General features: G+C 36.1%; 1 pseudogene; it reads right to left on the reverse strand.

Annotated features, from left to right (window-relative positions):
* Positions 1-251092: 251092 nt before the first annotated feature.
* LOC101715935 (DCN1-like protein 1 pseudogene) lies at positions 251093-251863 on the reverse strand (annotated as a pseudogene).
* Between the last annotated feature and the right edge of the window lie 324853 nt (positions 251864-576716).

Here is a 576716-nt window from a genome sequence, read left to right on the forward strand (position 1 = left end):
AGAAAGACTTATTTTGCTTTAGAGTTTTGGAACTTGCAATCCATGAACCATTTAGCTCCATAGCTTTGGGTCTGTGGTTGTACCATGTATCAGAGTAGAGGCACAGGTGCAGAGCCCTGTACATCTCAGGGACAAGGAGAGAGAGGGAGGGGGAGGGAAAGGGGGAGGGGAGGGGGAAGGGAGGAAGGGGCCCATACCCGCCATCCCACTAGACATTATATCTCAAGTGATCTAAACTCCCTACCAGGTTTCACCACCCTGGAGCCAAGCCTTTAACTCCTGGAACACTGCAGCCACATTCCAGATCCAAATGTAGCAATGCATTCAAAGTCTTACTGTTCCATGAGGTATTAAAATGCAAATATTTGCACATAGCGAATTTGTATTCTTACCAAAGCTAGATGTTTCTGTAGAGGACAGAGCAGAAGGAAACCCCAAGTAGTGTTCCCTTCTGTGTTCTCCTCTTCCTTGCCCACTTCTCCCCCTGGGCCCCTCAGAGTATTTCTGAACTGAGCTTCTCTTTTGTGCCACAAACAGAATCACCGAAATGCCCAAAGCCAATGTATGATGAGATGTGCATAACTGGTCAGGGCATACGTTACTCTTCAACTCTGTCTTCTCTTCCTCCTCTAAGAACATATATCGGGATTTAGATTGAATGTTTGCTATTTATCCTCACCAGAAATGCATGTGCATGACCTAAATATCTTAGCATCTTTTTGTCTCTTTTCAGTTCTTTATATCCACTGTTCTGAAAAAAGATTCTATGTAAAATATCCAATCATAACATTTTAACATTAATTTTTATTCTGAGGAAAGTGTAATTGTGCTTATGTTTACAGTTATTGCCATCATTCCCCCAGGTAATTTCTAGAACAAACTGACTTTTACATTTCTTAGCATGATTTTAAAAATGCCACTTATCCTCCCCAATATTTCTTTAAATATAGATTCATTTCTTTGCTGCACCAAATATGACCCCAGGCCACCGGGAAAATAGAAATACTTATTTCCTTATAGTTCTGTTCAACTCTTGTTCCTCCTCCTCTTTCATTTATCAACTGACCATCAAGTCGGCCTCTGAGAAGACAGAAATGTGCTGTGCTCTACATTCACAGTGGACCCGACCAGGTGAGGTGAGCACTGAAATTAAAGCAGGTATCAGAAGAGGTATTTACTTTGCTCCATAAAAATAGAAGTGATGTTCCAATTAACTTTCAGAAATGGAGCCTCAGATTTACTGTAAGCCTCAAGCTGTAGAAAATACGATGATAGAGCACCGACAGTTCTATTCGTCACTGTTGTTCACCTAAAGAAGGTGGAAGCCCTGAATTAAAGAGCTATCACCTCCAACATTTTGCCAGCTGGCTGGGAAAAATGATATGCAACCTCGACAGCCAACAGCCTGTTCACAGAACTTCCATTCCAAAGCAAGCCTTCTTCCGCTGTTTCCCTGCATGGAAGGCGTTCTACAGCCCCTAGCCACCTTCCATTCCAAAGCGAGCCTTCTTCTGCTGTTTCCCTGCATGGAAGGTGTTCTACAGCCCCCAGCCCCCAGGACAGGTCAGTGGGACAGAGTGAGAAGTGAACAGCAGCAGCCTCTACACCTAACAGTGCCCGTCAAGCTGTGTCTTAGAAAGATGCTTTCACGTTTTGATTAAATGCAACTTTCTAAACACTCTGTCTTTGAATATCTTCCAGTAAAATCATAACTAATACATTCTAGGGATTTTAGTTTTTTCTACTACTAAGTCCACAAAGTTTGGAAGGGTAAATTTCCACTTAGAGTGGCAAGATGGGGCACTCTCAGTTCAGGAGTGGGGCAGAGGAGTTCTCATTTCCTCATTGTAAGCAATAAATTTAAGGAGAAATTCTTAAAGAGAAACATGCTTCGATAACACATGGGAAGATGAATGAAGTACTGTATTTTATTTATATTTGCTCTTCCATTGCAATTACCTGCTATCTAAGTTCATGTTCCTATCATAAATCACACTGTTCTGTGCTCTGGCCCCTGCCTCTACCCTTTATATCCATTTGCTTCTCTTACTCCATTCTTATTTGGACACTGTTGTTTGTCCCATTATAAAATAAAGTCTGTCCACTAGCCAAGGCTCTCCAGAGAAATGCCACCATATGAATATATAAAAAATTACTTAAGGAATTCATGCAGTGTTTAACGAGGTGACCAAACCCAAAATTTGAAAAGCTTTTGTTCCATTTTGAGTTCAAAGTCTGAAAGCTGCTATACAACTAGGAAGAGCTAATGTCTCAGTTCGATGGCATTCAGAAGCCAATTCTCTCTTGGTGTGGAAGGGGTGGCTTCTGAAATACTCAGATTTTCATTTTTTGGATGATGACCATCCACACATTAGAGGCCAAACCTTCTTTCCTGGCTCTGCCATTTAAAATGATATCTTACTTGAAAACCATAGAAAGACCTAAAATAATGTTTGAACTAATACCCAGGTATGCCAGGACCTATTTGAGTGACATAAAAGTAGTCATCACACTTCATAAGCCAAGAGTCAGCATACTTTTCTGCAAAGATCATGATCATAAATATTGAAGGTTTTTCTGGCAATGTGAAATTATTCAGCTTTAGAACTGAGAGCAACTATACAGGATACGTAAATAAAAATGCAAGATTGTGTTCCAAGAAAACTCTGTTTATAAAAATAAGCTACAGACTGGATTTGAGAAGACAGCTATATTTTTTGATAACAGATTTTTTTCTATATGCCTTCAGTTTTCCGATTCCTGATGTAAATCATGTACTAATTACCTTGTAATTCATCCGTTTGGAAACTGTGTTTGATCTTCGATACCTGTAAACACTCAAGTTCTTTAGACTCGATTTAGACGTGTTTTTAATTTCCCATGTTCAGTCTACATTCCATTCCCACTTAACACTTAATCTGTGACTTTTAAGACCCAAGTCCTAAATTCATTCTGTTTTCTCAGCTAGGAATGTTTAGTGAATGCTGAAATAAATTTGCAGGTAAAACCCATCTTTGAAGCCAGTAGGTTAAAATTCTGTCTAGGTGGGGATGTGATTCCTTGGTAATCCAGTTCAATTGTGCAGCAGCTGCTACTGGCCCATCTGAACAGCTACAGGAGAGTCCACTTCAATTTTAGATGGTGCATATCGAGGCCATACTCTTAAGTGAAATAAATAGGACACATATGTGTAAATACTGAATAGTTTCTCTGGTGTGAGAAACTGAAAGTGTAAATAAGGATTAAAATGATTAAAATGAATAATTGATAATCTGAAATAGGAAAAAGGTCCAAAGACAAAGGGGTAAAGGGAAGGGAAGGGGAAAGGAAAAGAGGGAAAGGAAAAACTATGAGAAAAGAAAAAAATGGAAATGATGTCTATGTAAATAGGGAAGGGTGGAGGGGGTGAAGGGCGCACAGGTAATGGGGAAAAAATAAGAACCAAGATACGTCATGTACAGGTACAAATACCCAATGATAAATGTAAACAAATTGTATACCTAAAATGTACCAATAAAAGCTCATTAGTTGAAAAAAAAATTTTAGTTGGTGTGATTTTTTAGTCAGCTTTCTGTCACTGTGGCAAAATACCTGAGATTGTAGGCTAAAAGGGAAGAAAATTTGATTTTAGATCACAGTTTAAGAGATTTCTGTGTAAGGCAGGGCATGATGGCTGAAAGTGTGTTTTGGAATAAGCTGCTCATTGGATGGTGGCTGGGAGTAAAGAGAGAAAGCAGAAGGTCTGAGATCTCAGTATCCTTCAGGAGGTCTTGCTCCCAATGACCTAACATTCTCCCCCTAGTCCCCGCCTCGTCAAAGTTCCAGGCCTCTCCATAGTGCCATGGCTTGGAGAGCAGCCTTTAACTCTTGGGCCTGTAGAGGATAAATTAATTAATTCAATACTTGCAATAACTTTTTAAATTCCATTTTTGTCTTCATTTAATGAGTTAAACAGTAACCAAAAAAGAGAGCTTCTGTATTTTGACAGATATTTCAAAACTGATAATTCACACACAGATTCTGTTTTTAGCCACCATGCAGGGTTTTTTCTTTTCCTTTTGTGTTTAAAGGTAGAACAATAATTGATAATTATATTTTTGCTTAACATTTAAACTGAATCTTGGATACACAAAATATCCTGAACATTACAAATATGGAATGCATATATAAGTAAGTTACAAGTTGGCATAGAAACTGTGGTCTGCTATTATTTTTTTTGGTTTTTTTGCTTAAATTCTTTTATTGGTATATTTTAGGTAAACAATACATTTACATTTATCATTGGGTGCTTGTACCTATACATGAAGTATCTCAGTTATTTTTTCCCCGTTATCTTTTCAGTCTTCCCCCCCCTCCACCCTTCCCTATTTACAGAGACTTTGTTTCCATTTTTTTCTTTTTTCCTAATTTTTTCTTTCCTTTCTTTCCTTTCCCCTTCCCCTCCCACTTCCCCTACCCCTTTGGACCTGTGGTCTGCTATTGTTATGTAAAGAACCTCTTCTTAATTCAATTATTGAGAACACCATTTCCCCAAAAGAAGTATTTATTATGTCTTTCATATCTAACACATGACACAAAAACTGTAGGCTTTGAAAAAATGTTTTTTTAAATGTAGATATGAGTAAAAATGTCTGTATGTAGACTCTGTGTGTAAATGTCCACAAGTTTGGGTGACATTTCCTTGGAGGATGTCTCCAGAGAGGATGTGGTTCTAGGTGACCAGATGACTCAGCTTATTTACTTGTTTCTGCTCAGGTTTGGGTTACAAGAATTAAATTATTTTTTTTGACCCTTTGCAGAGAAAGGTTGTAATTTTTGTCTAACTAACAATTAAAAGCAGCAAAAATATGAGCTATTGGCCATGCGTTATCTCTCCTGCCTATTAATTAGCAGCTCACAGGCTATGAACACTACACCCTCTTCAGTTTAAGATCTGTAGCCATTAGGTAGTAGATCTAAAGTAGTCATTTTATAGAACACTAGCAGTGGTACTTCATGATTTGCTAGAGCCCTTCACAGAAAGACTTCAGTGAGTAAAACTTCCAGGTACTATTTAAACCTTTTTGGGTTAAATTTCTTTTTTAACATGTTTAGAGGATTTTATGATACCATTATATCTCATACTATATTTGAGATGTCCAAATGATTCTTGAAAATTATTTAATCTTTACTTATTTTAGAAAATTGAAAGCTCCATAATGACCTAAATATATTTATTACCTTTCTAAAATTGTCTTTCATATCTAGTATTCAAATTTTTAAGAATTGGCCAGAAGTAAATATCCATTTTACTTCTTTAGTAAATTACTATTTTAAGTTTTAAGTCTCAGGTATTATTTTCTTTTCTATTGTTTCTTTCACCATGAGCCTTTGTAGGGCATTTCAATTTATATTGGTTATCACTTTATTTTTTCTCACTCAAATTTTACTTGAAACATATTACATGTATGAGAAATCTTCTCCAAGGTCATTTTTTAGCAATGTTCCACACTCAGAAACCTTATTTGTTCTCATGTTCAAACATAAAATAATATTCTTTTTTTTTTTTAATTCCATATCCATAGATAAAAATGAGACCAAACATTTTTGGATTATTTAATTTTAATTTAAGTATCTTCTAAATCTGCTTTGTATAGTTATAGAGAACATTGGAGGAGATGCTGAATTGAGTTATCCCAAACAACCATGTTAACTGCTCATTAAATAGTGGTAATAGGAAGTTAGTTGAAATTATCTTCTGTCCCATGCCAAGAGTAGCATGATTGACACATCAGCAATTTAACGATATTATATATAAGTTCACTTGACACATCAGCAATTTAACGATAATATACATAAGTTCATTATAAAAATAAACTTTCAAGAGAAAACTTTTAGTTATTTTAACGATTTAGTGTTGATAATGTGAGCATAAAAATGACAATCAATGAGTGATGATGTTTTTAAAAAGGGGGACATTTAGAATGAGCAGAAGAGAAAATGGCTTCATAGTACTCAGGTTTCTAGGAGTACATGAGAGGCTGCTTTCTTCTGCATGTGTGCACACCATTCGTGTAGGCATTCGAGGAAGAGTCAGCTTCATTTCATGACAGCCATGAGTCTCATATGAAACGTGCTCACCCACATGTTATCATTACCTCATGTGTGCTGTGGATGTCAGTTTCCAACGTGATAAGAGCTCTTGGCAGATTATGCTAGATTTGTATACAAGAAACGTGGATTTCGGGTACTGACCATGTGTTCCAGGATTAGGGCACATGACCTTGTGACTCTTGAGACAAAATATGAACACCACAAGCAATGAATAAAGGACTACCATGAAAAGAGAGTGCCTTCTCATGGGCAGCGATTGCCCTCATACTCAGGTTACCTGAAGCTGCTCTGCCAAGTCTACATCTTGTCCTAGTGGCACAGACCTTGTGCAAAGGCACAGCTAGTAATGAGGTCACTAAAAATGCACACCCTGTCCCATCCTTGCCCTCCTATTGTTTTACAGGGCGAGATTTGTCAGTGGATATCTCATTTGCATAATGGCCCATTTTCTCTCTCAACAGAACATGGTAAACATAGAACACATTTCAGGAATCTTCCTCTCACAAGCAGGGCATTGACACCAAGGGCTCTGTGTAAAGTGGAGTTAGTCTGTATGTTTACTCCCAGGTGCAAAGTTCCTGACCGGCTTCCTCCCCACAGTAGTGACCATCTGTATTCCCAGGTGCTTTCTTACTTTCATAGATTAGTGTTTGAATTTCCTATTGGTATTTAATGTGCATCTGCTTCACTGAAAACTTGAGAAGCGATACTGCTTCTCCAGCCTTCTCCCCTGGGGAAGATGAAGTACCCATGCCTCTTATATCCTCCCTCTCCCTGACTTCAATAATCAGCTAAAGTGACAATATGTCCATTGACCTCTCTCTGTTACTGATGAGGACAGTTCCACCTGCCCGATTTCACCACCTTTCTTCCAACTTTCTCAAAAAGTGGCAGAATAGAGAAAAAACTAGCCATTGTTAGACACTATCAACCGTGGACCCGCAGCTAGAGCAGATCTTCACAGCTGAAAGTCTGATCCACAGATACATGGAGTTTCGTTCTCTTCTCAGCCCTTCTATTCATGCTGCACACCTCCAGTGCAGCCCATTAAAGTCTCAGAATTTATTAAGCCCTACGAGGAAGTCATGCACAACATCTTGCTTTCATTACCTGAGTGATATAGAAAATCAGAAGTTCTCCATTTCCTTTATATTTTTAATATTCTGTTGGTTCAAAGTAAAAAACACACTTTAACTTCCTACCTTAGCAAAATATGAAAATATATATGTTATTACTACTTGTTGTAATTCAGGTTTTAGCTCTTCAAGATAAAATTAATATTTTAACATTTATTTTACAGTACCAATAATTGTCTTATGTTCCTGATCATAAAACATAGCAGCAATATCAAATTTTAATGGCTTACTCCATATTACACAATTAATATTTGTCATGAATATTACTATTATATAATAATTAATATAACAATAACATAATAATTAATATTTGCCATTAATATTTTGTAAGACTTTAAGAGTCGTATAAAAGCTAATGATATTTAACATTTCCTTTTTATATAAGTACTATGCAAAATGTTACCTACTTACTTGTCCTTTCAAAACTTATATACAGTAGAAATTATGATTTTCATTTTACCTATAGATATTTAAACACAATGAAATTCAACAATTTAGAGTGTATAGCTTCTTACAATGTAATGAAAGATAACTCACATTCTATTGACATTTCTACAAAATTTTTAAAACTCCCATATTATACAGTAGCATAGCTATAACATAATAGAATTAGGTATTTTTGTACTTATGAAAAGGTTTCCAAAATTTTTCTACTTTAATGAAAGTCAGACATCTCCTCTCACTGGGTTCTTTTTTAAGAAACAGTCTCATTTGTCTAAGTCCTCTTTCCTTCTTCATTGATCTCCTTTAGTCAATAGCAATTATATAGTGCCTTAAACACACATCGTAGGTGATCAATAACCATTCACTAAATGAATGATTAACCACTGCATTATTGAAGATAGAGTTTTCTCAGGCACAAGTTTAAAGGTGAGAGTATGCTTCCCTAAACTAACTTGGGAGGTTTCCAGTGGGTGTCACAGGGAGTAGAACTCTGAGCAGAATGGTAAATTCATCTGACTCAATTTAAACAAGTCTTCAAGCATCTTCATCCAAAAATTTTCCACCATGTAATTCGAGGCCTCATGACTTCTTAGGATATCTACAAATGCCCGCTGTGCTGACAACAGCCTGTGCAAAGCAGAGACTCCCCCAGCAAGGGAGATCGATACTCTCAAAGCCAGTGTATTTTCCGATGACGTGTGTATATGCAAGGATAAATGAATAAAGACTCCTCAAGCGAGAAGAGCTCCAAATTGCCTTAATATGATGTGTGCACGTAGAATAATGTAAAGAAAGAACTTTTATTTTGCAGGCACGTTAACAAACTTTGCGGTTTGTCTGATAGCAATTTTCTGAGCTATATGTGAAAAGAATGTGTAAGAAATGATTATCCTCACTTGCCACTGTGAAATAAAGATATGATTACTCCCCTCTTAGGTTTTCTTAAAATGTTTTCCTCCAAAATTCTAGCTACCTCTGTCTTCAGATACCACATTTATAGAAACTAAATATGAGAGTTTTAGAGCAGAACTCCATTTTTCTCTATTTAAATAAATATTCTTTACTGCAGATCTATGCAATTTTGTTATGTCAAACTTACAAGAATATCTTTATGTTGTAGTTTCTCAAAAGTTCTGTTCAAGGTGTAGGTATATATAACAACCTACAGATTCTGTAATTCTCACCCATGGCAGCATCACTTTGAAATTTAATCATCTGCAAATGTTACCTTTGAACTTCTCAGGTTTTCCTCCCAGGTATATTAACTCATTACAAGAATTTGTACTGTAGGTTTATTTTTGAAGCCCTTTACTAAGCAGTGCATATCATGAGAGCCTGTCAAGTAGATAATTTTTCTTGAGGTCAGATATTTTTAACACCTCAAATTATTTTTCTACCCTGAGTTTCATTTTACACTATTTAAAGTGCCAAACAAATGTAGTATGTTTGAAATAAAAACTCTACTTCTGGATACATTACCCTTATGAGTATTTTCAAAAATAATCCGAGGACTTTTGAATTATTCTATCATGAAATGCTACCATTACCATACAATGTTATTTGTAGAGTTCAAAGACAAACTAGCAAAATAATGAATAGGAAAAACAGGATAAATACTCAGTTTATGCATCTTAACTCCAATTTTTCTACTCATCAGCTGGGCATTTTGGTTAAATTCATATCTTGGCTATTGTGGAGAGGGCTACAATGCACATGAGTCAGGTGTCTCTGACATGTAGTGCTAACTTCACATTTTTAAGATATATACCTGCAGTGGGATTGAGGGGTCATATGATAAGTCTATTTTTAGTTTTTCTAATGAGCCTTCATACTGTTTCCATAATGGTTAGACTCATTTACATTCCCACCTCCAACACCCACATTTTCCCTCCTCCCCATCTCCTTGCAAATATTCAGCTTTCATCATTTCAGTAAGAGCCATTCTAGCAGTTTAGTGCTAGAATGATCAGTGATGCTGAAGATCTTTCTGTTTTTCCCATTGGCTATTTGGATGCATTCTTTTAAGAAATGTTCAGTTAGATCCTTTGTTCACTTTTTAAAAAATGGTGTTGTTTTTTCACTTTTGAGCAAAACTGATTGATAAAGCTTAGAATTTTGCAAACCATTTTTCCAGTGGAAATGAATTGCTACACTCCTTCCTGGAAGTTCTATAGGGAGTGATACACATAATTTAAAAACAAAAAAATCACTTAAAGTATGGATTTGTTCTATTAATTTTTTTTTTTTTTTGGTACTGAGGATTGAACTTGAAACCTTGTGCTTGCAAGGCAGGCACCAGAACCGTTAAGCTAAATCCCTAGCCCTCTATTAAATTTTTTACAACTTTCATTTTGGAATTCAGTATTGTTATTGGTTAAAAAGAAAAAGAGAAGTTAGAGTGACTATTATTACATACATTTAATTTAAGGGAAGTTACTTAAATTCTCTGGTCCAATATCCTTATCTTAAATTTGTGATATTATTATGAATTGTGATGTAATTTATACAATTTGGATATAATTTCTAGTATAATAAGAACTCTTCAGTTGTAATTAACATTATTATATCCTTAATTTGCTCCAAAAAGAAACTCAGTTTTTATTAGTCTACACATTTAAATTGGCAAAAGTCTTTTGACTCCAAGTTAACCCCATTTTTCATTTTTTGACATACTCATTTGTTCTCTGTTCCAATGGTGCCTGCAGTTGGGCCTCATCTGACAGAGCAAACACAAACACATTCATGTGTAAGATTATTAAATAGTGTAAATTATTTAAATAATCTAAAATACTGCAAACAATAATTTAGTTACAAATTTTGCATTAAGTAATCACTTCTCAGACTCATTTTGATAAAAACAATGATTTATTTCAGTAAAAATTAACAAATGTCTATTAATTATGTAGTGTTATGTTTTATATCCACATGTTCCCTCAAAGTCTCATGCACTCATAAATGGGGCTTTTGGGAGTGACTGGATTGAGTGTGTGATACTTACTGAAGGTGATAGTCTTACTGAAGAGGTAAGACCCACGCTGTGTGAGTTGCACCAACCAATAGGCTTGCAGCATGTATCAAATGAAAAGAGAAAGAAGAAGGAAGAATTGTTGCCTCCTGCCTATCCCTCCATGGATTGTTTCTCCTCTGCTATGACCCTCTGTCATTCTACCCTACCTTGGAAACAGCCAACTAATGGACTGAAACATCTACAGACTGTGAGCTAAAAAAACCTTTCCTACTTTAAGTTGTGGGCTTGGGCTATTCTGTCCCAGCAATGAGAAAGTAATAAGACATGTATAGCCTTTAATTCAGTTCTGTACAGAAACATTAATGTTTACTATACCTTTAAAACATTAATATCCTATTTTTAGTCATACGGGGTCATTTCTCCTTGAATATATATCATGTTATATTGCCAGTTGTGGACAAACAACTGAAGTAATGGCTTAAATTCTGAAAAAAAAATATTAAAGTGAATACACATTGCCATTAATCCCATTCACAATACTCCTCCTCGCTCAAGCACACTTATCCCATCATTCTTGTCACTTTCTGAAGCAGTTTTGAAAGTCCTATTTCATAAGTGTCTTTAGCTGTGTGTCCCAGCTGCTTCAGTGTCCTGAATTGATTCAGATTCTTTCTCTTCCATGGTCATGTTGACTCTGGTGAAGAAGCAGAAGTCACAAGGGGCTAGATCTGTTGAATAAGGTGGATGAGGACACACCACAATGTTTTAACAAGCCTGGCTTTCTGTTGGCTGGGACTCCCAAAAGAAGACCTCCAGAGCTGCTACAGAAATTTCAAGAATGGTAGGATAAATCTGTTTGAAGCCCAGGGGAATATTTTGAGGGGAATAATGGCAATGGATCTTTTACTTTGCAGAAGACATACCTGAAAAGGATCAATTTTCAAGAAATAATCTTCATGGAGATAATGTCTAATGGGCCCCAAACTTTATAGTTATTTTTTCCTTTCCTAACAATGATCCTGACATGTGTTCTTAAGCCCATTTGACTGCATGGAGAACAGACTCAGAGAAGGAATATGAATTACAGGGGATCCCCTTTTCTCTGCTAAACTGGAATTAGAACTTGAGTTTCTCTGACTTCCAAGTCCATTTTCCTTCCTCAAGGTTAGGCCTTATTCTGGAATTAATTCATCAGACCTAATAGGATTCTTTTCAAATAATGTGAAGTCGTTTCTAGAAGAGGTCTATTTGAAGGTTATGATGTTGAATGCAGTACTTCAGCCACATATTTAAAGTTAAAACATAATGTTTCATGCTTCAGTGGCCACATCGGTGTAGTGATGCACAACTCTTATTGTTAAAATCACTTTGTGCACATACATCTCTTAAGTGAAGTGGCTGAGGTAACTTTAGAGTTAATACACAGGCTAGCAAGTTAGAGCGATCTGTTAGAGTAGCACTAGAGAAACTCCCAGCCAACTTTTGGAGGAAAGAAATTGGCTCTGTCATTTCTTTTCTTCTGTTCTTTTTACACATAAATAATTCATTCAGGCTCTCTTATTATCTTCCCTTTTAAGTAGCAAGTTCAGCATTCCACACACATGAAGAACAAAGAACCTTATATTATGGGTATATATTACTTCTCTTTGACTTTCAAATAAAAAAACCCAGACTATTTCATCAAATACACATTTTTATGAGAAAATAAAATAAGCATGAAAGGGGAGAAATATCTAGCAATCAAATAAATACTCAATATATATATATATATAATATCTGTTCCTATGTACATACATTATAACTAGAAAATATTTTACGTGTGTTGTCCATCTATCCATCCGGGTGACACTCCTATCATTCTTTGAGCTTTTGAGCTGGGTTAGTAACCTTCTTGTGCTTCCCAGTGTAAATTTCCATCCCAGCACTCACTCTGTTTTCTCAGCTTTTGTTACTAGCTTCAGAAATATGCTTCTCTGCTTATAAATAATGAACTTCATTTGGACCAACCTAAAAGTGCAGGTAGCTTATTGACAGAGCAGCAGGAGTTCATGAGATCAAAAGAGACAGTGAGAGGGGGAAAAAAATGCTTGGGAGTGCACTAGACCACAGTAACCCCACCTACAAGCCCAGGACAGGTGAGAATAGCACTGACTTTGTAGCAGAGAAGCCAGTTTAGGTGAAGGTGTTCAACCACTTGAATCACAATATTAGTTCACAATTCAAGTTCCATGCAGAGAGACTCCAGCACGACTGGCTTGGGCCCCTGTCCATGTTTTGAATAGGGCAGTGCACAAGAAGCACCAAGTTATACATGGGAAGCTGGGTTTTGCATCCTATGAAGAACAGACTGTGTAGGAGTCAATCATGCACTGGCATGGAAGGAGAAGTGGTAAAGAGAAGGGTTGTCCATTTCCTGGCTGTGTGAGCTCCTAAAGCCCGGTAATTAATGTGTTTGATTTTGCCTAGGATTCCAGATTCACCACACAATATTGTCCCAGAGTGGAGGATTAATGTATTCAATAATTTACTATATGGCAATGAGTAAAAATCATTGGATAACATGAACATGAAAACATTCCCTTCCTCCCTGATTGTTTTTCATTCTCCTAAGAACTATTTCCTAAAAATGTTCAGAAATGAAAAACACAATTTCTCGAAAGATAATTGGGTGCAAAACAGGCATTATATTCAGTAAATGCAATGGTGAGAAGAAAAATATCAGCCTAAAGTAACTTCCAGTCTATTCAGTGTGGCAGCTGTGTAGAACAAAGACAATGGTGATACAATTACCACAAGGACTGGCACCACGATTGTCATAGGTCACAACATTAACCCAAACAAACCCAAAGTGAAGACCAACCAAGTTTCCCATACAGACGGGGTTATTTTATAAGAATTAAAGTGCAGTCCATGGAGTATTACACAGGTCCTAAAACAATATAAATATAAAATTTCTAAGGCAACCTGAAAAACATTTTTAAAATATAAATTTATATGGACTCTATATGATTGTGGCTATGAAAATACAAACTGACGTGACAATGAAAAAGACTTTGAAAGCACAGAGAAAAATGAAAACCGTTATTACTTGAAAAATAGGTGAGTTTTTCCAATTGCCTTTAATGTTGTGACAGTATGTTGGCATAATAAATGAAATTTATAGAGGAAAGTTGGGAATATTTATTCAATTTTCTCATTCAACAACGAATTACAGCAGAATTGCTCCCTTGCTCAGTAATGGGATTTGGTACTATTCTTTAACTTACAGCTGTGATTTCTGCTCCAAAAGCCTGGGGAACTTTTCATTCTGTGTTAATCTTTATTCCTCATGAATTCTCCCTGGCTTTGCTCTCTGGAAGTATCTGTACTTTGGGGCATGTGAAGAAATGTGGTTGGGACTTCAACAGATTTTAGTTAGAATAAAATGGCTGCTATTGATTCTTCCTAAAGTGGGTTTTATTATTATTGTATTTCATTGCTCTCCAGTGGTACATTTCTGTGTAGGAATCCCAACGGCTTTCGATCCTACCTATCCAAACTGATAAACTTCCTCACTGAAAACCTTCAGTGTCTCCTAGGTATTTTATTTCTGTGGAATCCCCCAGGTGAATAGACGCCAACAATTTCTAAAGACTTAAAGACCAGTTTCTGTGGATTGTAATATCCCCATGTCAGACACATTGGTTCTGGCCTTTACTATCACTTACTTCAACATTTTTATAAAAAGTGCATTACTCCTATTTTCAGCCTTTTATTTACTGTTCTCATTTTGCCTACACACTGCTGCCACATCGAACCGGCAGGAGTCAAAGAGCTCTGCCGGTCAGCTTTCAACCCTCAAAAATCTCCCGTGCAGCTAAAATACAAATTGTAGCTCACAGCCCTACCTACTTTTGTGGGAGTATTATCTGTGATTGCCCTGCCTCTATTCTATAAACTGCATAGTAAAACAAACTCAGAACTCGCTTCTCCTCCTGGACTCTTACAGCACAATGCTTCTATGATCTCAAAATGTGCAGAAGTTCTCCTCACCTTTCAGCGAACAATCAGACAGCAGCTGTTTCCTCCAACTGAATTCTAAGCTGATCATCTCTCCCTCGGTGGGCATCAGGTCCACAAAACTGCTCCTTGCATCACAGGTCGGCTGCAAGTCTGGGTCTCTGGAATTTTTGATTGACTATAGAAAAATTGAAGTTCCCTATACCCCATCCTTGGGTTCAACTAATTTCCTAGAGGAGCCATAGATCTACAGGGAATATTAGTGTTTATTAGCGTACTATAAAGGGTACTGGAAAGGATGCCAGTCAGCACCTGCTGGAGAGACAGATTGGAAGAAGTCTGGGGAAGAGGTCAGAGCACCCCCACCCCCATTGCTGATGCTGCCCCCCAATAGGCTGTGTGTTTCGCTTTCTTAAAGCTCTCTGAACTCTGAACATTTGCGTTCTTTTTATTTACTTATTGCTCTTTCTTTTTTTCTTTCTTTCTTTCTTTCTTTCTTTCTTTCTTTCTTTCTTTCTTTCTTTCTTTCTTTCTTCCTTTCTTTCTTTCCTTCTTTCTCTTTCTGTCTTTCTTTTTTTCTCTCTCTGTTTTTATTAGCACTTGTCTGCACAGCACAGTGAACACACCATGACTGCGGGGAGTAGGTACACGTACGAAGCACATATTGACACTTTTTAAGTGCTCCCCTCCCTGCATCACTTGGTCCCCTTCCCATCTCCTTGTTTCCTATTCTCCATCTCATAATTTGCTCACTCTTAATTTTTGCACCGGGTTTCTCATGTAAAAGAAACCTTATGATTTTCAAGCTTTTTTTCTGACTTATTTCCCTAAACATTAGGATTCAAGGCTCATCTGTTTTCCTAAAAATGACTCAGTTTATCCTTCTTTACAGCAAAGTAGTACTCCATTCATTTGCATTCTTATGGAAGCATCTTTACAGTGATATGGCTGAACATCACTGACCATTAGCATCAACTTCACCTTCTTTCCTTCCAAAATTTGGAGTGTCGGGGTAGAAGTCCCAAACCTCTAATCTCACCTTGGTCTTTCTGGTAATCAGCTCAAACTTGAATCTACCTGTGAGCTTTCAGTCAGTGTCAGCACATCAATGCATTTAAAATGCTCTTGTCACTTTGACTATTCAAAGGAGTTTTGGAGCTGCATAGTGAGAAATGAGATGAGGAACATATATTACACCTAGCACTCTCATTAAATGACTGAATTTCTGTGCCTACATCTCACGCCTGATTCACCCATTTCCATGTTTTTTGCTCATGTATTTCCCTATACTTGGCATGGTTTCCCCCATTTGCATTCCAATCATTCAAATTGACATGTGTCCTATTGGAATTATTACAACAAATATTTGTACTACTTGCTTCTTATTTTTCCATGTAGGTTTAGTTACCTTCTTTGCAATCCAAATGCTTCTGCAGATGTCTCTTTCTGCATACCCTTTCTCCCATTTCCTCCTTTTTTCTGAATCCAGGTACATGACAAATTATAGAATGAGCTTGTAAAATTCATCAAAATGCTGAGGTGTGATAAAACTCTTTGTATACATTTGCCATGATAATCATTACTTATTAATAGGCCAATGGTGTGAAAAACAAGATGAAGTTTGGGGTGAGAATGGTACTTTCAACATGGGAGTCATGGCTTTGAGTATATTTTTAATTTTTAAGTTTATTTTTAATGGATATATAATATCAAAATTGAACATATTAATTAAGTCCCATATTATGTTTTAATATATGAAATATTTAAATTAGATTAAATATATTTGTGCCTCAGACATTTATTATTGCTTTAAGATGGGAACTTCCAAAATCCTTTCTTCTACATTTTTGTATGTGCAATATATTATAGTTTTCTGTAGCTGTTCCTTTTCTTTTGTATAAATTCCAACAAAACAATATATTTATCTCTTTAACTCAATAAGAAACATATAAAGAGAAGCCACAGGCATTTGTGATGAGGTGAAAATATCTGGTAGTTTGTAAATGTCCATGTATTTCTGGTCATTTTACTAGAAAGATCATACAAGCCCTTCTAATATAATGAGAAATCTAGATATTATTTTATATTTTATGCATGGAAAGTCATATGCAAAGTGGTTGAGCAACGTGTCCATTAATTATCTATTAGTTCTCTATCTGTGACACACATTATCTATAGCAAGCTTCTTCAATCTGAGAGGCTTCTAAGAATACACATGGTCATTATCTGTTGGTCAAGAATGTGGAAATGAGAATCCAACTTAAAGCCACAATAAGTTGGGCTGGGCATTTAGCGCAGCAGTGCTGTGCCTCCCTCACAGTCGCAAGGTCTTGAGTTTGATCCCCAGTACAAAAAAAAAAAGCCATAATAAGTTATCTTCTCTTCCCAGTTAGAACGGTTATCAAAAAAGATAAAAAAAACAAACAAATACTGTTTAGGATATATGTGGAGAAAGGTGAATTCTCATAATCTTGGTGGGAATAAAAATTAGTATAGTCATTGTGGAAAACATTTTTAAAATTTCTCATTAGAGTAGAAACAGAACCACCATATTACCAGCAATCCACGCTTGAGTATATAGTCAAAGGAAGTGAAATAAACTGTGGGCAAATCACATATTCATTATTGTGTTTATTTGCAGCACTATTCACAATGGCTAAGATATGAAATCAACCCAGGTGTTCAATGATGGATGAAGAAATCAAGAAATATAGAAAAAAAATCCCATATGATGGAATAAGAGCCATAAAAATAAGGGAATTCTATCATTGTTACTAACATGGTAGAACTAGAGAAGTTTAAGTGAAACAAGTCAGACACAGAAAAACACATACCGCATGTTCTTATTTACACGTGGAGGCTAAAATATTGATTTCATAAAGTAGAGAGCAGATTAGTGGTTACAAGAGGCTTGGAAGAGGCTGACAGAAAGGAAAGGAGAGAGAATTGTTAATTGATAAAGCTCTGCCACTGGAAAAGAGGAACAATTTGTATTTTTTTTTTAACATGGTAAGATAACCATAGTGGGCAATAATTATTGCCTATTTCAAAACAGCTAGAGGATTTTAAACATTCCTAACACAAAGAAATGAGAACTGATGAGTGTGTCAGTTATCTTGACCTGATCCTTATGTGTCATATTTGCACATGTCAGTGAGAAATATGACCCAGTTCAAAAATGGGCATCTGAAATGAACAGACATTTCTCAGACAATGAAGTAAAAGCAGCAAATAAGCATATGAAAAAATGTTCACCATCACTGATCATTTGAGAGATGCAGATGAAAACAACACTGAGATTCTACCTCACCCCAAAAAGAATGGCTGCTATCAAGAAATCAACCAATAGCAAATACTGGCGGGGTTGTGCGGAGAAAGGAACTCTTCTCCATTGTTGGTGGGAGTGCAGACTGGTGCAACCACTGTGGAAATCAGTATGGCGATACCTCAAAGAACTAGGGCTAGAGGTTCCATTTGACACAGCTATTCCCCTGCTGTGTATCTTCCCAAAAGAATTAAAAGAATGATACCACAGTGATATATGCACACCCATGTTTATAGTGGCAGAGTTTGTGATAGCTAAAACTTGGAAACAGCCCAAGTGCCCATCAACTGGAGACTGGATAAAGAAGAAGTGTTTTTTTTTTTTTAAATGGAGTACTACTGAGCCATAAAGAATGAGAAATTAGAGACATTTATAGCTAAATGGGTACATATAGAGGCCATATTTTTAAGTGAAATAAATAGGACACACATGTGTAAATACCGAATAGTTTCTCTAGTATGAGAAACTGAAAGCATAAAGATTAAAATGATTAAAACAAATAATTGATAATTTGAAATAGGAAGAAAAGGTCCAAAGGGGTATGGGAGGTGGGAGGGGAAGGGGAAAGGAAAAGGAAAAAATTATGAGAAAAGAAAAAAATGGAAACGAAGTCTATGTAAATAGGGAAGGGTGGAGGGGGTGAAGGGTGCACAGGTAATGGGGAAAAATAAGAACCAAGATACATCATGTACAGGTACAAGCACCCAGTGATAAATGTAAAGGTACTGTGCACCTAAAATGTACCAATAAAATAATTTAAGCAAAAAAAATTAAAGAGAATGTACACCTTATATAGGTCATTCTGCTTCTGGATTTTCTACAAAGCTGTAATTAAAGTGTCAACTGCTGTGTCATGATGTTATGTTATGTGTGACAGGCTCTGCAGAACCTCCTGCCACTGTGTATTGTGGCTAGTGGTGGACTATTTCATTCCTTTGACAGGTGTCCCGAAGGAGTTGCTTTATAGTTCAGAATAGAACATCTCACAGAATTCCCATGGGTTCAGAAATCAGACTTTTGGAAGGTAATCGGATCATGATGGTGTCATGGTCGTCAGTGGATTAATCCATTAATGTGCTCTTAGGGTGGAGACACTGCATGGAGAAGCTAAAATAACCTACAGTCACCAGAACCTACAAGTTTTATTCTTGTTCACATCTCCTTCCTCTTTTCCTTATTTCCTTGTTGCCAAAGATTGAGGAGCTTTCTTTTGCTAGGCTTTTCCAGGATGCCTTTTCTTCCTTGCAGGCAGCCAAATGTGGAATGAAAACTTGAGAAAAATATACCCCTCCTCCTTTAAGTCACAGGTGTCGGGTATTTTGTCCAGGGAGGCAAAATGGTTAATACACATGGTCTATCTGGAATGGGACATCCAAGGCAGAAGGTGCACAACCAGGTTAGAACAGTATTTTTATAACTTCATCGGGGAAGGAAAATAAAAGTCTTTTCTGCCATTATCTACTGATAGAAAGAAAGTTTAGTCCATATTAAGAGGAGAGAATTTAAACTTCCAAGTTTTAATGGGGACTATAAAAGAAAGTGTGGATATGTGTCCACAAGTTTAAATTATACTTCTCAGAAGAAATACCAATGGCCAATAAGTACATGGAAAAGTATTCAGCATTGATGGCATTAGAGAAATGCCAATTAAAACAACACTAAGAGATTCCATCTTACTCCAGAAAGCATGGCCATCACGAAGAAATCACACAAGGGCAAATGCTGCTGAGGCTGCGGGGGAAAAGGAATCCTTCTACACAGTTACTGAGTGTGTAAACTGGTACAACAACTGTGGAAATCAGTTTGGAGATTCCTCAAAAAATCAAAGCTAGAAATTCCATTCAACTCATCTAATTAAGTTCTAGGGATCTTCTTGAAAGAATTAAAGACAACATATTATAGTGATACATACATATCCATGTATATAGCTGCATAATTCGTAACAGCTAAATCATGAAAGTGGCCTATATGTCCATAAACAAATGAATGGATAAAGGAAATTTGGTTTTTATATACAATGGAGTACTACTGTGCTATAAAGAAGGCAAAACTTGAGTCATTTGTAGGAAAATGGATGCATCTTGAGTCCATAATGTTAAGTGAGATAAATCAGACACACAGCTTAATAACATGTAATTTTTCTTGTATGAGAAACCCAAAGTATAAATAAATTGAAAAACAAAATAAAAGATGAGCAATAAGAAATGGAGAAGACAGGTCTTTTGCAAATGGGAAACAGACTAAGAGATGGTGCATGGGCCTGGGATTTAGCTCAGTGGCCACTGCCTGCCTTGCAAGTGTAAGGTCCCCAGTTGGATCCCAGTACCAAAAAAAAAAAAAAAAAAGAAAGAGAGAGGCAGAGATGGGAGAGATGGCTTGAGGGGGTGGGGGAAGAGTAAAGGAACAGATAAAAACATTAAGATACATCATATGCATATACCAGCTACTTGTGATGAATATATTCATTATATACTGCAAAAACGTACTAATAAAAAAGAAAACATTAAATTATTAGTACAAAGAGCCAATAGAATAATTATGAACTGAGAGTGGATTGTCCAAAAAGTCTTTACTCTTCCTTCTAAGATAACATTAAACTACTAAACTCTAATGAGGTTGTTTGGGGAATAGAAGCATTATATGAGTTAATAATTAGCAGTGGACACAATCTGTTCATTGAGCATAATTATCTGGAATTATGTATAATGAAGAGTGCTGAGTTCTGGGGATACAGTGTAGTAGAGAAGATGCATGTCAAGTCTGCTGCTCTATGAGGCAGCAGTCGCATCACAGGCACAGTCAGGGCTCAGGAGACTTGCTTGGTGCTGATGGATGGGGAGAACTTGAGGATGGGCAGGAAAGCCATCCTAGGGGAAGCACTTACACTGACTACTGGGATTTGCAAGCAGAATGCATTTTAATACAAGTGCATTTTCAAAAGGAGGGCAAGTACAGCACAGCAAGAAGGAGATTTCCAAACAAGGGAACAGCATTCCAGGGATAGGACATAGCTATCAAAAATTAGCCAAATGGACATAAAATGGTAATCAGGTCAACAGATCTCCTAGAAAAGCAACAGGGTTGTAGATTACAGAGGGCAGACAAAAGGGTTCTAAAAAGATGTCAGAAAGATAGGAAAACAAATGGAAAATATTGCTGTCTATGAAGTTATCTGGATTTTTAGATTGATAATTTTATTGTTAGTAGGCTATCTCCTAGAGTCATAAATTTTGCCAAGTCCCTGGTTTACCTGAAGTACCATTTCTGTAGTGTTTTAAAACAACCTCATTTGCAAATGAATATATTTACTGAAATACAAGCTTGAGTTGGTCATGTTATTATTTTTAATACTACACATTAAACGCAAAATATGTATTGAATATTAACTGGAATGATTAGAGACTCTGTGGTGTTTTCAGCAAATGAACAGCATGACAAGATTTGTGTGTCACCCCAGGGCTATGTGGAGGGTTCATACACACGGGGCACAACTTACACTGGCATGTGATGTCGTGGGTGTAAGTGTTTTCCCTGAGCAGAGCCTCAGTTAAGCAATTCCCAGCCTGCTTAGTAAGGATCATCATAGTTCCAAATTCTGCAGCCCTGGAAACATGGACTTCTCCCTTCTAGAAATCCTCAGGTGAGAGAACCAAACTATCCTGCTTTCTTTCTGTTAATTGAGGAACAGAAAAACTCATGATAAAGACTTTTGCTTCCTAGTTTGTCTAAATTCATCCAGGATACTTAGATTTGTAATAAATATTGGGAAGTGTAATGATTTCTTTCAAAACATAATGAAAATATTGTGATTGATATTTATTATTATCAGGATCTCTAACGTAATTTTGCTTAACAATTTTGATGGGTAAGCTTGCTAGGTTGGTATTAGGGACAAGCTTAGTGTTTGTATATTCATGAATTTCACATATTGCCTGTACCTTCTGGAAGCCAGGCATGGCCATTTAGAAAATAATCTTGACTATGATTCTTTTTAATAGCTGGAGAAAACTTGAAAGGGAACAGAGACTTAAGGGAACATTTAGTTGCAGTTTGAGATATGATCAAATTACTTTACATTGGGTGGAGACTCCAAGGAATATTGCTTAAATAACAGCACTGAAGTGAGATGTAGGAACAAACAATGTGCCTGCTCCAACACTCTTTACCAGAGCTCATAAATGTGTCTCATCTTGTTGAATAGTACAGAGAGAAGTAAACTTAGGGATTGAGAGACTTATTCCTCAGTTTAAATGGGTTTTGCAACTCTTAGAGGTAAACATAGTTCTTTGTGTAATGTACTGAGGAAATGAAATGCAACAAAACATTTTAATTAGCACTGGGACATCATGCTCAGTTTCCTGTGTTATACTTGCTTACACATTTCTGACCATGGAGAGTTCATTTAACAGCATGGCCTTATCTGGGGACAATGAAAAGGGAAAATGAGTAAGAAAATAATTCCAAAGCAGAGAAGAGAATGCCTGCCAACTTTTTCAAAGTAAACTTGAATTTGGCAATAATTTGTGAAATGCTTGTTAGCTCTTATTCAATGTTCAACTTTGTGGCATTTGCAGGCTCAGAAGAATTGTTGGCACATATTTATTTTAATTAATATGCTGTACAATCTCTTCCTACTGTGTTATTCATAGGGAACACATGCCATCTCTGATCTGCATACACGAACATCATTGCATCAAGCCATCCAACAAGGGTGTCTTTATGCATAGTATTCTACTTCTGTGGTATCTTTCAAGAAAAAGGGGTTCTTTCCTCCAGATGTGGCAGACCTGATGAATATTTATGAGGTTTGTAGATCACCTGGGTATTTTCTAACAAAATTTCAATCCTCACCTCTACCATCCTGTGACGTATGAATTTACAGCATGCACTGATGTTAATATCATTTTGTCATCTTAGTGGGAATCTTATTGAAATCTTTAAAATAATATCCATATTCACTGTAAGAAATAAAAACCAAACAAAATATAGGTGATACTAAAGATGATTTTGAGATGTTCAAGTGTGTAAATGCAGAGACTAATCTATACATAATTGTGTGTCCAATCACATTTTGGCTTCTTCCTCCCTGATATCATGGTACTTGATTCATCCAAGTAACACAGATGATATCATCATCTGCATTATTTCCTATTGTGTGATACTGGGAGTAAGGGTGTGTGGTACTAAATCGGTCCACTGATTAATTTAGCATATTTCTGAGTGTGGAAAATGGGAAGGCCCACCCTGGGTGTACAAGCTGATAGGCTTGTGCCCTGGATAGAAAATAAAGGGAAGAGGAGGAAGGCAGGCTTGCTGCTGCTGCTTGCTGATGCTGTCTTCTGCCTGCCATGCCATGGACTGTTTCTCCTCTGTGATGCCCCTCTGCCATGCCTTGGAGCCAGTCAACTATGGACTGAAACCTCTACAAACTGTGAGCTGAAATAAATCTTCCCTACTTGAACTTGTGGGCATCTGAGATTTTGTCCCAGCAAGGAGAAAGCAACTAAGACAGGAGGTGAAGGAGGAGGAGCCTGGAGAGGCAGGGCACTGGGTGTGGCCTAGAAGAGTTTATCTCCCATCCTCTTTTGATCTTTCTCTGATTCCTGTCACCATGCCTTAAAATTTTTCTGCTCTACATGCCCTCCTGCCACTCTGTCCTGCCTTGGAATCAGCCAAGTATAGGTTGAAACCTCTACAAAGTGTGAGCCAAAATAAACCTATCCTCCTCAGAGCTATATGTATTGTGTGTTGTGTCTCAGCAAGAGAAAATAACTAAGACAAGTGCCTACCAATAAACTCCTTTTCCTTACAATATATTCAATGATATATGATGAATAGACTTCCAAAATTTTCAAGCTGGAGATATCTTAGATTTCAACAATCTGAGGTCTTTTTCTTGACAGATGAGAGTATCCAGAGAGGTAGTGTGGCTTTCTTGCAGTTACCTGGTCAGTCGTGGAGAGTCTTTATCACAACTTCATGTCAGCCTTCCAGTCTGACATTCATCCTATTGATTCCAAGTGGCATCAACATCCTTGCTATGATTCAGTATCTTATTTTCTACCTAGGAAATTTTTTCTTCCTCGCTATTATCTTCCAAATTCTGACTTTCTCTTGATCATTCACAATAATAAAATACTACTTTTAATAAATGTTTAAACATGGTACAGTATTGTAAAAAGAATGATTCAACATGCAAATGTACTTCTAGGGAATATGGTTCTTAATTCCAATTCTTATTTTTCCTTCAAAATACATTGTGCTTACTTTTATCATCCACTCTTTTCCATTTCTCAAACAAATAAGCAAGGAAAACAGGACAGTCTTTTACTTTTTTTTTTTTTTTTTAACCCTGAGATAGTTTTGTTAGAATTTCTCCTTTGTTTATTTTGCATTTTTAAAGTTTTTTTTTTAAGTCCCAGGATGATATCATCATCCATGTAAGTGGTTTTTCTTACATGTGGAATATAGTGATTCATATCCATACTGGGTTAAGGCAATGAAGAACCCGAGTCCAAACAGAGATGCTAATGAATAACTACTAACCCACAACTTCCACTTTATTTCTAAGAGCTGCTAATTCAGCTGCAGGACCCTTCAATACAGGTCTTCTAATTATAAGTTTCATTCTGTTGAAATGCACCCAGCCTTTGTGGTGACTCTACAGGCTGGGGTGGAATGGTGTGATGATAGTGATATCTCAGGAGACCGTGGTTTGTCGTGTCTTTTTATAGGAATGTATAAATAAGCAACAAGCTACAGGAACTGTGGTTGTGTTTATCTTGCAACCAGACTACAGCTCATTCTGTCGACCAAATAAAAATGGTAAACTCTGTGAGCTCCTTTCAGGTGAAACAGATCTCATTTTAGATAATTGTCCATGAGAAAACACAGGAAGCTGGCGGGTAGTGTCGGGGCAGGGTCCCGGTGTGTCGTCCTCAGCAGGTTCAGGCTACCGGGAAAGGGTCTTGGGTCAAATGGGGCACTTCTCGATGGGCCGTCCCAACTGAAGCCAGAGAAATGGGATCCTGAACACCTTCCAGCCATGTTCAGTGAAGATGATCTTCATTTATTATCCTCCCTACCTCCTTTTTCGTTCCTCTCTTTAAACCAAAACAAGAGAGTCCATTCAATTATCCAAAAAAGCTTGTTTTATTTTCCTGTGTGTATACGTTATTAGAAATAGAGCTTATTTTTTCCCAGCGCGGGGCGCCAAACATCTGCGATCAGTGTTACTGGGCTGAAAAAGAGACCCTGAGGGTACCAGCGCTCCAGTCTCCAAGGCTGCCCTTTCCAAATCGCTGCCACGTTCGTCTTCACATTGCTCTTCTGAGTGTACCATAAATCCTCCCCTCACACTTGAAAGCACTCGTGATCTTGTCTAGAACCTACCCGGCTCATCCACAGCCAGCTCCACAACTCAGGAGCCTCAGACTATCATAGCCACTTTTCCTCCTATAAGATATTCATAGGCTTCAGGCAGTAGGGCCTGTCCTACCTATTATAGGCTCTTACTTGCCCTAATTTATACAGCTAATAAGGAGTAAAGCAATTCTAACTCAAGATATATTCTTTTTTCTCCTTTACTATGTCTATTCAAGAAAGGGATCAAGAAATTAATTCAGATTTTTGAAGGAACCACTACAGTCTTAACAGAGGTCAGTTATATCCATCTCATTTTACTTCAATGGTAAGACAGCAATGAATAGAATTCCAATTTTACAGATGGAGAAGAAAAGGAATCTCAAATTTGTCTTCATGGATACTGATCTACAATCAATCTGCTTCTCTTCCTCTCTTCAATTCAAAGGAGGATCAATTGTTTTGAAATAAAGTCCTTCCAGTATTTTGGATGTTAAAATATGCTTTGTTTCCTGAAGTAATGTTAAAATGTAAGACTGTTTTGCTTGCATCTTTATTTGTTGAAATTCTAAAATTTTATGTTGCTATCAAGATTTTTGTTTTTACTGCTTAATTTGAGCCTTCCATAAAATATCACCGCCCAGGGAACGTAATGAATAGTAACGTACCACAATTGTCATAGCTAGCATGTGGTGACATTGCAACTCAAAGATATTTGCATGGCCCTAAAAAGTGTTTTAGGGGTATAGTGAAAGAGTCTTGTTGATTATGAAGGAAAAACACAGTATTATGCTAACCTTGTTCCTGCTGACATGTTATTGTGAGTTGTTTACATGCAAGGAGGTAGGTGATTACTGGGGTGTAACTAAGCAATAATTTTGTCATTCTCATGTTTCATACATTTTCACATTTTGCAAACGTTAGTTTATTATCAGAAAGAACAGAAATAGACTGATTATTCCCGTGGTTTGGTGGACATCTGTATGTAGAGGACTGGATGTGTAATTATCTTAATAAAGATGTAATTGTGGCTCGTCCTATTTCATAATTCACAGACCCAGCTGTGCCCCTCCCAGGGTCTCCTGTGTAATTGGGTGGGTGAGCTGCATTCTGAATCAGCTGAGTTTGTGCTTGATTTCCTCATCAAACTGCATACTATTCTCTTACTCACATTTTCAGGTACAAGTAGTTTGCTAATGAAGTTGAAATTTTATATAATCAAGATGATGAAAGTAGTTTGAGGAACCGTGTCTATTTTCAGATGGTTCATCCTTTGCACAACTCACAAGCTAAAGTATTTTAGGGTTTTCCTTCTTTTAAGGTAGAATATAGCTCCTTTGTGGTATTAGTTATCCACACAACAAACTATAGGTTTATACCAACACATTGCAAAGGAGAATTTTATTGTTCATCCAAGATAAATGAAAAGAAGTGGGAAAATGAAAATTGCCTTTCTGTTAGGAAGTTGAGTGGGAATTCAATTTCACAAAATATGGAAGAAGACCTACACTGCTAGGTACTGTTCTGGTTGAAAAACCGAAATTCCCATTTATGAAGTTAAGCATTCCACTACAGCTTATTTATAAAGATAAGTAGTTATTTTATTTCTTCTGGTCTATGTATTTGGTAAAGTGATGAATCAGGTATATCCTTCCATTTTTTGTTGAAAAAGAAAAAGTATAGCATTCATTTAATGTTCAGTCATTGAGAATTACTATATTTTAGAACTAAAAATGCCTCTACAAACTGAATGCTATGAATGTAGCATTGCTCCCAACAGGTTAATATTGTAATACATGAGTTATCTTGGGGTAAACACTGGAGTCACAAACAATGCAGATGAATGTTCTGGGGCAAATGGGAAATTGGTTCAAATGGGAAAGTAACAAATAGGCACAGTGACGTACTCATGTATATTCATGTTATTTCTAAAATTCAGCTGACCTGGGGATTTAGCTCAGTGGCACCATGTCCGCCTCACAAGCAGAAAGTTCTGAGTTCAATCCCTGGTACCCCACCAAAAGGAATTCAGTTCAAGTGTCAAAACACAAAACAAAAACTTCTTTGTTGTTTAAAGCACAAGTGTGCGTGGTTTCTTATGGCAATTCCAGTACATTAATAAACATGTTTTAATGTTACTAAACTATCGGATTTGTAACTATAGTGAGTATACATATCGATTGCTGCAAATTTAGAAAATATTGAAGGTATGGAAATAAGTGAAAATATCACTTATTATCTAATTTCACAACCCAGAGATCTCTGTCATTGTATCATGAACAGACTGACACCTCGACTTTTATTCTCAGTCTCCCATCCCTTTCTCGATTTTCCTAGGGTATGCACATTAGGGAGATTTATTTTCTTTAATTTTAAATTAGTCTGTGGTGAGTGATGTAATAGCAAATACTGAGCAAGCGTTGTCCTAAAGGGATGCTTCCTTTGTCTTTTAAAGAGCGTTTGCTGAACATAGCTTCTGCAGTCCTTCTCCGGCATTCACACACTGGCCCCTTTTCCAGATGTTCACAAACCTGTTATCCACTATTTAAACACTCGCAACTGGGGAGCTGATATTGAGAATGACTGGAACTGATTGCTGCTTGGTATCCTAGGCATAACAAAACAACAACAACAGCAACATGGTAAACAGGGCTTCCTGCCTAATACTACCTCTAATTTCATTTCCCAGAGAAATGAGAATTCTATATGAACAGCTTGGTATATGTATCATCAATTGTTTACGTGCACCACTACCTGTCTTCCATGGTAGTAATAATATTTTCTACAAATTTCAATATACTTTTAGCATAAGGATTTTCCATGACCAAATGTTAAGATATTATATGTATGACAAAAAACTATTTCACCTGACTATTGAAATAGTAATTAGCCATAAAATTTTGTTTGATCATTGATTTGTTTTCTTACACTTTTAAAATATTTTTTGTTTTACAAATCATGCTAATAAACATTTTATAGTACAAGGTTGGTTTCTACTTACAAGAGAAAGCATCTCAACAGAAAATTATTAGATCATAAGGATATTAATGAACCTGTACCTTTTTTAAAATTTAGTTTCCAAAGTTGGAATATAAATTTATTCTCACGACATCTCTGGTAGAGAGAACACATTTATGATACCTAGCCATGGGTGAACACAGTGGATGTTTGTTTGCTTATTGTGAAAAACGTGCAGTCATTGTTTTAGTGACTATTGATCATTAGATTTCTGTGGGAGTTAAATTAAATGAGGATGGCATTGGCATAGACTGCTGTGGTTTACTGGAACAGTGTGGATTTGTCCTGAATGTCTGGGCTTATCTTCACCTTACACTTCAGAAGCCTCGTCTTCCTGTGATCTTCTTGGACCCTGTCCCTACCACTTCAATAATCTGCTGTTGCTTGTTATCTGAAGCCTTAACTTGGTAGTAGATCGTTGTTGAGAAGAATGAGGTTTCTGGTATTCTGACTAGGATTCAGTTGTAGTTATACACCAAGCCCCTGGTCTTTGATTTGCATGCTTTAGGATCCCTTGAACCTAGTTGCGATTGTTTTCTTTTTTTTCTTTACCTCTTCCTCCATCCTCCTCCTCCTGTTCCTGCTTCCCTTCCTCCTCTTCTTTTACGTTTAATGTTGCATCACTAGGGTTTGATCTCAGAGCCTCTTGCAGGATACAGAACATGCTCTACTGCTGAGCCACATGCTCAGCCCTATGCAAATGTTTCTGTATCACCTAATATTTCCCCCATGCTGAGTTGTTTTCTGTATCAGAGGGATCGGATTACCCTGTCTCCCACCTTGGCTGTCCCTCGGCCTACACTCAGCCTCCCAGTCTGTCAGCAGCACTGGCTGCATTCTGTTTCCACCTGCCTCATCATATCTGCACCAGGCAGTGCCTGTTTATGGTTTCTCTGTTGAAAGGCATTATTTCTCCTTAGATTTTCAGCCAATTATTTGCTTTATTTAAAGTCCCTGAAAGACTTTCAAAAAGTCTTGCCTTTCAAGTTAGTCATCATTGTTTTCACTGTGAGGTTGGGAGTGTGGGAGTGATTCTCATTTCACCTCTCTACATCTCTTGATAGATGTCAGCCTTATGCATCATTAATTTTTATAAGCTGTTTTCCAAAATTCACAACAGGGAGAAAGAGAGGAGAGGCCCAGGGATGGGATTAAGTGGAGATTATTACTGTGCCCAAAAGAGTCATATTCCTAAGGTGTTTCTGTTTCTTGTGAGAAATTCCTCATATCTGAAGAGACATCTGTCAAGGGCAAGTGAGGACATTTACCCTTGTGATGTCATTTACACTTTGTGCTAATTTGGGTTCCTAAATATTTTGAATACCAATAATGGTGTGAGCCATTTTAATTGTTATGTGAATTACTGATGAGTAAAAATGTAAAGGAAAATGGTATTTTCTTCCTTTTCCTACACTTAGGGAAAATCCAGGATACCTGGTGATAGGGAAATAGTGCAAGTAATAGCTGCTGACGGGTAGCTAAATTGTAGTTGAATATCTCCAATAAATAAAGCAGACAAAATGTTGTGCTACCACATGGATATTGCTTATCTAGGGAAAGTAAACGAAGTGGGCAAGAAGAGAGAGAAAAAGAGTGAGAGAGAGAAAGAGAGAGAGAGAGAGGAGAGACTCTAAGCAAGGAGGTTAATTTATGGAGATATATGGCATTAAAGCAAGCCCTTGGTTCTTTCTGTAAAGAAGACTGAACTTTTCACTTAGGATTCTGTTTGGAAAACTGAAGGCAGCTATTACCAAGAGGAAGTCTAATGCTGTCTGATGGAGCTGGAGTTCATGCTTTAAACATCACTTAGATTTTCCAAAATCTAGGCCAAATACCAACACGACAAACTCTGTAATCTAGAGAAACTTGCTCTTTCATATTTGTCACTATAAATTTGTGAGTGTACAGATTTATCTAAAGAGTTGCAAAACCAAATTCTTTGGGAATATATTAGCTGGAAAACTGAGCTCATTTATTCCTTTTAAACCCCCTCAGTCTTTTGAAATAATACATAGAACACAGATATTTTGCATGTAGTTTTCTAATCTATACTGCTATTATAAACACTCTAATGTGGTCCTTGATATATCAGAATAAAACAATAACTTTACATTTTTTAATTCATTTTCCAATAACTTACTAGATAATATTACCAATACATCTTGTTTTCTTTTTTGGAACTGGGGATCGAAGCTGGGAATTTCTGCTTTCGAGGCAGATGGCAGAAGCACTGAGCTAAACCCTCGGCCCTTACCAGTGCGTCTTTTATAAAAGGGAAGGGGATAAGAGGCGGCAGGAGCGGAGGAGGACCGGAGAGGAAGAAGGTGAGAAGTGGATTAGCTTCTGCTCTGTACTTTCGCCTACTGCCCATTACGGATGTCATCATTAAGTTCTGCAGACATGTTCTAATAAAATGTGACTATGAAGATAAGTTTTGCCATTCAATGTTGAAAATAACTCTTCCCATCAATATCCAAATACATGGAAAGTTCTCAGTTTTTGAAATGACTAATAAAATAAAATTGTCAAACATTCAAACATTTTTTCTTTGATATATATCTAACTTAGCTTTGTGGCAAGTTATGTAATTGTACAGATCACTTTAGCTATTGCTTGAAACTTCCAGTTATCAGGTATGCAAAAGGCACTGTCCTTGAGAAAAAGAAGATAAAAATTGGACTCAGAACAATCCCTGGTCAGCTAGATGACTTCTCTGGATATCACTGTCCCTGTCTTTAAATGATGATATGAAGCTTTACAGGGTTGCAGTAAAGATTAATGGCAATGTTTCTTAAAATATTTAATAAAATTATAAAATACTGTAGAAATTTTAAAGAAAATGTGTTTATTTACTCCAATTTTCAATGCTTAGTAGAAAATATACATTTTGCACTTTTTATGACTTTCTCTGCTCAGTTGGAAGGAGATGGGTAGGATAAATACTGCAATCTATTCTTACTCTTGAGAGGCCAGGAAGGGAAACCAACTTGGCTAAATATCCTTGTATGCATAAAACCAACAGACTTTACAAAACACTAATGATATAAGCCCTGGACTGTCCTGAATTATGGAATGCTTTTTTGAGGATATACCTGATCTGTCTGAAAGATTGTGTTAAATAACCTAGAATCCTGAGTTCATGACCATTGCTTCCTTTTGTTGAAAAATACACATTTATTTAAAACTTTATTTTCAACATGAGCAATAAATTTCCTAGTGCAAAATAGAAGGTGGGTACATAATTAGAAGACCATGCTTTCACTATTTTACCTGTACTTTTATCTCTTCAAGTAAACGTTGATATGGAGTAAAACTTTCATTCTTATCAATCTTATTTGGTAATATTTTATTTTATAAGGATATGACTAAGTGCTTTTCATAACAACGATCACTTAAGGTGATCTCTCATCATCATATTGAATTAGTTAGCCTATCCTACCAGTTTTACTTCTAAGTTTGCTTTGGATATTATTGTTTCTCCATTCCCACTGTAATAGCTTCAGCTTTTCTAAGCCACTTTCATGTTTTCAATGGTTCTCCCAGCATCCTTTCAATACATCCCCTCTTCCTTTTAGTGTCCTCCTTCAACTTTCCACACCAAGAGTTCTTTATCAGGAAACTCTCAGTGTTTTGCTGTGGCTTTTCACTAAAAGCCAATGCTGGTCATTAGCATGGCTGCAGTGTTCCCTGCCTGCCCTGACTCCCCCTCTATTCAAACAGCAGAGTCACAACACAGAAATAACCTGGCCTCTCAGTACAATTTCTGATCTCAAGTCTCTCAGGCTTCTGCTCCTCGCACGATCTTCACACACGTTGTTCTTTCTGCCTGACGCTCTTTCCCTTAGCAAAACCACACCTCATATGTCTCTAAATTTTACTTGCTCCAAGAATATCCTTTGACCCCAGATGCCAGATATTATTATGCAACCTCCTGTTCATTCCACTTCCTCATACAGTTTACTGAATTTGTAACTTAATAATTATTTACTCTGTAAGTTATCTATCTGTCAAATCTCTGTATTCTTTTGTTGCTGTTCAGATTTTTTAAGGGCAGAAATTACTTCTCTGTTGTTTATAGTCTATCTCAGTGGAAAGACAGCATTTGTCAAGTACAAAGCATTTTTTTTTTGTTCTTTTTGGTACTGAGGATCAAACTCAGGACCTTGCGCTTGCAAGGCAGGCGCTAGAACCACTGAACTAAATCTCTGGCCCAAAAGCATTATTTTTAAAAAGTAACAATTAACATATGAAGTCATTTCCAGATGAATAAAAAACAATGAGTAAATATATATGTTATTAGACATTTAAAATAGAATTAGCTGCAGGCTTTCTCCTTAATTCTTGCTTTGAAAAAATGTTAAAATAGGAACAATCCTACTTTAAGGTAAAGAAATGGCAGAGAAGTCAGAATCTGATCAATAAAGATTGCCACACTGTTTCCACCAAAATCAAGGAGCTCCTTTTCATCACAGAGAATAATAAAACTAATGAGTGAATCCCTTCTGGAGAAGTACAAGCTCGCAGATATACGGATGACAGGCATTCAACGCTTCAGACTGTCATGCAAAGCATGTGTTTTCAGTGTTCAATTTGCTTAGGGCACAGACTCTGTTTGCTTGTTTTTCCATCTCCTTATTCTTTGCCTTCTCTGTATACAAATTGTTGTGTCTGGTTCTAGATGTCCCCCAAAGTGTCATGTGATCATAAGTGGGGCTTCTCAGAGGCAGCTGGATCTAGGGTGTGTGATGGTGGATGAAGGGTGGGTGATTACTAAATGAGTCCACTGAATGGTTTGGCATAGCTCTGGGTGTGCATAATGGGAAGGCCCACCCTTGGTATGAGTGGCACCACCCAAAGGTCAGATAGCTTGGGAGGGATAAAGGGAAAAGTCAAGCCCCTGCTGCTGCTGCCTGATTTGGCTTTTGCCACTACTGTTGGTTGCTGCTTGCTGCCTTCTGCTTGCCCTGCCACATCATGGACTCTTTCTCCTCTGCAATGCCTGTCTGCCATGCTATCCTGTCTCGGAGCCAGCCAATTAGGGACTGAAGCCTCTACAAACTGTAAGCTCTACAATCAACCTTTCCTCCTTTAACTTTGGGAGTCAGGTATTTTGTCTCCACAACAAAAAAGTAACTAAGACATAAATGCAATGTTTCTATGCCAGTCTCTCGGGCTATTGTTTATCAGTATGGAAATGAGTAAGACTCTGAAGAGATTGCCAACAATTGGTCATTAAATTTCTTGTATAAGGGAGCAGGGTCTGATTGCTCTCAAAGTTGCTGCTGCCTTTAAGGAACAACAAAACAGATCACAGACAACCCTAAGAAAGTTAGAAGAGATCATTCATCTGATTCTACTATGTCACTGCCAGTATGAAGGAGTGAGCTTGAATTTTGACAACCCACGTATGTCCCTAGAAATGGCTCAGTGGATTGGTAGATTGCCTATCTGAATACTCAATCTTTTTGAAATCTCTTGGTCCAGTGGTCTGATATAATGTTATCAATGAGATATGTCACTGAGTTCTGGCTCTTACCTTCAATAGTTTAGTGGCTTCTTCAATATAGGTGACTATTGCAATATTTTCAACTCCGTAGAAAACTGATAATATTAGGATTGCAATTACATCCATTTTGATACAGAGTCTCTGTCATCAAAAATGAGTTTAGAGGGCCAGGGATTTAGCTCAGTGGTTCCGCCACCTGCTTCGCAAGCGCAAGGACCCAAGTTCGATCCCAGGTACCAAAAAAAAAAAAATGAGTTTAGAGAAGTGTTATTCTGTTTTGGGAGCTAAAAACATAATACCACAGATACGATAGCATATAAACATCAGATATTTGTTTCTCACAATTTGAGGACAGGAAATTCGATGTAAAGTTGTTGCAAGGGCTAGGTTGTAGCTCAGTGGCATGGCATCTGATTTGAAATTGCAAGGTCCTGAGTTCAATCCCTAGTACCGGACAAAAAAAGCTAATGAAAAAAGTTAACAGAAGAACCCTACTACCACCCTTAGGCCAGGGATTTAGCTCAGCGGTTCCACCTCCTGCCTTGCAAGCACAGGGTCCCTAGTTCAATCCCCAGTACCAAAATAAATAAATAAATACAAAAAAAAAGTTGTTGCAGATTTCGTGTTTTGTAACAGCATGTTTTCTGGTTCATCAGTGGAGTCTTCCTGCTGTGCCCTGTAGATCAGAATGGACTAATCTGGGTGGACTTTTACTGAGGAACTTAGGACTTTTACTAATTCCATTCATTAGGGCCTCACCCTCACAACTGATCAGCTCCCAAGGTTTATGACTTGATGTTTTTGTTTTTATTTTTTAGCTTTTTCTTTATCATTATTGGTAGTTGAACTGCTTGGTGCCTTTACACTGAACTACATTCCTAGCCATTTTTATATTTCACTTGAGTCAGGACATCACTAAGTCATTAAATTGCCCAAACTGGCCTCGAAATAGCAGCCCTCCTGTTTCAGCTTCCAAGCGTGCTGGGATTAAAGGCCTAGACTCCTCACACCCACCTAAAAGACCCTAGTTGACAGTGGGGAGCAAGGACAAAAAGGGAAGTGAATACAGAGTCAAATTTTATAAATTTTCCAATAAAAATCATGAGTACATGTAGATGTGTACTCCACTTATTTAATTCCACATCAAGTTGTGAATACCACATATGAAATGTCTCCAGCTTGCTTAATTCTTTTACAAGTTTAAGAAAATATTTTTCCCAGTTATTTTTGATCTCTTCTTGATAACATAGGATCGATTAATAGTAATTTAGATATATAACAGTGAGGGCCCAGATGAGAAGGTTTTCAGCTAGGATTCCTTCCAGCAGCTGAGAACTAAAACATTTAAGAGTAGAGAAAGCAGTTTCTTTACTCCTGGTCTGCTCTTTGCACTCCGATGCTCAAGGGTAGTCTCAGCTGGAACTCTTGGAAACGACCTCTTGGAGGTCTTGGGAACTACTTGAGCACTTTCTAAGATGTTTGCAATCATTACAGCCAATTGGCTGGATTCTGAGAGGGTTCATCAGCAGCCTGGGAACTGTGGGATCTAAACCAGAGCCCCATGCATGCCAGTCAGTCACTTTCCCAATAAATTACATCCCCACACTCCAAAATAATTTTTGTATAATTTAAAAAGAATTATGAAAAACATTCAGAGTGTTTAATAATTGTGGTTTGGAAGCCACATAGCATTATTTTCAACTCAGTGCACTGTCTGAAGAAATCCCAGGCATAGCTAAATTCAAAGGACAAATCATAGACCATACTTCTTAGTTAGGAAAATGTCAAACAATGCTAAAACTACACTGTAAAATTCTACAATTCTCATTCCACAAGTTATTTATTTATTTATTTATTTATTTATTTATTTATTTATTTAATTTTGGTACTAGGGATCTAACTCAGGACCTTGCACTTGCAAGGCAGGTGCTGTGCCGCTGAGCTAAATCCCCGTACCTCCACAAGGTGTTTATATCACTTCTATAATTCAGGTCTAGTGCCCTGGAGGAAAGCCCTGCATAGGATCTAGGTTTGCTCTTTGGCTTATCTTAGTCTGTTCCTGTGAATTAGAACATGGGGGTGAGCAGCCTTCCCACTGTCTCCTTGTGCTAGAGTCCCAGTGCTATGAACTCCCAGGTTCACACTGTCCTTTCCAGGCAGGCAGCATTTGTGAGCACTTTACAAATGGTATTGAGATGAGAGACAAGCTCACATCCACTTAAGAGATAAGCCCGTCTTTGTTTTGAGACCCCTGTGAGACTGCTTAGAAGAGTTTTAAAAGGCATTTGTTCAACAGAGAGCCTTTTCCTAGCAAGGTCTTGGTCTTTGGAAGGGAATTTATTTTGGGGGAAGGGTCTGTGGGACACAGTTTATCGCTTTCTGAGGCCTTAGGAAAGAAAGGTATGATCGTATCCCTTCCATCATCTTTACCTCGGAACCAACTACACTTCCTTATCTCTACTCAGTTTAACCTTTACTTTCTTACCTTGTATTCCTTTGTTCCTCAGAGAGCTACAGAGTCTGGCAAGAAATGTGTACAGCAGGAAAAGAAAAGCTGGCATTAATGTTTTAACACTGATTTTACTGAGACATCATGAAATTAATACCAGTTGCCTTTGGCCTCTACAGTCTCAAGAGGGGCTCCACATGGTGGTCATGAGCTTCCAGGCATTTACTAGTCAGGTCAGCAGCGGAAGTGTGTACATATTTTTTGGAAGGTACTGTATTTTCCCACTGGCATTACCGACTTTAGCTCTTTTTTATTTTTCACTAGTTCTGCTTAGAGTTAAACAGATTATTTTTAATTTAACTTCGTTCTTATCCTCTATCTTAGGTGGTTGGAAGAAGCTACAGGATACTTTGAACACTGCCCCAGATATCCTCAGTGATGATCAAATTCATTAGGGACATTAACTTCCCTTCACTATAGTTTCCAGTACTGTTTTTCTCATGAACTTTCACAAGACTCTTCAGATTTTTGTTCTGCAAATCAATGTTGTGTAGTTTAGGATTTTTTTTCTACTGGTATCAACTTCTTTGCATCAAAATTTGTATCAGCAATTTCTGCACCATAAAAATTTCAAAATATCATATAAAAAAACAGATAAAAGGAGTTTGTTACTTTCCAAAATGCTATGGGTCAGAAACATGGACTTTATGGAAAGTCACGAGTCCATTATCTCCATGAGGAGGGCTCCTTGGGTGTATATGGTTTGGATGCAAATACAGCTAGAAGGCTAGGAATGGAGGAGAGAATCCACTCTTTACTCGTATGTATCCACTCAGACAGGGGAGGCTGAAGCTCAGGTTCATCTAGGTTTTCCTATACTGGTAGCTATGCCATGACGTCTTCATGTGTTTTAAACACAATATAGAATAACACCTCCATTCCAAAAGGTGGATGTGTTCAGTGAGAGCGCTAGGATTTACCATTCCTGAAGGACTGCATGGGAGCTGCACCTCTGTATTATTTTATCATAAAACTGCAAGTCATATAGAATCTACTCGATGGTGTTTTTTGGCCGAATCATCATATGCATTTCTCATGTTTCAAGATGGAATAAATATCTTAAGATCCTACCTCTTAGTGAGAGGGAAATCAAAGAACCTGGAGGCCAAATTTTGAACTTCCATAAGCATGAGTTCTTACTTAACATTTAATATGCCTAGTATGGTTAATATATATCTTATTTATTCTATAGCACATTCTTAATCACCTAGTATAAGTCAAATACAATATTAGAGATTGAATGTAGCCTTCATCTTTAAGGAATAGAATATTAAGTATGGATTCTGATACAAATAATTATTTTTAAAGTGGTAGTCTTAACAGAAAAAAATTGTATATAGGAAGTGGAAATGCATTAAGAGAAGTAAATATTCCTGAGGAAAGTATATAAAGGAAGGTGGCATCTTGAAATAAAATTGATTTATCTAAGTAAAACATAAGAACTATTTCAAGAAAGGAAAGGAAAACATTCGTAAGCCTACAGGCATGAGCATAGATCTCTACAAATCAATAGGTATTCCCATGGTATCACAGGGAAAATGTGAGACAATTTGAAAAGTATTACTATCATCCTTACATAGATCAATATTAATCCACGGGCAATGGGAAAACCAACCATTGTAGTTAGCCCAGCTAGATGTCCACCTCTGTGTCAGTTAAGTTTTAAAGAGTACAGATGAACCATTAAAAGAACAATGAGATGCAAGTTACAGGTCTCATTGTGGGACAGTCTTAGGATGTGGACATCACAAAGGTAAAATGGAATATTGGAGAATCCTGAATCGAGTGGGCTTGAGTGGACAATTCTCATCTCAAAGGGAAACTGCAGATATCAAACATTTCCAGTTGTCAGAGTGGGGTCCTTATGGCTGTACTCAGAGAATGATTGAGAGGAATCGGTTTTCTCTGCCTGAAATGTCTCTGTTTCAATTGGAACTTAGGAAAAAATGAATTCCGGAAATGGAAGTTTGTCAGCCTGAATAATCTGGTAAAAACACACTTTGCCAAATGACTGCATACTTCTTCAGACCATTGTGGATCCCAAACAGTATCTGCCTCAGAGTCTTAATTGTCACTGTGTAACAGATGATATTTGGAGAGAAATAGTGACAGATAAAGAAAAACATTAAACTACTTTAATTCTTTAATATCATTGATACAGTTATAATATGCATTCAAATACTAGATTTGAGCCAGAGTCATCATCCCTGACATCAAATGCTTCTGGGAATGAGAAAGAACTTGTTGAAATATGACCCAAAACCTGACAGCATTCACCTGTCTTCAAAATACTCTCTCAACTCCTAATCTGTAATTATATCCTAGTACAGCCACATTTTCCTTCATGAATTCTTTGTGGTGGTAATTTCTTGGCTCAAGTGTGCACCTTGATGGATGGTAAGCCAATGGCATTTCCCTACCTGGAGCATTAAATAAGTGCTGAGGCCGAGATGAATACTGCTTTCCTTAAGGAGAAATAGAGTCATGATGACCTACGCCATGGTCTTTCTCCTCTTTTCTAGAAAAGCAAAGAGAATCTATTCAATTTGGAATTGACAAAGAAAGATAATAGACATGGTCTTTCCAAGAGATGTAAAGATTAGCTCAAATATCAACAAGGTATCAGTTGATAGCTACCTTATTTTTTATTTATCTTTAATTTCTTTTTGAGGTCAATTTCTTCTTTGACTTCTGTGAAGATTATCTTCATAAGACAATTCTCCAGTTTGACTCAGGTGACTTGGCTTCTACTATAAATCTCTTAAATAATATATGTCTGATATAAGTCTCCTACGTAATCTCTCCACATTTTAAATTCCTCAAAGCAGCAATATAGCGGAAGCAGCAACTGGAAAGTCATTTATCAAGTCCGTTCCACTGTCACGGACAGCTGAGCTGCCCAAAAGTGCAGACTGCATGTCTAATGCACTTCCTTTAAGATGAGAAAGAAATGTTACTGTATTTACAAAGAAAAATGTAAATTCTCTCCAACGGTTCTAATATAGTGGCCGTGAGAAGCAAATTTGGATACAGAATGCCTAGGTTCAAGTCCTTATGATTTTTGTTTGTTTATTTGGGCTTCTTGGACAATTTATTGTATCTGTGTCCCTCAAATCCTTTATCTTTAAAATAAGAGTAACAAGGACACCTGTCCTATAGAATAGTTAAAATAATTAAATGGGACAATACACATAATACTCATAGAAAAAGTGCACTGCGTTTATTCCATACACAAGTTATCATTTAATAAATATTAAATATTTTATATAGGCTCTCCACACCCACAATGTGATATGAGAGTTTATTGTCCCTATTTTGCACTACGGATTTTCCAGGTTAAGGATATTAAGGAAGAGAAGCATGTGTATATATACACATGCCCAGCTGTTCCCCCATGATGCCTGCAGGACGAGACTGAAGAGACCACTCATAGGATTGCAGCTGCTGACAGCTGATCACACAGAACTCTGTGCTGCTCACACCTGGTTTCCAAAAGTTGGAGAGAAAATTATTCTCCATCTGCACAGGAGATTTTTAAACTTGAGTTTCTAATATGATTGAAATACTACGTGCCGTGCCAACTTTTGTGTTCCAAGGCGGTCAATTTCTCTCCACTGGTCAAGCTTTCAAGGAAGCTCAAAATGAGAATTTGAGTTATTCAGTCAGCAGTCAGCTGCATTTCTTGAGCTGACAAAGGTTCTCTGAAATCAGCCCTTGGGAGTTGAAATTTTCATTATAGATTAGAAAAGAAAGGTCCCATCCTGGGTGCCAGTGGTGTAATCATTGCCTCATTGAACAGTTATCTCTCCCTCGCATCTATGACCTCTGGATCTGTTCACTATGCTGTGTACATTTTAGTGTGATTTGCAAATATTTGACAAGAGAAGAACTTCTCAGAGCCAGTAAGGAGATTAAATATGAATCATTTAAAATATATCATTATCATGTAATCAGTGAATGAATGAGTTTATGAACTTGTCCTTGGTGAGGCAAAACAAAGATTAGTTAATCCGCAACCACACACAAACAGATATATTCATTTGCAAGATTGATGATTAATTATTTAATTGAGCTATAATTCCCAAGCCATACATTTCACCTAGTTTAAATGAATACTGCAATTATTCTTCATATAATGACAAATACGGACAAATATCATAATGTACTCTGGAACATTTTCAGAGCCTCTGAAACAAACCCTGTTCATATCCTTTTCTCTTTTTGCATTCACAACCACAAATCTGATGATGGCTGCATAGTCTTTCTTGTTCTTAGCATTTCATAAAAATAGAACCATACATTATGTTGTCTTCTTTGACTGGCTGTTTTCCTTTAGTATATCATTTCTCAATGTTTTGACATGTATCATCAATTTGTACTTCTTAATGCTAAAAAATGTCATTATAGAGATATGCTTTGTTTATGCATTTGTCTGTTAGCTGACAATTGGGTTGTTTCTATTTTCTCTGTTAAAAATAAGATTGTCATGAACATTTTTATACAAGTCTTTGTGTACATGTTTCCCTTTCACTTCAGCTGATATCTAAGAATAGAGTTATTGGCTGATATTCTAATGTTTTGAAAAACTGCCAAACTATTCAAGGTGACTACACCATTTCACATTTCTGCCTACTTACCATTATATTGGCATACCAGAAACAAATGAAGGTCCAATTTCTTCAAATTGTCTACAATTATTTTCCTTTGTCTTTTTTGGTACAGCTATCCTACAGATAGTAAGCAATACATCATTGTGGTTTAATTTGCATTTCCTCAATGAATAACACTGTTAAACATCTTGTAGTATGCTTCACATTCATTTGTATATATAATTTTAAGAAATATTTATTCACATCCATTGCCTATTTTTAATTAAGTTTATTTTCATTTCATTATTGAGGTGTACATGTTCTAAATATTTTCTCCCAGTCTGTTGGTGTATTTAAACTTTATTGATAAAGTCATTTGCAACACAAGCTTTGACTTTGATGAAAATAAATAGATGTATATTTATTTTGCTAATGTCCAATAAGCATATTGTTCAACTTTAATACACAACAGAGAAATCTAAATTCCGCTCATGAGTGTATCAGCTTAGCTTCAATTTTAGAGACTGGTACTCAATTCTAATGAACAGCACAACTGAAATTTTCATGCATTTCTTGGGAAGGGTGTGAATGCTCCAGTTATTCTATAAAAATCATCTGTCTTTTTGGAACAAACTGAACCATGAACTTACTGTATGAAACAATAATTCCAAAGATGAAAAATGAAAATTTACAGCTGCACAAGGACATCAATATAATATTTATATTAGCTTTATCGGTAGTCCATATGCCTACAAATTGGTGAAACAACTGTCATATGTGTATTCTACATGTACATAATGCAATCTTATCCCAAAATACAAATAAATTTAAAAAACTACATTCTGTCAATTTTTATTTTTATATTTTGAAATTGTTATTAGGTCCACAGATGATTATGATTATACTTTTATAAGAATAAACTGACTTTTTGCCATTATGAAATGTATTTATCTTATAATACTATTATCTTAAAAGGTATTTTCAATAATTTTATTTTTCATATGTTCATATATTTTGTTGTGTTCAAACTATGTCTTTATGGTCAAAGTTTGTCTTCATTTCATTTGTTTATTTTTGTTTGATTTATTCACTTTTTTACACTGTGTTCTTATATTTACAAATAATATAAAAAAGTCTGGTCAGATATATGTCATTTTTTGAATTTTCTCTTTAGGCTTTAATACTTTGTTTTCCTTTTCTTATACTTTTGTGTTATCTTTCTAATTTTTTGAACCACACTGTAATATTATCATTTCCCTTTAAACCATACATTTATAACCTTTTTTGTACATCTTTTTATTGGTACATTTTAGGTGTACAATATAATGATATTCATCATTGGAGATATGAACCTTTACATACTCTCTCGGTTCTTATTTTTTCCCCCTTCCCCTGCCCTCCCGTCAACCTCATCCCTCCCTATTTACAAAGATTTTGTTCCTTTTTTCCATTTTCTCATATTAATTCCATTCCCTTCTTTCCTTTCCCCTATCCCTCCCACTTCCCCTTCCCCTTTGCCCCCTTTCTTCCTATTTCACATTATCTATTATACCTTTTAGTCCTTATTTACACTTTCAGTTTCTCACACTAGAGAAATTATTTGGTATTTACACATGTGTGTCCTATTTATTTCACTTAAGAGTAGCGCATCAATGTTGCATCCATTTAACAATAAATGTCTCTAATTTCTTGGGGTTTTTTAATTTATATATTAATTGGTACATTTTAAGTATACAATACATTTACATTTATCATTGGGTGTTTGTACCTGAACATGATGTATCTTAGTTCTTATTTTTTTCCCGATTTCCTATGCGCCCTTCACCCCCATCACCCTTCCCTATTTACACAAACTTTGTTTCCAATTCTTTTTCTTTCTCACCATTTTTCCTTTCCTTTCTTCCTTTTCCCATTCCCCTCCCTCCACCCCTACACCTTTGGACCTTTTCCTATTTCAAATTATCAATTATTTGTTTTAATCATTTTCATCCTTATTTACACTTTCAGTTTCTTACACTAGAGATACTATTTGGTATTTACACATGTGTGTCCTATTTATTTCACTGAAGAGTATGGCTTCAATATACATCCATTTAGCTATAAATGACTCTAGTTTCTCATCCTTTATGGCTGAGTAGTACTCCATTTTATTAAAAAAAACACACCTTCTTTATCCCGTTTCCAGTTGATGGGCACTTGGGCTGTTTCCAAACCTTAGCTATTACAAACTGTGTTGTTATGAACATGGGTGCACATATATCGCTGTGGGATGATTCTTTTAATTCTTTGGGGAAGATATCCAGTAGGGGAATATCTGGGTCAAATGTGACCTTCAGCCCTAGTTCTTTGAGGTATCTCCATACTGATTTCCACAGTGGTTGCACCAGTCTACACTCCCACCAACAATGGAGAAGGGTTCCTTTCTCCCCACACCCTTGCCAGCATTTGTTATTGGTTGATTTCTTGATAGCAGCCATTCTTTCTGGGGTGAGGTGGAATCTCAGTGTTGTTTTCATCTGCATCTCTCGAATGACCAGTGATGTTGAACATTTTTTCATATATTTGTTTGCTGCTTTTACCTCTTTGTGTGAGAAATGTCTGTTCATTTGAATGCCCATTTATGAATTGGGTCTTTGAATTTGGGGGGTCTGATTTTCTTCAATTCTTTATATATTCTAGATAGTAGACCTTTGTCTGAGGTACAGCTGCTAAAAATTTCTTCCCATATTGTAGGTTGTGTCTTAGCTCTGTTGGTAGTTTCTCTTGCAGTGAAAAACCTTTTTAATAAGATGAGATCACAGTTGTTGATTCTTTGTGTTAGTTCCTGTGCTACTGAAGTTTTGTTCATAAAGTCTTTGCCTATGCCAATGTCATTGAGAGTTCTACCTAACTTATCTTTCAGCAAGTTTACTGTTGATGTCTTGATGTCTAGCTCTTTAATCCACTGTGATCTTAGTTTAGTGCATGGTGATAGGTATGGGTCTAGTTTTAATCTTTGGCAGGTTGAAATCCAGTTTTTCCAACACCATTTATTGAACAGGCTATCTTTTCTCCAATGAGGGAGATTGGCTCCTTTGTCAAAGATGAGGTGGCTGAGTATGTCTGGAGTTGTTTCTGCATCTTCTAATCTATTCCACTGATCTTCGGGTCTGTTTCTTTGCCAGTACCATGCTGTTTTTAACACAGTAGCTTTGTAGTATAGTTTCAAGTTGGGGGCTGTGATACCTCCAGCCATGTCTCTGTTGCCCAAAAATGCTTTTGATATTCTAGGTTTCTTCTGCTTACAAATGAATTTTTGGATAGTTTTCTCTAGTTCTGTGAAGTATATTGTTGCAATTTCAATTGGTATTGTGTTAAATCTATGTAGTAGTTTTGAAAGTATGGCCATTTCCACTATATTGATTCTTCCTATCCAGGAACAAGAGATATCTTTCCATTTTCTTATATCCTTTTCGATCTCCTTCAGAGTGCTGTAGTTTGCAGTGTAGAGGTCTTTTGCTCCCTTTGTTAGGTTGATTCCATTTTTTTAGATGCTATTGTAAAAGGAATTATTTCCCGAATTTCTGTCTCAATGGGTCTGCTATTTGCATATAAGAAGGCTATTGATTTTTGAGTGTTGACCTTATATCCAGCTGTTCTACTGAATCTGTCAATTAGGTCTAGAAGCTTTTGACCAAGTTTTTTGTGTCTTCTATGTAAAGTATCATATCATCAACAAATAATGACAGTTTCACTTCTTCCTTTCCTATATTTATTCCTTTTATTTATTTCTCTTGTCTAATTGCTATGGCTAATGTTTCCAGAACAATATTGAACAGGAGTGGTGATAGTGGGCATCCTTGTCTTGTTCCTGATTTTAGCATGAAAGTTTTCAGTTTTTGACAATTTAGTATGATGTTGGCTGTTGGTTTTTCATAAATAGCCTTTATCAGGTTGAGATAAAGACCTTCTATTCCAATTTTCTGTAACATTTTTATCGTGAATGGGTGCTGGATTTTGTCAAATGCCTTTTCTGCATCTATTGAGATGATCATATGGTTTTTGTCCTTGACTCTGTTAATATAGTGTATTACATTTATTGATTTACAGATGTTGAACCATCCTTGCATCCCTGGGATAAATCCGACTTGGCCAGTGTGTATGATCTTCTTGATGACCCTATGTAATCTGTTTGCCAGTATCTTGTTGAAGATTTTTGCATCTATGTTCATTATGGAGACTGGCCTGTAGTTCTCTTTTTGGGTTGGGTCTTTCCCTGGTTTTGGAATCAAAGTAACACTTGCTTCCAGGGAAGAATTTGGAAGCTTTGCTTCCCTTTCAATTTCCTTGATGAGTTTAAAAAGTAATGGTGATAGTTCTTCTTTAAACATCTTGTAGAATTCAGCAGTGAAGCCATCAGGACCTGGGCTTTTCTTTGTTGGTAAATTTTTTATTACATTTTCAATTTCACTCATTGTTATTGGGGTGTTCAGAATTTCTACATCTTCTTCATTTAACTTTGGCAATTTGTATGTGTCTAGGAATCTCTCCATTTCTTCTATGTTTTCCATTTTATTAGAGTATAGGTTCTCAAAGCAGGTATCAATGATCCTCTCTGAATTTCTGCTGGATCTGTTGTGGCTTCATCTTTTTCATTCGTAATTGCATGGATTTGAGCCTTTGCTTTCCTTTTTTTTGATAAGGTTGGCTAAAGGTTTACCAATTTTATTTATTCTTTCAAAAAACCCACTCTTCAATTCCTTGATTTTTTGTATCATTCTCTTAGTCTCCATTGCATTAATTTCTGCTCGGATCTTTATAATTTCCTTTCTTGTGTGAGCTCTGGGTTTGTTATGCTCTTCTTTTTCTAGGAGCTTGAGGTTCTGCATTAAGTTATTTAACTGGGTTCTCTCTGTTGTCCTAATATGGGCATTCACTGCTATGAATTTCCCATGTAGAACTGCTTTCATTGTGTCCCACAGATTCCTGTATGTTGTACTGGCATTATAATTTACTTGTAGAAACTGTCTAATTTCTTCTTTAATTTCCTCTGTGACCCATTGGTTGTTCAGGAGAGTGTTATTCAATTTCCACATATTTGTGGGTGTTTTGCAGTTTCTTATGTTATTGATCTCCAATTTTATAGCACTATGGCCTGATAATATACAGGGGATAAATTGAATTCTTTTACATTTACTTAGATTTGCCCTATGAGCTAGCATGTGGTCTATTTTGGAGAATGACCCATGTGCAGCTGAAAAGAATGTGTATTCTGATTTTGTGGGGTGGAACACTCTATAAATATTTAAGTCATTTTGTTCAATACTTGGTTCAGTTCTAGAATTTCATTGTTAATTTTTTTCCTAGATAATCTATTTGTGATAGAAGGGTGTTGAGATCTCCCACTACAATTGTGTTATTGTTTATTTGGTTTTTCATGTCCATTAATATTTGTTTTGTATAGTTGTGGACATACGTATTTGGTCCATAAATATTTAAGATTGTTATCTCTTCCTCTTGGATTGTTCCCTTCACAAGGATGTAGTGACCATCTTTGTCTCTCTTAATTAGTTTTGGTTTGAAATCTACTTTGTCTGCACATAAGATTGCTAAGCCTGCTTTTCTCTGGGTTCCTGTCACGTGGAGAACTGTTTTCCATCCTTTTACTTTCAGTCTATGAATTTCCTTTTGAGTTAGATGCATTTCTCGTATACAGCATATTGCTGGGTTTTGCTTCTTAATCCAATTCTGTCAGTCTGTTTCTTTTAATTGGTGAATTGAAGTCATTAACATTGATAGCTATAATTGAGAGATATTGACTCATTCTTGCCATGATGTTTTATTGTTGTTGGCTCTTTTCTTATTTTTCCCCCTTTCCCTTTAGTGCCTTACCTTGTGTGGTGTCTTCTCTCTGTTGGGCCTCATGGAATTGTGACCTTCATTGTCTTTTTCTAGAATACTGCATAAAATTGTTTGGAGTTCTGGTTTGGTGTTCATGAAATTTCTCAGGTGTTCTTTGTCTTGAAAGTGTCTAGTTTCCCCATCGATTTTGAAAGATAATTTTGCCAGATACAACAGTCTAGGTTGGAAGTTATTTTCTTTTAGGGCTTGAAGTACTTCACTCCAGGCTCTCCTTGATTTCAGGGTTTGTGTTGAGAAATCTGCTGTGATTCTGATGGGCTTTCCTTTGTAGGTGATTTGTTTCTTTTCTCTAACTGCCTGTAGAATTTTGTTCTTCTGTTAAGTTTCTGGGATCTTGACTATTATATTTCTAGGTATAGATTTTTTTTATCATGGCTGGGTGGAGTTCTATATGCCTCACTTATCTGTGTGTCCAGTTTTCCACCTCGTCTGGAAGTTTTCTAGTATTACTTCTGTGAACAGGTTTTTTTATGTCAATTGTAACTTTCTCCTGTTTTTTCATGGACTCCTATCAGTCTTATGTTATTCTTCTTTTCATCATCTAGCAGCTGTTGGATTGATTTCTCATGGTCCCTTACTATCTTTAAGAAATCTCTGTTTTCATGGCCCTTAACTGCAATCCTGTCTTCTATATCTGATATTCTGTCTTCAGATTCTCTTAGTCTGCTCTGCATGCTTTCAATGGAGTTTTTAATCTCCTGAATATCTGTTTGAATCTGTTTCATTGATTCCATTTCTTTCTTATGTTGGGAGATCATGGTTTCCATTTCTTTCTTATGCTGGGCATTTATGGCTTCAAGCATGTTTCTGATTTCGTCTATTTTCTTGTCTGTTTCTGCTCTAGAGCCTCTAATGGTGCCTTTCACTCTACTCACCATCTCTGTATTTATCTGGGAGATTATTTCTGCTTTGAATTTTTCTAGAGCCTTATGTATCTGCTTTGTTACTTCCTGTGCTGTCAGTTCAGGGTATCCAGGTGCTTGATTATCTGACTTTTCCACCTCATTTCCCCCAGAATTTCCTTTTTGTGGCAGGGAAGCCTGTGTTTGTGCCTTGTTTAAGTATCTTCTCATTTTTGTTTTTGATACTGTCCTTGATTTAATTCCTGGGTTGATATTTCAAAATTGCTTGATGCAGGTATCTTTGTTGTTTGTGTTTAAAACCCTTGTGGAATGATTGCTTTTCAGAAGTGTCTTCCAGATATGACTTGCTTTTAGGTTTTGAGGCTCTATTGACTCTGAGGCTATTTTATTTACCTTATACCAGGAAGGAACACTGATTAGATCAATGACAACATGTTAGGGCAAATGTTACAATCAGCAATACCATAGCATCAAACGCAGCTTAGAAAATGACAATTTGTGGTAGTTATTAATCTATCACATTTAACTATGTGAAGTATGATCCCCTGTGCCTCTGTAATGAGGGACCAGGTAGCAGAAGAGCCAGAAGGTGGGTGGGCGGGGAGGGATGGAATTGGGCCTTGCAGGTGCCCATGTGGCTAAGTGGAGCACCGGATGAAGGCAGGGCTCCAAGCCTCTCCCAAGACCTCACCATGCCTTGGGCAGGAACTGGAACATAGCCGAGGAGCCTCAGGCTGCTTGGCTGACCTGTGGAGAGAACCACCAGATGAAGGCCTAATTTCTTGTTTTTGATGGGTTAGTAGTTCTCCGTGTAATAAAAAAACAAAAAACAAAAAACACCAAAACAGATTTTCTTTATCCAGTCTCCAGTTGATGGGCACTTGGGCTGTTTCCAAGCTTTAGCTATTACAAACTGTCCCACTATAAACATGGGGGCACATATATCCCTGTGGTATGATTCTTTTAATTCTTTGGGGAACATACCCAGCAGCAGAATAGCTGGGTCAAAAGGAACTTCCAGTACTAGTTCTTTGAGGTATCTCCATACTGATTTCCATAGTGGTTGCACCAGTCAGCACTCCCACCAGCAGTGGAGCAGGGTTCCTCTTTCCCCACTGCCCCACCAGTATTTGTTATTGGTTGATTTCATGATAGCAGCCATTCTTTGTGGGGTGAGATGGAATCTCAGAATTGTTTTCATTTGCATCTCTCGAATGACCAGTGATGTTGAACATTTTTTGATGTATTTATTTGCCATTTCTACTTCTTTGTGTGAGAAATATCTGTTCATTTCAGATGCCTATTTTTGGATTGGGTCTTTAAATTTGGGAGGTTTGATTTTTTAAAGTTCTTTGTAGATTTGAGATAGTAGACCTTTGTCTGAGGAACAGCTGGTGAAAAGTTTTTCCTGCACTGTGGATTGTCCCTTCACACTGCTGGTGGTTTCTCTTGCTGTGCAGAAGCTTTTTAGTAAAAAGAGATCCCACTTGTTGATTGTTTGTGCTAGTTCACAGGCAACTGAGGTTTTGTTCATAAAGTCTTTTCCTACCCCATTGTCTTCAAGAGCTCTATCTAACCTCTGTTCCAGCTGGTTCAGTGTTTCTGTTTTAATATTCACATCTTTTCATCTTTTAGATTTTAGTTTAGTGCATGGTGAGAGATATAGGTCTACTTTTAGCCTTTGGCAAGTTGAAACCCAATTTCTCCAGCAGCATTTATTAAAGAGGCTATCTTTCCTCTAGTGAGGGTGTTTGGATGCTTTGTCAAAGGTGAGATGGCTAAGTGTGTCTGGAGTTGTTTCTGCATCTTCTAATCTCTTCCACTGGGCTTCAGGTCTGTTTTTTTGCCAGTACCATGCTGTTTTTATCACAGTAGCTTTGTAGTATAGTTTCAAGTAGTGGGTTATGATAGTCCCTGCCATGTCTCTGTTACCTAGAATTGCTTTTGCTGTTCTAGGTCTCTTCTTGTTCCAAATGAATTTTTGGATTGTTTTCTCAAGGTCCATGAAGTATGGTTCTGGGATTTCAATTGGGATTGCATTGAATCTCTATAGCAGTTTTGGAAGTTTGGCCATTTTCACTATATTGATCCTTCCTACCCAGGAGCAAGGAATGTCTTTCCATTTTCTGATATCCTCTTCAATCTTTTGTTTTCAAAGTGCTATAGTTTTCAGAGAAGAGGTCCTTGATTTCTTTTGTTAGATTGATTCCTAAGTATTTCAGTTTTTTGGATGCTATTGTGAAAGAAATTGTTTGCCCTGTTTCTCTCTCAGTGACTCTGTTGTTCATGTACAGAAAAGCTATTAATTTTTGTTTGTTGACCTTGTATCCAGCTAATTTAATGAATTTGGTTATTAAGTCTAGAAGACTTTTGGTGGAGTTCTTGGGGCCTTTGATATAGAGTATCATGTCATCAGCAAATAATGACAATTTGACTTCTTCATTTTTTATCTTTATTGCTTTTATTTCTTTCTCTTTTCTAATTGCTGTGGCCAATGTTTCCAAAACTATATTGAACAGGAGTGGTGATAGTGGACATCCTTGTCTTGTTCCTGATTTTAGTATGAAGGATTTCAGTTTTTGACCATTTAGTATGATATTGGCTGTTGGTTTTTCATAGATGGCTTTTATCAGATTGAGGTAGAGACTGTCTATTCCAAATTTTGTAGTGTTTTTACCATAAATTCTTGTTGGATTTGAACCACACTGTAATATTATCATTGCCTTTAAACCATACATTTATAATTTTTAATTGATTGCTCTCAGGACAATTAAATACAACCTTAATCTTTCACATCTGATTACAATGAATATTGTTTCACTTCATATAAGGAACAGAAACCCTTCTGTTATCTCTCCATCATTCATCCTTTAAATTCAGTTTTTTGCATTATATCTATCAAATTTTTAATTGCCCAAAGATGTTATAATCAGATTTAGTTAGGTTGGTTTATCCACATATAGATATAAATACTGAATTGTGAAGAAATGAAAGAAAGTAAAAAAAAATATTATACTGAGCCTGCTATTTAATTTCTCATTCTTTTCACTTTCTCCTGAATTTTCAGGATATACCATCGTCCTGAGCCTGAGGAGCTTTCTTCAGAACTTTTGTGTATCCAGTCTCCTTACACAAGACAATAAGGGAAATTGAAACAACTTTATGCTCAGAAGATGACAAAAATTCTTTGAAGTCTCTAGGTACTAAATTGTGAAATTCAGCCTGGCATGGTGACACATTCCTGTAATCCCAGCACTCCGAAGGTTGGAACAGGATTGCAGCACATTCAAGTACTACATAGTGAGGCTACATAGTGAGTTTAAGTCCACCCTGAACTACAGAACGAGACTGTCTAAAAAAAACTATAAAATTCACTCCAAAAATAAAATTATCAGAATAGTCAGATCTAATTGAATTTAGGAATCAAGGCAAATAAATTTTTATCAATCATTTGACCAAATATGTAAAGAGTAAATTAAACCTGCCCTTCACAATTTTTCCAGTAAATAGAAGAAAACAGATGTCCTAATTGATTTTATTATCCCCACATTCCCTTAATTCCCAAATCAAAGGAGGATATTCCAAGAAATAAAAGTATAGAATATCCCCTATTAAGAAAGATATATATGTTCAAGAAATATTAGCACATTTAGTCCAGTAATTTTACAAACATAAAAGGTATTATATCAAATATATAGATATAGATATAGATATAGATATAGATATAGATATAGATATAGATATAGATAGATAGATTTTTAAAGGAATTTAAATCTGGTCCAGGACTGAGGACAGATGTATCTCAGCATTAGTGCACTAGACCTGATGATCCAGGCCCTGGGTTCAATCTCCAGCATGAGAAAAAAGGAAGGAAGGGAGGTAGGGAGGGAGGGAGGAAAATTGGTTTGACTAAAAAAAAAGAAATAAAGAAGCAATCAATACAGTTTGGCATAGCTCCTAGAACAAAAACAGAAACAGAAAATCCCAAAATACAAAACAAAACAAAGTACTGATCCTATTGAATTCACAGGTGAAGAATTCACCATATACAATTCAATTTTACTTCTAAAAAAGAGCAAAGAGTAACTAGATTTTGAGATACAACAGTCTTAGTAAAACTCATTAGGAGGTCTCATTTCTTTTATGAGAAGCCAGTAGAAGTTTTGGCATAAAATCAAAATCAAGAATTCTGAATATGAATTCATGAATTAAATTTAGTTTTCCATTGTTCTTAGAACCAGCACACTTGATACACTTTTAACAGGCTCTTTCCCGTGCAGCTGCTTGTCTTAAAAACATCTAATAACACTTCTAACGGAAAGGCTGGATACCCGCGTGCAAAGGACCAGAGATTCTAAACACTTAAATAATAGAAGACAAGACAGTGTCTAAGATCCTTCCCAAGCATGAGAGTCCATGGTTCAGAGTATCTGACTCTGTCTTTACCAAGCTCTTAACTGAATTGATGAAAGCTTGTACGTAGATAACTGATCTTCAGAAGGGCACAGGAGAAGTGTTGGCACAGATGACAACTACACTGCATTTGATCCTCACCCCCAAACCAAGCATTGCATAAAACATAGATTAAAGCCTTCTTGGATTGTTGGTCTGGATTTGATTAAAGGAATCACCTTTTCCCAAAAGTATGAGTTTCTCTCTGAAATTTTAGTCTTCTACATTATTTTGCTATGATATACATTTAGAAAACAAATGTATATCATAGAAGAAATAAAAATTAAAGCCATTTAATTAATATTCTCATATGAAAATCATGTTCATGTATCCATAATTGGCTTTGGAGGTTCACTTTTTCCAGAAATTCTACCCTCTTAGCTCCAGTAGTGAAATGTATTTTAAACATGCAGAGAAGATGTTCTGTTTTGTATTTGTCTCATTTTCAAGCTTTCAACTGTAATGTTTGGTGAAATGTTTGTGGTTATTTTTTCAGAGAAAACACAGGAAAAAATCAAATGTATCATAGCTGGGGAAGAGAGATTAATCCAAATAATCTACATGCAGGACAAAGATTGAAAAAAAATTCTGACCAAATAATTATTGGAATTTCCATGTATTTTTCTCAGTTGAATTCTAAAATGATAGGCCTGAAGATCATCTTGTCTTCAAGATGACTTTTTAATCTCTTTATATTATTTGTCTTCTGCTTTGTAAAAATAATCTCATCAGTTTACTAATTAGCCCCAATACATTGAGTTTTATGTGTTAAAAAAAGTTGTGCCTAAATTTGTAATGTAATTGACCTAGGTTTACATAGGACAATGTTTAAGAACTGTTGTATATTTGTTTGCATATTTTAATACCAAAAACTTAGCTTCCCACCTCCCAGGTGAGAGCTTTCTTAGTTTTTAAAATATGCTCTACTTCATGTTTGTTTTCCCTTAAATTTAAACATAAGAAGGATTTTTTTCACTTGGTAAAAAGGTAGTAAATATCTATAATATAGTGAGGACCATTCTAGGTAAATGGGATATATTGAATATATGAAGGAAAACTGGACATTCTAGTAAATATCCCACCTCACAGTCACCTAACCATTCATCTTTCTCAATGTAAAGTTAAACTTACTTTCTTTCTTTCTTTCTTTCTGTATCAAATATTTTCATGCAACATTTTAAAAAAATATATTGTAACAGCTCATGTCTTATTTATGGAGACACCTGGATGTCTTTCTGGGAACTCTCTCAGTGTCTCAGTAGCTACCCTGCAAGTGAGCTACCAGTGTTCGTAGGTCACACATCACAGGGGGAACACTGGGGACTGCTCACCAAGGTGACTGCTGTTTGGGTATATTCATAGGTCAACACAGATGGGAAAATGTATTTTAAAGCAAAGTGCAACAGCGAACTCCCAGACACTAAGAATGGATTATCTGAAATCAGAGATCATTCTGTCTTGAACGCGCATGGGTCTCTGGATTTTCTTGGCACTTTAGCAAGCTTTGACTTTGGAGTTGCTGAAAACTTCAAGTCGGTTTGGAAGAAATTTTGGAAAAAGTTTCCAACCTCCTTCTACTCTAATATGGACATACTATTTTATTTTTTACTTTTATAAAAGAAAGCTTTCAAAGAATTTAATTTCAATTTAAGTGTTCTTCTGTCTAGTGCCTCTGTGGACATCATTTACACAATAAAACATTCACATCAAATTATAACTTAAAATACTAACAGAAAAGAAAATTCAGAGCTAGGTGAACTTTCAAAGGGAAACCTATGAAAATTTTCAGACTTTGATTTACTTTTGTTAATAAAATTTTGGAATTTTTCTAACTCACCATTGAAGGTGGAAGTTCTTGAAATTTTTATGTATATTTTTTGAACTTTAAAAATTAACACAATCCCCAAATTTTCAAGAACTCGAGAATTTCAAAACTGAAGACATATTGAAAGTTATAATTTTAAACATTTTTTAAGAAGAAAAAATACACAAATTATATTAAAATGTTTTGGACACATGATCGCAGCTGAATGAATGGTATAAATCCCTGGAGGTGAGAAGACAGGGTTAACTAGTTTTGCATTGCAGGCAAGCTCCATGAAGGAACTCCAAGAATGATTTCTGCTCCCTGAGTTTCACTGTCAATGTTCTTCTAATTTCAAAATGTGATTATAAATGTTATGCTAACCAAAAAAAGTTCCCTTTAAAAAATTTTTCCAGAATTAGTTCCCAAAGTTGATCCTGGAAATTTAGAACAACAGTGGTAAAAAACACAACCAGGTTAAGTAGGAATAGTGATCATTTCCTGAGACTTATTAATACTATTCAAAGTATATCTTGTCCATCTTCCCTGATGTAAGCATTTTTATTCTGTTGTAGTTGCATAATTTGAGCTCCAAGTGTGAATACTTCAGAAATGTTTGGTGCATACAACTTATTTAGAAAAAAAATGTCAAAAAATGTATATAAAGACAAAACCCCCTCAAGTTTCATTTATGCATTAGAGAAATGTTAATAAACAAACAAGTCTTGACAAAAATGTAATTTGGTGCTACCAATAGTGCTGTTAAGGCCAGCGAGGCCTGTTTTCCCAGGAGCTCTCACTGCTGTATGTGTCACTTTCATTCCTGGAATCTCTTAGAAGAAACTGACAGCAGCACAATGCTATTAGTTAATTACATGCACCTTTATGAAATCTCGATTGTAATGCCATTCACCTTCCCCGACACTTTGTGGTTGTTCCCCACTGCTCATATTTCTTCTTGCTTCAATTGATGCACTATTAACTTCTGCAGGTTTGTAGGTAGTAGTCGTGGAAAAGGATGGCCACATTTCTCCATGTTGTTGCTTTACTGAAGAGAATGGAGACTTTTTGTACCATTCAAAGTAAGTTCATTAAATGAAAGAGAAAATGACTTATGTTGTTTGACATTAGACATGATGAAAAACAATCCCCACCAGCACAGCTAGGTCACTCTTTCCGGTTTATATGAACATGTTCAGAGACAGATTCATGGAAACATTGCATATAACATGGGATAAGATTTGACTCAAATTTTTATATATTTTCTAGATCTGGATCTGATCTACATAAAATATTACTAAAGGAAGTTTGATGAACTATTAACAAAAAGTTGCCTCATAAGTATGAAAAGTTCTACGTTTTTAACATTATTAAAATAATAGTTCTTGGACAGTGTACTTATTGATTTGAACACAAATTTATGTTTTCCGCCATTTGTATCTAAATTTCTCTGCAAATGTTTAGAATGACACGATAAGGTTGGAGTGAGATATTTGAATGCAATTTATATAATGAAAGTAAAATAAAACAATATTCAAATTATGTGGGGATTATAATCTTCCATATTCTTGCTGATACAATTATTTCCATTAGGTGTTATAGTAAACCATGGCCTCTCAGGAGTCATGGGTATCATGTTAATAGCCAATATTAACTGCATATATAATGTTTGCAGAACACTGAGAGAAAAATATCTGTTTTTACTCTTCCTTTCATAAATCACAACAAAGCAATAGGACAGAGTTTGCCACTATCTCTATTTTATTAATTACTGACTATTTTTGCAGAGATTAATTTGTTCAAGGTCACACATCAAATCAGGTTCATATTCAATTTTGTCAGTTCTTATCCTGGGCTTTAAAATTAATGCACGATGTCAAATTATACCCAGTTTTTGTTTTTCATAGTAAATTAGATAAGCTCTTTCTATATGGTGACTTGAGAACCAATTGAAGCTGACTTAATGGTATTAGTATTGCTTTTATTTTGGAATAAGGAGTTACCAATAAGAAAAATGCTACATAGTAAGTCAAAGTCAATGAGAAACTAAATTCAGCAAAATGTAAATACCTTCCATGTTTCTTGAGTCAACTTACTATTATACTCCATTTCAGAAAAATATTATATATTTTTGATTGTTAGTTTTTGTTACATATGAACCATGCCAAAATACACTGGTGGTCAAAAAACAACACAATTCCTTTCATGGCCTAACGGGATAAAATTATGTAGCACTTTTTATGGTGAATTTGTGTGGAGGCAGGGAAACTTATCAGGAAGACTATAGAGAAATCTGTGAAAGACAGAAAGTTTGTTGTGCAACTGTATTTGTTGTGCTTCTCTGCAGGAAGAAAGTCAATAGGAACTATAGGTACAATTGTGTAATAGCACTGACTGTGTCCTTTACAGGATGGGGGCTGGAGAGTCCACAGTGGCCAGCTGTGTGCTAGACATCCAGAGAGTTCATCAGCTGCTCAGCCCTAGTATGGTAGCCTGAGAACAAGAGGGATCCAGGACAGGAAACCAGTAAGGCCGGGACCCTCACTGGAGCACTGTGGTGTGTCCCTGTTGGAAGTCTGAAAAAATGAGTGACTTGAAAACCGATGTCCAAGGATGATGGCAGCAAAGGAGGGGCCCACTCAGAAAGATGAGAGCTAACATGGACACGTGTGTTTTCTTCTTTCCCTTTTTATTCCACGTAGGCTACAAGCCAATTGGTTGGTGCCAGCCACTTCAGGGATGGGTCTTCCCCCTTCAGTTGGCTGACTTATGTGTCAGTCATTCACATACAAATGAGGAACTGGATGTTCTTAATCTTCTAGGTATTTCTTGATCCATTCAAGTTGACATCTCCTGATTAGTGATGATAAGTGTCACTGTCACAACTTTCCATCTCATGGGAGACTGAAAATGCAGTATTCCAGTGTGAAAGTGGGGAGCAGGAACACACACAAACTGTGTGCATCGCCCCCTTTTGCTCACATGCTCCCTCGTCCATCTGACTTCACTTTAGGGGCAACAGTAGGAGTTTCAGGGCAGAAATCGCAGAACACTAAGCCAAACACAGAATCCCTGTCTGTGGGACTAATTGGGGCTGCACAAATCTCCTCCCATACAATGTGCCCTGTTTCTCAATAGGTAAAATACTAAGGTTGAAACTGCCCTTGGGTCTTCCACTGTGTTCTTTGATCTCAGCAGTGCATTTCTGGGAATCCTGAACCTTGGTGCCAGGAGCCATAGTTAGTCCCAGGGTGGCTCCTTATGACAAGGGTGTCACCATGACCTGCTTCATTCTGAGCTGTGTCCCTCGGAATCTTTCTCAGCACTCTGCTGGGTGGGTTCCACATGTTTCTCTCCTCAATGCTAACTCCTGGTCACAGAGCAAAGTACAACATCTAGGAAGCTAAGTCAGAAAATCTTTGTCAACTTCACAAAATTCACTGTGAAAAAAATAGAATCCAAATCTCATTTCTAATTTTAATTTATAATCGGTTCTTGGGAGCCTTTGCAAAATAAGCATGGGGAAGAAAACAAAGCAATGAAATGAAGTGAAAGTATGTTTTCAAAGGAAATAAAGAAAAGAAAATTGAAATAACACTATGGTGAGATGGCTCACTCATGGGATAGCTACACTCATTCAAGAACTGAAATTTACTTGGTTTTTCTTTACATTTGTAAATTATTCCTTTGAATTGCTAGAAAATACTATAACAAATCCAATGATAACAATTCACTGGGAAAGAGGATTTCCAAAATCCTCTTTCAAGAAGAAAGATAGAAAGCTCATGCTATGTTCAATGAAGAACTGTGCTTGCTTTTCTTCACATTTGAAATCAGGTTATACATAATTTGGTGCACAACAGAGGGCAGCAGTGGCTGGACCCTGTGAAATAGAAAGTTAGTAAGTGATTGTTCTCCCCAGTTGAATCACTTTTGTAAATTAGGGAACCAAATTTCCCTCACTGTTGCTACAAACGTAACCTGGTTTTCTTGGGTGGGCAATGCGCAGCTGCTCAATAAATAGAAAGGTTGTTTGGAAGTGCAGGGAGGGGCTGTGTGTACAATGACTGTTCATCAATAGCACAGATGTCCTCTAAAGCCCTGGCTCATTCGTGTATTTGTATTACTTACAGTATGTTAAAGTTGTAGCCAGAAAAATATAAAAATGTACATGTGAAATACGGGATTATTATGCTATTATAGCCCCCCCCGAGTCCAGACATAATAATAAATTAAAACAGCTTCAGATCTGGAAGATAATTTATACAAACATTAAAGAAATGAGGGGATTAGAAGCAGAATTCCCTGGCTCTGAGTGCTGATTCATGTAGCTAATATAAGAAGCTACACAGGTAAACACATTTTCATTTGTGTTTTAATGTTTTAAAAGGACTGGAGGAGTGTGGGGCATGGTGGCACACATCTGTAATCCCGGCAGTCCTGAGGCTGAGGCAGGAGGATCACTGGAAGTTGGATTCCACCTGGGCTATGCAGTGTGTTCAGGGCCAGTCTGAACTGCGTAGAGAGATTCTGTCTCAAAAAATAAATACAGATACAGATATAGTAAAGAGTCATTGGGTAAGTTGGATCATGTAACAGTAACAACTACTCCTTTCAAATAAATGTTAATCTGTGTATTAGTTCACAAAAATATAGTGAAAATCATTAAAGGAGATATGAATCTTTCACATGTTTCACTTGAGATGGAAAGAGGGAAATGAAAAATTTCATTTAATGGTACTGTATTTATCAAAAGAAAAAATACCTTGATTTTATAGAAAGAATATGTATTCCATACAGTATTTGAGATATAAAAAAAGATTTATTATTTATCTGAATTCCAAGTTTAACTTGATAGTTTTTATTTTAACTGACAATCATACTTTCATAGAAAAGTGAGTTTTGATCTATGAAGGAATAAATACAAACAGAGAAAGATGTATCATTATTAAACATTCATGTTCATTCTCACACCAGGAGCCCTCTGATCCTGAGATACCTGGCACCTTCAGTTTCCCCACAGTAAACGGGCAAAGAGCACTCAAAATAAGCTCCCAGCCATTCAAGGATGGAGTCTGCTATTTGGTCATTAGGTTTTAAGAGTCACGACATTCTGTATTTCACAGCAGGAAGTCAGACCTCACTGAGAAAGAAGATTCACACGTGGGTGTATGGAAGACTGGAGAAAAGAAGAAAATGCAAGTAAATATTATGTTCTCATTACTCCTGGATTCCTAAAAGAAATCCTGATGATGTCATGGCAAGGTCAGGACAGGGACTTAGAGAATCAGTTGTTGTCTTGGGTTTGAGGAACAGGTCAGTGACACAGGCACTATTTTTCCTCCCATTTCTACACCTATTTCCAGAGCCTACTCATGCATAGCTTTGGAACCTTTCCATACACATTTTTTAAAAGTATAAACATGTTAAAGTCTATGATGTATTTGCTTTAGGAAAGGAAAATAGGAGGTGTCCTCTAGATATGCTTTATCATCCTCACTGGTGTTCACAGCAGGTATCAGTTGTGACCCTTGTGTCTCACAGACAACCTCGCAGGTAAAACCTTTGTACTGCCCTCAGGAACTTTGCTATCTGTGGATCTTCTACTGCAAATCTTGCCTTACACGTATTTCTTGTTTGGTAAACAGTAACAACAAAAATGGAAAATGTCCATGAACTCTGAGAAAGGCATATGTAGAATGTTGTGAAGATTGGAAATATGACTGGTGACTCTTTGGCATACAGTCTTAGCTAAAAATATTTGATGTGCTCATTTTCATTCAAAATAATAAGCAAATTTAGGTTTTATTCAAATCAATGTAAAAGAAACTCACATTTACAAATATATATGAATACACATATATAAAACAAACAAAAACTATGTGGCATTGTGAATAAAAGTACAAAAGGTAAGGATGCTACTTGCTTTTTCAAATAAATAACATTTAATGTGAGCTGAAGAATGAGCAGTTATTATTTGAGGAGAGTAGAGAAGATACTGAAAAGGGGAAGAAAGTGCTTTAGGAAATAGTTATTCCTCATGCAAATGCTCTGTATTAGCCTAAAGGTGCTTTTATTTCTTTTAAAAGTAAAACTTCCCTGCTTCAAACATAGTATGGAAGAGAAACGAATGTGAGAGATGGCTGGTGCTATAGCAAAGCGAAGATTAAAAAGCATCCTATTGCGTACCATGGGATTTCCTTTCCTTAAAAGACTGAATAATATCTCTTTTTATGCATATGTCACTTTTAAAAATCTATGGATCACTTTGTTGACTTTTAGTTTGCATTCATAACTTATGAAATGCTTTATAAATAAAGGATTAAAATACCTTTTCAATATGCTAATCTCAAATCCTTTGGATAAATACCTGGCAATGGGATTGGTGTATCACAGGATTATACTGTATTTAACTTTTTGATGAAACTTCATACTGTTTTCTTGAACAGCTGCACTGTTTTCCATTCCCACCTATGTAGTACAAATACTCCAGATTTTCACCAACCCTTGTTTTTTGTGTGTTTTTGATGATTGTTACTCTAACACGAGTAAACCCCGAAGGCATTGTTAAGGGAAATAAACTTGACACTAATGGGAAAATATTCCATGGTTTGATTTTTAGGAAGTATTTAAAGTAATCCAACTCAGAGAAGTAGAAAACAAGAATAATGGCTATCAAGGAAAGAGGCAGGGAGGAAAGAGATGGTATCCAAGGTGGATAAGATGAAAAAGGTCGAGGTCCTTGCTTTACAGCATTCTGCTCAAAGTTAACAGCACTGTATCGCCACTTAGCCACTTTTAGGTGAAAAACACAGGTCTTTTTCACTAGATGAACAACAACAGAACCAGTAAGAAGGGAATGACCAGGCAGGGAGCTGAGGCTCCAGTTCTCACAGGAACAGCACATGATTCAGAGATATTATCCAGTACCGAGCTTGACTGATCATTTCAGGGCTGAAGGCCCAGACAGGGCAGAGAAACACCCAAGGCTCAGCGACTGCTTCCAAGCCCTTCTTTATTTCAGTTCATGCACACCCTCCGGGGCCACACAGTGGATGCTTCTGTGAGACTGTTGGGTTACCTTGCAGAGTGAGCTGGTAAATGGTGAGGATCCTCCATATTCTAGAAGATGTCTTTGTGACCTTCCTAGTTACAAAGACACTGTGCCCAACATCTGTGATTTAAAGAGGAGCAGTTTATTGTGGCTCACATTTTAGTCCATGGTCAGCTGGTTGCAGGCAGTGTGGCCTGATAGGGAGGCACCGTGGGCTGGAAGCAGAGAGAGTCAAGGATGGATCCAAGAAGGGAGACAAGCAACCTCACAGGGAGAGCTTCTCCCAACAGGTCTTTCTGGCTGACAAACGTTTGGCTGCAGTTTGTCTACAACCACTGTCCCAAGGTCCCAACTATTGGTTTCTCCATGTCTGCCCTAGGGAATGTGAAATTTGGGGCTGGGGAAGAACTTCCTCACAGCACAACCTCTGTTCCTCTCTTTCCTGGAAGCAGGAGGTCCTTGAAAGCCTAAGGCAGTGGATCCTGCTGACTCTGAGTTATGTAACCTGGAGTGGAGTGACTCTTGGGTTTCCTCAGCAAGTGGAAAAGTCATGGTCCCAATTCCCTCATCCCGGCAGCTTTGTTTGAGCTTTGATGGGCAGTTTGCAAAGGATCCCGGGTTTCTTTTGTTCTTGATGTCCACCTATGACTGACAGGCCCACTTCATGTAGCTCACTGTTTATACATATGTTCTCTCACTGGACTCAGATAAGTTAGTAAACAATGCACAGTGAACTTGTGTAATGTTAATCATACTATTTAAGGAAATATGTCTAGTTCTGTAATTCTGCATTTCTGCACATGGAAAAAAATTCTTAGGAAAATAGAACACAAGAGAAAATCTGACTTTTAAAATTCCTCATATTTTACATTTTATAACCAAATTAGAAAAGATAGAACTCAGATTGTCAAACTATGAATAAAGTAGATTTTCTACTTATTAGTGCAGAATTCTTATTTAAATATATACCTTGTGCTTACAGAAGTACTCTGACAACTGTTCAATATTCAGCTGATTTAAGATGAAAAAAGCCAATTACAGATGAATATATAAAAATGCAGATGCATTCAAAATAAGTATTGGATATTGCACACTACTGAAGCAATGTCACTTGAAATTATTTTGCTCATTACAGTGTCCTTGTATTAAGAAAATTGGCCTTACAGTCAGCATGGATATAGTATTGATCAGCAGCTCTGAATGTAATGATCCAATTATGTAAATTGGACACAAATAACCATGCTGTATAAGTAAATGGGACATGTATTTTCACATTGACCTCTACTGAGAATATAATTTCTTTAAAATAAGATTTCTATGGAGAGATCCCTTTCTTATTTGTGAAAATGCTTTGTAACACGCATAACAAAGCATTATCTTGATTGCTGAGGTTCTCCAAGGTCTCCAGTTTATTTAGAGCCCATGGGATAATTACAATGATCTAGAATCTCTATTCATTCTGTGTAAATTCCTAATTTGTATTGACCATCTTTTGGTATGAAACCTTGATTTTAAAGTAGTTGATTGTTCAAGGGAGATTGATTGGGTGAGGTACAAGTAAAACACACGACATAAATTGAAGATGATGGGTATTGTGCTGACTTGTATGGATTTGACATTTCCAATCAGGAAAGAAAAATGATCTTGGAATTAGATACATCTAAGTTCTATTCCTGGGTTTGGCAAGTACTTCTGTGATTTTAGCACATTTCTACCTTTCATGCTCAATTTCTTTGTCTAGAAACTGAGGACAATATTCTTGAATGAAAGAATATTCTAAGAACAAATAGATGTTATTTTATCACATAACATAGTACACAATAGGCATTTTCTAATGTAATATTTTTGTGTGGAATGAAAATGTTTCCCTCCCTCAAGACACTTTCCTGCTACCTGTTAGCTATATATTCATGCACACATATTTTATGTTACAAATATAATACAAAACATGTAATGACTGCAGAAGGAATAGTACCCTATGCCTGTTGCATCACAACAAGAATGTATGCAGTACACTAAGTTTCTTGCACAAGCTAAGTGCTAGCTGGTTGTTATGAATCTCTGTAGGCAAGCCACAGAGAGATCTCGGGAAGAGATCATTCAGTCTCTAACACTAGACACTTACACTGACCTATTTTCAGAGGAAATGGATAAATTCCTAGATACATATTAATTACCAAAGCTGAACCAAAAATGTATAAAAGTCCTGAATAAACCAAAATCAATCAGTGAAACTGAAGAAGTAAAAATCTACCAACTTGGGCCGGGGATTTAGCTCAGTGGTTTCGCCGCCTGCTGCACAAGTGCAAGGACCCTAGTTCGATCCCCAGTACCCAAAACAAACAAACAAACAAACAAACAAACAAAAAAATCTACCAACTATGAAAAGCCCAGGTCCCAAGGTATTCACTGCTAGGTTCTGCAAAAGCTTTGGAGAAATCTAATGGTAGTGCTCCTCAAACTCTTTAAGGAAATTGAAAGGGAAGCAGTATCCTACAGTCATTCCTGGAAGCAAGTATTACCCTGATTCCAAAACCAGAAAAAAATATCCACCCAAAAAAGAAAATTACAGGCTACTGTTTTTAATGAATTTAAATGCAAAAATCCTCAATGTGATACTGGCAAACAGAATGCAGCAAATCATCAAAAAGATCATACATCATGACTAAGTAGGATTCATTCCAAGGATACAGGGATGGCTCAACATACAAAAAAATGAATAAATGCAATGTACCTCATAAGCAGAAGCAAGGACAAAAGTTATATGATCATCTCTATAGTGGCAGAGAAAAACATTTGACAAAGTCCAATATCCATTCATAACAAAAAACCTGAAGAAAATAGGAAGAGAGGGTCTTTATCTCAATATAATAAAAGCCATCTTTGACAAATCAACAGCTAACATCATACTAAGTGGAGAAAAGCTGAAAGCTTTTTCTCTAAAATCAGCAAGAAGACAAAGATGTCTGTTGTCACCACTTCTGCTTAATATAGTTCTTGAAACATGAGCTAGACTGATAAGACAAGAGAAAGAAATGAAAGGGACGTGGATAGGGAAGGGAGAAGTTAAATTGTCATTATTTGCTGAGGACATGATCCCCTACATAGAAGAACCCAAAATCTTCAACCAAAGCACTCCTAGAACTAATATCCAAATTCATCAGTGTAGCAGGATACAAAGTCAGTACTCAACCAATACTGTTCCAGTACATCAATAACAAACTCAGGGAGATGGAAATGAGAGAAAAAATACCCTTCACAATAGCATGAAGAAAAATGAAATACTTAGGAATTAACTTAACCATTGAAATGAAGACTTCTACAAATCTATAGTACTGTGAAGAAGGAGATTGCAGAAGATACCAGAAAATGGAAAGATATCCCCTCTTTCTGGATAGGTAGAACTCATATAGTCAAAATGGGAATTTTCTACTTTTTTATGAATGGAGTGTCCCTAGTTAAACCATGTTTATTTTTCAGGAGTTTTTAACTCCCTACTAATTTTTTCTAGCTTTTCCACTGCCAGAAAATTGAAGTTTATCTACCTGCTTGGCATGTGGTGTTAGCCTGTCACCTGGAAAGGGTCTGGTCCACCTCTACCCTCGCTATTAGTTCAGTTTCCAATCTTTCTGTTAAACTTTTCTCCCTTCCAGACTGTGTCTTTTTGTTTTATGTATGGTTTTGTAAGCTGCTCAAATTGTTTTCATTGGGATAAAGTGGTGTATAAATATAAGGTAAATATATTTATAAAGACTAACTGTATTTGCAATGGGAAATGGATAAAGCTTTTTGTTTTCTGAAATTACTAAGCTGGATTCTTAGTGAATTGTGAGGCTATTGAGAAGGGAAATCCTAATGAGAAATGAAGAGATTTACTAGTGAGATTTATCCCACGGCATTTTTGGAGTGGTATTCAAGGAAAATGAAAATGTTTTCCACTGAATGTTATGAAGTAAGTGAATTAATCTTTAATATAATTATGCATGACTTTTGCAAGGGTACCAGATGAAAAGAAAATATTTAACAAAACAAAATGCAATTCAAGAAAAGAGTCAAGACTGATTTCTCTGCTCTTCACCTTTGATTGATGTTTAGATTTATTTACAAAGTTTCTTTTAAAATTAACTATTATATAAGCATAATTCACATATAGTAATTTATCTCAATGTATAAATAATTAGCCACATCATTCATATTGTTCTTTTGGAAGTTATACATCTCCTACTGAAATTAAGTTGATTAATTAAAATGATTAATTCATTGTTTTACATTTTAATAACAAGTTGTTATAATACCATAGGATTTCTGCATAAGTTATAATCAATATAAATTGAAACTATTAATCAGTTTGACCTTAATGTCACTGATAAGGCTATAATTAGATAAAATTATGTAGTAAATAAATTAGAAATTGTTTTTAACAAAAATAATTCAGTGCTAGAAAAAATAAATCTATTTTATTATAGATATAAAGAATTTTCTATTTAATCAGACAAAAGTATTGGAAAGATTATATGAAAAATATTAAACTATCAGACAAGCTGTTATGGCTTTGATCTTAAATGTCCCTCAAAATTCACTCATTTGGAGGTGGGACCTGTCAGAATGGATGAGTGTTAGAGGCATAACCTGGAGAGGGATGCCAGCTTCCCCAGCTGGCTCTACCTTTCCCTCTCTTCTTCCTGGCCACCATGTAATAAATCATGTTTCTCTGCCATGCCCTGTGATCATACTATTTCTGCCTTGAAGCTACCTGACCATGAACTGAACCCACTGAAACTGTGAGTTACAAAAAAACCTCTCATATTTTAAGTTGTGGCAGTTGGGCTTTGTGCCCTAGAAACAGAAAAGTGAGTAGCACACATTAATTTACATCTATTTTCATTAAATTTAACAAGAACCATGTGAGGTAGGGATTGTTACCTTCTTCAATTTATAAATGAATGAACATGGGCAAAAGCAACATGTCAATCTTCAGAATTCCCCGAGATAGAATGTGGCAAAGTCTGGATTCTTCAACTAGGCCTTGACATCAAACCTTCTTTCATAGCACCGCACTGTATCATCCAGAGGGTAATAGGTCATTAACATGAGGAAGGAGCCGTCCACAAGTTTATGGATCAGAACAAAGAAACTTAATCTTCCATGGAGCAGAACTATTTCACTTGAATTATATTATACTTTTGTAAATGCCAGAAATATAAAATAAAAAGGAGTAAAAACTTACCCAAATGTATGTTCCCTTAACCACAAAGAATCTAAGACTTTTCTCCTTATTTACATTAGGTTCAAGGTGCAAAATTAATGAGTGCAAGTGAGCCCTAGTCTTGGAGAATTATTAGAATACTTCTCATAGATGAGACAGTGTTTTCTAATATTCTAGACTCTGCCTATCTCCGCTAGTAATTAGGTGAGATGCTTGAAGCCCTGGAAAGAGGAATGGAGAGCCAAACCAAAATGGTAGCACTGGTTTTGGAAGTCACACAGGGGAGTGAGTTGGAATTCCTTGGCAGGTCAGATGAGTGCTACTGTTTCCACATTTGATCAGGTGTGTACTGAAAGGAACAGCCGAGGTGGGATGAGTCGACAGAGCAGCACTCTTCAATGGCTGTTCCCTAGAGGTCCTAGAATGGTGATGATAATGGTGGGCAGCAATGTGGGTTGAGACCTTCGACTATAAGAGCAACTACATATTGTGAAGCCAAATAGCTAGGAGGTAATGCTAGTCAGATTTTTTCTACTAAAACTTGTTACCTTTAAATTTTCTAATTCTTACATCTGTTTTCCTTGAAAAAGCTGGGGGGTTTTTTGGCCCTGAAACTTTTAACTGGAGCTATTTTTTTGTCTACAGATCATAGTATGTGTATCATGTTAATTTATTCTGGGTCATATGAGATAGTGTGCACCTTTCTGTAAAGCTGAAATTTTGGAGAAATTTCTCCAAAGCTGTCCACAGGGTATTTGTGAGAAGTACTTAACATGAGCACTGGCCTGGCATGCATTCATGATGCTCTGGGTTCCATCCAATTCCCCCAAACCATCAGGTGCACCCCAAAAAACACCCCTAAAAGAGTTGCATGGAGTGCTTTGGTTGAAGCTCCCCATTATCAGAATCACAAAAAATGAAAACTTGTAGCATGAATACCGCAGGACCTTACAATGTACAGAAATAATTGTTCCAATAACATTGGATACTGCAGTACAATCACTCTTTACTGATGAAATAAAATAGCCCGTGATTTCTGTAATAAACATCTCTTTTATACTCTTATGCAAAATAAAATTTGCAAATCTTTTCTGCTATTTTTATGGTTTCTGTTAAACATGTTGCTATGCAATGTGCTCCTTTGTACAGTCACACATGCACCACGATGACATACTAAAAGTGTTTGATTAAGGTCATGTGATCATTACATTATTATTTTTAATTGCTACATGGCACTGGGAGTCACTTATTTCCTCAAGAGAAATTTCTGGTAGTCATGGTTTAGTGATTGTTTAGTAAGATCTTGTAAACCTGGGAAGATGTAGATGACTGGACCTAAGAGATGAGATTTCCTTGCATGAACCAGGTCATTCATGAAACTTGCCGTTGTAACAATCCAAGGGACTTTTCAATGTTTAATGACATGGAAAAATGAAGCTTCACTTATGTTATAAAAAGATAAAATGAAATGTTTGCTTATACACATTTGGACAGGTCCATTCACCTTCTTGCTGAACAATGTTTTCGTGTACACAAAAATTTAAATCTCATCAAAGTATATCACTTGTTGGTGAGGCTGGAGAAAGGAGAAATATAATCATCAGTATCCATTGATTTTTTTTACTAAAAAAAAGCCCAACATCTAGGAAGGTAAAATGGTTTAATTTACACACGTAATAACTATAACTACAAGCATTGGATGAAAAGGGACAATATATCATTGAAGCATAGCATAAGGTGAAGATTCACTGTTATAATCCACAAAAAGTGCTCAGAAAAGGGCTTGTAATAAACTTCTATAGAGGTAATCATCATATAATTACATTATCTGATAATTTTATAACTTTTTGAACTTGATGTTTTATTCTAGATGGCATTTTTACAACTGATGATCAGTTGTAACATACAATTCAATCGATTTTGTCCATTCCAGTTAATTCATGTATTTTTCTTCTCCTTTAAGGATCATGCATTCATGAAAATTCTTCTGCATGACATATTTTTGTATTCCATTGAGATAACTATACAATCACTTCCATGGGGGAGTATATTCATGACTATTGTCATGTAGAATCTTTTTACTCTTTCAAAAGTTTACAAAAATTGCCAATATCAGCTTAATGTTACTGTTACTCATTCAATGACCATTAAGGAGATAATCTCACTAATTTCTCAGTGTAACACTGATGACCTCATTTTATGTTAATAAACATCTATTTGAGAGTATAAAAGGGGAAATATTTTATTATTATTTACTTTCAATATTATTAGACTTTTGCTTCTTTAGATATTTTAAAACTTAAATACAAATATGTGTATTTAGGTATTTAGTTCAGAATAAAAATGAATAAAACACTTTAATTTGCCATTTTAACTGAACTTTAACTTTAAATTTGAGGGGTCTGATTTTTTGAATTCTTTATATATTCTCAATATTAGTCCTTTGTCCTATTAACAGCTGGCAAAAAAATTTGTTTCCCACATTGTGAGTTGTCTTTTCACTCTGTTGGTGGTTTTTTTGCTGTGCAGAAGTTTTTAATAAGATGAGATCCCAGTTTTCAATTCTTTGTGATAGTTCCCGTGTGATCAGGGTTCATGAAGTCTTTGCCGAGATCTATGTCTTCAAGAATTCTACCTTCTATCTTCGAGCAGATTTAGTGTTTCTGTTTTAAAATTTAGATCTTTGACCCATTTTGATTTTAGTTTAGTGCATGTTGAGAGTTATGGGTCTCGCTTTAGTCTTCAGTATGTGGAAAGCTTTTTTTTCCAGGAGCGCTTATTAAAGAGGCTATCTTTCTTCCAGTGAATGTGTCTGTTGAAGATGAGGTAGCTGAGTGTGCCTGGAATTGTTTCTGCATCTTCTAATCTCTTCCACTGATTATTGGGATCTTTTTTCCAGTATACTGGTTATTTTTAAAATTTCTTGTTGTATTAATGAGAGAGAGAGAGATTCATTAACAGAAATTGGCTCATGTGAATATAGCAACTGAAAATTGGATTATATGATTGACTTTGGAGGTGCACATGTCTCAAGACCTGCTTCTGCAAAATGGAGATGCAGGAAAAATGGTAGCTTTATTCAGTTCAACAATGACACCCGGCAAACTAGAGGAGTCCAAGGTGAAAATGCAAGTCCAAGACAGGTGAAGATGAAATGAGATGTTCTAGCTCAAAGAGGAAGGCAAGAAACAGAACAATGTCTTTCTCTCCTCATGCTCTATTCATGCTCTCAGTAGGATCCATGTTGATCATTCACACTGGGGAAGACAATTTACAGAATCCCACTGATTCAAATGCTAATCTCATCGAGAATGAACACGAAAGACTAACCCAGAAATAACATTTAATCCTACTTGCCCAGTCAATCTGCCATATAAAAATAATTATCCTATCAGTTGTTTTCCAAGTCAGGTGATTGCAGAAGTCATGAGACATTAGTACCGGAGTTGATAGAATTCTTAATTCAGGCGAAAGTCTTTGTCTTGACTTGCTCAGTAGTAGTTACACATGGTTCCCTCGTGCTTGTAATGTAAGGTAATAAATAGGTACTGATCATGTGTTAAGAAGCCATGGAAAATGTCTGTAGATTGTCCCCACTCTGGCTGATAAACACTCACTGTGGTCTACAGTCCCACCCTTATGTTGAAGTGAAAGCATGCACACTGTCCTTACAGCTGTGGAGCAGGGTGGTTCAGTGTCACTTGTCATTGGTCTAAGGTGGTTTAATGCCTTTTCTGCCTCAAGGTCTGTCAAATTAGTACCACTTTTTTGATTGATGTAAAACTGAGAAGGACATTGATGAGCCCGAATAGGAGTTTTGCCCATAAACGAAACTGTTTTCTGTGCTGTGACTGAGCAGAGTTTCTGAGGGAGGAGGTAACAGTGGGATGTCCACTCTAGGTCCTGCCACACACAGTCGTTCCCTGCCTTGTCCTCAGCCTATCCAACTTCAATTCTCAGCACCATCATCTTTGCTGTGTGTTTCATCAATTCTTCTAGTTCTCATGATTTTTTCTTCATGTACAATACAAGGAAAAATGTAGCATGGGATCATTGGGAGGATTAATATTTGTTCCTTTATGAAAATCTTTCAGTGAAAATCCTGGTCTCCAGTAAGGAAAGGAAACTCTAAAATGCAAAATCTCCTTGCTTTTCATGTCTACTCTAAAAGACAGATGGTGAGAGAATATGGCAGAGCCGTCTCTAGGTATCTTAAGGGCAGTGACTTGTGTTACTGAAAAGCCCCAAAGTATGGGCAATTTTTTTTCTTAGTGTGGAACATGCAGATTGGCCTTATCAGGTCATAGAGAAAGAAGCAGTAGGCTAGAGAGAGAACTGATGACAACAGAGAGTCTTTGAGCTGTAGATCCTCTAATGTTAACATCTTGAAGAAATCTTTTCTGTCTAGGGAGAATCTCTAATATTCCCACTATTTTGGATCCGTGTATTTAGTCCCAGATATACCATTTCCTTTTACTACTTAAAATTTAATTTACTTTGATTATGAACATACATTTAAATTTGGTAAAATAAATATTATATTTGTGTGCCATATGGGTATATGTAAAATACTATGTATTTTCATATTGTTTAAAGATTCAAATACATCTGGCTCAATACTGTTAAAGAATTGCTGAACAATTAACCCCAGGATTCTTATAGTCAGCTAGAATTTGGATATAACTCAGTACGCTTCAGAAACAAGGATTAAATTCAGCAAGAAATTTCCTTGTTGGGCTACATAAAATAAAAATAAATTCTTTCTTTTCTCTTGTTCAATTAAATAACAATCTTCATTTCACTGTGGCATTTCCATGATTTAATAGTTTAGAAAGAGTAATATTCCCATATTCAATATTTTCTACCTTTAAAAAAGATATATACTGCAAAATGACTGAACCACAGCATTTGAAAATTTCCATTTGACATTTATTAAATCTCTAGTTTTGAATGATACTGCTATGTTTAACAATAAAACCTTACAGAGAAAATAGCTGGATTAAAACAATATTAAATATATTAAATTTTATTTTAAAGGTCAAGCAACTTTTATTTGCCATGAAGTTAGTTGGAACAGAAAAACAGTAGTTCATGCACTTTGCTGTAGTATAAATATTCTTTTTGTGATATGGTCAGGTCAGAATCAACATCAAGAAAGTTGTAGAAAAAAGTATAATGTCATAATGTTGAGACTCATGTAAATAAATTTATTGTTTGGGGATTTTTTTTCAATAGAAAGTAATGTACTCTTATTTAAGAATATAAATAAAATTCTAAAAATATAAATCATTATTCTGAAATATGTATTAAAATAATATTGTGACATATTCATTGCAACATATTTTGATGAGTTAAAAATATTGTGTTGCAATGCATGTGTGTCTTAGTCTACTTGCTGTTACTATAACTGAATGCAGTAGACTAAGTGATTTATGAAGAATAAAGCTTTATTTGGACAGCGGTTTGGGTGGCTAGGAAGCTTGAGGCTGGAGGATCATGTCTGGTGAGAGCTTTCATCCCAGTGGTACCTTCTGGAGAGTCCCAAGGCGACCAGAGGACTACATGTGGAGAAGAGACTTCCTAACTCAGTTCCCGCTGTTTTTCTCATAAAGCCACAGTCCCATTGGAGGAAGGCTGCACCCTCCCTGTGGCTTTATGTCACCTAATCACCCCCCCAGAAGTCCTACAGAAATGACATAATCAGTGTTCTTACTAGACATACTCTACTGGGTCATAAGCATTGAAGAGTTGTACTAAGAACAAAGCAATTTACCAAGCAAAGCACTGTGTCATGCACAGACGTACACTGGTATATTAATTGACATGTAGAGAGAATATGATACAGGTAATAGTGTGAGCACACACTTCTACACAGGAGCGTGCATATCTGTATGTACTATACAGGTTACATGCATACATACATATAAAGAAAAAGTTATGAACCTTCCCAATCAGTTAGTCAAAACTTCAGTGTTTTGATGTCACATGCATGGTAACATGCCATGTTTCTAGTGTGCATGGCAGGACACATTGTAGAGATAATTGGAAAACAATAAAAATCTCACAGGTTCGTTTGGTAATCAATTCATACACTTTCTGTAAGAAAATCCCTTTCCTTCCATCTTTTCATGCTGATTATCCACCTTCAGATATCCACTCCATCAATAAAAATTATGTATCGCTAAATAATTTGTCATTTACACAATTGTTTTACCTTTCACAGTTTAAAAAAAAAAACACATGAATAGAATACAGCTGATCCATCTGCTTAGGATATTGCATTTTATTTATTTATTTATTTATTTATCTATCTATCTGTCTATCTATTTATTTGTTGGTACTGGAGATCGAACTCAGGACCTTGCGCTTGCATGGCAGGCGCCAGAACCACTGAGCTAAATCCCCAGCCCGGACATTGCATTTTAAATTACTTAAATCTCGTTTTACTTAAACAACTCAATAGCAAATGAACAACTTCATTAAAAAACAGAGAATGAAATAGACATTTCTCAAAAGGAGACATAGAGTTGCCCAGGTATTAGGAAGGATAGCCCACATCACTAATCATGAAGAAAGTGAAAAGTAACACCACATTAAAATATATGAGATGGGCTGGGATTTAACTCAGTGGAGCCATGCCTGACTTGCAAATGCAAGGTCATGAGTTTGTTCCCTGGTACCACAAAATAAGAACAAACAAACAAACAAATAAATAAAATATATAAGACTCCCATGTGTTCAAATTATTACCCAAAACATAGACATTAAGTGTTGGTGAGGATGTGGAGCAAAGGTAAACGTTGTATTCCAAGGATGGGGATGTGTGTTAATGTAGTCATTATGGAAAACAATATGGAGATTTTTTCAAAAAATTAGAAATAGAGCTGTCATAAGATTTAGCATTCCCAGCTTTGGATATATATGTAAATGAAATCAATTAATATGTAGTAGAGTTACCCATAATCTCATTCATTTTAGAATTGGTCACATTAGTCAAGACATGAAGTGAACTTCTTTCCAACAGTGGACGAATAGATAAAATGTTGATATATAAACACAAGAAAATGTTTTCAGCTCAAAAAAGAAATTTTTATCATCTAAGGCAACACAGATAAACCTGGAGGGAACCAGGCTAAATAATGTAAGCTAGGCACAGAAAGACAAACTCACTTGATTTACATGTGGAACCTAAAGGAGTGGAAATCAAGGAAACTGATTCCAGAATGGTGGTTTATAGCATTAGAGGATGGGGTGCAGGGGCAGACAGAACTTTGTCAAAAGGTAAACAAATCAGTTAGACAGGGGGAAAACGATATGGACATCTACTGTATAGCATGGTGATGACAGTACATCGAGTACTTGAAAACTACGATGAGTATACTGGGTCATATATATATATATATATATATATATACACACACACACACACACATGTATGTATATATGTCAAAATGTAAGGTTGGACACTGTAAAACTATACAATATTTAGTTGTCATTTAGGAAATAAATTTAAAAATAAACTTTTGAGCACCAAAGAGCAGAAATAAAGAGAAAGAATTATGACACATACTGATACATGAGGAGCCACATTGAGGGGCCTCACATGGCACCAAGAGCTAGGACTTCCTGCCTCTAAAATGGTGAGACAATAAATTTCTGTCATTTACTCTCCCTTTAAAACATCATTTAAGTTTGTGTGTTTTAGTTAAATTCCTCATGTATCTAAAATAGAAAAGCAGTATTTATATACACTTTAAAGGTAGCTACATTAAAAATGTAGTGTGAAATAGCACAGAACACAGCAACAAGAATTCAAAGTGATGGTGTCACTGGGAAACATACCTGGACTCTGCGTGTTTGAGGAAAGACTTCAGACATGACACAGAGGCTGTCATATAGACTGTGGAAAACTTGTTGCAATAGGATAGCTATTCGGGGTTGGGGAGGGAGAGAGAAAGGACCCCTTCAAGCACACTGAAGGTGGGCCAGCACCAAGATGGCAGCCACACGGAGGTCTTACTTAACATTTCCATGAGCAATGGCATCTTTTGAGGAATATCCTTACCTCCTTGGAGGTCATTGTTCTTTTACAAGAAAAAAATAGGTTGTGTTGACTCCCTAGGTCCCTGTTTATTACCTCAGTAAATATTTTTCCTTTAGTTTGTTTCAAGACCCTGTTTTTCCAACCCTTCACTCATGGTCTGTATGTTGTATGAGCCCTGGGCCGGCCTGGTCAGTGTGTTCAGAGGTTGTTGCATTTTCTTCAGGTAATGTTTAAACCTGTAAGCGTGTGTGGATTTTAACTATAACTAATGGTTATAGTCTCTCTGGTGTGAGAAACTGAAAGTATAAATAAGGACTGAAAGGTATCAAAGATAATGTGAAAAAGGAAGAAAAGGGGAAAAGGGGAAGTGGAAGGGGTAGGGGAAAAGAAAGAAGGGAATTGAATTAATATGAGAAAAGGAAAAGATGGAAACAAAGTCTTTGTAAATAGGGAGGGGTGGAGGGGTTGAAGGGAGGGCAGGAGAATGGGGAAAAATTAAGAACCACGATAGATTAAGTAAAGGTTCAAATTTCCAATGATGAATGTCATTATATTGTATACCTTAAATGTACCAATAAAATTAATTTTTTATAAAAAGGACTGAAAGGATCTTTGCTTTTCCAGGAGCCCCAGCCACCTGTCTTCAGGCTTGCTATGTCCATATTTTTGTCCAGCATTGATTCTGTCAAATGGAGTGGGACAGGAACTGCTATTTATAATGATAAGTTATGATTGTTTTAATATGCATGCACTGATTTGATTTAAATAAGTTTTTAAAGTTAGGCTAACAATTCCCTGGTTTAGTTGAGTTCTCAGTAGGACAGGACTGGGGCTGTTGGCCAGGACAGCTACGTTGTGGGGAGGAATTCAGGTTCTAGTATTTTGTTTTAATTCTTGAGCTGGATGGTAGTTACGCTGATATTCATTTTACAATTACTAATTGAAACAAGTATGTCTTATGATTTTTCCTCATAATGATAATTTGTAATATATTATTTTGAATGAGAACAATCCTTTACTTACTGACATGCAGAGGAGGATGAGCAAGAAGCAGCGGTTCTGAATTACAGATCTGCCCGGTCTGGGAAGAACCTCAGCCATCATCTTCTGAACATCATTTGTCCCTATTCCCACTTGTCTTCTCATTTCATCTGGGTCCTAACCTCAGGCAACTAATCCACACTTCTCAGCAATTTTGTTTCAGCAAATCCTTTTTTATCACACTCTTTTTGCTCAATCACATGTTAGATGTTTCACAGCTTCCCTTTAGCTGTCGTCTTCAGGATACAAGCTACTGGGTTTCTGTGGATGACCATTTAACATTTCTGTGCTTTCAGAGTTTCATGAACTTGTGATGTTAAAAAATGACTGCTTAGGGGCCGGGGATTTAGCTCAGTGGTTCCAGTGCCTGCCTCGCAAGCGCAAGATCCCGAGTTCGATCCCCAGTACCAAAAAAAAATAAAATAAAATGACTACTTCATCTTGGGAAGTGATCATTTTGTGATCCTTAGTTATATAAATGTCACTATCCTGTATGTCTTTTAGTTTTAGTCTATTTTTTTGTTATGGGGATTTGGGAAGACTCTTCTAAGCAGTGCTGCTTAGAGATGCTAGAGAATCTCCATGCTTATGACTTGCATTGCAAGTTCTTGGATATAGGAGTTGGAGAAGGAGGTTATGACAGATATTGATTAAATTGGATTTATATCTTTTAAAGGTAATTCTCTGGTAATAGTATTTGATTACTATTTGTAAATCTGAAAAGAGTTAATAATTGGAAATATTGGAACTTGTTGATGCATAGAGCTTGAAAATTTATGAAGCCATAGGATAACCAAGACAAAGATGGTTTCCTTTATAATTTATTCAATTTCCTGCAATATACATACTCTGTAGGAATATTCTGTAACCTTTATTCTAATTATTGTCTTCAGCAAGTTATTTGTAATAATCACTGACTTGAGAATGAACTTACATTCCTGGGAAGTGTTTCAAACATAAAGACTCCACATCCTTCTCATAAACTTTAAAAGAGATCAAGCCTTTGTAGATGTTAGTTAAAGATTCCCTTTCTTTTGCTTGTCATAACTTCTAAAGGTACATTTTATATAATTAGCTCATGTCATTAAGGAGTCAGATAGTATTAGCAAGATTTTTTTTAAAGATTTTTCAAATAAAAATATGATCTACAGAATATTTCAATTTTTAAACACGGTGGAATTATTTTAAATATTTATAATTCCTATCACTAGAATGTTCAAGTAACATTCTACATAAGGCAAACTCAAGTTCAGTGTGTCTGTGTGATATTGGTATTCTGGATCTATACACTATGTATATAAGATATGAGTGGGCAAGTTCACAGGGACTATGTATAGACAGGTAAACTGAAAAATTTACAATGAACATTGTGCTTTATCCTTTAGGCAGCAAAAATAAAGAATGTATTTTGTAGTTTTAGGGAATGATCATTCTTTTAGATTATGTCATTATGGTATACCAGTTAAAACTCTACTGAAGCTGCTCTAAACTTGAACCAATCATTCATTTTAACTGATTTCTGTTGCATTCCTCTTCTCTATTCCTTGAGAATATGCCAGGTGGAGCACACAGTTTCGCCTGCATTTTGCTGCATTAAACTCTCGAACTTCAATCTCATTGTGAAATTAGGACTCATCTGTCTAACACTGCTCTTTGCTCTCAGGTTTTAGGGACTGAAGGGATGGAAGTGCTCTTCCTTCCTTGCTCTCACTCTTATCCTTTGGATTAAAGCAATAGACATGTGCAGAGCCTGGAGCTGAAGCAGTGCCCCTCCTGTTTTGCAAAAGACTTTCAATGGTTAGGGAAGAAAGAGGACTAAGGATTTAGGTACTGAGGGCAGGGTGTGTTTTGCAATGCTCCCTGTGCCTGGAGGGCTCCAGAATCCCTGCTGCCGTCTGAGTCTGTGCAGGTGAGGTGGGCAATGAGCTGATAGGTGTGCTTTTTATTTTACAATCTAATTTTTGTACTTTTCAGTATGTAATGTTTGCATCTGACATGGGGAGTCAGTACATGTACATAATACGTCTTAATTCCTTTCTTCATCCGCTTTTCCTCCCCTCACCCTCCATATCTTGGTTCTCCTCCCCTTTGAGAAAGATTTATCTCCCGACTTCTTATTAGTTATCTTTCATTTTGTTCTTTTTTTATCATTTGAGCATATTTTTTGCAGGAGATTGGCACTTGGAATTTAGCTGGTCCCTGCCACAGTGTATAATCCATCCCAGACAGAGAGCTACTTCTGCCTTCCACCCTCCCAGAAGCACAAAGTAATTCTCAGTGTAATGTTACACTTTCAGTTTCCTCTAACATTTGTGCTTCCCAGTGAAAAACTATGAAAATCTCTAAGGATTACAGAATTAGGCTGATGCTCACAGTGACACTTCTCTCTGATGCACTGCACCTTATATTTTTGTTGTATTGAATTACTGTGAGTTGCCAATCTCCAGAGGTTGCTCACTGAAGAGTAGATAGCAGTCCTTCTGTTTATGTTGAATAGCACAATGTAAAAGTACATCATATTCGCCTGAGATTTCTATCATCGGGATCTGCTTTCCTTTGGTGTCTTGCAGTGTGACTTCAAGTTATTAGGTCAAAATGGTAACAAGAGGCAATGAGCTCACAGTATCCCTTCTTAGGATTTTGTTCACTAGAGTTGTTATAACAATGACCACAGACTAAGTGGTTGAGACAACTGAAACTTATTTCTTAGTGGCTCTTAAGGCTCTGAAGTAAAAGTGTTGACAGGATTAATTTATTTTTCTTGAGGTCTCTATCCTTGACTTAGAGATGATCATAGTCTCCTGCATCCACATCATTTTCCCTCTCTGGGTGTTTGTGTTCTTCTTTCCTCTTCTTATAGGGATATTTGTCATATTGGATTGTTCTGGAATTGCAGAAAGAAATACACGGAGACACAGAATTTTAGTAAAATAATAAAAGTTTACTTGCAAGTTGGCAGGAGTGCCAGAAACTGGTCTGGTCAGAGTCTGTGCTGTCCTTTGTTTTAACATTTTCTTTTATATCTTCTTTTAGCCATAATCTCAGTCCTGATGGTCTTAGTCATTAAAATTTCTGTTTCCCTTTTACAACTAGTTCCTCTTAATGGTTATAGCCACAAACATATAACAAATAGATAGCACTTAAAACATATACATTGTAAACTACCCAAACATTTCTACTTTGTTTTTCTCCAGGTTAAATATTATCTACAGCTGCGTTACAGATCAAAGGGTCAGTTAGCCATCACCTTAAACAACAAGAGTTATGGGAAAGGTAAATCTTAAAGGAATGCATTACTTATCCTACTTCAGCTACCTTGATAACTAACCTATAGTTTAAATTTTCTCTATCAGGATAAGCACTTACCAAATTACCTCATTCGCAATGAATTTTCTTTGTCAAGACCTATATCCAAGTATTCTGAGGTGCAGGGATTAGGGTTGTATTGTACCACTTTGGAGGGGGGGGCACAAGTGAGCCCATAAGGCAGAGCACCGATGTGTATTATTGATTCTCTTTAAGTATACTTTTGTGTGGCTTTGTGATGTTGAAAGGACAACAGAGAATGTCAAAAAGATCTTTGAGATGACACTTGATATATGCAAAGATCAAAGACACTACTATTTTTAAAAGATGTTCTTATTTTCAACTTTCCAAAAGTATAAGACATACGTACTAGAATTTAGTTGATCATAAAATAACTCACACTTTAGTAAGAGCAGAGAGAGATGTATAATACCAAATGTTGGCACTTGTCTTCATAATTTATGCTTCCTATGGACTTTTTATGTTCAGAAGTTTGCCTTGATTGCCAAACCAGAGGGAAAAATTTCCATATCACACTCTTAATGCACTAGCTATAAAGACAAATTTTTGGCAAGATAACATATGCAAATGTAGTTTATTGCAAGGATTTGGGACCTTAAAGTACCCACGAAAAGGCTGGAAAAACTAACTGGAGCTAACTAATTTTCAGGATCCTAGGAAACAGAAATCACAGAAGTGGTTGGATAGAAGAAATTATCTAGCTGCAATAATTTAGCTGAATATACAGATTCTAAGTATTCCTTCTACAATTGAGTACCTCCAATTTAAGATTTTAATTTCAGAAAGGGGATACATAGTGAGCAGGATTAGGTAGGAGTTCATTTTCTTTTGGTCAAGGCAATAAGATGAAGAAATTAGATTCTCATCTTGTGCCATGAGAACCAAGGAGGACTCCAGGATATGGTGGGGACTAGTGATGACTCTAACCATCAAAGAAGAGTTCTACATAACTATTAGAGGTGAACTGGAAGAAGTAAATAAACTTTTCTCTTTGATCCATGTTGTAATGATACTTCAGATGTCATAACTCATGGAAAGGGACAGAGACACAACTAGCCAGGAGAGGATGTCCCAGCAGATTTAATTGCCCTGTAGGTGGTGAGCTCTCCTTCATTTATATGACTTTCAGAGACTTTCAAATAGTTCTGTAGAACAGAAGTAGTTCTATAGAAATAGTTCTGAAGTAGTTCTGTAGAAATCTTAAGCTGGATTGAAAAACCATGGCCCACATAAGTATGCCTGCAAGCCAAGATCAAGTAATTGAAAACATCTACCACAACGTGAGAATGCATTTGTAAGTGAATCACCAAAATATATATTCAACTAAAAATTTGAATCTTTCAAAACTCTATCCCTAGTTTATTAATACAAAACTGTTTATATTGGTAAAGATGAGATTCATAGAGTTTTTTTTTTTTAAAATAGCCTAGAGGATATGGAAAATCTGGCCAAAAGTGTTATCCTATTCTGGTAAACACAAAATTTCAAGTCTGGGGTCATGTGAACAACATTAGAAGAATCTCTTGCATAATATTTTTGCTCTGAGGACATTCCAATATTGCCCTGGAGCTTTTCCTCTTTTAAAATTCATTTTTGCCAGGGATTTAGCTCAGTGGTTCTGCCACCTGCCTCGCAAGTACAAGGTCCCGATTTCGGTCCCCAGTACAAAAAAAAAAGTTCATTTTGCCGTGCATGTGCGTTAGCATAATGTTACCATGACAGTGAAGATTTAAGTAATCTGTCATTCTCAGAAACACCTCTGGGACTTCCCAGTAGCTGTTGTCATATATAAATTGTGATTATTCTCCCTGGGTTTGCATTGCCAATTCCTCCAGAGTTTTACAGACATGATAAATTATAGTCTAAAGAAACTGTGATTTGTGATTAATTTCATGTACAAAGTGATTTCTCAAATCATCTTCAAATGTTCAAAATAAATTCCTGCCAGGTTCAGAAGAAGGACGTAGAGTTGATCTTTCCAAGAAACAAAATCATTTTACCAAAAAATCATTAAACTGAAAAAATACCTGAGCTGAAACCAAAATATTTTTCAGAGCATTGAACTCTCCACAAAGAATCATTTCATGTCTGCCTGGAAGGATGTCATTAGGCATGGTCAGTGCAGAATACAGAGTTCAGAGTTACAGCCTATGTGGTGGATCATATAGACATAGACGCTTCTCATTCAGATAGTAATGGGTCATTGTCCCTCCCAGACATCACCACCCCTGCAGGAAACAAGGGAAATTGTATAATAATTAGTGTTTGGTCCTAATTGGCTTGTTCAATTAGACTTTTTAATGAACATGTAGTAGGCCGGCAAAGGAATGATTTTCCAAAGATCTGATACAATGTCCTTGGTTTTACAGGGAGAAGACTGCGGCACCTTTGGTGATAAATATGTATCAGTCCTCAATTGCTTGCTCATTAATGTGACAGGAAAAGGAGCTAATTGGAAATGTGTGGTGATTGATGATATTTGTTCTACATTATAGCATTGATATATCCCAGAATTACTTGATGGATATAAAAGGAGGACCTTGTATATGAAGTTCAGTCTACAGAAACATGTCATAAAACTTTGAATATGTAGGGAAGAACCATTATTGGTGTAAATCACAGGAGATGGTGGTGTCAACTCCAAAACAAGAGAAAGAGTACTTATGTAGCTACTCGGTAAAACTATTTCTGCCTTTGGATGAAATTTTGGAAAGATATTTTTCTCTTCTGGTGTATTGTTTTTATTTCAGGAAAAAATCAGCACAAATAGTACTCTCCTTTTATAACCATTCTCTTCTCACATAATGCAAAATATGCCAAACATTCTAATAATTAAGTTGTATAATCAGTTACCTCTGTTGAAGGACTCATGGTGCTTGATGTTATCTATACCTTTAATTGATAGGGCTCTTTACATATGAAGATTGTAAGGAATGTTTTTTATTATGTGAAACTTGGGGCCTCATTTTAGACTGCTCATGAGGTACCCAGCACAACTTCAATAAACAAAGCTAGTGAACAAGTTTGTATCAATTTTCAGACACTAAGAAAGTAGCATTTGGAAAAGGTACAGTTGATTGGAGTGAGCCAGGATGAAACATACATAATTTGCAAATAGATTGGCTAATTCTTCATCTCTAGTGTTTCTAAATGGACAAATGGAGTCAGGTTTTCTTCAATATATGATACAATTATTGTACTTTCGTGAGATTCATTAAAGATAAAATTTTTTTCTGATGAAAGTTTTCTTTTTGGGTAAAATCTCTGTGGATATTTGTAACCAATTTAAATTTGCAAATATCAGAAATGCAATAAAATTCTCATTTTTCTTTAATGGTGAAACTTATTCTCATGTTTGCCAGGTAGATTTAACTTGCAGTTCCATTTGTTAAAATGTTGGATTTTATTTTAATAAAAGATTGGTAATAGGAAGTAGGATGAAAGATCTTTCTCAAACTGGAAAAGGATCAAGAAGTGGAGGAAGGGAAAGGGAAGAGCAGTGAAAGGGTTGAAAAATAATTAAGATATAGTATGTACATTCACCAACTCCCCACAAGAAATGTAATTATTGTATACTGAGAAGAGGCCTAGTAAAAATGTTATATAAGAAGCTCTAATGCTAAAGAGTAGGGTTGCATGTAAGATTAAAATAGACACTTGTAGGATATTTTTTAATGCAAAGCTGATTTTCTTCCTTTACCAGAATTACATGTGTTGATTTTATTAGCAAGTATATTTTTGATAGTAATCAATAATAAGGATAATAATTATGGCTACCTCTTTTGGGTGTTTTTGAAAGGCTGCACTATAGTAAGTGGTTTATACTGGTTAATAGTTTTATAGATGTATCACTAATATCCTAGATAAATCAAATGCAGAAATGAGAAAGCAATTTTTCAAAGTTTGTATTTTTGACAGCAAAATTTTTTTATAAAAGTTCTATTAATAATGCATTATGGAAAAAGTTCCAACCAATGGAATTGGGCATATGTAGTCAATTAGGTCTGATCCCCTTAATTTTTCTTTCTTTCCAGAGTGAATATCACTAAAGCAAGAAACAACCTGAGTTCCTCTATCCAAAACAAATGTTTTGTGGTACTGCAGTGAAAATTGATCATATGTTCTTCAGAACTTTTGATTTTCTGTTTTTCCATCGGTAAAGCAAATCTCTTTATAATTTTGTTTCATTAATCATGTTTAAATATTCAAATACAAACAGATATTTTGCTCTTTGAAACACTGTCATCCTTCAAATGACTCTGGACACCGAAACACTGACACCTTGTGTGTTGATTCATATGCAGAATATAGCTCTGTCTTTTATAAGAATAAATCTCAGAGCATCCTTAGAGAATTCTAGCATTTGACAGTAGAAGTGGGGAGAACCTCACTTTAGAAATGTAGTTCATCTCCTAAATATTGCTCCCTGGATATGTCTTTTAGAGAGCTACACCTACATAGAAATTCAGTGGGTGAGTAAATAGATATAAATAGACAGACAAATGTGTACTCTTTGAATGACTGGTTCTCAGTATATATAATTGTGATCTGTTTCTAGAAATAAATTAAAAACTTTTAACCTTCTTTTAACCTGTGAGATATGTCTTATGAAATCCACAAAAGGTAGGATAAAAGGGATATTTGATATTTTAAATAATTCATGAAAATGAATAAAATGAGAGCTGCTTTTTTCATAAAAGCTGAGGTTTAGTGTAATGCACAAATCATTTCAGGGCACAAATTTGGCAGAGAAATGTAATAAAGATTTTCAAGTCATAATAGAGCCTGGAGTAGACTTGATCAAAACCTCACATAGGCCCAGAGAGGAGCTGCACAGGCATGCTGACTCCTGCCAGAGGCCCACCATTAAATCTCTAAGTGTGGGCAGATCCCAGGGAGCAGCTGTGAGGCTCAGACCAGCACTGCTGCAGGAGGATCCAGGCTGAGGGTCCAACCAGACACCAGAAGCTCAGGCACACCCTCCCAAAGCAAAGGTCCCCCCAGCAAGGGGCTGCATGGGCACACGGGCTTCAGGCAGAGGCTCACCATAGCATCAGCCACAGCCAGGGGCCTGCCAGGAGAAGAGCAGTACAGGCACATAAGAAATACTCAGAGGCTCACTCCGATACCATTGATAAGTGTGTGGCAACCCTAGCCAAAGCCTGTGCAGACAACAGAAACTGGGATGCACAGCCCCCAGCCAAAGCTCCTCCCAGACAATAGCTACATAGGGCCCCCTTTGAGAGGCATGCCCCGATACCATCCCAAGTGCTCAGGCCCCAGCCAGAATCCCACCCAGACAACAAGTCACCTAAGAGATCTAGAAGGCCACCACTCTGAACCCAGAAATTAGTGTACAGGTGAGCAGCAGAGAAAAGGCCACGTGGTGGCTTGCTGAGAATTCAAGACCACTGGGTGAGCAAAAAGTCACCTCAACAAAGACACAGCAGACTGCATCTGTTGAAATGAGAAGACACATAAATAAGTCCCCAAACCAGACTTCCAGATCACCTAAGGGAACCCTAAAGGGCAATGAGATGGAACAATCTGATACTCAACCACCTGGACTCCCTGAACAGCCAATGAAAGGGGACCTGGAAAAATGAAATCAGAAATAATTTCTCAGATAACAGCAGAGATTGTATCCATAGTACAACACATGATTAATAAATTTAGAGTGGACACAGATAAAAAAATATAGGAGCTGAGGAATATGATGGAATCCCAACATAGGAAACAAATGGAATCCATAAAACAGATGAAAATAGATTTCCAGGAGATTAAAAACTCCACTGAATGTTTATGCACCAGAATGAGCCAATGGGAAGATACAATTTCAGATGTAGAAGATAGGATGGAAATTAGTAACCAGGAAAAAAAAATTTCTTAAAAATAGTAAGGAACCATGAGAAATCAATCCAGCAGCTGCTGGACAATGCAAAGCAGAATAGCATCAGAATGATTGGAGTCAAGGAAGAAACAGGAGAGAGTGCAGATGACATTTAAAAAAAAAAAGGTTCACAGAAATAATGGCAGAAAATGTTCCAAATGGGGGAAAAGAACTTGACATAGAGATAAATGAGGCATATAAGACTCCAACTAGCCTTAATAAACACACACACACACACACACACACACACACACACACACACACACAGGCATATAATAGGTAAGATTCCAGAAACCCAGCAGAAGAACAAAATTCTACAAGCAGTTAGGGAAAAGAAACAAATCACATACAAGAGAAAGCACATCAGAATCACAGCAGACTTCTCAACACAAACCATCAAGGCAAGAAGAGCTTGGAATGACATATTCCAAGCCCTAAAAGAAAACAGCCTCCAACCCAGAATGATGTACCCTGCAAAACTATCTTTCAAAATTGATGGAGAAATAAGAGACTTTCATGACAAAGAGCACCTTAGGAACTTAACGAAAAAGAAATTAGCATTCCAAAAAATTTTAAACAATGTCATAGGAAAACATAATGAGGATCACAACCCCAGGAAACCCTGCAGAATGAATCCATCAGGCATGACAAGAAATTAAATGCAAAGGAGGAGAATCCAACAAAAACAAAAAGTCAAGACAAGGATAAGTCAATATGTATCAGTTATAACCATCAGTGTTAATGGTCTCAATTCCCCAATCAAAAGAAATAGACTGGCAGAATGGGTCAAGAAGCAAGACCCAACAGTATGCTGCATACAAGAAACACACTTAATTCGAAAACAAACTCATAGACTGAAAGTTAAAGGGTGGAAAACAATACTCCAGGTGACAGAAACCTGAAAAGCAGCTGGAGTAGCTATCCTCTTTGCAGATCAAGTAGATTTCAAACCAACACTGATTAAGATAGACAAAGAAGAACGCTACATCCTTGTAAATGGAACAGTCCAAGAGGAAGAGATGACAATCATTAATATATATGCACCAAACACTACTCTGACCAATTATATAAAACAAATACTAACTTACATGAAAAATCATATAAGCACTAGTACAATAGTAGTGGGAGACTTTAATACCCCACTGTCACGAATACATAGATCAACTAGACAAAAATAAACAATGAAATCCTAGAACTCAATCAAATTCTTGAACAAATAAACTTAACAGATGTTTACAGAGTGTTTCACCCCACAAAATCAGAATATACATTCTTTTCAGGTGCACATGGGTTGTTCTCTAAAATAGACCACATACTCACTCATAGAACATGTTTAAGTAAGTGCAAAGAAATTGAAGTTATCTCCTCTATATTGTCAGACCATAGTGCAATGAAATTGAAGATAAATAGCAAAAGAAACCACAAAAATTACATAAGCATATGGAAATAGAACAACACACTTTTGAATAACCAATGGGTCACAGAGGAAACTAAAGAAGAAAACAGACAGTTCCTTCAATTAAATGACAATGCCAATACAACATATAGGAATCTATGGGACACAATCAAAGCAGTCTTATGAGGGAAATTCATAGCAGTGAATACTCATATTAGGAAAACAGCGAGCTCAATTACACGATCTGATGCTGAACCTAAAGCTTCTAAAAAGAGAAGAGCAGGACCAACCCAAAGCCCATAGGAGGGAGAAAATTATAAAGATCAGGGTAGAAAACAATGCAATGGAGACTAAGAATGATACAAAAAAATCAATGAAGCCAAGAGTTGGTTCCTCAAAAGAATAAACAAAATAGACAAACCCTTACCCAACCTTATCAAAAATAGGAAAGAAAAGGCCCAAATCCATACTGTTAGGAACTAAAAGGGTGAAATTTACAGCAGATTGAGAAGAAATCCAGAGGATCATCAATACCTACTTTGAAAACCTACAGGATAATAAGATAGAAAATATAGAAGAAGTGGAGAGATTCCTAGATATGTATTAATTACCAAAGTTGAACAAAGATGACCTAAAAATTCTAAAGGACCCAATAACAATCAATGAAGTTGAAAATGTAATTAAAAACTTATCAACTAAGAAGACCCCAAGTCCTGTTAGCTACACTGCTGATATCTACAAGACATTTAGAGAGGAACTACAGCCACTACTGTTCAAACTTTTCAATGAAATTGAAAGGGAAGCAATATTCCCAAATTCATTCCTGGAAGCAAGCATCATCTTGATCCCCAAAGCAGAGAACAACCCAACCTAAAAAGAGAACTATAGGCCAATCTCACTAATGAACATAGGCCTAAAAATCCTTAATAATTAAGTATTTTAATTCTTAAGATACTGGCAAATAGGATGCAAAAGGTCATCAAGAAGATCAAATATGTTGACCAAGTGGGATACATCCCAGTGATGCAGGGATTATTCAACATACACAAATAAATAAATATACTGCCCTATACTAATAGAACCAAGGACAAAAACCATATGATCATTTCAATAGATGCAGAAAAAGCATTCAACAAAATCCAACATTCATTTATGATAAAAACCCTACAACAAATCTGAATAGATGGACTCTACCTCAATCTGATAAAAGCCATCTATGAAAAACCAACAGCCAACATCATACAAAATGGTCAAAAACTGAAATCCTTCACACTAAAATCAGGAACAAGACAAGGATGTCCACTATCACTACTCCTGTTCAATGTAGTTTTGGAAACATTAGCCACAGCAATTAGACAAGAGAAAGAAATTAAAGGAATAAAGATGGGAAATGAAGAAGTCAAATTGCCATTATTTGCAGATGACATGATACCCTATATTGAAGACCCTAAGAATTCCAGCAAAAGTCTTCTAAACTTAATAACAAAATTCAGGAAAGTGGCTGGATACAAAGTCAACACACAAAAATCAACAGCTTTTCTATACACAAAAAACAGACTCATTGAGAGAGAAATGGAGCAATCAATTCCTTTCACAATAACATCCCAAAAATTGAAATACATTGGCATCAACCTAACAAAAGAAATAAAAAGTCTCTACTCTGAAAACTACAGTGCTCTGAAAAAAGAGATTGAAGAAGATATCAGAAAATGGAAAGACATCCTTTGCTCCTCCTTAGGAAGAATCAGCCTAGTGAAAATGGCCATACTTCCAAAAGTGCTATAGAGATTCAATGCAATCCCAATTGAAATCTCAGCAGCATACTTCACAGAACTGGATAAAACAATCCAAAAATTCATTTGCAACAAGAAGAGACCTAGAATAACAAAAGTAATACTAGGCATTAAAGACAAGGTAGGTGGTATCACAACACCCAACTTGAAACTATACTACAAAGCTACTGTGATAAAAACAGCATGGTACTGGCAAAGAAACAGACCTCAGGACCAGTGGAACAGATTAGAAGATGCAGAAACAACTCCAGACACACTCAGTCACCTCATTTTTGACAAAGTAGCCAACCACCCTCACTTGAGAAAAGATAGCCTCTTTAATAAATGGTGCTGAAAAAATTGAGTTTCAACTGGACAAATATTAAAACTAGACCTATATCTCTCATTATGCACTAAACTAAAATCAAAATGGATTAATGATCTAAATATTAAAACAATAACAAACACTAAACCAGCTGGAAGAAAGTTTAGGAAGAAGTCTTGAAGATACTGGTGTAGGAAAAGATTTTATGAACAAAACCTCAGTTGCCTGTGAACTAGCACAAACAATCAACAAATGGGATCTCCTTGTTCTAAAAAGCTTTGGCAAGCAAGAGAAACCACCAACAGTGTGAAGAGACAACCCACAGTGTGGGAAAAATTTTTACCAACTTTCCTGCAGACAAAGGTCTACTATCTAAAATCTATAAAGAACTTAAAAATATCAGACCTCCCAAATTTAAAGACCCAGTCCAAAAATGGGCATCTGAAATGAACAGACATTTCTCAGACAAAGAAGTAGAAATAGCAAATAAATATAGGAAAAAATCTTCAACATTACTGGTCATTCCAGAGATGCACATGAAAACAACACTGAGATTCCACCTCACTCCAGAAAGAATGGCTGCTATCATGAAATCAAATCAACCAATAACAAATGCTGGCAGGGCTGTGGTGAAAGAGGAACCTTACTCCAATGCCAATCAGTGGGAGTGTATACTGGTGCAACCACTGTGGAAATCAGTGTGGAGATACCTCAAAGAACTAGGACTAGAAGTTCCATTTAACCCAGCTATTCCCCAGTTGGGTATCTTCCCCAAAGAATGGAAAAAAAATCATAGCACAGTGATATATGTGCACCCATGTTCATAGCAGCATAATTCGTGAAACCTAAAACTTGGAAACAACACAATTGCCCATCAACTGGAGACTGGATAAGGAAAATGTGGGTTTTTTAAAAAATAAAATGGAGCACTACTCAGCCATAAATAGCAACAAACTAGAGACATTTATAGCTCAATGGATGGACACTGAGGTGACACTCTTAAGTGAAATAAATAGGACACACATGTAAATACCAAATAGTTTCTCTTGCATGAAAACCTGAAAGTGTAAATAATGACTAAAAGGTATAATAGATAATGTGAAATAGGAAGAAAAGGGGCAAGGAGGAAGGGGAAGTGGGAGGGGTAGGGGGAAGGAAAGAAGGGAATGGAATTAATATGAGCAAAAGAAAACATGGAAACAAAGCCTTTGTAGAAAGGGAGGGATGGAGGGGTTGAAGGGAGGGCAGGGGAAGGGGGAAAAATAAGAACCAAGATGGATTATGCAAAGGTGCAAATTTCCAATGATGAATTCCATTATATTGTATACCTAAATGTGCCAATATAATTAATAATCAAAAGGTCACATAAACATTTTATTATTATGTAAACTTTAAAAGTCTTCACCTGGTCGACCTTTTCAGAAATGTGATCTAACATTGCTGAAAAGTGAATGTGTTGTCTTTTAGCTTCACAAATCCTGATTGTGAACTCATTGCATTTGGCCCTTCATATTCATTTCTGCCTTGAAATCCCACTGTCAGGGCTCAATCTCATACAGTATTTTCTTCTGGAACTCTGTCGCTTGTCAACTACATCTATAGGGGTTAACTGTGTTTGTCATACTTTGCAGGAATATTTGAACGTTTAATGTTTGTAATTAAACCTCAGATGTGACAAAAAAAAGAAATAAACATTTTTCCCCCCGGGGACCTTACTTTCCTTTGATGTTATGGGAAAAATAATCTCACAGGTGGAATGAAAATTTAGAATCTTTATGTATAAAACAGACAATGTTTGCCTCATTCTATCTCTTTGGAGAAAATTCTTAATTAATTCAAAACCCTACTCTAATGGAGTACTGCTCAGCCATAAAGAATGAGAAATTAGAGACATTTATAGCTAAATAGATGCATATTGAGGCCATACTCTTAAGTGAAATGAATAGGACACACATGTAAATACTGAATAGTTTCTCTAGTGTGAGAAACTGAAAGCCTAAATAAGGATTAAAATGATTAAAATGAATAATTGATAATTTGAAATAGGAAGAAAATGTCCAAAAGGGTAGGGGAGGTGGGAGGGGAAGGAGAAAGGAAAGAAAGGAAGGGAAAAATTATGAGAAAAGGAAAAAATGGAAACAAAGTCAATGTAAATAGGGAAGGGTGGAGGGGTGAAGGGTTCACAGGTAACGGGGAAAAAATAAGAACAAAGATACATCATGTACAGGTACAAGCACCCAATGATAAATGTAAACGTATTGTATACCTACAATGCACCAATAAAAGAATTTAAGAAATAAAAAACCTACTCTGTAATCTAGGTTTTATTCCCCCCATCCCCGAAAGCTTTGTGTTGCTTCCTCTTCTTTATCAAAATGGCTCTAAGAAGATCATGTTCTTTCATGGAGAAGAATGTGTAGACTTTATTCTGACTGCTGTCCTATGGGTCTCCACATTCTCATGGGAAAGAGCTTGATGTGGCTTCATTTCATGGTCCAGGGTTGGAGCATGTCCAGTTCTATTCTACCCATTATCGATCCGGGTATCATGGTGGCCCCGATATGATATAGATTATGATCCTTCTTATTATCCTCTGCTTCTCAGGTGCCTGTCTCCTACTTTTTCATATCCTGCACCCACAACATATCTCTCCAGTGCTCTACATCTTATCATCACTCACTGTTCATCAAGGAGGGCTCTATTGTGCGCCATGACTGGATCGTATGATCATCTTTCAAGACGAACATTTTTACATTTGAGGCTCTAGGAATACTGACCTGGGCAGAAAGCAGCACTATCTGGATGGTTTCTGAGTCTAAACACATCTACAGAAACAGTTTGGGGCTCCATAATCCTAATCCACATTTAGCAAGTTTACAGTGATGACTATGTTAGATTTATTCCAAATATGTCAGCTCCCCCAAATAAAACTTTCTCTCCTTTCTGTGATATTTCTACCTCTCGAATTTTCTTTCCCTGCCTGATGGAAACATCCTTTATCAAAATCCCTTGTATTCTTGTTAGCATTTAAAATAAAATTCTATCATTTAAAAAGCCTTTAATAGAGAAAGAATTTTAAACATTTTAGATTTACATGACAGTCTTAACAATACTGTAATTTCAGTACTCTTGTATCTGTTTAAAACATTTGTATCTGTTTGCCATGCATAATTATGTTCATCTAGAGGAACTGAGACATAAACATATCACATCTTAATCATTTTTATTCCCCTTCCCTCCTATATCTCACCCTTGCCAGATCCACTTCACATCTCCACAGGCAACCACCTGATTCTTATCATCTATCTTTGGTTTTGCTCTCTAAATTATTCATATTTTAAGTTTGTCACATATGAGAGACCATGCAATATTTAACCTTCTATGTCTGATTTACTATAGTTAGCATTACGGCTTTGATGTGCATCCGTTTTCTTGTAATGACACAATTTTATCCTTTGTGGTTAAGAACTCTCATCTCTTTACAGATATTTTCTTTTTCCTTTTGGTGTTGATACTTTAAGTTTAGTAACATTTTTCTTGTGATTATCTTGAATTAATAATTGAAATCCCCAGTCTATAAATTATCTTGGCTGAAAGTGGAATATTCTATACATTGATTTAGAAAAAATGATGATGATTTCTTTTTTAAAAAGAAATTTTATCTGATCCTTTCATGATATTGTATGTTGTTTTCCAGGAGGTACTTAACCATCACTTATTTATCACCAAATATAAACTGAAAAACTTGTATATCACATTTTGTACCAGGCAATGAGTTGAAATGATAAGGGTAAATATGATAATTTTGGGGAAGCTCTTTTATATGTCCTTCTATGATTATCTCTACATAATATTAACTTTTATTCCTTTGGTCTTCATATGTGTGCATATATATTTATATGTATTTATTTCCATTTATTTATATATATATATTTATTTCCATGTATATGTATACATGAAAACATGCCTTAGAAAATTAATTTCATCAGCTCCTAACTAATGTTATGAAATTTATTTTATCCTGAAACTATTCTGTGTAGATCACACAGAATATTTTTAAATGATTTTAGAATTTATCATGTCACTTTCTTTCTTGCAACCTGTTCACATTTTTCATTGCCATCTGTTTTAGTTAATTCTTCAGTGCTGAGACAAAATATCGGATACCTACAACTTAAGGAAGAAGACTTTTATTGTGGCTGCTTCAGGAACTAATAGCTGGCTACAAGGAAGAAATGCTTGGCAGAGGGACTTGGCAGACAGGAAGCCCAGAGGGAACAGAGGGACCTGGGAGAGAGAGACTAACCCTGGCCACACCTCCAGTGCCTGCCTCTGCCAACTAGATCACTCCTCCCAACAGCAGACAGCAAGCCAGCTCTAACCTCCTAATCCATTACCTCTCCAACCCTGCCCAAGAATCCATAATGCTCTTGGAGGACATCTCGATGTAAAGCATCACATTCTTTCCCTGGCCTTCAAAATACTCATGCTCATCCCTTTATGCAAAGTGCATTTAGCCCCTTTCTAAGAGTTGCCACTGTCCTGATACTTTCAGCACTGCTGAAAAGTCTAATTCCAAAGTTGTTTCTGAGATTTAAGGCAAACTCCTAGCAGTGACTCCCTGTGAAAAATCAAAAAGAATGTTAAATACTGCCAGCCTGCAAGAGGACAAGGCAAGCATTTCTGGGGCAAAAGGGAAGATGAGGGGGATAGAAACCAATGGGAGAAAAGGAAGATCTAAGCACAACAGAAGAAACATTTAATCTTGTGGCCCTGTTTCAAGCAAGTGCTGGCAAGATGTGAACCCCAAATGCCTTAGGTGGTCCTCCTACCCCTATGACATTACCCATGGTTGTAGCTTTCATGGATTCTCTCTTGGGCTGGTTTTAGTCACTTTCTTTTCACTTTCATCAGTTGTCCCATGTTTCAGCCATTTCCACCTTTCTGGGTTCTCCACAGCACTTTGTACTTCACACTCACAACTTCACACACTTGTCTCTCAGAAGCACACTGCCTTACCTCTCAGGCCTTCTTCTGAAATATGAGGAGAATCCTTATTAACCCCACAACTCTTGAATTTTGCATGCCTGCAAAAACAGTGGCATGTGGATAATACCAAGGTCTGCTACCAACCTGAGCAGTAGCTGGGCCCATTTGGGGCATGGCTCCAGAGGCCCCCAAATGCTTGGATGGTGAAGCACTATGAACTGAATCTTAGTTGAAGACTATCCTAAGCTGCTGATTTTGATTGCAGTACCCAAGGGCTGTCATCTCAAAACAAAATTTTTCACTTCTGCAATTTGAACCTATGAAGGATAGGGCTAATTCCTGGCATGCTTTAAGGCATATTTTCCATTATCTTGATCCAAAGCACTTGTCTTCTTTTTTAAGCTAATATTTTCACTAAGCAAGCTCCCCTTTGCTCCATTTCTGTGGGTTCTTTCTAGGAAAATTGAAAACTTTTAAAATGGGCTTTTTGCTGTTGATTTTCAGTATGAACTTTGCTAAAAGCCATATCCAATATGGCTTTAAAACAATATCCCTAAAACAATATCCGTGCCATAGCCTCAACATGGGCCTGCCTTGGCATTTCTTCTACCAGATTAATTCACCACATTAATTATCCGATGTCCTTAATCTAAGCTTTTTGCAAAGTCTCAGGACATTGGAAAACGTTGACACATTTTCTGCCACAATATAACTAACACCCATGGCCTAAAATCCAGCTACCAATGGAGTCCTTGTTCTCAGATGGAAACTTCTGAGCCTGGACTTTATCATCTGAATTTTTACCAGCATTCTTATCCCTGAGCTCTGACCAGAATCTCATATCAACCTCAGCTTACAGTATTCCAGGATTGGTCTAGCTGGCAACTCCAAACTCCTCCTGAAAGGAAGTTCCAAAGGATTCTGAACCACATAGTCTCAGCTACTACCCTATTTTCCTGTTACAAAAATCTGTCTTAGTTACTTTCTTATTGCTGGGACAAAATACTTGACACCAACAACTTAATGAAGAAGAGGATTACTTTGGCTCATGTTTTAATCCATACAGGGTTGGGTCCAAGAAAGAATAGCCTGACAAAGGGGCATGGCAGATAGGAAACAGAGAGGAAAGAGCAGAGTTGGGAAGAGAGAGATACTCTTCCAGGCCACAGCCACAGTGACCCTGATTCGGACCATTCCCTACCCTCCTGTCAGCAAGTCAGCTTTAAGTCCCTATGATATAATCACCTTCCAAAACTCCTGCTTATGAGTATATGAGGCTTTTGGTGCAATCTATATAAACCACAGCAATATAATAGTTAAATCAAAATCTTTACCATGGCCTACAAGACTCAGTTTAATGATATTGGTCTTATGAAAGTGGCAATAATTTAAACATGCAAATGACCTATATGTTATTTTTCAATCACTGATATGTCCATAAGATTACCTAGCTCATTATAGTTTAAGAAAATCAAATTTTGAAAAAAAAACTAAATTAAGATAACACAACTGCTGGGATTCAGATTCATCTTGTTCATACTCAAATTACTGGATAATTTCACAATGGGAATTTATAGATAGAATATCTACTCAGAAATATACTTGCAATCCCAAACACCCTCCTTGAAACAATTAAGGAAAATCTACCTTATCCACCACAGCACTCGCTACCACAACCACAGAGCATAGGTTAGGGTTCTCTAGAGGAAGAGGAATAGACCTGATAGAACACATACATTGTAGAAGGGATTTTTTATGTAGGCTTATAGATCAGAGGCTGTGGAATGCATAATGGCCATCTGTGTGCTGGAGAACTGGAGAACATCCTAGCTGCTCAGACCTGGCACATGGAAGCCACTGGACAGAATAGACATTAAAAATGCAGTACCAATCTGAGATTGAAGAGCCTGAAGCTCCCTGGAGAGGTGCTGGTGTGTCTACAAGAAAGGCTGAGAAACTGCAGTCTGATGTCACCCACACAAAAAGAAAGAAACTACTCAAAACACACCAGCTACCTGCTTTGCTTCACATTCTATAGAGACTTCTGGCCTGTTGGGTGGTGTCACCCACATCTGGGTAGTTCCTACCCCTCAGGTCTCTGGCCTATGTGTCAATTATTTCTGGAAACAACTCAAAGACCCACCAAGAAATGTGCTTCCCTAATCTGCTAGGCACTTCTTAACTCAGTCCATCAACACAACACGATTAACTGTCACGCATACTATGTGCTCCTTACATTAGGAACTTCAACAGTTGACAATTTTAAACTTAACCAAGATTAGAATTTTTCTTCTTTCTTCAAAATATGCTCTAGCATCCCACTTTCTTTTCCATGTAATTCATTTTACCAGAGAAAGATAATTCAATCATGTCCATATTCAGTGGCCCACCCTTCCCTTTCTCTGATGTGTGCACAGGTGTACACACACATTTGTGTCTTTCTTCTTCTAAGCACAGTGCAAGTCCTAGATCCACTTCCCAGATTCTCCTTCCCCTGACTTCTCAGTCTGGCAACCTTTTCAATTTATTTTGTCTATTGAGGCCGTAAAACAATTTAAAAATGCACTTTCTACTCTCAAATATGCTATAATTGCTGAGAATAAGATGTAAGTTTAAAGACAATTAGAAGTTGCAAGCAAGAACCCAAAATAGTAGACACAATAGAGGTACAATTTAAGAATGTTTGTGATGCTAAGATTTGTTGAGCATTCATAAGTGGGATAATCAATTTTTTTATGTATATTATTTTTTACATGAAAATCTCATGGCAACCATCTATGAAAGCCTTTGATGACCAAGTTTCCTGGTGAAGAAACTGATGTGTAAGATTGAAAATTTTTCTCAAGTCTCACAGCTAGTAATGGATGAAGTTAAATTTTCAGTCCGGGATAGTTTGGCTCCTGATGATAGTTGAATGAATCAGGATGGAGGTAATTCAGCCAATTTTAAAATAACATTATTTCTGCTGGAAGCTACCCTGGAGGAGGTAGAACTTGAGATGATCCTGTACATTATTTAGAATTTGGAATGATGGAGAGAAAGGAAGATTTAATGAGCAAATAACTGAGTCACTATTTCATCTCAGCAGTGATCAGTCTTCCTTTCATCAGGATTTTCATATATTTGTGGAGGATCTGAGATGAAAACTGATTGTAAATTTTTTCTTCATATTCACTATTGCTAAACACATTTTGGAGTGAGAGCAGAATGGATTTTAAAGATGTTTCCTTTTCCAGTTGATCCTGAACAGATCTGAAAAAGCCTGGGGAGAACAGAAGAAATCTGAGGGCTTTCCTTTTTCATTTCAGTGAATAATAGAAAAAAAAAAAGAAATAGTTCCATTCTAGTGAAATACAGCTGGTCTCATTTCAGGGACTGAAAGATTAATCACTATGTCCGAGAAGGTGCACTTCCAAACCTTGATTCCAATCCCACCCTGTGAAGACAGAAACGTTTGTGGCAAATGGTAGAAATAACCAAAATTACTGAGAGATATAGTGACTTGCTCACAATATAATACAGCAATAAGTGTCAAGGCATGTGTAATAAAACAGCTTGTGAATGACTAGAAGTGAAAGCTTTGGAACCAGACCTTGGCATTCGACACATCAGTGATTTGTTTCCATTAGTAATAGAGTGGAGGAAGTCGCCAGATAAATATCTCAGGAAGGAATGCTGCAACAAGCTACATTGGCCTGGGGTCTGTTTAGTAGCAGAGGATCAATCACTTCTGCTTCTTTCTCACAAAATAAGCCTTTTTTTTTTTTCAAGGTGGCTGCTTTCCATTACCAAAGATAGAGATCTTCTTCTAAAAAATAACTAAGAAAAAAATAAAGAAAAGGAAATTAGAAAAACCAAATGCTGTTTTTTACAGAAAAAGAAAAGTCAGTTTGTTTTCTAAAACAAGTCACAATGACAATTCTGTATGTGTGTACACTCCCTCTCTCACCTGCTTGACTTCACCTACAGTGGTGCCGCTTTTAGTAATTTTAGCAGTGCATCTTGATAATGATATGTACGAAGATTCATGCAGAGAAAATTTGATGGTGATGACAAGTGTAGTTGTTTCAAATTCTACTCCAAATTTTAAAAACGGGACAATAAGAGTGGTCTTTATTCTTTCTAGTCAATTAAACGTTCCTTGCCATAAAGCTTTTTAAACTTTACAATTATCACTGCCTATTAAGTTTGAAAGCTAGCATGGTATTCATGCATTTATGTCTCATATTCTTATCTTGTTGGCTTATGTATAACAAATGTGTCTTTCGTTTTTGATAAACAATAAGGAATTTTTTGACACTCATAATTTAACACAGTTTGCTGGATTTTCCATTTGAGATGTAGAGATATTCTCATATCAGCCAGAGGGAAGTCTGACCTTAATTCAAGTATCTTTTAAGAAATGGGTATGCTAATTTTAAGCCTCTTTTTCCTTCTTTCTTTTTCCCCCTCCCACACCATACCCCACCAAGACAAAGAATGGAAGTAAAAAAAATGGAAATAAAGCTCTTGTAAGTGGGGAGAAGAAGAAGGGTTGAAGGAAGGGGAGAAATGAGAAAAAAAATTAAGATATATTCTGTATGGGCACAAATTCCCAATGATGAATGTGATCATTATGTGCAGCAAACGTACTAATAAAATAAATGCATACAATAAAAAACTGGATATGCTAGACTACTCTGCAACAACCACACATTCACTATTGAATTGCCACTCATATTCCATCCATGTGACTAACATATTTTCCTGTACTATTTGTTTGAATATAGTAAATTCTAGATTAGATTGTGTTCTGGTTGCTTACTTTATTTACTGTCATATAATTTAAAGTAATCAAAATTGAAAAAGGTATTCAAAATTTGGGAATGAATATAGAGAAAGGTGAATTTGGATAGCAACACTACAGCATATAATTTGGAAGAGGATTTGGAAATGGGGTGTGTAGAGAGTGGAAGGGTAGGTAAGAAAAATGAAATACATTGTCCCAGAGAATCAGGAACTGAAAGGTTCATGACTTTGGGAGGAGAGCAAGTGGGTTCATGGCTGGGGAACTTGCCTCAGAGACTGGAAATCTTCACTGTCTACAGACATGGCTTCTGGGGATTCTTCCCAAACAATGAAAGAATCTGGGGCTCCTGTATCACCACACCCAGGTGCAGAGGAGGAGAGGCCCCCAGAAACAAGCAGCTGAGCCTTTTGGGCTGCCATACCACTACCCCCAACACTGAGGAGGGGAGGTGAGCAGTGTGGGCACCAGCAGCACCCCCCCCCATTAAAATGAAAAGACACAAAAACAAGCCTCAAAATCAGAACACCTAAAGCAACCACAAAGGGAAACAAAATGGAAAAATCATACTCAGCCACCTGGACTCCCTGAACTGGCAACAAAAGAGGATCTGGAAAAAATGAAATCAGAAATAATTTCTCAGGTAACAGCACAGATTGTGCCCATAGTGCAAGACATGATTAATAAATCTAGAGAGGACACAGATAAAAATATAGAGGAGCTAAAGAAGATGATGGAATTCCAACATAGGAAACAAATGGAATCCAGAAAACAGATGCAAACAGATTTCTAGAAGATTAAAAATTCCTTTGAAAGTTTATGCAGAAGAATGAGCTAATGTGATGACAGAATTACAGATACAGACAATAAGATATCAATTAGTGACCAGGAAAGGAAAAAATTCTTTAAAATAGTAATGGACCATGAGAAACCAATCCAGCAGCTGCTAGATGATGCAAAGAAGAATAACATCAGAGTGATTGGAGTCAAGGAAGAAACAGGAGAGAATGCAGTTGACATAAAAAAAAAAAAACAAAAAACTGTTCACATAGGAGTGAAGGCAGAACACTCCGCAAACAGGGCAAAAGAACTTGACATACAGATAAGTGAGGCATATAGGACTCCAACTAGCATTTATGAAAAAAAAAATCAACACATCAGCATATAGTAGTTAAGATACCAACAGAAGAACAAAATTCTACAAGCAGTTAGGGAAAAGAAACAAATCACAGGAATCCCATTGCAGACAGGCAGGTCTGAGGATATTGTACCAAGGTCACAAGTCACAAGGAACACACCGATTCCAAAACCAGGGAAAGATCCAACCCAAAAAGAGAACTACAGGCCAATCTCCCTAATGAACATAGATGTAAAAATCCTCAACAAGATACTGGCAAACAGAATACAGAGGGTCATAAAGAAAATCATACACCCTGACCAAGTCGGATTTAAACCCAGGGATGCAAGGATGGTTCAACATTCGTAAATCAATAAATGTAATACACCATATTAACAGAGTTAAGGAAAAAAACATATGATCATCTCAATAGATGCTGAAAAAGCATTTGACAAAATCCAGCACCCATTCATTATAAAAACTCTACAGAAAATTGGAATAGAAGGTCTTTATCTTAAACTGATTAAGGCTATCTATGAAAAATCAACAGCCAACATCATACAAAATGGTCAAAAACTGAAAACTTTCATGCTAAAATCAGGAACAAGACAAGGATGCCCACTACCACCACTCCTGTTCAATATAGTTCTGGAAACATTAGCCACAGCAATTAGAAAAAAGAAAGAAATAAAAGGAATAAAGATAGGAAAAGAAGAAGTCAAACTATCATTATTTGCTGATGATATGATACTTTATATAGAAGACCCAAAAACTCCACCAGAAGACTTCTAGATTTAATTGGCAGATTCAGTAGAGTAACTGGATGCAAGATCAACACTCAAAAAACAATATCCTTCTTGTACACAAATAGCAGACTCACTGAGAGAGAAATTAGGGAAACAATTCCTTTTACAATAGCACCCAAACAAATGAAATATCTAGGAATCAATTTACAAAGGAAGGAAAATACCTCTACACTGAAAACTACAGCACCCTGAAAAAAGAGATCAAAGAGGATACAAGAAAATGGAAAGATATCCCTTGTTCCTGGGTAGGAAGAACCAATATAGTGAAAATGGCCATACTTCCAAAACTGCTATATAGATTCAATGCAATGCCAATTGAAATTCCAACAATATAATTCACAGAATTAGAGAAAACAATCCAAAAATTCATTTGGAACCATAATAGACCTAGAATAGCTAAAGCAATTCTAAGCAACAGAGACATGGTTGGGGGTATCACAATTTCCAACTTGAAACTATACTACAAAGCTACTGTGATAAAATTAGCATGGCACTGGCAAACTAACAGACCTGAGGATCAGTGAAATAGATTAGAAGATGCAGAAACAACTCCAGACATACTCAGCCACCTCATCTTTGACAAAGGAGCCAATCACCATCATTGGAGGAAAGATAGTCTATTTAATAAATGGTGCTAAAAGGACTAGATTTCAACCTGCCAAAGATTAAAACTAGACCCATACCTATCACCATCCACTAAACTAAGATTGAAGTGGATTAAAGATATAAATATTAAGATGGAAACACTACTGCTGGAAGATAAGTTAGGTAGAACTCTTGAAGACGTTGGCATAGGGAAAGACTTCATGAACAAAACCTCAGCAGTATGGGAACTAGTAAAAAGAATCAACAACTGGGATCTCATGTTATTAAAAAGCTTCTGCACTGCAAAAGAAACCACCTGCAGAGCTAACAAACAACCTACAATATGGGCAAAAATTTTTAGCAGCTGTACCTCAGACAAAGGACTACTATCTAGAATATATAAAGAATTGAAAAAACTCAGGCCCTCCAAATCCAAAGACCCAATTAAAAAAATGGGCATCTGAAATGAACAGACGTTTCTCAGACAGAGGTAAAAGCAGCAAACAAATATATGAAAAAATGTTCAACATCACTCGTCATTCAAGAGATGCAGATGAAAACAACACTGAGATTCAACCTCACCTCAGAAAGAATGGCTACTATCAAGAAATCAACCAATAACAAATCCTGGCAGAGTTGTGGAGAGAAAGGAACCCTTCTCCGTTGTTGGTGGAGTGCACACTGGTGCAACCACTGTGGAAATCTGTATGGAGATACCTAAAAGAACTAGGACTAGAGGTCTCATTTGACCCAGCTATTCCCTTGCTGGCTATCTTCCCAAAAGAATTAAAAGAATCATACCACAGTGGTATATGTGCACCCATGTTCATAGTAGCATAATTAGTGAAAGCTAAAACTTGGAAACAACCCAATTGCCCTTCAACTGGAAGCCGGATAAAGAAAATGTGGTTTATTTTATAAAATGGAGTACTACTCAGCCATAAAGAATGAAAAACTAGAGCCATTTATACCTAAATTGATGCATATTGAAGACATACTCTTAAGTGAAATAAATAGGACACACATGTGTAAATACTGAATAGTTTCTCTAGTGTGAGAAACTGATAGTGTAAACAAGGGTTAAAATGATTAAAATGAGTAATTGATAATTTGAAATAAGAAAAAAAGGTCCAAAGACGAAGGAGTGAAGGGAGGGGAAGGGAAAAGAAAAAGAGAGAAAGGAAAAACTATGAGAAAAGAAAAAAAATGTAAATGAAATCTATGTAAATAGGGAAGGGGGGAGGGGGCGAAGGACGCACAGGAAATGGGGAAAAAAATAAGAACCAAGATATATCATGTACATGTATAAACACCCAATGATAAATATTAAAAAACTGTATACCTAAAATGTACCAATGAAAGAACTAAAAAATATAAAATTAAATTTAAAAAAGAAACAAATCACATACAAAGGAAAGTCCATCAGAATCACAGAAAACTTCTCAACCCAAACTCTCAAAGCAAGAAAAGTTTGCAGTGACATATTACAAGCCCTAAAGGAAAAAATCCTCCAAAGCAAATTGATGTACCCTGAAAAACTATCTTTCAAATTTGATGGGAGAAATAAGATACTTTTGTGACAAAGAGCACCTTAGGAATTTTATGAATAACAAACAAGCACTCAAAAAAATTTTAGACAATATCATAGGAAAAGACATCAAGGATAATAACTCCAGTAAGAACAGGAGAAGGAATCAATCAATAATAACAAGAAATTAAATGCAAAGGGGGAGGATCCAACAAAAAGAAAACATCATGACAAGGATAACTCAAAACATATGAGTTATAACCATCAATGTTCATGGTCTCAATTGACCAGTCAAAAGAAGTAGACTGGAAAAAAGGGTTAAGAAGCAAGATCCAACAATATGATGCATACAAGAAACAAACTTAATTCAAAAACAAACTCATAGGCTGAAAGTTAAAGGATGGAGAACAATACTCCATGCAACAGGAACCCAAAAAACAGCAGGAGTAGCTATCCTCTTTGCAGATCAAGTAGATTTCAAACCAACACTGATTAAGAGAGACAAAGAAGGACACTACATCCTTGTAAAGGGAACAACCCAAGAGGAAGAGGTGACAATCATTAATATATATGCACCAAACACTACTCTGCCCAATTATATAAAACAAATACTGACTTACATGAAAAATCATATAAGCACTAGTACATTAGTAGTGGGGGGAGCTCAATACCCGACTTTCTCAAGTAGATAGATCAACTAGACAAAAATAAACAATGAAATCCTAGAACTCAATCAAATTCTTGAACAAATGAACTTAACAGATGTTTACAGAGTGTTCCACCCAAAAAAATCAGAATACACATTCTTTTCAGCTGAACATGGGTCATTCTCTAAAATAGAATACATACTCACTCATGGAACATGTTTAAGTAAGTGCAAAGGAATTGAAGTTATCCCCTGTATATTATCAGACCATAGTGCGATGAAATTGGAGATAAATAGCAAAAGAAACTGCAAAAATTACATAAACATATGGAAATTGAAGAACACACTTCTGAATAACCAATGGGTCACAGAGGAAATTAAATAAGATATCAAAAAGTTCCTACAATTAAATGACAATGCCAATACAACATATCAGAATCTATGGGAAACAATGAAAGCAGTTTTATGAGGGAAATTCATAGCAGTGAATATGCATATTAGGAAAACAGAGCAAGCTCAACTACATAACCTGATGCTGAACCTCAATCTTCTAAAAAAAGAAGAGCAAGACAAACCCAAAACTCATATAAGACAGGGAATTATAAAGATCAGAGCATAAATCAATGCAATGAAGACTAAGCAAATGACACAAAAAAATTAATGAAGCTAAGAGTTAGTTCTTCGAAAGAATAAACAAAATTGACAAACCCTTAGCCAACTTTATCAGAAAAAGGAAACAAAAGGCCCAAATCCATGCAATTAGGAATGAAAAGGATGAAATTACAACAGACCCTGAAGAAATCCAGAGGTTCACCAATACCTACTTGAAGAACCTATACACAAATAAGGTGGAAAACACCAAATAAATGGACAAATTGCTGATACATATGAATTACCAAAGTTGAACGAAGAAGACCTAAAAATTATGAACAACCCAGTATCAATGAATGAAATTGAAAAATGTATTTAAAAACTTACCAACTAAGTAAAGCCCGGGTGCTGATGGCTTCACTGCTGAATTCTACGAGACATTTAGAGAGGAACTATTGCCACTACTGTTTAAAATCTTCAATGAAATTGAAAGGGAAGCAATAGTCCCAAATTCATTCCTGGAAGCAAGCATCACCTTGATCCCCAAAGTAGAGAAAGACCCAACCAAAAAAGAGAACTATAAGGCAATCTCACTAATGAACATACACCCAAAAATCCTTAATATGATACTGGCAAATAGAATGCAGAAAATCGTCAAAAAGATCATACACCCTGACCAAGTAGGATTCATCCCAGGAATGCAAGGATGGTTTAGCATATGAAAATCAATAAATATAATACACTATATCAATACAGCCAAGGACAAAAATCATATGATTATCTCAATAGATGTATAAAAATCATTTGACAAAATCCAACATGCATTTATGATAAAAGCCCTACAAAAAATTGGAGTAGATATATTCTACCTCAATCTGATAAAAGCCATCTATGAAAAACCAACAGCCAGTATCATACTAAATGGTCAAAAACTGAACTCCTTCACACTAAAACCAGGAGCAAGAAAAGGATGTCCACTATCACCACTCTTGTTCAACACAGTTTTGGAAACATTAGCCAACCAATTAGACAAGAGAAAGAAATTAAAGGAATAAAGATAGGAAATGAAGAATTCAAATTGTCATTATTTGAAGATGACATGATACTCTATATATCAAAAGACTTCTAGACTTAATAATCAAATTCAGTAAAGTAGCTAGGTACAAGGCCAACACACAAAAATCAACAGCTTTTCTGTACAGGAACAACAGACTCACTGAGAGAGCATTAGGGAAAACAATTCCTTTCACAATTGTATCCAAATTACTGAAATACCTAGGAATCAACCTAACAAAAGAAATCAAAGAGCTCTTCTCTGAAAGCTATAGCATTATGAAATGAGAGATCGAAGGGGATATCAGAAAATGGAAAGACATCCTTTGCTCCTGGTTAGGAAGAATCAACATAGTGAAAATGGCCATACTTCCAAAATTGCTATATAGCTTCAATGCAATCCCAATTGAAATTCCAGCAGCATACTTCATGGACCTTTAAAAAACAACCCAAACATCCATTTGGAACAAGAAGAGACCTAGAATAGCAAAAGGAATTCTAGGCAACACAGACAAGGCAGGAAGTATCACAACCCCCAACTTGGAACTATACTACAAAGCTATGGTGATAAAAACAGCATGGTACAGGCAAAAAAAAACAGACCTGAGGATCAGTGGAGGAGATTAGAAGATGCAGAAACAACTCCAGACACAATCAGCCACCTCATCTTCGACAAAGGAGCCAAACACCCTCACTGGAGGAAAGACAGCCTCTTTAATAAGTGGTGCTGGAAAAATTGGGTTTCAACTTGCCAAAGATTAAAACTAGACCTGTATCTCTCACCATGCACTAAACTAAAATCAAAGTGGATTAAAAATCTAGATATTAAAAGAAAAACACTGGGTGGGGATTTACCTCAGTGATTCCTGTGCCTGCCTTGCAAGCACAAGGTCCTGAGTTCGATCATGGGTACCAAAAAACAATAACATCAACAACAACAACAACAACAAAAACAGAAACACTGAACTGGCTGGAACAGAGGTTAGGCAGAACTCTTGAAGAAGTTGGTATAGGAAAATATTTTATGAACAAAGCCTCAGTTGCCCATGAACTAGCACAAACAATCAACAAGTGGAATCTCCTTTGTCTAAAAAGCTTCTGCAAGCAAGAGAAACCACCAGCAGTGTGAGGAGACAACCCACAGTGTGGGAAAAAATCTTCACCTGGTGTTCCTCAGACAAAGGACTACTATCTATTTTGGTCTTGAAATTATTTATACTTTGGTTTTTTCATATAAGAGAAATCATGAGCTTTGGAAGTTTTGGTTCTGGTTTTATTTCACTTTACATTTGAGACAGTAATAGTAAGGGAGATTTGAATTTTTATATAACAAGTATAATTCATTATTTTTAGTAAAAACAGTTCTTTTTACTCATTTCACACATGAGGACTAGGTAACAGGAGCAGAGTGATTTGCATTTTTATTTAACCAGGTCTTAAGACCCAGGAATGAAGAGAAAGGACGTTAAAAGTGATAAGGCAGGACTTTGATATTCACTTTCACAGGCATCTTGACATATACTCAGAGTGCGTATAATTTTTTCCCGTTTGTCTAATAGACAGGAAAATAGGTTCAGAAAAGAATTAATGCCTTGGGCTAAGTCACAGAGAGATAAGGAAATTCTTAATGTAAATTTCAAGATATTAAATTGTTCACGAAGATAACACTTAGTGTCTGTGAAGTGTCATATCTTGTCCTGGAGGCTCAGCACATGACACTAGTAAGGCAAACAAAGCTCTTCATTCCACAGAATTTAATTCATTCAGAGAACATCGGCAGCAAGGAAGTCAGCCAATAGCTACCACGCATTTTAGCCTGATGAGTGCTATGCCATAAATGGACCCAGAAGAGGAGATAAATCATCATGAGGAAAGGCATTTTTGATAGTTATGAAAAACCTTTTTGAAATGTGAAATTTCAGCATTATCCAAAGGACATGAAGGAGAACTTTTAGCTGCAGCTATTCTTGACTGAGGCTCTTACTAGGAATGAACTTAGCATGTTCCAAGGGTTTCAAGATCAGTTTAGTGGAACCACAGTGAGCAAGAAAAGGAGTGGGATTAACCAAGGTCAAAGAAAGAAGGGATGACTCATACATAGTCTTACAGAGATTTTGAACAATTCTAGCCAAAAAGTAAAATAATCTGAACTTTTCTAAGAATAAACTTAATACCTGATATCATAATCAATACCCCTTAGATTTCAATATTTCTTCAATTGCTCATTGTATAACTTTTGTTCCCTTTAAAAAAAATGACATATCCTTAAAAGAGAGTTTAATGAATAGAAATTATGCAGAGGTATAAACAATTTGTAAAGAAAAAGAATTAAGGGATGGCCAGCCCTTACCATTGTTAATATGAGCCTCTGATGGTCCTACCTGTAGTTAGGCAAATAGCTTTCTCCTAATTCTAGTGTCAAGAGAGCAGGAAGAGGCTCCGCAGTGTAGTTAGTGGGCTTCGGATATCACTTCACTCACAAATCTGTTCAGTGCTGTGTAATCACATGAACCACTTGGCATAAGATAGTGACTCCCTGCTCTTTTCCTTGGTTTAATACACGGAGAGACTCAGATAGGCTTGAGAATGTGCCTTGGGTGTATTCTCAGATTGATGCTGTCTTCCCTTTGGGTGCAAGTCCTGTACATTTACTGAACCAAAACATGAAGGAACAGGGGACAAAGGTTTCTCAACTGACTTATTAGGTAGAATAATGACAAGGACTACTTCTATTTCTATGCTGGATGTATATCTTGTGCACTTCACCTTATATTTGCCATTTGTCCAAGGCTTATACTACTTACCAGACATCAGAATCAGACATTTGCAGGGTGTTTTCACTTAGCCATAAGCTTGCAACATGCTATTCCATGGTCTTAGCAAAATAACATTTCAGTGGCGATGGAATTGAGGTTAGAATTTTAATGAAACTGCAGTGTATCTATGTTGGTACATTTAAAATGTGCTATTTCATGCATGTACTCATGATCTTTCTGGGATAAACAGACGGGCTCTCTTAACTTTTTGTTGTATAGCAGGATCCTGTTGCCTCTGATCTTCTCTGTGCCTCCATTGATATCAGTTAGCTCTCAATATAGGCTCAGAGGTCATGAGGGTGGTGTGGATAAGATTACTGTGTTTTTGGTTGTATGCGTTGGTTGCCTCTATGTTAGGCAGAATTATGAACTTGTTATTGTCTTTATTTGGACATTAAGTGTCCTTTAAGAAAATGTGTTTGACTGTGAAGTTGACAGGAGGTGGACTGTGATCATTAATTCTGATATGTCAACTTGAGTGGATTAAGAAACACCTGGCAGATTAGTAAACATGCTTGTGGGCATGTGTGGGTGGTCACTGAGGAGTGACTTTGGGTACTACATCCGGTCCCTCCCCCTTTCTTCTCTGGCACTGCTTCTCCAGTTCCTGGATGCCATGAACTAAGCAGCTTGCTCCACCATGGCCTCACTCCATGATGTTTCTGCCTCAGTGCCGGCCAACCATGGATTGAATCCTCTGAAATCATGAACCTAATTAAGACTCTCCTCATTTAAATTGTGAGTGTTGGGGGTCCTGTTCCAGTGATGAGAAAGCTGACTAACACATGTGGATTATATTATGTACTCTTTAGTAAGCAAGTACAATAGGATTTCTATATTCAAATATTTTTGCTTTGTGTGTGTCAGCTCAAATATCTCTGTTTCTGTATCCCACTTCCGGTTTTTCTTCTACGCTGTTGAGATTATCAGTGGAGTTTAACACTTAATTTATGCTGCAACTCTACAACCCTCCTATTCAGACCCAGAGACTGATCCAGGATTGGAATTAGCAGTCTATTCTTTCCTGGGCTAAATTTGTCATTAAAAGCTGCTGATTTGTCCATTTCTCTGTGTCACCTCTAACTTCCTCACAAACAGCATGATGATACACAGTTCCTCTTTCCTCAGTGCTCACCTTAGTGAATAAACCACCAAAGTTGTGGTGACCCCCACAGCTTGTCCTCCTATTACACTATTTTCATGCTGCTCTCATTGCATCACAGGTGTCTTTCCATATCCTATACTACCAGGGTCCCATTTATCCTTCGAAGGATAACAATACACTTGTGAAATGTAAGATCAACCCAATTCCATATTCTTATTTTGAAGAATCTGTGTTTTAGGGAACTCTGGATATCAATGCCTCAGGCTTCCAAGGGTGAAATAAATGCATACTCAAGAGGACGATTCAAAGGAGTTTTATGGGAACGTGAGCACAGTTAGAGGAAGCCAGTGAGGGTTCCTGAAGCAGCCTGGGGGTAGCAGCATAGTGAAGCAATCACTACCTTTGATTTGAACAGAACGAGAAGTGAGAACCTTTCCTGGACCCTAAGGGGACACAAGCTACATGGAGAAATCACCAGGTAAGCATTTTGGCTTGGAGAAACCTTCCAAGGCTACAGACCAGAAAAGAGCAAAAGTGATTTTATCTCACCCTTTACTCTCCCAAGGGGGCTATCATTGATCAAAGTCAGACAGAAAAATGATGCCATGAATTTAACATCTCTGAAACACTCTTGGGATCCTGAGGAAAGTTGAGAGTGGAAAGTAGATTAAGAAGAATTAAAACTATATATACTACAGTCATCTTTCCCTTTTGTGCATCCTACTGTATGGCAAAATCCACAAAGAGAACTGTGCTTCTGTGTGAAGCATTACTTATCAAGAACTAAGAATCTCTTGTGCTCAAGCTCCTAAACGTAAAGTGTAGGTGGCTTCACATAGGGCACCTCACTTCACAGACACCCGGTAGGCGACATTCTGCAGTACAACATGGAGGTGTTAGAGGCATTTGTCAGAAACACCATTTAGTGATTGATTTCTCAGAAAACAATCAGGCAAGATGGGCATTAAAATTACATCAATTCAGTGCAATGGCAGTGGCGTTGGATAGCCTACAATTTGAAATGAACTGACAGACATAATAACACACAGAATCCCTTATTATGCCAATCTTTTTTCTTGCTGTCTATAATATGAAAGAATAAAGCTAAAATGAGCAGATTTGGGTGTAATTCATTTTATCAAGTTTATTTTTTTAAATCTTATTATAGATCATTATTGCCTAGTTAGAAATTTAAATATGATTCTCAGAAGACATTCCAAGAAAGTTTATGGAATCTAGCAATGGAATAAAGACAAACCCAAAACATTTATTCAATATCTGTGGTGTGATTAACACTGTTACACACAATATTAAAAAACTGGGAAACTGTTCTATATTTCTCTTGAAACATTAGTTAACTGAACATACACACACACTCACACACACACAATGCAACACCACAGTTCTCAGCAATGTTTTCTGTATAATGGGTTTTCATGGATTTTAAAATAATGGTCACGTACTTTGTATTTTCTATTCAATGGGCATTTATGGTTAGACTGTACTCTCCTCACACACAAAAAGAGTTCAAAATCTCTGTACCCATCATTTTGCAGGCAAAATGAAAATATTTTAGAAAACAGTGAGAGCACGGAAACAGATATTTTGCTGAGGCAGGAAAAAAGGTTGTGTACAGCATTTCAAAGGGAAAAATAAGCCTTCCAAACACCGAAAAATAATGACTCAGGATCTAAAGTGTTGACTTTGAACCAGGGCAGAAGTCCTGCATTATACTCAGCTGTGAGAGACCCAAACAAGAACAAAATCTTGAGTCCAAACATCAAAGAATCAAACAGCATGCTACAAACATAAAAAGACCTAAAGGGGACCACGACTGCCCTCCAACACCCAAGTTCAGGGTAACTGCCTTTTCTGCAAGGGAGAGAAAGTGGCGGCTGGTATGGAGAGTCATTGGGAATGCTCGTATTCCACTGTCTACCTTATGATGATGTTAATTGAATGCAAATAGTGTATGTTAACAAAGTATGGGCCCTACAGCAAAAATGGAAGTATGAGGGTTTAATTTAAACACGATTAGTGCTTTAAAATCACGAAGTCATGCACAGCGTCCTCTAATCATGGGGCCCTGGCACAAGCGCATGAAGTTGTGTCCAGGGCTCAATCATTCCAAAAGCCCTTTTGCAATTCTCACACAGCCTAAAGTTAAAGATTTATAGTAGCTACTGAATTTGCTGTCTATATCACAACCCCTAAAATATGTTTATTTTTCCTTCCATGTTGCACTGGCTTGTCTTCCACAAGTGCGTTGGACGAAGCTCTGCGAATGAGCATCCTTGGCTTATTTCAGATGTCAGAGGAAAACCATTTAGGTTTGCTTCACTGCCTGTGTTGTTAAGGTTGGGTTTCTCTATTTTTGTTGGTCCATTTCTTTATCCAAAAAGAGTATTGAACCTTGTCAGAGGCTCTCTATGAATGCACTGAGATGATTGGGTAGTATTTTATCTTTTGTTCTGTTAATCTCATGCCTTGTACTGATTGATTGTGTGAACACATTCCTTTGATTTTATCATTATTTGTAGAAATGACCACATTTATGGTGGCACACTGGTACGTTTATGTGATATATCTTAATTCCTTTTGTTTCCCCTTCTCTTCCCTCTTCTTTTCCTCTTCCTCCATCTCTAAATTCTCTTTCCATTTGCCAAAGATCGCTATCTCTGTTTCTTAGTGTGTATCTTCTATTTTGATCTTTAAATCACTTAGACTTTGGGTTTTTCATATGAGAGAAGCCATGTGATATCTAAACATGAATGCTATTTACCTCACTTAACATTATGGTCTCAAGGTGCATTCATTTTTTTATAATAACTCAAAATTGTCTTCTTTGTGGCAGAGCAGTAATCCATTGTGTCCAAATACTGCCTTTCCTTTATCCATTCATCTCTTGAAGGACATACAGGCTTCTTAGGAGATTACTCTCATGACCTGTACTGCTATAAATTGGGTTGCTATGAACCATTTTTGAATCCCGGGGGTCAACCCTACATGAAGTACGATTATTTTAATATACTGTTGACCTTGGCTTGCTTGTATTTAGCTGAGAATGTTCTCCATTCATCTACATCAAAGATGTTGGCCCGTTAACTTCCTTTTCTTGTTCTGCTTTTCTCTGGCTTTGGAGGAGGGTGAGGCTGTTTTCATAAAATGAGTTTGGAAATGTCACCTCTTCTGATTTTTGGAGGAAGAGTTTAAGAAGGATTAATATTAATGTTTTTAAATAGTTTATAGAATTCAAATAATCTGACTCTGAATTTTTCCTGTTGTGGCTAATTTTGATTTCTACTTCAGTCTCTTCCTTTGTTGCTCACCTGTTCGAGTTTTCCATTTCTTTCTTTTTTTTTTTTTTGGTACTGGGGATTGAACTCGGGTCCTTGTGCTTGCACAGCAGGTGTCAAAAACACGGAGCTAAATTCCAGGCCCTCCATTTCTTTTTGATTGAATCTTGATACAGTGTGTGTTTCTAGGATTCATTCATTTCTTCTAAGCTGTTTAATTTTTTGTATAATGATTGCGATAATAGTCCATAACTGACATATATTCATGTCAGTTATGAATTTTGTATTATGAACCTGTTACATTAATCAAACAATATGGAACTGGCATAAAAACAGACATCTAGACCCATCTAATGGAACAGAGAGCTCAGAATTGGATCCGTACATACATGAATATCTGATCTTCAGCGAATATACCACGAGGACAAAATGGGAAAACTCTAGTCTCTTCAGTAAATGCTATTGGAAAAACTGGATGTCCACATGCAAAGAATAAAAAAAAATCATTTATTTGATACTCAAAAATCAAGTCAAATTAGATTAATGACTTCAGTATAAAATCTGAAACCCCCAAAGTCCCTGGAGACAATAGAGAAAAAAAATTTTGACATTGGCCTTGGGAATGATTTGTTGTACATGAAACCAAAAGCACAGGAAACAGAAGGAACATGAACAAATGTTACTACATCAAACCAAGAAGCAGCAGAGCAGAAGGAAAATGGAGAGGGCGCTTGTGAAGTGAGTAACAATATTTGTAAATTCTTCTCAAGAGTTCTTCTCTAAAACATACAAGGACTTCTTCAAGAAATTAGCAACAGCAATGATAACAGTGGTAACCTGATTTAAAAATGAGCAAAGATTCTAAATGGAAACGTCTCCAAAAAAGTACACAGAAGATCAACAGATAAATATAAAGATACACAATGTCACTCATCATTATGTTGACAGAATTTAAAGCCACAATGAATATCATCTCATATCTGTTAATTTTGTAGTGACCAAACATAAAAAAACACAAACAAACAAATCAACAAAAATGACCCAGTTGTGACGATTTGGAGGAAAAAGAATCCATTCGTTGGAATGTAAATCAGTGGTAATTCTATGGAAAACAGTATGAAAGACCCCTAAAACATTAAAAACCAACCATCACAGTGTCCATTAATATAATTTACAGGTACATATCCAAAGGAATGGAAATCAGGATTTTGAAGAGTACTCCCATGTTTATAGCTGCATTATTCACAACAGCTAAGAAAACGAAGCTAGGTAAATGTTACCCACTAGATGAGAAGATAAACCAATGTGCACACATACAACAGAACATTGTTGAGTCTTAGGGAGATGCTGCCCTTTGTGATAATTTAGAGGAACATAGAAGACTTTATGCAAAATAAAATAGGCCAAAGGCAGATAAGTAACATCATCTTAGTAGGCATCTAATCTTATTTCTATGAGGCATCCAGAAAAGTCAACTCAAGGGGGCAGATAGTAGAGTGGCAACTGCCAGTGAGATGTGGGAAACTGAGAAATGTTTCTAAGGGTATCAAAGTTCCAGTCATACAAGGAGAACAAGTCCTGGCAATTTACTGTGCAGCTTAGGGTCTCCAGTTAAGAACAATGTACTATTCGTTTAAACACTTGCCAAGAACATGCATCTTTGCCTATCACAAATAGGAAATAAAACAATACAGGACGGGAAATTTGGAGTTGAAGGATATGTTTGTACCATGAATTTTAATGCTATTTTATGGATGTATACTATATTTAAAATCAAAAGAATATCGATTAAATACGTACAGCATTTTATGCATCGTACTTCACTAAAGTCTCTGAAAATAAAATTAAGTTGTTGAACTGCAACTTTGTTCCATAGCAAAATGCAGTAGAATTTGAACACTAAGATATTCAGACTTACAATGCAGAGGAAGACTCTACAGCATTAAACACAATAGAACTGAACAATAATCTTTGGCATGGTAGTAATTAACCTTATAGCTATTACATATTGAAGACTTATAAATTCCAGGGATGGAACTAATTTTTTTGTCGGTGTTGTTTGTTTTTTTGGTACCGGGGATCGAACTCAGGACCTGGCGCTTGCGAGGCAGGTGGTGGAACCACTGAGCTAAATCCCCAGTCCTGAACTAATTTTTAAAAATATCTATCTCCACACCTCAAATAAGTTTCATTTTTCTCTTTATACAGGTAAAAAAACTGAAACTCAGTCTAGGTAATTTTCTTTTGAGCACATATATTAGCCTTTACAAGCAGGTCTGCTTTCATCTAACACTCATATTATTTATTATTCCTGGTGCCTGCTTGCTTTCTTTCCTTTAAGACAAAGAGAAAAATAGCTGTTCTAGTTATAAAAGTTGGTAGGGCCTCCCAGCTTGGAGGAGAGAGCTGGGCTGGGGTAGAGATGAGAGAGAATATGCATGCTTCTCACATTTTTGTAACTTTGTGCACTATTTGAAGGGAAGATATTCTATTGCATGGCAGCTACTTTCTCAAAACCTCTTAGGTTCTGGTTGGTTGATGACTGATCCCCATCAGAATACTGTGGAATGTCCCAAGGACTACTAGGGTAACATTAAGTTAGAACAAAACAAAATAAAACAAAAGAGCTGACATCAATTAAGGTCTTGTTGACTCACGGCTCTCTGGAGTGGGCTTGAATACCATCTGCATTCTGCAGATGAGGAAACAGTGGTGCAGCGAGGTGCATGATATTTCAGGGTCATTGGCCAAATTGATGCTGCACACCGAGGATGTCCAGCCCAGGCCTGAGTGACACTGGGCTAAAGTATTAGCAATGCAAATATTCTTCCCCTGTCAGTTACACATCACAGCAGTGCAGACACTTGGTGTGCCTATTTTCAGTGACAGACCAAACTTCCTGTCCAGAAACCTATGTGATTTTTTTTTAAGCTTCTTTTTAGCAAATTGCAGAGGTTTGTCCTGGGGGGCATCATGAGAGACAGCGACCCTTCCCACCTCACCTGGACTCGGTGCACGACTGGCTTCCGGTGGTCATGGGAGTAGCAGGCAAGGACTCAGCTCTCGTGCTAGTCATGCTATGACACGTGCTTGTTTCTGGCCCAGGTGACTTCACTCCTAGATCTCTTTATTCAGGGCCATCCGCTGTGCTCTCTGCTTTAGGCATCTCTGCCCAAGCCTCTTCCTGGAGAAGAGACCGGTTTCCTGCCTCATTCTTGGGACTTGGTGTTTTTGTGCTCTTAGCTCCCTGCTTCCTCACCCTAGCACTCTGTGTCCTTCACACATGTAGGGACAATTTGTTCAGTGTCCCTTGGCAGGGGAATGACTCACTCACCAGTCTGTGAGACCCAAATGACCCCTGATGAATGGGCTGGCTCTGAGCTGCAGTGGGCGGCTGGAGCTGGATTCCGTCCTGGTGCCATGCTTGTTCACACTCTCAGGATTTCATGCAACGCTTTACCCAGTCACCCTGAAACCTTACAGTTCAGCTCGCTCTCCAGCTCTGTTGGTTCCCAACAAGGGACTTTGCAATATTTTCCATCATTGGGACCAGCTTTTACAATGGGTTAGAACAGATTTTGGCTGAGCTCAGGGTTTTCCCCTCGGATAGCTGCCACCCTCTTGGGAGGAGCTACAGTCTTGGGCTTTGCCTGGGATCTCCACGTGGATTCTTTGGCTTTCAGCATCGGCCTTTCAGCCTCAGGTGCCCAGTCTTGTCCATCTGGACTCCTCAACCTCCTGATGTGGACTTGCACTGGGCCTTGCCCTGGGCTCCAGGCCCTCAGCTGGATTCCTGGGATCTCTAGCCTGAGGACAGGTCTCCTCCACTCTTCTACATTTGACTCTGTGGGCGGACACTGTAAGCTACTCTTGAACATTTCCATGTCCTATGCTGAATCTCTTCTCCTGCAAACACTGACTAACACAGACAGAGAAGCCCGCTCTTGATTTTTATTCTTATCCTCCTAGTTCAAACAAGGCAAATAAGCTTTAATAGTAAAAATAAATCACCAGAACTGATGTCCACAGGGTCTCCACCAAGCAACCCTTGAAAATAAAAAATCAGAATGGGAAATCTGAAAGCAGAGGCTGTTGATCCTTGGGAAACGAGCTATCAGGAAAGTTGAATTAAGTGCCTTTAAAGATTGTTTACAAGCTCTTATGTATACAAAGATGTGTATATAACAGAAATACAGGCTGTAGATTGTGTCCTAATGACCATAAGTGGCCAGCAGATAGACTGAGAACAAGATAGACAAATCTAATGACCATATTGGTTGTTTCCAAGATTTAGCTATTACAAACTGTGCTGCTATAAACATGGGTGCACATATATTGCTGTGGTATGATGGTTTTAATTCTTTTGGGAAAATACCCATAAGGGGAATAGCTGGGTCTAACAATCTGAATGGCCCTCAACTGAAGAATGGATAAAAAATATTTTTTTAATATAATGGAGTACTAGTCAGCCATAAAGAAGGATAAACTTGAGACATTTTTGAGTAAATGGATGCACCCTGAGAACATACTCTTAAGTGAAATAAATTGAGCACATGTTTAAATATTGTATTGTCTCTCTGGTGTGAGAAACTGAAAGTGTAAATGAGGACCAAAAAGAATAATAGATATTGTAAAATAGGAAGAAATTGTTCAAAATGATACCAACGTTCTATACTTTGTTAATAATTAAAATGCTTTATGCAAAAAAGAGAAGGTACAATATTATTAGCAAATGAGCTGAGAGACAGATTAGCAAATGAAAATATATTCTTTTAAGATCATGATACACAGTGTATTTACCATTGCTATTCTCTAATAATTTTTGTTATGAAAAATGATTTTTTCATAGACTGGCTTTTATGTTTTCTTTTTTAGTATCTTCTTGTATTATATTAAAATAATTAAAAATGTAATAACCAATCCTCAGTCCAAAATTGCAACCAACGTGTACATAATAAAATAAATTGTATTAACATTGATATGTGCTGATCATTTTAATGGGCTGACAATTAAAAAATAAGCCTTATGTGATGTATTTCCTGCCCTTTTTCCTTTCCTTTGACTTTGAGGTTTTTGGTTCTTCAGCAAGGCCTCAAAGTGTGAAACTGAGACAGAGTTTTCATTTCTTTGTGTGTTTTCAAAGATAGGAAAGGAATTTTACCAAGTATGAAGTATTTTATTTATTGGTTCTGAATAGAATGAAGAGGGAAGTGAACAACAAATTTGAGAACAAAGGTAAATGCTCCTTCCACTCCTTCCTTTCTGTCATTTTCTGTTGCTTTTAGGATCTTGTTTCTCAGAATAGCACAGAGTAGAAGCTAAGCACCATTTCCAAGGAAATAAGCAAACAGAGTTGACCAAAACAAAATCCCTGGAGACTTGTTGCTTCCAATTCTTGTTAAAGTCCATATAGAATCATTTTTCAGACTTCAAAATTGTTTTATCAAATCTCATCTGTTCCATAGAAGATCAGAGCAAACGGGATTCATTTAAGCCCTGGTTTTCCCTTCTGCAATGGGTAGATAGCTGCATTGGCTGGGTTAATAGTTTTCTTAGAAGATTATTTGAAAGTATTTTTAAAAAATTTCAGTAGAACTGGATAATTTTAGATGCTAAGACAGTATACTTCAGTTAAGTTCTGCTATGACCCAAACTATTATACACTTGTATGGTTTCCTGGGTCTAACCCATCTGAACTTTAGAGACTTTCAAAACTGTAATCAGATATAAAATTTTATATCAGTCTCTGTTTTTCCTTTGTTTTTGTCTGTGTTTATGTTTTTTCCATGAGTTGTGTGTAAAATTAATGAGTCTCAAGATTTTGAAAAATTTAGCCTCACTTAAGAGGTAATTAAATTTTAAATTGAATGTTTTTGCACAAAAGAGTAGGGAAAGTTTTTAAATTTGAACAAAGTGGGGATTTCAAGGTGATCAAGCCTGGCTTTATGTGTTTTTGACCTAATTTGAGGAGTTTCAGCAATTCAGTTTTTAAAATTTTCTCCTTTGAGTCATTTACATGTTTTGCTGGGAGTCATTGTGAGCCGCGGGTACTTTTTTGAGTATGAAACAGTTGTGGGACATTGCCTTTAAACTTTGCTCCACACTTATCCTCTGTATAGAAGACCTGAAGATTTGCCTTCTTTCAGAGATTCTAATAACATTTTATATTAAAAAACCCCTTGGCCCTACGCTTATGGCAAGGGTAGTTCTTACTGTGACATTTTTATTCCCATCAAGAAAAATCACATGAACCTTCTCCATTCACTCTAGTTTTTTTTTTTTTTTCTGAAAATAGATTTTTAAAAATGGATTGCTTTCATAATGACTTATCCTATGCAGCTGAACAAGACCAACCGGGACTCTTGACATTCTGCCTGGGCATTGTCTTCCTGGTGTGGAAGTTCGCAAGGTGTTGTTTACCTCTCCCCAGAGCCACTAGTGGCAGATTCCTCGCTCTTCCTCAAGCTTCTAACATCACTCACTCTCTTCTTGCCTCGTCTCAATTCCACCAGAAGTTATCACCAAAGTTCAGGTTTCAGATACAGCCGAACCTCACTTCTGATTTCTGACTCAGTTGTAAATAAAGCTCTCTAAAATGTACCATCTCACAACCACAACAAGAATATAATGACTCCTAAAGGTAGTGTTTACCACGCTATGCAATTCTTTGTACTCTTGTGTCCTGATCTTACAAACAGTAGGTGATGTGACTTGAGTTAGAAAGTTCAATATAGCTCCACATTTAAATTCTGAGACATCAGTCCGTTTTATTCCTGATTGCATCTTGCACTTTTTCTGACAAAAAAGTTATAATCGATCTGCTCTTGACTTACTTCAATGCTACATATACCCACTCCAGGCATCCTAAACCTTTTCTCCTTCTCTGTGGTGGATGCGGAAGCCAGGGCCTACCGCATCCTAGGCACGTGCTCTGCCAGTGAGCTGCATCCTTAGCCCCAGATCAGCACTCTTTAAATTGCTCCTTTATTGATGGTTTCCCAAAATTTGAATCTGACATGCCCTCTGTCCATGTGTGGGTGTGTTCCATACTTCTCGTCCCTCCCCAACTTCTTGGATCTGGGTGTTTAGTTTTCATAAAATCTGAAAAATTATGAATCACGATTCCTTCAAATATTGTTTTTGCTACTCTTGTGTTCCTTCGGTATGATGCATTAATTTTATTTTCAGTCATGTTGTGCACATTCCAGTCTTATAAATTCTATTGGCATTCCTTGAAGCTCATTGATTTTTATTTATGTAATGTCTAATATTTTGATCATTTCCATTTGCACTTTTATTTCAGATATTGTACTTTCCAGGTATAGGTGTGTGTGTGTGTGTGTGTGTGTGTGTGTGTGAATTTCCAGTATCTTACATGGCCCATTTCAATATCTGGGCTGTGTTTTAAGCCCTGCAATATATTTTTGCAAGCTATTTTAATATCTCTGGTTCTTTACTCTGTGCCATTTATTTGCCATATGAACTTTTTCTGATGCCGATGCAGGATCCTATTCCTTATTTTTTGGATTGGGTAAAAATTTTGTATTAGACGCTGAAACATATGCTATCTGGAATTTGTTATTACCCCCAAAGACTATATGCTACGTCCAAACACTGTTTTATGTGGAATTAGCTTCACTTTTCCATTTGTTTTAATGCTTTAGAACAAACAATCAGAGATGATTTAGTCCAGGAAGATCTCCAAATGCTCTATCTTCTTGCTTTTCTTGCTTTTTAGAGTAAACCTTCTCTCTACCACCTGAGAGCTCTGGGAATTCTTTTGACTGCTTTTGCTTAGATTCACTGGACCCTTTTATACTACATACTCACACTCACTCAGTGAGATCATTCCAGAATGTCCTAATCAATTCTCTGGAATTCTGATCTTCTCTTCATCTCAGAGAAACCACACGTATTTGTGAATTTCTGACCTTACACCTCTGAAGAGGAAATGGCCTCAAGAAAGAAGGCCTCAACCTGTGTCAAGAGGATTTTGGGTAGTAGATTTTGTCCCCTTTCCAGCTGTTCACAGCAAAAAGGTAATCTAGTCATTATTCCACCTCCAGAAGCATATGACTATTAGTCATAGCATATTTAAACTTTCCTCTTCTACCTACACAATAGTCATCTACATTTGTGTTAAAATCTGAAATGCACAAGACAAGCTAACTATGAGAAACAGAGTGACTGAGCTCCCTGTTTTGAAGGGGCAAAGTTAGAGACTGAGTGGGTCCCATGGCTCTGATGAGGGTGGTGGATGGATTCACATCATGAGAACATAATAGGAAGTGCTCCTATCTTGAACAAAGGAGGAGGGAGGGAGGGCAGGAGGGACGGAGCAGGGGGGAGATCAAGGTGGAGAAGAAGAGGTGAGGAGGGGCAAAGGGAGAGGAGAAGAGCTATCTCCTCCTTTTACAATAACTCTCCAGAGCCCCCAGTGACCTAAGGACCTCATAGAAGTCCCCACCTCTCAGCAATCCCACCATTGCCCAATACTTTTACCCTGGAACCAAGCCTCTTTTCACATGGACCCTTGAGAGACAATGAAACCAAATCCAAAACCATACTGTACACACACACACACGTGCACACAGATGCATTCATAAACTAGAGAAAGCTGAAACTGCGTTATTCTTTATCATTACTGTTATTTTATGCAGGTCATTTTTAGTCCCAGAGAATATTTTAGTATTCATAATTTAGTTTTAAAACTGCACTTTGTTTCACGAAATTTAAGATAGTCCATCTTTGGTGGAAAGGTAATGACATGTAGCCTTTTGCCTTCTAATAAATTTCAAATATGGTTATGAAAAAAGTTTCAAATTCTAGGGGACAATGTCCATTTATATCCCTCTCTCAATGATCTTTGTTTTAGTCATCAGAGAGTGTCATAATTTTATTGATATCCACTTCATAGTAGACCTTCGTCAGAGAAATAGACATTTAAAAATACGGCTGATTATGTTCTTCTCCTCTTTCTCTTACTTTAATATTCTTTTCTACTTTTAAAAACATCCCTTCTTACTGAAAAAATTATTCATTTTTGTAAACTCAGAAGTGCAGACTGGATGTCACATTGTGCTTCTGGAATCTGATACATGTTCTCCCAAATCCCTGCATGCTACTTTTTCTCATTTATCATACACAATAGAAAATAATGATCATCACACTAGGGTCAGAATTCCTAAACAACAATTTTAGTCTCTTGAAATTCAAGAAATGTCAGATATGTCAGCCAGTACTCCCCTTACAAAGAGTAGTTTTTGATATTAAAGGAATAACTTGTGAAGTGGAAGATAACTTTTCTGTTGGCCTAAGAATGCCAAGGCAATTTCTAACAAGGACAATATTATAGGCATCTGTGAAGGAAGGATGAATTTCATACCTATCATGTAATCCGTGATCAGGTTTTGTTCTGCAGCTTTTAGGTGTCAGGCAGGCTTTATATTATTTTGAAGTTATAGAGTGTCAATTATACCATTTATTTGTATAGAATGTAGTGCTATTATTCTTATATTTTATAAGGAACCCTGAGATATATAGACAATAAAGAAATTATACAAACTGAAAACATTATAAATAGAAGAAATGAGATGTGGGAGCAGAACTTCTTTTTCCTATTACCTATTTCTTTAAGTACAAAATAAAGTGGCTTAGTTGTCATAAGCTGGTGTTCTAGATTTGGCACCTAATACAACTTCATGTGTTTGAGTAAAATTTGAGAAAAATGCTTTCTTCTATTTCTATACTGATTCGAAAAGTTAGAGCACAATCTCTAGGCTAATGAACTTTTTTCCAATATGAGAGCTCAAGACTGAAAGAAGTCACTAATCGCTATAATTCGACACAGAGAAGCCTGAAATTGCCAGAGAGGGAAAGCTTGATGAGTATGAGATGCTCCAAATGTCACTCTAGGTGTGAGCCAGTAAGCAGGCAGGGAAGGGGAAGGACTCATCAGAGTATTTTAAAAACTGTATGTAGTTGATTTCTAAGAAATCCACTAATTCATTTTCAGAATGAATTTTTATAAAATTCATTGTTTTGAAAATTGCAGCTGAAAAATGCTATGTGTGGTATTACTTCATCCGATTTTAATCAGAGATTATAAATTGAATGTTACTTGGAATAAAAGACATTTAGAGAAAAGTCTTCTTCAGAATAATTTCAGCCTGCATTTGATAAGTAATTGAAGGACTGTTTGCATGAATCAAGAAAAACAAGATTAAAATTTTATTTCTTTGGTTTCCAAACACTTTTTTCTTCTTATGCATAAAAAATAAAGAAGAAAGGGAGGGACTTCTTTCCCAGGTCTTGTAGATTAAATATGACACTGTCTGAAGAAGTGTAGGGGAAGGCACATTGATGATCTCTCATGATTAGAAGTTTTGTTCTATATAACAGGAGAGATTAATGTTGCAATGATGGCCTGTAGCACATTTAATTCTGTTTCTTCATTTCCTTGTCTGAAAAACTAAGCAATTGTAAAGATGATATAGTAAGATCCTACCTAGCCCTGAGTCGTTGCATCCATATAGACACTCATTTTTAGAGGCAAGTAGATTTCTTGTTAGCAAAATCACTATCAGTTGGTAAAATATTGATCCTGACATTATACTTCTTGTTGACATAAACAACTTTCCTCATAGAGAATAAATAAGTATACTTTGTGCTAAAAATATTCTAATTGGATACTTCACAAAAATGCTTTTAAAATTAATTATTCCTCAAGGGACCTCTGTGAATGTCAAGTAGGTTCATTTAAAATAGTAGTTACATTTGTCTACTTTTTTTCTGCAAGATGCTAAATTTTCTAAGTCTCTTTGGTCAGTAGCTCATATACTACAAACGGAATAATTAAATGGAATAAAGAATATCACTAACTCCAATCTTAAGGAATATTTCTGTTACACAATTTTCATACTTCTCTATCAAGTAGCTGTAGTTTTATAGTTCAGATAATAACATTTATATGTCTGATAAATATGTTTTTGATCTATCCTGTCACAACAAACACAAGATGAATGTTTCATTTAAATGGTACCATCCAAAATTATTTTGTCCTTTTCTCCAAGTACTCAATAATTTTAACATAATGAATCTGACAACGTATTTCCATGTAAGTCAAGAATAATGCATACATCTATTTCTATATTGTAAAGGTAGTTTTACTCGACACAACTGTCTCTCTAATCTGTCTTTTTAGCTTTTCCTTGTTTTTTCTTTTCCTAGGTTGACAAAATGTATCACATGTTTTTATCATGCACCAGATGTGTTGTAGTATATTATCTACATGTGAAATGGTTAAATCTGTTGATGGGCATTTGGGCTGTCTCCAAGTTTTAGCTATCACAAACTGTGCTGCTATGAACATGGGTGCACATATATCACTGTGGTATGATTCTTTTAATTCTTTGGGGAGGATCCCCAGCAGTGGAATAGCGGGGTCAAATGGGACTTCCAGTCCTAGTTCTTTGAGGTATCTCCATACTGATTTCCACAGTGGTTGCACCTATCTACACTCCCACCAGCAGTGGAGCAGGGTTCCTCTTCCCCCACAGCCCTACCAGCATTTGTTATTGGTTGATTTCATGATAGCACCCATTCTTTCTGGAGTGAGGTGGAATCTCAGTGTTGTTTTCATTTGCATCTCTCAAATGAACAGTGATGGGAGACTGGATAAAGAAAATGTGTTTTTTTTAATAAAATGGAGTACTACTCAGCCATAAAAAATGAGAAATTAGAGACATTTATAGCTAAGTGGATGCACATTGAGGCCATACTCTTAAGTGAAATAAATAGGACACACATGTAGAAATACTGAATAGTTTCTCTGGTGTGAGAAACTGAAAGTGTGAATAAGGACTAAAATGTATAATAGATTATGTGAAATAGGAAGAAAAGGGGCAAAGGGGAAGGAAGTGGGAGGGCTAGGGGAAAGGATAGAAGGGAATGGGATTAATATGATAAAATGGAAAAGTAGGAACAAAATCTTTGTAAATAGGGAGGATTCTAGGGGCCGAAGGGAGGGCTGGGCAGGGGTGAAAAATAAGAACCAAGAGAGATTATGTAAAGGTGCAAATGTCCAATGATGAATGTCATTATATTGTATACCTAAAATGTAGCAATGATTAGAATGAATAATTGATAATGTAAAATAGGAAGAAAAGGTCCAAAGGGGTAGGGGTAGTGGGAGGGGCAGGGGAAAGGAAAGAAGGGAAAGGAAAAATGCTGAGAAACAGAAAAAATGGAAATAAAGTCTTTGTAAATAGGGAAGAGTGGAGGGGGTGAAGGGAGGGCTAGGAATGGGGAAAAAATAAGAACCAAGATGCATTATGTAAAAGTACAATTCCCAATGAGAAACATAATTGTGTTGTATACCTACAATGTACCAATAAAAGAATCTAACAACAAAAAACAAAAGAAATGGTTAAATCTGGACAATTGAAAATCACACTGACTCACACAATTCTCATTGGTTTGATGAACTGCACATGACATCCAGTCTACTATAGCCATCTTGCAGCATAGTAGGTAGATATTTGAAATGTATTCCTCTGATCTAACTATAATTATGCATCTTTTCACCAACACTTCCCACCACTGCCTTCCCTTCAGCTATCTTAGCCTCATGTGGAATGATTAATCCCCTTTCCAAATTTCTAAAGACCAATTTCCCTTTAGTGAGAAAGCGCAAATCAAACATTTTATATTTAAAAAATGGAAAATTACTGGATTCATTAGTGAGATCATTTGCTGAGATTGAAATTAGTGAAATCTGTTCTAGGAGTAAAATATGTAGATTTTATCGAGCACAGTTTTATAGAGAACGTCTTCAAAATTAGAGCTTAGAAGTTAATGTAGACGAGAAACTCAGGACTTTGAAATTTCATAGCTGAACGGGTATTAGGTGAAATTAATCAGACACACAAACTTAAATTCATCATGGGCCCACTTGTGTGAGAAACCAAAAATAAAAATAAAGAGCAAAGTGAAAGACAGATACTAGGAATTAGGGAAATAGATCTTCCTTAAAGGGTAAGGGGATCGAGAGGTGGAAGAGAGGACAGGCCAGAGAGGGCGAGGGGGTGAAGTGAAGAATTGCGATGTGTTGCGTACATGTAGCACCTCCTCACGAGGAACTTGATCGTAAGTCCCCAATAAAAACAGAGAAGAAAAGAAAAATACTGGCACTCCTTGTTTAACGACTGAGTTCCAGTCCTACAACTAGGTCATTAAAGGAACTGGTCCCTAAATCAGGAATTGTATATAGGGTGTACATTACAATAATCAGAATTAAAAAATGGTCTAAGGAAACCCCAAGTTGATGACTGCTTATATTTGCCTAACACTTATAAGCAATACCGAAATGTGTAACAGAACATAAAAATGCACTGCTGCTCAGTACAACAGTAACATTCCAGTGCCGCACTGTAGAAGAAGCCACCATAAGGCTGCACCGCAGCTCACGTTTCCATCTGGCAAGTCCAACTCTGGGTTAGAAATCTGAGCAGCGGGTTCCAAATGTGAACAGCGCACCACTGTCCTAAGCCCAAGCAGTCACTCAACAGGTACTGTAGGTTGTTAAGCGAGGAATCCCCATACTCGCGTTAGCGTGAGCAGTCCTTGCCAACACAGAGCACTACTTGGCACTCTGTGGCCTCCTCCATTGTTTTATCATCTGGAGTCTTTTCAGATTTTTCCAGCAAACAAACAGGTTTTCAATGATGCACTCAGGATTAAATATCTGTTTTTCACTTGGATAAGATGCATTTCTAATTACATATAACTATATAAGGTTTGGTGTCTCCTACTTTCAGATTAGCCCGGCCCTGGGGTGGACTCTGATCTGTCCACAGTGTTCACTGATCAGAGCTTCCTGTGGGCTCCGGGGCAGAGTTAGGGCCGATGCCAGCTGGGATTTCAAGCTGGATCCAGAAGGACGTTTCTGGAAACCTCTTTCTGAACGGGTCTCAAAGCCTAGCGATGACACTGCCTAGCCCGCAGCACTCACGGATAAATAAATGCATGCTCTGTTTTTGAAAAAGTGAATAATTTAGAGAAACAAGCTCCCTAATTCTACTCCATGCCCTCCAAATTTCACTCTGCCTCTCCCTTCCTCCTCTCTGGTTTTCCTCCTTGCTTGTTTAATCTCAGAGTGAGCAGGCCTCAGGGACTAAGAGTTTTATTTAGCTGCTAACTTGATTTGTTTCTTTCATGTAAACATATTTCCCTATTTCTTCCTATTGCTGTGTAGAAATTGACTGAGTCAGAATTTCAGAATTTTTACGAATAAAATCTTCATTACTCTGGATTTTGCACCTGATGCAAATGGATGTTCTTACTCCGTTCTAAAAGTTTTAAGGATTTTTTTTATTTGTAACTATCTTTTTATTCATCTGTTCTTTCTAACGCTGTTCATTTTACTCCATAAATGGATGTCTGAACTTAAGAAGAGAAAGTCAATGTTTAAATTATCTGGGTCTTATTTCCTCACCTATTCAAATAAATATAAAACATAATATTAGAATAAAATTAACATATAGTGTTTGGGGATGTATTCGCTTTATGAGAAGAAAATATTAGAGAAATTTTCTTACGTTTTCTGGTACTTTTTTTGTGTTGTTGGATTTTGAGGCAGATTTTTTTTTTGTGGCTTATTTTCCTCCTGCTTCTTGTCATTGCTTGAATCCATGGGCTTGTGCTGACCACTCAGCACGGCTCTCTAGGACACTGACCTCATTTGCTTTTAGCAGCCCAAACCTCACTCCACACTTCAGTCTTGGGAATGCCAACATGGGTCCCAAATCCAGCTCTGCTTCGTAATTTGTATGAGGGCTTTGATGGCTGGACAATACTCGATCCACCAAATCTCATGAATACAGCCAAGGCTGTTCCAAAGGAAATACTAGAGCTTTATTTGTTCTGTCCTAAGTATGTATGTCTTACTGCTGTCATTTATAATTAGAGCATGTAACTAAACAAACAAACAAATAACAAAAAACAAAAAACTTGGGGCATGGTCCATAGGCACATAACACTGGAAGAAGGGGAGATGAAAATGAATTCAGTATACAGGTTATTCCTCAATCTTAAAACTATTGTTCACAACTGGAGAAGCACAAACTAATGAGATTACAATTATATCTCGGTTAAATTTTCCATCTTAAAGAAAGACTTGAGAAATTCATATTTCTATGAGACTTCTAAAGTAATTATTATTGTTTTACAACTCTTATGCTTATTATGTAATGACATTTTATAGTTTTGCTTTGTTTATTTTTGTTTTATTTTTTATTTCATAGGCCAATGTGTTTCCTGTCTTTTAAAGTTTAGGCAATCCGGTAAATATGTTTTTGTTTATAAACATACAACTAATGCTATAATGTTTCCTGTCATAATCTAAGTTCTGCCCAGAATGAAGGCCCTAAATGTTGAGGACATCTACTGAAAAACATATGTGATGGTTCAGAAAAGCCAGAGAACTAATTCACTAAATGTGAGGTAAAAGGTTTGCTTTCTTCTCTATGAAAATGACCTTTCATTAGATTCGCAAGTAATTTCAGAACCTAGTGCTCACTTGTGACTGAAAAATCTTGCTCAGCAGACGGCAGGGTCATCCTTTCTACTGGTGTTAAGTGCTGATTTAGGCACAACAGGGAAAGACATAATGAGCTGCTCTTGAAGGTGGCTGATACTTTTTGTCAAGTCATAAAATGAATTAGACTACCCTGCAGAATTATACTCCCTTCAGATAGTGAGAGGACTATTTCATTTAGTTTATGGTGCTGCTAGAGTATATCTCTAAATTCTACTGTTTTATCTATGTATAACACATTAGTTATTTGGATTAAAATATACCTTTTGGACTAAAAACATGGAATTTAAAAAACCATTCAAAAATATGAAGTCAAAGAAAAACATAAATAACATTGGACATCAGGGTGAGTATGGTACAATTTCTTAATGGAATTCCTTGAGGAATTTTATTTAAAACTTACACGTACAACACAATCATACAAGATTAATTATTTAAAAATAAAATCACATTTACAGGCCTTAATATCAAATACCTCCTTCATAGGCCTAATTTCATCTAGGGTGGTTCCCAAGAGTATGTTTTAATAGTTATATTTTTCTGAGATTATTTTGATGTTAATTTTTTCCCAAAATAAATACACTTGATGATAAAGATCAGCACCAAAATACTAAAATTAAGAATATGCTTATATACTGTAAGTAAAATGACTAAAAACCTTTTTGGTTATTGCAAAAAGGTATTGAATGGATCAAGTTTCAGAATATGAATAGACTCAGAGTTATTTCTACTAAGATACTAACTTTATTATAAAATCATGACCTTTTAAAATCTTTTGTGTTATTTTATAACATAAAAAGGTAATTTAGACTTTTTAACTGACTTTCAATTTCAATAATATGCACAATTTATTAATGAAGCAACTTCCATCTGTAAACCACACAAAGCAAATCACCTACCAGAGACACTTTGAAGGTCATAAGCTACTACATTACACTGTAACATTATCCACGGTTTCTGTGTCCATTGGTTAAAAATTTATTCTCATAATTATGAACGACTTTATGTTTCATATTATTTTTCGCCATTAAGTTTATTGGTACATTTTTAGGTATAAAATACAGTTACATATATCGAGATCTTGTACCATTACATGAGTATCTTGGTTCTTATTTTTTTCCCCTTCCCCTGCCCTCCCTTCACCCCCCTCCACCCTCCCTATTTGCAAAGATTTTGTTTGTTTCCATTTTTTTCCTTTTCTCATATTTTTTCTTTTCCCTTCTTTCCTTTCCCCTACCCCTCACAATTCCCCTGCTCCTTTAGACCTTTACTTCCTATTACACAATATCAATTATACATTTTTTAAACTACAGTATCAAATCTAGGAGACATTACCACAGATTTTACAGAATTTAAAGGGATATAGAAAGCATATTACAAAAATCTGTTTTGAAATAAATTTGACAACTTCTAAGAAGTACTGTGGAAGACAAATTAATGAAACTGACTCTGGAGGAAATATCAAATTTGAGTAGCACCTATTAAAGAAAGTATATTCCTAGCTTCAAGACCTACCTATATGACAACAAAAGGCTTGTATACATTTTAACTGATAAATTATATCAAACACTTAAAGCAAAAAAATAAAGGAACACTTCTCCCCTCATTTTATGAAATCAACATTTTGCTAATACTAAAACTGGATAAAGATAATAGAAGAAAAATATGAAAATAGATAGAAATTTATTTAACAAAACAATTAGAAGTCAGATCTGGCAGTATGTAGAAAGTGGTTTTGTTATAGGGATGGCAGTGTTGGTTCAGCATTGGAAAATCCACCCCTAAAAGTCAACATTATAACACAGGAAAGGAAAAAACCATATGATCCTGTCACTAGTTGGAGAAAAAGTATTAGACTAAATTCTACTACTGTTCATGGTAAAAGCTATCATGAGACTAGAAGTAGAACAGAACCTTCTCAACTGATTAAAGACATGTACTCCATATTTCCAGGAAAAATTCCTTATATGAATGGAGAAGATACAATGCTTTCTCCCTAAGGTAGGGAAAAAGGGCAGATATGCCTACTCTTCATCTTTCCATTAAACTTTGAAACATAGGCCTAAATCAAAATAGTCTGGCAAAAAATGACACAATTAGGATAGGATTGGCAAGGTAGAAGCAAAATCTTTATATGTAGATGAAATGATCATCTACAGAGAAAATATTAAGAAATCTCTAGGAGCCCCTTGAACTTGTATTTGAGTTTAGCAGGATTAGAAAACACAAGATATATATAAAAATTCAGGTCTATATATACTTGCTATAAAGGAAGAATTGGATATTGAAATTTAAAAGTTATGTAGGAGTACAAAGGACCTAGAAAAGTAAAAAGAAAAAGAAAAAAAGTTAGAAGATTTTTAGTACCTAATTTTAAGACTTTCTCTAAAGCTACAGTAATCAAGGGAGTGTTGGTGTAAGGAAAGACATATAGATCATTGGAATAAAACAGAGAATCTAGAAATAGAACCACACATATATGGTTCACTGATTTTTGAAAGATTATTTAACATTAACATTTTATAGAACATAAATGCAATTCAAGAGCCGAGGAAAAGACAGTGTTTTCAGCAAATGGCACTAGAACACCTAGTATCTATATATAAAAAAATAACCTGAACCCTTTATTTCCATACATAAAAATAACTTGAAAGGATCTATGAACCTAAATACGAAAGCCTAAAAGTATAAAACTTTAAGAAGAAATTATAAGGGAAAATGTTTATGAATTCAGGGTAGGCAAGAACTTCTTAGGATACAAAAACAATGATGTACAAAAGAAAAAATTGAGGGCCGGATATTTAGCCCATTGGTTTTGCTGCTTGCTGCGCAAGTGCAAAGACCTGAGTTTGATCGCCACTACCAAAAAAAAAAAAAAAGAAAAAAATTGATAAATGAGATTCCATCAAAATTTGGAACTTTAAATGCCATAATTAAAATGAAAAGTACTCCTTAAACAGACCATATTTACAATGCATATAACCTATGACCAGAATATATAAAGAACTCTTACAACTCATTAATAGACAACCCAATTAAAAAGTAGACACAAGACGATAAATAGCCAGTACAGTACAAGGAAAGGTGTGCAAAACTAGAATCAGAAAAATACTAATCAGTACAGTGACAAGATTGAATTATATACTCATTAGGGAGATGAAGTTGAAAGTTTTAAAAGCCTTGTCACAATTTTTTCTTTTTGTTGGATTCTCCCCCTTTGTGTTTAATTTGTTACACCCAACAGGTTCATTCTGCCCGGCTTCCTGGAGTTGTGATCCTCATTGTCTGTTCCTAGGATATTTTCTAAAATTTTTTAGAGTGTTGCTTTATTATTCATGAAGTTCCTAAGGTTCTCTTTATCATGAAAGTACCTTATTTCTTCATCAATTTTGAAAGATAGTTTTGCAGGGTACATCAATCTGGGTTGGAGGCTGTTTTCCTTCAGGGTTTGAAATACATCATTCAAAGCTCTTCTTGCCTTTAGGGTTTGCATTGAGAAGTCTGCTGTGATTCTGATATATCTCCTTTGTATGTGAATTGTTTCTTTTCTCTCACTGCTTGTAGAATTTTGTTCTTCTGTTAGGATTCTGGAAACCTAATAATTATATGCCTATGTGTAGATTTTTTTTTGATCAAGACTATTTGGAGTTCTATATGCCTCACTTATCTGTATGTCAAGATCTTTTCCCCTCCTTGGGAAGTTTTCTGCCATCAATTCTGTGAACAGTTTTTTATGTCATCTACATTCTCTCCTATTTCTTCATTGACTCCAATCAGTCTTATGTTATTCATCTTTGCATTGTCTAGCAGCTGCTGGATTGCTTTCTCGTGGTCCCTAACAATTTTAAAGCAATTTTTCTTTTCTTGGTCACAAATTGCAATCTTATCTTCTATATCTGAAATTCTGTCTTCACATTGGCTCATTCTGTTGCATAAAAATTCAATGGAGTTTTTAATCTCCTGGAAATCTGTTTGCATCTGTTTCATGGATTCCATTTGTTTCCTATGTTGGGATTCCATCATGTTCCTCAGATACTCTATTTTTTTTATCTGTGTCTTCTCTAGATTTATTAATCATGTCTTGCACTATGGGCACAATCTTTGCTGTTATCTGAGAAATTATTTCTGATTTCATTTTTTCCAGATCCTCTTTTGTTGCCATTTCAGGGAGTCCAGGTGGTTGAGTATCAAATCATTCCATCTCGTTTCCCTCTGGGTTGCTGTAGGTGATCTGGAAGTCTGTTTTTGATGCTTGTTTATGTGTCTTCTCATTTCCTTTGAGGGGAGAGGGTGTATGGTGATGGCGCTCATGGGCTCACCTCCTCTGCCCTAGGAGCGGTGGAATGGTGGTGGGGGCACTGGGATTGGCTCACCTTCTCTGCCTTAGGAGGGGTCTCATATTGTATTTTTAATTAAACTAAATCAATATCTAACCAAGATGATATTTAAATGTGTGCATAATTATAATCAAAAGAAAGAAAATTACTATTTCTCTGAAGGCTAACATGACAAATGAAAACAAATTTTTAAAGATAATTGTTTCTGACTAGCTGTAGAGAGAAACCATAAAAAGTTGGGAAGATTAATAAAAGGTTAGAAATACTTTGTACTTCGTCTAAAGTTTTTTAAATGATTTCCTTCTGTAGAGGAAGTTCTGATGCATTATAGACGTAATTTGTGCAAGAAAAGATTTAATTTGAAATTAAATAAGCAGAACACAAAACTCTACATCAAAAGTTAAAATATCTACAGGATACTCGGGCTGAGATTAATGGTTCTTTGCTTTCTTCTAAATTGCTCACTACTTCGCCATTGGATTAAAGTATCCTGGCCACATCAAAGTATGAATCTTCATCATGGGGAAGGAGCAGGGTATCCAACATCAAATATTGAAAATCAGAAAAGGGAAAAATAAACTTACTGTTAAGTATATTGCTGTCCTGATTTCTCAGTTACATAAATTGAAATACAAACTCACTGGTATGGTGAAAAAAAGAGAGAGAGAAAAAAATCCACCCTGTAAATTTAACATGTCTAAATTAATCATGAGAGAAATATTTGAATGTTAGAGATTTTGCTTTGCTTTTAGCAAAGTTTCATTGCCAGAGACCTCAGTGGTAGTTTATATTTCAATATACAAGAAAATGAAAACAAAGCCATGTGTACTAAAATATTAAAAATTATACTGTCTGGAGTATTTTAAATATTAGCTTATTCTTATACTGAATCTTCAAGTAGCAGGATCCAGTGAGACATAAATTAGTAAAAATATGTTTATTATATGGAGCCTATTAAAAATCAAAATATTAAAAAGGTTTAGTTGGATTAATATCCTAGAATAAATCTGGAATACTTAGATGCCCCTCAAGTTTTACACTTTTTTCTAATCAACTTCTACAGATATAATTTCATGAGTATGACATCAATATTTTAGCTGATACCCAAAGCCTTCAACCTACATTTCACGATAAAAATCTAGCATTCTGCAGGTGAAACTACATTTTCACACAACCTCTACTGAGTAAAATAATTATATGTGTAATTATATCTCACTTCTAAGATGAAGTCTTCATAGTGTAAGCTCTCACCAATTTAAAACTTTCATGAGTATAAAACATAAAAATGTAAAAACATATTTAAATGCCTAATCTATTGCTTAGTTCACAGTAGGGCTTTAAAACTGTAGTATCCCTTTCTCCTTTTCACTTTCCACCACCCATTCCTGAAAACTGAAAGAATTAGAATAGCAATCTCTGTTTGTTTCTTGTGGCCATGAAAACAGTTTGAGATGTGTGTTTGAAGGACAATTTGTGATTCATGATGAAATACTTTGTAGCTTTTTTTTCTGACTTTCCAGAAGAAACCTGTCAGCCAGCAGGAGTTTGATGACTAGCTCCTTGGTTTTTAAATCAAGACAGAATTTCCAAAATGGTTTCTGCTTTTAAGTAATTGAGTCATTAACATTTTGTACAAAATTAATTGCCGCACAGTGATTCTGTTCTTTGGCTTCTGTCTGTGCTAAATTCCCCACAAAATGTTATTGGAGCTATGTTATTCTGAACTGCTTATTTCAGGATTTATTTAGAGATTGTGTGCCTGGATTTTTTTAATGTATGTGGTTATCTCCACTCCAACCATTCACCAACAATTATTGAGATTTGTTGACCATATTGAGTTTTCATTTAAGTACAATTATATTTAGAATACACATTTTTAAACCTCCTGATAAAGATTATATAGATCCAAAGCAAGATTATCAGATCCCTGTTTAGCCATCCAGATATTTTCAGGAAACTTGAAAGTATCTTTCTCTATTAGAGCAGCATTAAAAAATCATGGTAAAAATTCATCACAATTGTATTTTCTCATGCTAAATGAAAGATCATTTAGAAAGAGGAAAAGGTAGTTTTGTATAACTTCATTTAATATTTAAAAGAAGTTGTGTTTGAGAGTTAGCTTTGTACATCCTCCTGTGGCCTTGATGAATGTTATTTGACCCCGATATGGAGATCTCTTGAGTTATGGATAAAATTTGAAAGATTATGAGGCTGACTCAAAAGCAATGAAATCATTGGAGTGATCCCTTTTGGAACACAGTAATTATCTTCTCCCCTCTGACTTTAGCTTTGAATGTTATTTATAGATTTCATAATTTTGTGATTTCTTTGTATTCTCATGAACTAGACAGAGATATGCTTAGAGTAGGCACTTGGTTGAATGTAGAAATACCACTTAGAGCAATGGCTTGCAGTTTTCTTCAAGAGAAAAATTTTATCTCATTTTAGAAATATGCACGCTTAGTGAGTCAGTGCAGACTGAAGAGATGCTATGATTACCCTGTGGGTAGCAAAGCAGAGTCTGTAGGTAAGCGTTGTGCAACTAGAAGATCCAGAGTTAGTGTGCACCAGGTTGGTTACATGGAAGTCAGCATAGCTTTCTTGAACTTCTCTTTCCTTCATGTATAAAATCAAAATGGTGCTTCTGAGCTCATGTGGTTATTTGTAGACTAAGGCATATAGTAATAATATGGATGACTAATGCTTATGGAGTACCTGTGTTATTGGAATTGGGGTCTGCCTGGTGGCATCGATGACCTGTGTTCTGTGACACTCCAGAAGATTTGGGAAGAGGTCCACAATGGGACTCAGAGTCAAAAATAGTAGCTTTTTTATTAGTAGTACATCTGTGTAGTAGGTAATGTTCACATTCCTTGTAGAAAGATGGTATGTGTGTATAACACATCTTAATTCCTTTCTTTGTCTGCTTTCCCTTTTCTCTCTCCCTCTTCCACTCATCCCTTTATTTTTGAAAAACGGTACTTTTAGGTAGCTCTTTACTGTAAACAGAAGATGGACATTCAAGCGACGATAAGTTTATGGAAATGATAGTACATCTGAGAGAGTTCCAGCTGGACAGAATTGGAGATGCCAACTGCATTTCTTTGGTTTTTCTAGAATTTGGAGAAAGGTCGAGGGTGGTAGCTAATGAGACATCTTTCTAATCGCCTGTAAGACTTTACTTTTATATAGGGAACATACATGGTGTCCATGGCTGCAAGCTTGGTGGCTCAAGCCATGGGAGAATCAAAACTACAATGCAAACATGTGTTCATGGGCCCAAAGAGTCAGTGTTGGTCAGTGTGAGGCCTGGATCTTTGGGTGTGCCTTGCAAGCCCCAGAATCCTAACAGGGTAAGTGAGGGAAACCTGGAAGGGACTTGGGAGCCAGTCTTTGGCAACTTGGAGACCACAAGCTCAAAAAACATGGATAAATGTCTGCCTGCAGGTACAGAAATTCTGCCTTTAGCTCAGCTACTCTTTCCCCAGGTCTAGGTCAAATCTAGCTAGCTACATACTCTAACACAGAATTTGCCAGACACCACGATAAACATAGTCATCCAAATCCTGCCAGGAAGGAACAGATACCAGAAACTGAAATGAACAGAGTGGAAATAAGTTCACCAAGAACAGTCCTGGTAAGTCAGACGTCAGAACCTGTGTTATTCACCAGAGTACAAAACACTGGGGCCAAAATATGTGTTCGATAAATAATATGTTTGCTTTTTTCCACTTTATCAGTTCGCACAGCAGTTTGTCAATGAGTTATTTCACTGCAAGTTAAAAATGCACAATCCACCGAGGCTTGGTGAATTTGAGGCTGCTTATTTTTGGCAGTGGAATAATTCCTTCTTAGTATTTCCCTTTATATTAACTTTTATCTTGTGTTCGGAATGCACTACCAATCCTACTTGGCAGTTGCTGGTACTTTTTCTTAATAGATTTAAGTGTTTAATTGTAATTTAGACCTTTACTTATTTTGGTAATATGGCTTTATCTTGGCTTCCATGGCAAAACCTTTTATTAGTTTTCCATATTTTGGGCACTTCCCCCTCTACCTTTTGACCTCCCCTCATTCTCTGCCTCAGCCTTGTAGGTGTTGGAGTGCTCCTTCAGACTTGTCTCTCCCATCCTTCTCTCTTCTATACATCTGCAAATATTTATTCTCATCAAAATCTCTCATGATCTGAAACACCATCAAGCTGAATGTGGGTGGATCCATTGACAACTTAGATATGTCATTTCTGTCCTTCCTAACGAGAAGTAGAGTTCGTGATGACTTTAATTTGCATGAGCGCCCAGTCTCTTCCCCTCTCCTTCCTGATTGGCTTCTGCTTACTGATGTTTGGTTCAGGATAACAGCTTTCTGCTGGTTAATCTTAAGGTCAACTTGACCGGATGAGGTGAGTCCTGGAGAGGTGGTTGGACTGTAAGGTGGACACGTTGAGGAGTTCATAGCTGAATGGGCCAGGAGGAGGTCAGTCCCAGTTGGAGGCTTTGTGTGAGGGTGCATGACCTGGGGACTATATCTGGGGCCTGGACCTTTCCTCTGGAGCTCTTTCCCTGTGCTCTGCTTCTCAGCTCCCATGTAGGGAGCATCTTTGCATCACCAATCCCTTCCACTGTTCTTTCTGCCTTGGAGCCAGGCTACCATAGGCTGAAATCTCTGAAACTGTGAGCAGAAACAAACCTTTTCTTAAAGTGAGGATGTCAAATATTTTAGCTCAGCAACAGGAAAACTGAACATTACAGTCACTATAGAGGAACTTTTTAATCTCCGGTCCCACTACTATGGATCCATTATTTTATTATTGCCTCTTTCAGATTCCCCATAAATACCTTTTTAATGAGGCATACTTACTGCAGGGGTAACAGACAGCATAAACCAGGATGGTCTCAGAGGACTTTATTGCCATATTGTAGCCATCTTAGTTTGTATAAGTAATTTCTCATAATTTTTCTTGTAGGTAAGCAGTGGACTGCTGCATTATGTTCTGACTTCTGTCTCAGTGTCTTCCTTCACTTCGACCATGTGCTCTCAAGGAGATTATATACAGCAGCATCTACTTACATTCCCTAACTGAAGCCGGCTCACCTTAGCCCTATGTCAGGGTACTTGCTGCTCTCTAGCTAGAGTGTCCTTTGGAGTTCGTGCCCAACTGGCTTTCTCATGTATCAGGGCTGGGTTCAAACACTAATTCTGAAGACTGCCTCCCCAACTTCATGACCTAAAATTAACTCTTCCATTCATCCTCAGTAGCATCCTTCTCCTTTATTTATAACACTTGGCATTTTCAAAACATTTTACTGGTTTATTTAGTTGTTTCTTTATTAATAGACACTAATTCAATAAAGAAGAATAGGAAATGGAAAATAATTCATCTCCAGGATCTTGTAATACAGCATTCAATCCACAAGAAGGAATTATATTATTTATTCTTGAAAGATGATCAGTAATTATTTTTCAAGAAAAACATGTATTTTAGAGTGGTCATACAGCATTTTGGAGATTTATATGTGACATATATATATAATTTATATCTATATGAACTATATTAGTGAAGCTTTTTCATAATGGTTTAAATTCCACCAGTTACTTTAAGTCCTATGTCTTTTATTAGTACTTAATGAACTTTCATTACTCAAGCTGTGACTAATTTTGGAACAAGATTGTAAAATGGGGCTATGTGAAAAATAATGTATTTGTTCACATTTTTATCACTGACTGTATCATTGAATGATATTATTTAAAGTTCTTACAATAAAATGATAGAATTATCTGAAATGTACTTTATCATGATTAAAAATAGAATATTACTGCCTAATCATTGTTTTCCAGGAGAAAGAAATAGGCATATTAATTTAATATGTATTGACTGTACTTATTTAAAAATATGAAACATTATTTCAGTAATGTACCATGATAATGTAGGAAAGAAATAATTGCAAAATGTTATACATATGCATATTTTAATTGCTTTTACAATTTTATTTCTCTCCAGTACATTAATTCTATAAATAATGATACGCATTTGTATAATTTAGATTACAAAGATTTTTCTTTAGTTGAAGGAAGTGCTAGTCTCCATGACAATAATATAAAAATATGTATAAATGTTTAAATACCCCAAATGGGGGAATTTTCTAGTGTTAAGTGTTCTGACAGCTGTTTAGCACCTGTCTTTTTTTGTCATGTCAAGTAAGAGCACTTTAATGCACGTGTGCATTGATAGAGACAGCATGATGAGTAGAAAGCCATTCTCTCAAATGAAATGATGAGCATGAAGTGCTGATACTGACTTCATATAATGCTGTGTGAGGTCCTGCCATAGGTGAGTAAGTGCTGCACAGCCAGTGGGAGGCAAGGGCTGAGAGCAGAATACACAATGTCTTTCACATCACACTGCAGTAGAGTAGATATCTGGCATCTGTCAAAGCCAGGATTAATTAATGAATCACAGGGAATGAATTCCCTAGACATCACTTGTGGAGCAAAGGACCCAGGTGCTCCCTTCTCAAAGTTGTTTTGGATCTTTGGACCCTTAATCTTACAATGACTAGAATCTTTCTGATTTGTGAGATACTCTTAGGTATCTTTCTTTTTGTCCTTGCTCAAAATGTCTAATGTCTTCTTAATCGTGCTAATCTCTTCAACAACCACTCCTATTTTGAACCCAGCTTTACATATGGCTCCTTTTGGATTACAATTTAAGTTTCCAAACTTTTTCCACTCTGCATTTTGGCTACTGATTCTCATTGAAAATTTGTCTATAAGCAGCCAGATATACCTCTGCCACAGCCTGAATGCTGAGATGCCTTGAAATTTTCACCCCCAAATTAATTAATCCACTGCTTTTAATTTCAGCCACCTACAAATTCAGGACATGAGCAAAACTAGACACTGTAGAATTCTTTTCTTTGCCAGAGTATAACATTCATGGTCTCTAGTCCAAATCTCAATGTAGACCTTAATTGAAACATGATTCTTACCATCCACATTCTTATCAGCATCGTGTTTTCTGAGCTGTCACCAAAATTCCCCATCAACTTCTGTTGAAAGCCTTTTATGGCTTCTCTTCTCCATATCTCCAACCCTTTTCGAACTCTTTCAACTGACTTGTTTCCTAGTTTCTACACAACATTGTCAGGTACAATCACAAGGACCCCATTTTTCCTCTACCAATTTTCTGTGTTATTCAGATTTTCATTGTTGGGATGCAATCCTACCCACACTTAATAAGAGAGAAGTGTACTCGGCTCACAGTTTCAAAAGGTTCAGTCCATGATGGGCAGGCTGCAAGGCAGGAACATCTTGGTGCAAGGGGATGGTGGAGAATGGCACTCACCTCACTGTGGTGGCAACAGTGGTTGTAGATAAGCAAGGAGTAGATCAAGAACACAGAGTCACTCCTCCACACCCACTCAGACACACCTAGATGTGGGTTTTACTAATCTCCTGGGTGGATCCCAAACAAAGTTGCAGATTAATTTTAAGTGTCACACCATTTTTCATGTGTATGATGTAGTGGCACAGTGTTGTGCAGTTGTCATCTCCATCTGTCCCTAGAGCTCTTTATATCTACCCTAATCACATCTCTATTTCCTTTAAATGCTCACTCTTCATCCCTTCCTCCCCTCAGCCCCAGGTAACCAACATTCTACTTATGTCTTTATGAATTAGACTATTTTAGTTGCTCCACACATTTCAAATTGTTCAATATTTGTCCTTTTGTGGTTGCCTTATATTACTTAGCATAATTGCCTTGATTCATCCATGTTGTAACAGCTGGTAGATTTCTCTTCACTTATAAGACTGAATAACATTCTGTTGCTATGGATATATCAACGTTTTATATCCACTCATCTGTCAATATGTACTTGATTTGATTCAACTTTTTGCTACTGTAAACATGTTACCATAAACGTGAGTAGGCAATTATATCTTTAAATTCTTGATTTCAATACTTTTGGGTATATACCTAGAAAGGGAATTGATGGGACATATAATAATTTTGTTTTTAATTATTTTGAGGTGAGTGTTGTGTATATAGCACAGTGGTAGAACATGTGCTTAGCATGCACAAAGCTCTGGGTTCTATACCCAGGAGCAAGATAAATAAATACATAATTTTACACTCCTCTAACAGTGGATGGAAGTTCAAATTTTTCCACATCATTTTCCATATTAATCTTCCCATCCCTGGGACACAATAGCAAATATCTACAACTAAAAGGTGGAAAGACTGAATTTGGCTCATAGTTTTGAGGGATTCAGTCGCTTCCTGGCTAAAACAATTTGGGGGAAAGGCATGGCTTAGCAAGGCTGATTAATTCAGGGTGGGTGGGAAACGGAGCAGGGGAGCAATAGCACAGAGGAGGGAGAGGACAGGGATCAGTGACTCACCGGGACACACTCAGAAGGGTATCCCAGCAATGCCCTGGGTGGCTCCTAAGCAAATTAGGTTGACAATTAAGCTTAATTATCACAAGTTTTTTATGACCTCCTGTAAGTAGTTTAATCAGAGACATAGACTCTATCTATCTATCTATCTATCTATCTATCTATCTACCTATTTGCCTGTCTAATTCTAAATATCTACTGTGGCTGAGGAATATCATTCCTCTTATGCTAGTCTGGAGTCATCCTTGGGAAATTCAAGCTTCAGGATATATATTTTTTAACTTAGCTACATATTCTCTCACAATCCATTGGAATATGTTTTTCTTATATCAGGGCTCGGTCCTCTTTCCAGCAAATTAAATAACTTATTCTTGTTTCCCTACAAACACTATAATTATCTCTGATGTTTGTAAGATTTGTATTTCCTTGGCACATTCCGATAAATTTTGGATGACCTCTGCCATTAGCTGTTGCATAAGATTTGGTTATAAACTGCATGTTCTATTCTCTTCCCATTCATTATGTTTTTTGTAAACTGCAAAAGTTTATTTCACACTCCTATTGAAATAAAGAGCAACTTCCTAAGTGAATTCTGACCCCAGTACAAGTCACTGCCCTCTCCGGAAAGCAACTATGCATTTACTTGGATGGGATAGGTTCTCTCCTATAATGACATATAATTCCCTTATATAACAGAAATGGATTTTGGTCCCTCAAAACCCTATACTTCATTACACTAAATAATAATATCTATCAGGGATATTCTATAAAGACTGATAAGGTAAACATGAACTTTAAAGGGAAAGAAAGGCAATTGTGTAATAGGTTAGACAATTAGAAAAACATAATTACTTAACGGAGGGTATCTGGCTTGTCCTCTTTTGTTGTTCACCAGTTTGTCTTGGAATGCATGTCATGAAAAGGCATTTAAAGATCTCATATGGAAATGACCAGAGGTCAAGGATACTTACAACACAGCCCAGGAAAACATTGTCACTTGCTTCTACCAGGTGATTTCCATCATGGGCAATGTAAAATAACTTTATTTAAATTTCAAAAATTGAGCTATTCTGGGCAGACCACGAGTCTCAATTTTGGAATGCATCTCTTGAAAGGCCTCTGAAGACTTGTATTAATGTGTCCTCTTGTCTCACACATTCATGGCCACTGCCTTTGATGTTTCATTGATATGCATTTTCACTGATGTGCACTTATTTCATGTTTGTGTCTTTGTGAATATCTGACCAGTGCAGAATAAACAGATGCAAAGTGCTTATACATAAACTTTGGGTGAGTATCTCTCAGGCACTGGAGGGAGAATTAAGCATTTCATTGAAGGCAGATGAGACATACACTACAGTTTATGATTCAGTGATTGTCTGTACACCAGTGAGCTAGATTTTAAAGCCCAGAGGTGTTTTTTCTTTTCTGTTCAATAAGGGATTTATGACTTCATCAATAATTACTTTATTTCCTTAACTGGTATTTTAAAATTATCTGCCTGTTTATCAGGCCCTTTTTGGGTAGTGACAGTTTTACTATTTAAATTTAGGATGTAAAAATACCAAGCTTGTTTATACTAGAGTAAACATGACTATTCTGAGCTACCTTCAGTACATATCCCAGGAACATAAAGGTTCATGGAGGGAAGAGCAATGCCTTGAATTTAGAGTCTATCTGGGTTCATTTGAAGGCCATAAGTCACATGAATTCATAGATATAAAATCTTCTGTCTTATTTCTTGATTAGTTTTTAACTACAGCCAGTGGAATAATTAACAACTAGAAGGACAAATTTATTTTTAAACTCATTGAAATAAATTCAGTGTCATGAAGGGAAGTATATTTCTCTGTGTAAGTATACAACAGGGACATGTGACCCACAGTTGAACACTCCAGCACTTCATAAAACAGTAGAAGTAGGAGGACCACTCTTGTCTTTCGTTTGCTCTTCTTTCTTAAGCAAATCTACAAATCTTGCAGGTTCACTCTCTCACTCTCTACCTGTCTTTCCTTCTAAAGAAGTTCATGACAGATGCCCCTACTGATAATCAGAGGGAAGGGGACTAACAAAAGAACAGGAAGAGAAATGTGAAGAAACAAACCTGGCTGGTTTGTATATCACCATAATAACATACCCTTGTTGTCTGATCACACTTCTGCATTACTGTCCACACACAAATTTATTCAGGCCTTCATGTCCTCATGAAGTTTCCCAGGCCACATGAAACTTCTTACATAAATATTTATGGTTTCCGCTTCTTAATCTGCATTTTTTGTTATAAAGATTTCAATCATGAACCCCTGAGACAACTGAAGAAAATATTTTACTTTTTCTTTTTTATGGTTATGGTATTCATACTACAAACAGAAAAGATTTTATCAAGTGTTTTTCTTATAGAATTTTTCCACCTTTGGGGTTAATTCTAAGATTCAAATGTGACCCAACTAAGAGAGGTACGGATTTTCAAATAACACTGGACCCAAACTTTCAAGCACAGTATTTGTACAGATGTCCAGTGGCTTATTTTTCAAGGAAGTCAAATATAGAATTCAAGCATATCATGGAGACTGATATTCTAAGCAATTTCTAAGGCAGTTTGAAGTATGAGAATTGCTAATGCAATAATTATCTGAAATCTCATATTTTCTCTCATTCATTTTGAATTGATGCCTCTGGGGCTTACTACTTCTCAAGGAGAGTGTTAAATTTCTTTATATTTTATGTCTGCTACCTTAAATGATATTTGTCAATTCATTCATCAACATTTTCCACCTTTTGTAATTATAAGAAATGCATCTAAATTTGTTATGTTCTATTGGAATTGACTAAGTTTAATTCTAAGTACATGTGCGGGGGTTTTAACCAAATACTTTTACAGAAATACTATTGGAAATTTTTCCACATTGCTGAATATCTGCAAGAGACAGTATTTATTTAGGCTTATGAACTGAGGGTGCATATTTGGAGACTGAAAAATAAAAACCTTTAAAAGCAGAGATTTCTTGGTTGTGTGCATACTTGTGTTTACTTATTATTAAGCATGATTGAAATTTCACTTATCCATTCAAAAAAACATATTGCACACCTATTTGTCACATACTTTTCCTGTTAGATGACTTTCAGGAGTAAAGACTCAAGGGTCCATGAAATTCCTGTCCTAGTTATTGTTATGGATTGTAGACTGAAAGACATTTAAAAGACATTTAAAAGTCACTTAAAAGTATGTAAGCTTTTAGTAAGAATTGTGTTCTCTATAAGGATCAATGTGCTGTCTTGTAGGGACATGGAATTCTGTGGGACATTTTATTTGGTTTGAGATATTTTAATTTCAAAATTTCTGCACTGAAGTGATATCCCTCTTATAATCGGGGGACGTGGGGAGACAGGCAGGATTGGAAGTCTGTAGTTAAGCTGAGTAATTTAGTAACATATCAAGACTACATCTCAAAATAGGAAAATGAAAAAGGGCTGGAGGTGTAGCTCATTTCAAAGGCCCTGGGTTCAATCCTTATAACTTTGCAAAAACTCAATATCATCTATGGTCTATATATTAATAAAATAAGTAGAGAATGGTCAACCTTAAATTGTATAAAGCAATTAAACAATTTATAACACTATTGCAATCCACATTTTTTTATTTAGACATATGTAGATCATGCATTTCAAAGAATATGCAATGAACTCACTACCATTATACCAGGCAGTGGGGTCTACCTTTTGCCTCCAGTTATCTTAACTGCTATGGATGAAGAATTAATTTCAGTTAAATCCACGCCTGATACAGAGCTTATGTCTGATGAAGTCTGGTCTTTGCATTCTGCTCGATAGCTGAGGGCCAACTTCTTAGCTAGACTTGGTTCCTCATGAAGGTACTTCCTGGCACTGAGGATCTTTGGTCTATTGCCCTGCTGCTGCCACCGCTGCTGCTGCTGCCCTGTATGTGAAAAGCAAGCTATTTGACCTACAGGGCCCGTCTAAAATTTCCCTTGTTGCTCACTGCTATATCTGAAAATAAACACTATTTTTCTAATGTGAACAATGTCTTCCAGGATGCATTATCTCCAGACAGATTTAACATGCCAATGTTCTCCAAGACCTGTTCTAAACATTAGCCCTGTCCAATATCATTTTCAACAGGAGTTCTTTGACAGGTTGATTTTGGGTTCAACTGGAAGCCTTTCAATTCCTGTGGAGACCACAGATATTAATATATTAATGTTTCTAGGAGGCATAGGAAAAGAAAAAACTCAAAATAAAAACCTCTGAAATGTCGGCTCAACAAGCTTTTCTCAGAATTCAATCACCAAAATACACTTTAATGGTCTTTGTATAATATTGCAAGCATTTTTAGTGTAATGGATTTTTTAAAATGCTCATATTTTAAAATTTCTTTTTGTTTTATAAAATCATTTGCCCCTATTGTTTCTTGTAGTTTCTCTTTCAATTCAGACACTTCTCATTATTAAATTTCATTTCAGGAAAATTATGATTTAACTTATGTCTTGTTTGGAGGATTTATTATTGATGAAGATAATTTAAATTGTGCTAATATTTACATAGTTGAAGATACTACAAGTCACTCTAATTTTTGATTCACTACTCTGCATCTGTATCAGATAAAGGATAATTTGTTCTTTATTTAACAATGTCAGGAAGATGATACGAAGATGCTATTAGAAGAATGGACTCCAATATCTAAGTATTATTACCAAAGCCAGAAACAGTGGTTCCATGTACTCAAAGATTTATTGTGTAACCCAGTTTTGCCAAGTATCTCTGATTGGCCCTAACATGTGAATGGTAGCATACCTAACATTTTGATCAAATAGTACCTTAGGATTGATAACTTGGAAAGTAAATTGATAAAGGGCTTTTTAGTTGCAGGTTTCGTTAAGCTTACAGTCTGAGTGCTTTTAACCAAATATCAAGCAACAGTGATGCACAGTTATGACCGCAGAAATTAAAGTCTCATGTGCACATTTTTTATTTCTGAAAATTTTCCTTCTATGTTCAGTATTTTCGGTAATGTGTCAATTTATTTGAATTTGTGTGTTCAGAGAGTAATTAATACCCTAATATATACAAAAATACAGCTGATACATAACTTCACTAATATAGAATTAATATTAACATTAATTGAGGAACGGCGTTTAAGTACATTGTCAATGGATCCTCATCCTGACTCTCCCCTGTCTGTGAAGGGCTACTAACCTGTGCTGATGCTCATTCTTCCAGTTTGCCCAGTCCTGCAGCAATCAGTCAAAGTCAATCAAGGCACATTTTCTGCAACACCTGAGCCTTTCTTGGAGCCAGAGGCTGAACACTAGTGGTTCGAGTGGAGTTTCCACTTGATGGGGTTTGGGATCTGCCCTGGGGGTGGTGGAATGTGATTCTAGAGCTGCCTCAGTGATTCATGGAGGGGTCTATTGCGGGCCTTTCCCCTTTCTTTTTAGACCTCTTTTCTGCTCTACTTTCCTGCCACCATGAACTAAGCAGCTTTGTTCCTCCAAGTTTTTCTTCCGTGATGTTCCTGCCTTGGAGCCAGATGACCATGTACTGAATCTCCCCAAACCATGAGCTAAATTAAGCATACCTTTCTTTAAGCTGTGGATGTAGGGTCTTATGTCACAGCCATGGAAGAGTTGACTCATATACAACATGTATGAATTTTCAGCTGTGATAGCCAAGAGAAAATTCTTGGTGTAAAGGTGAACTTGGCAAAACTTTTGATTTCCTAATAATATAAACCAAGAGACAAACCTGATAGTAACTCTATTCTTCTTCATGCTAAGAACCCTAATAATATATGTGAAGTAGCAGAAGCCTAACAAATATTAGGATCAAATTCACCATAGTAGGAGGAATGGCAACACAAAAAACAGTTTGAACCTCCGCTTGCACAACTGCAAACACATTTAAAAGAAGTTGCCTAGGCAATTGTGATAAACTGCTTTGGTATTTCTGCTGAGAAAAATTGACCTCTGTTGGTCAGTGATTGGTTTTGTTGGTCTTGCTATATGTATGTAACTGGACGTGTTAATATATTGATGCACATATATGAAAATCATATATTATAGTTTGATACTTTTATATAGAATGAAACTGGAACTAGAGACAGCAACAGATTCAAGTTCACACCAGAGCAAGGGAGCTGAGATGTAAGCTGACGAATCTGTACTAATCCTACTGCATTTATGTATCATTAATAGTCTAGTGCAAAAATTCACCCAGGGATTAAGAGGGATTTTCAGAAATAGAGTGATAAGCTCATGACACACTGCTAATATTGAGCAATTTTACTGAAAGTACTGAGAAAATTATTGTAATTAGAAGACATTTACTGAGATCTAGTCTTAATAAACTATCAAACTAAAAAAAATGCTAAAGATTAGGAAAGAAAGAACTAAATGCCAGTTGTGGGCATACATCTAGGTTTTAAAATTTATTGCCAAAATTAATCTTTCTTTTTCTAGTAAAAATTCCTACCCACAACTGAATCAATGATGGATACAAAATTAACCCTTATCCTCGAAGAGCACTGGAGACCTCAAGGATACTCTCCATCCAATTCTCTAGAATCAAGCAGTGATTTGTGACTAACTTGCAGGGCGTCCTAAGCATCTGCCTAGCAGGGCTAAGCTCCTGTGTGTAGTCCACTTATGTTCTCGGAAGGCCATTTTGTGCTGTGTCTGTTCATATCACGTGTTGTGGTAAACCAGATATCCAAAATAAATGGCAAAGCCAAGTAAAACACAATCTTGTATAAGTAAAGAATTGTTTGGTTAAGACTGGTTAACCACAGAGGTTACACTTCATGAATATGTGTGGATTTGTGATTTTTCTTTGAGTCTCAGTGGAATAAGTTGATGTAATTGTTGAAAGCCATATCTTGTATGCATGAGTTTTCTAGAATTTTAAACCAGCTTTTTAAGATTTCTTACTTCCATTCTAACAAGACTATTTATTTTCTTTAATTTTAGTTACCTTATGTGAATGGGATTATCTTCTCATATTTTATCATTTGAAATTGTTTAAGGATTTGAATAAATTTATTTATTTTCTAGTCAATATTGTGTTTATGTCCATTGTTCTTACAGTAAATCATTGATGGCTGGTTTTAATTCAATTAAACAATGTAAAGAAAAAAATTTAAGAGTGTAATATTCAGAGCTTTGAAGTTTAGAGTAGAAATGAAAGACTTTTGAGTAGATAGGACATGAGTTTGTAGGTCATGTAATCTTACATAGTTATGAAATGTTTTCAAACGCTGCGATATATTGGTTCTATACATATGTCAAAAAATTCATTGTTCCCCTACCCTGGGTTCAGCCAACATGACGAGGCCCATGTAAGAGATGAATTATCAGCCACTTGCTGCCTTAGCACAGATATAAGCATAAAAGTCTTACCACAACTGATGTGATTCTCACAACAATATTTTTGTTTCAAACTAATCATGATTTTGGTCACTTTAGATATCCTTCTTCACATTAATCAAGTTGCTTGAACTCTGAGTTGATTAAAACACAAGGTACCTGTCCGAGACATTAATGTAAATATATATGCATACAGACTTTACACAAGCCCATAGCCTCTTTTGTTAAAAGTAGATACATTTTTAGCTGTTTTTTCCTGGTTCACAGCCTTGTCTTTTCAATATGTGATCATGTTCTTCTGAATGTCTCATGATTCTTTTAAATCAGCTGTGAAGATTTCGAGATGTTCTTATTTATATTCCCACTTTTGCAAATGCACAGAATTCACTTTCAACAGTTGTGATCAATTAATTTCTGAAAAGGCCTTACTCTTCTATACAGTATTTAACAAAAGGCTAGCTTTTCTGTTCACTGAGGGATGCATCTCTTATTCTCCTGATCTGGCCTTTGGGGGGCCTCTGCTCTCTTCTCAGTTCCTTTTCCTATTTCTAAGGACTTTTTCTGGAAAAGTGGGCCGCCTCCTGTCATAATCAAGAGAGGCACATCTGGCGTGGTACTGAGGCTAGAAATAAAAATATTACTCCTATTGGCTATTGTCATGACTTATTCTGTGTGACACCATTCCATTGCTAGTTATTAAGTAGAAATTCAGTAGTACTACTTTCAACCATTCATGTCAAGCTTCTTTTGTTGCAATGAGGAAATATTTAGTTTGACAGAGATCTAGAAGCAAAATTTTAATACCAGCAATTATAGGAAGCACAATAAAGTAGTTTGAGCTTTTTTTGTTGCTTGAAGTGTGTGCTGAGTATCAGATGTGAGCATTATACGCTGTGATTTCTAGCACACATTAACTGTACAGAGAAGCCCGCACCTGACCTGTAGTGTTGCCAAATGGGTTCTCCATGTTCCCAGAAAACTGAACTTTATGAACCGAAAGGCAGTAAGTTAGCGTTACCGTACTTCAACATAGCAACGTTACTCACAGTATCCTGATTCGCAGCCTGAATAACACTCCCTTGCTTCAAAAGATTTGGAGAAGCCATGCCAACAAATTGGAAACAAATTACACAAACACTAAAGGACAGTGCAGAAACTAAGAAATGAGCGAGTCATCTTTAGGAGCTATGGTCTATGTGTGATTTCCCTGAGTCAAAATATGAAATTACTCCTTCTAAACCAAACTTGTTTCTTCACCTTTAGGATTAAAACGTTTTGTTGTTTTTAGTGAGCACAAACTATTTCGAATCAAGGGAAATTTTAAATGGGAGAACAAAAATTGAAGTTTTACCTTTTCAATATCTGAAATGTTTCGCTTTCCTTGAAGGAATTACTTCTTCAAGGATTTAGCCCTCTGTAAGTCCACTAGCGACCAGACTGCTGTTTTCAAATCTAACACAGGCATTCGGAAAGCTCCGCCTCTTTCTGTGCGCGTACCTCCTAAAAAGCTGCCCTATTCCGATTGCGTAAGTTAATGAGACGTGCTCTCCCACGCTGATCCCTGCTGAAGATGATCATTTCTGAATGAATAATATGAGGCTCACACTCTATTTCCGTTAAGAGCTACGTTGTTGGAGTTGCCATGCCACAGGTCTCCGTTACTAATGCTTCCTTCAATTTTCCATGTGTCTTTGTGCCCGTCCCCGGATACAATATAAATATCACATTTACCTTTCATTCACACTAAAATTTCAAATATTAGAGATTCATCTGGTAAGTGTAGCAGAGTGATTAAAAAGTAATAACACGGAGGCTCCAGAAAGACTAGACCTATAAATGGGGACAATAATAGCAGAAGGAAGATAATTTTTGAAATGAATGTGTCCACATGAGAGAGCAGAGTACTTCTGTGTTTAATTTATGTACATTGTAACTTTTCAGAGTAAAGAAAATGCCTCCCTCTCTCCTTCGACCTCTACCTTTCCTTCTGTCTTTCCCTGCTTTCTCCCTCTCTCTGTCCTGGGCCTCCCTCCCACCCTCCTGTGTAAATCTTTGTTCAAAGCCTAGCTCTGCAAATGCCTAGCTTTGTGATCTTAAATGGTTCAGTCATGATGTAGCTCAACATCATCTGAAAGACTAAGAAAATAATACCCCCTAAAGGACTGTTGAAGGACAAAATCACCAGTATATGCAACACCCTGAGAACGGTGTAAAGCTGCAATCTGAGCAATATGGTGTTTTTTTGAGCAAACATATTTTAATATTTCTCTTTCTCAAGACCTTTCTTTGCCATTTTCCAGAAAAATATCAAAATGAATATACAAGTTTACAATGACTTCCTGGAGAAAGATGCCATCAGTCATGGGGTACACACACTGTCAAACTGTGGACTGGCCATCTGGTGGGATGAAAGTGCAAATACAGTGGAGTCCTGAAGAGCTCCAGCTGCTACAGCTGCAGAGGCTGCGACCCTCCAGCCCCAGTGCTGGCCAGGAGCCTGGAGGAGCCTGGAGTCACAAGCATGCACTTGCTTCCCCAGAGGCAATCAAACCAAGACTTTCTGTGTCCCAAACATTCCTAAGGAGGCCATATTTACTTGACACAAATAAAAACAATACACCACATCCCCTGCCAGGAAGCTGTGCATAAAGTCTCAGTGCCAACCAAGAGGGATGCAGGCTGCTGCAGCTCACTCCCCTGGGTTCCATCAGGCTCTTTTCCATAACTCTTATTTTGCATTATGCACCTTACAAGCTGCTTCAAATAGTATTAATTTAGAGAAAATATGATATAAATCCTAGGTAAATGCATGCATAAATACAAATTACACTTGAAGTGAAAAGTGGGTGAGGTTTCACATTTCCTGGAATTGCTGAGCAGGGACACATTTTTGTGAACTTCAAGGCCCCTTTGAGTAACAAATGCTAATGAGGTGGCTGGATTCCAGGAGGCATTCCACTTCCCTCCCACAGTTTCCATGGGTTCCTTTGCCTTGGGAGCTGAGATTCAAAGAGAAGCAGATGTAGTTTACTCTAGGGAAGATGAATAACACCTGGCTTGATAGTATCATTCCTCTTTTTATCTCTACAAACAACAAGTAATATTTTAGCAAAATTCAAAAATGAAAAGATGAGACTATTTTGTGATTCAGCACTTTTCGACTCTAAGATCCCTTCAGAAAATAGTTGGTAGCTACTTTTCTCAACAAACTTTATCTAAATTCTTATCTTTACAGTGGTAAAACAGTTTACTTTTAATAACTTATTATAAAAGTTAATTTCTTATATGTCAATCAAGATTAATTCATGTGATTAATACATTGTTTTGCATTTCATTAACACATTTTAAAGGTGATCATTTTTAAATGGTGCTGTAAAAATGTCTTTATTGATTGTAATCACTATAAATATATTTTATTATCTACCTCATTCTTAATACCATTAATATAGACTAAATTAGATGCAATAATTACATAAAGAAAAAAGCTGCATGAATACATTATCAGGGAATTCAATGTAAGAAAATAAATCTTTTTTTATTGCACATATAACAAGTTTTTGATTTTGTTAAATGAAATAATAGCAAAAACATATTTGAATAAAACTTAAGGGTACTAATATAACCAACCAGTAATGACATGGATTATCTCATTTTATCTGTCATTGTCCTGTGAGGCTGACATTTTATTATTCCTAATTTACATGTGATGGAGCAAGGACACAAAGAGGCCAAGTAACTGTCATTCATGCCACATAGTTATTAAGTAGGAAGATACAATAATGCATCTATTTGAGATACATGGACCATCTGGATATCGTGCAGAACAGAATATTGATCCATTACATTGATTATATCATGCTAAATGTGTCAGATAAACAAGAACTGTCTAGAACACCACAGACGGTGAATGGATGTGTATGTATTAAAAAGACTCGGTGTGCTGCACTAGAAGTGAAAATAAATCCTTAGGATCCAGGGCTCAGGAACACATGAAAACAAACTCAATAATGAGACCCTTATTGAAACTTACACTTCCCACCATCCAACCAGAAGCATTATCCTTGGTAAACTTATTCAAGTGTTTGAAGAAGCTGGAGTTAGGGCTACTTTTCTGGTGATGAGCTAAGTGACACAAAAAGGCTGTTACTGGAATGGAACCCAGAGCAAATCAAATCTCCATGACAGTCCCATGGTAGAGTGCATGCAATTCTTCTGGAATCATACAGCCCAGGAGAGTCTATGTATTTAAAGGTACTGGTGGTAGGAAAGCATGTTGTTGAAAATGTGCTGGAGTCCAGTAAGAGAATCAAATTGCAGAATCATTGGTTTCTAGCCAAGACTATGCCATCTGAAACATGGGCTTTGAAAAAAATCCTGTAATAAAATTGAAATCTAATACAAATGAGCCATATATGTGACACAGAGTGACTATGAATCTTGAAATTCCCACAATGGGACAGAATCAATCTAGCCACCAAGAATAGATTTAACACGTTCAGATGCAATCATAAGTGAGATGGATATGTAAACCTGGGATGCACTATGAACGAGACCAAAGGCATAAGCAACCTGAATAGGCATGGGACTCAGAGACTTTAAATCATTCACAACTGTTACACTACCTCACTCTCTCAAATGCACACCTGTATCTATATACAATAGCATTTATGACAAGCTGAAGAACAATCAGCCCTGCCTTCTTTTGTGTATAATTCTGTTTGATTTGTGGATGCGAGCTGAAAATAGATGGCAGCTTTACTGCAGTGACAGTGAGAATTAGTGATGACAAAAAATTCTACCAATCAGTCGAACATGGGAGAGTGCAAAAAGCTCCTCCTATTTTATGAAAGACAAGTGATAGACTAATGACCTGGATCTGCAAAGAATAATACTGTGAGGTCAGAGATGAGAAGGTCCAATATACATATGAAAATATAAAGTGAAGAAAGCTTTTTCATCACCCTGCTATGTGTACTGAGTCTGTGAAGGGAGAGCCGCTCAGTTGCACATAGGCATAAAGATCCTACTAGTAGGCATTATTCACCTTCAGTGCTAGTTTAACAGTCATGTTTAAGCAGTGGCCATGATGGAAAAGATGGAGGGTGTGCATGGACGTGTCACCATGACTTCTCACTTACCAAGAATTTTGCAGTTACTGCTATTATCAAATGCTCGATGTAGCAACAATGACAAAAAACAAAATTGCATATAGCGTTATTCATTGAGAAGAATAACCGAAGCTTTGGTATCAAGTTGATCTGACTGGACAATGTGAGGAGAAAGCACTCTACACAGAGTTTTCCCTTCTGCGAGCAGACATTAGCTAACGTCAATACAGGTGGGTCTACAGAGCATATTCATCACCATGAGGTCTCAGGAAGCATGACATCAGAGCTGGAAACCCACTTTGCAGCAAGAGAGGTGTGGCAGTAGGCCCATGGTCACAGATAACTAGTCCTGTTCCTGGTGCACCACCCAGAAGCCTTTGCATAGGACAAGGGGGTTCTTAATGTTAACATAATCCTCCAAAGCACAGAATACACACTGGATAGAAGATCTTCATATGCCACTGAATCCAAAAGAGGGAAAAGGGGCCCACGTAGAAGACATGGAAGCAGAAGTGGCTCTTTTGGCTTCACTCCCAGTGGCTCATTCAGGAACAATCTATTTCAGTCTCTACACTCAAGGATCTGCAGTGTTGGAGGAGCTCATCATGAGATGGATTTCAGCTTTGCCAGAGGAAGGAAGAATGAAGTTTCTGAATCTTGGCAAGGGCAGGTTTTTGTTTTTTTTTTTTTGCACTTGGTTAAATTCTTTTATTGGTACATTGTAGGTATATAACACAATTACATTTCTCATTGGCAATTGTACCCTTACATAATGCATCTTGGTTCTCATTTTTTCCCCATTCCTAGCTCTCCCTTCAACCCCTCCATTCCTCCCTATTTACAAAGATTTTGTTCCTACTTTTCCATTTTATCATATTAATCCCATTCCCTTCTATCCTTTCCCCTAGCCCTCCCACTTCCTTCCCCTTTGCCCCTTTTCTTCCTATTTCACATTATCTATTATATATTTTAGTCCTTATTTACACTTTCAGTTTCTCACACCAGAGAAATTATTCAGTATTTATACATGTGTGTCCTATTTATTTCACTTAAGAGTATCGCCTCAATGTGCATCCACTTAGCTATAAATGTCTCTAATTTCTCATTTTTTATGGCTGAGTAGTACTTCATTTTATTAAAAAACCACATTTTCTTTATCCAGTCTCCAGTTGATGGGCATTTAGGTTGTTTCCAAGTTTTAGCTATTACAAACTGTGCTTCTATGAACATGGGCGCAAATATATCACTGTGGTATGATTCTTGTAATTCTTTGGGGAAGATCCCCAGGAGTGGAATAGCGGGGTCAAATGGGACTTCCAGTCCTAGTTCTTTGAGGTATCTCCATACTGATTTCCACAGTGGTTGCACCAGTCTACACTCCCACCAGCAGTGGAGCAGGGTTCCTCTTTCCTCACAGCCCTGGGCAAGGGCAGTTTTTTAATAGGATGAGTTAGGGCTTCTCTCCCACTTAGCAGAAAAGATATGTTCAGCCCCTACAAGAGTCACCCATGTGCTTTTCTTATAGTCTGGATGGCAGTTTATCCATGCTGGCCTAAAAGGGCTATAGGGTCTGGAACTATGGATGTCTCAGCAATGAGACACTGGCATGCCACCTTTTAAGAATCCTGAAAGGCATGATAGCTGAGGACAAGAGAAATCTAGAATGGAGAGGAAAGAGGGAACAAATGACTCTAGATTCTCGCCCAGAGACTAGGTGCAGTTCTGGAGGCTGTAGCTCATGATAATAACTTTCCTCTTCCAGAGTAGTCCAGAAGAATAGCTCTCTACAACTTGGAAGTGCTATTCCCAAAACAGATATGGAAAAGTGGATGTGAATCACTCATTGGATTAAATACAGTGGGAATGGAGAGGTGCTGCTGAAATCATCCACAAAGGACTTGCTACCCTAGCTAACTGACGACAGCTTCCAGATAATCCAAAGCCACTTGTATTCACCTCAGCTGTGAAGAGCTACCTCCCTTCTGTATACACCCTTTCCTGTAAGGGCTGCTGTACCCAATGGCTGATACACATGGGCTTCAATATTGGCACAGTGTAAGGCTTTGATGAAACATGTATGGGGAATGGACAGCTGGGCATTTTTGCAAGCGTTTTGCAGTTCAACTCTCTTTACCCAATCTTGCTTCTTTATGTTTTCGATACACAGATGCTGATCTCGAATGCATTCCTTGCATATCTACCATTTAAATGTCTCCTTCTGAGAGTCTGGCTTATGGCATATGCATATGGATATACAAATGTATGTATGTGTGTGCATTTTCTATCATTGTATATATCCAGCATTATGACTTGGAGTAACATATCAAAAGCTTTTACAAATTCAATGAGTATATAGTTGCTGGTTGTAATATGATGCAATTACTATAGCGCTGGGCAATGTGGTTATTTCTAGTAAGCATCATTTTTAATAGAACTTGTTACTATATTTTGTAGAGTCTGTGAGTTGTAATCTGACTAAATTCCCTGGAGTCTTATTACTAGGACAGAGTATTTAAATATCTTTATAGTTATCATGTCATATCACCTCTTTGCTTTTTAAAGTGTTTATATCAATTTACAATATGAAGAATGTATTCATTATAACTTTGCTAGGAATAGACATTATAATTATAATTTTTGGCAATTTATTTAACATAAAAATATTGCCTTGAGCTTATTTTCATATAAATTTCTTTGATCCTTCAAATTGGTGAATGTGTCCCTGGGAATTTTTGTTGTTATTGTTAATTGCCTCTCCTATGTATAATGATTCAAAATTCAGCAACAAATGAAAAAGGGTGGGCATTTTTCCTGTTTGATGATCTCCAATTACTTTCAATAATGAAAGAAAAATAAAAATATGTTTCTTTTTTGGCATTTATAGTAGGAAAGATAGTACAAATATTAAGACAAATGGTATGTCATGACATAATAATACGATATGTTACACAAGTGAGAAAGTTGAAGAAAAAAATTCTCTACAGTATATTTAACATTTCTTTACAACAGATGCTATTTCGGCTAACTCCAATGTATTGACTATGCTTAAATGGCCCAAGGCGAAGTCAAATTGGAAAATATTATGATACAGTAGTGTTTGAAAGACAAAGCAATGAAATGAAACAAGTTATATGTTGAAACTATTCTTTAAAAATCAGACTATCATTTTTTTGATGTTCAATATTCAAATAAAGTCACATTAGCTTTCAAGGATAATTGATTCCACTGTTTAAGAAAAATATAAATCAACAGAAGAACAGAAGAAGAAAGAAAATGAGAAAATAGAAAAAAAGGATCTACTAGGATAATGATAAAGACAAATATAGGATCATTAAGAAAATTATTTAATTTTCCAATTGTTTTATAAAGACAGTGATGTTTAAAGTTATGAAATACTAGTAGAGTGGACTTTCAAGTTATAATCAGCCTGACATACCAACAACATGGGTTAATTCGGTTAGATTAGCCTGCCTCTTGTTGTCTACACTGTATACCCAGGGAAGCAACCAGATCTCAGCTGTATTGACTTACAACCAACCAGCCCTCAGGAACCAATCAAGTTTGTAAGTCAAGGGTCCACTGTACTGTGATTAACAAACAGCATTCCTGCTTCCTTCTTCCTCTCTTCCCTAGGCTAGCTACCCTTTTGGCTTCCTCCAACCTCCCTGGCAAACTCATGACTCAGAGTGATCTATTCAGCCTCTCTCGGCTGGAAGTTCTTCAAAGTTACTTCTTTAGCTTCCAGAAGACTTGACTTAAATCTCTTCATCTCAGAGAGACATACTCTGACCATTCTGCAAAGACAATGATTTGAGTCTCTCTCCTTTTACCAATGGATGCCCATTTAATTTATTTTAGTTTGTTTTCTATGCTCAAATATTAATTGGTGCATGTCTGAGATATGTATTTGATTGAGCATAAGATCCAAGAGATAAGGAACATTTATCCTTCTTTCTTTCTTTTCACTGATTGCTCTGTAAACTGCCCATGGACCTGACAGGAGAGGAATGGGATTAAATGATTAACTCTTTCTCACTTTTGGGTCCCTCACAGGATGCCTTCATGTTCTCCACCCTCCTCATCATTTTAGACTTGTCTGGATCTTATCCTCATTTTCCACCCAGTATGTCTCCCCTCCCTTCATTTCTCAGCAGTAGTGATGACCATCAGAAATCTCTCCTCTTCTTTAGACTTTGTTACAGTGTTTTTCTACCGATAAGTCTATTTGGCCCTTAGGGGAAAAAAATGTCCTCTTTTAGTATAGATGGGTTTTTATCAGAAACAGTACTTCTGTTTTACTTCATTGCCTACTGATGGTTCTTAAGAAATGCCATTTTATTTTATAAAACACAAGTAGGCCAAAGTAAGGTTCTGAATGACAAGAATTTAAGATCATGATTAGAATTTGAACCAGACTCACTGCAATGTTTATCTGTAGTATGAACACTGAACTATTCGCTATGGAGAGAACTTTAATGGTTGTGATGCAGAAGGAGACAAAAGAAAGCAGGATAAGGATGAAGCTGGGAGTGTGGGCACTGCATGCAGACCCAGCCCTGATGATGGGTCTGGAGGATCAAAAGTTTGAGCCCAGCCTGGACAACTTAATGCCTTAGTGAGGCTGTCTCAAAATAAAAATGAAGAAGGGGCTAGGGACATAGCTCAGTGTGAAGGCCATGGATTCAATCACTAGTTGCAAAGAAATGATCAAATAAGAGAAACAGGAGGGAAGGAGAGGAAGGAGAGGCTCCTCTGTGATCTATAATCTCCACCCTGTGGGAAATACTCTCCCGACCTACACTTCAGTCCTCCTAAATTTTCCTTCCCAGCCCAGCTCTAAAAACAGATGTGTCCTCAATGATTCACATTCAGGCTCCTCCCCACATTGCTTTTCTTTTCTGTTTTTTTTTAATTAATTTTATTAGTACATTTTAGGGATACAATATAATGACATTCATCATTGGAAATTTGCACCTTTACATAATCTCTCTTGGTTCTTATTTTTCCCCCTTCCCCAGCCCTCCCTTCAACCCCTCCACCCTTCCCTATTTACAAAGACTTTGTTTCCATTTTTCCATTTTCTCATATTAATCCCACTTCTTTATTTCCTTTCCCCTACCCCTCCCACTTCCCCTTCCCCTTTGCCCCTTTTCTTCCTATTTCACATTATCTATTACTCCGTTTAGTCCTTATTTACACTTTCAGTTTCTCACAGTAGAGAAGCTAAGTTTGGACTTTTGGCATAAGGAAGAAAAAGAATGCATCTCAGTGGTATATAAATGTGCAAGGACCTGGTTTTGAGCCTAAATTTTAAAAAAATGTTAAAATACAAAATACGTGCCTTTTAAAGTTTAACCAGCTTTGTCAAGAAAACCTCCAAAAGTCAGTAATAATATCAGTTCCTTCAGTATGTGTTTGTCCCACTTTTCTCACCTTGCAATATTTTATCTTTGTACATATTATTTTTCAAACATTTCATAAAACTCTATTACAAATTAAATATGTATTAGGGTAACTTCAGAGTTGTTTCTATTTTAATGTGATTTCAAAAGTATAAGAGGCCCAGTGCTCAGTGGTAGCGTGCCTGCCTTGCAAGCACAAGGTCCTAAGTTTTGTCCCCAGTACCTCAAACAAAAAAGTATAAGAAAGCTGTGCAAATAAAGCACTTCCATACACATGTGAGTGTCCTCAGAAGTTAACATGACTACCGTTGCTCACTGTCTCTCTGTCTCGTCTCTCTCCTTTTCTCAGTGTTAAATGTATATACATGTGAGTATGCACATATATACACATATATCCTAGATGCATCTATGTGTGTGTGTGTATAATCCTTTTCATCTGATTCTCTAATTAAAGAATTTACAAACCTCCAAATTTAAAGCCCTCCACATAAAAGGACCAAGTGGAAAAAATGTGAATGCTTTGCCTACCTAGATTGATGTTGGTGCCACCCAGAAGCTACTTGGTTTTTGCCAGTCTCTGACCCAATTAGTCTCCAAGAAAAGGTAAAGATCATTCACCATAAACCGTGAAAAAGCATGAGACATTACAATACCTGACTTCAAGATTCAGGTTGTGAACTTCCACAGATAGAACTGAACCTGGCATTACAAACATGCGTAGATGTGAACAAATTGTGGAAGCAGCCCATGTGTCCATCTTAAGGTAACCATAAAAGTAAAAGTAGTTTATTTACAGTGTTTTTGTGTGTGTTTGGTTTTTTATGCTTTCCATTGTATATTTGGGTCAAAGGTAAGACTCACTTTCTTGGACTTATGAACAAATCTGACTTAGAAACATCCTCACAGAATGGAACCCATTTACTAACTGAGAACTTATGTACTACAAAGCAACAGGAATAAAAGTTGAATGGAAATGAAACAAAAACAAACACCTGGATCAATGGAACAGGATAGAGGATATAGAAACATCCCCAGACAGATTATTCTACGTGATTTTGACAAAGGAGCCAAAAGCATATGTTGGAGGAAAGATAGCCCATTCAGCAAATGTTGTTGGGAAAATTGGATAGCTATTTGCAGAAGATCTAAACTGATCCATATTTAAACGAAACTAAACTAAATCAAATGGATCAAAGAGCTAAACCCTAAAACAGAAACACTGAATATGCTGGATGATAAAATAAACCATAGGTGTAGGAAAGGATTTTTTTAAACAGAACCTCAATTGCACAAGAAATAACAGCAAGGATCAACAAATGGGATTACATCAAATTAAAAAGCTTCTGTAGAGCAAAAGAACAAATTGGTAAAGTGAAGAGGCAACCTACAGAAAGGAATAAAATCTTGCCAGCCAGTCCTCTGACAGAGGACTAATATCTAGAATATATGAAGAATTAAAAAAATTATACCACCTAAAATAAAAGACCCAATCAAGATATGGGCATGGGAAATCAACAGACACTTCATAGAGGAAGGAGTACAAATGGTCAACAGATAGGTGAAAAAGTGTTCAATATCACCAACCATTAGAGAAATGCCAGTTAAAACAACAGCAAGTTTCTGTCTTATACCAGAAGGAATGGTAATAATCAAGAAATCAAAAAATAACAAATGCTGGTGAGGCTGTGGGGAAAAAGGAACCTTCCTACATTGTTGGTGGGAATGTAAAGAAGAACAACAATTATTGAAATCAATAGAGCTTTCTCAAAGAACTAAAATTAGAAATTCTATATGACCCAAGTATTTCCTGCAGAGGACCATAATACTGATTATCTCCAAAGCAGGCTGTGAAGAGCTAACCCCACAGTTGGCTTGTTTATAGAAGTGAGTCTGACTGAAGCCTATCTGCTGAGGTCAGAGTAACACACACAAATTCCCTTCCCACAGCTAAAACCTTCTGAATAGGAGGACAATGTTCTAATTGCAACCATATATTTTGTCTATTCTGTTCCTAATTCGAGAATTCTTTGCCTTGTTCTTATGAGCCTTATTTACATTAATTTCCATTGAAACTGCACATAGCTTGCCTTTACACCAGTTGATTGCCAGTAAAAGTCAGTGCCTGGGATTGGCCAGCGCCTTAGTCATTGGCACTGGAATTGGTAGTCCTGGCACCCCATTTTCTCTCTCCTAGTTCTGCCTCTTAGTGTATTTTTTCTCTTAGACCTGCATCATATACTGGGCAGGACAGTGGAACCTATCTTCAGGGGTCTCCAGTAATTTTCCTTCTAGGAATTTCCTGAAAGAGCTAAAGACATCATGGTACAGTGATACATCATAGTCATGTTAATAGCACAATTTATAGTAGCTAAATTCTGGAAGCAGCTTGCATACCCATCAACAAATGATTGGATGAAGAAATTGTGGTGTCTGTACATAATAGAATACTACTCATCTGTAAAGGACAAATTTGAGACATTTGTAGGAAAATGAATACATCTAGAAAATATAATGTTAAATGAAATAAACCAGACACACAGGTTAAATATCACATAGTATTCCTCATTTGAGTAAGGTAAAGTATCAACAAAGAGAATAATAAAAGATGGATAGAAGGAGGCAAAGGGATAGATCTTTTACAAATGAGAATGGGTCCAAGGGACAAGGAGAAGAGGGGGAGAGCTAGGGGACATAAGTAGAACAAAGACACACTGTGTACGGGAACCTAATAACCTCTATGACTGTACACATTGCATGCCATAAACAAATGCTAAGATTAATAATATCAACAAGAATGAAACAAGTATTATGAACATGTACGCCCTCCCCAAGGTAATAATAACATGCATGTAGGACAAATGTGTACTAATAAAAAAAATAGAACTGGGAGAAAAGAAGAGCCACTCAAGAAACAGGCCCAGGGTAAATGACAATTCAATAATCCATGAAGGTGGGATTGAAAAAAGAGAATTAAATGGTAGTCCTCTGCCAGTATGTTAGAAAGCACATATCTTAATTAATTTGTACTGCTCTTTCAAAATCCGCACACTGGGTAATACATAAAGAACAGAATTTCATTTCCAACATCTGTAGAGGCTGGGGAGTCTACGATTAGTGCTTTAGATTTGGTGTCTGGTGGAGCCCTAATCCTATTCCTCTTCTCATGGGTCTCCTCAAGTGGCAGAAGACAGAAGGGGAAAAAAACGAACTACACTAGTGAAGCACTTTTATGAAGACAGTTAAGCCCACTCACAAGGGTGGAGTCCCAATGACTTGATTCTTTCCTAAAGGCCATGTCTCTTACGCTATTGCATTAAATTGCCACATGAATTCTGAAGGGGACAAAAGCATTCAAACTATAGTAGTGTAATATTACATGGTAATCTTGCAAACCTCCATGATGTAAACAGGTTTGAGAGTTTCCTTTCTTCCAATTGGTCAAGATAATATGTGCATTAAAAGGGATCCTGTGGATTCCAGAAGTCTAAATACCCATTGCAGCCATTTACATGAACCCAAAATATCCCAAACCCAAAATAGGCTACAGCAGTTTATTGCAGATATTACCCTGTCCTTCACAGCCTGCTAATTGGCCTATTTCCTTTTATGTAGCCAATTTGATTAGACCCTATCAAATATGAAGCAAGATTCCATTCTTAATAAATCTATTATATCTGATCTATCCTTTGAAGGCACTAGAGTATCCAAAAGTTCTAACAGAGCATGCATAATCTGCACTTTAAAGCAATGAATACCAGCACCAGAAGAGGTTGTGACATTCCTTCTGACCAAAAAAATTCTTAGGAAGAAAACTCTAATACTTTGGAAATAAATCTGAAAGATTTGACCGCTCCAATGACCACAAGTGGATAACCTTGGAACTATGGCTGCTGCTATGTAGACCTCTCAGTTCACTAGAATCCCCTTATATCCCATGCTTTACTCTACAAAATAACCAGGATGGTGGGCAGTATTTCAGAAATCACCATCATTGTGTTAGTTACTTTTCTCCCATTGCTGAGACAGAATGCCTAACATCCAAAGTGAAAGGTGAAAGGGTTTATTTGGGTCAGAGTTCATAGAGTCTTCAGTTCATGATCGGCTGGATCAAAGGGAAGTGGGCCTGACAGACAGGGCTTCCAGAGGAGAAATGGTTCATGAAGGGAAGAAGGCAGCAAAGCAACAAGGACCCTCGGGCCTAACCCAATCATGAGTCAATCACACACTCTATGAAAGACCATGAGGCTTTGGGGGGACATCTAGTCACAAGCCATAACAAGCATCATCACCAGAGGATATGGAAATGCCAATGAGTGGCCTTCTTCAATTCCTCAACATTAGTCTTTATTCTGGATTCCACAGGGAAATTTGTGAGATAATCACTGCCTCCTTGACCATACCATCTAAGAGTGACTGGGCTCACTGCCATGTAATCTTCATTATAAACTCTATTAAGCCTCTAACTGTGGTTTTACTGCTGTGTTAAATAATTAATAAGCATTCTATTTATAATATCTCTGAGTAAAGCTCTTACCAAGTACCTGGTATGGAACACCATTCAACAGTTGTCAGTTGGAGAACATGCCTAACAGAGATAAAAGTTCTACCATTAACAGTGCTTGAGTTAGTCAGTTTTCCTGTTGCAACATAATACCCAGCACCCACAGTTAAAGGAGGAGAAGTTTAATTTGGCTCATGGTTTCACAGAGATTCACATCATGGTCAGCTGATTCTAAGGCAGAAATTCGTGATGGAAGTTTGTGGAGAAATAAAGTTAATCTGTTTAATGCAGGAAGGAAGTACAATGGGAGAACAGTGCCAGAGACTAAGGATCAGGGACTAGAAAATGACCCCAGATATGCCCAGATTTGTGGACTACCCAACCCTGGGACAGATCCCAAAGTCAATCAAGTTGATGATTCATACTAAACATTATGATGTTTAAAGATAGCTCATGAGAGTCCCCAGTTCAATGTGCGTGCGTTGGAAAGTTAAGGAAATCAGAGACCAAGTGTCCAAGGTTACAGCAACAACAGACACACCCACTCAACCAGACTGGAGCTGGGACCACGTGTGAGCTTCCTTCTTCTGCTTTCTTTTTTTCATTCCATACAGAATTGTGGTTTATTGATCTGCCCTTCATCCAGTCATGTTGATTGTTATGATTGAAGGTCACACAATTGTATCCCAAAGGTTTTCATGAGTTTTTTATCAAAAACATATAGAATAGAACTAATATAATACCAATAAAATTCATTGACAATGATAATTTATATACATAATATATATACTCAAAATATATGTTTGTGTTTTTTGTTATACACTGCCTTGAAAATGACTAACACTAAATTTTTCCCACTTCTATCATGATCACAAACTTTCAGTAAAGTATACAATCCAGAAATCTTTTGAGCTCCTAAAAATTATTAAAGGAAATTGGTATTCATATTGAGGCAGAGAAAACAAAACATATCAGGAATAAAGAAAAAATAATTCCCATTTCAAAAATCGTATAAAATTGAAGTGATCTTCATCCAATAAATCCTCTTTGGAAGTTAAGAAATCTTGGAAATGAACTGGAATTAATTTCAAATTTAAAAGCCATTCATTACAATTTTATTTTATCCAAAAAATAAAGAAAAAAAGTTTATCTCAAAATAATGAAGGGTTTGAGTATAGGAATACTGGGGTTATATAATTTTAAGGATTAATTAATTAAAAATCAGGAATTTACTGAAAATTTATATGAAGAATTTAGTGAAATATCAAAAAGCATTTTATAAACTAACATTTTCAATACTGGAATGTATAATCCAATAATTGGTAACCAGAAGGAATATGGCTAGTCATCTTATTTTCTACATTTGGTCAGTTAGAAAAATAATATAAGGTAATTGACTCTTGTTTTACACTTACACACACATATGCATCCACACACACACACACACACACACACACACTTTTTTTCATGCTGGGGGATGAACCCAGAGCTCTATCTTCATTTCCACATATTTTTGATATTAGTGATGCTATTGACATGGACTTCCAGAATAATCTTTGTATTCTGATTTTACAGATGAGAAAAATAACTGTAAGATGGCATACTCAAAGATTGTGTTTAAGATACAAGTTACCAAAATAATTAGAAGGGCGTACCTCATCCATAGATTATCCCCCCAAAAAGCATGTTTTGAAAATGTCCCTTGGTGTTATGTTAATGCCAGAGGAATGTCTGTCCCCAGGAACTCTTGAGTGGTCTCTAGATGTTGTCAGCATTTTTGTTTTAAAGAAAGGGCTTGACATTGTACAGCAGCAACTCCTTTGGGAAGCATATGAATGCTTTGTAAAAATCTGAAATGCAGTGCACTTAATGGTTCTGGTGTTCTGGGACTACTCCAAACTCTTTGTCTATATATCTGCCTGTCTCAATCAATACTCTATTAAGTGCAGCAGCTCTGTAGCTCTCAGCCGTGAAATGGTATGCCTGATTTTCCCATCCTGTTCCCCTACTGAAGGACAAGACACTTCTATGTCATGCTACCAGAAGACTATAGGTAATAAAGTTCATTTAATGATGGTGAATAAAAGCCATCTTATCTGATATTAAACTTAATGAAAAGCAATTTCCACCATTACAAGTAGATCAACTGGGACTTCTTACTTGATAAGTTGAATTTGTAGAAGGGCCTATCGGTTCCATGGAGTGCTCCATTGACTTTTTACACTGTTTCAAATGGCTCAAGATTCAAAGTGTGAGGGTGGACAAGGTGCTTGGATCAGCTGCATAAAGGTACAGAAATTATTAGTTATTCATGTTCCTGAGCTATCTGTACAGAATTCCCCTCGCCTTCATGAAGAATGTATCCTTGAAATTTACATGATTCAGAGAGTTATGAAAGCTCTAATGTTTTGATTTCAAGGCTTACCACAAATCCAGTAAATACCCCAAGTTATCATTAGTAGTAGTAATGTCAATCTCAGTGGACAAAATCATTGCCCATGAAGTCAAAACTAATGGTATGTTTTCGTATGATGATTTCTTACCAATGTTATATCAAATGGCTTTTTAAAAGGCCTGGGGAGTGGGACTGATGAGATGGAACTAAATTAAAAAATCATATGTGATATTCAGTTACTGTTCTAAGGCTACTGAAACGAGATGATAATCATAGCTTGGCCTTATGCTGACCTGTGCCGAGCTTCAGTCAAGACAGTTATGCAGGGAGATCACTGTTATTTGCTCATTTAACTCGTAGTTGCTGACATTATTTGGATGTTTAATTTTGTCTGGACTTTTAAGGAATCACCCTCTCACATGATTTTCAAAACAAACTTCTGAGATGTGAAATGTTCATATTTTTTATGTACAGAGAAGAAAACACAGATTTATATGGTTTATGTAACTTATCCAAGGTAATCAGTCTTGGTATGTTCAAAGCAGGTTACAAATACAGATTTATTGTCATGAGTTTTTCCCTTTTGTCCAATGTGGATTGCATTACATGGATACATTATATAAGAACAGCAAACCATATAAAAACAAAGTGTACAATTCTATTTCTATGATTATTTCTTTGGGGTGAGGAAGAGTCACAGAAAGCTATTGGTAAAAAAATTCATTTTTCTTTTTATTAATTTGTTACCTTTTTCAAGTTACAACTATGAATCAAATCAAAATTCATAAAACTATCTTGATTGATAATAAATTTAATGAAAAGCAGTTCCCCCCATTGCTGGTAGATCATTTTATTACTCATGTTATTCAGTTTGGTCAAAGAGGATTTACCAGCATTGAATGCATTACTGACTTTTTACATAGTTCCAAAGTTACCAAGAAGGTAACTAACTATACAAGTTCGATTTTACATTTGGGGGAGACCATACATAAAAATATCTTAGTGCAGTGCCTAAGTACTGTAACATTTAATAAATAATTTTCTGTTCACAGTTTCTTTATAATTCTATGAAAAGAGGAATCTATATGTAAAAATAATGTCCATATGTACTCACTGAAAATCACAGATCTTTAAATCATTTACAATAACTTTACTGATATAGCATTTTGATTAGTGTTTCTTGGCCCTGAAAAGTTACATTGAATTGATGTTGTGATGGGTTACACCACGTCCATTTGAGAAGTTGGGGACTATAGTTCTAGAATCATCTTTGCTGTATAGTTCCTAGTAAGGATACTCAAAGAAGAGAAGCTATAGTCCTGAGTGTGGAAAATCATTGCTATTAAATAGTGGGGGATCAGGAGCAAGAATTCTCATTGGGTTCCATTTGAAATAATGGGTCTCGACAATGAATCCAGCTTTTTCCCTTTCCTAGGAGTAGCAGGCTGAGGAGTGTCACCAGGTGCTTGACTTCAGGAGACCCACACAAGCAGTACAGTCACAGAGGCAGCTGCTTCCCAGGATTGTACAAAAAATCTTTCTTCATGATCCATTTTACTCAATTTATATAGCTCTGCTTTACAGATTTCCTTGTATAGTCCAACAGGTCCGTCCAAGTAACAGCTTCAGAAAAACAGATTAACGACTCCTTCAAAAGTCTGCCAATCCCGGCTTTCAATTCTTCAATTTTCTCTTATTTGTCACTTGTTTGTAAGATTTATGTCTTAAAAATGATTTATTTTAATTGACAAAAATTCTATACATATATCATGTACAATGATGTCTTAAAATGTGCATACATTCTTTAATGTCTAAATCAAGCTAGTTAATCTATGTATTTGATTCTCTATATATTATTTTTTAGTAGGAAATTTCATGTTGTATTCTTTGAGCAATTTTTAACTGTTACTTCTCACATATATGAGGTGGAATCTCACTGTGTTTTTAATTTTTATTTTTGTGGTTATTTGTAATGAAATTTCTTTCATATATATAGTGAGCATTTGTATATTTTCTTTTGAGGACTGTTTGTTTACATCCTTTTTCCATTTTTCAATTGAGTTAGTTTACTCACTATTAAGTTATTTGTATTCCATTTATAGTTTGGATACTAACCTATTATCAGATGTATAGTTTGCAAATATCTTTTATTGCTATGGGCTGTCTCTTCTTATTTGATAGTTTTCTTACTGTATAGAAATTTTTTAGTTTGATATAATGCCCTATTTTTTTTCTTTTGTTGCCTGTGCTATTGGATTCATGTCCAAACAAAACAAAACAAAACAAAACAAAACAAAAATAGTTAAGATCAAATTCTTGCATAAATCCCTTATTGTGAATGAACCTGACATTGCCTCTGTTTTCTTAGTAAACCTTAAGTACCATAAAAGTCCAACATATATAAACTCAGCAATTTATAAATGTTTTTAAATTTTGATCAGTAATTATTTCTTCTCCTCTGATGCATAGTTACTTTTGATATATATTATAAGTGTTATCATACAGTGCATTTTTACTTTCTGCTTTGTAATTACTCTACTTTCCCTTACTTATTTACTTAAACCTAGACTTAGATTTATTTTCTTGAGGTTTGTGTTCTAGAGGAAGGTAGGATGCAAATTTTCAGGTTCTTTCTGCCTCTTTTGACTTTCAAAAATCTAAAGAGGAGAAAGCTGTCTAAACTTTTAATTTCAGCCATAAGAGTCACTGTACTTGAAAGAAAAAAAGTGTGCTTAGCTTGCAAAAAGGAGTCTAATTTATATGTTAAGACTGGATTACTTAAATGGAATATTTGGTAAAGTGAAATGTTCTAAAGCTACATTGTGATACTAAGTACACCATTAAATACTATTATAAATATACCTTATAAATTGCTTGTAAAGCAAAACTTTTATATATAATTTCTCTCTTTCAAATAGTCAATGTTTGTTCAGCTCTGGAAAGAGGAAATATAAAATGCTTTTGCCTAGTGTTCTGTCTAGTTTCAGTACCTCATCCTTTTTAGATAATAGGTTGGTTAACCATTTTTAGAAACAATTTTGATGCCTGGGGGATATATATTGCATGAGAAATACTTTTCTAGTGTAAAGTAACCTGCATTTCTAGAGTACAGAGAAAGTGTCTTTCAGATATTTTGTTGCAGCTTAACTATAAATGTTTTCACAGTAGTTTTTTCTAATCCATTCTGGAAAGTATTTGGAGGAAAAAATTCATTATTTGGTTCAGGATGATAAAATAACAATTATTATGAAAGGTTACCAGAGATCTATGTGAGTACAGCCTCACCGATTCCAACATGAGATGTAGAAGACTGTCTACAAAATACCCTGTTTTGTCTAGAAAAAAATGGAAGAGGCCGAAACCAGGGTAAAAGTTAAGGTCTGTGGCTAGGAGCAAAAGCTACATGGATCTGATAAGAAATTTACACTGAAGCAGAGATGAGGACAACAGAAAATAATATGATGAATCAATATATACTTACCAGGTCCAACAGTACTCAAGGAATTTAAATTATGAATGAGACATGATTGGAACTTCCAAAAGCTTGAGTCTGCACTGGAGGCTGAATTTTGTTGGACTAATGATGCATCTCCTGGTCAGTCTTTGCCAATAGACTTTCTCCGCTTCTCAGGAAATGCACTGTTCAAGTCTTCATCTCATTAATTTTAGTTAGAAAGTGTCTATGAACACCAGTTCCAAATCTCTGACTATTTTGTGCCTTGTATCTAGGAGCCATCTGATCACATGCTGCTTTGGAGCACAGTTACAAATTCGAAAGCTCTTCACTTGGAAAGAGATTCTCAGGGACGAAAATGACACTAACTCTGCAAATGTTCAGAAATGTCTATCGCAGGAATATGCAGTAGGATTTATTTGAATTATAACACTCAGTGCTCTCAGTAAGTATTCAGAGTAAACCAGCCAGGCAACTAAAGCACTGTGAAATTATGCAGTTGCTCAGGGTGCCAATCCAAACTTATAATTTCCCCTCCCCAAACCCTTCCACAGTACCTCTGTGAGGGTGGATGTATACTCAAATACACTTTGAGTACAAATGATCAGTTCTTCTGATTGTGTTGTTATATTGGAAAATTTAATCTGGTAGATAGAATTAGGGTTTCTAATTAGTTGAGTTATTGAAATGTGAAATTATCCCTGACCTAGTCAGGTTAGTTCTTAAAATGAGGTTTAAGGAGTCAGACAGTTCTCCCCTGCTGGTCATGAAGACACTGAGTCCATGAATCCTACAGCTGACAGGAAAAAATTTCTTACCACAAGAGGGTAGAAGCATATCTTTTTTGTTTGTTTGTTTGTTTGTTTTGGTACTGGGAATCGAACTCAAGTCATTGCAATTGTGCAGCAGGCTCCGAAACCACTGAGCTAAATCTCCACCCAAGTAGAAGCATATCTTGAATGTCAGGTGAGACCTTGGCACTCACTGATACCTTAATTTCAACTTTGTGAGACCCTGAGCAGAGAATCAAGTGATGTCTACACTTGTTATAAATGGAAAATGCAAGGTAACAAATGGGTTTATTTTAAATCTCTGTTTATGGTGATTCCTGGCACAGTGAATAAAACCAGGTTGACAAAGTGGATTACCAGGTCTAAAATTGGAATCCAGTCCACTCTAAGGTTAAAGCTTGATTAGACAGTCTTCATAACACAGAGATGGATCATTGGAATTTGGTATTTATGATGGGGTGGTAGAGAGAGAGAGGAAAAGAGAGAGGGGGAGAGAGAAATAAGAGAAGAGGAGAAGAGAAGAGAAAAAGAGGAGGTAGTGGAGGAGGAAATGCAATGAGAGGAGGAAGAGGAGAAGGGAGGAGAGAGAGCAAGAAGAAGATGGATGAGGAGGTTGAAGAGAGGAAGGAGAAGAAGGAAAGGAAGAAAAAAGAACAAGAAGGAAAGGGGCAAGGAGAAGAAGGGGGAAACAATACACTGACAGCAGAGGAAATGGCGGAGGGGTGGAGCAAAGAAAACAAAAGAAAGGAAGTAGCAAACGAGGAAAACAGTGCTAACTATATTGACTTAAACATTTTCTACAAGAGGATTTGTTCTTCAAGATGTTGCAATAACCATGAAAGAATTTCCATTAATGCAGTAAACCTGTACTGAAACTTAAATGATTTCTGTATTTACCAGGAAATGAAGAAAATAAATCACAATTTTGCTCTTGGAGAGAAATTAATAAATTTCTGTTTTAAGAAAAAGGAGATGAAATGCTATGCTCAACAAGGAACTCAGTTTACTTTCCCACAAGCAGTTAGATTTGAAGAGACTGGGTGTGACACTGAATGTAGGTACACAGTGTGATACCACATGTTGGTATGTTCTGGGAGTGTGTTCTACATATTCTACTGAAACATTGTCCCAGTGTTATCATAAGATGCAGAGTTAGAGGCTTGGGAAAGCAGGTTGATGTGGCTGTAGGGATCCACTCACACACAGGTCTGTGAGACTCTTCTTTAGTACCATTGCTTCTAGTTCATGCAGCACACACTCTTCATATCAGGTTCATTTCAATATAGACATCATATAGCAAAAAACTACAAATGTTTAAGGTCAAAGGAAAGAATGGAGGGGGAAAAAGTGGAATTTTTCAGTAAAAAATGTAGTTATGTCTCAGGATCATATACCTGGAATATTTTATCTTGAGAAAGTGAAAAGTAGTCAGAATTCCTCACATGTAAAAGTGCACTCTAAAGGAATGGTAATAATAATGTTTTAAAAACATTTATTTGTGTCTTAAAATATGTAACTAGGTTAACTAACCAAGAAAGTTTTAGTGGTTAAAACACAGTTTTAAACAAAAATCTTTAAAATAATGTGACGTGAAGGGCTTTGGAGGACCCAGTCTTCATTTAGGATGGGCATTTTTTGGTGGAAAATGGGAAATTTTGAGACTGAAACTTCTGTATGCAAATTATGCAGTGAGGAAGGGGAGAAAGAGGAGAGACCTAGTGGAGGAACAGGTCTGTTTGTTTGGGTATGCGATGTCACAGTGGATGCTGAATCCACAATCCAGTGCCTTTTCTAAATGCTGCCTTCTACAAGCCCAGGACAAAATAGAGGACAGAATCCCATGGGTGAGTGGTTGGGGTTGGTTTGTGAAGTAGTGATTGTTAGGTGAAAATCACAAATGCCAGTTTAGGGTACTATTCCTTAAATGATTGCTTATTAAAAGTATTAGTTCATGATCAAACATCGGGGAAAGTGGCTTGGGAATTTAAATTTCAAATAACTCTGGAGGAAATTCTAAGATGATTAAGGGTGTGGCTATGGAGATAGAGATATTATTTTTATTCAGTAGATTATAAGAAAACATATACTCTTATGACCTACAGGAATTATGTAATTAAAGCAATGTTTTCCAAAGAATAACTAATTGGCCATGTTTATGAGTTGGAGATCATCATTTTAGAAGAATCTTATTGATTGGGGTTGGTAATACTGATTATGCCTAAAGCAGACTTTGAAGAGTTAATCCCACAGTTGGCTTGTTTGTAGGAGTGAGTCTAGCTGAAACCTGCATGCTGAGGTCAGAGTAACTCACACCCAAATACTGTTTCCACAGCTAAAATTTTCTTAACTAGAAGGACAACATTCTAATTACAACCATATATTTTGTCTATTCTCCTCCTAATTCGAGAATGCGTTGTCTTGTCCTTTAAGAGTCTTGTTTACATTAATTTCCATAGAAACCACACAACTGCACATGTTTGCATGTAGTCCTGCCCTTGCGCATAGCTCGCCTTTACCCTAATTTGATTACCAATAAAAAGCAGTGGCTTGGCCTGGCCAGCACCTTTGTTGGTTGCACTGGCATTGGTCATCCTGGTGTTCCAATTTCTGTCTCTCTTAGTTCTGTCTTTTAGTTTTTTTTCTCAGGCTTGGGTCATACACTGAGTAGGAGACTGGAGCCTTTACTTGGAGTAGAGGTTTCAGGGCTTTACAGTAATGGGAAAAGATGAAACAACAGATACATTTCAGACCTCATTTACATATGATTTGATAACTTATCAAAAGAAAAATGTAATGGGAAGCATATATGAACACACATATAATGATTAATACTCAGTGCTTGAAAGTGATGGAGGGGAAGCTATTTGTTGATTCCAACTCTTTGTAGCTTTGAGGCCTTAAATATGTTAATGCCTGCCTTTCTCTTTTTTCTTTATCAGTAAACTGTTAATGACTACTGTGTTCAACTGAGGTTTATTGTGACATTTAAAGGAATTCTGATAGAACATATAGTATATTTAATTGGCATGTTGGAAATTATTCTACTTAGCTATATTGTAAAATTTTATTACTTATATTTTTAATTTCTTATGAGTCATCATGACTGTGACCTTCATCTCTGTGTTGAAAAAGCCATTGGATAATTAATATGAGAGATAAATGTGTTGTTCTGGAAGCCATAATTATACTACATTATGCAGCTGAATCAACATAACTGAGAGTTAGATATTAAAACTCCACACAAAATGATCTGAATATTCTAGAAAATATTTTGTTGTATTCAATATACCCTTTATGCTTACAGAAGCTTTTTTGAAATATGAAATCTTAAAAGTGAAGGAGTCAGTGGAATTTATAGGAAAATAGTCAGTTACAGATACAAGAAGTGAAAATGCAGATGTATTCAAAAATAAACTTTGCAAACTATGAGCTAGTAACAGCAAAAGTCAATCAAAATCATTGTCCCCAATAGCCACTGTAGTTATTCCATTTATCATACAGGGTTTTGGATTGACCTGTGCTTATAGGTTGAGAAAAATAACATTAGATAAGCAAATGTAACGTGCATTCACTCACTTCTCGCATGAGTTAGCTAGAATGGGTGACAAGTTCTACCAAGTTGTTCCTCCCGGTGTCGCCAACCCTCCTCGTGGGAGTCTTCTGTTTCATGCTTGAGGAAGGTCCATCTGTCAATGCTTGTGATGCTGCCTGCATCCCGGGCATTTTGCTAACACTAAGCTGAGATTTGATATTCACGCCTTTAGAGTAGAAATTTGATGACAAAATAGGCCTTGGAGTTACTTCGTCCCGCTTTCAAATCTTAGCTCTATCAATAACCAGCTGTGATCTTGGGCAAATTTCTATCTTTCTTGGTTTTCTTTTTATATCCAACAATGTAATTTAACAGTTTTCACTGTAAGAGCGTCTGAAAGGTAATACAACAGTAGGTACAAGGTTTAGCACGGCTCTGGGCTTAGCTGGTCCATAGGATGTCTTCACATGAATCAGAGGAAGTCTCCTTGTCTTCACTTTACTCTCCGGCCATCTATGGGAAGATGGTGTAGTAATAATTCCTGTGATTGCCAACAAATGGTGCACTCCTAGATTTGGGCAACCTGGCCAATAATCACCTATCTCCAAATGAGTGGCAGAAAATGCTTGTGGAATGCATGATTATAAGTATCATTCCCCACTTAGAAAGACTTAGGGAATGGGAAAAGCATGCCCTGGAGATTCAGAGAATTCTGTGCAAGGTGAAGGAGCTGAGATGACCAGAGCATCCATGTCCTTCAGGCTGAATCCATGCTGAGTAGTTTTCCTGATTTTCTGCATCCAAAACTATTCAGTTTGACAACATTAGATAAGCATTAATAACAACTTACTGTAACTCTACCTCCCTTACTGCGAGGAAACTTAACCCGTCCCCTGTGCCCAGCTATAAAACCAAGCAGCCCATGAGTACAGGCTGTGGCTTCGTAGCTTCTCCTCCTGCCTGTCCGGCCTCCCTGCAGTCATGTCTGTGGACTTACATTCCGAATCACTGCATTTGGAATTTGTTTGCCTTATGGTTCAAATTAGCTTGATTTGAAGTAAATGAGGCATAAATCTTAAATATGTGTAAGTGATAAGTGGATGTTATATTCAAAATGGAAAATGATTTTAGCGTCCCACTTTTTACCACTGATGAATATATGCCTCTTTTATGGATTATGAGATTGCACGACAAATAATAAAGTAATGAGTTTTGGAAATTTTGTTTAATCTTCCCTGTACAATTTTTTTTGCCCTAGTTATCTTAAATTGAGATTCAAGTTAGCAGAAGTGCCTTCTGTTAAATGCTACAAAATGGTTGACTGTGTTTAATATTATCACATGTCTGCTTTGAAAATGAATTAACTAAAGGTACAAATTTTAAAATATTCAAATTTTAAAATATTTAAAAGAGATTTACAAATATAGCTTCATTTTTCACAATAGAACACAGACTTACATTTTAGAAATTATTTTAAATGTGCAGTTTACACATAGCACTAGAAAATGACATTTATTTTATGTAAATAAATCCCTTACTTTTGATGACATATACCTGAATGTAAATATATTCCAATGACATAAATTTAGGTGAAATAAAATTCTTAAATTACTGTTTAAATTTTACCAAGAGTGAGTGATGGTTATATTTAATAAAGTACCCAGTAACATTTCTGACTAAACTACGTACCAAATAAGTTGAGGTTGTTAGTAAGTGATGACTTTATCTTATATTTATGAAAGAGCATATAGTGTATTTTTAACACAAATTACTAATACTAAAATTTTCAATGTATTTAATGCACATATGTCCTGCTTCAGTTCAGTCAAATAAATAATTATATGGTTATTTTTCACCAAGGTAATATAGTGGTACCTCAGTTCACAAACTTAATTCATTGCATGATTCTGGAAAAGATGACCACATTCGTGTTCGTGTGGGAAAGACCTTTATTGCCATGTTCATCACTCAATGTGGAGCTTCTGAAAGAAAACAAAATTTTTCCAAATGCTTCTATTCATGGTCCAAATTGTTTGAAAAGTATTCATGAACTGAATTATTTTATACCAAATAATTCAGAGATGTTGTGTCATTTAATCTTGAAGACAAATTTAGAGGCTAGATATTAGTATTTTGCTCAAATTAAAGATGAGGAAACTCTGACAACATTAATATAATATTGCTGCTTTTGATGGACAATAAATTAAATATATGTTTACCATAAAGAAACAATGCCAATATTTATGAAAAGAATAGAGCCTCAACCAGTTGCTACCTACACCTTTAGATTTTCTAACATATCATAATTTTATATTGTGTTTAGACATTTAGATTTTCATGATGTTGTAATAAAATTGCTACTCTTTTCCACTGAAGCATCAACATTAATTGTAAGGGCACTTTACTTGTTCTGTGGCATTAGGTTACGAAGGGTCTGTATTGCCTATTTATTTTGATATGTGCAGCTTTACTGGTTAGCGCTGTGTATGTTTAATAAATCATAATCTTAGGACATTGTGTTCCTCAAAAATGACTGTCACATCCAGTGCCACTCAGCATCCCTGGGGGAGAAAGCAGGGCTGTTTCTTAGCAGACAGATCTAGTATAAATAGAATTATCTCTGGAAAGTGGCCTTAATCTGTGGAGAAACTATGGACACCGTTACATTATGTATTTTAATGTCAAATCTCTCACGCTTCTAATTGGACTAGCAAAGGATTTTGTTGTACATTTACCAATGCTACACTTTTCTGTGAAAGAAGATTGTCAATAATAATTGTGCTTGTTGTAGAACCCACAATGTGCTTCATTTCATTTAAGCAATGTAAAACACTTAGATGTGTTCACTGTACATATCATTGTCTCTGGATTGGGTAGACTTTGCTAGCCTTGTCATCAAATCTGCACTTTTAGGGTGGCTGTATTACAAATGTATTGTTGTGGTTATATAGTCTTTGATTGACAGTGTTAGTTACTACAATTAATGAAAAGTAGTTACACACTGGTGAAATAAATGATTTTGAGATGAGTGGATTACTTGAAAATATTGTACTCACTACTCTGATATTATTTAGAATATAAAGTTTGGATGGGTTTTACCAGCCAATTCCCCCAAGTGGAGCTGTCAGCCTATAACTCAGATTTGGTCCCCTGTTCTATTACCTAAAATTATACAGTCCATTTAGCCAGATAAACCATTTATAAATGTACTCTACCAAAAATTAATAATTTTGTATACATCATACTACCGGCATTTCAGGTGCTGAAAGCACACACATAACTAGCAGCTATAGCATTGGACAGCAGAGATATTAACTATTTCCTTCATTTCCTGAAGTTCTATTGGGGAGGATTGAACAAGAAAAATCATATTGCCCAATTTACCATACAATTAACTAAACTGGCTGTTAGAATATTGTTGCATCTGTCACAATAGTGTTTTTCATGCAAAGCTTTGTTTGATCCCCCTAAATCCTGAGAACTAAAGCTTGTTCAAATATAAAGAAAGGGTTGTGTAACTCTTGTGGTGTGTGTGAGTGTGTGTGTGTGTGCGTGTGTGGACATTCTTGTCAATGAAAAAATCTTTGTAGTCAGGATTCAAGTTTTGATGTGATTTCATTTAAACACATTACATACAGAGCAGTCCCCATATTCATGGCATGGGGGACAGGTTTTCTGGAAGACAAGTTTTCCAGAGACCACGGGAGGGAGGGTTATATTGGGATAATTCAAATGCATTATACTTATAGTGAACCTTATTTCCATTCTTATTACATTGTGATATATAAAGAAATAATAGCATTCTCACAATAATGCACAAACATTGGGTACCTTGACTTTATTTTCTTGCCACTAAACAGTCTCATCCTTTGTGATGCGGGACAAAGACACTTAATGTGTTACTAGGTATGGCCTACTCTGGGATCTTGTTTTGGTTGCTGTCACTGCAGAAAACTCTGCTTCACAAAGACAGGAATAGAAGATTGGAAGTGGAAGCTGCCTTTTCAGTGCTTTGGTAGCAATCTCAGGATATTTTTCCTTAACTTTAGTCCTGAACACTATATGGAGATTTGAAGTTGTCGCAAACACACTTTCAAGACCATCATTTGTACTCTCAAAGAGTTGTTCCTCTTCTATTACTGACAGTTGCTTTCCTGGCTTATTCACAGATGGGTTGTGGATTCATTACTTCCCAGTTTGGGGGTCCTATGCGGTTGGGAAGTAATGCTCAAACTTTTTTGAAACCTGAAATAAATGATCACCAACCAGTTGGAGAAAGAAGAGCCAGGCTCAGTCTCTTTCAAAATCTCTGCTAGTGTTTGAAACATTTCAAACACCCTAAATTTTACTGCTCATCTACATAATTCCAATGTGGATTTGAGTGCATCCACTTTATCTGCTGACTTGAACACAGTTGACAACTGTCTCTGAAGTAAGAGACAAAAGTTCAAAGAACAAGTTGAACACGTCACAGAGTCAGCAAGTTTTGCAACCCATGCTGTGTCACTGAAATGTACTGGTAGTGGTAACTGTTGTACTAAATCTAAACTAAATCTCTGGAGTAGCTCTTGTAACTAGGAAATTCTGCCAGTGCAATACCTTTAGAAAGTCATTTCAATTCTGTGTATGAGAGATGGTGCTCTGCTGCACAAACAGACACATCTGAAAGGCATTCGTAGGGGGCTGGTCATTTCAATCACATTCTGTAGAACGTAGTTCATTTCAGGTCACATTTTTTTGGCCAGTTCATATTTCTTTATGGATGACATAGAGCATAGAATCCTATTTGAAAAGAACCCTTTCATCTCAGTAATATCACCAGAAATCTGTCCAGTCATGACTCCTGCTCTGTGTGGAATATACTGACAAAACGACCAATATCCCTGCTATGTTAACATTCAATTGCTGAGTAGTTATGCAGCTGAAGTGTTTACTGAAAACAAAAGTGCCTGTGTCATTTTCTCATGGACATCATCTTGAAAATAGCAAACAAAAATAAGCACTGCTACCTATTGTCAGTATCAGTAGACTCATCAACCTGGATTGCATACTTTGCTGATTCATTAATGCTATCTAAGAGTGGTGCCTGAAAATTCTTTGCTATTTCATCAATTCAACTGATTAAGGTGCTAGCCAAAAGAGGCACATGTGCCATCTTTTGAATTGGAACCTCCTATAAGTTCACAACAAATGCTCTTCATGGTAGGCAGGATCAGCTCTTCACCAATACTTCAGGGCTCATTATCCTTAACCTTGTGTTTAGGCACTAAGAATGATGCTCTCAGAGCAATCTGATGGTTTGCTGACCTTTGATACTTGCTTCTGTTCTTTGTGTTCACATTAAAAAAAAATACTTACCAGGCCTTTCTTTTACTGCAGGATATTTTGTTGTGCTTTTCTTTTAATGGGAGGTGTGATGCACTAGTTTTTGAGGTTCTGTGTCATCACTGGCTAGGTAGTACACTACAAAGTGTGCTCAGAGAATGTGAATTACCTGTTTTTGCAATTTTGCAATCAACCCGAAATTTAAGTAGGACTCTTGGTATTTTCTTTAAATGTAGCTTTCCTTTTATTGGCATTTTAGTCTTCCAACATCTTGCTTTTAGTCTTTCCACATTTTCTAAGAAGTTCTCCAGTGGCATTTAATTTTTACTCATTTTTTCTAGTAGTTTGTGGGCATTCCAAAACTGTGACAAAACCAAGCATGCAGTGTGGGAAAGAGCTGTGGACAGAAGTGGAAAATAAAATAATGTGCACTGACTAAAATAAATACTGACTTCAACTTAAAGCTGGCCACCAGATAGAGCTGTACAATTGAAATACATCGACTCACTCAGTACCATAATACTTGGCATGCTATGCAGCACACTTTTCAACTGCCACTCACTGGTATGGATTTGATTTGAATCTGCAAGCAATTGATTCATTGTAATCTCTGTGCGGTCAATCCCACATACTAATGCTAATCTGTATTTGCAGTCACATCCCAGTGCTATCATCATTGCCTCAGCTCCATCTCATATCTTCAGACACTAGATTCTCACCAGGAGCATGCAACCATTCTCACACATGTGCAGTTCACAGTAGGGTTCACACACTGAAGAGGATCTACTGTCCTGCTGATCTGACAGGGAGCAGAGGTCAGGCAGCAAAGCAAGCAATAATGAGCAGCTTTAAATGCAGATACAGCTTCACTCCCTCACCAGCCACACGTGGTCTGCCTGGCAGCCCAGTACATAATAGCCCATAGCCTGGCACTGTTCAGCTTCTTGCCATGTGGACCTCTCCATGGTGATGCTCATGTGTTCTACCCGTAAAAGTGATAACAGATAAGAAAGAAATGAGAAAGGAAAGAACTGTGGAAGTCACAGTGGTTTTATAACACAGTCTCTAAAGTAATATTTCAACACAGCTCTGGTATCAGAAGTGAGTCACTAGGCACAAAACATGCTCACAAGGAGGGTTCCAGCATGGCCTGGATGTTAAGAGATGGGATCCCTGTAGGTCACTGTAGAGATTATCTGCTAACTCTACCAAAAATAATGCACAGACAGAGCTTGAATTGTCTCATTTTGGCATACAATAAATAATAACGTATATCCATAGAAGCCTTACTATGTTCAAGACGCTGTTCTAAGCACTTTATTATTGCTTTGTCACATTTTGTTTTTACAAATATTATGAAGTAGATAGTATTTTCTGTCCATAATTCTGAAGGGGAAGATTTGAAAATATGTATAGGTGCATATAATTGTAATTAGTATGTAAATATGACTCTCTTGTGATTTCACATAACATGAAAAGTTTTATCACATGGTTCTCTTTACTGTTTGTAACATTTATAATTTAACAGATATGCAATGTGATTATATTAGTGTATTATTTTAATGTTATATAATATAGTTTTTTATTTCTTTTTACTAATTAATGATGCACTAGTGAGCCTTTCTTCACATGAACTTTCTGTTTCTGTTGAATAAATTTCCTAAGGGTAGATTATAAGCTAATTAGAACTATTGCTACATATGACTTTTTTGTATATTTTTTAAATGCCTATACCACTTTACAATCTGAAAATGTTATACTTTTTATTATATGTTAATATCAAAGTGTTCCATACACCTTTATACATATATAGTTGATATCAAATTTGTATTTATAAACAATGTCAATTTCAGTGGTGGGTAGTTTAACTTTTGCATGTAACTATTTTCTTTATTGAACTTTTAAATTTAGCACCAAAGGTAAGAGAATGTATGTAGGCATTCTCTCATATTTGGTAATTGTGAATTGCTTGTGAGTTAAAAACAAAGATTGCTTGATATTTCCTTTTGCAAAGTTATTGATCCATTACAATGAGTGACACATAATGTCAGAATCTCAGATAATGGCAAGATCTCTGGAAGTAAAAATTCCCAAAGGTTGTCGAGTATTTCCAAGATCCTAGAAGCTATTGGGAGAAAACTTTGTTGTTGACTTCGCTTAAAATAATTGAAAAGTGGAATTCAGTTGGAAAGACAGTTACACAACTAGCATTTAAAAGGCAAAGTCAAATAACACAGAAGTTTCATTTCCCTGAATATCCATTTTTAAAGACGGGTTATAATTCTCCTGAGTAAATATTGCAAATCACATACAGAGTAGATTTAAAGTGTAATTGATTGGAATGTTTGTGGGAAAACATCAATCAAGAGACTAACAAAAGAATAATGAGACTTAGAACAAAGAATAAGAGAAAGAGATTTTAACCTAAGAATAACAAAGAGAGATTGTGAATTATTAAAGAAATAATGGACCCTCCATTTATATTACCCATTGTCTCACTTCTGGTAGTGCCTCAAATAAAAACCGGTCAAGAATCCCCCAAAAGTTAGCTCCTCCATAGTATAATTTTATTTTGTGATAAATAAACATCCCTCTTTGTCATCTGTAATATAAGAAACTGGTAAGAGTTGAACAAATGCTTGAATGAATATAAAATCTTTCCTAAGCCTTTATTTCCTGCTCTGGCTAGGAAAATACCCCCCTCACAGTTTGAGCCCTCCGTAGAAACTGCAGTAGATATAGCTCAAATAGCTTCTGTAAGTAATGTGGTTAAGTACCTTCCTTCTTTCCCTAAATCTGTCAGATCACCTCTAATATGCTTTGGGATAGCTGGAGAAACCAGGTCTTCATGTAAATAAATGTGTACTCTCAACTTTTTGAGTTGGTTTTTAAGGCAGAATACCGACCTATAATTTGAGATCTCAATTGTTCTGATTGACACAACAGATTTTTCGCAGGACCAACGTCATACAAACACAAGTTTGATCCTAATTCTGCTGTTTAGAGGTAAGCTTCTTAAGGTACTGTTTCCCCTCTACATAGAAAATAAAGAGAAAATAATCGCACAAGATGTTGTCAAGATCGAATGTATTTCATTGCAGAAAATCTTTTTTAAAGAAGACACTATCAGGGAGAAAAAACAAGATGCTGTAAAATGCAATCTTCTTTCATTTTCTTTATGTAGAAGTTGATGGTGAGGTGGGGGAAGCAGTGCTAGTGTGTATCCTCAGCCCTGTTGTCGGTGACTAAGGAATCTAATATCCAAGATACTGTCTTCAGTGTGAGATTGATAGGAAGCTCAGGAGGGAGTCATACAGATGTCTCCCTTCTTATCACCGATGAACAGATTCAGAACCTTGGAGGAAAATCGGTTTACTCAATTAGAATACATCAAAATGGAGTCCAAGTCAACTTCTGAAATCCTGGGAGTTGTAATGGGATGCATTTGCATAATTACCATAACTATTTCTCTGTGTTTCTTGGATAACTGTGTAGTGTTTTAATCCACTTATATCATGAAAACACATCTATTGCGGCATGGATGTTTATCAAATGTAACTTGGAGCAGTTACCTGCAGATCGAAAGTATTTAAACAGAAGAAAGAAAGAAACATCAAAGCCAAAGGTCAGTTTCTCATCACTGATTGATCTATGAATGTTAAACTAAGATTTAACAAAATGTGGGTAATTCTCTTTTTATGTTAAATTTAAGAAATGCTATATTTGATCTATCATTTTTAGTTTGCTATTCTTTCTAAAAATGAAAAATCAGTAACTTTCTGTTAAATATGTGACACTAAAACATCTAACTAAAAGGCTTGTGAGAAAATTTACTAAAATCCTTTCGCATTACTCAGGGAAGGAAAGGGTTTAGGACAACAGTACATAGAGCCACTGGGCCCTGAGTATGTGGTTCGGTGGTAGAGTGCTTGTCTAGCATGCATGTGGCCCTGGGTTAGATTCTCATACTGCAAAAGCAAACAAACAAGGAAACAAATACACACCAAAACGCACAAATAAAGACAAAGAGCCCAGAGGGAAAAAGTATTTTGCATATATGAAATTAAAATCTTTATATTTTAGCCTGATAATCCCCACTAAAAGAAAATTAGCCTTCAGATATATTCACAAGCAGTTACAGATACATAAATATAAGGATTTCATTGTAGCAATCTTTGTTTCAGTAAATAATTAAAAGAAATAAAATGTCTATCAACATGGAACACGTTAAATTAATTATATTTTTCTAATGAAAGGATATCCATTGTTTAAAAGTGATGAGAATATTCTGTATTTGTATAAAATGCATTATAAGAGGTACTGAGTTGAAGAAACAGGATATAAAGTACACAATGTATCATCTATTTTTACACAATGCAAAGTATCTATTTTCACAAAAGAGAAAAATGCAAAGATATGTATGCAAGTGCATATGTATGTTTTGTGTATAAATATCATATATACACACACATAAATGCTTCTGAAGGAAACACAGTAACAGTTAATTGGAGATCCCTTTGGAAATAGACACTAATGTTGGATAGAAGGGCTTTAACATACTTTTCAAAGGAAAATTTGCAACTTTTTTTAAATATTCAAATCACCAACATTACAAATTTTTCTAGAAAGTAAGATTAGCCTACTTTTAAAATTAGTTTCTAATATTTCTAAATTGAAATACTCACATAATCAAAATCATTAATCCTTTTTGGGGGGTAGCCAGCTTTTCATTTAAAAATTACAGTATTCACTTCTAAACATTTTCTTTATAGCTTAAGCCTTTAAAATACTTCAAGCAGCAATTGTTTATGAGGAAGTGAAAGAACTGGAAACTTCTTATAATTCACTGCCTTCTATTTGATTGTAAAGTGGTGCTGTTATACTGTAAAACCCCTGGCTGCTTGTGAGATGATTAAGGATACATTACTAAATCTCCATGGGCAGGTAATACCTAATTATATGGCCAGGATAATTTAAATTTTCCTATATATCGACTCAAAATAAATGAAAATATAGGCCTCTGCACAAACACAAATTGGAATATTCAACATACCAATACTTATAGTAGCCCCAAAAAGAAAAAGACCTGTAACCATTAGCTGACATACAGATAAATGTAATGTGATATTGCCATACAATAATAAAGGTATTTGAATAGAAAAGGGAATAGGATACTGATGAATTTTAAAGTGCATGACAGTTGAAAACTCTATGTCAAGTGAAAAAAAGCAGTCAAGAATGATCAAATATTAACAATTCATTTTGATGAAATATCCTTAAGAGACAAATCTATAAAGAATAAAAGTAAAATAGAGGTTGCCAAATTATGTACGGTGCTTGTAATTCTTTGAGAACAGTATTTTGCTGTCATTTTTTTTCCACCTTTATATTTCTGACTTATTATTTTAAGATCTGGGTGAATATTACCTTTCTATAGCAAAAAATAATTCACTGTAAATAGTTTATTCAATTTTGTGTTTGTTGGAAAATTTTTCAAAATTATGTTTAGAAATTTGAAATTAATTGAATTACTATGGTTATTACAGCACAATGGCAAGTAGGAGAGTTTGACTAACTCCTCCGAGGAGCTATTTGTCTTCTGCGTTGAATTTTGTGTGAGAGTTGATTACAAATTCTTCACCAATGCACAGTCAACAATGTGGAATTTATATGATGTAGACGAAATTCAACCAGCACATAAAACCTGAACCAATATGACCTTTAAAAGGCTTTGTATGTCTTAGAATTTATGATTCTGTCTGTTCACTTTTTATTGCTTGCAAAGTTTTATAATGCTGACAATGAGGAGGGAAAGTGACAGACAACCTTGAAAATCAGTGGAGGCTGAATGCTGTACTGTTTCTGTAAGATCAAAGTTTTAAGAATTTGGAAAGCAGCATATGTAGTCCCAGATTTCAAACCTCATAAAAAAGATCTTTTGTGTTGCACTCTTCTATTCTGAATGTATAATAACCTTTTTGTCTGAAGAATAAATACACTCTATAAATGTCTTAATTAGTAAAAATATGTGGGTGATTTCACCAACCTAGATTTTGTCATAGTTTAAGTGCTTTCTTTGATTGTCACGTGAAGCTAAAAAGTCATGAATTTCTACACTTTCTCCCACAAAACTCTGGCAATGTAATTAAGGGCCCTAAGGATGTGATGAAGCAGACCTTACCTTGATGTATCCCGTGGGTTGAAGGTTAAGCCAAGATTAGTAAAAAGTATGAAGCAAGGGCTAAGTATGAAAGGAAGAAAATAATAACTAACCATCAAGTTGCTTGGGACAGCAGTGGCATCTGACATATTTATAGGGCACACAGTAAAGCTCAGGGCTGGTACTGTGTAGTAAGAACTTCAGGGGATGCTACAAGGAAGTATGAAGCTCTGTGTCTCACTGAGGTACAAAAATGTAGGAAAGGTGACACATAACAACTGAAGAACCCACAGCCCATAAAGTGCATGAGAAAGAGACAGAAATGAAGCAGATTTTTTTTTTTTATACTGGGAATCAAACTCAAGACCTTGCCCTTGCAAGGCAAGCTCGGTGCCACTGAGCTAAATCCCTGACCTCTGATGTGTAGATTTTGAAATAGGCACAAAAGATCAGACAGATACTTAGAAATGACTTTTGCAATGTGCTTTGTTTTAAGTACTTTATTTTTTAAAGTAATTTCCAGTTTACTACATAGTTTACTATAGTCCAAGAAGTGTATGTAAGGTGTGCTATACATTGCCATGTGTTCTCAAAAACATGAATTGTCTTAATGGCCTAATAAAAAGCATGTTGAGGGAATTCTGTTAGTGTGAGGAGCAGGAATTGGACAATAATAATAATCCTGTCAAGACAAGGATTTAATGTAGGTCTAACTGCTTTAAATCATATTACTTTTTATGACGGGAATTAAAATGAGTAGAAATATCTTTCTAGAAGGCTAGAAATTGAGGAGGTCTTCAAAAATCATTAAACTTTAGATTGTCAGAGAGGACAGGAGGAAAAAATACTACTCTCTGCCTCAATGATAGTAAATGTTCCGCTTCTATAAGGCAACGTGCAGTATTCATGATCATACAGCCTTCCTGTGGCTGTTTCCCATGTTTCAGTCAGCTTCAAGAATTCTCCCCAAGGAAGTATTCTCTCCTCAAAGAAATAAGTATTTGAGATGTTTAATATGTTAATTAGCCTTATTTGATTATTTTACCACATATATACATTAAATACCACATTGCACTCTATAAATAGGAGAAATTAATATTTGTCAATTAAGATAATTCTTTTTAATATGCATATATGAAAACTGTAATGGTAAAAGATTACAAAATATTGATGAAAGAAATCAGAAGACCTAAATACCAGGCAATTTAAAATTCAAATGGCACAACTGTACAACTTGTCTGCTGTATATCCTCCTGTCTCAAAGTGAAGAAGGCTCTGCTCTTACTGGTTTTTGTCAGGTGACAGCTGGTTCTCATTATTGGTGTTTACCCAGAGCAATTGTTTTACAGGATTTTCGTTTTCAAATTTCTCCAACTTTTATATGTCCAGTTGTTAAAATGTCACAGAATTTCCTGAATTATTCACTCAGATCATTATTTAATATAATATCCTTGGTCAGCTGAGCAACTAATTGGTCCTAAAATCAAAAAAATCATATTTGGATTTTGAGACTAATGCTCAACCATATCTGACTCATAGCTACAGAGGGGAAGGGAATTTAATAAATGCAATGAGTCTGTTAAGATTTTTTGTTCTCTGAGTTAGGGATTCAAGATTTTGTTCTTTCCCTTTTGTTCCATTTTCTGTCTAGGTTTATCAGAAGCAGACTGGATGCCACTATTTATTTAAACACTAATGTGTGATTTATAAGAGCAATCCATACTGTGTCCCAAATTCTCTCCCTTCTTTCCATGCAACACTCAGTGATCATGTGAGTAACTGCATTGGCACCACAAGCCATAGATGATGATATTTCTCTATTTTTCTTGCAATTATCCAAAATTCTTCAGTCGTGTTCACAAAACAAACCTAGATTTTCAATGTCAGATTTCTGTTTCCTTGGGCCACTGCTAGAGCCAATTACTGTATCATTCAAAGTCCTAGCAGAAACACTGATGACACGATTAGTGGAAATAACTGAACAGTGTTTAATGAAAGTAATTTTTACAAAGGTTGGGAAGACCAACAACCTATGGTGGAACAACCCTAGCAGCAGTGGAAAATAAGTCCTAGGCCTTGAGCAACACAGACGGAGCTACTCCTAGGACATAAAAATGCAGTTGTAGGGGACAGTTATTGTAACCTTCGGCAGAAGGAATCATGGATTACCAACCCCGGATCAGGACAAGTATGGGTGGAACAAGTATTTCTAACTCCCCTCCTCCCTCTAATCCCCCGCTCCCACCCCCCATGGCCTAACAGAATCACAGCTGAACGCAAAGCTCTCTCCCAGGATGTGATTGGAAGCAGATACCTTGGACAATAGAATTTTAATTCCTAATTTCCTTATTTGCCTTTGCTCTATTTAATATTTCAAGATGTTAACTTCGCTTTGATAAATTCTGTCGTCTATTATTTGGTAAAATCTTTTATTCTTTGTTGAGTTTTGGTTTAATTTTCTCATAATCTTGACTTTTCTTTACAAATGTGCAGGGAATATTGTTTACTCTGTTTAATTCTAATCCTGGTCCAGGATATAATATTGTTTTGGATGACATAAACACTGATGAAAATACAATGACCAACATTTACAACATCAGGAAATTGAAACATTTGCCATCTGTAATGTCCAACTTCTGCTTTTTTTCATTATAATGTATAGCCAAAGTCAACCAAGTTTGCCACTTGGAACAAATCTTCCTCATGATTTACGTTTCCCATTGCTAAAGAAGTGTGGAATTCTGCATGGTATTGCTTCTTAGTAATGCTGCAAAAAATTGACAAAAGTAGTTTTATTTGAGTACTAGAAATTTAAAAATAACTATTTTTCCATGCATTGTTTCCATGTGTTGTTTTCCATACCTTGTAACAAATAGCAGTTTATTCATGGCCCAAGCCAATTACATGCTAAGAGGAAGCAATTATTAGAATATCATGTCAGCCACACTTGCAAAACTTGATGGTTGTCAGCAAACTATGTACAAATTATCAGCAGGCTAAAATTAGCAGACTTGTTGGAAAAATTGCGGTAATTCCTACAAGGGTCAAAAATCTCGCTAAATGAAAAACACAGATTTAGATTTTTCCATCTTTGGGAAACAAGCCCATGAGTATATTTCTTCATTTTAAGTTAATCTGTTTCACCCACGCAATTACTGGCCGAAGGTAGTCACATCTTGTGTTTACATGCTTAGAGTTTGTAAAGTAATTAGCTTTTCTCCAGGCTTACACTAGTTTCAAATTATGTTTTTGCCCTTTGCAAGTTACTTTGACTTTGAGCTTAGAGGCTTCAGTATAAAATGTTATATTTCTGTTCTAACTTAGTTTTCCTTTTGACTGAAAACTCAGATTAAGTTCCTGTAAATTCTACAATTTTGTTTTTTCACAGAAATATAATGTAGGATTGACTATTCAAAAGTGTAAAGCTCACGCAGATGTTTAGAGCTTGTACCTTGGAATAGTGATTTCTATCTACAAAAGACAAAGCCATATGGAATTTGACAGAACTCGAGATCTGTAATTCCCCTGTTGTCCTGACCTCATCCTGTCCTTCATTTTTTCATTCTCCATCTCTCTCATTTATGTTAGAGTAGAATGCAAGGTTTGAAACACATGCTAAGCCAAATGGTTAATATGTATCAAATGAACCTTGTCAATATCCCAGCAACAAAAAAGTGGGTATCCCAGACCATTCCTTACCTGAGGATCTAGATAAAATGCGGATGTGCACTCAACTCACCAGTGATATGGCCCACAATTTTGCATTTATGTCACATTTCCAGTGAATAATAATGTTGGGCAGGGCTGATCCAAGAATTATGCAGTGAAGAAGTGAGAAAAAATACATGAAATAAAGGATTTTTCAAAAAGTTTTAAATGTTATGGAGGAAAATAAGCCAGGGAATGATTATAGAATTTCACAGTAGGGTTCCGACTTTTAAAAATAACTTTATTATCAAACACACACATATACAGAAAAAAAAACCATTCAAAGAAAAACAATGCAAGGGAAAAAACTACAATGATATTCAAATACAGTAGAACTCAACCAAAACAAAAGTGAAGAGCACTTAAGCATTTTTCCATATAACTTAATAAAACATCTCAAGCACCAACAAGACACCAGAGGATGTGATTTGTTTCAGAAAGATCCCCAAAACCAACACTGAACAAATAGTGGTCTGGAAAAAAACTCCAGTTAGTTAGCAGACTCCACATAAGCCAAGCTTCTCCCTAATTCAAATTTCGATGCAGTCGTATGACATGTGATGGAAACACAATCCAAGAAATATGTTATTAGGCAATTTCATCCATGTGTATCCTTAATTACACTATCAGTTTCTCACACTAGAGAAACTATTCAGTATTTACACATATGTGTCCTATTTATTTCACTTAAGAGGATGGCCTCAATATGCATCCATTTATCTATAAATGTCTCCAGTTTCTGGTTCTTTATCGCTGAGTAGTATTCCATTTATAAAAAAACCACGTCTTCTTTATCCAGTTTCCAGTTGATGGGCACTTGGGCTGTTTCCAAGCTTTAGCTATTACAAACTGTCCCACTATAAACATGGAGGCACATATATCCCTGTGGTATGATTCTTTTAATTCTTTGGGGAAGATACCCAGCAGCAGAATAGCTGGGTCAAATGGGACCTGTAGTCCTAGTTCTTTGAGGTATCTCCATACTGATTTCCACAGTGGTTGCACCAGTCTGCACTCCCACCAACAATGGAGAAGGGTTCCTTTCTCCCTACAGCCCCGCCAGCATTTGTTATTGGTTGATTTCTTGATAGCGGCCATTCTTTCTGGGGTGAAGTGGAATTTCAGTGTTGTTTTCATCTACATCTCTCAAATGACCAGTAATGTTGAACATTTTTCATATGTTTATTTGCTATTTCTACTTCTTTGTCTGAGAAATGTCTGTTCATTTCAGATGCCCATTATTGAATTGGGTCTTTGAATGTGGGAGGTCTGATTTTTTTCAGTTCTTTATATATACTAGACAGTAGTCCTTTGTTCAAGGTACAGCTGCTGAAAATTTTTCCCACATTGTAGGTTGTCTCTTAGCTCTGTTGGTGGTTTCTCTAGGGTTCCGACCTTTAAAAGGTCAATTAGGAAAGGCTTTACTGAGCAAGTGTTATCTGAGTAGAAGATGAAAGCGTATGAAGTAAGGCAAGCTGAGCTCTGGGGAAGAGCATTCCAGGCAGAGAACGTGAACACTGCCAGGGGAAGCATCATGAGTGATGGATTGAGACATGGAAAAGAGGAAGAGGTGGCTCAGGCAAAATAAGCACGGGAAGAAGTCTAGGAAAACGTGTGAAAGTGTTCGCATGGAGCCATGCATCAGTGCTCTGTAAGCCCCTCAGCAAGGACTGTGACTTTACTCTGATATGGATGGGGAGGTTAGCACAGAATATGATAGAATAACAGGATCACTATTATCATTGTGTTAAGAACAAATGTGTACATGTCCACCTAAAGCTTAAATGCAAAGGAAGTGAGCTCAATGGAGAGACTACATCGTTGGGGTACATGATGGTAGTTTGGACAACTGTGTTAGCATTAAATGTAATGAGTGATAGACAACAACTGATGGAAGACATGCTACTGATGGCCAGGTGCAGTAATTGAGGGAAGGGTGATATTTAAAAATGATTTGAAATACATGGCCCTGAACATTAAGTGAGATGGGAAGAGCAAATGAACAACAGAATCAAGACCGAGATTAAGAGCTCAGTTCTGGACGTATTAAGATTGAAGTAACTATTAGACCACAATGTCAAGATATTGTGTAAGTAATCAGAGAGATGAGTCTGAAGTTCAGGCTGGAGGTATGATTTGAGGGTCAACATGATGTAAAATTTCAAGGGAAAAGCAGGCATGAGATAAAAACCTAGCTGTATAGCTTGACGCATTTTATTAATTACATCTCAAACAATTCCATTTCTCAGACATCGGAAAGACGAGGAAGGACAAGGAAAACAATGAACAGAAACAAAAGGAAAGAAGGAATAGAATGGGCAGGAGGAGGAGAAAGGAGAAAGGGGAGGAAAACAAGCTGACTTAGAAGCCAGGAAGGTAATGTAAGGAGGATGGAACTGGAGGCCTTTATGAATGACGAAGTTATGATGGAAGGTAGGATGCCAGACACACCGAGCATTTCCACATTTGTTACTTTGGAAGATTGGAAGGCTGCTTGAAATGAGTTCAAGAAGGAATAGGAAAAGAGCGTAGACAGCTACTTGAGGGAAGATTTTGTTGTTGTTTTATTTTACCCTAAAGGGAAAAATATAACACGATAGGGAATTCATTTCAGGTGTAAGAAACAAATTCTAGCTTGTGTTCAGAACAAATAATACATAGAGTAACACTGATGATGCAGGTAATGAGAGTGTAATCAGTAGGGGAACCATTTCCCTTAGGGAAGAGGACGTGATGACTCGCTGTTGGAACAGATACGGTTTATCCCCAAAACTAGAGACTAAACAGAAATAATGGTCAAAAGTGTAAGTCTATGGACGGGGAGCAAGGTAACAATAGGGGTGAGGAATTACAGGGATTCTGGAGATTACAAGGAATGAAGGATACATAAAAGTAATTACAAGATTCGTGGAAATTAAAAAATCAAGAACATACAAGGGTGATGTTAGAAGAAGGTACAGACCTGGAGATCAAGAATATAACCTGAAACCAGAAACATCCTTGCGTGTTTTCCCCAGTATACTTCGTTGATTATACATGCTTTGATTTTGTCTTGACTTCAATTTGAAGGATGACAAGGTGTCATAAGCTCAAGGAAAAATGACGGTAATGAAACAGTGCCTCAGTCATCTTATTATTGCATAGGCCTTGCTCTGTAAATAACACTGCCAAACCTCCCAGCAGTCCAGATTTGATCCTGCTTGAAATTCCAGGTGCATCCCTCACTGGATGAAACCTATGTCCAAAGATTAATAACTCATTATGTTTTGATTGTTAATCTGTGCAGGCCATGAGGCAACTGATGCTTTCACGTTGAGTGTGTCATATGAAGAGAAAAATAAAGGAGTGGGCTTAAATAGAGAGAAATACATAGTTCAATTTATGATGTCAATCCAGATGGGAAGAATTTTAGGAAGAGAAAAATCTAACAAAGATGCTTCTCATACTTGAAAATGTTAAGGGGCATCTCATTAATAAAACGTAATGAAAGAAACAAATAAATAACAAAGATTCAACCTGTTGTGTGGACACAAGGTCTTGTTTTTATTCTTTATGCTTATTTTCATACCACTCCAGATATAGAGAAGGTGGAAACTATGCTTAATATTTTTTTCACTTTTTCATGATGTTTTACTGTATACCACAGAATGTCTAAGGAATATTGCAGACAGATGGATGCCTGAACAATGTGACAATCACTCACCTCACCCAGCATCACTGATCTTTCTGCCTTAACATGTCCCTATTTTTCCACCTTATGGAGGTAAGATTGACAAAAATTCTGTACATATACAAATAGTAAAAATGTACAGCATGATTTGCTATAGGTATATGTTGTAGAATGATCACCCTAGTCAAATAATTAGCATACCCATTACTTCATATAATCACTGTTTTGTTTGTGTGTCAGCGGTGAATGCATGAGATCTATCCTCTTAGTACTTTCATGTATGTAATAGATAATTATTAAGCACGTTTACTGCACTGCACAGTCGTTCTTCAGAATTTGCTACTTTACACACTGAAGCTCTGTACCCTTGGATGTACACCCCTTCTTTGTCACTACAGTGCAGCCCTGGGCAGCCACTACTGCACTCCCAGTTACTATGAATTCAACTTTTTCAGGTTGGAAATATAAGTGAGATTGTGCAGTACTTATCTCTTTGTGTCTTGCTTGTATCACTAAGCATAATGTCTTTCAGATTCGTTTAGATTTACCACAAATGACAGAATTTCTTTCTTTTTAAGGATGCATAATAATATACCCTATAGATACACTACATTTTCTGTATCTACTATCCTGTTGATTGGATTTAATTTGTTTTCCTATGTTGCTGATTGTGAATGACAGTACAACAAATAGGGGAGTGCAAATATCTTTTCAGGGTAATGGTTTTCTTTCTTTTAAATATATAGCTTTCATAGAAACTCTGTATTATTTTCTATCATGCCAAATTTAAATTTTCTAAGTGTTATGATAAACAGGTTATTCCAAAAAATAAAGTCTAAAGTCCAACATTTTTAGAAGAAAATAGTCAATATTTTTTAATGATTTTTAGTCCCAATACAAATACTTTGAAATATAAAATCTACAAAAAGATAAATTGTACTTCAAAAAATAAGTGTTTGCTCTTGTAAAAGACACTATTTTGAGACTATGATGGTAAGTGATGTAAATCAGACACACAAGCTTAATATATGGTTTCTCTTACAGGTGTGCGATTGTCCAAATTCACCAAAGAGTACATTTGAGAAGTGCCCATTTCATTGCATGTAGATAACTAAATGTACTTAAAATAATAACAATAATAAAAACAATCATCATTCTCATACTGTTCAGTTTTAAAAAGCTAGGGAATGCAAAAAGAAATGTATTTAGGGTTAATATTAAAACTGGTATTCTGGTGGTTAATTTGATTGGATTTCAGAGTCAATTTTCATTTGTCCTGCTGTGTTGGTTCAAAGGTGTCCCAATCAAAGAGTCTGACCCCAGTCCCTCCTCGCTTGCATCCTCCACTGACTCCCCATACATTGTTCTTGGCAGGCTCAGCCTTAGCAGAAGCTGGGGTCTTGCCTCCCTGCAAACAGGTGTCCATGCATGACACAAGGTGAAGCTATGTGTTCTTTCCTAAGTTCATGGTGACTTTCAACTCTGCACATCAAAACCTGCATCTTCCTTTAAAAAGCATCAGCTCTCACATCTGTATTTCCATACCACCTCTTCATTCTCTAAACATAGAACTTTCTGCTGTTTATTTTTCCCCTCAGATCATTAAAAATATCTAGCTCCTAATACAGTGTGTAAACATACCTGTTCCTCTTTGGTTGAACTTTCTTCTCCACTAGCTGTGTATCTATGTCTATAGTCTGATAAAGGCTACAGATATTGACCTGTTTCCAGGGTGCTGACTTTTTGTGTTTGTTTGTTTGTCATGTGGTGACAATATACTTGAGCTCTTTAATAAAGTGTTCTTAAAGAAAATCCAGTAGTCTAGGTTGGAACTCTGGGCACGAGAATCCTTACACAATGTAAATGTGACCTGTTCAAATATATACATTAAATTATACTTAGAAACATTCCTAATATTTGACATTATACAAAAATCACTGAATACAATACTGGCATAAAACTGCACTCAAATTATTAAAGATGACAAATGTGACCTCTACGAAGACTACACAGAAGGGATCTGGAAGATGTCATATGTCTTTGTCAGATCCTAGTGGATCCCCTCTGCAGCCTTGATGAATGAATTCTATCACAGTAGTTGCAAGTTCTCTTTTCTCTGCATTATCCTGGCCCACCTGACTTCCTTTTACAAGTGTATCCCATGAATTCTTACATATGCTGATTCAACACTGAGATTTTTTATTTTTCATTTTAGGACCATTTAAAATGTTATTGAAACTGCACAAACTTTCTTTTTAAAAAACTGGGTCTTGAATGAATGATGCAGGAATGCTAGATCCTGCTAGCAAGTGCTCTAATGGGTGGATGCTCTTTTCCTCCTTTCATCTGTGAGGAGAGTGATCCAGACCCATTATGGTTTATATCTAGATGTCAGCCCAAAGCCTCACACACTCATCAGAGGGATGTTTAGAAGGTGATTGAATTGTGGATACTAATAACTGACTTGCTGTTAGGAGGTGGGTATGGTCAGAAGAGGAGGTACAGGGGCTGGCCTGAAAGGGTCTGTCTCCCTCCTGGTCTCCCTCCACTCTCAGATTCCAGGTTGCCATGAGGCGAGCAGCTTTCCTCTGCTGCACCCTCCCATTGCACCATTTCTTCCTGGGAGCCAATTGTCCATGAACTGAACCCTTCAAGAACTGTGAGCTGAAATAATCCTCTCTTCTTTAAAGTCAGGTATTGTGACTCGGGGACTAAGACAGTGATTGAGACAATCTCTTATGCAAACTCTTTTGCTAGGAGACTTCTCTGTTGCCTAGAACCTTTTTACCATCTTGATTATCCTGCCTCAGGGAAAGGGCCAAAACTATTGAACATCTGTGTTGTCTCTTTGCTACCAGCAAGATTCCTATGGCTTTTCCTCAGTGTAAAAATTGATCACAGACATTTTTGTCTGGGGAAATATTTATACATTGTCTTTTATCATTTCATCTGGTATTTTCCTTAATTTAAAGCTGACATCTTCGTCCAAAGTTATCATGGTTTAGACTTCCCAGGGACATGTAAGTCAGATATTAACTACGTCATGGCTATTATCTGGATGTCCAACAAAGCCTCATTTGGTTGTAGATGGGGCTTTCTCAGAAGTGGCTGGATCTACAGTGTTTGATGCTAGGATTAAGGGGACAGATTGCTAAATCGGTCCAGTGACTTGATTGGCATAGTTCTGGGTGTGAGTGCTACCTGCCCTATTGATAGGTAGTCTAGACAGAAAGACACTGCTATTGCCATTTGTTGCTTGTCTCTTGCTTGACGCTTGCTGCCTTCTGCCTGCTTTGCTTTGCCGTGGATGGTTTCCCCTCTGCCATGCCCCTCTGCCATGCCACCCTGCCTTGGAGCCAGCTGACTTTGAACTGAAACCTCTACAAACTGTGAGCCAAATAAACTTTTCCTCCTTTAACTTCAGGTGTTGGGTATTTTGTCTTAGCAACAGAAAGAGTAAGTGAGACGAATTAGAAGGACCATTTACTATCCTTGAACAATTTTTTGTTTGTTTTATTTAAAACTCTTTGGAAATCTGAGCTAACAATCTTCTGTGTACAGACATAGTCAGTGCATATTTATATATTTGTGATCTCTCCAAACCCTAATTCTCTAAGATTTTTATCTTTTCAATAATAGTGTGTATATATATATATATATATATATATATATATCCATTTAAATTCAGAATTTATATTTTTTAAAAAATTCTTTTTATATCATGAATTTCAATTTGAGATTCAAAAAATGCAGTCTTCATATATAGAAGACATGTTTTACAGTATCTTATACAACAAAATGAGATTTGTTTTCTTGATCCCATACTTTCTGATGAAAACATAGCTTCTCAATTACTCTTGAATTGTAGGAATAATGTGATCACTTGGATATAGTAGATCATTCATACTCTAAGCATAAAGACATTGTATGTGTGCTAACTGAAATCAAAATGGAAAGATTACTGTTCTTCATGTATCAGAAGATCAAGCAAGAATCATCCAAATGACACTGTGCAGACAGCATTGACTAATACAGAGGTTTAAGGATAGTAATTTATGATTTTAATTAGTTTAGTGGATGGTTATAAAATAACTTTAGCATTTATGACTTTAATTTCATTTGTCAACTCATTCTTGAGAAACAATTTCAAAACAAATACTTTTCAAAAGAATTCCCATAAGAGATGGCAGAAAACTATATCTATCTACATTTCCAACACAAAACAGTGAACATTCTTAGTTAATTCCCTATGAAGAGATTCCTAAATTAAAATAATAATACCAAAGTAAAAACTGAAGGTATTTTAAAATATATTTTTACTGCAAATGAATGACAAAATATCATTTTTTATTTCCATCCCAGAATTATTTATCAGCAGTATATAACTTTTAATTGGCTTCATGCGTTTACTATGACATTTCTCCAATCCAGGTACCACTTCAACTAGCTTGAAGCTAAAACCCAAAGTACCAATGAATCCCTCTAAACAGGGCCTCCTGTTGACTTTTACATACCCAACAGGTACATCATAAACAATGTGATCCTTCCCATAAGCGTTTTTTAGAGGAAGTCAATTTGGCTTTTTGAAATAATTAATTGAAATAATATCATAATGGAAAATATGTCCAGTATTGACCTACATCCACCAATTGTGCTGCTCGTATTCCTCATGACATAGTGAGTGGTCCTTTCTTTAAAATTAAAACCAGGTCACCTTTTGAACATTTTAAGATAACTTTTAAATATATATCTGCATTTGTTTTCCAGGAAATATAAAGGGCAATTCTGTTTTTAAAAGCCTGTGATTATAACTAAAACTCGTTGAATATTAATCAGTATTTTATGAAGAATGAAATGTACTAGGAGCTTGGGGACAAAAGGAAAGCATAGGGATGGATGTTTAAAACTCAACTCATGGAACTTTCCACATAGGATTATGCAGAATAATCAGAGAGGGACTCCAGTAAGCTTTACTTCAATTTACAAAGTAAGTTTGAGGTACGTATTGGGAGAGGGACTGTGGACGTCAGTTCAAAGTCTTTCTTCTCTGTTCTAGTAAGCATTGGTTTGTTCATTCTCTGAAAAGAAAAGAGAGTGGGTAAATGTCTAATTTTAGCAGTTGTAATACCATAAAATGTATTTAAATGAGGCTGTGTAAGCATTAGTATTTCCTCTGAAATGATAAAAGTGAGATCATACTCCAGAATACATGATGTATTTTTCATAGCTTGGAATGATTATTTCTAGTCCCAAAGCATTTACTCTGGAGTCAGGAACATGAAGTAAGGAATTTGTACAAACTTCATTTCCTTATCTCTGTCAGTTTCCTTGAATATAAGCAAATATCCTACAGAGCAGTGAGGTGTTTTATGCAACCTGCAATTAAAATGCATGTGCTTCATATTAATGGTGGAGAGGAAGAACAGATAATCACAAGTCCTACCCCTGTTTTCACAAGATGATTTTGAACATTTTATGTGATCCTAGGGCTCTAGAAAGCCAATATCATAAAGATTGAACAGTGTTTAGAATTTAGAGTTATTTACTATAGTTTAAAATCCAAAAAGACTGTTAAATCTATGTGTAAAATATTATATGTCCTCAGCACACCATGTTGGGAGAACCTCTCAGAATATATATCAAAGGAGAGCACATGTTGCCAAAATAAATTATCTGGTTTCAAATACGATGATGAAATTGGGGAAAATGGTAGAGAAGTGGGACCTAGTGAAATCAACTGGAATCTGTCACAAGTTATTGTCTGTACAGTTGACTGCACCTTATTCCAACTCATCACTTAAAGTGCTAGAAATTTACTTTGAGACCACAGTGCTTTAGTGGCATGGAAAAGATGAAGTTATATTATTTACATGAATTGTTTATGATATTGTTTGCAGCACTCAAATTCTGGCACAGTTGGACTGTTTGTCACACCCTTCCTTTTTGTTTTTGTCCCCCGCCACATTGCTAAACACCTTTCGCTGTCAACCCCCTGCCTTGGGTAAATGCTGTCCTCTCATCTGAAAATAGGGTCTGTGTGTTCTGTGACCTGGAAGATTTTGCATGAAAACTACAAAACAGATACTGATGTGACTGTAACATTAAGAAATTTCATCCAACGATTGCACTTTCTTAAGCACTTAGACAAAGCCATGCTGCAGAAAATTAATTAAAGGTATGTTTTTCCTTAGAGGAGAGATTGGGAAAACATGCTATACAAACACGTAAAATACATCTCAGTGAAAATAAAAGTAGAAGTGGAGTCTTGGAGCAGGTCTGGGATCAACTCGCTCAAAAATACCTCATTTGGTATTTAAAATAAAAATAGTATACTTTATACAAAAAATAAAGAAGACTTTCCAAATGAATGGGTTTCCATAAGCAAAAACCTTTCTATGACTCATACATAGTTAGGAGTTGGATGGCGGAGACAGGGACCTGTGTAGGAGAGCACTCAGCAGACACTGTTATTGTACAGGCAGTGATGCAATAAACCAGGAGAAGGCACCAGAAGCAAAGTCAGGGAGGGGAGGAACAGGAAGGTAGGTAACCATTTATTCCATTTCAGGATTAAACAAAGCAAAGATTATGGGTTGAATCACTCACTATTATGTCAAGAAACAATTCCACAATCTATTTAGGGATTTCAGGACAGCTTATAGTAAAGGAGCAATTTAGACTGGGGGATTTTAGATAATCAAGTGACAGTGAAGTTGCCAAAGGGTCTAAACAGCAGGACAGACAGCAGTTATCTTAGCATAGATACGGATCTTTATGGGAGGAGGTCTGAATGATGCTGTAAACTTTTTTAAAGAAATGATCAAGATTTGATGAAGTTTTCCCAGACAACTGGGTTAAAAAAAAAAAAAAAAAGCTGGGGAAACAAATACTTTTGTCTTTTTTCTAATCATTTTTACGTAATACTGGTGCTCTCTATTGGTCAAACCCAAACATAATTCAGAAGCCAGGGATTCATCTGTGTTTTGTAAGGGTCAGCTACCTCAGGCCCAAAATGAAGCAAAAGTAGTGTTTATTCGGAGAGGTCAAGAGAAGACTGTCAATGTGTGACTCAAATTCCACTTTCAAAATTACTGATGAAAATAGTTGAAGATAAGAATTGACCATTTTCCCCCAAAATATGTGTACAATAAAATGTAATTTTATTATTTTAAATAATGCTGACAGTAGATTATTACTGTAACTTTATGTTATGAATAACCATAACCTTAAACATGCTTTGTTCACAGGTTTAGGAGTGATTTCTTGATAATTTCCTTGTGTCTCAGGGACTCAATTTAGGTTCAGGCTATTCTCTTTCTGAGTAAAATTCCCTCCCTTTGTTCTATCTGTTCCAGGCTCCAAGGTGCCTAATTTGCCATGAAAACTCCACTTACTGTGACTTGGTAAACTAATTATTATTGACATGGTTTTAATTTTCCATGGCATATTAAAAATAAAATACCAATAAATAATGAACTGATATCATTAGGAACAGATTCAGGCAAAACACCAACAGGGCAGCTTTGTATGATACAAATTCAAGGGTATGAAAATCATTTCCAGATATTGCCAGCTGCTCAGCACCAGGGCTTCTGTGCCTGGGACCCCGCACGGAGGAGGGGGCTCCCACGGATCTCAGGGGGTGGCCTAAGCTGTCCGCTCTCAGCGCCTGGATGGACCCGGCACAACACGGCAGACCCACTACAGCCCTGGGGAACCGCGGCATAGTAAGCAGTGTGCATTATTTTGCTTGTCATTAAACAAGAAGTTAATTTTTTTTAATATAAACAAAAAATATAGAGTACACCAGAATCAATGTTTCTTGTAGAACAAACTATTTTTGAAAATTATATATATATAAGTATATAATATGTAAATTATACAGTATACATTATATGGAGATCAATGAATATATGTGTAAAATACATAGAAATAGAACATACACCTTTATATTTACTTTTGAAAATATATATAAATATAAAATATGTAAATCATATAGTATACATTACATATATCAATGAATATATATATAAATTGCATAGAAATATAACACACATTTAGATTTACTTTTGAAGATTATATATAAATATATAATATGTAAATCATATAGTATACATTATATATCAATTATATAAGTATAAAATACATAGAAATATAACATACACATTTATAAGAGTAACTATATGAAATGTTTACATATGTTGTATAATATATTTACAGTATAATTATAATATATAACTAAATGTATAAGTACGTGAATTACATAAAGTGTGATTTTCTCGCCCCATTTCCTGGGGTGCTGAGATTACATGCATGCTCCACCATGCCGAGCCGCGTGACCTCTATTTCTTACAAATGTTGCTGTCACCCCTCTTGTCAGCGCTGCGGCCACGGTGACAGTGCAGGGCTCCTCCTAACCAAGGCCACTGCGCTGGCAGCGAGACCAAGAGGGGAAGGAAAGAAGAAAATAGATCCCTTCTGACTCATGAGAAAACTGAGACTCTATGGCAAACCAATTACAGTATGCAAAGATAATTGTATCTTCCATGCCGTGTTAATTATAATAAACGTGATGAATTTGTTGACAACATAAGGATGCAGCTACAGTTTCTTAAAACACTATAGAGCTACATCAAGCATGCAGTTCCCTACAGCAATGGAGTTTTTACTAGCGTTGGGTCCTAAAAGCCTTGAGATATATTTTACACTTTATAGGCCAAGGGAAAAATAAAACTTCACTTAGAGTCAACTCAATTTGCTGTTTCTTTCTAAGAGCTGTCAATATTATTTCTCTTTTTTCTGAATGTCTGTCATTCTAACTGCAATGTAACCCCAAGAGATAATTTTCCAGTGAGGCCTATTTGGGTCTCATTATGTCTCCTTGTCCTGGGCATTTATTGCATTCCCCAGATTTGAGAAATTTTCTGCAATGCTTTAAATGAAAAGACTTGTCATGTCATTAAACTGTACTTTAACATTCTTTTCGCCACTCTAAGATTTTTCTCTTTTAAAGTTGTCTAGAAGTTCTTGAATAATCTTTTCATTATTTTTTTCTCTTTTCATGATCATTAACAATGATCTCATATGTTCACTGTATTTTCAAGTCTTGATATCCTTTATTTGGATTTGCCTATTGATAATTGGGTTTTTTAATTGGCTTACTGAGATTTTCATTTCTGAGATTTTTGTTTGATTCTATTTCACAACCACGTCTCTTTGATGAAATAGTTTTCTCATATCCTGCATTGTTTCCAAAAATTAGTTCAGCTTCTTATTTGTGTTTTCTTTGAGCTCATTTATCATTTTAGAGATTTATTCTCTTAGTTCCTTATTTGTCTCTTCTTTGATCACCGTGATAACACTATCAGGTTTTAAAACTTTATTTATTTGGAATTTCATCCACATCAGTATCTATGGGAGCTGCTTTTGAGGAGTTATGAATCTTTGCAGATACATTTTTCATTTGTTTTTCGTGGTGTGAAGCCTGTACAATAGAGGAATCGAAATTTCTACAACTATGGTGCACAGCTGTCTCTGTGCTTAGCTTTCTCTCTGTGATATGTCCTTGGCTCTACTGATTCACTAACTGAGGAGAATAATGGAATAGTTATAATATAGTAATTATGTAGAGTAGGCAGGAAAACAAAAGTTTATCTAGAAAAGATAAAATTAAGAAAATAAGAAAAGAGAAAGAAAAAGACTTAGTGATAATATGTATTTAGTAGGAAGGAAGAAGGAAGAAGAGGTTTAAGAGTTCATGTGAGGGGATTGAAAGAAAGAAGAATAGGGCAGAAAATAAAAATGAAAAGTGAGAAAAGATATAGGGACATTGAATCCAAGTAAACAGCTAGGAAAAACACCAAGTCAGAAGACCTATAAACTAACTGGTGCAATGGGAGAATATGATCAAACAAGTTAATACACTGCAGAAGAAAACAGTATCTAACACTTATGCACAGTGACACATGCACATAGGAAAGAGAATAAAAGAGAGACACAAAAGAATAGGATCTAATGATAACAGGTACATACAAGAGAAGATAGGAGAGGGAGTGTATGAGGGGGAAGGAGAGAAAGGAGAGGTGGAAAGAAAATATAAATGGAAAGCGAGGGAAGACATGGAGACTGAATCCAATGAATGAAGTAAGAGAAACTCAAATTCAGCAAACCCTGTTGTACAACACAGTGAGTGGGAGAACATGACCACATGGCGAGACACTGTGGAGGCAAAAGCAGTGACTTGTACATCAATGTCTCAGTCCATGAACACTTCTGTTTGCAAACAACTCAGTAAACTTTTGCTTCTGATTGGGAACTGCACGTGGGCTGCCTGACATGACCGAGGCCATCTTCCCTACAAAAAAAACACCATAGCATCTTCCCCAGAGTCTTGGAACAAATTAAGTTCAGGAACCAAAGTACCACAGTTGCTGCAAATATTGACATTCCCAGGTTTGTGGTCCAGGCACATAGATAAAGAAAACACACATAGCCAAAAACAAGGTCCTTTTTCGCTCCATGTGACAGAATCAGTACTGGTGTCTGTTCTTGGAAGAGACGGGGGTAAAGATATTTAAGTGTACATGTACCAAATAACCACAATAAATACTCACCAACATGAATTAAAGTAATAGTGAAAATGAGGAAAGTGGATTTTAGGAAGGAGGAAAGGAAGTAGATGTGAAAGGGAAAGATTAAAACAAAATCAAGATGCGTTATGTACATGTACGTACTTGCTAAGATGAATTTAAACTTCTTGAACTGTAAACATGTACTGATAGAATAATAAAAAGAGGGGTGTGAAAATCGTTTCTAGTCCAGAGTTCTCCCCCACTTCTGTCCAACTAAGAGAGGCCAGGTAGAACAGTGGGAGGTGAGCTCTACTTTCCTGGTTGTGGCTGGGTATTTGATCAGGTCAGCAGCAGTGAGACTGCTTTTGCTCATGGACTTCATCCCTTCTGAATGTGAGAGTGGGGAAGGTGGAATATTCCACCTGCGTGATCAATCTTCAGTACCACAGCATGTGCCGAAACTCTGGGCTCGTTCTGACTGTGGTTCATAGGCATCATTAGCCACGGTCTGCATGCTCCTGTTTTGGCCCTGAATGCTGCTGTATTAGTAGGTCCTAGGGAGATGAGTATGCAGGGCTTGTCTTTGTTGTAGGGGTCAGGAGGACCCAGCCTTTTTCTGGTCCCTACAGGAACACTCAGACTCAGACCTCCGCCCATTGCAAAACCCCACCATGCTGAACTCATTCCTGCCACTGTACTCAAACCACCTCTGTCCTGCTGTGTCCAACCACCCACTAAGGGACTCAAGGACCAGAGTCTGTTGTCCCAGGAGTCAGAAGCTGAGGTCTTTCTCCTGATCTCATGATTAGTTTTACTGTCACAGTCACCATTTCCCTGAGCCCAAGCACTATGTGGGTGGCTACTCCTACCCGTAGTGTGTTACTGTGGTTCTAATAGTTGCAGAAAATGTAGGAGTTTTCGGAGCCCAAGCGGAGATGGTTATTCAAGATGGCTTCCCTCTCATTTTGCCCAAGTTCTATCTAGCCAGGGGGTTCTACGATGGTTTCTCAGTCCAGCCTTGTCTGACTCTGAGGAGAAAACTTGGGACTGAGTACCCCATCACTGTTCACTTGGTTCTGCTCAGCTCTCCCTCACCTCGGTCTGTATCTCTGTCCAGTAGTAATGTCAGTGCTCACAGAAGGTCAGAGTTTTACATTTCACCATTACACAGGTGGGGAATCCCCAATGAGCCACTGTCCAATGAGTGCCAGACTGTATTGCTTCTGTTCATCTTCTTAACTTTCTAAATACAAATACCTCAGAGTTTCTTTCAAACTGCAGTCCTGTAATTTCTCCCAGCACCTCTGTCTCCTTACTGAGCTGCATAACACTTCTTAGGAAGGCAAATTCTAGAAGGCTTTGAGAGTGGAGGCTCCCTCTGGCCCACCACCCTCCAACCAGCCTAGACTTAAAAAACAGAAAAACCCAAAACAAACAAACAAACAAACAAAAAAACCCAAATAAACAAAACAGACTTTAACATTTATGAGGTTCATCAAGATACAGTTTAAGAGATAAGATATTGTAGTTAGAGCATGAATCCTCTTTATGCCTTTTCAGTTATTTCCTAGAAACAACTGGCACTCTGAAGGAAAAGTGCATCTTTCTCATCCTTTGGTCCATGCATATGTGTTCACAAACCTGTATTGTTTTGTGCACATCACAGAACTGGACATAGATCTTTCTGCACCTCACAGTGGCCCTTGGTATCTTCCTCAAGTATTTCTCCACCTGTCCACATTGATTTCATCTAGTTGGTTAATGTTTCCATCTATATGGAGGTCCATGATAATCTTTTAAGTTTGTATTGTTTTGAAGCTTGTGTAAGAGGCTGTGATGTGATGTTGAATTTATCTCCATTCAGAACACAGAACAAAAATACTGAAGTAGATGAGTGCTTGTTAGCTTCTCATTGTTCTTATATACATCATTTTAGGAGAAAAGAGAGTTCAGAGAAATAAAGTTCATGAGATAATATGTTATCCACAAGTGAAGTCTTGTAGCCACAAAGGAGGTGGAGATTTCTCTCATTGGTCTTGCAAATCTCTGAGACTGGGCTGAGTTGAATGACTTTTTCACCACATTACCTTTAATTTGCAAACAGGAACTTACTTCTACACTCAGATGTTAACATTAAACCAACCTTCTCTTCTGCTTTCTTATTTCGTTCTGTGTGCATTCAACTTTCTCTTCAAACAGTATGCCTCTCCTATCTTCCCAACAAAAGCTAAGGACCCCACCCCCATGCCTGGGGCAGCAGAGCGCATTCCAAGTCAGCCTGGGCACTGGGGTCAGTCTGACCCTCCACCATCTGGCTGGGGATGTTTTCTGTGCTGCTCACCTAATAAGAACACAATACTGTTAACATATTCATTTCCTTGCTGATGTAGTATGAAGAGGACATGAGGGAAAACAACATTAATTTTAGGTGAAATTTTGAAAATGAGAATCTGAGAACATTTGCACACAAAATTTGATGTCATGAGTACTTTATGTTGAATTATACAGAAAACCCTTGCCAAAGGAGAACTATGCAAGCTGATGAGTGTCTGATCCACTGCTTGGATTACATTTTACCAGGGAGTTATAATTTTATGTCTCAGAAGGAGAGGATTCCAGCCAACAGTCTTTGGTCTGTGCAAGGTATTTGATGTTCCCAGCTGGCCCTAAGTTTGGGCTCAGGAAAACTTGCTCTCTGTATTCCTTCCCTTCTCACATTTGGTAAACCACAGGAAATGATGCTCCGGCTTTAATCTCCTTGTCTATGTTGCCACCCAAGTCGTGTTTTCAGGGCTTTTCTGCTGAATCTAAGACAGAAATGCTTTTTGTGTTCTTAAATCTCACTCCAAGGCGGGTTTCTTGAGTTGGGTCTTGGGCAACCACATAGGAACCCTCTTTCTTAGAGGATTTCTATGAGTGGTTTAGTAGTTTGGTGCCAGTATCTGAAGGTCATAATAATTTTATGTCTGAGCTTCTGTTTTTTAACACATGTCTGAACCTTAGTTATAGGCAGATGGATTAGGGCACAGTCCTTGTACCCTGAAGCTCTGACTCTCAGACACTTACACTTGGAGATACGTTGACAAGGAGTGTAAATGGGTATTCTGAATTGTAAAAAAAAACTGTTAATTCACTGCTGCTTCCTTGTAGAACCTCCAGGAGCTGTGAGAAATTTTAGAAGAGATATTAAAATCTCATTGTGAAAACTTTAATTAAATTCAAGCATAAAAGCAACTGATTTGCATCCAGCATAGTTTTTGAAAAAGTAATTCATGAGAACAAAACTGTAATTGCATAAAATTTACATTTTGAATATTAGAGTGGAAATTTATTCCAATGTTGTCATAGTTTATGAAAATTTGTTACAGCTGTACTAAAATTCCCATTGCCAGAAACATCCCTCTAAAAATTTGAGATTAATACAAAAATTATTTATGATCTTGCATTTGTCAAGAATAACTGATTCTACTTGCAGATAAATCAAATGAAATAAAATATTGATTCAAAAAATAATTTTACAAAATTACAGGCTAAAGAATCTTGTAGTCAAACCATCACATTAGTAAAGCACTATTATTTATTTCATAATATAAAAATGTGACACCAAACTATTTTTATGTAATTTGCAAGTTTATCTTATTATTCATATATCAACTTGTTTTATAATGAATAAACTATTGATAAAAATCTGTATATATTAGTAGCTTCAATGTTATGCATTCTTTCTTTTTAATAAGAGGCTCTGCCTTTTTATTTTATACTAGACCTCCAAATTATGTAGCTAAGGCTGGGGATTTAGCTCAGTGGCACTGTGCCTGCCTTGAAAGCATAAGGTCCTGAGTTCGAACCCCAGTACTGAAAAAAAAAATTATGTAGCCAGTCCTTCCTGAGTCTAAATCTGTGTCACTGTAATTGAACCCTGAGAGGATTTACTAGGCAGAAATGATTTGCATTTCTTTCCTATTCTGTCACTACTCTGTTTTGAGATTTCACAAAGTAAGATATTAATCATAACTACAATTCAAATTCCAAAATCTTACCTTTCTATTATCATTAATATATCATAGGCTAAAGTGAGATTAAGCTTGAATGAAAGTGAATCAGAATGAGAGAAATTTTGCAAAGAATTTTGCAGAAATATTTAGAACACTGAGCAGCAACATTCTATTTTTCTGAGCTCAGAGATCAGGAAATTTATGGATGATAATCTTCCCTTCTGAATCCTAGTCACCTTCACAAATTAGAGCATAGACATGTGGAGAACTGGTTTCCAATTCTAAAGTTTCTTTCTTTTATTAATTTGCCACACACAGGACTACCACTCTGTAGGAAAAGACTGACTGACCCTGAGTGGGTGGACAGTTCAGCAGGAAGGAGAGGAGAGAAGCAGGACGCAGAGAGAGAAAGGCTCTGTCACACCAAGGCCACAGTCACGGGGGCAATAGTAGGTCCCACTCCACGCGGGGATTCAGAGAAGTCCTCTGTGAAACAGTATGCCAGTTACAACTTACGCCATTACGACTTGATTTCATTGCCAAAGAGGGTATAGGGGAGCAGGAAGACAATTCCATGGGTAGAAGGGCATGAACATGTGAAAGGTCACAGTGTACAGAGAGATTTATTAGTAGCGCTGTCACAGGCATCGGTTAGGACCGAGCTCTGAGGAAGAGAGTGGACTGCCTGCTAGGAGAGTCAAATGCAGATGTACTCACTTTCTCATTATTGGGCTTCACATAGGTTTTCTGGAGACCCAATTCCTAAATTTATCCTGGCCTCAAGGGGTTCCAATGATGCTGTGGCTTTGTTTCTGGTTTGAAGAATCCTTGATTTATATTTAGAGCTAATTACTACCTACTGATGATGGCAGGCTGTCAAGCCAACTTATTTCTTACTTACCAGAGTTTAATTTTCTTTCCAATATTCTTCACCCAGACAATCCCCATGGACTTTGTGAGAAAAGTTTTGGCTAAAACCATCAGAAATTAAAACTAGTTAATAAACTTTCTTTAGTTATTCGGCTATTTCATTTACTTGTTTTTGAATCTCAGGACAAGGAACCTGAACTAATGTTTTCAGCTTCAAGACACCCTTTCAACATTGATCTGTCACGGTCTACTTTATTCAATTATTGAACTGTGTTTGTAATTAGAATGAAAATTAGATCTGAAAGCAGTTCATTTTGAAGAAATAAGATTTGGTGTGACACACTCATGGCAAAAAATTAGACACAGTAGTATGCTGTGTTACACATATTTAAATAAATAAACACATTCACAGTACATACATTTGACTAGACCATATTAAAGTGACCTTTTGACGTAATCTGCTGTAACTATTAGTACTATGGTGAGTGTATCGTAAAAGTAAAGACATTCTCATACTTCTTCCTAACACCATTTCTCAGATCCAAGAAAAATCTTGTATTGCATAACAGCCAATTTACAGCAGATTTTTCTAATTCTCTCCAAATTGTCTCGCATACATATATAACATTAACATACATATGTATAAACCCATTCTTCTGGTTACATAGCCCACGGGATCTAGTTCATCCCGGCAATGGAGTTCTGCTCCAGGAAGCCATCGCATTTGCTGTGACCCAGAGCCTATGTCTGATGTCCTTGGAAGGTACCACAGCTTCCACTTTGACCTTCCATGAAATTAAATTGTAGAGAGCTAGGCCATGGGCTTAGGGAACTCTGGGTTTTTTCCATCTGAGCAGATGGGATTCCAAAGCAAAGGGTGAGTTTCAAGAGGATCTTCTCCTTCAATAAAAACAATATACATTGCATCAAATAATGTCTACTGAGCCGGGGATTTAGCTCAGTGGTTTTGCCACCTGCTGCGAAAGCAACAAGGACCCAAGTTCTATCCCTGGTACCAAATAATGCCTACTGTTCTCAAGGGCATATATAAAATATGTCTTTAATGTATGTATAACTAACATATAAATGTATATTTTTTATATATATATATATAAGTCTATATATACTATTAAGTTTTTCATCTTTCCAAATAGGACATATCTTAAAATAAACTAGTTATTTTTTATTAGAAAACACAAAATTCAGTTATAAAACTGAATTGAAGCAAATTACTGATTTTATAAAAAGAAAGAGTATAAGGTAAAAATCATCATTACACTGTTACTGCTGAATGAGTTTTATTACACTTCTTTAATATCCATGTGCAAGATAATTTTTTTTTAAATATACCTCGCTCGTTAAATACTTGACTGTGGTAGGAGAGAATTCCCATCAGAAAGGAATGTGTTGTCTGACTAATGGGGCTGAAAAAGAATGGGAAATTGGAGGTGAATGTCACTTACACAGAGCGGTGTCTTCGTTTATCCACTTAAAAACATCCACCAGGTGAAGCCCTAACCAAGGATGTCGGTAAATGCTTTAATTTCATCTTGAATCACTGCAGTCAAATTGCTTCTCCTGTTCCCCCTGCGCCCTCTACAGATTATTACTCTTCTGCCACACTTCACTAACTTTTTTTCAAGGTTAGGCACTTCACAGAGGTCTGAGACGGGTCACCAAGGAGCGCTGGACAAATGGTCGGAGTCGCTCGAATTCTTCAAGCAGAAAAGATGCCCAGTGGCCAGGGGTGTAGGCTCCGCTATTTGCACGCATTCTCCAGAAGAGAGAACTCATTTCACAGTGTAAGGATGACAGTGCTTTGATGTGTTTTATATTATGAGGGATTTATTCAGTATAAGAATTCACGTGCTATAAATACCAGTTCTTTGGTTCTTTTCTTTCAGAAAATCACATTTTTTAAAGAAAAATCACATTTTTTCCACCTCACAAGTTCTCTCAGACACAAAAGGGGTGTGGTCAAAAAGCTGTACAATGTGTCTCTTTTTGAAAGTGACGTAATGCCTCCTTAACTTCTTAGCCGTCAGGGCACCCAAACACATTTCTAAGGATCTATCAAATGATTTAATCATTTGCTTTGCCTGGACAGGGCACAGTGTTTCTACTTAAGTGTCCGGAAAGAGTAGTGATGTATTGCGCTGAAGGAGAGTCATCCATCACCATGCTTTCTAAATCAGTTCCTTTGTCAGACAAAGGAACTAAAAGGAAAGTATTTGGTGGAGGAGATATAACTATTAATTGTGAAATTCACAGCTCTCTGTTGTAAAAAGGCTACTTTTACTGGAGGTGCGCAATAGAATTTGTTAACTGTCATGTTTTATTTTATTTGGCTTTTTTGAAACAGTTCTTTAGCCAATAAATTCAGGCCACATATTTTGCTCCTAGTCATTCCTAAGGTGAATAAAAGGAAGGGAAGATACGAGAGTAACTACTTAGGGTTATTCTCAGAATCAGTTCATTCTGCATGAAACCAAAGATAGGAAATCCCGATATTTATACACCATACAAAGAGAGCAGTGAGACATCAAATCCAAAGACTTGGGAGGTGATTCACTGCAAAGATACTAATGAGTGCAGGAATGATTCTTTGAAACATATTCAGTGCTCTTTCTTGCCTGGCATAGTAATTAATTTCCCTTGCTATTATTACTATAATGACATTAACTTCTTTTCCAAAGCTTGCAGAACATCCCAAATTTGAGCACAATGTAACAAAATCTTTCTCAGAATGAACCCATCTCCTATACACTGCCTCATTAGTACTGTAATTCATCAGAACATTTTTCAGCATCTGCTCCTTTAAGCCATGGGAGATAATTTCTGCATAGCAACCGAGACTTGGAATCCATACATTGGAACATTGATCTGTGACATCTGGGGCAACAGATTGCTTTAAACATTACCACCATGAAATATAGCAATAGAAACCTCACTTAAAAAGAAGCCAAAGTAAAAACAAGCTTTCTCACAATATCAATAAGATATTGGAGATTACCTTCCAAATCAGGGAAGAGATAAAGACACTTGGCTATGTCTTCTCAGCTCGATCCGAAAGGCGTTGTCTTCTAGCATCTAAGGTCAATGAATAAAGAGATTTTTCCACTCTAAGCATCAGTCTGTCGGGATAAAGATTTGTATGGCTGTTTTTCCCCTTTTCACTGCTATCACTTTTACTATTGGAATTTTTTAACAGATTTATTAGAATCAGTTTTTAAAGCACACAACTCTGTGTACTTGACAAATTAGAAAATTGCTTGTTTGCATGTGTAATTTAGTTATTCAAAGAAAGACAGCTTTCAGCCTGTGACCACAGGAGATAGTCTCATTTGCTGTGTCTGCCTACTTTGGAATAGTGTTATGAGGGTGCTGTGTCAACCAAGCCTTTCTTTTAAGTGCACTAGTCTGCAAACTGACACTTTGGGCCTTAGGCAAACTGAGCCAACTAGTCCGTGTACCTGTGCCTGTCAGCGGGCTGTCCTGGAGTGTAGAGAGTGCAGCTACGGGTTTTGTGTTCTGGAATGTTTGTGTGACCTGCAAAGGGATGAGCAATGAGACCTCTCTGCTGCTTTATCTGCTAGGGCTGTGGAGTCGTTTTTCTCTGAATGTTAGTTGGGAATGAGTCTATTTCCCGTCTCAGTAGCGTGTTGACTTTTGCGTGTGAGAAATTATTCCCAACTTTCATGTTGCACAGCATGGGGAAGGAGCCGCCGCTCAGTTCGGATGACCACACTCCCTCACTGTCCTGTGAAGAAAGGGAACCCCGTCCTAATGCTGGCCGTGGACAGGCTCCGTACACAGGGGCGTCCGAGCACACTGCCCGTGACTGGGCTCGGGCACCGCAGCCGGTCCCTTTCCATACAACACTGCACAATGCACACTTCCCTTCTCAGGTCTCAGGAAGGCCCACTTCACCTGCAAATAATTCAGCTCAGGTACTGTGCAATGCAACTGGTGATGAAATTTAAATATTTCAAATATAGAGAGACTATTCTAGAGAGAAGAAGCTTATGGTGATACACATCTTGTCACTGATTCTGCTAGGAAGCAGGTTCCAAGATCTCCGAGGAGAGTCACACCCCTCATCTGCCTGGGTTGCTAAGACACCCAGCGGACTTCGGAAACTGTCTACCATGCTGTCCCTATGGGCCCCGACATTTTCCTGTACATTCATGCTTATGCTATAGTTCACTGTATAAATGAGGCACAGTAAACAATCAGTAACAATAGCTAGTAATAAACTGAAATAATTATAATACACTGAGGTAAAATTTACTTAAACATATGCATTGTTTATTTTTTTTTAATTTCTTTATTTTTTTGGTACCAGGGATCGAACTCCAGACCTTGCACTCGCAAGGCAGGTGGCAGAACCATTGAGCTAAATCCCCAGCCCTATTTCTAGAATTTTTATATTTAATATTTTTAGACATTATTTGATATCAGGTAACAGAAAACATGGAAAGCAAAATTCTGAATATTTGCATTCTACCCTTTATTATAGTTTTCATATGCTAAATCCAAAACCAAAGACTACCTAAGGCCTTGGTTCATCAATACCTGATGTGACCCTCCACATACTTCCATTTTCTTCCCTGCAAAGCCTCTACCCTGTTGTTCAGTTTATCACATATTTAACACACTATTTGCCATTGAGTATTGACAACAGAACCAATGTGTACATTCCTATTGTTCTACACATCAACACCTAATTTTGTTTTCTAAATGTTATTGATTTAGACAAATGTGTATAAGTATAATACTGTTTCAACTTAGATTTTCCTGATAATTAATGATCTAAATATCTTTTCATGTGCTTATTCACCACTGAGACGTTTTTGTCTGTGTATAAATTTTTGTTTTATATTTAATAACTTTTTAAATCAACAAATAAGAAACAATTTGAGTTCACAGCAGTGGAGAATAGAATGGTGACTAACAGGGGCTGGGAGTGGAAACAGAATGGGAAGATGTTGCTCTACATCTTGTTGGCATAAAGTTTCAGTTAGACAGAAGGAATATACTTTTTGAGACCTATCATTGTGCAGCATGGATACAATAATTAATACATATTAATTAATATGTTTTCTACATATCATATTTACCAAGTGAATACATTTTAAATATTTACATCATACAACTATACATATGTGAGGTGAGATATGTTGATTAGCTTCATTCATTTATTCCACTTTCCTGGACACCAAGCAGGGACTGGGAGCTGATTCCAGATTTATCTTTACCTGGTCTAATGCTGGACAAATTCATGACCATGCTGAGGATCAGTTTCCTACACAGAGCTCTGTGTTCAGATTCCTACTTTATTTCTATCACTATGATGGGCATGAGAAAAAACATGAGGTAAGGCATCTGCACGTACATAGATAGAAAACTGTAAGGCAATCTAAAAATAAAAAGATTATTATTATTTTCTTTTAGTTTTTTGAGACAAGGTTTCACTGTATAGTCCAGGCTGGTCTGGAACTCACTATGTGGCCCAGGCTCTTCTCGAATTTATAGCAATCCTCCTGCATCAACCTCCTGGGTGCAGGGATTACAGGTGTGTGCTACCATGCCCTTACAGATTTTTAAGATTATAACATGTTCTAAAATATTTTACTTGACACATAAAATGGTTGTTATTGTCATAGTTATACTGTCTGCTCTGAAAAAAGTAAGCAGTGAGGAAAATGAATATTTGTTTACAAAAAGTAAGTTTGTTTCTATTAAAAGTAAAATTTTTATCTTTGTGATATGAATTCCTACTTTTATGAATTCACTTTTCCTTGACATTTGACATGTTGAATTACTTTTACCAGTCAAAGAAATAAGCTAAGTGGGAAACTCATTTCTTATGTAAAGAGCAAACTAATATATTCAAGAGCAAAAGTCTACACTTTCTGACAATTCTTGATCCTTTGGTTAACTAATTAAAATAAATCAGTGGCAGGAGTATATACTTAATGTTAAATTAAATTTAACTTTGTTAATTAGATCACACCTTTATTCCTTGCATTCTCAGGAGAAATTCAATATGTAATCCTACTTGGCCAATATTCAGTAATATTATACGAGGAGAGTTGGAAAATACCTTCTGTCTCAGCTTGGGTCTTCCTGACATTTCGCACTGGGTCAGTGGAGAGGCATTGTGAGAGTCACATAGACGGCCACTTCGGAGCGGGGTAGATCACTGCAGAGTCTGAAACACTCACCAGTCTCCAAGTGCTCTGGTCAGTGATTTTACACAAGAGGGCGGGCCTTCTGACAGGCAGTCTCTTGAGGTTTTGGAAACCCGTAATGACGGATAGCACCTGTGTCTAGACATGAGGATGAATTGTGAGGCCTTCTTTCTGCTCAATAAATTTCATTTCCGTCTGATGGCAACTCTGTCAGGTCAACTGAACATTGTTGAAGAAAATATTTTAACTTGGATCATCTAGAATTGTATCTACTCTGATTTGAAAGACATATATTGTATCCCAGAAAAACATAGCTCCTCTGAAGAAACAGCTCAGAACTTAGAGCATAGCGAATGACGTGGGAACTTGCCAGGTGCTGGGCATGGGCTCTCTTCCCTTTTCCATTCATTCAAAAATCGCTGTCAAGAGCCTGCTCCCTGACAGACATAGTACAACAGCAAACAAATTGTCCCTTACTCTACTAAAATAATTAGATAATGAATGCCTGTTCTGAAAGGAAGAGAGCCAGATGGACTGGAGCACAGAAGGGGGAACTAAACGAATGAGGCAGATACAAAGGAAAAACTTGATGAAATACAGAGATTTGCAGAAGGTGTCGGAATCATCCTGCTGCAGGAGAATTTAAAGCCCTGATCTTGGAAGAAATGACGTGTGCAGAGACTGTGGGAAGAGTGTCACTGGGGGAAAACCTGACACTTCAGCTATTCCATATTGAGCACAAAGAAACCAAATATCAATTGTCAAATCTGGTATCTCAGTGGATCCTGGATGCCCATGCACAGGGTCAGCGTGAAGGATCTTTACTGGTCTCCATGTAAACACAACATGCTGTACATTTAATCATCTGCCAGTCAGTACTTAAATGGTGAGTGCATTTGTACATCATATATTGTTCTATGTGGGAGAAGAAGTCTTGGGCCATCCTGACAGAGACCCTGCCAACTGGAGCTTCCAATGCGGCAGTGGCAGACACACAATGGAAAAGCAAACTCACAGCCGGCACTGACAGATTGCAGGTGATGGTGCAGATTCTTTAAGATAAGGACCCCAGAGATAATTTTGGCTAAGAATTAAAACTTAGTTTTCTGTTTCCAACTTGTTTTCTTATCAAATGTGAAGAACAGAGTATTGAAAGTTTTGGCAAGACTCATTTTTAAATATAAAAGAAAAAGATACATGAGTACAATTGAATCATAAAAACTAGCCATTATCCTATCTCTTAAATAATCTTATTTTGAAAGATGGAGGGAGAGGGAAGAAGGGGAGGGGAAAAGTTAAGAAAAGATTCAAGATGAGTTATGCACAGTGCTAACTTCCCAGGAGAAATTTTTTTATGTACAAATAAAAATTTGAAAAAAATCTTATTGTGGAAGAGAAAAGGAATAAATAAATTTACATTATTGGAATAATAAAATGGTACAATTATACAATGTAAAGTGAAAAAAATTCCTAGCATATTTTAAGCTTTCTTGATAAATGCAACTGATTTTAAATTACTTTTAAAAAACATATTCATACTTATATCCACATGCACACTTCTCTCATTCACATGGGAACACGTGCATTACCCTTAAATTATTTCAAGGAAATAAAACATAGTTCACATACCCTTTTCCTCCTTTTGCACTTTTTTTTTTACTGAAAAGTGTACATGTATGGAACATATTCTATATAAAAACAACAAGAAAATAATGAAAATTTCTTAAACACAGAATTACCATATGATACAGTGTTTTAGTTTCTACCCAAAAGAATTGAAAACAGGTATTGAAAAGATATTTATGCACTATTTTCCATAGCAGAGTTATTCCTCACAGCTCTCCAGTGAAAACAACCTAAACCTCTACCACTAATGAATGAAAACACAGTGTGTTATATAGATACAAGGGAACATTTTTAGTTCTAAGGATCAATGAAGTTCCATTATGAGATACAACATGAGTGGGCCATGAAGATATTGTTGTACTGAATGAAGTAAATCAGACACTGCAAGACACATGCTGTTTGAGCTCACTATGTGGGAAACCGAAACAGGCCAGTTCCCAGGTCAGAAGGTAAAGTAGTGGTGCCTCGTACTATAGTGAGTAGGGAATTGGGGAATTATCCTTTTATTAGTGGAGAATTTCAGTTTGTGATGATGAACAAATTCTAAATATAAATAGTGACAGTTACAGCACATTGTGAGTGTAACTAGCACCACTGAATCATGCACTTAAATATTGTAAAATCATACATTTTGTTATGGATATTTGTTATGTATATTTTAAAAAGGAAATGTGCAGCTCTGCCTTATTAATTTTAACAATTACGCAGTGTTTTATTGTGAGGATGCAGCACACTTTATTAAACTGCACCTTCAAATCAGTATTTTTATTTCTTTTTAGTGATAGCGAAGTAAGAAAGCTGCAATTTACATTTTTTGCATACATGTTCTTATCAGTATCTGGGAATATATCCATGGTCAAGTCCATCTGTGAGGATATAAACAGGTTAGTAAATGTGAATGATTTAGAGTTTGATATAGTCAACTAAATTGACATCTAGATAGATTATACTGAATTAAGTATGGTACTGTTAATTTTCTGCATATCCTTCTCTATACAAATTACCGTCAATATAATTTATTTGTTTTATTAAAAACCTGAGAGAGAGAGGGAGAGAAGGAGAGAGATTGATTCTGCCAGGAACAGTCATGGCAGAGTACCACTGTCTAGGTAAACACACAGGAGTCAATTCACTCCTCCTGCAGGAGGCTGGGGTTCTGAGATGGGGGTGTCAGCCTTCCTGGCTCTCACCTGACTGCCCTGTCACTGTGCCCTCATTTGCCTGACAAAAGCAAGCTTCTTAGAAGGACAGAAATTCCATCAAGAGGGCCTCATTCTCATGATCTCATCTAACTTCCTTTTCAAAGCCCTCACTGCCAAATTTCATTCCTGTGAGTAGGGGGTAGTCATGTGACTCACAAAGTGACATCAATTTTAAGTCTGCCTGCTGAACGACATGGATAATATAATGTAGCCTTTAGACCCTGATGCAATGAATTTACTTCCAGAGATAACTGGTAATAATACCAGTATGTACACAGTACTCATTGCTTTTGAAGGTTATTCTGAGCTTATGTGTTCATGTAAGTATCTATGTGTGTTTGTAATTTGAGAATAAAAATGTAGTGTTTCATTCTAACTTCTTATTGGCTGTTGCTCTTACACAGACTAGATATCTCTGTTCCTCCTCTTATGTACTATAAGCTCACGTGTGTTCTTGTTGTTTTTGACCAATTTGTCATAGTTCATGATGCATGGTCTCATTTTTAGATGATTGCTTAACACCCACTGCTGTCCATGCTAGACACAATCAGAAGGGATAAACATAGCAGTAGAAATGTAAGCCTTGTGAGAGTCATTACTTTAATTATAGATGGAAATACAACATTGAAATTGTTAAGTGTATTATTTTTATCCTGGATGCTGGAAAATGAATTGACCATAAAGACATGTTCCTCTCAAATAAACCTGTAATTTGATTTACAGCAAAGACAAAACCTCCACCAAATGACTTAGAAAGTAAAAAGCAATTTACAAATTTATCTGGAAAAGTGGAAAATGAGGTCAGGAAATCAAGAAAATCGCGTCATTCATATGTACAGTATTCATTTAACAATTTCTGAGTAGAGCTTTCGTTGGAAAAAAGCAGCCACCTCCTCATACGGAATATACTTTTGAAGAGCAAGGTGTTGAGTATACAATAATGAAGCCATAGAGTTGGAACTCACATCGGCTGAGAAAGAGGGAAAGCTGGTGCTGTACAGAGTAATTAAAGGCACTTTCACATAGGCAAGTCAAGGAACAGCTGTCTATGCTGCTGACATTTTAATCGGTGGTGACATTTCGGCTAACTTCAGAATAATGAGACCAAATGTTAAATTCATCACACAGGTCCAAGCAGGTGCGATGGCCCAGGGAGAGGAGATGATTCTGCAGGAACTCTGGTAAAAGCCAGGGAGTGAAGGGGAGGGTGACCAGAGATCCCATTAGAGAGGCAAGGAAGGCAGCTTCTCAGGGTTATGTGCACCACAGTTACAATGCTGAGAGCTCAGCAATTCACAAAAAGAGTTTAGGTCAGTATTGCATGATGCAAGTTACGTCTTACAGCTGGCGCTCTGACACCTGTATTCAGAATGGATTAATCAAAAAGTTATGGACAAGGATTCCCACCATCTGTATCAATGTTCTTAGAACTATTGTGATCCACAGAGGGGAGGACAGCATTTCATAAATCTCCTAAGACATTCAGAGAGTTACATGACTGCATATTCTTGAAAACTTTTTCTGCACATACATTTTTGTAATAGTACAAATAAATTATCTAACAATAGCAGAGAGAATGGAGATATTATGCATCTGAAAAGCAAAATATTAGAAAGTCTTTACAAAGAATATTTTCAATATATATTTAAAGGTACAAGAACACATTAATGAACATGTCTGAACACCTATTTCTGTCTGTCCTACACTTTAGCTACATAGAAACACAGGGATCCACATTGGGATATCATTGAAAACATTTTTCACCATTTTCAGAATAAATCATGTTTTCTGGCTAATCAGTTAATATAAGGAAGTACTATTTTCATTTATTTAGTATATTATACTTAATTTTCTCATTTCTTCAAATATTTAATATTTTCAAATAAGAGAACCTATTATTTTCTTAAGAGACAAACAATTTAAAACTTCAAATTCATAATAGTCTGATAAGATTTCACCCTTGCATCACTGTTGTACTCTTCTATGTCTGCCATTGAATGCTAGTTGTCTATTGAAGTACAAGAGAATATTTGCTTTATTTTGTAAGTTATAGCTAGTGGAATTAAAAACAAATCTGAGCTTAACTGTGTCACTGCCAGTTTATTTGAGTTTAAGAACATGTGTTTAATATAATGTTAATCCATAATGATTGTACTCTGTAGACCTTGCCTATGAAATCTTCTTAAGGAAGCAGTAATTGAGAGTAGAGAGTTTAATGAATCCCAAAAATATACTTGTACAAACTATCTTTCTATCAAATCGATGGACAAGGTTGTGGCCATTTATAGATTGGAACACATTGCACAGGAAAATACTGGTGTTTCTATCACTTTTGAAACAAGAATATAATATACAATAACAAAGTTGAGTGAAGACTTCTATTAATTTCAACAAGGGAAACATGAAGAATTTCAAATTTTCTTTGAATTTTTTGGCCCTATAGTCCTATGTGTGATTTATCCTCTACCTGGTTTCTTATTTCTGCCCTTAATTCAGTCATGTTCAATTTCTATTTGAATAGCATATTTCAGAACCAGCCAAATGGCAAGAGATAAGTATGTTTTATCATCAATGTTGGTCTAAGGGTGGTAAATTGTCACTCATTCCAAAGGAGTAGTGAAATTAAAAGAGATTAAAAGTTCTTTACCTTTATATACAGAGAAGACAAGGATTTTCAAAAGTGTTAGATGAGTGAGGAGAACTGAACTTGAGGTCTCCATTTAAGTCGTGATTCTCTGTAACCTTTGCCGTTGCTCCCATTCCCGAGTCTCCCTTTCTCACCGGGCATGTGAAAGGACAGATGTCCATAAAGCCTCCTTTGCAGTGAGGCCCAACATAAGAATGTTTGAGCTCCTGAAACCTAAAGAAGAGCTCTTTATTTAGCCAGTATGTAAGTTTAGCGATTAGGTATACAGTGGTACCTTGGTTGATGAAATGAATTCGTTTCATGATTCTAGGGATGATGGAAGATGCTGCAGTAGTATCCGTCACCAGATGTGGAGCTTGAAAATTTTTGAATTGAAGTGTTTGTGAACAGAGGTATTATTGTATCTCAATGAATACTTTATAACTTATTTAATAATCAAGATTTTCACTTCATTATTTGTATGACACTTTTTTTGCTGTTTCTTTTTATGTGTGCTATTCCTCTTTTGCTACACAGCTTATTTACATTTCCTTATTATATATTAAAACCAAAATAGTATTATTTGCATCATACACCATTAGACACATGTAACCAAATCTTTTTCAAAAGTGATCTGAAGTAATTTAAACTGCTTATTTACTTTTAAATGTCCCTTTAAAGATGTTTTACTTTTAATTTGTATTTTACCCTTTACCATTTTAAGCTAAGACAGACAACTGTTACCATGGAAACTCCAAGCTCCAAGCATATGCTGATGAAACACTTTTATTTATCTGTTTTTCCTTTTTTTTTTTTAACTCTTGAAGACAACTAACTATGAAACATAGAAATGCCGTTTAATGGAAGCCTACCCTCTCTGACTTTAAGTTTGAAAAAGTATATGAATAAAACTAGGCAATTAACATGAGAAGAGTCAATTACCCTTGTAATTGATCAAAGAAATATATATCAACACAACCAACACTAGTTTTATTCTAATAAAGCAACTGTAACACCTCTTGGATCACAGATATATTATTGTTGCCATGGTAAATTGGTATGTTCACTTCAAGAGGCAAGGTCATATATAATAAAACATATATATATTAATATTTATGTAACCTAATTTAGAAAAGTGATGCTAGGAATTTACTTATGATTACTACTCAATGGAAGCCCAACAATTCAATATGAAGAAATTTTTATTATATTAATTGATTTAAAATATTAAAAATAAATAAATTGCTAAATATTATAAAAATGTAAAACTACCTTTTATAAACCCATTAATTGTTTAATTATTATGAAGGAAAAGTAGAATCATAAGAATGAGCTTTTCAAAGGCTATGTAAAATCATAAATGCATGTATAATAAAATTATACTTAAAATTATGTATTATTTCTAGGTTTATTATTAGGATTTAAATTGTTAATACATGTAACATACATGAAGTAGTGTCTAGCTCAGAGCAAGCCTTCAATGAACAATGGCAATAAATGTTATTATTATTGTAAACTGACTTAAGTCTATTTGACCATCAATGATTTGAGATTTTTTTATGGTAGATATGTTCAGCATCTTATAATAACTAATGGAAAATTTGTTCCAGTACAAAACCTGCTCAAAAATGTGTGGTAAGACTGAATTGACTTCACATGGTAAGTACTGAATATATTTTTCTAAATATTAATTATATTCACATAGCAGCATAGAAGAACTCTAGGAAGCTGGGACCATAATTTTATTACCAAGTCGTTTTATTTTAATTAAATCAAGATTCACCTTAAATTCTGATGTAAATACTAATATTTATTACCAAGAGGTGGTACACATATATGCATGTATTTGTCTAATTTCTTACGTCTTGCTGAAATCTCAATTTTTTCTCTCCAGGAATTCCACAAGTATACTGTTCATTAAAGTTTCTCTTGAGGCACAATTTTTATCATAGCACCTTGAGCAAATCTTTCTGCTTAGATTAGGCAAGGTATTCTCTCTTAGAGAGAGTGCACTATGTCCTCATCATTAGCTCCAAGAGCTACTCTCAGAATCTATGCTACTAAACTCAACAAATTTTCATATCATTGGCACTATTATAATGTATATGTATGTAATTTCAATTTAATCTGTACAATTTACTACCAGTAAAGATACCAAAGAGAAAACACACTACTAACATCTCTATGTTGTTTGGCAAACATTCTCAGAAAGCTTCATCCTCACAGCACATATTATTAGAGAGCTTTGTCTGTTTGCTAACTACCCCTAGGGTAGAGATGAGAACTAATTAACACACACAGAATTATTGTACTGCCTATGCTGAAACGCTTTAAAACAAGTTTCGGATTATAATATATATATGTCATGATGATCGTTATTAGTGAATATTATTGAAATTATTGTATTGATGAAAACACATTAGCGATGGGGAGGCCTTATAGTATGATGCATGCATGAGGTCATTAAATCACGGTTAATAGATATACACTCAAGAGTATTAATTTTACTTACATATGGGCTAAAATTTCACATCTGCTAACAACCCTAATACTAATGAGCTACAGGAGACATGGTCCAAAGAACAACTGCAGGTATTTTTTGAAGAAAACTCTTCTATATTCAGCTTTACTTGAATTCATCAGTAACTGGTGGGAATCAGAACAGCCAAAATAATTTGTCATTTAAGATGGTACAGACAGAGACCCTGAGATGTTCTTATTAATAGTGTAAAAGCCCCAATGCACACCCCCATGCCACCAAAAAAAAAAAATCTCCCACTTTAAAGCAAACATCATGGGAAGATTCAGAAGTTACCAGTCATCCCATGGAATTAGGATAAGTTGAGAAAAGAAGCCTGGCCAGAATTAACTTCGTGCTATTTTCTTTAACCACATCCACTCAGTGGCTCACTGCTTCTCTTAGATTGGATCCCAGGGATTCATATAATTAAGCTAAAACTTATTACTGTTTGTTTTTATTTATGGACCTATTTATTGGGTTCCAAGAACTGCACCCAGGGTCTTGTGAATGTTAGGCACATTCCCTACAATTGAGCTACATAGCCAGCCCCTTAAATATTGATTTTAAGCTTTAGCATCCATTTACCTGCTTAAGTAACATGGGTTTATTGTAGCGCTATGGAACAAATTCAGTCATTCTCATGGTGTTTTCTAGTACAATGATTGGAATTCTTGGGGGAGTTTTTGCCATTACATGTCTTGGTTTCTCCATCATAGGTGAAAATGTCAATATTGCTCATTTCATAGGATTATTCTTAAATTAAAAATATGCATATTATTGCATTGAACACAGTAATTGTTTGGAAGATGGTTGTCTTTACTGATATCTTATTTGACTGGTTAGGAGCATGTTTCATGTGAAATATAATTTTTATGGCCAAGTATTTGTGCTGAAATAAAGTCTTTTTATATTTCTTAACATAAATATTGTACAGAGTTATAGTACTTACCTGAGACCATAAGATGAAGGTGATGAATGATTTCAATTTATACTGATGACAGACTTATGTGAAACCCTTAGGGAATATGGTAGCAAGAGCTAATGTCATTAATCATTTTATTTATCACAATAAATTTCAATGGGGAGTTATCTGTTGACAAGAACAAATGTTAGGAAGGGTGAAATTAATTTATGAATACAAATAAATGGCTGTACCTAAAGTTATGCTATGCAGATATCTATTATAAATAAATTAGTTTCTACATGGGTCTGAGTGTCAATAAAATCGGAAGGTGGCAGTAATCACGTATATTCCAGTATCAGCATTTCACGTTGATGTACAACGTGTAACTCTGATTGGTCCATTCCAAGCACAGAGAGGACGTACCAATCTTAATGTCATTCATTTTACGACAGTCTGTGGGAACCACTTCTGACGTCCTTTGATCTCAATTTCTGTTATTAGAAGAGGAACACGGAGTACAGAGTGCTGAGCCTGCAGGGCTCATTACTATTCTGCTCCTCCACACATAAAATCTTCACAATGCATAAAATCTATTTCAGCTCAGATATTCACTGCTTTCTAATGGAATTTGTATGTATTATGTGTTTCAGATGGAATTTGTCTCTACCACTCTGGTCATCAAAGTGTCCCATTTTCTCTAAATTGTACCATTTTGAAGCAGTTTGCAATGCACATTTAATGGAGGATATGGAATGAGGAATCAAATCCGAAAGGAAACTCTGCAAGGTGGTCCGAGAGGACCGCACAGAGACTCAGTGCCTGGGGCTGTTAGAGCCTGGGTTGAGAGGTCAGGGTCAGGCATCAGCTGGTTCCCTTAGGGCAGCATTGGCTGGGTGCTTGGACAGAGCTCTAGAATATCGCCTCTGCTATTGACTTACAAATATGGTTTAACCAAGGCACATTTTGATACAGGAAACCAGAAAATTGACCAAGTAGTCAGTGGGTGTCTTATTCACTTTCCCGTCACTGGACAAACAAGTTAAAAGAGTTAAGGATTGTTTTGGCTCACGGTTTGAGTTCAAGGTAGCCTGGCTCCAAGCCAAAAACAGCAGGGTAGGAGGGCATGGCTGAGGCAAGAACTCAACTGCAGGACAAGCAGAAAACAGAGAAGGGAGGGCCTTGGCCAGGCAGCCCAGTGACCCAACCCTCAGGCTGCACCTCAGAGAGGGAGACGCTGGGGACACTTTTTAGGTCTGAACTATAAGAGTGGGGTGTGGGTGTTGATAAGCATAGCGTCCTCTCCTGAGCCCCAGTCAATGAGCAATTCCAAGGCCCGCTCATGCCATTTTTGTATAGCTTTGAAAACAGAGAGCACTTATAACAGCAAAAACAGGCAGACGGACAGACAGACAGATGATAGAATTTTGTGACAATGCTGCTGCACACATGGAGCATGACATTAATGCACAACACTGGTGCATGATTTACACTGAATTTAGACAAGTTAATTTATTTAATATTGGAAATGTTAATAAGATGTCCTGAAAAAGCAAAACTGCATGATTAACACAAAGATATCACGTGCGTAAATGAAAGCCCTGACATGTGCTTAGCGGTGGAAGTCAATATTTTATTCTTTATAAATTTCTTTTTCATGGGACAGTCTCTAACTTAGATGAAGAAACTGAGACTGGAAAACATTTTGACCTGTCTAAGATCACAAAGCTTACCCCTGACAAACCAGGGACCTGAGCTGTTTCTTTTAATTCTAAAGTCCATTATATATGTTATATATAAACTGTGTACACACTTCAGAAACAGAAAAACTGCATGATGTTTGTTCAACAGATGGTGTTACCTTTGTATGGGGGAACATAGAAGATGTCGTATATCACAGAAAACCCACTCCACTGCTGAACCTTAGAGAAGAAACTGAAAATGCATGGGCAGCAGTCTCAGTGCCAAGGTTACCCGAGCAGCAGTTTGTCGTACTAATAAATGTCCGAATGTCCGGAAGCTCAAGGCTGCCACTTTTCGCATCTCTTATTGTTGTAGAGGTCAAAGGTTACTTGTATCAATCTCATGATATCTCATTAAATTTAGTATTAAAATATTTATATAAGTTTTCCTTTTCCGAAGTGTGTATACATTTTTGGTGGACTCTGTATATTGCTTTTATACTTTAGAAATTCCAAATGCATCCAATGCAGACACAAAGTATATGGAGTATTGTACACATCAGCTTCTTGTACACAGCTTCTATAGCTGTGAATAGTTTATCATTCATGTTTCACTTATCTGTTCATCTATTCTATATTCACACAATTATTTTTAACCAGTTTGATGCCAAGAAAGTAAACTATGAACCTGTCATTTCTTCTTCTACATGATAAGAATACTTTAACAGGGTGTCTGGAAGTACTTGAAGCCTTGGAGAGTTTAAGGGAGCCTGAGCAATGCCGAGGTCTGGTGGTTGGTCACAGACATGTGGCCCTGGGTTCACAGGGTCCTGCAAGAGGACAGTACTCCCCGCAGTAGAAAACAGTTGTTCCATACTGTTAATTCCAAAGAGGCCATATTCTCAGTAGAGGTCTTTGTGAAAATGCATGTCACACTTAGATATCAAATTTGATTCTTTATTCAAAATCTGCAAATGTGTACTATTAAAGTAGGATTTTCATAAATACAATAATCACCGAGGCTATAAAATCAAATTACCTTAATCCGGAAACATGGTGGTTGGGAAATTAACTTCAATGAATTGATATTGCCAGCCTAATGATTGCAGTGTTCATTTGCATTTTCATATCTGTATATATAATTGACAATTTTCACTCGAATTCAGCAGTACTGAGCAAATGATGACTTGATTTACCACCTGCTTCTCTAAGCACAAAGTGTATATATAAAAGCCATGGATACTGTCCTAATTGAAATGAGTGTCTACTGTATGAAGATGTAACTCTCAGCCTTCCAGAACATACTGTATAGTCAACTTTGTGTTACAACAGGAAAATGTTGGAGGCAATTTATTTATAGAGAAAAAAAGTCTGCTCAGCTTATGATTCTGCAGACGTCAGCCCGTGATTGGGCAGCCCCACGATTTGGGACTTTATTCAGGAAGTCAGACGGCAAAGGTGGGGGGCATGTTACAGAGTACAGTACTCACAACCCGAGCCAGGAAGCACAGAGAGAGGCAGGACTAGGGCTTGCTAAATCCTCAGCAATGCAGCCCAGCATCTAAGGGTGCCACTTGGGCCGCAGCTCAAAGATCCACAACCCCTCGCAGTAGCACAATGCCGAAGATCAATCCTTCCCTATGTGGCCTCTTGCTGGGTACTTCCCACATTCCAAAAATAGCCACACTATAAACATCAAAACAATGTAGTTTTTTGCTAATATGACCCATTGCTATTTGACTATTTTTGTTCATGAGGGAATTAAGAATTTTATGACTGGCAACATTACATAAAATGTGATTAATCCCATTTGAATCCTTGTGTCGCTCAGTTTTATTATACACTTAAATAAACTTGCATTAACTGCAACCCTTTTATAATTCATTTAAATAACACAGCCAATGTGGCAGTTAAATATTTTGTATACATTTTGTTGATCAGTAATCTGAAGGGTGTGACAAGCACATAATTTTCCCAAGGTCATATAGCCAGTAAGTGTTAGAGCTAGAAAACTTACCAAGGATTTCTAAAACCAGATCCCTTGATAGGATGTTGATATTTCTTCATATTTTTTCATCATTTACTCCCTCCAGGAAAGTATGGAGAATTATCTTCTAAAATATATGTTGCATCTTTGTTTACCCAACAAAACCGTCATACTCTGGTACTTGAGTGCTTTGAAACTTGTCAAATTTGGTACACAGTGAATTTTGCCAAGAAAAGTTTGTCTTTGTCCTTGTCGTTTTTTTTGGTACTCCATGCATAAGCCACAAATTGTTGGTGTTGATTGCCTGGTGGTTCGCTACCCTTTCCAGATGAAACAGCTTGGTTGGTATTCATCCTCTTTGATACTCATCAGGACTCCTAGACTCAATTAACATGAGTACCTGGGTATCACTGTCCTCTAGTAGCAGCAGCTGTAGTGCAGCCTTTTCTATTCAGAAACACCATCTACCAGCCCCCCGGGAATCCCAGTCAAAATGACATCTAAAATTAGTCCTCATACTTAGACTGATTCCAGGTGGAGCAGATCTCTAAATAAATACAAAGTGATACTAAGAGAAATATACATTTTCCATTGTACTCTCCTAGCAAGATGTCTTGGACTAACACATTATTTATGGTAATTAAGCCCACATTCTACAGCCATGACTTTAGATAGACTATCTTGCAAGTTACATAATCCTCAAGGGCCAAAGCAGAACTTACACAATCTGAGCATTCTACACTGTGCAAGATAACCTGAAAATGTCACACATATGCACACGCACACACACACACACACACAGTCATTATTGTAGAGACACAAGTACTACACTGGAAGGAGGGTGCTGGAGAGTCACCTGCATGTCCCTAAACTCTGTCCTCTGGTTATGCCTCTTGAATTTCCACATCCTTCAAACGGCTCCTGAAGAATCCTGAGGGCTGGGGATTTAGCTCAGTGGTTCTGCCACCTGCCTTGCAAGTGCAAGGTCCTGAGTTTGATCCCCTGTACCAAAAAAAAGAAAAAAAATCTTGGATTCCAGTCATTTTAATTTTATCATGTGATCCTATATGTTGGCTCAATGTTCTTTGAATGGTTCTTTTTGATTCCACACTATTCCAAGAACAATTTTTATTTTATTGACACTCAGAATTGCCCATTGTAAAAACAACTGATTCATGTATAACATCTGACTGTGCACATTTATGGTCCTGGGCTTTCCTGTCTCAAGTGGCTTTTCTTTTAGTGACACCGTAGTTAGGTCTTCTTTATTTTAGTAACTATTATTCTCAAACCAGAATTCTATCAGTCTATTAAACATGATAAATCAGTTGAATTTCTTGCCAGAAATGTTTTCTTAATCAAACTCAGCTGCCACCATTCTAGTCAAACCACCTCAGTTCCCACGGTGGAAAAGGTTTTCAATTTGTGTCCTTTCAATCCTGGGCCTATCTTCATAGATTTGCCAACTTTCCTCATGTGTTATGCATAGATATGTACAGAAAAAAATAAATGCATGATAGCTAATTCTTAGAAATAATCATACCGACCTTTGTTTTTAAGCTTTTAATAACTATGGTTGAACTGCAGTAAATCTCAAAACTTTTACTCTATCTTTTGTAATCCTATTACCACTGATGAAAATGTAAATCATACCACTCTTTATCTCCTGTAATAATTTCAAATACACAGACTTGTTTCTCACCACATGACTGTTTTTTTTTTCTTCACATAACTGTTATATATGCTATTTTCTTGACTACATCATTGTTTTCTCCCAGGGACTTCTACTATATGCTATTTCCTCTGAAAGAAATTAAGAACTCCTTGGGCTAAATTTAGGCACTTCTGGCACATGTTCGCAGTGAACTCAGTAGATTCATAATATCTGGAACATATTTTTATCCTATCCCACATACTAGCCATAAGTCTTAAATGATATAAGGAGAGTGATGAATTCAAAATTCAAGCACTGCTCCATGCGCCATTATAGAACAAGGTTTGCACATAGTATGTATAAGACGTATTTGTTGTTTCAATTAATTCATAATAATTTTTTTAACATAGAGTACTATTTGTTTCAGAATCTCATCATTGCCAATTTTACTCTGGTCCAATTCCATTGTAGTTAGGTTTTCTTTTACAGCATTCATTTAGGCCATGATTGCAATTTCTTTCAACTCTCTCAAGCACGCTTCTGTATTGTGTGCTTCTGAAGGAAGGAGGGAGGGACATCATTTTTGGTGCTAGTGGAGCATAATGTTGAATATAACCCTGGTCTTCATAGTATACTTATCCTTAGGTGTTTGAAAACTCTTACAATTCTTTAATAAAATTCACTATTTTATATATCTTGCTGTTTATCAGAGAATTATGAGAAAATATTTTGGGAACATTATGATGTTTCAAGACCTCTACCCTCCATCAAAAAAAAATGAAATTTAAATGACTATGTATTTCAAAAGATGTATTATTTCATATATTCCATACTCACATAAAAGTTTCCCTGATATAGTTGAGATGGGCTCATTCAGAAAGACATGTTCTTGGGCCACTTACAGTCTGTGGGAATCAAATCTTTCTTGTGGAAAATTTTCTGAAAATAACATCCACTTTTTTTTTGGTATTGAATCCAGGTCTTCAATCATGCTAGGACTGTCCTCTGCTACTGAACTAAACTCCCACCTCTGTCCACGTTTTAAAGTATAGATGTTATTGCATCTGCACTGTGTACAAAAAACTAACTATGATCTCTAATATTTGCCAAATTCACAAGCTAAAAGTAGTTTTTGGTGTAGATCCATGATGTCATTTCTCATTGCTGTTCTTGCTACCGGTCAGAAAACTTCGTTACTATTAAAGTAATAATGAGGTTGTTGCTGTTGTGGGACCACTTTCCAGTCAGAATGAAATGCTGGTGTCTCCCTCAAAAGCTGGACACTGAATGGAAACAGTGCATTTACTCTCTTCTATTGAATATGTAAACAGAAGATCTTAGTGCAAATGTTAATGACAATTTTAGTGACATTCCCTAAGCTATCATTGTACTACATGGCAAATTTATATTCCTTCAATTTCACAAATGGTGGGATCATGGAGAATTGGTATGATAATCATAACATTATTATTTCTTACTACCATGTTTACTTATTCCTCACTGGAGTCTATCTTCTTAGTTGTTTTAGAACATTCAAACCATAAATCTGCTTGGTCTTTTTCTGAGCAGACTATGTATTTAAATTTACTATGTACTTCAAGACACACATACAGGAATTTTACATTCTTAGCAATTTTTTTGTTAAATTCTTTTATTGGTACATTTTAGGTATACAACACAATTACATTTCTCTTTGGGAATTGTACCTTTACATAATGGATCTTGGTTCTTATTTTTTCCCCATTCCTAGCCCTCCCTTCACGCCCTCCACCCTTCCCTATTTACAAAGACTTTATTTCCATTTTTTCCATTTCTCATCATTTTTCCTTTCCCTTCTTTCCTTTCCCCTGCCCCTCCCACTACCCCTACCCATTTGGACATTTTCTTCCTATTTTGCATTATTGATTATTCATTCTAATCATTGGTACATTTTAGGTATACAATATAATGACATTCATCATTAGAAATTTGCACCTTTACATAATCTCTCTTTGTTCTTATTTTTCAACGTTGCCCAGTCCTCCCTTCAACCTCTCCATTCCTTCCTATTTACAAAGATTTTGTTCCTACTTTTCCATTTTTACATATTAATCCTTTTCCCTTCTATCCTTTCACCTAGCCTTCCCAATTCCTTCCCCTTTGCCCCTTTTCTTCCTATTTCACATTATCTATTATACATTTAAGTCCTTATTTACACTTTCAGTTTCTCACATCAGAGAAACTATTCGGTATTTATACATGTGTGTCCTATTTATTTCACTTAAGAGTATTGCCTCAATGTGCGTCCACTTAGCTATAAATGTCTCTAATTTCTCATTTTTTATGGCTGAGTAGTACTCCATTTTATTTTAAAAACCCCACATTTTCTTTATCCAGTCTCCAGTTGATGGTCATTTGGGCTGTTTCCAAGTTTTAGCTATCACAAACTGTGCTGCTATGAACATGGGTGCACATATATCACTGTGGTATGATTCTTGTAATTCTTTGGGGAAGATCTCCAGCAGTGGAATAACAGGGTCAAATGGGACTTCCAGTCCTAGTTCTTTGAGGTATCTCCATACTGATTTCCACAGTGGTTGCACCTGTCTACACTCCCACCGGCAGTGGAGTAAGGTTCCTCTTTCCCCACAGCCCCGCCAGCATTTCTTATTGGTTGATTTCATGATAGCAGCCATTCTTTCTGGAGTGAGGTGGAATCTCAGCATTGTTTTCATTTGCATCTCTCAAACGACCAGTGATGTTGAACATTTTTTCATGTATTTATTTGCCATTTCTACTTCTTTGTTGGAGAAATGTCTGTTCATTTCAGATGCCCATTTTTTGGGTTGGGTCTTTAAATTTGGGAGGTCTGATCTTTTTAAGTTCTTTATAGATTTGAGACGGTAGACCTTTGTCTGAGGAACAGCAGGTGAAGATTTTTTCCCATATTGTAGGTTGTCTCTTCACACTGCTGGTGGTTTCTCTTGCTGTGCAGAAGCCTTTTAATAAGAAGAGATCCCACTTGTTGATTGTTTGTGCTAGTTCACGGGCAACTGAGGTTCTGTTCATAAAATCTTTTCCTACACCAATGCCTTTAAGAGTTCTACCTAACCTCTGTTCCAACTTGTTCAGAGTTTCTATTTTAGTATTTAGATCTTTAATCCACTTTGATTTTAGTTTAGTGCATGGTGAGAGATATAGGTCTAGTTTTAATCTTTGGCAAGTTGAAGCCCAATTTTTCCAGCACCATTTATTAAAGAGGCTATCTTTCCTCCAGTGAGAGTGTTTGGCTCCTTCATTGAAGATGAGATGGCTCAGTGTGTCTGACGTTGTTTCTGCATCTTCTAATCTGTTCCACTGCTCCTCAGGTCTGTTTCTTTACCAGTACCATGCTGCTTTTATCACAGTAGCTTTGTAGTATAGTTGCAGGTTGGGGATTGTGATACTCCCTACCATGTCTCTGTTACCTAGAATTGCTTTTGCTATTCTGGGTCTCTTCTTGTTCCAAATGAATTTTTGGATTGTTTTCTCAAGTTCTATGAAGTATGCTGCTGAGATCTCAATTGGAATTGCATTAAATCTATATAGCAGTTTTGGAAGTATGGCCATTTTCACTATATTAATCCTTCCTACCCAGGAGCAGGGGATGTCTGTCTATTTTCTGATATCATATTCAATCTCTATTATCAGAGTGCTGTAGTTTTCAGAGAAGAGGTCTTTGATTTCTTTTGTTAGGTTGATTCCTAGGTATTTCAGTTTTTTGGATGTTATTGTGAAAGGAATTATTGGCCCTATTTCTCTCTCAGTGATCCTGCCATTCATGTAGAGGAAAGCTATTCATTTTTGTGTGTTGATCTTGTAACCAGCTACATGACTGAATTTGGCTATTAAGTCTAGAAGACTTTTGGTGGAGTTCTTGGGGTCTTCTATATAGAGTATCATGTCATCTGCAAATAATGACAATTGGACTTCTTCATTTCTTATCTTTATTCCTTTTATTTCTTTCTCTTGTCTAATTGCTGTGGCCAGTGTTTCTAGAACTATGTTGAACAAGAGTGGTGATAGTGGACATCCTTGTCTTGTTCCTGATTTTAGTGTGAAGTATTTCAGTTTTTGACCATTTAGTATGATATTGGCTGTTGGTTTTTCATAGATGGCTTTTATCAGTTTGAGGTAGAAACCATCTATTAAAATTTTTTGTAGGGTTTTTATCTAAATGCATGTTGGATTTTGTCAAATGCTTTTTCTGCATCTATGGAGATAATCATATGTTTTTTGTCCTTGGTTCTATTGATATAGTGTATTACATTGATTTGTGTATATTGAACCATCCCTGCATCCCTGGAATGAATCCCACTTGATCAGGGGGTATGATCTTCTTGATAATCTTCTGCATTCTGTTTGCCAGTATCTTATTAAGGATTTTTGCATCTATGTTCATTAGTGAGAATGGTCTATAGTTCTCTTCTTTGGTTGAGTCTTTCTCTGCTTTTGGGATCAAGGTGATGCTTGCTTCCAGGAATGAATTTGGGAGTATTGCTTCCCTTTCAATTTCATTGAAGAGTTTAAAGAGTAGCGGCAGCAGCTCCTCTCTAAATGTCTTGTAGAATTCAGCAGTGAAGCTATCAGCACCTGGGCTTTACTTAGTTGGTAAGTTTTTAAATACATTTTCAATTTCATTGGTTGATATTGGGTTGTTCAGAATTTTTAGGTCTTCTTCGTTCAACTTTGGTAATTCATATGTATCTTGGAATCTGTCCATTTCTTCTGTGTTGTACACCTTATTGGCTGATAGGTTCTGGAAGTAGGTATTGATGATACTCTGGATTTCTACTGGGTCAGTGTAATTTCACCCTTTTCATTCCTAATTGCATGGATTTGGGCCTTTTCTTTCCGTTTTCTGATAAGGTTGGCTAAGAGTTTGTCAATTTTGTTGATTCTTACGAAGAACTAACTCTTGGATTCATTGATTTTTGTATCAGTCTCTTAGTCTCCTTTGCATTGATTTCTCCTCTGATCTTTATAATTTCCTCCCTTGTATGAGCTCTGAGGTTGTTCTGCTCTTCTTTTTCTAGAAGCTTGAGGTGCAGCAACAGTTTGTTTAATTGGGCTTGTTCTGTGTTCCTAATATGCATATTCACTGCTGTGAATTTCCCTCATAAGACTGCTTTCACTGTGTCCCATAGATTCCAATATGTTGTATTGTCATTGTCATTTAGTTGAAGGAACTATCTGATTTCTTCTTTAATTTCCTCTGTGACCCATTGGTAATTCAGAAGTGTGTTGTTCAATTTCCATGTGTTTATGAAATTTTTTGAGTTTGTTTTGCTATGGATCTCCAATTTCATTGCACTATGGTCTGATAATATATAGGGGGTAACTTCAATGCCTTTGCACTTACTTAAACGTGTTCTATGTGTGAGTATGTGGTCTATTTTGGAGAATGACCCATGTGCAGCTGAGAAGAATGTGTATTCTTATTTTGTGGGGTGGAAGACTCTGTAAACATCTGTTAAGTTCATTTGTTCAAGAGTTCTAATTTGTTCAATTGCATTCTAGTATTTCATTACTTATTTTTAGTCTAGTTGATCTATTTGTGACAGTGGGGTGTTGAGGTCCCCCACTACAATTGTGTTAGTGCATATATGACTTTTCATGTCCATTAGTATTTGTTTTATATAGTTGAGTGCACTAGTGTTTGGTGCATAGATATTTATGATTGTCATCTCTATCTCTTGGATTGTTCCCTTTACAAGGATGTGGTGTCCTTCTTCATCTCTCTTAATCAGTGTTGATTTGAAATCTACTTGATCTGCAAGGAGGATAGCTACTCCTGCTTTTTTTCATGTTCCTGTTGCATGGAGTACTGTTTTCCACCCTTTAGCTTTCAGTCTATGAGTTTCATTTTGAATGAAGTGTGTTTCTTGTATGCATCATGTTGTTGGATTTTGCTTCTTGACCCATTCTGCCACTCTATTTCTTTTGATTGGTGAATTGAGACCATTAACTTTGATGGTTATAATGGAAATGTATTGACTTGTCATTGCCATGACTTTTTCTTTTTGTTGGGTTCTCCCCCTTTACATTTAATTTCTTGTCATGCCAGATGGGTTCATTTTGCTTTGCTTCCTGGGGTTGTGATCCTCAATGTCTGTTCCTAGGATAGTGTGTAAAATTATTTGGAGTGCTGGTTTGGTATTTACGAAGTTCCTAAGGAGCTCTTTGTCATGAAAGTATCTTATTTCTCCATCCATTTTGAAAGATAGTTTTGCAAGGTACATCAATCTGGATTGGAGGCTGTTTTCTTTTAGGGCTTGGAATATGTCCCTCCAAGCTCTTCTTGCCTTGGGAGTTTGTGTTGAGAAGTCTGCTGTGATTCTGATGGGCTTTCCTTTGTATGTGATTTGTTTCTTTTCTCTGACTGCTTGGAGAACTTTGTTCTTCTGTTGTGTTTCTGGAATCTTAACAATTATATGCCTATGTGTAGATTTTTTTTGAACAAGGCTATTTGGAGTCCTATATGCCTCACTTATCTGTATGTCTAGCTCTTTTCCCCTGCTTGGGAAGTTTTCTGCCATTATTTCTGTGAAGAGATTTTTTTATGTCATCTGTACTCTCTCTTGTGTCTTCATTGAACCCAGTCTTATGTTATTCTTCTTTGTATCATTTAGCAGCTGCTGGATTGATTTCTCATGTTCCTTTATAATTTTGAAGCAATTTTTCTTTTCCTGGTCACTAATTTCAATCTTATCTTCTATATCTGAAATTCTGTCCTCACATTGGCTCATTCTGTTGTGTAGACTTTCAATGGAGTTTTTCATGTCCTGGAAATCTATTTGCATCTGTTTTATGGATTCTATTTGTTTCTTATGTTGGGATTCCATCATGTTCCTCAGCTCCTCTCTAGATTTATTAATCATGTCTTGCACTAAGAGCACAATCTCTCCTGTGACCTGAGAGATTATTTCTGATTTCATTTTTTCCAGATCCCCTTTTGTTGCCAGTTCAGTGGGTCCAGGAAGTTGAGTATCAGAGTGTTCCATCTCATTTCCCTTTGGGGTTGCTGTAGGTGATCTGGAAGTCTGGTTTTGAGACTTATTTATTTGTTTTCTCATTTCACCTGGGGCAGGGGGCTGTTAGCTCCTGCACAGATTACCTCCTCTGAGCTGGGAGAGGTGGGACAGGGGCTGGGAGCAGCGGTAGGGATGGTGACCCAAAAGCCCTTTCCTGTATGCTGGGAGCAGCAGGAGGGATGGTGGCCAGGAAGCCCCTTTCTCTGGACCAGGAGCAGTGGGATGGCAGCTCAGAAGCCCCTACCTCTGGGCCAGGAGTGGTGGGAGGGATGGTGGCCCAGAGGTCCCTTCCTCTGGGCCAGGAGCAGTGGGACAGAAGGTTGCCCAAAAGCCCTTTCCTCTGGGCTGGGAACAGCAGGAGGGATGATGACTGGGAAGCCCCTTTCTCTGGACCAGGAGCAGTGGCATGGTGGCTCAGAGGCCCCTGCCTCTGGGCCAGGAGCAGCAGGACTCAGTATCTTGGTCTGGTGGTCTGGTGTCCTCTGCATCTTTGTAGTGTGGAACCAGGTGGCTGTACAGAGGAGTGGCATGGGGCAGAGGGTGTCCAGTGGATTGTTTCCAGGGTGCAGTCTGATTCGGTGTGTTCTGCTTGACTCGCTACATTGGTAGGGCATATGCAGACCTGCCTGTCTGCAGGGGGCTGATTCCCATTCTTAGCAATTTTACCTTTCTTTGATTTTGAAGGCTATCACTTATGAATGGCATCTTCCATTTGAAACCGACTGCAGCATAGTATCTTATTTATGTGAGCCACGGAGATGGTCAATGTTGTGTGTTACAAATAGAATTACCTTTTATTTTTCAGCTCTTTCTATTGCATCTTTTCATATATAGTTTATATTTGAGTGACTCGGTTTAAAATGAGGAGAGCGGAAAAGCCAGCCCAGGGATTTATGCTATGAATAAATAATCACACGGGGAGATGGAATTGTTACTCCCTCTACAGATAAATTTAACAATTACAGAGCATTTCACATATGCTTTGCAAAGCCACACACAAATTATGTTTTGTGACAGGCCTGAGGGTATGTGGCTCCCTAGCACACAAGAGTGGATCACTGCTATAACAACCAGCAGTTGTCTGTGAAACTCCAACCCAGAGGATGCAGTGTTCCTTAGCTTTATGATGTTCTTTATTTGAACATAATTCCATCAAGCCTGAGATCAAAGTAAGGAGAAGATAATCAACCCTGAACCTCTGTTTAAATGTATTCCAATTTTTCAATTTGAAATAGAAATTTAGGACTTCTCTCACCCAATAGCACAATATTTATTTGTTTTCATAGAAAAATCAACAGCAATAATTGCGCATTAGCTTCTATTGGATATTGGTGGAATCACTTATATATCAAAGTAAAAGTGAACAGAGTTAAACAGGGTTTTGCAATAAAAGAAAGGTCAGACTCAATCTGAGCAAAACCTGAATGAAATAAAGAGTGAGGCTAGGAGGATCATAGGAGTCCATGTTTACTAGTTCGCCTTACTGTAAGGAAAGTAAATTTTCTCATATTTCATGACAAAAGTAGTTTAACAACTTGAAGCGAATCTCTTCAAAGTTTGGCTGTCCCTTAGAGACAGGGAGACAGGGAGGCACTCTTCTTTGAAGATCAGATTTCTATGAGAACTCCTGGGCTTTCACTGAAAGACACTCCTGAGCCATGAAAACTACAAGTTTTTTAAAGATTTACACCTCAAAGGGGAACAGACAAAGAACAGTTACAATTCCAAATGCTTTTAGGATAAATGGTTCAACAGAAAGGTGATGAACATGCCTCTAAAATTTAGTCAAGATGAGAACTTTAGGCCTCTCTCCCCCCATCCTCCTTTCTTCTCTCCTCTTCTCTTGCCCTTCTGTGTTCTCTTCATCCCATATTTCCCTCCTCTCCTTTCTCTTCCCTTCTCATTATCTAGATTTCTATGTCTATTTATCCACATTGCTTCTTTTTAAAGAGCAATTTGGGGGCTCTGGCCTTCTTCACTTAGTGAGCTTGCTGGTTTTGTTGTGAAATTATGACAAACTAAATTCAAATTCATGGCCAGATAGTAAGCTTGACAAACTGTGTACAAACTTCTGCTTTACCTTCGAAGCTGCTGTCCCAAATCATGCCTGCCAGGATAGACTAAGGCCACACATGTCAGAAGGCAGCAATAGACATCTGTCAGAGTTGTAGCAAGCATAGAATGCTTCCCTTTCTCTGCAGCCCTACACGAGCAACAGTATCCTCAATCCAATGACCCTGTACCCAGAGCAACACCTGCTTGCTGCTGGTGGACACAGGGCCCAGATCTCCTAGAGATATGTAGCTATGATCGAAGCCATCTTGGGACCTAAGAAATGTGAATTTGTGTTGGAGAAGAAACACATAAACAATGATGCAGCTCTAGACTCGAAGAGTTTAGAAATGCAGAAATTGTGCTCTTGGGTTTCTTGAATCATTTGCAGCTTCTCATTTCTGTTATTCATTAATCTGGCCATATGTCATTCTTGAACCACCTCAGTGTCTACCTGGGCACAGTGGTGCAGCTGTTTAATGCCAGTCATTGAGAAGACTGAAGCAGCAGGATGGATAATTCCAGGCCAGCCTCAGCAACAGAGTGAAACCCTGTCTCAAAAACAAACTCACAAACAAAATGTCCTTGTTTTCCAGTAAATTTCTCTATTTTGTTGAAGGACATGTGATTATTTTCTGTTATGAAAACCATAATAGCTTTGGCAGAGTGAATGTAGATGAAAGTGGTACTCAGCATTCTAGCATCTTCAGCACCTGCTACCCTAAGATGTAGTTCTAGAGCTAGATAGCTTTCAACTATATCATTCAGAAGAAATGATTTTTATTGTTTTAAATATCTGTTCAGCTCAAAGATTTCCCAAAAGTCACAAAAAATCTTTATTCTGGTTTTTTAATGGCTGTTCCTGTTAATAATCTCATATTTAGGTTGTTTATAGCACCAGACACAAGATAAAGGTCACATTCTTTGACTGCATTTCTTTTTAAATTTTAAACATTTGTGTGAGTAGAAACACAGGAGTTTTTTTATCTTGCTAGTGTGAACATTAATGATTTTAATCCATAAAATTAATGATAAAATCAGTGTCACTCATTTTTCAATTAAAAGTAGTTTAGATCTCCAGACCCTGTTGGAGTTTGAGGTGATGTAGTCACATCATGTTTAAATGTAGCTCATGTGTAACCCTCCTGATCCAAGCTCTCTGTGTAGGTATTTGTTTCCTGGGAGAATTCTCATCTTCATAATACTCTGGAGTTCTTTGCATCCATTTATCTTTTCCTTGGACCTCAGTGTCATTGCTTTACCATGAACGATGTTGTTATTATTCCATGCACCTCTCATAGACACTTTGGAAACTTCAAATGCTCCTCTTACTCCTCATAACTCTTTGAGGATCTATATCCACATTCATCTGCCTAGGGCTCTTACATTCATCATAGAGTATTGGATATTTTTATATACTTTATCTCCCCCAACCAGAACAAACACTTTGGGAATGAGGTTGATGATGCCTGGTGCTTACATTGTGTAACTAGAATTATACAGAATCATCTCTGGAAACCAGGGTCTCTCTAACAATGTTTGTTGATGAAATGTTCATTCCCCACACATATTAACTCCAGTTGTTATTAATACCAGCAGCAGTTTTAAGCCTGAAAAAGTTTGAGAAAATGTATTTCTCAGAATATCTAAGTTGTACTCCGAAATTTTCTCCAAACCTCATATCTAATTATTGTAACAATTAAAGAGATAAAGCATTCTAACATTATCTGGCATTTGCTTTAAAATCCATAGTCTCAGAATATATTAAATTTATAATCTTTTACAATATATTGGCTTTTAATTGTATATGCAGATTTTAATTCCATATGCACCCTTATCTTCGAGTGCCTGGCTCAAGTATTTAAAAAATATCTGTCAACAATTTTATTACCTCTACAGATTTTTTAAAACTTAAGGTTGATTGATTGAGAAATGGTAAAAAAAACCAAACAAACAAAAAACAACTCCTCCTCCCAAGGACTGCCAGTTTCTGCTCTATATATGAGAAGCTAGAAATTACTATTCCATCCTAAGAATGAAAAAAGCTGAAAAATGAAAAATCAACTTGCCCTAGATCTTCAGGTTGGGGTTACAGGGTAACCACTTTTTCCCAAATTAAAGAAACACAAAAAATAGAGGCAGAGAATCCCTGCTTTCTGAACTGAAAAATTTTAAGTATAAACTTTTGTGGAATCCACTACCAGCTTAAGAATAATTGAAGTATAATTGATGAATTGCTAGAAACTCAGTTGTGTTACTTACTTTTTTCTCATTGCTGAGACAAAATATCTGACTCCAAAATTTAAACGGGGAAGGGGTTTATTTCACTTACAGTTCATAGAGGTTTCACTCCATAGTCCATAATTGGCTGGCTCCAAGACAGGAATGGCAAACAGATATTGCAGAGGAGAAACAACATGGAGTGCACAAAGTAGCAAAGGCAACAAGAGAGATTAACAGCATCTTTCTGTCCCTTTTATCTTATTGAGACTACTGGGATTAGGGCAGTGCCAAACTAATCACTCAAGTGTAGTGGTTTAGTAATCACACGCCCTTAGCCCCAGAATCACACATTCCAGATTCAAGTACCTCTGAAAAAGAAAGTCCCACTTCATCCACATGAGGCTTTGGGGAGACATCTAAACACACACCATAATGTCAATGGAGAAAAATAATTTTCATTGAAAGTTCTATAGGCTGAAACCTCTATAAATTATGAGTGAAAATATACCTCTCCTCCTTTAACTTGTAAGTATCATGTATTGTGTCCCAGGAGAAAGAGAGGACCTAAGACAATGGCTTTAATAGCTCTTTGTTTCAGGTAAACACAATTTCATGGATCTCACAGAGGCAAGGAAAATTTGTTATGAATCTCTCAGTTAAGTGCTTCAGCAATTCTTGTCAGTCTGCATTTCAGAAAGCTTGTCCATGTCAAAATATTAACTCAAAGAAAAGTGAAGAAGGAAAAGGAAGAGGAAGGGAAAAGGTGGTAGTGGTGGTAGTAGAGGAGGAGGAGGAGGTAGAGGAGGAAGAGAAAAGAAGGCAATAAGAGAAGTTATTGTCGGTTTATGGAATAATAGGGGCCTTCAACTGAGTGAATTCAATTAAACCAAAAATAGATCAAAATGACTGACCAGTAAAGGAGAATTTTTTTCCTATTACATTAAATATCAGGCAATATTAGGTTTATTTGTTATGAAACAGGCTTCTATATTTATATATATTTTTTCTTAATAATTTGTATTGATACCTTTTATAGACAACAGAGTGTAAAACCTATCCATATTATTTCATTATCAAATGGAGGGAACTCTTGAACCTAAGATGGTGTTGACTCTGGCAACAGAATTGTAGAGAAACAGAAGGAACATTTCCAGGACATCAATGGAAATCAATGACATTATATTTCTGGCTTAGCTAAGTAAGCATGCTCTTTCCTAAAGACTTGTCATCACTTCACTGAAAGCTGTTCCTGTTGAAAGAAAATGTTATTGACAACTCGTAATCAGACAAGAGTCCCTGAGAGCAGCAGCTCACAGCACCATTAGGAACTCACAGAATTCATGCTTTGGACAGGACTGGCTGTTTTTCCCATTTTGGGTAATCAATGAAAAAAATTATCAATGTGTTTCAGATACTTTTTTTTTTTGAAATTTTGTCTGTTTCAATAGATCTCTCATTTATTTATTAACATACAGAAATTGTATGTAATTAATTCATCCAACTTCATGTTTTGGACTGTAAGAATAAACCAGTGAAACCATCATCAAAAGCTATGACATAAAACATCACTTCTAAAAGCTTATAGCCACATTTTTATTTATAATAATGGTAATGTTTATATGTAATACGAACACTTTCAATAAAATCTACCAGCTTTTTAGTAAAATTTTAAGTATAAAATAAAAAATGTGACCAAAATATGTGGTGAAAGTTTAAGTTTTATAAACAATGATTACAGTAAAAGACACATTGCCATTGATCCCCTTTAAAAACTCCCTGTTGCAAAAAAAACCAAACCAAAACAAAAACTCCCTGTTGCTTCAAACATACTTATGTTATCATTTTTTCTACTTTTTGAAGCAATTATGGAAATCCTCATTCATAAATACCTTTACAAAACTATAATGAATGCTGATCAGTGCCATTCAACAGAAAATCAGATTTCTAAACACACTATGATGTGTTCCGTCTTGCTGACCATGTCTGGCACTTTTCTTTTTTTTCTTTTTTTTCTTTTTGGTACCAGGGATCGAACTTGGGACCCTACACTTGCGAGGCAGCAGCACCACTGAGCTAAATCCCCGGCCCCTTGTCTGTCATTTTTTGACATTTGGCTCTGCCTCAAAGTCAAAATGAATATTAAAAGTAAATAGTTTACATTGATTCAGGATATTAAGTCATCTAGGACAGTGTAACTAAATGCGTTCATGAAAGGGGACTTCTAGAAATGCTGTAAAAAGGGGCAAGAAACATGGGGTAAGTGTGTTTAAAATGAAAGGGAGTATTTCAAGAGACACTCATGGTCATCCATCTTTTCATGGAAGAATTTTTAAAATTTAAATATCTACTGTAATTTTTTATCTTATCCCAAGCAATATTACCAACCCTAAACACCATGCTATATGGTAGTTCTCTTAGGTATATTTAAAAAAACATTGTAAAACAATCCCTGTTATTTCTCATACCAATTCTTCATCAGTCACCAGTTCACTATCAGCTTCTATGAGATTGACTATTTTCAGTTTATCATACAAGTGGCATAAGTATTTATCCTTCTGTGTGGCTCAGTGTTCAGTGAATTTCTCGTGTTTGAGAGATGATTAGATCATGGCCCACTATCCTCCCCTTCAGCGATTCATTGATTAATGAGCTAACTGTGGTGCTATGTGGTGGATCCTCATGGAGGTGGGTAACTGTGAGTGTGACCTGGAAGGGGTATTCTCGTCTCAAGCTCCTCCCTTCTCTTTCTGCTTCCTGGCTGCTGTGGGTTGAGGACTTGCTTCTCTGCAATGCCTTTTTGTCATCTACTTTCTGCCTGGGATTCACCTGACCGTGGCCCCACACTGTGAGTCAAGATAAAAATCTCCTCCTTTAATTTATATATGACAGGTATTTTGTCTCAGCAATGGGAAACAAACTAAGATTTTGATATTGAGAAGAGAATGGTTGAACTGACTGTATCTGACTGTGCTTCAGAAGCCACTGGAATTTGTTTTTTTTGAAGGAGTTGGGAAAGATTTGGAGATGCCAGCTAGAACAGTTGAAGAATACTGTAAATGAAGCCTAATGGTAGTTTCAGGTCAGTTATTAGATGACCAGAATGCTGATAGAAATACAAAAATGTAAGGGTATGCTAAAGAAGTTTCAGTTAAAAACAAGGACTCCATTGGCAGTTAGACTAAAAGCACATGCATTACTGTGTAGAGGAAATTTTTTCTTCATTTTTTCCATATCCCAAGACTTTGTGAGAAACTGTGACTATGGTTTGTGGAGTTCCTTGCTATACCCAGTGGTTCAATGTCTACTTGGGTTGACTCAGGAGGGAGAAGATTGCTAATTCTATGGAGCCAAAATGTCTTGAAGACAAGATATTTTTCCAAGTCTCACAGAGATGAATCTTATGGGGAAAGCAAAGAAGCTGTCAAGAGGACAATCAGATAAAAGTTCATTATTTAGCCAATATGTCATCATGCCTTGCTTGCCTGCCTTGTTACCGTAAAGAAACATCTGCATCAAGCAGAATTCTATGCCTTCATTGTTCCTCAATGAATCTGGGAGTTTGAGTCAGTTCAGGGCTTCTCTCCATTCCAGTGAAGTTCCCTAGCCCTGGACAAAGATTTTCTCTGTCTCTTTCATCTTCATTCATCTTTTTAACAGGGTTTTCTGACCTGAACTGACAAGTTTAGTGAAGTAATTTATCTGGTGCAGAATATTTCAATGTAGCACAAAATGTAGGCTGTGGAACAAGTAGTGCGGGCTGACTTTCTACATATCTATGATAAAAATCATGAGTAAAATATAAACATAAATAATCTGCAGTTTCAACAGAAAGAAAGTGGCTGCAGAGTTAGGGCCATAGAAAATGTAGTTGGTGAAAGCATTCCCATTCAAAAGAAACCAAGTACTTTGCATCAGGACAAAAACACAACTTAGAAATATCTTAGAAATCAGTCATACCCCATCCTTCAAAAGCTCAATGATACAAAACTGTAAATTTTTAATTTGATTAGATATTCCTGTGGTTTTCTGCTCATTCATGGACACAGAGTGAAATGTTCCTCCAAGTTCATCCATCCAGGCACTCAGAGAATGCTACAGTCATGATCCACAGGTCTTCACTACTGATTGAGCGGGTGGTTCTTCTAGGTATCAACCACTTGATGCACATTTACAGGCATGAGGAATGCCATAGTTATGGATCTTTACCCAGATTTCAAAAGGTCTAGACAGCCAGGCAGGTTGCACTTGAGCCTAAGCAGCTTGATTGCTCAGTGTGTGAAGCTAAAAGAGCAGTGGAGACCCCAGGAAGTTGATGATACCAGGAATGTGGAACATCTGCTGAAGAAAACTTCAGGCAGTGAGAGAAGCCATCCCCAAAGAGAGATCAGGAAGATGCTAACTGATAATGGTTCATGGGAAGAAGCTTCTCCATCAGTTTGAAACTCACATCTTGTCACAACTCTCCCCAGGTGCAGGACATGGAGCTACAGGACTTAATGTTTGCCCTGCTATGTTTAAGTCTTGCTTTGGTCTCATACTTATCACTATGTCTCTCCTTTTTGAAAAAGGAATATTTACCCTGTACCATTGTGTGTTGCCATTGCTTAACTTTCTCTTTGATTTTTACAGGTGATTACAGCTAACACTTTGCCTTGAGTCTCCAGAGAGATTTTGGACTTGAACTTATCAGCAATTCTGGGAGGTAAAATTTTGGAAATCCTTAAAGATGGACTAAATTCATTGTACATAATGAGATGAGTGTGAGTCTTTTGGAAGTGAGAGGATGAATGATGTGGTTTAGATCTAAAATTATGCAAAAAAGCTTCATGTGGTTGGGAGGTGATTACATGTGTGGTTCTCTGCTCATTGGTGGAGTTATCCATTGGTGATTTCAGTAGCTAAATGTGCTCTTAAATTGTGGGGCCTGTTTAGAGGCAGGAACCAGCAGTATGACCTAGAATGGCATATATCCTTCTCTAGTTTCTCTGTTACCTCTCTGCTTCCTGGGTGCTGTGGGATAAGCAGCTGTTCTCTACCCTTCCACTTTACATTATTTTCTCCAGGCCCTTCTGCAATGCTCTCTGTCATCCTGTTTATGGCTAGAAATTAACCACAGAGTCAAATTCTGAGCCAATGTCAATCTTTCCTTATTTATGTATTGGCTATTTTGTCCCAGGATGAAAAAGTGACTAAGACACTCAAGATAGTGTTATACAGGTTCATCTCTGTTATCAGGAAGGAAATAGTCTCCTCATTGTATGGCTTAATATCACTCTAGAATGTGTACATACCAAAATTGCTTTGACATCTTGGTTAATATGAATAGTAATGCTAAGATGAACATTGCGGTTCAAATATCTTTTCAGATTTTTGATTTTCAATACATATATATATATATATATATATATACACTAAGAAAGAGATTATTGGATTATATGGAAGATATATTTTTATTGTTTGAAGACTATTCTTCGAGTTTTTCATAGTGCAGTTGTTTATTCTAGGTAACAGTGTACAAGGATAAATTTTTCTCTACTTTTTTATCAATGTTTGTTTCCTTTTTTTAATGAAAGCCATCCTGACAGATATTAGTCAATAGCTACAGAAAGTAAAGTACTTGCTGCAAGTGTACCTTTCATAAGTAAACCAACTGATCTAAAGACCATACCCCACTACTCATTTACTTCCTTTTTAAAGGTTATGTTAAAGAATTATATTAATGTATGTTATTATTATATGATGATGGGGTTTATTTTGGGAAGTTTGTACACACATTAATATATATTAATCCAGTGCAATCCCATTACCCCTCTCCTTTTCTTACCTGTTTTCACTTAATCCTTTCTCCTTCTCCAAAAGTCTACCTTTTGCTTTCCTGTGCTCTCTCTTTTATTTCAATTATTTGTTTATTAAATTTCATAGTTTTTTATTCTTGATAATAGCCCTTCTGCCTACGGTGAGATGGAATTGTAGGATAATTTTAATTTGCATTTCTCCCATGAATAGAAATGGTGAACTTTTTTTTATACTTACATATATGTTTTAATGTAATATGGGGCATGTTTGTGTATAGGCCAGTGTGTACGTGTGTGTGTTTGTGTGTGCAAGTGTGTGTGTTCATGTTGTTGGGATAATACAGTTGGAGAATAGACTGTCTGACTATCACAAACACTAAATAAGAGGTAGTTTTAGAAATCATATTATAGCTTAATCTTACATAATCTAGAATGATCTAGCCTGAGTAAATTTGTTATATGCATCTCCTAGTGTGTTTATTGAAATCCACTTTTCCCAAGCTTCTAATTTTATAATATAAAAATGTAATTAAAATGTGCATTGAGTTATAAACTACTTCTTGTTTGAGGTTTTTTTGATTGTTTGTTTGTTTTTGGTACCGAGGATTGAACTTGCATCCTTGCACTTGCAGGGCAGGCAGCAAAATCACTGAGCTAAATCCCTGGCCCTTCTTGTTGTATTCATAAAAGAGAAATATATGAACACGTGCATGAGATATTTAGAAGATAAATTAAACAAAACTGATCTATTTGACTGTTTCATAGGAAGGAAGATTAAAAAAACATTCTTAACCTCAACATCAGATAGATATATTCTTAGTAGAAAGAGATAAAAGGGATTTGAAAGGCTTCTTTATATTTCTGGAACATGGGCTGTAACCACATGAGGCTTCCAGCAGCTCGATTATCAGAGAAGATGTAAACTCAAAGAAAAATCACATAACCACACACAGTCAAGTTGAGAATGTCCTCAGAGGTCATGCAGTCTTTTCTTTATCTGTTAGAAAATTTTGCTTGATTTGCTTTACAATATATTCACCTATGTACTTTAAATGTTGGACAGTGTGAATCAATAGGCTATATAGACATTGTAACAGCTTATCATAAAAGCTTTATCAGTGAATACTCCACCTCTTTGCTATCTTAGGTCACACTTCTTCTGAGAAGTCAGTATTGGTGTCCTCAGTGATATCTTCATGGGTAGGAAACACTCTTTCATCTCTAATAACAAAAAATAGATTCAGAGTATTAAATAAGTAAAAAACATTCAATTATGACCAATGTAATCCTAGTAGTATATAAATATGCACATGTATGGATTTTATGCCGACTTTGCAATCTCCCTCTCTCCCTCTCTCCCTCTCTCTCTCTCTCTCTCTCTCTCTATATATATATATATATATATATATATATATATATATAATGTTTTTTCTCTGCCTCTTGCCCAAAATTTAAGAACTTTCTTTGCTTTATTCTGTTTTAATTTCCAGGCCCTCTGTCAAGATTATAATGCTCACATTTGCCACAGACTTTCTGGAAAATAACAGTGCAGTTTTCCCCTACAGGTTCTATCCTACTTTTTCCAAGTAACCTTCTTTGTTTCCATGAGTAGTTATATCATATATCATGTATGCCTCAGTGTGGTTGGATTTTAGAATCTGCTCCAGTCTCAACACCCTTACACAGTCCTCATGAGTGACACCAAATACTCCCTTCTAACCCACAGGAGAAAGCATTAGAATATATTTTGCAAATATATTTAACAGAAAATGTCTGGTTTTCAGAATATTTAGGAGATAGTGTGATTTACAGTTTCTTTAAATAATTAGAAGCAAATGTCATTATTTTCTAATATGTTGGTAAAAAAGATCAAGTGCATCTTTACTTTCAGATATTGTACTTTTCTATTACATTTGTTAATATTCTAACGTTTTCCTACTTCTGTTCATGTATTTCTTAGTATATTGACACAAATATTGAGAAATGATATTTTATTTCATCATTTCTATATGTTTTGGTTTTTTTCTAATGATTTATTTTTCTTCTAGTTTTAAGTTGTCCTGCTTCTGTATATCTTTAGAAAATTGTGACTAAATATTCAATATTTTGAATTTATATTGTGAAGTGTCAGATTTTACTGACATATTTAAAAATATATATTCCTTTAAATCCAGAGGGTGATTTTTTTAAAAGTCTGACGTTTAGTAATTTGCAGTTAGGTAAATACTTTTATACTTACTTTAAAGACTTTTCAGTACGGATGCAGGAATCCTTTACTCTAAAGATATTTTAAATTTATAATTATGATATTACCTTCCTAGCTACAAAGAAAGTGGCTAAGATTTTGGGACCAAGAGTAGGATCATTGTTGTGGTTCCGAATGCTCTAGAACTAGATCACAGGTAGTGTATGGGAATGTTTTTAAGATGCTAGCTGCAGAAATCCTAGAATGCTATGAGCAGAGCTTGATGGGAGATTCTAGTTGTAGCTCAGGAGATCAGAATTCTGATGAAAACATAGGCAGTAAAGATTAACCTTGGGGGATTTCAGTTAAAAACAGACTCCAGTGTCAATTGGAATCAAGACTATCTGCATTATGCTCTGGAAAATGTCTTCATTTTGCCTATGTTCTGCCACTTTGCATGAGACTGAAATTAATGCTGATTAACTAATTAATCTGGCAGATGAAATTTCAAGGTGGTCCAATGTTTATGCCATGACATGTATACTGCTGGTGACTTTTAGCTAGATTTATACTGAGAAAAAGGAGCAAAATCGCCATTCAAAACTTGGAGATTGATTGAAAAGTATGTGCCTACAAAATCAGGGCCTTAATGTACAGGGTTGTTAAAAAGATTAATATTTACAAAAGGAAACTACTTATATCAGATATCTGGAGGACAACTGAAGAATCGATAAGACCTTATGTTTTCCAGGCTTAAGGTTATAAAAGTGCAAGGTAAACTCCATTAAAATACTCTGCTTTGAGGAAGAATCTCAGGAAACTTTCCTCAAAAAAGCTGTATGAGAAATTGGTTCCATGAGATTCAGTTTACAATGATCAGCCATCTGGTCACTCAAAGACCTCTGTAACCATGATTTAAGCGACCCCAGTTACTGCTGCTGTCAGCAGTAGACCTTGATGTCATCCATAAGATGCTGGTTTTTAGCCATGGAAAATACATGAGTTGCGGAGTTAGGGAGGATACCACTCAGATTTCAGGAGAAGGTCTGACAAGCCAGGAAGTAACCTCACCCTGGAGATGTCAGAGCATGAAACTGTGAGATTGAAGGTAAACATGCAGTGGAAATGAAATTGGAAATGCCAGGAATGTGGAAAGCCTGAGAAATCCAAATGCAGTGAGCAAAGCCAATTCAAGAGAGAGACCACAAGGGCTACAACTAGCAACACTAGTTGAACTGCTCAAGTTCTTTGGGGCTCTCACCTTGCCACAGCTTCCTCCTAGTGCTGGACATGTAGCTACAGGATTTAATGTTTGCCCTAGTGAGCTTCAGTCTTTTTTTTGTCTCCCTTCTTCCTATCCCAGTATTTTTCTTTTTGGGAATAGGAATGTTACTCTGTACCATTGTATGTTGGTAATGTTGACAATTATTTTTAATTTTTACTTGGCTCATAGCTAAATGTTTGCCTTGAGTGTCAGGGGGGAATTTGGGTTTAGATTTTTCAACAATACTAAAATGTAATACTTTGGTGTTCCTTAGAGAAAAGCTAAACACATTTTAGAGAAAAAGATGAGCATGATTCCTTTGGGGTCCATTTATGAGATACTAGGTTTGAGGTATGGCATATCCCCCAAAAGACTCCTGAAACTATAAGGCAGTTGGAGTCTGGTAATGCTATATTTGTAAGTGGATCAGCCCACTTAGGAGTGAGTTTCTGGCTGGCTTAGTAAGAGGTGGGGCCATGCTAGAGAGGTATTATTTCCCTGCCTGGATCCTCCCTTCTCTCTCTGCATCCTGGCTGGTGAGTCCTATCACCATCTGGTTTCTGCATTTGAACCAGCTGACAATGGAGTAAAACTTCTAAAAATAAGTCAACACGAACCTCTCTTCCTTTAAGTCATGAGTGTCTGTCAGGTACTGTGTTCGAGTCACAAGAAGGTGATGAAGATATTTTGCATTGTAATATTTGTAAAACCAGCCATAAAGTCCACTAAGAAAATCAAACACTAGGACAATTTGGAGTAGCCTAAATTATGTAATGAATAAAATTTGTGCTGTAGCTTCAACTTGTTATTATTATAAAAAAAATTAGTCTCTGATATTTACAAACATGGACAATGAAGTTTGATTTATTTTTTTATTTTTATTTATTTAATTTTTTTTGGCAATTTCACTGAAGCTTCATTGCCTCTGTGGGGAGGATGACAGGGAGTATAAGGAACACAACTGATCTTACAGACACACGCAAATGATATTCACTAAAAAGAACCTTGATCTCAAGTAGTTTTTTATATGTGGGCACTTCTCATTTTACATTTTAGTATTTAAAAAACATTACATTTTAAAATGTATACCTGTTCTGACATTTAGCAAAAAGGAAACTGTGGTTCAACTTGAAACAAAGAATCAGCATGGGGAGTGGACCGGAATGGAGACTGTAATGCTTAGAAATTAAAGCAATTAAAGTTATGTGTATGTGTGTGTGTGTTTTCCTCTCACAGACAGACTCGTGTTCTCTTACACACACATACACATGCACACATACAGCAGCCATGTGTAAGCATTTTTAGTACAAAATATTCCCTATATCAGATATTTATCTTTAAAATAAACACAACACATTCAATCAGTTCTCTTTTCAACCCTAGTAATAGCTTTGTTTAATTCTAAGATGCCATCATAGTGAACAACCTTAACTTTTATGCTACATAATCATATTCAGAGCTTTAGGTATTTTTGTTTATAATTACACAGTAATTATAAATGTTTTGTACCAAACTGATGACAAACACTATTTTGTTGAAAAGATCTTGCATTTAAAAAAAATTCTGTAAAACCCAAGGCACTAGGCCACGACCAATATCAGAATTTTATGAAAACAATTTATAATGGGAAAAAAATGGGATCTCATTTCAAAACACAGCATGCTTGAAATAATCTGAAAATAATATTGTAACTCAAAATCTTCAAGACAATAAATAAAAGTACATTTATTTTTATATCTTTCTAAAATTTTTCATAATTGAAATTCCTCTTCATATGTACAAAAATGAAATCAGGAAACACTGAAAACAGCAGGATTCTTCTCCTTTGTTTTCTTTTAATAACTAATTCCAATAACCTGAATAGAAATTTTTAAATTTTTCTTTTGGTAAAATTACATTCTTGAATTAATAGTTATGATAGGAATATTAATAAAATATCTCCTCAATTTCAAAATTATGTAAATAAAAAGCAATTTTAATAAGTCATTGTTTCTTGAAATCACTTCTGCATCAGCATAAAATGTACTGCTATTCTGAAGTGCATTCTTTTATTGACATCAATACTAAGCCCTAAGGAGTACTTGGATATACCAGGCAAAATCTGTTCCTAGTAAAGACCATGGTCATCCAAAATTTGAAGTTCAGCATTTTTAAATTTGCCTTACAAAAATGTTTAAGAAAACAATTAACCCTTCTTCACCTGACAGTAAGTAAACGAAAATGAGCAATTTAGGCAAGAAAGCTATTTATGCATTTCCTAACTAAAAAAATAAAACCAAAACACCAAAAACAGTGGGGGAGGTGTTCCATACAAGATAGCATTCTGCTTTGATGTGAAAATGGAGCTAATGTGAGTAAAACAAAAACAGTAGAAACTAAATAATTTACAAAAATAGAAGCCAGATTGGTATTTTTTATCAAGTATATGCTTGTTTGAAAATCATTGTTCCTGAAGTAAATATTTGATAACTACAGTGATTAGCAGTTAAAGCAATTTTAACAAAATATGAAGTCATCAAAAATGGACTACTTGTCTGAAAGAGCAGTACCTATATTATATAGATTGAACTTCATGGCTCATCACAACCATTTCCAAAATTTAATTCATACTATCCTTTCATAAATTAAGAGAATTTCATTTGTGTTCCATAGCGGGATGACCAAAAAGGAAAAATAAATAAATAAATAAATAATAAACCCTCATGCCTAAATTTAGGATATTGTATTGTATAGCAATTAAAAACATTCAAAACAAATTAAATAGTTTAACTTATTTAATAGGCATGAGTATTTCAAAAGCATAATGAAATCCAATTACGTGGTGCATAATGTAGACAAGAGAAGACTAACATTCCACAGACATATGCTAAATAAAAGCTCCCTGTAGTACCATTGGTGAGTGCAGACTATTTCTGTGGAACCTTTTTGAAACTGAGGGTCTAAAACACAATACACTTTTTAAGTAGGCACCAAGTTATCCTAAAAAATTTCCACAATGGTTGTTTTGACATTTCTCTCATCAGATATTCTACTTACGTCAACAATACATGTGATTTGCCAGGAAAAAAAAAATCCTTCCAAACCAAAACACCATTCCAGATCCCACACACTTATATATCGCCCTCATTGGAAGTACTATCAGCATAGTCTTTGCAACTTGCCCAAAGCATATATTGAAGAAGTTTTTATAAATTGTTTGTGACGTTCATTATGTTTAGTTATTATGTCAAACTGTTTTCTGATGAAGACAGCATTGTGCTTTATGCAAGAATGGAAACCTCAAAATAATCACCAGAAAGCTTCTAAGACTTATGGTAGGATAAACTAGGATGGTCCACAGATATTAAGATGAAATCCACAATGTTGGAATTATAAATGTTTAGAGCAGCCCAGACTAGAAGACAAGCCCAAACCACCATTAGAAGAATGAAATATGATGTGGTCCAAAATGTGTCCTTAAGGTTTTGTCTCAACTCTTAGTCTGAATAGTGAGGATTGATCTTCAGTTCAGTCCAGCCAGCAGTAACTGACTGTGTAGTTTTCCAGTGTGTTTATTGTAGAGACTATGTACATTCTAGAAGGTTCTTTTAGTGCTACACTATTGTACATTTTGCCCCAGTAATTTGGGGGTGTGCAAATTCCACAAAGTCATCAATGAGAACAGGCCATGATCCTCCATCACGATTAGACACATGATCTGCTCCACTGAAGTCTAAAGAAGATTCCAACTATCTTTTGGTATTGACCATTTATGATGTTCCAACAAAAATTTACTCCATAAGTCTAAGAATTTAAATCTTCCATGAACCACTAAGTTCCAGTAGGGGATGGCCATTTCTAGATCTAATTCTTTTTGTCCTGGATTCTTTGCAAAATCAAAAGTAAACTGGTAAAAAATCCTTAAATCATCCTGGTTCTTTCAATTCTTTTTCCATCTTGGTTATTTGAGCCTTTAGCTTTGCTATGCTGTCACATCCTAATTCTGTCATGCTGTCCATGAACTCCTGCTTGGAGAACTCACACTGTGTTGCTGCTCTGAACTTCCATGCAATGATCAAAACACTAATGCTGGCCGGATCAAGTGCCAGGTCATCACAGAATTGCTGTATACCATCTACCCCAATTTTATTTTCATCGTGAGGATCTTTGTATCTATTGTATAGTTGTTCTAAATTCTTCCTGTCTAATGATCCTTTTAAACTCTCTCGCACATACAGTTTAGGATTTTGGAAAAAATTATCTGTTGCAACATCTAACTTCCAGTCATTTTGAAAAAGACAACTTACTGCAGTTTTTTCACTAGATTGTGTGAAGATCATAAACTGTTGAACTTTATCCTTCTGTGATGATTTCAATTTGTTCATGTTGGTGTCCTCCAGGGCTCTCCCCTCCTCCTCTGGCTCTGCAGCAAATATGAGGCTTGATTTCTTAAGGTAGCCAATTCGGTTTGACCAATCTTTATAATGAATAATTTTTCCATTTTTTATTGGTAATGATATATACTGAATAATAGTGTATATAGATTATAAAAATCCATTTAGCAAGAAATTCTCTAGTAGAAGATACAGAAGGTAGATTGTCCATTCATGGATGATAAACTCACCTCTACTGCATGATTTTCATTTCCTACTTCATACTTGTACAAAGAGCCTATTGAATAAAATTATCATTGGTTGAGTTAAAAATCTAAATAAACCAAACAACTAATTACACTAGCCTCTATGAATTCTGGAAATAATTTTATAACTAAAATTATGGTAAAGAAACTTTCACTATATAAGACAGCTATTAAAATTTTATAGCCTCATATTCAAATCTTTGTCAATCTCATGAAAACTATGAATTTTGACATGAGAAAACACACATCTGCACAAATATCATTTGCTTTCTATTTCAGGGAATTCCAAGTAGACCTTTCTACAGTTATGTGGGAAGTAACCTTTCAAGTTTATATGACAATATTGACAGGCAAAATTGGTATTTGTTAAGTACAAGGAGCCTAACACAGTAGTAAAACTTTCGACCTCACTAGAATATTTGTCTTAGTAATTAAAGATATACGGTTTTTAGGCTTTGAGAAAATATGTATGTATTTAAAAATAATAAAGCATAAGCATGTTGGTATGAAGAAATTTTCCTGTTTAATCCATTCAATAAATATTTAGTAGAGTTCTATTATATGCTAGACACTCCAGTATTGATTCAGGATAGCCATGAGAGAAAGTTAATTGGTTTTGCTTTCTTGATTTCTAAATTCTATTTTGTGGAGGTAAATATGAACAGTTGAGCAAATAAGGATATATGTCTTTTTATTATGAGTAATATAAATAAAATATTGCATTATGATAGAAAGCTGGCCAGAATCATGAAGGGTATGAATATGAGAATTAAATTATATATAAGAGAAGAGCACTAGGACCAGGAAATCAATAGGATGCAAGTTTTGATGAAGTCTGACCCAACCTGGGAGCAGCAATGAGCATGACACTCTCCACACTGTTCATAATGAGGTCAGATATTGAGGCGGGAAACAGATCAGAAAGCAGCATATGTCATGATAAAAGGATTCCTGTATTCAGAATCAAATATGAAACTCAGAGAAGGAAGCTCATTGCAATGAGAGCTTAAGCTATAAATTCCTACTAAAGAATTCAGTGATAATGAGTCATGTATGGACACAAGTTAGTGGAGAACAAATGAGAACATTAAGAGCACAATGTGAGTAGTAATGACTTTTTAAAGGAGAAGCCATATGGTATGGAGGTTAAGTAGTGTGTTTCTGCCACATATCTAGTACAGATAGGAAAAAAACCAGGTGAGTTTTTATGGAAGCTTTAAAATATGTTCAAAGCTCAAAGGATATCAGATAAAATGTCAAAAGCTGCAAGGATTTCTAACATAGATGAAATAAAAATATAATTATCAATCAAAAATGAATGATAGCCAGACAACAAACCAATAGCCACCACAGAATGTTGAGTGTCTTCAATAAAAGACAACTTATTGTAATATGGAGACAAGAACCTATATACACATCTTAAGTCTAAATCTGTTTATTGGCATTTGATCACAGGCAAGATAAAATAGAATCTGGTATTCACTGATCATATACACTAATCTTGGTATGTGGGATCACTCAGTGATGAAGGGCAGAATACAACAGTCAGAACGCCAGGGTTCAACCCTCACAGATGCCATTTCTTGGCTCTGTGAATTCAGCAATTTATTTTTCTGAGCTTCAATCGACTCCCTGTAAAGTTGGAATAATTTTATGTGCCTACATTGCCATCTGCAAGTTTTAAATATGCTTAGGATAATGTCGAGCATACTGTATTAGAATTCATATTGCTACTCTTATTATGACTAGTATGTGAAGAGAATAGTATCTCCATTTTAATAATGAGTATTAGGAAATTCAGAAATTTAAGCTGGTCCTAACAAAACTATGATTTACTGATGCCAAAAACACACAAATCAAATTCAGGTTCTCAAGACCCAAAGAATTTTATCTTCTCAGGATCCCTTGCTGTGGGCGGGGGATGTGCAGGTTTTCCTCAGCCTATTAAAACTCAATGTGTGGATGGATAAACAAGATTAGATAACTTTTTCTTTCTTATAAAACTATCAAAATACTGCTAGAGGAGCAGGTTAAATGTATCAAGTGAATATCCTGCCAAATAGAGCAGTAAGGGTAGCTCCATCTCAGAATCCATGTGAGAGAAGTACAAAGAGAAAATTGAAATGGGATCCCTGTAGATTAAATTTTAAATCTAATCTGTTTTTCATAGTAATTGTGAAGAGCATTGCTCTTTTCTGAAACTATTACTGTATTGAATTCTTTGTAGGCTATGGCCTGCCTGACAGTAGCTCAGAGTTCAGAAGTCAGATTTTGCAGCATCTAAAATATAAATGTGGCTCTCATACCTGGAGTAACTGATAACCAAGACATGGAGACACTGGAAATTGATATCAAAACTCCAGGGAAACTTTAAATATACTGTCAATGAATTGTTCCTCTTTTCTTTAGCAAAGATAAGGAAGAGAATGCATGACTATAAATTGTACTTTGTGTCCAGGAATGTGTTAATTTAAATGAAAGAAGATGTTTTCAAGTTTTTATGAAAGAATTGGTATGAAGTCTTCATATTTCATCTTTTTGTCTATATTTACATAGCAGACTGCAAGACAAATCTCTTCCCAAAAATATCCAGAGATCAATTTCACAATTTCACATGTCTCTCTAAAAACTCAACATGATATGCTAATCTGAGAAATCTTTTAAAAGATTCCTGAGATGTGCAGGGAGATACTAGCCTTATGAAAATTTAAACATTGATCCAATTAATATGCTCTAAAATGAAGACAGTCAGAAATCACATTGCTGTAGTGCTATTTGATTGGAAATTTAGTATAAAAATTTGCAATACAAGACAATATAAAAGCAATTAATTTTGTATTAAATGGTAATGACCCTATTTGTTTACATGTACAAACCACTTTGAAAATATTCATATCATCAAAAGAAAGGCCCCCCCAAGAGAACATAGACTCATATGGATGCTTCACCAGCTATCATTAACATATTTGCACACACACAAACACACACACACAGACATATAGATTGAACAGCATTACTGCAACTGAAATTACTATTTTTTGTTGGAAAGGTGGTGGAGAGAACAAATAATGATGTCATTATCTTTTAGATAGTGTATTTAACCAGGGCCTCTGCTAGCACAGTGCATTTAAAAATGTTACCAAGTGTGATATGTTGTCCATAAGACAGTTTCCATGACAGGAAATGGCATATTGACTTTTTTATGACACAAGATAGACAATTACTTGAAATTATTTGCATTTGGTACAGGTAGTACAATAACTTAAGACCTGAGCATGAAGTGATGGTCTTTTATTTTGAAATCCTAAAATTTCATTTCTAATGGATGTAAAAGCAAGAAAAAAATGCATGGGAAATTTACAGATTAAAGAGTCCTAAAAATGGTTCAGTATCTTCCTAAAAATCAATATTTTTAGCATTATAATGTGGTTTTAATACATGACAAGATAAAATTGTTTTTCCAAATTTTTTACCTATTTCATTGGAATTTCTGTATCAAAGGCTAGAAGGAAAGATGTCTCAAATTTCCCCACTTAATGCTTTTGCACATTTTTATTCTGCATTGATTTAGTTAATATAATTGCTTCCTTCTTTTGAAGAAATAATTTGCTAGGGCTCAATTATGTCACATAAAACACTTTCTATCCAAGATAAGAGCTGAAGTACATCAAAATTCTGTTAGGTTGCCTGCTATTTAGTCACTACAAAAATGATATTCCTTTAACTATTTTCCGATATTTTAGAGTTCATACATATCAGTTCCTGGAACAGGGCAGTGAAGAAATTTATCTTGTTTCTCACTCATTTTCACCAATTCCCTCTTTTTTTTTTCGTGTTTCTGATATGCAATGTTATCTTCACAATGAAAGACTTCATTGGTCTGATAAAAACTTCCACTTCATATCCTACAGTAGGCTTTTTAATCAATGAGGTCAGATTGGAAATAGCTCAGTTGAGAAAGAACTCAGTTAAAACTAGCAAAACACACATATGCACATTTACATAATGCGACTCTTTCCTTTTCAGGTCAATGATGTAATTTGTACATTTAATTGGAATGCACATCAAAGTTTTGGATCATCTTTCCTCCATAACCGCACCCTAATATGTAGAAAAGTAAACTTGATTTTACAAATTTACTGCTCTGCTATAAAGAAAAATAGATTTCAGGCATTTGTAGCAAAATAGACAATTTAGAAAATAGAATAGAAAGTGAAATAAATCAGACACACAAGTTTAAATAACACATATTTCCTATTATATGAGAAACCCAAGATATGAAGAAAGAGCAAAATAAAGTAAAATAGATCTGAAACTGGGAAGGGGATCAAAAATGGAGGGGAAGAGGGAGCGGAAAGAGATGTGAGTAGAATTAAGTCCGGTCATGTGCATGAACCACGTGTTCACAATGAAGGACTCATTTTGTAGCAAACACACACTAAGGGACAAAATGTTGCTCACTGTGCTGCTGAAAAGTTTGAATGTCAATATATATTTGGCAAAATGAACATTCTGTTAAGACTTAAGGTACATATAGCATCAACATAATATTTAACCTCAAATCAGGAAGGAAACTCAAATTATTTGCTTTTCATAATATAAGGGATTATCAACATATATGGTACATGTTTAAATAAGAAAGAAATTATTCCAGTGAAAGCCATCTGGCCATTAATCACCCTTAAAGTATTCCCCCTCACTTCAAACACACTTATCATATTGCTCTTGGCACTTTCTGAAGTAGTTCTGGAAGTGCCTTTTGAGGGTGGCTTTCTAAGATGTGATTAAAAAAAATATGGTGAAGGTTGTTGCCACATGCCATCTAAGGGAAATCAGGCTTGCATAATCATTGTGATGTGTCTTGTCCATTTTACTCACTTCTGGCATCCTGTGACTTCTGAATCTTTCCCAAACTCAAAATGACCATAAAAGGTAAATGCTTTCAATTGATTCAGGACATTGAGATGGAAAGGATTACACAGCTAGAGAGAGTTGTACATGAAATAAGCACAGTAATATAACTTTGAGTGCCCTGTGATACATTGGTAATATTAATAATTTGCACCATTTACATGTATATTGTAGTACAGAGAAAAAAAATCACAGATTTCCAACCAGATAGAATATTTTCTCTTAGTTTATATGTTTAACACATAAGTTATTACATAAGGATGGACTCCAGAAAGGAAAAATAGTCATTAAAGAAGTGAGTCTCTCATCTTGTTATTGGACAAACTCAAAGTGAAGGACCAAGCCTAGATACCCACAGAAAGAGAGATAACATAGCCATGAGCTCATATCATCAGTGATACATACAAAATAAGTGCATTTATGCATAAATATACACTAATGGTAGAGATCACTGTGTCAAATGGTAGATGAAGCATGAAGTTCAATGTGCTGGAGAGAATTCATTTTTATAATTTTTCTTTATATGTTTAATTTTTTTTAAACAAAAAATATTCTGGAAGGGCCCAGGTTATTAGAAGAGGGCTGGGTTACCACTGCATTCCTTTATCCTGACAAGATCAGCATTTAATTTCCCACAGTTTACTCTGGGAGAAGAGAGGAAGGCAGAGGGAGAGAGAGAGAGAGGGGAAAGGAGAGAGAGAGAAAAGGAGAGAGAGAGAGGAAGGGAGAGAGAGAGGAAGAAGGAAGGAGGAGGAGGAGAAGGAGTGGGAGAAGAAGAGAAGAGAAGAAAATGAAAAAGGCTTAAGATTCACTTAAACTCACATAGTGTAGCTTACAGAGATTCAGTTTGTCTTCAATACACATATTTTCAAATTCTCTCTCTCCATCTTTCAATCTCTGCCCTCCTATCTATCTCTAGTTCTGTCTTCATTCTGTTTGTTGTTTCCTATGCTGTGCAGAAGACTGTTCTTAAGTACTTTACATTATTGTTTTTTAACTTTTATTTTCAATAGTACATGTTCCTAATATATAATGATTACATTCATCATGGAGAGTTGGTACATGTCAATAAAATATCTTAATTCTTTTTTCATTATTTTCACCTCCACTCTTCCCCACTCCCTCCATCACTTGTTCCCTTTTCTTTTGCCAAAAATCTATCACCCTGTTACCTATATCTTTTTCTTGTTTTCAATTTATTTGCATTTTAGTTGATATAACTCAATTCACTGATTCATGATATAATTTTTTGTGCAACTCAAAAAATGCTGACAATGTTGTGCTGGAAAAAGAAACCCTCCTATATTTTTCATGGGACTGTGAATTAGTACAGCCACTACGGAAATTAAGATGGAGATTCTTTGATAATTAAAAATAGAAAATCTATTTGATGATTATATACCCCTTCTGGGCATATTTCTAAAAAATTTAAAGCAAACACATTATAGTGCAATGCATACCAATGCAGAGTCACATTACAGCAGCACAAATTAATAATAGCTAAATTATCGATGAGGTATGCTCACCAACAGATGAATGGATGAAGAAAATGTAAAATGTAGATAGAGATGTAGATATTCCAGCCATTAAGAAGGATAAATTTGAGGATTTTTTTTAATGAAAATGCATGGATCTTGAGACCATAAGGGTATGCCAAATAAATCAAATATAGAAGATTAAATATTGCATGGTTTCTCTTATATGAAAAACCCAAATGTAAATAATTTAAAGAGCAAAATAAAAAGAACTATGATAAGAAAAAGGGAAGTAGTCTTTGCGGAGATGAGAAAGGGATCTTGGGAAGAGGAGAGAAAGAGATGTAAAATGATCAAGATGCAGTATGTATATGTATTAATTTCTCAGAATCCATATAATTCTGTATTACAAGCAAATACTACTACTACTACTACTACTACTACTACTACTACCACCACCAATAATAATAATAATAAGATAAATAAATTTAGACCCAGGAAAAGATCTCTGTTTCCTTTCCAGCTATTAGGGAGACTCCCATTGCCTGCCTTTCTGATCAGACTTCTTCCCTCACCTCTGAACCAGCAGATGTGCAGTGTCTTCTTATACTTTGAATCTCCAAGGCTTCTCCTCCTGAATCATCTCTTTTGCCTCTGCAGGAGAAAAATAATTGCTGTTACGAGATCATGTGATTGGAACGGAGCCATCCAGAAATCCTAGAATCACCTGTTATGCACATCACCAACTCCCCACGAGACTGTCATTGTGAACTGCCATCAAATACCAATGAAAACAATTAGAAAAAATTAAAAATAACCTGACATGTATCTCCAAAGTCCCTTTGCCTTGTAACAAATCATGTTCACCAGCTACAGAGATGAAGCTGTGACTATGGGCATCTTCAAAAGGCCATTCCACCTCACTCAGTAGTTTTCCAGAACATTCTAGTAAATGGTGTGATTATTTGGAAAAAGAAGAACATATTTTTTCAATCAGGATTACTTACTAAAGGTATTTGTTTATCAGTCACAAAGGAAAACGTTTTAACCCACAAATCCCAAAAGTTGAGTATTCTAATTATGTACTTGAAGAACTGTTACATAAGATCAAAATATCTAAATCTTACTCTTTAGCACCATTATTATAACACATCATAGTTTTAAAAAATAACATTAGGAGAAATGATAAATTCAAAAATGGCCAAAATCCTAATCTTAATCATGTCTTTTCACATAGGTGACAATCACAATGTAATAATATAAAGAAATGAAGAGAAGAAAAATAGTTAACAGTAACGGCTCACAACTTAAGGAGTAGAAAATAACCAGAATTCTAGAGATCTCTAAACTCAGTATGAGTTCACCATATGCTAGTATCTCTGTCCTTCCTGCAGGAAGACAATGACAGTGTTACGTTAGGCTTTCTGAGTAGAAGACTCCCTACAGTAGCTGCCAAGGTGATCTTTCTCAGTTATGCTTAAGATAGACGATAGCTAGAAAATTGTATTGCATTCTGAAAATCAAACAGTAATGAGAGTAAACAGTGTTGATTTTACAGCCAACATGTTCAGGGACTTTACATGTTATGACATAAGAGGAATGGTTCAGGTAATAGAACAGACATAAGAAGATGCAAGAGGTCTATTTGCTGTTATCTGAAAGACTTTGCTGACAGAGTATAAGATTGTATTTATTCTGAGCAACTTTAAAGAGAGCGTTCTTCAGTAGTTTGGAGAAAGTAACAGTGCAGCAGATTTTTTTGCCTTAAGTAATGAAAGAGATGAGTCTGTTATTGTGAATGCTGTTGAAAACTGAAAAAACTTCTCCAGAGATTGATTTTTAGTAACTGGAGAAATTTAAATATGTGCAGCTCATGATTAGAAGGTGATATCAGAGAGCAGCAGTGCTTCTCAAACATGACTGCCCTTTCAGTCAGCTAGGGATACAGGTATCAGTGTGGTTCTGATCATGAAGGCAGGCTGAAGAATGTGCTGTTCAGCTAGGCACGGTGTGCTTGGCCCTCAGCGCACTCTGGAAGTGAGGCAGGTACATCGAACATTTGAACCCAGCCAGAGCAATTTTGTGAATTAGCAAGAAATTAAATGAAATCATGCAATCTAACAAATCAACTAAACTTTACAAGGCAGAGTTCTCAGAAAAGTGAGGCTGTCTTGCCCCCAAAGCAGACCCCTAGGACTCCATGCTGTTCTCAACTCCCCATGTACTTCACACTTCTTTTCCTTTAATTTTTATTTTTTCATCATTTATTGGTACATTTATACAATACAGTTACATTCATCTTTGGGATCTTTCACCTGATGTATCTTGGTTCTTATTTTTCCCCATTCCCCTGCCCTCCCTCCACCCCTTCCATTCCTCCCTATTTACAAAGACTTTGTTTCCATTTTTTTCCTTTTCTTGTATTTTTTCTCTTCTCTTTTCTTTCCCCTACCTCTCCCATTTCCCCTACTCCTTTAGACCCTTTTTTCCCCCTATTTTACAGTATCAATTATAAATTTTGGTCCTTATTTACACTTTAAGGTTTTCACACTTTACATTTCTTATAAGGAGGTTTTGACAATGAATGGTGGCCAGAAAGTGTCCTGGTTCCATTAGTAGTATCATTTCGTTTCATACATTTACTTTTTAAGGTTCCTTTCATATGAACAAAAATCTTTACTGAAGTGTTTATATTGGGATCATGATTAAATGCCAACAGAATCTTAGCAATTCACATCTGGTAGTCAAAACAATTAAATATCATTGAATTTGTGAGCTCTTTGTTGCTATCTTTTTATTTTATGGTCCATCTGTTAATATAGACCATATTCCAGCATGGGTTGCATTGTATAAATCTTCTAGACGTATGGTTTCACTGCCTGCCTCATAAGCACAAGGTCCTGAGTTCGATCCCCAGTACCAAAAAAAAAAATCTTCTAGGTAGTAATCTTTGAGCACTATGTTTTCATAAACATATAGATTATAAGCCAAATTTATTTTGACTTCAATTAAATTTTTAGTACAAAAATGTAATGCAGTTTCTGCTACATTGAGGCAGTCCCCCTTAAATCAGATGTTTTATTCTGGCAAGTGTTTTAGCATTCTGTAGAAAATATCAAGACATAAAAAAACGACACTTTTCAAGTAATTTTCATACCTATTACATAACAATAAATAAATGATCGATCTTTCTACTTTACACTGTGATTTGAAGTTGTGATTTGAATTATACTAATAATTGTTATTAGTATAGTTCAATTTTCAGCTCCTAATGAAAATACAGAAATTGCACCGATTAGGTTCAGAAAGCTTACAGTAAAATGAATTTTTAAAAAAAGAAAAGAAAGAAGAAGAGAAACAATAACACGACCAAAGAACCTTCTAGTTGTTGGCTTTTGTGTTCAATGAATTTTCAACTAATCATTAGGGAGTGAAAAAATGGTAAAATGTAATGAGCTTCTTCCCAGTTTTATAGAAAACCATGATGAATTGGTGCAAGGAGTCAAGCTTCACGCGTTGTAGTCTGATTAATGGCAAGCATTTTCTTCCTTTAAGATGATGAAAGGCATCATCACAGAGTTAGGCGAATTTAGGTTGACAGACCCGATTTACCATATTGGTAGAAAATGAAACCAAAGCTGCTAGCCTTTAGGTGTCAATCATGGAAAAATCAATCCCTGTGTACAGTTTCTTGCTATCTCATCTATCTTCCTGTCTGCTGTGAAGGGAGATTGTCACAAAACAATTTTAGAAGAATAATTTTGTACAGGTCCAAGTCTCAGCTGCCAAAGATCATCCATCAAAAGAGAATTTTGAAGTAGAAGATATTTAAGTTTTAAACAGTTTAGGAAATAAAATTTCCACAGAAACAAAATATGGAGATAGATGAGTTGACTTGGAGCCATATACAGTAATTATCTTTCCACAGATACCCATGCTGTTTGTTTGAGGGTATCTTTAATATGCAAATCTTACCTTGCAGAATTGAATCTGATAACAAGAAAGCTTATTGAGCAATATTATTTCCAGGAAAAAACAGATCAGACTACACAGATAGAAAGAGGTTTGAATAAGATGATTAAAAGAAGTAGATCAAATGGGGAGTAGGGAATAAGGACAAGAAGAAAAGAAAACTAAAAATTTATAATATGTCCAAAGAAAATACTCAACGTTAATGCCACCTTTATTCTACTTCATTTAAAGTATGTCTTAGGGAAGAAAGAAAAATAAGGCCAATATGAATGTCACTTTTATAAAAACCAGTTCCATTTCTTTTATCAAGTTCTATCACCTGCCAGACCCAGTGGGACATGTCTATGTTTGAAGCTATTCGTGAACTGAGGCAGAAGGACCACAAGTTCAAGGCCTGGGTGAATGATTTGGTTGGACTCTATCTCAAAAAATGAAATAGAGGGCCAGGGATTTAGCTTAGTGGGTTTTCTGCCTGCTGCACAAGCACAAGGACCCAAGTTTGATCCTCAGTACCCAAAAAAAAAAAAAAAAAAGAGCCAAGGATTTAGCTCAGTGGTTCTGGCGCCTGCCTTGCAAGCTCAAGGTCCCGAGTTTGATCCCTGGTACCCCCCTCCCCACCAAAATAAAAGAAAAAAAAAAAAGAAATAGAAAGGATGTAGCATGGTGGTAGAGTGCTTTCTGGCTTGGGCAAGTACCTGATTTCAATCCTCCTACTACACAAACAGTGTATTACCATGTGAAAGAAATATATATTTACTTTAATATAAGTCAATTTACTTTGGTCAAATGGTATTTGTATACATCCCTCAATCCCCAATATTACACGGTATATTTCTGTATTCTATATTACATTTCATGTATATTTTTCCTGTTGCTACCTTAATGCTATAGACATTTACTTAATTTTTGTTTGTTTACCAAAGTTAACTAAATTGGGTCATAGCTATCTATCTATAGACACTGCAAATTTTAAAGCTATTTGAATGGAAAATATAAATTGATTTGTAAAAATTTATAGAAATTCTAGTTGGGAGGGGATTAAAACTGCAATGAAATAGTAGATAATGTAACTCCTAGATCATTCAATCTAATTCAATTTTGATTGTCTAGCAACTAAACTTTTCCAGTTACTTGGAACTCTTATTTAGTTCTAAATATAATTTAAAAGAACATAAAATTTCTTCACAATTCTTCTTAAAATACATTCAGCTTTATATGCCCTTTGAATCCTTTCTACACAATTTCTTCATTTTTCTTTCAGAAACAGTAGTAAATTCTATTTTTTTGTCTCCTTGAAATTTCTAATCATGTTGTTTTATAAAGCCCTTTGTGGTTCTATCCTTGGTAATTAGGAGAAAATCTGCCAAAGGCATTGAGAAAATGAAAGTGGCAATTATTTGGATAGGTAGAAAAAATTCAAATTGAATGTATTATCTAAAAAATAAATCAGATCCAAAATTTTCTCCTGAATTGATGTCCGTGGCTAATTAGAAATGTCACAAAAACTGAAAATATATCTGAAAACTTTTCTTTCAGAAGTGATTGTATTCATCTAGTACATTAGTTTGCTTTCCATTGGTGCCACAAACTTCATGAGATGTTAATTTAAAGTGGGAAAGGTTTTTGGCTTATGGCTTTAGAGGGTTCAATACATGGTGCTTGGGCCCATCCACTGTGCTTGTGAAGAGGTGCAGAGAACCCAGGGAACAGACTTGGTCACCCCATGGAAGCAAGAAAAGAGCAAGAGGAGAAGCTAGGCTCCAATACCCCTTGAAGGCCACGCCTCTCTTAGCCAACATTCTCCCACCAGGGTCCCCCTAAAAATGTTCCACCATATCCCAGTAGCATGGAAATGGAAAGGCAAACTATTAGACTCTTCACAGAAATAAATAAAAATGATGTGGGAATTGAAATAGAAAATTCTGTGAGGGTCAAGTTAAAGGAGAATAAAGGGCAAAAGAGTAGAAAATACAATATGGTAGGTATATACCACCTCCAGTGGCCACTTAGGCCTATGGATCAAAGCTGTTGCTTTTTGGTTGTTTTAATTAACGAATGTCACCTCAGTGATCCTACCAATCTGCTGAGTTCTTTTTTGCAAGGGGCCTGAGTGATAGACCCCGCTTAAGACTTGCTCACTCCTCTGGCAGCGAAGGAGGAGACAGAATCCTGTGAATTAGTTCCTTTCCTTGCTCATAACTATCCATACCATATTTTGCATGTTAAATGCCAGAGATGTCTTTGAGAACAGCAGCTGTTCACGTCTTTCAACAGAAATAATTGCTCCTATGTCAATTCATTCAGTTTTTTTTTTTCAATTCCTCTTCCAGGAATGGCTCATTATTAGTAGAATTCCAAAGTAATAAGTAGAGCAGCAGACAATTGCAAGAAATACAATTTTGGTTTATTTGAATAGAATAATGATAACAGAATTATTGAGTGTCTACTCATGTTATCTGGCCTAATTGGCCTCAGTAAATGTAAATTTGAAATGTTGAGTGTTTATCCTGCATTTACTCACACACTTTTGTCTTAACTTCTTCCTCTAAAGAAGACATTTATTAACTGCCTCAATAAACATTATATATTACATTCACAATAGAAGATATGTCAATAAGTGTCAGCAAACTTTCAGAAGAAAACCTCTCTGCCTTTGTTTAAACCCAGGTGCTGTTCTCAAAAGATCTCCCTCTTTATTCGCTTATTACCGAAGGGGTACTGTTTCTATAGAATTTGTATAAAACGCTTCCAAGATTCATTCAGTTATATTACGGCATGCATGCTATTCAGATAGATTTGGGAATAATGGCCTCATTCCAATCAAAGACTCACTTCAGTCAGGCTTATTTATTAGGTAATAATTTATCTAGCTCTAATATTGTCTTGTTCCTAGGTTAGTATACCTAAGAACTTTTCAACAAATATATGATTTAGTCTCTTCAGCATCAAATGATTATAAAAATGTCTTTTTTATGTTCACATAATTACTTCATAGGTTTTATACAGTCACCGTATGAAGTTTCATAATACAGGAAATGTTCTAAAAGGGAAGCACTATTTGAAGACTATTTTTATTTTTTCAATTTCCTTGCACATCAAGAACAGCATAAATTTTAAATGATATAATTTGTCACAATAATAGAAATATCAACTATCTGTGACAAAATTTAACATGATATGAGAACGAATGCATTGGAAAGTAATTTGACATTTTGTCCAAAGATATGAAAAAAAGACCAAAATGAAGTGAGAGAAATCCTTACAGATAGAAAATGTCAATATGCTTTGAATATAAATCCAAGAAAATAGATCTATGGATTAATTATATACCATTTTAAATCCAAATAAATATTATATCAAATGGGAAAGCTTCTGCTGGATCCAGAGAGGTTTAAAGTCTAATTTCATAATAATTTCTATGTGAAGATTAAAAAGTCATGGAAAATAAGAAAACAGTAGAGGAGTTTATTCTTTCATATTTCAAGATTTTCTGAAACAATTCCATTGCCTTCCACTTCTTTGCTGAAAGAAACAACTGGAGCCAAAGCTGTGTTCTCGCTAACTGGTATTTGATTCCCCTCTAGTCACTGCACTCTCAGTAGCTTGGGTTTTACCCTTACTTTATATCTCATTGATACGGTAAAGTTATTGTGACGTTGCTCAAACCATACAGTTTCATGATGAATGCTCTGTCTGTGTTTCCATATAAAATCCAAATGTATCCAATACAATGAACTTAATATTTGTCCAGATAGTTCAAATACTTCATGACTAGAGTCATTTAGAAGTTTTAGTCATAAAAATGATATGAAATAAAAATGGTGATTTATTTGTCAAACTTGGAAAGAAACTAGGCAAATTACCTACAAAAATCTTAGCACATTTTAATCTAGAGTGAAAGACTGAAGGAGTATATCAAAATATTTTGGCACTGTCACATCTGAAATAGCACAAATTATATTGTCCAATCCGACAAATGAGAATCAGAAATATTACCACATATTCAACTTTTCTTAAAATTTCAGGACATGGGATTGTGAGGAGCAAGTGAAGATGGGACCTACCTTCTCCTCCTTCACATATTTTTTCTTGCCACATTAGAATGTGTTTGACTTTGACTTAACATGTGAAATCCTCAAGTAATACACAAGCATCAAGTATTCTTGCAGGAGACCACAATATTAATTGTGCCCAAGGCAGGCTGTGAAGAGTTAACCCCACAGTTGGCTTGTTTATAGAAGTGAGTCCAGCGAAAGCCTACATCCCGAGGTCAGAGTACCTCACACAAATTCCATTCTCACAATTTTAATTCCCACAGTTAAAACCTTGTTACTAGAAGGACAATGTTCTAATTACAACCATATATTTTGTCTATTCTGTTCCTAATTGGAGAATGATTTGTCTTGTCTTTTAGGAGCCTTGCTTACATTAATTTCCATATAAATCACACAACTGTGTATCCTTGCACTTAGTTCTGCCCTTATATGAGCTCACCATTACATTATCCCAATTGATTACCAACAAAAATCAGTGGCTTGGCTACCAGGGCCTTTGTCAGTTGCACCAGCAGTGGTCATCCTGGCCTCCACTTTCTGTCTCTCTTACTTCTATCTTTTAGATTTTTTTTTTTCCCCTCAGGCCTGCGTAGTACTCTGGGCCAGAGAATGGAGCCTACTGCAGAGGTTTCTGGTAACATAGCAGGGGTCCCCATTAATTCTTTTAGGGAAGCTGAGGCATTGGATTCACTTGAGCCCATGAGTTTGAGACCCACCTAGGTAAGAAATTAGTGAACAGAGGAATGAAAGAAAGAAGGAAGGGAGAAAGAAAGGAAGTAGAGAAGAGAGCAAGGAAGGAATGAAGACAAAAGAAAAAAGAAAGAAAGAAAGAAAGAGAAAGGGAGGGAGAGGGAGAGGGACAGAAGGCACAAAGGACTGCTTGTGCTTCACACATGGTTGTCACACACTATGTTATACAATAGTGAGCCCAGCTTCCCTTGTCCATTTGCACAAATTCTCCATACAAGGGTAGTTACTCCCCCCAAGCATGCTGATTCCTTGAGTAAAGGTGTGCACATCCCCCAGAGAGTGCCCACAGAATTCTCATTTGAGGAATCTGTCCTGTGTTTCCTCCATATCCTCCAAGCAGCCAAGTTTACAAGGATGAAAAGGATCACTTTGTTCACCCAGTCACTGGGAATGACAGAGTGCAAAACCAGCCTCTGCTGGTTCCATTCTTTGTTCTTCCTACCATCTGCATTGCACCATGTATATGCTTCCTAATCCATCACATGTAAACACTGTGAGACTGGCTGCTTCTGTGTGTCTCAATGCATAATGTCACCAGTGGACCATATGGTGTGGGCTTGCTTTTGTACTTTATTTTCTATTAAGTTAGTGTCTTGGTCAAATGCTATGTTGTGTGATATTACACGATTGATGATCCATTATTTGAAGCGGTGTGCAGGGTGGGGTTGTCTGAGACGCTCATGTAAGGAAAGGAAGACCTAAAAAGCAAATGAGTGTCATTTACTTTAAACTGAATACCTGTTTTGTCTAGGATTTTCAAAATGTAAATCAGATAGTAGAGTTGACTTTTCATCCAGCAGCTATTTGGATTCTTCCAGAGAGAATATGTATTATGTAACTGAAATTGATCTCTGTTGCTGCTGGATCTAAAAACATGAGTAGCTACTTTTGGCTTCATAAGAAGGGTGCCATAGGTTCGAAGTATTTGTGGCTTCCAGCTGTGACAAGTTTGTCACATGAGCTCGTGGTCTCTGTCATGATGTATCTGGGTAACATCAAATGGCAGAGACCTTTGTCTCTTTGTCTGTGACTTTTCTACCGCGAATGTTTTCTGATAGGATTAATAAATAACATAAATATCTTCATATCTTGTCCCAAGACCATATATAAATTTCCATGTTTCTGTCAATGACTTTCATGTTGCTGACCTTTCATCCTCTTCTTTAAGATTCCTGAATACATTGTCAGCCAATTTACTACACCAATGAATTTCTGTACAATTTAAAATTGGGCAAATCCTTTAGGATGTTGCACTTGTATCTCCTTTAATTATGAATATTTTCCATTGCCAACATCTTTCAAGGCCCCTGCCATATGCCAACTACTCATAAATGAAGGTCTGGACATTTTCTGCTCTTTTCTATGGGGACTGCAGGACTTCACTGCAACTGGGTAACCACTACTTGTGGGCTTTGTGGCGATCTTGTGCCACCTCCCTGTGCAGCTTATTTAATCCCCTACATCTACTTGGATTTGGTCCTGATATACAATTTCCAATGCAAAATAAACTACTGTATTTCTAGGCATATTTCACCTAGTGACTTTGACAGATAATTTGGATTTGTGTTCATTTGGTTTCTAATAATCAAGCATTTAATTTCTTTCAATGTCTGGTGGAGCATCAAGAGCTGTTTGGAGAAAAAATATTTCTCTGCAGAAAATGGAATGATTTTGTTCATAGAGGATTTTATTTTCATTGTCATTCTTGGGCTTTTTATAAACTAGATCAGCTACTCCTGATGAAGTCCATAAGGCTCCAAGATTACATAGCATAAGTGATAAGGTTGGGTTTTTCCTAGGCTAACCCTACAGCAGAGCCTTTTCATACTCCAGGTCCCACTCAGAGTTGAAAATTTTTTGAATCATCAAGATTGCAGGCTCCAACAATAGGCCTGCATATGGAATATAGCATCTGTGGAACCTTACCTGTTATTCTTTTTTTGGGTGTGGTAGAGAAAGGAAGATGCAAAAATTCATTTTTTACATCAGAGTGGGTGCCCTGGCATGCTACTTGCCAATGAATTAAAAATGTGTCCCAACGCAATAAGAACTGGCATCTCTGCAGAATTTAGCACATATGTTAGCAATTCCTTTAGGGTGCTCATAATTTCTTTCTCTTTCTGCTGATCAGCAAGTTGCCATCTATCTGGTGGATTAATATGACTCCATGACATATCCAGTCTATATTATTTCCAACTGTGTATGGCAGAGATCTGGAGGGTTATTATAGCCTCAGGGGAAAAGATAAACATGTATACTTTTGCAGTCTTTGTAAATGTGAAGTATTTGTTAGCTACATAGTTTTTTGTTAGGAAAACTAAGGTGTTTGCAAATCAATGCTCGTATATAATATTTTTTACTAATATAGGTATTACATCAGTACATAAGCTGGTGATGCCCATCACTTGACTTAGCTAACAAGAAGCCTACAGTAATTTTCAAGGAGAAATTGTATGTCTGTAGAGACAAGCTTGGTGCATTACATGGACCACTTCACCTACATACCAGATGTCTTTAATGATAGCACTCACATCTGCCATTCTAGTCCAGGAGAAGATACTGTTATTGATTTACTTATAGATGGAAGGGGGATGCTTTGGTGACTTAAATTCCTTTCCTTTATAATTCTAACTCTTACTACATAGGGCAAGGTCCTCATAGGGAAATTTTTCTGAACTCAATATATATCAAACTCAAGTACACATTCACCACAAAAAGAGGAATTGTCGGATGGTGCGGCACTCTAAGAAGGTCTTCTGCCTGAGACCTGTTATAAGTGGACTCCTAAATCTTCTAGCACAATAGAATGATTCTGAGGATATGTGCAGGTCTCTGGATTTCAGTATCAATGCATACTTTGTGTCCAATGGGGTGATAGGAGGAGCTATTTAATTACCAAAGAAGCATCTCAACTAAAGCCAGTTCATGACCAAAATGAAATTTACAGTCTAATAACTAAGCAATATAGGGATTCATATGTTTTATCCAACAGCATCCTGAAGGCAAAGTGGTAGTATATTTGAATTTGATAATTTAGAAAAATATCAAGAAAGAGGAATTTACCAATGTATAGGCAGAATTTAATGACACTAGTAAGAACTGTGGCAGGAAATGATTTCATATACTGTGGAAGTTATCAATTAAGACTGCCCTTCGCTGGAGCTGTGAACTTTAATAAATGGCCCTGAGTAATCCAGGAGAGAAAGAACTAATGGAAAAACTAGTCTCACCTCACGCCTCCAGCTTCCTGTCTTCTGTCCATGGCTTGCTTCACTGAGTGCAATTAAAAGCCCCGGGAAAAGGTAGTCCATTGATGCAGCATGCACAGGTCAATCTCCTGGTTCAGAGAGCCAAAAGGTGGCATGGTGAGAAATGGGGAGAGCTAGCAGACAAAATCCGAGCCTTCTAATTTCAGGTCCATTAGATCTAGGAACTCAATTGCTCTTAGGATTTTTCACCTTCTTATCTTATTTTCCTTCTGACTTCCTCTAAATGGTGATTAAAACATTCCGAGGTTTCCTCCTTGAGGCTGTGTTAGAGGAATATGAATAGTTTCCACTTAGAATATACTGATAGCTCATAACTCTAGAAAAGAGTGAGACCCTTTCCATCCTAGCTTCTGAATATCAGACACCAGTGTTGACTGCCATCTCGGTTCACCTGTGCATCCTTAGTGTTGTCACCGAGACTACAGAGCGAGGCAACAAGTGGGAGAAAAAGCCCACTCATTTTATGAGTTAGAAGGCATTTGTCATGATGGACTTTTTTTATAAGAATAACAAAGTATTTTAAATTAGTTCTCCAAGGTTAATTCTAGAGGTATGTTCAGATAAAGAAGCACAAAATTGAACAAATGAAAAGATACCTATTATAATCATTTTTCTGAATAGTTTAATCCATAGAATTGCTTTACTATAAACCATCCTTTTGAGTACAATTTTAGAAATAACACGTGTATGTTTATATGTGCTGAAATGCCGATGTGTGTTTACATGTGCTAGAATCCCAGTTATAGTTTAGAAGGACGTATACCATGAAAGGATATATCAATTGTATCATCATCTATCATTAATTATTATTCTCTATTTTGCTAAGGTAATATCTGACATATATTAAAAACAGTATCTTACTGTCCATATTTTGAATATTTTATTCTTAGTATGAGTGATCTCTGCTTTATATATTTATTTTGTTATTAAATCTTGTATAAATTGTTTACTTATGCCATTTATTTGTAGGTTTTGTTATATTTCATATTCTTTCAACATATTAATAACAACACACTTTTTTGCAATGAAATGAATCATTTCTCCTTCTTAATTACCTTGTTTATTTAATCACTTTGATTAATTCACTTTGGGTCAAGTAATTATTAATTGACTTTGTGCCAAGTATTTTTAGGGAAGAAAAGGTTGTGGCTATTATGTACCTGAATTTTATTACATAGTTAAGGTATTTTACATTCCCCAACTTTGATATGCATTACATTCAAGTATGCTAAACACTGCTATGATTTTTCAATAGCTGATTCTTCTAGTCAAGTACTTTCGAGCATTGTTCCCCTTGATGCTTGTGACAAAACAAGACAAATTAGGCCCTAGAAGTGTAGCTCAGTGGTAGAGGACTTGCTTGGCATATGAACGCCCAGAATTCAACCCCCAGAACTGCGAAACAGAGGGGGGGGATTAAATATAACCAGAAGATTTTTATATAGAGATTCATTGGTGAATGTTAATAACAATAAGTATTTTGCTTGCACTTTTATTTCTCACTTATTTAGCCTGCTACACGCTACTGTGAATCTCTTGAGAGTATTTTCAAGTGTATTTCTAAAGAATGTTTGCAAGGTGTTTCTTCCCTTAAAAACAGCAGTGTTAGAAGTCAGTGAGATTCAAATTTTTAAAATTCGGGTGTAAAATATCTCTATATCCGTCTCCTTACCTCTAATATGCATATTGATTATCTATCTATCTATATATCAAACATATTTATTCTGCAGCATACTTATGGACTCTTTTGACGTGGCATACACCACATGGTATACACCATATGGCTGCACTATAGGTCTAAACTACTTTCCCCAGTTTATCCAGATAAGTTAATAAAATGATTAAATATTTTTGAAATTTCTATTATTTTTATTCATTCTACTCATTTATTTTCCATATAGATTTGAACATTTTAAAGAGTCTGTACTCTAATCCGTATATCCATGTATTTTTTTAATATCATTTACTAATTTTGTTATTTCTTCTTCTCTATTGTTTAACTGAAATTGCATTGGGGCTTGTCTTCCATTTAATATTTTTTATTTTGTTTTCCTTTCTCCTGAGTTTTTGACAACTTGATTTCAAATCAATTTTTCATATTTTTGTTATTCAATTAAAGATACCTTATTCTGCTGGGATTCATGGATTAGCCTTGATTTCAATTGGTTGAGGAGCTGGATGTGGTGGTGCACGCTATGGCAGGGGTTGGAGCCAGCAGGGCAACGCCTAAAACAGGACCGTCCTTGTCTCAAGAGAAAAAGTTTGTGAAATAACCTGAAAAAATGCCAAACTTTATAGGAAACCATCTCTTCAAGGAACATGATTTACATTCCCATACCTTTAAACCTCTAATAATAGTTGCATTTTACTTGATATTGCTGATGTTCTATCTACTATTTAATAATCATATATAATATATATATATATATATATATATACATATTTTTTTTTTTTAGAAAAGTCTTCACTATGTAGTTCAGGCTGGCCTTGAACTCACTATGTAGCCCAGGCTGGCCTAGATCTCTCAGTGATCCTCTTGCTTCAGCTTCCCAAGTGCTGGGATTACAGGAGTGTGTCACCATGGCTGGATCAATTTGATAATATTTTATTTATTTAACATTTCTGCATTAACACACATAGATGAGAAAACAATGCAAAAATAATACAAATATCTCCAATTTTCTACAAAGTAGTTTCTATAAAATACTAAGCAAGATTTAATCATTTTAAAGCATCATTTCACAAAAAAGAAATTTTAATTAAATGAGACTAAAGTGTTTTATTTTTTATGACAAAATGAGAAGTGCATATAATTACAAGAGATAAAAGCCATTTTGGTACAAACTTATGTTCGTGATTCTTGACTATGATTATAAATATTTTTACTTTTTAAGTAAATATTGCTAACATTATGTACACATAAACTCGGTGATCTGAAACAAATCACTTCAATATTACGAGTCTCCACTTTCTTGTTTATAAAATTAAGATGCCCAGGACTTTAAATTTGTAGCACATGAAGCATTGGTTTGAAGGTCCTTTCCCTCATTCTCAGTATATTTGGTTTGGTTGAGTGTGAACCTCTAGTCTTTCCCTTGATGTTAAAGTTGATGCAGACGTGGACAATAAGAATCTCATCTCTATAGTCAAAACTGTTTATTCAGTAACAATTATGACCTAAACTATGCCAATCCAAAGTGATCCCGCAATTTTTCTGGAAATATCAAAGGAGATGTGTACACTTTCTTCACAGGTAAAAAAGGTATTAAGAAATAAAGGCAGTGAGGACCCCTGGAGCAACTCCGGCTAAGTCTGGGAATGAAGCCAACCAAGAGAAAAGCAATGCAGAGAAACATGCACAAAATGTTTAAAATAAAAATCTTGTGTCACTCTGAATTTAGCAGAGCTCAAGCTTGTTATATCATCTCTGGAAATTTCTATTACATGTGACAATATTGCAGCTTTTTCTGTAGAAAACAATTTGTGATGAGCTACTGTCCCATATAACATGTTCCAAAATCAAATGTAGTGAATTAGATAAATTTTAGAAACCAGAACTACAATAATGTTGCTATATTCAAAAGTCATTTTTAAAAATAAAATAATGTCAAAACTCTCTTGAGGAATCACACTATTCACCTATTACATTTACTTCTTAGTTAGCTTTTTTTTGGAAAAATAGGTTTTGAAGTTTCATGTGATAAAATAAGTGACCAAAATTATCTCATATTTTCACTTCAAATCTTGATTCTTATTGTACCAAATAACCATTATATAACTAAAATAAAATTTTTAAACATTTAAATTATCCTTTTGGGGGTAAATTTCCATAATCTCAACTCCAAGATCTTTCTGGCTTCAAATACTACATTTTTTCCTCTGTATAACTTCACATAAAGTATTACTTGATTTTCAGCAAATCCATTAAATGTACTCTTCTCTTAAGAGAGTTCATCATTCTCTTTGCAAATATCACCATGTTTTTTTCCCCTCATCTCCACTGGGTTCTGCACAAATATCAGTTTCTCTGGAAAATTTTATGACTAATGAATTTGATGTAGCAAAATCTCTTGTACTTTTAATCTCTTTTCCCTGCTTTTCTTTTTGTAGAGATCATCTAATAAATATTTTATTTAATCATATCATCTCCATCTTTTAACCCCAATTTCTGTCAGAATATTAGCCTCTTGTGGTCAGTGGAAAAAGGTTTTCTAATAACTATTTCATTCATCACTCAATGTTCAATATTCAATTCAACAATGAGGTTATCAAAAATTATATTTATTGATTTCACAGAATTTATATAATTTTTGATAGCTTCATTGTTGAATTGAAGGTGAATGGAATGTTATAGATGAATAGAAATAAAGTGGAGAAGAAAGGGCTTTTGGGCTGCTGTCTGTCCCACCACTCCTGGCCCAGAGGAAGGGGCTTCCAGGCCACCATCCCTCCTGCTTCACCCAGCCCCTGTCCCACCTCTCCCAGCTCAGAGGAAGTGAGCTCCACGGGCACCAATAGCACACCTCTGCCCCCCAATTGAAAAGAGAAGACATGTAAATAAGTCTCAAAACCAGAGTTCCAGATCACCTACAGCAACCCCAAAGGGAAATGAGATGGAATACTCTGATACTCAACTGCCTGGACCCACTAAATTGGCAACAAAAGGGGATCTGGACAAAATGATATCAGAAATAATTTCTCAGGTAACAGCAGAGATTGTGCTCCTAGTGCAAGACATGATTAATAAATCTAGAGAGGATCTGAGGAACATGAGGGAATCCCAACATAGGAAACAAATGGAATATATAAAACAGATGCAAATAGATTTCCAGGAGATGAAAAACTCCATCGAAAGTCTACACAGCAGAATGAGCCAATGTGAGGACAGAATTTCAGATATAGAAGATAAGATTGCAAATAATGACCAGGAAAAGAAAAATTGCTTCAAAATTATAAGGGAACGCAAGAAATCAATCCAGCAGCTGCTAGATGATGCAAAGAAGAATAACATAAGACTAATTGAAGTCAAAGAAGAAACAGGAGAGAGTGCAGACAACATAAAAATCTCTTCGCAGATGTAATGGCAGAAAACATACCAAGCAGGGGAAAAGAATTTGACATACACATAAGTGAGGCATATAGGACTTCAAATAGCCTTGGTCAAAAAAAAATCTACACATAGGCATATAATTGTTAAGATTCCAGAAACTCAACAGAAGAACAAAGTTCTACAAGGAGTGAGAGAAAAGAAACAAATCACATACAAAGGAAAGCCCATCAGAATCACAGCAGACTTCTCAACACAAACCATCAAGGCAAGAGAGCTTGAAGTGACATATTTCAAGCCCTAAAAGAAAACAGCCTCCAACCCAGATTGATGGACCTTGCAAAACTATCTTTCAAAATGGATGGAGAAATAAGATACTTTCATGACAAAGAGCACCCTAGGAACTTCATGAATACCAAACCAGTACTCCAAAAAATTTTACACACTATCCTAGGAACAGACATTGAGGACCACAACCCCAGGAAGCAAAGCAGAATGAACCCATCTGGCATGACAAGAAATTAATTGTAAAGTGGAGAACCCAACAAAAAGAAAATGTCATGGCAATGACAAATCAATATGTTTCAGTTATAATCATCAACGTTAATGGTCTCAATTCACCAATCAAAAGAAATAGAATGGCAGAATGGGTCAAGAAGCAAAATCCAACAATATGCTGCATACAAGAAACACACTTCATTCAAAAGGAAACTCATAGACTGAAAGTTAAAGGGTGGAAAACAGTACTCCATGCAACGGGAACATGAAAAAAAGCAGGAGTAGCTATCCTCCTTGCAGATCAAGTAGATTTCAAATCAACATTGATTAAGAGTGATGAAGAAGGACACCACATCCTTGTAAAGGGAACAATCCAAGAGATAGAGATGACAATCATAAATATCTTTGCACCAAACACTGGTACACCCAACTATATAAAACAAATACTAACGGACATGAAATGTCATATATGCACTAATATAATTGTAGTGGGGGACCTCAACACCCCACTGTCACAAATAGATGGATCAACTAGACAAAAAATAAGTAATGAAATACTAGAACTCAATCGAACTCTTGAACAAATGAATTTAACAGATGTTTATGGAGTCTTCCACCCCACAAAATCAGAATACACATTCTTCTCAGCTGCACATGGGTCATTCTCCAAAACAGACCACATACACACAAATAGAATATGTTTAAGTAAGTGCAAAGGAATTGAAGTTATCCCCTGTATATTATCAGACCATAGTGTGATGAAATTGGAGATCCATAGCAAAAGAAACTCGAAAAATTTCATAAACATGTGGAAATTGAACAATACACTTCTGAATAACCAATGGGCCACAGAGGAAATTAAAAAAGAAATCAGACAGTTCCTAAAATTGAATGACAATGACAATACAACATATCAGAATCTATGGGACACAATGAAAGCAGTCTTATGAGGGAAATTCACAGCAGTGAATATGCATATTAGGAAAACAGAATGAGTCCAATTAAACAACGTGATGCTGAACCTCAAGATTCTAGAAGAAGAAGAGCAGGACAAACCCAAAGCTCATACAAGGGAGGAAAATATAAAGATCAGAAGAGAAATCAATGCAATGGAAACTAAGAGAACGATAGAAAAAAACAATGAAGCCAAGAGTTGGTTCTTCGAAAGAATCAACAAAATTGACAAACCCTTACTCAAACTTATCAGAAAAAGGAAAGAAAAGGCCCAAATCCATGCAATTAGGAATGAAAAGGGTGAAATTACAACAGACCCATCAGAAATCTAGAGGATCATCAATACCTACTTCCAGAACCTATATGCAAAGGGGCCAAGGATTTGACTCAGTGGTTTCTCCGCCTGCTGCACAAGTGGAAGGACCTGAGTTCAATCCCCAGTACCAAAAAAAAAAAAAAAAAAGTTGTTCAGAACCTATATGCCAATAAGATGGAAAACACAAAAGAAATGACAGATTCCTAGATACTTGTGAATTACCAAGTTAAATGAAGAAGATCTAAAACTTCTAAACACCTCAATATCAACCAATGAAATTGAAAACGTAATAAAAAGCTTATCAACTAAGAAAAGCCTGGGCCCTGATGGCTTCACTGCTGAATTCTACAAGACATTTAGAGAGAAACTGCTGCCACTACTGTTTAAACACTTCAATGAAATTGAAAGGGAAGCAATGCTCCCAAAATCATTCCTGGAAGCAAGCATCACCTTGATCCCCAAAGCAGAGAAAGACTCAGCCGAAAAGGAAAATTATAGGCCAATCTCACTAATGAACATAGATGCAAAAATCCTTAATAAGATACTGGCAAATGGAATGCAGAAGATCATCAAGAAGATCATACACCCTGATCAAGTGGGATTCATCCCAGGGATGCAAGGATATGCAAAGCAATCAATGTAATACACTATATCAATAGAGCCAAGGACAAAAAACATATGATTATCTCCATAGATGCAGAAAAAGCATTTGACAAAATCCAACATGTATTTGTGATAAAACCCTACAACAAATTGGAATAATGGTCTCTACCTCAAACTGATAAAAGCCATCTATGAAAAACCAACAGCCAATATCATACTAAATGTTCAAAAACTGAAATCCTTCACACTAAAATCAGGAACAAGACAAGGATGTCCACTATCACCACTTTTGTTCAATATAGTTTTGGAAACATTAGCCACAGCAATTAGACAAGAGAAAGAAATAAAAGGAATAAAGATAGGAAATGAAGAAGTCAAATTGTCATTATTTGCAGATGACATGATACTCTATATAAAAGACCCCAGGAACTCCACCAAAAGTCTTCTAGACTTAATAACCAAATTCAATCAAGTAGCTGGTTACAAGGTAATCACGCAAAAATCAATAGCTTTCCTCTATACCAATGACAGAATCATTGAGAAAGAAATAGGGCAAATAATTCCTTTCACAATAGCATCCAAAAAACTGAAATACTTAGGAATTAATCTAACAAAAGAAATCAAAGACCTCTTCTCTGAAAACTACAGCATTCTGAAAAGAGAGATTGAAGATGATATCAGAAAATGGACAGACATCCCCTGCTCCTGGCTAGGAAGGATTAATATAGTGAAAATGACCATACTTCCAAAACTGCTATATAGATTCAATACAATTCCAATTGAGATACCAGCAGCATACTTCACAGACCTTGAGAAAACAATCCAAAATTCATTTGGAACAAGAAGGGACCCAGAATAGCAAAAGCAATTCTAGGTAACAGAGACATAGCAGGGGGTATTACAATCCCCAACTTGCAACTATACTACAAAGCTACTGTGATAAAAACAACATGGTACTGGCTAAGAAACAGACCTGAGGACCAGTGGAACAGATTAGAATATGCAGAAAAAAATGCCAGACACACTCAGCCATCTCATCTTTGATAAAGGAGCCAAACACCCTCACTGGAGGAAAGATAGCCTCTTTAATAAATGGTGCTTCAAAAAATTTGGTTTCAACTTTTCGAAGATTAAAACTAGACCTATATCTCTTGTCATGCACTCAACTAAAATCGAAATGGATTAAAGATCTAAATATTAAAATAGAAAAACTGAACCAGTTGGAAAAGAGGTTATGTAGAATTCTTGAAGACTTTGATGTAGGAAAATATTTTATGATAAAAACCTCAGCTGCTTGTGAACTGCCACAAACAATCAACAACTGAGATCTCTTCTTATTAAAAAGCTTCTGTACAGCAAGAGAAACCACCAGCAGTGTGAAGAGACAACCCACAATGTGCGAAAAAATCTTCACCTGCTCTTCCTCAGACAAAGGTTTACTATCTCGAATCTATAAAGAACTTAAAAAGATCAGACCTCCCAAATTTAAAGACCCAATCCAAAAATGGGCATCTGAAGTGAACAGACATTTCTCAGACAAAGAAGTAGAAATAGCAAATAAATACATGAAAAAATGTTCAACATCACTGGCCATTCTAGAGATGCAAATGAAAACAGTGCTGACATTCCACCTCACTCTAGAAAGAATGGCTGCTACCATGAGATCAACCAATAACAAATGCTGGAGGGGCTGTGGGGAAAGAGGAACCCTGTTCCATTTCTTGTGGGAGTGTACACTGGTGCAACCACTGTGGAAATCAGTATGGAGATATCTCAAAGAGCTAGTACTGCAAGTCCCATTTGACCCAGCTATTCCCCTGCTGGGTATCTTTTCCAAACAAGTAAAAGAATCATACCACAGTGATATATGTGCACCCATGTTCATAGCAGCACAGTTTGTGATAGCTAAAACTTGGAAACAGCCCAAATGCCCATCAACTGAAGACTGGATAAAGAAAATGTGGGGTTTTTAAAATAAAATGGAGTACTACTCAGCCATAAGAAATGAGAAATTAGAGACATTTATAGCTAAATGGATGCACATTGAGGCGATACTCTTAAGTAAAATAAATAGGACACACATGCATAAATACCTAATAGTTTCTCTGGTGTGAGAAACTGAAAGTGTAAATAAGGACTAAAATGTATAATAGGTAATGTGAAATAGGAAGAAAAGGGACAAAGGGGAAGGGGAAGTGGGACGGGTAGGGGAAAGGAAAGAAGGGAATGGAATTAATATGAGAAAATGGAAAAATGCAAACAAAATCTTTATAAATAGGGAGGGATGGGGGACTTGAAGGGAGAGCTGGGCAAGGGTGAAAAATAAGAACCAAGAGAGACTATGTAAAGTTGCAAATTTCTAATGATGAGTGTCATTATATTGTATACCTAAAATGTGCCAATGATTAGAATGAATAATAGATAAAGCAAAATAGGAAGAAAATGTCCAAAGGGGTAGGGGTAGTTCAAGGGGCCAGGGAAAGGAAAAGAGGGAAGGGAAAAATGATGAGAAATGGAAAAAATGGAAATAAAGTCTTTGTAAATAGGGAAGGGTGGAGGGGGTGAAGGGAGGGCTAGGAATGGGGAAAAAATAAGAACCAAGATGCATTATGTAAAGGTACAATTCCCAATGAGAAACATAATTGTGTTGTATACCTAAAATGTACCAATAAAAGAATTTTTTGAAAAAGAAATAAAATGATAAATGGGTGTCTGATACTCTCTGGCCATTTTTAACAAAGTACAATACCCTGCAGTTAGGGGACAGACTGACGTTGTCATCTAAACGGCATAACCCTCTTTGTCATTTCCGGGTCACCTCAGGATCCTCAGTTCACAGGGCATCCTGATGAAATGGACTGCCATTACCAAGTGATTCTGAAATCTGAAAGCAATATTTTCCTGCTTTAGGATGCTGTATTTGCCCTCAGACTCTGAACATCTCTTCAGGACCAGTTGCCCCACTACTCCTTGGTCACTCAAGGCTACGGAAAGCACAGGCAGCTGAGAGTCTCTTCCCCTGTTCTCCCTCTGCCGGATCCTGCAGGGCTGGGCAAGTGTGGGGTGTGGGGTAGCAATCCCTGCCAACAGGCCAAACCAGGGCAGAATTCCTGCTCTTGACCCACCAGCCTTTGGACCATTAACTTCTTCTCCAGGCAGAGCGAGTGCTCCATCCAAACAAACTCTAAATTTGTGGTCGGGAATACTCCCCTTCCAACTTATTTTTCTCTTTGCTCCTCTCCTTGGTTACAGAGGAAGTGGTTGTTTCCTACATCTTCTAGTTCTGTCACCTTTTAAAATTCTTTTTTTTCCCTAGGAACTAATAACATATTATTTAATATGACTTTACATTGTTTCTCTTCATGTCAAATACGGAGTCCTTCTGACTTCTGGCTAGACACTGAATAAAAAATATACATCAAATGCTTTATTTTATAAATGAGAAGCAGTTTATTCTTTTTTCTTCATTGCATTTACTGGTATATTTTAGGTATACAATATGATGACATTCATCATCGGGAACTTGTACTTTTACATGATGCATCGTGGGTCTTATTTTTCCCCATTCCCCTGCCCTCCCTTTACCCCCCCCACCTCTCCCTATTTACAAAGACTTTGTTTTCATTTTTTCCTTTTCTCATATTTGTTCCTTTCCCTTCTTTCCTTTCCCCTACCCCCACTTCCCCTTCCCCTTCCTCTTTGGACCTTTTCTTCCTGTTTCGTATTATCTTTTGTACATTTTGATATGCCATCTTTAATTTTCTCACCTGGACAATTAAATGGAATTAGTCCCCTATTCTCAAATTTGTTCTAGCATTAAATTATATAGACGACAGGGTTTTGTATTTTCAGCTCTATATCCTTTTTAATGAACCCCAACTGAAGTCAAATTCCTGGAACATACACTTGTTCTTAAAGAAATCCGGGAATCTCATACCTTATTTCACATGCCTTCCCTTGTTAATAAAGTGCGGAATCTAAAAATGCCAACTCTTCCCTGAGAAAATCCTTGTAATATGGGCCTTTGTCCAAGGGAACCTCGCAGTCAAGTGCCACCTTTCCCTGCCCAGGATGACTGCACTTTTGTCTTTCTGACCTTGCCCACACAAGATGTGGTCCACTCCTTCTCCCATGGTTTTCAGGACACGCTTTAGGCCATCAAACTTTATATATTTCTCTTTACTCCATAATCTGTGGTCTTTATCAATCAAAATTATAAAAGTAGCACTTCAAAGTATCATAGCCTACACTAGCACGCGCGCGCACACACACACACACACTAAAGGCAATTAATGAAAATGCACAGTCACAAAAACCTTTAAGTGTTGGAGGCCAAACCTAGAACCTTGTGCATGCTAGGCAAGCGCTCTAGCACTGGACGAAAATAATCTCTAAACAGATTTCCATCATTAAAGGAGAAAGCTTTGATGGCCCTAATTACCATGCACATTCAGCAGAAGCCCTTCTGGCTGGACAAGCTGTGAGGCTTAGCACGCTACTTGACACCTGGAGATTAGAAGGGCCTCTCCTTCAAACATATGTTCTCTTCAGAGATCGCGTCTTCTTCAAAAATTAATCAGTATTTCATGAGGATGAAGGGTCACCTAGATCACATATCAAAATGAAACAACTCATTGAGATTTTCTAAGTTGAAGCATTGCATTTTCATCCTAGGACAAGTATTCCATATGCTTCACAAGTTTTTATACTTTACCTTAAATAGCTGTGAGGAACAAACTGTCCAGAATTATAAATACATATATAATTCCAGTTGAATGAGTAGCTTTATTTGGTGCACAAACGCACTTTTTTGCTTTGTTTTGTTTTGTTTGGTACCGGGGATCGAACTCCGGTCCTTGTGCTTGCAAGGCAGGCAGCGAAACCACTGAGCTAAATCCCTGGCCCTACAAATGCACTTAGGAAGTCATGGAACCTTTTAAGGAACTTTTTCTTTCCTGTGAGTAAATATGGTTAATAAAAAGGGTCTTCTTTTAGGTATTGACGCACGTACTTAGCTGGTCAGAGGGAAACTGAAAGCATTCAGTACACGTCGCCCAGTATGATTATCATTACTACGGTTATGCTGAGGTAGCAGCCTCCCCACTCAGCTCTGTGCCCAGAAAGTTATGGAAAGTATTAGGTGACAGGACACACTGCATTTGCCTGCTTTTCTGGGTAGAATGAAATCTCTCCGTGACATTACACACAGATTCCCACGGACACAGCACTCCCAGGCTCACAGCACGCCTCCTGGCTAGGTCAGGTCAGGTGGCTTCCCCTAATTGTGGCTCTGGGCACCCAGAACTGTAGGCAAACGGCACCTCCCCAGCACTTTGCTTCCATCGTGGGTGCCTTGGTGATTTATGTGCGTTTACCTCCTGGGTGGTTCTGCCAGTGAGGGAAGGCAGGGACCTCAAGACAGTGTGAGTGCTGAGAGCCAAAGAAATAAAGGAATGCAGCACCCTTGAAAATAATAAAGCATTAACCTCTCCATGTTCTACTTAGGATGAATAGCTACAGATTGCTCCAGGAAGCCTGGCCAGGATTCAAACATCAGGTGGCTCTAGAGCAGTTTATAGAATGTAGGCTGGAACTATTTCACTACTCTGTCCTTTTATTCCCAAATAACCTTAGATTTACGACTTCTATTGAAAACTGCATGAAGTAAATTCACACTAATATCATTTTCCCAGATGTAATTATCAAAAGTATTAGTTAAAGTTATTGCAAAAGAGTGACTGTCATTCTTAACAAATTACCCCCTCGTTTTTGAAACATAATTTTAACTAATCACTTACTTCTGTGATGACTTACATCTAAGTCATCACCTTCAGCCTTAGTATGTTTTATTGAGCATCCTCCAACTATTAAACTTGTGGTTTTAGTTCCTGACCCCTTTGTGTGAAATGGTAGTGATAATGGCCTTCAGTCTGACCTGATACTCAAGTGCACGAGTTTCAGTTATCTTCCCAAAGTTCCAGATCAGTTTTGCTCAAATTACCATTTTAACAAATTTTCTTTTCAGTTATAAATTTTACTATGTGTAGAATTTTTAAAAAGTGATTAACTTTAGTACAAACAAAAAAACTATATTGTTTTACAGTGAAAATAAAAGCTTAAGACACTTTGCCTTCAAATCTCTATTGTCCTATTTCTAAGTATTATGGCTGGTGTGCCCGTGAGAATTTATTTTCTGTCTCTGTATTTCAGACTTGGTAAAAAACAAAAGGATATCAACATAATATATATGATGCAGGAAAGTTACATAGTTAACACAACACAGTCTTAGTCACATGATATACAAATTTTTCTGGCATATTGATGAAATACAGCTCACAGTTGCATTGCAGATTAGGGTTGTATACTGTATACATATTTTTATACACACACACTCATTTATCCAATGTGTATTGTGTATTGATTTATGCCTGTTATGAACCAGTCACCAACTTATAAAATAACGATTGATAAATTACTAATATTATAAGTTCTGATGGTTCCTTATATTCTGTCAAGAGTCAAGGATGGAATCTGAAATTACTGCAGGAGCCAACACATGAAATAAAACTGTCATGTTTTTAGGGAAGCTAGAGCAGAAATGCCAAGCAGTGGGTAGAGTTGTTTGCATTGAAGATATAGAAATGATGTAAAATTCAGGAAGAGAAAGCTTTGAATTTAATATCTGACCTGAGGAGGCAGGTAAGTTTTCTGGTCCCTTTCTCTAGGTGACCCGACACACACTGAAGAGGTCATTGTTCTGTCCATGGGAACTTTCATCACCATGAGAGAGAGATTTGAAACTCTGCATGAATGGTGAGTTGAACTACATCTAAAATGTTCAGAAACTGGTGATTTCATTGTGCATTTATATATAAATTATCAATGAAATTTACAATTTCCCTAAAGAAAAAGGATCACTAAGTTTAGGCCTGATGGTGATCTGTGCCATCCTACCAGGAATATAATGAATCCAGTGTGCTGACGTATTGTATAAGGTAATGGTAAAATGAAATAAGTGGCGGAGGAAGGAAACCGCGATCATATAATTCACCAATATGTCTTGCTAGATTTGAAGAATCACGGTAGCTATTAGTCTGTGAATATGACTATTAGCTATCTTAATGCATTTCCCTGCAAGCTTATATGAAAAGCACCTCAGGTACATCCTTTTTACCTTTAAATCCCAGCTGTAAGTATGTCAAATTGACATCTTCCCGCTACAACTGGGTTCGCTGTTGGAACTGTCTTTTCTTGGTTTTGGGGACAAGGTGGCTGTGAGTCTCTTCCTCTTCATAGAGTACATGAATGGATGCAAAGTGGCAAAACAGCTTCGTTGCACCAGTTACTCCCCGTGTGTGCTGGGAGTATCTTGCCACCACTCCCCTCCACTTGCTGTCATCTGCACCTCTGGCATTTTCAGGGCTCCACACCTCTCCGTGCAGGTAGTCAATGGAAGGGATGGACAGGGTATCTGAAAGTACAAGGAGAGAGACTGGGTTTATGGTTTGTGTTCTCAAGCCTCTCTCATGCTTAGCTGTAGGTCTGATAGTGGCTGTGTATCTAAGGTAGCAGATTCCCTGACATGGTTTATCTTCCATCATTCCCTTCTGGCTCCAGCAATGCTTCTAAGGCCTCTTTGTCTTTCATATCTGGATGTGTTAGTAGTGTCTGGATGATGCCTGCTATTGTCCACGCCTCCCTCCTGGTTGGTGCTCTTGTCCTTAATTACACAGACTTGTTTGTGCCTCTGTAAGTTGTCCCATCTGGTAGGTGCTTGATTGCTACAGCAATCAATTAAGATACTCCTTGAAACACACTTTCTTCTAAAATCATCTCCTTCAGTTTTGACCATTTGTACCTAGCCTTGAATTTTCTCGAGAGATTTTGCCTATACTTTTGATAAGGTTTTTTACAGCAAATGTTAATGTAAATCATCATAACAGTAAAGAAAAGATTTACTGAATCTATGTGGCTAAATATTCATCTCATGGAAAATCAAAATGAAGTCAGGAAATGTGTCGCCATCTATAATAACATGGAGAGAGAGAGGGGTCCTTCACCCTTGTGAACAGATTTGCTTTCACCGAGTAACTTTCCCTCTGAAATAGTGTTTCCACAGCTGCTGTACATGACCGTTCAGCATCTATGAGTTCCTAGAATGCACGGACTAATGATTTGAGTTGGAAAGGATCTTAGTAATCATTCAGTCTGGTTTCCTGAGTTGACTGACTCAGAAAACAGTGCCAAGAATGGAGAACAGAGTTGGCTGAAATCCTGCAGTTCATGAGCAACAAAGCTCAGGATCAGGCAATGAGGTTACCCATGGAAGGTCATTGGGCTAAGACGACTCTGCCAACTTGGATTGCTACTTAAGCACACCAAAATTTAATGTAAAGGCTAAAATGAAACTTCAGCTTTGATGTTCATCCCCCTGACTAGGCTGTATAGGGATCTGTAATTTATGGAATGAAATATGTTGTGTTTGTTTTGCTTCAGGCATCACTTCAGGAAACGTCCTCTCTAGCCACCCGCACTAGCCAACCCTCCCATCCTCAGGCACCCAGCAGAGTGCTAAGGCCCTCGAAATCTCATCCATGTGCTTCAGACATCACTGAATGCTCGAGTAAACCTTCAAACATATCATGTGTCTACATTTATCTTTAATTTACACTCACGTGTAGGATGTGTGATCAAAAACTATGGTGAATATTTAATTTAAAAGTGTATTACCAAGAAAGACACATGGCCACTAAGCCCCTTCAAAACACTCCTCGTTGAATCAAAAGCACATATCACATCATTCTTACTGCTTTCTGAAGCAGTTCTGGAAGTCTCTTTAAGTCTCTTCAATTGCACTGTCAGTACTGGCTACCTCAATGTCCTGAGTTGATGGAAAACACTTAACGTTTGTGATCATTTAGATGCTACGAAACAGCCAGAGGTCACAGGTTGCCAGAACCAGTGAATTGAATAAGTGGATTAGGACACCCAGGAGTGTTTTAGGAGTCTACCTTTCTGTGGGGTGGACAGTATTCACTGTATCTTTCTTCTCATATCTCCTAAAAGCAACCCAGAGGACTTGCAGAGGAACAACAGAATGTCTTTTTTTGTGATACTTCTTAAAAAAATCATATTTTTCAATCACACTGCATATGAATGGAAAGCTGGTGTCACTTTTACCACACTGGCACCGAAACCCGGGCTAGCTGGAGGATTCCTGCACTGAATTTCAGTTACTCCGGAAGAGCCTCACAGTCTTGTGCTTCTCCAGTGTATGGTAGAGGTGGAGGGGGTTTCCCCTCCCTTGCTCAGCTCATCTGTTCCACCTAAGTGTAGTGAGTAAGGTCCTGATGTTACCGCCAAGTGCCTGTCTTTACTCCTTATGAACCGACGTGCACTAACTGCAATAGAAAAGGCCATTCAGAGTTATGGAAAAGTAAGATTATTTCACTTTGTCTTCTAAGGTGATTTCTCCTGTCCTCTGGGTGAAGTGACATGACCCGCGGTGCAGTAGACTCCACACAGGACGGCCATCTAAGAGTGTTGTGATTAGGGGAAAAAAACATTATTTTAAAATCAATTACATTAAAAATAAATTCACTCAGTGACAACTAAGGCTCAAGGCCATTACCTCATATGAAAAATTTATAAATATAATTCTCAAGGCCTCTACATCACCCAAAATGTTTATGTTGAAGTTCTCTAAGGTGTCAAGTGCAGGAAGGCGACCTGGTCATCAGGCAGGCAACCCCCGTTGGAATCGTTCCCTTTACAAAAGAGGCTGAGGAGGAGCTGCCCTCTCCCTACCTCAGGAGATGAAGTCGGAGCTGCCAGGGCCTCAGGCTTGGGCATCTCCATCTTGAGAACCATGAGATGTCAAGTTACATTGCTTCTAAGACATCCAGTTCAAGGTATTTTCTTGTAGAAGACCAAATGCACCAAAATGCTTATTAAAGAAGAAAAATCAGGGAGGAAAATTCTGCTAATAACTATGTCTTTTCACAGAAGATGTGGTGTAAGAGGACTATAATAATATAATCCCCCATTAGTTTGTCTGTAATAATATACACTGTATTTTGTTCTGCATTATCTGTGTAGTGCTTTTTATGTATTGGCCAGTCTTCAGTACTATTTTATAATATTGTAGTTGCCCTTGAAGTTTGTGGAATGGTTTCAAAATGAATTTGAAGTACACATTGTGAAGGTCTCAAGTTTTTTATTTGATCCTTAGAAAATTGTCCGTTTTTTTCCTTTGAATATCATGAATAAAAGTACTTCATAGTAATCCACCCCACAAGGCAGAAATTCAAACAATAGGAAAAATGAGGAAAATAATAAGAATTGTAATCGAGAGCGGAGAATGCATCTAAAATTGTGCCTTGACTTAGTTTAATTGTCTTGCATGTTTTATATGTTCTTTAACTATTAGTCTGGTTTTCAGTCTATAAATGTAAATTAAGTTTACATGGTCTTATAAATAAATGAATCTGATGGGAAAAATAAAAGTGTGTGGAGGCAAGGAGGAAAAAGAAGAGAATGCAAATGTGTTGTATACATGTACCAATCTGTTACAGTGACTTCAGTAATTATGTGCTGTAAATGTGTACTAATAAAAGTAAAAAAAGTTTAAAACAAAATAAGGCAAAAGAAAACACCTAGACAAATATGGTAAAATTCAAGCTGATAAGAAATGTAAGGTTTAAATATATCTATGTCATATTACTTTAAAACTGTTAACGAACACATGGATTTGTTTACATATTATTCAGTTATCACTTCCAATCACAATCTTGTATAATAAAAAAGCAAATTTATCATGGATTTAAATCTACTTCTAATGGCATGATGTCACGAAATCAAATTTATGTACAAGTACAAAGATAACTCAGTTAAAATATAGGTAAATCACATAAACAGGTATTTCTTCAAAAAAGACGTAAAAATCACAAAGACATAAATGGAAAGATGACAACATTGTTAATCATGGAAATGGAAATCAGAATCACAATAAGGTATCACCTCACACATATTAGGATTACCATTCAATTTAAAAACATATCATAGCCAGTAACACCTGTTGGCAAGGAAATGGAAAATTGGAACATTTATGAGGGTAGAATGGTGTAGCTCATATAGAAAGCCATATGAAAGTTCTTAGAAATTGAAAATAGAATTGCTATAGAATCCATGAAGCATCCTTCCTTGTATGTATCCAAAATTTATGTAGTATCATTTTGTTATGACATTATTCACGACAGCCAAATGTCCATTGATGGATGAATAAATGAGTACATTGTGCTATATATATACTAAAAATGTTATTTAGCTCTAAAGAAGGAAGGAATTCGTTTATTTGTGCCAATATGGAAGGATCTGGATGACAAGCTGAGGGAAGAACCAGTCACAGAGAGGGAGACACCTCCTGGCTGCACTGGCAGGAGGAGTCTCACACAGTCGGCTTCATAGACACAGCAAGGAGAATGGTGGTCCCAGAGAATGAGAGAGGGAGAAATGGAAAACTGCTGTTTAACGGATATTGACTATGCCTCCTGCTAGGTGAATAAATCCTAGATCTTTAGGAATTACTTAGCGTGCGTAATTGTGTCATTTGATTAATGCAGTGCCTATATTTAATACTACAGTAAAACAGTTATTAATAGAGTAATTAACCATTTGTTATCATGTAGATCTTACATTAAATGTTCCTATCACACTCAATAATATGATAAATTAAAAAGAGCAGGAGGAAAGTTTTGGAGGTGATGGATAGGCTTAATCCATAGAACGTGGTAACCATTTCACAGATGTATACTTTCCTCTAAACCCATCAAGTTATATATATTAAATATGTAAAGCTTAACATATGTCATTCATGCCTCAAATAGTTACCAAAGAGAAAGAAGGTCTAGAGATGGTCTAGAGATAGTTTGTACAACACTGTGTTCATACTTAGCAATACTATGCAGCACACTTAAATTTTTGTTGAGGGTAAATGTCATGTTACATGGTTTCTATCACCTTAAAATATATATACCTAATATTTATTACATATAATATTTATTAGATAAATATATATTTATTATATATAATATATTTATTATATAATATATATTATATATAATATATAGATACATATATATATATATATATCAGGTGAAACTCTGAGAGCTAACAATTCCTTGGTGTAGTTGCCATACTGTGTTTCAAAGGCATCTACTCTGCCACCCTACATGAAGAGCTATCAAACCAGGAAGTAGCAGGAGGTGAAGTCAGAAAAAGACTCAGAAGCCACTTCCTTCTAGCAGGAACTCATATTGGTGCTAGGAATGAGTTTAGACTTCCAGCAGTAAAGAGCTTCCAAACGTTTAGTAACAAAGAGGTAATGATAGATGAGTAAACAATAAATGATCCCATTTATTGTTTGTCCATTCCAGTTTGGAAGTCCTTTATTAAAGATTGAAGTCACGGTTTCAACACAAAGTTACCCCTACATCTGGGACCTCAGAAAGTGTTCTCTGATATTGAAATGAGAATTGCTTATAGAATTTGGCTTTGCTTCAAGGGTTACAAAACAGAATTACTTCATTGAATTTCAGCCCAGTTATGCTTCTTAATCTTCCTTGTAGCCATAGAAGGGCCTGAAAGAAGCATTATGTTACATTCAAAAATCATGCAAATTCAGATACTTTAATGATCTCCCCAACAGCTGGCTCATGCAAACTGTTCCTCTATCATCTCTTTCACAACCACTGGTTCTGGTTCAATATTCCTGCACAATGCACCCTGAATCAGAAGACAGAGTTCAGCTACTAAAGCTAATTTCTTCCTCTGAGAATGTTCTCTGAACTTGAACAAAGACCACAATATTTCTGAGTGTTTTTTCAGAGCATTTTTGGGGTTGCAACTTTAACAGAATTTATATTAACTTGACTATTTTACAACTCTACAAGGGCAAATATTATCTACAGATTTGTATCAGGAAGAGATGCAAATAAATTATTTCTGGTAGAGTAAATAATACTCTCCATGTTTATGACTTTTGCCACTATTGGACATTCACTTGATTTATATAGAATCCAGAACTCTTAATCTAAAATTCCTTTATTCAAAGTTTTTTTATACACTTAACTAGTCAAGGGCACTTTGAACTGGTAGTAACAATTTACTAGTTCTTCTCTTAATAAGTAAGATAAAGTAAACCATATATATTGAATATTTGTATAGAATTAGTGTTTTATCTTTTTGAAAAATGTCACTTTCATAGCACTTAGAATTCCTTTATCATGATCAGGGCTTGAGCTTCACATTTTCCCTTTTTCCAACAAATATCCTCAGGTGTATGCAAACTTAAAATAATGTCCAGTTCAAAACTTTGTATTGGTGACCAGGGATTTAGCTCAGCGGTTCTGCCACCTGCCTCCCAAGTGCAAGGTCCCGAGTTTGATCCCAGGTACCAAAATCAAAAAAACTTTGTATTGGCTTACAGGGGCAAAGGTAAAATAAATAACGATAGCACTAAAATTTAAAAGGGGCTGTTGCTATGGAGATGAATGTGTAGATATCCAAAGTGGTGGCCAGTTAGAGGATTACTATTATTTTCAGTCATCAGTGGCAGCTGTTAATATTATAACACATTCTTATAGGAAATGGACATAAAATTAACAGTCCATAAATTGCCGATCTTAAAACTAAGTGACGTGCTCCTATACCATTTGATATAGAAGAAGCTGATCAGAAGTAGGTAAAGGCACACATGTGATTCAATACTAACCGAAAATGTTGCCAGTACTAGGGAGTGATTATATCTTCTATATAAAAGGCATGTACTCTACTGCTATTTCTGTTGTGCAAGATAAATTTAGATTACATATATAGGGAAAGAACCTAAAAGAATTTTGACTAGATAGGTAATGTAACATATTGTTTTCCTATATTTGTAGCAGTGAACCTTAAAATTGAGTGTGCATGGACTCTTTATGTGCACATAATTTAAGATTCTTTCAGCTACAGAGGATTTTCTACAGCAAATGTAACATGTAACCTAAAAATCTGTGTTTGTAAACTAACTCCTGATCATTGAGATGCAGATATATTAGCTAAAAGTTCAATGCTTGAGGAACTAAGACAAAACAATTTTTACATTCATCTTACTTTGAATAAGTCATCTAAATTCTTTGTGTCAGTAACAATTATGGTTACCCTGAAATATATCTGCTAAGTATTTATCAATGTCTATATATTTATCTCTCTATCTATCTATCATCTATTTCTACTAACCTGTATCAATTTCAGTCTTTGAATTATTCTACCTAGGATAATTTAGGACTCTTTTTTCTTTAATTTTCTATTTATTCAGAGTGTTTAAACTTGTCCATTCTACTTCCATATAGTATGTTATAATGACATGCAATAATAAAGTATCAACATTCATATAATTACAAATACCTGTCTCAAATCCCCACCACTTTTCTGGGTGTGCCTTCACTCAGCAAATGATAACACCTGTCACTGTAGGCATATAACCCAAAATCTTTAAATATGTCAGCTTCTCATTATTTTATAAAATGTCTATGATGAATTTTTTAAATATGATGAAGAGTTAATGGTGCACACATAGACAAATCACATGCAGAGTCAATCTACCAGAAATATCAAAAATATCAAAAATAAAAGGAAATTATTTCCAGGCACATCTAGAACATTGATAAATAAAAAGCAATTCTTGTAAGAAAATTATGCAGTGTATCAGTCCATGTCTCTAAATTGCCAAGCTATTAACCCATGTCTAAAACCAGGCTCTATTATGCACAAGACAACTGTAGATGTTTTGCCATCAACCAACTTTTTCATTTGCCTATTTTTAGAACTGTGCTTAAAAGTTTGCAATGCACTTTTATCTTTGCCATCTCATTTAATTCTCATGGCAATCCTCTAAGGAAAGAAGAGAAGGCCTGCTTTGCCTTAGTTTACAGGCAGAGATAATTAATTTCAAGGAGCTAAGTGATTCTCCTAGTTCACAAGGCTAATTACCCTGTGAGGTACACAGCCAAGGCATGAATTAAAAGCACTTTGCGCCCACTTCAGTATGATCCTCACTGCAATGCCTTGCCAAGAAGCAATGGGATCAGTGAGGTCCTACTGGGCCCCCACATTCAGCCAAATCATGGGCACTGAGACTTAGGGAGTCAGTGGGAGGTCTTAGGGCATCAGTGCAGTTGGCCATTGGTTGAAACCTACAGGATTGGGAACCCCAAACAAAAAAGTGCTTTTCTTCTTTATCAGTTAATTATCTCAGTGTTTACATCACTGCAATGGGAAGCTGGTGCATAGCTATGCACAACAGAGATAAAGTCTCTGCTTTCAAATGTTTGCATTTTAGACACTCAAAAATCAGTGTAGATTGCAGGTTCAAGTAATAATACTTATTAAGAAAGCAAGTCCAAAAATAAATGGTAATATCAAGTGAGAGCATGGGGTTGTCCATGGGTGATGCAGTTTTAGACAGGAAAACCTAAGCACAATTCTGGGATAAGGTGACATTTGGGAAAAGGCTGCAGGAGTGAGGTAATGGGAAACTGAGGAACAACTGGCCAAGCAGAGCTCAGAGGGGCGTGCGGGAGTGCAAGGCACAGAAAGGGAGGCAGAGGGCCTGAAGGTGAGTGAGTCAGGGAGAGAATAAGAGGAGCTGGGAACAAGACTCAGAGGAGACCACAATGAGGACACCGATCAGTGAAATGGAATACCTGGGAAGTGTGATAGAGGAGAAGTGGCCTGGCCCAAATATTTTGGAAAGGGTCTGTTGTGGCATTTTCTGGTTCTCAGACGAAGGAGGAAGAATAAAGTGGGGTGGCAATTTAGAGGAAAGTAGAGTAGTTCAAGAAGTTTTAACAGGTTTCATTTTAATAATTTGATGGGTTTTGTGAGGTCCAGACATTCATGAGTCATTCAGTTCCAAAGAGACTCTGTCCCACTTATTCTTTCAAACAAATTTGAATGTGTGTCAAGAAGAACTGTATTCACAAAAGACCCTTTAAAAGGTGAGTAGTGGAATGAGAAGAATTAAAGTAGTCTCCTAGGTCTTGAAGCTTTGAAATTGGGATGAAGAAAAGTTGAAAAGGAAAATAAATGATCAGTCTTTCATATGAGAATAAAAATCTCCTTAAAAAAAAGATACGGGAACTAGTAGAATAATTTTGCCATCAATTTTGAAATGTAGTTCCTCTAATTGTTTTATTGGTGTTTTAAAATCCTCTTTTTGAAAAATGTGTAATCATTCTTGTAAAGTTACAATTGTATTCTTTAATGAAAAGTCAACTTACTCATTTCTCTAAAGTTGGATGTTAGTAAACATGGGGCAAAATTGATAAGCATCATGAATATTGAAATTGCATTTTTACATTTTTCACAAAAATAAAAAGCACACACAGTATAAATTACTATTATTTTACTTGTATGTCAAAAATGAAATGGAAAGGACATCCTAACGCTCAAAACATGCAGAAAGACTGTAGAAAAACCCAAGGCTATATTTATGTCTCCCTTTTCTACACCATTGTTTCTATTTGTTGGAAATGTAAAAAGGGTTACCATAAGCAAAATGGACATCACAATAAAACAAAGCATGGGTACCAACAGGTATGGAGAAGAAGGTGGAAATTATTAAACAATCAGAATTAACTTCTCATCTTTTCAGAGGTGTGAAATGGGAAAAAGCTATGGCAGACAACCTGAAGTTAGAATTCTTTTACAGTGTAGCTGTATGGAGCTCAAAAAATTTGTATCTTCTCACTGATACTCTGATTGTTCAATTACAAAGAAAGCAAAATCATAACTGCAAAAGGGTAGACACAAGATTTAAACAAGTTGTGCATGTTATTTTCTTGTATTGTAGGAGTGTTTTAAGAATGGTTGATTTCCTCTCAGCGCTATCTGTTTTTCCAGCAAAAATCTCTCTTTTATAATAACAAATGTATCGAAGCAGAAATGCAAACATTTAATTCTTTAATTTTTTATAGTTACTGAAGTGAACATAGTAATTGCTATCTTCAAGAATCTTGGCATTTTCAAAAACGTTTTCTGATTTTCCTTGCAAGCCTGTGGTGTTTCACTTGTGTTTTTAAAATTTTCTTCTGGACTTCATGACTCTAGGCAAGCAGAAGTTCCTTCACTCAAGCATCTTTCCTTCTTGGATCAATTGGGGTGATTTTCCTTGTCCATTTCTCTCTCTCTCTCTCTCTCTCTCTCTCGGTCAGGGCCTGTGACAGAGTTAGCTTTTAAAATTTAATTTTAAGTACTTTTTTCATTCTCAAAAATAAAGATTATTTGGTTTATCATTTTTAAATAAAAGAACATGGAACAGTTTATCGATTTTTGTTTCTGTCTTATTTAGTTTGATTCTACACACTCCATTACAACTATCCTTTTTACGTTTATTATTACTTATTACCTGTAAAAGAGAACAACTTCATTATTATGACCTTTCTCAAACATATTTAAATAACTTTGGATAAGTGGTAAATATATAAACAAACACTCACAAATTCTTGTATGTAGAAAATATATATAATAGGGAAAATTAAAGCAAAACCATGAAACTCCAGCACTGAGAGGCTCCCAACTCATTTAAATAAGACATGACAAATGACAAGGGCTAAAAGCACAAGAGTTAGAATATTCTAAAGAGAAAAAAATTGGAACCAAGAAACATCTTGCAAAGAAATACATTTAGATGCTGAACCAGTTTTTCACAGATACTACCCTTGTGCTAAATGAGATTTTATATTTATGAAGAAGCCACACTGATTCAACACATCAGTATTATTCAGAAAAGAAGTCAAGTATTGATAAAAGATAGAGATGCAGTTGAACAATCCTAGGTAAATCTACTAGGTGTTTAACTGCACAATGCCTGAATTCAGCTATGGGCTCCATAATCTAAGTGTTATGGGCAGTAGCAGTCACATTCCTTTCATTGTTAGTTGAATTTCTTCATCTGTACAAAGAGTTAAATGTGTTATCTAAAGTGCCACCTAGCAGGAAAAAAATATGTAATTATTTAAAAATAAATATTACAGAATGTAGGTTAAAGGCAAACATTTGGTAGGTGATGAAATTAATACAAAAGGCCATGCCAAGTAATCACAAATTGCTAATAATGTGCTGCAAGAAGAGACGTAAGTGTAAGTAAACCCTATACAAATCCCTACCTGGCTGCGACTCTGAGCCAAATACACTAGAGTGGGAGAAGGAAGCCACTAGGAGAACAGTGGTGGGGTTTTAACAGGCAGGGAGCACAGAGCTATTCATCAGCTCTGCCTTACCTGGGGAGCAGCCAGCTCTGGGGAAGCTGTGAGTGGAGCCACCTGTTTTGACGACCTGATGAAAGATCGCACAAAGCGACAATGACATGTAGTCTGCGTCCCGTGCAGCAAGGCATGAATGGCCTAGGGATTTTATTCTAATTTATTTAAATCATTTTTCTTACCCAGTAGTCTGCCAACCACTCATTGGAACCTACAAAAGCCACACAGTAAAACAAACAATTCACAAATATCTGCCAAAATTTAATTTCCACTTGCAAAAGCTGGCAAAAGTTCCTGTGCCGTAGGTTTATTACTTTTTGCACATTCTTTCCTTCCATTGTCCTCAGACAATGCCCTTCTGTTGAATAAACTCCCCCTGCTTCGGGATGGGCAAGCCAGCCTAACAATGGAAAACCGAGTAAGGCTCCCTGAGCTAAGCATAAAGCTATTGTCGCTTTTCATTTCCTCTGTGCATTAAGAAAAATTAAATGTTTTTTACCTCTAGGAGTTGGAACCATCGCGAAAACCATTGAAAGTGAGCATTAAGCCTTATTCCCTAAGTTAAAATAAAATGCACAATTTGTTTAATTGTAGATATGCTATTAAGCAGCATGAGGAACATTTACAAGCTGGAGGGAATGGGATGGGAGAAAGTATATTCTTTTGTTCCTTCATTTGACTCCAATGTTATTATTTAAGCAAAATTGCTGAGCAGAACAAGTCATTCTAAAGTAATCTAAACATATTTTGAACTGAACATTTAATATTTCCCTAAGCTCTTGATGATCCCTTTCAAATTTTCAAAGACAGTTAAAAAGAATCAAAGGCCAGCTTAATTCCTAGACTCCGGGAAGAGGATACAGACAGGAAAGTGTTTAAATATGGGCTCGATCCGTGGAGACAACTTATATACCTGACCAAGGTTCACAAATGAGTAGTATAAACATCTCACATCATGATTTTATGAGAAAATAAATAATCTAAATACGATGCCTATAATTATCGTAATAAACTTGAAAGGTACTAGTGTTCATGTTTCCTATAAGAGGGATATAAAACATTTCTGGAACAGTCTAAGTGCACTGCTCGATATGTTTTAGATTCCTGAGCCCTGATTCAGGCTTTCACACATCTTAAGAGGAATGAATGGCAACTGCATAGAGGGCTTTTCTAAGGAAGTCGAGTCAGGAAATCTGAAGCATTAGACAGTTTGGGTGCCGTGGCTTTATATTCTACAGATAGGGAGAGAGGTGTATTAGTGAAGCCACTTGCCTGTGATGACAGTTAGGAACCAACCATCGCTGGAGTAAAACTTGTCTCCTGAGAGTAGGAGGTGCGGGCCTTCCTCCTCCTGCGTAGCATTCGGTGCCACAGGCGAGCAGCAGTGCTCGGTGACTTTCTGTGGCCTTCACTGTGGAGGACGCAATGAGCTCCTCTGGCTGAGGAAGTCCCCGGGTTACCACAGACACTTTCCTGGAGGGCACGGTCTCCTTTCTCCTTAGTTGAGGATATTTTTCTCATATTGAATCTCAATGAGTACTAGAAGTTGAATAGGACGACCTAAGACTTTCAGTGAGTGCCTGGCAAGGAGTAGACACTTCAATGCCGCATTGTCCTATGATCCCCAGCCTGGGGGTTCCTCTCCCTTCCCTATTACCCTTTCCTAACATGGACACTAACCTCAACATCTCCCCACGAGCTCAGGAGAGAGCTGTGCTCCTCCATCCGGTGGGTGGCGAGTGTTCCGCCTGCCATCTCCACCCCAGTAGAACACCATTGAGGGCGCGGCTCCCCACGAGGATGCAAAAGCTCCAGCTCAGCCTACAGCATCACAGTAGAACTCAGGTGACGGAGAAAGGTAACAAAGGCAGGCTCCGGACTCATCCACCCACCGCTCTCAAGGCCCACGGCCTCGTCCACCACGTCCACAGAGGCTTATTCAAGTTTGAATTTTGAAAAAGGAAGTATTTCAAAGTAAAGAAATGCAGCAAACGTCATGGAATGTCATGCTAGGACACTTTTGCTTGTCTGAAACAGAGTTCCTGAGATATGGGTCAGCAGATCCTCTGTAGCAGAATCATCCATAGTCAAGAACGCTGCAGAAATTTAATCACCTGGAATTTGTTTTGTATCCTCTTGGGATCCGCGTTTCTTTTTGTTTTTCCTTCTTTTGTCATTCAGCATAGTTAGTTCTCTGGACATCTGTCCGCACTATCAGAATTTCACTCCTCTTTGGTAAGGAGTGATGCTCCAAGGCATCAGTGAACCCCATCTCTTCAATCATTAACCTCTCTGGGCTTCTTGCAGATGTGAGAATTATGAATAGAACAGGTCTATTTTCCTTTTCTAGGATGAATGCTGAGGATTGTCAATTCTGAGAGATGCATGCTGATTATATGGTAATTGCATTTAAAGGTTTTTAAGAAAAGGAACTAAATACTTTTTAAAATGTAGCTTGGATTTTACATTCTCAAGGGTGATATACGTATGATCAAATCATTCCATTTGTACACCAGCAGTTTCTGTTGTAAATATGTTCTTTAAAAAAAAGAATAGTTTTCTTTCTTAACATCATGATAGGTGCACTGGATTTAGTATTTATTTCACCAGTGGCTAAACATGTTTAACCATTTATTGTGTGTACCTCTCTGGCATCTTTATATCTTCTTTCATGAAAGGTCTTTCTTGTCTTTGCCTACTGTATTTTAAATTTGAATGGTTTTATATTTTACTGCTAAGCTTTGAAATATCTAGATTTCTATATAGTAAGTATTTCTATTATATAGAAATACTGGTTTACCAATATTTTCTGTCAGACTACAGGGATTTTCAGAGAGAAACTTTTATAAAAATTTTTGATGGAACTCAATTCACCACTCTTTTTCTTTCTATGGACAATGCTTTGGGTTTCAAACATGAAAGTGTTTATAATTTAGATCTCAAATGAATTGTTTGTGCTGATGTTAGGATGAGTGATTTTGTGTTGGACAATGTATATTTGGGCTATAGGTTATGAGGCTCTGGATGTTATTTCAGCTTGTTTTTCTTGGCTTCTTTTCCTGCTCTCCTGGAAAGGTAAGGGTAGGAACAGTGGTTCATGGACATTGCAGCCAGTAGCCAACAGCCTACCCTGACCCCATGAGGGTAGCTATTTCCAGTCATGAAGCCATGAGTCTTGAATCTGCACTTGGCCTCCTCAGACACTGTGACACCTGGGCGGGGGGGGGACCTCTCATTAGTCTCAGATAGGATGGAAGTCCAGGCTCCCCTGTAAGTCTTTATTAACATACATGTAGGTCGTAACTTAGGATTTTTCTGGAGGGAGTTGTATTTGGCTGGAATAGAAAGATTGTTGTCAAACATATTTTGTCTTTCAGAGTGTCCTTTTTTTAACATTTTGAATGTTGAGCTAATTATTATTTGTTTTTGTTTTTGTTTTTCTCCCACACTTAAGCATTTTTAGGTTGCTGGCTTTTCTCAGCTCCAATCCAGGCATAGATATGGTAAAAGAAAATCTTCTCATTATTCCTTAGTTCCCAGAGGTCCCAGTGGGTCTGCATTTAAAAATCTAGTGTGTTTTAGGAACAATAAGGGTAAATACATCTACTCCTTCTTACTGCTCTTCTATACAGAATCTCTGAAATCGTCCTTTTCATGCTTTGTGGATAATACATGCATAGGTATTTCATTCTTATCAGAATCAAACACTGAATGAAATTAACTCCATTTTTATCTCATTCTTGATGTAAAATCTTTCTATCAATATTCTCTGCCTTTGTCTTACTGGTGAGCAATGAAAGACTCAGATAGAATCTGTGGGTTGTCCTATCTTTACCTTTCTTCCTGCCATCTTTTTTACCCTAACTTGCTGGCTAAATCAAAGAAATATAATGAGTAAGAAAGTCTGTTATCGGATTTTGTGCTTGCATTCCTTAGAAAACCATTGCTTTCTTTCTTGTGTTTGGTGTACATTCTCACTTGAATGGGAATTGGAAGCTTTCAAACCCTTCAGTGTCTCTTATTACTCAGTTACAGCGATGACTTGATGAATTCTTACCTGAGAGTCACATTGATTTTTGCCAAACTTTCAAGAACTCTGGGGCAACCAGAATTCAGACATTATGGGCCATTCATTGCAAATGCGATTATAAGGATGGATTCCTTTGCAGTATGTTTTCTCCTGAAGTACAGGCTCTATTTTTGTATTGGATTTGTCTTACAGACCAAAGAAAATTTTGTATAGCTTTTGAGACAATGACTACAAAAATTCAGAGCTCTTGCACATGACAATCTTGTGCATCCTCGCTGGCCCCCCTTACGTGAGGCAGTCTCTGTACCTGAAATAAAATTTCTGGACATGCCACATGACTGTGCACAAATTGACAAACATCTGGCATTCTCTCACTTTTCCTGTCTCCTTAGCTTTCATTCCAAAGATCTCCACAAATGCACAAACCCTCATTTCTCATATTCCCCTGCTTGTATTCTGCACTTTAATAATATTGAGTTCAGTAATTCTCCAGCTGGTCCCCATTTCCGACACTACAAAGACATGTTCTCTGTGAAGGTAGAACACCCAAATAGTCTCATGTTTAAAGCCTTGTTTTAGTCTCCTTCCTTTTTGCCCTACTTTGCCTTCTCATATAGAGCATTTTGCCTTGCAGTGTTCTAACTTGCATTATTGTGTGCGTTACATAAGCCCCAGAGATTACATGGCAAAATCATTCATTCATTTTTAAAAAATCTTCCTTGAAAGCCACTATAAGGAAAAAACAGAATCTGACAAGTTCTTTTTGTTCTTTGTTTGGATTTCTTTTTAAGCATTAACAGTGTCTCATGTATTCTTCCAAATTTGTCACCTGTATGGAAGATCTTACTGTGAATCCATTCAGGGTGGTCACTGACATTTTCTCTGTCAAGTCTAAGCAGCACAGATCTCTAACCTGAAAATTCACGTGTGTTTCAGGATTTCGCTGTACACAGTGGGAAAAATAAAGGAAACCACATCCACTCCTTCTTACTGCTCTTCTATACAGAATCATTGAAATTACCTACGTCATGCTTTGTAGCTTGTAGATGCATGAGTATTTCATTCTTATAAGAATGAAACTAATTCTATTTTTGTTTAATTCTTGAAATATAATAAACTTAGGGAAAGTTGTAAAATTAAAACTAAAATATTTTCTTTGTGTGAAAGTCAAACCAAAGCAGCACCAAAATTAACAAAAATTCCAGATAAGCCCCATTTTTTGTTTTTTACTATTAATTCCCATGTTGTTGAAAGTCTACTCAGTAAGTTCTTGTCTGTGCTTAGGACTTCAAATGTTTCCCCTATGTTGTCTTCTAACAATTTTCAAAGTTTTCGGTCTTATTCCTAGGTCTTTGATTCATTTTGACTGGTTTCTGCATGGATTAAGAGATAAGAATCTGCTTTAAGTCTCTCACATATGCATAGCCAGCTACTCAGCACTGCATTTAAAGAGGCTATCTTTTCTCCAACATGTGTTTCTTACCCCTTTGTCAAGAATCAGGGAGCTGTGGCCCCCTGGGTTTGTTACTATGTTCTCTAGTCTATTCTATTGGTCTATGTGTCTGTTTAAATGCCAGTACTATGGGATTTCTGGTACTATGTCTTTGTAGAAAAATTTAAAATTGGGTATTGGGATGGTTCCAGCCTTGGTCTTTGTGGTTCGTCTTGTTTGGCTATTCTGGTTATTTGTGTTTCCATGAGAATTTCAAGATTATTTCTTTGTCTTGTTCTATGAAGAGAGTCATTAGAATTTTAATGGGAAGTGCTGTGAATCTGTACATTGGTTGAAGTGGTGTGTCCATTGTAACAATATTAAATCTGACAGTCCTTGGACATGGAAGATATTTTCACCATCAACCATCTTCTTAAATTTCTTTCTTCGGAGTTCTGTAATTTTATTGTAGAAAGAGATCTTCTCCTTGATTAGGCTTTTTTTTTTTTTTTTTAGACAGGGTCTCACTATGTAGTTCAGGCTGGCCTTGAACTCACTATGCAGCCCAAGCTGGCCTCAAATTCTTGGCAATTCTCCTGCCACAGCCTCCTGAGTGCTGGGATTACAGGCGTGCACTCTACTATGCCTGGCTGGATTAGGTTGATTCTTAATATCTTACTTTAGAAACTGTTGTGAATGTAATTGTTTTTCTGGTTTCTTTTTCCACTACTTCCTTATCAGTGAATAGAAAAGCAATGGATTTTGTAAATGTGGATTGTGTATCCTACATATGTCCTTACTTTTTAATGTCTCTTATATTTTTAAAAACTTTGAAACACTTTTAGTTCTCAACAGATCCTGAAGTTTGACCATTTCCTTGCTAAAATACATGGTCATTAGCATAACAAATACAGAGGAATTAGCCAATTTAAGATGATTTTTAAAAATGGAAAACACATTTCAGGTTTTGAAATAATGAGGATGTGCTTAACTCTGTGCAGGACATCACTGTGGGCTGAGCCCAGGTTCCATTTTGATCATTTTTTCCTGTGTGTGTTAAATCAGTTACAATATTACCTTTGTTACAAACATAAGTAATTGGGTAATTAATAGTAGTGACAGCAATACAGTACAGGACCTTTATGTGCTAAGCAAATGTCATACCACTGAGTTGTACTCTCAGCCTGATTCCAACTTAAAAAATATGTTTGAAAAACCCCAGCCTGGGGAACCTTGTAGGAAATCAATGTTGCAACAAATAATTATTGAGCAATAATAGGCAAGGCATTATATTTAATCGTACATATGGAAAGAGAAATGGTATAAGGAATATGAACATTAAATTGATAACCTGGAGTTCTCTGCATTTAAGGGACATATTTAGTAGTGTTGGAAATAACCAATTGCAATATTATTTACAGTAGTTAAAGTAAATGATATAAATCTCAGATTTAGGAGAGTTTTTAAATCAAATACTGTATTTATATAGTGAAAGGATGGGCAATAACTTTTACTATGAATACAATCGAATATGAAATACCATATGATGTTAACTAGTTTTATTGTCATAAGTAAGGACTCTCTTTATGCCTTTCCAGATTCTCTGTCTGTTAAATGACAATGATGATATCATCTTAAATAGTATTACTGTACTAGTATTATTTTGTGTCCAGTAATTACTATAATAAGCACTTAGAATCTGAGTTCATTTTTACTGCTGGGACAAAATATCTGACATTGGATAGTGTATTCAATATAGAAATGTAGTTTTTCACAACTCAAAGGGTGAAAATCCAAGGTCAGGCCACTGCCAATTCCCTGTCTGCAGGATCCGTTCCATCCAGTAGTATCATTTCACAAAGGAGACCTAAGCCGGCCCCTCTGCCATTTCATAAGTCCTGCATCCATTTATGAAGTTGTCAGACTCGGTCCCTTCACGAAACCCCCACTTCTTTGTGCAACCATGGGGGAGGACAAGTTTGGAAATGAATTTTGGAAAACATGTGCACATTCACTACATTATACATATTATGTCTTTTATCAGGAAAGCAATTAAAATGATTAAAATTTTAATTACCTTTTATAAAAATCCAAGCTTCTGGTTGGCTTGATAATTAAAGCTGTGTAGAAACAACAGATTCTTATACAATAAAGAGGTTGGGGAACGTCATTGCACGTTAGACAAGTGTTCAGACGTGTAGACTGCAGGACCACATGGATGGCAGTAGAAGACCTCTCACAGGACTCCCTGAAGATGCCAGAGCCTACGGAGTTTTCTAGAATATCTGCAGTGGAAAATGTAGCTTGGAAGAACTGCAGGAGGCCAGGAGGAAGAAGGAATCCAGAGTTGTTAATGAGCTCCCTAATACCACTGCATGTGTCTAAGCCTGGACTGTAAGCCTACAGTTTAAAAATAGGCAACATTAAAGCAATGAAGTGTCACCAATCACATGATCATACTCATTCATGTTCTCTGGTGTTATGTTTTACCTGGAAATCAATGTTAAAAATTTAACACACATTACACCAAACACAAATGCTCTATATCCCAACTTCTTTGTTCTAATGCATAGGTCTAGTCTTAAGCATGCGAAGAGGGACTGACATAGAGCTGTTTCCTCATGGGACATGAATTTGGAGTGAACACATGGATTGTGATGAAATGAGAAAGAAGTCATGTGATTGATATGACACTAAAAATAATATTGTTATCTTTGTGTGACTCTCTCTGGGGTAGAATATTATTCTGATGTGGAAAAGTCATGGAGAAAGGTAGATAAAGACACACCAATAAAGACCACAATTTGTCCACTGAGAGACCATTTGTTGTACTCAAACATGTATTTATTACTTCATTTGTTGGTTTGTCTTTTACTCATCAAATATTCATTGAGAGTAGCAAGGTATTTTTACGTCTCAGTCTACATATTGCAGACACTAAAAACTAAAATTTGCTCTCCTTTCTTACATACTTGGCTATTTTAAATGAACTATCAGCTATAATATATGCATGTAATAATAATAGAAGTAAATTTCTAGAAATGTAAAGTAATCTAATTTTGTTGAAGAATATTAAAATAGGTATAAATAAGGTAAAATAGTTACATACTAATGAGCGTGTAGCATATGTTATGTGCTTATATTTTGCACACATTGTATCATTTAATCTCTCTCATATCCTTGGTTTTGGTTTCATTATATACACATATTAGATATTACAAAATCAATCAATTCTACTGAAGTTAAATCTAAAGTAAATAGAAGAAAAAAGATTCAAATTAAAGATTAGCTGACTTCAAAATCCTCAATCTTAGCTACTTTATGAGAGCTGATATTTAAAAAAGTTTAAAGTAGGAAATTAAAACAAATTATGTTTAGTATCTTTATGGAGCGCTTACCAATAAATGGTTCAGGAAGATGAAAGTTATGTTAAATAGTTCAAAATAGTTGAAATAGTAGTTCAAAGTAATGGAAGGTCCCTAGGTAATTGTGGACCTGTGAGGACACAGGACACACTTGTAGGGCATAAGAAAAAATGTCATAGGCCGGGACTGAATGATTAGAAACAGAAGTGATTTCATCTATTTCATTAAGTTATAGAATCTACTGCCCTCTGAAAGTGATTTAAATTTTTCTACTAGGAGGCATAGTTGGCTGGTGAATCAGAGGAACCGATTTCCCTGGAACAATGAATTTGTTATTCATCTCAAAAATACGCTAACAAAAAATAAATAAGGCAGAAACATAGTATTGCTTTCCACTTCCTTTCCAAAATAAACACACATACACACACACACACACGAACACACACTCCTACTTAAAGAATAAAATTTACCCCACATCTTGAATGCTTTCATGAAGCTGAAGTTTTACATTTCCATAACTTCTGTTTATTTTTCTTATATTTGAAGAATAATTATTAAAAACTATATTCTGAGAAGCATCATGAAAAATGTTGATATACAGTTGTGAGCAACTCAGGCATTTGGTTGCACATTTTATTATAAACTTTTTTACAAGTAAGTAGTTTTATGTAAAATACAAACAAATATTTCTATTCATTTAAAACTCAAAATTTAAACACTCAGATTTAATTTAGTCTCTTTAAATTATATGCATAATTGCAATGCTTTGAATCCTCCCTAATGAGGTTAATTGGATATGTTTGAGGGTTAGTTAATCATAGTGGTTATAAGAACAAACTATGGCGCCAGAGAGTCTTGTTTTGAATCCTATCTTCAGTCTTACCAGTATTTCAGTATCAGATAAAACATTTGCTCTCATGGCCATTTGATTTTCTCATCTATAAGATGAGATTAATAATAGTACATACTCAATAAAGTAAGTTTAAGTATTAAATGGTTTTATTTAATGGTTGTGCAAAAGACAGGTTCTTTTGCATTTAAAGTGCCCAGCAAATGAAAAGTATTATTAATAATAGTAATGAGGGAAATGTTTTTTAAGATAAAGCCTGAACAATATCCTTCCTGCTATATCCTGTGAAATTCGAGACACCAGCTTTTCCATAGTACTTGAGAACAGAGAAAACAAACAAAATTATATTTAGTAGCATACATATGCAACAGATATAACTTGCAGTCTTATTTTTGGTAATTTGTATATACTAAAAAAAGTGTGTATCCTGAAAGAAGGAAATGAACAGTGGAGGAAAACTAAGAAAATCTAAAGAAAGCATGGACTTTAGTTCAAAATAACATGAAAACATGAACTATGATAAATGCACTTCATCAAAACAAGATATTAAAAATGGGAAAAATTGACTGCGGATTCCTTGTTTCTGTAATACACCTTCCAAAATCATGCAAATCTTAATGTTTGCATAAATTTTTTATCAATCAATTAAGAAACAAAAGAAGTATAGAGTAACTTAAAATGTAGGAAAATTTGTTCAGCTGACACAGGTAATTAGCAGAAGAAGACAGTAGCAATTGTATTTGGCGACCAAAGGAGACAGAGCATTTTGTATAAAAAAACCTGGAGCCCACTTGCTTTATAAGAATGTTTTCTCACAGTGTGATTTGCTAATTTTAGCATACCCAGGCTAAGAGAACAAAATAAACTAAAGGCTTCAGGAGCATAAAATAATGAAAGTCAGTATTTATTTATTAGGCATCATAAGGAAGAACGGTTTGACACTTCACTTAGGGATTCACAAAGTAGAGCAGGGCTTTGTAAAGGATAGCCCAAAGCTTAAATCTGGAGGCTGGAGGTGTCACAGGAACTTAAAATGTTTACTGTTCTCTGGTGCTTTGCTGCAAATGTTTGCCAACTTCTGAAATAGAGGCAATTTGGGAAAATAGAATAACAAATTTTTTATCCTTAAATATGTATTTGCTCGAGTTAACCAAGGCTTTCAAAATGAGAAACTGAACCATGCAATTGCAGCCATGCTTGCGTGATGTTACCACTAGCTGCAGGGCCATCAGTGTGGAGTGAAATCTCAGAAGCAGAGACCAGCGAGGGGTCACGGGCAGTGCCTGGTGAGTGAGGACCAGGACCCGGTCAGGCTAAGGCTGCAGCAGTGAGAACAATGAGGCAAAGATAATGCGAGCAAAGTATTGAGAGGCCCGAATCTATTGAAACACGAGTCCTGTAATGTAAGGAGAAAATTATTTTCCTAGACTACAAGAAAACACCAAAGCTCTCATTCCCAAATTAAAAATATTTTTCCCTACACAAAGTGGGAATATACTCTTTCATAAAACTCAAATTTAGAGAAAATCAGTTTGCTTTTCATTATAAACTAGGCAGATGATATTAGGGTTAGGGACAAGTAAGCACAGGTTTTATTTTATTTAATCCATTTAATTATAATTACTCTGTTGAAGTGTAAATGCTATGCACAAAGGTGCACATATTTAATGTTGCAATGAATAGGGACAAGGGAAAATGAAATGTGATATAGTTGTGTTTAAATAAAAGATGAAAATCAGAAAATGTGGTATATACATACAAAGGAATATTATTCAGCCTTGAAAAGAAAGAGATTCTGCCTTTTACAACAAGGATAAACCTGTGGTGCATTATGCTAAGTCTAATAAGCCGGTTACAGAAGGAGAAATAGTGCACAAATTCACTTTAAAATGGCATTGGAAAGTCAATCTCATGAAAGCAAAGAGAAGCATGGCAGTGAGCTGCTCCAGGCTGAGGGGAGAAGAAAGAAGGTGCTGGTGAGTAGAAAGCTTCAGTTGCATGAGATGAGCAAATTCTGCGAGTCTATTGTACAAGATAGAGCCTATAATCAATAGTCATGTTTATATATTTCATATATATATATATAATCTTTTATATATTAGGGGTCAATTTTATTGTTGTAAACACACACTCACACAGACCAATAGATGCACAAATACACAGTAGCAGGAAGAACGCTTTGGAGGTGTTGGATGTATTCCCCTGATAGTTGTGAGGCTTTCTAAGGTATATGCACCTGTCTGGACGCACCCAGTTTGCTAATTCCTCCGCCGATCTTCAGTTAGGTAATTTGTACTCGCTTTGTGTGTGTAGCCGATGAGCTAAGGAGCCCCGGTGACCTTTCCAGCTCCTGATTCCAGTGTTTTAGGTTATACACTCACAAGTGCCATTCCGCACTTCATGGCAGGTTCTTTTTGTCCCCGTGTATCTGTATTTCATTTTTTAAAATTTTGATATTTGCACATATGAATTAACACAATAATCACACAGGTATAAGTAAAAAAGAACTCAGGCTCTTCACACACGTACAATCAAATTCAAATCCCGACAATAGCATTTCATATTTGCCAAGTAATAATATTTGGGGTTTCCTATAAGTGGCTTATTAGTAGAAATGGAATAGCTACTTCATACAGTTTCCAATTAAAAACCAATATCCATGTACCGCACTAGCGGTGTACCTGAAACCTAGTACATGACAATAAATACTTATTTTCATCTCTTAAATTTTAATCTTATCTCTTAAGATAAATATGTCATTTAAGTTGTGAGAAAATTATTCAAAAAGAGATCCTCAATTATAAGTACCAAAAAACTTGTGAATTTTAGGAAAAATGTAGAAATTATAAAGACCAATATTACACATTTTCACTCATGTATTGAAAGACAGCACGAAAAAAAGTACAGAGAGGAGAAGAGACAGGCTGCTCAGGTTTGGATCTAAAGTATTCCCCAAGGCTTCATGTCCGCAAGGTGATGGGAGCCAGGAGCTATGCCTGCTAGGAGTTGGGTTTGTCTGGAGGTGGTCACTGGGGACATCCTCCCTATCAGCCTCCCTGGTTTCCAGGACAATAGCATCTTCCCTCCAAGGCAGGCCATTGGGCTTAGAGCCCACCCATCATGGACTGAAATTGCTGAATGTGTGAGCCAAATGAACCCCTCCTCCTTTACGTCTAGGGATGCTGAGCGCTGTGTCTACAAGACCAAGAAACGAAGACAAGGGGGTGGAAGGAGAGGGAAGAACACAGTGTGAGGAACAGCTTGCTCTGGTCAAAGTATGTTCTATGCTCAGTGCAAGTGTCATGATGGAAACCAGCCTTCTGCATAATTAATATTAGCTACTATATCAAAAGAAATTATAATTCATACAATTCTTCTTTTCTTTAGTGACATGGAATCAAGAGTCCAATATATCCCAAGTCAATTAAGTGTAATAGTAAATAGTTATACTGCAGTGCTGCACATAAAATCAAATAAGACAAGTAAATATTGGCAAAAACATATTTTCTTTTCAGGGTTATAAACAATGAGATTAAACTTCTAGGCATTTGAAGTAGAACTGAAGTTCTAAATAGTCATATAGAACTGCCCTTCTGAGTGTTTCATGATTTATTTATTCATTATGTAGTTGTGACAAACATATTGTGTGTCAGATTGTACCTCTTTTGATTTTGAGTATGATTCAGTGAAAATATAGGAAAAAATCTTATTCTAAATTTAAAAGCAACTGGTTGAAATTAATACACTGTATAGTACATGAGTTATTAATATTATCTACAACCTCAAGAAAGAGACAGCAATATAATGAGTACTTCATTCAAGAAAAACATAAATAATTCCAAGTCAAGACAAAGAATATCTTTACTTTTCCAACTGTCTTTCAAAGGGTCTGTTATTATGAAGATATAATGTCCACAATTCATAGCATTACCACTTAACTTTCTCCTTGTTATTGTGTACTTGGCAAGGTCAAGAACACATAGGCTGACAAACTCCTCCCAAATTATGCTTCCACCTTATGTATTAGCTTAATAATTACTGACTGATGTTTTATTTTTGTTGCTGTTGTTTTAGATTTCTAATGTGGATTCGCTATTTTTCTTTGTTTTGCAATACTGAAGATCGAATCAGGGCCTAAATACTGAGCAACACCCCAGCCTGCCATTTTTATTTATTTATTTATTTATTTATTTTGAGACAGAGCCTCAATAAATTGCCCAGGTTCGACTTGAACTCGCAGCCCCAGCTCAGCCTCCCACCGTGCTGCGATTGCAGACATGTGCCACAATGTGGACTGGCTCCATTGTTCCTATCACAACCTTGAACCTTGAGGTACTGTATGGAGGTGAGAGAGAGCAGCAGATGAGGATAAAGATAAATAGCAAGTCTTACTCCAAACTGAGCATATTCTTAACATCTGCATGATACACAGTTTGCTTCCATTGGCATGGATTCTGATCCCCAGGTAGAAAATACTCAAATTTCTTTCGAATTTCTTGTTAGTAATCTATATCTATCTATCTACCTATCTATCTATCTATATCCCTCAGTATATAGGTATACATATATATATATATATATATATATATATATATATATATATATATATCATTGGTTAAAAACCCTAAGTTATATCTTTCAAATTTTTGGGTGTTGTACTTCATTGAAATTAACATTTGCACTTTGATCCCCTCAACAGCTTTTTAAATTACTCAAGAGAAAGGAAAAATTAATTATTTTAGTGTCAATACAAAATGGAAAATGATACATTACTTTTTCAAAGATAAGCTCAAGGAAAAAAACTTCATGCTGCTTTGAACAACCCTGAAAAGCAAACAGTTGGCTTTGGGCATGACAAAGTCAGTCGGTTTGATGGCTACAGCCAGCTCACACTTTTCTAGTGGTTGCATTCTGAGTTATATTTATACCAAGGAATAGCCCAAGGAAAAGCAAACTAGAGAAATGTTCTTGTGGGGGTTTTGCAAGCTCTAACACACAGCCACATCAACACTCAATAAGTGGGTAAAACTTTCCCTCCCTTCCTTCGTTCCCTCTGGACACATTCCCTTCACTGCTCAGGGCTCCCAAATTTGCTTTTGTTTAGTATTTATGATCAGCTCTCTGTAAATGTTGAAATTATGAATGTGTTTATGTAGGTTGTGGTTCTCTTCTCATTCTTTTTCAAATTATCCAAAATTAAAATCTAGACTGTATATTTAAAATATATTTGTCATTTAAGGGAGAAGGGGAAAAAAACCAATTTGAGTTAACAGATCGAAGGAACTCTTTCATATATCAACTAGGTTAATTTGATGTCAGCTTAAGTGGCCACGGACATTGTTTTCACTAACCTTGCCAAGTACACAATAACAAGGAGAAAGTTAAGTGGTAATGCTATGAATTGTGGACATTATATCTTCATAATAACAGACCCTTTGAAAGACAGTTGGAAAAGTAAAGATTGGTGCCATTAATGACCGATCTATTCATGCATGAATACTGGCATCTCTAGGGACACATTTTGTCAAACCCTGATTTAAAGGCATTTTCTTAAGAGAATGTTTGCTTCTAAAGATAAATGTTATATTTGCTTTTAATACATATCAGTACTTCTGTTTGAAAATCAATCATTTATAGCATTGCTACTAATTAAAAACTAGCATTCTGTCAACTTCCCAAGTAATGTAGCCTCTAAGTATTTAATAGGTGACTTGCAGTGTATAGTGACATATAAAAATAGCCCCTCTTTTGAAGTTGCATAGTCAGCTGAGATCTTCAATAACTCCCTGTGGTTCATATCCCGTCCTCTGGCTTTCTTCTACTCTTAGTGTAGACTGTACCATCACCTGATGCCAGCCTTTCTCAGACCTTGTTCTCCTTTCCTTACTTTTCTTTTTATTTCATAAAATATTTCCAGCCATACTTCACAGAGAAGCTAAGACTTCCTGTCAAAGACAGAGTCCTTGGCCAAGGCTCTCACTCATACTAGGTGAGTCATCCATTACAGTATTTCACTTTCTGTCTTTCCTTTTTGAACGATTTCCTGGAATCAAAATTTTTTTTTAATGCATGATTTTTTTAAATACATGAAATCCATAAAACTTGGGCCTATGTGTCTTACATCATCACTGGATACATTGCAATATTTACAGTGATGGTTCACATTAGAGAAGGGAACAGGATGCGGAGAGACAAGCGTTTACATGAAGATGTCCATGTCCTTTATTCTTAGATCTTTTTCTTAGCATGTGTTTGTAGTATACAGTGTCTACATTCCTTATGGGGAGTTGGGGCGTGTACATAACTCATAGTAACTCCTCTTTTCATTCCCTTTCCCTCTCTTCCCTTCTTCCTCTCTCCATATATTGATCCCCTCCCCCCTTGAGAAGGATCTATCGCCCTACTTCCAACTGTCCATCTTTTATTTTGCATTTTATTTTCATTTTGGGCTTGTCATATAAGGGAAAACATACAATATTTAACTTTGTGCCTCTGATTTATTTTACTTCACAGTATCATCTCAAGACGCATCCATTTTCCTTCAAATGACTCATGTTTATCCTTCTTTATGGCAGAGTAGTACTCCATTGTGTGTGAATGCTACATTTTCTACATACATTTGTTTTTTGGTAGACATAGAGGCCATTTCTAAGATCTAGCTATCATGAATTGTGCTTCTATAAACATGAGCATGCATACACCACTGATATCACTGTAATGTCTTTAACTCTTTTAGGTAGATACTTAGAGAATAGCTGGGCCAAGTGGGATGCCTAGTTTCAGGATTTTGAGGAATCTTCATACTGATTTCCGTAATGATATTACTACATTCCTGCCAACACTATGCAAGGGTTCCTTTCTCCTGAAGCCTAACCAGCAATTGTTGTTATTTGATATCTTGATGATTGCCATTGTTTCTGGGGCAGGACTAGATCTCAATATTGTTTTAATTTGCATTTCTCTAATGGCCATTTTTTTCATAGTATTTTTTGACCATTTGTATTTCTTCATCTGAGAAATGTCTTTTCATTTCACTTGCCTAGTTTTGATTGGGGCTATTATTTTTGGAGGGTTGCATTTTTTATTTGTTTTTATGTATTCTAATGATAGTCCTCTGTGTAAAGGAATAGCTAGCAATTTTTTTCCCATTCTGTAGGTTGTCTCTTTACTCTGTTGGTTCTTTCTGTTGCTGTGCATAAGTTTTTAAATCTGACATGATCTCATTTGTTGATTTTCAATACTATTTCTTGTGCAACTAGGGTTTTGTTCAGAAAATCCTTGCCTGAGCCTATGACATCAAGATCTTCACCTATTTTATCTTCCAGCAGGTTAAATGTTTCCGTTCTAAAATTTAATTCTTTGATCTATTTTGATTTTGCTTCAGTACATGGTGACAGATGTGGGTCTAGCTTTAATCTTCTACTTGTGAATAGCCAGTTTTCCCAATCACAGAAAGTAAGCCCTATGTTTTATGGAGGATGATATATTTCTGTTTGAGAAATAGTGCATAACTAGGAATAGTAGAAATGGTTGACTTGCATCTCTTCTACCTGACAAGACAGAAAAATAAAATAATCACTGCTTTAGCCTGGCTAGAGCTTTGTTTAGATTTATTCTTGGACTAGTTTTGAGATTTTAGGTATTCTTTTTCACTATATAATGTTGAACTAAGTAGCTTCAGCAAGTATACCCTTACCTCCTTATGTGTAGAGATAAGATAGAGATGAGACTCCAGAAATATGATGTGCTCAGTCTTGCTGGCCCCCAAACATGCGCATATTTCATTCCTACTATTGTTCCTTTTAAATAAGATAGGAAGGAAGTTAGATGACTGTAGAGTTAGATAGATAGATAGATAGATAGATAGATAGATAGATAGATGATAGATAGACAGAGAGGTAGGTGGATGGATGGATGGATGGGTAAATGGGTGGGGAGAGAGAGAGAGAGAGAGAGAGAAAGTTAGCCATGTTAGGCATATGGGCCATGGCAGTCCTGACAACAAAAACTACCTGTTGACTCTTTTTTTCTATGGCAAACATGCTATATGGAGTATTTTGAATATTACTTTGAACAAACAGCAATAGATCTGAATTAATCTGTTAACCTACTAGCAGATGCAACTTTTGAACACAGTCAATACCAGAGATAAACCAAACTACAAAAGCACAGCCATTGGTTTCTCTGTGAATTGGAATCATAGTGTGGCATGTAGGAATATTAAGGAATTGAAGGGTGGTGCCGAAAATTCCTTAAAATTTCAACCATGATTTCACAAGTTCTTCAGTAATACAAATACCTTCACATAGTGAATGAAAACAAGGTTCTTACTTCTAATTATTTTTGCAAAACTTGAGCTCTAATACTCATTACTTTGTTGGTGAATTAATAATTCATATTTCCTGGAATTTTATGAGCAAGATCAAATAAATTTTAATTACTTTCAATGCACAGAACAACCTCTTATTTCCTATGATTTGGGAACTTCTTTAAGTGAAACTTGAATTTCTTTCCTTTTCTTTTTAATGATTAAGTCTTTATTTAGAATTTTACATTGAACTTTTTCATAAATGACTATGCAACATTTTTTCACAACGATAAATCTGAAACTAATACAAACTTTCACTATACCTCGAAGTGACCTTTGGAATGGTAATGTTGATCTACACACATGATTTTCAAACTAAATTTTGAATTTCTGGATAAAGGCAGAGATATCAGACATTTTCCCAGAGGGAAACAGCTGAGTAAACAGCGCTTGAGCAACAGCTTACCACGTGACATAAAGGAGAAAGGTTACCTACGTCCACGTAGCGGACTTCTGGCAAAAATTAAAGCTTTGAATACATTTACCATTCTATAAAAGAATATTGAGTTTTGTGATCCAAAAAGTCCTTTTAGCTTTGAGACACTTCGATTTTCAGACATACCAGGAAGGCTCATTTCACTTTGATGTGGTGAATGAGGTTCCCAGCCTGAAGACCTAAAGACACATACAAAGCGTGAATGCCAGGATACATTTTAGCCATCTGTTGATTTAGGTATGAGTTTGTGACAGCATTTTGAAAGATTATCAAATGTTATTTGAAGAGGCTTCACATTATACTATAACTTTCAGCGCAGGAAAACATTAAAGATGTACGCAATAAAATGGACTGAAGTTTCTAGCTCAGTGTAATGAACAAAGTAAGTCCAATTCAAACCCTGCATTCCTTGTTCTGAGTGATACATTTGAAAAATATTTGCATAATTATTATGAGAGGTTGCTTTCTTCTCATACTCTTCTTTGTTTTCAACATGCATAGTTACATGCACACAGGTATATGCACACACAAATACTCATTTACACATTTGATATTTCAGTAAAAGTCTAAATTAATATCCAGTTCATTAGCATCTCAATATCTCCTAAGGCTGAGGTAATGATGTCAGTTAAAGTGAAATACTTATGTAAAGTTTTAGACAGCTTGTTATTGTTTGTATGCAACAAAATATAGCAGGCAGTAAATTCAGTGATCTGAATACCGTCAGAGTCAATTCTTTGTTCTTAATCTTTATTAGTTCCACAATTCTGGGGAAGATCGCTGTGGTTTGTTCATCAACTGATGCAGAGTTTGTGGAGGGAAGTAAAATTTTGCCAAATACTTCTATTTGCAAACCAAACGGAAGCATCCGTAAGCTGAGGTACCACTGTACATGTAATTAAGGTTTTCTTTTGGACTTTTCTGTTTTCCACTTAGGTCACTGAACATATCTTTTTCTTTTTCAAATCAAAAAGCAATTTACCTCTTTTAAACATTTTATGTATATTTACTCATACAACGTCACAACGACCTCACATTACAAATGAGAAATCTAAGGAAGAGATTGGTTTGTTGATGTCGTTTCTCTCTTATGTACATAAAGTATCTGGGAGAATGGAGATTTAATCCAAGTAGTATAGCATCAGGCAGCTATTACCATGAGGCAAACTCATGCTAGAAACTGTGTTAGACGTGTACCACTCATGTCCCATCGAATTGTGCTCAATGTCTCTGCATTGCGGAGGTCAGGAATCAAAGTTTCGTGTAAATTTTACAAAATCTCTTCAATCCAGAAATGAAGAGCCACAGAACAGGCAAGAGCGGGTGTGAATACTGCCTGTGGAACTCTGTCTGTACTCTCAGATGTGCTGCTTGGTAGAAGGCTCCTTACCCTCCTGTTGACTTTGTTAGTATTGTAAAGAATACTGTTAAGCAGAAAAAGCAGAGCGGAAAAGGCATTTGATGAAAGATTCCATCACAGTTCTCCGGAGCAGTGATGTATAACCGAGCCCTGGAACGCGGAGTAATGCAGCTTGTAAATGCGAGGCAGATGGAGCTGTAAGAAACATCAGCCCCAACTCAGGAGGGAGGGGGGAGAAGGGGAGGGGTGAGGAAAGAATGAAGACCCCTGGTGTACATGGAGGAACCCCCAGAGGAATGTGAGCATTGTGCACTGCAAATGTGTACTAATAAGAATAAAAATTGAAAAAACTTAAAAGCATGAAAGTATTCGTTTTACATTCTCTCCTGTTGCACACAACATCACTTAGATATATCTGGTGATAAACTATCTCTGTCTTCAGAAGCTGGTGTTTGAGAATACAACAAGGAGGAAACTTCCAGGTAGTTTTAACTTTAAAATTCAGTTGGTGTCACCTCTTGTTATGAGGACTACATTTTTGTTGCTGTTGCAACCCATTGTTTGAGGTAAAATTTTGTTACACTTCTTATCTGTCATCATATGCACACTCTTATGGGACCTGTGCTTCTTGATAATTGTCTTCAGAACTTGAGATCGAAGTGAAAAATAAACAAATATTCAGCAGATACACTGTAGGGAGGATTTTAATTGTAAAGTCTGGTGTGACCTGAGAGTCCTACTGGTAGATTTCATGCTGTAACTCAAGGTCAAGACATAGGTCTATATAGATCTATTTACTGATGACAAACAAACATTCTTCAGAGATTTTACTAAGTTCACTGAGACAGCAGTTTTTGTTTGATGAACTTTTACATCAAAAATTGCCAGATGTTTATTTCTCCATACCCTGGGTCTCCTCTCACACGGTGCCTTGTCTTTGCACTTCTCCAGCTGATCTCCTTGAATCTATGACCGCATTCCTGCCACTCCCTCCAGAGCTTTGTATCATCACTACCCTCCTTTTTTACTTATGCTTTCAAATCTTTCTTCCTCTGTTTGCTTTCTCCCTATGTATATACCTATGTGTGCTTTCATGGGGCTTATAAAAAAAAAGAATCATCCCATGATGTCTTCCCTTCTACCATATTAAGCTCTTTCTTTTTCCTGATCTCCTTCATCGATGACTCCACAAATTCCTGCCAACAGGATCAACTTTGGATTTCCACACGTATCCCTCCCCTTGCTCTTCAACTTACTGCTGTCTCTGATTCCCCAGAACATAGGCATCTGCTAGCAGCTGTCCTGGTCTCTGGCTTCTCGCTCTCCGAAACTGCCTTTGTGTTTAACCAATCCATGCATCTTTCTAAAACGTCTAATTTCAAGAGTGCTTCCTTGTCTAAATATTTTCATCAATTTCCAGTGGCTTCAGAATAGAAATTTATTTGACTATCAAAATTAAAAATGAAATATCTTTTTAGGCTGATAAATATTCCCGTGGCTGGGGGAGTGGGTTCACATTAGGTTTTTTCCTACCTGCTAAAAAGATATAATATTTTATTTTTGATATTTATATGTTTATTAGATCTTATTCTACACAAACCAGGAAGAAAATGCATCACTAATTTGTATTTCCAAAGCAAATAAAATAAACAAATAAATATCCTTAGGTTTGATAAGACTAATATGCTTGCTTCGTTATCACAAGAAAATTTAAGGATTGTTTTACCTTATGCCTAGGCAAATGTCAAGCAGAAATTAATCTGTAACACTTTTACAATAGCTTGGTGTTTATTACTTTGAAGCTCCAAGGAAGCTATTACTGCTGGCAGGGATGTCACCATACTTACAATGATAACATATGGAAATGAAGTGGAACCAGACTGCTGTATCATTTTTTTTATTTTCCTTTTAATTGGTGGAAGATCAATTTTATCTCCAAATTGCTACAAATTCCTTGGGAGAAAGTTCAAAGTACATCCCAAGGAATAAAGTTCTTTAAGTCATGTTGTTAGCTGATGTTCCTCAAGGAAGTTGGACGATTGAAAATTTATTAGCACATTGTTTCAAAGTATTCTTGGACACCAACCATTGTGGCAGTGTTAAAAGATCATAGAGTTAGTTTTGGACAACATATTAAGATTTTACCAGCTTGGGCCTGGGGATTTTACTCAGTGGTTTTGCCGGCTGCTGCGCAAGCACAAGGACCAGAGTTCAAGCCCCAGTACCAAAAAAAAAAAAAAAAGATTTTACCAGCTAAATTATATGTCTTTTACACTTATACATTCAAACCTAAAAATATAAAGATATTTTTGTGCACGCATTGACCTAAAATATTTTAGATTTACAAATATATGCATCTTCTCTTAAATCCCATAGGTGTTGGGAAGTAGGTATATCACCAAGTTCTGCCAAGATAAATAAAGAAAGCCTTTGATTTATCTAATACTTTACAGATGTTCTTTATTCCCATGTGTTCACTATCATATTCAAAATTACCCTAGCCATTTCTTGGGGAGATAAGCATTTAAGTAGATTTTCTATAAAAAGTATGAAAAAATAGTTGGATAAAAGTACAGTTTAGAGGTAATATAATGACTAACCATTACTCATTCGAATGTCCAAACAGAGACCTGTCAAATGCTGACAACTGATATCTGGACTTGATATAAAGGTCATTTTTTCTAGAAGCAGGAAAATGATAAGAAAAAGAAGTTTATTTTGAAAGACTCCTTTTATTGCTAAGCTAAAGATTTCTGTTGTTTGTAAATCTGGCTACAAATTAAAAATAATCAGGGGCTTTAAAACTCTCATTTCCCAAATTATACTGCAGATCCAGTAAGGCAGAGTCTCCTGAGTTGGAACTTCATCACGAGAAACCTCCTCTGTGATTAAAATGCATAGCTCAGTGGAGAACCACTGATCTGGGGTGGCTCCATGTGAACCCACGAGGATATCTGAAAATTCTCTGCAGCAGATTTTTGACAAGGAAGGGAGAAGCAAAACAGCTCCTTGACTTCAATCTGCAGGTGCCAGGGACAATGCAATCTTTCTTCAGGCACATGGACAAGGCCTGGTGCCCTAACGTGACTTTAACCTTCTCATCCAATATGCAAACCTGTCAAATGCCTTTTTCCAATTAAGCAAGTTCAACAGTCAGCAGCTTTTCAATTATGAAGTTTAACTAAGTTTAATCATTTAATCCCGTGATCGGCATGTGGTGAAGAAAACAGCCTGTGTTTGGGATTGCAGGCAGAATCCCAGATACCGGTGATGATGCAATGTCATTACTTTTTTATTTATGCTTCTTTTCTCGATTTTTGTTTAATTTCTACCTTTCATTCTTAATAGTGCTTATAGCATTTGCTTTTACAATCCTGCAAGTAAAATGCACTTTGAGGATTCTGCTGTACTTCAAGAAAACTAAGACATATTTAACCTGTTTGATGTATTCTCATGTGAGCAATTATACTGGGTAAAAGTGAACACGGGAAAATTGTCATCCTGTCAAGACATCTTTATATCTTCTCCTGGCATTACCCAGGCTCCTATACATACAACTCTGATACAACTTTTGTACACTTATCACTGGCTTCTTTGTTTCTTGTTACTTAAATTATTCAGTTGGATTATATTAAGTCTGATCTCTGTAACAACAGAGAAATTTATGGCATTTTAACTTATGCCAGGTTCATCCCCCAGCCTTTCAAGGAGAAGAGAAAGCACATTTTTCAAAGAATTCAAATTAATGAGTCAATCAATCAATAAATAGAGGGCAAGAGACAAATCTCCTACATATCTAAATTCCAATTAATTCCTGTAGATACTTTGCCCTCAAAGAGGTAGAACCTAAGTAGAGTATAGTAAAGTGTCTTCTATACTCTTTGGTATAGTATATCAAAGAGTATAGTAGAGAAAGGGGAGTGAAAATACTGACTTTTCAATGGAGAAAGGCCGCATGCCGTGTTTCAGCCACATATTATCAGTCTCACACTCCACCACCCATTCATCTGAAGGGTACGCGCTCTGAGCACGATGTCATGAAGACCACGCTGCATCCCTGGGCTGTTTCTACCCCCAACCCTCAGCCCCAACCTTCCAGCTTCAAATGCATTCTGGTGAAGAGGAATCGAACGAAGTCTTTAATGAACACTCTAAAAAACTGCCAAGATCAGCGTAAGTGTTCACTTCAACAGAAGGCTAAGGGGGGCCGGGGATTTAGCTCAGTGGTTTCGCCGCCTGCTGCGCAAGCGCAAGGACCCGAGTTCGATCCCTGGTACCAAAAAAAAAAAGAGAAGGCTAAGGGGATGCGAGGAGGAAATAGATAGTGGTTCCCGCGATTTGTACTTGAAAACAAAAAGGACATGAGCTAAACACTATGAAATATTGAGTGAAATAGACTTTCCAGCAAAACAGATATCAATATTAGTTCATTAACAAGTCATTTGATAACAGTGGAGATCGAGTGTGGAATACGTGCGGTTTCCATGTGCCACCGGAGGATTCTTTCTGCAAATATAAATATTTTCTAAAAAATAAGAAGTATTTTAGAAAGATACCGTGAAATGGTTTCAATTAATTATTAATATATTTATTTTTACTCTAAATTGATTGTTATTTAAAGACACTATGAAGCACAACTTTTCAAAGGTATGGACTGAACATAATTCTTTCAGTATTTGTGAATTTCTCTGCTGATAACAATCAAACTCTATGTAGAACTTGAAACAAACATTTGAATCACAATGGCATTGTCCCTGGTTTATTAAATTATATTAGGTTCATTAAAATACAGGCGTTTGAGAATGAAAAAAGGGCAGATGTGTAATACACTATTCTTTCATCTTTAGTCTAATTACCTGGAATTTAAAGCTCAAGCAAATGCAGCCTTTTGTTGCTGTTTTACTGATTCCCCAAGACCTTGAAAGTCACTAATCAATGTGCACCTTTTAATTTTCTATTCAATAAAATAATAACCCTTTAAATAAGTGATTCTAAATTCTTGGTGCACTAGAAACTACCCAAATATTTGAGAAAAATATAGACAGTGAGGCTTTAAAGTAAGTATCCCAAACCAGAATACCCAGTCACTCCCCACACCTGTATTTAAAAGCCTACACGTAGACTTTGATGCTCATGCAGCACTGATACAGAGCAAGAATAAAATGTAATTTTCATTCAATACGGAATTTCCCCAGTGAAGCTCAGTTAACACAAACTTTAAAGATTCTTATCATAGAACCTAAACCTCTTATAATCCAAAGGGAGAGGGAAATTCAGTATTAACACAGCCAAAATACAGAATAAAGGTACTGTTTTAAAAAGCCCATTGATACTAGTGAATAAAAGAGCAACATGTTTGGGATTAGCTTATATTTATCAAAAGGAAATAAATGTTTGATTTTCAGAATAGATTTCTCCTCCTATTTCCAGGAGGAAACTTTCCCTGCATTTTCTGAGAGGGAATGATACTGAGGAAACCCTTCTTGACCACTTGTCATTTCTCACCCAACATAAAGGTGCATTTATGAAGCACAGGTAGCTGAGGGTATTAAACACACTGGCACTTTGCCGATAGATGGACAAGGTAAGATATTAAGAGACTCTGGATTTCTCATGACTTCCTTTTATCTTTTCTTTGGGACCTTCTTTCATGGAGCTGGCTAGCATCATTTCACTCTTGATCTCTCCCTGAGCAAGGGCACGTGATATGCTGTTGGACCTCATCCCTGAATTAGATTAGCGACAAACTCAAAGCTCGACACAGTCCTGGGATCTTACTGGAGAACTGTATTCTCAAGCTGGGACCCATATACACTCCAATCAAGTCAGAGGACAAAGGCCCCAACTGAAATGAGGACTGCATATTTAAAGGGAAAAACCACAGAAAAAGTCCCTCCTCCCATTCCCCTGGGTTACGGATTGTTGCAGAAGCTGGTTACAGAAGCCAGAATAAGCACAGTTAGTTCAACAGTTTGTTGCAGATCACCTGAAACACAGTTTGTGTTTATTTTACCTTGTGGTTACATGCATCGGTTAGGGGTGGGGTTTTCTCCCAGGAGACAGAGTGCAGTTGGAAGTCACCTATTTGCAAAATGGAGGAGAATGTTCTCAACATGGTGCTGGCATTGCTAAGTTGCTAAGTTGGGTCTCACAATGCCTTGTGGAGCACGTTCTGGAGTTTGCATTTCCTTTCTGTTTCTAGATCCCTTTACCTCCATGGTGAAGTCTTACAGACTTGCATATCCATTTTTCTTCTCACATAAATATGATTAGAATTGAGAATAGATTGGAATTGAGTAGGAAAAAAATGAGCATGTCTAAATTGGGATGTAGCTCCTAACCTGATCCTTCAATTCACCAATAAAACTATCATTAGGGTTCCATATTCTGAGTACCTGGATCTGTCTTTCAGCTTGTTTAGTATACAAATAGTGAAAGCAGAGGAACAGGGAGTATCCTCAGAAAATGTCAACTACTCTGTATGCTATATACTGAAAATATGTGTGACTAATGATTGCGACATTTCTTGAAGTTTATGCATTTTATTAGCAGAGATTTCTATTTTTATTTTTCAGGTAATTTTTAAAATGGGAATTATCTATAATTTTAAAATGTTATGTTAGGTACATATTTACTAAGTAAAGCAGATACCCAAGTCATCCTTGCCAACTCTTTACCTGCCCTTCAATGGCCATACCCAATCAACGGACAAGTCCTGTACACGTTACCTCTTAATTGCCTTCCCTTCTGCCTTCCATTTTCTATACAGTATTTTCACTTTCTCCATGTCATCTTCTATGCTTGACCAGGGCCAGGTTACCCCACCTCTCATTGGTAGGTCTTCAGTTACTTCTTAAACAATTTTCCTTTATCCTTTCTCTTCCACCTTTACAATAGTGTATTTTCTAATACTAATTTGATATCAAGGCTTCCAAACAACTGTGAATAAAGATCTTCCAAGAATGTACATCTTCCACATGACAAGGAAAATCCTTAAAACAAAACATAACAAAACAAAAATGGCAATAGCTGGGTCAGATGGGACCTCCAGCCCTACCTCTTTGAGGTATCTCCATACTGATTTCCACAGTGGTTGCACCAGTCTGCACTCCCACCAACAATGGAGAAGGGTTCCTTTCTCCTCACACCCCGCCAGCATTTGTTATTGGTTGATTTCTTGATAGCAGCCATTCTTTCTGGGGTGAGGTGGAATCTCAGTGTTGTTTTCATCTGCATCTCTCGAATGACCAGTGATGTTGAACATTTTTTCATATATTTACTTTCTGTTTTTACTTCTTTGTCTGAGAAATGTCTGTTCATTTTGGTTGCCCATTTTTGAATTGGGTCTTTGAATTTAGGAGGTCTGATGTTTTTCAGTTCTTTATATATTCTTGATAGTAGACCTTTGTCTGAGTTACAGCTGCCAAATATTTCTTCCCATATTGTAGGTTGTCTCTTAGCTCTGTTGGTGGTTTCTCTTGCAGTGCAGAAGCTTTTTAATACAATGAGATCCCAGTTGTTGATTCCTTGTGCTAGCTCCCATGCTACTGAAGATTTGTTCATAAAGTCTTTTCCTATGCCAATGTCATCAAGAGGTCTACTGGGAATCTTCCCCAAAGAATTAAAAGAATCATACCACAGCGATATATGTGCATCTATGTTTATAGTGGCACAATTTGTAATAGCTAAAGCTTGGAAACAGCCCAAATGCCCATTGACTGGAAACTGGATAAAGAAGATGTGGATGTTTTTATAAAATGGAGTACTACTCACCCATAAAGAATGAGAAACTAGAAACATTTATAACTAAATGGATGCATATTGAGGCCATACTCTTAAGTGAAATAAATAAGACACACATATGTAAATACCGAATAGTTTCTCTAGTGTGAGAAATTGAAAGTGTAAATAAAGATGAACATGATTAAAATGAATAATTGATAATTTGAAATAAGAAAAGGTCCAAGGGTTTGGGGATGGTGGAAGGGAAAGGGGAAAGGGAAGAAGGGAAAGAAAAAAATTATGAGAAAAAAATGGAATCAAATTCTGTGTAGATAGGGAAGGGTGGAGGGGGTGAAGGGTGCACAGGTAATGGGAGAAAAAATAAAAACTAAGATGCATCATGTTCTGGAACAAACACCCAATGATAAATGTAAATGTATTTTACACCTAAAATGTACCAATAAATATATATTTTTTTTAAAATGGCAAGCCCTAGATATCCGGGCCCTTCTTACTCCTCAGGCTTTGTGTCTCATGCTCTCCTATATCCTGGGTTCTCTGGCCATAACCACCACAGAGCATGTACATCCACAAAATTTGAATTCTCCTATTTATGCATCATATTTATGATCATGTGATTTTTTTTTTCTTTAGCCAATTGTGGCAGATTATATTCCTTGATTTTTGATGGTTGAAGTAGCCCACTTGATTACTGTGCATGATTCTTTCATACAAAACATTTTTAAAATCCAATTGCCAAATTTTTATTGACTATTTCTTTGTACATGTTCATGACAGATGGTTGACTGCAGATTTCTTTCCTTTTAATAATTTCATCTGGTTTTGGTGTTAGGAAATACTGAACTTAGAGAATGAGTTAAAATTTATTGCCTCTTCTTCTCGCTCCTGGAATTCATATTATTTCTCCCTTTGATATTTTATAGAATTACCCAGGAAATACATCTGAGTCAGGTTTCTCCAGTTTTGGGTTTAGTCCAAGTTCTTGATTTCATTTCTTTTTTTAGATCAGGCTTACGCAGAGTGTCTATCACTTGGCCACTTCCAAAGAGGTCTCCTCTGTGACAGTTCTGACTAGTTTATTTCTCCTTTGCATAACCTTTCTGGGCACTGCATCAGCTGCCTTTTCATTTTAGTACTTCTCCTTATCATAATTCTCTATTTATCTCTTTATTTGTGCAACAATGCTTACATCACTGTGTATGAAAGGATGAATTACATCTACACTTGTTTGTCTCTTGATTTGTATTTATTGAATTGACCACTATGTTCTTTACTTTTCTCTTGTGTCTGAGAGAAAATACCTGACTCCCAAAGTTAAAGAGGTAGGGGTTTATTTAGCTTACAGTTCATAGAGATTTCAGTCCATAATCAGCTGGCTCCAACACAAGGTAGGTAGCAGGCAGGCATCACAGAGGAGAAACAGCATGATGCATAAGGTACCAAAAGGAGCCAGAGGCCTTAACAGCTTCTTCCTCCCCCTTTTATTTTTTTCAGACTACCTGGATTAGAGCAGGGCCAAACCAGTTACTCAGTGCAGTGGTTTAGTAATCACACGCCCTTAATCCCAGCATCACACACTCTAGATTCAGCACCTCAGAAAAAGCTCCATCTATGACTGCGTGAGGCTTTGGGGAGACATCTAGACACAGCCATAGCAACCACTGAGCATCTGTCTGCTATGTGCTACAAATAAGCGTGAGTCTGGAGCTGCAGAGATCACAAAAAGCAAAGAGTAGTGAAACTTGAGAGATGTTAAAATACATTGCTTGAACAGGATACAGTAACGACTAAGCTGCAGCTACACATGTGTTACCAGAAATTAATAGCAGGGTTAACAGACATTGATGTGCTCGGGGTTTTAATCCTGTAGAGTATCGATCCAGTGTTTGTGTTTGTAGTGTATAATGTTTGGCCAGGACTTGGTGGATGACTTGAGAAGACATAAACATATGAGAACTGAGGAAAATACAACAAATAGAAATAATCTTATTCAATATTATGTATAAAGAGAGGAAAACTCTTTATCCAAAATCTAGTATTCAGCAAGGTTTCCTGGATAACATGACATTTGTTTTGAAGTTGTATGAAAGAGTGTAAATTATCCTAGTGAAGAGAGGCTGGTGAGGCATTTTGGACAATCGAGAAGAAGGGGGGAAGAAAAGAAGGCAGTGAAAAAACACAAAAAATGTGAAACTATATTTTAATGTCAAAAGCTTATAGCACATCAATGTTGACAGATAGTAATAGAGTGGGCCCTTGACTTACGAACTCAATTAGTTTCTGAGGGCTGGTTATAACTCAGGTTGGTCAACTGAAGGCTCAGTCTCCTTATACAACCTTCAGAGTCTCCCTCCTATACACAGGCAGATCTCAGTGGGCTTAGAGAGACACTGGCCCTGGATTTCTCAGTTAACCCCACATAGGAAACGATGCTGTCATGTTCCTTCCAGAACTCTTTAAGGGTGAAATCTCTGTCTGAGACCACAAGCAGCTGGCATTAAGGTCATATCCAAAGACTTTGATTGTAAGTTAAAACTAAAATTTGAGTCATAACCCAAGATGCTCGTATATCAGCCTGGTTGTAACTCCAAGGTCCAAGCCGAAGTATATAGAGAACATGTGTGTTATCTTAACAGGACTAGACTTAACTGAATAGATACTGTGAACATCTGGAGACATTCTAGAGCTGAAGACATTTTCTTGTTGAATTTCCTTGTTGCATATTTTTTGGCCACAGATAAGAATGCAGCTTGGAGACAAAGAAAGATGAGAACTTCCTAGCACTGCTGCTACAATACCTTGGAAGATGTGGCTATGGTGTAGACTAGAACCAAGGATGTAGGAAAACAGAAAAATATTTCAGAGAAAAAAGTAACTTTGCTTCTTTCCTCTGGTACTATATATTCATCAAATCAGGAGAGAATCATCTTTTATTGTTTGCAACTTATTGTAGGTGTTTAAACACCGGAATCCAATAAGTAAAATTACCTGGTTTCACTCCTGATAAGATTTCTTTTTTTAAGATTGGGTATGGGAATATATATAGAGAAAGGTGCATTTGGATTTCTAACTATATTCCTAATCAGTCAAAGGGAAACTGATTATGTTTGAAGAGAAATCTTGGGAAGAACACCTAGTATCGTTTGCACAAGACTACATCCACATACAAATTCTAACCCTCTGCTATTTGTAAAATGTTACACTCACCACCAAAGCATTTTATAGATATCAACATGCATTAAAATTTCTCTGTCCTTATTAATGATTAACTGAATTCTACAAGGGCTTCAGAACTTTGAAAATTTGAATCCTTTCTTCACTAGCAGGTATGGTCTGACAATGTTGAACCTGAACACACTTAGCTCTATTTCTCCATCTAAGCAATGGACAGGTAACCAGAGACTTCTACAACTGATAAATGGAAATCTGTGATGTTCTAGCCTGCCCGTGTCCCCTGATAATGCGACTCTCAACCACATTAAGCTTCATTCTGTACCCGACTAACTTAAGACTCATCATACATCCCTCGTAATCAACATTAGATATCCTTACTTTGTACCTCATCTGTAAGGTTGATATTTGAGTAGATTTAAGTGGTTGTTGTGATGATAAAGTGAGGTCATGTATATGTAAATCCTTGGCATAGTGCTTTTTGAATTAGAATTTTCTTTTTAGAGTTGATACCATTTCCTAGTTTCACCACAGTATACAAGATTTTCTGAATACTGAGACCATGATCTACTACTTTCATATCCATATAGCAGAAATGAGCTCCTTAAAATAGCAATGCAGGCATTTAATAATTGTCTATTGTTTGACTCATCAGCTAGGTGCCATGGGAAACATTGGATACACTGTCCCAAAAGCAGGGCCTTAGGACCTGCAGGTGACTGATACAGGACTAAGATCATGCCAATAAAAGTATAGGATACCTGAGTCTTAGAACACCCTGAGTAGCCAGCAGAGCCAAGTATGAATGTGTTTGCTTTAGTGAAGAATGAGAACCGAAGTAATAATACAAATACTGGAAATATTGCAATAACAGAGACATGCATTTATAAAGGTCTCATTCTATGCCAGGCATTGAGATAGACAATTGTGTGTATTATAATTTTCAATCTTATAATAAAATGTATCATTTCTTCAGATGAAGAGATAGTGTCTCAGACATTGAGTCAATGGTGTAAGTCACATGACTAGTGGCAGATCCACGACTGACACCCACAGCCCTATGGGACTACATCTCTCCGCCATGATGCTGATCTACCCAAACCATAACTCCACAATCCTGATTCAGAACAGGTCTCTGGAAACAAGCAGCCGTTAAAAGTTTAAAACTAAGATTATGAATGTGCTTCAAGGAAAAATTCTGAAAGATTTTAATGATGGGTCAAAAGACACTTATTTTCATTGGAACACCATGTGATTTTATTGCTTTTCTGGGTTGTCTACTTTGATGGAGTTTCTGATTTTCCTTTCCTTTGAGCAATTTTACAAACCTATAAAAATAGATGCTGATTTGTGGCAAATCAACAGTGTAGATAATTATGATTTATAGACAATCACACACATTTTCTGGTTAAAAGTCAATTTACCCCTGCCCTTGTGTAGAAGGAGCCAATTCCACACCTATCAAGAATGCACTTGGAGGTGCGTGTAGTGAGAGTGTGTAATGCTAAGAAAACATCAAAGTTCTAAGGCAGTGATTTACTGGGTGAATTCTTGCCCACAGATTTCATTTATCCCCATAATCTTCCTGCATACAAACGTCACAATTAGTTTTGTTTTGTTACAAAATTAGTTACTCAGTAAGCATCTGTGAGCTGAATTAATCTCTCTGGACCTGGCTGTGCAGCTAGAGCATTGCAGCCATTATTCTTTTTTAACTTGTTGCCACATTTAAATCACATCAATCACAGTCATCTTCACTTTAGCAGAAGCAACTATTAAACCGCTTCCCTATTTATGGAATTTGAAATGGCAATGAAAATACGAGAGTGATTTGGAAATTCTTCACATATGGAAAAGAATGCACACTCACCATGCCATAAAAGATGACTTAAGAGTTGAAAAGTGGTCTGAATTCAGAAGGTGACAAGGACGATATGACTGAGCTGTCAGATGAGGACTCTCAGCATCTGCTTTGAGACAGCGAGAGGCAGACTCAGGGCTGTGTGTGGATTCCCTGGTGGGCACTGCATCCCTGTGTTTAAAACACCAGATCACAGGGTCACCAAATCTCAAGTTCGTCTCTGCAGTGCCAGGAGCAAACAGAACCATATTTTACTCTTTCCTCTATGTATCTTAACAAATAATAAATAATCTAAAATGTAATTCTATTAAATACATGAGAAATGGAAATGATTAGCATTCAATTAGTGCCTGCTATGTGTCAACTGTTGCAGTCAGTAATTTAAAAACACTATGGGACCCTCACGATGTTCTTACGCAATGGTTTCATTCAGACAGAGAAAAAGACACAGAAAGGTTAAGAGATTGCCTTTATGCTAATAAGTCGAAGGCATGGGACTTTTAGGTCTATTTCTTTAAGTACAAGCCAAAAGCAATTATTTTAAGAAAAATTGAATTTAGTTATTGACCTCTACGTCTATTAGTTTTCTTCAGGAAGGAGTTTCAAGAAAATTCTTTCTCAAGGAAATAAGATCAAGATAAAAACCATTCTAAGAAGTTGTAATACTGTTGTAACACAGGCTTCTAATCCCAGAGCTCTGGTAGGATGAGGCAGGAGGATCACAATTTTAAACCAAGCCTCCTCTGACTCTAAATATTACTCAACATGCTTCACACATCTTGTGAGTTCCACATGAATAATTAGAGAACTAATGATATAGCTTGTCTTCAACGTTTTCTAGCTAATAACATTCTAGTTATAGGAAATGAAGAGTGAATATTTGTATCTTAGCAAGAACATGGCGAGTAGGCAAAATACCTCTCTGTCCTGAAAAATCATGCCACCAAAGTAGATGAAATGTGAAGTTGATGCCCAATGTTTGCATCTAAGCAGGATTTAGGGAACATTACCCCAGAGTGCCAATGTTTTCATATATGTCTTAAAAGATACCATTGACTGTTGCTGCTAATGTTTACCATTTGGGATGAAAGATCATTCCCACTCTTCCAATGCCAATTACTGCTTTTCAAGCCAAACTTACTTAGTAAGAGAGTTCCTGTAATTTGCCAGGCAACACTGCTGACCAAGTAGACACAACACTCCCATCCTGGTTTCGGCTAGTTTGGTAATGTGATTTTGTTCTGAAAATGAAAAACAAGGAGCTACACGTCGTTTCCTGGTTTGTTCTCTAAAGCCGAGTACTTTTTTTCTTCTGCCTGAGATGCTCATACCTGCCACAGCCCTCTTGGAACTCAGTGACATCATGAGCTTAGAAGTGATGGCTCCCCTAGCCCTGCACTTCCTATCTGTAGTCTCTTTCATCAGACAAGACTTTTTATGCCATGTAAGTCTCAGCACTTTGACATTCTATTATATATCCAGCTTAGCGTCTTTAGCTAACATGGAGTTTTGCCTTCAATGTATAAAATTCCCTCCCTCTCTCTCTCTCTCTCTCTCTCTCTCTCTCTCTCTCTCTCTCTCTCTCTCCTCTCTCCCCTAAACTATGTTTCCAGCTTGACTATATTCTTTGAATCAGGATTCTACAAAGGACCATGCTCATTGTGAAAAGAAATGTATATGAGCTGTGATTTTTTAAAAAATCACAGTGAAAGATATATAACTATTAACCCCCTTCCCTCCTTCTATACTGTCATTCTTATCAGCTTATGAAGCATTTCTGGAAGTCTTGCTTTGTCGGTGTCTTTATGAGATATGATTAAAACATACAGTGACCTTTTCCTATTTCAAAGTATCAATTATTAGTTATTAATCCTTTTATTCCTTATTTACACTCTCAGTTTCTCACACTAGAGAAGCTATTCAGTATTTACATGTGTGTGTCTTATTTATTTCACTTAAGAGTGTGGCCTCAATATGCAACCATAAGGGGTAGGGGTGGTGAGAGGAGATGGGGAAAGGAAAGAATGGAAAGGAAAAATTATGAGAAAAGAAAAAAAATTGAAACAAAGTATATAAATAGGGAAGGGTGGAGGGGTAAAGGTTGCACAGGTAATGGAGAAAAAATAAGAACCAAGATACATCAGGTACAGGTACAAGCACCCAATGATAAATGAAAACGCATTGTATACATAAAATGTACCCATAAAAGAATTTATGGGAAAAATAAATAAATAAATAAATAAATAAGATAAAATACAGTGAATGTTGCTGCCCATTGCCATCAAATGGAAAGGCAGGCTCATAAGAACATGACTGTGTATCCTCCACCACCTTATTCACTGGATTTGGCACCAAGAAAATTCTGATTCTTCTCCCAAGTCAACATGACTGTGAAAAGTTTAAAATAGACTTAGGAGGTGAAGGGAGCCATAAGCAACTAAAGAACTCACTAGAAATTATTTCAAACACTTCTTGAAAGAGTAGTAGTATATATATTAACAAACTCCAAAACACAATAAATGTTTTCAGTATGTATTACAAACATGCACTAATAACAGAAAATAAATTTAAAAAAAGATGGGGAAGAGCAATGTGATTAAGCATGTTTCAAGCAAGGGGGGAGTTTTGTGAAGTAGATTAATGACTATGTGTCTGTTATGGTAATACTTTTTAAAAGTGTAAACATGTACCACATTTTTTATCATACCTGTTACTTTCTTTTACTTAACTTTGCACAGCAGGTGAATAAAGTTCTTTACACTTCAGCTTTACCCTTCTTGGTAATTTTACAGACTCATACCATGTCTTTAGGGTTTCTTTTCTTACTAAAACATTCTTCTCCTCTTGTCTGAAAATAGTTTCAGCTATTCTGTGGAACTTGCAGTTTGTTTTTGCTAAGGTGACCTCAGAAGTGTTCAACATTATTACAGAGCTGTTGTTGGTGCATGTTTGAATGATAATGGATTATTACTCATATTGTGTTTGGACAGTGTCTTTTCACATTCCTGGATATTCCATTGGGTGCTTGGCTATTTCTGAAAAATGATCCACAGCTATTGATCTGTGCCTTTGTAAATCTTAACCTCTTTGAGGTGAGAATAATCACACTCATTGAGAGCTATGCTTCTACCACAGAAAATAGGAAATCCTAAAGAATAGATTTTCTTGATGTGAAGATAATTACTGATTAGTTCACACCGAAATAACTTGATTAATTAGTTGACCATTTGATTAACAAAAAGCACATGAAATCATTTTATTATCACAGCAAGAAGAGACAAAACATGTATCAGTTGACAAGATTCAAGGACTACAGATTCGGGGCTGAGGATTTACCCCAGTGGTTTTATAATATTTACTGATGGCTGTAAATTAACAAAGTTTTGTTGTTGTTGTTGTTGTTGCTATTATGAAATGATAGAAAAAATGCTAAACTAATTTAAATGAATAGCAGTAGAAAAAAATTTACCCAAGAGAGCATGTGTTTGAGTTTTAAAAAATATTGGTGCTCCTATTGATTTTATCTAATTAAGGATGTAAAAGCAGGACTACAACTAAATTGTTCTATACAAACCCACAAACACCCCCTTTTTCCAGTAAAATTTGACTTTCAGGCACCTATTCTCAATAAAAAATGAAAGAACATAAATGTTTTACATTTGAGAATTTATATAAAGTTAATACATTTGATGAGGAATGTTTCATTAACTTCGAAGTTTTGATTAACATCAAATATTTATGAAAAAAGATTACATTTTTTTGCTAAGCTCATAACACTTTTGGGAAAACATAGCAAGCCATTTGTTTGTATTACAGATATTAGGAAATTTTTAAACTGTCAATATTGAAAGGTTTTTGTTGTTGTTGTTGTTGTTTTGTACCGGGGATCGAATTCGGGTCCTTACGCTTGCACAGCAGGTGACGAAACCACTGAGCTAAATCCCCGGCCTTGAAAGGTTTTTATTAATTCTCAGACTAATGTTAGATTAAAAAATTAAATGCCTAATTGTTCTATGTTTCATATTTCACCTCTCATACATACATACATATAAGATATATTTATTTATGTAGAGTATATATATGTTTCATAAATATATATTCCATATAGTATGTATAATTTTAGATATTGCATGACTTATTTATATTAATCATATTTTAAATATCTGTGACATCTGCTTATTTATGAAAGCCCCAGAACACATTTATTGTCATCAAAACTTCCTTATTTCCTGTGTTGTCCACCGGGGACTCAAAAGGAAGTCAGCCTCCCTGGAGTCTACTTCTCCCACTCTGGGCTGTGGCAAACATGCTGGTCATTCAGCGTGTGCTCTGCCACAAAGGGTCTTCGATACTCAGAAACTATCTTCTTATTTTACAAAGACACAAGTTGTTTTGTCAAATTTCTCAGATTCTTTATTATAGTAATGCCCATCGTGTGCCATGTTTTCTTTTCTTCATTTTTCATGAACCAATTTTAAATAAAGGACATATCCCTTACTATTATTTTGGAAAGGATACAATGGAGCATGTGGTTCTACATCCTCAGTATTAGTTGAACCCAGTTAGAAAAACAGAGCAAAATATTAAACTCACATACACACACACACACACACAGGCGCACATATTTGCATTTAACTATGAATTGTAAATAATGTGTAACTGAGCTGCCGTTTATGAGCTGTGAAAAATAAAGAAAGACAAAACTTGGGTTGAATTAACTCAGGATATTTCTAAAGAAGAATTAATAGATGATCTCTCAGTGTGAGTATTTATTTTGGGAGAATTCCATGAATAAAAAGATTCATCCTATGTGAAATCCAGAACTTTTCTTTGTTCGTTTTATTTCATGTAATCTACATAAGGTAAGAAAATTGTGAAAGCATTTAAATTATTTCTAGGAAAAATGTTAGAACAATATTCTTTCTTATTTTCATCAGGCCCAAAAGAAACCTTTCTGCTTCAACCTCTCGCATCTGGTACTTGCTTATGCTCGCCAAGTACTCCTATAGCCAAAGACTTTTTTTAAACCAGATTCCATTGAAATATTTTGGGAGTCCTCCCCAAAGCCCATTGACCTGGAACCTCAATTTTCTCTATGACATTAGGATATTGTCTGGAATTATCTTCTGGGTAATGAATTGGAGAATTTGGAGGCACGCAATCAGCATCCATTGTCATCCAGATTTCAATGTGACTTATCCAAAACCGTGTTCCCGTGTCTCGTGCCAGATTCTTTGAAAACATTTGGCAGGATGGGTCCAGCCTGGCCCCGTGTCTTGATTGTGGAGTCTCATGATTATTAAACTGTGTGTCTCAGAAGGGTTCTGTTATTTAGCATTACATCGACTCCATGATTATTTTATGCTTTGGCATGAGTTTTTCTTGTGCCCGTGTAATGTGGGCAGGACGTCTGAGGTCAGCTTGTGTCTATTACATGTGCGGTTAGCTGGAGTGCCTCTAATGCTCATTATTACACACCAACACTCAACTGATTTGGTGGCTGGCTGCTTTCCAAACTCGGTCACCATCCGCATCTTTTCTGCTTTATTTTTCTCCTGTCAGTGACCTTCTACATATTTCCCTTTGGTGTGTGGGTTCTCTGATGAAAGATTGCTGAGACCAGCCTCATAACAGCTCTCGGCTGTGGACACTGTGACACATATGGTGTGTGGATGCCATCCGATACTTAGCAAATAGTACATTTATTCACTCATCTTTTATCAGTTATTCTCTGCCTTGGGTCCTGGAAATACAAGCAGAACAGGGAGGCGGTGATCCACTTTCGCAGAGTGCACATTCCGGAGTCAGGTGGGGGAGGGACAGGGCGATGTATAATCAAAATGGAGCTTTCAGTAATTATATAATTAATAAAGTGATAAGCAGACTTCTTCATAGAGCTCTGGAGGGATGCTTGCGTTTGAAGATTACATAAAAATCAGAAAAATGTAGATTAGGACTACATTTCTCAAAACATTAATTAAAATGTATTAACATTCACTTGTACTGGTGCAAGGCTGCAAATGTGACGTAGAAAATCACATGACACGTTGGGAACACCATTGCAAAATTTTGGATTACATTTTAATTAAAACTTCTATGTAAACTGGGCATGGTGGTGCACACCTATAATACCAGCATCCTGACAGCGGAGGATTTCAATTTGGAGCCAAGCCTGGACAACACAGTGAGACATCGTCAAAGAAAGAAAGAAAGAAAGAAAGAAAGAAAGAAAGGAGGAAGGAAGGAAAGAAGGAAGGGAGGAAGGAGAGAAAGAAAAGAAGAAAAGAAAAAAGAAAAGAAAAGGAAAGAAATGCTGGGAAAGCTTGAAGTCCCTGTGTTCAATCCCTAGCACCACACACACACACACACACACATGTGTGCATGCTTCTATGTAATATTAACACAAATGTGTAATCACTGAACATTTAATTGATACTATGATACACAGAAAAAAGTCTCCATGAAATGATTATTTGTAAATAAATATTAGTTTCTCAATATAATATATTTAAACCATATTCTTCAAATTCTATTTGTGTGCTATTAAAAAGAACATAAAATATAAAATGAAATTATAGAATACTTCTAAAAACATATAAAAAGAAAAATATTTAATATCAGATTTAAAACTTTATTTCTCTTTTCATTACTGGTTTTATTTAGGTCATGTTTCGTTACTCAAATCAAACATATGTCAGATTTTTCTCTCCATTTTCATCATCAAAAACATTATTACATTTGCAGTGGATGCTCAAGGCTGCTTTGTCATTCACAATTATTATTTTTTAACCGAAACATTTATTGGCATATTTTAGATATATATAATGATCACAGTCAGCATAGGGAATTTGTACCTGTGTGTGATGAATCTTGCTTTTTTCCCTTTCTCCCTCTTCTAACCCTCTCTATCCCTTACATACAAAAGCTTTGCTTCCCTCATTTCCTATTTTTTCTTGTCCCTTCCTTTCTTTCCCTCTCCATCTTTCCCCTCTCCATTTGAACTTTTTTTTTCTCATTTCCCAATTATTAATTATGCATTTTAGTCCTTATTTCCACTTTCAGTTTCTCACACCAGAGAAACTATGTGATAGTTAAACAACATCTGTTCCATTTATTTCACTTAAGAGTGTGGTCTCAAGGTACATCCATGTAGCTCGAGCTCATCATTCTTTATATGGTTAAAACACTACATCTTCTTTTTGACCCAGCTATTTCTCTTCTTGGTATCTTCTGGAAAGAATTAAAGACATCATACAACAGCTATATATGTGCACCCATGTTTATGGCGGCACAGTTTGTAATAGCTAAATCTTGGAAACAGCCCAAATGTCCTTCAACAGCCAAATGGATCAAGATGATTTTAATGCTATAGAAATATTTGAAAACTCAGGGCCTCTGGGGACAACCTTGTGGTGTCACCTCATTAGGCACAAGCAGAATATCTAACATCCATACTTTGAAAAGACCTACATCACCTATCAACATGATCTGCACTCTGCTTCCAGAAACTGTGCAGGATAACAGTTTGTCCATGCATACCATGCAGTAGTGTAAGCTGTGTTTATATCTCTAAGGTATTGACACTCCCGGAAAATGTTGTAGACTGATCCCCTAATTGAAGAAGGAGTGTGAACAAAGCAGGGATGTGCTGGTGACTCCTATTCATCTCCCCTTGTGAGGGTAGGAGGTAGGTTAGCTTCCGAGTCTCATTGCTTTCAAATTAATATAATCATAAAATGTTCTCCGTGAAGATCATGAAGGAGAGGATACGGAGAAAATATAACTCTCAACCTCCCAGATGTGAGCAATGCTGAGTTCATGTCCCCTGAAATCCAAGAAGGAATTCTGAAGGACAAAGGAGGTCAAGAGTAGGAATAGTTTGTTGGAGAACAGAAATAACACCTGGGGGACAGGCAGGGTCCCAGGAGTGGGCGGCCACTGAAGCCCTTTGTCAGGGGTAATTCATACCACAAAGTCATAGTGGTTGAAACTACAATTAACCTGTAGGATTACAAGTATAGGTGCTTAGCTAATATTGGCCCCATGGGAAAGTGGGTCACTAGCAAGGGCACATGAAAAGAACAAAGGCATCTTGGAGAAGGGATGGCTCCGATGCTCTGGGCACCCACCTGGGCATCCGATGCCCATCCAAACTCCCTGGACCAGGAGGTGCTAATTATAGAATAATTCCAATTCCAGCTCATCCCCTAGGGAGGTGTGCAGGCCTGGCCACTGCATCTTTATCTTGAGGCCTGGCCTTCTTCACATGCTCCTCCAGCCACAACCCTGAAATCTTTATGTTCTGTGACTTCCTCAGCAGCCTAGTCCCTCCCTGATTGTAAATTAATTTCTATCTAGTTTAGCTGCCTGTAATAGAGGTGCTCAATAAATATGATGGAGAAGATTGCGAACTCTCTGGGAGATCCTTGTATCTCAAACACATATTTAACAGATAACCTATAGAATGGGAAAAGTATTTGCCAGCTGTTAATCTGACAGAGAATCCATAGCCAAAGTATTAAATAACTCAAACAAAAAGCAGTAATCCAACTGAAAATGGGTGCATGATCTGAATACATATCTCTCAAAAGAATGCAAATGACAATAAATATATGCACAAGATGCTTTACAACATTAACCACCAGAGAAATTCAGTTCAAAACTGCAATGAAATACCTTCTCAGACCAGCTAGAATGGCCATTAAAATATGTATAGATAAACATATGTATAAAGAGATATAATACATCATATAAATATATATCATGTATATGGAATTTATTTTAATGAGAATGTGAAGTTAAAGGAACTCTTATACTTAGTAGGTGGGAATGTAAATTAGTATTGCCATGATGGAAAACATCATGGAGTTTCTTCAAAAGTCTAACCGTCCAGCCATCATATGATACAGCTAGCCCAACTTCAAAAGAAGTAAAGTTTGGATGATGTGAAAAAGACCCCTACCTGGCATTATTAGTAGGGATTGGGCAATGAGGGGTGTAGGGATGTAGGAGGGGGATGGGCACAATCGATGCACTTGGATGCACATGTGGAAATATCATGAATTTAATTAACTGGTATAACTTATGTGTACTAATAGGTACAATGGTGATTAAAAAATGCAAAATTAAATGTCAAATGTCCACCAGATAAAGCATGATGCATTGCCTGTTGAATCCATCCTGGAGATTAGCATTTGAAAGGAAGAAACAGAAAATTCATCTATGAACATAATCTTTTGGATGTAGAATATTGGCAATAGCTGTCATATATGCCTCTTTTCTTTTTATTCATGATTTTTATTAGTGTCTATGTGCTTTACACAATGGTTACATTTACATTGGAGAAAATGTACATGTATATAACATAACTCCATCATTTCTAATTCCTTCACCTCCCACCCCCTCTCCCTAATTGCTTTCCCTATCCCCCAAACCACTGGCTTTTTAAAGTTTTTATTTTATTTTTAAATTTTGTTTGTTGGTTGTTTGAGACAGTGTCTCACTCCGTAATTCAGGGTAACCTCAAACTCTCCATGCAGCCCAGGCTGGCCTCGAAATTTGGTAATCCTCCTGCTTCAGCCTCCCAAGTGCTGGGATCACAGGAGTGCCCCATCACAGCAACTCAAGCTACTGCCTCTTTGTTTCTGTTTCCTTAAATGGAAACTTCTCCACAGTAAATATATGCAATTTTTATAATTCAAATCACTATTATGAATGCAAATTCATATCCTAGGGTAGAACTGGGCAAACCTTGTCTTTGAAGTGCCGGACAGTAAATACACAGACATTAAGGCCCATGGGACGTCTGTTACCAGAGCTTCAAACCACTACTGTAGCACAGGGTAAGTCACAGCAATAGGGCACAGGCTGGATGTGCGTCTTGCACTGGAGTTGCAGTTATGAAGACAGGCAGTGGGCCAGGGCTGTCACTGCACACAGATGTCCAAATCTGAATAATCAGATCACTGGTTACTATTGAGATTTTGTATTAAGTTTTGCAGCATGTTTTAAATGTCCCATGCCTGGCTCTCTGCTTCAGTTTTCTTACATTTTCTGCATAAAGTTCAGATTTCTTGATGTGGTAGTGACTTGGATCCTCCTATTGCTATACATACAGTATATCGAAACTGTTAAAATACATAATTATATTTTATTATATACTTATTTCATTATATTCATGTTATATAATTATATTTATTTTATGCATGATTTTATTTGAATAATATTAAGTATATTACCATAATAATTACCATAATTTATTTTAGTTTTTAAAATTCAGGTCATATGGCTGAAGAAAAGAAACATTTGTTTATTTTAAAGAATATACTTTAAAAAATCATGTTATTTTTCCACAGAAAAAAGCCCAAAGCTTCAATGGATGTAACTTACATAAGAAGGGCTGTACCACACTCTAATTGTTGCTTTACCTTATAATTTCATTTGCCTATCAGAGTTCACATTCATAAGTCATGTTCACATAACTTACTGGCTCAACTCTTTGCTTGTAGTAAGTTTTGAAGCATTGGATGATACATTTGTAAAAGTTGCTGTAGTATAGAGCCAGATGTTCCCCAAAGTCTTGTGTATTTAGAGGTGGGTCGTGACCAGAGGAGGGGCTTGGTGGGAGCGTGACTTGAAGGGCATATTCTTGTCCTCAGTTTCTTCTTTTGCTATCTTCTTCCTGAACACCATGGGTTATGCAGCCTCCCCAGCTGTGCCTTTCTACCACAACATTTCTGCCATGGACTCAATCTCTGAGAACTCAGAGCTGGATTGAATCCCTCTTCCTTTAAGTTGTGGGTATTGGGTATTTTATCTCAGGGGTGAGAATGTAGCCAATAGGATACCAGAGAAGGGTGGCCCCTCCTGTGACTGCACCTGACCGTGTGGTTTAGAAACTTCTGGAACTGGATTGTGGGAGGAGTTTGGGAGCAGTGGCCTCAGAAGCAGGAAAAACCCTAGAAGGCTGTCAGCTGAGCTTGGCTCATGATTCTAGTAGAACTCAGAAGATAAAACTGCTGATAGGAATGCAGACAGTAAGGCCTGTCTCAGGAGGGCTTAGCTAGGAACAAGCCCTCCATTGGCATTGGACCTGAGGTCACATGCGTTGCACTCTGACAGAGAGTTTATCTAACTTTTGTGCGTGTGCCGAGTATGGAGGAGACGCAGACTAAAGGACTTTCTTGAAATATTTTTCTCAATTTCTTGTTTTTAGAAAACTATTACTTATTTTGTAAGATTAAATTGAGAGGACATCTCATCTCGTAGGTTTTTCCTAACACTCTAAGCCCCGTGCCTTTTTTCAACATTACACATATAATTTTCACGGTCTCAGGTTAATATCGGAATGAACAATGCGTGGCAAGTCACAAATACGTGATAAAAATACGGTAGTTTTAAAATTTATCATTTATAATTACAGTAAAGGACACATTGTCCTTACTCCCCCCAAACCACTCTGCCTTTCTTCAAACACACATATCCCATTGTTGTTGCCACTTTCTGAACCATTTCTGGGATTACTATTTCATTAGTGTCTTTTGTTGCCCTTTCAGGCCTGTTTCAATATCCCTAGCTGGTTGAAAAGGTTTACCTTTCATGGTTATTTTGACTTTGGAGAAGAGCAAGAAGTTGCCTAGTGCCAGATCTCATCAATAATGTGGATGAGGACATGCCTTAACGAGTTTAGAAGCCTGCCTTTCCACTAGATGGCACTTGACAGCAGTAGTGACTGAATTTTTTATCACAATTTGAAAAGAAATTCACTGAAGAGGACTTGCAGAAATAGTACAGAAAATGGGAAGAATTATCACATTTTAATGCATTGTAAAATTATGCTTAAGTACATTTTCTCGTTGTCGTTACTCACCACTATCCAATTTAAAGAGTAGAAGAAATATTTGGTCAGTGTGGACTTGGGGAACGTTAAGAGATACGTTAACTGGATAATTTAAAATAACTGCTATGACATTGTTCTACAATGAAACGTACACTGGTTATCTTGTTCATTTTTCTGCTTAAGAATTCCCCTTATAGCCTGGTGTAGTGGCTCATGCCCATAGCTCAGCACTTTGCCAGGTTGTGGCATAAGATCCTATGTTGTAGCACAGTCTGGGCAAATAGTGAGTTAAAGGGACCCTGTTTCCAAATTAATAATAATAATAATAATAATAATAATAATAATAGAAAAAAGGGCTAAGATATAGCTCAGTGTGAAGGCCCTGGGTTCAATCCACAGTACCAAAAAAAAAAAATAGAATCCTTCTTATTATACAAATTTCTTAAAATGATTTTAAGCCCAGCATTGTTTCAAACTAAGGTGAGCCAATTAATAGAAAGATAAATTGTTTTCTTTTGCATATGTTTAGATGTGGGCTTATATGAAATTTGCTTTATGACTTTATAACCATCAGAAGTACTGTTCTTCATTATTCCAACTTGATATTTCATTTGATGATCTACAACTCTGTATCCGCAGGTGCAATGCCAGAAGACACTGAGACTCTTCATGACACATTTGAGGAACTACAAGGAAAAGCAGGTTACTCATTAGATTGAAGAGTAACATAACACGCTCTAACCAATCAAAGCATCAGTTTACAGGTTTTGCAGGAGACTCACTAATTGCAAATCTGTGACTTTTGCTAGAATTACCAGGAACAGTTAGAATTTGAAACTAGAATAGAGCTTTTGGAGGAATAGATTCAACCAAGGAAAGAACAGTTTCGGTATGGAAAGAAAAGCATTGACTTGGAACAATGTAGTCTCCTGAATTCTGTAATAGTGAAATCACCACGAACCTCCAACTTATATTGCAGTTTAGGGCTGTGCCTTGAGCAGTATTCTGTTTGGAAAAATTTCCAGAGAAGTAGGAGAAAGGCAGGTGACCAAGTCTCTGAAAATGGATAAAAAGTAAGCAAAACAAAGCATCTTTGTACACATCTAGTAAATTTGTTAGCACATTTAAATCACTATATAGATCTGTCAAGTAAAAAAATTAATCTAGTTAAATGTGTCAATTTTAGAATCACATAATCATGCTTACATACATTATGAATTTGAAAATACCTGTATCACATTATTTTGGGAACTCAACCCAATTCCTTTCACTTAGGCTAGCTGAAAACATTTTGTGCATTTCATTAAATTTGAAATAATAGCAACTACACCTGCAAAATCATGCAATCTAAAACTTGAGTGCACTGTATCTTACTCTGGAAATCAACTCCAGGAAATGTACTAAACTGCCTGTACAGAAGTCGCTTCATAAGGCTGGCCTTCGTATGTGGTTGAATATTAATATTTCACAAAATTCTTAGAAAGGGGATATGCACCCCTTAAAGATATAATTTTGAAAAAGGATAAAGAATCATGCATCCATCATCAGGAAATGCATGGGTATCATTAATCATATAAAAATGGTAATATTTTACTTTTTGACACCAGATACAGCTTATAGAAGATGAAAAATTTTCACATTTTTTTCTTTTAATTCTGATAAACTGATGGCATAGCCACACCTTAAAGTGCTCTTGTTTTGAAAGAACATATATAATAGATTTCTATAATCAAAATATATATTGTGTTAAACTTTGACATTCTTTATGGTCAGATGACTATAGCATTCACAAATTTGTATCAGGCAACATGAATTATTCTGATCCAAAAAGTAGAGTCAGAGCAGTATGTGCACATGGCAAAGCCGTTAGGAAATCATTAAGAAAAGTTGTTCATTTACCTGTGTTACTCTGAGGCTGTTTTTGCCCTGACATACCTGATTACAACCTGAACACCTGCCATGTTCTTCCTGACATTCTTCTAGGGCTCTTCAGGCTACCGAAATCCTCTCATCCCCAAAACATAGCTGCATGGTTACAGTGATTAAAAATGCATCTTGCTCTTATCTCAACATTGTGGAAATTCTTCTTGGAGTATTACCAAAACTATTTCTCATTATACTTCAAGCCAAAGATATAAAAATGCACTACATATTTCCAAATTACAGGATAAATTTGTTCATTCAGTAAGACTGAAATATTGTTTCATTTAAAAATACAGTTGTAAAATCGTGCAATCTATATGCAATAGCTATGTTATCCACAAGAATAACTAAATGCTCAGTATTAGTATAATTATACAATAAAGAATTTGTATTTTGAGTCAATAAAAATTTTCATTTCAAAGAGTAATATTCAGTAAATGAAGGATATAAAGAATACTAAAGTTAAATTATTGGATAAAATAATTGAACATATTTTTTATTATTTATATACTGACTAAGACTTACCCTCCCAAATTGCTTTATGGGGAATTTCTTCATAGATGTCTAAGATCTCAGATTATTGCTGTCTAAGATCTCGTGTGTATCTGAAATAGATAATAAAATGCAACTGCAAATTTAGAAATAAAGATAGGTTATGAAATACACTTGTTTTGTTTTGTTTTCCATTAGCATCTTTTCAGAATTTCCAATGCAGGGTAGAAGCTTTTTAACTGGGTATAATCCCACTTGTTGACTATTCATGTTATACCTTGTGTGATTAGGATTCTGTTCAGAAAGTCTTTACACTATTACTTCAAGAGGTTTTTTTTGTGTGTTTTTTGCTTAAATTCTTTTATTGGTACATTTTAGGTATACAATACATTTACATTTATCATTGGGTGCTTGTACCTGTACATGATGTATCTTGGTTCTTATTTTTTCCCCATTACTTGTGCGCCCTTCACCCCCTCCACCCTTCCCTATTTACATAGATTTTGTTTCCATTTTTTTTCTTTTCTCATAATTTTTCCTTTCCCTTCTTACCTTTCCCCTTCCCTTTCCACTTCCCCTACCTCTTTGGACCTTTTCTTCCTATTTCAAATTATCAATTATTCATTTTAATCATTTTAATCCTTATTTACTCTTTCAGTTTCTCACACTAGAGAAATTATTCAGTATTTACACATGTGTCCTTTTTATTTCACTTGAGAGTATGGCCTCAATATGCATCCATGGAGCTGTAAATGTCTCTAGTTTCTTGTTCTTTATGGCTGAGTAGTACTCCATTTTATAAATAAAAACCCCACATCTTCTTTGTCCAGTTTCCAGTTGATGAGCACTTGGGCTGTTTCCAAGCTTTAGCTATTACAAACTTTACCGCTATAAACACGGGTGCGTATATATCGCTGTGGTTTGATTCTTTTAATTCTTTGGGGAAGATACCCAGCAAGGGAATAGCTGGGTCAAATGAGAACTCTAGTCCTAGTTCTTTGAGGTATCTCCATACAGATTTCCACAGTGGCTGCACCAGTTTGCACTCCCACCAACAATAGAGAAGGGTTCCTTTCTCCCCACACCCCTGCCAGCATTTGTTATTGATTGATTTTTTTGATAGCAGTTATTCTTTATGGGGTGAGGTAGAATCTCAGTGTTGTTTTCATTTGGATCTCTCAAATGACTAGTGATGTTGAACATTTTTTCATATGTTTATTTGCTGCTTTTATTTCTTTGTCTGAGAATGTCTGTTCATTTCAGATGTCCATTTTTGAATTGGGTCTTTGAATTTGGGAGGTCTAATTTTTTTCATTTCTTTATATATTCTAGACAGTAGTCCTTTGTCCGAGATACTGCTGTAAAAAATTGTTCTCATATTGTAGGTTAACTCTTAGCTCTGGTGGTGGTTTCTCTTGCAGTGCAGAAGCTTTTTAATAACATGAGATCACAGTTGTTGACTCTTTGTGCTAGTTCCCGTGCTACTGAGGTTTTGTTCATAAACTCTTTTTCCGATACCAATGTCTTCAAGAGTTCTACCCAACTTATCTTCCAGCAAGTTTAGTGTTTCTGCCTTAATATTTAGATCTTTAATCCACTTCGATCTTAGTTTAGTGCATGGTGATAGGTATGGGCCTAGTTTTAATCTTTGGTACGTTGAAATCCAGTTTTTCCAACACCATTTATTAAATAGCCTATCTTTCCTCCAATGAGGGTGGTTGGCTCCTTTTTCATAGATGAGATGGCTGAGTATGTCTGGAGTTGTTTCTGCATCTTCTAATCTATTCCACTGAACATTGGGCCTGTTTCTTTGCCAGTACCATGCTGTTTTTATCACAGTAACTTTGCAGTATAGTTTCAAGTTTGGGATTGTGATACCCCCTGTGGTGTCCCTGTTGCCTAGAATTGCTTTTGCTATTCTAGGGCTCTTCTGGTTCCAAATGAATTTTTGGGTTGTTTTCTCTAGTTCTCTGAAGTATATTGTTGGAATTTCAATTGACATTGCATTAAATCTATATAGTAGTTTTGGAAGTATGGTCATTTTCACTATATTTGTTCTTCCTACCCAGGAGCAAGGGATGTCTTTCCATTTTCTTATATCCTCTTTGGTCTCTGTTTTTCAGAGTGCTCTCGTTTTCAGTGTAGAGGTCTTTTGCTTCCTTTGATAGACAGATTCCTAGATATTTCATTTTTTTGGATGCTATTGGAAAAGGAATTGTTTCCCTAATTTATAGCTCAGTGAGTCTGTTATTTGTGTATAAGAAGGCTATTGTTTTTTGAGTGTTGATCTTGCATCCAGCTACTCTACTGAATCTGTCAATTATGTCTAAAAGTCTTTTGGCAGAGTTTTTTGGGTCTTCTATGTAAAGTATAATATCATCAGCAAATAATGATAGTTTAACTTCTTCCTTTCCTATCTTTATTCCTTTTATTTCTTTCTCTTTTCTAATTGCTCTGGCTAATGTTTCCAGGGCTGTTATATTGCACAGGAGTGGTGATAATGGGCATCCTTATCTTGTTCCTGATTTTACTGTGAAAGTTTTCAGTTTTTGACCATTTAGTATGATGTTGGCTGTTGGTTTTTCATAGATAGCCTTAATCAGGTTGAGATAAAGATCTTCTATTCCAATTTTCTGTATGGTTTTCATCATGAATGAGTGTTGGATATTGTCAAATACTTTTTCTGCATGTATTGAGGTTATCATATGTTTTTGTCCTTGGCTCCGTTAATATAGTGTATTACATTTATTGATTTGCATATGTTGAACCATCCTTGCATCCCTGGAATAAATTCAACCTGGTCAGGGTGTATGATCTTCTTGATGACCCTCTGTATTCTGTTTGGCAGTATCTTGTTGAGGATTTTTGCATCTATGTTCATTAGGGAGATTGGTCTGTAGTTCTCTTTTTGGGTTGGGTCTTTCCCTGGTTTTGGAATCAAAGTAACACTTGGTTCCAGGAATGAATTTGGAAGTATTACTTCTCCTTCAATTTCCTTGATGAGTTTAAACAGTAATGGTGATAGTTCTTCTTTAAATGTCTTGTAGAATTCAGCAGTGAAGCCATCAGCACCTGGGCCTTTTTTTTTTTTTTTTTTTGGTACCAGGGATTGAACTTGGGTCCTTGCACTTCCACAGCAGGTGGCCAAAACACTGAGCTAAATACCCAGCCCCAGGGGCTTTTCTTCTTTCATAAGTTTTTTATTACATTTTCAATTTCACTCATCTTAATTGGGGTTTTTAGAATTTCTATATCTTCTTCATTTAACTTTGGCAATTCATATGTATCTAGGAATCTGTCCATTTCTTCTGTGTTTTCCATTTTATTATAGTATAGGTTCTTGAAGCAGTTATTGATGATCCTCTAGATTTCCGCTGGGTCTGTTGTGACTTCACCTTTTTCATTCTTAATTGCATTTATTTGAGCCTTTTCTTTCCTTTTTATGCTAAGGTTGGCTAAAGGTTTCTCAATTTTATTTATTCTTTCGAAAAACCAACTCTTTGATTCATTGATTTTTTGTATCATTCTCTTAGTCTCCATTGCATTGATTACTGCTCGGATATTTATAATTTCCTCTCCTGTGTGAGCTTTGGGTTTGTTATTCTCTTCTTTTTCTAGGAGCTTGAGGTTCTGCATGAGGTTATTTATTTGAGTTCTCTCTGTTTTCCTAATATGGGCATTCACTGCTATGAATTTCCCATGGAGAACTGTTTTCATTGTGTCCCACAGATTCCTGTATGTTGTACTGGCATTATTATTTACTTGTAGAAACTGTATAATTTCTTCTTTAATTTCCTCTGTCACCCATTGGTTGTTCAGGAGGGTGTAATCCAGTTTCCACGTGTTTGTGGGTGTTTTGCAGTTTCTTACTTTATTGACCTCCAATTTTATTGCATTATGGTCTGATAATATATAGGGGGTAACTTTAATTCTTTTACAGTTACTTAGACATGTCCTATGAGTTAGCATGTGGTCTATTTTGGAGAATGACCTGTGTGTAAAGAATGTGTATTCTGATTTTGTGGGGTGGAACACTCTGTAAACATCTATTAAGTCCATTTGTTCAATAGCTTGGTTCAGTTCTAGAATTTTGTTGTTAATTTTTTATCTAGATGATCTGTCTGTTTGTGATAGAGGGGTATTGAGGTCTCCCACTACTATTGTACAATTGCTATTGGGTTTTTCATGTCTATTAATATTTGTTTTGTATAGTTTGGGGCATTCGTATTTGGTGCATATATATTTATGATTGTCATGTCTTCCTCTTGGATTGTTCCCTTCACAAAGATGTAGTGATCATCTCTGTCTCTCTTAATTAGTTTTGGTTTGAAATCTACTTTGTCTGCAAATAAGATTGTTACCCCTGATATTTTCTGTGTTCCTGTCACATGGAGAACTGTTTTCCATCTTTCTACTTTCAGTCTATGAATTTCTTTTTGAGTAAGGTGTGTTTCTTTTATACAGTATACTGTTGGGCTTTGCTTCTTAACCCATTCTGCCAGTCTATTTTTTTTTGATTGGTGAATTGAGGCCTTTAACATTGATGGTTATAATTGATAGATATTGACTCATCCTTATCACGATGTTTTATTTTGTTGCTCTTTCATTTCTTTTTTTTATATCCTTTTATTAGTACATTTTAGGTGTACAATATAATGACATTCATCATTGGAGATATGCACCTTTACATACTCTTTTGGTTCTTATTTTTTTCCCTTCCCCTGCTTTTATTTCTTTTTTTTCCAACTTTCCCTTTAGTTTCTTACCTTGCCTGGTGGCTTTCCTCTGTTGGGTCTCATGGAGTTGTGACCTTCACTGTCTTTTTCTAGAAAATTGTTTAGAATTGTTTGGGGTGCTGTTTCATTGTTCATGAAATTTCTCAGGTGTTCTTTGTCATGGAAGTATCTAATTTCCCCCATAGATTTTGAAAGATAATTTTGCAGGATACAACAGTCTTGGCTGGAAGTTATTTTCTTTTAGGGCTTGAAATACTTCACTCCAGGCTCTCCTTGACTTGAGGGTTTGTGTTGAGAAGTCTGTTGTGATTCTGATGGGCTTTCCTTTGTAGGTGATTTGTTTCTTTTCTCTAAATGCTTGTAGGATTTTGTTCTTCTGTTGGGTTTCTGGGATCTTGACTATTATATGTCTAGGTGTAGTTTTTTTTTTTTTTTTATCATGGCTAGTTGGATTTCTATATGCCTCACTTATCTGAATGTCCAATTCTCCACCTCTGTCTGGGAAGTTTTCTATTATTACTTCCATGAACAGTTTTTTTATGTCAATTGTACTTTCTCCTGTTTTATTGTGGACTCCTATCAGTCTTATGTCATTCTTCTTTGCATCATCTAGCAGCTACTAGATTGATTTCTCATGGTCCCTTACTATTTTTAAGAAAGCTCTGTTTTCATGGTCCTTAACTGCAATCTGTCTTCTATATCTTCTGTATCTTCACATTCCTTTCATCTGCTGTGCATACTTTCAATGGAGTTTTTAATCTTCTGGAAATATGTTTGAATCTGTTTCATGGATTTCATTTTTTTCTTATGCTGGGCAATCATGGTTTCCACTTCTTTGTTATGGTGGGCATTCATGGCTTCCAGCATATTTCTGAGCTCATCTATTTTTATATCTGCTTTTGTTCTAGAGCCTTTAATCATGTTTTTCACTCTGCTCACCATCTCTGTAGTTATCTGGGAGATTATTTCTGCTTTGAATTTTTCTAGAGCCTCATTCATCTGTTTTGTTACTTCCTCTGCTATCAGTCCAGGTGGTTGATTATCAGACTTTTCCACCTTGTATCCCCCAGAATTTGACTTTTGTGGAGTGGAAGACTGAGTTTGTGTCTTGCTTAAATGTCTTCTCATTTTTGTTTTGGTATTGTCCTTGGTTTAATTCTTGGGTTGATTCTTCGAAGTTGCTTATTGTAAGAATCTTTGTTGCTTGTATTTAGAACCCTTATGGAATGATTGCTTGTCAGATGTGTCTTCCATATATAGCTGGTCTTTAGGATTTCAGTCTCTAATGGCTCTGAGGCTCTCTAATTTTTATTATACCAGGAAGGACACCTGATTAGATCAATCACAACACATTAGCACAAGTGATACAATCAGCAACAGCATAACAGCAAGTACATCTTAGAAAATGACAACTTGTGGTAGTTATTATTCTATCACTTTTATCTGTGTGAATTAAATTACAATCGAGGACCAACCCAACATACGTTTATAGTGAATAAACTCTTCAATATAGCAACTCTACCCTTTGGGATGGGGAGTTAGAAGGAGTTGGTTAGGGAGAGATAGGTAGGTAGAAGGATAGGGGAATGTTAGCAGTAGGGCCAGAGGACAAAAGTGAGAGAAGGAAAAAGAGAAGAAAAGAAAAATGAAGAAGAAATCTGAATTATGGCCACAACAGAAACACAAAGGGAGATGAAGAACAATGTGGTAGAGCAAGTGAGTGAGTGAGACAGAGAAAGAAAAGAGGAAAGAAAGAAAAAAAGAGAAAAATAAAAATTTGAAAAGAGTACAAAAAAATAAAAATCAGAGCAAAAAATACTACTAATAATAATTTTTAAAATAACAAATAAAAGATAAAAATGAAGGGCCTCCTTCAGGGTATGTCTCTGCTGTCACAATAAACAATGTGTGCAGCAGTGTGCAATTATAATTCAATGAGTCTCAGTAAGCCAGTCACAGACCTGTGAGATTCAGGCAGATTTCTGGCTGCAAGTCCCAAGTTGAGCTCCCTGTACTCCTGCAGGGTTGAACTCTGCAAGGTTCCATTGCAGGTTTCAGCTGCCCTTCCCCTGAAGATAGTCTAGCTTCTGATGGAAGGTGATGATCCCTCCAACTTACCAAGCACAGTGGTCTAGTGGGTGTTTATTGCAGAGATTCTCTTCACTTTTCCAGTGGGCTTCAGTTTTCATCAAGCAGCCTGAGAGAGAGCCTATCAGTTGTTCACTTCTGCAGCTCAGGACAGTGGGTTTTACGCTCCCCTGTGCCTCTGTACTTTGGAACCAGTAGCGGCACAGCCAGGAGGCCAGAGGTGGGAGGGAGGCAGGAAGGGGGGCGGGGGTTGCAGGTGCCTGCATGGCTATACTGATTCCTGATGGGCATGCCAAGGGGTCCTCCTCTCTTTTGTTTAAAAATTTAGATCTCTGATACATTTTGATTATAGTTTAGCTCATGTTGAGACATAAGGGTCTAACTTCAATCTTCAGTATATGTATAGTCAATTTTCCTAACGTTGGTTACTAAAAAGGCTGTATTTGCTGCCTCATGAGTTTTTGACCCCATTGTCAAAGATCTGGTGGCTGAATGTGCTTGAGGTTGTTTCTACACCTTCTATTTCTTCCATTGATTCACACTCATGTTTTTATGCAAGTATCATCGGTATTTTTTTCATTTAGCTTTGTAACATAACTTGAAATCCAGGAATGTGATGCCTTTTGCTTTGCTGTATACATCCTGAATTCCAAGTGCTTATGTAATAATTTTATTTATACTTCAACATCCAAACTTTGTTGATCTATAATGATCATGTGACGTTTTTCTCCAAAGCTACTATGTTCACAACCTTCCCTTATCACATATGTCCATATGTCCATCACATTTCTCAGTCTCCAAAGCTTTTACTTTTATTATCCACAATCTACATTCATATTCTTTAAAAATCTGCTTATTATCTTATGAATATGTACATCATCTAGTGTTGTATCTTCTTCATTCCCTCAATATTAGAAATTATCAGTTCATTATTCATGCTATGTTTGCATGTAAACTAGGATCATGAGGCCAGTAGGTGAGTTAGAAATCAGTAAAAAATTCAAACCTTAGCATATAACCATCATATTATCAAATAAAATAATTAAAACATATTTTGAATAATTAAAATTCAAGAGAAAAAATGAATTCTCTAAGTCTTCATGGGTATAAAATACAAGATGTATATACTTTTTTTATACTAGGGAAATCTATTACCCAAAGTTCATTTACTTGTGATAAATAAGAACTGTAGAAATTATTATAATTAATAGCATAAGTTCTGCAGTTACACAACAATATATGAAAACTGGACCTTTAAGTTTATTAGATAGTCTACCTTGTTAAAATTATTTTTCTAGACTTGGTGTGCTAACCTTTAAACTTTTATAAACAACTGAAGAGGCTGAGATAATAAAAGCAAATAACTTAGCATGTGCTTAGTGTATAGTGGATGAATAGTAAATATCTACCCGCACACATCATACACATTGCTTCTGTTTTGAACTTGCTTATTTCTCTGTGCCTGTCTTAACACATCAGCACTGGTTACAAAACTATGATTTCCCCTCTTGGTTCCATTTACCCAAAATATAAATTTTCATGCTAGTGAAAATGTGTATCATTTAAGAAGCTTTCATCCTGATTAGCTGAAATTTATTATTTTCTCTCCAAGTTGATCCCCCATGTTTATTGCATTTACAACTTGAGCTTTATATATTGGTATTTTAATTATTTTTCATATATTTTATACTCCAATGGAACTGTATATTCCTTATGGTTAAATTATCCTGTTTCATTGGCATTTTCTTTAATGTGTGTATTGTTCTTCACACAAACTGTACTTAACAATGCCTTGGCCAAATACTACTTTTCAAAGTTTGAAACTTTACAATAGAGAAATAGATAGCTTGCATATTGGAATCATTTCCATTATGATACTTCTCAAGATGCACATTTTTGTCAAATCTGCTGCCACAATATATTAATCTTTAATATCATATAGAATTTAGATATGTTTAAACAATTTGTATAAATTTGCTATTTCTTAAAAAGAGAAATTTTTCCAGACATAAATTTTGATTAATCTCTCTTTAAAAAGATAAAGGTGAAATTTTATGTTAAACTGCCAGAAAATGTATTATAAGCTTCATAATTTCACAAAGCTCAGTATGCTATGGAGCATGAACTTTATGCAGCACAATGGAATTGAAGAGTTGGAAAATTAGCCTTCATAGATTATTGTACATAAACATCTATTGAAAGCATTTGTGAATTTGGATAGATGACAGATAATTTAACATGGGGTACTTAGAAATTTCTATTAAAATCTATTAAAAATAGATGGGAAGATTTGAAGGCAACTTGACACCAATGTCAAAATAATCACATCTAGTGTCACATAGCCCTGCAGTCTCCCTCACAAATTTCCTAAACAGAAATGTGTACCTTCTTGTCTTCAGATCTTGGTTCCTAACCCTTCAATGGTAAGTATGCTGCCAGTTGTGTCACTTTCCCCATTCTAATAAAACTGAAGGTAGATTGAGCCATTGAACATGGCCATGCGTGTCATGATGCAAGCAGGTGCTGTCTGCAGGTCCCTGTAGTACAGTACACATTTATGCTAAGAATAAAAAGTTTCATCACTCCTGTTTTTTCTGCATCCAAATGACTGTTTGCATCATGGAGAAAACACTCGTGCGGCCAACACACTTTATATTCTAAAACACAGTCCTAAAGTGAGGATGCTGAACCGCCTCAAGGCAAGGCTGCTTTTAACTTCTGGTGGTGTTTGAAATGTAACCCTTAAAGTCATTGTTCTAGATTGTGACTGTGATGTTTCTCAGATTAGTCCGTCATTCACACACTCCTCTAATAAGAAGTGCTTCCGTGAATGTCTTAGTCACTTTCTCATCCACAGGACACAATACTTGACACCCACAACTCAAAAGACAGGTTTACTTTTGCTCAGAGTTATAAAAAACTCCACCTTTGGCTTGTTCCAAGCCATGACAGAGGGACATGGTGCAGGAAAGCTGCTCATGTCATGGTGATCAGCAGGCGAGGTGGGGGGAGCCAGGGAGGAGGTAAATCCGCCTAGGCCACACCCTCAGTGACGCCCTCTTCCCATCATGCTTCACCTCCGGACAGCAAGTGGGGCCCCAGGGATTCAGTCACCTTCTAAAAGCCCTGCTTATGCGTTGATGAAGAGTTTGAGTGACATTCTTGATCTAAAGCATAAAAATGCATGGGATACTGAGGGTAAAAGGAACCATGAGAAACTAAACATAACATCAAATAATTCACTTTCTGTTGGAGAGATTTAAAAAATTCCTTAATACTGTTTATGATTATATGATTATAATATGCTGTTTACATAACACTTAAACAAACTACATTGGATGTCCATGTAAAATTCATGTAAGCTGAGTTGAAATATCATATTTGAATATAGAAAAATGATGGAAGCAAATATAACAAATTTTAAGATTCTGAATTAAACCTTAAAATCATCCCCATTCTAAAAGCACTTCGTTAAAACACAAGATTTTAGTTGATGGATTCATAATTTAAATATTGAGGTTTATTTTGAGAGAAGGGTTATAGAAATTCATAAGAACCTATGAGTACATGTTTTCTAATTTATTACTAAAATCATACAAATGTGCAGACTATAGCACAAAGAATTAAGAGAATAACTACATCTACTTAGTGAATACAGCTGTAGCTCTTATGTGTCTGCAATTGCTGAAGATCCCCCAGCAAAACCGTCCTTCAGTTTTTGAGTGATGGAATTAATAATGTGATACATGTTTCTTTTGGTGTAAGGCCAAAAATTTTGGGGTGATTACTCCAAAAGGGAAGCATTCAATAAGTAATATATTTGCAAACATATCACCCACTGTATTCTTCTATCCATTTTAAAGTATTATCTGTTACACATAATCTTATCAACTGACAGTTTACATGAATGGAAAACTATTGACAGATATCCAGGTTGTTTTTATCTCATGAATTGTTGGTTAAAATAGGTATTTATCTCTAGTAAGTTGTCTTGATATTTCTGTGAAAAATGAAAAAATGGAAACAAAGTTTCTGTAAATAGGAAGGAGGGAGGGGTAAAGGGAGGGCACAGGGATGGGGAAAAAATAAGAACCAAGATACATCATGTAAAGGTACATGATGAATGTAACTGTATTGTATACCTAAAATGTACCAATAAAGTTAATGGGAAACAAAATGAGTTGAACATTTTTCTGTCTGTGAATTTTTTCACTTTTACATGCCCTAATTCAACTTTTGTAAACTCAATCTGCCTCACAATGTCTTCATTATACTAAGGTTGGGCATGGAAAGGAGATGCAAAAGGGATTTAGATGTGTTATGTACATTTACCAACTTCTCACAAGAAACATAATCATGTAATACAAACATGTACTGATAAAAAATAAAATTGAAAAACAAGAAAAAATGAAAAACAAAGGAGTCAAAAAATTTAATTTCTCCAAGTCTGATCTTTTCAAAATTTATGCTAAATATCGTAGGTCCTTTGTTTCTTCATATGCATTTTGGAACTTGATGTAAGGACTGGGGATTTAGCTCAGTGGTTCTGCCTCCTGCACCGCAAGTGCAAGGACCCGAGTTTTATCTCTGGTACAAAAAAAATCCCCCAAAATTTGATGTAATTTTAACGGAGAGATCTTTATATTTTTAAATTATAAATTCCTCCCATAATTTACATTGAAATCTATTAATTGAATGCAAGTTTTATACTTTACCATATTTCACTGTTTTATTTTTCAAAGTATCTGACACCTAGTAAGTATGTGAAAATATTTTTGAAGAAATATATTCCATCATACTTATTATGCAATTTTCCCTTCATAATTTGGGCTTGCAATGAGCTCTAACCTTATATAACCTGTCTTTTAGGTACTGTTGCTTTTTCACTTGAATGTTTCTCACTATAAATCAAAAGTTTGGGCAGTTATTTTAAAACACTGGGGAAAAAGTGTGTATCTATATACATGAGTCATGTCTAGCATTTTTCCAAAAGTATGATTTGTACAATTTCCATAAATAATTAATGCACACATTAATTAATGACATGCATATTAATTAATGCATAAGATGAGAGATGATTTAAGTTAACATGCTATGTTTAAAAGTGTGGAACCATACTTTTAAAACGTTTTGTGTCACATAGTTCTTTAAAGTTATCAATGAGTAGAAAGCTTCATGATCAAGGCTAAAATTGTTAATGTTGCCCACAACATCCCATCTCACTTGAGTTTCTCAGAATATCCTGGCTCTTTAAAGATCCTGAGACACTTTATTTTAAGAAAGCCATGTTGAAGCCTGAGTTTTCCAACTTGATTTGGCCACTGAGGTATTTTTGTTCCAAGACTTATGAATGTGCCTCATTAACAATCTCTTTCCCTAATCTGTAGTTGAGAGGACTTTCTGCAGAATGACAGCACAGGGAGGGAACAAGAACTTTGCATAATGAACAATTACAGATGTCACCTGTTTGAACATCTGTGAGTCTACGATTGAACAAGGCTCACCAGGGCATGCATACACAGGCTAAATCTTAGATACTCTGTGTTAATGGTATATATATATATTTTTTTTTTTTAATTTCAACAAATATCTTGTTTCCCAAATATCTACCATCAATAATCACTGTTTATCTTTAGTTTCTATAAATATTCAGTATTTTTATGGGGTCAATGACCTCTAGGCTTTCAGACTACTCCTGAGCACTGCAACATATGGATTCTGTCACAGAAAATGAGTACTAATGAAAACAAATAAACAAAATATTCAGGAAATAGTACAGGTAGCTATAAGAAATGTGTTAATTTGCTTCTTGGGCCTCTTAAATTTTGATGGGCATATTTCTCCACTGCCTTTAAAGTAAGAATTATATTTTGTGTCTGCATTGCTACTGGAGTGGCTGGTTTGATGTAACACATGTGCACTTTCTCAATGTTCCTTAGTCCTGTAGGACAACTGGTACAGAGGGACATAAAGTCACAGATGACCAGAGGACTTCGGTGATGGCATTGGTCAATCTTTTAAGACCCACTTACAGATGTAAAACTTTCCTATCAAATAGATTTTATTTTTGTTTGACACTATTATGTTTTTTGCTTCTCTGTCTTCCTAAGAGAAGATTTTATTTGTTAAAGTAGGATTTTGAAAGCTTTTTGATCCTATAAATCCTAGTAAAGTGTTTTCTTTTCTAGGGATCATGTATATATCATCTTTGTTACAATATTTCTAGGATTTTGCTGCATTTGGAGTCATGTTCTCCCCAAGAGTGAAATCAGAGGTACATTTTCTCAGTTTCCTTGGAGCCAGAGCACAAATAATTGACTGAGGTCTATCAATCAGCGGCAGCAGGGTGGGAATTTATGAGAGAGAACAACGTAAGGAAGCACATGTCTCAGGAAATTTATGCTTTCAGCAAGGTAAGAATAGGATCAAGTTCAGTCCAGCTTTGGGTAGCAAATGGCAGAGGTTTTGAAGTCCAGCTCCCTTGTCCATGTTATGAACTGAAGTGGTGACATCCTGGGTGTGGAGTCTTTGTGAAACACTGCTTGTTTTTTCTGGCTACACAACTTGAATCCTGATCTTTGCCTTTCACCAAGAGATCTTGTGACCTACCCAATAGGTTTTCATCAATTCCTGTCCTACTTAGGCTATTTCATATGGATATTCTTCTCTGCAAAGGTAACACTGACTCATAAAGGGAAAAAAAAAGCATTTTGTACCATAAAAGAATCAGCAAATTCTCTTCTAAAAACATGCATGTAGTGATAATTTGTCCTTTAAAAAAAAGCTAAAATAATGATAGCAAATCAATAAGAGCATTATGTGTGGAGTGGACTGTCGTCTCCTTGCCAAATTAGAGAAACTTCCTTAAAATTTTCTTTCCAACCAGATTATAATGATTCATACTGAGTAACAATGTGTTCGCTAACATGTATTGTTTCACTGAGACATTCTTTTTATCTTATATTATAGCACAGATAGCAATGAAAAGAGCCTAGCACAATAAGGACATTTGTACCTGATAGTTCGTGTTAAATCACCACCTATATACAGAATCAGTGAATGCATGTAATTTTAGTACCTATCTTGTCCGATTGCTTTGAGAAAAAAAAAGAAAAAAGAAAATCCACCGTGCCTGGTGGCCAAGTCTTGTGCCTCTTTATCAGCACATAGAACGGCTCAGAAAATGTGTACGTGCCTCTGCTCTACAGCCAGCTGTTGGCTCCCCTGTGGTGCTTACATTTTGCTTTTAGAGCTTGAGAACAAATGAGGATAGTTTGGCCTTGTTCTTGAACACATAAAACCCACAACATAGCAAATTATTTGGTGACTGCTGCCAGGTAGGGGGTTGTTTTTTGTTTTTTGTTTTTTGTTTTTTCTGTACCAGGAATCAAACTCAGGACCCTTCACTTGGAAGGCAGGTGCAGGAACCACTGAGCTAAATCCCCAGCCCCTGAGCTAAATCCCCAGCCTAAGGGGGTTGTTTTCAAGAAAGGGGAGATGGCTATGGTGAGGACATGCTGTTTGTTCATCTACATCTAGGACTCCTGGTTTACCACCCACTCCCACTGTGCCCCAAGAGAAATCTTTGAAGGTCCCTTGTAACCTGCATGCAGGTTGTGTTCTACCAACAAAGAGCATCAGCAGCAGAAGGAGTGTGGCGGGGGAAGGAGAGAGAAAATTTTATTGCCCCTTGACCTCTATTTGGGATTGGCTTGGAAGTGAATTAGTTCTTCTACTGAAAGCCACACTTCTCTGCTCCTCCTCATACACAGAAAGAGGCTTCCCCGAGGCTTTGAAAGACTTCCTCTCTCTGCCCTTCAGGCCTTAGAATGGTATTTACTTCTCTCTACTACTAACCCCACAATGGTTCTTCATTTCTTTCTTTTACTTTTACCCACACTTATGTTAGATTTTATTATACTCTACGCAATCATACTTTATAAGCACGTACTTATTTCTTCTCTGGAAGATGCATTAATAAGTACCACAAATAATCACAGGAAATGGTATTCAAAATGAATGCTAGCAATTGGGTTGTCTCTATGCTAGACAAATGGATGGCTATCCTTGTATAATGAGAAATAGAACTCTGATAGCCTTTACCATGGCATGATACCATGATTATCAAAGCATCACTGGGTGGCATGGACAGTAGTTAAGTGTTAGGACACATTTCTGGGAAATGTGGTTCCTTGCATTACATTGCCAATAGTAACTGAGAAGGAATTACAATGCAAATTGCTACTATTGACACTACTACAGAGAGTACACGGAGTAAAGAATCAAAATGTGATTGTTAGTCATTCAGCAAAGGAGAAAAGCAAAGAGCCTTTTAAGACTTCTAATGATAGAGGAACATCCACAAGACCTTTATATTTGGCAGTAATGATGCACTCACTTGAAACTTATGTATTGCATTGAGCACCTGACTAGAAGACTACATGACTAGTTCAACTTCATCACATCAAGTAGATGAGTTGGTCTGAATAGAATAAAAATTAGAATACTGAATACTGAGCAATAATGTAATACAGCAGAAAATGTATCAGAAGAATGAGGTGGATTTTCCTGGGAGTTGGGACACTACCCCATCACATGGGGGCATGGCAAGATCTTCCCTGCAGCTTCAATACCCCTGTCTGGGAAAATCAAGGTAGAGGTGATAAGGAGCAGCTAATGTGTGCATTCTACAGTTGTAAACTGTCTCGGAGCCATCAACACACTAACAACTCTACTAAGCTTGGCTTTTGTTGATAAAATTTGATGCAGTAAAATGTGAAGACTTGATGCTCAGTGTAGCAATGGCTTTTGTTTTTGCAGTAACATGCACATAACACTTAGGCTATTTTAAGTGTACATTTTTTGGGCAGTAAGTGCATTTCATTGCTGTGCAATTGGGCACTTCCCATCCCCAGAGCCTGTTCACCCTCCAAACTGAAACTCGGTCATTCACCAGGAACTCCAGATTCCCTTTCCCCCAGGCCTGAGAAGCAGCATTCTGCTTCCACGACTTTGATTACTTCAGATGCCCCTTATGAGTGTAGTCATAGGGTATCAGTCCATGGGAGTCTGGTTTATTTCCATTTAGTAGAATGCCTCCAAGGTTCACCCATATTTCAGTACGTATTAAAATTTCATAATTTTCTAAGGTAGAAAGTATTCTATTGTGTGTATATATATATATATATATCACCTTTAATCATCTATTCATCTGTCAATGCATGTTTCAATTGTTTCTAATTCCTAGCTACTGCAAATAATGCTGCTATGAATGTGGACTTAGAAATGCAAGTTTGAATCCCTGATTTCAATTCTTATCTATATCTATTTAGAAGTTGAATTGATGTATCCTGTGGTAATTTTTAATTTTGAAGAACAACTATTTTATTTTTTCATAATGGCTTCCTCATATTATCTTCCCACCAATGGCGCATAAATTTCATTGAAATAAATTTTTTACCAGACAATTTATCACTGGTCATGTGAAATTGCTAGTGACTTACACAGAGGTAGAGAAGGCCGAGAGTACAGGTGCGGGGACTGAGTTATCGACTTTATGTGGCAGAAATTTCTTTGCTTCTAGACAGTAGGGGGCAGGTAAGTAAAGTGCAGAACCCAAACAGAATTGTGTGTTTAATTTTGGAAAACAAGTTTTGGACCTAGACAATACAAACAAACCTTGGAAGAGAAAATAGGTACAACCTCAAGGAGAGTTTTGCTTTCCTTCCCTTTATCCACAGAAGGCTGATTTTTATGTGGCATTCCCTAGGTAAAATGGTCACTGCTCCGGCAGGATGGCACAGGGGCTCTGTATTCTTACAAACGTTCCTCAGAATATTCTAACTCTCATCCTCTCCCCCAGGAGAGTTTGGAAATAACTAGAATCAGTATTGTTCTCCTGTTATTAATTCCCAAACCCCGGATCAGGAAAGATGTTGACTCTCTGCTTTGAAGAACACAAGGACAACCCCTAAGGTTGTTCCCTTGTCCCCATGGCTGTGTCTTGGTTCGAGATGTCAGTGGTGTGAGTGTCTAGCCTGCTGTCATTCTCACAGCCTGACAGGGAATAGGGCTGCCAGAGTAGAGCTGACATTCAGACTTGGAGCAGCTTTTGCGTCCAGGACAATAGTAATCCATATCTGGCTCACCAGCTGAAATCACAGTGTGAAGCCCGTGCCTCGGTTTCTCCCCATCTGAGTTCTGCCTACCATGCTCTCTGGTCTGTGACACCTGAGGGAGACGAGGATGGTAACTCCCATCACTTCCCTGTGCACAAGCTCTCCTGGTGCTCAGGGCAGTCACCGAGCCTTTTCACACTCCCTAGGCCACAAACCAGTCAGGCATTTAGGGAGTGGCACATGTCCATCTCCGAGGGCTTTGGAAATCATACACCTGCACCATCAAATAACCCTTCCCACAAGAGTCCTTTCTTGCTTCCCTCGGCTTGGCGACATCAAGCTCTCAACTTGCTGAAGGAGCCAAGGACATGCTCTGTGCAGAGGGTTCTGCTCTTCCTGTTCACACACCGCTCCTCATGGGTCCATTCCACTAGCTCGGCTGCAGCCAGCGCTCAAGACGTCGCCCTCAATATGCAGTGGCCAGTTCTGAGCAGTTCTGGAGCAGATCTGGAAGCTGGTAAGGTAGAGGCCTGCTGATCCCAGTACTCAGATGCCTTGCTGCAGGAGGATTGCCAGTGTGAGCCCAGGCTGGGCAATTTAGTAACTTGGAGCAGCATATCTTGTTTTTTGTTGGGTTTTTTTTTTAATTTCAAAAGGGCATGAGGTGAGGAGGAAGCTCAATACAAACAGCCTGGGCCACATAAGAAAAAGAACAGATGCAAATTGACTACAAGTTTCTTTGTTGTGTGTTTATGCTTCAAAATGTGAAATCATAAGTTTATCACATTTATCTTTTACCTTTTTCTGCATATTCCAGATAAGCATGTGTTTTGTAACTAGTTTTGTGAACAGAACACAAAATTCTATTTGACTGACTCACTGACTCACTGACTCATTGACATATCCATTGTACTGCATATCCATTGTAGTGGGGAGTAAGAGCCCAAAACCATAGGAAACTAAGGCAAAAAGGCAAAGGGGTTTATATCAAAATGCCATATCACCACAATACAAGACACACAAATTTCCACTACTTCCTTGATTAAAATTGAATTTAACTCCCCTGATATATTTGGATGCCTAAATAATAAGCAATACAAATCTGGGTTTATTTTCTTGTAGTTTCTGATTTTTAAATCCTAATCTATAAACTTACTAATGCAAAACAGACTGGATAAATGTTTCCCCCTGAGGTAATGTTTCATCTGCTCCCACTGAAGAGACTAAACTTAGTAGCTGATGGCTACTTTAGTTTTCCATCTGGAAAAATATCTTCATTTTATCATAAATGCAAGCAAATCATTCAAACATTGGGCCAAGTTTTCGTATTTAAAACTTGAATCTTCTATGGTTGATCATGCTTGTAATTCTAGCTACTTGGGAGGCTGACAGAGGGGAATATCAAGTTTGAGTGCATTAATATAGGGTAGACCATCTTAAAAAGGAGATATTAAAACGTGTAGTCTTTATGAATTGTGTAATAGCTCACATTTTGCTATTTATCAGAGTAATTTCTCATGGAAAAGCAACTGTGTTTGTTATTAACTGGAATTGTTTCTGGAGTGTTCACCAACATTTCAATCTGCCTTGGGAGTGATTATGCATAAGCTGTGAAGATTCAGCTGGCCTGACAGAAAGATGAATCCTTCAAGCACCAAAATGAAGCTTTATGAATTTGTCTGGAATCAATGCAATCATTTTTCTCTTCATTTTCAGACAATGAAGATTAAAGAAAAGAAATTTTCAGGCAATTCTCCTGGGTATGACCCAGATGGTATGATCAAGATTAACCTCAAAGAGCCAAATATCTTTCAAATTCACTTTGTACTTTTATGCAAAGGCGACTAGCAGTAAATAAAAGTTACTGATATTCAAATCTTTAATATACTTCTTTTGGTAAATCTTAAAGAGATAAAACAAGAAAAGACATTCTGATTCCTGCCCAAATGAAGGGATGAAGATTATACTTGTCACTGGCCATATTTCTTCCCTTTTCTCTTTCCTCCTCCAGTAAAATACCTAATGAATATTAAAACCTACTGAGCTTTCCATACAAAAGACTATTTTTGATCTTTTTGATGTCAGCAAAATCATGAGATTTATAATTTTATCTCTACAGGCAGACTAACTTGGATGGAAATCTCGATTCCATCCATTACCTGCTGTGGATTTAGAAAGTAATTTAATCTGTCATTTTAATTTCCTTATGTGAAAAGCGATAATATGCTCAGAAACTTTTGGGCAAAATTATTCCTGAGATTTTATGTGCATTTTATAAGTCAATGCATATCTATATGTTAAATTCTAAATAAATTGTAGCCGTGAATATCTATCACCATCTTTAAAATCTATCTTCACTGTTGCTCATCTCTACAAACTCTTGACTTTTTCTAGCACTATTTATTCATACATATATTCATGCATTATATTTTCAAACAATTCATAACTTCCTTGATAGCAATAACTGAATTCTTATGTTTACTTGTTATACTATTAGAGTACAAGAACACAAAATGTATCAGTTTCCTATTGCTTCTCTATAAATTATCACAAACTTAGCAGTTTAAAGGGGCACATTTTTTCTCCTGTGCCATGCGAGTTCAGAAACCCAAATTGAGTTTTCCTAGATTGAAACAAAGGTGTCAGAAGGGGCAAAATTCATCCAGGCATTAGGGGAAAAATAATTTTTCTTGCTATTTCTACTTCCACGTTGAATCTCCTGCTTTTCTTGAGCAGTGGCTCTTTCCCTCATCATCAAGGACAACACTATAACATTGTCACATCTTTTTTATTCCCTCTTGATAACATCTCATCTCTTCAGTAGTTAAATCTTTCTTTCAGTTGTGCCCTGATTTAAATCCCCATTTCCCATATTAAACAAGAAAAAAAAACATTTACAGGGTCTGAATATTAAAATGTAGATATCTTTGAGGAACATTATTCTACCCACAGGTATCCACATGTTGGTCTGCAAAGATCCATTCTTCATGCAGAATGCAGTAACCCTGCCTAGACAGCTCTAAAAGTCTCATGGGGTTACAAAATAATTGGTAAGGCCTAAATCTCATTTAAGGTTCATAACCCCCCAAAATCGGAAACATCATACAAATAATCTAAATCAAGAGACTTGGAGTCATTAACTCCAACACGAGGAATATGGTTTGAGGTATCACCACATGAATCAGTGACTTTGTCCTCAACTTTCAGTGTTTCAGATTCTGGGCTTAGCTTTCCTCCCTAACTAACTTTAAAGCACTCTTCTTTTTTTTTAAATGTACCCAGCATTTGCCACTGACTGGATTCACCAACTTTATTTCCTGCTAAAACTTTAGGAAGTAATACAGTCTTCTTTCATTGTGTTCTATGCCTGTCCTTTCAGTAAAATCTAGAAGTATTTCTGCGGATAAAACATTCTCAAAAATCTTGTTGCTTCCCTCTGTTGGCCATGCAACTTTCTGTCATTTAGGAGGCTTCTTCCTGTATAGCCAGGATTCTGCTAAGGAGTCTGGGGGGAGACACAAGTCGCCTCTCCAATCTGCTGAGCAGTAAGAAAGGAAGCTGCAGGCACGTGGCCTTTTCCCCAGAGCTCCCTTCCCCTACAGCCAACCTGCTAAGATTTCCCAGAGGTAGACTATGGATCTCACCTTACCTTCTTGCTCTGCTTTGTTTTATTTGAGTTCATTCAATGTATTTGTTTCCTCTTTGGTTTTGCATAGGTAGACAAAATAAAAGGCAGCACTTTCAATACTCTTCTTTACAGTCTCCACATTAAATATCTAAGTTCATTGCCTATAATTTCTTCTTTGTACATAGCTGTAGGCCCCAGCAGCTGAGATTTTCACCATTATGTCATCAGTGTCTCTATTTCTCTAGTTTTCTATTGCATGTTTCCCATATAGTTCCAGTTCATCAGCAAGAGTAACATTGACATTTATTTTGCTACAGTGTTCTATTTCAGAAAATTTAGGTATTTGCTAAGGCAATATAGGCTTTTTATTATGCTATTCACTTCCTTCTTTGAACTTACCAGTAGAGCTTTTAAAATCCATATTTCTACAGCACATTATAAATATCTGCATCAACATTGAGAGGCATGGGTTAATCTGAATGCTAATCTTCCCCACATTGCCAAATTTATTACCATAAAACAACTGGCAGTAATTCACAGAATACAAGATTTCATGACCTTAACAAAAAAAAAAAAAAAGATTTTACTACATTTAAATAACAAATGGTCAATTAATATCATACTATTACAAGTAAAATATATAATTATTAAATTTATAAGTTGCATGTACCTTTTTATCTGTAATTTTTGGGAAAGAGACATGAGTACAACAAGTGTACAATTATGTATAATTACATGCAGTATGTTTGTGCATATGTGTGTATATGCAGACATTCTGTTGTGCCTCATTGCTGAGGTTAAAACACTGTGATCTTTTGTAATCCATTATATTAAACATATAATGCTTTCTATGATATGGGCTATCTTTCTTGCTTCTCTAAAAGGATTACTTCTGTATGAATAAATCCAGTACAAGCTCAGATTAAATATATCCAGCATTTTCTCACTACTTTTCTGTGAAGGAGAAATCCTGGTTGAGTACTCTTCATAAATTCCTGTAGTTTTTCAACTTTATTATCACAGACAGCATCATAAGTTAACAATCTGCTGTTAACTTATCAAGCTCACCCATTTTTATTCTAAGACACCAAGGGCATGGTATATATTTGTCTCAGGTTTGTCAGTGAGATCAGTCAGAATGTCACAATAATTAGCTTTCAGTGATTTTTGATGTCTGGGAAAAAGAAAAGTTGATTTCTTTAATCAACCATTAGCTATTTCAAGACATACAGGTTTAATAACTATTATGTGCTTGGCACTATGTAACTCTTTAAGATGTTGTACTTAACCAAGGACACAAAAATCTTTGTCATAATAATTTAATTGCATAATATATTAAGGTATGGAAAAATGAAAAATTGTAACACATAAAAGGTAAATTTAAATTTTGAGGACAATAGTTAGGAAAGTCTTGTTTAAAAATACAATATTAGAGAAAACACCTAAAGGATTTAGGCTACAGAACTATGGAAAATTCATATATTGGAGATTTTACAAAGAATGATGTGCTAGTGCCAAAAATAAATAGGTCAGAGATGTGGCCATATATTTAATGTGCTGAAAGTCATTAATTATGATGGCTTGGAACATTTGTTCAGGCTGGTTGTGTAACTCTCTCTGACCTCATTGTATAATTACATGGGAAGGCAGGACCTTTACAATCTAATCCACAAAGACACTACGGACAACTAGAAAGCCTCATGGTGATCCAGGCGTGGAGAGGAAACACCCTCTTCAGAACTGATGAACAATCTTTCACCTCACATGGCTAATGTGTGAACCTTCTGTACCTGCACTGACAATGATTTCTCCTCAGGGAAATCAAGGAGACTTCTGAATTAGCATGAGTGAAAAGAAGCATGAAACCATCTGCTACAATTCATTCTTTGGGGAGAAACTCTAAACAAATTGAACAGGAATACAATGTCTGTGCAATGTCAACGTGTCTGAAGCACAATGTGTGTCCTCTTCTCTGAGAGTCGTGAAAATCCACAACTGGCTTCCTATAGCAGGAAATGACATGATTTACCTTTTCCACCTCATGCTGGCTGCTGTACGACGAATACACAGTCCATATGGTTAATGGAAGCAATTTGGCAGTTTGTACCCAGATACTTAAAATAGTTACTAATGAAGAGGTAATGTTTCTGTCTCTAGAAATTTATTTCAAAGGAACAAGAAGAGACTAAAATTTTCATAAAATTATGACCTTATATGTTATTTTGATAGAGAAACTGGAAAAGACAGGAATCATTTAGTGGACACATGATTTCAAATATAGTAAATATAAATGGAATACTGCACAGGAATTAAAATATGTGTTTTCAAGGAAAAAAGAGAATGTGAAAATGATCATATGTACATATCAGTAATTCTGTATATAAAACACACCACGTAGATAAACCCAAATATACTTAGATATGTATATTACCTTTATAGCTTGGATTTGATGTCCTTCAAAAATTGTAAGTTAAAGGATGGGCTTTTGGATTATTTTTTTCAGGGGGAATTGTGAGTGAATCATGAAGGCTGTAACTTCATCAAGTGGATTGATCCACTGATGAGATCATAATGTGATGGCTTTATTTGAAAGGAATGAAAACAGGAGACTTGGCCGAAATGAAGGACACGACCATGGCCTTGGAGACTACAGCTATCCACAACACTATCAAATGTGGCCCTTAGCCCTTTCTGCTCTTCTTGATTGCCAGAATGTGAGCAGATCTGTTTCACCATTCCTGTTTGTGATGACTTTCTGCCTCTCTTCAGACCTACAACATGGAATCAGCCAACGATGGAATGAAATCTCAGAGACCATGAGTCACAGTAAACCTTTCCTCCTTTAAGCTGTTTGTGGAAGGTATTTTGTCACGATGATAGAAAACTGATGACTACAATGTGTTCAGTAGCTATGTACATTTCTGGATGTGCACACGTAAAACATTGTTTCTCTCTACATACGCACTAGCACACACAGACACACAAATTCACAGAGTAGATGAAATCTAATTTGAATTTTGTGATCATTACTTTTATTTTGTAATTTTCCATGGCTTTCTAATATTATTTCTAGGTAATCTTAAAAAGTCTATCCTAATTCCACTAATTAGCAGCATGCTTTACATCAATTCAGTTTTTAGATTGAATTCTAATGTTGATAGAAAACTTCATTGGTAAGAAAGATTTAATATATACAATTAATTTATTTTGTAATCATGATAGAATTTTACTTGTCTGTTTGTAGATGCTCAAAAGATATTCTGCAGGCTAACTTCCCCTGAATGGAAGATAGGCTAAATTATATATTTATATATTTTTATAAATTATATATATTTATGTATATATAAAACTTGTACATTTATAGTCCAGTGACATCCTCATATTTGCAAGGACACAATAACAAGTCTGAATTTTTTTTTTTGCTTAAATTCTTTTATTGGTACATTTTAGGTAATACAATACATTTACATCTATCATTGGGTGCTTGTACGTGTACATGTTGTATCTTGATTCTTATTTTTTCCCCATTCCCTGTCCTCCCTTCACCCCCTCCACCCTTCCCTATTTACAAACACTTTATTTCCATTTTTTCCTGTTATCATGATTTCTCCTTTCCCTTCTTTCCTTTCCCCTTCCCCTCTCACCACCCCTACCCCTTTGAACCTTTTCTTCCTATTTCATATTATCAATTATTCATTTTAATCATTTTAACCCTTACTTACACTTTCAGTTTCTCACTCCAGAGAAACTATTTGGTATTTACACATGTGTGTCCTATTTATTTCACTTCAGAGTATGGCCTCAATATGCATCCATTTAGCTATAAATGTCTCTAGTTTCTCATTCTTTATGGCTCAGTAGTACTCCATTTTATAAAAAAAGCACATCTTTATCCAGTTTCTAGTTGATGGGCACTTGGGCTGTTTCCAAGCTTTAGCTATTACAAACTGTGCCTCTATAAACATGGATGCACATATATCTCTGTGGGATGATTCTTTTAATTCTTTGGGGAAGATCCCCAGCAGGGGAATAGCTGGGTCAAATGGGATCTTTAGCCCTAGTTCTTTGAGATATCTCCATACTGATTTCCACAGTGGTTGCACCAATCTACACTCCCACCAACACTGGAGAAGTGTTCCTTTCTCCCCACACCCCCACCAGCATTTCTTATTGGTTGATTTCTTGATAGCAGCCATTCTTTCTGGGGTGAGGTGGAATCTCAGTGTTGTTTTCATCTGCATCTCTCAAATGACCAGTAATGTTGATCATTTTTTCATATATTTATTTGCTGCTTTTACTTCTTTGTCTGAGAAATGTCTGTTCATTTCAGATGCCCATTTTTTAATTGGGTTTTGAATTTGGGGGAGGGGCTGATTTTTTTTTTGTTCTTTATATATTCTAGATAGTAGTCCTTTGTCTGCGGTACAGCTGCTAAAACCTTTTTCCCACATTGTAGGTTGTCTCTTAGCTCTGTTGCTCGTTTCTCTTGCAGTGCAGAAGCTTTTTAATAAGATGAAATCCCAGTTGTTGATTCTTTCTGCTAGTTTCTGTGCTGTTGAGGTTTTGTTCATAAAGTCTTTTCCTATGCCAATGTCTTCAAGCGTTCTACCTAACTTATCTTCCAGCAAGTTTAGTGTTTCTGTCTTAATATTTAGATCTTTAATCCACTTTGATCTTAGTTTATGCACTACTCTGATTTAAGCAAACTAAACCCACTGATAATATTTTATTTCCGTAACTCCAAAAATGAAAACTCAGAGCTCACACTATATGTCCTTGCCAACCAGCAAGATCAATGATGATATTATTCTAAATATTCACCACTTTGGCTCCTTCAACCTTGTCCAATAAAATTACCATTGCGACGCTGTCACTTGGTTAACTACTTTGTCTAAGGAAGTCAACATTTCCAGAGATTCAGAATCACGTAAATTAATTTCACATAACTGCAAAACTTAGTCCTTTATATGCTTTTAACAAGCATAGATTGTTATATTTTTCTGCAACTTAAGATTTCTATAGTAAACTGGCTAAATATCCAAGTTCCTAAACACCGAAGATTGGTTTGAGGCAATTTCTCCTTCCACGGCAAAACATAAACACTCAGTGAAAGTTAATGTAAAATGTCTTAATTTGTATTCTGGAATTGACAAAAGGTGGAGAGAGATTGTCATGTGACCCAAGGTCCCTGCTCTTCATGTGGTCATGGGGAGTCCCAACTCTATAGTTCCTGGATGAGCTTGGATGCCTCCATTCTCCCAGGACCCTGAGCTACTTCTGTCTTCTACTTCTCTGCCTCGGAGTCCCAGGGGCCTCCTCTGTGGCAGCTGGAGCTCCCTCTGCCAGCTGAGGCTGCGGGCTTGGAGGGTGCTGTCCACAGGATGTTCCATCTGTCACCCGCTGGCTGGGCTGGGGAAGGAGCAGGAGCGCCTCGGTTTGGCTTCTTCCACAGGGCTTTGGGTCCTCCCCAAGTCTGAATTTGAACCCAGTAGCCACTGTTGTAGAGTGAACTCTATAATGGTATCTTATGGGTTTCTTATAAAAATAGGGGTGTCTATAGATTTTTTCTAATTAATTCACATAAACTGAATCCCATAAACTTTGCAAAAATTTCTTCTAATTTCTCAGAGTAATTAGCACAACGTCCAGTGAAGAGCATATAGCCAGACAGAAGTGCTTTTAGTACTGCATCTCAGCATGTGTGTGTATGATTAGTTTCAAATGCCAATCACTGGGAAGTATAGATCAGAACATCCATGGACCCTATACACACATAAGAAACTGTCTCTGTCGAAGGATTACATTGTTATTATAGTTACTATTTACAACAAATATTTTATACAGTAAATGATTATACACTCAAAGCCTACTTAGGAATAGAGGAGGATGTTAGATTGTGAAAAAAGTAGTGAAATTATATATTTCTGAAGAGTGTGTGAAAAGACTGTTTATGTGCATTTTTCCTGTTAAAAGTCACCCTCTATTACTGTTTCATCTGATGTTCCAGAAAAGATAATACAGATTTGTCCTGCAGAACACTGTAAACACAACCTGATAGGTGATGCTGGTTGTAGCTCAAAGGATCAGAATGGATAAGAAAGTTGTCAGTAAATGCTAGCCTGGGAGGTTTCATTTAGGAACAGGGATTCTCTCCATCGGCAGTTGGACTAGAGGTCCTGTGTGTTACTTTCTGGCAGAAAATGCGTGTAGAATCTGCCTATATGCTAGACTTTCCAGAAAACTGAGATGAAGGGTAGTGGGCTACTTAATTTGATCAAGGAAATTTCAAGACAGCTGCCAGGCTGTGGCTGCATTCAGCCAGAATCATAGCAAGAACTAAAGGCAAAAGGCAGAGTAGAAAAAACTTGAAAATAATAAATTTTGGCACTAGAGGAATCATTTGTATAAAGTAGGGGTCCAAAGAGGTGAGATTATTGATGTAATTAGCACCATTATAAGGAAACAAAATATTTCACACAAGGATTAAAAACAAGAAAGAAAGAAAAAAACTGGCCAGACCACACCCATTCAAGGTTTCAGGGTGCAAATCTGTACTCTTTGTTTGAGAAGAATTTCTGGGAACCTCTGCTCAAGAAAGAGACCCTATAAAATTGGTTCTCCAAGACTCATTTCACTGATGCTTAGCCATCTGAGGACTCAGAGGGTGCTATGAGCACTGTCCAAGGGGACCTGCCTCTGTCTTCGATGACAGCTCTCCTTGGCACCATCACTAGTATGTCGGTTTTACTGGCAGGCAGAATGCAAGAGTTGTGGGATCAGAGAGGCCTCCATCCAATCTAAAAGGTAGACAGTCAAGCAAGTAGCCTCTGAGAGGGAAAAAACCCAAGCTATGGGAATGAACCCCAAGGCAATGTGGAGACTTGAAAAAGTCAGGGGTGCAAGAGACATGAACTGTTGGCCTAGGACACTTTTAGGCAATGAGTACAGCCACACCAATTAAGAGGTCAGAAAGGCTGCAATCAGCAAGACAATAGGGGTAGAGCTACTGAAGAACTTTGGAATTCACATTTTCCCCCAGATGCCAGATGCTCAATACAGAGCTGCAGAATTTAATGGTTTTTCTTGTTCAGATTTGTTCTTCATATAATTGGTCCAATTCTTATCTGTACTCCTATTCCTCCCCTTTATAACAGGAATATTTACTCTGCTAGTATACCTTGAGATTATGTAATTTTTCTTTATTTTTACAGAGGTTCACAGTTAAGATTTGCCCTGAGTCTCAGGAGAGACTTTGATTTAGATTTTCACAAAATCCTGAAATTGTTGAGGCTGTAGAAGTCATCACTGCTTTTCCAATTGTCCACAGAATAGTTGCATTACATTAGTGGGAACTCTAAGCTTGCTACTGTGTGTATTTTAGATTGAGTATAGTTTAAGGAGTGGTGTTTGAGTATGAAGGTGATAGGGTTTGCGATGTGGTGGTCAGGGTGCAGTGCCAACTGATTGGCTTTGGGACCTACCCTGGAGGTTGGAAGAGCATATATCTTGCTATGTATGTGAAGGTCTGGGAAGTGTGGCCTTAAGGACCACATCTGATCACTGGCCTTGTGTCTCTGGCACTGTTCCCCTATTCTGCTTTCCAAGCACTCAAAACTGAACAGATTTTTTTTTGTTTGCCATGCTTTAGTGCCATGATGTTTCTGATGTGAGTCAACCTCCATGGAGAGGGACTTTGAACCCAGTGCTATGTTAATTATGTGCTCCTTGAAGCTGTTGGTGTGGGTGCTGTGTCCCAGCCAACAAAAAGTTGATTAAAACAGGTTGTCATTAAAGGAAATGAGATGATGCATGATAATTGCTTAGCGTATACAAGATTTTGATATTGAATGAAAACTATGACTTTATTTAATAAATTTAAAACATGCTAAGTATGTAATACATAAGTTACATTTTGTGTTAAAATGTAATTTTAGTTTTTCACCACTAAATTCTTATACATAATGGTAACATTTTCAGTGACAGAATAAGTTAAATATCATCATGTATTTTAATATAATACAGAAAAATCCTCTGATGATATTTAAACTTTAAAGCCTTAAGACTAAAATTTAAAGTAATGGTTTCTTCATTTACATTAATTTATTTTCATTAGGAAATGGTTAACTTGTATGCTATGGTTTGTGTTTAGATGCCCCCGACAAACCTCATGTGGTCATAGGTGGGTTTTTTTCAGAGGTGGCTGGATGTAGAGTGTGTGACTCTGGGGTTGATTCATGGCACAATGCTAGGCTCAAGGGCAATAGGATTAAGTGCGTGAGTGCTACCTGCCCTAATTAGCTTGGACAACATATAAGCTATGGAAAGAGCTGTAGTCATTCCTTGCTTGCTTTACTACCTGCTGTCCTCTGTGAACTGTTTCTCCTCTGTGATACCATCCTGCCTTGGAGCCTGCCAATTATGGACTGAAACCTCTACAAACTGTGAGCTAAATAAACCTTTACTCCTTTAACTTTGGATGTTGGGCATTTTGTCTCAACCACAAGAAAAGTAACTAAGACATTGTACAAATCAACATTTAAAAAACTAAAATTTACATCCATCAACATGAATTACTCAATCTAGATTTATGCTGATAAGAATGGCTCAGTAAAAATGAGTAAGTTTCTAAATGATGGTAGGATAAATAAAATCAAATGCATTCAAATAGAAAGTTTTATTCTATATGTATTTTTATTAGTGAGACAATTGTTTCCTTACTTGTTATACTTTCAAAATGGAAGATAATAAGGACAACTTTATTAAAAAGGCCTTAAATGGACTATGCCTCTAGTGTCCTAGATTTCAAAACTCATATGATGGAACTGGAATCCTCATTCTAGGTGAAATATGGGATTCATGTTGTTATATCTGTTATGGATCCATGTATGTCCCCACAATGTTCATATGCTGAAATTCTAACTTCTACTGCATGAGAATATGAATTTTTTGCCAATGTATTTGTAGATGTAATAGGTTAAGAAAAGGCCATTCTTCATTGAGATATGCCCCTAATCTAATGGAAATTGAGTCCTTATACACAGGGGGATTTGAACACAGACCCTCACATAGTGAGTCTGCCATGTAAAAACTACAGTTATGCTATCATGATCCAAGTAGTAAAAGTTAGAAAAGGAGCCAGAAAAATTTTTTTGCCTCTTTTAGAGGAAGCATAGCCATCCTGAAACCTTGATCTTGGGTATCTAGCCTTCAAATTTGGAGACAATAAACTTCCATTATTTAATCTGTTTAGTTTGTATTGTTTTGTAACAACAGCCTTAACAAACCAATACAGCTTCTCTGGACCTTATTAGCTTTCTTCCTCCATCCTATTTTACAATCTATCAGATATTTTTCTGTTTAATAACACTGGGAAATGTGGCTTCACTCATTTTCCATATCAAATATAGTGTGTATTTATAAAGGAATTTATTTTAGATTTAAAACCCATTTCCTGTAAATCAAGATGACCTGAAGCAGCTTTGCAATACAAACACTATGTAAAATGGGCAAGGAGAGAGGGAAGCATAGATAAAAACAAAGGAGAGTGAGCTCATACTTTTCCACCTGGGGAGAGACTAGTTTGGTTCACATTAGCAACCCATGTTACTGTTTTCTGGCAAAAAAAAAAAAATGGATACAGCTGAAAAAAACATAGGTTTTTATGATCTGACTTGCAAACATGATTCAATTAATCTTGGTTTATAGGAAGAAAAGCTGAAATTTCAATAGGTCCTGGTGGGATTTTGGAATAAAACTCATAACTACTTAATCCTCAACTACTTTCCTCTGTCCTATTGTTTCACAAATTTAATGCCTGGGAACTATGGTAATAATAATTGCTTCAGTGCATATATTTTTCCCAAGGCATTAAACTGTTGCCTGTAATTATATTCATTATGGGCATCAACACCAGGAGCCCCAAATACCTCCTGTTTATCACAGATCTGGACATATACATCAACCTTGCTCTGGGAAATAGTAGAAAAGTTCATGAACAGATAAACTATGCTATAATTCCATTAAAGACAACAGGCCCAGGCTGCCCCAGACCTGTCTGTCTGTAGAGCTTATGTACATATCTTATTTATTAACATAGTAAACATTGCCAAAGAAAGAAATAGAAATTTCACAGGTTTAAGGATTTAGAAAGATGGCAATTTACTCAAAGCACTTTTTATAGAGAAAATTCAAATGCAAGCAAAGTATTTTAAAGTATTTTTGAATACCCATGTGTCCATTAACCAGGTTTCATAGTCTTCATAACTCTACCACTGCTGCTGCAGCTATACTACCACACTCCATTCTCCCCATCTGAGTATTTCCATAACCTCTTATATATTAAAAAGATTGTCTAAAAGTCAAGTACAAAGCAGTGTGAATAGAATTGTGGAATTTATTTAGATTATACCAGGAAAACTGTATTAAGACATTTAGTACATTGAGGAGGTGAGGGATTTTTAGCAATGTTGTTGAAAGTTGTTTGCTACCCATATGATGCAGTATCTCCACAATAGGGCAGCTAGCTCCTGATAGATATCAGTTCATTCCTATAATTGATTCTGAAAAGATCTTATTCTCAATAGAAGTCTCTGTGAGAATATTTGTTTTACTCATTTCACAATGGGTTTATTTTTATCTAACCTGCAAGTTTAGATTATTCTTACTTCTGGCTTCTGGGGAAAACAAATATCAAGCTGATTTTAAAGTGATAACAAAAGACCAATTTTCTTAATAGAAAGACAAGTTGATAAAAATGATGTTTTGCTGCTGAACTAGAATTCCCATGCATTTTTTAATGCATGTACATATTCATATTTTGGGTCCATAAAAATTGACAGTTTTTATCTAAAAATCTTCTAACTCCTGAACAATTGAGAAGTAGATATACCACCAAGCTCCTGTATGCACATAGTTACATTTTAAGACCTGTCTGTGACTGCCCTAATAAATTTGATCCATGATAGATTGTTGCTTAAAGATCTGATTTGTAAGGTGTTTCATTTGTCTGGAGAATATACTATTCTTGATCTTTTGAGACTAGCAGTTTCATCTTTCATGATCAATTACTCTAAGGCCATTGTCAACAAATCTGTAACTAATCACATGAAATGAGACATAATTAATACATTCTTTAAAACACTATGAATACATTATCGTGCAATAGCTGTGATTGCTCTACTCTATCAGAGTCTCTGATTATAATATCCTCCTGCTCCCAGTGTCTGCCTCCAATTTTGCTGATAGATCACCATGCTGCCTAATCTTTTCATCCAGGTGAGGTAATAAATGCAAAAAAAAATGAAGTGGAGATGGGATTTACTTTTGTTTCCTATATAATTTCCTTTTATTCTCTCCATTTTCTCTCTTCCAGATCTGATGATTATGTTAAAATGGCAAATATTCAGTAATTCAAAGCAGAATGCTGGTGATCATGGGAGGCGAAGGGGAATTTATACTATTATTATAGTTGCAGAAACACGAAATGCCCTTCTCCCTAAACTCCGCCTTTCTAATACTAAGCACTGCTCCTGTGTTTCTCAGTCAGTTAGGTTACCCTTATGCATAGACTGAAAGCTTTCCCCGATGTGCGGAAATACATCACTTTAACAGAGCAAGGAATTAGCAGTAACTTGCAGTTACAAACCACGGCTACCATTGTGTGTTGTGGTGATTTTATCTACACACTGTTCCATCCAACCTGATGCCCAGGATAAGAAAAACACTAAACTGAATCCCCAGTCAGACATATAATCATTTTTAAATCTTTTACCTTGAAATCAAAATATAGCAATTGTCTTGCCCAGTTGTAAAATATTCACTGGATTTTTTGGTGTAGTCACTACAAACTAAAATAATGTATGTGCCAGTATAGAATCTGAAAAATAAGAGTAGGGGCATGGATGATAAATTCAGCCTCATGACAAATGGTTCAATTTAGGAAACAGTGTTGACCTATATATGATTTTTCCCCTTCAAAGTACTATTTGGAAGCTTCCAGGTCTGTCATATAGAAGCTCCAAAAGTCTGACTGCACTCATCTTCCAAGGCTATTTTATAGAAGACTAAAGGTTTGATTGCTGAACTTAAATAATGAATCTGTCAATCAGTTGTATCAGCTTGGGCAAAGGATATAAACCTTTCCCTTGTACTTCCTAACTAAATATTGAGGAAAGAACTGGCCCAGACAATATGAGTTTATCTCCAAACAGGAAGTTCAACATGACTTATGCTGGAGCATTGGACAAGCTCACAATGACATTCTTTCTTTAAGAACATTATCTTACTGGAAAGATCCTGAAAAGTATGAGCCTACACCTAAGGACACAGATGATTTATAGCTGATTGGCAAAGATATTCTAAGAGCTCTAGAAATGTGTAACTGAACCCATGACATTAGTGAAAGGAGTTGTACATAATATATGCATTGAGAAGTGAATTCTATTTATCAGAAAAACAAAACAAAACACGGGAGTAAACAAATAAAAAATTTTAAATGTATCTTTAAAGGGGAAAGATAGTAAAGGGAGAAAATATTTCTCAGAGCTCTTCCAGCTTCTGTTTTAATAGATAATAGGAGTTTCAACGTGGACTTCTAGAGATATTTCAGTCTCTTAAAAATAAATTTGGTGCTGCAAAGCTGATGTCTAGACTATGATAAATACTCAACCCATGTGCATATCAACAGAACTATAGTTCCACAGACCCTGTGTCAGATCACTTGCTGTATGAAAGAGATGTATAGAAAACACATATGTTACATTAATGATCAAAACTCAGGATTTAGTCTTTTATGAGAAACAAAAGAAATTATTTGTATAAGCAGATATTCATGTTAAAAGTAATATTATTTACTGAGAAGGAAGGATAATCCAAAAATATATTCATACAAAAGAGGACAGGGTTTAGGACATAGGCAGTGACCTTCCTTAGCCTTCAGGCAAAAATGAACTAACAAAATAAATTTTTAATATGAACATTAGCAGAATAGAAAATTATAGCCACTTACACTCAAAATGAAGAAACCTCTAAAATCAGCTGGAGAACACATTCTAAGCTTTTAGTAAGTAATGTTCTGTCATGGTTGTTTCCATTTGGTTTTAAATGTTAGACAATAAAATTCCACAGATAAATGGTCATTGTAAATAATAATAAACAAGTTTGCTTTGGGAAGAATCTATATAGGTTATTGATTGTATAACTATGCTAATACCTGAGAAGTATGTTAGATATTTTACTCTCATAAATACAAAAAAGAAGCAAATATTTTACCTTGGGTATCAAAAATATTTGGATTCAAATTCACTGCTAAGTGTACAGGTTCATTTTAACAAATTGAGTAGAAATACAAATATGTGCATTCATTTAGTATATTTACTATATATAATGCATTTCATTTCTTGTTACAGGTTTCAAGGAAACGTCTATCAATCCTGGAGTAAATGGGAACCTCACTAATATGAATTTTGTTGATGTTGTTGTTATTGACTTTCTAAAATTTAAACTTTTCTGTGATAAAATTGTGCATGTACCATTTTCTCCCTGAGGAATGTTTCTTGATCACCTAAATTCTTTTTCTTTTGTACCGGGGATCGAACTCAGGTCCTTGAGCTTGCACAGCAGGTGACGAAACCACTGAGCTAAATCTTCAACCTTTGATCGCCTAAATTCTTAATATGTTTTCCTCCTGTCTAAGCTGTGTTGAGGTAATAAGAATGAGTATTTGAAGTCTTCTCAAATTGTAGCTCCATTACTTCTTTGTGATTGAGAGATGATTTATGTTGTCATTTTTAAAATATCACTTAAACATCTCACAGAGTCTGATGTTAAAAAAATGCCTACATTTTCCGTAGGTAAATATCTAGTCTTCTTTGTCCTACCCTGATCTTAGAATCAAGGGCTGAATCAAATGAAGCACAGGGGAAATCGTGCCAGCTTCTCGGGGAGCTTTGTATAACTGATAGGTGGCAGCCACATCACAAAGCTCTGTTTGCATTTAGAGGGAAATGGATAAAAATGCTTGGGCACTTTCAGAACTTCCTTTCTCCAGACATCTCTGAATTAATTAAAATATATAAAAAAACCAGTGGTGATTTCTCTTTTTTGTTTGTTTGATTCCTTACAAATGAATCCTAAGTATACAGCAATACCTATTATAATTGTTTTCCTTTTAATGCTTGAACAAATATGATTTAAAAATAGAATCATTTCAATTAGTAGGAGAAGAAACTTTAAAATAAAACTGAGAAAAATCTCAGTTAATAATAATAAACTTAAAGGCTGTTTTTGTAGACCTCAAATTATGTACAGAGCAAATATTTCAAAGGCTTTAGGCATTGAGATGATAGATGAACATTTAAGTCTCCATGTGTGACAAACAGCTAGTAATGAAGCTATCATTTAGTTTTGAAACATTTCCCATGTTCACTCATCTTTAAATTTAAGTAATCACTAGTACTCATTACACAAGTAAAATAAAGTAAGATGATTAAACAAAAGAGGCAATATATAAACTTTAATTAGTGAATTGATAACAATTACAATCCAGCGATTTATTCTTAATGAAAGGAGGAGACTCACTGAAGACTTAAATAATCGCCTTCTCTGTCTGAAAGGAGAGGTAATACTTCACACTGTGCTATTTGGATAACTCTGCAGAGAACCACATGGACTTCCAGGGCAGATTGATTAGCCTCCAGAATAAACGCACTCCGTATGTGTTCATTTTCAGCACAGGTTGTCACTACTGAGAACCCCACAAGCAGAAAGACAAGCAGACCCTGTTAGCAGACCTGACCTGGGAAACTTTCCTCACTACCTTCTGTTTTCACTGAATGTCAACCTTATTCACATGTTGAAGAAGCTCATAGTCCCTATAGGGTTGTCATGGGAGTTACACGAAGAATACAGAAATATGAAAAGTTTGTAATGCTGTCGCTAATACAGAGTATCCATTTGTCAGTAGCATTTCCTTCTTTCCTCTGCATCTCTCTGTAAAATATGATAGTTAAATGGAAGTATTAGAGGTGGAAAAACGAAACACAAAAGCTTGTCCCTTACTTGTTCTTGTATCACAATAATAAAAGAATTTAATGAAATATTCTGTGAGAAGATGGAAAAAATGGAAGAAAGTAAAAAAAAGAGAAAGAGAAATCTAATGAATTGGAGAAGAGAATGATATAAAAGAACCTGGGAGCTGGGTTCTGGTTCTGGTTCTCATTCTGACAGTGTTGACCTGCACTGTCAAGAGCATGCTACCACCCTGGGCCAGGCTGTCGGATCCAGGAGCTGCAGATTTCCTACTCACAATGCAGTCTTCAATCACAACGCTCTTTCTCTCTTCTTGCTACTCCAGCAGAGGAAATGATTCAGGTAAAATGGGGCCCTGTGTGCCAATAATTTGTTCTTCCAGGACTGCAATGATTGTCACTCAGCTGCCTTTTCAAAGAGCAGGACTCTCGTCCCCTAGTGTCCTTGATCCCTCCCCAGGCTGTGTCCTGTGTGCCTCATTAGTTAGGACAGCCTGGCTCACACTCCTCCAGGTCCATCCCAGTCTATCAAACTTAGCATTTCATTAGCTGGAATATCTCCTTGCACATGGATAGTTCTCATCCCAGCTAAACTCTGTCTTTCCACATTGATTTAGTTGCTGCTCCATGCGAAGGGCAGATGTAAGCCACCTGACAGGATCTTTTTCACTGGGGATTTTTTATGTAGGTCTAGGTTTTCCACATTGAATGTCCAGCAAATCAATGATTTTGACAAAATTGTATTTCCTTCAACTGAAATGTACCTTTTCAATTCAAATCTAAAGAAATGATATAACATTCCAAATGACAAAATTTATATTTTCAAGAAAAACAAAGGAATAGATTATTGTACAGGTAATATCAAAAGATGTCTCTTGCCAAGCTTTAACTATTTTTTCTTTAGTACATGTCATTATCATACAGTATTGCCACCATAATGTCTAGCACTGTCTGCATGATGACTATTCATCCAATTCATAATAGAATAATAAAACTTTCCTCCCATCTGGAAATATTGATGAGAAAAAAATGTTCTGTCCTCTTCCTTTGGTGAAAATAGAGTTTAAGCAATTTTTATGGTTTTTAAATTTGTAATCTGGATAACTTCACATAATATTTAAAAACAGTGATACAAAATGTCTAAAACACTGTTACTATTTGATTCTAAACTGGGTTTCAGTGAAAAGTCAGTCATGGCTGGGATAATCAGATGATTAATTACTGAGTCTTCAAAGTCAGGGGACATTAAAATGACTGCCAAACTCAGAGACACTTTAGAATAACACCAACAAAATGATGAATACTATTTACATAATAGTTGCAACTTGATAATAAAATTACCAAGAGTTTATTCTCGCTTGTGTGCCAACGTATCAACAGAGATGCAGTTTTCTTTGATAAATCAATACTTTCCAAAATGCCATGCAACTTCTTTCAAAGATGAAGCTTTTTTGCATTCAAGAAAGACATATTTTCTAAATACCCCCATGTGCAAGATATATGAAATATTTTTAAAATAATGAAGACTGTTTTTTTTTTTTGGTACCGGGAATCGAACTCAGGTCCTTGCGCTTGCGCAGCAGGCAGTGAAACCACTGAGCTAAATCCCCGGCCCCAAAATAATGAAGACTTTTAATGGGCATTCATGGAAGTCACTTATGTTTCATTCATATACTTATCTCCATCCCCTGACAATTTCACTCTATGTATTTAAACAAACAACCATTATTTAAGAAAAGTATCCTTAGTTTGGCTATCTAGAGGGTAAGACCAACTATTTAAACTATTATTCTTTCAACCTGGAAATATTTAGATAATTGCATCCTGATAAAATAGTTCTGATTTACAGAGCAGTGATTTGATATTATTTTGAGGCCTAAATTGCTTTGAAGACCTGAAAAAACTATGAATTTTCACTAGGAGAATGTATCCCATGCCTTAACACTCTGGGAAGCCAAAGTAAGAGGATCAGAACTTTATATCCAACCTAGAAGACTTAGTGAATGAGTAAGACCCTACCTCAAAATAAAAATATGTTTTAAAAGGCTGAGTATGTAAGTCAGGGCAAAAACCTGGGTTTCACCACAAAATAAAGCATACAAACAAAGCAAACAAAGAAATCTTTGCATTGTCTTCAAACTGCTTATATACACTCTTTCTCTGGAAGTTGAAAACTTAATACACACACAAATCTGGGAAGGAAACAAAACATTTTTCATTCCTCTACAATTTTAGCAGGTTCTTACCCTTTAGTATCTGAGGTTTGTTATTATACATGCTCAATGGAAATATTCTTCTGCACTCAGACAGAGTGGACTGCACTGTACCTAAAGCAACTGGGGAACAAGGAGACATCTGGCAAACAGAAAGAGGCAAAAAGAAAAAAAAATATCTTCAGTGTCAAAGGAGAAGAGAAAAGCATGCTGATTTTCTTCTAATCAAAACGCATTGTTTCCATTTCTTCTTTTTCTCATAAATGGAAACAAAGTCTTTGTAGACGCAGAGGGGTGAAGGGATTGAAGAGAGGGCAGGGGAATGTGGAAAAAGGAAGAACCAAGATGGATCGATGTAAAGGTGCAAATTTCCAATGATGAATGTCATTACACTGTATACTTTACATGTACCAATACAAATAATTTAAAAAATGCATTGAATTTACGTCGAAAATAACACTGTGAGAATTTCCTAAGTGCTGTGGCTGAAACCTAGGGTGTCTTCCAAAAGTCTCACGGGCTAGAGCTGAGGCTCGTGGACAGTAACAGGGTCCCGGGGCACTGTTCTGTTCATCGGACCAGTCAGGTGCTGAGACCAGAGCGAACCATGCCTATGCTTAGCCGCCTGGACTCCGGGGTCAGTCGCAGAGCGGGGCCTTTGGCACTGCCTCTCCTGGTCCAGAGTCCGGGTCCTCCCACCTCTCTCTGCTCTTTGGGCTGCCCTGGTTCGGGCATGTTTCTTCTGCAGTGCGCCTCAACCAGGCCACGTCTGCCTGGGAGGGAGCCCACTGTGCACTAAAACGTGAGCCCCCCGATTCTCCCCGCCTCTGAGTTGCAAATTTGGGGTACTTTTCCCCAGTGATAGGGAAGAAGTTAATACAGAAATACTGATTCAAAGGCTGTAGTCAACAGCCTGGCTGGATGTCAGGGACTAGGAAGAACATGACTGGAAAATTGGTGACAATGATATTTGAGGAAAAAGTATGTGGACAGACATTTGTAAAGCAGCAAGGATGGAAGGATATTTGAGTCCCGGATAAATGCTCACCAAAATGTGACTGCAGAGTAAGATGAATTCCATTTGGCCCAATTATTCCCCTTCGAGGTATTGTCCTGAAAGAGTTAAAAACACCATGTTACAGGGACACATGCAAACCTATTTTTAAAGCAGCATTATTCACAATAGCTAAATCTCGAAGTTCTCTATATATCCATCATCAGATGAATGTGTAAAGACAATGTGTTGTTCCTGCAACATGGAGGACTACTGTGCCGTAAAGATGGATAAACTTGGGACATTGTCAGAAAAATAGATGGACCTTGAGACCATAATGTTAAGATAAATCAGACACTCAGGCTTAAATGTCACAAGGTTTCTCATATTAGAAACCCAACAAATAAATAAAAAGCAAAATAATAGAGAGGTAAAAAGAAGAGTCTTTATTTCTCTATAACTTTGAAGTCTAGTTTCATGCCGTATAGAATTCTATAATGGTGCTGTATTTTCTTTCTTCCAAGACTTTAAATGTTTCACTTCTTTCTCTTTCTCATTTGCAATATGATGTCTGAAGCAATTCTAACCCTTCTCCCTCTGTAGGAAAGGTCTTTCCTCTCAACCCTCGTGCCACTTTTAAGATTTTTTCTTTGTATTAGATTTATGTAGCTTTAATGTTATGCTCATTTTAATATTTATCATATTTGACACCTTTTGAGAATCCAGCACCTATTTTTCTCCTCTGTCACCAGGTGTGGATATTTCTAACCTTTGTTACTTCATTTTTCTCCATTCTTCCTTTTTCTTCTATTGCAGTCAAAACTAATTTATATCTTCTAATATATCCCACAGCTCTTAAATATTCTCTTCTATTTTACTTTTAAATGCAACTAAGTTATGAAAGTTTATTTATATGTTATCAAGTTTACTGAGTTTTCCAGTAGCTATGTATAGTCTAATGATAAGCTCAATGATATTATTTTTAGATTCTGTGTTCTACTTTTCTGAATTTCTAATTTTTTTCTTACATTATATTTCTGTACTCAAACGTTCTTTATTATTCCATCAAAAATATCTAAACACTCATAGTTCTTTTAAATTCTCTGTCAGATAATTTAAAAATCTATGCCTTATTTGAGTATGATTCTAAGGCTTGCTTTGAGTCTGTTTTTCCATACTTTTACTATAACTTATACTTTTTGTTTGAAAGCACATTATATTAAGGAACAGGAACTCTGCTTAGTTGACCTTTAAGGTGACATTTTGCATTAATACATGTTGGACTGGGAAGATATTAGTCTTTATGGTCAGTGCCAGTTCAGACGTTACAATTTTTTACAATGTCCATCTTCTTGTTCAATTGTTTTCTTTGAATTTACCTAAGACCCACTTCCATGGTGCCTGTGTCTTGTAGCTGTTTGAGCTGTAATATGCTCTTGGTATGCTGGACCTCTATGAATGTGACCATGGTAGCATGCTGGGGAGTGGAAGTGTCATATCATTTTATTTTATCTCAGTTTTCTCTGGGCTTAAGTCGTGAATGTGAAACTCACAATGTTTTTACTTTTATGTCACATGGGAAGAATATAAGGTAATAAATACAAGAATTTTGGTTAAAAATTTGTGTACTTTATGTCAGGAGATTTATGGGAAATACTGAAACTTACAGGAAATCTTCACATGAATATATGTCAAAACCTAGTGACTTAAACTTCTGAAATTATTATTAAAAATCTACAAAGAGGAAACATACAATTATGAACAATTGAGAAACATGAATCAAGTAATATGCTGTGAAATAAGAAATGTTAAAATAACAATATTCTGATGGCATTTGATTGAGAATTTTGCATAAAAGGAAACAAATGTCAAAACTCTTATAACATTTTTATCTGCATTAAATTTACAGACTTCATTTTTAACTTCAGAAATTACTTTGGAAAGTGTCATGATTTCAAAATCAAAAGCTCAGTATAAAGCTCTTATTTAGTTTGTAGAATGATTTTTTTTTTTTTTTTTTGGTACCGGGGATCGAACTTGAGTCCTTACACTTGCAAGGCAGGCAGCAGAACCACTGAGCTAAATCCCCGGCCCATCATGAACATTTTAAAGTGACAAAAAGAGCTATGCTCCAAGCTTTATGCTCTCAAACAGAAAGCACTCTCCATTTTATCAGATGATATGAAGGATATTTGACTTAGAAGAATTTAGGTTGACAGGCGTGATTGGGGAAAATCCAAACCATGCATCCTTCAAGTTAAGATGCCAGTCAATAAAAAAAAACAAGTCCTATAAATAAATGGTTTCTCATTACTTCATCCATCTCTGTGCCTGCCTCAGGATGAGACTGTCTTAAAAAGACTTCAGAAGAGTAATCTTTGTACAAGTCTATGTCTTAGAAGCACAAGATGTTCTGTCAAAAAACAATTCCATGGTATTACAGTTTAATGAGTATGGAAAAAACAAATGTCTTAAAAACTTTAAAAGGAAAATAAACTTTTATACTTTAGGCTATTAGGAAGTGCTTATAATATAGTCTGTCACCAATGTAAGTGTGTGTGTGTAGATATGAGTATTTATTTTTTTAGTGTTTGTGTGTGTATATAGATGTTCATGTATTTGTTAGAGTCAAGGTCATGGTTAGTTTGGGTTTAGGTTTCTAATCCTAACTACAAGAAGCCTGTGAAAATTCCCTGAAGTGTAAGAAACCACATAATCTTTAATTGAGTTCCTGAGGATTGGATATTAAAAGTGCAAGCTCTCTCCCATGGCCTTTTACCTTATTATTCTCCAAAAGCCTTTGACACAGCTGTAGAAGAGAGGGTGGGATATTGAGTATTTATTACACAGACAGCATCATTGGCAAAATCCAAACGAAAGTTTAGGGTACGTGGATGCATTTTTGACATAGAAATATAAGTTTCCATTCAACAAAACCTGGAATGTTAACAAACATATATTCCTGCAATATTCACCTGCAGTAGTAGTACCAGCCTCAGCAGTAGTAATACCTCTTCCTCTGAATTTGTTAAATTCCTTACTATTTTACTTTTTATTAGTACAAACCCAGTACATAATGACTACTTACAATGGTGAGTCGGTCCGTCTACATAACACATCTTAATTCTTTCTTATCCTTTTTCCCTTTTCTTTCCATCCTTCCATGTCTTGGTCCTCCTTTTTTTTTTTTTTTTTTTGCAAAAATCTGTTTTCCTGTTTTATATTATCTTTCAATTTGCTCTTTAATTTATTGATGTTTTGGGTTTCGCACATAAGAGAAATCATGGGATATTAAAGTTTGTGAGTCTGATTAATTTAATTTAAAATTATACTCTCAGGGTGCATCCATTTTTCTACAGATGACTCAAGTTTATCTATCTTTATTACACAGTAATAGTCTTGTAATAAAGGTTATTTAACAAAAAACACAGAGGTGAATAGGTGGGTATGTGCTTTAATCTGTGAGAACACTTACTTTTACATGACCAAGAAATCTTGCTGGGTATATAATATGCTAAGTCAGCAAAACAAATTAAGCATTGATTACATGATTACTATTACTGAGACACTCTACTATTGTAGTCATATCTTTAGTCACTTAATACAACAGAATATACCTGTGATGAAGGTTTTAATGTCAACATTAATAAAAAGATTAAGAAACAAATACCATGATATTGAGTAAACAAAGCAATGCCAGAGCGTTCATATTGTTGGAACCAGAATCTAACTGAGGCCATCTGGTTGCAATAGTCTCTCCTCACTTTGGTGTTGTGTCTTGTCACATTGTTAAATTAACTTAAATTGAGCCAGAGGCTGCCTCTGAGCCCTGAGTCCTTACATAGCAACCTGCAACGTATGACCAAACCCACCTCAGTCCTAAATGAAGAGGGTAATAAAGAGCTGTTTAGGTCAATTGTAGGCACCCTGGTTTCAGCCAGTCATGAGCAACAACTCATTATAACATCATGCATAATTCAGAGGCCCCCTCACGCCCATCACGTGAGTCCTATACTTTGCTTCTGTCCCTGGTCTATAAAATCTTGCTGTTTCCACTACTGGGCAAAATTCTGGAGACCTCCAGTTTTCTAGGGTTATGTAAATTTTTGAAGCATTTTTTGCTCAAACTCTGATAAATGTAATTCTTAACTTTTTCTTTTAAATAGAAATAGTAAATAGAATCCTATACTCTGCTTTTATCAGGAAGTTTACTGACACATTTTTATCTGCACGAACCTGTAGAAGTTACGCAGTCTTGAAGATTTGTGACCCCTGTGTTTCCACTTTGCACTGGAGAGAGCTTTCTGCTTTCTGGCTGAGTTATGTTGCTAAATTGCTGAATTCATATGTAAGACATAGAGTAATCAAGAAAGTTTTAGTAAAAGCCGATCTGGGGTAGCTGAAGCAAACTGTAAGATTATTTGTATCAGACAATGCTTATGAGAAACAGATTTAATGCAAGATACACAGATATATAAGGATTTATAAGATTGGCTTACAAAGGTCACCCACAGTCAGGGTGGAAGAGTGCAGAAGGTCTGTGTGCTTGAGAGCCGAAGGATCTATGTGAATAAGTGTTCTATGTGAATCTGTATCAGGAAGCTCAAAGGTCTGTTATGGAAGAGTCTACATTGGAAGCCAGGAGATGATATCCAAGGTGAAGGTGAAGACTGGAGCTCTTCTAAGAAACAGAAGTGAGTCTTTTTTCTTCATTTCCCTTTTATACCATTTAGATGGTAAACTCATTGGTGGCTGTCATCCATACCCAGTAAATCCCAGCAAACTTTCAGAAATTCCCTCAACCACACCAAGAACTATGCTGATCTCATTTAATTGTGTATTTCTTACTGAAGTTGATGCAATCAGTTAACTATCACAGTCCACCCTTTTGACAATCATACACATTTCTTTAACCCATTACCTCCAGATGCAAAGACAAGTTCATAATTATGCCTAATGTGTTATAAATATCCTGTGTGAACATGGAAACACATTAATTCTCTCCTCAGAATGAAGGCAAGTTTTCTTTTGGTGATGCTTACTCCTAATATTTCATACCTTGAACATAATTTTACCAAAATTTAAGAACCAATATTAAGTCTATCAACATTTCATTGCATAGGAAGCATAATAGAAAAGAATTAATGCTATCCTTGTTTCTGTAACTAATTGCAGGTTGTAGCCAGTATTTAGAACAACCTTCCTCTACTCCCCATTCTGTATCCCCTTGGCCTTCAGCAAACAGCTCAGCAGCTCTTGGTTCTTTCCTGGTGGGGTCACCCATACCTTCATTCCCAAAGGGTCCGGACCATTTATCATCCTGCCTGGATTGAGTTGTTGGCCTGTTGACCTCAATAACAAGGGATTGGGTTGTGGTAGTTTCTTGTTGACTTTAATAACAGGGTATGGTGATACCAAGAGGCACCCTAAGGGATCTTCTGCACTCCAAGTATGTTCTTCCTTCCTCCATTGTGAAGTAGCAGTGCAATTTTCCCTTGATAGTCTGGGTCAATCACCCCTGACAACACTGTGACTCCTTTTTAGCTTGTTTCCTCAGAGGCATGAGGAGACCATGACCAGGGGGAAGTCTTAGCTATCAGTTCCACAGCATCATTGTAGTACTTCCTGGTACAAGCCTCCCCCTTCTGGACCAAGACTTCTAAGCCAGCAGAACATAAGGTTTCAGAAACAGGAAGCCAAAAGTTTGCTAGTGGATCACTGAGGGTAATGGTGAGTGGTTCCATTCCCTCTTCCGTCGCATGATACCTGGATCGTGTCCTCCATCCAGCCACTCCTGGTGGTGAGGAACATGGTCAGAATGAACTCCATGACTATAAGCCAATTGCCTCACTCCTTTGGCTGTAAAATGCGTTCCTTAAAAAAAAAAATGTGTTCCTTGGTCAGAGGCAGTGCTGTGTGGAACTCCATGATGGTGTTCATGTACAGTGAGACCAATTCAGCTAATCTGTGCCCTAACTGCAACCACCCAGGAGAAAGAATAAGATGGTCCTGGATTTGTATACTTCATGTAATCATCTGGGATCATGAGTGAACTTATTCAGTTAAATACCACTACAGAAAGAGATGTCAATGATTCATGAGAATATTTTGCAGAAAATTGTAAACAAATTGATGCTCAAACCACTCTCTAAACTCCTGTGTGGCATAAATCACAGAACCATGCCAAAATTTGTTTTTCAATAAATAATATAAACATTTATCTTTAATATTAAATAAATGTCTATTGTTAAGCTCATTCTTGTATAACAATTTATCACTAGTCAAATGTGATCACTTGCTAAGGATTGAAATTTTAAGACAGAATTTGACTTCATCACTTCTGGTTAAAGGAGAGAAGAACAAAGGAAATATATTCATTTGCACCTTTTTCAATTTAATTAACCTGGTAACTGCATCCTTAGTGGTTCTCTTCTTTATTTAGCCTGGATTGGAGTTAAAACAGCAACAACAACAACAGCAAAGCTTGTGGTCACTCTTTTGGTTCAAATCTGATTTGATTTCCTAATTGTTGGTCCTGGGGATCAAAACCAACACCAGGTCCAGCGGCAGAACCTAGACAGCTAGTCCATGGGAATTTCACTTCCAGAGGTCCAATAGCCTTTCATAAATTTTACATAAGCTGTATTTTGCATTTGTTACATCAACAGGTGTTTATGACTCACTCTGAAAGTTGTCTTATGTATGAAACATGGATCAGCTCACCGATATTCTCAGGAGCACGATTTTGTGGGACTCTGATGTTCCAAATTTCTCTGCCCTGCCTCATCAACCCATGTCATTTTAAATTGCATCAGTGTAATTCTTAAATAAATTCACTATATTACATATTCTCTAAGTCCCTGCCTTCTCTTCTGAACTCTGACTGTAACAGGTCTCAGTTTGGAGTAAAGCTGTGGAATTTTTCCTTGACAATGGGACTCTCTAACATGTTCTCTAATTTGACTAGAATTCAATGGACAATAATACTATAATTAGTGGTTTATTGGAAACTGGTATCCATGCCAAGCAGTGACAAAATTTCCCTAAATTGTCACTTGAAATATCTTGGATTTGTAAGGCTTTGGGTGACCAATGTGCTGCTACAATGGGATTTTTCAAAATAAAGTCAAAAAATGTTAAGGCTATTTATTTGGTATTTACTGTGGGGGAAAAAATAGCAAAACAATGAAAAACTCAGGTATTTATATCTATAGCAAATGATTCTGTAAATGAATCAGAGAATGTCTAAGATATTTCTGTAAGAAATTCTTATCTCTCTCTAGCTAGAGCTGAGAATTTTGAAAGCTAATATCTAAGTTAATATGTAGTTAGCTAACTTAAAATAATATTTGAGCTTTTATCCTCTTAGGATTTTTTATAAAAGCTATGCATTGTTTGGGAAGGGATGGGTGCCTAAAAAATTGAAATTGATTTATGTACGGAAAATTCAGTGAAGCAAGTCTTGGATACCTAAATTCACTCAGGACTGTTTGCCAATGAGGAGGATAATGTCTTCCAATCCTATGCCAGGAACTTAATCTTCCCTTGACCAAAGACCCTGCAAGAACATCACCTGTAGTAGTTGTCCTAATGGAAATTGTTGATCACTATGAATTCCTGTTACAAACATATCTTACAGTTATTCTCAAGTAGATGTTGGGGGTTCTAAATGAAGCTGCACAAAGCTTTATAAAGGAGTGCAAAAACTACTAAGATATATTGTTCAAGAGAATATGCATGGGGATTTGTGATAAAATTATTGGGGCAGGGTGAAAATTTATGATAATAGGCTGTGTTACTTTATTGCTATCTGTATAATAAGCATAGATTGTTCAATTACAATGTTAACTATTTTATTTGGGTATAGTATTAAAAGTACCATTAAGACCTTGTTTGATTGTTTGATAAAAACATAAATACCAAAGAGGCTATTTTAAATAAATTTGAGAGCCTTTAGCTCCCTTGGAATACAGTAGCAGAAAGCATACAGTTGCTAAGGAGATCGGAATGTAAAAGAAGACATACTAAGATATATTAGCATGACCTGCTAACTGTCCCATATCTTCAACCCTTGGAACACAAAGTTTAAAAAATATATTAAAATAAGAAACAAAGGCAAAAACTCTCAAGAGCTCTTAATGGAGATTATTCTACCCAGGCTATTATACAGGGAAAATGCTTTAAAATTAATTCCTTGTATAAGATTAAAGTCATGTGATCTCAAGTTGGCAGATGACAAATGACATTGAGCTATCCTAGACATAGTAGTCATGGCTTTTATAATGGCCAGAGAAGATAAATTTTATTCAATGTGGTTGACTCATGCAGACTTATAGTATTACCTAATTTGTAAAGCTGAATTTAAAACTGAAATAAATGGGCTTCCCACAAAATCTGTATTTTGTACTAACTAAAAGCTCCAGGGAAAAAAATAAGAGTCCAACATGAGGAACTACAGTGAAGAGTTGCAGTGCCTCAACTACATTTAAACAGGGGTACAGACTGACTCAGAGATCTTTGAAGAGAGTGGTGAGTAAAGCTTGTGATTGTTCTATTTATATCTTCCCTAGCCTTCATCAAAAGGATGTCTAGTCATTTATAAAAATGATGATGAATTATGTAAGTTGAATCATGAAACTTTTATAAAAATCTTGGACTTATCTTTGAATTGATCTAATTGCTAAAAATATAAAATGCTATTCTGGTTAGACCATCAGATTATAACCTCTAAAAGTCAGATAATTAGTGAAATTTGGGGTGAATGAGTTTCCAAACTTACTTCCAAGATTATTTATTGAATCCTGACGTGCATAGGTGTGACAGTCAAACTTATTAATTGAAAGAATTCCTACATTAGCTCCTTGTCCTTGAGCTGATGACTAATATAGTACAAAAAGACATGTAGAGGTCATGAAAATGCATACATTTACCAAACAATACACAAAATGGAGCATTGGTAGCTTTACACTATTGTAGAAATTAATGCCATGTTGATAGAGTGGAAGATTTCAGGATTGGTGATTCTTTCTTTGGTGATGCCATCCATATCTTGACACTAATTGTGCTACAATTCTTATGGACAGTTTTATTACGATCATCAAGTGTAGATAATTTCAAATCATCAGTGTGGCATCCCTGAGATGCATCTGGGAAGTGAGGCACCAGAAAGGCTTACTTTATGCAAGGCAGGTACCACACACCTGGGAAGGGAAATCCTGGCACACCACTGAAAAGAGTGTGCCGAGTATCTGCCCCAGAGAATCCCTTGCATAAAAATAGCTATTTTCTTATTCCATTACATATTGGAGAAGTTTGTTACACAAAAATAACCCATAGACAAGGCCTTGGGATGTTATCCCTTCTCTATTCAATGTCATATTTCTTACACAAATATAATTTGCCTTGTAAAAAGTAGAAAGCCTTATATATGTATTTACTTATCTTCTTTCAAAGATATTATACATGTAGCACATAACCTTCAGTCACCCTGGAACATAAGCTCACACTATCTCCTTAGAACAGTTCAGCCTTGAACTTTAAACCCTTTCATCTCTGTATGGAAATCTTTTGATTGTGTCAAAATTTGAGCTGTGTGACTATAGGACTTCCCCATTTTGAATACAGGAGATATATTCCAAGACAGCCCTGCCCGATGAATACTTTAATCCACAAATAATACCAAATACTATACATACATCTATTTTCTATAAATACATAAATATTACATAGGTTAACGTACATTAGACATAGTAAGAGTTCAACACTTAATAGTAAAATGACACATTATAACAAAATATTGGAATCAAATTTGCATGAATGTGGTATCTCTCTCCCTATTTCACAGGATATCTTATTGTATTGTATTCACTTTTCCTGTTGACCATGGATATCAAACTGAAAGATCATGGACCAGGGAGGACTATTGTACTAATAATCTTATTCAAAATCTCAAATATTTCTGAGTGATAAAAATGAAAACACTTCTCTTGAACTTGTAGCAAAATGAAAAAGAAGCAGAAGGTGTATTCCCTGCAACTCAAAGTTTAATGAAGGAGATATAAAAGATACAAAGACACACATTAAATTATGTAGGTTGTAAAAATATGAAATGTTGTATTTATTCTAAGAGCATATGAGCATTTCAGGTGTTCCTCAAGATGAAGTGAATATAAAGCAAAATAATAACTTTCCATTATCTCAAGGATATTTTCATTAACTCATCAGATTTTGCTTTCTTCATCCACACACCTTAAAAAGGACTTTAAACTAGTACAAGCATTATGGAAATCAGTACAGAGATTCCTCAAAAAACTAAAATTAGAAAATTCTATTTGACACAATATTGCCCTTTTACGTATCTTCATGCAAGGGTTAAAGATTATTTCATTAATCCATGTGACTCATAATAATTAAATCTTGGAAGCAGCCTATATGTCCATCAACAGATGAATGGATAAAGAAAATGTGGCATTTATACACAATGGAACACCACTCTACCACAGAGGAGGATAAGCTTGTATCATTGAAAGGAAAATGGATGCACCTTGAGGCCATAAATATTAAGTGAAATGAATCAGACATAGAAGTTTAAATATCCTATACTTTCTTTTATATGAAAAACCCAAAGCATAAATAAAGAACAAAATAAAAATTAATAGGAAAGGGGGAGATAGATCTTTGCAAAAAGGAAGAGAAAAGGGGTAGGAGGGGAAGGGACTGAAAAACAAATCAAGATGTATTTCACGAGTAATGTAATCAGGTACTGCAAACACGTACCAATAAACAGAAAATTAAAAATGGCTTTGCTTATAATTGATCCATATTCTTGATTCATTTTCCTTTTATTTTCTGAGCCTGTGATCCATATCCTATTTTCTTTGTACCTTACTTCCAACTTATGGATGTAGCCAAATAACCTTGCTGGAACAAATAAAAATATTTAATAATTTATTGGGGGAATTATATTGACATGAACAGGATTATTTGAGCTGTAATCTAGGTATCGCAACTCTACACTCAAACAGTAAAGTAGGTGATGGGTGTGTTTGCCAAGTAAGGGCACAGAACCTCTCCAAAGTAAAGTATGGGCAACAGAGAGATGAACTGAGGTCACAGAGGGTCAGTTTTGAAAGAGAAATGAGCATAAAATATGGAGTTGATTTGGAGCGTTGTAAGGAAGCTGAAAGTGAAGCATCTCCTGAAGACTTCAGTAGCCCAGTCTTCTCAGAAAAGTCCATTTCTTTCATATCAGCTATTTCTTCCTCAATTAAACAGCCTTATTGAAATGCTCAAGGGACTTGACCTTTAAAGTTATACATTAAGACTGGGAGACCATCATTATATTCTTTCATAGTCAATTCTTTCCCCTAAAAAGTGTGGCTGTTTCATAGAAATAGAAAGTCTCTATTTTATTACTTTCTTAAAAAGTGTAACTTGGGATAAAATAAACAATTTATATGAAATACCACAGAGCATTTTATGCTTCTTTATTATTAATACAAAAAATAACATTCCCAGTGTTCAAAATAAGAGCACTTGTGTGGAGAGGGATCAAATAAGATGTCTGAGGAGATAGAAACTGTGCTCAAATTGCTCTCATCATGATCAAAATTTATAATCTTTTGTCTCTATTACAATGTCTCCCTGTTGCTTGGTAGTTTGTAAATTTAATTAGGACCCAAAATATTTCAAAGTGATAAGTCTATATTTTACCAATTAAGTTTATGTTAAAATAATGACAACTCTACTCTTATTTTCAAATATTATTTTAATCAAATCTTGCTCTTTACACTTGTGCTGAAAGCTCTATGGCAGCTATGTTCAGCAACACAATACGACTCATGAATGAAAACATATCAAAGGAGTATGAGAAAATACATGAAATATTGAAAAGTATTCATCTTCAATTTGGTACTTAAGCACTTTTTGTGGCATGTTTTAAACAGCTTGTGATTTTCTGAACACTCAGGGAATTTGAGAATTACAAGGAGTTTTTGAAAATGAATAATAATAATATCTGTATATGAGAAAGTACGATGTAAACCAACAAACAATACTTTTAGGGGTATCACACTGTTTTTCTTTCTCAATCCAAATATAATCATCCAGATTTTCATGGAAAGAAAAGGAAAACCTGAGCACGCATAAGCCTACCTTGAAGTAGGGATTTTGGCCCATGCAGGATATGCCGAGAGCATCCAGATGACACACGGGGGGCCATAAATACTGGGGCCCCAGATGGACCACACAGGCCTTCTGACTTCATTCCACCCTGCAGTTCCTACACTAACCATATTCGTGATGGACCCATCACTGGAGGGAAACTTCTTCAAGATGACAGAATCCAATGTTCTTTTGCCCATTTATCCACGTTCCAAGTTCCCACTCCTATGCCTGCTAATGCACACCCACAGCCCTGACCACTGTGTCAGTGACTGTCTTCCTAAGACGTCTCCGAATGGTTGCTTCAAGAACAGAGATATGTTTCCTCACTGTTCAGTTCTAGAAGTCTCGTATAAGGTGATGTTCAATTTGCTTTTGAGTGAGGGCTCTCTCTTCCCATCTTTCTGATGATTGCTGTGTTCTCAATTCACCTCTTGCCTCTGGACAGATGGACACACACACACACACACACACAATGATTTTTCAAGATCTTTAAAGTATGATTCTCATATCTTTATTGTATCAATGTCACTTAGATTATTTCACCTTGACTGAGTTTTCAGTTTGTAGTTTGTGAGGAATTGGTTCATTTATTTTAATTTGGCACATGTATGTATGGAAAGCTTTACACAGAATTCTGTTATTATCTTTTAAATGTGGCAGGATCAATAGTGAACTAGCTCAATTCATCTACAGTATTAGTGTCCTGTTTGTTCAGTTATTTTTCCCATCATTTTTTCTTTCAGCATACCCACATCATTCTATTTGAAATGAAATTCTTATAGAAAGTATATAATTTATTGAGTATTTTTGTATTTATTCTGCCAATTAATAATCTTTGATAGAAAATTCAAATCTCTGATTTATCACTATTGGCATCTGGTGATTGTGTTTTCTCATTCAACATGTAAATCCCTTGATGTAAATCCCTCGATTGTTTGCATCACCAATGCTTTGTCAATTTTTTAATTTGTAGCAAACATTTTGATATTATGCTGATTATTATGTTTTTTAAAAGTCTTACTTTCCTATGCAGTCAACTTCTTCAGGCTTGGATAGATCGTTCATTTTTGTGGGTTGTGGCTCTAGGAAGAATTTATTCTTCGGAGAATTTATGGTGCTTTGCAGCTGCTCGATTTTTCTTGTCTTTGGTGTTTCTCTTGATTCCTGTTAGTGATTCCTGTAGAATAAGAAGCCGATTCTTCCCACTGTAATGCCTGCCGCTGGGGGTGGAAGGTGATAGACTGACATAAGCCGGTAGAGAGCACTTCCAGTGGTCCGGATTGTCTGCCCACCTGGCTGTCTGGTATCTGTAGAGGAGAGACAGAAGACTTCCTCATAAATTCATCCAGTAGGCACAAAACCTTCCCTAGTCCTGGCTTTTTCTTTTTGTTGCAGTTCTACAGGAGAGTCTCAAAGGAAAATATTTCAATGAACCAAGGAGATTTTTAGGTACTTGGTTCTGGTACTGGTTAGTCAGTCACCTTATATTTTCAGTGTTACTTCCATTTAAATTTGTGCTAATAATGAATCTGTATATATTTTCTTCCACTGCTTTTGAAATTGAAGAGACACCTTCTGAGGCAGACTGGAGTGTCTGAGGCTTGCATGTACACTTATGCAAATCAAATGAGATAATTTATGCAGAATTAAAATTATAATTTTGATTAAAAGGCAAACTCATTAGGTATCTGTAAACTGATGAATTTATTTAGTAGTACTTAACATAAATTCCTCATTTATAAAATAAGATTGATAATAGATGAATAGCCATTATAGAATTAAATTAAGCACTACATGAAACTCATGATCTTTTAAGTATCCTTCATGGGTGTATATAGCAATGCTATCTCTCATTATTATAAGGGCCAATTTAGATCCGAGAATTAAGATCCTTAGCTCCCATAGTGCCTCCTCTTCATTGCTCACAGAAAGTTTGTGAACTAAAACTTTGACCCATCAACTTGTCTGCACAAAGCAGTGTTCATTTAATAAATTCAGCTACGGGGAATTGGAGACTTGCTTTTGCCTGGCTGAGCCTCACTTTGCTGTTGTAAAACTCCAATCAAATTTTCCTAATCCTCAGCTCTCAGAGCAAACCAAGCTTTGGATAGTCTTTGGTATGTGCAAAGTACTCCCACTCACAGATTATTATATTTTGCTTTGTGGTTTGAATGTGATAATCTTCCTGAAAGATTCTGTTGGCAAATCGGGGAGTTTATGTGTCATGAAACAAATTGATCATTCTGGGGAAAAATAAACAAATATTCTGCTGTGCTTCTAAACATAAATCAACACTTAAATATTCTGCTCTCTTTCTAAATATGAGTCAGCAGTATCACTCTGCTTGGGAGCATTGGTGAGATAGGAGTTAGGTTTATCTATTGAGCACAGAGAGTTATTAGAAAAATGCAGCCTTCTACTAATTATGTGCAATAACAAGCTGAAATTATTCAAAAGGAAAACATTCACTGAGTGCCTTTTTACTCATAATTCTAGTCAAATTGAATAAAGTTATTTGAACATATATCATTGTCTCAAATCTAAATTTAAATAAAAGTGGCTCTAATATATTATTTCCCCCCAAAGTGACTACAAATCTTTTTTGAATTAGCTTAAATATGGATGTTTAAAATACACCACAGTATTAAATAGTTGAATGCATTTTTATTAAATCATGTCTGGACTGACATGTACAGTCTTAATTTTAGAAAGATAGTGTCTCCCACTTTTAATACCTCACATTCAAATGACCTTAGCTCCTCTGTGTGGAAGGACAGAGACTAAATTCCCTAACTGGGACATGATTCTGATTCACTAAGAACATTGCTCTTCGCTTTCAAGGCCCATTCTGTAACTTCAATCACTTTGCCAGTGAAATTATTTTTTAAGTGATTTTTTTTCCCCTCAAATTGAAGTGTACTGCGTGAAGTATGTATCTATTTAGCAGTCAAACTAAGCAGAGAAGAAATTTTAGGTTATGTTAAAGGGTAATAAAATATGGAATAATCATACCTCTAGTTGGGCTTCTCACAATTGCAAGGGCAATGACCTTATTAAGGCAAAAATTTTCCCACAACGCATTCATTTTTAGTTTTCTGTATTTGAAAACATGTATCAGCCTTATAAAATATACAAAGTAAAAATAACACAAAAGTACACAATACTAATGTAAATTTAAGAAATAAAAATGGTTGACATAGATTTGCACTGGTGATGAGTTGAATTTCTGTTAAAAAAGTGAAAATAGAGTAAGCCTAAAGCTGATAAAAGGAAAATTAGATGAAAGATACAGAACAGAGGTAGATTTTCAAAAGAGCACTAGCAGATGATCTTAAGCCCAAGACCCTAAGCTTTGAAGTAAATGCTGTCACAACTGGTGGAAACTTGGACAGTTAGAGGTGACAGAATTGATATTCACAAGTGAGGAAATGATCCCATGGGACTATGAGCTCCACAACACAGTGACCATGGAGAGAGCTGAAAGAACATTTCCCAGGAGGTTGTTAAGGTAATGCGTCCATCTATCTGTACTTGGAAATTTTGGTAAATTATTTTTTCCGAATTATTCATTCTTCTTCCTTCGTGTACTGAAATGTTACTTAACCTGTTGGGGTAGCCATCTCTCTTGCTGTAGATAACAGAATGTTATCAGATGTAAGTTGAGGAGTGTTTTATACTGTGTTAGGCTTGTCTACCACAATGTAGCTACATCCATGAGAAGTCAAATGTCCTTCTGGTTGTCACTGACCCTTTGATCCGAGGCCTAGATTCAACACATTCTCATGAAAGAAACTTACAGCTCGCTATACATGGAAGAAACTAACTGTTAATGCACAGGCAGAGCCATTCACAAAATGAAGCCTTACCTGCATCAGAGAATATCCTCAGATACAGACTTGTGTTATTAAGATGAATGACTTTGTTTTGTGACTGAATTTTGCTGAACTTTAAAAGAGCTGTATATTCGTATGTAGGTATTGTAATCCTACTGTAAACATATTGAAATATATAGCAATGGAATTTGATAACAAATGCTAAGGGGAAGAAAATAGTTCAGCAAATAATTGTCCTCTAAGTGATTATAGAAAATAAAAGCTCTAAATATATTGTTGCCTACTTATCTAAGCATACTGAGAAATATGCACAGGGTTATCCAAGAAGGGGCATTAAGAACATAAGGTTATCATTATATTTATACTCAGGGATGAGACAACATTTGTATAACTAGAAAAGAATAGATAATGTTCAACCTAAGTGGCTACAACAATTCCAAGTATGTTTGGCCATGAAAATTCACATAACTGTAATGGTGTAAACCAAATTTAGTGTCTACTTTATTGCCAGATTATTTAGCAGTAAAGAACAAGATGATGATGCCATGTGAGACAACCAAAATATGAACAATTAAAAGAGCAAAACAAAGAGTCATGGTGAGAAACAGGGAGGTAGACCCCATAAGGACGGGAAGAAGAATAGGAAGGAGGGAGCAGAGCAGATGGGGGAGACAGGGAGAGCAAACATGACCAAGATGGGATATGTGATCTGAATGTAACCATTACAGATCACAAACATTTATAAATAAATAAATGCATAAATAAACAAACAAAATGAATGAACAAAATGTGAATGAACGCTCTGAAGGTAACTACACTTCATCTTGTGTACTTTGTCATTGATTTGGTTATTTATTTACTTATTTACTTATTTTTTTGTCATTGAGTTGGAAAGCTAGAAATTACATTGCCCTAATGCCCTTATAATTAGGCATCAGGATTGGAGTTTCAGACATGAAATGCATAGTCATGTTAGGAAAATAAAAATGAGAAATCCATCCACTTAAAGCAAATTATTTCTATCTTGTAATTAAAATATATGGTTTTACAGATTAATATACTATTTAAGAGTGGAAGAGGGGCTGGGGATTTAGCTCAGTGGTTCTGCCTCCTGCCTTGCAAGCATAAGGACCCAAGTTCAATCCCTGGAACCAAAAAAAAAAAAAAAGAGGGGAAGGAATTGGATGAGAATACCTTCATCTATGAAAATCTATAACAAGAGATTGATTATTCAATGGGTTTGAAAATTATGATCACCTTATGAGTGTAAAAATGTGTCAAACTAATAGTGATCAATATCATAAAGTGCCTAAAAACTATTTGAATAATTTACTTGAAGAGCTTGGAATGAAGTTTGTATAAGAACCTAGATACCGATGATAGAATATATCACACATATTACAATAGAATATTACGATGCATGTTATAAGAGGAACATGGACTGCATGGGGTAATGCCAGTTGCTTCTCACTGTATTATAAATACAAAGGCAATAATTGAAAATGAAAGAGTTTCAATTTTCTGGTCTAGGCATGGACAGACAATTATGACATTTCTACAACTAATATTAAATTTTGACTACCATGTTGCCAAGATTTTAAAATACCTTTTAGGCTTTGATGTAGCTTAAAATGAGATAAAATTATAATATAGTTCTGTAGTTCTCAAAATTACAATGTTAGTTAGATTAATAGTTGGCTTCTTAGGAAACTCATGTAAATGGCAGAGATAGATAAGAAAAGTGTGTATTAAAATTTGAGATAGAATACCTTGTGTGGATTCTAGAAATTATCCATCACCTAATTCGCCAAGATTTCCTTTGAAGCAGAGAAAGTCATTCTAATTTTGTGATGTGGTTGAATGCTTACTCCAAGATATGCAGTTGTCTTACCCAGCACAGAAACCCTTGTACCGAAGGGAGTACCGTTCCTACACGGGACTGCTGTCCATTCTTGTCTCTAGATTGGAACTGGAGTCAGATCCCAGGGTCACTCAAGGAGATAAGATCATACTCTGTTCCAGAAGTAATAGACCAGAGATGAACACATTGACAAGGTGCCACTATGTTTATAAATAGGTCTTTATTGCTATTTATGTGTTTGAAAACTAAGAAAGTCATACCAAGAGTGACAGAAGTGAATATCAATTCAAATTTGAACATGGGTGATATATTGAGTTTTTCATCAAATGCACAAGTAACTAAGAGTACTCTTAATAGCTAATAATAATAACTTAATAATTGGCTAAAATGCTTTAAGTTGAAATCTACAATAAAATAAAAATAGATGCTTGAAATTTTTATGTAATAAATGAATACAAAAGCTAAGAGAACTATAACAGGGCATCCACTATTTTATGGCAGGTATAGGAACTGAATAATTTGAATGACTATAAACATTATATATCATGAACATGAGCTAAGATTAATAACATCAACAAAAATGAAAATGAAAGGGGATTTAGAGGTGCAAGAAGAGAGGTGGGCGGGAAGGCAAAGGGGATAAAAAAGGAAACTAACTGTATTACGTCCATGTACACACTCCCCAAGATGAATGTAAATGTTGTGTACTGCAAACATGTGCTAATAGAAACAAACAAAAAAAGGGGCTGAGGATTTAGCTCAGTGGCTCCACTGCCTGCCTCGCAAGCACAAGATTCCAAGTTTGATCCGCAGTACTCCCCCACAAATATGTTAAAAGGAGAAAGAAACAGAAACACTACAAAGCTTTTAAGAGTCTGAAATTTGTAGGAGACAGATGAAAATAGGGATATGGTCAGTGAGATAAGTTCCTTTTCACAAGGACTATAATTAAATATCATATGCAATTAAGTAGATGAATATACAGAGTATTGTAATTTCCTGTTACATGAATGTCATCTTGTTACTTTGGTCTTTTGACAAGAAGTGACAGTTACATTGATGTCTTGGTGATACAAAGGTGTAGGAGAAAAAGACTGGCAACACAGAGGATTCTACGAATAATTTTTCACTGTTTCTATGCCTAAAAATAAAGGGAAATCTAAAGTCACACAATGTAGTAAGTAAAACAAAGGACTGAGGTCTTATAGAAATAAAGGTTAGTCTCTTTCTATAATTAAGTGAAAGGCTGAAGTGCTGCTTTAGTTTTGTGGAACTTACATATTGCAATACCCCACTGGAAAGAAGAACTATTTATTTACTGCTACTTATAAATAAGTGTGAAAATCAAATATATACACATCCATACACATGTGCATATGTATAACATATGTCAGTATTAGCTTATTTTAAAAATCATTCTTTATTATATGCAAGGATATAGCAACTTTAATGTATTTTATATATCATCATTTATATATCATATATACAATAGGCATGAATATGAAAATCACCCAAGAATTACATATGATTTTCAAATAATGATGTACAATTTGAACTAAATTTAGAAACACTACAAAATTTGAACTTCCAACAATTGCCTATGTGAATTTTAAAAATAAAGAGCCGTTTATTTATGTTAATACATAAAAATTTGAAATATCCTTGTGCAACAGGGCTTATTCTCTCATTCTTCTGCTCACAGAAGAGTTTCCAAGATATTATGTTATCCCATGACCCTGAGCCTCAGAATATTCCACTTGGAGTAGATCAGAATTTAGGAACAGCAAGGAACTAAACCCAGAGAGACCTGCTACTTGTAGGGTAGTAACGTATCCAAGACAGTCCTTAACCAAAAATACATAAGGAACATATATTCATTGTGAGATAACTCAGAATTTTTAATTTGTTCTTTTACAAAATTAGTCAATGTATACAATAGATATGGCAATTTTAATAAAAGTATATTTAGAATTAGTTTTAGGATGCTACACAAATAAATCACGTTGAATTTTGTCTCCACTTTCCAAAGTATTCATTACCACATACTGAGGAATTTAAAGGATAACTTTGATATTAGAGAAAATACTGCTTTATTTAATAAGTGAATGAAAATACATAATGGATTCATAAAATAAATTAGACATGACAGGAAGAGTTTGCTATATTCAGTGAATTGCTCCTGTACCTCCAGTACCCATTATTCTCAGCTGCAATTATGGATATTATGATAGAAAAGGATGTAGACTATTGCTGGGAGAAAATTTTGATAATCTATGAAAGAGTTTAAATTGAATGAGCATCACAGTGAAGCACATTTCAGAAATATATGGATAGAGATTGTGAATGATGTAAGGGTCAAAAGAAACTTTGAAAAACTTACGCCTAAGAGAATGACATTAAATTAATACAGCAGTACATGAGACTGATCACAGCTTATGGAAAACAGCTGGAGGGTACGCAAAAGGACAGAACTGAGAGTTTTGAGAAATGTAATTTGAGGAAGCTTACTGACAGAAAGATGTAGGAAAAGAAAAAGATTCGTTGAAGACTGAAATTCTTGTTTAGTCTGAGACAGGAAGTAATAGTAGATTGAATATAATTGTGGCACTCTCAGACATGTAGATAATTGTTCAATTTGTCTCTACCATAGCACTTGAGACTTTCATTTATTAATTTAATAATAAATATCTGTTTTCTATGCTCCATTAGGGATGCACAAGCAGAGAATGCTTAGGCAACGTGCCAAATATAATCTCATGGAGATTGTTTTAGGTCATAATACCCGCAGTCATTTCAATTTCAGAATAAAAACCAAAGTAACAGCACCAAAGGGTAAATATATGTAGCCAATTTTCATAGTTTAATTTATCTCATTGCAAACATAAACAAGATAATATCAGCACCCTTGTTATTACATCCAGCATTCTCTCAACTTTTAAACAACAGTGTTTAACATCTACAAAGGCAAGGTATTGAACAGCTAATTTCTCAATTTGAATCACTTCTAAGAAGTATTTTGTTATACTAGAAAACCAAAGTGATTATATTTTATCTTATGAAGTGAATCAGAAATGGAAAATAAATTCAAAAAGTTATAAACCTCCTCCACCCCCCCCCAATTGCAGCTCAGAAGCGAAACAACGAATGTCAGAGTAACAAATTAAGTATTTGAGCTTCCACTGCTGTGAACGCATCATAGTGAGATGTCAGCCTAAATGGTCTTTGCATTTGCATTACTTAATCTTTTTATAGAGAAGCAGGCAGGTAATTAAGACATTGTCAAATCTCAGATCAACAGGGAATAGTTATCATGGGTTGAGTATCATCTGTCCCATCAAAGGAAGCTTAATGAAAATGAGGTTATTATATTCTAAGAACAAATAGAGCTTGCACCATTAGCTTCAGCCACACACTATGACTTGCAGGAATTTAATGTAGATGAGCATCATTTCTTCTGTATTTTCATAGTGTCTAGAAATAGCATTTCATTATAAGTAATATATCTTGATTAAAAGAAGAACATTCAGCTATATTCCTCCAAAAGCCATCCAATTGTGAACCACCAAACAGATGTCTAGATAGGAATGTACAGAGAGAAAGAAGCAAGAAGGATAATATGAAATCCCATTTCTGTTACCCAATAGATATGTGATTTTGGGTTGGAACCAGTAATAACTATCTATGCCTTAAGTCTTTCAATATAAACTAGAAATAAACTTTGTAAGAGAACTATTGATGGGAATATATCATAAAGACTTACCATGGTGTTTAGAGTGGGTAATAAGGAGTCAGTGGAGATGGAATACTAACATAATTATTTTGATTTTTTTATAAAACTTCCTACTTTTGTATATATTTCATAGGCCTTTATTATCCTTGTGCATTTACAAAAAGAAAGGAATGAGTTGACTTTAAAAAAAACTTAAATATTTTATATAAATTTAGTACTCAACACATTATAAATTGTTTAACAAAAATGTTTAACGAATTATAATTTTCAACTCATTGTAAAATTCGTAATTTTCCCCAAATAGCCTTGCAATAATCCATGACTAAAATATATAGGGAATGGAAAAATGGTAAATGAAGTGACACAAGACAAGAGGAACAGAAGAAAAATATTCTGGTTTAAATCAAATATTCATAAAGCCTCTGTGATGGGGTGGAATTCAGTGGAGACTTAAGTGAATAATGAGAAAACTTCTGGCTGGAGAATCTGCAATGCAAAGTTTCCAACAAATACCAGCTTGAAGCAATCAAGGAATATCAAGAAGAGGCAGGGTGGAGGAGTCCCTGGAGCAGAAGAAAGTGATGGGATAGGAGGTGATGCTTGTGGGATTCAGCATCAGGATGCATGAGAGCAGAGAACTGATAAATTCAGATTTGCATTTGTTATGTTTAATTACTTTATTAAATATTCAGGTTTGTATTTCATCGTAGAGATTTTAAAGTGTTATTTTGAAAGTATAATTTCCATCTTGAAAACAAAATTGATTTGGAAATAATTTTAATATTAAAAAATAATATTTCTTGTAATGAATTACAGTCCAGATATGCATTCTTATTTTCTTGCAGACATGGAAAATCCCATGGCTAATAGTCTAATATATACAAGAAATGGTCCAAGTTTGGGGATTTTTGTTAATGTCTTACACAACAATTATGACACTCAATCATCATTTTATTATTCCTATTTTAGTCCATGAGAAGATGCTATTATTGCTTCACCACCTCATTTCTGAATGTGGTGAAAGCAAACTTTTAGCTTCTGATCTTTCCTTCCGCTGTAGACTAGATCTTAAATATCCCCCCTGTGTTGGAAGGTTGGTTCCAATGCTGTGGCCCTGCAATAGGGAAATACCACGTCAGTTGCAAAGATGAACCCCTCTGAATAATAGCAGACCCCTCTGCAGAAGCTCTAAAGACTAGGAGGACTTGAAATATGTATGTTGAGCTTAAAAAATAACTGGCAAAGCAGATTACTATATTCAGCAATGCTATTCTTAAGAATTGAAGGGGAAAGAAAGAACTTCCAAGATAAACAGCAGCTAAAGGAATTCATGACCACAAATTCAGCGCCAGAGGGATTTCCTAAAGGGAATACTAGACACAGAAGTGTAGAGTAGTCAAACAAAAGTGTAAAACATGAGAAAAAACAAAGAATGGGTAAGAATTAGTTCATAACTTTCAATAACCATGCTGAATTTAAATGATCTTTATTCTCCAATTAAAAGACACAGAGTAGGGCCGGGGATTTAGCTGAGTGGTTTCGCTGCCTGCTGCGCAAGCGCAAGGACCCGAGTTCAATCACCGGTACCAAAAAAAAAAAAAAAAAAAGACACAGAGTAGCAGATGGGATTTTAAAAGTTCTACATTGCCTACAGGAAACACACCTCATCCACAAAAACATACACAGACTGAAACTCAAAGTACAAATAATGAGATTCAATAGAAGTAGAATCCAAAAGCAAGAGTAGCTGTTCTCCTAGTGGACAGAGCAGACTTCTATCAAAATGAATCAGAAGATTCAAAGGCTAACATGCTGGTGAAGGGAATAGTACACCAAGGTAATTTAAAAATTGTAAAAATATATGCACCAAATACTGGTATAATCCGTTTTTAAAAAAAAACACTACTAAACATAAAAAGATCAATAGGCATTAAGAAAACTATATTGGTACCAAAAAAAGAAAACTATATTGGTGAATAAATACTTCATTTTTACAATTAACCAGGTAAGCCAGAGGAAATTCAAAAAGAAAACATCAGAAATAAATTGTAGATCAAATGTACTTAGAAGATATCTATTGGATACCTGTGGAGTATCCCATCCAACAACAATGGAATATGTGTTGTTTTTAGCAATTTATAGAGTATTCTCCAAAATAGACCACATTTTTTGTGGTAAACCAAGTCTTAACAAATTTTTAAAAATTCTAAGAACCCCATGTGTTTTAATAGATTTGCAATGGAAACTAAAAAGCAACAGTAAAAGAAGCCGCAGAAAATTTACAAACACACAGAAATTGAACAATGTACTTTTGAATAAACTGTGGTTAGTACAAGAAGTGTAAAACTTCTTAGAATGAAGTGAAAAGGGAAACATGCTATACCAGAATTTATGAGACAGGATCAAAGCAATTCTACAAGGGAAATTTATAGCTGTGAGTGACTATATCACAAGATAAGAGAGATCTTAAATAACTAACATAATGAGAAATAAGAACAAACCATACCCCCAAAAAGTGGTAGGAAAGAATTAATATTATCAATACATAGAATAATAAATGCTGGTGAGGATGTGGGCAAAGGGGAATTGGTGAGAATACAAGTTACTTGAGCCACTGTGAATATCAGTGTGGAGATTCCTGAAAATTCTAAAAAATATAGCTATCATTTGATCTAGATATGCCCCTACTGGGTATACTCCCAAAGCAACTAAAATCAAGAAGCTATAGTGATATCTGCATGTCCATGTGAATTTCAGCCTGATTCACAATAGCTAGTTAATAGAATCAACCTAGGTTCCTGTCCACAGATGTATGGAAAAATTAAATGTGGTTTATATAGATAATTATTTTTCTGAGAAGAGGAGTAAAATCATGTGATCTTTAGGAAAATGAAAAATGGATGGAATTTGAGATCATTATGTTACATGAAATAAGCCTAAGAAATAGTACATATTTTACATTACAAATATTAAATATTACATTTTTCTCTCAGGACACAGACAGAGAGAGAGAGGGAAGGAGGGAGGGAGAGAGAGAGAGACAGAGGGAGAGAGATACTGGAGAATCAGAAGTTGGACCACTAGAGAAAAGGAAGGGAAAAATGAGGAAAGAAAGGGAGATAATGGATGATGTTGGAATTTATCAAAATATATTACATGCATGTAGGAATCTTTCAAAAGTTGGCCCGTTAATGTGTGTAATTAATTTGCATTTCAAAATCCAGAATTTCCCGAGTTACCTAAAGTATAGCATCACAGTCAAAGCTCCATGCTGTAGAGAACCATAATCACAGTTTTTACTGTCTGGCAACCATGAATTAATAATGCAATTAGATTTCAAAGAGGCAGTTACCAAGGAGACCTCATCAAAGCTATTCTGCAAGGAAGATGATCTGATGATTAGAGTGATGACTACTCTTGTCCATCTTTAGGACCTGCATTTGATTCTTTTTACATTCAGATTGAAGAGAAAATTCACCTCTTAATTACTGCATTGGCTTTCCTCAGGATCACCTCCAGATTCACAGATTAACTGACTCACAATGGGAACCCATAGGACTCAGCATATAGTCCTATCCGTGGTTGATTCATCAGGGTTGAACAACACCAAACAATATCCCACAAAGGAACTCACAGGAGACAAAGCCCTGAGCCAGTCAGACTCAAACTTACAGGAGCCCAAGGGGTCTTCTGTCCATGGCGAGTCTCAAAATCCAGTGAAGCAAGACCTCTGTGAAGTGTTGTCTACCTACCGAGGAGGTGCACTGCAGACTCAATATTCGGGATTTATATTGGGATCAGGTTCTCCATATAAATCCTTTGCTTCATATATTGCAATATTCTGGACATGTAGAAAGAGAGCAGATGCTAAGCATAAACCACCCTGTTTGTACCAACTCCTAGGCAGAGCAAACCACTCTTACTACCTCAGATATTGAAGCTGAAGTCCCAGTTTCCAGATGTCAGCTTTTCAAGTGGACATTGAGGACAGCTACTTCACAATTGCACCTTAGCTCATCCACATACACCAGTGTGAAAATCTGGTGACAATCTGGCAAGGTAATTGCGATGGAAGAGGTGGACCAGGAGGAGGGACAGGAAGGGCTATGCTGCTTTGGCTGGAACCCTGCCACATTTTCCAGGTGGCAGAATTTCTTTAAAAAGCAGATAGAGATGCTTCACTCTTTGCTTATTGCAGAGCACATATGGATAACTAGATAGAGCTTGTCACATAAGCAGAGGGAATTCCTCTAAATGAATTGGGCAGTACTTACAGCACAAACAGAACAGAAGTTCTTAAACACTGGCATTAGCGAGCCTAGGTCTAGATAAAGAGAACAATATCAACACAAAGTCCAAGGCTCTTGCCCCATCTCATTTAAGACACATCCCAGGAATTTGCATGGCCGTGAATCTGACCTAAGTTAATCTGATTGGGTACTGTGACGCCAGCATGGGCTCCCTATCTAGTTCCCTGCAGGAGCTTTCAAATGACCTGGATCAATCACTCTATTTCTTGTGTCAATCACCCTCTTTCTCTTCTTAACTTGTATGATCATTTTTATAAGCTATTTTTGCGAAAGGAAGAAAGAAAAAGAAAACCTAAACTCTTCTTCTTTCAATCATTGCATCATTCTCTTTAGGATATGTGATGGCTCTTTTTATCTTTTTTGATTTTCTGTTTAGAATTAATAGTTATAATTATATTTGCTTGAAAGTAAATCATTCTATTGAGTATTTTCTTGATAGTGTGGGCAAGACAACTTTAATGCAATGGTGGTACGGTACATCTTTAAAATGCTGGATGCCTATTTTCTGAGTGACTTGTTGATGGTCAGGAGACCAATACCTCTGACAGTGACAGGATCGCAGCCCCAGCCTGTGGTCTTATAATTCTATTTCCCAAGTGATGCCTGCCATATGATCTCGTAACAGGAAAGTAATGAAGATTGTGAGAATATGCATGGCTAATTACTTTGTTCAACTTATATTTATTGATCACCCAATTGAACTTGACTTGCCACTCTTTTTCTTCCAGAGAACAGGTTTTAGAGATAAGAGTCTTATAAATAAGTCAACATCATCAACTCTATATGCAGTTGTATGCACATACAATAACCCCAAGTATTTATTATGACCAAGGCAATGAAACCAAAAGTAGTGGAAAACAGGAAAATGAGGTGCTGGGGTTAATGGAATTCTTTTGGCTAAGACAGTCTTGTAAAGTAACAGAAAAAGGTAACAGGCATATAAAGCCTAACACAATGAGGTATGTAAGCGTGGAGGAAGATTATTTGAAGAAGAGAGAAAGCATCCTGAACCAGCTTCCTAGAAATTCAAGAAACAGAAAACAAGTCCGTGTGGAGCAGCAGGAGCTATGAGAAGGAAAGAATCAGATGCGACCAAAAGGTAGGTAAGATCAAGAGGACCTAGTGCCCTGGGTAGAGCTCTTTTCTGTTAAAACGCGTTTTTGCTCAGGTTCTCCGTAAGAAGGGAGCCGCTGGAGCTCGTGAGAGACAGCATCGCGACGCGGCTTGGATGCTAGGGAAGCCATTGTGAACATCACGGAGCAAATGGCTTGCAGACCTAGGCACGGTGGCACAAGCCTGGAACCCAGCACTCTGTGAGGCTGAAGCAGGGGGAGGGAAAGTTCAAGCCCAGCCTGGGTAGCACAAAGACTCAACTAGACCCTGCCTCACAATGAAGAAGGCGCAGCGCTACAGCTCAGTGCAAAGTCCCTGCGCTCCTCAGTCCTGCAAAAGAGAAAAAAATGAGAGTTTGCACGGACTGGCAGGAAGCACGATGTGTTACAGGAAACCACTAAAGCAGTTCAAGAGATTTAAACCTTCTTATTTTAATCAGTTCATTGAATTTTTAAATTTTGAACATTCAAAGAATAATCCAGGAGTGTATTTACATGTACTTAAAAAAGAAAAGGAGGGCAGAAAGGAGGATAGAAGAGTCCAGGGTTAATATCCTTCAATAGTGAAAAAAGTTTGCAAAGTGAATCCTGCAGTTTCCCAAATGAGAAAAAAAAAAGTCAAACTCAGAATTCATGAATGTAACTTGCATCATTTCTAAAGGTAAATAAAACTGTAACTTTTGTGTAATATTTTATTAGTGTTTAAATATTTCATCTTCTGAGGGACAGAGGTCTCAATAAGTATTTCAAAACCAGGAAAACAGATTTAAAATGTATAATTTTATACCTTTTATTGAAAAGTATCCAGTGGAATCTGATACTTCAAAACACTACTCATAGAAAAGATGTTCAAATAGTTGCTCAATTAATATAAAAAATGATCTTTCTCATAGTAATTATGGGCCATGATCTCTTATTAAAATATATATTTTGCTTATGAAAAAATATGTAAATTATCTTTTCCTCTCCAATATTACTTACTAACATGAACAAGCAAAATTTCTAGAAAATAAACAAATTTTCCTAAATAGAACAACGTGACAGTATTTTATAATTCTTGTTATACAAGTAAATGGAATCTTCATTAAACTTTATCAGACTTGCAAACAACAGATATAGCAGTGCATTCAGGTAGCGGGGCGTGCTAGTTCACCCCTGCAACCCCAGCACTCTGGGAGGCTGTGGCAGGAGGATCCCAAGATTCAGCCCAGCCTGAACAACTTAGTAACTTAGCAATAGGACGTCTCAAAAAATAAGAAAATAGTAAAGGCCTGGAGACATAGCTCTGTGTAAAGACCTTGCATTCAATACCAGCACTGAAAAAAAAAAGCAAGAAAGAAATTCAAGAAAATATTATGTAATCATACAACTGTATTAATAGAAATTCATTTGTTCCCACATATCTATGAGTTTTTTTAAGAGTGACTGAAATATTTTTGATTCAGTAAGTTTCAATTAAATTACAGAATCTATCTGCAAAAGTATCTAGAGTAATTAGTTTTATCAGGTAATTAAAAATAGGAGTACAGTGGACCCTTGGCTTACAAACTCAATTCCTTCCCGAGGGGTTGTTGTAAATCAGGTTGGTCAACTGAAGGCTCAGGCTCCTGTACACAGCCTTGAAAATCTCTGTCCAGTCAGAGGCAGATCTCAGTGTTCTTAGAAAGACACTGGCCCAGGATTCTCAATTAACCCCACACAGGAAAGGATGTTGTCATGTTCCTTCCAGAACTCTTTAAGGGTTAAATCTGTATCTGAGAACATCCCGGAAGCAGAAGTGGCCAGCAATGAGATTATAACTCAAGACTTTGCTTTTAAGCTAAAACTAAAATTACGGTTGTAACCGAAGTTGTTTGCATATCAAGTTTGTCATAACAAGAGGATCCAATGTATCCATTTGTAGACGATAAAAGTACATGCCCACCTCTTTTACATATACTAATATTAATTGAATATGTTTAATGCAAAATAACTTATGAATGCATACATAATGACTTTATACATATACATCTGTTCCATGCACAATATTGTAGTCATAAGATGAAGCATCCACATTACATTTTATATTCTTATAGAATTTCACAACTGTGATTTTATTCTTATGCATATTTTTGTATATGCATACCTACATGTTACATTACTGCACACTTAGCAATAACCAAAATCTATTGAAGGCTCACCGTGATTAAAGTATTCTCTCTCTATTGTCTTATTTAGTATTGAAATGAGTATGTACTCCATTGATTAGATAGGCATTGGATTATTCTCAATCTAAAAAATCTAAAATGAATGCATAACATGAATAATACAGTATTTAATATCACCCTTTAGTGAGAGTTTGAAGTGAGAATCTGAAAGCAAACTATTGCCAAAGGCTTTGTTCTTAGCTGTTACGTCGTGCCACTTCCAGCATGCATAGTGTTCTCGTAAATGTTGGAAACTCAGTATGCGGATAAATAACTACTGGACAAGCTGACCTAAGACCTGCTGAAAAGTTTATTTCAAGACAACAAATAAAAAAGCATGTTTGGGAACATTCCTGATGGCCTATGATAAAAGCTATCTTCCATCTCTGAGACCAAATAAAGTTCCTAGAGCAGTTTTAGAAGAAGAGCATTGATGAGCATCCACTATTTGTGCACATCTCTCATTATATGATGGAATATAGAGATATAACATCTTAGTAGGCTGTCTTCACCTAGTCCCAGATAGTCTGTAGAGATAATGCAATGCACATCAGGCCCCAGGTTAAAGCTTAGAATCTCTGATGTGTAACATCTTGGAATAGTCAGCATTCAGTTTGTCAAATTATAGGAAGTTAACTGAAATTTCAAATAACATATGTGAAGAACAACAAAGTTTTAGTGTATTGCTTGTGCTGTGCAAAAATTGAGCTCTACACTAATATAAACACAGGATTTAATTGCATAGTGCTTGTACTGAAAGAGTGCACATCTACAAACTTCTAGAGTGCAATCTATTCAGAAGAAAATGTCCTCAATTGTTGGAAGTAATGAAATCTCTAACACTCCTTGACATTACCACTAGGTTAAGCCTCTAGTAATGCACTACGGGCACAATGTTCATCACTCCACTGCCTTGCATGCCTCATTTGCATGCAATTAGAAACTCTTTGGCTGTCATCTGGATGATTTATTCAATTCCTCAAGTGCTCTTGTGAAAGGAAACTTTTTCTAGACATCCACTGAGTAGCTCCAAATTTAACTCCATTGTCTAGGTGCAAATGTAATTAAGAGAGGAAAATAAATTCATTATTAAATGCAATGTAGAAAATATATTTTCATACTACAGTGCTTAACAATTCATAATGAGACATACATAATTTCTTTAAAATATTGTGAAAAGCCATTTCCACTATCAATACACTTTTGTAGACCAAATAAAGCAATTAGACTATTATAATAGATACTGAAGAATACAGTGTTTTGTGTATCTTTGAAATAAAAGAACTTATTCTACTAAGCATGGATATTTACATTCACTTTCTTCATATCTGTATTTGTTCTTGAAAGTTTCAATATATTGTAGCAGCTCGGAATGGGAATTTAAAACTCAGCTAGAGAAAACATATAAAAAAGCAAACACAGCCAAATTTCATTCTTATTCCAGAACAACATTAGTCCCAAGCCTTACCTTTGCCAACACATTCCATTCCATATAATTCCTGGCAAAATCAGGCAGTCTGTCACTGACAAGGCTTTCAGAGAGATTGAACAATGTATTTTGATAACGTGAAATGAAGATGGACTTTGCTCAATATTGCATTAAGCAGGTTGAGGAACAAAGGTGACTGGACTTAAAAGCAAACTAATTTCCTGATTCTGTTTCATGAAGCTGTAGAAATAATTAAGTGTTTTGCTGGAATATGGCAAAAACTTCAAAGCAAGAGGATTCACGTCCTACACATGCATTCTAGTAGATCAAGTGTTTCTAAGCACTGAGAAGAGATTTTGAGAGCCAGCAGAAAACTGGGACACTGAAGGCACCCATTAGATTGTGCAGGTCCGGCCATCTGAAGCCCTAAGTACGTGTCATCTGTAAACTTGAGTCTGTCTCTCTCCAGCCATGCTGTGAACATGAGGTATTAAACGATACTATGTTGTTCTTCAAGTACAGTTTCTATAATTAAAAGCAATGACTTAGTGCTAGTAAGTTTCCTAATTTTACACACCATTAATTTTTATTTGTGTGTCACTACACTTAAAGCCAAGCATTCCAATTTTTAGAGTTACCTATTGGAGCTTTGATTTCATATACTTTTTATTAGTACAAATTAGCTTTAAAGAAAAGTAGGTTTCATTTTGGCAGAATCATATATGCATAGATCGTATTTCATCATTTCCTGAGTTAGTTCTAGCTCATGCTCAAATCCTCTTACTTCCTACACTGCATAGTCAATATCGGACTTTTTATGAGGGTTAAAGCCTGCCAGCTACACTGCTGGAGTGTTTACGTTGTATGTTGGTAAACCTATTTCATAATACTATATATGTGGCTTTATAATCTGCAATATGATATCAATTATATACCAATGTAACATTAATATAATATTAATATATACTATAATACATATAAGTGTATATTATTTAATATATACATGAACTATCACATATATATGAGTTAGCAGAGTAGAAAAACTAGTGGCTTGATCTAACCCATTAACTTGAATCCATAAGTTCAAGGTCATCTTGGTACATTCAGTCAGGTGATAACACAAAAGCCAATTTCATTAACTGTTAAGTGCCATATTCAAAAAAATCACCAGTGCATTTATTTAAATTAGTGTTAGTCAAATCAAAAGTCTTATTTTCAGTGATCATAGAAGTCATTCATTCATGATTATTCACTTTTAAAAATTACATATTTGTGGTAAAAATATGAATCTAAGTTTATTTGTTCTACATGAATGTTTCTCTTACCTCAAGTGCTCCTTTTTAAAAAAAATTCTTTTCAATACAGCATGGTATTTTTCTGTGCATATTCATTTTCGAGGGACCTTCTTTCCAGCCCACGTTTCATTGTTTATAAAAACAAAATACCATATTAAGCATTTCTAATAAGTCAACAATTTTCTTAAATGGCATAATTCCATGAGAGACATCGGAGAATTGTCTCTGGAATGCTTAATAATCTAATTAGTTGAATTATTTGCATATTTCTTTACTATAACTTGCCAAGTATCAACTGTAATGAATTTTTTGGCATATTAAATTATTTAATGACTTTTGAAAGCACAATGTAGACTTAGTCCAAACTATTAACAAGAACAGAAATAAAACCCACCACAAACAACACAGAAAAGCCAGTACAGGACACAAACATGAGGAAAGGGAATGTAACTGACTGATTGGGAACCAAACATTTATAGGATGGTTGCAATTTAATTCCAATAATTCTGAGGGTTCACAGCATTTCAGTCTACGAAGAGATTTCAAAACCTGAATCACCGAAGGACTACAAAATGCGGTGGAATAATAAAACAGAAACAAAATATTATATCATGTTCGATTTTAAAACAGACCAATTTAACATTAGCAAGTTGTTAAAAATGGGGATACAGTTTATGAAATTATGACTGGAAATATCCACTTCAAATAGAATAATGCTGACAGACCTAAACATGCTGCTATATTTTGGGGGAAAGCTGGCTAACTTATAAAGATATATAAAATTGTAGATCTTTCATGTTCTTAAGAATTTGTACTGAAGGACTATGAATACTTTAGCAAATGATTGCAACTCAACTTCCAGTTCTGTCACTTATTTATAATTCTTCTCTTCCTCCTGCTACTCAGGCCCTGTTCATTTGTTCTCTTCTCTTAGTGTGGATACATACGCATCTCATTTTCAGATCACCGATGCATTCGAAGTTGTTTGTGAAGGAATTGATACAAAGTAAGAGTCAAAAGAAACATAACAAATAAAAGTTTAGATTGCTAATAGAATTCAATAATTCGTCTCAAAAGTTATAAAAAATAAAAGAGGATCAATTTTTAACACCAAACCTCATATTTTTACCTATGCAAATACAAAATGATGTTATTTACAACAAAATTTTTAATAGCTACTATGAGAAAAAAATAACTACTATGAGAAGAGACTGCACAAACCATTTAGTTCTGGTCATTTAAACATAGAGATGAGAAGTACTGTACTGAAGAAAATAACATCTTAGTCTTTCCACAACACAACAGACTTTTTCAATATCAGGACAGTGATAACTAAAGTTCAAACTAAGTATGATTTTTTGACTGGAGAGCCTAAATATTTCTGCTGGATCCATAGCTCCAAATCTTTTACTTGCCTATTTTCTTTCATGACATGTGTAAGTCTCGCTTTATTTTTTTCCTTGGAGGGGTGGCAGCTGGGAGGCCCCTCCTTCACAAACTTTTAGGGAGCTCGTACAAATGCAATCAAGCTATAGACCTCGTGCAAGGCACCTTGTGTGAAAGAAGCCGAGTGAAGGAATTGTGATTCGTGCTGCCTGGGCCTCCCCGCTAGGGATGGACAGGAGGGCATCCACTTTACAGATATGGAGGTGCTTTGTGACGAAAAGCCAAACTAGCTGAAGGCGGGATGTTGGTTGGTAGCAACTCTGTGCTTCATAAAACAGGTCAGGGAAATGCATCAGCATAGCATGACAAAGTTAAATGGAAGCGAGAAAGGGGAGTAAAATCTTCCACCACTTGAAAGAGAAATCAAAGGTTTCCATTTTTCTCTTTTCTCATAATTTTTCCTTTCCCTTTCCCCTCCCACTTCCCCTTTGGACCTTTTCTTCCTATTTCAAATTATCAATTATTGGTTTTAATCATTTTAATCCTTATTTACACTTTCAGTTTCTCACACTGAAGAAACTATTTGGTATTTACACATGTGCGTGCTATTTATTTCACTTAAGAGTATGGCCTCAATATGCATCCATTTAGGTACAAATGTCTCTAATTTCTCGTTCTTAATGGAAACAAAGTCTGTGTAAATAGGGAAGGGTGGACAGGTAATGGGGAAAAAATAAGAACCAAGATACATCATGTGCAGGTACAAGCACCTAATGATAAATGTAAATGTATTGTATACCTAAAATGTACCAATAAAAAAATTTAAGCAAAAACAGAGAGAGAACAATTAAATGAAGGTGAAAATAATGACAGAATTACAAATGTGAGAGATCCACAAAACCCTAAGTATTCAATGTCTTTCAATTAATATAAAGGCATTGAGTTAATATGAACAAATTCAATTCTTCCAGAAGTCTCTTTTTTCTTAAATAAGTAAAATTATTTTAATTTAAAAGAATTTTAAAAACATTAGTTCCTAAATGTGTCTTGACATTAAGTTTAAGTAAATTACTATGATCTTTAAGCTTTCAGATATGTCAATAATGAAACCATAAAGTAATTTAAAAATAGTCATCACCCAAACAACAAAAGAAACTTTATAAAATACAGCATCATTCCTCAAAACTAAGTGCTAATCTCTTGTTCATCAGGAAATCTTATGTCATGGAAGAACTCTGGTATTTTTTAAAATCAGATTTAGCTTTTCTAGTCTAAATGTATATCAGGTGTTCAATACTTGAACACACTTTTAAAATGCAATAGATAAATTATATTCTAATTTGAACTTGAGTTATACTACTTAATAACTGTCAAATATTGTAAATAAATGTTTAAATTTTAAGAAGCAAGTGTAATGTGGCATATTTCTTTTATCTATTCTTTACATTGAAACTTTTGGTGTAAAGCATGTTCTGCAACCAATCATGAAGAAAAAAAAACTTACGATATTCTATAGTGTGGGTTCCTTCACTAATATAAGTACATATAATTATGAGAATAAAATATTTTGATCATCTAAATAATCAAATATGACTTACTGAATTGGAAAATTTAAAAATTGACTACAGTCTACATGTTAGTACCAAACTTTTCTGAGATGTTGCTCTTATTCATAAAATTACCTTTGGATCTGCTTTCTTTGTGCTTCTTGGAAATTCTGAAAATTTAAGAACATAGAACACATAAAATCCCCAGTGTTACTCAGGGAGAAAGAAATCAACACTGTAATTATTCTCTGCAAGTATGTGGTCTTAACCACCTTATCAGGAAGGTAGAAATTGCTGAAGCAGTTTTCAGTTTGTGAGAATGCTAGTGAGGCACGGGTTCTTTATGAAAATCTCTTTTTCCCTGCCAGGTTTATTGTCAGTTTCACGCCATCTGTTCAGGGAGGGGAATCACCTGTGGACTGTAAATGTTGACATCAGGAGGAGTTACATCTTCTCCTAGATTGTGCTAAAAAGGTAGCATACTAACACCTAAAAATAAAAGTTGGCACACAAGTGACCCCAGCGCTGGGCTGTATCTCAGGGAAGACCTGCTGCATGGGTGAGCAGCACGAAGGGAGGAGACTCCAGGATCCCCAGAAACCAAACTGCCACTCCAGCTGCTGATGTGGACCACACTACACGCTGCCACCAAGCTGGGAAGCCGCCTGACGAAGCCTGAAATAACATTTAAAATCTCTTTACTCACAAACCCACATCGCCAGGATTCCACAGAAAGTCACTGCTAACATCAAGAACTGGGAAAACCATACTTGAATAAGAAAAGTAGAGCATGTGATCCCCATAACAGGTTTTAACATGTTAGTTTCAGGACGGAAGCTCTACAGCTCCTGAATACTTCCAAACCCAATTAGAAATTCTTTTGACATAATGAAAAAAATCAAAATCCTTATTATTTGTTTCTCTTTTTAAAGAAAATGTGTTACAAAGCTATATATAAATTATTCAAGATATAATTTAAGAAAATTGATAATTTGATAAGATACAAAATTCATGATTAAGAAAATAGAATAGAATGGAACTTCCTCTTTGTGATAAAAAATATCTCCCCAAAAACCTTACTGTTTATCTCTTACATAATGGGAAAACATTAAATGCTTTCTTCTAAGATCAGGACAAGGCAAAAGTTTCCTAACCCCAATTTTGATTCTCTTCAACCCCAGTCTTTCCCCTAAAGTTATCACTTGGGTTCAAATACTAAGAAAAAACAAGAGTAAATAATTCATAATGATAGAATGTGCCTTTCTTACCTTCCTATTAATTAAACTAGCAAAGTAAAAATATGTACCAAGCCAAGGGATAACAAATTTTACTTCCCCTGGAGTATTAGGGCATTCAAAATGTGCATGTTGTGACTAATATTTCAAGACTCTAGATGTTTCTTATATTTTCAATATAATGTTAGTGTAGTTTGTGTCTTTATAAATTTCAGAGGTTATTCTTTTTTAATTTTTTTTTTAGAACTGGAGATCGAACCAGGACCTGGCGCTTGCGAGGCAGGTGGTGGCACCACTGAGCTAAGTCTCTGAACCAAGAGGTTATGTAATATGTAAAACATAAATTCATTAAAACATTTTCTTAAATTATCAGAGAGCTGAGGTGGGCCTTAGCACTAACATTACCAGGAGGTAACCTTGTTACTTAAAGCTAATAGCTTAAAACATCTAGACTATTCTGATGTGTATTATAATTCCATAATAGGATTGGAGAATTCATTGTTCTATTTTATATACCCAGTAATTTTTTGTGTGCTTTGGTGGCTTAGTTAATTCATGTTTGGATGAAAAATAATTTATTATACTAAAGGATTAAAAAGATGATTTTCATGGAAATAGTGCTATGGGTCTCTATATTTCTGATTATGGTGGGCTCTCATTAAAGAAGCGCTCCAGTAGAAGGAACACAGATCTACCACCAGATGATTCAGTTCAGATTCTAACTCTAGATTTATCTCTTGGATGAACTGAAATTTGCTATTCCATAGAACATCACAAGTTCTAGCCAGCAGAAAAAAGAGAGAACTAAATGAATATGGTTTCAGAATCAAAAAGAACAGATAAAGCTGCCCCTATTTATAAATGGGATAGTGGTCTATGGAGAAAATCCCGAGTAATCCACCAAAAATTGATAAGTGCATCCAGTCATGCCAGAGGATAGGAGATAAACATATTTATATCAATTATATTTCTCTAAATTGTGAATAAATACATGATTAGTAACATAAAAATACAAGGTCATATATGTCACCCAAAAATGATACAACTCATTGTGAATGGAACTATAGCTGTAGAGGAATTGCTATGCTGAAAAATAAAGGATATAAATAAATGAAAAATATTTGATAACCCCCAAAATATTGAAAAGTGAAATGGGAATAAACACTCCTTTTGATCATGAAGCTTATTCAATTGGTCTATAGTGCCATAGTTGAGACAGTGGGAGATCTACTGAGGGTTACACACAGAATGGAACCCAATAAACAACTCAGATATAGAGCTACACAAATATGACTAAGTTTTGCTTGAAAAGCAAAAGCAATTTTTTCTCATCATTCCTCTTAAGAGTTCCAGTATTATGTTGAAGGGAAGTGTTTCCTGATATTTCGCGACAAGCTTTCAGTCTCTGAACATTGAGTAGGAGGTTAACCGTGGAGTATTCACTCGATGCCTTAGATTTGTGTGGATAATCTTCTTCTGTTCTGAGTTTCTTGAAGTTTTCTACTTGTTTATTTTTTATCATGAAAAAAAGTATGTAATCTTGCTATATAATTTTTCTGTAGCTATTAGTATATCTTGTGATTTTTATTTTTCATTCAGATAATATAATGTCTGTCATAAATTAATTCATGACTGTTGGATCATCCTTTCAATTCAGGAAAATTTCTCACAGTAATAATGTGTACTCTTCTAATGAATGTACATTTTTAATATATTAATGTTATAAAAATTTTGAGTCCCTCAAATTATGATACATAACGTTCAATTTTTATTTGTCCCAAGATATTTTTTAATTCTTCTTGTGATTTTTTTTTTGGCCTATTAGCTGTACAAGGTACATTGTTCAATTTCTACTTATTAGTAAGTTTTTAATTTTTCCTCAAAATACAAATGTATTGTTTTATTTCTCTGTTATAGAAAAAGATGGCTTGTATGATGTCAGTATTTTAAAATTTGTTCAGGCTTGATTTGCTACATATATGTCATCTACCACAGAGAATGTTTCAATATCACATGAAAAAAATTCCTTTTAACATTGTATGCTTCTCCTTGATATTATTTCTGATTATTCTATTCATTACTGAAAGTGTAGTATTATAATCTCTTGTCATTATTTTGCTGTTATATATGTCTGCCTTTTATTTTGTTTGTGTTTGCTTCATACTATCAGGGACTCCGATGATTAAGCTATTATATCTCTCTCTTGATTTATATTTTATCCTTAAATAATGATCTACTCTGTCTCTTCTGACATTTTTGACTTACCATCTATTTGGCTAGATTCATGTGTTTCAACTCCTGCTGTCTTTTCATTAATATTTTTATGGTATATTAGTCAGCATTTTTGTTACCGGTAACAAATACTTAACACAAATAATTTAATGAAAGAAATGGTTTATTTGGTTAATGGCTTCACAGGACACAGTCTTTGGTTTGCTGGCTTCAATGTAGAAACATCAGGAGTGTGACAGAGCAAAGCTACTTCGTGGTGGCCATCCCAGAGTCATGGCCCGGCCCACCACAGCATACCCAGAAGCATGCTGTACCAATTCCCTTGGTGACTCCCAAGACAAATCAGTTGACAGCTGAGCTACACTGTCACAGCTCTTCCCTTGTTAACTTGACACCACAACACACCTTCTTAACCAAACTTAATCTCCAAATAAAAACAAGAATAAGTTGATAATGCCACCTAACATGATACAACTGTTTTGCTTACCAGAAGAAATGGACAAATCCCTTCCCATAGTCACAATAGCTTCAGCATTTCTAAAAATTCAGTCTCTTCTAAGACTCAAGGCAAACTCTCAGCTGTGAGTTCCTGTTGAAATAATTTTCAAAAGTTAAATGACTAGAACAGCAGTGGTACAGGGTAAGCATTTTCACATAGAAAGGAAAAATGGGGGACCAGAAAGAGAAAGGTCAAGGCAAGGCTGAAACTCAACAGGGCAAACCTGACTTCCACAACTTCCTACCCCTCAGCTGGAGCATCCAGTACTGAAGTGTGCACTGCATAAAGCATAAGTGTAGGGCTTACTCCATAGAGTTCATGTGAGAATCAAGTGAACTCATGATGCAAAACACTTAAACCAGTATTTGGAGCGTGGTCCATTCTCAATAGCCTCACCTTTTTCATTATTAAAGCCATTTCCCCCCACACACACACATACAAACACACACACACACACACACACACACGTACACATGTTTTGTTTGGTTTATGACAAAGTTAGTTCTTTATTAGACATTTTAAGGATATTTATATTTTTGATACCACACTCTTCACCTGTGTTTGTCAAATAAACACAATGATTAAGTTCACTGTTGGAAAATGGGGATGTGAAATCCCGTTCTTTCCTAAAGTTCTATTACAATAGTGATTGAGAAGGGTACTTGGGACAAAGATAACAAAAACATTTTAAAAGCGTTCATCATTCTTTCACTTTGAAATTCTTCTCTTTTAAATAAATACAAATTGTAATAAAATAATTCATGTGACAAAATAACAAATTTAATGTAAGTAGGATGGATTGAATCATAATTATAAATTACATAAAATTTTATAGAGAACACAGGCCATTAGAAATTTATTAATGTAAAAATATAGCAATTATTTGGTATCACAAACACATACTGATAAATACAAAAATAAAGCTCTTTTGATGCTACGGAAGTAGACACCAGGGAATTTTACTGAATGTACACTGGTCATAGAACATGGATATCCCTCATATTTGAAAACATCAGCTAGAGATGTATCTCTTCATCACTTGTCACAGCCCTACAAATCAAGGACAATAAATCCTTACTAGTGAATATACTTTGGAATAGTTATATAGTACGAAAAGCGTGTTAGGAGAATAGAGAAAGTGAGAAGGGGGAGGAGAAAAGCAGACAGAGAGAAAATGTGAATAAATTATATTGAATTCATTGGTGTTCTTCTGTCCCTGTCTACCTCTCTGAGTCTCTGTGTCTCCCTTTAACATTTTGATGCAGATGAATTAATTAATTTGGTGTATATTTTTAATTACTACACGCTTGTAGTACACAGTGAATACATTCTTCATGGGGAGTTGGTACTTCTTTGCTTCCCTCCCTACCCTCTCCCTCCATCTCTAGATCCTTTTCTATCTACAAAATGCCACCTCCCTATTTCCTATCATCTGTATTTTTTTGTTTTGTTTTATTTTCAAACTCAGGACCTTGTGCTTGTGAGGCAGGTGGAGGCACCACTGAGCTAAATCCCTGGCCTCCTATCATCTATCTTTTATATTCATATTTAAGTTATTTAAATATTATGGGTTTCTCATATAAGAAAAATATAATATTTAACCTCTCCTAATCTCTTATTCTGTGTTTTAAAATTAAGTTGTTTAAATAACATATATTAATTCTTCTAACTCTACTTTTAAACTAATGTTTTGATGGACACAAGATTTTGATGGATACAGGAGCACTGCCATATATAAAAGGATGATACCCTTGCATAATTGGTCCACATACCTATTCAATACACTATAGATCCTGAGAACTCAGTTCTGTATTTCCCATAATTTTGAGCCAAAAATTGTCCTGAACAATGAAAATTTCATATTTCACTTTCCTCCTTTCACACATTAAATTAAGCGATGTATTGTAATTTTGAAAGAATAGATATAGATGTATCTAGAAACATAGGGTGACTGGATAACTTTATGGAGGATCTACTTTCTATATTAAAGAATCCAAAAGTAAAAATAGTAGGCTTGAGAATTGAATGAAAGAATTCAATGAAAAGCTAATCGTGGGTCTTCAAAAACATTTATATTATCTTGATTAGTCAAAAGTTCACCCTTATTAGAAAAATACCATCCTTTGGAAATTCAAATAATAAAATGTGCAGTTTGATAAGGAAATCACATAGGAAGGCAGCTGCCTTGGTGGGCAGCTCACCTATTCAATTATACCAAAGACCTAGGGAGGGGCACACTGTGGCTGAGAATTATGAAATGGAATGAACCATGAAGGCATCTTCACTAGAGTGATTCTACCTAGCCTCCCTTACAGGCACATCTTCCAGACTACCAGGATAACCATGTTCTGTCTTTTCTTTTCTTTTTTTTTACATTAATACCTCATATGTTGCAATCAAGCAACAAGATTATCCAAGATATCACCAAAATTATGTAGGCAAATATATCCTCTTAGTAATTATGTATTTGCATGAAGAAATAGCACAAAACCCATAATGAGAAAAACTGTTCTACTGGTGTGCTCGCATATAACCTGCAAAACTCCACTGTTCTTGGCAAAGAACGTGATTTGACCTGGTTTGGGCTGTAAAAAGTAGTGAAAGATAAAAGACAGCTAAATTTTTAAACTTTTGTAGGATGTAGTGTAGTAAAATTAAGTACCAATAACAGAGCCTGTGATTGCAAACATCAGTACTTGACATGAAAACAATGTAAAATATAAATACAAATACCACCTTTCAATATCTAAAATGTCCAAAATTAAAATAAATTATCATCCCTTAAATTAAGAAATAAATAAAAATTGATTCATAGAAATATCTTCATTTTGTCCTTTTTTGCTTATTCTTACACATTATTTTTCTACATCTTCAAGATCTTGAGAATATTATTATAAAATACTACATATTTATGAATTGATTGATGTTTGGGAAATAAGAACTTGGCCTCTTCTGGTCTCTTTTCTCTCTATGTAGATGGATACAATAATGCTTATATGAGATATGTCAGAGAAATACATAAAGGCTACACAAGAAACATGAATTAATTTTTATGACTTATTTCTGCAATAATCTAACACAGTGAAAAGAGGGCAGTGCCACTAGGGGTTCAACTTCATTACCAATTCTTAGCTGTGTTATCTTGGGAAGCTATTTTACCTCACTGGTAATCCAATATTTCTTCTGCGGAGCAGATAAACTATGTTTACTTTAAGAAGTCTTTGAAATATATTTGAAGCAAAAGACATAAAGATTTTTAGCAAAGTAAATTCTCTATTATATGGTCAATTTATCTCAGTTAAGATGTATTTGTTCAATTCTGCTTCTTTTCCAAAGGTTTGTTTCCTTAATTCAAAATGTGTGGATTTTCCCAATAAATGCATGAGTCTTATGAGAATGAGAGCAAACTAGTTAGTTATTTTAACTTTACAATTCTGATGTTATATTGACTAAAAGTGTAAGTATTGGATTACAAGAACCAACCACGGAATTGACTGTTTGGAAATGCGCAAGACTATATTAGAGTGTTTTCATTTTTCAGGGTAAACACCCTGTTTGAAAATGATGTTAAAGTTCCATGAAGTAGGACATATGTCAAGGAGCCCTGGGACTGAATCTGGTAGCTTAGTTTCTGGAAAATGCTTTAGGGTATTACCTTCTTTGTCTGTTTGGTTTTCCTTTCAATGACTTAATTACCTAGAATTAAAAAGAAAATAATGATAATAAAAATTCTTAAACAATTAAAGTCAATGAGAGCTTTAGGTTTTGTAGTGATTCATTGCCAAGTTGAGGATCTGTTTGTCCCTATGCTCTCTGTCTGGATTATTTTGATGATTATTGCAAAAAAGTTTTATTAATTTCAATGTCTTGTGTTTTGTTCTGTAAAACCTTCTATAAAAGCAGCAAAACCAAGAGCACATGCATAATTGGAAAGTGGAAATTCTGTTAAGTAGAACTACCTATGACAGAACAAAATGAAGACATTAGCTGTTCAACTAAGAGAGAGTTTAGGCTAAATGATAAAATTTAATACTTTTCTCACAATATTCAAAAGAAGAAAGAAAATTTAAATGAATAGAAAAATTTCATAGAAACGTACATTTTTGCATAATTTATCTGTAAAACACATTTATTTTATTTCTGGAGACAAATGTATCTATTCAAAATGCTGCTTTTCTACTGTTTAATTGTTCAAAAATTTTAATATCTTAGGAAGAAAATAAGGGTAAAGAAATAAGAATGGGGAAAGAAGATGCAAAATAAAATCAGTAAATCTGAAGCTGACTGATAAACCCAATAGTCAAATTATTGTTATTTATTGAAATATGCATTGTTTGTAGCTTGAAATATGAATTGTTCTTTCAACAAATATTAAGAATTTTCCATAAGTTTTGGTAGGTACTAAAGGAAAATAATGATTTTTGTTGTCTGTGTTTTCAAACTGCTTACAGGATGATATTAGCAAAAGAAATCTTTAAAAGTAGCTAAAATTCTAGTTAGGAGACTTTTCCCTGCACAAGGTGGCCACTCATTTCAAAAAATTCAAACATACTCTTTAAATACTATTTAAGATATCACCAGAGTACTCTTTCAGGTAAGAAGAAAATAAATGTTTAGATACACCAGGACTGCAGGAAGAGCACAGTGAAAAACCTACCATGAACATACAAAAATAAAGTACTAATTTCACTTAAATAGTTCTTACATATTTATGCAGACCTACATCAAAGAATAAATGCACATCTACAAAAAGAGCTCCCTGTCTTTTTTCTTTCTTCCTTCCTTCCTTCTTTTTTCTTTCCTTCTTTCTTTCCTTCTTTCTTTCTTTCTTTCTTTCTTTCTTTCTTTCTTTCTTTCTTTCTTCCTTTCCTTCTTTCTTTCTTTCCTTCTTTCTTTTCTTTCTTTTTCCTTCTTTCTTTCCTCTCTCTCTCTCTTTCTCTTTCTTTCTTTCTACAAAATTGGAAAACCAATGAAAACTAAAGCTGGAAATGAAGATAGTCTGAGCATCTTTTAAACTAACTAACAGGCCAATACACTGAGGCAGATGAAATGGGAAATCCACCAACCCTGTACTCACAGAACTTATAAAACCTGACTCTAGGTTTTATAACATATGATTCAGTATGAAGCAAATTAAGCATTATTAAAGGGAAAGAAGCAGAGTTATGTTTTGTGTGAAATAGTTAACAGCAAACCTATTGGAAATACTAAGAAAATAAATAAATCTCAGAAAGAAAAAAAAAATATATATATATATTATTTTTTGGTAGTTTGCAGTGCTGGGGGTTAAACATGCTAGAGCTTCGTGCATCCTAGGCAAGTGTTTTACCATTAAGTCACATCTCCAGCCCCAGAACATATTTTAACCACTTAGCAATTTACCGCGAGTAGCACTCTGCCGGTGTGTTCGTTTCTGTACTGACCATCCTGAGCGTTGCTCGGGCAGTGTCATTTCAGCCAGTTTATTCATGTACTGAATAAATTTGATAAAATTGTTGTTTTTATTTTTCCTGTTATAATAGCTTATAAAAATTAAGGAAAAAATATATAGTTTTTGGTCATCCTTTCTTCTAATAATTGGACTTGTAAGTGGTTAATGAACTATAAAGAATAGGAAGAGAATTAAGTGATTATAGGAAGAATGAGGACCCGTATTCCAGAAGAATGAAACAGCATGAGAAAAGTCTCATCTGTGGGAGAATCAGAAATATGTTAGCTAGTCTGGCTGATTATAGCACGAAAGGAAAAGTGCCTCTGTAGAGGGAATGGAAGTTTCAATATTTAGCTACTGAGTGTACATGGAGTGGAGAAATTCACACGGAGACACTTCCACATTTTCAGTAGAGAAGTACGGTGTCTTTCGGTCTATGGAGGAATAATGTGGTCACTGTCAGTGTGAAGGTTTGGAATAGAAATTAACTTTATGGGCGAAGCTAGTTAAAGGGCTACTTAAGGTCACAGAAGTATAACGTTCAATTAATGGACCCAGAGTGGTGATTTATCAAAAGCAGTCTTTTCTTTTTTAGAAAAAATATGTTAGAGCTTGAATTATTTGGAAACTTCCACAGTAATAGAGAAGAAAGTGGGGAAGGTATTCAACATAAATAAAAGACAGTAAAGCACTTGAAATGTATAGGAAATATTAGGAGCAGTAAAAAACTAAACTTGAAAAAGAATCACATTCAAGCACTCATTCTAACTAAATTTTACGTAATATTCAGTAAATTTTAACTACAATCAAAACCTAGGAAAACCTAGGGTAGAATCCTAGTGAGAACCACAGGAAAAAAAAATATAAACAATGATCTTAGAACACTAATCTCTCCTGATCACAAGAAAACCCCAAATACAAAAGGCTAAACTAAACTACAACATGGAACTAAATAACACTACCAGGCAAGAGAATAATGTTAGTACATTTTCATTTTTGAATAATCACAAAGCTAAATAAATAATTCCTTTTTCTATAAAATTTATTTATTGTACAATTATATATACTAAAATATTAATAAAATATACCTATTCTATTAGCATTATTTTTGTTTATTTCTCTGTGTTCTCAAATGTTAGTTCATAACCTTGTTAGGAAGGTTTTGCATAATGAAAATTATCCTGCCTAGCCTATATTATATTCTATTTTCCAACAGTATGTTTTTTTTTTATTTTTATGTTGCTTTGTAGCTAATAAATTTATATGTTAAATTTCTGAATATTTTATCAATTCTATTTGCCAAAATAAAGCTTTATTCCTTTGGAGTTGAAGTGTTAGACTTTTTAAATGTATTTGATTATGATACTAAATACACTGATGAATATCAGTATACATAGCACAAGATTCTACCTCACACTCTTTCCTGGAAGAATTTTCACTTCTTAATGGAAGATATGTTGGTTTATCCTTCATTACATTTGCTAAAAATTGCACATATAATATCTCAAATATTCTTATAAATGTACTTATAATATTTGTTTTCTCTTTTCATCATTTATAAGGACATATTTCTTAGCCTATGGAGAAACAAATAAAGAATGAGTACTTAATGAAAGGAAATTAACATTTTATGGAACTGTGGCAATTTTGATTACTACCTGTCATAGCAGTGGCTAAACATTTACTTAGTAGCAACAATTTGACAATATTACAGCTAGGGACTGAATTTTTTTTAAAAAAAGACACCTAAAACCTGATCTCAAAGAAAAGACAAGCCACTCAATTCCATTCCTATTTTCTGTCTTCTCAATTCCCAACTGCCTTGGGGAATCTTATTGTTTTCATGGGAGTAGCAGGGTTTCTCAAGAGTATTTGGCATAGCATGTGTCCTGTATTCTCCAAAATACAAACATGTGAACCTCAATCAAAGTACCTCAATCACACTTCCCCTCCCTACATACAGAATAAAGAAGAGAGGACAAATGATCCACATGTGCTTCTGTATATTCATTCCCTAGGAAGCATTGGCCATACATTCTACTGCAAGAGATTTCTTATCTTCCTCCTCCTGGATTACTGGAACAAACCACACGTATCCCATGTCCTCTCGTAACATTGGGACATCCTGAAATTCAGTCAATAAACTCCTTTAGATTAACTTCTCCGGATCAGTGGTTTTGCTTGTGGTCAAAGATGGCTGCTCATACAAGGAGTCAAATCAGTAAACCCAAAATGAGAAAACTTCAAAAATACTACAACAGAACACAACCCTGTAAAACCTAACCCAGCTCAGAACATCACAGCTTGGGCAAGAATCTGATACGTTTGAAAATACTTGATTTTTTAAAAATAAAGTTAGAGGAAGGACCACGTTTGGATTATAATTTGCCATTTGCAAGGTTTTTATTCTTTTTTATTAACACATTCATTTATTTTTAGAAGGTAAATGATGACCACGCTAGCTATGTAGAAAATAAAGAGGGATGAATTAATGATGAGGGTGTACATAATGCAGGCAGATGTGAAGAAATAATCACTTTTTCTTTACCAACTAGCACTGTCTGTGACGTAATGGCATGGCTGACTGGCGAACTCTGTATTAATGGTAAAATCATCTCACCCATTAATTTAAACCAATTCAAAGGAGGCAATATTTATTTGGGGTCATGTTTTCAGTCCACAGTCAGAGGGCTCTAGAGTTTCAAATTTGTGGCAATGCAGACAGGTCATGGCGGAGGGGTGGCAGAGGACAGCCCTACCTCATGGCAGCCAGAAGAAAGAGGAGAGACAGAGACACAGAGAGAGAGAGAGAGAGAGAGAGAGAGAGAGAGAGAGAGGGAGAGAAATGGACTAGTGGCTAGAGTGTACCTTTCCACGACACTCGATGCTGCATGACTTACCTCCTCCTGCCTGGTCTCACTTCCAAAGATCATATGCAGCTGTGAACTCAGCAGTAGACTAATTTCTTGATGAGGTTAGCTGCCCCAGGATTGAGTCACTAACCCAGGCCCCAACTTTAATACTGCTGTATCCAGAACCAAGTGTTTGGGGGATGGGGAATGCTTCCTATTTAAACCTTAATAGCAGGCAAAGTCTGGAGTGAGAATTTGTAGGAACTGTCTACTTTGAATATTATAAAGTTAAAGATCTGAGAGGAAAACCATAGTTTTTCATGCAGTAAGTATACTTAAAATGTTTCTGCGGGAAATATTAAAACTTCAGAATGAAATATTCCTAACTAGTTTGTAATAAGAAAGCAAATTGAGGTTGAAAAATAGAAAGTTATACGAGGGATGAGGGGAGAAAATCTTCATTAACTGCAACCAACCATTTATTACTAAAATAACTTTTTCTACTCAATGAAGATATAATTACTCCTTTTGAGAAATTTTAAAATATTAGAAACTCATGTCAAGGGTTTGTAGAGGGTAATATATTGGTTAATTATGAATCTCTCATATATACTTAAAGGTAAGAATATGAGAAAATTGCAATGGGTAGCATTTTCTTTAAAGTCATTTTGGTGATTCTAAAGTCTAGTTATATATAATGATATTGTGATCCATTTCCACACATATCTAAAATTTAATAAAATCCCACAAAGGTTTAATTAACACTTCTACACCTTTTTGAAGTCTTTGGATGAAAGCTATGAACAGAGTGTGAAATACTACAATTAATATACTAACAATGTAGAATGTAATTTGCTTCTCAAAAGGTAGCTTTCCAAGAGGTGAAGTGTGTGATATCATAAAACAGGTGAGCTGAGTACAAAGTGCAAAGAGATATTTCAGTAAAAATTGGTCTCACTGATGCTGAATTTAATTACTAAAGCTATTTGTGAGCAATTGCTAAAGTCAAAAAAATGTGGCACCCAATGTTACAAAATGTCATTTAATGTCTGTCTCCAGATTCCATGTGAGCAAATGAACAGAGGTCATTTGGATTCATAATGAATTCTGAATGCATGAGAAAACTTAAAGTGCTGCTTAGCATACACGCATTATGACACAAAGTTCTCCCATGTGTTCCTGATGGTGATGTGGATGTAAAGACTCATACCTTTACTGGTTTATTACTCATACCTATATTTCCCTTTGAGACTATTGAACATTCTCAGGGAACAATTAGCAAGACAGTGAAAGGGTACCCATACTCAAAAGAGACTGTGTTATTTTACACTTTATGAATTTTCCACTTAAAGTCTTCATATATTAGCTGTACCGGTTTATGAGACTGTATTTCTATACCATCATTTTAAAATAAATGCATATGCATTTTACTTAATTATTTTAAAAAGAACATAAAAACAACAATTTCCCTCCTGATAAAAATAGTTAAAAAAAGAAAAAAGATCATGGTACTCCTTCAGATGTAATCAAGGAAGACACATTTCAAGTTGAATTAATCATTCGTAGACTTCGTGCCAAAGAGCTTGAATTAGAATCCAAGCTTGGTTATCTTCCTAATATTCATCAAGATCCTTTTCTGTCTGTGCTTTAGTAGTTTCATTTCCAAAATGAATTTAATAATAGAACTCATTCTTTAATGTGTTTAACACATTCTTAATGTATTAAGAGTATTAAATGAGTTCACTCAGGAAAAATGATTAGAATATTACTTTTTGCATTGCTCCATTTCTAGTAAACAATTATTCTGATTAATAATTAAGTATTCTTGAGTCTTGAAAATGATAAAACATACTGTTGTGTTACTATGGGAAATATCTAGAGAGTCAGGTATTTTAAGATATTTTAAAAAACATAAATAACAAAGAATGCTTATGCAACAGAGATTCAATTTTAAGCCCAAGAGATTTAGTTCATAAATATTCAAAAAGTACAGACTGCCTAATATGAAATCCATGGGAAATCTTCCTCAGGCTTCAAGATGGCACACAGGTAATTCTTGGACAACTAAGTCTGATGACTGAAGAGGAGCACTCCAATGACAATGCTTTCTAATAAACATGCCTTGCAGGCTGGGGATTTAGCTCTGTGGTTCCACTGCCTGCCATGCAAGCGCAAGGACCCAAGTTCAATCTCTGGTACCAATAAACAAACAAACAAACATGCCTTGCAAGGACATGTCTTATAGAAATTAATTTGCAGGTGTGGAACATCCCAAACTGAAAGGACAACAGGAATTAAGTCCTAAGTGTGAAAATCACTAACTTGTTGTGTGGTATGAACGAGGAAGATGGTAAAGTTCAGGAAAGTAAGAAATTGAAGGCTACAAGCTGAATCAGGGCCAAGGACCCATATCTACATTTGATCTGCTGGTGGTTGAACAGCAGAGATTGAGGGACGACATGGTACAGGAAGGTTCTCTCAGTCACTTTCTTGTTGATGAAACACAGTACTAGTAACTTCAAGGAGGAAAGGGTGATTCTGGCTCACAGTTCGTAGAGATTTCAGTCCATAATCAGCTGGATCCAAGGCAGGGTGGTTTGAGAGATGGGCGTCCCAGAGGAGGACTCGGGTTTTGCGGATTAAATAACAGAGAGAGTCCAGAGAGGAACCGGAATAGGAAGGGAGACATAACCTTCCTGGGTCACACCCACTAGGCCCGCCTCCTCCTACCAGCTCATTGGCTATTATACCCTGCAATCCAGTCACCATCCACGGGTGCTGCCTATGACTGCATGAGGTTTTAGGGGGACGTTTAGATATGAACACTAACACAGGCGGGTTTGACAGAAGAGAAACAAAAATGAGGTGATGTGATTGGATGAGATAAAAGCTCAAGAGAAAAGTGAATTCTCGCGTTGCAGCTCTAGGTCTAATGACAGAAAATCAAGACTCAAAGAAATGTAGTAATTCAAATGGAAGATAAAATTTCCATGGATAAGCAGGTATCTCCCTTTGATGATGTCCTAACTCTTAATTGTTCAAGACATCCAAGAAATTCCAAGATTTCTTACATATTGTAGAAAGCCAAAATGTACTCTTAGTGATTTGGCTTTTAATTTGGGAATAGATCTTCTACAAGGTGCTTAGTTTGTTCTTCCAGCCCAAACCCCAGGGAATTTGTCTCTCAAAGTTCAAGGTGGTGTAGGAGTAAGTGGCCTAGTGGCCAGCCCTGGAAAGTGCAAGGGTCACCTTCACACTTTCTCTCTCAGGAATTTTTACCTCCAGCTAGCCTGTTTTCAGTGTCTAGCAGTTCCTTATAATTTTTCAGGGTTTTCTACAGTTCGTTGGTTACCAAAGATACTGGTGCGTAAGCAGGCCTATTTTCTTCGTATTTGCCTTTCTCTCCAGCTATTTAGATGGCCCTTTGTCTAGAGACCTCAACATCCCAAAGCATCAAAGGAAAGGTGTTCATTTTCAGTTTCTTTAACTTTTTCACAGTGACTTTTGAAAACAGGACCTTCAAGGGTTTTCCCTTGCTATACAGAAGCCAGCAGTCTTGGAATACTTCTGAAGTAGATTTAGAGTTCATTGCGTTAATATATGTATACATATATATATATATATATACACACTCATACAAAACATTTATCTCTTTCTCGCTTTTGGAAAGTGATGTTGCAGTGATAATAGGGAGGGATAAACCCATGGTGTAAGGCTGGAGTGGCTGTCTTTTCATTTGGAAGTGAAACCAGTATTGACCAGCAGATCCTCCTGGAGGTGTGGGATTCTTCTATCCCAAGAAAGGAAGAAATTTTCTCTGCTGCTGCCCAATTCTACAGTGCATGATGTGTGATAATAATGAGTAATGGCATGAATGATCTGTCCTCACACTTCGCACATCTTTGATGGCCAGGCTTCTGCATTTTTAATGGTCTGTATATGTGATATTTCTATTTTCTGATATGAGTGAAGGGGTGCTGCTCCTCATTTTAAGATGCCAAAATTTTCTGCAGTTAGTTTGGTGTTACACTAATGTTTCTTTGATTTTCAAAAGTATAATTAAAGGCCCCACATGATAAAGGATGACATAGTTAATACAAGTCAAACTACTAAGCAGAAGGCATTCTATATTGTGCCTATAATTATGCTAGGTAGGTGACCTTTCTTCCACTAAATTGTGTTTCCATTGAAGTGTACGGTAAATGTGCATCATGGCTTAGAACAGCAAAGATGAATATTTTTTCAGGGCTTCTTTTTATTCAGTCTCAAACATCAACAATATATTTAGTAAAATCTTCAAAATTTCATGCAGTGCATAAGGTGTCATTCAGAAATCTGCTCTTGTAGATTAGGGAATAAATGAACCCCCCCCCCGCCACTCTCATATGTTGAGCTCCTGACCCTCACTACCTCAGAATAAGATTGTATTTGGAGGTAATGTATTTTGAGAGGCAGTTAAGATGAAGAGAGGTGATGAGAGCAATCTCTCATCAAATATGACAGGTACCCTTTAGAAGATGAGATTAGGTCACCCAAGCACAAAGGAAAGACAATGTAAAGGTACAGAGGTAAAATACAAGCCGAGGAGAGAGGTGCTCAGAAGAATTGATATATTGAGCTTGGGCTTCTAATCTCTAGAAGTATAAGAAAATAATTCCTGTCCTTTAAGTCTCATAGTCTGTGAGATTTGTGATGGAATCCTGAGTAGACTGATTCTGAGTTCAGGGGCAGAGATTACCTTCTTTTTTTTCTTAACAAGCAATCTTGGGTTGAGAATGGAAAAGAGTATTATGAGAACAGTAAAAGACTATTTAAAACCATTAGAAAAATGATGTCTGAGTTTTAGCAGAGATGGTTAACTCTGGAAGTAGGGTGCAAATAACTCAGTATCACATCGGTAAGGTTTAGACACTGACTTTGAGTTTTACATATTAACTCATATGTCGTTTGGTTTCTAGCTCAGTGGCTGTCATTCTCTTTGCAGTTTGAAGCCCAGATGACACAGATTTCACGTCAATGAATTTGTTCTCCTTCTCCTCTGATTACAGTGTCTGTGGATAGTCATGAATGTAAACTGCAGTTTTACCTCTTGTTCTATAAACGTTGGGAAGTAATTTAAACTCGCTGTGCTTTAGATACTTAAAAATGCAACAATCCTAACATTGTTGGAAAAGGTAAGAGTTATATTTATGATAAGAGCCAGGCAATCCCTCACAAGTGGAAATTAGTGTGGAGATTCCTCAAAGCATTAAAATTCAAAATTCCATTGGACCCAGCTATTCCTTTTCTAGGTATCTTTTGCAAAGTGTTAAAGACATCATACTACAGTGATGCATGCACACCAGCACAATTCATAATATCTAAAATTAAAAGTGGCCTCTACGCCCACTGACAGATGAATGGATAAAGAAAATGTGGTATTTATCCACAATGAAATACTTCTCTCCCATAAAGAAGGATAAACTGAAGGAATTTGTAGGAAAATGGATTCACCTTAAGAACATACCTTTCAGTGAAATAAAGCAGGAACAAAATCTTAAATATCTTATGCTGTTAACAGGCACAGAGTTTAATTTTGAACAGATGAAAACATATTTCTGGAAAACGATGGTGACAATAATCATGAAAAATACGAATGTACAAGTGAATATGAATGCATCATGGATCTGTACATGAAACATGAACAAAATGATAAATCTTATAGATATATATTAATTTAAATAAATGCAAAGAAAATAGAGTTCTGTATGGCAAGTATCTCTACTTCACAAACTCATACATGAACATTCACAGTGATTTTCACCATGTTACTTTCTCAAGGAATTGTTAAACTTCAGACATCACAATACACTGCTCTCTCTAGTGGTAGGAGAACTGCTGTGTAAATGCATGAAAAGATGGCATTGTTTAGGTAACTGAGACTTGTCAACGAAGCAACAGTTTTATATTTCAGGAAGAGGATAGAATAAGGCCTTCTTGAACACTGTTTCAGAAAATATCAAAGGCATTCATGTTTTTACACCCATCATTGCTCATCTCATTCTTAGCCTGTTAACTGCTCTTCGCTACTCTTCTCGTGCACAATTCAATGTCCTTTATCATTTCTTTAATGAGGTGCATGCTAATTCAGTGAAAATTACATTTTAAAATAATGCACTAACTAATGTCTTTTAATTAAATTAAGAATTTGAACCAGAACAAGGAAAATAAATATGCCTTAAGTATCTAGAACTCATTCATTATTTTATACAATCTAACAAAGTGATAAAATAAGCTGTATATATAATCATTTAAATTTTTTGAAAAAGCTTAGATGCATATTTTAAGACATACAAGTTCATAATAACATTGCAGAGCCTAATTGTGCTCAGTCAACTGATTACAGGTAAGGCATTAAGAGCTATTGAGTTCTTTGAACATGTTTTTATTCTTTTCCATATTAAAGACATAATCTCTCTAACTTGAAACCCTTCTCCAGCTTCAATCACCCAAGTAGAGTCTCCTATGGGAAGCATAGCTGGGAGTCTGCAGTAATGCTTCCAAGTTTTCCCTGAGTTTGGCCCTAAATATTTATATTTTAAAAGTTATAGATAATTCTTAGAAGTCTTCAGTTATTTATTTTTTAAATAACAGCTTTCTTGCACTAAATTTGCATAGTATGCAATTTACAAATTTGAAGTGGGTGACTCAGTAGATTTTAACATATTGAACAAGTTGTAGGACCATGACCACAATTACATTTAGATCATTTTGCATCCTAAAACACTCTACTCACTATCTATCACCTACTAATCCTTCCCCCCACATCTAAGCAACCACTGAGCTACTCCCTCTCTTCATAGATTTTTCCTATTCCGGGATATTGGAAAACTCAAAATAGACCACATTCATTGCAAGAGTAAAGACCTTAACAATAAGGTATAAGACTTCATTTTAAAATACAAATTCAGAATAGTACTGAGACAAGTGATCAGTGGGGTGCTTTTAGAAGTATTACCTAAATCAAAATGATTTCATGATATGATTTGATTAAGGAATTGCTGAATGTGGACTCCACAGACTGGAGGTTCTGGTAACTGAAATAATCATACCATTATAAGGCATCTTTTTCCTCTTTAGTAGAATAATACTGAATTTCAGAGGGAATTTTCATTACTCTTGGATGCACATTAAAATAAATTTTAAAACTTTTAACAATTACTGACAATTGAGGGCAAACCCCAAATAATCTGATTTAACAGGGAGAATAGAGCTTTATTATTCAGAACTTCTACAAGATTTCACCTTAATTATGATGTGAAATTATGACTGAAGATAAAGGGTAGTATAATCAAAAATGAGTATGAAAAGGTCCAAAGACATAGGATTGAAGGGAAGGGAAGGGTAAAGGAAAGAAGGGAAAGGAAAAATTATGAGAAAAGAAAAAAAAAATGGAAATGATGTCTGTGTAAATAGGGAGGGTGGAGGGGGTGAAGGGCGCTAAGGTAATGGGGAAAAAATAAGAACCAAGATACATCATGTACAGGTACAAGCACCCAATGATAAATGTAAATGAATTGTATACCTAAAATGTACCAATAAAAGAATTTAAGGGAAAAAAATGAGTATGAATATCAAAGGACAAAGTTACTTTCTCTTATCAATCTTATGGTATGTGCTTGAGTCTAGTTATTATATGTGTTAAGTTTTTCGATAATTGTATGCATGGTATACATATATAAAATTATATAACTAGGCTCACTAATTTAAAGGAGGACCTATCTTCAAACTTTCTTCCAGTTACCATGGAAACCTTAAAAACTGGGTTACCAGTACCTTCCTGATTTCTTCTAATCTTTCAGTGAATTTGAAATCTTTCTTGGTTCCACTAGGGTGGTTTTATAGAGGGAACTGTCAAACCATTGCATTATATGATTTCACTTTTTGAAGTAAAACACGTAACTTGTTAGTTGTTGCACCTGAGTGACAATTTTCTGGGCTGGAAATAATCGCTGAACTGGGTTAACGTGATCTGAGTGGCAGGGTCCTTGATAGAATTCAAGCCAAGCAGAGTTGTACCTTCTCCTTCAGAGCCTTCCCTGTCGTTGCTGAGAAAAACACAGAGGCATTGAGTTATTTATGTGACAACACTATGGCACAGACATACTAGTTTCAAGAACATGGCATTAAATATATTTTGAACAAAAAGTTAGCTTTTTGTGTGTGTGTGTGTGTGTGTGTGTGTGTGTGCATGAAAAGGAATGTTCCAATGGTGACAGTGTTAGTGCACCACACTGGACTCATGCAAAAGTGCAAAATTCCCATCCCGGAAGGCCGCACATGGTGATGATGCCTGATGTTACCTGTCAATAAGGGAGAAAACCAACAAACTTCTGTCAAACAAATGAATCCCTTCCTCTGCAATGTGCGTTCTCCTAGACAGATGATCCAGAGTCCATTCAGCTCCCCACACACCAAAATATTGTCCTCTCTTTTTCATCTCTGACATTCCTCAGGCTCCACTTGTGGCGAAGCTTCCTGAGGGATGGAGAGTGATCTGATAAAATTATAAAGGAAGACACTAATACTAAGTCTTTTCAAATACAGTATTAACAGTCCAAGGAGTTTTATGTTTGAAAATTAATTTGTTCTTAAAGAACCATGAATCAAGAGCAAATATTATAATTTTATATATGAAGAACCATTCTTTTCTCTCATTTCTCCTGCCCAGCTCTTATTCTTAAAAATAGTTATAAATACTAATAAAATATAACCCAAAATATAAATCTGAGTTTAAGTGAATGAAAATAAAATCTGATGCCAAGATTAATGGGTAGAAACTTGTGAGTTTGATGGTAATTTAGATGGTCTGTTACCTTCCGTTCAGCGACAGACATTGGGATTTGGGGGCCACAAGAGGCATGCATGAGTGCCCTGCTTGGTGAAAGTAGATCCTCCTATAACTCAAGACACGAGGAATAACATCCTCACCGCATCCAATGGATCAGGTAAGTCACGCATCCTGTTGTATCTGCTGGGTAAAAAACGTACCAGAGAACTTTTCCCTGTTTAAAATGTCCCAATGTTAAAACGCTTAAAACATCTGTTATCTTCTTTTTATGAATACCTCGTATAAATAGCCAACTACTTGAAGACCGAAAGAAAAATTCAGGTCTTTCCATGTGCCTAATTATGGTTTTTAGTCATATTTTTTAAATTATTAAAAAAGGTCTTAAAATGAGATTGGCTTCTGTTAGAAGACCTTTTTAAAAAATTTCAAAATTTATAAACTTTCAAGAAACTAAAAGACAATCTATGGGGTTATGTAATTAAATATTCATTTTGGACTGACTGATAATATTGTTTCAAACTTCAGTCACTTGCCTGCTGAGATTCTCAGAATCCAATGTCGCCTCATATATGTGTTCTATAAGCCCACTGACAGAAGCAGCAGGCACTTATTAAAAATTGTAGATGCACACATTTATTGCTCACTGCTTTTTCAAGTTATTCACATTGTATTTCTTAACTGTCTTCATAAAATACGCCACTGGCCACTGACGGAGTTTTCTCTTAGCACATTACTGCACATCTGTACTGTATTTCTGTTTTGTTGCAACCTTGTACAGTAAGTAAGTAGCTGCTTCTGGTACACGGAAATATCTCGCAGATTTCTCAGCAACTGATTTAACACACAGGATGTGTATTTTTTTTTTCTTTCCCTTTGTGGCAGTGAGAGGAAGTTGTAAAATACCCCATTGGCAAAGAAACACAGGAGAAACGGATCAAATCACTGTTTCGGTGAGTCCCCTTCTGGCCTCCCCTTCCGTCAATGAGCAGCTCATGAAGTCACAGATGGCTGTGCTACAGTAGGAGGGAGGACAAAGCCAGCTGTCCCCGAGCCGATCCAGCATGTCCTCTCAAATATTGCCGGGGCACAACAGGGAAGAAAGTGGCCGTGTGAGAGGGCCAGCCGTGTCTTGCACTGGATCCAAAGCCCGTGTGCATTTGAAATGCAGCCATTAAATGTTCACACCAGGCTCCTTGCAAACGCGGTTATTATCTTTGGTGTCCAGGACTACATGTTATTTTTATTCTAACTTTGGTTCTTCTCACCTTACCGCAGATCAAAATGTTGGTCATAACTGTCTTGAGGCATATTTTCTTTAAACGGATCGATTTAAGTGTACATTTTAAAGATATGGTATCATTGGACCTAGATCATTATCATGACAAACAGCCCGCATTACTCAGTCTAGGATTGCCTGCTTGCAAACACAGGCTGGGCAGGTCCATTGTACAGGGCAATTTATTTATTTGTTTGTTTGTTTGTTTGTTTATTGTTTATTTATTTATTTGTGCCGGGGATCAAACTCGGGCCCTTGCACTTGCACAGCAGACAGGGAAACCACTGAGTTAAATCCCCAGCCCGTACAGGGCAATTTAACTGCAGGTTTTAGCTTGCAGGGTCGGCAAAATGTTGCAATCCATCCATCACTACCGTCCACTGTGGGATTCACTAGAACCAATCGCTGGTAGATAGTTGCTTATGGTAAACACTCTGTATTTTAATTTATTCTACATCTTACAATTTACTCATTTTTTCTCAAGTCTGCCTCTTTCTCCTCACACCTATCAACAAATCCTTCTAGCTTCCTTTGCTATTAATCTTTTTAAAAAATAAAAGCTCATTGCTTAAAAGTTGTTATGTAACCAGGACACAGAGGTTACTCTAATGTGAAGTCTTCCCACTCACATTAATCTAGAATGGTCTTCACAGATTTTCCTTGTTGGCTTTTTGTTCCTGTGTGTCTAATACATCGAATTAAGTGTCACCACAGAGCCACTGCATAACCAGTGGAATACCCTCCTCCAATGGTTCACATAGGGCTCTTCTGCTTCATACTTCTGCTTAGGCTCTAGTATCAGTTTCTTAATGATATATAATTAATCTCCCTTGTTGTCTACATTCCAGCCTATAAGATGCCATCCATCGTATTTATTAAGCTGATCTCCTTTCAGAAATCAGCATTGTGCTCTACTTCCAACTTTACTTCTTTAAGTGTTTTTATATACTTTCTTTTCTATAGATTGTAGCTTATTTGAGGACAACTACCTTTTTTGATAGATTTTTCTCTCCTTCCTTCAGTAGCAGACAGAAGGTCCTCATCAAATAAATATTTTTAAAGACTAAATCACATCATAGGAAGTATACTGGTGATGTTTTCAATAAGATGTGTATGAAGAACTTTTGTGAAATCCTGTATTTTAAAATATTATATGGAAAATTAAATTAAACAAGATTGTAATTGTGGTTATGCTTTGCAGAACATTTCTTCCTCATAAGTGATGACAGTGTGCAGTAATTATTGTAAAAATTTTTTAATTCAGGCACTAAATTACTTGATTTTCTTTTAAAAGCAGGCTCACAATTCCTTTATGTGTTTTGTAAGATGTTATTAAACAAAGTACTATCACATTTCATAATAACACAGTAGATCTTAAGTGTATATAAAAAAGAAATTTAAAGATGAATTACTTTAGTCCTGGGAAGTTACCAGGCTGGTTCTGTTTGGTTGGTTTGTTTGTTTTGAGTCATTATGGTATAAACAACACTCTTGTCTGGCAACAAAGTCATGTGTACTCTTGGCTTATTGTTTTTCACTCCATGGACACCAAGACATGCAAAATATCTTTGTCTTTTCTTTTCTTTCCATGAATGCACAGAGTCCCCACAAGGGTCGGATGAAGTATCTGTCACTGGGCATGGGGTAAATATGGGAAATGGGATCTGAGACTGACCCTACTGTACCCTTCAGAGAACAGGCAGAACCTTCATGCATCATTTAACCTTAGGCTGCTCTTTTCTTTTTCTATTTCCTGGAATGAGCAACAGAATTGCATTTATTTGTTGTATATTGCATGATATTTTGAAATATATATATATATATACACACACACACACACACATTATGGAATGCCTACATCAGGCATTATATCATTGTTTATCATTTTTGTTGGGAGAACATTTAATATCTACTATCATTGAATTTATGGATCTTTATTACTTATTTAACGCACAGTGTAAAATGCAGCTCACATCCCAGAAAAGCCTGGGAATATGTACACATGTATAAGTGGGTGTGTTGTTCTCTTCAGTGAATGAAAACACTGATGATTTCCTAGATTAATGCACTCTTAGGAGCTGGAGACAGATGAGATTTTGCAGTAATAAGAATTCCTGCTGGGCATTTTAAGGGTTCTTGTGTATTAGGTTCATTAAATCTTCTGCCTTTGGTGTGTGTAACACAATTACAATCATCTTGCATATTTGTAAGTATACATATCACATCTTAATCACTTTTACTTCCTGTCCTCCTCCACTCCCCTCTCTGGTTTTGTCTTTCCCCTTTCCCATCTTCACAAAATCTCCTTCCTGCTTTCTTTACTCTTTAAATTATTTATATTTTGGGTTGGTCATATAACAGAAACCATGCAATATGTGTCTTCTATATCCATATGGGTCTCTCTTTTTAAAATACCTCTTGCGTCTTCCAGATTTTATCAGAGTTAATCATATATTTCCTGGTATTAACTTATTAAACCACACATTAATTTAGTTAATCAGTAAAATATATTTAACTTGCAGATAATCTTTTAGATAGAAAGAATTATATTTCCAAACTTTTCAACAGTATGGTTTTCTTTGCTTCTTTGGATTTTTAATTCTTTATTTATAAAATAAATATACATTAGCACATACATTTCTTGACAGAATTATTATGAGGGTCAAATGCTACATACATTTTTAAAATTATAAAATTCCAGAAAACTGCAATAAATTATTCCAGCTTTGGTAGCCTCTGAGCATCAAGATTTCTACTGTAAATTGGGTCATTTATTTTTGTAGTAGTGAAAATAAACTACACTTTTTACAGCATTACTTAGTAAATAACTGATATGAAGGATACTGAAGTTTGACATTTTGATCCAGACTAGAGATCAGAATAGCGAACTGAAACTTACTCTTTAGACACGTTGAGAGTGATTCTGGAATGTTAAAGTTTTTCCATAATATCCTGAGTTAATGTACTAGAAGCCTAAGATTGATCGTTCTTAGCAAGTACCCAACAGAAGAGAGTAAACATCTTATGACTATGAGGGAGAAACCCAGGCAGCTGTTACATTAAATGAGCTTTTCCCACTGTGAAGTGAGGACAACATTTCTTTCTGACTTTATGGCTGATGTTTATGAGCCTCATATATAACTGACAACAATTTTTTTTGCATCAGAAGTTCACCAGATCAAAGCAACGGACAAGAATTCCTGAAGATGGGGCCAGCAGGGGATGTAGCTCAGTGGCGCGGTGCCTGTCTGGTAAGCGCAAGATCCTGAGTTCGATTCGCAATACCGAAAATAAATAAATAAAGAAATAACCCTGAAAGTTAAGAAATGGATAGTTATCACGGGAATCCGTATGTTCCTGTGATCCCCTTGTTCAGTAATTGTACCTGGTAGGACCCCGTCATCCACCGGAAGACCTGTGGAAAAGAGAGAAGGAAAATGCAAGGAGGAAGACACAGGAGAGGAAGAAGGGAGTGGGAAATCTCTAAGTTAAGAACTATGATGGGAAGGGGTCGTTTTCCCCTTTCAGAATTCTGCCTTCCTTTTCCACACTAATGATGATTCTTCAAAGCTTTTACATTCTACTTCACCAGAAACTGTGCTTCACCTAAGTAATGTCACATGTAATCTTATTATTTTCTTTCTGATCTAGACTAGATTTGTGGCTCAAAACAAAATGTTTTTTTCCATGGCATACTAATTTTTTGTTCCCACAAACTGAGAGAACTAAAACTGAAACTGTGTTTTTAACATGTATTTAGATCTTATACAACATACATTTTTCAACTTTTTTTTCTCTCTGTACTATGTATGTAAAAAATTTTGATGCTGATATATATGCATTTCATTACTTTCTGCATATGACTTCATTAAAGGAATAAACAATATCTGAATGTATACATTTGTTTTCCCACTGAAGGATATTAAATTGTTTTCTACTTTTAATTATTTCAGACACTGCTATAATTGTTATAATAACAAATATTCTTGTGTGTGGCTCAAGCATGTACTAAAATGCATATATTTTCTTTGTTTTTACTTTGTTTTCCAGGGTGTTACTACTTAAACTGATACATGCTTGACATTGTTTTGAAATTGTACCCTAATATGAATGACTGTCATTAAGAATACAAGAATAATGAATCTTGTCAAAGATGTGGGGGAAAGCAGCTCTATGGAGCTATTGGTAGTGATGTACAGTAGTGCAACCACTATGGAAAGCAGTATGGAGATTCCTCAAAAATGTAAAAATAGGTATGCTATTTGATCCCCCTGTAACACTCCTTAGTATATTCCTGAAAGAATTAGATAGGATAATGTAGCAATATATGCATACTCATGTTTATAGTGGTACACACAAAAGCTAATGTGTGAACCAGCCCAGGTACCCACTAATAGCAAATGAATAAAGAAAATGTGGTATATTTACACAATGGAATATTATTCAGCCATAGAAAACAAAATTAGATTATTTGTAGGATAATGGATGGAACCTGTATCATTCACTTTCCCATCACTGGAACCAAATACTCAACACTCACAATTTAAAAGAAGAGCTGTTTATTTTGGCTCATAGCCTCACAGGGTTCAGTCCATAGTTTGTTGGCTCCAAGCTGAAATGGAACAGATGAAGTGCTTCATCCATGAAAGCTCCTCAACCCAGAGCAGATGGGCAGTTGAGAGGGCATAGAAACCAGAGGCCAAAACACAACTTTCCAGGTCATCTTGGTGACTTGCCTCTTCCAACCTGTTTCCATGTAACAATGAGTCAACCAATGAAAGTGTTTAGTGAGTTAATCTATTGATGATATGTCATGCCCAAGATCCAATCATATTCCAAAAGCCCTAACTCTGATCACATGACATCTTTGGGTACCATTTTTGTTTTAATTCATAACAGAACTGGTGATCTTTATGAGAAGCAAAGTAAGCTAGTATCAGAAAGTTAAATACCATGCATTGTGTCTTATATAAGCCATTTAAAAGTAAAATTTAAAACAAAATAAATAAAGGAGAAACGGTAGGAAATTTCAAGGACAAATATTAGAGATGGTGAAGAGCATCAGGTGGAAATATGAGGAAAGAAAGACGGGTCAAGGGGATGAAAATAGTTTAAATGTACCAGTATAACAAAATGACTCTCACCATTCTATATCACTAACATTCACCAATATAGTCAAAACTGTACATGTGCATACCTGTTCCTTAGTCCCCTGACCAATGTGAAATTTCAGACTTTTTTTGCAGTCATTTGACACTTTTGACAATCATCTTTGCAAATTGCTTTGATTCATATTTTGCAGATTTTTAGTGGGTTTAACATTGTTTCTTTTCATAATATTTTAATGGAAATTTATATTAATAAGCATGTTTCTCAATGATTTTTTAAAAATTACCTTACAATGTTCCAATCTTCCAGATTGAAAAAGAAATAGAATGCTACCAGCACTATAGATATGTCCCATTTCAATTCTCTTTACAACTACACCTGGCTTCAAAAGCAAACATCACCATGCCAAGTAACGCCATGGTTTAGTCTGTGTACTTCATGGATTTGTAAATGACATTATTCAATATTGGCTCTTTTTTAGCTATCATCTTTTGCTCACTTTATAGTTTGAAGATTCCTCCCCATTTTCCCCCATACTTATAATTTTTTACTTTAATTGCCATATACTATAAGTTACATTTATTCATTCCATTTTATATGAGTATACGCATTGCTTAAAGAGTGAGTTATAAATAAAAACTTATAATAATTTATGAATAATAATCCTCCACATATAAATATATTTGTAGCTTACACATATAGACATTTCTACTACATATTACACATCCGCCAATAAAAGTTAACTAGAACCCCTTGGAGAAACTCCTATTCCTAAACTGGTCAGGAAATATATAAAGCATCTTATAGTGCAAAAGCAGTATGAAGGAACTAAAAGAAAGCAAAAACTCCATACAATGGATATGCCAGAAGGATCCAGGCGCCAACTGAGATGAATAACCTTCAACTGCCAAAACGGTAACAATTGAAACAAAAGAAATACAACAATTTTTATGGATAGCCCAAAGTACAATACTCCACCAATCCACGATAATAAAAGTAAATGACTGAATACCTAAATTAATGGGGACAGATAGATAAAGCCCTTGAGCAGGAGGAGCCTAAGTAATTTACACTGATAACTGCCTCTAATGAGGTAGAATATAATTTTACACTCTTCTTGTGTATAACACATAATGACTTCTGTACAAAAAGTATGGTGAAAAATGGCAAAAACAAAAGAGAAAACAGGAAGTCACTGTACAATGGAGAGATTTGACAAGCACTATTTCAATCGTTGGATCAAGTTCAAAGTCAGGCTGGTAAGCTGTATTGGCAATACGAACGCTTGCTCTCACGTGCTAAATACGGTATTTTATTTCCGTGGTTTTTCTATCCCAATTCTATAATTTGAATTTCATGATGAGAAAAGCCTTACATAAGTCGCAGTGCAAGGTGTTCTCCAGAGTACATAACCAGTGAGCCTCGGAATGGTCCAAGTCTCCAAAACAAGGAAATCTGAAAGGAAAGAAGTCCAAGGAAATATAAGGATGAAATGCAGGGAGATGACTTGGAAATGAACTTGAAGCTAAAAAAAGGCAATAACCGGAAATAATTGTGGACCAAAATTAATAGTAATCAATATTGGTTTGTTAGCTGTGACAAAGGCTGTATCCCGATATATGATGTTCATAAAGAGGAAACTGGGTCTGGATGGTGTGGTGACTCTGAGCGATCCGGTGTGTGAGTGATCCAGCCTTCCGACACCATACACCATGCTTGCATACAGTTGCTTATTCAGAGTCAAACTCTCCTCTCTCCTCTGTCCAGCCATTAAAATGCAAATCTCTGAAGGACTGATTATTTCTCTATCTTCTAGTCTGTACCATAAAGAGACTGCGAAGTTGAATTGGTGGAGCATGAAGTTTGGAGCAAGAGAAATGGACTTTTAATATTAATTTTTATCCCTTGCTGACTATGAAATTTAGGCAACACAATGAACTCTATGACTAAAATCCCACTCAGTTAAAATGAGTCCTGGTGACAAACCTTCTCATAAAAATTTTTCAAGCATTAACTTGGCAAACATTTGTAAAACACATAGACTATTAGCTGACAGGTAATAAGTAATATTTAACACATGAAATGAATATGGCTGCTCTTTTTATTTTACTTGATGTTGGCAGATCATTAAAAAAAACCAAAAGAAGTAATGTAAAATACTTGTAAATCAGCAGGAATAATGGATTCTGATGTGAACAGAAAATGTTTTTAAAGCCTGAAATCCACCAATCCCCAGAGATTTCCATTATTTAAATTGCCAAGGGCTTCACTGAATGTTGTATAAGCTACCTGGACAATATCTTGGGAGTGGGAATGCTACATAATGTTGTGTCAGGGTGGTCATGGAAATGCAGATAATGTCCAAATTTTGATATGATCCTGCTGCTAAAAAATGTTTTGTGTGCATTAATTCTTAAAGTCATGAAAACACACTAATGGAAGATTTGAAAAGTAAACCAATGGAAGACTATTGAGAACAAAAGTATATTTTTCATCACTGTTCTTTTATTTGTTTTCAATCAGATAAGGAAATAAAAATGTAAAATTATGATATGAACTTATGTGGTGCTAAACCCAGCTATTATTATAAATAAAACTTCAAACAAATAAGGTCTTAAAAGCAAATATAGAGAAAAACCAAATTATAATATAAGAAGTGACTTGAAAAGAGTGGTTAAAGATAAAATCAGAGGACAGCAAGAAATTTCACTGATAATAAAGGCAAAATATTCAAAATTTTTTTCCTATCTGAGCTATAAATTTAGTTCTGAAGTTCCTTCAAGCCCACTACAAAGTAAGTCATCCCTTACTTGAAAGCTCTTGTTATTAAAGAACAGAAAACATGGCAGAGATATAAGTGGAAGACTGGTATTCTATGTCAGAAATTCTAAAAGAAAATTCTGTGTAACCCAAGAAAAGGAATATTTCCAGGAGCCAAGATAATATGCTATAGTCCAGATCCATAGCTCTTCTTAAACCAATGATAAAGCCACAAGATTTTAATGGTTTTTCTCCCAAGGCCTGCAAAGGAGGATGAAAGACTGCTAGTTTTTCTTACATGTCCTTGTATGCACTCTATTTCACTCTTTCTTACCCAGAATAAACAATGGGATGAAATACAAGTAAGGAAAGTTATGTTCATAATTGTATATGAAATACTGGAATATACTCCTTATTCTCTTCTTAACATCTAGCAGAATTCCACACATAATATCTTTGCATACATAACCCAATATAAAATATGAGTTAGAGAAGATCTTGCATCCTGTTAGCCTAAAATGCAGGGACGAGGGCCATGCATAGACTTGGCATGCTGTCTAAACCCTCTGCCAACTTCCCTAATGATAAATCTGTGTACTATGAAGGGGTTGTGAGCAATAACAGCTAAACATGGAGTAGCCATGTCCACAGGGAGTGTACTAAGAGGAGATGCAGAAGATAAATTATGCTTAATTCATTAAATTAATCATGGAAAACAACCCCTTGGATACTGGCTCACTTCAAGTAACCTGGCCTCTGCGCAGTCTTAAGAAAGCATAGGATTTTCCCAAGAATAGAAGACTTTTGGGAAACAAATCCATTAGACACCAGTTAGGAGACTGGGTGGCACAGAAGTTAGGGAAGTATTTAGAATAGGTTTGTAATTAGCAAATGTGATAAAACATCAGAAAATTCCAGAACAAATGCCCATGTGTAAAAAAAGAAGAATTGTTTTGACTGCTGATGATAAATCACATGTCAGTCACTTTGGGACCAATAGCAAAGAACAAATGTTCATCAGCACAATGAGTACAAGTGTGGGAATTAGGAGTTGTGGTCTCAAAGTTGGGTTATAGTCACCTTAAAGATAAATGAGATTCTGTGGTACGTTAGATGATCTCATCTTCCTCCTCCTCTCCATCCCTTCTCTCTCTCTCTCTCATGCTCTCTCTCTGGGTTGGAGCATATTCTGTATGCAAATGTGTGTGTTTATAATTATTTTTTCCATTTGGCAACTTGTTTATAATGTAATAGTAGCAACAACTACAACAATAATCCCTCCATTTCATATAATATATGGTAGACACTGTTTGAACCGCTAACATGTTAAATAATTTCACCTTCCCACCAACCATATAAGCAGACATTTTTATTTTCTGTCTCACTTGTACGGTAACAGTGGCACATACTAACAAAGTAATGTGCTTAATGTCACTAAGTTAGAGAGCCACAAATTAGCAAGTAAAATTTATACAGTTGCCTCTTACCTTACAGGACTGCATGCACACAATTAATAATTAATGAAGTATGCATGGCTTTAAGGATGCATGCTCAAAATTTGCATAGAAATGAGTGACAAAAATATTGGAAAATATCCAGACTATTGAAAGGTAAATATTCATCTAAAGATGGTAAAGAATTAATGAAAAGGAGCTACTTAGGTGTGAAAGAAAACAATGCAGAATTGAATTTCTACTATAATTGATTCAACTTCTCTATAAGTATTTATTAAACACAAGTGTTCTGATCAGCAGCCCTGGTCCGCATGGAAAGGTAACACTTGGAAGATAAAGCACTGTATACAGTCAGAGGTCATCTATGCTTGGTACTTTACCATATTTTTGCAGAGATGAAAAGGCAACAGTTCTTCCCACCCAAATACACACACACACACACACACACACACACACACACACACACATGCACTCACACACTGAGGTCAACATTAACTTTGACCCTAGATTTTTGATGCAACATCTGCTTCTATCAATGATTGTATCTTGTGATTAAAATTGAACAAGTTGATTTTGAATAACTAACATGTGTAAGTAGCCAATTTAGTTCCTAAATTATGCGGAAAGAGCTTAGCATAACATCTGGTTAATGTGATATTCAAAATAAATTTTAGTTTAATAGATTTAAGCTATATATACTTCTTCTGGGAGAAACAGATTAATTGGATTTTTTCAAATGGAATATTTATGTGTAATAAAGATATTTGTAAACAGAATTATTTTAATAAAGTATATGTACTTTTTTACATTTATACACTGAAAATATCTGAAATAATTAATATTTTCTTACTTTAATTTTTGCAAAAATTTCCTTTTTCCTTTCAAGAGAATACTTTTTTTTTTATTGGTATGGAAAGATGAAGGAGGGCACCTACTTCATCTATTTGTGATGAAGTGTTTTGGATGAAACTCATCATAACATCATATACATTTGTGGTCCAACCTAAGATTTCTCAAATCAGTAGATCCCATTTTCTTGCGAGAGTTCTCCAGCTTTCTTGTTATGTACTTTGTGGATGATAAATTTGAAATAATTTATAGATTGTTAATTACACAGTTATTACATCTCTTTTTCCTTCACAGTATTTTCTAATGCAGATAGGGGGATTCTATAGAAAAAAATTGAGATCCACATTGCATTGCATATATGTAAAGGTGGGTGCATTTCCTCTGGGTAGAATCTATAGCTTTTATGAGATTCACTAAATAATTGAACATAAGAAAGAAAAATGAGAATATTAAACACAATATTTCAGTTTTATGTTGACTTAGTCATCCAACAGTGATTAATATCCTGAGTCACAACTAAGTTTTAGAGGATCTAACCATTCATTTGATGACCTCAGTTAAACAAGTACCTTAAATCAGATTTAGTTCTGAGGACACTTCTAGTCTACCAGTGTAGAGATACATTGCAAAGAAACAAACATGTCCATCTCATAGGCAGAGATGGATAAAATATCCCCAGATTTGAATATGCCAAACAATGGACTATCATAACTATCTACAACACATATTTGGTACGTGTAGACATTTTAAATGTTTATATCTATTTAGATTGCACTTGGTTACAGAGTAATGACCTCTCTTCAGTTAAAGTTTGTGTATTTCTAACAGTTATTCAGCAAAAAGATGCAGTACAGGCTCTCCCATGTCATACTTCTTATTCTAAATGCCATTTTGTCTGCAAAAGTGGGAAAAAACTATGCATATATATACACAAAGAATATGAGTGTGTTTAAAGCGATACACTTATAGTTTAGAAAGAGTAGAATAAATACCTTGCAAATCTTGTACCCTTGACCTTATGACCTTATTTTTCCTCATCAAAAAAGTGTGTTGTTTGTCTTTTTCTTTAATCTGAAGGAATTCATTCACGCTGGTGTGAACTGTCACAGTATGAACTACTTGTTTCCCATGTGCTGTGATTTGAAAGTTGAACATCTCCAAAACACGTCTCTAAAAGCTTTGCTCCCAGAATGGCTCTCAGGAAGTGTAGGAGGGAGAGTCTTCTGCGAGGGGCCATGGCCCTTGTGGGAAGGGCCCTGAAAGGGACAGTGGGCCCCAGCCAGCCTGCCCAGCTTCCCCTTCCCCCGGGCTGCTGAGGTGAGTGTTGTTTGCTCACCCTGTGTTCGTTCCAGTGATGAGGCCCTAGGGACACTCAGTCATAGACAGGAACCTCCAAAGTCCTTCCCCAAAATAAAACTTCTTTCATCCCCAGCTAATTGCCTTAGCTAGCTCATAACAGAGAACTCTTGCACTGTGATCATTGAATCTTTCTGATGAATCATTTGTAGCCTTAAAACCAGAAGTACACTGAATTTTAATCCACCAACTTGCCCCATAGGCTGTGTCTTCATTAACTTTGCAGAAGGTGCCTGAGAGAAAGGAGAAGAAATGGGACTTTCACAAGAAAGCCCCTGTTTTAAATGTCATTCTATGTGAGACGACTTTTTCAGAACAGTTTTATACCATTCATTCATTGAAAAAAGCCTAGGGGGAGGGTGGTGCTAGAGATCAAACCCACAGCCTTTGCACTGCGAGTTACATCCCCAGGCTTTAAAAAAAAAATTTTCAGAAGAAGTTTTGCGAAGCTGAGCAATAGCCTAATACTTTATTATTTAAAATATAAATTAATGTTGGAGACTTAAAAGTGAAATGCGTGGGAAAGCCAAAGCCTGTAGACTAATATGCTTTAGGCAAGAGAATATTCTACAGTCTTAAGACAAAATTTCTGTCGTGGTCATGCAATTTTGCTTATGAGAATTTTACAAATATGTTGAGTCATGTCTGTAGGATTGAAGATAAACTCATTTCATATTATAATAACATATATATATATATATATTCATATAAATGACAACCTCATGGTCCATGTCATATGTATGTGTCAATTAAAAAGAAAAATAAGCATAATAGAAGTCAAATCATTGTAGGTGTTATTGATATCTAGAAAGCTAACCTTTATACTTTGATCAGTTTTTAGAAGCTTGACTATTGTTAATTGGCATGGCACATGTAGACAGGAGAAATAATTTAAAATGATTCTGTGTGTAGTATCAGAAACATGAAGTACTACTTTAGTTGTAGTCATTGGATGAAGGTAACATGGGAAGAACTCAAGAACTGAAGCCTTTAGATGCACTGGGAGGGCTGGGTATCCAGATGTGGAGCAGACATGCAAACAAGTGAAACTCAGCTTAGAACCTTTCATAGTCTGCAAAAGAAATTCATAATGATGGAAAGTAAACTTTAAATCTAAAACTGTCATGCTTCTGGAAGAAAATAGAGCAGCAAACATTTTAATACTTAATTACCACCCCAAAGCACAGTTATTCATTCTCGCCATTCATCAGAAATAAAAATGAACAGTGCTGGGGATTTTGCTTTGCAGCATAGAGCCTGCCTGGCAAGCATAAGGTCCTGAGTTCAATCCCTAATTTTAAAAAAATAGGTAAACAAAGAAAAGAAAAAATAATTTTTGTCTTCAAAACACAGAAAATACAAAGAAAATGTTAACCAACAATCAAAAGATAAATCATTGCAAACAGAAATCTAATAAAGGACTTTGTTCTAGAAATCATAAATAATCTCAGTATTCAACAGTAGGATTAATGGAAAAAAGATTTGAGCAGACAATTCACCAAAAATATGTGAATGATAAAATAGCGCACAACAAAACTGTGCAACCTCATTAGTCAGCAGGAAAGATGAAATAAATGACAATTAAATATCCCTGCACTTATCAGAATGTCTCAAATTAAAAGCATGACACTATTAAACCATGGTGAGGGTATGTAGAAAGTAGCAAAATCATATGCTGATAATGACAATGTAAAATGCTAAAACCACTTTAAGAAAGAGGAGAAGAATAAGTAGGTATTTACTCAGGAGAAAAAGCAATGTGCCTGCTTATAAAGTCCAACACATAATGTTCACAGAGAGTTACCTACACCTGAAAACTGAAACAAATGAAAACAATACAAAGGACCATTAATGGGCTTATATGGTTATACAGTGGAGAGTACTTAACAATTGTCATGGACTTGTGAATCATCAAAGACCCTGGAAATGTATTTCCTTCAAGATACATTCTACTGCCTCCAAGAAAGGTTCTCTTAAGAAAGGAAAATAGTGATTTCATCACACAGATACTCTATGTGAAGTCCCACCCAAGCATACACCATAGCTTCTTTTATTTAATTATCATCAAGTAAGTATGCTTGGTAAACATGGTTTATTTTCAAAATTATTGTTCTCCTTCAATCAACTTTGAACAAATATTTTGCTTTTCTAGAAAATAAACAAATATAACATAAAGCATGCTAAATCACTCTGAATTTAAGGGGTTCAGAATCTATGGGATTCTTAAATATTTTTGTATTCACCAGTGAACCTAAGAATATGTCCTGCATGCAGAATTTCACCAAGATGTGTTTGATATTCTGTTTTATATCTCAGAAATCCTACCTTTATGTGTGGATTTTATCCTCAGTTTCTATTCTTATGGTGGCCCCGTTTCTGACTGTTTTAGCTTCCAAAAAGTTAGCCCTTTTCTACCAGCTTTTAGGACTGAGCATGTCATGCTACATTGATAATTTAACATCAGGTATGTTGTGCAATTGTGAAGTTTGAAAGACTGAATTATACAGCATAGTGAATTTTCACAGTAACCGAGTAAAGTTTAGAGTAAGTCAGGATTACAACCACAATCATCTTTCCATTTGTCGTACCATGAGCAATAATCACTTCCACTGGATTCACACTGGATTCCTTTATCCATTAACTCTGTGAAGCTCTCTTTCATGGTAGAATCTTTACTGGCCATGTTTCTTGTATCTACCACATCTTCCATCCTCAATTAGGAATATGCACCTAACTAGTTCTCTCTTCCTTCAGATTTCAGCCGAAATGTTATTCTATACATCTCTGATGACCAGGAATTAATATTCTTACAGCACGTTATGTCTTTTACCAAGTATTCTAGCTTTGTGTGTTGTTGGAAGTATACAGCAAATTGTATAAAAACCTGAACCACACAATAAGAACTGATGCTACCCTACTGTTCAGGTAGTGCCCTAGGATTCCCTGAAGATTGTTATGCATTTAGTTTTGGGGAATTTCAGTTCAGGAAGATTCAAGGCAATGAGACAGGATAACCTAAGTAATGACTATACATTTATCAACTGTAATTAAAGTAATTCAATATTTTAACCATTCTATTTTAACCATACTGGCCCACACAGTAAAATTTTGTTACTCATTGTAGCAATTTTCATATGTCTTTTGCCTGTGGCATTGTTTGTTGCTGTTATGGTTTAGATCGAGAGTGGACCTTAAACCACTCATGGCCTAATGGGTGCTGGGAATGCAACTGGATCATAGGGGTGCATTATTCATCAGTAGAGTCACCCACGAATACATTCAGGAGCCCAGAGTGCTCTTAGGAGATGGGGCCTGGTTACAGGGAGGTTGCTGGTGGTACAGCCTGAGGTGTGTATCTCTCTCCCAGGTTCTTCCCTGCTATCTGGGCTTCCCTGTCGTGGTGAGCCAGCGGCTCTCCTCTGCCAGAGCTGCCCACCGCACTCTTACTGCTTCAGAACCAGCCAACCAGGGACTGAACCCTCTAAAAACTGTGAGCCAAAAGAATCCTCTTCTTTAATTTTTGGGTGAAGGCTATTATGCCTCAACAAGAAGAAAATAACTAAGACCATTCCCTGTCTCTCTCAAAATCAAGTTCCTTCAAAATCAAGTCTGCCTCTTTTAATAGCTATTTAATCAACAATAGTTAGAAGTGATTAATGAACAAATAAATGACAGGTGGTTGATGTTGTATAGGAGATGCTCTACTGCACCCTCTACTAAGAAGTAAATACTTTGTGTCCTCTTCCAAGTTTTGCAGAAGCACCTTTTCCCAAACTGAAAAAACTTTGTCTTTACTACTGGGAGCAGGCTACCCACGGGAGCACTTCTGAGAGCTGGAATTCACTCTGGGACAGCACACAGGATGCTGCTGCCTGTCCTGGGAGCATTAGCATGGGACTGACCTTATAGGGCTGTGCTTCCTTCCGTCAGGGACAGAATAGATTTATTCTCATTGCAAACAACTGTTCCAAGGAGCTGGGGAACAAAATGCATAACAAGTTTTGATAGGTGTCAGGATTACGGAGTCAGTGGTGAATATTTCCGAAAGGTACTCTGAAGTAGTTGAGTGTGATAGCATCTAATAGGCCTTTCTGCCTGAGCAAACTCCTACCATTTGAAAGATGGATGGAGATGATGCATACAGTGTCACTGGATGACACTGGATCTTTGTCTAAAATATGCTTTTTATGTTTAACCAAAAGATTGTCTCAAACACAAAAGGTAAACTACCACACAAGTTTTCAAATTCTCCGTCATTCTGAAAACACATTTTATTTGAATTCATTTGTAATGACTGTTGGTATTTTAATGCATCCTTTGGGAATGTTGCTTGATATAAATTATTTGCTATCCATTGATCGCACAAATGGAGTCAATACATACAGGAGTCAGCAAACAAAATGCAACACCAAAACCTTGACTCTGTGGAGCCTCAGAGACGGGGCAGTTGATTGGTATGGATCAGATATCTCTGAGCATACCAGAGTGCTCAGGTTTGCACTTGATTAACTTCTTTTCCCGTGCCCTACAATATTTCAGAAACACATATCTAGTGTTTATCCTAGGAAACTCATATTTCAAGCAGTTTACAGATATTTCTATGTTTAAAACAGCACTCTAGGTATTTCAGTTATCATGTTCTGCATTATGGTCATGGAAAATAAGAAAGCTTTGTATCTAGAAGGTTATAAAATCTAATCTATGTCTCAGAGCTTGATATCTCCAATAAACTCCCTCATTTCAGTCCACTCCTTCATCTCTTACTTTTTCACTGCAGTATTACCGTGGCTAAGGTTAGGGTTTAATAATAAAACTTACTCTTTTTTCCACTACTTTCCAAAAGGACCCACTATTCAACTCACTAATTCTGTATTCAACTCACTATTTCTGCAATACTCAACTCTAAAATATACCATATAAAAATGTATGTTTTCTTTTGATTGCTAACTTTTACTCTATCCATCAACTTGATTACTCTGGATAGAATACTCTATCCATCAGTGTGTAAGATAGATCTAGGGAAGGAATCTTGTTTCTTTTGTGCATGAACATAAAATAAAAGCCCAGAAAAATATATAATACACAAATAGTGGAAGGGATTGGGTTATTTAACTTATTTTTACACTATTATACAATATGGTAAAGATGATAACTGTAAGATTTGAAGCACTATCCACTAAAATGGTTATGGAAATAGTACATAGCCAATGACCAATAAATATTAAATGTAAAATAATGATAATCTAGTTATTTTATTTCCCAGATTAAAAACTAAGCTCTGTTTTCAGTATATTTATTTGAATTAACAAAATGATGACTATCTTCAGTTTAAGCACATACGTGTTTTCAATTACCTGAAATATTCCTGTCAATATACAAATTGTGGCTACTAAAAATATACATAAAATACAGATACCATAAATCAAGAATTTGTATTTCAGTGGAGGACAGGGCACATAAATCTCCAATCCATCCTTTTTATAAAGATCAGCTCTACTCTTAAGTCAGCGTGGTAACTTCTGGTAAGCTTTCAGATTTTCTTGAAAGTCAATAATACTTGTCAGATTAGGAAAAGGTGGGAGGTACTTCCATTTTTCAAGAAACAAGTCCATCATTTATACCATTGGATAGAAAAACTAAACTGTGAAAAATAAACCCAGGACTAGAAAGAAAATTGTAAACATATATTTTTAAAAGATAACCTACTTAAGAAAATTATAGCATTGGACATGGCTTACAGTAGGGACAACAAAATTTCCCAATAATTCTTAATCCTTTTGAATTTATACATACTTATTTTAATTTTTTAACCCAAGTATTACTAAAATTGATGGCTTCAGATGTAGTAGTCATGTAATAAGTGTTAGAAATTTTGAATTATTTCTTTCATCCTTTACTTTTTTCATTTATAAACACTTGTATGATGCACCGACAGAAGATATTTAAATATTATGACTGAATCTTGAGAAACCTAAACATTTTTGTTTAAATCATTTTGCATTAGAGACAAGCAAATCTCTTAAAACACAGTATTTCATGGTCTGAGATACAATACACAGTGGTGTATTATAGGTATGATACTCATAAGCTGATCTCAGTAGTTTAAAGTAACAGGTTTGATGTGAAGGTCAGAGATTTGATGAGAAATGTCAAGAAAACTTTAATTGTGCTAAATAAAAAAAGACAGATTAATCATATCTCCTAATTTTAAAAAGTACTATGTAAGATCACAAAGAAGTGAGAGACAAAAATTTAAGAAAAGGTCAGCATAGTTTGCAAAGAAGAAAAAAAATCTTCACACATTAAAACAAGCTTCTGTTTAATCTTATCTAGCGGAGTCATGAACAACAGTGCATGATTTAAAAGATGTGTTTGAGCCATTGCCTGCATCCTGATGTTTGATGTGAAGAGCAATGATTTGTAAGGATACTTAATATTTTAGAGATAATACAGATTTAAGAAGGCTAATATTTTTGCTTCAGAATATTTTTAAATGCACTATCTCAAAATATCTAAAACACACAAAACATATAGCAAATGTCTGTCTTTCAGAAATACGTCATGGAGAATTAATGTGGTGTGGCCAAAGCTCCACAGAGATTTAGGTGGAGCAAAATCCTTGAAGTAACTAGCCTAAGATTCCTTCTACTTTTTTGTCACTTTTTTACTCCATAGAGAACATGGGCCCAGCATCTTCAAGGCTCTGGTGTTGATCCCCATCACTGAAAAAAAAAGACTAATGATTGTTTTTTTCTGGTTCAAGACTTCCTGAATAGTGGGTTGAAGTCTATAGAAAGTCAATTTTGCTACAGAGTCAATTGACAGATACACGGATGTGCTGCATTTCCAAAATAAATGAGGTCAAGGGGATTCTTCGTTTCCACTTCCCATGATGCTTATGAAATATTGGTTGATAAACTCACCAAAAATGCAGCATTGTAGAAGTCATACAGGTGGAAGTTTGAAGAAAGAATCAAGAGTTAAATGCCATCAGTGTTAAATCTCAGGGAAAAGCAAATCATATCCTCAAGAACTGATGCTAGCTCATTCTTAATTTGTGTAATTTCCACTTTATTTTTTCCATTAAGTTTATTCATACATTTTAGATATAAAATACAGTTACATTCATCATTGGGATCTTGTATCATTACATGATGTATCTTGGCTCTTATTTTTTCCCTTCTCCTGCCCTCCCTTCACCCCCTCCACTCTTCACTATTTGCAAAGACTTTATTTCCATTTTTTTCCTTTTATCATATTTTTTCTTTTCCCTTCTTTCCTTTCCCCTACCCCTCCCATTTCCCCTACTCCTTTAGACCTTTTCTTCCTATTACACAATATGAATTATACATTTTCTAAATTACAATATCAAAATTTAGAGGACATTACCACAGATTTTACAGAATTTAAAAGGATATAGAAAGCATATTACAAAAATCTGTTTTGAAATAAATTTGAAAACTTCTAAGAAGTATCTTGGAAGACAAATTAATGAAACTGACTCTGGAGGAAATATAAAATTTGCATAGCATCTATTAAAGAGAGTATATTCCTAGCTTGAAAACTTACCCATATACAACAACAGGCTCATATACATTTTAACTGATGAATTATATCAAACATTTAAAGCTGAAAAAAGAAGGAAGACTTCCCCCCTCATTTTAAGAAATCAACATTTTGCTAATACTAAAACTAGGTAAAGATAATAGAAGAAAAAAGTATGAACATAGATAAAAATTTGTTTAACAAAACAAACTATTAGAAGTCAGATCTGGCATTAAGTTGAAAGTGGTTTTATTATAGGGATGAATAAATCCCTATAATTTAATTATAGAGATTTTAATTTTAATTAAATTATAGGGATTTTAAATTATAATTTTAATCCCTATAAGTGTTGGTTCAGCATTGGAAGATCCAACTGCATAAGTCATCATTTTAGCAGAGGAAAGGAAAAAGTCATACGATCCTGTCAGTAGTTGCAGAAAAAGCATTGGACTAATTTCTACAGCTGTTCATGGTAAAAGCTATCAGGAGACTAGAAGTAGAACAGAAGCTTCTCAACAGATTAAAGACATGTACTCCATACTTCCAGCAAAAATGCCTTATATGAATGGAGAAGATACAGTGCTTTCTCCCTAAGGTGGGGAACAAGGGCACATATGCCTACTCTTCATCTGTCCATTAAACTTTGGAACATAGGCCTAAACCAAAATAGTCTGGCAAAAAAGTGACAAAATTAGGATAGGATTGGGAAGGCAGAAGCAAAATCTTTATATGTAGATGAAATGATCATCTACAGAGAAAATACTAAGAAATCTCTAGGATCCCCTAGAACTTGTATTTGACTTTAGAAGGATTAGAAAACACAAGGTATATATAAAAATTCAGGTCTATATATACTTACTATAAAGGAAGAATTGGATATTGAAATTTAAAAGTTATGTAGGAGTACAAATGACCTAGAAAAGTAAAAAGAAAAATAAATAAAATTGTTGGAAGACGTTTAGTACCTAATTTTAAGACTTCCTCTAAAGCTACAGTAATCGAGGCAGTGTTGGTGTAAGGAAAGACATATAGATCATTGGAATGAAATGGAGAATATGGAAATAGAACCACACATATATGGTCCATTGAGTTTTGAGATTGTTTAACATTAACATTTTATAGAACATAAATCCAACTCAAGAGCCGAGGAAAAGATAGTGTTTCCAGCAAATGGCACTAGAACATCTGGTATCCATATATAAAAAATTAACCTCAACCCTTTATTTCCATACATAAAGATAACTTGAAAGTATCTATGAACCTAAATATGAAAGACTAAAACTATAAAACTTTAAGAAGAAATTATAAGGGAAAATATTCAAGAATTTAAGGTAAGCAAGAACTTCCTAGGATACAAAAAACATGATGTATAAAAGAAAAAAATTGGTAAATGCGATTCCATCAAAATTTAGAGCTTTAAATGACATTGTTAATATAATGAAAAGTAGTCCTTAAACAGACCACATTTACAATGCATATAACCTATGACCAGAGTTTATAAAGAGCTCTTACAACTCATTAATAGACAACCCAATTAAAAAGTAGACACAAGATGATAAATATCCAGTACAGTACAAGGAAAGGTGTGCAACACTAGAATCAGAAAAATACTAATCAGTACAACAACAAGATTGAATTATACACTCATTAGGGAGATGAAATTGAAAGTTTTAAAAGCCTTTTCATGACTTTTTCTTTTTGTTGGATTCTCTCCCTTTGCATTTAATTTCTGACACCCAACAGGTTCATTTTTCTGGGCTTCCTGGAGTTGTGATCCTCATTGTCTGTTCCTAGGATATTGTCTAAAATTTTTTGGAGTGTTGCTTTGGTATTCATGAAGTTCCTAAGGTTCTCTTTATCATGAAAGTATCTTATTTCTCCATCAATTTTGAAAGATAGTTTTTCAGGGTACATCAATCTGGGTTGGAGGCTGTTTTCCTTCAGGGGTTGAAATACATTACTCCAAGCTCTTCTTGCCTTGAGAGTTTGCATTGAGAAGTCTGCTGTGATTCTGATGTATCTCCTTTGTATGTAAATTGTTTCTTTTCTCTCACTGCTTGTAGAATTTTGTTCTTCTGTTAGGCTTCTGGAAACCTAACACTTGTATGCCTATGTGTAGATTTTTTTTGATCAAGGCTAGCTGGAGTCCTATATGCCTCACTTATCTGTAGGTCAAGTTTTTTTCCTCTGCTTGAGAAGTTTTCTGCCATCACTTCTGTGAATAGCTTTTTTATATCATCTACATTCTCTCCTGTTCCTTCATTGAATCCAATCAGTCTTATGTTATTCATCTTTGCATTATCTAGCAGCTGCTGGATTGCTTTCTCATGGCCCCTTACAATTTTAAAGCAATTTTTCTTTTCTTGGTCATGAATTGCAATCTTATCTTCTATATCTGAAATTCTATCCTCACATTGGCTCATTCTGTTGCATAAAAGTTCAATGGAGGTTTTAATCTCCTGGAAATCTGTTTTCATCTGTTTTATGGATTCCATTTGTTTCCTATGTTGGGATCCCTTCATGTTCTTCAGATACTCTATTTTTTTTTATGTGTATCCTCTCTAGATTTATTAATCATGTGTTGCACTATGAGCACAATCTTTACTGTTATCTGAGTAATTATTTCTGATTTTATTTTTCCCAGATTCTCTTTTGTTGCCAGTTCAGGGAGTCCAGGTGGTTGGGTATCAGATTATTTTGTTTCCCTTTGAGTTGCTGTAGTTGATCTGGAAGTCTGTTTTTGAGGCTTGTTTATGTGTCTTCTCATTTCCATGGGAGGGAGAGGGTGTATGGTGATGGCACACACAGGGCTCACCTCCTCTGCTCTAGGAGTGGTGGAATGGTGGCAGTGGAGCCTCCTCCTGGACACTGGGATTCTCTCACCTCCTCTACCCTAGGAGCAGTGGAATGGTGGTGGTGGAGCCTCCCCCTGGGAGGAGATAGTAAGAGGACTATTTCATTTAGCTTATGGTACTGCTAGAGTATATCTCTAAATTCCACTGTTTTATCTATGTATAACACATTAGTTATTTGGATTAAAATACACCTTTTGGACTAAAAACATCGAATTAAAAAAAACACCCATAAATATGAAGTCAAAGCCAAAAACATAAACAACATTAGACATCAGGTTGAGTACGGTAGAATTTCTTAATGGAATTCCTTGAGGAATTTTATTTAAAACTTAAATGTGCAACACAATCATACATGATTAATTATTTAAAAATAAAATCACATTCACAGGCCTTAATATCAAATACCCCCTTCATAGACCTAGTTTCATCTAGGGTGGTACCCAAGAGTATGTTTTAATAGTTATTTATTTCTGAGATTATTTTGATGTTAATTTTTCCCCAAAATAAATACACTTGATGATAAAGATCAGCACCAAAATACTAAAATTAGGAATATGTTTATATGCTGTAAGTAAAATGACTAAACAGCCTTTTGGTTATTGCAAAAAGGTGTTGAATGGATCAAGTTTCAGAATATGAATAGACTCAGAGTTATTTCTACTAAGTTACTAACTTTATTATATAATCATGACCTTTTAAAACATCACTTATTTCATAAAATAAAAAGGTAATTTAGACTTTTTAACTGACTTTCAATTTCAATAATATGTACAACTTATTAATGAAGCAACTTCCATCTGTAAACCACACAAAGCAAATCACCTAACAGAGACACTTTGAAGGTTATAAGCTACTACATTAAACTGTAACATTATCCATGGTTTCTGTGTCAAAATTTGTTCCCATAATTATGTATGACTTTGTGTTTCATATTATTTTTCCCCATTAAGTTTATTGGTACATTTTTAGGTATAAAATACAGTTACATATATCATTGATATCTTGTACTATTACATGAGTCTCTTGGTTCTTATTTTTTTCCCCTTCCCCTGCCCTCCCTTCACCCCCTCCACCCTTCCCTATTTGCAAAGATTTTGTTTCCATTTGTTTTCCTTTTCTCATATTTTTTCTTTTCCCTTCTTTCCTTTCCCCTACCCCTGCCACTTCCTTTGCTCTTTTAGACCTTTACTTCCTATTACACAATATCAATTATACATTTTTAAAACTACAGTATCAAGACCTAGGAGACATTACCACAGATTTTACATTATTTAAAAGGATATAGAAAGCATATTACAAAAATCTGTTTTGAAATAAATTTGAAAACTTCTAAGAAGTACTTTGGAAGACAAATTAATGAAACTAACTCTGAAGGAAATATAAAATTTGAATAGCACCTATTAAAGAAAGTATATTCCTAGCTTGAAAACCTACCTATATGATAACAACAGGCTTATATACATTTTAACTGATAAATTATATCAAATATTTAAAGCAAAAAAAAAATGAACACTTCTCCCCTCATTTTATGAAATCAACATTGTGCTAATACTAAAACTGGATAAAGATAATAGAAGAAAAAAGTATGAACATAGATAGAAATTTGTTTAACAAAACAAACTATTAGAAGTCAGAAGTTCTGGCAGTATGTAGAAAGTGGTTTTATTATAGGGATGGCAGTGTTGGTTCAGGATTGGTAGATCCACCCCCAACCGTCAACATTTTAACAGGGGAAAGGAAAAAGCCATATGATCCTGTCACTAGTTGGAGAAAAAGTATCAGACTAAATTCTACAGCTGTTCATGGTAAAAGCTATCAGGAGACGAGAAATAGAAGAGAACCTTCTCAATGGATACAACATGTACTCCATACTTCAGCAAAAACACCTTATATGAATGGAAAAGATACAATGCTTTCTCCCTAAGGTGGGAACAAGGGCAGGTATCTATAGTCTTCGTCTGTCCATTAAACTTTGAAACATAGGCCCAAACCAAAACAGCCTGGCAATAAAAAGAAACAATTAGAATAGTATTGGCAAGGTAGAAGCAAAATCTTTATATGTAGATGAAATGATCATCTACAGAGAAAATACTAAGAAATCTCTAGGATCCCCTAGAACTTGTATTTGACTTTAGCAGGATTAGAAAACACAAAGTATATATAAAAATTCAGGTTTATGTATACTTGTTATAAACAAGAATTGGATTTGAAATTTAAAGTTATGTAGGAGTACAAAGTACCTAGAGAAATAAAAAAAGAAAAAAAAAACAGTGTTGGAAGACATTTATTACCTATTGTTATTATTATTATTATTATTATTATTGGTACTGGGAATCGAACTCAGGGCCTTGTGGTTGCAAGGCAGGAGGTAGAACCACTCAGCTAAATCCCTGGCCCTTATTACCTAATTTTAAGTCTTCCTCTAAAGCTACAGTAATCAAGGCAGTGTTGGTATAAGAAATAGATCATTGGAATAAAACAGAAAATCTGGAAATAGAACCACACATATATGGTCTATTGAGTTTTGAAAGATTATTTAAAATTAACATTTTATAGAACATAAACTCAACTCAAGAGCAGAGGAAAAGATAGTGTTTTCAGCAAATGGCACTAAAACACCTGCTATTTGTATGTAAAAAGTTAACCTCAACCCTTTATATCCATACATAAAGATAACTTGAAAGGATCTATGAACCTAGATATGAAAGACTACAACTATAAAACTTTAAGAAGAAATTATAAGGGAAAATATTCATGAATTTAAGGTAAGCAAGAATTTCCTAGGATACAAAAAACATAATGTATAAAAGAAAAAATTGATAAATGGGATTTCATCAAAATTTAGAACTTTAAATGACATTGTTAATAAAATGAAAAGTAGTACTTAAATAGACCATATTTATAATAGGTATTATAATACATATAACCCATGACAAGAATATATAAAGAAGTCTTACAGCTCATTAATAGACAGCCCAATTAAAAAGTAGACACAAGGGACCGGGATTTAGCTCAGTGGTTTCGCTGCCTGCTACACAAGCGCAAGGACCCAAGTTTGATCCCCGGTACAAAAAAAAAAAAGTAGACACAAGAAGATGGTAGCCAGTACAGCACAAGTCTAGAATCATAAAAATACTAATCAGTACAATAACAAGATCTTATTGTACATTCTTTAGGGCCATGAAGTTAAAAGTTTTAAAAGAACATATGTCAGCTTAGGTGTGAACCAATTAGAACTTTCAAATGCTGCTAATGTGAATGTAAAATGATAAAACTATTTTGGAAAACAATATAGAAATTACTTGTATTACTGTTAAGAACCAACAGCTCTGTTCTTAAGTTTTTACTTAAGAGGAATGAAAACACATGTTCAAAATAGATTTGTGCATACAAGTTGACAATCCCTTATCTGAAAATCTTGGGACCAAAAGTGTTTCAAATTTGGTTTGAAATCCACTTGATCTGCAAAGAGGATAGCTACTCCTACTTTTTTTCTGGTTCCTGTCACATGAAGTGTTGATTTCCACCCTTTAACTTTCAGCCTATGTGTTTCTTTTTGAATTGTGTTTCTTGGATGCAGCATATTGTTGGATCTTGCTTCTTGACCCATTCTGCCAGTCTATTTCTTTTGAATGGTGAATTGAGACCATTAACATTGATGGTTATAACTGATACATATTGACTTATCATTGTCATGACTTTTTCTTTTTGTTGGATTCTCCCCGTTGGCATTTAATTTCTTCTTGTGCCCAACAGATTCATTCTGCTGGCCTTTCTGGGGTTGTGATCCTCATTGTGTTTTCCTAGGATATTGTCTAAAATTATTTGGAGTGCTGGTTTGGTATTCATGAAGTTTCTAAGGTGCTCTTTGTCATGAAAGTATCTCATTTCTTCACTAATTTTGAAAGATAGTTTTGCAGGGTACATCAATCTGGGTTGGAGGCTGTTTTCCCTTAGGGCTTGGAATACATCGCTCCAAGCTCTTCTTGCCTTGATGGTTTGCATTGAGAAGTCTGCTATGATTTCTGATGGGCTTTCCTTTGTATGTGATTTGTTTCTTTTCTCTAACTGCTTGTAGAATTTGTTCTTCTGTTGAGTTTCTGGAATTCTAACTATTATATGTCTATGTGCAGAGTTTTTTTGATCAAGGCTAGTTGGAGCCCTATATGCCTCACTTATCTGTATGTCAAGTTCTTTTCCCCTGCTTGGGAAGTTTCCTGCCATTATTTCTGTGAAGATTTTTTTATGTCTTCTGCACTGTCTCCTGTTTCTTCATTGACTCTGATCAGTCTTATGTTATTCCTCTTTGCATCATCTAGCAGCTGCTGGATTGATTTCTTGTGGTTCCTTACAATTTTTTAAAAAAATTTTCTTTTCCTTGTCACTAATTGCAATCTTATCTTTTATATCTGAAATTCTGTCCTCACATTGGCTCATTCTGCTGTGTAAGCTTTCAGTGGAGTTTTTAATCTTCTGGAAATCTGTTTGTATCTGTTTTATGGATTCCATTTGTTTCCTATGTTGGGATTCCATCGTGTTCCTCGGCTGCTCTATTTTTTTATCTGTGTCCTCTCTAGATTTATTAATCATGTCTTGCACTATGGGCCCAATTTCTGCTGTTATCTGAGAAATTATTTCTGATTTCATTTTTTCCAGATCCTGTTTTGTTGCCAATTTAAGGAGTCCAGGTTATTGAGTATCAGATTGTTTCATCTAGTTTCCCTTTGGGGTTGCTGTAGGTGATCTGGAAGTCTGGTTTTGTGGCTTGTTTACATGTCTTCTCATTTTGTACTGGAAGGAGGGCTGCTGGCACCCAAGTGACTCATCTCCTCTGTGCTGGGAGCAGTGGAATGGCACCCCGGGAGCCTCCTCCTGGGCACTGGGATTGGCTCTCCTTCTATGCCAATTTCCACTTTAACAATAAGAGTGCATAGGAGCAAATATCTGGGAGCCTGGAATATAGCAGGTAATTTAAATATATTATGCTATTTTGTTTTGTGACTATATGCCAGATAGGGATGCTATTCACTCTTAGAAGGAGCATCTCTGTGCTTCATTTCTGGCCTGTGGTGAAACATGGTTCTGAAACTAACACCTCTCTCTCTCTCTCTCTCTCTCTCTCTCTCTATATATATATATATATATATATATATGTGTGTGTGTGTGTGTGTGTGTGTGTGTGTGAGTGTGTGTGTGTGTGTCTGAATATATGTATTGACTGTGTTATACCTACAGGTTTTAACTAGACCCTCAAATACCAACATTCCTTATAAAATGCATGGAATGGCATTATTGCTCTCATTTTATGAAGGAAGGATGGTGAAAAATAAAGAACTAAATTCATTATTTTGGTTATAGCCACATTTCAGAATTCACATTTCTTCTTTATTTTAGGATACTGTAATTCCTTTAATATCCACACACAGACATCCATTACAGAAAACTTTTAAAAAAATAAACAGGTAATTTTTTAAACATTTTCTTTGGAAATATTCTTCATTCTGCTCTTTTGTAACACTATGTATTTATTTGTCATTTATTTATTTATATTTGTAGAATTATTTAGTGGAATGGATCAAACCCAGGGCCATGTCCTTGCTAAGCAAGTGTCCTTCCAATGCACTACATACTCAGCTCTGAGATCTTTTCCTATGCTTCAATAAGGTTAATATAGATGCTGTAATTTTGTTTTTAATTAGTTCAGTTTGAACATTATGATTAAGGTAAATTTCATAACCTGATATCTACCAAGACTTATTTATGCAGATGAGTGTACAAGCATCTATGAATAAGTAAACATTTCTTCAGTACCTAACTTAGAAAGGGAGAACATAAATGTGCCTCAGATTACTAAATTCTGAAACTTTGAAAAACTAATGAAGATTTTAATTAATAAATGCAGTTAAAATTCAAATATACCTTTTTTATTGATTGGATAAGAAGATACTAACATAAAGAAAGTCACTAACAACGTAGCGACTTTTGAAAGACACTAAACTGTTAAAATGTAAAAGAAACCTAGACAGTGACCTGCTCATGAACTGAGTGTTCATTCCATAAATATTAAAGTGTCATAATGGCACACACAGCAAAATAGATGGATCTCAGAGACATGCTGAATAAAACATTAGATCCAGAAGAGATTATACTTAATGAACCTATTTATAAGGAAATTCTGGAACAAGGAAAACTAAACTGTCACAATAGAATCAGAAAAAACACTCTGGGATGATGAAAATGGTTTATATTCTGGTTGTGGTAGTATTTATTTGGAATTGGTCAGTTGCAGAATTTTACAAAGGCATACCCTTAAAATGTGAACATTTTTTACCTGTCAATCTTCAAAAATTCTTTTTGTAATTAAAAATTAAAATTAAATTGCAAAGAAAATGTGAGATATAGCAAAATGATATATTTTCAGGCACTTGATTACTTTAAATTTACTATGTAAATGCTCAAAAATTAACTTAGTAGTAAACACCCTTGCCTTATAGAAAACTAACAGAATTTCCCTCTATTTTTGAACAAGACTTCTCATCTGTAGCCCATGATTAATTTCTGTATATAGAAATTTTCACAACCACAACATTCACAACAAATTTATCTCCATCTTCTAACAGTCTGTGAGAAGTTTGGTAGTAATTGTGTATTATATTGTAACCAATACACTGACATACAACAAGCTATTCTTTCTACGTGTGGCATAATCTTCAGTTTAGAACTGCAATTTCAGTAAAAGCAGTTCTTTATAATTATAGACTGTTTCTTAGATTATTGTTTCCCAATGGATGTATAAAAGTGTTGCGTTTTACACAGACTCGCTTCGCATTTCGCTCCTGTGTTTTTATAGTTAGAGGTTACAGCTTTGAAACAACTGCTTCCAAAGTAGGGTCACAGTTCTTAGCACAGGCTGTCCTATGCCTACTCACAACAATTTTATCTAATTCAATCCCCACAGAAATTAGTTTGTTCATGCATTGATATCTGTAATTCTCAGCCAGAAATTGAATGTGTAAACTTCTTTGAATTGAAACTGTTTCATTGAACATCAGAATAATTAGGATTTTTTGTTAATTTAGCTTGGGAAAGTAAGTATGTGAGGCATTCAAAATCTGCAACACTGTGCTGTTCATCTTCCTTTATTCATACTTTATTCATTCATTCATCTGTTCCTTCAGTAGGTTTCTAACACATCAACTCAGCTAATTGTCAAAACATCCAATAATCCATCTCTTAGCATTTATGTACCTTGAATGCTTTATCTGTAGTCATCCATGAAACTGTATTTTCATGCATTTCTCAACTAAACTATCATCCATCATTTATCCATCTATGTATCCATCTAAGCCAAATATACAACCACTTAGCAGGCACTGTTAAAACTTGCTGAAAATAAGGTATCAGGGCATAGCAAACACGTGTGGAACAAGCAAGAAACAATGGTGTTATATTTCTCTAAAACTGGGGGGAATAAAAGTTGACTTTGATCATCTTTTGAAGTTTTCAAATGTCTTCAAATATTTTTTCAATGGTTAATTTATCATACATACTATCTGGAATGAATATTCAGAGCAGTGTGGCTATAAAATTCAGAAAAATACATAGATCTCTAGGTTTCCATACAAATTTTCTACTACGTAATTTCCAGAAGTTTATACTAAGGACTAGAATAATGTCATCTCTCCAGGTGGACTACCTGCCCACCCATCCCTGAGAGGCATGAATGTTTCCATGCACAGTTTGGAGAGCCCATGAATGTTTTAACAAGATATTAAACAATAGAAAACCTACAATCTGAAAAGAGACATTAAACTCACCATATGCCAACACATTCGAAGTGGTGTAATCAGCACGAATATCGGGTGTGTTAGTAAAATGAAAAGCAGTGTTCTTCCTCCATTTTGCAGGACAGAATAACACTGAGGATGCATTTCTAATCTCCTCACTGCTCCTCATTAAGTCTGGAAGGGGTGGAGGTTTGAGTTCGATTGCTAGTCTAAAATCCATTGACCCACTTTCTCTTTTCATCAAAATTAAGATATTACTGGATCTCTGTTTTTTAGTGATTTCTCTTCATTTTAGGGGATTCTTCACTGTGTAGTAAGGAACAGTTTTTCCCTTACTGTAAGCATAACTAATTGGAGACAGGAGCCTTCTTTCTACACAGAGAACAGGAGCCCATTTATTCATTATAATTTTGAGAGGTTTTTTTGGGTTTTGGTTTTGGGTTTTTTTTCCTCTCAGTACTGGGGATTGAACTGTGTCTCTATCCCTTTTTTTTAGTTTTTTCCGCTTTGAATGTTTCATGAAGTCGCTCAATTCCATACCCTGAGCTCCATCTTGTAGTCACTGTCTCAGAGGGCTGAGATTACAGGTATGTACCTGGACGACCATCAGGCTACAAGCTGCTTTGTAGGTACTCTAGGATCTGTCTTGCAAGTCCCATGACTTACATGCAAATATAACTTTCAAATTCAAATATAAGGCATTGAAATTATGTACATCATGAAAGCTGTATTTATTGCTGCACAGTTTATAAAGGTGGCATGGGGGAGCCAGTTTATGGATATCAGCGAAGGTCTGCTATAAAGAGTGACCTTATTTCCATAAGGACTGAGTAGAGAGAAAGGATTGCAAAGGACAGGAAAGGGACTCTGCAGATAACTCTTCAGACTGCTGTATGAAAGACAAGACAAAAGACAGACTGAGGCAGATAGAATGCAAGACAGACCCCTGCCGCGATGCAGAAGTCTGTACTAGGGCGGCGCTCGTGGGATGTGGAACATGCAGGATGAAACACTTTAATTTTTTCATCGTAAATGTGCAATCATTTTCTTCACACTTCTTTTCTGTGTATTGCTCCTGCTTTCTAGAATTAGATCTAAGTATCATGGTGTGCTTCACTCCTTTTGGGTTTTCTTCTTCCCCAAACAGCAGAAGACGCAGCAGAGCCTGTGCGAAGGGTGGCTTTGACACCTGATGGTGTTTCTGCATCTCTGAAACTGGCAAGCGGGGTCTATTCCGAGAAGCATGCTTCTCGCCGGTGGCGCCTGGCAATCAGTGCTGTTGTATGATTCCCAGGCTGCCAAAGATTTAGGATCACGCCGAACCACTTTAAAAAAAGAATTGGCTAGGGATTTAGCTCAGTGGTGCCGCTTAGTCCTGAGTTCAATCCCGGGTACCAAAAAACAAAACAAAGCATAAAAACAGAATCTGTCCTTGCAACTTCCAACATCACTGAATCGAAAGCAGAACTTTTCAAAAATGGCATGATGGGGAATTCAGTCTCATTCAAGATGTTATTTCTATACCAGATTTCAATTAAATTCAGACCATTACTACTATGATGAGTAGCGAAGCTTATGTCGTTAGCCTGCAATACAAGGCTCCTGGCACCTTTCAACTCCTGCAAGGTCTTCCATGATATGCTGCACTGTTTGTCACGCCCAAGCTCTCTACCTTCCCTCCTCTCCCTGTGGATTTGATCACAGCGTCCCTTTCCCCCGATTTCCTGTTCCAATTCTCACACCTGGCTGGTACATTCTTCTTATTCTAAGCTCACTTCAAAGTTTACTTTCCCCAACTATGTTTACATCCTCAACCATTTTAGTTCCATCATCCTATTCCCATTAGCTCTAGTACATGTTCTAGCTGGGGACCTTTCACATTTTTTTGAGAATTTTAAGAAATTAAATGCATACATGATCAAAACAATGAGAACGTCGAGTGTTTTTAAAGGGGCCTCAAAAGGAAATCAAATGTTATAGCAAAAACTTTTGATACACTTAATCAAAAGTAAAGAGCTTCTATCTGTTCCACCCAGAAAATATTAGTTTTGATAGAAACGTATCGTTTTTCTGATGTCTTCTTCTGGATAGTCATCACTTGTAACTAAGATAATGAATTGCACTTAGCTCTTGCTCTTAATGTTCATTCATTCATTTTCTTTAACAATTAGACTCATAGAAAATCATGAATTTAGAAAAATTGCTCTGAAGCATGTTACATTTTCAATCCCCCTCCCCCACCCCCAGTTCCAAAAGCTTTACTGGGAAACGTGTTAGAAAGGAAGGGTCCCTCCTGTCACCTCCCAGAGCCCAGCAGGCGGAGCTGAGACCCCTTCTCCCGCCTCTGTTAGTAGATCCAGTCCTGAGCGCAAGACTTTGTAGTCAAGCGATTCTTCAGGCTTACACCGCAGGCTGGTCTTCTGTTCCGCACTTGCTCCTGAGTCCCTGCCCCGAAATAGGTCCCTGCCGACGGGGACGCAAAAGTCCAGCGGATGGTGCCCAGGGCCACGCGGATAGCGGGCCCCTCCCACCACAGGCATGCGCAGAGAGCCGCGGTCCTCAGTCACAGAGCGCAGCCCACGTCGACCAACCCTGGCTGGGTGCCAAGGTGGTCAGGACTCGGGGACCCGGCCAGGACTCGGGGACCCGGCCAGGGGTGCACATCCTCCTGCAGTTTCCCTTCAGTGTGCTTAAGAAGTCCTTAGCTCTGTTACATTCCAATAAAGGTTTGACCTTAAGGAGATGAGTGACTGACGCTCTACATGGAAACACAACGCGTTTGAGGCATTGCAAAGGCTGAAATACAGATCTCAAATTTTAAAAGTACCATATGTATGTAATATATGAATTTAAGAAATTACATCTATATGTATAACACAAGTAGTATAATAAAATAAAGTACTATATAATATATATTTTATAAATTATCTTAAGAAACTAATATATAATATAACAAGTTACTGTATCATGTAATATATAATATAATATAAATATCAAGTACCCTAAAGTTTCAATGAGAAACCCTACTATGAAAATATGCACAATCCGCTGATGGGGGCTGTGACTCCACAGAGCCCATTGTGTATGAACAGTGAAATATTTTTAAAAGACACGTAGCTTTCAGCCTTCACTGAGCTTGTCAAATGACATTTCAGAACATATGTTATGAAAACCCATTACAGATGAGGAAATTGATGTTTGGGGGATCTGACTACTTCATTTTTCAAATAATCCAAAGCAGTGAAGTGAAATCCAGATCACCCGACTTCATGAACGACATTAGGTTACCTTGGCCCAAAGGTGACAGCTTACAAAGCGTTCAAAAGATCATGCTACCTATATGTAATAGCTTCCAAATAGGTTAATTGAAAAATTGGTATGTCAAATAATTTTTAAAGATCTTTCTATCCTTTTAAACATGTAGCACATCCTGGTTTCTCAGGAGTATTTCTTCACAGTAGTAAACAATTTACTTACTATAATGCAAGCAGTGCTGCCATCACATGAGGAATTTAAAAATATGCAAAACAAAAACTTTTTAGGCATAAAATAGATCCCTAATTGTATGTATTAGCAGCTGTATTAATTTTAGTATATGTGCTGCTGAAGCGAGCACTAGCTGTATTAATTTTAATAGTGCTAGTTATTGTTGTGGGGCAGAAACTTTTGAGAGAGATATATCAAAATAAGATTGTATAATCCAGAACAAAAAGGAAAACATTAGTAATTATAATATCTGTCTTTGTCTTTTAACTGCTGCCTCAGTGGCATATGTTCAGTAAATTGACATGATCTTCATAAAGTCATTTAATGCTCAACCCTGTCCTTTTTTTTTAAATTTACCTTTGATTACCATATCATCCGTGACGTGGTTTCTTTCCTCTGAAAACACAAACCTTCCCAGAATGGGAAGCAAGTTCACCACTCACTTATGATGAAATGTCCTTCACAGGTGGGTTGGAGAAATTGAACATAGAGAGTTCAGAGCCTGGTACAGAGGGCAGAGCAGAGCAGAGGCAATGCATTAAAACAAAATGCAAAAAGGAGGAGGAGGGGCAAGAGGAGAAGGGAAAGACAATAAACATCTCAGAGATAAAATCTGCTGACTTTGCTGGTGGATGTGGGCCTTTATTCTCCATGGGTATCTATAAAACTAGTTCTCTTAAAAAACTGATAAACATTTCCCAAAATAAAGAACTTGATAAGGACAAAATGACTCAATATTGATTCAGAGTTCCCAAGTCACTGATATTTACTTGTAAGCAGAGGCTCCAGGGGCACCTAAAGAAACTGCTGAGAAAAAAATAAAATAAAATAAATTAAAAAAAAAACAAACTGCTGAGGAAATCCCTACAATATGTAAGATTCTGAACTAAGGACTTCTCAGGATCCTTCCAATTTGGAGATTCTGGGTTCTTGGAAACTTCCAGCATTAAGGATGTACACTGAGATATCAGGTCTTCTTTGAATTAATTCTTTTCAGTGACATAAGAATCCCTCTTTAAAGAGTTCTGCCTTTCCATGGCTCCGTGAAGGAACTGGAGGTGTTGTCCATTGATACAATACTTCCAGAAAAATGAATGCAGATTCTATCGTGCTCTGATGAATGTAAATTCCCATTGATAAGCTGAAGATTTTGAAAATTGTTTCCTTCCTTCCTTCTGAAATATTCTCTGTTGTTGTAGCATTGTGTTTACTTTCAGAGGAACTCGGTTTCTTTTCTTCCTAGTAGATTACAAAATACTCACATACCTGACAAGTAGTGAAGAAAGGAAAAATTAGTAAAATAATTCAAAAAAACATATTTCTAAGTGAATCCTGATAGGTTATGCAAATAGGTTTCCATATGAAGATTATTACAAGGAAAAAATAACATGTCCTTGAAATTGTAATTGGAATCATCAATAAGATAAAACTTATAAAATGCAGCATTTAAAAGTTATTTAAGTGAAATTATATTTTTTCACTGTCTTTTTGCTGTCTTGCTATTAATAAAATTCATCATTCAATATATGAACTTACATGGCAATCATTCTATTTTAATTAGTGATAAAAGGCTTTTTGTGCTTGTAACCAGGCCCTGGATTGTCCTTACAAAATTTCTGAATGTAAGTGTTTTAAAATGCCATATATTCCATACTTAGAGCCAAATTTTAGAAGTTAAGATAAATCTTACTGTTGCTCATTCAATTTGCTTGGGGTTTTTAAACCTATATATTTTACAGAGATAGAATTTATGTCCTAAAAGAAATGGATTTTGTGAATCGATTCGGTGTTCACCCCTGGTGAATATGGCAAGGGCAATTTCTCTAAGCATGTGTTTTACTTGGAAAGTTTGCTAACAGCTCTTCTGCCACTGCATGTACTCCAATTCAAGCCAGTGGCAAGCCCCAGGCATTAAATGTTGTATTGTGTGCACCATCTGTGGAAGCTGCCACCAGAGGTAGCATGGGAGAGAGGAAAACTCCTAGTGAAGCAGATACCAGAGAAGACTTCTCAGAGTCACAAAACACAGAACCTGGAGTGATCAACTTTAGCTGATTTATCCCACACAGATCCCTCTGGTGTTTTCTATGCCAATATTTCTTAGTTTTGGACCATGTTTCCTCCAAAATTTTCACAGGTTTATGTAATATGATTAACTAGCATAGAAGGCAGTGCTGAATCATAGTGGAAGAGCTTTCTGGAATTTGGATTTGGTCACACAGAAAATAGAGTTTATTGAGGGGCAGCAGAAATGTTGTCTTGAGTATCAAATGTTGATGTTTCAGGAGATGATGCTACTTATCTGTTGCTAAAAAACCTGAGGCAGAGTCCAGGTTCACTGAGGAAGAGCATGATGGTCCATCAGCAAGATCTATGATAGGAACATACATGAGTGGGCAGAAGTACATTTTTGAAATTTCAAGGGTTTATTATTGCTAGATTATACTGGCTCAAGTAAAAATAGGCATAACACATAGTAAAATCAATCAAATCTCATAAAATTTCATGACATTAAATCAATGAAAAGGTTGAAAAATTTTTACTGTGTGCTAAAATAAACATTGAACGAAAATACCAAATCAAGAGAGAGAATAAGGCCAAAGAGAAAGGTAGAACAAGACAAGCACATCTTATTCTCAAGAGAGAATTATGGAATATTACTTCTTCTGGTTGACAGAACTATTTGGAATAGTAGAAGGCTGCATGAAGTTCAAGCTATCAGACTGTTTCTTTCATGCTTTGTGTTAGCCCATGTTTGCAGCACACAATGATGGCGTTCACCTTGGGGGTTGGTACATGGACCTAACACCCTCTCATGCTTTTTAATCATCTATCCTTTCTCTCAGTCCCTGCTCCCTCCAACTCTTTTTCCCCTTCCCATCTGAAAGAGATCTCCTAAATCCTATTGTCTATCTTTCCTTTTGCTCTTCTCATATAAGAGAAACCATTCAATATTTAAACTCATTTTTCTGATTTATTTCTCATAATATTCCTAAGATGCATCCATTTTCCTACAAATGAGTCGAGTTTATTCTTCTTTATGGCAGAGTAATACTTCATTGTACAAAAAAAAATCACATTTTCTTTATCCATTCATCTGTGAATGGATATATAGAGTGTTCTAAAACTCAGCTATTATTATTGGCTGATATAAATATGAGTATGTATGTGCCATTTTATTGTGATGACTTTAACTTTCAAGAAAATATCTAGAAGAAGAATACCTGGGTTGAAGGAATGTCTCATTTTAGTTCTTTGAGGAATTTTCTTATTGATTTCTATAGTGATTGTACTAGTTTATGTTCCTGCCAAATGTGGAGAAGGGTTCCCTTTTCCCAGCAGCCTCACCAGAATTTGTTATTATTTGGTTTCTTAATGATAGCCATTCTATCTAGGGTAAGATAGTATGTTGTTGCAGAATTTAAAAGATTGGAGAGATCAACAGATAAAACAGGAAGATTTATTTGGGTGTGTACCAGCTCAGCAGACTTGTGTCCAAAGGCTGAACTCAGAATGAAGGAGAGGCTCTAGTTTTACACATGTTGCATCTGAGGTGTTTGTCAAACTCATGACACAAAACTTGTGGATAGAAGCAAAACAAAGATAGTCAGTCAAGCTGAGATGGTTTGTAACTTAGCGTATCTTCGTGGTCATAGTCGAATTAAGAAATAGGATTTTACAAGAACAGGAGGTGGTCAAACCTTACTTAAGGCACAAAGTTACTAATTTTATTTGTAATACAACAAAGAACAACAGCCGTAGGAAGGAAGCAGTCTAAGGGGAGACCACCTAGGTTGGGAAAACTTCTTTTTCTTTCTTAAGTCCTGCTTCATTCCCCCCTTTGATTCTTTGTATAAATGAGTTTCAATAGAGAGCATCATCATCATTATCATTTATCCTGCTATGAGGGGGTTACCTATTGGGCAGAGGGAGAATTATAACAAGAACAAAAGAGACTTATGGTGTCCTTGTAACTCCATGTAGATCTTCAAGCTTTGGCTGTCTGTGGACTGATCAGCTTCCCGAGTGACCAGAGCAGGGCTATTGTTTTTTCAGGCTTCATCCATGTGTATACTAGTCCAGTTCTGGGGTGACTACAGTAGGGCTGCCAGTTCTGGTGGCAACTCGGTCTCACTGTAGAATCAACCAGTTCAGATGATCTGGATCCTGTTGGCTAATGTACTTGTCTTGGGCTGCCACTTTTACTCAACTATGGTGGATAAGGACAGTTCCTGCAACTGTAACAGTAGTGGAATGGAAAAGATTGCAGTATGGGGCCTGTCATATATGTTTCCCATGGTGTTTAGATTCCATGTCTTAACCCAAATTCCCTGGGATTGAAGGGGTGTATTGGATCTGTTAGGATTATGGGCATGCTCTCTTGTAACCAACAATGGATACCTGGGATGGTGATTCTTAAAGCCCCTGGATCTGCCTTCTTAGGGTCAATTCCCCTACTTCACAGAGATCATCCTTCATCTGACCGATGATTGAGGTGGCCGGCCAAACAAGATCTCCTAAGGGGAATGTCTAGTTTGTTTGGTCCGGTGCACCTGACTCAGAGGAGGACCACGGACAGGATGATCCCATCTCAGGTAGGTTTCTTGGCAATATTTTTAAACATTCGTTTGAGTGTCCTGTTTATATGCTCCATTATCCCTGACCTCTGCAGCTGGTAGCCTGTGTGTAGTTCCCATTATATTTTTAACATCTGTTTAAGGCCCTGGACTATCTTGGCCACAAATTCTGGACCATTGCCTGACCCTAAGATCAGGGGCAGTCTGAATATTGGGATGATGTCTCTTAATAGTACCTTTTCACGTCTTGTGCCTTTCCTGCTCAGGTGGGGAAGGCCTCAACCCATCCCGAAAAGGTGCAGATAAGCTCCAACATATACCAATAGCTTCCTGCTCTAGGCAATTCAGTGAATACAATAAGCAAGTTCTCACATGGGTAGCAGCCATTTCTTTAATACCTGGGGGGTAGATGGGCCCTTGGCTTGAGTTTTTTTGACCACAGATTAAACATTGCTAACAAACAGCTGGAGTGATGACAGTGAGCCACGGTACATAGAAATGATGGCCTAGTAATGGCTCAACTATCGCTTTTCCCATGTGATACCTCTGATGGAACTGTCTTATGAATCTGGGGACCATCATTTCAGGGATGGTCAGTCTTCCATCAGAGAACTCCCACCATTCTCCTTTGATATAATTTCCAGATTCTCAGGCAAACAAAGCTTTTTTTATTTGAAGAATAATTTGGGATCTATGGGAGAGGAGGCTTCTGGATGAGGGCCATGGCCAGAGCCCCTCTTTCAGGTTGTAGGGCTGTCATAGAAGCCCTTTTTGCTTCCCTGACTGCATTTTGATTTCCTCTGGCTTCCATTTTCCAATCTATTGGTGTCCTCCACAGTGTATAACAGCAACTTTTTGGGGGATTCATACATCATCTTGTAGTTGTAAAAATTCTTTTTCTTTATTTCTTTCCCTCATCAGTTAAGAGCCATTTCTCCTTCTATAGAGCTTTATGAACATGCAACATAACAAAGACATATTTGGAATCTGTATAGATGTTAGCCCTTTTGTCTTTTCCTAGCAAAAGAGCCCTTTTCAAGGCTATCAGTTCTGCCTCCTAGGCCCGGGTACTGGTAGGCAGAGGCTCAGCCTCCATCAGAGTCCAGTGTCACCACTGCATATCCTGCCCACCAAATTCCTTTTAGCATGGAACTGTTTCCATCTGCGAAGTATTTAACATCTGAGTCTCTGAGAGTACAATCTCCCTGGCCCAGAAAACTTTGCTCATGGTTTCCACACAGTCATGGGAGTGGGGTCCTCTTTTGACTAGGAGCAAAGTAGCCAGGTTAAAAGTATTCATATTTTCTAGAATTATACAAGGATTTTCACATAGGATCCTCTGATACTCAGTCACCCATAGATTTGATACCAATTGTGTCCTCTCTGGCCCATTAAGGTTATTACTCAATATGATACTCAAATAATCAGTTGTTGTCTAAAAGTCAATTTGTCAGCCTCCTGTGTCAGCAGGGCAGGGGCAGCATGGAGGCCATCCAAGGGCCACAGAGCTAGTGACATGTATGCCACTGGGTGATGCCAAGACCCCATGACCTGAGTTAAGATGCCTGTGGCCATTCCCTTCCATTTGTGGACATATAAGAGGAAAAGCTTGGTTGTATCTGGCAGTCCTAAGGCTGCAGCCTGAGTGAGAGTCCCTTTAATTTGTTTAAATGTTCTCTTTTGGTCAGCTTCTTGGAGGAGGGGCTTCTTCCTCCGCCCACCTTGGTGGCTTTAAATAGGGGCTTAGCCATAAGTGAGAAATTTGGGATCTAGACATGACAAAATCGCAGTGCTCCTAAATTCTCTCTTGTCTGCCCTCAGGTGGCTGGGATTGGAAGGGCACAGACAGCCTATTTCCATTTAATGTCCAGTTGGTGCTCCCTTGTGTCACTATGAAGCCTAAATATCTTACCTCTTGTTAGCAAATTTGTGCCTTTTTTGGATACCTTATATCCAGCCTTCCAAAGTAGATGAAGACAGTCTTTAGTTTCTTGATAGCAGATTTTGTGGGTTGGGGCTGCTAAAAGTAGGTCATGTTCATGTTGTGGCAAAGTGCAATTGTCTTCTGGTTTGATAAGGCTTTGAGGTTGGTAGCCAGCACCTCTCCAAAGATCATAGAAGAGTTTTTGAATCCCTGGGGAAGCCTAGTCCAGGTAAGCTGTTCCTTTATGCCTATAATAGGACCTTCTCATTGAAATTCTAATTTGGGCTAACTGACTGGTGCAAGGAGGAGACAGAAAAAGGCATTTTTCAAGTCCAAGCATGTAAACCAGGCATCAGTTGCTAGAATGAATCACATCAATGTGTACAGATATGGTACTGTTGGATGAATGGTCTCAGTGCCCTGATTCACAGCATGCAAGTCCTGTGCTGGCCTATTCACTAGTTCCTGGTTTGTGTACTGACAAAAGCAGAATCTTCTAAGATGACTGCCATCTAGCCAATATTCTGTTTTCAGAGCCAATTTAAATGTCCTTGAATGCCTTGTATGGCTTCCTTGGGGAGGGGGTATTGGTGGACTGGAACTAGAATTGCCCCAGTTTTAGTTCCACTATCACTGCTGCTTGATTCACAGCGAGTTCAGGCAGGTTATCTTCAGCCCACACTGGGGTACTTTAAATGTCATTCCATATAGCTCATCTATTTTCAGCTTTGATGACTTATCTGAATACAGTCTCCACTATTCAACTCATGGGATGGTAAGAGTCAACACCAGAGCCCCTGGATGACTTCAAGTCATATTTCCCTGTGGCCCAAAGGCAATCTGGATCTGTAGTTTTGGGAGCAGGTCTCTCTCTTCCTAGCAGGTAACTGGACAATTTGAAAGATACAAGAATTCATATCGGATCTCTCATCCCCCTATGACACATCTTTTAGACTAAAAAAGTGGCCTCTTCTCTGGGACTTCAGTAGCCCTGACAATAGTCCTGTGATTTTTCAATAATGGCCCAATGGGGTGTGTCACTACCAAATGTTTAGCCCTGCTATCTACGATAAAGTCCGTTAACTGCCCCCTACTTTCATTGTGACAATAGGCTCCTGGGGCCCTAATGAGATGTAGCCCAGTCTTGCCTACTCCCCATAAACTTCAGTTCCTATCAGTCCATTGAGGTGTTTGGCATGTAGTTCCTTCTGGGGACAGCAGCCTTAACCAGGCAGTCCCCTGGTTTTATAATTCTCGTCATCTCCACCATGGGCATTTATTTTTTCAATGTCTTCTTCTTTTTTTTTTTTTTCCGTCATGCACATTGATCTCATTCTAGCTTTAGCTGATTTCGAGGTCCTGGCCCAGCCTGGCACCTTCCTTGACCATGTCTATGCCCTTGCCCTTTTGTGATTTCCATTCTTTTTCCCATGATTGCCACAGACAACAGATCTGCCATTTTCTTGAGCCTCCTATTGACTTCCTGTTTGGCCTCCTGGACATATACCTTAGTGTCCACCTTTAAAAGCTGGGTTTGTTTTGATGCTGGATAAACCCTCTAGAATTTGTAGTTTCCGTCTGATGTCTCTCTGAGCCTGTACCGCAAAGCATGTGTTTTCATGCCCTGACTTTCAGTGGCTCAAGACTGAATTGGGTGTAAAGCCAAATACCTCACAGAGGCTCTCATAAAGCTGGCTGGGACTTTTACCAATTCCCTGGACTATTTCTGAGATCTTTCCTATGTTTATTGTTTTCTTTCTGCTCTTCTTTAAGAGATGTAAGAGAGCCTCTCTATACCTCTGCAAGTGGTATAATTGAGCTGCATTGTTTGGGTTCCACTGGGGGTCTACATCAGAGAATTGGTCCTGAGCATAGGTTTGAACATTCATTATGCCTACTGGGGCATTTTTATCTAACTAGTGGAGGGCTGCTTGCATCACTCTTTGATTCTTGCCACGGGAAATATGAAATATGAAATATTATATCTCCTAACCTGTTAACTGCATGATATGCCAAGTTTTTGTTATTTAGAAATCAAAGAATTAGTCCTAGGAATGAAGGGTGTTAAAAGTAGGAAGATATTTATTGATAGGAAAGCTCCTGAGGGGCAGGAGGGGTCCCGAGTGGGCAGCCCAAGGACCCCACTTTACAGAGAAGTTTTATAGGGTAAAACCTATGTGGGTACAATGTGGGCCACAGCCGTGAACATCCAATAAGGTTACAAGTACAGTCACTTAGGTAATGGTGGTACAATTGGGAAGCAAGTCACATACCAAGTGTAGATGGAAAGAACAAGGATTATCCTAGGAGACAGTGGGTCCAGACCTTTTTGGTCAGCCCAGGATGGTCGATGCCTATCTATATTTTACTAAGCCCAGTTCTTTGAAGAAGTATGTGGGTTTGTCCCCACCTTGAGGCCTGATTTTCAGCCGATGTGCAGCTGTGGTGTATTTCACCTTTGTCCTTGTCCTCTAGAGGACTTAGCCCTATCTGACTTCCTGTAATATTTTTACCTAGCTCTTCTATCTACAATATTCTCCATGTTAAAAAACATCAGGAGGGACCCAGGGATTTAGCTCAGTGATTCCGCTGCCTGTCTTCCAAGCTCAAGGACCCAAGTTCAATCCCCGGTACAAAAAAAAAAAAAAAACAGGAGAAGCTGTTTGCAGTCTGGCCAGATTGGATTATGTGTCTGGAAGATGGGTTGCATCAAATCTATAAGGGCCTGAGACTTTACCCCATAGAAGGGAGTATAGTGTTTTCAGTTAAGGAGGTCAATGACTGAGAGGGCTGGTAGATAAAGCTCCATTGTCCACCTTGGATTTGGCCATCCATATAATAATAAATGGGCTCCCTAGTTTCCTTAAGGGGCATCTGTAAGGCTATCACACAAGGCCCAATTAGAGGTGGCTAGCTTGATCATTTGGGCCTTCCTCATTTTCCTCCTAGGGCAGGAGCTCTGAGTTTTCCCTCTTGGGTGAAGGTTGCAACTTGCCATCATCTGACCCTGCCTCCTCAAAGGCTGGCCTTGGTAAGGGGGGATTTCTGCCTCTGGTGGCTCTTGTAGAACTGTTTTTTTCTGCTCTTTTTGTTGCCTTTACTTTGTCTCTAAGGCTCCTGAAACAGTTGACTTTTTTCTTTTGTTTTAGGCTCAGCTCAGGCCATGAGTGTTTTGCAATATGCCACCAGACAGGGATGAAGCCATGTGGGTCAGATCTGGACCATATTCAGCCATGTGTCTATGTAAGGAAATTGGTCTGGATGCCCCAGCTGTCCTCTATCCCTCAGCACCACCTGATGTACATATACAATTGTTTCTCCGTCTATTGTCCCTTCAGCTGGCCATCTAACATCAAAGGAGGACCAATCAACTTCACAGAAACTTCCCAACCTAGAGGGGATCAGCTTTACTCCACAGTCCCCCATGTAGCTCTTCTTAAAGTTCTTTAACATACATTTTAATGGGGTGGTTTGGGAGGCTTTTCCTCCTATCTCCTCCCTTTTGTGGGGCAAATCACTCTCTCAGTCCCTTAAACTTTAGACCCATTAGACTATCTCCCACTTGTGAGTTTTCAGGTGCCACTTAGCAGTCAGAGTGAGCGCCACATATTTCACTTGCTATCCACACACAATCATACACCCTTGCCCATTTCGGTTTCCTTTTCCAGCCTGGGTGTGTTTTGTCTCAACTTGTTCTGGGTGGATTACTCAATATACCTCTTGGAGCCATTCTCGACACAGCCACGCCAAATCCCAGAAGCTGATCAAGTTCCCCTTCCATCCTTATGGGACAGGTCCTACCTTGGGCCCTCCAACCTCACCTTGGTCCTATAGCATGCTGTTCTAGAATCACCCTGTAGCCATTGCACTGACAGGGGAGAGTGATCTTTTGATTCTCTTTGTTGCTTGTTTCTTTTGCTGTGCAGAAGTTTTACAATTTGCTACGATTCCATTTGTTGATGCTCAATATTCTTTCTTGTACTACTGGGGTTCTGTTCAGGAAGTCTTTGCCTACATCTATGTCTTCAAGAGTTTTTACCCATTTTATCTTCCGGCAGATTAAATTTTTCTGTTTTAACATTTAGATGTTTGATCCATTTTGGTTTTACTTTAGTTCACAGTAAACTACAGGGGTCTAGACTCAATCTTCTGGATGGGGATATCCAGTGTTTCTTAATCATCCAAGAGTTACAGACTCCTAAAATCTTGTAAATTATCAGAGACCTCTGTAGAGGGTTCTGATCTCCTTCGTGCTATGGCACAAGGCTGAGAAAAACAAACAAACAAAAACTAAAAGGCAGAACTAAAGAGACAGAGAAACTGGGGAGCCAGAACAACCAATGCGGCTCATCCAGCAAAGGTACTGGTCAGTACAAGCCATTGATGGTTTTTGGTAATCACTTGGGGTAAAAGTGAACTATGTGCTAAAAAGGAACTATGTGCAAGGACATGCAGGTGTGGTGTTTCTATGAAAACTCATGCAAACAAGGCTTGTAAAAGACAAGACAAAGCATTCTCAAATTAGCTTTGGAATAGACAAAATATAGGGTTGTAATTAAAACCTTGTCCTTTTAGTTAAATAGGTTTTAATTGCAGGTGTTAGTTATTCTGACCTCAGCAGGTAGGCTTTGTCCAGACTCGCTTCTCAAAATAGCCAATTGAGGGGTTAACTCTTTACAGCCTGTACTGCTTACAGCCTGCTTTGGGCATAATCCGTATTTTGGTACCCTACAGTAAATGGGTTCCCCTTCAGAAAAAAATGTATGTGCAAAATTTAATGAACAAAATTGTTAGTGAAGATTAAAAGATAATATTGATTAAATAAAGAACACTTGATTGTAGGGCTGGGGATTTAGCTCAGTGGTTCAACCCCCTGCCTCACAAGTGAAAGGATACAAGTTTGATCCCCAGTACCAAAAACAAACAGAAAGAACACTTGATTGTAAGAATACTGTAAACTACAAGCAGAAAAAAGGATTAATTGGTGCCAAGTAGATAATGTATTTTTAGTGAATATGTGTTGGATGAATGGGCCAAAAATTAAATGAGATTTGAGATTTACATTGAGGATTTTTTAATTTTATATGAATGTCTAAAACACTTTGAAAGATTTAAACTGGAAATCTAGTAGCTGGATCATATATTTCAGAATTCTTTGAATAACTATTTTGTTATTTCTGAGTATTTAGAAAAAATAACAAAATTTCTAGAGGCATATTCATGTCTCCTTGAATCTTGGATTGGGATGTGCTCTGATGAACAGCAAGTAACCTAGACATAACTCATGATTCTATTCCTTTATCTAATTAACCCAGAAAAGTAATAAATGACTTTGACTTAGGGACTTGGCAGCAAGAGGCCAGGAGAGTCATTTCACCCACATTAATTACTTTTCTTTTGTTTCTTTGGGACAAAATATATTCCAAATACCAACAATGTGTTGTTACAAAGAGATGGAGCTAATCCTAAGTGTATGTCCATAGTCATGTGCTTGTATATTTGTGTACATGACAGGGAGACTCAGAGTGATAAAGAAAAAGAGAGACAGAAAACCAACAAAGAGAGAGGTAGAGGAGGAGGGCTCTGGATATAAAACAGACCAACACCATGTAAAATACATCATATAAATATCACATTTTCATATAGAAAATAGGATCTGGTTACAAGTGAATATTATGAATTTTTCCATATCATAGATAATTCTGCAATGTGTATTTCCAACATTCTATTTTTGACAGGTCTTTATTGACTATATTTTCAAAGGTGTATATCTCTGATACTCTGTAGATCTAGAGATATTCACTAGAACAAATTTGAAGTGAAGTTAAAAGACTAACTTTAGAATCAAATGCTGTCACTGAATGATCTTGTGACTTAGGGAACATTTTGACATCCATGGACCTTCTTTTTCAATTTCATGAGATGGGGACAAAGGTGCAAGCCCTCCATGCCTTGTGGGATGATTCTGAAATACAAAGTGATAAGGGGAAAAGAGAATCGCTTTGACAACTCCACAACTTGTTCATAGTATAAAGAATCATGCAATGAACTATGCTTTAAACTCCTTTAAAACTTTCACATCTTTTCTATAAGATGTCTACCTTTTAGGCTGAAGCTCATTTTGCTGAAGACAAACACATTTTCTTCTTCTTGTTGTTTTTTTCAATGCTAAGGATTGAACCCAGGGCCTCATATCTGATAAAATAATGGATCTAACAAAAAAGAATAACTTCTAACAAATGAAAGGGCTCAAAATGCTTGTGACTGTTTAATACTGGTTGAACATGTTGATGTTTTAAATGTAAATTAATCAGCAACAGAGGCACAAAAATAACATTATATTATACAAGGGCTTAAAACTAGGAGCATGGCTTGACATCATTCCTTGTTAGAAGGCTTGAAGCATTTGGAAGGTAAATACTGTCTTGTCAATTTCCTTGTTGGTGAATGCCTTGAAAAGACACCAGGTAACAAAGGAATATGAAATCAAACACACCTCAGATTGCTTCCATATATTTGGTGAGAATTTAAATAGAAATAACACTGAAACATATGCCCAGTTGTCACCTGAAAGTTATGCAATGATTGGGTATGTCTGGTTTTATCACACATATACCAGAGTAGTACAGTCAACCCAATGACACAAGTGTAGGCTGTAACAGCGATTCTTAATATGATCACTATGATTAAATTTATTTCATAAACATTGCACTTGGTAAATATATTTTGAACAGTTGTCTCAAGTAAAACTGTAAAACATACAGGTAAACAAAATACACAAACAAATGAACAAACAAACCACATGACTTTACATTCTGCTCAAGGAAATTTTTAAGCTCTGTGGATCTTAATGTATTTGCTTAAAAATTTAGCTCAAACACTATTTTCTGTATTTATTTTGTAAGAACTATGAGTCCATATCAAGAAAGAAACTTCAGAAAAATTGCTGAACTATTAAATGCATTTCTTCTTTAGTATATAACCCATACATTTTTGAAACCAGGGATCTATTTCATTCACCATTCTAATTTAAGCATTATTACGTTTAATGCTACCTCGTAGACTTCCAAAAGTTCCTTCTGTATAAATGGAAAAAATCGTTGTAAAACTGACACCACCTAATTCGGATAAATAAGACACAGTTCTTTCTTTAAACAATAACCAAAAATTATCTTTCAAACCTAGACCAAAATGATTCCAAAAGAATCTAAGAAACAAGGAAAGATAAACTTGGAAGAAGGAAATTGATTAAAAAAACAATGTACAGATGCCAATAAGGAAGTCATGAATGATAGAGGACAGAGCAAAGCAGGATATAGAAAATCTTTTCTCAAGAATAAAAAGTAGGAAGATCTCAAGGGATTTAGAAAACTGAATTGGAAAGTGATTGAATTGATCAAGCAGACAGCATCCCAGGAGACTATGAAGCCATTCAATTAAGTATTTAGGAAAAGGATAGAATTCAAAGGATATGTAGCAAAATTGTTAAGGATTCCATTCATTGATGGGTGCACTATTCTACTCCTGCTGTGGACTGCTTCCTGCATACTGTAGTCAAATTTAAGCTGTGGGATGCATGTTTTTATGTTTGAATCCTAGATCATTGATAATGGAAATGTTTTAACATCTCTGGGTTTCATATGCTTCGTTGGAAAATTGGAATAATATTAATATTGATAATAACATCTATAGGTGTTTTTTTTGAGGAGTAACTGTGATAAGCTACATAGCAAGTGTAGCAACAGTTTTACATGTGTTGTGATTATTTTATTTGCCACTATTTTTAAAAATAGAACTGAGTATGTTAGTCTGAGTCCCTGGGTCACATAATAGCAAAGGAGAATAGACATGTAACATGTATATTCCAGGAAATGGCTATGAAGAAAAGGACAGGGGAAACAAGGGGAGAGGTGGCATCTTAAGCCCAGGAAGCAGGACCAAAGCATGTGACACAGAAAAAGGGAGGGGAAAGGAGAGGAAAACAAGAGGCCAGGAAAGAAGATTTGGGTAGAAAGAGTGTGCAGCCCTTGTCTGATACACTCAATGGGATTTCTCCACGCAAAAGGCGGCCAATGGAAAATTCCTGTTTTGGACAGAATGGCCCCTCTTTGTACCGTTAGTATGCTGTTACTGGCAAAGAGTAGCATAAAGAATGTGTAGCATTATCAGAATGCCACAGTACTGGCTCTTAGTGTCCAGGGATTTGCTTTGTTTCTACATTAACTTCCCTATCTAGCCTTTGAAATGATATGAGATTTTTTTCTGACACAAAATGAGGCTCAAAATCCACAAGGATCCTGGAAGATCAATATCGTGTATGGACAATGTCAACGTTGTCATGTCTTCCTATTAGGAACTGTGAGATGTGATTGAAATGTATGGTGCACGTTTAATTTAAAAAACACAGTAAAAGTCAAATTGCCATTAATATCCCTCAGAATACTCCCTATTACTTTGAAGCAACACACTTATCCCATCATTCTTGCCACTTTCTGAAACAGTTCTTAAGTTCCTCTTTCCTGAGTGTTCTTAGGAAGTGTGATTAAAATTAATACTTTGCATGCTGCTGCTGAGTGATATCCAATGGAAAGAAGGCACATAAAATGTTATAGCATGTCCTCACCCACCTTATCAATCAGATCAGGCACTGTGCAACTACTGGTTCTTCCCAACATAAAAATATCCATGGAAGGTGAAAGACTTGAACCAGTTCAGGACAAAGAGGCAGTTTCCATAGCATGACATAAAGTATGCATGAAAGAGGACTCACAGACTCCTGCAGAAGGTGGCAGGAATGACAGGACAAGTGTTTTCAAAATGAGGGGAAGTATTTCAAGAAGAATCAATGGAAATATGTCTTTTACTGTCATGTTATTTTTAATATAAACATTCACCATAATTTTAAAGGCACTGAAAAAATATCAGATGTGTTGAAGAAAGCAGTATATTTTCTTTGGTGTACTTCTCCCAGTGTTCTCTTTATCCATGATCAAATAAGAAGTTGAAGAACAAATCTTATAAAGAGAGAACAAGAGAAGAGTATGTAGGAGTTTATGGGTGTGCACTGACTAGTAGCTCTTCCCCTCCTCAAGTCAGAAGATGACTTAAAATGCCAACTGACAAAATCGTGTGAGATCATTCTAAAAAGCACCTGGGCCACTTGCTGTGGCCAGAAAGTCTTCAATGCTGCTTTGACAACTTTTGCCAGCCACTGCTTTGACACATGCATTCATTGATATAACAAATGTTTATTAATGTCCTTGACACTGGTGAAATAGGACTCAGAAAAATCAGACACTTGTCTTAAGAAGGAGAGTTTCAACTGCTCTTGGAGCAGCTACTGTTGTTTAGCATTCCCTCTATCATTCTCTTCACAGCAGAGGTTCAGCGTGAACAATTCTTATAATCCATGGAATTGCTGCAATCCAGTTCTGTTCAGTAAATAGAATGTCATTACGAAGAATCTTATCCTTCATAAAAAGCAGGGCTGTGAAAGGAACTAACTCCACTTCTCCCCTGTGTTTGGTCACACCTGTGTAAAGACAGTACTAGCAGCTTTGTTGTGTGCCTTGCAAAAGGGGAAGGCAAGGCTGAAAACATATCAACTTGCTGAGACTGTGTAATGAACTGTAGGATACACAAACAAAACATACACATGAAAAATCAAACTGCCATAGAAAGGGAAGGAAGCACTCCGAATGTCAGGATTCTCAGTAGTTGCGTTAGCTTATTAAGAGATCAGCATTTGTGAAGAGGAGCAGCACAAATATACATGAGTTCAGTACAAATTTCACAGTCAGTAAAATTGATTAAATACTTATTGATATAGTCACAGGTGACTCCTGTGAGATAATCACACAATCCCAATTTTTCGAGGCAACTGCAATTTCAAACATCCTGTTAAATGCAATTTGGTTTTATTGGCATCAGTAATTCAAATATCATGGACACTGATTATTCAATTTAAAAGAAAAAATACAGTAAATGAAAATTAGTTGTGATAATAATATAAGAAAAATGCTGAGTGAATGTAATAGGTGGGATTCAGGAAATAAAACTGAAGAAATTGATTAAATTGAACAAATAAACAAAAGAAGAAATTGGAAAATAAATACAAGGTTTTTGTGTGATGTTATAATTTGCTATCAAATGTAAGTTAAGCATGTATAGAAGAAAGTTATACTTAATATAATAAACCCACACATTTAAAAAATATTGTTACTTGGGATAAATCAAAATGTCTTGATTCTCCCATTGATTCCAATATTTTGTAAAAATATATTTATTATACTTTGAACATTTTATCCTATCACATATGTATACTTTGCAGGCACAAAGATATCTTATAAAAATAGCATAATCTTTAAATTACTGTCCCATATGAAGAGTAATCTTAATTATAAATGGAAAATATTTTCAATGATTCACGTACATAGTTCTAATGTTGTATAGCATGGTTCCCCAGAGACATATCTGTTGCAATCCATCTTAGTCATGTTCCCATTGTTGAGACACAATGTGCAACACCCACAATTTAAAAAAGAAGTTTATCTGGACTCTGGGTTGCAGTCCTTGTCCACTAGCTCCAAGGCAGAGCCACATGTTACAGTAGCAAAGCAGAGTGAAAACTGCTCACTTCATGGCTGTCAGGAAGCAGAGAAAGAGGGGAGGAACCGGGGAGGTGGGGAAGTTATACTTTTCTGGGTCAGGTCTCCAGTGGCCTCCATCTTTCACCGGAACCCACCTCCCCAAGGCAAATTAGCTGTTGTTTGCCCTCGTATTTCAATTACCTTTCAAAAGCCTTTTTATGAACTCATGAGACTTTGAAGAGGGATATTCTTGATCTACAACATAGCACAATACACTCTATTTCAACTTTTACTGAACGAGGAATTTGATGAGGGAGTTTGAGTCATAAAAGCATGTGATAGCTGTGTCTCTTCTCTGTGATACAACTTACTCTTGCCTGAATAGAAAGGAATAGCTGTTTCTTAAGAAACAAAATACCCACCTCTTCTTTCCCTTGATATAATTAATACAACTGAAACAGAGGGCTCAATGCCTATAAGACAAAAGTTGTACTGAACTTGTATGCAGGAAGACTGCCATTATAAAGGGAATTTCTAAGCTGGTAGATTTTCACTGTTACTATAAAATCAGTTCTGCCTATTCCATCAAACACAAACTAAGCCAAGAGAACTCAGGGTAAAGTGATTCAATCAAATGAGAAGCTGGACCTAGGATCTCTGTCTTTTTACATTAATTTTTATCTCTGGGATAATCCCTGGCTTACAAGACCATGATTAAATCAGAGTAACCAGTGTCAGCAGAAGCATTATTGTCATCTTTCGCTATCTGTGCACATTTGAAAAGTGTCCCCTAACTTCTGTACCAATTTGCTGTTCAGGGTTCCTTGACAGAAAGGATGATCCTGCAGTTGAAAACGGATTCCGCTGTTTTTGTACCATCCTATTTTAAAAAGCACGGGCAGCAATGCTCATTATTGTCAGTGGTGAATCAGGGATTACAAAATAAAAGAGGACACATCCATGACTTCTCATTTCCCAGGCCTAATTTATACATTCTTAAAACAGCTGTATGTTTTAAATGCAAAACAGTTCATTTAAACATTTTACATGCTAATATTTATAAACAATTTTTCACATGAGATATTTAGATAATAATTTAATATATTTTTTAAATTGTTCCATGTTAAAGTTTAATTGTTAAATCCTACTGAGGGGCTGTTCTACAAATGATATGACAAATATTGAAGAATATCTTCACAAGGAAAGTTTGAATTTCTGTTAAAGTCAAGAAAAGCCTTAGGTGACGGCTAACCAAATGTTATGAAGTATCCTAACATATGATCCTGGAATCAAACAGGCGCATTTGAGAACACTGAAGTATTTTAAATGAAGAGTAGACTTTAATTATAACATTAATTTTACTTTAATAATTGTGAAAAATATGTCATGCAAATGTAAAGTATCAATAAAGGAAACTGTGAAGTGTATATAAAAAATCTTACTGTCATCTTTTGAAATTTTTCTAAGTCAAAAACAATTCTGAAATAAAAGTTAGTAAGAAAAATGTAAAAAAGAGTAGGCAAGAACAAAATCAGATTTGGAGAACAGTATTTGGAATAATTTATTAATTATTTAATAATTACTTTAAAATAAAATGTATACAATAAGTTATAAACATATTCCACAATATCAATTATTATATAACTCACATTTATTAAAAATGATTACATTATTTTAAAATCTATTTCAACATCAAATGGAGATAGACACAAGACAGATTTTTATAAAGCTAATGGGATTTGCAGTATTCCCAGTTAAAAGGCTAAACGAGTTGTGAAGAGTTTCATCTTTCTCAATGTGTTCATAAAAACTCAATAGATGAATAAGCAGCATAATTTTACATTGCAAATGTAACTTAGCTTTATAAACATATTGTGCATCTCACATCATGAAGGCCTTATCTGTGAACAAATCTCACAGTGGGGGTATTCTTTGATTGCTCTCGCTGGGTGTGGCTGTACACGATTGTGATCCCAGCACCATAGGAGCATGACATAGAAGGGTCACAAGTTTGAGCCTGGCCCGTGTGATTTAATAGCTTAGCAAGGCTTTTTCTCAAAATAAATTGAAATAAATAAAAGACCTGAGAATGCTGTTCTGTGTGAAGGACCTGGGTTCAATCTCATGCACTGAAACAACAAAAATAATAAAATAATAATGATAGTAATAACAGTCAAAATTTTATCAATTCCTGGTAATAAAACTATCTTTTTTAGAGCAAAATTCCTCAAATTTCTCTTGCTAGAAAACCAAATTTGGTAGCATCATATTCAAATATGAGTGGTGTTGCTATGTTTTTAGCCTTCACTGGATGAAAATATAGGTAGCTTTTTAGAATAGCAAATTATTTAAATTCCTTTATTCACTCAGATATTCCCTGGAGCTCACGATACAGGGTGTTCTAAACTTTGAGCTAAGTTTAGAACTGAATCAAATCCCCCGGAAGGGGAACACTGAACCTAGCCATTGAATTTGATTCCATTCTAGTACAATTTGGCTGGAGACCAGAATCATGGAAAGGATCAAGTTCATGAACCGAGGTGACCACTCTACAAACACAGGGATGATCTAGGTAGGTAGGTAGGTAGGTCTCATGTAGGTAGGAAGACCCTCAGGTCTGAGGTAGGAAGAGGCACAATGTAGGATAAACAATGAAAACCATTTGACTTTAATTGCATGTGTGTATTTGTGTGTGTGTGTGTGTGTGTGTGTGTATACAAATATTGTATATAATGGAAAGCACATACTTATTAAAATCACTTAGATCTATAATTACTCTGAAAAGACATCTGTATTACATTGTTATATAATCAAGTTACACACAATCATGGAGTATGATCCTATTTTTAAGACCTATGCTTCTGTGTGTGTGTGTTTGGCTACATAAAATTACATAAAAAGGAAAACAATATATCCAATTTTTTGAAACAATATAACATTACATGATACTTGGTATATAAAATTCTATGATATTTATAACTCACATTACATCTAGATGATTGACTAAGCCTATGTTCAAGGACTAGAAACAAATGTGAACATGAAAATAATCTCTCTTGAACACTTTCAGTGATTATGGATAATGGATAATCTTCACATTTTTTACTCCTACCTTTATATAGTTGAATGTGTCAATGCAGTTGCAATCTGTAGACTTAATTATTTCAGTACACATTTCAAAATCAAACTTAACTATTAAGATATAATTAAAGACACATGTATTATGTCAATGGAAAAAGAGCTCACATGCTGCTACCAACACACAATAAAGAAATGAAGCCAGAAGGCTTGAAGTGGATGACCACCTTATTTATGGAGAGGAATAGCTTCCTCATCTAAACTGCAAGTCCAGGTGAATTACTGCCTCAGTTTCCATTGCAGGGAAGAGGGCTGCATTTATGAGTGCTTAGTTGCACTTTGCACCTGCCTCCAAGTCCTGAATCCATTCAAAATAACTTTCATGATCATTTTGAATTTAAGGAAGATTCAGAAGTTTTACTGTGCAGGATCCAGTGAATAAGGCAGATGAGGACACACTGTGATTTTTCTGGTGGATGGCAATTAGCATGCACCATAGTAGTATCTCTCATCTCATGAAGACACTAAGGAATGAGGACTTCCAGAACTGCCTCAGAGAGAATGATCAGATAAGTGCATTAGAAGGAAGAGGGAGTGTTTTGAAGGGGAGTAACAGCAATGTGTCTTTCACTGCAATCATTTTTATTTAGGTGTATTGTCATCATCCACCTCTTGAATTTTATTTATCACAAACTCCTGATTCATAAGTTGGAGTTACAACATTTGGATGAGTTGTCTTCTAGTCACTACTAAGCAGGTGCTTACTTTAAAATGATTCCATTTGGTCATCTTGACAAGTAAGGCAACAGAATTAAATCTTTTACAGTGTATAAATACCATATGACAAAAGCAATGAGTACACAATTGTTTTGTGTACCATTTGTATGGAATGGCATTGTTTATAAGGCAAAGCATTTAACTGGCTGGGTTTTTAGATGGATCAACAGCTGCCTTATTAGCTCATAAGTTTCATCTATTTATTGTGTTAAGATATTGAATTGCAGGCATTTTTCTTGATAACTCTATGTGCTTCTTAGAGAACAGAGCAATACTTGAGTCAGAGAAATACCTGAATATAATTTTATGGCAATCTACTCTTCTAGGTTACCTTTAGTGTCACATAGATCACACTTAAATTTGTGACCAGCAGTGCCTTTGGTATTCAGCCACTTCTTATATCTAGAGATAGTCTTGTAAATAGTGCAACTCAATCACCTTCCATTAATGAAAACACAATGATTTAAACAAAAACTGTGTTTCAGTTGTAGCAAAAGTAAATTTACTGGAGTTCCTTCTATGTGCTCCAGGGTGATTACAACATAATGAGTGTTTCAGTAAAATATTTATGCTGCTGTTCACAGATGGATAGAGAAGACTCCAGGGCCTGGTCCTTGGTATCCTCACAGCCACTGAGAAATGTGCCATGATTTCAAAACCTTCTGGCAGTCAGTAATTCTAGGCAAGTGTGCACACAATATATACTCCATCACAGTGCATTTCACATTGAGAAGGGATTTAAAACTATCACAAGAATGATTTCGCAGTATTTTTTAGCCCAGGGAAAACAAAACATGTGAGGCTAGAGTGACCCAGGTCCTCCTGACTTTGGAGAGCCAGTTTTCACACACTCCTGATATGGTGCCATCAATAAATGAGCCAAGTTGAAAGTTCTTCACAGGTCTTACCTAGAGTGTATAGAATAGCAACTTACGGATGACCCATCAACATCTTGTGCTGTCTTTATAGACTGACGTGATTGTCAAATGTACTTTGCTGTAACTTCCTTCTTGTTCTTTCTCAATGTATGAAATTTTTGGAGCTCCTCTTCTGAACAAGGAAATTTCAGTTTTCGCTCCAAATGGCTGGAACATACTCTGTTATACTCTGAGTGCCTTGACTTGGCTTTATGTAGACAATTCCTGGAGTTTACAGAGGGTTGTTTCTCATACCTCAGAGGCCATCACTGGAATTTCCCAGAAGGTTGTTGGAATGCATCCTGCAAAACTAGTGCATCTGATTCAGTAATTTGGGACAGGGACAGACTGCCTAGCTGGCAGGTTCCTAGTGTTACTAAAGACTCTCATCTTAGGGCTACATTTTTGAGGCTTTCATTCTCTTCAAGGATGTTCAGAAATGAGCATAATGACCAGTAGCCCCAGTAGAGCCCTAGGTATCTGAACGTTACTTGAGAGAGTCTTGTCCATCAATCTCCTGCTGTGGATTTTCTTAATCCCAGTCACTTCAGGTAATGAAAGAAACCATGCTGCCTCAAACCACTAACTAATGCAACTATTTTTCCCATTTGATATATGATCAGTTTTAAAATTCAGGGAAATAATTGTTCAGTAATTCATAAGCACTGAAGGAGGGGCAGGGGAGGGGAGGGGAAGAGTTAAGACATGTGATTCCCCATGATGAAGGTAATCATTGTGTGCTGCAAACATGGACAATAAAAATAAAATTTTTGAAAAAAGTAAATATAATCTCCATGTGTTTTGCCAACACAGTGAATCTATTTCATCTTCACCTTCTACAGGGCTTTCAATCTTACCAACACCAATGGGCCATTTTCTAAAAATTAGCTTTCATTTCCAATAAAATATATAAGTGAGTAAACTACATACAAAGTAATTTAAATAATTGAAGTGATGTCTTCACTCTAATATACAAGGCACATAAATGGAATTATTTTTACTCTTTTTTAACTTTTTTATTTTACTAGTACGTGTTTGCAGTACATACAGTTTAGAATCATCTTGAGGAATGGGTATATGTACATAATACAACTTGTTTCTTTTTTCAAATCCTCCCCCATCCCAATTATGAAGGTAACATTTTTCACTGCATACTCTTTTTTTTGTACCAAGGATCGAACTCAGAACTTGTGAGCCAGGAGGCAGAACCACTAAGCTAAATCCCCAGCCCAGTAAATACATTTTTAAAGGAAATACATTTAAACATCAAATAAATTAAATAGAAGCTTACACACATATGGATAGTATTCAGAAACAAAATAACTTCTAATATCAACTGGAATTATTACATTGATAAATCAAATATCACAAACATTACTGTTATTGATAACATAGTTTTATGAATTCTGAGTAATCATTGGTTAACTTCCATATAAAGAAAAAATTTCCTTAAATTAATTTACAGTTAAATGGATTTATTGTAAATTATATTAGGAAACACCATATGTAAAATTCTTACAAAATATCTCACATTAATTGATCAAAACAGAAGTATATATCTATAGTCTAGATATTCAGGTAGCAATGAAAGAAAGAGAAGAGAGAGGGAGAGAGAGAGAGCATATGAAGTCAGGTTGGATGCTACACAATCGTTTGTTCACTTCTGCCCTGGGCACTGTGCAATTTCCACCCCATCTGGTTATTGCCAACATTGCTTCCTAACCATGGTAAGGACTACACATCATACCTTCCACCAGTCCCACCACACAACATGAGTGGTTCCACCAACATTATCTCAGTGGTGTCTAGATAGGATTCTCTGTGAGTAATCCATTTGTACAACAGTCAAATTAAACTAAGTATAACTAGTTAGAAAGTATTTGCCCTAAATTTCAATAACCATGCTGCATTTAACCTGAAAAAATCTCTTACCATATTTGGTAACCATTACTCATTTTACATCTACTCAGGTGGTACTTCCCCTAGGAATATTGCCCCGACCCTCTAATCTAGATCTTGTAGGCTTCCATAAGGTCAGATGTCCCCAGTGCCCAGGCCACTGATCGGTAACACAGGAGATGAGCGGTAGGCAAGTGCGTGAAATATCATGTTTCGCCAGCGGCTCTGAACTACACCTGGCTTCATCCACTGAGCTCAGTTTCTCTTCAGACCAGCAGGGGCAACAGATTCTCAGGGAACCAAACCTACTGTGACCCCTGTGAGGGAGGGATCAGGGTCATGTGCTCCTGAATTATCCCAAAGACACTCACACCTCGCTACATCCCCGTCCCCGAACCCACGTCCATGAAAAATTTTCTTCCCTGAAACTGAACTTTGGTGCCACAAAGGTTGGGAACAGCTGTGACAGACGGAAGTTTTCTGGATGCTTGACCTTACTGTATGGTATGGAAGTGATCCATTTACAGGTCCATCTCATGATGAGGCCTGCAAAGCTGCTCTGGATATGGTAGGAATACCTATCCACAAAGCATAATTAAGTACCTGGAATATTGCAGATGTTTGAAATTAAATATTTCATGCCACTTAGTTTTTTTTTGTTGTTAATTTCAATTAGTGTTTAAAATAATTACAATCAAGATATATTGTTACTTTTTTTCTACTGGAGAAAACATTCAGGATATTGAACATTCTGGGCTGACTGCCAAAATAGAATTTGTAGAAAATGTAGTACTTGATGATATTTATCTACAGACCTGTGCTTTTTCCTCCTCTTAAAACAGCAATCTTATCCTCCTAGTATTATATTTCCATCTCCCTTACAGTATTCTTTCCTGGGGGGTAAAAATGGGACTAAATAAGGTAGATATTATGTACTAAAGAACTCAGTGTTGTGAAATATATTTTGTTTACTCATCAAACATATACAAAGCCCTTGTTAGTTCCAGGCAATGTGGATAGAGAAATGATGTAGAAATTACCTCCTACAAGCTTTTCATCTATCAGAGGAGGCTGAAAGTCTTAAGACCTGAAAGAAACATTTAGTGTGATTGAGATGCTCCAACTGAAAGTCCATGAGGATGTCTGCCAGATGGGAAAATAACACCAATGTGGAAAGACTACAAATACAAAGTCTGAATAAGTTAACTGTGGCCAGGCCTAAGGTGCAGGTGAGAGGGGTAAACATGAAGAGGTGAAACAACTACCAAAATAAGCCCCTTTGTGCTAGGTGAAAGCAGATATTAGAGAACAGTAAATGGAAATAACATCATGACATTTGCCCTTTAGAAATATCACAAATAGATCAACTAGACAAAAAATGAAGAGAGGAATATAGGAATTGGATCAAATCCTCAAACAACAGATAGCTATAGATATCTACAGATATCTACATTTCTCCAAAATAGAGGACATGCTAGCCCATAAAGCTTGCTTAAGTAAATGCAAAAACTTGAAATAATTCCATGCACAGTACTAGATTATAGCTCAATGAAACCAGAACTCAGTGTCAAGAGAAACCCCAGAAATTATGCAAGAACATGAAAATTAACCGGTACAATCCAGAATAATCAATGAGTCACAAAAGAAATCAAGGTAGATATGACAATTTCTAGAATTAAACAATAATGCCAATACAACATACCAGAATTTATGGGACAATAAAAGTAGTCTAAAGAGGGAAGTTATAGATGTGAATGCTCACATAAGCAAAACAAAGGGATGAAGGGTAGAGGATTAAAAAATTAAGATGTGTCATGTACCAGTGCCATATGCACAATATATTTAATCATTATGTATTGTAAACATGGACTAATAAAAATAAATATTTTTTGTACTGAGGATGGAATTCGGGACTTTGCGCCTGCAAGGCAGGTGAAAAAAAATTAAAAGATAAGAACTTTATATTCTGAATTCAGTGAGACACTCACTATTGCTCTTTAGAAAGAATCTGATTTTTTTTCCTCCACTATATTTATATAGAAGGAGTAGAATGATTCTATTTAGTGACGCTTCCTTTGGTCCAGAGTCTCGTAGACTGATTTCTAATGTGGTGGTGAATCTTTACATGTACCCCTGGAAAATACACATTGCAAATACTCCAAACAACAAATGAAGCCTGTTTCTTTCTCCAAGCATCAAATTTTAGCTGGCCTGTGACTTGTGTTGGCCAACAGCAACTGGCAGGAATCACTGTGCACTACTTCCAAGTCTAGGTTTCAAGAAGCACTGTGAATTGGTGCTTTCACTGTTTTAGACTCCACATTCCCTCCACACCGACATGTCTGAGACTATGGAGAGCTAGCCTCTTGGACAATGAAACTGAAGGAGGTGGAGCCTAACCATACCAGCTGTGCATCTGAGCTCCTGCTGTGCCTCATTTTCTGCCCACTGACCACACCCTGGTGGGCAGGCCTGAGTTCAGGTGGATTCAGCCCAGAGGAGATCTGTTCAGCAGATACCAGACTTCTGTGCAAATGAAAGTGCTGACTGTTGACTACAGCCGAGGGCTTGTGTGTATGGAATGCATATTATTTAGAGTGCAATGGGTAACTAACATATAGGAAGTCCATGGAGTTTTAATATGTCAATTTACATAGTACTGCCATCTGATTTGCAAAGGCAAAGCTACAGTGTTTTCTTTGTAATAAATATGAAAGTCAAACTGTTGATTTTCTTTCTCTATTGCTATTCAGATGCTAAATTGAAAGGCTGGGATTTAAGTTATAACTAACTACCACTCAAATCCAAATGCTTTAGCATCAAGTGCATAGACAGGTCAAATTCCTCTTTTATGAAGAAAGATAATAAAGTGGAGTTGTTTAAGATCTACAGTGTAGCTCAAGGACAAATAAGCTAAATCTTATCTGACAAAGCACACTTATCTCTTGATTTGATCATTAATGGGTTCTTATTCTCAGAAGACTGCAGTTTTCATTAGATAATTCAGCTTATTGGGTAAGCATTTTAAGTAATTGTGCTTTAAAAAGCATGATTGTTCCCAGAAGAGAAACCATGAAAAATAAATATGATGTGAAACCATTAAGAAAGTTTAGTAATTTCAGCGGAATTATAGCTGTGTGTTCTCACAACAACCTAACCAATTAGGAAACATCTTAAGTGACTGTTATGATTAAAAATAGATTTATTTCTCCCTTAAACTTATTAGAAGAGCAAATTATTTTTCAAATTTACTGAAAATTATCATTTTATTTTTCTCAGGTCCAAAATATAAAAGTACACTACATATTTCTATTTCCACAAGAAAAACCTTTAGGCAATAATTTAAGTTCAACATTTAGCCAAGTATAAAAAATTTAACAAGAACTTCATATTTGACTTATTAAAGGAAAACATCAGCCCTTGAAAATTACTTTTGTATTAATTGTAGCCTGTCATATAGGTACTCCATTAAAAAATTACATCTCACTTTATTTGTAATAAAACGTAACGCTATAGTCCAAAATAGCTGAACAAATTTAACTGATAAAGTTTTAGAAGATTTCTTTTGTTGTAATTGTGATTTCTATTTATTTGTGGAAGATAAATTGAAAATTTCCATTTTTCTTTTCTCTACCAGGACTATCTGAAGAGTTATTCTGGAGAAGTATGGAGAGTTTCTATAATTTGCTTATTGTTTGAGTGCAGCATATTTTTTCTTGGAACATTTTTTTATGCACTGTATTGTTTGCAAAAGTGTTGTTATGTGTTAGTTTTCAGTTCCATAAAATGACATTACAAATGAGAAGTTCTTTAAAGTGAGAAAAGGGAATATATACTTTTGTTTGTGACCCTGAGGATATTTCTTTATAAATTCTTTATTATTTCCTTCCATGATATGATTTATTTTTAAACTGAACTAGACAAATTTCACATGATAGTTTGGTTTTGTATTAGGTCAATACAATAACTTTTCCAAATTTTACAATTGCTTGCATAGAAGCCAGTCTTATTTTTCCCTCTGAAAATGTTTCAAATTTATCAACCTTCTATTTTAAATGTGATTATTTCCTTTTTTTTTGAGTTTTCTATATGTTATGTCGAAGTCTTGTTAACCTGTTTCATGAAACTGATTTTCCTTGCAATGTATATGTAGACTAATTTTTATTTAATCTAATATCTTTCTTAAGAGCAAAATTTTGATTTCTTATAATATGACTTCAAAGTCTTGTTTTGTGGCAGAAAGTTTTAACTTCCTATCTGATTCCTTAATTTTTGCTTTTCTTTTCCTCTCCACTTACCTATAACTCTTGAGTGGGACTGAACTGACCCTGGTCAGAAGCTAAACCATACATTGGACCTTACTGCTCTTTCTATAGGGATATTCTGAGTATGAGAGATCCACTGAAAAATAGGGCTTAGCTCATTTCAGCTACAAGTGACAAAATGTGCTTTTTATTGTGTGTTAATTGTTTTCAGGTACACATTTTTGAGAGGGTGGGATCATTTTACAAGTAATAAAATCCCAAATGTCTTACCTTCAACGTATGAACTTGGTTCTAGTGATATCTTATATAATAAATAAGCCTTTCTTTCATTTCTGTAATTATCCAGTGCTGAGCTCCAGCCCTACCTTGCCTGGTTCATTATTCAGAAAATAGAAAATATTTTGAATCACTCTCGCTCCCGACCCAAGAAAATATTTTCTTGTTTTTGAGCCAAGGCATTTACTTTTTATTACTTTACATGCACTGTTTTTGTTTGGCTTATATTACATATATAATTGAGAGAGTATTGATTTCTAAAATTACTGAGTTCACTATTAACTTTTGAATGCCCTCTGATTATAACAGCCACTTCCATTTTAATTATTTCATGATTTTGTATTATTTTTTCCAAGTTTTATTATTTTTATTAGTACATATTTTAGTATATATTTTTTTCTTTTCTTGTGGGGAAGTTGGTACACATACATTACACATCTTAATTCCTTTTTTCACCCTCTTCCCCTTACCTCTTTCTAACAACCCTCTACCTGTTGGTCACCTCCACTTTTGCAAAAATCTGCCCCTCTACTTTGTGTTATCTATTTTTTATTTTGCTCTTTATTTATATTTTGTGTTTCTGATATAAGAGAAACCATGTTATATTTAAGCTTATGGTTTTGATTTATTTCATTTAACATTATGGACTCAAGGTACATCCATTTTCCTACAAATGACTCAAGTATGTCATTCTTTATGACACAGTAGTACCCCATTGTGCACAAATACTATACTTTCTTCATTCATATGTTGATGAACATATAGGCTACTTCCAAGATTTAGCTATAAAGAATTATTCTGCTATAAACATGGGTATACATATATCACTGTGATATGATATATTGAAGTCTTTTGGGAAGATATTTACAAGGGGGATAGCTGGGTTGAATTGAATGTCCAATTTTAGTTGTTTTTCTTGTTGTTGACGAATTTGAATACTGATTTCCACAATAGTTGTATTTTTAATCTATTTTCAGAAATTTTAAAGCATTACTATCCATAAAATGATGAAATTTTCTTCTTTTGAGAAATCAAAGTTTGTTTTAGTGAAAAGTTTTATGGATCACAAGTGGATTCAAGTTGTATGGATCATGAGTTGGTTCCCACCCACTACTTGGATCCTCAAATTTGTGTCTTTAGGCATTCCTAGAGAAGAGTACTTGTATAATTTGATTAAATATTTAATAAGTAGGTAGACAGACAGATAAATGCATAGATACACAGATACAGATATTTTGTTTCAGTCACATTAACTCCTTTTTTAGAAATACTGTGGCTTCTGTCTAATGTAACAATATAAATTCCCCAAGGATCCTTTTATAAGGTATTGTTTCTTCTCTAATTGTTAATTTCACATGACAAATAGTGTGATGATCGTAAATAAATTAAAGCTTACATGAATTTCTTCAATATACATTCATTTTAATTAAATCCAAGAAAACATCCTGGACAAGGTCAGGGCTACAGAGTAGAGCAAAGCATAATTCTGGTCCTGCAGCATCTTTCTCTATGTGTGGGTGCCAAAATATGTGTTCTATGAATTATAATACCAGAAAACAATATTTATCAGTTTTATATGTGCATTAATTAGCTTAATTAATATCCTTAGGATCTCTAACTCAAAACATACTGTATATGACTGGAATGAAAGTCTAGCATATGTGTGAGAGAGGGATCTCTGTAGTTACACATCCCTTTCAGAAACCCTGGCCCCTAATTCACTAGTAATGCCATTCTTATATATATGGAAGTTTAAATGACAGTATCAGGAAATTCCCATTATGTAATGTTGCCCCAAGGAATGAAGGAATCTGAAATGAAAGCTTTGCTTTTGAGGCTTCAAGTGAGGAATGACTATGTCACATTTTCAAGACAAGTTTATACCAATTAAAAATCTGCTTCTTAGGGCCAGGGATTTAGCTCAGTGTTTCTGGCACCTGCCTTGCAAGCCCAAGGTCTCGAATTCAATCTCCAGTACAAAAACAAAACAAAACAAAAATCTGCTTCTCAGAATACAATTTGCCATTATAAATATACTTCCACTCCTTATGTTACTATCTTTAATTTATTTGGGAGCAATTTGGATCTAGATGACTTAGAGAGTAGTATTTAATTGTGCAACATTTACTAACATTCACATCTTTCTTGATACTGACCATGCTTGGCAGGGATGTTACTATGAATTGGGCAGTGGTTTTCATTACACAAAATATAATGGTATGGGGAATGTAAAGGCAATTGGACATGAAAATCAAGATGCATATTAATCATCCTCACACTCTCCTAGTGCATTCATCGTCTGAAGTACAGATGTGTTCACTCTTCTCCGTATGTTTTTGTTCATGACCCTAAATCATAAAATTGCCAATCCATCTTTCTTCTTCTTGCTCTTTCTAAACTGAACACATGATTGTAGCAATTGAGAGGAATGATCAAGTCGAACAGTGGGTGGCTTGTTTATGGAAAAGTCACACTATACAGATTTCTCCTGCTCTTTAGTCATGTCATATTAACATTCTGCCTAAGACTGAGTAGCCCAGTGTTGCAGGCAGCATCTTGAGTCCATCTATAGTCTTACAGATGATCTCTTGTGTGGTGATCTGGAACGACTCCATGCATAGAGATAACCCTCTCCATCTCCATTCGGGCATCTAACAGCATCTAATGTTCCCTTTGGTGTTATTTTTATGTCCTAGTCCACCACTGTGAAACAGTTAATTTTGTACAAACCTAAGCTCTTTGTTTCATTAAGTTAAAGAATAAAATCATGGACAAAGGAGGAATTTAGGAACATGTTTATTAGAAATAATAAGAAGTAAAAATCTAGTGGTGGATACCCACTAAAAAGGGATAGCACTCCAGTGTGCTTTCTTTGTTTAGGCAGGACAAAGTAGAGCAGAAGGATTTGTTTCACAAAGAATCTTGTTTTGCATTTCTAATGCTTCTTGAGGTTTCTCCAGAGATATGGAGGAGCTGTTTGCTATACACATGCAGAGAGGAGAAAGGATGGGCTGCTCTTCCAATACCTTGCTCAACATCATTTTATGCACTTTTCCTTTCGAGAACCTGGTTGCAAAACAATTCACCTCATCACACATTTTGTGACTACATTGCATTTCATAGCTAAGTTTGACTGACACTTGAATATCTTCCTTTCCTCCACATCCAGCCAAATCTCTAATGGGGGCTGATAATTTTTGCTTAAACAAAATAATGTCATTGTTTCCCAAATCACACAATAATAAATCACATTTTGTATAGCACAGTTTTGAATTCAGTGAATAGAAATAAAGAGTGCATTATCAGACATAACTCAGAAATTTCCAAACATTATTACCTATGCCTCCTTTAATTTGGCACACTTCTTCGTGTTTGTGATTCAATTTGGTTAATATTCATCTTCTAAGCAAATTGATTTAATCACATTCAGAATTTAGTGATGAAGTCAGAGTTGACACATTCAAAATTTAATGTAATACTTCCTAAGAATTTTTAATAGCATAACTATAACAGCCTTCAAAATTATTTTCATGAATAACAAAACAAGAACTAAAGACTTCAGGTACAATGAGCACTTAAAGAAAGCAGTGCTGACATGCCAAGACTTAGACAGAATCAAGCTAATTAGGACATAAAATTAGCACACGTGGAATTAGTACAGAGGGCTGGGCCAATGAGAAGTCATCTACAGACATATTACTACCCAATACTTCCTGCATTTCATCAAACCCAGGCAACCCCTTAGTTTCAGTGTAACAAGAAACAAAAAACCTTGACTTACAATATATTACATTAGTAACATAAAGTGTGAAAATGTTTTATTATACTCTTGTTGTTTAGTTACTCCATTTTAATGAACAGAAATGGTAAACAATATAAACAATTTGATAGGCAAATATTTCAAAATTGGTAGGATTTTGTTTCCAAATACACACTCCATATAAAAATATGATTCACCTGTTTAATGTTTTCATCTCATTCTGCTTTATTGTATTAATAACTACATCTATATGTTTATATTATTTTTGTATATGTTATTTTGTAGAGTTCTAGTACCCCACTTATTGCCTTTGTCATTCATCAAAAACAGTTTTGCAAAATTGCAAATTCTCTATGTTACTAACAAATGTTGAAACACAGGTTACCACCACATGTGACTCCTTCCTTTCCCAAAATAATGAACTTAATCAATAAGAACGTTGGGAAATGAGACAAACATTGAAAACCCAATATTCTTTTTTTCAGATTTACAGTGAGAAAAGAGCTGAACTTTTCTTGTTATTTTGTACAAAATAATTTTGAATACAGGTGACCAAAATCTGTGATGTGTGTGTGTGTGTATTCTGGCCAAAAATTTCTCAACTGCTCTATAATTTGAGTATTTATGTGCTATAATAGAGCATTTTGAGTAATCAAAACAAGATCATTTCACTAAAATTATCTGAATTTAATACTTTCATCAGTGAGAAATTAACCTGATAATAGAGGTTCAAGGTCAAAATGATTTTTTAGCCACATAAAGTCCTCATTACTTTTATGAACTGTATTTATCAAGAGTTTCATTTTAATACCCTCTAATAAATCCTATAAGGTGATTCTTCTACCCCTTCTCACCTAGAAGTGGTATTTATTGGGTTCCTTTTTTAAATTTGCTGTCTTTAAGCACTAGCATTACAAGACACATATTTGGTAGGAGTCAGAATATAGAATTGTTTAAAAAATAAACAAAATTCTGGTTAAAAATTATGTTGAGATTTAGTTATTTACAGAAAAAGGATGAGAATCTTATAATTTCCTTCTATGAAAGAGAATTTTCTTGAATCTCTATTAATGGAACAGAATATGTCATGCACAGGTACACAGGATTTGGGACCAGAAAGACATATAAAAATGTTAACTCTGTCAAGTGTTTGCTACACCACCTTTGACAAATTACACAGCCTCTTTGATTGTCACTGCCCTGTATTCTCCTCTTTAAATAAAACTATGAAAACATCTGCCAAAGTTTTGTAAGAATTCAATAAATCATCCATCACAATTAGTAATACCAGGGGACATATGTTTAATGTTTTCTACAGGCCATACTAATTGCTAAGCACATTAAATAAATAATATTTTGAAATCTTTTCAAGCTTAATAGCTAGGTGGTAGTATATTATCAATTTTACAGAAAAAGAAGCAGAAAATCAGGCACATGGAATAACTGACTCAAACTCACAGCGTTAAAGTAATAGATCAGGAAAGAAAGCCTTACTTATGTAATATGAAAGCTTGTGCTTTTAGCAATGGCACTATGTGTCTGACGAAAATGTATGCACTTCAAATCCTCAATATATATTTTGCAAGATAAAATATCATGAACGTTATTCATTTTCTTTGGAAATTTCAGTGACAAATGTCAGCAGAGAAGCTTTATCACAAAAACCCTGAAAGATCAAAGAATGGATTAGATTACATTTCATAATGCAAACTATTATCAGTGTAATAGAGTAGTGAAAAAAATTAATGCATCTCTATCCCACTGGAAGTTGAAGTCTAGTAAGAAAGTCGAACATTAAGCATGTGATCAAAATCAATTTAGAGACTAAAAATCACAAAAATTGTGGAAGAATTTATGAATGTATAGCATCAAAATTTCCTAGTGGTAGTGGGAATTTTTAAGCTGATACTATGAAATGGGAAGGAATTAACTGGTGGAGGAAATAGTTGAATTCCTGTCATGGATTTCTTATCATTTAATAGAAACACTGTGGATAAGAAGTGGAGGAAAGAAAGTAGAAATAGGTCTAGATCAAAATACATTCACAAATATAAAAAATATGTTTTGCAGAGTCACTGTCTCTTGCATAATATTTTATGACAGCCTGATAGACAAATATTCTTTTATGAGCAATTTCATGCATTTACTCAAATATATTATAATGTTCATGTGTTTCTGGACAAGAATTAAAACAGCTTCCAATACACAATTTTCTCAGAATTAATAATGAATAATCCCTTCTGGTTTTCATTAAACCAAATGTTGGGAAAAAATCCAAGTTTTTTTTAAAATTTGTTATTTTATCTAACTAAATCTTCAGTTCTACCTTTGTCATTGATATAGTATCAATATGGGGAGCCTGGAAATTTCAGCTTGAAGGACTGATTTAGCATTCAGGAAAGAGATTAGTGAGAAGGTCATTTGTACAAAGAACAACTCAAGATGTAAGGAGAAACATTTGTGAATATTAATGTTCTTATATATGGATGTCAGTAATATGGATGTAGTTTTTACTTATGCTTTATATATTTCACATATACTTTATAATAAGCATTGGTTGATTTTTTAATGGAAAAAGCCTGTAGTTTATAATTTTGCAGTATTGTTTGCTATAGTTTCAGTATAAAATGTCCCTTAAAACCTCACATGTTTGGAAGTTGATTGGATTATTCAGTCATTGATGAATCCAGTAGCTAAATGTCAGGCTAGGAGGCAGACTTGGTTGGAAATGAGTCACTGGAGCATGACCTGGTAGCCGGTATTTTTGTCTCTAACTCCTTCTGTCTCTGCTTTCAGGCTGCCATGCGATAAGCAGTTGTCCTCTGAAGTCCTTCCACCATGCTGTTTTTCTTTAGGAGTCAGATGAATTCAGATTGAACTCACTGGAAGCTGTGAACCAAATATGTATCTTGACCTTTAAGTTGTGGGTGTCAAGTATTTTGTCCCAACAATAGTAAACTAATACAGAAAATCAGTACCAGAGAAGTAGGTTCATTGCTGTGACTATAACTGACCATGTCCTGCAGATGTCATTTGTAGTGGTTTGTAAGAGCTTAGAAAAGTTTATAGACTAAACAAGATGTAAAATGCTGGAAGCCAAGATTGATGGATGGTTCTTATCAGAGTTCAGAAGACCAGAACACTGAGAGCCATGCAGATTTTAAATGCCATGATCAAGAGGTTTCCATTGGAAACATAAATTCCATTAGCATTTGGAGTAGCATGCCTCTATGTTACACACTAGCAAAATGAGTCTTCATTTGTGTATCTCCTGTGACTTTGCAGGAAACTAAGATTAATAATGGAGTCACTGATCTGGTGGAAAAAATTTAAAGGCACCCCAACATTCAGGCTGTAGCAATGGTACTGCCAGACACAAATATATAGTAAAAATTAGGAACAAAAAAGAAATATAAATAATTTGAAAACTTCAGTTTTATTAGCCAGGAAGTATCTGTATAGTGGGGGACATTGAGAGTGTGATAGTTAAAAATTAGAAATAAAATAAAATAAGTGCTTTTCATTAGAACAATAAAAAAGATCACTGAAGGGATCTCAGGAATCAGCAAGTTTCCATCCATCACAGGTTCCAAGGTGCAGAATTATAAAGCTTTAACTCCAGAAGAGAGTTTCAGGGGCCCCTTTGCAAGAAAGGTAGCCTAGTGAAGTGGTTTCCCAGGATTCATTTCACCACCACACTCAGCCATCCAGGACATCAGAGGCCTCTGCAGTCATGATCCAAATTGGCCCAGTTACTTACTGCTCAAGGGCATGGAAGATCTTGGGATTGTCACTCAGTGATTTTTTTTTCTTTTGGCATGAAGATCATAAGAATTATAGGGTCATGGAGTCTTATATCCATATTTCAGGAGAAAGCCTGTGAATTCAGACAGTGAGTACTGAAGAGAGCAGCACATGAAGATAGGAGAGTGAAGATGAAGGTGCAGTGGAGGCTCTAGGAAGTTAGAGATTCCAGAAACTTGGAATGTCTGAAGAGAAAATCCTCAGGCAGTGAGTTTAACCAGCCCAAGAAAGAAGCTGCATGTGCAGTTCTGTGGGAGTGGGCCCCCAAACACTGTGGAGCTGACATCCTGTCAGAACTTGCCAAGGGTGCTGGACATGGACCTACAAACCTTAATGTTTGTCTTACTGGATTTGGTCTTGATTTAACCCAAATTATGCCTTTTCCTTTCTGCCCCTCTTTTGGAATAAGTATGTTTAATCTGCATCATTCTATATTCCAAATATTTAATTTTCTTTTTGATTTTTTATATGAGCTCAAAGCTAAGTGTTTGCAGCGAGTTCCAGAGTAAACTTTGGACTTGGACATTTCAGCAATACTGAAATTGTTAAAACTTTGCTGAGTCTTAGAGATGAACTAAATGAATTTTCACAATGTGGTGGACATGAGCTTTAGGGGGCAGAGGTGGGATGTTGTGATTTAGATCTAAAATGTCCTGCAAATGTATCGTGTGGTTTGCAGTTGACTGGAAGGTGGAGCTGCTCTACTCTTTGGTGGATTCATCCATTCCTAAGTCCAGTGCCTAAATACACTTTTAGATGAGTCCTGGTTGGAACTGGGTGGCTGAGTCTGACCTGAAGGGGTGTGGTCGCTTCCTCAGCTCCTTGCTTCGCTCTCTGTGTCCTGCATTATAACGCTTATTATTAACCCAAGTTTACAATTAACCTTTCAGACACAATCAGGATCTTTATAACATGTAGTGAGAAATAGTATGTTTTTAATTACACAGGAGGAATTATCAACTTGAAATGTTGATAACCTAATGACTTCCCTCAATAAAATTTACAATTTCAGAAAATAAATGTAATAGAAATTGGTTAGAGATAGTTTAATGCTCTTGAGAGTATTACACAATGTTAGACAGGAAGGAAGACCTTGGATTATAAGTGGAAAATTTTAGATAGAAAAACAATATATATGAAAGACTAACTTAAATGTGGTGGGTAAAACAGTCTTCTTGTTCATAGAGTATATATCTAGTGTGTATACCAGATTGATATATAGCGTTATTTAGCTCTAATACATCCAGGTTTGAATATCAGGAAATCTTTTGCTTTAGTAACAAAAATATCCACAAATGCATAAGAGATACACATTTTTTCAAAGATAAGAGCAGACAATACACATATATGGTCTCATTTAGGCTTCTCATTAACATAAAAAAGGTAGCTGATATGGTCCTGCTTACTGGTGGCATCTGAATTAATGTGCCCATTCACACTAAAGATTCTCTTAAGTAAACAAATAGTAGGAATGATACTGGTGCTGATCTGGTTCTTTTAAAAATGTAGAAGGAACTATTTAAACTGTAAGCCAAATTCAGAACACATACATATGCCAGGGTATTGTTAGTAGTCTAAGCCATAAAGAAAAGAAAATGAATTCAGGGTAAAAAGCTAATCCTGGGCACTGTCTGTCAGATGTGGGCAGTGTGCTGAACACCTTAAAGTGTTGGTTCCTAAGCATTCTTGGTTAGACAAGAGAGCTGTATGAACTTTATAGCACATGGTAGAAATGTTAGTATCTCCAGTGGGTTGGTGAGTGGCTCAAGGGCTTTTGCCTGATGGACAAATTACATTCTTACATAGGAACCCCAGAAAAATTGTGAGGAGTTATCCTAGCTTGTGAATGGACAAAGATGGTACAACTTTGGGGGTCCCTGTGTCTATAGGTAGGGTTCAGGCTGAGAAAGGCACTGTTACTCAGAGAGGAAGAGGCAAGACTCAGAAGACAGGCCCTGAACATAATCATAGGCCAGCAGCCAAGGCAGCATGATTCAGATTATTCCCTAAAGGCTGTGGAGTTGCTGACACAGCCAGCATTTGTTTGTAGCATTGCCTGCCATGTGGGATTGCGCTATTTGCCTTACATGCCACTCCTGGAGTCTGGAAGTGAGTGTCTATGACAATTCCTCTTCTTCTTTCCAGAATTTTCTGTTTAGTGGAAAAGAATTTGTTATTTTACTTAACAAGTTTTAAGATTAAGAGCACAGAGACTTCCATCCACATTTGGAACCAAAGCAAATGACAAAATTCTGTCCTTTGACTTGTACCTTATTATTAGCTGGCCCTCGAAGGGAAGACAGTGAACATATTTTGTTAGTGTAGCATTTTCTGTTTGCTAAACCAGAGAGAAACATGAAATGTGAAAGATTGCCTCTGAGATACATTAGCAAGTATTTATCTTCATGTATGTGCTTGACACTCTTGCCTTCAGGAGATAATGTCAATTTTTCCTTCTCCTTTATGAAGACTGGCTTTACGACTTGCCTTACCAAGGAAATGTGACCAGTTGAACCAACTCTTCACCTAACTCTCAAATGATCTGGAAATTTCTACTTTTATGATCTTAGGACATATATAATAATAAAAAAATAAAATGGAGGACTTGTAAAAATTTGAGAAATTAGTGACAGTTACGGTTCGGGTCTAGATGTCCCTCCAAGGCCTCATGTGGTCATAGCTTGATCTGGAGTGTGTGAAGCTGGAGCTGATTCATGATACAATGCTAGGCTCAAGGGCCCTAGGATGAAGGGTGTGAGTGCTTCCTGCCCTGAGTAGTCTCTGGATAAAATAAAAGGGGCAGGGAGAGGCTGTTAAATTCCCCTTGTAACCTTTGCTGCCTTGTACGCACCACATTGTTTCTCCTCTGCAACGCTTGTTTGCCATTTCAGACTTGGAGCCAGTCGATTATGGACTGAAACCTCTACGAACTGTAACCCAAATAAACCTGTTCCCTTCTAACTTTGAGTGTCAGGTATTTTGTCTCAACAATGAGAGAAAAGTAACTAACACTGTGACTTAGTTTATGTGATACACAAAAGAAGAGCCAGAAGCTGAGCTTAATCAATATATGAGAAATAATAAACTACTATTGATTTAAGTCATTACGTTGAGGTTAGTTTCTTATATAAGAATAGAAAAAATTCAATAATTTATTAAGAAAATGGCTCATTGTGATGTAAGAAGACACAAAGCAATTCTTATCTCTTAGTTAATAAAAGTTTTTGTTCGCTCAAACTCCTCTGATAAATATCCAACTAACCACAGTAAGGCGGTGATTAATATTGACACTTAAATTTCTTTTCATAATTTTAATTTTAGGTTTGAAATATGTCATTGGAAATAAAGTTATCATGTGTCTTTTTGTTTTCTTGATTAATCCTGCAGTATGACTGAATAAATGAAGCATTCCAGTATTAAAAGCATATATTTTGAAAAAAAATTATTCTCCTTGTCTTTTTCTGTTCTCCTCTTTTACCTTTATCTTCTCTCCAGTTCCTGCTGTCTCCAGTTACTCTCAGAATATTTGATGAAAGGCTTCCCTGACTTTACAGGGACAAACAACTCTTCCAGTTCTTTATATCCTGGTCCTAAGTTCACATAGTCCCTCTTCCTCTGCTTTCTGTTTGTCAAAGGAGTTTAGAGAGTTTCTGGATCCTGAATATGAGAAGTTTCAAAGAATATGCGGCATCGTTAATATGCCGCAGAGAAACGCAGATGGACAATGAGGGGAACAAGGTGCAGTTCCGAAGCTGACCAGTGGGGGCTAAAAGATGCCCATGGGACTGAGGTGTCAGCAACTGTGTTACACTGACCAAAGAGGTCACACCTTAAGGGTCATTTTTGTCTATGCTCTTCATCCAGGACTGTGCTAAGTGAGAAAGATAGTTGGTAAGAACCAAAGGTTAACTGAGGCAAATACTTTAATTGGAAAATTATTTTTAGCAAAAATTGCAATTGCATCATAGGCTTCTAGTAACTGCTTTTCTACTCTCAAGTTTTATAAGATGACTTTGTTCAGATTCATCATATGATGTAGATCAAGCAGTATTTGTTTTCTGCCCTTAACTTATTTTGCTTAACCTTCTGATTTTCAGTTCGATACCTTTTTTGCCAAAGGCAAGATTCTGACAGTTTTATAACTGTATAAGATTCCATTATGTACATGTACTGCATTTCTTTATCTATTCAACTTATTGACAATTAAACTGTTCCAATTTCTTGGCTATTGTGAACAATGCCCCAGTAGGCTTGGGAGTGTAGATAACTCTTCAATATAGTGATTTCATTTCTTTCATTTCTTTAGATATGAACCTGGTAGTGAGAATGTGGAATTGTATAGTTGTGCCATTTTGAATTTTTTAACTTCTATTAGTACATGATGATTACATTCCTAATGGGAAGTTGGTACATGTACATGATGTATCACAATTCTTTTTACTTCCCTTTCCTTTCTCCTCAATCACCCCGACCTCTTGATCTCCATCCCTCTTGAAAAAAGATCTATCTTCCTATTTCCTATTATCTATCTTTTATTTTGCTCTTGCAATTATTTGTTTGTGTTTCTTATATAAGAGTAACCATGCAATATTTAAGCTTGTGTGTCTGATTTATTTCACTGAACATTACGGTCTCAAGGTGCATCCATTTTCCTACAAATGACTGAAGTTTATCCTTCTTTATGGCAGAATACCACTTAATTGTGTATAAATACCACACTTCCTTTTATCCATTTATCTGTGGATGTATAGGTCACTTTGAAGATTTAGGCATTGTTTGTGTGCTGCTATAAAAATGGGTATGCATGAATCACTATGATCTGATGTCTTCAACATTTCTGAGAAGATACTTAGAAGAGGAATAGTTGACTCACATGCAATTTCTATTTTTACTTTTTTGACGAATCTCAATATTGTTTTAATACTGGCTGTAGTAATTTTCATTCTCACTGACAGTGTGCAAGGCTTCTCATTTTTCCCCTATCCTCACCAACACATGTGCTTTTGTCTTTTAGATGAGAGGTATTTTTGATGAAGTGACAAGACCTCAATGCAGTTTTTAATTCACATTTGAATATGATTTAGATGATGATAATTTAAATCTGATTATTTGTGATGTTGAGCATTTTTACAGGTAACTATTGTGCATTTGCTTGTCTCCTTGTGAGAAATGACTGTTTAGGTTTAGTTTCCCTTGTTACTGAAAATACCACACTGTTTGATTTATTACAACTTTTCACTACACTTTGAAGTCACTAAAAGTACTCTGCCTTTTTGTTCTGTATTTCTTTGGTTATGGTGGGTTTCTTGGGATTCCTTACAAATTTTAGACTTGTTTTTATTCTTGTAAAGAATATTATCGGGATTTGGGCTGGGATTGTATGTAATCTGGGCATCTTTTGGTGTAGTATGGAATTTTAACAATATTGATTATCTCAAACCTTGAACACAGGATGTCTTTTCATAATTTTATTATTTTTTGTAATTAAAAACTTCAAACATCTGTCATTTTTCACATTATGATGAACTACTGAAGTAACAAATTAAAAATGAATGCTTAATTCCACCTAAAACCTCAGTTCAAAGCTGTTAATAATTTCCATCATTTGAGTAATTTCCCACATGTATGTTGTTTACAAAAATTTGTACTAAGAAATCCTTACATTTCAGTTGGAATGGTATGAAAATTACAAGGCCAAAAGGTTATTTTTTTGTTTTCTTTTTCCTCTTTATTCTACCCTCAGCACAGCAGGTAGTTTTGCAAACAATCTTTTGTTCTTTTGTTCATGCTTTTGGCAACTAATCTGAAAATACTGCTAGCTAAGAAAATATGAAACATTTACTGAGGACAAGCACTATAACTCTCTCCATGGTGTTATCTTATTTTTTAATAGTAAGAAGCAGAAATCTATTTTCAACATCCAACAGTGGTTAGGTCAGACCTATTCTGCAGCCAGACACTAGTTAAATTTGGCAATTTTCTCTTCTTATTTTCTGCTACCTAAAATAATTCTTTTGTGCCTCTTTTGGCATTCCTAGTAGCAAAACAGCTAGAGAGTGGAATCTTCTCCACACAGAAATTGTCTCTACTTGACTATGGTTTGGGTTTAAAATTTTTACAATATTGTTTTCCTTGGATTACTTGACAGTTCATCCTTGGATAATATGCTATAGCAAAAAATTAGGATAGGAGTCATTTTTGGATTCTATAAAAGAAATCTGCAAGTAACTAAGAGTACAGGAAACAACTGCAGTTCGAGCAGGAAAAAGATAATTCACTGGAAAATGGATGAACGATCTATAGATCTTAAAGAAAGTAGTTTGAATTACTGAAAGAAACAAGTGAAAAGACATTGCAAAGACTTACTTTGTGCCCCTTACTGCCATACCAAAAGAGATATTTAATTGAAGCACACTATGCCCCCAAACAACAACAATCTGAGTATTTTGATTTTCACTTTTGAAAAGTGTATAAAATGAGATCAAAGTCAAAGAATAGTTGACCCAAGGTCACCCAGCAATGTGTGACCTTCCCAGCTGTGATTAGTTAGATCTTTCTGACTCTCAAAGTACTCAGGTGGTTTCCTTTTTTATCTTAATGGTATAGGTAAGAACTATGGCCAATTTCTGAAAGTTCAAACTAAAAATATGTCATGAAGAAAGTTGGCTCTAGGGAGGTTTAAACCTACTTAAATTATCTTATAGCTATAAATATTAAGCCACAAGCATACTATTTGATGTGAGAGTTTTGATTATGACTTGTTGGTATTTAACAGCAATAATTGAAGTTTACTGTATAGACCGGGTTCTGCCTGTTATGTACACATATACATACTTCAGTCCTACCATAACCCTGTAAGGTATACCTTGTCACTATTTTAAATTTGAGAGAACCAAGGCTCAGAGATAAATTCTGTTCCCCAGTGTTACACAGCTTATGAGTAGATCAAGGTTTTTGGATTGCAGGCTCCTAGCTTTTTGTTCCATGCCAAATATCAAGTATGCTAGGGTGCCGCATGCTAAGAAAACTCTGTAAACTACATCACCAGCCCTTTGCCTTGTATTTGACACCAGGTGTCACTGTGTTGGCTTCCAAGTATTTTCAACTGCAATAAAATAGTTACGCATGAGTGGTTTCATCCAGAGATCTTTTCTGCATGATCATGACAGTGTTTTACTTCTGCTTTGAATACACCTTACTCTTCACCCTACGTATCCATGTTTAATATGCATTTAGAAACTTTTATTAATCTTCTTTATTAAGTATTACATTTCTTAATTTATTTGAAAACACAAATGCTCCATCAGGTAATAGATTCAAACTGGAAAATTCAAGGTTTTTTAAAGCTAGTGTGTTAATTTCTTTATTCATCAAAGTTCTAGTAGGAAATTCATATTTTGTCAACCTTCTTCTAGTTTCATAAGTAAGAACATGATTAAATGGGTGCTCTGACCTCACAGAGCATGTGTTCAAGCTGAGTCATTTGGTCCAAAGAGAGAAATATGAATTAAGTGCCAATGTGCCAACAACATAAATGGCCAGAAGTTTCAATAATTTCTGAGAAAATACAACTTTACAGAATAAAAAAGAATCATCTTATACACTGTTATCCTTACTCCTATCCACCTCTTGCCTCAGTATAATTGGTGGTCAAAAACTTATCTGATTGAGGGGGGAAATTTCCTGAGTGTCCTTCTATAGTCTATCCCCTGGGAAGACGTCTGATGTCTGTCCTGTCTGCTCATCACTGACAACTTGCTCGTGTTCTCTAAGGCTCCTTTTTATCTTCATTTTGCAGCAACTCAGTGTTTTTTCAAGGACATTATTTAATACCATTATTTTAGAAAAGTCATGCTTAAGTACTGATGCAGATTTTCATTTGTTATTGAAAGTCTACCACAGAAACCTTACCACTGCACATTTGTCTTAGCCCTACGTTTCTTGGGTAAGTTGTTTCAATATTAAGGAATGACAATAAAAATTAAATGCAGATGTAGCATATGTTGGTAGCCTACAGAAGCCTATTTACAATGGAAAATACAGGATGAAACAGTATCTCTAGAAAGGTTTATTGTATAAAGTTTTATATTGCACAAAATGCACAAATACTGGGAAGCAGTGAATAAACAGAACTGTACAGTTTTGACCTGAAACATGGTGTTCCCATTTTATATGGAAAGAAAATGTCTTCTTCTTTTGTTTTTGATTTTTCCAAAATGGAGTCTCAGGTTCATGTCAGGAGCAATAAGTGTATTCGAGTCCCCCAGAGGAGCGGATCTGCCAGCTCTCTAATGTCAATGTATATATTCAAACACAAAGAGATGGAACAAACAAAGCACACGACAAAGCATATAGATAAAAATGCATCAGAAGCATGCAAATGGAAAAGGAAACTTTCTTCAGAACTATAAGCCAGCATTTTTCAAAGCCTGTCAGAAATAATCCATTTTGAGATGATGACTGTATTTGCTTTATGTGGACTACAGTGCTTATCAGGCAATGGAGTCTGGAATACTCAGGAGTGCAGTGCTTGGTGTCTGGAAAACACTCCAAACTAGTTCAACAAAAGAAAAGGACAGAGAGAAATATTGCTGCGGTGACAAATCCAGATGAGAGACTTCTGTGTATTTATTTTAGTCTTTCTTAACTTCTCTTTGTGTTGTGTGTAAAAATAAAAAATTGGAACCAAGATACAAAAAAATAATTCTTAAACAAATCCTTGGGAATGGTTTTCAGGAGACTTTGTCCCAGACCAGTTCTTGATATTTTCTTTTTGTTCTGTTTATGAGGCTGAAAGCAAAGCTTTAGTGTCTCATTTTCAAGCCTGGCATGCACCAAGATCACCAAAAATTTGTTCTACATGTGTGTATCCCTGGACTCATGCATCCTGATGTTCTGACTCAATCACTTTAGGAAAAGCCTCAGACTTCTCTGCTTTTAATATGCAGCTCAGTGGGAAGCATGGTTGTGTTTTGAAGCTATCGGATAATAGAACTCACACTGCCTGAGCATGGCGGGGGATCGTATGCTAGTTTGCCATAGACTCAGCTGCAGAATGTTTTTTAAAAGTATGGGACCCATACAGTCATTCTCACTCCCTGAAATAAGATCTCACACTTCCAGTTTAAAATTTCTAAGCAACCAAGAAATCAAACAAATAAAACTAATATTGGAGTTCTACCAGGTAGCTTTTTTTGAGAGAGAGAGAGTGCTATATATTTTTTATCACAGTTAGATACATCAAGAGGTCACTTTCAGTGGGTCATGTGCAAGTGCATTTACAGGACAAAATCAATTTTGTCCTCCCAAATTAAACTGACATTTGTTTTAATCAATAACTCAAACCTCATTTTGTTTTGATGTTTTGATGCATCATTATTATGCTTATAATTGTCAGAATATTTGTGAGATGTTTAAAGATATAACAAATAAGCATGTGTAATTTACTCTGGTGAGGTACGAAAAACAGGGCAGATGTTGGGAAAAAAACGAAGTAAAACAAACAAACAAAAAGCTTTATTAACTTCTAAAATTATATGAGAAATGACATCAAACAAAAGACTATTAAAAATTTATCCAGGACTACGGCATTTCTATAGATCACTCTGCCACTCTTTCAGTTGAGTTTTGCTAGTTAACATGTACACAGTTTCAATCTGCACATGATGATCAGTGCTCCATCTGCACCACAAACACTTACATGTATTTTAGCATGAAGGCTGAGGCAGGGCAGGAAGGTATTGAGAGGGACAGAGGAAGGGCTATTACTGAGACAGACTAACACAGTACAAACAAGGAACTCCAGAACTAAAGTGTAGGTGTAGCAAAAGAAACCATTACACACTGCAGTTGAGGAGGCAATCTTTTCAGTCCTGAAATCTCAGCATAATGGTTACATTATTCCAGGGGCACCGTGTAGAATGCTTGGAACCTGGCCACTCCCTATCATACTCTGAGTAAGTGGAATTCCCCTCAGATGCCCTTCCCATCCTCCTGTACTCCCATCCTAGCCACTCTCCCAAGGCAAGCACACCTTCGATACCTGAGTCTACAGTTTCTTTCAACTCTTCCGTTTGACTACACTCTTCTTCTGACCATGCACCTAAGAACTCCTATGTATCTTATGTATAATTCAAGTGCCAAGTTTCTATTGTTTGCCCTGAAATCTCATTATACTGCATTTCTTCTGTGTGCATAATTAGCTCTCCATTACTGTATAATTATATTAAGCCTTTATTTCTGCATAGTACTGATGGAAATATGTCAGAAGGTCTTCATTTGTAAGACAAGAATGTGAACAGTATGTCATACAAATCCTGATCAGACCAATTAGGATAAATTTCATAAAATATTAAAACAGGCATAGTAGTGCACGCCTGTAATCTCAGCACTCTGGGAGTCTGAGGAAGGAGAGCTGTAAATTTAGGCCCAGCCTTAGCAGTGCAGCAACTTAGTGAGATTCCCTCTCAACAAACAAATAAACAACTGCACCAGTGTCTGGCATGTAGTCAGTGTTCTTCAAATAGTAGCCTTTAACTGAGGTATTCCAGAGAATTTGTTATCTTGAAATGAAACCATTGTTCCATCTGTCTTGCTCATTCACTGCAATTTTTTTAAAGGAAGGCAGTATTTCTGATTGTAAGAAGTGGGAAAAGCCTACAGAGCACTAGCTTTTGTGTAGTTGTTACTCAGTAATAGCTAGGATTAATAGGAGTATTGAAATAAAAATTCTAGGGCAGCACTTCATAGTCCCAAATTAATTTGCCCAATGTAGAAGCAGTCATAATAACATAGAGTGATGAAGGACTCTATTTAGGACCTTCACTGGGAAGACTTATTTTGTCTAAAGATAGAAAGGCTGCCAGATTCCGTATTGGGCCACGGGTAGATAAGGTGGCCTATTGGTCTGGCGGGGCTGCTGTAACAATGGACCATGGTGGGTTTCACAATGGGAATCACTCTCTCACAGTGTTGGATGCTAGAGTTTCACAATCACTGTGTCAGCAACGTGAATTATTTCTACGAGGAAGAATCTTTCCCATGTCTCATGTAACTGCTTGTGGTTCATGGTCAGTCTTTCCCACTCCTTGGATGGTAGAAGCATCATGTCAGTGCTTGGTTTTAGTTTTACATCCCACTCTCTTGTGTCTGTGTCTAAATTTAAATTTCAACTTATGAGGCTCGCTCTTTCTTCTTTCTTTCTTTCTTTTTTTCTTTCTTTCTTTTCTTTCTTTTGTTACTAGATATTAAATATAGGGCATCCTGTGTGTCAGTCAAGCATTGTAACATTGAGCTACATCTTCTGCCCAATGACTTCATTTTAACCTATTTAGCTACATCTGCAAAAAAAATCCTATTTCCTTGTAGGTCACAGTCTGGAGGTTAGGGCTTCATATATGATTTTTCTTTAAAGCAGATACTCCAAAAATTTCAACACAAATTGTTCTCTGGAAATGTTTCTCTTTTTATACACTGTTACATTAAAGAATACATGAACTTCCAAATACATTTTCCATATGAACTACTGAAATTTCTCAAGACTAGAAGAGCATACTCAATTTTTTGATATTCCAAGTTTTCAAATTTTCATGGTAGTTTTCAGACAGATTCCTGATTTTTATTAAGGGATTTAAAGGACACATTTGAGTTCTAGGACATTTTGCATAGGTAGAGTGAGATACTCAGCTATAATAAAAATAATATTTTCACAAAGTGGCACGAGTTAATATAATTTTTATTTAATGACTCAACCAATAAAATTGTTAAGCTACTGTCACATAATTTTTGTAGAACACTTTAACTCACAGTATTTGTTAAGATAACACAACCTTTTTCTTAATAAATTTGGATTAAAGAATAGAAAGTGGATTGAAAGTTTGAGGTGTGTCATGTCTTTACACATGCATTCCACATCTCCAGGGACACATAGAGAACAAGAAAATTTGACCAAAGTACACTACAGGAGCCCTAGATAATTTCTATTAAGTATGAATGTCAGTAGCTGCATACTCAGAACCTCCACAATGACCTATTTGATTCAATCTTTCCTACTTTTCTTTCTTCCTGCAAAATTGTGAACTTTAATGACTGTCTAAAAATAGCTACACTATAAAAGACTAAGCTGGTTTGGTTTAAGGTAGTACTTAGATTATAATAGATCAGTTACATCTTTAACAAAGCATTCAGAGTATATATTACAATTATTATTTTGTTCTCTTTTAAAATATTCACACAGGCCACCACAAGGGTAAGGATTACAGTCATGAAAACAAATGAAGATGATTACAATAATTTTCCTACTGTATAAACAAGTAAAATGTGGTGTAAAGCATTTATATAAATTTCTACAGCACCTGTTTAATAAGTAACACACCCAGAATGTGGGTCCTTCAACTCCTATTCATCCTATAAACTATACCATACTTTAATTCCATTTAATCTTAAACTAATTATTCAGCTAAGGTGCAGTTGAATGCAGTACCTTTAGTTTCAAGGTAAATACAAACTTTTCCTAAATCCTTTAGCCACAGAAAATTAGAGGCACAATCACCTACCAAACACTGTCTTTTCCAAGGAAGAATTCGTGCTCGGCCAGAGTTGTATGTATGAATGAGCCAAAAAGGAGCTGAGCTCTTAAACAGTTGAATGTGAGATCACTGAGAAATGAGAGCAACAACCAAGGAGACAACAATGACACTGACAACACATTAACTTCAGTACCACGGAAAAGACCCATCCCACATGGGTGACTGGGGAGGAGTCGCAAGGGCGTGCTCTCCGAGAAGGTTCAGCAAGATACAGATGCTCTGATGCAGGGGAATCAGTCACACCCTGGAATGAAAAAATTAACTCCAAAGATGGTCCACGCAGATGAATCCAAATACCTGGATTGCTGAAGGGGAAATAGTATGGTCCGACTGGCCCTGCCCCAGCTCCTTGGTGGAGCAGACAGTGTAAGTGCATCATGGAGAGCCTGCAGGAATGAGGGGATGAACTCGCCCAACAGATAGGAGACTCCAGGGACAGACTCTCTCTTTCTCTATTATCTATCTATCTATCTATCTATCTATCTGATATATATCTCTATGTATATCTGTTTCATCTATGTATCTGTATATTCCCAGATGTAACTATCATATACACACACACACACACACACACACACACACACACACACACATATATATATATATATATATATATATATATATATATTATCTGTACTAAATAATGAAGCACCAATCTTCATAAAACAAATACTTCTGGACAGAAAAGATCAAATAAAAATCAACACAATCATAGTAGGTGGCCTCAATACCCCACCTTCACAAGAGGCAGACAAATGAAAGAAAAAAGCAGAATTAAATCACACCTTTGTACAAATGTACTAAATAAATATTTTCAAAGTGTTTTACACTACTACAGAAGAATACACACTCTTCTCAGCAGCACAAGGAACTTTCTCCAAAGTAGACTCGATCCTAGTCTACAAAGCTGGCTTGAATAAATATAAAGGATCACAAACAACCCCATGTGTACTATCAGACCATTGCACATTGAAACTAGGATTCAATCACAAAAGAAACCAGAGAATAAATTACAATCTTCTGAAAACTTAATAACATACTCCTAAACAATCAGTAAGTCACAGAAGTCACAGAAGAAATTAAGAAAACAATTAAACAATTTCTGAAATCAAATGATGATGCTGGTACAACACACCAGAACCTATGGGATACTGGGAAGGCAACCCTAAGAGGGAAGGATGCTGTAGTCAATGTTCACACTGGGAGAACAGAAGGAACTCAAATAAATACAAGACACACAAAAACAAATCCAACTCCAAACTTGGTTTCAGGAGGGAAATCATAAAAACCAGAGCAAAAATTAATGAAATTGAGACTCAAAAAATACAAAGAAACAATGAATTGAAGAGCTGGTTCTTACACAGAATAAAGAAAATAGAAAAACCCTTAGCCACACTTACCCAAAGAAAGAAAAATACTTGCAATGATGCAATTAGAAGTGGAAAAGGCAAAATTTCAATGAACACCACCAAAATCCAGAATGTAGATAATATGTAAACTTGTACTTGGAGAAAATAGAGAATCTTGAAAAGTGGACAGATTCCTAGACATATATGAATCATGAAATTTGAACTAAGAAAACATAAAAATTCTGATAAATCCAATAAAAAGCAATGAAATTGAGGCAAGAATAAAAAACCTGCCAACTAAGAAAATCCCAGGATCCTTCACTGCTAATTTCTACAAGACTTTCGGGGGGGTTAGCACACCAGTGGTCCTCCAACTCTTTAATGAAACACAGAGGGAAATAGTGCTTCCAATATCATTTCTGGAATCCAGTATTCTTCTGATCACAAAGCCAATCAAAGACCAAACTGAAAAAGAAAACTACAGGTCAATATTCTTAATGAATATCTTATCCTTGAAAAGATATTGTCAATTACAATGCCACAAATTATCAAAAAGATTTACATCATAACCAAGTAAGTTTTAGTTCAAGGATGCAAGGATAGTTCAACATATACAAATCGATAAATGTAATACACAAAAGATACAAGGACAAAAGCCACATGATCATGTAATCAATACAAAAAAACCTTTTTACAAAGGTTTACACCCATTCTTTGTAAAAATCCCTGAAGAAAATAAGTGCAGTAGGATCTTATCTCAATCTGATAAAAGGCATTTATGACAAACCAATGGCCCAAATCATATTAAATGGGGAAAAACTGATTGCTTTCCCTCTAAAATCAGGCATAAGACAAGATCCACAATCACTGCTCCTGGTTACCATAGAACTTCAAACATTGGCAATCACCATTTGGCTCGGGAAAGAACTAAAAGGGTTATGTATAGAAAAGAAGTCAAATGGTCATTGTTTTTGAATGATATGGCCCTCTACAGAATACTTGAAAAGATCCATAAAAAGAGTCTGAAAATTAATAATCAAATTCACCAATGGAGGAAGTTGCAAAATGGATAGGGAAAAGCCAAAAGCATTCCTGAACCCCAATAATGAACTTACTGAAAAAATAGGAAAAGAGTAATATTCAGAATAACACCAAGAAAAAGAATTAAATACTTAGGAATTAACCAAAGGAAGTCCAAGATTTCTACAGTGGAAAATATATACCTCTGAAAAAGGAGAGCAAAGAGGACAACAGAAAGTGGAAAGTCATCCCCTGCTCCTAGATAGGCAGAACCAATATTGTCAAATTGACCATACTTCAAAACTGATATGTAGATTTAGTGCAACCTCAAACTAAGTGTCTACAGGATTCATCACAGAACCAGAGAAAACAATCCAAAAATCAAAATGGAAGCAGAAGGAACTCAGAATATCAAAGCAATCCTGAGCAACAAGATAAAAGTAAGAGGTATCATAACACCTCACTTCAAATTATACTACAATTCTATAGTGATTTTATAAAAAAAGCATGACATTGGTTCCAAAACACATGAGGATCAGTGGAATAGAATAAAATTCAAAAATAACCACAGACACATTCAGCCACCTGATCTTTGAAAGAGGGAACAAAAACAAACCCTGAAGGAAAGACAGACTCTTCAGCAAGCAGTGGAGTGGAAATTGACTACATGCAGAAGACTGAAGCTTGGTCCGTTTCTTTCATCATTTCCTAAACTAAAAATCAATATGGATCAAAGCTCTAAATATTAAAATGGAAACAATTCTGGAAAATAAAATAGGTAAAACTCTTGAAGTCACAAATGTAGTCAAGGACTGTCTCAGCAGAACTCCAATTGCACAAGAAAACAACAGGAGTCAACAAATGGGATCCTATGAAATGAAAAAGCTTCTGCACAACAAAGGAAACAACCAACAGAGAGGCAGGGCAATCTACAGAATGGGAAAAATCTTTTGGCAAGTACACTTCAGGCAGAGGACAAATATGTAGAATATACAAAGATCTCAAAATACTAGAATTCACAAGACAAAAGACTCAGTCAAAAAATGGGTAACTGAAATAACAGGCACTGCTCGAAAGAAATAACAATGGCCAATGGATACATCAAGAAGTTCATCTTCACTGGCCATTGGAGAAATGCAAATTCAAACAACACTGAGATTTCATCTCACTCCAGAAAGAAGAGCAACCTTAAGAAATCAAATAACGGCAAATGCTGGAGAGGAAGTGGTAAAGTAGGAACCCATTTCTATGGAGAGTGTAAACTAGCACAACCATCATGGAAATCAGCATGGAGATTTCCCTAAAAACTAACACTAGAAATTCCATTCAACCTGGATATTCCCCTTCTAGATATCTTCCCAAGAGAGTTAAAATCATCATAGCACAGTGATATATGTGTATGCATGTTTACAGCAGCACAACTCATAATAGCTAAATCTTAGAAGCAGCCTATGTGTCCACCAACAGACAAATGGATAAATAAAATGGTATAAAGAAAGATAAATGGGAGACATTTGTAGGAAAATAAGTGTGCCTTGAAAACAAAATGCTAAGTGAAATGAATCAGACACACATACACAAGCTTAAATTCTGTTGTTTTTTCTCATGTGGGAAACCCAAAGTACAATGGAAGCACCTAGCAAATAAGATTGATCAAAGGATCAGTGAGATGGATCTTTTGCAAATTCAAAGAGGGCCGAGATACTGAGGTGGTGAAGAGTTACTATGTACATAAATATATAGGCATAAATATACTTATATAGACAAAATTTCAGGTAAATATTTTGTTAAATATTTTATAATTTTACATTACAATATTTTTCTTTCTTTTCATGAAACTCTGAACTCCGTAGAAGCAAAATTAATCAGCTTTGCATTTTTGTTTGCAATTTTTTCTTTGAAGTTGCTAAAATCCTGCAGGAATCCCATCTTCAAAATGCCAATCTAATTGAATTAAATAAAACATCAGCTATGGAAATTCATTTCCTTGTTGTATGTACAAGTACATGCTGATGCAACATTCACAGGACATTTTTTAAAAGGCTGGTAATATGAACCAAGAAGCAAGTGTTTAGCATGAAAAAATGTGAAATCTTTAGGAGTTTAATATGCACTTTTTGTATCTATGCATCTAAAGCAAGATAGTACTTGTTTCCTAGAAGGAAAAATAAGGTAAATATTATTTATTTTAGCATAAAAATTACTTATTTTAATATCTACCATTTATAAGTATTTTCATTTAAATGTAAGGGATTTTTTAAGTAATGATGTCTTCAGGCTTCAATGTGCTAAATCATTAATTAACTAGTACAACTCGGCAATATATACTGAAACTTATACATTAACCCAGCCTTATTGCAAATTCTTTCCCCTCTTTCCCTTTTAAAAGAAGTCTTACAAATTTTAAAAATATATCTTATAAACTTAGAACTTTTTCTCCCAGAATAAACATTATCCCAAAGCTAACATTATCATATTTTTAGATACCCTTCATTGACACGTGCTATTTTGAAAAGAAAAAGCTTTCACAATTGAGGGCTTCTTTCTATCTATTTTAGACTATATTTATCACATATAATAAATACGTATCATGGTGAATTGGTACATGCACTTACGGCATCTTGATCTTGAGGACGCCTTTCTTAGGTAAGATTTTTGTTAAGATGTGTTTCTCACAATCTGCTTTATTTCCAGTCACAGATATTGAAAAAATTACACATTTTTTACAGAACATTGTGGATTCAGCAAGCAAAATACAAAAGGCATAACTGTGACCTAATTTATGAGTGTATATATGATTATAATTTATAAAAGAAAATATGGACTTAATTGTCACACACCTCAGTCAAATTTCAATTTTCCAAAGTCACTCAAGTGAGGGACAGTGAATATTGAAGCTCAGAGTTGTACAGCCCTTGGTACAGAATTGCTGACAGATAGGCATTTTACACTCCTTTCAACCCTCCAAATATCTTCTAGAAGACATGTGTGTAACTTGAGATTAGGTGATGAAGGGAGGAAGGGTTGAAGACTGGGAAAATGAAGATGTTGTCCATAGTTCCGAAGTGGGACTATGGGATCAAAATGCAACTTTGAATTACTCAAAGTCATTAACTCTGCCCACTCCTCTTTTGAGTAAGGCCAGGACAATTGAGACTGAACTTTGGTGAACAATTTTTCTTATTTCTTTTTTTTTTTAACCAATTGCATATTTGCTTTAAAGCATCTTTTTTCTCTACTAATTTAAAACTTTTAGATAAATATCTGGGTCTTCATTTCTGATTCAGTAAGGGTCACAAAGTGAATCAGTACAGTGAACATAAATATGTATTTGGTGGCTGTGCATTTGCAGTTTTAAGTGAGCCTTTCCGGTTCCAATTCTCATGTTTGACCCTTAAAAATCACCACGGATTTCTGCCTTTAAATTGTTCTAGTCAATGTATATAATTAGATTATGTAATGGCAAACACACACCCTGTCTTATAAAACTAGCAGAAATAATGCACGATCTTAATAATTTTAGTCAATTAGTTTTTTTTTTTTTAGTCAATTAGGTTTTCACACTGGTTTGTTGGATGCGCAAATGCATGGCCCATGATCATGGTCCATAACAGATACGAGGAGGTTGTAGAAACACATTCTCTGAACTTCAATACTCTGTCTTCATTTAGTGGCTATGTCATTTTAGGCACCTTAATATTTAGCTCTGTTTCTGTATATTTAAATTTATAGTAATAGCAGCAAACCCCTCTTGATACTATAACAAGGGATAAATGAAATAAGCTGGAATTAGAAACCCACTTAGGTTTTTAATATCAGTGTTCAGACTAACAAATTGGTGATTTATTTATTTAGCTGCAGACAAACCCTTCAGCTTTTTTCCTTTAAGATTCACCACCTGAAAATTGAAGCACTTTTTGTAGAATCTTTTTCAGAGCAGCAAGAGATCTCTAACCAAAGATTCCAAGCCTCCAGTGACTATGCATTCAAAGAGATCTGATATATATATATATATATATAATATTATATATAATGAGTACAGCTACATATGTATTAAAAGCCACCGTGGATTTCTGCTTATAAATTAATCTATTCTATTTACATATTTAGACTACATAGAGCCAAACACACACCTTCTCTTATGTGACTGGCAAAAATTAAGTTTATATATAATTTGTGTATATATATATATATATATATATATATATTAAATACTACCCGTATGAGTACATATATGTTAAATTTAAGTTTAATAAAGATACAGCCACACGCTCATTTCCCCATGGTACTTTGGGAAATTTGAAAAGGGAGTATAAAAAAAGAGCTATGTGTCTCTCTATGAAAGGGTGTTATTTATATCTGAAAGAAATGCACTGAAACTGGGAATAATGCCGTAATTACCAAATTAAATTCTCTAATAAGGAAAGCTATAGCTTTCATCAATGTTAGGAATGGATAAACATGTTCATTGGACACTATTTTATTTTGTGCCAACTAGAATATTTTGCCCTATCCAGAAAGGTCACTGTGTAAGGAAGGATAACCTAGCAACATGAGACATTTTTCTGTCTATAAAACTGAACACTTATTACTCAGAACACTTATTACACTTGTAAAACCGAACACTTCTTACAACGGCACCCTTGTAAACTCTGCCAGAATAGAAAATTCCATTCCCGGAAGTCTCCAATGCAGCCACTCGTATATGCAGCTACCATTACAGCTGGTTGTGGGACAATGGATAAGAAGAGAGAAATCACATTCATGACTAGGCAGATTTGGTGAAGACTTCATCAGGCAAATTTAATTCAGTTTATTTACTGGAAAGCTTATTAGAATGTAATACATGCATGACATCTACCACAATCTGTGAACCCACATTTATGGGAATGAGAAACAACCCACATATGAGATATGTTTTGAAAAGTGTGTGCGGTAAAAAGCTATATCATTTGGAATCTTCAATGTGGACTGCAGCTGTGTTTCTGATTCTGATAAATCACTTAGCACGCTGAACCTCCATTTTCCCATAAATAATATATATGGGTATACACCTACCTGTGCTTTATCATCATGATTACACCTCTTATGCAGGGAACTCAATAATAAACACAATATTAACCTCCAGAACCGACTTACAAAAAATATAAACTTTTGCTAAATCAACACCATACCTGAATATACAATTACTTTGACCTTATTTAATTTATCAAACATTCCCGTGGAATAGGAGACTCTGATTTTTCTGAGTTTCTGCTTAAAGTGATCCTCGTCATTTTCACTTGGTCTTTCTTGCTTTTCTGTAAGATATGGATTCTGTAAGATATGGATTCAAAAATCCATATCTACAAATGTATCCACTCTAGGTATATCACAACATTTCTACTAGTCTGTTTCTCTTTATTCTATGTTTTTTTTTTTTTCTGTTGGTTTTATCCCTAGACCTGCTGCAAAGCTACATTTGTCTCTGTTATTCCTAAGGTCTATCTTTACCATATTTTTACTGACTTGAGTAAGAATATTTTAAACTTAATAAATTGAAAGAGCCACTAGATTTGACTCTGGTTCGTGCAAATTAGATCACACACCTAATGACTTTGATTCTAGTGCATTAGACTAAGCCTAGATCACTTAACTAGGAATATTTTCCTCAAAGACAAATCTGGGAGCTTTAATTAAAATAGTGATTGAACAGAGGTTAATAGTGTTGAATAGAGGTCATGTATATATTCCACTTGCTAAGTAAGGCCCAATTAGTCTTCAAGTTGCTTGGACCAACACATTTTAGTAGTGACTTGATTGAAGAAAGTCATTGAACTCAATTTTTGTAAGTATATTTCAGTAAATAGCCTTAAAATCTATTCATTTTATATGTAGAATTCTTAGTTCTCTGTTACAGGGAAAAATAATCCTCTTTAATTAAACTACATAGAAAATCAGGGATATATATCAATATTATAACACATTACAAAATTTCCTTTTCATAAACATTATTGAGTAGTAATTATATGTTAGCTATCTAGTATGCAAGCTCACACTGTCTAGTTCTCTAGATTTTTCTTCCAATTCAAAGTTCATTAGAGAATTAATAACTGACAAGATGCTGAATAGGGTATTGCCCCTCAAGTACTAAAAATCATTCACACTGCTCATTGTCCTTGAGAAGGCAAAAGAGTGACACTGGGCTTTGGACTTATGAGTTACAATTCTTAAATATTTATTTTGTACCCAGTATTATGTTTATCATGTAATCCTTACAACTCTGCTAGTTAACCCCAGTAATCAGCCCTATACTGCACATAAGAACCTATCTCTAAAGGAGCTGAGGAATACGTATCAGGTCCTACAAAGACAGTTACAAAGATGAGTATAGGTGTCTACCTTTGTTTCGAGGAGTATGTCTCCCTCATCCTCTTCCCTCTGTGTGCACTTGAATCAGACCTGATTCCTGGCTTTTGGGAAAGTCACGTGTGTCATAGGGATGTATGTATTAGCTACATGTGATGTAGAAGTCTAGCCTGATTTTCCTCTGAGGCACAATCTAACAGCACAATCAAAGAGTACCTGCTCAGGACAGCATTTAAAGGAAGGAACTTGAATTTGAGGACTTCTTTTTCCTAGAACCCTCTTTTTTCATTTCCACTCCAGAGGCCTCGAACTCTAATGATGTGGCTTGTGGACTCTCCGACCCAAACACACATGATGAAAAGTGTTGCTGTGTCAGTTACTCTCCGTTATGGCTGAGCTTAGAGGGATATTTTAATTCAAAAAGACAACGGCTAACAGTACAAATGCGCTATGAAGAGCAAGTCACATTTATGTGATACTAGAGCATGTTTCACAAGATTCTACTTAAAACTTGCTCTGCTGCTAGGTACTTGAGAGTGTGGCTGATGATTTTTCAACAGAAAAATATTTCTTTGACAAAAATGCCTCCATTTTCCTTGTACTTCAATTCTATTTTAAACTTCTAGGCCTAACTTTGTGGTTGTAATGTACCTGGGTTCATTCTACACAGTTAAATGCCGTTCAGTGATTCCAGTTGCTCCTATAAGTCTTTAGGTAAGAGTATCATTTTATTACCAATTCTTTGATAGGGTGTTGTTGTAAACAATGATTTCTTAGTCCTATCCATTCACATACCTGATATTAAAACTCAAGACAAGTGTAAGAGTTGGCATTATTCTCTTGTCAAAATCAGTCTTTATTAGTCACTACTTTGGGATCATGTATAAATTTCTTAATTTTCCTAAATTTCAGTTTGTTTTACTCTAGATTTAAGATTGTCACCGTAATCTGTTAGAACTTTTTTAAAGATAAAATGAGAAGAAAATAAGACCTTGCTGTGAACACTTTGAAGAACTAAAATAGTATTAAATATATTTTCTAAAGTAGAGTTTATGTGCTTTTTATATTATCAATATCATATGTTACAACTTTTGTGTGTAGGTTGGTATTGTGATGAAGACATCTCCTATTTTGATGGCTGGGTCATAAGTTCAAGCTCTGGTAATATCATTTATATAGTAGGAGAGTAGACAAGCTTCACTTTCATCTACGAAAGAGATTTGTAATAAAATGTTACATTGGTTTATTGTGTACATTGAATGAAATATGTGTACAGAGCACTTGGCAAACTTAGGGGACACAGTAGTCAATGAATGTTAGAAGATGGTGAAGGATGGATTATTATGCTGTGTTTCTTTGTTCAATGTCTGTGCTCATGAGCTCTTACTTGTTAAAAAGCACTAACATTAGTGATAATTATTTAGCAATCAGTAACAAATCTTTAGAATCGGAAAAGTATTTGAGAATTATGCCAACTTTTATCTTTGTATCACATTCAATAACAGTAACATGTACAAAACCATCCCTTAACTGTTAAGCAAAATACATACCACAGGCTCAGCATTATTGTCAAGATTAAATGCATAGGTGGATGCTCCTCGTGTTAGAGTGCATTGCATTGCACCTGAGATACTAAATAGATAAAGTATATATCTATATTAATCAGATTTTTGACAATATGGCCAAATCCCCAACAAAAACAACTTAAAAGAGAAATATTTATTTGGGCTCAAGGTTTCAAAGAGCTCAGTATCCAGTTGGCTCCAAGGCAGAAATATCATGGCGGAGGGGCATGACAGAGGAAAGTTGGTTCCTTGGTGGTGGACAGAAGCAGAAAGAGCAAGGACTGGTAAGTCCTTCAAAGGAACACTCCCAGTGACCTACTTCCTCCAACCTGGTCTCACTTCCTAACAGAACATTCTGCTATGATTGGATGCCTTTATCTCCTACTACCTAATCACCTTGCAAAAGTCCCACCTTGGAACATACAGTCTTTGGAGGGATGTATTTAACTCACAGCATAACAGTATTTATCACTGTGTTGATTTCAGATAATCTGACCTTAATGGAATTTGCATTGTTTTAACAATGTTTAGGTCAGTTTTCCTTCCTTAAGGTTTGACTTTCCAGCAATGTGGATGGAAATTTCATTTCCCAAGCAGTAGCTTTAGGAAATTAATATCATGTTGAAGAAGTCACTGTGTTATGCATAAATGTCAAGCAAGTTTCAACTCATCAATCAAACACAATTGAGACTGTCTTTCTGGGTTTCTGTGTTGAAAAAAAACCTAAGGTCTGAGAGTTAAACTGTGACAGTACTGACAAGAGATGTCTTCCACAGTAACATGGTAACACAAGTGGAACCAGGAATCAGAGATCTGTCAGATATGACTTTTATAGCCCAGAATTTATAAATGGAAGTTCAGTGCTCCTTATAATATGCCAAATAATTCCTTTCACTATTCACAGATATATCATCTATAAAATTATTTTAACTCCCAATATTGTCAATATTATGATTTTAATACCCCAATTTGTCAATATTAAACTTGTTTCCCAAGGAAGGGGAATAAAGTAAAGCTCTGTGTCTGATTTTTTTTTTTTTTTGACAAATGGCACTAGTGTAGAGAAATTCTACTGGCAGTTTTTCAGGTTCACAGTAAAATTGAGTAGATGTTACAAATATTTTCCCAATTCTTTATATCCTATGTATACATAGCTTCCTTCTCTACAACCCTTTGGCATCAAGGTTAACATTTTCATAGTCTATGACCCGGTGTTGACACATCATTGCTACTTAGTGTTCACAGCTTATTTAGGGTTCACAGGGACCACTATATCCACCATCCTGGTACCATATGGTGCAGATCCACTTCCTTAAGAATCTTCAGTGCTCAACCTATTCATCCCTGTCTGCATATTTTTTTAAACACTAATACTTTCACTGTCACAAGAGTTTAGTCTTTTCCAGAATACCTTGTAGTTGGGATTCCATGGCATTTGGTCGTATCAAAATGTCTTCTTTCACCTATTATGGATTTAAGATTTCTTAATGTCTTCATAGCTGATTTCTGTGCAGTGTGAAATAATATTTCATTACATGTTTTTATCATTTTACTTATATTCTCACCATCTAAAAGACACCTTGGTTACTCCCATATTTTGCTAATTTGGAATGAAGTTAATATGGACATTTTGTGTAGACACACACATGATCAACTCATTTAGGTAAATTACAGAAAGCACTATTGCTGCATTGTGTGAAAAGAAAAATTATTCTCAAAATGAGCCTTCTAAATCCAGGAAGATATCTGAAAACATCTGAAATTCAAACATTAAAAAATTAGACTTGTATTGTTTTATATAATTTGCTTTTGAGAATAGCACAAGGGTTTGCATAGTGGATGTAGAATGTAGTCTCCACTAACAGTGTATCCATCTACCAGATGTTGTGAGTAATTTAGGAACCACTCATGCTTGTCCCCTTTCCAGAAATTGCCTATAACCGAAAGGAAACAACTTTGTACTGAGAACAGCCCATGGTCAGTAACGGCCGCTACAGAGAAAAAGAACAGGCAACTCAGCAGAAGCAGCAGCTAGCCTTTGGTGTAATTCAAGCTCCAGAGTCACCACACGGGTCATTCAGAGGCCAGGCACTGGCTGTGCACATGGGTTTGCCTACTTCTATTCCTTGTACGTTGTTCTCCTTCCTCAGTCCCTTTCTCTTGATACCAGTCTTTCAAAAACATTCCATATTCTTAAATCAATTACATTTTTAGAAGATGATCTAACATCTGGAAGATTTTTAAAAATAAACTGGAATTTAAAGGGCTAGGATGTAGTCAGTGAGATCATCCATCTAGCATGTGTAAGGCCCCAGGTTTAATCCACAGCACAACAAAAATAAAAAGAATTTAGGAATGCTCTATTTTAAGTTGGGCATCAGTGGTTGCAGACTCACATAAATATATATATGAAATAGTAAAAATAGATGTGGAACTATATTCTGAAAGTGTAGCAGTGGATGAGTCTCTGGACCAATTCATAAATTAGTGAGCATGCATACAGAGGATCAGCAAGTTATAAAGACTTTAAATATACAATAAAAGTTATCCAGACAAAAACGGCTCCAGAGAATACAGCTGTAAATGTTGTGAAATGGATTTAAATTTGGAGTTTAACTTAGAAATCCTCTGCCTATAATGACTCAATAACTACTGTGAAAAATCAAGGCCCTTAGTGACCCAACCCTTTCGTTTTTCTTTATCTTCATCTTTTGCTTCTCTGGGGCATGCAGCCTATGTATCTGGCACAGGGGATTATTTGTTTTCTATGCCCTAGACACACAATCTTCATTTGAGATTTTATACCTTATTTATCACATGTTGCTCTTCTACTGAGAATGCCTTGACACTTTTCTGCAGGAGATAAAAAGATTGAAAATAATGAATAGAACCTCAGGGATCTGGGAGACAATATCAAAATTTCTGACACATCTGTAATTGGAGTGCCACAAGGAAAGCAGAGAAAGAGAATGGGAAGAATAATGTTTGAAGATATTGCCACTCCTAATTTCTCCAATGTCAAGAAAGATACACATTTACAGATTCTGTATGACCAGCAAACAGTAAGGATGAAAACAAGGCAAATCTCCCTAGATATATTACAGTGAAACTATTAAAAATCACATACAATAGAGGATCTTAAAATCAAATTCTAAAATGGCACATTACATGGAATAAACTCTTCAAATGAATGGGCACTTCTTTAGAAAACATGGATATCAAAAGTATGTGGTACTACACCTTTAAAGTTGTAAAAGTAACACTAATCCTAGAATTCTCTACCAATAAAGTTCTCCTCTCAGAACAAAAGAGAAATAAAGTGAAGTAGAAGAACCCAATGAAAACTTATTGATAGTGCATTAATACTATGAGACAGAGGGAGAGAGAGGGAGAGAGAGCAGTAGTTCCTATGTATCTCTTCTCTGCATTTCTGGTGTTCTTAGGACAATGAAGAATAGGTGATGGTGGACACTCACATAAAAGGTTGACTATTGGTGTAATGACATTCACAGTTCACACATTCTCATATTTTGATGCTACCTTGCAGATGCTTCATATCCCCTCGCAGAATTGATCAGATAATAATAGTGATAGCATATACCCCAAGAAAGTATTAAGCATTTTGTTGCACACATATTTGGACTCTACTGTTAAAGTAGAGCAGCCACTCAAGTCGGTCCTAATCGCTTAAGTGATGAGAAATGCCAAGGACTCTGATTTTGTTTACGACAGATAAAAGCACTGGCAGCAAAAAAAGAGAATGCCTCATCTTTCCTTTTGCTTCTCTATATGTGGGCCAGAAGTAAATGAAAAGGTAACCTTTGAAAACTTTTAGGCACCTAAATCAATAATGAAGTCTGGTCTTTGTTACATGACATTTGGTGAAAAGAGTCTGAATTGAGAAGGAAATATCCATAGTAAACAGAATAGCATAGAATTGTCATTTCATTTGTGCTCATGAAGGCTACAAAGGAAGTGAAGGGAAATGGATGAGAAAGTGGAAATGATATATTGTATATATACCTGTTGTTGAAAATGACACAAAATACTGAATAAGAACCTAGAGGATTTCCATATTTGTACTTGGGACACTATTTCAATACTCAAGAGTTACAGGGTTTTTTTCCTTTTATTCTTCAGAGCCCACGTTTTTAAGGAAATTGTGATTACACTGTGAAGACAGATTTTTTAGGGCAGCAGATTAGGGGTCTTAACTCCATATGCAACTGTGGTTTCTTTATACTAAGAAATGTGACATGTTCACGGGTGCTGGGAATGAGGATGTAGGTGAACTTAGGGGGATGTTATCTTTCTACAAGTTTATTTTTCCCCCTGGTTTCTTTCTCTGTTATCAAATCACCATTGGACTTTGAAGGGTTTTCTTGCCTATTCCTGCCACATTCCCTGTTTTGCAGCTGTTCTATCTCACAAATCTGCTTTACTTCTAAAACTGTATTACTGTGTGTTTTATAGAGGACTCAGATTGACACAATGAGTCTGGAACATATCTTACCCGCCTGAGAGAATTCATTGTTTCCAGTCTGAAGAAGGGTATTCCTTCGCGGTTTAGGTAACACTTTATACATTAAAATTCTTAAATTTACTGACTTAGGCACATTTGAAAATTCTTCACATCAAAAACATGATGAGTCCACATCATTTACCTTAAAATAACTCCAAAAGTTCATCAGCCTTAAATACATAAGGAGTCAGTAGTAACTGATAAATCATATTGAGAAATGGGTAGAATTACCTCGTACAAGTGACACATAATGGTACAACAATAAATCAACTTTCCCTAACATAAGCCAGCCTGGTTACTGGAGACCCTAGGTCAGTCACACATCTGCAGAGTAGATGAGAATTGACTCACTTGTTTTCTTTCTTCCAATTGAGATAAAGAACAGTTAATAACTCAAGCCAAAATGTATTTGTCTGGAAAGTACTGTATTCATGAATTCATAAAACATATAGAATTTTATTTCAATAACCGACCTTTACATATCACTTAAAATTGTCTACTCACTTACCTGTGAATCTTGAGTCTCATCCTCTGATAATGCGTGACTGTACCTGTAGTGGTTTTGTGAGAAAAGACAGACACTTGATTGGCCCCAGAGCCATTTACAGGAAAGCGGATGAGCCATTGCTAACTCAGGATGCACACGCCAGGGAGGTCCTGGTGGAGGACTCGAGTATAATGCCTACACTTAAAGAGCACTTATTCCCTAGAGTCTTCAGCTTTTCTTTACAAGTGTGTCAAAGTCTGAACGTCACAACCAGGGGAAGGTAGGTTATAAACATCTTTACAAACAATGGTTATTTGGAGAAAGAGACTCTGAAAGAGGTCCATTCAGTTGGTGAAGTTTTTTTATCTTGAACCCAACAGAGGACTTTTGGGTCAAATTCATCTGTCATGGGCGTGTGGCAAGGACACTTCCTGGTAATAGATATTTCACACTTGAACTTCAAAGTGAAAGTGTGACCCTGTGAAGAATACAGCAACTAGATTACAGAAGGTGAACAAAACAGCTATGGAAGTGAAACTGAAGTCGTTTTCTGATTAACATGGAGCAGTATAAAAGAGATTACAAAATGTAACATTTTGTATCGCTGTTGAGAAGGTACTGACTGATAGATTAATTAACATTTACAAAATTACTACTCCTACGAGCGAGTTACTTATAGGTGGCCAGTACTTCACTGTGATTCAATCGTTTTCATCAATTAACTAACAATAATTACAATAGCTTCCTAGAATAACTCTTATTGCACCTTCAAAATTTTACCTTTGGTAATGTTTTCATAATTTACTGATTTTACTAACTTTCCTCAGTTTGTTGACTGTGCTTTCGTTGCTATTTCTGAGATTAGAGAACTCTTTAGGAGAGTTAAGTGATTTAGAATCATGCCTGGCACCAAGGGATCCGTAATCTGTAACGAAGTCTAACATTCATTATTGTCACTATTATTTTATTGATTAGAAATAGGTAGATAAAATTGGAAGGGTTTTATTGATAGTTTGATATTTTTTTCATATTTAATGGAGGCATGTAGATTCTAAACCTTTCAACACTTAATTTAGAATTTAAAGTAGATATATGGCTAAACAACATAACTTAATCCATACTCCATCTTTTATTTTTTAGAAATTACCTTTATTTGTCAAAAGTAACAATGAAGAGAATTACTTTTAGTAATTAAGGTTTTGGAGGTCATGAAAATAAAAATGAAACTTCTGTCATTAGCCTGAGTGTGATGCGTGATTTACTCCACTGCTTTTACACATGTAAACCTGAACTTTGTATTCTGTTTGCAGAGCAAAGTAGCATCCTGCTTTTCCTGCAAGTTTATTCAACTATTCAACTTTTTGTATGTAATTCTTGACATAAAATGTCTTTGAATAGCAAAGTCATAATTGAACTGTTTCTTCAAAAAGATTAAATCATTTACTCTCTGGGAGCTGTTCAAACTTACTGAGAACATTACGATTCATTTGTGCTTGTACACATTTCCCATCACAATCTGGGGAAAAAGTTTTATGGGAGCACAATAAACTGATTTTCATTTGCAAAAAGTATTCGCGTTAGTCTTTTTTTTAATCTATGTTTCTCTTTTCTTTGATGACAAAATGACAAAATGAAAGCTAAATTTCCTTTTTTGCCACTATAACAGAGTTGAATTTGAATTGAAGTTTCTGAAGACTATAAAGTTGAAGACAGAAAAATGTATAAAAGTGTTTACACAAGAGCACAGGCCAAACTTGAAACCATTCAGGTCTATGCTGTGAATTGCTGAGCCATTCTTAAGCCCAGAATCATGTGCAGAGGGTACTTGTAGGGTTTTCACCCTGAGTTGATTCCCAGGCAACTCATCCTTTCCTCTCAGTTTATCCAAAACTCTGCTTGTTTTCGTGAACCTTCAATCAGTTCACTTTCAGACAAGACACTCACCTTAAAGTGGGCTTCTCCATAGCAAAACTTTTCATCTGGGCCATGCATCCCTGTCCTTGAATAGAGAACCGAGCAGGGAGGAGGAAGTGAGAGGAACTTTCCGCATCACAGAGACATGATTTTTAAATCTTAGCAAGTTATTTCTTTGAACAGGAACAAAAATGATGATGTTAATGATTTTGTGAATGAACATGGTGACCATGCCAAATATAAGGTCAAAAATTTCACTGAGACAAAACTAAAATTTCAGAAGGCAAGAAGTGAGATGGCAACGGGTGACTGAAGTTAACTTGTTTTAAAGTACTTATAATGTTTTGCAGGAAGATAGATGTACAAAGTTTGGCATTTAAACTAAGAGCAAACATATTTAAGAATAAAAGGAATAAAATAAAATAGATTTTATAATTTTCAAATCATTGCATAGATATTACAAAATAAAAACTCCAATAAAAACAACAAGTGTACAACTATGAGTTCTCTAAACAGATCTGAACAGAGCCAGTTGGTGTTGCTTGCTTATGATGGGTAGCTAAGCACCCTCCCACTGAGCTCCATCTCAGTGAATACATGTATGAGTTTTCTCAAGGAATTTTTCCATGTAACTATAGAAATTGAGATACCAAAATCGGAATCAGCATACTGGACATGAAGGAAAAATGATGGCATAGCTCCGGTGTAACCCCAAAGATCTGGGAACCAATAAATCTGGTTTAAAGTTTAGCTTGAGCCCAAAGGCAGCATAAAACTAATGCTCCAGGATAGATAGATGTTAGATAGATAAATAGATAGATAGATAGTAGATAGATTGATTTAACAAATCTCTCCTTAGACATCTTGTTGTCTTTAGATCATTAATGAACTTGTATTGAACAAGATCCACTCATTTTGAACAAGGCAACCTGATTGTTAAAAAGTATGTGTATATCTCATTTAGCTGCATATTCATGGACTCACCAAGAATAAGGATTATCAAAACTTTGGTTTCTCTGTGGTCTCATGAAGATCACACAAGATATTATTCCTCAGACTAAGTAAAACTGTTACATCTTAACTCAGGTAATAATTTCATGGCTATATTCCCACATGAAAATTCAGCAAATTTTGTAAAATATTGGTATACTTTATGTACAGTGTCTCATCACTTTCAATAAAGTAAAAAAAAAAAAAAAAGGAGAAAATACCCAAACAAATCCAGAATAATCTTGGATCCTCATTGTATTTTGTCTTTTTCTCTGAACCCATTTTCATGGATACTTCGTCTTTGGGTATGCTTTCATTCCACATTAACACAAAATTGGTCTATCAGTGGATCCCTTATGTTTGCTACTCTCAGTTTCTAGGCTTTCTCATGGAATGAGAAACAATTTCTATGTTGCTGGGGAAATATTTCCAGATTATGAGTTTTTTAAAAAATCATACCTACTTTCCAAGTTAAATTTGTATGGTGTTTCTTTTTTCAGTTTTCAATTGATTTCACAGAGAAATTCAACGCTAAAATCATTGCTAATTAGATTTCATTTTCACAATTTAGGCTCTGAAAAATAAAATGTTGGCTTCTTTTGTTCCATGAAATTTTCACACTGGGTCCAAAAATATTCCAAATTTTAAGATACTGTCCTCACTATTTGGATATACTGGAATGTTCCACAATAGTGAGATGTAATAAATATACCTTTAGCTGTTTGAAAACAATTTTGTGACACTGATATTTTGCATAAAAAATTGTTCCTTAAATTTATATTTTGTTTCTATTATACAATCAGTAGAATTATTTTATGACCTTTTTCACCTGGAACAACCCTTGGTAGAAACCGCCCTTAAAGAATAGCTCTAAAATTTAAAATATATCAAGTACTTCCTGTGCAGCAGAATGTTAACAGAATATGCATTATTCAATAATCATCTACATTGCCAAAGAATAAAATGTGTAAAAGTAAAAATGGTATTGTGAGATTTTTCTCACTTTGTAGACTGTTTTACAAAAATGAAGCAGAATAAATATATATATCATCTAGGGATCATGAAGAACACTGATCATAATTCATTGTTATACTCTATTTTTTATCTTTTTGCAGAATATGTGGCTCTGGCAAAAGATTGCCAATGTTTTTTCATATTTAGATGAGAGTTTATTATTTGTGTTTGGTAAGTGTTTGGAAACAGAATACTGGATTCCATCTTGGTGTGTGCATAGGACATTCCTTGCTTCTTTCCATCCTCCCACCACTCCACCTTGCCCTTCCTTCCTCCCAACCTCTGATTCCCTTCTTCTTCTATAAGAGTCTCCCTTCTACTTTCTTTTTAAAATCAATTTTATTGGTACATTTTAGGTATACAATATAATGACATTCATCATTGGAAATTTGCACCTTTACATAATTCCTCTTGGTTCTTATTTTTCCCCATCCCCTGCCCTCCCTTCAACCCCTCCATCCCTCCCTATTTACAAAGACTTTTCTTCCATTTTTCAGTTTCTCATGTTAATTCCATTCCCTTCTTTCCTTTCCCCTACCCCTACCCCTTTACTCCTTTTCTTCCTATTTCACTCTATCTATTATATCTTTTAGTCCTTATTTACACTTTCAGTTTCTCACACTAGAGAAACTATTTGGTATTTACACGTGCATCCTATTTATTTCACTTTAGCCTCAATGTGCATCCATTTAGCTATACATGTCTCTAATTTCTCATTTTTTATGGCTGAATAGTACTCCATTTTATTTTTAAAAACCCATATTTTCTTTATCCAGTCTCCAGCTGATGTGCATTTATGCTGCTTCCAAGTTTTAGCTATTACAAATTGTGCTGCTATGAACATGGGTGCACATATATCACTGAGGTATGATTCTTTTACTTGTTTGGAAAAGATACCCAGCAGGGGAATAGCTGGGTCAAATAGGACTTCCAGCCCTAGTTCTTTGATTTCCATACTGATTTCCACAGTGGTTTCACCAGTCTACACTCTCACCAGCAGTGGAGCAGTGTTCCTCTTTCCCCACAGCCCTACCAGCATTTGTTATTGGCTGATTTAATGATAGCAACCATTCTTTCTGGGGTGAGGTGGAATGTCAGCATTGTTTTCATTTGTATCTCTCCAATGACCAGTGATGTTGAACATTTTTTCATGTATTTATTTTCTATTTCTACTTCTTTGTCTGAGAAATGTCTGTTCATTTCAGATGCCCATTTTTGGATTGGGCCTTTAAGTTTGGGAGGTCTGATGTTTTTAAGTTCTTTATAGATTCGAGATAGGAGATCATTGTCTGAGGAACAGCAGGTGAAAATTTTTTCCCACATTGTGGGTTGTCTCTTCACACCGTTGGTGGTTTCTCTTGCTGTGCAGAAGCTTTTTAATAACAAGAGATCCCACTTGTTGATTGTTTGTGCTAGTTCATGGGCAACTGAGGTTTTGTTCATAAAATCTTTTGCTACACCAATGTCTTCAAGACTTCTAACTAACCTGTCTTCTAGCCCGTTCAGTGTTTGTTTTAATATTTAGATCTTTAATCCATTTTGATTTTATTTTAGTGCATGGTGAGAGATATAGGTCTAGTTTAGTCTTTGGCAAGTTGAAACCCAATTTTTCCAGCACCATATATTAAAGAGGCTATCTTTCCTCCAGTGAAGGTGTTTGGCTCCTTTGTCAAAGATGAGGTGGCTGAGTGTTTCTGGAGTTGTTTCTGCATCTTCTAATCTGTTCCACTGGTCCTCAGGTCTGTTTCTTTCCCAGTACCATGCTGTTTTATCACAGTAGCTTTGTAGCATAGTTTCAAGTTGGGGCTTGTCATAACCCCTGCCATGTCTCTGTTGCCTAGGACTGTTTTTGCTATTCTAGGTCTCTTCTTGTTCCAAATGAATTTTTGGATTGTTTTCTCAAGGTCTGTGAAGTATGCTGCTGGAATTCCAATGGGGATTGCATGGAATCTCTATAGCAGTTTTGGAAGTATGGCCATTTTCACTATGTTGATTCTTCCTACCCAGGACCAAGGGATATCTGTCCATTTTCTGATATCATCTTCAATCTCTCTTTTCAGAGTGCTATAGTTTTCAGAGAAGAATGCTTCTACTTTCATCTCATTTTTCCTCCAATAAATTCCACATATGACAGAAGGCATAAGATGTCTGTAATTCTGAGTGTGGCTTATTTTATTTATTTAATATGATGATCCCCAGTTTACCAGGATGAGACACAACTGGATTTTGTGAAATGTGTCTTTGGGGTTCAGAAGCTTCAGTGTTTGATTTTTTTAAAATTTTGTTCATTTTCAATTATCAAAAAGAAATTTTTTCTTTACAAATATTTGGTTGTATACCCATATTTGATTATCAATTTTATAGCAAGAAAATGAAAAAGAAGAATAAAAACAAAATGCTGCAAATCCAGAAACCCAAAAATGCATAGTGCAGTGTTCAACTGTCCATTTATCATCCTCCTATGCCCAAAGTTTCATATTATTCTTCCTAATTATTGGATTGCCATACTTAATTTTGAAGCTTCATTTTTGCTTAATAGCAAAACATGAGCAATCATAAGCTATGATGAGGGTTCAATAGGAAAATACTTGTACAATATACAGCTAGTGACAATTATATAGGATTAATTCAAAAATAATCAGCATAACAACCTGCATAGTATCAATAATAAGAAATAGGACAGGATGACCCACAGGGAGGATTGTTGTGCAAACTCTTATTTTATCATTCAGACCTCAATTACAAATTGTTTGTAAAGTCCTCATCAATTACAGGCAGTCAAGATAAACTGGGTTTTTTTAGTATATTGATTTATTACAAATTATCTTGTAATTATTCCTACAGATCTTTACTTTCTCAAACAGAATTTCTTTGGAGGAGAGAGGTGGTTGGAGACAGTTTTCTTACCAGGTTCCTTAGGTTGGTCTGGAAGTTACAGCCTCAGGCAACTCTCTTGCCTTTGTACAACACCGTGCCCAGCCCCAGCAGCCCTCAGATTCCAGGAGCACTGGAAACATTTATTAAATATTTGATCACCATAATGTGAGCACAGTGTCTACTGAATGTAATGGATTGCAAATCTACACTTTTTTGGTCCCCTTTATGGCTTTCCTTCTACTGAAAGAAAAGTTGCCTGGAGAATGAGGCTTTCCTCAGGAAATATGCAGTGTCCCCCTGCCCTGACCCCTCTGTCCATCAGCCCCCCACTCCCAGAGTCAGGCTGTGTCCTGGGCCAACCTGTCTGCACCAAGTCCTACACCACTTTTACCAGGAGTGCATGTTTTAAAGTAATTTTGGGTCCTCTGTCTCTCAACATCTTTAATCTTTATGACACATGTTTGGGTACACCTGTTCAAATCACAAAGAGTGACACTTGTATAGGACTTTACAGTTTAGACAAGAAATTTATACCATTTACCGTCCATTATTTTACTAGATCTTACTCTGGCTAAAAGACATAGCATCTACTTCTATCATCCCTATCTAGTGGAAAAAGAAAAGGAATCACAGAACAAAGGAAGACAAATTAAACAAAAAAATCAAACATTAAAAATACCAAAACTGAAGATAATAGCAAAGTACTTCTTAACAGCAGAAAATGATCTTTCTTTTTATCCAAAAGCATCAGACTTCTAGAACCAATTTTAATTTTGTTTATAAATACCAACTGCTCTCACTTATGTTTCTATGGCAACTTTTACATATGGTCTAACACTTAGGATGATTTATTTTGTTTTATTGTTGAATCATTCTTAATGTTGAATGAAAATGCATATCTTTAACTGCAAAGCAGCATGTGGAAAGGCATATGTCATTTCTATCTTCACTCTTATTTTTCATTTATTTTCATAAGGTCATGCTTATATTCTACGTTATTTAGGTTGGAATACATAAGGTAAATTTTTGAGGTCAAAAGAAAGAAAATATTTAGAAGGCACAAAATGCCCTAAAATGAAGGACAGATAATTTTTCTGAAGATAAAACACTTGAATAACAACTCTAAGAATGTATACCTAATTGATAAAAGTGCTATGATGGGAGTTTAGAAAAGACAGAGCCTGGTGAGCTACAGCACTGCTCAGAACCAATCCCATGAAAATGGAATGGGATACAGATGGCTAAAGGTGACATGGAAAGCATTTTGTTTCTGTTCAGAAAAGGCAGTGGAATCCATATGCTTGTTGGGAATAGAAAAAATCTTCAATGATTAATGATCAAAGATGTTACTTAATATCACATTTCCTCTATAATTTATTGTAGAAGAACAAAGTTTAGAGATGCCTTAACATCATTTAGAGAAATTTGACCATGCCACATATTTTGACCTATATCTTTCTTTCTGTCCACTTACTGTCTCTTTCAAATTGCTTTTTCACGACTAAATTTATTACCACTAGAAACTTTGTATATTAAAGTACCTCCCATCTTAAAAACAAAACAGGAAAATCAAATCACAAATCCTTGATAGCTCTGCTTGCATCTCCTTTAGCAGTTCTCAAATCAGAACTTTGTTTCCTGTTTCTTATTTTCAAATATCTTTCCAGTAGTGCTTACTATTTTCGGTAAATTTTACCAAAAACAAGCCAATTGGTACAACTAGAAATTTGAGCACCATCTTTAGACACACTTTCCTCAGAAAACCTCATGAATAACCATCTCCCAACCTTTTATTGACTGTCTTCGCTTTTCCCCATGTTTGCTAGACCCAGTTTGTATTAGCTCCATCTTTTGTTACTGGGACCACTTCTGTCGTCTATTTGACCTGTTGCCTGGAGATGTCTGCTCTCCCATCCTCTTTCCACATTGCTAACATATATTTTTAAATGCCTATCATCCTTTGAGTTCACGCTGCTCATTTATCCATGATCTACACATTCATTTCTGTCTTGCAGAAAGCATTAGTTCTTACTGCATTCTCTCAATTATCAAAGTAACTCCTATTTGGTCTTTTTTTTCTGGTACCAGGGATCAAACTCAGGACCTTGTGCTGGCGAGGCAGGCGTGGCACCACTGAGCTACATCCCTGGACCCTAGTAACTCCTCTTTGGAATTCAGGTCTCCTTTGAAACACAACCTCATTAGGGGAATAAACTCCATGTTCTCAACTCCTTAACAATACATAAATCTCTTGACAAATGCCTGTTTGTTCTTTTGACAGGACTGTCCAGGCAATACAATTATGATGATTATCTAATTAATCTCATCTAAGACCAGTGTCTATAGGAGCAGCATTTATTTCTAACTCATCCTGGGCATCTATCAGGGCTTTAAGAAGCTGGAAGAGAGATCTGTTCTAGATGACCACCCAGAAATTCAGAGGAATGCAGAAAATAGTGTTTTTCATGTTATAGAATCTATAATAAAAACACCAGCGTTCACCTTGCCATGTAAAGGGAGAAGCTTCAGGAGCCTTTAGGCTTTTCTTCTCCCCTAAGAAGACATGATCAACACTGTTCCTTTGTTCAGATTTCTTTGCCTGAAATCAGTCAAGCACTGTATACATCCCCAAGGCTCTGCCAGGAAGAAGGAAGAGCTGGATGGCATTCATTCTTAGAACTACTTATCCTAAATTAAATTACAAGACACACAAAGGCAGGTACTTGGTCTACTTTCATTATTGCTGTCCTTGATACAGAGCTTGTACCGTAATAGGCTAAGTCAAAAAGAGGCACTGTGTTAAATTAATAAAGTTATGCAATATTTCAAGTAACAGCAGTGACTCTTAGTTCCAAATACCAAGCCTGTCAGTTGTACCAAGAAAAATAAAATGCTGTTAATGTTTATAAGTATAAAAATTTAGTAGATGATACCATGAAAATGAAATTTAAATTTATAATCATCTTAAATTCTAGTGTTCCTCATACTGTGTCTTCACTCAGAATTAAGACATGCAATCTTAATGGAAATACATTTCTTTCTGCTATGATTTTTAAAAAAGTATTAAACTCCATCTCTTCAAAATAGTTTCATCATACTATTTCTCTTCATTTTAAATAGATTTGTTATAGTTGACAGAGAAAAAACAGCAGTGCGATGTCCCAGATCATACTTCTAACCGAACAATAATGTCATGAAGTACTGCTCTTCAACAATAGCTTTTCATCTTGTTCATGATAAAATGACACTCATTGTCTTGGAATTTTGAAATAGACAATACATACTAATGAACAGGTATCACAGTGAAAATTATTTCGATGATTCCTTAGACAGCCTACATTTTCCAGCTAGTGTATTAATCACTGTCCTTCACAAAACCCAGGCCCAAAACTATTTTATTCAGAGAAATTGTATGCAAAAGAAGAATAGGCAGAATTTTTTAATCGTTTGGTTCCTTTTACATTATGAAACACAGACAAGCTAGAAACAAACATTCTTTTAGTGTAACACATAAGCTCAAATTGTATTTCAAAAGTTTATAAAATATTAATGCCCTGATATGAATATATATTAACAGGAAAAAATGGATTATTCAATTGTCATCAGATTTTACATGTTAATTTCATGGCCTATTATCAGCTTTCATGGTGATATTCAAACTAATCATAGAAATTTTATAAAACAACCTAGAAACCCCTCATCTGGGTATGTATTGTTCTTTATGGTAGAATAGTATACCATTGTGTAGTCTCTATCAAGAAAAGCTAAGAGAAAGGAGCTCTAATACTTCCACCATGAAGAAGTGATAAATATTTGGGGAGATAAGTTTAGCCTAACTACAGAATATATATATATATATGTATCAAAACATCACATGGAACCTTATTAATATGTAAAATTTTGTGTATTATATCTCTGTAAAAATTAATTTAATTAAACAATTCTGAAAGAAAATGAAATCAGCACCTGGTAGAGATGTCAGCAACACTATGTTCACTGTGACATTATTCACAATAGCCAAGATTCATAAAGAACCTCATAAAAATGAGTGGAGAAAGAAACTGCACAAACACTCACACACACAAACACTTATCTACTATGGAACCTTAAATATCCTTAGGAAAAAAAGGACATTGTGACAACACAGTACTCAGGTGACCCTGGAGAAAGTTAGGTTAAGTGAAATGATCTAGACAAAGAAAAGCACAATAACTGATGACATTTCTTTCGAAGTTTATTCAGGGAATGTATTTTCGGGTTTCTTGTCACAAGTAAGACAACTATCTAAGTTAAGAAATGATACTAAGTTATTAATTGTAGCAATCTCTTTATGGATATGTATATCAAAACATCACATTGTACATCTCCAATACTGTCAATAAAGAAGGAAAAATAAACTTGATTAAAGAACTATAGAAAAGTTCTAAAGAATCATAACTAAAATGAAATGACTCAAAAGCCAATCAATTTATACCTCTGTCTTTGATCTTCTTTGGTGATGCATTGATAAATTTGACCCAACCGTTTTATTACTATAAATGTTACTACATAAGCCTGATCTCATTTTTTTTCTTTTTGTTAATATGTTCAAGGTTTTTAAGCTCTGTTCTAAGTGGCAAGGTATGATAATGGAACAAAATGCCCCAGGTGGTGTTTCCTCGCTGCTGGTATCTGTGTGCCAGAAACATCCACTGATTATCCTTGAAGGAAGAAAATCCATGGAAAAATGTTGGGAGATTTCCATGCAGAGGATATACTGATTGGCAGAGCCTGGGGCAGCAATAAGTTTAATATGCACCAGGAGGAAAACGCAAGCCAATGGGGCTGAACTCAGAAGTAAGTGGAGTAAGATTCAGGAAACCAGAATTGACAAATGTGTACTACATCATTTAGGATTGTGCATGTCAAACTAAGAAATAGGACTGCTTTCTAAAGACAATTAGAAGCCATTAGGATGTTTAAAACATTCACATGACAGGAACAAGTTGATTATTCAGACTCTGTATGAAAGAAGGCCAATTATAAAATTTTCAGTTGTGTTCTCGTAAACATTATACATCATGAGTTAATTAAATAATACTATGTTTATCCTAAACAGTTATGATTATACACTGGACATTTTAAGATCATATAGTAAAGAGATCTTATTCTATCTAAATTATGTTTGTTGGTTCTACTATACACCTACCAGAATGCCTGTTACAGAATGATGTCCAACATCAGCTACACAAAGGGGGCAAATGCTGAAGCTAGTTTCCTGCTTATGTGGAAAACTTTATCTTGGCAGAGTTACTGTCCTGTGTTGGATGTGGAAAGGAAAAATCTGAATTCATTGAGGGTTGAAGTTTCGTTGAAGAGAGTCCTTTCCAAATAGGGATATACAGAGTAAGTGAGAATGGGTGTTGGATGGGTACACATTGGGTTTGAGTAAGGATCCTAGATACAACAATGCCAAAGACTTCTAGACAAGGATCAGCAGGATCAAACCTGCAATTGTATATGAGAAATTAATTTCTTAGGATGCAGAACACACACCATGGGGAATGAGGGAGCTGCTTACTAAGATGGTATTAGGAAGGATTGATTACAGGTATTGAATTTGTGTTAGGTGATTTGGTGGTGGCTCTAAGAGGGGCTTGATTCCATTAGGTTATTTCAGGAAGTGAGGATAATTATATCATCATCTTAGTGATCTTCTCTGGGAAGGAGAAAAACTAGACTAACGTCTCCTCTGAGACTCAGGAAAAACTCTTAACTGAGAACCCTGTAAATATCAGAAAGTTAAACACTGCTGACATACAATGGCATAAGATAAACATTCCCACTCCAAGGGGGGAAAATAGGAGGATATACAGGAATAAGACCAAGCAAAACTGAAACCCAGGAAAGCAAACATGGAATCTTGCTGTTCTGTGTCCAGTCTTCAGGGGAAGTTCTGAGAATGAGATGTGACACCCAAAGGGGCTTGGGTACCCCCACTCCTATGGCATTGCCAGCCGCTGCTGTCATGGATTCTCTCTTGGAGTGGCTTTGCTCATTGCCTGTTCCTTTTCTCAGACATTCCACATTCCTGGCTTTTCTAACTTCCTGGAGTCTCCCCTGCTCTTTTGGTTTTATCCTCATAGCTTTGTGCTATGGGGCACACTGCCTGGTCTCCCAGGCTTTTTTAAAAAATCTGGGTGGAGACCTTACTGATCCTACTTCTCTGGAATTCCACATGCCTATGAAACCAGTACCATGCGAATAATGCCAAGGTCTACCACCAGCTCAAACAGTAGACAGCCCCCCTTGGAACATGGGTGCCAGAGGCTCTGAATGCCTAGATGGCTGAACAATGTGAAAGGAATCACAGTAAAACAACTCTTAGCTGACTGTTCTCAGCATGGTATCCTGGGGCTCTATTCTCAAAGGAAAGAATTTCACTTTTTCAGCTTTGAGTCAGGGAAAGGTGAGGTCTTGCCTGGGTCTTCACTTGCTGTCAAAGTATATTTTCATGTTCTAATATAACTACCTGACTTCTTTTAAATGCTAGAATTTTCAGCAACCAAGGTCTCCTTGGCCAACATATTTCAGACCCCAAATTTATGAGTGCTTCCTTTCTGCTAAAACTGAAAACTTTAAAATCATTCAGTTGTACTTTTGCTCTGGATTGTTAATGTAGAGCTGGCTTAAAGCTCCCAACAATGCCCATGCCACAGCATGAATACTGAGCTGCCTTGAAATTCATTCTGTTAGTTTAATTACCCCATTGTTCTTAATCTCAGTCTTCCACAGTCTCAGGACATGAAGAAAATGTACATGTTGGTGCCATCAGAAGTTCCCAGAGAATGAGAATTGAGAAAGAAGAGGAACCTGCAAAGAATCCACTAAAAATTTGAGAGTGGGGGAGAAAGAAAGAGGAGAAAATGTGCATGCACACACTGTTAGATTACCATACTACTACTACTAATAGGTAGGTAATGTTATCTTATCTTCTTATTTCTTATCTTCTACTTCTTTCCAAACAACTCCCAAACAGTTGGGAAAGAATGCAGACTAGGAAAGGCCAGGAGAAACAATCCAGCTGTCTAAGAGTGAAGTAATTGATTATGATTTTGTCATCCCCGAAATTTCTTCTCTAAACTGGAAGGTCAATCTGCAGCTAGGCAAATAAAAGCAGCTTTAATAAAATTAATATAGATGCTTTCTGACATTTTGCATTGAAGATGAACTGGTAAAATAGGAAAATGATTTGACAAAAGAGGGAATCTGCCTGAGGATAAAGGGTGGTGAGTTCATTGTTATTTATCTGAGTAATGATCAGAATCAACAGGCGTTTAATTTTGTGTTGCCCATCTTGTTATTTCAGCGCAGAGAGTGGAGTGGGACTTACTGAATTGTGCAGGCGCTAGATTCAAACACATCTTAGGAGTAGACACTGGTAATTTTTAACCAGAATGGGTACGGAAAAGTTATTTTTGTTTTGCTTTGTTCTTCAAGGTGGAGTCCGGGAGGTTGAAGAGGTTAAGAGACATTATTAATATTGATCACAAAATTCTTTCATATACACTGTGGAAATCAGTATGGAGATACCTCAAAGAATTAGGGCTAGAGGTCCCATTTGACCCAGCTATTCCCCTGCTGGGTATCTTCTCCAAAGAATTAAAAGAATCATACCACAGAGATATGTGTGCACCAATATTTATAGTGGCACAGTTCGTAATAGCTAAAGCTTGGAAACAGCCCAAGTGCCCATCAACTGGAAACTGGATAAAGAAGATGTGGGGTTTTTTATAAAGTGGAGTACTACTCAGCCATAAAGAATGAGAAACTAGAGACATTTATAGCTAAATGGATGCATATTGGGGCCATACTCTGAAGTGAAATAAATAGGACACACATGTGTAAATACCAAATAGTTTCTCTAGTGTGAGAAACTGAAAGTATAAAGAAGGATTAAAATGATTAAAAGGAATAATTGATAATTTGTAATAGGAAGAAAAGGTCCAATAGGGGTAGGAGAAGTGGGAGGGGAAGGGGAAAGGGAAGAAGGGAAAGGAAAAATTATGAGAAAAGAAAAAAAATGGAAACAAAGTCTATGTAAATAGGGAAGGGTGGAGGGCGTGAAGGGCGCACAGGTAATGGGGAAAAAGTAAGAACCAAGATTCATCATGTACAGGTACAAGCACCCAATGATAAATCTAAACCTACTGTATACCTAAAATGTACCAATAAAAGAATTTAAAAAAATAAAAGTAAAAAGAAAGCTAGGAAAGGTGTTGAAATGCCTTTCCACTTTAATTCAGAGACCACTTAGGTGCCTAATGCTGTAGTAATACCTAGATCCCATCACTGAGATGTAAGTGCGTTTGCTTAATGTTTTTGTTTTTGAACACAGGATGCTAATGGATGACAAAAAGGACAAGAAAAGTGGCCTCATCGAGCTCACGGAAAGGCAGAGTCCTCCCCACCTCCTCCTTAGCTTCGATTGGTTATTTTCTTAAATGTGTGGGCTTGTGGTAGAATTTGGCCTGATTTGATTCCACGGTAAAACAGTTAGAGCCTATAGGGAAAGCATCTATGATATTTCCCTACTTGTATTAGAAGCTAATGGTATTTATTAATGAATCTCATATCTGTAGGGGGCCAGGATAATTTCTTTATTTCTCAGTAAAAGAAAACTTTGATTTATTTCACTGTGGCAAAGTAGCCTTGATTCAAGTCTAAAATACTGTATTTTCTTACTTTTGGAGCTCAAGGGTACCACAAAATTGCCTTTCTCCTATTTAAGCATCCTTTGTGTCTCATCTTTACTGGTTAAATAAGAGCCAGCTACATGCTCTGACCTTTAAGTCCCATTGCTATTTGCCTCAATTCAAACTCCAATCCTTGCTTTCCAAGTCTCACACAAACAATGTCCAACTGCAAAGTTATTGCCTTTCTAAGTGTGTTTGTTTTTACTTTTTTGAAGCAGAGTCTCACTCTGTAGTCCAAGCTGGTCTGGAACTTGTGATCTTTCTGCCTCAGCTGCCTGAGTGCTGAGATTGCAGATATGTGTCACCACTTCCAGCCCCCTTTATAATTTCATTCAAAAAAAGTTTGTTGATTATATACCATATAATTTGAATGGATTTTGGCTAATATATGAGCAGTTGCTGGGGGCTTGAAGATCCTCAGGTCCTGATACTCTGATGACAGCTTGACAAAGCAGATTTTGACAGTTGGCTGAATGTTGGATTAATGCTGGAGGATTTTGGCATGATTCTGGGACACATTTTTGAATCCCAAACATGGTATCCTCTTCCTAATTTTCTGAGACTGTTGTTTCTCTTTGAATCTCTCCCTTCCTGTCTGCTGTCACTTTCTGGCAAAATTTTCCTGACATTCAAGGATCCCTTTCAAATTATTCTTCCTCTGGAAACTGTCTCTGACATCAATTTCCATTTCTTCTGGCAGAATCCATGATTCCATCCACTCCTGTTCCATAATTTATACACAAATCTCTGCTCTGCCCACAGCCAGTTGGATTTTCCTATTGTGTGTGCATAGTTGTCTCTGAAAAGAGATGATAAATAAATGCCAGAGTAGTTCCTGGCATATAAAAGGATATACAACCTCAATAAAAATTTTGGACAAATATTTTTAAAGAAAATTTAGAAATCCATTATATCCATTTAGAACAGCCAATTTTTTGAGTCAGGTAAAATTTAAAGTTCTTCCCTGATTGCACGGTTTCATTGGATTCCATGTCCACAGGATAACGACCATGGCTAATGGATCACTACACAAATAAATACTAAATGTAAAGGGAGATTCCTGAATTTTCACGGAAACTGTCTGCCTGAATTCTATTTCAGTTTCAACATGTACTCTGCTGAAGGCCATTCTTACTGTATTAATATTGTGTAAGGCACTAGCCAGTGCTGAAAATTAGTAATTAGTAAAAATTGGTAAAAAGTAAAAATTTAATTAGTAATTAATAACTAATTAGTAATTAGTAAAAAACACAAATAAGAACAAACAAAAATATTTGTACTCAATTATTGCATAAGGAAATTGAGATTGAAAGAAACTAAGATATTCATCTACCATAATTGGGTAGAAATGGTAAATCACCTATTATCTGTCTTTAATTCTTTATTACATGTGTAGTAGTGCACTATTTTAATTGTAATGCTATAGATATATAAATCATTTTTCCTAGAATCTCTGGTGAAAATAGAGCATATTACCACAGTAATCTGTGGAATTCACAAGCTTAATTTTCATAATTTCTAGTACATATAAATACCCTAAATTATTTATTTTTAGTTTCTGATTTATAGTGACTCCAAAAGTGAATAGAATGAATTGCTTAGTTTGTGACCAAGCTTACTCATTCTAATATGACATTTTTCTGTTCATTCTTCATTAAAACCAGAGTAATGAAAGCATTTTTATAAGAAGTGTCTTTGGCAGTGGAGATATTGTGAAGATGTTCCAAAGGGCACCTAGACAACATAAAAGCTGTTTATGGAAAATGATAGGAAAGTTCAAAAAGAGAAATATGTTGTGATGTGAATCTATGGTTTCAGCTTGGAAACTTTTGGTAGGATTTTAATTGAGAAATAAATCAAGCATTTGTAAAAAAATCATCTATTGATAATTATGAAGGTATAAAAGGTTTCAGGTACAATTTCAGAACGTCCAGTAGCTCTTCTTCAATTGAAAGAAAAAAAAAAAAAGAAGCAAAAGGTAAGGATATTAGATACAGACTCTGTTTCAGAAATATACATGAGAACAAGTATTTTTGGCGATAAGATGTGCAGAGAAAAAGAATTGAATTTTGCATTCATTCAATAAATATTTCATCAGATTTTTGTTTTATGTTACAGAACATGTATTAGACTGTGATGATATACATACATACACACAGGTGTGAGCACATCTCCACACCCCAGAGGAAACCCAGCCTGCCCTAATTTAAACACAAAACATGTCTGATACTGTGTACTTCACTTTTTAAAAATAAAAATAGCACCTGGTGCTTGTAGCTGGTTGGCCTGTGGATTCAACGAAGTCGTAAACCACACTGATATTAATTCCATCACATTCTCAGGGATGACACAGTGAAGTACACAGAATAGATGCTCAATAAAAATTTTGAGTACCTTAGAGAGGGACACACACACATATACAATAAAGTTTGAAATCCACATAATAAATCTTTTGAGACAGAATGTCAAGTGCTGACTTTGAGAAAAATTTTGACACATCCTGTTTAGGCTGACATTTGAAAGATGGGATGAGAATTTGCAGATTGAAACCGAAGGCTGGGCTGAGCTAAGGCTTGGTGGGAAAGCACAACACCCCGGGGCTCCATTCCCATAACCAGAAAAGAAATAGATATATTTTGTTTATAACGACCAGAAACACAAATATTAATTGGTTTAATAAATGAACCTGACTAAAACTGCTCATTTAACCTAACTACAATTGATTACAAATCACTGCTGGTAAATTCAGTATCTGCAGAAAGTAAAGCCCAACTAACTGCTTTAAAAGAGTTACTTGTAAATTCCAATTCACAAATAACATTATTATCTGTGGCCAGATTTTATCTGAAAAAACTATTGGAATTATACCATTGTATGGTATAGTTTATTAATTTGCTGTACCAAGTAACTAGTGGGTAAGTTTCTATGACCTGTTCAAAAACAAAGTTAATTTTTTGAGCCTGGTATCATATACATATATATATATATATATATATATATATATATATATATCTCATATATAAATGTATATGTATATATGTATGTGTGCATGTATAATACGTGTGTGTCTATATACACACATAGAGATGAATTGACATAGGTATAGATAATTACATGACTATAATTATGTATGTAGAGGTGTGCTTCCCTCTGTCTCTCTTCTTCTCTTTGCATATACACAAACACACATGCATATGCTATTTAACGCAGTTAAATAACTTCCAATCTGGTACACTAAAGCTTATTATTTCAATGTTGCCATTAAAATAGATTTGCATATTTTCATAGAGGAAAAGCAGAATATTTCTTTATTAATAGCTATAAATTATGTATGATTGGTTGAAATCACAAGAGCAATATATCTTCTGCATTTAAAAATGATGACTTTTATGGACAATTTCACTTGAAAAGTCATAAAAGCATTAACTTTTCATTTTGCTAAGATACCCCAATATTATATAAATGCATATTACATGAATCTCAGTTGTTCTAATTTAAAGAGGAATTATTGAAATCCCTCAGGCATAAAGATTTTGAATTAAGAAATGGATTGAAAATTTAATAGAAGTAGAGTATTTCTGTCATCCAGTTTTTAAAGTCATCCTCAAGACAAGTAACTGAGAGCTTGCTATGTAGAGTCTCACACTGGGTCATCTTTGGGGAATAGAGGAAAATCTCAACATTCCTCTGGTGTTGTGAACCTTATTTTCTAATGAGATTAATTTAAGAGTTCTCAGCAACACTTCAAATCTAGATCAAACTCACATAATGCAGAGGTGTCAGAGCAGTGTCCTAGACAACGGATGACCTAGAAGTTCGTGTTGCCATGGAGTCACCATGGAACCTCTGCACCCTGGTGATGTAGGGCAGTGGCTGCCACCCACTGCCTAGCATTCGTGATGATGTCATTCTCCAACAACATTTACTCTCTTCTGTTTGCATTCACCGAGACTTTCATAAATGCTTGGTTGGCTAGGTTTTGAGCACAAAACTGATGCCATTATTTCAGTTGTCAAAGGACTTAAAAATTTACCCAGACACAAACCTCCCAGAACTTCCACTACTTTCTTTCTGATACGAACCAAGAGAGCAGGACAAGAACTGCACAGGTGTAATCACCACAACAGCAACCATAGACAGTGTGGATTTGCCCAAGCAGCACAACACTGAGTGTTTTAAGTTTCCATTTGAGAGCAGTATCTTTATCCATACCCAGATAGAAGTGCTCATGTAATCTTGCCACTTACTCCCATTCTGAACACAAGTTCAGAGCAATACAAGTAACTCAACTCCTTGAAGAAGACAATTTCTTCAATGTACAAAGAGGACAGGAGGAGGTTAAAGCATAAAGTAAATTCCTTAAAAAGCAAGATGGAAGAAAAAATAAAAATAAAAGCAAAATGGAAACTGTATTATTTTAGTTTCAGTGCACATGATAATGTGAGTTTGGGTCATGGTTTTCAGGGTTTTTTTTTTCTTTTTAAATTTTCTTTCTATTGTTGTTATTGTTGGGCTCTGGGGGGATTACCACTCATTATCTAGTTCTGATTGACTTCATAAGTGTTTTCTTCCTGCTTCAGCCTCCCAACTGCTGGGATTACAAACATATTCCACCATATCGAGATTTGTGATTTTTAGTATAATGGAACAAATTTTTAAATATAAAATCGGTGCTAGGAATTAATGATGAATCATGTTAGACAATTTCTAATTTTGTTCTATTAAATAAGTTTACAGAAATTAACTGATTGGTTTAAACTTTTGCATTCAGTTTATAAATGATCTCAGTCCAGAATCTTGCCTGAATCCATAGGTTAATGGAATTTTAAGTTGTTGCAACAGATTAATGAAAGGCAAGAGACGAAGAACATTGATTGGAACTGGAGTTTAATTACTGCTTGTTTTCTCTTACTCCAGATTACTTTTAATTCCAAATTTATGGATTGACCATTTTATTTTTTCTTATGTGTTTTTCGTAATTTGTTCTACATAATTTATCATATGTTTAATGTTTATAAGTTGAATGTAACTGGGGAGCATCTCCTAATCACATCGATTCCAAATCCAAAACCATATTTTTCTTAGGGTTTATCAGCAAGTGAGAGCAAATGTGATATGTTCAGACATAAATAGGAGAAAAGGAACGTCCAGGGGAATTTTATTGTTAATTCAGGGGAATTCATAAGTCCCCTAAGTCACGGAGGCCAAGAAGTTCCGTGCTAGGCCACAGAAAAGCTGGAGGACAGAGAAAGCTGATAGAATGACTCACTTCGAGCCTGAAAGTGTTAGAAGCAAGGAAGTTGACCTCTTGTAGCCCAAGGGAAACAAAGTAAGAGGCTGGGCACTACCAGCAAGACTCTCGGAGGCCAGACTCACTGGAGTCCGATGTCCAAGCTCGGGAGAGAGAGGACCACAGCCTTGTTCCACCTCTTTCCTTTCAAGATCTTCCTTTAAGTTCTGTCTGGATTGCCAGCCCATTGGGTGGTGCCCACCTGCTCTGAGAGAATATCCTTCATTCATCCCACCACGTCCCACACCGATTTCCCTTATCCACGGCCTCACAGACATACCGGAAGTGGCTCACAAAGTCTAACACAACGTCGAACTATCTCCTGCCTGAAGCATTGAGGATAATTGGAAAAAGGTGAGAATAAATAATGCTTTACTAGCTATTTCAATATCCATCGATTCCTTCATATGCATGATAAACCTTTATGGAAGTTTTCTAAAAATGAGTTTTAGCATCCAGAATCCAGTTGTTGAAAGAAAGTCAAAGACTTATGTCTCCATTTATTTGGAATGAAAAGTCTTTGTGGAGGAGAAAGAAAATGAATTTTATACCAAACAGAGCAAAGATTATAGTGGCCAGGCTGCCTGGGGTTTTATTGGAACAATTTTCAGTTTAATATTAAGATGATTTCATGACTCAGTCTTGAAGTACTGAGTAAACCTTTAAATTTATACAATTATGAGTAGTATAAATATTGTCAATATTCTCAAATATTACACAGAATTTAAATGAAATATTCACACTGCATCTAGTGGTAAAGCTACTAAAATAGATAAATGCATATTAGCAAAAACAAATAGTACCTTGATTAGATTTTAATGGTTTGACGATGAATTCCTTGAACAACTACAGATTGGGCGTAATGGAGACCACACATTGACCGCTGGTGCTATTATATGAAATAATGGCTTGCCACAAAGAAAAAAACATAATTTCCCTGACTTCCAATTCAGCAACATTAGAAAGGAGTGAAGAAAGGAAAGACTGTTTGGTACTCCAGACTCATTAACACTTAGATTTATGTCCGGACTCAGACTGAATTGTTATGTACCCCCAAGGAGTGGATTTGTCTTTTGTGGCACAGTATTTTAAGGTATAACATGGGGAAGGCTGATGCATCCTTTCAGAAATGTTTTGAAGAGGAAATGCAATGTTATACTCCGAACAACAACCATAATGCCTGGCTCGTGACTACTCCGTGCATGCAACACACGTACACAAGCAGCTGTTTGTATCCGAGGTTCCACATGAGCAAACTGAACCTGCCATAGGAGAAAAGAGTTATAAGAAAACTATTTTTTCTGCACCGAACATAAACAGAGTTTTTCCTCTCTCATTATTCCCTATAAATAATGTTATGTTAAGTATTATAAGTAAGCTGTAAATGATTTAAAGTATTTTATTTTATTTGTTATTAACTTTGTTGGTACATTTTAGCTCTACAATATAATGACATTCATCATTGAAAATTTGCACCTTTGTATAATTTCTCTTGGTTCTTATTTTTTCCCCCTTGCCCTGTCCTTCCTTCAACCCCTCCATCCCTCCCTATTTACAAAGACTTTGTTTCCATTTTTCTATTTTCTCATATTAATTCCATTTCCTTCTTTCCTTCCCCCATCCCTCCCACTTCCTTCTCCTTTGCCCCTTTTCTTCCTATTTCACATTATCTATTGTACCTTTTAGTCCTTATTTACACTTTCAGTTTCTCATACTAGAGAAACGATTTGGTATTTACACATGTGTGTCCTATTTATTTCACTTAAGAGTATCACCTCAATGTGCATCCATTTACCAATAACTGTCTCTAATTTCTCACTGTTTATGGCTGAGTAGTACTCCATTTTATAAAATGATTTAAAGTATATAGGAGGATGTGCATATATTGGAAAGAAATATGATATCAGAGTTAGGATCTGCAGGAGGTCATGAAAAGAAAAACCTTTACAGATGATGAATGCTTATCATCTATACATCTGAATCATATATATCTGAATCATATATATCTGAATCATATATATATATATATATAGAGAGAGAGAGAGAGAGAGAGACATGAATATGCACTGATATATACTTAAGTGCAAAATGCATACCATGATTCATATATGAAATCCAGCCTAACTTCCTGAGGAGTATAATCAGAACAAAGCATTACATTTCCTGTATATTGCATCTACTTTATCTATGAGCTCCTTTGTATATGGGAATGTGCCTATCTTGTTCTTCTGTTTTTTTTATATATATCTGTGTATAGCGTGAAGTTTGGTTTCTTCCAAGATATTACTTTAAGTGATAGGATCATTTTAAACACCAGTGAGCTAAATAAGGAAATGGTTCAATGACTAAAGAATTGCAAAAGACCTAGAAATAGTCTTAAAGCTTAATGGTCTCTTTGGTGCACTAGCATTATAAAACTTTTGGCAGTCTTGGTAACTATCTGCTCCTAATGTAGTTGGGCTTCTGTTTTCTTTACAAAATATGTGTGAAGTTTAATAGCTTACTGTTTGGTTTCTCATGCATGTTCTCTATCATTTGAGATTTCTGAGAAGTATTATTATCACCACATGACAAATGAAAATCTAAGTAATATAATAAATAATGTAAGATAAATTGTTTAAAGTAATTGCACAGAAATAAGTCTTATTCCCGTCTAGGTTGTTCTTTTCCTCTTTTCCTCTGGTACAGTTCATTTCATGTTGGTGCTATTGACAAATGTGAATGCCCTAATTCATTTTACCTTTTCATGTATATGAGACAACACAAAACATAATTCCATGTCATGTTGATTAAATACCTAAATCATGTAGAATTCACTGGTTGTATTTAGATATTTTAAGTGTAATATGGATGTGGATTTTGATTAGATTATAAAATGTTTGGCTAAATGGTTGAAGTTACTATTAGATTTTGTATCCCCAGTAGCATACAGGTTGGTGTCAGAAATATAGTATTTACCTAGAAAGTCAAGAATGAATACAAATTTCCAGGCTTGGAAAATTTATGTGATTTAAATGATGCAAGTTTGCCACATTTTATCTGCATGACTCTATTAAAGGCGACTAATTCTTTACAACCAATTTATTTTCCACTATTACATAGACTAATTAACATATTGAATTTCTAGCTAATGTTCCTGGAATTTAGAACCAATACAAAAGTTGTTAGTTCCCGCAATTCCATCAAATTGCCACATGGTAGTAGAAATTTAATAAACTTTGCATGTTATCTTTTGCTATGCAAATACAACTATAGTCTAGTATTCTATAGAACTGTTGATGATTTTGGTTTTGGAGATAAATTACTCAAGTTTAAAAAAATATATGTCTTTTGCCATCATAAATTAATAGCCTTGGGAACCATTGGCAAAGTGTATAGTGAAAAACAAAGAACAATGAAATATTCAAAGAGAGTAGATGCACAATATACAAGAGAAATTAAATTGTTTAAGCAAGAAAATAAAGCATATAGCTAATTGTTCAACATATAAACTATGGCAAAGGCAACTTCTAAAAAACTTAATTCTGTTAAAGTTCATGCTGTAAAAATTTTTTAATTTTTCCAGAATCTGACTTGTTTTCATTATTTATGAACATAGGAGTCAGAAAAATTTAGTTTTAATGAATGCTTGATTCTCACTTGGATGAGCATGTGACATGAAGTACTATACCATAGCACCTGCCATCTGAGTTTCCTTTTTTATATAATCAGAATGGCATTAGTTTCCCATGCGCTCATCCATCACACAGTTAAAAACAAACAAAACAGAAGCAACAGAGACTTTCACTTTCTTCACACTTTATCACACAACCTTAGCAATATAATGAATCCTTAATCTCATCCTTAGTTGGGTTCTCACTTACTATCTTGCCTTGTATTTGCTGTTGAAATCTGAAAGCATTTCTGGAAACTTCCACTTACCTTTATTGTTTAAGTCTCATTGACAAGTCATTGACTCTTGTCAAATTATTTGTGTGTTTATTTATTTTCTCTACAAAGGAGGTTGGGAAATGAAGATTTTACTCTGGTTTGTTGGGCTCACATGTGTTAATTTAGTCTTCTATTATTTTGAGATAAGTTAGTTGATATCTGATTACACCTAGCATTTTCTCCACACTGACATCTATAATACTACCATTAGCAATAGGTGAGAAACTACAATTCTAAACACAATTTATGTGAGCACTAACATTTCAGAATGGCTGGGTTTGATTTTTATGAAGTCAAAGCACTTTCACTCAAGTGACTCACTAATAGCCCCCTTTGCTTTTTTTCCCCCTACGTGTAATTTTTCTTTCCTTGTAGCATTGGTCTCAAAACAGTGTCTTAGTGACTTTTTTGGTCATTGAAAACAAAATCCAAACCAGCACCTTAAAGAAGGAAAGGCTGGTTTTGGCCTCACACTTACATTCCATGGTCAGCTGGCTGTCAGCCAGGAAGGCTCAGCATGGGGGTGCAGGGGAGGAGAAACTGCTCATGTCATGGCCACAGGGATGAAGAGAGGGTGAAGGGAGGACTGGGAAAGAAAACCCCTTCCAGAACACACCACAGGTGACTCACCCAGCCCCTCTAACCAAATCCCCCCCCAACAGTGAGCCAGCTTTAAACTCATCACTGGGCCAGTCCAAGGGCCCATCGTCCAGTCACCTCCCCAATCTCCATCTGGGAGCACTTGAACTTTGGGTGGACAGATAAATATAAGCCATAAAATTCCAGCCCAGTCTCCAAAATCACCTTACAAATCTCTTTGGGGAAAATGCACTTAATTCATCTCTAAGAGCTACCAAAATCCTACCAGTTTCTACATTCCTAAAAAGTCCACTACCAAATTCTCTCCTGAGACTTATGCAAACTCTCAACTGTGAGCCCCTGTACAATCTGAAAGGAAAAGAAAGAAGAAGAACAAACACTGGTGATATACAATGGCACAGGGTAAGCATTTCCATTTTAAAAAGGAGAAATAGGGAAAATAAGACACACATGTAAATACCGAATTGTTTCTCTGCTGTGAGAAACTGAAAGTGTAAATGAGGACCAAAATGTGTAATTGATATTGTGAAATAGAATAGGTTCAAAGGGGAAGGGAAGTTAAGGGGGAGGGGGAAAAAGGAAAGAAGGGAAAGAAAACAATGAGAAAAGAAGAAGGAAAAAAATGGGAAAAAAAAGCTTTTGTAAATAGAGAGGGGTGGAGGGGTGGAAGGGAGGGAAGGGGAATGGGAAAAAAACAAGAACCAAGATACATCGTGTACAGGTACAAATTCCCAATGATGAATGTGATCATAATGTATACCTAAAATGTACCAATACATTTAATGAATAAAAAAAAGAAAGAAAGAAATTATACCAAAGCAAAACTGAAAGCCAGCTCCTGTGTCCAGTGTGCACAGCAAGCTGTGACAAGCTGTGAACCCACAAGCCTCAGGTGTCTCTAGTCTGCAGCTCCAAAGCCCTCTCTCTAGGACTGACTTTGCTGCTCCACGTGGCTTCCCCTCAGATGCTCCTTGATTCCTGCTTCTCCAACTTCCTAGTCTCCACTGCACCTCTGGCCTCACACAGCTTCACACACTGTTCACATAGTGCCATTGCCTGGCCCCCCAGGCCTTCTAAACTGTGGGTGGAAGCTTCTCTTCCCCAAAAAATCTTGCATTCTGAATGCCTGTAAATCCAGCACCATGTGAGTGACGTCAAGCTCTGTTGCCAGCTTGAGCAGTAGCCAGAAGTCTTTAAGGAAAGCTGCACAACTCCCCCACCCAACCGTTGGTTGCCTGAGGACTAGGAAAGGAATACCAGAAAGCAAATTTCTCAAGCAAGGTACCCAGGGGCTCTTTTCCAAAGCAAATCTTTCACTTTTCTACCCTGGGTCTGCTATGAGTTGAGTCTTTTGTTGTTGTTTTTTATTTTGTTTTGTTCTTGGATTCTTACCATGGCATCAAGAAATCTATACTATACTGATGCAAAGTGCTGGCTTCTTTTTAGTGGTAATGCTTTGACAACAAAGATCTCTGCTCAATCACTCTGCATACCAACCTTACTGGAGCTTTCTTTCTAGCCAAACTGAAAACATTTTAAATCATTCTGCTGTGCTGTTTGCTCTTGATTTTCAGTATACAGCTGGCTAACAGTATCCATGCCACAGTCCCGATATTGGGCTGCCTTGACATTTCCTCTGACAGGTTAATTAGTTCAACACCCTTAATCTTAGTCTCCTGTGAACTCTTAGGGAAGGAGCAAAATGAAGACAGATTTTCTGCCAGAGCATAACTCACATGGCCTGGAGTTCAAATGCCAATGAAGTCCTTGTTCTGAAGTGAAAACTCCCAAGCATCTTCTCTAAAGTCTGCATTTTTATTGGCATCCTAGGTTTCTAAATCCTGAGCAGAATCTCCCATGAACCTCTGCTAAGGGCTCCTTCTCCACCAGGGATCTCAAAAGCTTTCGAGACTCTTCCCACAAACCTCTTCCACAGACTTCAGAACCACAAGGTCGGGTAGCATCTCAGCAACAACCTTACTCACTGGGTAGCAAAATCTCTACTGATCACTTTCCCATCACTGACACACAATACCTGCACCCACAAATTAGGGGAACTGAGGTTTATTTCAGCTCACAGTCTGTAGAGGTTTCAGTTCGCAATTAGTTGGCTCCAAAGGAAAACCTCATGGCAGAGGGGCCTGGCAAAGAAGAACTGCTCATGAAATGGTGGACAAGAAGGGAGCAGGAAGAGAGAAGCCAGAGAGAGAGGTAGACCCTGTATCTAGCCTGCTCAGTCAAAGCCCCACCTCCTAACAGCATGTTGACTATCAAGCAGCATATTCCAATTGCCTTCCAAAAGCCTCACCTATGACCACATGAGACTTTGGGGAAGCATCTAGATATAAACCATTCCGAAAGACAAATAAATTAGTAAAAGTTAAGTTTGCATCTAAATTGTTGTTCAGTAGAGCCACTTTCATATTTGAATCTAGTTACTAAGTAAGTTTGGCTGGGAATCTAGTTCAGTGGTTCTGCCGCCTGCCTTGAAAGCTCAACGTCCCAAGTTCAATCCCCGGTACCAAAAAAAAAAAAAAATACTAAGTAAGTTTGATTATTTGCATCATCATTTAACAAATATTCATTTATTTTCACTTCCCATAGTGAGGAAAATTTCTTTTCCACTTTCAAAGACGTTGGCTTCAACCATGTGACTTAATATGGCATAGAGAATGTTTAATAGAACTGACAACAAGGGACCAAAATATGCGTCATTTTGTCCTTCTGATTTGCCATGTAAAGAACACAGACAAGTCACTTTTGCCCCCCTTGTACAGCAGGAGATGTGTTCAGGAAACCAAAATTCAGGCTGCAGCCTAAACCAAAGCCAGTTTCAATCCCATCTCAGCTAACATAGGATCCATAAGGTAAAAATTAAAAAAGTACTGTATGCCACCAGCAATTTGGCTGAACAACAAGAGCTGACAAATACACACTATTACTTTTATCTTATCTAATGTAATAGATTTCCTGTTTGATTAGCATGGTCATTTAAGAGACAACAAGGGATTCAAATCTTGGGTCTCATTTCATCAAAGTTCTCCTATCTACATTGGACAGTCCTGCCTTTGCTTTATCTCTTGATGAACTCCTATCCAGAGAGGGTATAACTGACAAGGCTTTAGCTCACTTTGAAGTGATGAAGAGCTTTAATCAAGATGAGGCTGTACTGTGAGTTGAGTAACATCGCTGTTGTTATTTAATGGACTGATAATCTAAAAAGTAAGACAGCCATAAAACTCTCAAAGGAAACTTGTTATTGGACTGAGTTTAAGAGCCAGACTTGGTCAACTGCTGTCCTTCAGGGCAGCTTTCCTCTAGTGAGATGCTTTTGGTGTATCCAAAAGTAGTTTGCTTCTCTACATATACGCATGCCTAACTAACTGCCTGTTGTCCTACTTTGTCTGAAGTCAACTAGTTCCTTTTTTCAATCTTTAGCACATTGATCCATGGTATTGAGAAATTCTGATGAGCATGAGCACAGAAGTATGAATAAGTCTCCTAGTGAATTCATTTAAATCTTCTTTATGCAAATGAACTGTTGAAATATTGGTAATAATTGATATTTCCTAAAATTATCACCCAAAGGTAAATCAATATAGTTCTAGACATGGTTGGTTGCAAAATTAGTTTTTACACATAGATTAAGCACATATTGATTTTTATCAGTAACTGCACTTAGCTGAATTTCAAGGAAATTTAATGACTCAATAGGAAGTACACTCAACTGCAAATAAAACAAAAATACCTAATTTGATTGGGACTAGAGCTATTATTTCAGGGTTATCAGTTGACACACTGTTTAGAGAAATAGGTAATTCATTTACCTCTTCATTCTGTGAGGGCAAAAAATAAAACTTGTTCGTGTACTGCACTTTTATTTTAATTCTAAAATGCCATTGTGTTCAACAGAGCATTTTCCTAGTGCTGAAACCTAAATCTCAACTTTTTTACAAATGATTTTTCTCCAGCATATTTAATGAATTAAGCCTCTGAGGAGACCTGAGAAAGTCCTTTCTTTTGAATGCTCATTCCCTATTATTTTATCTAAAGTGTCTTATAGTATATACATTAATAAGGAGCAATTTGAGAATTTTTGCTGACACATCTCTTAGCCTTTTCTACTTATTACACTCATTTTACCTAATTTTATACAATTATATACACAAAGTTCCAGTTAAGTGTCAGCTGAGTTCACAAGTTATAAACTTAACTGTGAAAACATGAGCTTTTCCAAGGGTTCAGATCCTGCAGAGGATAGTTCATGTCTTCCCCACTTCCCTTCATGCTGCAACAAAACATCCAAACCCTCAAATTAAAGGAAGAGAGGTTTTCCCTGGTTCACTGTCCTTGGAGTCTTCAGTCCAAACCCACCTGACTCCCAGACAGGATCAGAAGAGAGGCAGGGTCTGGTGAAGGAAGACTGCTCACGCTGAGGCAGTCAGGAGGCAAACAGTGAAAGGAGGGCACTGGGAGGAGGATGAGCTCTCCCAGGTCGCTCCTGCCCCAGGCTCTGCCTCTTCCAAACAGGCCACGCCTGCCTATAGCAAGTGAGCCATAGCACCTCCATGTTACATTATCTTTCAAAGTCCACTTTATGAGCACTTGAGGCTTTGGGGAGACATCTACGTATAACCCAGAACAACACACAAAACTACCAACTTCAATGCCTCCTGCTTACCTTGGTAACAGAAAGGATCATAGAATGATCTGAAGGGGGAATTATATTTGTGTGAAAAAGCCTAAGGAAAAGAGGCTCATGAACCTAAATTGTGTAGAATTTTATAGGCACAGAAGTGAAGAACAGTTTTCTGAACAGAAGTGATTGCAATGGGGACAAATTCAGTATGTTCTTAGAATCTGAAAGACATTGAGATTGATGGGTTCATAGTGAAACACATAATACAAAAATCTACCTGTGTATGAATGATGCAACTTTAGGGTGGTAATGGTTTCTGAAAACCTAATCTCTCTAGTTGAGCCAATAAGTACCAGAAAAGACATCCAGCTGTGTTTAAAAGGTCTATTATTTCTAAAGAAAGCTATTATAGTCACACATTAATACTGCAATAGTTTTCAAACTATGATCAAAATAGAGAAAGTTGGAAGTAAATTTATCAACAAGTTTAAGACAGTTGATTCTTAGAATAAGAATATGGGAAATTTATTTATGTTCTTTGAACCATTTAAACTCATTTTATTTCTTTAATCTTAAAAATCAAAAATTCAAACGGAAGATATATTCTCTAATGGGACATTTTGATGGTGCATTATGGAGATAGAAAGATAAATACAAGAAATAAGAGAAAGAGGGCCAGGGATTTAGCTCAGTGGTTCTGGCACCTGCCACGCAAGCCCAAGGTCCAGAGTTTGATCCCGGTACAAAAATAAATAAATAAAAATAAATAAATAAATAAATAAATAAATAAATAAATAAATAAGAGAAAGAAAAAGAAAAGGTATTGTAATCCAGTGAGGTCAGTGTAACTAAACTGAACCTATACTTAGTACAATTGTCTTACATGTTTGATATATTCTTTGACCTATTAGTCTGGTTTTCAATAGGTATATATGATGATTAACTTTATAAGTTCTTATAGGATAAATCTGATGCCTGAAAAAATTAAAGTGGGGTGGAGGTGTAGGGGACAAGGAAGTAATTGAAATGTGTTATGTACATGTACCAATTCTCTACAGTAACTATAATCATTATGGACTGCAAACACGTGCTGATAAAAGTTTAAAAAAGAGAAATATGAAAGTAATAATCTGAGGAGAGAAGACAAGATTTTTAATGAACAAAGTAAATCTAGTTGGAGGAGACCCAGTTTACCAGGTCACTCTTTTATTATATGGAGAGGAGGAACAGTAGAAAATGAAAGCAGAAGAGTGGAGAAGAGGAATAGGAGGAAGCTATGACCACATTTTACAAATTAATTTCCTCTATCACAGTGAATTTCAGGTTTTTCTTCATACAATTTGAGATATTTTACTTCTATAATCAGAAAAAATTAAATGTTACACATTCCCAATGTGTCTGATAAGTAAAAATTATTTGTACAATAAGATGCATAGACTGGTAAAGTTGATTTGTTGATAGCTTAAAGCCAAATTTTACAAATAATAGATCTATAATTTTAAGGTGTATGCTAAAGATAAGTAAACGGTTGGCCTGAATTGAGCAGAAAAGGAAACATGATTAGAGCATGCTACAAGATGTTCTATTCTTCTCTGGGTGAATCCGAGCCATTGAGCTCCAAGTGCAGTTCATCATGTAGCTACTCCTGACCTTGGGCATCACCATCCATCACCCTGCAAGCCATACTTGTCATCTGAGAGTCCCTCAAGCTTTCTCAGACTGCGCATGGCTATTCTCCCACTTGAACACTGCCTTTTGAACATGCTGACTTTCTTTACTATCTGCCTAACTCTGACTCATTCTTCCTCTTAATATTAACCTACAGAAGTTAACAAAGTCATTTATTTGTTCACATAACCTGTTGTAAGACAAGCATTTTATCTATTGTAATCATTCAGTATGTCTTCTAAGTTCCACAAGGGCAGAAAGTATTTCTTATCTAAGTACTGGATGACAGGGAATGACATGTACTAGATGCTTAACAACATTTCTTTGTAGAAAAAGATAAGTTATAACAATAAAAGCTAAGGTGAATCGAACACCATTTTCAAAAACTTAAAAACTGTATATACACAATACTACTTAGTCTTCAAAGCAAATGATTGCAGAAAGTATCTCCACTTGACACGTGAGACAGGTTAAATAGTCATTCCAGGCACAGATATAAGGATTAACCTATATGATTATAAAATTTGTCCCTTCCCCCTTACCATCTATAACTTCCTTCCATGTTTTTACATCCACTTTTTTTGCCGAAATTTTTCTAGATTTAATTTTTTCAGTTCTATTTCTCTTTCCTAATTCCCTACTAAATGTAGACTACAGTGAACCATTCACTTCCTTGTCTGAGTGCATCTACCCCTTCTTTGAAAGGCAGTAGCAGTCAGTGTTTCTGGAGATTCCATTTTATATTCTTGGTATAACATCAGGCATCATTACAAATGAATGGGTAAATAAAATCTATGAGTTCCATAAGATGTGAAGTGATCTACATGATGAAGAGGAAGCTTTTCTTAAGCAATTCTGAGCAAAAGAGACAGGGCAGGAGGTATCACAATCCCCAACTTGAAACTATACTACAAAGCTACTGTGATAAAAACAGCATGGTGCTGGCAAAAGAACAGAACTGAGGATCAGTGGAATAGATTAGAAGAGGCAGAAACAACTCAAGACATACTCAGCCACCGCATCTTTGACAAAGGAGCCAACTATCCTCACTGGAGGAAAGATAGGCTATTTAATAAATGGTGTTGGAAAAACTGGATTTCAACCTGTCAAAGATTAAAACTAGGCCCATATCTATCACCATACACTAAACTAAGAACAAAATGGATTAAAGATCTAAATATTAAGACAGAAACACTAAACACGCTGGAGATAAGTTAGGTAGAACTCTTGAAGACATTGGCATAGGAAAAGATTTTATGAACAAAACCTCAGTAGCACGGGATCTAGCACAAAGCATCAACAACTGGGTCTCATCTTATTAAAAAGCTTCTGCACTGCAAGAGGAACCACCAACAGAGCAAACAGACAACCTACAATGTGGGAAAAAAATTTTCACAGCTGTACCTCAGACAAAGGGCAACTATCTAGAATATATAAAGAACTGAAAAAGTCAGACCCCCCAAATTCAAAGACCCAATTCAAAAATGGGCATCTGAAATGAACAGACATTTCTCAGACAAAGAAGTAAAAGTAGCAAATAAATATATGAATAAATGTTCAACATCACTGGTCATTCAAGAGATGCAGATGAAAACAACACTGAGATTCCACTTCACCCCAGAATGAAAGGCTGGTATCAAGAAATCAACCAATAACAAATCCTGTCAGGGGTGTGGGGAGAAAGAAACCCTTCTCCATTGTTGGTGGGAGTGTAGACTGGTGCAACCACTGTGGAAATCAGTATGGAGATACCTCAAAGAATTAGGGCTAGAGTTCCCATTTGACCCAGCTATTCCCCTGCTGGGTATCTTCTCCAAAGAATTAAAAGAATCATACCACAGTGATATATGTACACCCATGTTTATAGCAGCACAGTTTGTAATAGCTAAAGCTTGGAAACAGCCCAAGTGCCCATGAACTGGAAACTGGATGAAGAAAATGTGGGGTTTTTTTTTATAAAATGGAGTACTACTGAGCCATAAAGAATGAGAAACTAGAGACATTTATAGCTAAATGGATGCATATTGAGCCCATACTCTTAAGTAAAATAAATAGGACACACATGTGTAAATACCAAATAGTTTCTCTGGTGTGAGAAACTGAAAGTGTAAAGAAGGGTGAAAATTATTAAAATGAATAACTGATAATTTGAAAAGGGAATAAAAGGTCCAAAGGGGTAAGGGTGGTGGGAGGGGAAGGGGAAAGTAAAGAAGGGAAAGGAAAAATTATGAGAACAGAGGAAAAAAAATGGAAATGAAGTCTATGTAAATAGGGAAGGGTGGAGGGGGTGAAGGGTGCACAGGTAATGGGGAAAAAATAAGAACCAAGATACATCATGTACAGGCACAAGCACCCAATGACAAATGTAAACGTATTGTATACCTAAAATGCACCAGTAAAAGAATTTAAGGTAAAACAAAGAGGCAGCTTTTCTTTATTCATTGTACTTGTACACTAATAGTCTAAAGTGTAAAATTTATTTTAAATTTGCATGCACTCACTTTCATTTCCAGGAAGGATAACATTCTACTGGATCGTATTGTCCTTTGACAGTATAAAATCTGAATACTGTGCAAAACATCAAATAACATGAAGCAATAAAGACTTATGGAAAGCAGGCACATTCTGTTGGTAAGTCCAAATACTGATGGAGAACTTATTCCACATTAAATTTCCATTTTTTTCCACTTGTGGAAGAGGGATACAACAATGAGAATGTAAACCTGGTGGGAAAAAAGAGGGATCTTACTAGAATATCACAAAGGTAATGGATACATCATTCATGTTTACTGGAAGAGGGAGCAATATCAGAGGGAAAAGGACTAGAAGGAGAGAATCTCCAAATCCTATCTGGTTTTGGCTTGTGGTAGAAAAATACATACATAAAGGTTATGTTTGAAGAGATACAAATAAAAAGGAAAATAATTCACATGACTATTCAGAAAAGAGCTATTCTAATCAGACAAAACTGGCCAAAATTTGACTGGAATTTTTCCAGTGAGTTTCAGACAGGTCATTCTGACTAAATTTTTTGATACTATTTCTAACTATTATGCAGAGAAAGAGAAAGGAGTGGTGCAGAAGGAAGTCAGGAGACAATGGCCAAATCATGTGCTGTGAATGGAAGTCTTTGATTGGTTGTTGGCAGAATGAGAACATAATTTGATTTGTAAATTACTTATTGAGGTAAAGCGTGTAGTATTTATGATCCCCCACCACTCCCACTTCCCCTCCCCCTTTGGACCTTTTCTTCCTATTTCACAGTATCTATTATACATTTTGGTCCTCATTTATACTTTCAGTTTCTTCTCACACCAGAGAAATTATTCAGTATTTACACGCGTTGCTTTTGCTTTTGTAACAATTAAATAAAACAGAACTCTCTACATATTTTATGACTTTTGAAAATATTTGCAAAAGCTCTATGTCATTTTACAAATTTGTTGTCAATATATTTTCAGAATAACAGCAGCTGCCTGCAGAATTCCCATTTGCCTTGAGTGTAGGCAGCGAATCCTAAAGGTGGCAGTGGAGCCCTGAGTGGAAGGCGCCCAGCCTCCCCTTCCAGTGAACCTCCCAATTGTCTCTGGTCTGCTTTGTGCCTGGTGTGGACAACAGTAGTTGCTTACAGGCTTCTCTTTTTTCTTTGACTAATGGAGAAGGAAAGGATCAGCACATGACAGGACTAAGAGAAAATAGTGAGATCACAATTTCCTCCTCTGGATGCTCTCAGAGAAGCCACACCTCAGGGTCAAAGGGCGATGCTCTGCACACACCTGAGTTTCCTTGCTCATAGCTGCTCCCTCTTTCACTGTAGCAGCAGTCAGAGAGGTGCTGAGCTTATTTTTTTTTTCCTTTTTGTACATGTGTGCAGTGCATGTAGTTTATTCTCATCTTGGGGAGTGGGTATATGTACACAACATAGTTCCTTTAACTTTGGCTGGCCGGTATTTTGTCTTAGCAATGAGAAAAGTAACTAAGATGAATGTGTGATGTTTACATCTCTGGCCATTAAAGAAATCCAAATAATGCTAAGATTCCATCTTACACCAGAAACAATGACAATGATCAAGAAATTAAAAAAAAATAATAACAAATGTTATGGTTGTGGTAAAAAAGGACCAGTCCTACATTTTTTGTGGGAATGTAAACTAGTATGACCATTATGAAAATCAGTATAGAAATTCTTCAAAGAACTGAAATTAGTAATTCCATGTGACCCAGTTATTTCCCCTCTAGTTATCCTCCTAAAAGAGCTAAAGACATCATACTCTAGCAATGCATGCATGCCAGTACTTATAGCAACACATTTCATAATGGTTAAATCCTGGAAGCAGCCTGTATATCCATCAACAGATGATTGGATAAAGACATTGTGACATCTATACATAATGAAATACTACTTAGCTGTCAAGAAGGACAAAATAGAGTCATTTGTAAGAAAATGACACTGGTCTTGATGCAATGACTATTCTTTGCATTATTTACCTTCATTCTCTCATGCTTTAGAAATAAGCCCTTCTATATCAGCTCTGTGAATTGTCAAATTTTTGTGTGCCATATTTTTCTGCCATGTTGGTGATTGATGTGACCCATTTTCATTTGTCTCTTTGTTCTTCTTTATTGTGTAAATCCAGTGTTCACTTTGTATTGTAGTTTGTGTCTAGATGTTTCCCCAAACCCTTGTGTGGTTATAAGCAAGGCTTTTTCAGAGAATAAAGAGTGTGTGATGCTGGCATTAACGGTGTATGATTACTAAATCAGTTCACTGATTGGTTTGGCACCACCTGAATCCCAGTAGCCTACATAGAGTACAAAAGGGACAGAAAGAGGCTGCTAAGGTCTGTTGCTTGCTTGCTTTGCTGTCTTCTGCCTGCCGTGAACTGTTTTTCCTCTGCAATGCTCCTCTGCTGAGTTACTCTACCTTGGAGCCAGCTGACTATGGACTAAAACCTCTACAAACTGTGTGCTAAATAAACCTTTCCTACTTCAACTTTGGGTGTCAGGTATTTTGTCTCAGCAAGGAGAGAAAAGGAACTAAGACTCCCAGTTTCATGCACTACCAACTCCCTGCATTGTCCTGTGCAGATTTCTAGCATTAGATTCCTTCCTCTCTCACATCTCTGAACACTTGGTGTGGATGTTGAGGATTATAGAATACACCTTCATAGAAAGCATGGGCCCTTCCCTGGGAATGTGATTTCTAGCCTGTCTTCTTGGAAAACTCCTACCTTACCTCTTATTTTTATCACAGATCAGATAAAACTGATCTCTGGACTGTCCTGGATGTATTCTCACTTACTCAGTTCAAATAAATATTCCATTCTTGCTCAGATCTGTGTTCTTGGTCTTTTTATTTTTTTTGTACTGGGTGTTGAAGCCAGAGCACTTGCAGTGAGATGTATCTCCAGCCTCTTTTCTTTTGTTTTGTTGCTGTTATTTTTGTTTTGAGACAAGGTCTCTCTATTTAGCCAAGGCTGGCTTTGAACTTGTAGCAATTCTCCTGCCACAGCCTCCCAAGTGCTGAGATTCCAGGAATATTCCACCCCCTTCTTAATTTTTTTAATGGTCATCCTAGTTTGACAAGGTGCCAGATTGAGTTTGAGTTTATGATCCTCCTGCAACAGCCTCCCAGATTGCTGGGACTGCAGGAGAGCAGCCCATGCTCAGCTTCCTCTGGCTTCTCATTTTGATTTTCTTACCTTGTGTTATATTTTGTATATTTATATTATTATGTCATATATTATAGTTTGTATGTTCACATATTTTATATATTTATATAAGAAGTTACCCCAAACCATCAGACAACTCTCTGAAAGAGGAACAATGTAATATTCATTTTTCTATCCCAGATATAGTACAGGATTTCATACAGAGTAAGTGATCAATGAATGTTTGATAATTACTCAATCACATTGGCATAAATTCAGTATCTGGTTGGTGTGTTACTTTCTTTGCATATCTAAAGCTGTTAGTATATGTAAACTACCTTCTCTAAAAGAGAATGTCTCGATGTTGTGCTCTGTGCATCTTACCCAGGGTTATTGTGAAAAGAGGAAAGCAGTTATTACCAAGAACAAGAATCCTAGAATCCATTCTCTCTTAAGTGACAAAATCCAGAGCCTGCAAATGGCATTCTTCCCATGCCTACATCATGTCTCCCTGTTATCCTGAGTCAGTGTGGTCTTTGTATAAAATCATGACACCTCAGGCTGGTGATGCTTGCCTGTCATCCCAAGACTCTGGCAGCAGAGGGAGGAGGAACCCAAGTTCAAACCCAGCCTTCTCAATTTAGCGATTTACTGAGATCCTGTCAAAACACACAAAGAAGCAAAAAGTGCTAAAGATGTAGTTCAGTGAGAAAAGATTGGGAATATAGCTCTATAAGAAAACCAGGTATTCAATCCCCAGTGCCATCAGAAGAAAGGAAGGAAGGAAAGAAAAAGAGAGAGAAAGAGAAAGGAAAGAAGGAAGGAAGGAAGGAAGGGAGAGAGAGAATGGAAAGAAAAGAAAAGAAGAAAGAAAAGACAAGACAAGAAAAGAAAAGTAAAGAAAAGAAAAGAAATGCAAAGAAAAGAGAAGAAAATGCAACCACATGCTACTTTAAGGGTAGAGGCACCCTTCGGTTGTGTTAGACTGTTGCTATTATGACTTTTTTCAAGCAGAGCAAGTGCAGGAAGCGTCTATATAGACGTAGCCTCCTGTGTTTTGGAAGCAGGAGCTCATCCTGAGCACCAGTGTCTCGGGCCTGCTGTGTACCATGCTCATGGAGAGCACAGTGTGGTTTATAAAGGGCTTTCCTTCTGAAACTCCGTTTAATGGCAACACTCATTTTTCCTCACTCCTGGACGTGTTCCAGTGACAGTCATTACAGCTGCAGTCACCGTCAGGGCAGAGCCGCAGGCTTGGATATAAATGTGGATGTGGCTCCTGCCACCAGGCCCTCCCTCGGCGCTGACCATCTTCCGTGTACACAATGGACCATGATGGACCACGATGGACCGGGGATCCTGGTGCCTGCTCTTCAAACCTTTACTTCTTCATGTTGAAGGAGCTGAAATGGAAAATGACAAAGAGAAAGTCTTTCTATAAATTCTTTGTCCAAGTAGTCCTGTTTTAAAACTGAGCATAGGTGCTTTGAGATAAAAACGCAATCATTTCCAAAATATAAGCACTGTTTTCTAAAATACAGCAATATCAAAAGCTGAGACTGTTTTCCCATATTTCTCATAGTTCTGTATGATTTAAAATGCTTCTCTTCCCACAATCAGAAGCAGTAGTAAGCAAAACTAAAATATTATTTATTTTCCATTATAACACTAAATCACCATAAAAAATATTCCCAGCCCCTTTATTGATTCAATCAATGAAAAATGAAGATACTTATTGAACTATTATTTTGATATGGAGGATGAAACTTCTAGAATCTATCTATCCCACATTTTATATGTGTAAATAAGTTTGGGTAGATTTTTTTTACTAACTACACATTCTTTTGCATGAAAAACTATGTATTTGACCATAAAGGCCTATAACTATTTTCTCCTTTTATATGTTTCTCTTACTTAGATTTCACATTAAGTTTTCCATGAATATAGAATTGAGAACAAAATATGCAATTATTTTTAGTGATATGTAAGTGATGACCCTTGATATTCAAAGAACATCTGTCTCTTTTTTCTTGAGAAAGTGGACTATCATTTACTTCAGAAACATCATATGCAATATATATATACGTAAAATTAAAAAGAAAACATTTCTTTTAGGCTTGAATGAAAGCTTAAATGGTTTCCGGCTATTTCTAACAGTTACACAAAATATTTGTGCAAAATTATGAAGATTACTATTCCAAAACAATATGTTCCTGATCGATATCAAGATCAGAGCAATTGGCATGCTGGCATTTATTTTTTCAAATTCATCAATACTTTGAATTTTGTCATCAAATTTGTCAGGGTTGCACCTCTCTTACAGAAACACAAATTAAAGCATAAATACTACTCAGTAATACATTATGAAAGAAATGTGTTCCTGATAATTTAATTATATAGATGAACAAGTAAAGTTCATGCACGTTGTGCCCTCCAAAATCAACGTTGAAAGTATATGTTTCTTCATTTTCATAGAATCCTTTCAGGGTTAAGGTGAATAAAACAATTTCAGTGCTCAACTTTGACTGTAGGCAAGAAATAAAATTCAGATCACTAAACAGAATGCTGACATAGTCTTCTTTTTTTAATGTGCATTTTTGTTTAATTTTGATCTGAAATGTCCATAGGAACACTCTGGATGACAAGATGGCCTCACTTCCATCTTATCATGGCCCCTTCTCACCTAGTACCTGTACCCTGCTGAATTTCTTCATCCCGAACAGGCTATCCACCTTCCCCAGGCATTGTTTGGTACAAGTGTTTCAACTTGATTGGTAGAGACATATGTTGCTCTTAGGGCAATGAAAGATAGTTCTACTCTACTTAGTCCTTGAGCCTGGGGGTTTAGCCAGGGGTGGAGCACTACCCTGGGATGTATGCACCCCTCAGTACAATCCAGAGTACAACAATGAATTAAATCTAGTGCTTGACTCATCTTGCATTGCACAAAAATTGTTCAAAAGCTACTCTATAAGAAAATGGATACTCGACATATGACTTATGAAAACAGAATTCAGAGGAGAGCTATTATGTTACCATTTCCAGGTTAGACCCCATTTTTTACCTGTAATTCTCATGTAGTTTATAGCAAAACTCATAACATTATCCTTTTAATTATAATGTACAATGTCAAATAAAAAGGTGACAATATCATCAGGTTTGGTCACATTGCTCCAAAGAAGTTGAGCAAATATCTTTGTGATTGAGCCCTTACAACCTGCCTGGCTTTATGCCAGAAGAACAAGCTAAGGGCCCTAATTTTATAATCACAAGGCTCTATTGGAAGGGGGTGATACATGGTTAGTAAATATT

Source organism: Heterocephalus glaber, unplaced genomic scaffold, assembly GCF_053883595.1.
Source record: "Heterocephalus glaber isolate CG9 unplaced genomic scaffold, H.glaber_assembly_v1.0 deba00001428, whole genome shotgun sequence".
In the NCBI taxonomy this organism is placed as follows: domain Eukaryota; kingdom Metazoa; phylum Chordata; class Mammalia; order Rodentia; family Bathyergidae; genus Heterocephalus; species Heterocephalus glaber.